Source organism: Helicoverpa armigera, chromosome 13 (assembly GCF_030705265.1).
Source record: "Helicoverpa armigera isolate CAAS_96S chromosome 13, ASM3070526v1, whole genome shotgun sequence".
Classification (NCBI taxonomy): domain Eukaryota; kingdom Metazoa; phylum Arthropoda; class Insecta; order Lepidoptera; family Noctuidae; genus Helicoverpa; species Helicoverpa armigera.
This window is the reverse complement of record NC_087132.1, coordinates 2,351,460-2,928,175: the sequence shown is the minus strand read 5'-3', so window position 1 is coordinate 2,928,175 and position 576,716 is coordinate 2,351,460. Positions and strand designations below refer to the sequence as shown.

General features: G+C 36.4%; 39 protein-coding genes and 1 pseudogene across 50 annotated transcripts; 21 read left to right on the top strand and 19 right to left on the bottom strand.

Annotated features, from left to right (window-relative positions):
* Positions 1 to 7,728: 7,728 nt before the first annotated feature.
* On the bottom strand, positions 7,729 to 43,001 carry LOC110384409 (gremlin-2). Of its 2 annotated transcripts, none has more exons than XM_021345688.3 (2): positions 42,842 to 43,001; positions 7,729 to 10,293 (listed from the first exon to the last, which is right to left on the bottom strand). In XM_021345688.3, exon 2 carries the CDS (start codon positions 10,291 to 10,293, stop codon positions 9,616 to 9,618), a length of 678 nt encoding a protein of 225 aa, XP_021201363.1. In that variant the 5' UTR covers positions 42,842 to 43,001; the 3' UTR covers positions 7,729 to 9,615. The 2 variants fall into 2 exon arrangements, with proteins under 2 accessions (XP_021201363.1, XP_021201362.1); XM_021345687.3 differs by lacking the exon at positions 42,842 to 43,001 and adding an exon at positions 10,427 to 10,591.
* Positions 43,002 to 55,348: 12,347 nt separating this feature from the next.
* Positions 55,349 to 61,397, bottom strand: LOC110384429 (uncharacterized). Its single transcript, XM_021345711.3, has 9 exons — positions 61,066 to 61,397; positions 60,685 to 60,831; positions 59,971 to 60,123; positions 59,416 to 59,578; positions 58,772 to 59,007; positions 58,252 to 58,369; positions 57,650 to 57,843; positions 57,129 to 57,258; positions 55,349 to 55,758 (listed from the first exon to the last, which is right to left on the bottom strand). The coding sequence occupies exons 1-9, from the start codon at positions 61,204 to 61,206 to the stop codon at positions 55,391 to 55,393; spliced, it is 1,650 nt and encodes a 549-aa protein (XP_021201386.3). The 5' UTR covers positions 61,207 to 61,397; the 3' UTR covers positions 55,349 to 55,390.
* Positions 61,398 to 63,618: 2,221 nt separating this feature from the next.
* On the bottom strand, positions 63,619 to 72,152 carry LOC110384396 (ell-associated factor Eaf). 2 transcript variants are annotated; one of them, XM_021345673.3, is made up of 9 exons: positions 71,940 to 72,152; positions 70,406 to 70,539; positions 69,285 to 69,377; positions 67,746 to 67,884; positions 66,016 to 66,137; positions 65,335 to 65,458; positions 64,737 to 65,013; positions 64,343 to 64,457; positions 63,619 to 63,915 (listed from the first exon to the last, which is right to left on the bottom strand). In XM_021345673.3, the coding sequence occupies exons 2-9, from the start codon at positions 70,500 to 70,502 to the stop codon at positions 63,830 to 63,832; spliced, it is 1,053 nt and encodes a 350-aa protein (XP_021201348.2). In that variant the 5' UTR covers positions 70,503 to 70,539; positions 71,940 to 72,152; the 3' UTR covers positions 63,619 to 63,829. The 2 variants fall into 2 exon arrangements, with proteins under 2 accessions (XP_021201348.2, XP_021201349.2); XM_021345674.3 differs by having other exon boundaries at positions 65,335 to 65,455.
* A 574-nt stretch (positions 72,153 to 72,726) lies between these two features.
* Positions 72,727 to 74,729, top strand: LOC110384337 (PIH1 domain-containing protein 1). The gene is made up of 5 exons (XM_021345574.3): positions 72,727 to 72,936; positions 73,092 to 73,173; positions 73,262 to 73,845; positions 74,047 to 74,190; positions 74,646 to 74,729. The coding sequence occupies exons 1-5, from the start codon at positions 72,868 to 72,870 to the stop codon at positions 74,676 to 74,678; spliced, it is 912 nt and encodes a 303-aa protein (XP_021201249.2). The 5' UTR covers positions 72,727 to 72,867; the 3' UTR covers positions 74,679 to 74,729.
* A 758-nt stretch (positions 74,730 to 75,487) lies between these two features.
* On the bottom strand, positions 75,488 to 123,418 carry LOC110384338 (dnaJ homolog subfamily C member 10). Its single transcript, XM_021345575.3, has 26 exons — positions 122,888 to 123,418; positions 103,751 to 103,868; positions 103,212 to 103,428; positions 102,615 to 102,760; positions 99,537 to 99,660; positions 97,228 to 97,342; positions 95,808 to 96,031; positions 94,089 to 94,257; positions 90,872 to 90,972; positions 89,903 to 90,058; positions 88,045 to 88,247; positions 83,547 to 83,706; positions 83,154 to 83,364; positions 82,555 to 82,667; positions 82,304 to 82,399; positions 81,369 to 81,566; positions 80,818 to 81,012; positions 80,382 to 80,502; positions 79,622 to 79,825; positions 79,118 to 79,230; positions 78,684 to 78,849; positions 77,854 to 77,996; positions 77,233 to 77,357; positions 76,675 to 76,809; positions 76,344 to 76,431; positions 75,488 to 76,197 (listed from the first exon to the last, which is right to left on the bottom strand). The coding sequence occupies exons 1-26, from the start codon at positions 123,048 to 123,050 to the stop codon at positions 75,922 to 75,924; spliced, it is 4,080 nt and encodes a 1,359-aa protein (XP_021201250.3). The 5' UTR covers positions 123,051 to 123,418; the 3' UTR covers positions 75,488 to 75,921.
* Positions 123,419 to 132,475: 9,057 nt separating this feature from the next.
* On the top strand, positions 132,476 to 166,171 carry LOC110384345 (ATP-binding cassette sub-family G member 1). The gene is made up of 11 exons (XM_021345584.3): positions 132,476 to 132,879; positions 153,324 to 153,494; positions 155,235 to 155,371; positions 158,313 to 158,458; positions 160,339 to 160,577; positions 162,266 to 162,516; positions 162,775 to 162,943; positions 163,423 to 163,523; positions 163,908 to 164,063; positions 164,467 to 164,672; positions 165,116 to 166,171. The coding sequence occupies exons 1-11, from the start codon at positions 132,645 to 132,647 to the stop codon at positions 165,255 to 165,257; spliced, it is 1,953 nt and encodes a 650-aa protein (XP_021201259.3). The 5' UTR covers positions 132,476 to 132,644; the 3' UTR covers positions 165,258 to 166,171.
* A 284-nt stretch (positions 166,172 to 166,455) lies between these two features.
* LOC110384394 (androgen-dependent TFPI-regulating protein) lies at positions 166,456 to 173,762 on the bottom strand. Its single transcript, XM_049840443.2, has 4 exons — positions 173,470 to 173,762; positions 172,904 to 173,041; positions 168,557 to 168,777; positions 166,456 to 166,925 (listed from the first exon to the last, which is right to left on the bottom strand). The coding sequence occupies exons 1-4, from the start codon at positions 173,674 to 173,676 to the stop codon at positions 166,730 to 166,732; spliced, it is 762 nt and encodes a 253-aa protein (XP_049696400.2). The 5' UTR covers positions 173,677 to 173,762; the 3' UTR covers positions 166,456 to 166,729.
* A 21,034-nt stretch (positions 173,763 to 194,796) lies between these two features.
* LOC110384335 (uncharacterized) lies at positions 194,797 to 214,623 on the top strand. The gene is made up of 12 exons (XM_021345571.3): positions 194,797 to 195,288; positions 206,107 to 206,263; positions 207,925 to 208,200; positions 208,293 to 208,410; positions 208,500 to 208,947; positions 209,030 to 209,272; positions 209,656 to 209,850; positions 209,989 to 210,178; positions 211,732 to 211,869; positions 212,266 to 212,452; positions 212,788 to 212,894; positions 213,052 to 214,623. Exons 1-12 carry the CDS (start codon positions 195,158 to 195,160, stop codon positions 213,340 to 213,342), a joined length of 2,481 nt encoding a protein of 826 aa, XP_021201246.2. The 5' UTR covers positions 194,797 to 195,157; the 3' UTR covers positions 213,343 to 214,623.
* Positions 214,615 to 218,650, bottom strand: LOC110384336 (protein YIPF6). The gene is made up of 6 exons (XM_021345572.3): positions 218,492 to 218,650; positions 217,942 to 218,061; positions 217,224 to 217,302; positions 216,546 to 216,717; positions 215,754 to 215,911; positions 214,615 to 215,010 (listed from the first exon to the last, which is right to left on the bottom strand). The coding sequence occupies exons 1-6, from the start codon at positions 218,516 to 218,518 to the stop codon at positions 214,892 to 214,894; spliced, it is 675 nt and encodes a 224-aa protein (XP_021201247.2). The 5' UTR covers positions 218,519 to 218,650; the 3' UTR covers positions 214,615 to 214,891.
* Positions 218,651 to 218,853: 203 nt separating this feature from the next.
* On the top strand, positions 218,854 to 248,142 carry LOC110384359 (anaphase-promoting complex subunit 11). Of its 3 annotated transcripts, none has more exons than XM_064037519.1 (3): positions 218,854 to 219,041; positions 219,124 to 219,379; positions 223,079 to 223,218. In XM_064037519.1, exons 1-2 carry the CDS (start codon positions 219,023 to 219,025, stop codon positions 219,357 to 219,359), a joined length of 255 nt encoding a protein of 84 aa, XP_063893589.1. In that variant the 5' UTR covers positions 218,854 to 219,022; the 3' UTR covers positions 219,360 to 219,379; positions 223,079 to 223,218. The 3 variants fall into 3 exon arrangements, with proteins under 3 accessions (XP_063893589.1, XP_049696723.1, XP_021201288.3); XM_049840766.2 differs by having other exon boundaries at positions 218,859 to 219,041; positions 219,124 to 219,371; positions 223,079 to 223,220; XM_021345613.3 differs by lacking the exons at positions 218,854 to 219,041; positions 219,124 to 219,379 and adding exons at positions 221,183 to 222,597; positions 247,290 to 248,142 and having other exon boundaries at positions 223,079 to 223,256.
* Positions 248,143 to 251,682: 3,540 nt separating this feature from the next.
* Positions 251,683 to 257,193, bottom strand: LOC126055564 (RNA-directed DNA polymerase from mobile element jockey). Of its 6 annotated transcripts, none has more exons than XR_010277083.1 (3): positions 256,726 to 257,193; positions 256,427 to 256,545; positions 251,683 to 251,821 (listed from the first exon to the last, which is right to left on the bottom strand). XR_010277083.1 is itself a non-coding variant. In XM_064037620.1 (3 exons), the coding sequence occupies exons 2-3, from the start codon at positions 253,901 to 253,903 to the stop codon at positions 251,808 to 251,810; spliced, it is 1,203 nt and encodes a 400-aa protein (XP_063893690.1). In that variant the 5' UTR covers positions 253,904 to 256,545; positions 256,726 to 257,193; the 3' UTR covers positions 251,683 to 251,807. The 6 variants fall into 6 exon arrangements, 2 of the variants coding, with proteins under 2 accessions (XP_063893690.1, XP_063893688.1); XM_064037620.1 differs by having other exon boundaries at positions 252,715 to 256,545; XR_010277084.1 differs by lacking the exon at positions 256,427 to 256,545.
* An 81-nt stretch (positions 257,194 to 257,274) lies between these two features.
* Positions 257,275 to 257,921, top strand: LOC110384375 (protein dpy-30 homolog). The gene is made up of 2 exons (XM_021345642.3): positions 257,275 to 257,512; positions 257,617 to 257,921. The coding sequence occupies exons 1-2, from the start codon at positions 257,435 to 257,437 to the stop codon at positions 257,869 to 257,871; spliced, it is 333 nt and encodes a 110-aa protein (XP_021201317.1). The 5' UTR covers positions 257,275 to 257,434; the 3' UTR covers positions 257,872 to 257,921.
* Positions 257,922 to 258,787: 866 nt separating this feature from the next.
* Positions 258,788 to 263,598, bottom strand: LOC110384374 (radial spoke head 1 homolog). The gene is made up of 4 exons (XM_021345641.3): positions 263,414 to 263,598; positions 260,304 to 260,454; positions 259,535 to 260,005; positions 258,788 to 259,090 (listed from the first exon to the last, which is right to left on the bottom strand). Exons 1-4 carry the CDS (start codon positions 263,468 to 263,470, stop codon positions 258,840 to 258,842), a joined length of 930 nt encoding a protein of 309 aa, XP_021201316.1. The 5' UTR covers positions 263,471 to 263,598; the 3' UTR covers positions 258,788 to 258,839.
* An 80-nt stretch (positions 263,599 to 263,678) lies between these two features.
* On the bottom strand, positions 263,679 to 266,120 carry LOC110384373 (coiled-coil domain-containing protein 85C-B). The gene has a single exon (XM_021345640.3). The coding sequence runs from the start codon at positions 265,671 to 265,673 to the stop codon at positions 264,447 to 264,449; it is 1,227 nt and encodes a 408-aa protein (XP_021201315.1). The 5' UTR covers positions 265,674 to 266,120; the 3' UTR covers positions 263,679 to 264,446.
* Positions 266,121 to 268,152: 2,032 nt separating this feature from the next.
* Positions 268,153 to 275,591, top strand: LOC110384421 (pancreatic lipase-related protein 2). Its single transcript, XM_021345701.3, has 7 exons — positions 268,153 to 268,228; positions 269,414 to 269,580; positions 271,777 to 271,900; positions 273,029 to 273,274; positions 273,557 to 273,739; positions 274,123 to 274,282; positions 274,751 to 275,591. The coding sequence occupies exons 1-7, from the start codon at positions 268,168 to 268,170 to the stop codon at positions 274,956 to 274,958; spliced, it is 1,149 nt and encodes a 382-aa protein (XP_021201376.3). The 5' UTR covers positions 268,153 to 268,167; the 3' UTR covers positions 274,959 to 275,591.
* Positions 275,592 to 275,707: 116 nt separating this feature from the next.
* LOC110384423 (RNA-binding protein 42) lies at positions 275,708 to 282,606 on the bottom strand. The gene is made up of 7 exons (XM_064037589.1): positions 282,345 to 282,606; positions 281,415 to 281,613; positions 280,795 to 280,986; positions 280,208 to 280,339; positions 279,739 to 279,855; positions 277,321 to 277,459; positions 275,708 to 276,842 (listed from the first exon to the last, which is right to left on the bottom strand). Exons 1-7 carry the CDS (start codon positions 282,389 to 282,391, stop codon positions 276,709 to 276,711), a joined length of 960 nt encoding a protein of 319 aa, XP_063893659.1. The 5' UTR covers positions 282,392 to 282,606; the 3' UTR covers positions 275,708 to 276,708.
* A 381-nt stretch (positions 282,607 to 282,987) lies between these two features.
* LOC110384416 (RNA-binding protein 7) lies at positions 282,988 to 284,044 on the top strand. Its single transcript, XM_021345695.3, has 2 exons — positions 282,988 to 283,187; positions 283,278 to 284,044. The coding sequence occupies exons 1-2, from the start codon at positions 283,101 to 283,103 to the stop codon at positions 283,812 to 283,814; spliced, it is 624 nt and encodes a 207-aa protein (XP_021201370.1). The 5' UTR covers positions 282,988 to 283,100; the 3' UTR covers positions 283,815 to 284,044.
* Positions 284,045 to 284,190: 146 nt separating this feature from the next.
* LOC110384415 (TLC domain-containing protein 5) lies at positions 284,191 to 287,281 on the bottom strand. Its single transcript, XM_021345693.3, has 4 exons — positions 286,917 to 287,281; positions 286,492 to 286,717; positions 285,237 to 285,474; positions 284,191 to 284,456 (listed from the first exon to the last, which is right to left on the bottom strand). Exons 1-4 carry the CDS (start codon positions 287,122 to 287,124, stop codon positions 284,361 to 284,363), a joined length of 768 nt encoding a protein of 255 aa, XP_021201368.3. The 5' UTR covers positions 287,125 to 287,281; the 3' UTR covers positions 284,191 to 284,360.
* Positions 287,282 to 287,846: 565 nt separating this feature from the next.
* Positions 287,847 to 301,145, bottom strand: LOC110384439 (uncharacterized protein). The gene is made up of 9 exons (XM_064037623.1): positions 299,468 to 301,145; positions 299,249 to 299,393; positions 298,751 to 298,879; positions 297,135 to 297,338; positions 296,694 to 296,837; positions 296,187 to 296,242; positions 295,994 to 296,106; positions 292,644 to 292,710; positions 287,847 to 289,255 (listed from the first exon to the last, which is right to left on the bottom strand). Exons 1-9 carry the CDS (start codon positions 301,012 to 301,014, stop codon positions 288,103 to 288,105), a joined length of 3,558 nt encoding a protein of 1,185 aa, XP_063893693.1. The 5' UTR covers positions 301,015 to 301,145; the 3' UTR covers positions 287,847 to 288,102.
* Positions 301,146 to 302,375: 1,230 nt separating this feature from the next.
* Positions 302,376 to 306,879, top strand: LOC110384353 (VWFA and cache domain-containing protein CG16868). The gene has a single exon (XM_021345606.3). The coding sequence runs from the start codon at positions 302,610 to 302,612 to the stop codon at positions 306,192 to 306,194; it is 3,585 nt and encodes a 1,194-aa protein (XP_021201281.3). The 5' UTR covers positions 302,376 to 302,609; the 3' UTR covers positions 306,195 to 306,879.
* Positions 306,880 to 306,988: 109 nt separating this feature from the next.
* On the bottom strand, positions 306,989 to 310,404 carry LOC110384354 (la-related protein 7). Its single transcript, XM_021345607.3, has 9 exons — positions 310,329 to 310,404; positions 309,899 to 310,221; positions 309,474 to 309,641; positions 309,010 to 309,297; positions 308,811 to 308,852; positions 308,370 to 308,709; positions 308,088 to 308,209; positions 307,897 to 307,989; positions 306,989 to 307,682 (listed from the first exon to the last, which is right to left on the bottom strand). Exons 1-9 carry the CDS (start codon positions 310,360 to 310,362, stop codon positions 307,473 to 307,475), a joined length of 1,620 nt encoding a protein of 539 aa, XP_021201282.3. The 5' UTR covers positions 310,363 to 310,404; the 3' UTR covers positions 306,989 to 307,472.
* Positions 310,405 to 311,185: 781 nt separating this feature from the next.
* Positions 311,186 to 350,427, top strand: LOC110384330 (1-phosphatidylinositol 4,5-bisphosphate phosphodiesterase classes I and II). The gene is made up of 17 exons (XM_064037529.1): positions 311,186 to 311,573; positions 312,209 to 312,355; positions 320,753 to 320,890; positions 325,322 to 325,455; positions 331,361 to 331,546; positions 337,681 to 337,872; positions 338,611 to 338,793; positions 340,488 to 340,750; positions 342,485 to 342,645; positions 343,711 to 343,891; positions 344,103 to 344,201; positions 344,579 to 344,736; positions 345,128 to 345,265; positions 345,499 to 345,732; positions 348,071 to 348,247; positions 348,647 to 348,847; positions 349,169 to 350,427. The coding sequence occupies exons 1-17, from the start codon at positions 311,475 to 311,477 to the stop codon at positions 349,457 to 349,459; spliced, it is 2,982 nt and encodes a 993-aa protein (XP_063893599.1). The 5' UTR covers positions 311,186 to 311,474; the 3' UTR covers positions 349,460 to 350,427.
* On the top strand, positions 327,936 to 329,231 carry LOC126056838 (uncharacterized). The gene is made up of 3 exons (XM_064037663.1): positions 327,936 to 328,286; positions 328,455 to 328,710; positions 329,055 to 329,231. The coding sequence occupies exons 1-3, from the start codon at positions 328,095 to 328,097 to the stop codon at positions 329,168 to 329,170; spliced, it is 564 nt and encodes a 187-aa protein (XP_063893733.1). The 5' UTR covers positions 327,936 to 328,094; the 3' UTR covers positions 329,171 to 329,231.
* On the bottom strand, positions 329,227 to 331,072 carry LOC135117734 (uncharacterized; annotated as a pseudogene).
* LOC135117706 (1-phosphatidylinositol 4,5-bisphosphate phosphodiesterase classes I and II-like) lies at positions 349,602 to 355,191 on the top strand. The gene is made up of 6 exons (XM_064037549.1): positions 349,602 to 349,678; positions 352,674 to 352,884; positions 353,380 to 353,530; positions 353,958 to 354,095; positions 354,620 to 354,739; positions 355,144 to 355,191. The coding sequence occupies exons 2-6, from the start codon at positions 352,742 to 352,744 to the stop codon at positions 355,189 to 355,191; spliced, it is 600 nt and encodes a 199-aa protein (XP_063893619.1). The 5' UTR covers positions 349,602 to 349,678; positions 352,674 to 352,741.
* A 9,430-nt stretch (positions 355,192 to 364,621) lies between these two features.
* On the top strand, positions 364,622 to 369,763 carry LOC110384406 (malate dehydrogenase). Its single transcript, XM_021345684.3, has 7 exons — positions 364,622 to 364,972; positions 365,335 to 365,538; positions 365,840 to 366,034; positions 366,531 to 366,728; positions 366,998 to 367,130; positions 368,396 to 368,570; positions 369,556 to 369,763. The coding sequence occupies exons 1-7, from the start codon at positions 364,760 to 364,762 to the stop codon at positions 369,713 to 369,715; spliced, it is 1,278 nt and encodes a 425-aa protein (XP_021201359.3). The 5' UTR covers positions 364,622 to 364,759; the 3' UTR covers positions 369,716 to 369,763.
* Positions 369,764 to 383,398: 13,635 nt separating this feature from the next.
* On the top strand, positions 383,399 to 395,258 carry LOC110384440 (carotenoid isomerooxygenase). The gene is made up of 14 exons (XM_064037528.1): positions 383,399 to 383,642; positions 384,399 to 384,511; positions 386,022 to 386,133; positions 387,621 to 387,767; positions 388,654 to 388,764; positions 389,985 to 390,082; positions 390,444 to 390,524; positions 390,690 to 390,770; positions 391,065 to 391,189; positions 391,750 to 391,926; positions 392,386 to 392,542; positions 393,253 to 393,314; positions 393,680 to 393,778; positions 394,189 to 395,258. The coding sequence occupies exons 2-14, from the start codon at positions 384,409 to 384,411 to the stop codon at positions 394,363 to 394,365; spliced, it is 1,530 nt and encodes a 509-aa protein (XP_063893598.1). The 5' UTR covers positions 383,399 to 383,642; positions 384,399 to 384,408; the 3' UTR covers positions 394,366 to 395,258.
* Positions 395,259 to 399,949: 4,691 nt separating this feature from the next.
* Positions 399,950 to 402,438, top strand: LOC110384405 (neuromedin-U receptor 2). Of its 2 annotated transcripts, XM_049840488.2 has the most exons (5): positions 399,950 to 400,378; positions 400,466 to 400,999; positions 401,079 to 401,179; positions 401,355 to 401,462; positions 402,173 to 402,438. In XM_049840488.2, the coding sequence occupies exons 1-5, from the start codon at positions 400,234 to 400,236 to the stop codon at positions 402,275 to 402,277; spliced, it is 993 nt and encodes a 330-aa protein (XP_049696445.2). In that variant the 5' UTR covers positions 399,950 to 400,233; the 3' UTR covers positions 402,278 to 402,438. The 2 variants fall into 2 exon arrangements, with proteins under 2 accessions (XP_049696445.2, XP_021201356.3); XM_021345681.3 differs by having other exon boundaries at positions 399,964 to 400,999.
* A 1,524-nt stretch (positions 402,439 to 403,962) lies between these two features.
* Positions 403,963 to 409,319, bottom strand: LOC110384433 (cytochrome P450 4C1). Its single transcript, XM_064037527.1, has 9 exons — positions 409,104 to 409,319; positions 407,719 to 407,828; positions 407,356 to 407,446; positions 406,982 to 407,167; positions 406,128 to 406,510; positions 405,931 to 405,999; positions 405,636 to 405,804; positions 404,622 to 404,801; positions 403,963 to 404,219 (listed from the first exon to the last, which is right to left on the bottom strand). The coding sequence occupies exons 1-9, from the start codon at positions 409,255 to 409,257 to the stop codon at positions 404,047 to 404,049; spliced, it is 1,515 nt and encodes a 504-aa protein (XP_063893597.1). The 5' UTR covers positions 409,258 to 409,319; the 3' UTR covers positions 403,963 to 404,046.
* Positions 409,320 to 410,044: 725 nt separating this feature from the next.
* On the bottom strand, positions 410,045 to 418,943 carry LOC110384428 (medium-chain acyl-CoA ligase ACSF2, mitochondrial). Its single transcript, XM_064037621.1, has 12 exons — positions 418,790 to 418,943; positions 417,003 to 417,186; positions 416,337 to 416,465; positions 415,886 to 416,106; positions 413,938 to 414,053; positions 413,543 to 413,649; positions 413,099 to 413,226; positions 412,536 to 412,704; positions 412,008 to 412,121; positions 411,481 to 411,623; positions 410,954 to 411,095; positions 410,045 to 410,681 (listed from the first exon to the last, which is right to left on the bottom strand). Exons 1-12 carry the CDS (start codon positions 418,843 to 418,845, stop codon positions 410,454 to 410,456), a joined length of 1,737 nt encoding a protein of 578 aa, XP_063893691.1. The 5' UTR covers positions 418,846 to 418,943; the 3' UTR covers positions 410,045 to 410,453.
* Positions 418,944 to 441,293: 22,350 nt separating this feature from the next.
* LOC110384453 (serine/threonine-protein phosphatase 6 regulatory ankyrin repeat subunit A) lies at positions 441,294 to 464,581 on the top strand. The gene is made up of 18 exons (XM_064037686.1): positions 441,294 to 441,393; positions 445,755 to 445,856; positions 446,148 to 446,264; positions 447,592 to 447,684; positions 448,181 to 448,394; positions 448,765 to 448,961; positions 454,666 to 454,764; positions 455,190 to 455,334; positions 455,639 to 455,796; positions 456,059 to 457,286; positions 457,373 to 457,572; positions 457,651 to 458,187; positions 458,402 to 458,608; positions 458,886 to 459,579; positions 461,080 to 461,300; positions 462,070 to 462,198; positions 463,288 to 463,423; positions 463,973 to 464,581. The coding sequence occupies exons 1-18, from the start codon at positions 441,301 to 441,303 to the stop codon at positions 464,197 to 464,199; spliced, it is 4,797 nt and encodes a 1,598-aa protein (XP_063893756.1). The 5' UTR covers positions 441,294 to 441,300; the 3' UTR covers positions 464,200 to 464,581.
* A 2,991-nt stretch (positions 464,582 to 467,572) lies between these two features.
* LOC110384438 (lipase member H-B) lies at positions 467,573 to 471,073 on the top strand. Its single transcript, XM_021345721.3, has 7 exons — positions 467,573 to 467,723; positions 467,950 to 467,995; positions 468,244 to 468,484; positions 468,811 to 468,962; positions 469,225 to 469,427; positions 469,709 to 469,865; positions 470,195 to 471,073. Exons 1-7 carry the CDS (start codon positions 467,684 to 467,686, stop codon positions 470,271 to 470,273), a joined length of 918 nt encoding a protein of 305 aa, XP_021201396.3. The 5' UTR covers positions 467,573 to 467,683; the 3' UTR covers positions 470,274 to 471,073.
* A 339-nt stretch (positions 471,074 to 471,412) lies between these two features.
* LOC110384425 (phospholipase A1) lies at positions 471,413 to 475,460 on the top strand. Its single transcript, XM_064037534.1, has 4 exons — positions 471,413 to 471,631; positions 472,365 to 472,410; positions 474,145 to 474,403; positions 475,305 to 475,460. The coding sequence occupies exons 1-4, from the start codon at positions 471,583 to 471,585 to the stop codon at positions 475,455 to 475,457; spliced, it is 507 nt and encodes a 168-aa protein (XP_063893604.1). The 5' UTR covers positions 471,413 to 471,582; the 3' UTR covers positions 475,458 to 475,460.
* A 3,162-nt stretch (positions 475,461 to 478,622) lies between these two features.
* LOC110384426 (uncharacterized) lies at positions 478,623 to 483,242 on the bottom strand. The gene is made up of 6 exons (XM_021345707.3): positions 483,034 to 483,242; positions 482,360 to 482,542; positions 481,798 to 481,921; positions 480,342 to 480,502; positions 479,806 to 479,910; positions 478,623 to 479,503 (listed from the first exon to the last, which is right to left on the bottom strand). The coding sequence occupies exons 1-6, from the start codon at positions 483,052 to 483,054 to the stop codon at positions 479,378 to 479,380; spliced, it is 720 nt and encodes a 239-aa protein (XP_021201382.2). The 5' UTR covers positions 483,055 to 483,242; the 3' UTR covers positions 478,623 to 479,377.
* A 204-nt stretch (positions 483,243 to 483,446) lies between these two features.
* On the top strand, positions 483,447 to 489,822 carry LOC110384355 (mediator of RNA polymerase II transcription subunit 17). The gene is made up of 12 exons (XM_021345608.3): positions 483,447 to 483,776; positions 483,879 to 484,134; positions 484,462 to 484,743; positions 485,376 to 485,505; positions 485,949 to 486,166; positions 486,617 to 486,700; positions 486,968 to 487,121; positions 487,593 to 487,729; positions 487,997 to 488,082; positions 488,923 to 489,055; positions 489,251 to 489,392; positions 489,521 to 489,822. The coding sequence occupies exons 1-12, from the start codon at positions 483,688 to 483,690 to the stop codon at positions 489,739 to 489,741; spliced, it is 1,932 nt and encodes a 643-aa protein (XP_021201283.1). The 5' UTR covers positions 483,447 to 483,687; the 3' UTR covers positions 489,742 to 489,822.
* LOC110384356 (RNA-binding protein Rsf1) lies at positions 489,814 to 491,272 on the bottom strand. Its single transcript, XM_021345610.2, has 3 exons — positions 491,112 to 491,272; positions 490,290 to 490,889; positions 489,814 to 489,952 (listed from the first exon to the last, which is right to left on the bottom strand). Exon 2 carries the CDS (start codon positions 490,873 to 490,875, stop codon positions 490,429 to 490,431), a length of 447 nt encoding a protein of 148 aa, XP_021201285.1. The 5' UTR covers positions 490,876 to 490,889; positions 491,112 to 491,272; the 3' UTR covers positions 489,814 to 489,952; positions 490,290 to 490,428.
* A 274-nt stretch (positions 491,273 to 491,546) lies between these two features.
* Positions 491,547 to 519,784, top strand: LOC110384460 (protein bark beetle). The gene is made up of 14 exons (XM_021345748.3): positions 491,547 to 492,293; positions 507,006 to 507,169; positions 507,256 to 513,467; positions 513,557 to 513,768; positions 513,854 to 513,989; positions 514,071 to 514,290; positions 515,441 to 515,566; positions 515,900 to 515,929; positions 516,409 to 516,670; positions 516,977 to 517,178; positions 517,321 to 517,453; positions 517,593 to 517,713; positions 517,808 to 518,447; positions 518,773 to 519,784. The coding sequence occupies exons 1-14, from the start codon at positions 491,934 to 491,936 to the stop codon at positions 519,054 to 519,056; spliced, it is 9,102 nt and encodes a 3,033-aa protein (XP_021201423.3). The 5' UTR covers positions 491,547 to 491,933; the 3' UTR covers positions 519,057 to 519,784.
* A 733-nt stretch (positions 519,785 to 520,517) lies between these two features.
* On the top strand, positions 520,518 to 531,123 carry LOC110384361 (equilibrative nucleoside transporter 3). Its single transcript, XM_021345615.3, has 7 exons — positions 520,518 to 521,092; positions 521,459 to 521,613; positions 522,690 to 522,835; positions 526,512 to 526,949; positions 527,344 to 527,429; positions 529,312 to 529,508; positions 530,550 to 531,123. Exons 1-7 carry the CDS (start codon positions 520,865 to 520,867, stop codon positions 530,659 to 530,661), a joined length of 1,362 nt encoding a protein of 453 aa, XP_021201290.2. The 5' UTR covers positions 520,518 to 520,864; the 3' UTR covers positions 530,662 to 531,123.
* Positions 531,124 to 534,356: 3,233 nt separating this feature from the next.
* On the bottom strand, positions 534,357 to 540,945 carry LOC110384362 (etoposide-induced protein 2.4 homolog). Its single transcript, XM_021345617.3, has 7 exons — positions 540,786 to 540,945; positions 540,547 to 540,707; positions 539,694 to 539,949; positions 538,485 to 538,604; positions 537,332 to 537,555; positions 535,635 to 535,706; positions 534,357 to 534,598 (listed from the first exon to the last, which is right to left on the bottom strand). Exons 1-7 carry the CDS (start codon positions 540,798 to 540,800, stop codon positions 534,496 to 534,498), a joined length of 951 nt encoding a protein of 316 aa, XP_021201292.1. The 5' UTR covers positions 540,801 to 540,945; the 3' UTR covers positions 534,357 to 534,495.
* An 866-nt stretch (positions 540,946 to 541,811) lies between these two features.
* On the top strand, positions 541,812 to 573,726 carry LOC110384332 (uncharacterized protein). 2 transcript variants are annotated; one of them, XM_021345569.3, is made up of 13 exons: positions 541,812 to 541,980; positions 543,696 to 543,823; positions 554,726 to 554,843; positions 560,321 to 560,510; positions 560,835 to 561,159; positions 561,596 to 561,737; positions 562,132 to 562,328; positions 567,214 to 567,371; positions 570,825 to 570,993; positions 571,647 to 571,747; positions 572,079 to 572,234; positions 572,662 to 572,847; positions 573,259 to 573,726. In XM_021345569.3, exons 1-13 carry the CDS (start codon positions 541,949 to 541,951, stop codon positions 573,415 to 573,417), a joined length of 2,061 nt encoding a protein of 686 aa, XP_021201244.3. In that variant the 5' UTR covers positions 541,812 to 541,948; the 3' UTR covers positions 573,418 to 573,726. The 2 variants fall into 2 exon arrangements, with proteins under 2 accessions (XP_021201244.3, XP_021201243.1); XM_021345568.3 differs by lacking the exon at positions 541,812 to 541,980 and having other exon boundaries at positions 543,459 to 543,823.
* Positions 573,727 to 576,716: the final 2,990 nt, after the last annotated feature.

Genomic DNA, 576,716 nt, shown 5'->3' with positions numbered 1-576,716 from the left:
ACCAAAGATTTAAATCCACCTCTTCAAATAATGCAATATTCCGGACAATAGCATTGATGTCATAGAATCATAAAATTAATTGATAAGTAGTAACTTAGTCGTAACGTAAATTATAAGGCCAAAGCTATCGTACATATGCATGCACGTTCTTTAATAATATCTGAACATCTTGGTTTATGGTATTAATAACAACAGCTGAAAGCCAACTACGTGTCCTGACTATAAATCTGACCATCAATGTGAATATGATCTTATCTCAATCAAAAATTGCTTCAAAATGTAGCAGCAACTTATAAAAGAGATGCAATTGTGCAAACACCAAGCTAGAGAAAAAAAAATCAGCATAGCAGGATTTAAAAGAAAAATGTAAGTTAAAACATGTACTCAGACAGAAACTGCGTACCACCAACAATAATTCATGGCAAATAAATACACCAACATTGTCAATAATATAATTGAAGAACCTTCTAAAGTACTTTAAAAGCTTTATCAGTACCTACAGCAAAACATCTTAACCATAGTGCGACATAAGAACCAAAAATTTCATAACGAGGCAAAGAATATCAGAAGCAGACAACTGAAAAGAAATAACAGCTAAAGCAATAAAGCAAAACAACTCAAGATAAAAAAAAATAGGAACCAGGTAATTGAATGAAAAGAAAAACATCTGAAGTATATAATTCAAACAAAAGAGAAAATTGTTAGAATGAAAAATTTCATCTAGATCAAAGAACTGAAACAAAGGAGGACATCAACTAAGTGCATATCCAATGAAGCATACCAACTTTACGCAAAACAAGTCATCAGAGTCGGCCGTCTAACAAAATCTATGGAGTAGAACATTTTGATTGAAACATCTGGAAGAATGTGTTTGATAAAAGATAAAGAAAAGTAAAGAGGCTAGAATTGAATAGCAATAAATTGTATTGTAAGAACCAACAGCTTTGCACTTGAATGTGACGACAGCAAAAACTTCTGGGGAACCTACGGGAAATCAAGCAAATGAGTGAAAATTTGTAATTGGACACAAAATCAAGCAAAATAATGCAGTAATAAAAAAAAATCTGGACAGAAAGAAAGGAAGGCAATGGTTTTTTACTTTTCAAAGTAAATAACATCTGCTGGTCTCAAAGCATGCGTATGTGCATATGTACGATATACTTTGAGCAACGTATTCGTAAGATGTACATTATTTCCAAGTCGTGCAAGCCATAATGAACAACTAGTAGAATCTAATCGACCTATCCAAATAGGTAGATAGATGTACCCAAGATAATCCTAAATATTAACTTATAAATATTGGCTTATGAAGTCACATTCAACCAGTGGGCATTTACTGCGTGAAACGTAGTTTTTAGAATATATAAGTAGCCATCATATGGATTGCATTAAAATAGAAACAATGTAAATACACTCTTTTGCAAAAAAAACGGGCACCTATGCGAAATCTTAGTTTTAAGGACTTTACGTGTATTTCAAAGGGTTTTAATGATTGTAGTATGTTTCTAGCATCAAAAGAGTTAATCAAGCATGCGTGAGAGTGTATTCTAAATTTGAATTTTGTACAATTGCTAAGAAATTGGTTAAACCTTGTTTTGGACTAATTGCTAGCAGAAAGTTCGTCGGTGTTTTGAAAAGTTTCCGAAGTGATTTTCAGGAAAATGATAATGCAGTTTTAATTAATGATTAATGTACTTTTTTGTTACATCAAAACATTTTTGAAAAACTATGCGTATTTGATAAAATTTTCACCTGCTCTAAAAGGGCTATACTGATGATTGATGGAAATGTTAAGAGTTTCGGTATTTCAGTGTAAAGCGCTCTATTGTTTAGATATTGTACCCACGTGTTTTAAAATATCGCTTTTTCATAATTAAACACTATTTAGAAGAGTATCAGTACTTTGAGCTGCGACAAAACCAATTTAAAGTAAGCAGTGCCGATCACAACTCGTCTCCTTTCGGACTTTGACATTTAAAAATTACCAAATTTTGTGATAAATGTTAAAATTAATCATATGAAAAATGATGAGGAGGGTTAAAGTTATCTAAAATGTCAAATTATTGCCGCGTTGAAGCTCTCGATAACTCCATAGGTATCGGGTTACTAAACGACGATTTAGCTGAAAGGGAGTCAAGAATTCGAAATTATTGGCCAAACGTATGTTTCTTAAGAAATGAGCAGATAGCCAATTATTTTTATGATTTAAGCAGGAAAGTGCTGTAGATGCCAGAAAATCTCATTGTAGGCAAGTTTATTTAATAAAATGTCCGTGGGATTAAAACACGCTATTTGAACGCTCAGACTCATAGATCTTCAGAGGTCTACGGAGTTTCCCAAGAGACGAGGTTGTTTAAAAATCATTGATTACGAGACCTTAAGACCTCGTGCTCACAGTCTATGCGCTATTTTCTGTATTTTGTAGAATTTCAAGACTTTTAAAAATGTCAAAGTCTGATAGGAGACGAATTGTGATCGGCACTGTTTACTTTAAATTGGTTTTGTGGCAGCTCAAAGTACTGATACTCTTCTAAATAGTGTTTAATTACGAAAAAACGATATTTTAAAACACGTGGGTACGATAGCTAAACAATAGAACGCTTTACACTAAAATACCGAAACTCTTAACATTGCCATCAATCATCAGTATAGCCCTTTTAGAGCAGGTGAAAATTTTATCAAATACGCATAGTTTTTCAAAAATGTTTTGATCTAACAAAAAACTACATTAATCATTAATTAAAACTGCATTATCATTTTCCTGAAAATCACTTCGAAAACTTTTCAAAACACCGACGAACTTTCTGCTAGCAATTAGACCAAAACTGCTTTAATCAATTTCTTAGCAATTGTACAAAATTCAAATTTAGAATACACTCACACGCATGCTCGATTAACTCTTTTGATGCTAGAAACATACTACAATCATTAAAAACCTTTGAAATACACGTAAAGTCCTTAAAACTAAGATTTCGCATAGGTGCCCGTTTTTTTTGCAAAAGAGTTTATAATAAACTCGATGACGCGATGATCTCACAGCAAATAAAGTAGATGTAAATACTAAATATTAAAATACATATTAAGCAAAGTCACGAAACTATCGATAAAATTTGGCTGTCACTATGGATCTAGCTATGATCTCGTCAAAAGAGAAGCATAAAATGTGATCTCAAAGTACTATATGTAAACTATGTTTAAGACCTTGATGAAAGGAAGCACCGTGAAAAATCCTCAATACATGCTAATGCGATATTAATGATACTTAGTTTTAACGTACATATAACATTCTATCCCTTGGCTTGCGATCTATTTAAGACCTTCAAAATTAACAGGTTAGATAACATGAGGCAAGTTATTGGAAAGAGTAAGGTGAAATATGGTAAAAATGAGGTTGTAACAGAACAATTTATTGGTGTCCTTTAAACAAGCGATGCACGGCTATTAATGATTGTCCTCAAATATGTGTATGTAATATAACTCATAAGGATAGTTTTTCACAATGTAGTATTTTGTACTTTCTATCTTGTATACTATATCTTTGTATTCTTCAATGTCGACTTCAACAATGTGCTATCCTGTGATGATATAACTAACAGTATTTATATTATTGATCGTGTTACATGTAATATATGTCATAGTTTTGATCTGTACTAGTAAGACAAGAATTCTCACATCAAATAAGGAGTTATCAAATCTAGTGTCTGCAATCTGTGAATGGACTATCCTTTCTTACTTCACTTACTAACTCTTTTTCTTCTAATACAACTCGGTAACTTCATATTTGCTGTGTAGGTTCCAAAAGTTTTTTTTAAACAAGTGGTTGGCTTGTATAATCTCCAGCGAATGTATGAATTTTTTGACTCGTGAAAAATATTGTCTATAACTTTTAATCGCATACTTTGATCTTTGTAAGCAGTTGGAATTTAAAATTGAAACAAAGCATATGTTCCGGCTTTCTATACTGTCTGGCTGGAATTGTTTGCCCTCTACATCGAAATTTTCAAGTTAAGCTTGACTGTCTTCTTGAGTCTGACTCTCTTTTGGTGCTTACATTGTTCTTACGATTAAAAGCAAAAAGAACCCGTGTGGTATCCGGGAAAGAATAGACCACCCCTTCCAATCCCGTGGGTGTCGTAAGAGGCGACTAAGGGAACACAAACAGAGGATACCATCAACCTCCAGAAGGCGAGCAATGAATGAACTGTGATCACCAATCCACTATTCAAGCAAGATAATTAGAACCTGACTCTTAAAAACCTGTCGAATGTGAAAATACGGGATATCCAGGAATAAGATACGAAACATCTTTCAACTCAGACTCTTATAAGCTGTTGTCTAAGTTGATAAATCATGTGTATGTACTTCTGTTCTAACTACTATCATGAAGAGCGCCTCGAGTAACCAATATTATGGTCAATGAATTTAGACATTGCTTCATTACTGGCTGAAGAGCACTTTTATCTATTGCTGTTAACGAAAAAAATTACAATAGGATTACTATGAAATTTAATACCCATTTAAATGATACATCGGAGAAAATTATCAAAACTGTGTTGGTGATCACAGACAGGACACGGAAAGAAGAATCAAAACCTGGGATATTATGGAATACTACTGGCAAATCTAATATAAAGCGAGAGTTGGAAAGAACAAATGGGAACTAAATGAAACTATTGGCTATTCATAAAACGTGAAGTAGAGAAGAAATCATATGAAAATAATATAATTAAAACAGCCTTTTAAGAACTAGGCTATAAAAAAAGGAAAAGAAAAACGGTAATTGCAAACCATACGTACCTAATTGACAGAGCTAAGAAATATAAGGAGGCGTCGACAGGAATTGGAAATGTAAGACTATAAACTAAATTACAAATAAAGAAAAGGGTGATCAACATGAACAACTGTTATCAAACATCCCTACATCTAAAATAACTATTTGGACGTCGCATTGTCGAAGCCTCAAAGCGACTTATGAAGCTACGCTTAGATTTGAATCAGCTGAATACTGTACTACACTAGCCCAAGAAAAACGTGATAAACGTCAATCTCGACGGTAATAAACTACTACTATCATCAGTATTTCATCTATAGAACACCCAACGGTCACAGAAGAATCTGAATGAAGATTACACCTTTCAGTGTTGTTCAACAATATGTGCCAATTAGATCCAAATCCATTGGAAAGTGACGGAGGAATACCAGAAGCTAGTTCACACATCGACTAACACGTAATAGAGGCGCGTTCGTCGAGCTATGCAAACATCGATAACTATTTCGTCTTGCAACATTATCAGCAAAACGTCATAATCCCCCCTAGATTGCGTGGTTCTCGCTGTGTGGTGATACTAGAAGCTAATTTTCAAGAAGAATACCTATTTTTGCTGATTCACCACTGATGAAAATAACATACACTGGAAAGAGGAGAGAAGAGGAGTAAGTTTTGAAAAATACTAACGCACACACCATCGATATTAAGCTCGCCTTGATAGAACAGAAACACATGAACATTAAGTTTTTTGGATCAGAAGCAGTTATAATGGCAAGATATTATATGTACATTAAAAACAAAGCGACAACAAAGAACAAAAAAAATAAACAAACTAAAATAAAACTAATGAAACTCGGCAGAAATCGATAACAACTATAACTGAACGGATAAATAAAAGGAGAGCATACAAACACCTGTATATCAAAACATTGGATTTGGAGCAATTGATATCACAGAAGAATTAAAAGTACTAAATTGCTAAAAACATAGTACTTGCAGAATCGAAAAGAAATACTCTTAGCTGTAGGATAAACACCAGACTCAACCCAGACTCAATTTTCAGTTGTCTGAGGAAATAAATCTGAATTACTCCTACTCAGATCTTAGGAAGTACTCGACCAAGCGATCACGTAATATAAGTGAAAGACCCATCAGCAACACATGAGATAAAGTGACATGATGATTCGTACCCCCAGACTTCAGAAGTATCGTGCTGGCTTGAACCTTCAATTTTTGGAAGAAACTTACTCACTGCTTCTAGTACACCAAAACATAAACAGTAGTACACAAACTGATTCAGATTAACATTTCTCGACGAGAGAGAAAAGATTCTTCGTGCCACAATAAAACAAAGAATTTAGTGATAAATCAAAAATAAAATTAAAGGGTAGTCTCGATTTACATCCAATTATAAATAAAGGCAAATCATCGTTGAAGAGAAAGCAATTTAAAAAGACGACATCTGGACATATTTAGACGCATGCTAAAAAAATCACAGGCAATGAGAAATAGGAACAAATTGGACTGACATGACAAAAAAATGACATTGGGAAAGCTGCCTGCTAAAAAAGAGTCAATATAATAGGCATATAAAAGAGACTAAAGGGACAAGAAACCCATAATTGGTAATATAAATAACTTCAAAAATCTATGAAGCAACATTTTTCAGAAATAAGATTTTTGTCTCGAACAAAAGTGAATGAATATGACAAATATTTAATGTTATCAAATAACAATAATTTTTAATGGAATGAGATGAAATTGATAATTGCAGTTAACACATGTTCTTAAGAACATCTTTAAATAAATAAAAAATGAAGACTAATCGTGTGAGTGAACAAATCTAAACAAAAGTGAATGTGATAATAAAATAAAAAGAAGCTAAATTAGAAACAAGAAAAAATAACAAAGAAACAGAAATAAAATGAAGCATCAATTGAAATTACAAGAAACAAAATTATGATAATGTTAAAACACAGACAGAAATTAGACTCAAACAGACCGATGTTACTGAAAAACGCACCAAAAAACGAACGCACAATATCCATATGACAGTTTCAAAGACCAAAAACACCCCATCCGAACCATAGACTAACTTGAAAATTAACTCGGAACTACATACACTAACTACAAAGATCAAATACCATACAAAATTTAATTCCTAGTATTTTGGCCTGTTGCTAGGAGAATATATTTCATTACACCTCCCGCAATATCTGGTCTGGCCAAAAAAAAACATGTATGCAACTTCATCAATAGCATTGTTTGTGTTAAACGCTTTTCAGACAAGATTTTCACTGTAATACTAATAAAAAATACGAGTATGTATGTCTATTATGTGTAATACAATATCGTCACAATGAAGATGTATTTTTGGTATAAATAACAAAATACGTTTTTGAAATAAACTTGTATAAAATACCTTATTCAGGCTAAAAGCAATTTATATTTAACATGTTCGAAGTTTAAATACAAATCAAGTCATTAGGAGCTATTCTGATTCAAATCACTGGCCGGTAATAAGATTCATAGTTCTAAATACAAATTACTAATAGCTGAGATTGTACTAAAAAGGTTTTAAGCACTGATTTTACGATACTGTAAGTTTGAATACCAACTGAGCAAAAATCTGGAAAGTTCGTCTGAAAAGCATTGTACCAACATAAAAAATATTGTCATTGGTAATCGTGCATCGCTTAAATAATCATAAGCTTCTGTTTTAATAAACAACTATTATCTGTGTATTTGTGTTGTTTTATTTAGTACAAGATTGCTCCTGCGACTTTTCCTGCACTCTTACTTTCGCGTCACGCTGACAACCACAAATGTTCAAATTCAACTGTCTTAAATGGTTTTTCCAACTTCATACCTATATATTTTGCAGTAAAACACTTCTTACACTTTACAAAATTGGGCGATGAGAAAGGTAGGGACATTGTACTGAAACAAAACCAAAAAAATCAAAACGAACTATTGTTTATTGCTGAAAAAATGGACGAACAATTTGTCAATTTGAAACACAGACTTTATCTTCATATTATGTTCTAAATAATAAAAATAAGTCAACATCGTCAATAGATATGAATTTACAGCCGTATAAAACAATCTCAACGTGGCAATACGAATGTGCTTGCAATTATAGACTCTATATACATGTAATAGTGTCGATAATTGCTTGAAGTAAGTACTCGCAATAGTTGCATGTACTCATGTACTTTATCAAATGGAATAACAGGTTTTATTTAATCAAGACATGGAAACACTGGGAGTCTCGTGATTATATTGTGAATGACATAAGAAACGAATGAGAATACATATTATTTTATACATATTTTGATATTTTTTACAAGAATATTACACGTGGAAACTCAGTATAAATCATCATGTAAAATAGTTACATACAATATTTACCGCTCCTTTCTGTTATTAGATTAATTTAATAAAAAAAGAGGTCTCTTATTAATAGTTGAGAAAGAAATTGAATTGAAAATCAATTTGGACACTACACAATTTAAAATAATTATTGTCTTCAAATATCAATAATTCGTAAATTCACGGTATTGTGTCTAATCACAGTACCGTATTGACACAAATGCCACTAACATACTAATAAACACATTAACTTTACATATTAATTGAATATACGGCCAAAGGTAATCAATGGTTTAGCTATCAATTCATGTAAGAACATGCAATGCTCTAATACATTTCCGTACAAAACATATCGAGTAAAATACAATGGCAAGAATTTCTACAACCTACCACAATGTCTACTTCGGTCTATACAATACTACATTTAACAGTGTTTTAGCTTCCGTCTGCGATCTCAACGACTCTAAATATCTAAGGTAAGTACGTGACAACTGTATATTATGTATAAGCACTCGGCTAATTTAGACCTCTACGAAATATTACAACATCTAGGATAGTAAGTACATACTTATGGCTGCATACGTGGGCACAGACCCCTATGTCAGATCATGTAAATGGGTATATTATGTTAACAGATACACATATAAACAAATGCAAACTTCTTGAGAGCAAACAGAGATCATAATTTTGTTTCGAATTATCATAAAACCTAACGTTACTTTATACTGCATTGAAATATATTTAAATACATATCGTATACCACTACCTACTCATATTTATTGCGAGATAACAAGATGAAACTACGATCAACATTAAATTACCAACTTAGTTATAAGCGTATTCTGTTTTAGCTACAATATCTTTATTATGATACAAAATAAATAAATAACACACGTAGACGTGACGTGAATTAAGTCGCTACTTCTAAATCTCGTTTCAATTTCGTGACTCACCGGTACGCGCAAAGAAACACAATTAACTGTCAAACTATAAACTAGTATCACACATTATTCTGCTGACATCAAGAACACAACTTAAACTCGCAGAATAATCACTTTTCGATAAACGGACATTCACAGGTTTTGTACCAAAACAAATCCTTAATCGATTGGAAGGCCACCGCTATTCTAACACACTAGCTAATTAGTTTCGCTACGAACAATTAAAGCTTTTGCTCGACGACTTGCAGTCGAAGCCGCTCTATTACAATGTAACTCTAAATAGGCATCTAATCTATGCATCACATTACGTCATCCGCATTGACGTATGAGAGCACGGCGTCTCAATTTATTTGACCAGTTCATACAGTCTATACACTGGAGCGTGATCGAAAGCAATCAACGTATCGAGGTTGCATATCAGGCTGCCGGCTGAGACCCGAGCGTCACCTGGAGCGGGACGGCCCGGGAGCAGTGCGGGCAAGCCTCGGCGGTCGCGCCGCCTCTCTAGCTGCAGGCTCCGTCACACTGCCAACGTCAATTCACTCCGACCGGTAAACACTTGCACTGTTTCACCTTCTGTATCCGCTTGCGCCGGAACGGCGGGTTCTGGCCGGGACAACGCAGAGTCACTGTCACCCAGGTGAACTTCTTAGGCCTACAAAACGAACAAGACTTGAAGGCGGGCTGCGGCCGGTCGGCGTTGTTGTCGCGTCGCCGCGGGCCCTTCGGTATGTAAAACGAGTTGCACTGTCCGTAGCAGAATTTGTTTATCACTGTTGTGGGCAGACAGCCCGGTTCTCGGATTTTCTGAACCAAAGGCTCCGTTTTACACCAATCCTCCTTGAGATAATCCTTCTTAGTTACGACCAAAGCATTTTTCGAAGATTTCAATATTTTTCTGAATTCGACTCCTGGGGGTAATTCTGTGGTGTCTTCTTGCTCCGGTAAGGAGACCACCATACCCGTTTCAGAACTGCCATCCCCGAGTTCATTTCTCTGCACAAAAGACGTCGATGATGAAGCAGTGGCCTGTTCAGCTCGCTGTCTCTCCGCGAGAAACCTCTGCACTTGCTCGGTGTCGATGATGTCCAGGATGGAGTCGGTCGGGGTGAAGGGCTTCCTGTTCCCGACACCGGCGCCGGCGCACACTCCGCAAGTCGCCAGGAGGGCTGCAGCCGCCAGCCAAATATGCGATTTCGATAAGTTCTCCATCTGCAACAATAAATATTATCATTAATAAAATATATTAAATTAACAGCAATTAAATTGCTGCCGTTCGAATAAGGCGTCGCGTTAATTTTAGTCCGTAGGCTTCGGGCGAGCGGATGTCGTAGGCTAAACTCACGTTGTATCTAGAGATGGGAGCCAACATGTCGTAGGCAGTGCGTCGGTGTGGAGAGTCCGCGAGCGGCGCGCTGTGTGCGTGAGGGCCGGCCGGCGGAGCGGTAATGAGCGCGAGCGCGGCTGAATGGACCACCGCTCAATGAACGAGAGATGAGTCACGCACCGCGCCTCCGCCACAGAACCGTTACTACCAGTCACCGCGCACAGACGCGACACTTCGCACCACATGTGTTTCGGATTACTATCGCCACAATAGAAACCCTTACAATGCGCTTTCTTTACGTTACGGACATCTGTTTGCAAACAATTGTTTACCTGCCTTCTCGGTAATTACTAAGTAACAAAAAAGTGAACTAGTTAGTTAAACCGATTAAAGTTTTAAACTGTCACTTAATACTTTGCAGCTGCATTTTTTAATGATAAGCCTTTACATTTTTTATACTTGCACCGAATTCAATTGTAAAAATATTTATTAAAACTTTATTTTAACTTCCTATCAATATTTTTCGCAAAACATTTAAGTACCATCCTCAGAGAGGCACCCGAAATTTAGGCATAATTTAGCTTGCATAGTCAAGCAACCAGGTACGATGAGAAAGATTTCCTCACGTATCGCGGTGTGTGCGGCGCCAGGCGCCGGCGCACATGGTGCCCATCTCGACTCAATGCTTCCGCCCATTTGTGCGTCCCACAATGCCCATACAAACTTGAACGTTCCACACCAACCTTCTGCGAACCGTAGGCGCTACGTGGGTGCCAACGTTCAATTACTATTTTTAACAATATAAATAGCCTCTTTTTTCAAAGCCTCTGTGTATTACCGACACCATTCTATATTCGAATAGACAGGAAGTTCGTTCAACTGCATAATAGTTGCAAACTTTTTTTTTGTGAATGACATTCTTAATTTGAAACCGCCATAGTTGAATAAAGAGGTTCTATTTTTGCGTTTTCCATAAATAAATGATGACTACTTACAAAAATGTACGACCTAAATTAACATAAAACAAATAATTTGATTATACCTTCAACACAGGTAATTGAAAGAAAATATATAGATAAGTATAAACTACCTACACTTTATTGGTTTCTGTGAAGGTTTAATTAGAGGTTTGATTTATAATCAAGGCAATCAATCCATTATATTAACATATAACTTGTGCAAATTGTTCGAGCCATTTTAACATGAATATACATGTTATATACTGTACATATGGCATACCAGTAGGTAAATAATGCTTGCATATAAATGATACATGCTCAGGTACAATACATTTCGAAGAATTATTCCGATATTATAAATAACAGTAGGGCATTAATTCTAAAGAATACCACATTCCTTGGCGCAAAGGAAAAACTTTACGACAAAAGGAAGTCCTTTTTAAATCGTTAGTTTATTTTTTCTATTACTACAGGGGCGCTTAGCATACCTTCGCGGTGGAATTTCATTCACTCATTCATTCATGAACGTTTTGTTCACGTAGGGCTGTCAAAAAAATGAGGCCATAATAGGCGTTAAGACGACCCTTAGCGACAGGCCGTCTACGTCGTCCCACGCCTATACAGCGGGCTCCTTTTTTTATTTGTTTATTAGTAGTTTGTTTTTTTTGTTTTTGTTTCAAATGCAAATGTTTTGTTTGTTTTACGCATTACGCACTTTGCTTTTAATAACCCCACGAGATTTTATCAATTTATTTGTTTCTATGTTACGTTCATTGACGTTGTTGCATAAGTATGATGATTATTTATAGCCACATACTAAAATGTTATTTTATCTATATGAAAGTTCAAGTTATGATGAATGCATAATCTTCATTGCAGAAATGAACGAGTTAAAATGACAAGAAAATGTCGCATGTATATGACATGTCGGAAATATTTTTATTTATTTTATTATTCATCATTGCGTAGTTTTACGATAGATGATTACAGGCTTTTATGCAGATGAACACTATTATAATAAATAACTATAGTAATAAATTATGTCTACACTATTATTGACAAATGATAAACACAATTACGATTCACAACTGATTGAGTATTCAAACAATTATTTGTCTTACCATAAATTTTAATAGTGGGACGTACAAATGTGTTATTTCCATTGAAAATCTTATACGTCAGTAATAAACCTAGGCTTTGGTTTTTGGGCACCTAAAATCTCCTGCTTACGAACATTTATTCAGAAAATTGTCCTTAAAATTACAATTTGAATTCTTTAAACAATTTACCATATAATATTACATTATTTACTGTACGGGAGTAACACGCACGTGAAAAATAACAAAAGAAAAAAATATTCTATTTTCAAAATATTGTAAACATTTTTATTGTTTTTATAAACATTTTTACACCAACACTATGACGCTACAGCCTGTATATATCGGGATCCTGTGATGTATGGTCGATACACCTCACAATGTTTGTGAGACGGACTTCTGAGAAGAATCTCAGGAATTACACCATTTTAGTGCTTCAAATGATGTCATACATCAATATTGTTCAATCGTAATATTTTATATGAAACGTTCCGGATGTTATTGTTAACTTTACGTGGTTGCTAATTATTTTATTAATAACCATGACTATTGGTAAACACAGGATAGGTAGGTAATTTCAGTACCTACCTATTACTCAGTTACGTGTTTCAATTGCATGCGTATTTACCTGATAGATATTTTTTGGGAAAATTCAGAATACAAAATGAACGTATGACACATATTTTTACATATTAGGCCTTTGTAGATATGTACGTTGAATATTTCATACTTACGTTTGTTTAGGTACGAATTTCAGTGTTCTTTGTCAAAGACAAATTACAAGTTAAATTGTCCGAAGTGGTTAACTGCACTCATTAATTAATTTCATTTAGTCATCGGTTACATCATCCCGTGCAGTTTCGTTAGGATTTTGACAAAAATACATGGTCGGTCACAGTCAAATAAATAAGCTATTGTTACGTCTGGTTGGGTGCACAACAAGAATGCATTACAAGAAAACCATTTAATCAGCGCAGGAGCATTATTCGTCATTTGAAATGTGTACCGCGACTGGGAGGCGCCGCGGTGTATTGTTGACCATCTATATATCAACTAAGTGTAATCGTCTCCAATCGCTTTGATCAGCGCTTGTATCGCGGCGCCGGCGCACCGCCCGCATTATGCCGCGCGCACAAAAAACGCTCACAGAAAAAGGTAAAGTTCCTCAAACGCCAGGTACAGGCGTTTAATGCGAGCAGACGTATAAATCAAACCGAGGGCTCTAACAACTTATGACATAAAATCCTTTATTATTCACACGGATTCGAATAAAAAAGCTCCGACAGTGAATAGCCGAGCGCGGGCGCAGCGGCGGCCGACGCCACGCATCGAATAACATTATAGGATTAAGAACACTTTTAGTTTCTTTTTGAATGGAACAATTAGAAACGGACGTGATAGGTGTGACAAAAAATAACTTAACCTTTTTGCTCCCATAAGGGATCAGCTTTACATGCAGTGGGCTGCCTAAAATATGATTCTGGGAAATTGGATAAGGTGATGCGCGAAATCGCTTTTTGTGCCTTTTTGTGAGAGAATCGATTCAATATTATAATTAATTGAAAGTTATGTTACCTGCGCGTGTATTAAAATAATAAACAAAATAGTTTATCCGTATCAAACGATTTTATTTTTGACCAACTCGACCCAGCGTCCCACGATAGAGTAAGTAGGGCAAAAACGAACACAACAGATTTTTAATTTGAAAAAGCCTTTTATTCTATGATGGTTAGCGTCTTTATGTAAATTATCTATGCTCAGTAAAGAAATAATAAAAAAAAAAAAACTATAAAAGCGATTATGCACACTCATGTTTCCTGGGAAATTTGATATGGAGATACAAAGACGCCAGTCTAGACTGACCGTCATCTAGGCAATAAAGATGATACCTACTAACACATACGTACACAAACATCGTTTATTTTTAGTAACGTGTGAACGTACTATCAATTAACGTGAATTGAAATTACCTAAATGTATATCGGCTAGTAAAGCATTCCTGTTTTTCTTGACCTAAGAAGGGCCTGGAATTTACTGTGTAGGTACTGTATAGACTGATTTCGTGGATAGATATTTTTCAACATTTAGTTTGAATAAGCTCCTATGGAAATTCAAGGCGTAACGAACGTTATAACATTATTCTTTGTGGTTAAACCTTACTTTTATAAATCGAACTAATTAATTTTGTTAGAAACTGTCACAAAAAAATTTACTATATGACTAATTTTAATACTTTTTTAGGGGAAAAAATATAAATCTGTTAAATGAAATTGTATATTTATTATCCTAAGGCAACATCGAATTGTACAAAAGGTTGCACACAACAACATTCAGTTATTTTCCTAGTTTTGAAGAGATAGAAAGTAACATGACTATCTAAGTGGCTCGCATCCCGCGCAAGTTGTATTCTCGATTCCAACAAACTGGTTATTATGGTGCTTGGCGCCAATAATAGTCTCACAAGCTCTTAAACTATATTACGAATAGTGCATTTGAATGCAACACTTTATTGTATTACCAGTTTCCTCTAGCTATACTAACATAACAAACATTTTTTGTACGTATGTTTGTTTGTTTTTACCCCTAAGGCTCCGAAACTACTGAATCGATTTGAAAAATTCTTTAACAGTCGAAAAGCTATACTCTTCCCGAGTAACATAGGCCATATTTTATCCTGATACAGGCAGTAGGTAGTTCTCATAGGACGCGGGTGAAACCGCAGGAAAACAAAATAAGATTGCATTAGGAAAAATACCTCACGTATTGCTGTATCGGGTAAAATGCAATGACACGGCGTAGAATTTTAGTGCAATTATAATACTTATATTAATAGTATTTTCCTGTTTGTTCGATCTAACTGTGCAAACAACTAATTGATGTACCGACTTCGACTAATGACTGATTGTGTATTTGGTAGACAAGATTAACTGTACATACATTGTTATTACTTTGACCGAGCTAAAGACGGGGACAGTTAAATATACAAGTTAATTAAATAATTATAATCTTTTGTTTCACGGCAAAGATGGTACAGACTTTGTTAGATATGTTACAAAGTAAGCGTTCCAAATAACTTAAGTTATTTTCGTCACAGGTCTCATCAAAAACAACTTAGTCTAGTCTTTAATATAATCATTCATAACGATTTGGAATTCCCTTAAATTATTACAAATATAAAATCCCTGCATAAACAAATACTTACTGATATCAGTATTACGTAAATATCCATTACAAAATAACTGTGACCGCAATACTCGTCATCAAAAAGGAAATCCGAATACTTATTGAACTTAACTTAGATAATTAAGAATTGCAATTTTTTTTTTCTCATGTTTAGAAAAAAAATGTATCGTTAATGTTTTTTTTTTTAATATTCCAATTCTTAAACTTTTTCAAATTATGAACTAAAATTATTGTTTATTTACGCATACAACTATTTCAAAGCTACTCGTAAATCCACATTTTCGAGTAAAGAAATCATGTTTTAATATAGACTATGATTCAAACTGTGACTGATTGACATTCACAAAATATAAAACCATGACTCTCGTCCAGAATTTTCCTGCTATACCCATGAATTAACCACGTACAGTAGACCACCAGGCTTACCGATTACAATTGACGCAACCACTAGCTCTCTAATACCGAACATAGGCCCATTACGTCACACTTTATTGTTATTGTTTATTCGTCATTCAACAGTAATTAAATCACTGATGCAAACAATGTTTGTAAGGAAAAACTATGATTTAAATTTTGGGTTGATTTAAATTGTTGCATCGCCAAAATTAGTTTATAATACGTAATTTTATCTACGATTAATCGGGATATGCCTAGTGAATTCGTGCCTACGTGATGCTATGTAGGTATACACTTTCACTGACGTAATTTCTAATAAAATGGATAGATAGTTTTTTTTCTTATCTGAGAACATAAACTTTATCGATTATTTATCTATTGAGTTTCTTAAAAGCCTAGTAAAATAATAGAATTAAAAACACATATGATAATCGCCAAAACTGTAGTTCCACTTTTGCCCTCTTTACTCATTTCGTTCATCATTAAAAAGTGTCACAAAAGTAAAACCGTGACCAAAAATAATATTAAAAAAAAACTAATTAGTGAAATCAGTAAAGGTGTTTTTGGTTACTTCATGCTCTTAGTTATTAATGCCGTCGTGGTAGCAGTTGTTAATTTCACTGCGTTCCTATTTCTCCCCCTTATGTTTCTCCTTCCTTCATAAACTTATAAAGGCTTTTACCGAGAAAAATAAATTAAGCAGTAGCTTCCGTTGTAGATTTGAAACAATATTATTTTGCTACGAAGCGCTTTTACCAAATAAGATCTAACCATTATTTTAAAATCGTGAAATAGGTATGTATCATACACATTATATGAGTCGTTTTTTTAATCAGCAGCCTTTTTATACATATACTTCTTCTCAAAACCTAGCAATTAATTTTATCTTCATACCTTTTCCACTAAATTCTAATTTAAAAACAACCCTTTAAAGACCAGACGTTATGACATATAACATTCCATAACCATGAGGCATTGTGAAGAGAGGCCTAAATAAAAAATCGGAGATATTTTTACACATAATAAGTTCGGAAATGCCGACACAAATACTCAGATATTATATTGAAGTGGGTCTGAAGCATTGAATGCTCTAGCTAATGAACGCTAACGGATATGTATTCAAAACGACAAATAACGAATTCATGGAAATCTTATAGAAATTGTTTAAATGATTAAGTATTGCCTGGGTATTTAGAAAAAAAGTATGACGAGTTTGTTACCAGTAATGGTAAAGCTCTGCTCTGCAGATTTCCAAATTACTATTTCGGTTTTGGTAAAGTTCTTGATTAGAATTTATATTTTGGTAACAGTAAAAGTTGCCTTAAAATGTGTATTTGGCGATGAGTATTATTTTACTTTATTAAGATATAGTATTTTGATCATACTTTTGAGTCATAATTCCTAACAAAAAAATAAAAAACCAAAACATTATATTCATCCTGCCAAACCATCATACCTGCACACATTATTATCGGCGCTAACACACGTCATTATTAACACTAATCAAATTAAATAAACCACAGGAAAGGTTACGTCTAAACTAATTAATAACCTATAAACAAAAATCCGATGACATAATTTGCCTATTTCACCGAAACCTCACACATTACCGACGTAACTAATTTTTAAACAGTTAAAATGTCGGGTATTTCACGCCGAGCCTTTGTGGTTAAAACAAAATGATTTATTAGTCACATTAAAATAAAATAAAACATGTCTACCTAATTGTGGGTTAGTCATAAACATGTTTTAATGTTTTGGTGAAGTTACAAGTTGTTTTTTTTTATGTAAATTGTTGGTGTCATATTACATAGATCGCGTTTAAGATAGGGAAATATGTAGGATTCTTCGAAAACTATGTGCAATAGTAATTTTACTAGATCAAAAAGGAAACAGCATAGAGGAAGATCTTTTTGAGATATAGACAAAGTTTACCAAGCGTCACACCATAATCTGGATAAATAAAATAATTTTTAATCCGTTCTGTCCGAGTGAACTTTCGCAGGAAATATTAAAGGATTAAGTTTAAAATAATCAAAAACATAATTATTATGATAATTATATTATTTGTTACGCACAAAGAAGTAACAAGATTTTACGCACGCTTATAACCTGTAGGTACCCATTCATTAATGTAGTTTTAAGACACACAATAGCGTTAATTATACAAAGTGTAGCAACTAAATACCTATAGTAGAAAAGATTTCGATTTTAAACGGGGCCTTAATTTTGTGTTCATAGTATTACTAATACAACAAATAAAAAAAACAACGATAACTTAAATATAAAAAAATACTATAAAATATTAACAAATTTGATAGTTAAAAAGTAATACGGATATAGTGGAAGGTGGATGGAAAGAAACGATGGATGGATGGTGTAAGAATCGACATGGCTAGAAAGAACTTTTCTTGTGAGATTTCGGCAGATACAGGAGTATGGAAGAAGAAAACAAGCTGCGCTGACCCCATATAAAATAGGGATAAGGGCAGGAGGATGACGATGAGTAAAATCACTTTAGTTTCTTTTACAAACACCTATATCGATAAAGCGTCACAAAAAGCTTACACGAATAGTGATGCGACAGTTAACACAGTCGTCATAACATCTGCATAATACCCGCCTGCCGTCGCCCCATACATTAATTCATTATAAACAATTCTTAGTTAAATTGCACCTGTAATTTGTAGTGTTCAGTCGTGCGTTAACTCGAAGTGTCATTATGTCATGACATTTACTGCGCCGGAGCACGATTTAGCATAACAAATAATAGACGTGATACATTTTGTTGTGAATACATGGTGTGGTATGTTTCCGGATGGATGTGAGCTTTTATGGGGAATATGGGCAAGTATGGTGTGTCAGAGTCAAATGTTTGTATTTCAAATTGGCCTTATGAAATTTTACACTACTTTGACGGTTCCAAAAAGTTGTACTCGTGCAGAATAGCCGGCAAGAATCTTCATATGCCTATTCCTATTTGTGCATTAAACGTCATAATCATCATCATCATCTCAGCTATAGGACGTCCACTGCTGAACATAGGCCTCCCCTTTTGATCTTGATACCTGTTAGAAGCGACCTGCATCCAGCGTCTTCGACACGCATTAAACGTAACTTAATGTAAAGAATTTATGTTTTCAGTTTGATGTACCTACTTATATGCACGTAATTTCAAAGTTAGCATTTGACACTTACCTACACCAATTTTACAGTTAACAGCTGTCAGTTTAATTTTCAAGGGAAAATACCGTTGCATATAGACATTGTCTGTCGTTTATCATAAGAAGTAAGGATATCGCGTGATTTATATCGTAGATTCCAACTTTACAGCTACAGTTTTCAACTTAAGTTATTGTTTTTAAAATGGCTTTAAAACTTTTCTTGTTCTATTCAAAGTTTTGTTTTAAAGTATTTCACGGGTGAAGTAGTCACAGTTGGAGATCAAACTTGAAGCGTTTGCTAACAACAGTTGGAACTTTGTCAAATTAACTTTTAAAAGAAGATGTTCAACTTGTAAAGTTTTAGTAAGGTATTTTAAGTTTCGTAAAGTTTAAATAGAAATATGTTATCTGAGTACCTATTATTTTCTCATTTTTTTCATGTTATTCTTTTTTCCTTGTTTACATGTTATCCTTTTGTTTGATTGACAGAAAATATGTAATGTTTAAATACTTATTTTACAGATAGTGCAACTATCATTTTTGAACTTCATTTTCCACACAAAACTTTTTAGAGCATTTCCGTGCCCCCATAGTCAAAATGAAGTTATAAATCAATCTAAATAAATCATTCAAAATTCCTCTTTGGATCAAAAGCATAACATACAAAGGAATAACTTGAATCCCCACTACATTATTACTCGTCTAATAATACTTAGCAGCCACAATCCTAATTCACAACATTAGTTCGAACTCAACTCATGCGCATACATTTTGGTTTTATCATAAACACATTATCGGCGGATAGGCTAGGAGGACTGGCGCCGTATTAACTAATAATAGATAATTTACAGCAATACTGAGAAGTTAGGGGAACTGCCGAATCTTATTTCAGTTGAAGTCGAGCTTACTTTCCGCGGTCAATATATGGATGGGTGACCATGTGTATAACATCGTTCTTTCCTAAGCAACTAGGTTTCGTAGGCAAGAACTGATTGCTTAGGATATCTTAAAATTTTTCAAATGCTTTTATGATTTTTTCGCCTAATTCAATTCTTGAAACACAAAATACCTAGTACCTACCTACTAATATTATAAATGCGAAAATTTATAAAGACCTATCTATGTATGGTCTGTATGTTTGTTACTTTTTCACGTAAAACAAAATGAGTCTTAAAAAGTAGATGACTCTTAAGAAAGGCAGTAATTTACTTTAGAGATCAGAATCAAATTACTACTTTTTGATCATGAGCGAAAAGTAATTCCTTCCAGACAAATTGCCTATAACAAATCAACTACTCTCAAAGTTCGCTAGACTTCACCCACGTGTAACTGGTCAATTAACAGCTTTGATGCATTTTTCCTCAAACAAGTCTGTACTTTGACCTCCTAGTTACGCCAACAAGATGATACGACAAGATTCTTGTACCTTGAACTTGGCAGTTTCAAGTAGGCCTGATAAGAATTTTGATATAAAAATGCCTTGTTATGTGTCATAAGGACAATATTTGTATGGGAAAACTAGGTTAAGTTCATGATGGCACTGATGGAAGAAAAATCGTAAACTATAATAGATGCAAAACTTAGCCAGCTAATAGATTTATATACGATAGAAAAGCCACACGATACCTAAAGTTTGATCCAAAAGTAAATTAAGCTTTATAAACGTCAAACAATATAGAAATACCAATACAAAGTCTACTGTCTTTAAGTAAAACAGCCCAGCTACTTAGCTACGCAAGACTTATTGTAGTGCACAGGTGCACTCTCTTTTTCCTTAAATCTGACCCAACCTTTTCCCGACCAATCAATCACCCAAATTGAGTCTCTGGGCTCCTTTGTGCAAGTTTTTCAAACCCAAAGAAACTTTGCCCAACCCGGGAATCGAACTCAAAACCTCGTTCTGTGTGGACAGCATTCGCCCTATGCTATCAATACCCTACCAATAAATAACCAAACTAGCATCAAACAAAATCTAGCTCTGCATAGCACATTTATTACACCAAGCTTAGACGGTCCGTCGATCAATATACTACCCATCTGTCCGTTTGAGATCGCACTAAAACATTGTCTGATAACCGAATAAACAGACTGACTCACCGATCTATACATACGTGACGTCTATGCGAGTGAACACAACAAGTCCATTGCAATTCTGTTTGGGGATACGTACTAATGTTCTCACTAGGTGTTCCCTGTGATTTCAACCTTGTCGTGCGAATTACTGCTCGTTTTCGGATAAGAGGTAGGTAGTATATATATTGTTCAGCTAATAGCAAGCTTTTTAACTGCCTAGTTTCATTATAATCTGTTCAATATTGTATGCGTAATAATTACCAAAGTTTCGGTTTCAAAACAAAATCTTTGCCTGACAGTGATAAAAAATTTTAGTATAAAGATTTTATATCTGAAAAAAGACGGGTGTATTAGCGTGAACTTATAATCCATGAACGCACTAATCTAAAGTATGGAAAATACTCATAGTAGTAGATGTTCGATAACATGGTATTGAACTGTTCCGTGGTATTGGATCATCTGTTATATCTTAATGGAAATTTTGCAGATAATGGATAGATTAGAATGATCTTGTAGGAACGATAAGCTGTTCGTGTTCGTTGCAGAGCATCTTTATTATTTTAGGGGACTAAGAAAAATACCAAACTACAAATTAATAGGCCATTATCAGGTTACTATTTTTAGAATTATTTGGGTACTATTTTATACTTAATATACAATTTACGACTTTAGAAGGTTTTCGACATTTCGAAGTTTTTATGCAATTCTAACATCGTTTGTGTCACAGTGGTCACCAACAGTACCTAAATGAGAATTATTTCTGGAATCACGTAAGAACAAGCTGTACATTTATTTAAAAAAAAAATCTCGTACCACATCAAGCAATGGAGACAAACCAGACGCGCGTCATAATGCGTTCAGGAAAATTTGGCAGAAGATACACTGTTATCAGACTGCCCGAGATTTAATACTCTAATCTATACCACAACACGCCCCGTTAGCATCTGCATACAACTCCTAATATCTTATAGCCATCGTCAAAGATAAAATATAATATATGGCGTGATTCAACGATTCCGGCTTCCGTGATAGCCGTGAACTTGAATGTATTTTGGTGAAAACTATTTGGGATTATCTGATGTAGATTGTGAAGTACCATTACCTTGTAATCTTTGCGTTAGTGATGTTTCTCAAGATTGAGGAAGGTTATGACACATCAATTCTTATTATACGACGGACAGACAGAAAGACACTTCATATTTACATATAATAGTAGTCATCCTCCGAGCCTTTTTCCCAACTATGTTGGCGTCGGCTTCCAGTCTAACAGGATGTAGCTGAGTATCAGTGCTTTACAAGAAGCGACTGCCCTGCCTGACCTCCTCAACCCAGTTATCCGGACAACCCAGTACCCCTTTTATAATATCAGTAAGGACAATTATTTCTGTAAGACAATTTTACAATTCCTCTTTTGCTAATAAAGCAAAACTATGATGCCATGTTTCAGAGCATAAGCAGCTACGATACAACACATCTGCTTATGTTTTAACTATAAACAATGAAGGGAATATTTTGTCTGACTTAACTATTGCACTTTGCTCTTAATAGTTAAACAAAAATTCCATACAGGAAATCCCCTTACATGTTACTGAGTAACTATTACATAGACATAGGTATATGTTATGTTACCGATTTCATCATTCAATTGAAAGCAGTTCTGTGAACTTATTGCACTATTTATTTATTTATCATTTAAAGGTAAGGCCGCATTATTAATATTAAATAATGCATTTAATTACCGCCTTTGATATTAATGTAAATAAGCTGTTTACAAGCAACCTGTATGTATTTATTCTTCTCACAAGTCTAAACACTAATTGATGTATGTTATTGGATTTTTATTACCTATTAATTGCAAATGGAGTTTGGAGGAAAATATATGTTCTTGAGTGTAGGAATGTGATATATATTTCTCTCAGTAATTCTTATATAATAAGTAAAGTATAGGTGCCTTGGCGTCGTCTTTATGTTAAGATCTTTCAAACTTTGCGACGTATTTTTATACGGTTTTGCCAAAATGCTTATAAATACATTCAAGAAGTAGTTAAAGGTATTGCAGCTAAGAAACGCTTAACGCGGTTGGTCTGTTGATTGGTGACCTTCTATGACATGACGAGTTCCTCCATGTTTCGGAACTATTTCGAAGGCCCGTTAAAACCCGGCTGTAGTTTGTAATCAGAAGCAAGAAAGTGATATCAACGGTTGCCTAGGTAACCGATTGACCGATCCAACTGATTTTATTACAAGCTAAACATACTGCCATTTAGTAAAATAAGATTCTAAAGGTAACCTTGCTTTATATTTTGCAGAAGCCTTGACCGTAGTCAATAAAAATACAATCGCACAGTCCACAGATAACAGAAATTGCAAAACATTCAGTTTTAAAGCCTAGTAACAATTTTATTTGGTTCTTATTTAACCTTATATGGGAACTCGAAGGATGCCGTAAACTAGATTATGTTATTTTTAAACATCATACGTAAAAAAATATTTGTATTGCGATCTGTGTGGTCTTAAAGTTAATTAATGTTTATCTTAAGAAACCGATTTAATTTCGTTAAAATTTATTTTATTTTATTGGAGTGGCTGGAAGAGTTTAAGTACTTAGCAATCGCCTGTCATTTTTATAGAACGACTTCATACCTTGGTTATTCATGATTCCACCGCGGACCTAAATTAATTTCGTCATACTTAGGTTTTAGATGAAAAGTGTCAGGAGACCAATATATCAGAATTATACGATGGACATTTTGTAAGGACATTTTAAGGTAAGGGACCAATTAATATTTTTATAATCTCTTAATTTATTAAGCAGAACAGGTCTGGGGGTGCATCTAAATACCTACTTACCTTTTACAAAATTAAATAAATGTTAAATATTTATCATCGGTCCCTTGTAATCTCGGTCCATTGTTGGCCATAGACCACCACACATGCATCATGCTGTTCTATATTAAAAAAATTGCAAATCACGTTTATTCCTTTTTTAAATCCAAACTATTTTAAATTCATTTGTTTGTATGAAACAGCCAGCAAACTCGGTATTCAACAAAAGGTATCATTAGTCCGATTAGTCGATTATTCAATCGGATCGAATGAATCGATTGCGACAGATCTGTCAGTCAAACGGATTGTTGAACGGTTCGGCACGTTTGTGGCTGGCGAGTTTTTGTGCAGTGAAGTCATAACCCATAATATCGTCCTTGTTAAGGGGAACACCTTATACCCAATTATAATGATATTGCATAAGAGTCTTGACTATGACTTAATAGATTATAACAATATTCATTATTCATTAATAGGTAACTGTTTTTTTCCTAAATTCATGGATATTATGTTAATTTTAAATATTAGGCAAAGTCAAGATTAGATTTTTCTCAATACACTTCAAGTCGTCACTTGCGCGAGTTATGTTACCTAAAAGTCACCTACGTAATAATGAACTACTTACCTACATCTTAAAATTAACGAATTTAAATATAAATTAGATAGTAAAATTAACTGGTCTTTATCGCAGACATCAGTTCAGTAGTTATTAAAATAATAATAGTAGAGAAACACTTACATCATGCATATGCACTTACCTATACAAACAACAAACGTGGAAAATACTTAAAATTCATAGAAAACAACTCTAAATCCAACCATTTTTTGCTACAAAAATGAAATGAAAACAAACTTTATAGACTATTGTTTCAAAATTCTCACAATTAATAAAACTCGACGTTCACAAAAAAAAAAAACAATTATTTGCAAAATAACACATTCTTATATACGTGAGATGCATTTGAAATAACGTATCGAAAAACTAAATATTTTACTTGGTTATAATAGATTTCTTCGAAATTAGAGGTACATTTTTGATTGAAATCTTAAATTAACTAAGCAGCGGTCATTTACCTAATTATATCTTTGCTAGGACGGAAACTATTCACCTTACTTACATACCTATTCACACGTAAACATTAGTCACTAAGTTAAATATAAATTCTTTTAACAATTATACATTATGAACTTCAAAATTTTGCCAAAACATCGTGTTCAATCTTATATCAGCCACTAAATTCTCGAGTCTACCCCTTAAATAAAAACTAGTTTATTCCCTAACACTACAGTTAGGCGATATCAGTCAGTATAATTACCAGCTGATGGAAGATAAGGTGCGCGTGAGTTTAGAACATGCAGGCTCTGGACTCCTTGACAGACAAGTGTCACGAAGTCTGGCGAAAATCAGGCCAGGTCCATACAATGACGTCAGTATTTTTAGGTACTAACTCGTGGATACTTGCAAGTTGCCTTGAAAGTTGGGTATAACGTGACCAACATAAGAAAGATTTTGACTTTTTCAAAAATATGTATCGAGTGTGAAAAACATCACAGGAATCCACTTTTCTGAATATTTCCTAACCTTTCTAAACCGCGGTCTCTTGTTATACCCAAGCAAACAATAAGTTTCTTCGATAGATCCTGAGCATTTGCACTCTTCAGAAACCCTCACATAATGGCCCAACGTTGGCTTAGTTGGGGTTTGGGGCCAATGCCTAAGTATACATTGGGCAAACATTGGGACCAAGACTTGGAACCACAGCGTCATACAAAGGTGTGATAAGACCACATTATGTCACGTGCCTAAAGATCACGGCCACGATTAACTACACACCTTTCAATACGAATTATGTTATTAATATTATTTTGACATAACATATTTTGGTGTTATTTATTCGGAGTTTTTTGTGTAAAGATTTTCTTGGATCAATTGCTGCAGGATCAGAGTAATTTTTAATTTATAACTTAGGTATGTATGTATTACAAACTAAAAAATATATGTAGATAATAAAATTCTTACAATTCTTAATTCGATAAATAATTATTACTATGTAGTATTAGATAAGTCGTGTTATGGAATTTTTAGTGCTTAGTAAAATCTATGATGAGTTTGCACATACCTTATGACTAAGTGTAGGTATTTATAGTCTAGTCACGGTAGTTCAGCATAAAATTCCTATTGCCCTAGGTTATGAAACTTCCTATGAAACAAACACATGATTAAAAATTTTCCTCGTGTTCCAAGACATTGCAAACTTTTGTCAAATTATTTATGTGTGATATCAATCATTTTCAAATATTTCTTTACACAGCACACGTCATATTCAGAGACATTCTAATAAGCACTTACAAATGATCATGAGCACGAAAATGACATAAACAAACAAACGTTCCAAATATGCAAATTATTTAACAAGACAGCTCGGTTAACACATTTTAAAGAAATCATGAACACAATCGAACACAAGTTGGCAACAGCTGCACGAATTCAGTAAATGTCCATTATAAATCACGTTTGAATCGAATTCCTACAGTAATCCTAACCCTCACAGAGTAAAATACGATCGTATTACGTAAAAAGTGTTGCAGCTGCGTGCCAAAACGCCCTCACGTAACTTAGATATAAGTACAATGTTTACATACTGCAGAATACATGATAAATTAAAATTATCAGCCCACTATACATCAAGTGTGCTGTTACAAATCCGCCTACTGCCTCCGCTGGAATCGAACCCACAACTCCACCTACATTATGCTGAATGTCGATATCTCAAACTTGAAAACGAAGAGGAAAAACATACGAGAAATGAAAACCCACACAAGTAAACTGATTGTGGTTGTATCAAGTGATTCTTATCCAAAGTTTTGTTATCCGTGGTTACACTGCGCGACCATTTTTGGAAGTGACATCATAACATTGTTTTTCACTATAAATGACGGCATATTAAATTAACACGTGTACACAATCTAAAAGAGAGCACTTTAACTTTTTTGTTGATGTTTTTACGATCGAATAATTTGTGGGAGACAAAAAATAATCGAATGTGGTTCTATCAGTTATGAGTCAACGTCGGGAAAACTACTGGGTTTGGCTTGCCGCCGGCACGCAGACGAAATACATTATTTTAACGGATTTTTATTACCTAATCATGATGGCATAACGGTGACTTATGGCTATTATCGAACTTGCTTTGAATATTAAGTATAAACCAGCGTAAACATTGATCGTTTTCTTTTTTAACCGACTTCCCAAAAAGGAGGAGGTTCTCAATTCGTCGGGATCTTTTTTTTTTTATGTATGTTCACCGATTACTCGGAGACGCCTGGACCGATTTGCAAAATTTTTTTTTTGTTTAATAGGGTTTACCTCCCAGGTGGTCCCATAGTCACCAGGTCAGGATCTGATGATGGAAACCCTGAGAAATCGAGGGCAACTTTCGAAAATTGTAGGCATACGTAGGGTAAAAGCTTGACACTAAGGCGTATGTCTGATAACACTATGCAGTGGTGAAGATTTGAAGCTGACCTGATGATGAAGTCCAGAGAAGGTTGAGGGAACTTGAACAATGAATGTGTAAACTACCTCGTGCTTGGGCTTATTTTGTTCGTATTGACAAGACCTTTGCAACAGTGTAGGTTTGAAGCTGACCTGATGATGGAGACCAGAGAAGGTCGAGGGAACTCGACATTTGAATATGTAAACTACCTCGTGTTTGGGCTTATATTGTTCGTATTGATAAGAACTTTACACTTATGCGGATAGTGACAACTATGCTTGTCACTGAAAAGCTAAAAATAAAAAACTTTTTACAAAAAAATAAAACCGACTCCCAAAAACACTGAAAAGCAAAAAAAAACTATTCTTAGGTGCATCGGCCTAGAAGTCGGTGGCGAAATAAACTTAGTTACATCCATTAGACACTGACTTCTAGGCCGATGCACCTAAGAATAGTTTTTTTTTGCTTTTCAGTGTTTTTGGGAGTCGGTTTTATTTTTTTGTAAAAAGTTTTTTATATAAACTTAAGTTTGATTTTGTGGCAAATTAATTATGTGCTTATTATGAAAAGGCATGCATTTTATAGATGCATGCCTATTTCATGTATTCACATTATTACATAGACATTTATCTATCAAGCGATAAGATCTTACATCAGAATAAAGTCGCACGAAACTGAAATCAATCATAGTTCTAGAGCGCTAGATTATTGCTATAGCCTACCTATATTGTTCTAGTAATTAGCTTATCTAAAGCTACTTTTCATACTAAATCTATGACAAAAGGAAATTAGACTGTCCAGCAAGGAATCTTAACATCGCACAGTTTTGCTAGCAGTTTAAACATAATATACGTTACCTAATTACGTTCAACTAAATTATAATATTTTGTATGTTAATCCCAAACCAGTCAGAAAATAATGGCATCCATTATTTACCTAGAAAACATTGAACAGCAACTATATTTCCATACTCAAAAGACCGATAGCTATTAACTTTACTTATAACGCACCAAAGATATCATAACTCAAGAAATTAGTAACTTATCTTAATTATTGATTTATGTTTATTATTATTGAATAATAGTGGGTTAGACAGGTCTGTCGGTGGCATAATTAATGGACTAACTGCGACTTGCTTACTTTAGTAGGCTTTACGAAACTACGCAAAAGATGGCGGACTTAATTCTATGTTAGGTTTAAACTTCGAACTTTTGTTCACTTTTGTAAGAGTGAGTTGAGTGAGAGTGATACTATTTAAGTCTATAAACAGTCGTGAACTTGCCACCCAATAGCCAAATCGGCGACTTAAGAACTGAAAATGGTTCGGTTATCATTATAGTTAAATGGTGCTCACACCGCTCACTATAAATAAAATACTAATACACTGTCGTATTGAACAAGGATTAGGCCAACTTTAAAAAAATTTGAACAGACAAATTAGGTTGTACCAAAAATCTGAAAAAAATTAGTAAACCCGTAAATCCGCTTTCTTTATTTAAAATCCATATCACTACAACTTCAGCAAGAAAGTGTACAAGCCAACAGCTCAATAATTTGACGCTAAACGGTGGTAATTGATTACTTGACCCAATATCCTCCATAGTCCATATTTCTAAGTTACCAGTCTTATTACATAGCCTGAACATGCTAAGTTATCTTCATAACTTATACTACAATGGCGCCAACATATTTTATATGGAAATAACTTTGAACGCACAAAGGAGAAACAGACAAACAGACAGATTTCATACAATAATTTGAATCCGTTTGCAAATGTATTGGTCTCCAGTATTCCCTAAAAAGGTTAGTGGTATGTGTTTTGTTTTGTATGAATAGACAAAACGGTTAAGTATGCGGACAAGTTTTACTGTAGCCAAATGAGTTATGGCACTAAAGTTACTGCTAGATAATTTGTCTTGAAATTACATAAGTTATTAGGTATACAGTATTTTATGCAACATTAAGTGATTTTTCACAAAAAAACAAACATTTATAAGAAGTTTTCAATTAAACTTGGATATATTATATTATAGCGTCATTCTGCTGCTAAGCTCTGTGCCATACTGTAACCTCATCTGAAAAACAGGAAGTTATGTCTTTTTAAACCATCCTTTTTTCAGGATATGAAGTAAAATTTTACCAAATCATAATTTCCTTCCCGACCGAAACCGCATACGTACTTGTTCTAATTGAAAGTCCAATCTAAGTTAACCGCGCCTGCTCACACCATTAAGCGTAAAACGGTGTTAAAATAGACATTACAATAACAATGACTAGAACACAAGCCTAATAAATACCAGAGCGACACGTAACAGGCACCTGAACTACAAATTGTTTAATGGCAACACTCAGGAATATTGTTGCCTATGGAAAGTATAGAAGTGACATCGTGCTTCGCAAATTATAATTTTGGGGGAATTAATCTAAGGAAGGGCTATAATGTATTCATTGTTACATTTTCAGTAAGTATCCTCAATTTCGGGAAAGCTTACGAAATCATTGTTCATCAACATTTGTAATTCAATCGCATTAATCAATACTGCTTGTACCTACCTGAAAGGATTCAAACTAAACATCTAAAAATATAACATTGCCACATTGTTTTTAAGAAATCGAATATACTTATGTATAAGTAGGTATTTTTTACGCGAAAAATATAGATACAACTTACGAAAAGTAAGTACATAATCGAAAAACCAAAATAAAATTGACAGTAAGTAAAAATAATGTCCATAGTTTTGTAACTTTAATGCCCTTTCTAGTTTATCACACGGCTATGTATGGTCCACGAGTCAACGGTTAATTTTATTCGTTATTAATTGAAGTGCGACGTACATAAATATGCTAGATTTATGTGTTCTAGTGCGGCAGATACATGCCTAGATATCACCAACACACCCACTTACTTGCGCTCGTGTTATTGGCTGCTTACATCATACAACCATTAGCAAAAATTTTAATGAAAAACTTTATTACTTTAATTGGCACTATTTTTCGCAGAAAGTAGACTCTTGTTTTTCTCATACTCCTTTTCTCCTTCGTCCTAAATAAAGACCATTTACATATAACTATGTATACCTAACCAAATCATAACCAGCAATATACTTGTCGCCCATTCGTCAAATCGGCGATTTGACAACTGAAAATGGTTCGTTTATGGTTCAAGTTGATGGTGCAACCCACCTTAAAGTTGAGGATGGCTTTCGTCTTATAAGAACTCCTTGACGCACTCTTATAAAAAGTAACCTTCTTCGATAAATTGGCTATTGCGAGTTCATTTAAAATCGATTCAGAGGTTAATGTGATTAGGGCTTTAAACAAACAAACAAAATGGGCTTTACAATATTAGTCGAGATATAGCTTCACTTATAGTCTGACCATTTTTTTGTGTTGAAATTTTTGTCACTCACTACAAAAAAAATGCTATCATCCCTTGAAAACTGACAGCTGTCAACTAAACGTAAGATGTGCTAGCACCATACATCACTACTGCTTGACCAGACATGACGCCTCTAATCCATCATTACACAATCTAACAACATCAAACATCACACAACGCCACTTAGAGCCCAAACAACATAGCGAGCCATTAATAAAATAACACCATCGGAAAGCAATGAGTGTTATGATCTCATTGCTGTTATCTGCGGCCGTTATCTCACGACAATGCGGCTGATAGCCATCACGGCCAATCACCATCAGTCATGGTTTTGAATGGCCGGGATGGTGACGTCACTATGGTGTTTGAATGTATGGAGTTGCAGTTTTACTGAAATTATAATGGTTAGTAAACGTTAAAAAAAGGAGCCAGAATCCTCCAACTTTTTGGGAGGTCAGTTAAAAAGGATTTCTGGCTGAAAACTCGTTTTATTTTCATCTGTAATCTGCTTTTTTTTTCAGTAAAAAATACGTTGGTTTTAACCATCGTTTTTTTTTTCGCTGCGGGATTGTTCGAAAGAGCTACCGCGGCCCTGGTACATAAAAGGCCTACGACGGAACACGATGGATTTTTAGTCAGTAAAATTCTGACACTCCCTCACCGCTGCTAACTCACAGCGGGAGGGGTCATTTGATGATTTTTGCCATCGTTAAAAAAATACATAGTTTTTTTTTTAATTAATTTATCATAATTAAGTTATTGCTGAACTTTTACTCATTTCAATAAGATATAGAAATAATAAGGCCAGCGATTTTATCGCGCATTGAAAATAAACCTGTAACAATATTTCGTGCACTAAATTTCGCAGACAAGTCTGCTACAAAAATAACCAAACAAATCATAATCACCATTAAAAAACCACAGGAAATATATAACAAGCAATGCAATTTGTCACGACAGACAAGCCTGCCATAGCTCCATTAAATAGATACATCAGGTGACAAATAATTCACGCAATTACCTAGGTTTACTCGTTTCACTAGATATTATTTATGCTTCGGCTTGATATTAGCATATGTCGCGTTTGTTAATCAATGTTTAAGAGGAGTTTGATTAATATTGAAGAGTGTGATGTTAAATTAATAAGGGGGTAAAATAATATATTTTTGTTTGATATTTCTATTTTTTTTTTTAGTTTTTTTTTTGAGGATATTTACTTAAACAGTGGTGCATTCACCATTCGAAAACAAAAAAATATTGTTAGGGCTGTTCGAAATAAGAAAATAGCATATATATAAAACAACTTAATTTTTTTTTTTTTTGAAGTTATGTACTGCAGCATATTTTGGTTGTACTAGGTACTTGTACTTATGATTGTAGGTTTGGTACTAGACTTCAAATAGCCTACGAGTGATTGATCATAGCGGTTTACCTATGACTTAGGCTATAACCGACTTCCAAAAAGAAGGAGTTATTACAGACATTTGCAAACTTACTTTCCCTTCTTGTTGTTGTCGAAAACACATTTTGATTTCATTTGTAATTTGCAATGACAACCACAAAACAACAATACTCAAAACTCCTACCCTACCAAAATTGGTCAAAATTAGACTTGAGTCAGAAACCAAATTAATAGACTTTCCTCAAGTCAAATTTTAATATAAAAATCCCTCACATTAATGATACATTCATACCACAGAACAAGACGTCAATTGACAACCATAGTCATGAACAATCCCACAAGACCACAGTCCTGCGATTCTATAAAATTCGATCAACAACTCGCATTTCACTTCGATTCGTAATGTCATTTCATACTTTAGGGGAGGTAGGGGAGGGATGGGCACTTTTTCACATTTATTGCATAAAAAATTCAGATTTTACAGATAATCAACGTTTATTGCCATTTCTTATGTTTGGCTAGATAAAATCAAAGAGCTATCCTAAAAATTACAATCAGTTTCAACATTACGAGATATTTAAACGGTTTCAATAAAACCGTCGACACGTCAAAATTTTGTTTAGTCTGACATGCTTTAGTTGGTACTTACGTAGTGTTTAAAGTTACTTTTTGCTTTTTATAGGGTTTATCGTTTATAACATTTTGTCATAATAATTGCGTACTTTTTTGGGTCGGGGGTTTTTTTAAATTTATAATTTTATTTTATTTCATGGTTTTTTAAAGGAGCTCCTTAATTTTTCCTTCTTTTTATGATGGGTTCGCTATATGCGATCTCAGCCAAAGGAAGCTGTTTAACAATCCTCATGACAAACTGGCTCTGGGAGAATTGCACAGATTGAGAAACAATAAAGATGGACCTTTGTTGATCCAGGGTTATATATCATTCTAGGGTTTCATCCGCCACATCCCATTTCCAGCATTAGGTTCTCGTCAATTAGAAACATGAAGAAAACTAGTCAAAACAAATTAAACAAGCCCAAACTCGATGGGTTTACTAAAAGGCAGTTCAGGATTACGTCTCCTATCTTCGTGTCCTAACAGCAGACCAGCTCAGTGGTTCCAGAAGACATTAGTATTTCAAATTTTAGATCCCACATATGCTTGCAAGTAAACTGAGCGTGTAACATTCCTATCACACCTAACAAACGAGCTGATGACCTTGAAGACCTGAACCGATTTCCACCAAACATAGCTAAGAACACTCCCGAATGACATTCCAATTTCCAATTTAAACAAAAAAAACCGCATTACAATCGGATCATCCGTTTGGGAGCTACGATGCCACATACACACACACACACACACACGTCAAACTTATAACACCCCGTCGTTTTTGCATCGGGGTTAAAAGAATGGTTTGCGACGGGAAATTCTTAAAGATTTAATATAACGAGCAATACAAGAGGTATCAAAAGGTTAAAAATAAAATTAACAGCTGATAAATATGGAGTCCCTAGATCAAGTTGGCAACGGTACCTGAAACAAGATTCTATAAAGGATTTTTAGCGCAGATTTATAACCTCACAAATTTTCACTGAAGAAGAAGAACAAAAATTTACAAATTATACATTACATGGTATGTCCAAGCCTCCCTACCATAGGGAGCATTGGACACTTTGACTTAGTTTATAAAAAAATCGGTAAAAAAACTTAACTAAAACGGTTTTATCTTATGTGCACTGAAAACTAGAAAATAAAAAATAGTTACTTACCTGTCAACCTACGGTGGTCCCGGTCATATTAGACTAAAATAAAAACGTGGGGCCCATAAACTATTGCTGTAGTACCTCTTCTAGAGGTATAATAGGTGTGGATTGCATCGACTTACTATAATCGTAACTGGAGATTTTGACAATCAATCATTAATAATAGAAAATACACATACCTTTCATTAGTTTTCTCTTCATAACGATCCGAAACCGCAACAAAATATTTAAGTACTTTTACGAGTGTTTGTTCTTGACAACTCACAGAAATGACAGATAGTCTATGGATGAACACCGTTACCAGTCGGTAACGTAAACTACCCAATAAAAAAACTATGATCAAATCAGAATAAAAGGACCCCCCTTTTATTCTGATTTCATCATGTCTCCCAACTGCCCATCTGTCCCCTACCTCCCCTATAGATAGACAGATTTTGGCAGATCTGTCAAAATCTCGACTTTAATTTAGTTCAACTTGTCAACACGCTCGATAGTGAAGCGCTAGTGTAGTTTGACAATGTCAATCACGAAACTTTAAGGTAGAATTCCGTGGGTCGCGATTGTCGCAGCCGCGCGCGACAAAAGTCAACCTATGAAAATGTATGGCACCGCTGCCGAGGGCCGCTACAGTCGCGCGCGGACGACGAATTTCGTGAGCCGCTCGCGGCCGTACGCTTCTCAACATGGTCTACCGCTTAATAACATCTATAGAATTTTAGTAAAACCAGAATTAAATTGTTGACAATGCCGCGAGCAGCTTACGAAATTCGTCGGCCGCGCGCGACTGTCACGGGCCTCGGCAACGGTGCCATACATTTTCATAGGTTGACTATTGTCGCGTCCACGGAATTCTACCTTTAGATCGAAGTCGAAGTGAGAGTGATGTCGAAGTGAGTTGTGATATATTATAGAATCGACATGCTGAATAGGTACTAAATAGTTACTCTACAAGACCCCGTCAAAACCACATAAAAACTATGACAAGCTTCATTTCTGACAGCTCAAAGCTACACCTCTTATCACTAGACAAATAAATGACGCGACCTACTACAATTTCAGCATAAATATAAATAAATAACCAATTGAATTAATTTACAATATTTACACCCAGACTAATACTGGATCCATTTGATTAATTCTAACCAACAAATTGTTGAACAGTTAACTGCGGAGGCATGTCGACCGTATTTTAACATAAAACTTAACTTGACAATCATTTACCACCTGAATGTATTAGTATTCTGTTTTAAATATGTTTATGTATTTAGTTTGGTTCTCTAGGAATAAATTGTAGGATTTAATGATTAAGATAACGACTAATAGCAATAATGCGATGCTCCGCCCACTGCCTAAGGACATCACTGAAGTTTATATTTACGTTAGAGAAATACAGAGATAGTACCTAAGTAAAAACATGAAAATAATAAGAAATTCGTTTCATAGAAGATTCGACTAACGTATTTCGGTGTCAATAAGAACCTCCTTGATTATTATAACTATAATAACCGTGCTATTTAACTACTTAATAATAAATAAAGCCTGGTTTACGACCAATGTTAAATTGTAAGTAAACATTGTTCGGAATTGACGATTCATTGTTTTTGCGCTATTTAAAATAAAGTAGCAATAAATTAATTAAATTAATACCTGAATACTTGTTATCAGTTAAAATTTAAGTTTACATACACGGAAAATATCAGTAGGTACAATTTAGTAGGTAAGTAATACGTATAAAATCCACGTAAACATAGGTAACATAGGTTTACGTTTGACGTCTGAAGTTTTTCGCAGTTACGTCACTTTATTCGTGATGGCTAACGGCAATTGCTATAAAATATAGCAATTAGTGATAGGTATTTAGCGATAAAACTGGAAAATACCATGGTAAAGTACACCATTGTCTAGGCTATTAGGTCATCATTACATTCGCTATCATATTCCACCTACATACCACCGTAATAAGTTGTGTGAAGTGATAAAAATATCAAGGAGGTAAAACTACTTTGACGCCTGTGTTGGGCAAAGTGCAAAAATGGTACAATTGCTTTTCAGTCATTACCAAGTTCAAATTAATAAAAGACAACTGAAATTATGTTTACGATACTTCGGCATAGCACCTAAAAGGTAAATATCAAAAAGTTCACAACTGAACGTTTTAATTAATTAAGACAAATTTTGATAATATAATTTGGTTTTAACTCTTTAAATAATTATTTTTGCTTGGCTTTAGTACCAAACTGAAGCGTAACTCAGCATTACCACTGAGAGTGCAAAGGGTGGGATCATCAGATTCTCTCCGACTCTAATCCACCATGTACCTTCTTGAGCCCGTTATGAACCAGGGCCGCGGTATTTCTTTCGAACAATCCCGCAGCCCCGGCTAGCCGTGGCCCTATAAAGTCTACTAAGTAGGTACTTCCCCTCACTAGTTCTTCATACAAACTACTAACATTCGTAGAACAGTCAACCCTACAAATAATCAGTCCCAAATGACCGCATCCACAATATTAGACAGTGTTATGTCACGCGGCCGCGGTGTCGTTTGATATCAGTTCACAAGTACCATCATTACGTAATACCACTCTCATTACGATGACGTACGCCCAGTAAAAACTATAACAATAACAATCGTGAAAGATCTGATAGACGCTTAAAGTATTGAACCTACCGGAACCGCCAGCACAAATCTCTGTGCGTAAAATTCTGCCAACGTGCGAGTCGAGGCAACGCAAAAATTGTGACAGCTCACTCATACCTACATTTTCGATCATAAATATCGTTAAATGTGCACAAGCCAAAAATTGACAAAACGAGCATAAAATTGACACACAGATTTAAATATGAGATTGAAAAACGCTCTCGTAGCTATAACATCTTTGGCAGAGAAGGTACGGCAGTGGCGTCTCCAGTAGGTTAAAGGATCCAAGTACAGACGTTAAACTTATAATCAAGCGTGTAAAATGTATCAAAAAAGTTCGGTAAATAAAAAGTGAGGTGACATCACTACTATTTGTAACGATATGACGTTATATATTATTTAATTACTAAGTTCGTAGCTTATGCTAATTAGCTGTGGTAATTATAATTACTATGTGTAAGTTTTTCGGGTTCGGCAAAAACTTGAACAGTATGGTCGGGTTTTAGCTTATTTTTTGTTGGTTAGTTCTAGCTCCTGTTTAGCTCTTAATCAAGTCTTTGATAGACAGACTTTTTTTCGTAGTAGCAACCATAGCAATATTGGAATGCATTTCAAGCTTCGATTCAGAATTTTTGAGATTACGTTAGCTTTCTATATCTCCAAAAAAATTGATATTTTGTATTCCTATTTATTCACACAGAAAATTCAAAATATAAACTATGAATGTAACCGTAACTCATGTAAGAGTGTTAGAACTATATTTTAATTATTTTTATGCATTTATAGGTAGCTTATTCCAAAAGAAATCACTTTCAGCTAATCTACAATAGGAGAAGAATTAAAGTTAAATATTATTTTTTTAAAACTTTCTTACTTCATATTAGGTATGCTTTTCGCTATATTATTTGCTTCCGAAGTACGGAACCTTTAGTTCACCATTTCAAATCATACCCATTTTTTGTTCCTATAACATACTTATTACTGGTCGTGAATGTTAAAAACCGTAGCAGTCATAGTCAGCTGGTTATATCTGCTATTGTCGGCGATGGCGTCATTTTGTCACTCATGGTTAAAGGTAAAGCCTAGCTCAGACACCTTCGTATTATTACATAAAAGAAAAAAGATTAAAAAGAATGGTAGATAATATTTTTCCAGAATTTGCCAAACTGATAGAAAATAATGTACCTATATATATGTGTTTCTTTACCTGTACTGTAGTTTCCACTATAAACTACCGAATACTATGTAGCCGATTATAATCAACGAAATGTGGTGATGATATTGATAACAAAAAAATATAAACATGATTTTTTTATAGACTTCCAAAAAAGAAGAGCGTTTTCCTTAAAACCAGCCCCCATACTTTCTTATGTAAAGGTCATTTTCAGCCTAGTTTGAAAAAAAGCATTTTCATTTGCAATACGTAACCTCGAAATAGCGACTTCAATGCTTTTAGAAGTCAATTTTTTTTTGATGTCCCCCCGCAGGCAGGGTACATATGTTTCCCCATACGAGAGAAGGAAATAAATACATACATACATGTCTAATCATAGCTATATAAATTGCCTAGTCACATAATGTTATATTATTTCCTTCCCGTACTCACGGAGGAAATAGCTCGATTTACGCTCGCGTCATCCGATTAATGTCAACTACGAATGATTGATTGATGGCGTACGAACAAATATACATTACATTACACATTGCGATTTCCCCTACTGAGATATTAGTTAAAGGTATTATATGGTTTAATGGTTGTTTTTCCTTCAAGTGTAGGTACCAATATCTAGTGACTCAGTATGGGCTTTTGATTTGATAGATTTTTGACAATTAGGTATATCTGTTATTATCATTATGTACCTACATAATAAATTTATATATCCTTATTTCTGTAACTTTTGTAAAACTACAAATTTTTTATAAGCTAAGCAAAGCATAGGTATTTTATAATTTGTGGTTGGGGTGTACCCATGTACCTACCTACTTACTATTTTTTATTTAAATAAAATTTTATTATTTTAATATCTGCTAACGTCTAGTCAAAAAATAGCTTTGACGAATACTAAACAAAGTCCTAACTACCATTTAAACAGGAATAGGACAAACATTCAAGTAACTTTACCCCTTACGTAACACAAGCCCGAGAATCTTTTAAATTAAGAACTCTTTAATTAAAAATAACGCTCTCAATCTCTTCAGGAGGTTGGTAAACACCCATTTTTCAGCAAAACATTTCAGGAACTCTCTCAAAGATTTCTATCGTTCTTCCCCGAGTAATTTATGACCAATTTTAACCCAATTTTTCTTAAAAACTGCAATTAACTTCAGCTGAATCGTAATAGTTCACCGAACATTAACTTTGGTACTGGCACTAATCCAATCTATGATGAACTAGCTTTTGCTCACGGGTTCCTCTACATTTAGATTAGAACTAAGAATCTAATAAAAATTGTCTGACACAGTGAAATTGAATTTACTACGGAAACACGTTAAATTAGTCAATCCTGGCTTTCATGAATGTCTGAATGGTCAGAAGCCAGAAAGGTCAGACAACTAGTCTAACTAAGGTATATCGGATTAAGGAGGTCAGATAGCTAGTCAGTCGCTCCATACGCTCCATACACTTAGGTGCATCTAGTTAGATTGGAAGCCGACCCCTAAATATTTAGTTAAGAAATCGCTGAACAGCTTACGAAACTTAGTAAAATTACATACTATCATCATTACAATCTCCCATACTCTCATATAATATATATTACGGGTATATCTGTAGGAAGGCTGTCAGCTTATATACGAGTAGGTACATGATACACAAAAAAGCATAAGCACACAATGAAAAAATACAAATATCCGAATTTAGAACCTCCTTTTTGGGAATTGGTTAAAAAACGTCAATCAGGACAAACCACCTTGACATTGATTAGTGGGAACTGCAAAGTCACCTTTATTCGGTACATCTTTATATGCTAATGATGGCAAACTGATGAGTAAGTAGGTTACTAAGGCCCCATAGATACAGATGGTATCTGAAGATCTTACTTGAACAAAGGCCTCCCACGTAGATCGGTATATGGTTAAGTCTTCAGATTATATGGTTGACTTAGCACTCCAAAATGTATTCAAAAGAAGGCATTGAAGGTTCTCAATTACTTAATAGTTGAAGTCATTTATTAGTAGGTATGGGTGGTAAGATATTGGCACTGCATTTTTTTCTTTAGCTAAAATATAAAATTAACTTCTTAATACATAACCTGCACCTTACAAAGATCAGGTATTTAGCCGGTGTCAGACCAACTGAAATTTTTGATTGGAATCTAGATTTTATAAAAAAAGTTTTTGCCAATCATCGGGTCAACTGTCGGCCGACTGTTTACTCTTATAGTTTTTCATCGATGAGGAAAATGAAAACTCATGGTCAAACAATAAAATTCGGGACTTCCTACTGTATTTAAAACCCACGCTAGGAAAATGTTCATTACAAACATTAGACAATCAAAGACTCGCGTCACTTTTTACATACGAGTATTTCTTAAGAATAGTGATGTACCCATCAATTAACCAAAGAACATGATTCACGGGATTTACCACCAAGTTAGCAGTCATTACAAGATTATTTGTGATCTCGTAAAAAATCTGCCAAAACGAATATCGAGTGCAATACGTAATTGAAGTGATTCGTGTAGGCGATTCCTGGTTACGTAAGCAGTGACATTAAATATAAAATATGAGATTAACTCTAGAGATTATAAGAGATAGACAGGCAGATGGGACGAACCGACGTTTTTCGGGAACTGTCTAAAAGATTATAATATCACGTTGGGAAAGTGACATTCGTAAGCGTTTTTGCAAGTGTGTATCACCTGAAAAGCTCCGTATATGAGTTTCAAAATCAAACTTTAGGTTTGATTTATTATATGGACGGTTATGGCAAAATGGTCTGATTTAACGATAAGGCATAGGAACCAATCAAATAGGTTTATAGTTCTAGCAAGCTCTTATATTCTAATGAAGATGAAAGGGTCAATTAATGAGCATACCAACAGATCACAGAAAGGCCTAGATTAAACATTAATTAATCTGAGTCATAAAATCCATTCGATGCGAACAGATACTGGCAGAATTTCTGTAGTAACAATAAAGAGTACATAAATAACATGCTTGTTATAATTATCAAGGCGAAATCGTTTAGTGTAGTGCCGTGATTTTATGACTAGAACGCAAGATATAACTTGTTCAGCTAATTATTATGTTTATTGAAATGAGACAATAATAGTTGAAAGTTGATTGGGTTGGCGCCGTTCGTGTTTGCGAACAACGCGGGTATAGACAACTCGCAGAAATAGAACGATCGTCAAATTCCTGTACGCAATCCTGGACATTAATCATAATACAATAAGGATGGGAGTTTCTTGGAAATATTGAAATTATTCGCTTAAAATATAGGGCAACTGCGCCGTAATTTGAAACTTCAACAACAGTGAGGCACAGATTACTCGCTTTTAATCTGACATAGCACTGATATACCTCGTTTTAAATTACAAGATCAAACAAGGGTTCGGAACAAAATTATAATTTTCCATTTTCACGCCACCTGTTTCCAATGCTACCAAGGCTACCAAAGTGCTATTCCAAATCGTTTGATTTGACAGATTTCGCAAATGATACGCCACTTAAGTTTTTGGCGGGAAATACCTCGTAAATAGCACCTGTCAAATTGGCGCGCCATCATTGACGGCCCCCGTTTGAAAATAGAATTATAGATAATGGCGGCCATGAAATTGACAGATAAATTAAAATTGTATAGATGTGTGCCGTCGCAAATGGAATACGGGCTATCATCAAAATATTAAATTAAAAATATTGCTTTGGTGTTGTTCGATTTGTTTACTTACATTCCAGAGATTTTACGAATGGCTCCAATTAAACAGAAGATGGAATACAGGCATAAAACAAAGTGCAACTTTAGAAATATAAATATCTGAAGTAGCAGATTTAACACCTTGGCATTTGGTAGGCGCTTACCATTTTATTTACGTTCGCGAATCAATACGCCTACTCTTTACATCACACTTAGAGTAATATAATACTGATCAATCATCATTTATCAATCTTGTAGTTCAAAGCAATATCATCTGCATATTTTCGAAGATAAGAAAGATATTATTTTTCAAGAGCTGTTTGACAGATGATATCTAAACTAAGATTACTGAGAGACGTAGCCAATTCTGGAGTTTCTTTCTTTATAAGCAAACTATAAAAGAATCCTACAATACTCAAGTACATGGATGATATATGTAACGGTTTTTTTTCTTTTTTCTAACTTCGAAGTTTAGACACGCAACTTTAGTTGATTTCATTTTTTTTTTCAACTTATGTCACAGGTACCTAATGACCATGCATCCTATCTGTAGCTCGATATTATGTCCGACAGCTTAATTTGGAAATGTTCGAGGTAACACAACAAATGTATTGACTAAGAAAATTAACTTCAATTCGCTAATTAGTACTACAATATTAGCATTTCCATTTAAAGGCTGCCAAACAGTTGCTAATCTTAAATATTAATAACATATGTGGACTCAATGTTTGTTATTTGTCGGTTCTTCCCCAGATTTTGGTTATTATTTATGTTTCGTAACATAATATTATGACATTGTTAGTCGCTGTTATATTAGTTTTAATTCTTGTTAGTTCAAGATAAACAGAATTGGAAGGGCACTGTGCACCGATAAGAGCTAGGCTCGTAATTAAATAAGTTTTGATTAACCTCTCAAGAAGTCAACGCAAGTTTTTTTTTCAATTATTTTGTAAGTATCCTAAAGAATAGGTGCTTGCATTGGCTTGCATGAGGCCAAAAGTATATTCATCATTAAATTTAACGATAAAGAAAAAATATATCTTAAAAGTATTATTTTTGGACAAATGTTAGCTTATATAAAATGTTAATATACGAAGGATGATGACGATACGGAGTACCTTATGCTTTAAAAAACCTGGTATTTTAAAGTAAACTTTTTTTAAATATAAAATAATAATTTCAAAACCGAACTCACCTTAAAAACTCCTCCACTAAACTCGAGTACAACACCTAACACGTCACATCTTCACTCTGGTCCTTCGCAACTAAAACCTTTTCGGTACTAAACTTTTTGGTCCTAAGTTCCGAATCGCACGAGGCGCGCGTTCGTTCCGCAACGCAGTCCGGCTCTTTTGCCAAGCGTCTCACACTTCCTGAACGTGAAAGTTTCAGTACGCACACATAGATAACCAAAGTTGGAAGATAAGTAAAGATTGTCAGACTGTGTGTAAACAGTTTGCTGTTATTAAGTTTCGTTTGCTTTTGTTTTTAGATTATAGATATGTAGTGTTCATTTACGTATAGTAGGGCCGGGTTTAATTAATATAAGGAAATAAAAAATTACGTATCTTCTAGTGGTTTATAAGGTAATTGTAGAAAAGTTTACTGCAAATAAATAAAATCAAATGGAGTTAATTTTTGAGTTAGTTCGTATCAATGGTTAATTATGAAAATGATAGTAAAGTGGGAACTCGATTCTCAGTTTAACATTGAGTTTCCAAAACTTTACTAAGTTTCCAAAACGAGGGCGGTCTAGTATTACCAATAATTGGTAGGTAACACTAAATTCAGCCCTCGGTTTCGCCCGTTCCTTTAGGAATTTGTGCACCTTTTCTTAATGAATGAGTTGAGTTTCAGCACTGATTTTGTTTTTTAACTAGATCATCAGTTCATTTTGGAACACACAAGCAGACAAAGCTAGAATATTGGATGTTGATTGTGGTCGAATAATTGCGCCAATCCAAACATTTTCTCCTATAATTTGTCCGACTCTTATCGCGTTGAAGTGGCAGTGAGCAGATCACATACACCGCAGAACAGATGCCCATTGATGCAAACTGGCTCTGGAGAGACCGCGTGTCTTCAAACCTAAATGTAGGGCATCTTGTAGCTAGTTAGTTGCTCTCCCAAAGAGGCTTCAGGCGGAACAAAGATTCGGGGTTTATCCAGTAATAGTTTTACATTCCCTCCCACTGTACCCACAATGACGGGAATCATCAGATGATTTCCCAGTTTTAAAAAAAAGTATGATAGCGCTGATATTTGTAAGACAACGACCACGAATATAATTCGAAAGAGGCTCTAGAAGATTGGAATTGCAATACAGCAATGACTGTCTCGAAGCTCCAAATATGAAGATGACTGAGATAACACTATGGCAGCGTAATAGCTTTTGAATAGGTACAGTGAAATACTAATTGATAAGGCATCTCTAGTCAGAACGAAATGCAGCCCAAACCTAATAAGCAAAATACAAAAATCTCAATAACAACTAACTACACATATAAACATATGCAAGAAATTGCAAGCTTACGTCACCCCCCATTAACTAGTACATCACTACGAAATATGTGTAAAAGCATTTTGTCAAATTAACATAAAACATAGCGGCGTCTTCGGGACGTTTGATCTGTCCTCATACACTTTGTTTATACTATCAGTTATCTATTTTAGCGCGGGAGTGTAGAACAAGCCGCGGCCGGCGGTAGTTTAGTCAAGTTTATCGTTCTAACTGCGATATTTTACTGACTATTAGCTGCTTCTTGTAGCCAGTGTTGCTAGCATAGTAGCGTATTGTGTTCGTGTATTATTATCGAGCTTTTACATGTGAACAGGTTTTTCAGGGCTAGCAAGCAAGCAATTTACCAATTTGTTTTTATTTAGAGAGTATTCTTAAATTTTCTACTCCTAAGAAATGTAATATAACTAACTACTGAGCTAGGTTATATCAAACCAAGTCAGAAGCATTTGGGTAAAGGAACATGCGAAACTATTCAGTTCTAGAAGTAAGCAATAGCTACGTTGTGAAATTCTCCAGCAATGTCGGTTTAATGCCACTTGTTTAAAAGTAAAATAAGCAGAATAACATCTCCACTCATCAATTGTCACCTAATATGAGATTATCATTAGGACTAACATCTCAATGACAGACATTTACGGCATGACACACGAGGATCTAAGTAAATCATAAATAGTCTGCGTCTCTGGCAACCCGACGCTTGTCTCGTGGCGCCGTCTGCGCAAGCGCCGGCGCCTACAACCAAATTATGTAATAGTACGCGTAGAATTAATTCTGCGAGCGTTGGCGCCATTACAACTCCTTATCAGCATTATAATTAGCTCACGAATTCTTCACGAAATGTGTTTAGCCGCGTTTTAAGGACGAAGTTTTGGGACAAAAAGTTGTATTGCAAATGCAATCGCATTTCAACAAAAACAAAGTGGTAAAGAGCATTAGTATTTTAACTTTTATGTGATAAGAACTAATCCTATGAATATTGGTAATAATACTTTGGAGATAGTTACTTTGTTTGTCGTGCTTTCACGCCAAAACTAATGAACGTTTTAAAACCAATACACAGATGGCCTGGAGCCCGAAAAAGCACATTCTACTTTTGACCTGGGATCGGGAAAGTTCCTTCGGGACGTGAGTGGAAATGCCAGGAACAGTACCTAGAATATGCATGTCCAAACTCAACATACTTAGGTAGGTACACATAAATTGACACTCAACAATAAACAGGATTATAATTAGAGATCACTGTCATCTGATATTAGCTGAAATGCTGGTTCAATGATGTTTTTATCGCTGTTACCTATAGTTCGAATATAAATCTCCAATGCCTCATTGAACTAAAGAAACAGAAGAAACTTGGTCACCAGTTAAAAAGCACATCATCATCATATCGGCCGCCCACTGCTCAACATAGGCCTCCCTCAATGAGCGCCAAGTTTTTGTGTTAAATAGGTATGTATGTATATACTTTCTACTCGGCAGGTCCTAGTTTCTTTTCAATTAGCAACAGCAATTTCAAAAAAGATTCACGTCCCATTGTAAACCGAGGTCGTAAATTAAAAACTGGAGACTTTCATGTCCTAGAGCACACCGTTAAACTTTCCACCAAAAATATTTACGTGCGTAGTTTGTTTAGTCGAAGGAAATGTCAACAGTGAGTCATGACGTCATGAGTAGTTTCGTACATCCGCACACCTGCAAACATAATATATCTTCGGCAATCAACACTTCGATTCGGTATCGATTGTATCGATTGTTACTCGAGTTGAACGTTCGCACGGTGCTTTCTCTATTTTTACCCTGACCGCAAAATATCATCTCCAACCGACTAGCGTCTCGATGTATCGACGTGTTTAAACCACAAGGGACCAAAGGACAATAATATTGGTGTTACTTCTAAGAATTGACACTGGTATGGTTTCAAAAGGTGCCTATATTGTTTACGAATATTTTGACTCTGCGATTGTATGTAAAGGTGGTAAAAAATAGATCGGATTTCAAAATAACGACGAAAAGCTGGTTTGAAACTCTTAGGTCAGTAGTTCGGGTCATACGAGTTATCATACCTTACCTATTAGTTATACTCATGGTTCTAATACTTAAGCGATGTCTAACCAAGGACCTTACAACATGAATGCTTGGATCAAAGTTGATGAAAGGTGCGGCAAACGTGAACAAAACTTGTCATTTTACTAGGTGCGTAGCATTACATCTACTCGCGGCATCTTTGACTCTAATAACCATACATTTTATAAGGTAAAGAATTTTCAAGATATGAATATTATCATTAAATAACTATGAAATTCCAATTAAAATATTTAACACTGCCCTAAAAGGTGTCTTGTTTACATTCTGAGAAAAAACTAATTTTTGCTCAATATGTAGTTTTATTTAAGTCAGTTGTACATATAAGTTTTCCAGCATGTTTTTTGACGGCGCCAACGAAATACCAAATGGTCATACGAAGTTTGTGACGGCCTTTTAAAGCAATGAATTGCATGAGGACCTTTTAAGACTTATTAAATTTTAAGATCGCGAGGTTGGTCCCATCGCATCGCCTAAAACACCATATATTGCATTTAACTTTTCTGACATTTTTTATTGCGTTTTATTTACACGAGTAGAATATACAATAAGTACTTCATCATCGTCTAAACTGGTTACTAATAAATTGATTAGATAAATTGAATCATCTTTTGTTTTACATTTATCCTTTTCATTTGATCAGCTTTGAGAAGTTCGCAAACATAAACCTTGATACAAGGTTCCTTCGTAAAATTGCCTATATTGAACTGCAGAATTTGTTTACAAAGTTTTTTAAGATGTACATAACTTTTCTGTTTTTCATTTTTTTTCAGTGCTACATAGCCTAGTTATTGAGGAAAAATAGGCTACTCCTTATCTCTTCTACAAATGTATGGTATGGTATTTCCCAATAGTATGGCACTTCCCAAGGGATGCGGGTGAAACCGTTGGTGGAATCTAGTATATCAATAAAATTGCATAAGACCTTAATTAGTAGAAAGAAAACAAGACCTTAGACACTTAGCTAAGAACATCATATTAACTTAGTACTCGTATTTAAGTTTGGCGCCAGGGCAAGATAACCGCGACCCTCGAATTGGACCCAATTAGGACGAATTTGTACTTTGTAAGAACAAAATTAATGGATGTAATAATGAAAAAGGTAGTACATTTAATTTTGTGTATCTTAAGTATTTCTTATTACCATAAAAATATTATCACAGAAACATCTTTCAGGCAAATGTAACAAGTGTACGTAGAAATACTTATTTTTGAAGTACAAACTAAAATATTTATTTTCATCAACTTTCAGAGCGAGAAGTGTTCTTTTAATAAATAACTTTCATACACTACACAGTCTTTATTATGAATCCCTAATTAGAAACCAGCACAAAACAACTGATTATATTACAGGTTCTGCATCTAGGCACAAAAACAAATCAGATCAGTGCATTCGCTGGTATTATATTGCATAACAACGTCATTGTATCGCGTCTGTCTGAGGGAACCGTATTAAATGGTTTGTGGTATGACGCACGCCCGTCAATACGTAAGGCAATGCGAAAATTTCAGTGCCTATAAACTCCCTATAGGTACCGCGCACAAACACAGCTACACTTCTCAAGCGCCCCACATTGTGCGGTAAACAATTTAACTGCTTGAAAACTTCGACAATAAAAACATTTTTCCCACAAAACGACGTCAAAACGATCTAAATATTTCTTATCCGTCTCTGTTTATTTTAGCGATGATGTATGTGCCAGATAACCTTAGTAGCAATCATAACATCGATATTATTTCACCTGCACGAAGCTGTCATTTCGGGTTAAGCGCCACTCGTTTAGAAAAATAGCGTAACGTCCAGCCACTAAAACTAATGATATTTTAATGCAAGAATCTCTATGATAATAAACACCATTTTCTTTCATAAAAGTAGATGGGGGAATAGAATAAATAAAGAATGATCTTGGCCATGACTTCTTTTTCGGAGCTTCTTTTAAAGCGGCCATGATGCAAAAATATTCGCCGCATTGTGCTAGGTACAAGTTGTACCGTACAACGCAAACTGGTAAATAAGTCGGTATGCACAGAAAAGCTCCCTATTTTCGGACAAAATAAACTATGACAGCATTTCATATTCAACAGCGTACAATCTCACTACAAATCTGAAATGCACGCAGTCAAATAAATCAAAGACAAACGTGAACAATTTGCTAAAACTAGACGCAATTCTAAACTGTCCCCAAACGTAACAGCCAATGTTCTAGTAAATCCAATTTCTTAAGTCGGCGCCGCTTCGTCAGCAATCGAGACGAACCAAAGGTTGGCAAAGCAAGGTTGTATTATGTAAAGAGTACGAAGACATTCGTTGATCCTTTGTACGTCAACAATGAGCTCATTCGTCTCTGTCGACGGAAAAAAGTGACGATCACACCCACAGCACGAGAATTACACTGCACGGTGACGCGGCACAATCAGTAAAACAATTGGACTCATTAATTGGGATTGAATCATTTGAACATGATTATGATCTTGTCTTGTTACTAAGCCAATGTTATATTTGAAGCGGTAACTATGCAAAATAGTGTAGGTATATCATATTCGGAATTCGAGGTGAATTCGCAACGGAGTTTATAATCTAGATGGCCCATTTCAACTTGTATCTAACATGAATCTAACGTATGCTAAGTTTGGCACGATTTTCATGTTAACCCGCTAGAAAACTGATACCAAATAAATATGCACGAAAATGTTTGCCAGCGTGTCGTGTTTCCTTGAATATTTCCTATTTCAAGTTAGATTTATTATTATTTGTAGTGTAGTTTCGCCAAACGTGTCATGGGGTCTCAAGCTTTTATGTACTTGAATATGTAATTTTAGGTGTTCGGCCAAAGTTTTTCGATAAATGCGACAATATTTTACTCTAGAAGTGTCCGACTGCTGAAAGTCATGAATTTTAAATTATTTCGATTGCTATCCTTTTAGAAATAAAGGCCAAGAATTCTAGATACGAGGAAAACAATTCCAGGATAAATTGTATGTGTTATCTACCAGTAAAATTCTATCACGTACCTCTAGGAGACAAGGTGGGGCAGGAATCCTGAAAAAACATGTTTACCTGCATTTTACCGAAAATGACAATAAATTCTGGTGTTATTTTCGTGAGCATGCTTCGATAAAGTCTGGAAGAATTTTTCCTTATAATGATCGCTAAATAATTTATCTGTGTTATCATTAGGTGATCTTCACACTGCCCCGCATCACGCTGCATCTTGCGTGTCGACGCACCTACGCGCGTTCTTGCGGGAGTGCAGATCTGCATCATCGTGCGGGTTTTTCACGCACTCACGCGCGTAGGTGCGTTTTGTAAATTCACGCACAGCGGCTCTCATCGAGTTCCATTTTCAAATATACACGTCACGCCCATTCAAAATCACGCGCGTCACTGCGGGATTCAGTGTGCCACACCTTGCGTCTCGCCCGCACCTACGCGCGGTGGTGCGTGTTTCTCCGCATGTATGTGCGTGATCCGCATGAACGCGCGTGGATGCATTTTCAGTGTGTTGGACTATGCGTGTTTTCCATACAAACGGAGATATTTCCATACAACGGAAAAAAACGCATCCACGCACTACGCTGCATCATGCGGGGCAGTGTGATAATCGCCTTAGGAAAAGCTCAGCCTTACAATTTCTCCCGAATCATAATTTTTAATTTTTGCCAGAGTTTTGTCCAAGTTTATTCTAAGATTTTTCAAGTGTATATTTAATCCAAGCTTAGGTCCCCCTATTAGGAATTCCTCTCTAATGAAACCACTTTTGATTGCAATTTTTTTTACCTGATCAGTGTAAATAAAATTTTGTGTACACAACCGATCCGACCAAACCTACTGCTTTAATCCTTACACTACAACAGCACTGATTTGCTAAATGTTTAAGTACAAAAACCCTTTCGTCACTTCCTCATAAATATTCAGTTTAATGTCATATTATGGCGGGCTCTCATCTGATGTATTACAACGATGACGTCATACTTAGGTACGTGGGTGATCAGACCGAAAAATGCACGCGCTATTGACATTGATGGTATTTCAGGGTTTTGGTCTTGAACAGTGTGAATTTGCTCGTAAAATGTGTGAAGGGAAATAGCGTGCAGAATTTAGAGTTACAGATTTAAGAGTTATAGTAGGAAGCAGATTCAATCGAATAGGAAGGTCTTATATTAGTATTCAATGAATAAATAAAAAAGGTAAATAGGTAAAACTAAGTGTATTTTGTTGCGGACACAATTTTTAGAAAGACCTGTCTGCTAAAACCAAAGCGTTCAACCGCAAACCGAACGCACGCATACCCAAGGCAATTGATACAGCAAAAAACTCAAAATAAACAAACAATTGTGACCTGGAACTGCCTGCAACACATCCATCCACATTCTTACATTGTATTACAAGCAAAAGCATGATTTATTTATACGTTTATGATTGCACTTCAGAAATAAAGTTGATATTGAAACCTCTCATACTTTCGGATAACGAACACTTACTCGCTTTAATGGTTTTTAAAATATATTTATGATCCTTGGACTAAATGGGCAAATGAAAGTACTCTTCGTCTTACATCAAGCAACGTAGGCAATGTTCCAAAAATTTTATAGACACCAAAGCTGGGTATACGGCATAGTAACAAAAGTATCGGCCGCTGGTTACACCGAAGCGTTGCATTTAACAATGCTCGTATTTTTTTATGTTCGCTAAGGCCCTTTTTGTGCTAAAATTAAAAACAATGCAATCAGCAATTATGGTTTCTTTATTTATAAAATTGAAAAAATATCCTGTACCTATCATCACCACGCTGCATTAATTTCTTTGGGGATTCTAAAGTAGTTTTACAATATTTTCTTTCAAACGCTGCTGCAAACAGTGCCCTCAAAAAGAACAGATTCTTATCTAACTTAGTCACTACTAAAGTATTATAAAATTATGTTATTTACCTACGCAGCATTCTTAGCTCCAAAACTAGACATTAAGCAGTCGTTTACATGCACGGCCTGCCTCTCAGTCTGCGTACACACGGTAGCTACAAATAAACAACACCGTTTGACACGTGCTATTGTAGTAATGCGTCTTACGTGTAATTCATCTTTACTATTATGGTATTTAACATAAATAAAGGTTTATCAAGTTTTTATATTTGTGAGTATAAAAACTTGATATACCCTTGTAATTTTTTAATTATCACTGTTCTTTTTGGTACGGTGTTACCGAATCGCGGTAACTCCATTGGACTACAGTCAAATCACATATCTTGAGCAACATAATTGCTTTAACCAGGACTATAATATAAATGAATTGCCCGTTTGCATCCTCAAATTAAACTAATGTGCTTGTGGTTAAATAAATTGTGCATTAGCTTATTTTTACGAACCAACAATCATGTTGTTATTACTAGTGTAGCTCTGCGTTCAAAACAATACAAATTACCAATCTCAGCTAGTTAGTAATAACATAACATTACGACAATGACATTAATTTTATAATGGGTATGTACGAATGATGTCATGTTTAATGTATTAAATTATTTCCATGATTATAATCGCATACACCGTTATAAACGTGGCGCCACCAATAAATTGTTGAAACAAAAAGTTTCCACCGATTATCTTTACAACTTTACCAAAAAACATACTGGATTACGTCTCAAGAATACTAAATAGACGTTTGTAAAAATAATACCGTTTCGAATATAGGTAATAGACGTTTAAAAATTACACGATTTTCCATGCACATGTTACGCCAAGGAGTAGACTGTGAACCGAGCAACTTTAAAAAAAAGTGTCAGAAAACCCATGACTATATCATGCTGTAGGTACGCAGCTGTGTAAAAGACGTCATTCCTATATGACGACAGTCGCGTACTCTACCTCTCAAAAAAGTCTACCAAAAACAATAGCGGTTGTAACCTTCCAAAAAAAAATAATCAGGTAATATTATAGATGCGTTACGCGTCGGTGTGACACGACGCCGGCCGCGTCCCGCCGTCGCCTCGCAGGTGAAATACGACAGGCGCCGCCGACGCCAAGCGTCGCCAGCCTCTTGTAAACATCCGTACTCCGTACTCGAGGCGTATACGCACACTATCTAAATTGGTAGACAACTCATATTGTCTTGAGTTTTAAGTTTGACGATTTTTGTAGCTATAAGAACCTAAGTTGAGGGAAGGTGCCTTTTATTGAAATTGAAGCCAACGAATTGTAGTCTAATTAGAAGTTCTGAAAATTTCATAGTTAAGAACTGTTTTTACCTATTTAATTCAGAGTCCACGTCACAGAGCATGAACAACTAGTGAAATGAAAAGATAACTACAAACACAAACTATAGAATTTATCCGGTAAAGCCTTCCCCAGGTTTCAGGTCTAAGCCTGCCGGAGCTGCGGGATTGATCGAAAGGGTTACCCGCGGCACAGGTAGGTAAGGTACTCAAAGGGCTCCAGGAACTTCCAAGCTGAGTTTAAGTTGGGCATTCCCTCCTGCTGTAGGTACTGACAAAAGAAGGGATCATCATTCTGGTATCATCTGAGTAAGTTTATAAAAAATAAATAAATCTAATGATATACAGACAAACATCTATAATTTGAAAAGTTAAAACGATCTACCACAAGTAGACAAAATCTGAGACACCCAGCCAGTCTCCAGACAATGAAAATCCTATCAATTGTAAAGCCACGGCGATCTGATAGAATCGCATTGTGTCGTCTGCCAAACGCCGCCTCAACTTTCAAGTGGTTTTGGCAGCTATTTGCAGATTTAATTACCTCGTCAATGATCACAGGCAGAATGATCAAAGACTCGTGTATTTGCATTTCTATAGAACTGCCTTTTTGTATACGAAAATAAATATTTGGTCTGGGTTTTCCAAAACGACGTCACAACTTTTCCTCAGTATCAGAACTTTTGTAACGATGAAAATTTTATACAGACATGCAATTCCACGGATTTTACATCGCTATCTTTGGACTCAAGACTTTATAGAACTATTGCACAAAATTGCTACTTGCTTGGCGTAGGTAATATGTTTTTCAATTAAGTATAAAAATTATGATAGCTTCGCCTTAAATTTTACAGTGACAAAACTTTTTACAAAAAAATAAAACCGACTCCCAAAAACACTGAAAAGCAAAAAAAACTTTTCTTAGGTGCATCGGCCTAGAAGTCAGTGTCTAATGGATGTAACTAAGTTTATTTCGCCACCGACTTCTAGGCCGATGCACCTAAGAATAGTTATTTGTTATACAAGAGTGCAAAGTTGCTTTTTAACCGCGGGCTCAATTTTAATAACTCTCAATAAAAACGGCTTTTGTGCTCAGATATCAAAGAGTAAAACTACTATTTCCGAGATGGTGGGATGAAAAAGTTTTTTTTTGCTTTTCAGTTTTTTTGGGAGTCGGTTTTATTTTTTTGTAAAAAGTTTTTTATTTTTAGCTTTTCAGTGACAAGCATAGTTGTCACTATCCGTATGTCATATCCGCAGTGGAAAGTTCTCATCAATACGAACAATATAAGCCCAAACACGAGGTAGTTTACATATTCAATTGTCAAGTTCCCTCGACCTTCGCTGGTCTCCGTCATCAGGTCAGCTTCAAACCTTCCCTGTTGCATAGTGTTATCAGACATACGCCTTAGTGTCAAGCTTTTACCCTACGTATGCCTACAATTTTCGAAAGTTGCCCTCGATTTCTCAGGGTTTTCATCATCAGATCCTGACCTGGTGACTATGGGACCACCTGGGAGGTAAACAATATCAAACAAAAAAAAAATTTGCAAATCGGTTCAGGCATCTCCGAGTAATCGGTGAACATACATAAAAAAAAAAAAAAGAGATCCCGACGAATTGAGAACCTCCTCCTTTTTGGGAAGTCGGTTAAAAAAGGGTCTTAACAAATAATACTTTAGTTCAGTAAGCTGTTCAATAAAATAAACCACTCTATTTTAATTCGTCCAGGATTTTCTTTGTGAACTCGATATCCCGCATAACAATGTTGCGGTAGTAAAACTTGTGCCCATCCATCGCTCTAGATTCGAAAGAGGAAAGACGTAAAAGAATGGAAACGAGATTTTTTGACGATGGAAGACGACTCGCATTTTATAACAGCGAAATAGTAGTGCTAGATAAAATGTTACGTACCTGAATACAAAGTTGTTATGAGGACTTTAGACTATTTAAATGAACTCCGATTTATACTGTCGCTGTGTACCTACCTACCTCTGTATAGCTACTCGCTACTTCTTCTATATACTCGGTTACATACCGTCTATGTACAGTCTCAGTCACAATAGTTCTCATCCCAAACACAACAAACCAACATTTCACGAAGATATCGCATTTTTTTGGTCAGAGACAGTCAAAGGAAGGAAGCCGACCCCAACATAGTTGGGAAAAAGGCTCGGAGGAGGATGAGACAGTCAAAGGATGGATGTGAGCCATGATTCTGATATAAGATATAACTTGTTACTCACAACACTCCTAAAATGATGATTTGGTCTAATTTGAGGATATCAGACAAATTATTTATAAATAAAACTACCTAACACTCCACTTACGCTTATATCTATCGTCATTGCCATCTGGTGGAAATTACAGGTATTCAGCACTTGGAAATGGCTTAGTAATACACACACCACAGATTACTATAGGTATGGTAATACTCCTTCCTGCTATGATGACGTTGGATCATTGGGAAATCCGACATTATTTAATCAACAGGTGTTTTTGATAGTATCCGCTAATCTCAGGTCCGGTTATATTTTTTTTACTTTGAGTTGTAGCTTGGAGAATTTGTTAGTGACAATCCATGGACTGCGTGAGTGTGCAGGGGATGAAGTCTGTTTAGTCGGTCAAAATAAATATTCCTTTAGATTGGCCACATATCAGTGTGACGGCGGTAAGCTCGCTTGACAGCGAAATGTCTGCTTTTTTTATGTTGCCAATGTAAAGTATTATATATCTAAAGAGCGATACATAAAGCTCATATTTTAATTATGTGGCATGAAGGTTCAGAGGCATGAACTAATGTATGGACAGCCCACTTGGCTCAGTAGAAATGGACTGACACACGTCAACGAAATTACGTTGCACTTTAATTGGCAGGTAAATTAAAACAACACCATCAAAATGTAATAATTTATGTATAATAATAATAAAGTAAAGCTTACAACAAAACTGCTCCAAATATTGGAAACGGCTCACTAGACTTGTTGAGTTTATACCTAAACCTATTGAGTAGACCGCTCGCGACTACAACACCTTTATACTGGGTACTAGACACATAATTCGTCACTGGAGTCCTCACTGGCTGTCTTATTATCGTCCGACAACTTTTAATTTTGATTCTTATGCACTTATCACTTTTAAAGTTGGTTGGTTCGAAGACGTTTTCCCTGTGGGTGCCGTTTCTTAAAGCTGTGGTGGTGGGGATGAGGCGGAGTTTCGGTCGCTTCATGACCGGCCGAATGGGGGTGTATGTGAATTCTTCGTCAGCCGTCCGCTCTGGTGATGTGTCCGTTTTTGTGACTTTGTCTGCAACAAATTGTTGGATTTAATAAAAAAGTTAAAGAGCCTGGGTATTGAAGGTTTTGATAAATTGTCCTTTGTCGAACTGAAGTTTTTCCATACGCTAACTAAAGATAAATATCCCACCCAAAACAAAAATGTGAAAGACTGCCAAGTTCGATGAAATGGGAATACTTCGCCTATAAAAGAAGTGAGATCTGAATAAGTACCAAGTTCCATACACATACCTCAGTTAAAAATAGTTACTTTTTAATGATGTTACTTGGCAAGTTTTCACACACCTTGTCATAAACCTACTAAACGCAATGAATCAAGTATTTAATTTTCTATTAAAACTTGCCAAGTAACATCATTAAAAAATAACTATTTTTAACTAAGGTATGTGTATGGAACTTGGTACTTATTCAGATCTCACTTCTTTTATAGGCGAAGTATTCCCATTTCATCGAACTTGGCAGTCTTTCACATTTTTGTTTTGGGTGGGATTTCATTTATTTTTGTAAGGTTGTTTATTTTATTGTTTTCTTATTATTAAGTTTTGAATATGCACTATGCTTCTTACAAAGAAATAAACTAGATTAACTAAATGGCCTAGATTTACCAACTGACTGACATGACATGTCATCATATATTATGTTCGTGGATCAAAGTTACACATTCGTTATTTTCGAAAGTGACTCACACTTGGCCGTTTTCAGATTTTTACTTTACTTTGACTAAATACAAACCTTTGTAACGAATTTCAGATCGGTACGACCATTCGAAGATATATTATATAAATATAGATAAATTTAGTTCGTTTTAGTTCCCTAGGGGTATAAATACCTTCATTATTTTGAAACCGACTCACACTTGGCCATTTTCAGATTTTTTCCTTTACCTTGACATAAAGACCTACCTCCATGCCAAATTTCAAGTCAATACGACCATTGGAAGTGGTCTAGGTTTTTGATGAGTGAGTCAGTCAGTGAGTGTATAGTAAAAATAGCGATTTTCTGACGTCAATATCTCAAGACCTACAATAGGTATATTAATGAAATTTTGTATTTTAGATAAGTGAGGGGGTCTCAACAGATACTAGAAATTTGATATGCGTAAATAAAATAGATTTTGAGTTATAGGGGGGTCGAATTTGGCCCGAAATGGTTCGTGTAATATAACCCACGGCCGGTGTGTCGCTTTTTTTGCTCGAACTTGGCGGACACACTGCCGTGTGTCTAGATTCGTATAAAAAAACCAGCGTAATTTCACTTAATTTAATAATTTAGGATTTCCAAGTAAATATTGAACTACGCATTTTTTTAACTATACACTGTTTGGGCTATTACTATTTTTAGGCCCCTTGAGCCTCAGAATCTGTGAAACCATTTTCTTACCTGTGTAAGAGAATATCATCCGCCTCGGCAGTAAGGAGTCGCCGAGCATCTCATACAGCGTGTAGTCTGTCGTCACATAGTCTTCCAGGTATGTAGTGGGTTCAGATCTGAGTAGACAGCTCGACACGTCCTGGAGAAAAAAATATCGTGATAAACTTTATTGGCGCATTTAGGAACATTTCGTTATTGACTGTCAGTAAAATTAGCCCTAATATAAGAAGAGTGTAGGATTTACTCTCTTTCTTAGTTATCTGAAGATCTTTTTTTATGGCAGGATATTTTTGGAACAACTGAATACACTCGACTAATTTTGTAACAAGCTTCTCGCGCTATGAGTGGTGCGTGGTAAGAAGTGTCAGTCTTTTACTGACTAAAAACCACCAACTTCTCTTCTCGTGTCCTTAGCGTACCAGGGCCGCGGTAAGTATCGAAAAACTTACTTCCAACCTTATTCAAAAGACCATAAAGACGAAATCACCAACCAAACTCATCCTCAAAATAACAGCACTATATCTACTCACAAGTATAGTTTCCCTAAGATCAGTCTGCAGATGGTTCCGCCGGGGCGCGTGCAGGCAGTCGTCGATGTGGTCGAGGTGGTCGGCCAGGCACTCCACCAGCGCGCGGCGCCCGAGCGCCATCACGCACTTGATCATCGGCGCTGTTAAGCGTTCCTTGCTGCCTTGTGCTAGGTAGTCGAAGAGGATGCCTTTGCCTGGAAAACAAAATAAACAATTCAGGAACTTTAAAGGAAATGTAATTTTGAACCTTATTGCTAAGAAATAGCAAATCTATTGGCAAAGAGTGTAGTAGTTAAATAGGGTTTTTTTGCAATATTAGTAATTGAGGTTCTGTCCCGGCGATTAGTAGCTGGAATTTTTAGACCCAAGTGCAGCAAAAACATACCGTTAGGTTAAAATGATATGATATCAACATTCAATTTACAAAGTAAACAATTATTTTAAGAAAAAAGCAGATGTTTATCCTGTCGGTGAAGTTGGGCTTTGTTCGCTCACTGTATAACTCTTAACAGCGTTTAACTTTTACTCTGAAGTGCAAACACTTCCCCTAATAATATTCAGTTAGTAAAGTTAATTCGTCAATTAACCATGTTAAATCTCACCTATCGTAATAAACGAAGGCCATGTCCTTGTGATTTTAGTGAGTATTGCGACCATCTTCTCCGCGAGTGATCCATTGCCAAGTATATTAGATACCATCACTGGAAATAATCTCTGGAACTGAAATAACAATAATTGCATTATTATTCATGTAGTTATTAATATTGTATTACCACTTGTAGGTACTTAAGACGAATGGAATTAAGACTAATAATGTAGTTTTGTTTGACGTGCAAAACTAATGAAAAGATTGTCGATATTAGTACTTGCAACAAATAAAAGTGATTTTATTATAAAAACTGTAGTTCTCCATTTAGAATAGGATTATAAATAGATATTATAAAAAAATTATAATTGTACAAAAACTTTCTCAAATTTTTTTGTTTCGCGTTTTAATAGTGCAGCAAAGAATAAGAGAATAAAAAGATTCCAAAACAAAGAATTTAGAACCTTCTAATTTTACAAAGGCCTGTCAAAAGTTACATACATACAACTTTGTTAATTAATCAAATGAAAACTCACCTGTTGCTGTATATTAGTATCCAAACTACAAGGATTAGAACACAGCGCATCCACCATATCCAACACATTAGACTGCAGAGGTTTCTTGGCCGGCACGTTCAGAGCGTTCAAGTTGTCATCATTCAGAACGAGGACGGCCAAGTTGAACAGGTTGGGGAATATTGGTCCGATGCGAGTGTTCGTCGTCAAATCTTCTACTGCAAGCTCTTTTGGTTTTTTACGGAGGTTTAATATGGCTGGAAAAGGGATATTTTTTTAATGATAATTATGTTAAAACTATCGAGAATGAAAGGGATACCCCAGGGCTGGGAAATATCTTTTTTTTTTGTTTGGATCTTTTAAGACTCTCAAAGCTTTAGATTTGCCTTCGCCTAGCATAGAAGCTGGCAATTTTAGTTTGAAATACGACACAAAGAAATTATAATAAAATTGTGTATTAATCTTAAGTACAGTATTTTATGAATAACTATTTAATGTTACTTAAGCCATCCCTTAGTGAAGGATTTGTATGGCATTCCGACACTAAGGAGTGACTTAAGTAATCATTAAATGTCTCTGAGTGGGGAGGTAAGTTTTTCCACGGATTTAATCCCTGCCTTTCTTTTTGAAAGGATTTTTTTTCTATAAATTCATCTCAAACTTACCTCTTGCAACTTTGGTATAATAGTTCTGCAGATTGACGCTAATATTACTGCTATTATTGAGACTCTTGTCGTCTGTGATCCATTCCACTGACACTGTAGCTACAGAGCTGTACACATAGCTCTGTGGTGTCAGCGCAAATTCCGTTACATTCACTAAGTTGTCCTGCAATGTGAGAGAAACATATATATATAAATGAAAATTTTTTTTGCTAGGATTTTTGTAAGGTTTTGGTGTAAAAAGTTTATTCCTGTGTCAATAATTCCGTAATACAATATGTGAAAAGCTCTGTTAATGTAATATCTATCTATGCTATAACGATACTTGAAAGTATTTCAGACATTAAGGACTTGTTCATATGTGTTTGAAGACACATTTTTATTCATGTTGTATACCATATTGTGCAAATACGTGCAAATTGATATTCTATCGTCTTCTAATTGCTGGCATAGAAGCCGTTATCATTGAACTTATAGCTATCAAAAAACCTGTTTTCTTTCTACTCAAAGGGCCAATAATGGTTATAAAAATATGGCAGGTTAACTGATTTAACTTACAAGTGGTACACAAAGCTTCTCTTCACCCAGCGTAGCATACTGTGTGACACAGGAGCCGACCACCGGGCTGGTGTCAGACAACATGAGCACTGAGTTCACGTCCCAGCTGTCTACCGTCGTCTTCTTCATCATCTCACTGTGTAGAGCTAAGGTCTGGAAGAAATAAAATTAATAATGGGTACTGTGTGCAACTGGAATTACAGTTGTTGTGCACCAATTTTAAAATTCTCTGAGCCTTTTTCCCAACTATGTTGGGGTTGGCTTCCAGTCTCTTGTCTTAATTAGATAAGTCATAAATTGTCAACTGGTGCCAAAATATATCTATAGAAGTTCAGAATGTTGCTTTCAAATAGACTTTGACTTTCAAGAGACTTTTTATGCTTGCTAGTAAGCTTCATCATTTATGAAAATGAAATAATAATTTATTTTAGATAATTTCCTGCAGTCCCAATATACCCTCCATATATACAGAAATACGCATTTGAGAGTTATTTCAATGACTAAGGGTATTGAACGATCTAACAGTTGTGAAGATTTTCAATAAAGTTCATTTGTTTATCAGCCTTGAGAAAGTGTGCTGATCAATGACCTTGTCTACTTAAGACCTTGGCCCAGTAGTGGGCATAAAAATAGAATACATACATAATATTCTTTATAAGATTAAGTTAAAAATAATGTAACTATGTAGATGTTTATCTATAGTTTAACACTTACACTAATAGTCTGCCTAAGTTTGTAGCTGACATCCTCAGCCAGGTTTGTGATGGCCTCCGTATTGACCTCATGGCCAGCCTGCTCGGCCATGCAGACCACAGAGTCGGGGCTGATGCCCGCGAACTTGCCTTGTGATGAGCTTCCATCCTAGGAAAAAAATATTCAATTTTTAACGAATTTTTGAAAGTAGGTGTATTTGTGGCTTTTATAGGTGGTTTTGCGTATTTGTCAATGCTTTTTTAAATTTTGTCGATTTTTTTAGCACTTTCCTACGAGGTTCTAAAACTGAGATTGGACCTCTTTATGCGCTGAGGGAATATAGGCGCCAAGTGAAAATCCCACAAATTATTGTGTATAACCTCAACGATATAAATGTTTTACCTTTTCATTGAGCGGAGGAGTGTCGCACTGACTGGAGCCTCCTGATTCTGATGCTACAGACTTGTTTCTATCACGTTCTCTGCTGCTATTCGACTTTTTCGAGTGACTTTTAGTACTCGAAAGTGAGTTAGACATTTTCATTTGTAACGACCACCTTGAAATACTCACAACATGATATATTAGGTTAATGATTTACATATAATTCCGGCTAAATTGTGCCTGTTATAAAATAAGCAATCACGTAAGTAAACAATTCTTCAAACAAATTGATAAAGAACGGTAACAAGAAATGCGAAGCGCTAACTCTATTTCCCCGAAACTGACAGACGGTTGACACGCTTCACATTTTGACAGTGACAATCAGCAGCAGTGGTAGCATTTCGTCCCAAAAACTACCCAAAACGGTATCTGAAGCATACAGCAAGAGGAGAGCAACCTCAATTGACAGCAATTTTATGCAGATCTCGGTTTCATTTTTATTTCAACTTTACAGCTTACCATTGTTTTTTCAGTTGATTTTAAACTCACTCACATCTACAGAATTACTGGAGCGAAACGTATGTTGGGTCTGAATCCAATCCGGCAATACAACTGTTTCTTGGAACCTTGCTTTGTACCGACCATTCTGAAGAATCTCACCCACTGACAATAAACGGTTTGTTGATCTCCTAAATCCTCGTCTAGGTCTTTGTTGTAAGCTTGACCGATTAGGTTTTTATTTAAAGAATAATATCTAACTATACAGGGAAGAAAAAGTGAAATAATACAACAGGTTCATTTCATATTTTTGTCTATATTCTCATAAGTAAAAAGAGCATGTGGACATAATTGGGTAGGTAACGTCTTTCAATATTAGAAGACGTAATGATCCAAAATAAATTAGCAATGTAGTTTGCTGAAGGCACACAATTCCAGGTTTTGCGAGTTAACAACCACAACAACCCTATTATAATATAATTAAGTTCTCTCATTTCTATGTACATACAAACGATTTATATCTCTCGACAAACTATCATGTTTATCATTATATTACAATATTTACTCTCGTAATCTTCCTGTACAAAGGATTATTGCAATTTTTAGATATCAACTAAATTTAAATAAATGAACATCGCGATAAAATATTATTACCAATCATTACGTACTTACTTAATCCTATCTTTTACAAATATTGGCATAAAATAAAAAAAATATCTATGTTCACATGAGGCACGTTACGATTATCTTTAATTATGTCAACAATACATAACAATTAAGTTCATTTTACTTAAAAATTATGAATAAAATAAATCTGACATAAAAATATTATACTTTAATGTACCATCTCTTACATTACAAAAATATTTCAAAACATGGCAAGTTTACATGTAACACTAGAGCAAGCGCCGTAGTCTCGGCGACGGGATGTCAACGGTATAATCATCATATTTTTACACAAGTTCCTGCAGAACCAATATAATTGGGTACTTGACACCAACAAGCAACCTATGAGTATTTTAAATTGAGTTAGATTATATCTTGGCCGATTAAACATAAATTCTAAGGACATTTGATAAAAATAAGTAAAATAAGTTGGCTGTATTGCCATATGTACAGGAGAATCGGTTGACAAATCATAAAAAGTATTTTTAATGTTTGATGATTATTTTGATTGCTGTTGGTTTCATCTATCCGATTGCCTTTCTTTCCTAAAACCGTTCATTCCCAGAATAATATCATTTGGACACGGATTATTTTAGAAATGGAACAATAAATAAATTGTAAATCGCATGACAGTCATCCATTGTTAACACATGCCATAGACAAATTCAACTCTCATAACAAGTTGTAAAAAGGAGATGGCCAAAAAAAGACCCAGAGTCGACAGGAACTTCATATGTATGATTGGATTCAGTATAATTTGTGGATTTTAAAAAGTATTTCAAATCATCTAAAAACCATGGGGTTCTCTTTTTATAACGTTTTTTCGATCAAGATTTTAGTTCACAAAAAAGTTTACTTTTACTGTTTGATGTTCGTTGGAAGTTGAATGCAGACTCGTGATTGGACCGTTTTGCATTGCTAAGTCATTTGTTATATTTGACAATGTCACATGGCGCGATTTTCAAAGACAATTTCTCCAAAAACATATCATAGCCAGTTGTGAAGGTTGCATGTAACTGCGAAACCTCTCCAAGTAGGTAAGGTCGGTGCTTAATCGCATCTGGAGTGGTTAAATATAAGACCACCAGGCCAACTCTGAAACTGTGGGGTTATTACTAGTGGCTTGTATAATGTTAGTTTACTTTGCTTTTTTATGTCCTTTGATGTTAATAATCTTGAAAATCAACATATATTCAACATAACCTATTTTTGCGATAATATGATATAGCTCCTATACCCCATGGATTTCAGTCTGGATTTTTTGGCACCATCAAAGGTCTGTCATAAAGAACCTATTGGTAACCATTTCATTGCTGTCGATTCTGGGTTTTTTTTCTATGAAAATTTGGCCATCTCCTTTAAATCATTTTTTAAATATTTTTATTTACAAATAAAAGACAATACAAAACTGATAATCTGTCTTTTATATGTATATAAATTATATGTAGATTTAGTTATAATTATTATGTAAAAAAAATCTTTTTGTATTGTTCCGTGTTTAAAAGTACAAAGTGTCATGATCTGTGCACACTTGCCAAGTTTGAGTTGTAATCTGTGTGGATAGAGAAACGCTGAAACAATAAGACACCCACACCCGATGAAATAAAGGCTTGTCGTGAGGTCAGTCGGAGTCGCTGCCCGACTCCGACAGGCAGAGATCATCGTTGAGGACGTCGGCGGGCAGCGCCGGGTTCGGGGCCGCGGTACCTGGAACACGAAATGTATTTCTTTAGTAGTTAGTAAAAAAAGATTGTCACATGAATGTTTTTCGAAGTTTTTGTTTCTAATAGACCAAGAGTTTTATGAAAAGTCAGACACTATTTATTTGCATCGTTTTAAAAAATGTTTCATAACTTAAAATTGTTCAGAGACTGTACTACAATGACAAGATCAGCTGTGAAGATCATATCACATAACCTTCACTGGAGGTCGGTAAATAACGTCTTATAATTAATTTTATTCACAGATGTGTCTGATGCCATTATGTATGACTGCCATGACTCATAATATTGTACTATTTATTATGTAATATTTTTTATATTTTCTTTATTACACAAGAAACAACAAAATACAATTAAAAATACTTTTCGCTTTAAAAAGGACGCCTTGAATATAAAATGTGAGTAGTACTGACCGTTGGGTATGGAGTGATGCGCGCTGGAGTCGTTGTCGTCGCTGTCGCTGCCGCTGTCCGAGTCGCTGCCGCTCTCGCTCGACGAGCTCGACGAACTGTCCTCTTGTTGCGGGGGCTGAACATAAATAAATGTAGAGAATTTAAAAGATAATGCAGATACAATTTATGAAACGATGCTATGAGTGTCAAAATTGCACTTGGTGACTAAGCCAAAAAAAGCACAGATTCTTTGGACTATTATAAACTGCAAAGGGCTCTCGCTTATCGCCCGATGTGATTACATTGTATTAATACATTTCTAATGATAACTCTATGTTGTGTTGTTCAAACTATGTCACGATACTGCCGGGCATGAAGCAACGGCTATACTTTGCAAAACGTTAAAATATATTACCTGATGGTGTTGAGGTGGCGGCTGGTAGGCGTTAGTATTGTGATGGGGCCTCTCAGGCGCCGGGGGTGCGGGCCGCTCGTAGGGCCGCGCGTACCCGTTGTGTGCGGCGTGGGGCCCGGCGCTGGGGCCCAGGCTCGGCAGCGCGGGGCCCGTGGCGGGGCCCAGGCTGGGCAGCGCGGGTGCAGGGGCCGGCGCGGCAGCCGCGGGGCCGCCTAGCGAGTCGTCTAGCCCGATCATCGGGAGAGATGCTAGGGTACTGTTGCCGCCGCCTGACCAACTGTTCAAATATAACATGTCAGATTAAAGAATTTTTGCTTGAGCATTGGTGATTTTTAATTCAACCTTCAAAAATTAAATTTCAACGTTCAAATATGAGTTTTATCTACTGAAAACATGTCCTGAATCTATGAGAAATCAATGTAGGAAACTTTATTCTGCAAAACATATTTTAAGATTGATATTTATGATGTTGCAATGCAATATACTAATTCTAACGACTACTACTACTACTAATAATAGATTCTAATTCTTACATAGGACTTTTAGGTACTCTAAATTGTCAATACTGTCCCTATAAACTTCTTATCAAAAAACTTACGGCGCAGCCTGTGGGGGCGAAGTCTTCTGTCTGGGAGGAGATCTGACGAGTGTGGGCGGCTTGGCGATGTTGCCGGCGCCGTTGTACCGCGCCGCGGGGTTCGCCGGACCCGTACCAGGTACTGCTAATGTAAACAGTAAGGTTACGATAAATAGCACAGATATGTACTTGATAAACTATGTGACAGTTGATAAAATACCAATAAGTTGAAACAAATAGATAGATAGGATTTTTGAATTTTGAAAAAAAAATGTTAGACTTTTAAAGACAATATCGTTTGACGTGTAAAAAATGGCACTTTTAAACATATTAGATGTCAAATAAACTTAGTTAAACGAGATGAACATTCAACCATGGCCTTATGGTTTTTCTTTTAGCGTATTTGCAAATTGCAAACCGTATTGCTAATAACATGAGGCACATTATTGCGCAAACCTGCGTTAGTAGCACTGCAGTTGCTGACGTCAAAATTTTAACCGTATGAGCTAGGACACAAGGCACATTATCGCACAAACTTGCGTTAGCAGCACTGTGGTGGTTGCCTTCATAATTTCAACCGTATTGCTAATAACATAGAACACATTATCGCACAAACCTACGTTAGCGTTAGTAGCGCTGCAGTTGCTCACGCCACAATTTCAACCGTATAGGCAATAACATAAAGCTCACTATCGCACAAACCTGCATTAGTGGCGCTGCGTCGGTTGGTGGCGACGCGCGTGCGTGACGTGGATCGCTGCGTTGTGTTCGTGAAGTCTGTCGTCACCGGCGTCAGCGGCCGCGGCTTTTGAGTCGTTTCTTGTCTGGAGGAAGATTATTAACTAAGTATTAGAAAAATATATAAACGGATCGACTATGTAGGTAAAAATAATGAAGAATCAAAATGAGCATGGCCCATACAAGAGAATTTGTTCAGAACAAACAGCTATGGTATCAAAATCTCAATCATCACTGCAATTTATGAATTTTCACCCCCCATTAAAACTTTTCTATTAGATTCGGGGAGACAATTTTTCATTTTACAAGTTAATTAATAACTTACCATGGGGCTAACCGACCGTGTGTGAAAAGGTGTCCCGACATTATTATTTATGTATTTATTATTTTAGTTACTCAAATAGGACCACAATCTATAAAATCAATTACAAAGACAACTACTAGCTAGATAAAGGCAAAAATACTATCACATTATGGAGACTAGACAGCTTTCGTCATATAACAAGCTCGATCATTACACAGGAGTAGAACTTATTTCAGTAAGAAGACAAATGACTGAAGAAAGTCTACCACCTTTCAAGTGAAAATAGCTTGAGTCTAAATTATTTCGATGACATCACTTTGCATCTGCGTACTACCACGGTATAAGTAAGTACTGTTACCATAACGGAATACACCTTTTCACAGTAGCAACCTTATTAAATTACATCATAATTTTAAGCTTTTTTTGTTCATTTCAGTGAAAGGCAAGTCAGTGAGTCATGGGCAAGTATTCTTTTATTTGTGTGGTACTTTCTAAGTCGAATTGATGACGCAATAGTTATCACGGCTTTCTATAACGGGCTCAGTAGAATAGTAGCGTGACGGATGCCTCAAATGGATGATTCATGAAGGTTGTTGCACATTTGCCGTTCGTCGTTAAGGGGTAGTCAGAAGCCAGTAAGTCTGACACCAGTCTAACCAAGGGGTATTGGGTTGAGGGGGTCAGATAGGACAGTCGCTCCTTGTAAAGCACTGATACCCAGCTACATCCGGTTAGACTGGAAGCCGACCCCTACATAGTTGGGAAAAAGGCTCGGAGGATGATGATGTTGCACATTTGCATATTGTCTTCTAATACGTAATATTTAATAATACGCTCAAGATAAACGTGCCTGTACACATAAATGTATGTTTCAATCACTTTTGTGAGATTGATTTAAGAATTCTAAAGTCTATTTTGTGACCGTATTGACGTATATTACGCGACGAATAAAACGGTAACATCAGCCATTCAAAGCTAAGACCAGAAGACAGTAATTTTATTACTTAAACCATAAATATCAATGGAATATTATGTACTGTCATATTGTAAAGGTTTCAAATGACGTAATGTAATCACTAATCAGGTAATAATAGAAATGTCAAGTGTTGTATTTTAGAAAGTGCGGCTAGGCAGATGATTGCACTAAAATTATTTTGTATAATTTATTAATACATTTTTAGCTCAATTTGTATTGTATAACATTCTCAGGACTAGATAGAAAACTGTATGAAATATGTAATTAATTTTATTTTCTTTTAAAAAGAGTGTCCATGGAGTTTCTTGCCGGTTCTTCTCCATGAGACCAACTCTTTGGAACCGTGCACCTAACTTTCACGTTTCGAAAGAGCTTTCATAGGCCTATTTGAAAGTTAATTGAAATATGACTGACCTTGTCTTTTTAACCTGTATATTACTAGAGAGCTTCTCCAGTGTAATCTCGCCGGTAACCCTGTCTATGATGAGCACGCACTCCTTGGTGTAGGGCCGCTGGTTGCCTTTGAATACCGTCTGTGGGACCCCGGCGCCATCTGTTGGTGGGAATTATAAACTTTGAAATTCAACAGTAAGAAAATTACACAATAAGTAAAGAAAATAACATATAATGCCTTATTAACCATACAACAGCAAGAATAACAAATGGTGTGGTACGCTATGGGCCCCGCGCCACTAGGGCCCTGAACCCAGGCCTTGAAGAGTCCCTGTGCAACCGAACGGACTTGTGATTTCAATGTTTTGCAGTTCAGTCAAGATAAGTGTCCTGCTTTTACTTAGGAGGCCCGTTTTTATTGTTACGGCCCCGTACTATTCTTGCCGGGCCCCGAGAATGCATAAGCCGGCACTACTCCTAATGATGCACTAGCACATTTCAAATCGTTAAGGAACTGACAGTTTCGACCCAATAAAAATCAATAATTGTGTACGATTCTTATAAGTAAGTAATGAAGACGACCTTAAATAGCAGTCTTCAATAATTGTACGCCAATTTTCCTCATTCACGTGTAACTAGAACTCATTAAAACTATGTTGCTATTTCTTTGGAAAAACCAATACGTCACTTGGAAAATCCATTTTCTTAATTTATTTCGTGCAAAGAAACTGCAGTTACTTGAAAAAGGCTCATTTGCCTTTTTTGGCAGTCCTGTAAAATATTTCAATATCATAAGGAAAAGTAGAGTGAAACACACTATTTTTATCTACATAATATCTAAACTGAATGCAAATAAAAACCCCGTTATTCAATTCTATTTATAACTAGGAACTTTAATAAATTTTCAAAACCAGGAAAGATGCAATATATTGCACAAAAATAATACATTATACAAAAATATATTATTATTCAAGTAGTAGACATTAACAACATTCAGATGTTTTTGCGAGATTTATTGCAAAGTTTGAGAAAACCAGATGAGTGGACTATTAATGGAAATGTGTTTATTTGGGTGCATACTTCACGTATTTAGATTCTTTGCCGCTAACCCATTTACAATCCAGATATGTCTAGGAAAAAACTGTAAGGCATTATCTGCCCAGGATACTTTTCAATATTTTGGGTTTGGCTTCCAGTCTTACTGGCGACTGCCTATGTGACCTAATCATCCCGTTACGCGGCCAACATGATGCCTCTTGCAAAGACTGAATCGTGTTATTATTTTGATACAATCTATGTACATATTTATTTTTTTTTATTGAGAATTCTGCGTGATTGTTTTGAATCGTGGTTTTAGCACCTCTTGCCAAACTTGGAATGAACGTGTACGCCCATATAAACGAAATTTGTTAGGTACCATCGGGCAGAGAAGGTTGCGCGATCTGTATAGGACACATGCGCGTAAATGGATTGGGAATTAGTTACGAGCCGACATTAAGTTTGGTGCTAACTATTGCTTTTGATTTGTCTTTTCTATAATGCGGACAAATTAATACAAACCCAAATGTGGTACAGTGACGGTCACTTGATTATTTGTTCCAACATCCACCGTTGCCATTTTGTTAACGTCAACTGACGCCGGCTTGAAGTCATCTGAAAAATATGAAGAACATTTTTTACAAACATTGTAAAATTATATGAAAGAGGACATCCTCTAGGTATGGCATAAATAAGTTTTTATGTTGTAGGGTAGAAATCCATGGATCTGTAGAACCAATTTTGAAAATTCTTTTAACAACAGAGAGCTACGTTATTTGTGAGTACGTTATAGCGGTATTTTATTTGGGAAGGTAGAGGAATGTCCAACAGAATGGTGTTTTGCCGCAGCACCAAAACACATCCCGCATTGTAAAAATCAAGTAAATCCCGCGACATGACGGCCTCCCAACCGCGACTTTTTCCTTCACTATATTTTTGCTTAATCTTATTACTTGTAGAATGAACGAGAACTTTGATGTTTAACAGTAATGTATGTAAATTGGTTGAATACCTAATACGGATTATAGGTCAATGACCTTGCTTGAACTGTAAGTTCAATAGGTTTCATTATTAACAAACAATCCTGGCTGTAAGCCAAGCAAAGGATGCATACTTCTATTGGGACTTTAAAATCAGGTTAAAAGAGTCCAGGAGCACCTCACCTAAAATGAATTTTGTTTAAAACAATATATTTTTTTTAGCAATTATGTTTTAAGATTTAAATAATTATGCAACCATTAGAATATTGTTTTATACATTCTTGCATAAACTGTACAAATGATAGTCAGATAGAATAGCTAATAATTGCTTGCAAATTGCAATGCTTATAATTTTGTATTTCAATTCATTTATTTATCCAAATACTTGTTTAACTTAAAATATTATAATTACTAAAACTATACCCAGCTGTTCTCTAAAGCTTGGTCAAAGGTGAAGATGTGGTGAATGGGATACTTACAGTGAGTGTGCCATTATGTTTGAAATGTGTACTGAAGCTTCAAAATATAATCCGAATTATTAGACAGATCTTACAATAAGAAAATCTGATCATTACCATATGAAATAGTATCTATGATTAGGGAGGTTGTAGTGACCAACCTTTACCTTTATTTTTTTAATTCTGTTTAAAAATTAATACTTACATTTGATAGTGTGGTACTGTGATGCCTTATTATTAGTGAAACTGGCTCCTAACTTTAACTCTCTCACATCATAGTTCAGGCTGTGTTTATCGGCCATTATGACCCGCTGTCTATGCCATAAATATATTTGTTTCCTAGAACATAAAATATACAAAATTATAACAAAAGACCATATCTGAATAATAACTTATAACATACAGTAGGTATGTTATTTATTCATTTACTCTTAAAAATGTTTAGTCAAATTGTAAATATTAGGTAATTCTTCTCTGTTAGGTAAGTCATCATTTCTAGAAAGGAATGCAAAAAGGTATTATGATATTTATTAATGAAACAGTTTTTATTAAAATACTTTCAGGGAATAAATTAATATCAGGCAAAAGTAAAACCATCAAGAACTATTGCTAACAAGCTGTGCACTAAATAAAATTATGCAAGGCATAGTTCAGTTGAATAGTTTATACTACATGCTTATCAGTGAATGTCAGAGTATCACTGATAGTCAACTTACTGAGGTAATCACATGCATTCATTCATTAATTAGCTGAATCAAAACCTTGAAGTTTTTAGACCAAGTACTTAAACCTTTCTCTTTTCATATTAAATTCAAGTTCAAGTTTAAAATACCTGCTACTATATTCTACATAGGGCTATACATATTTCTTTCAGAAATTGAGTGCATTTTATTGGTCAGTTTGGCTCATATACAACCTCTTTAAAGTATATGGGGTGTGGCAAAAATAATCTACTTTTATTTAATGCACCTATTTTGTATTGAAACCTCTTTATATTATGCTGGTTGTACAATAAATACAGGCAAGAATTATCATGTAACTACAAGTATGAAGGCAATTACTGTGCCTACATATCTACTTCCTTGAACTTTCTTTACTACTATTTGTCTTATAAACTATCTAAGAAATACTATGAAGTTTTGTGTGCTTTATAAGCTGAATTTCCAAAAAAATAGGTTCTCATTATAAAAATAATCCATTCTTGGGTTAAAATATGTAATGGAAATTCTTGATTGCACAATTTCAACATTGCTTCATTTAAAAAATTTAGCTGAAGATTTTTTTCCTCTGATATATGGTACTTGAAATTAATAGGGAATATTCAAGTGGGATTATTATATTCCTATTATTACTTTATTTTCAGTCAGAATTGGAAGTTAGAAAAGAAATCAATTTATCTGCATAGTTGTGTCAGCTTTTGGTGATATTAAATTAATTTACAGTTACTACATATCGTAAATTATAAATACCTGTATTACAAGTAAATACACCGACACAGGTAGCTATTATGCATACGTATCTCTACATTCACTAACACAGCTGACAAACTAGGTCTAATTTTTTTTAGCCACAACACAGTTTATTTTACTTCTCAAACTAGATAAGAATTTGCATTATTATAGCATAAGATTCTGCACAAAGATCAAAAATATATAGTTAATTGCAACATAAACTCATAAAAGAAAGTTCAAATAGATAAAATATGGCAAACAATTTTTAAGACAGAATGATACCCTTACCTTCGATTGGTTCTCCACCGATGATATAAAAGCCCAGCTATGTCTCAGAAATAAATGTCATCGTCAGTATATTTTTTAGGTGCACTAATTAGATAATAATTTCATGGAGAAGGGCTCGCTGAGGCAATAAAATAGTCCAATAAGTTAGACATGGACTATTCCTTCGACCTAGTTCCCATGACGTTTAATTTAGAGATGGCGTGTTATCACCATACTAATCAAATAGAGGAACTCTAACTTACTATCAGTTAAATATTACTAAATAATCATTAGTATGTAATAAATTGAAATTATTTTGTAAAATTTAATGACTTTACAGAGAAATTATAAGTGTAAATTATATTTTTTTAGGACTTTTCCACATAGTTCAACCAAAGGAAAGCTTTTGTTTCTATTTCATTTGTCTTTCTGAAAATGAAAAAGTCTGTATCGTAAAGGTTCTGTTTTCCAAGTATAGGTATAATTTGTTTCTATCCTAAGTCCATAAAATATTTTTGATGTTATTACTAAACATTCTAAATCAATACCGTGTCAAGATCCGCCGTATCATTTAAAATTTCCGGATGCTAAATGCCGTTTAGGACCGAAAGTATATCAAATCTAACCTTTACAGGAACTGAAAATACCTTGCTTGTTGGATTGCTTGTTTGACTTGGAGACAGTAGTTCTCTTTTTGTAAAAGTTTGTCTTTTATTCCGTCCTGCAACTCTCAAGAATTTTAGAGCAGGCAAGTCCCCCGTTCCCTGCAACTTGACACTGCCAATCCAGTGTCATTGTCAGAACTGACAGTAAATTGTTGTTTTTTTATTGAATGACATTCTGAATCGAACGAAATCGAATTTGGATTTTTGCTGGTGTGCTTTGTGATTGGAGATTATAATTTGTTGATTTCGTTGCTATAGCCGAAATTGCTTAGAAACTAAACAATATGACAAAAAAGTCAATAACTTTGGACGTCGATCCAACGATAATGGAAAAAAATATGAGAATTATAAGGGTAAGTTATTCAATTTCACGTTATTATTCATAGATCCTTATTTCATGCATCGTATTATAATAACTTTCGTATGATTTTAAAAGATTTTAATTCGAAAAAGTGCTAATTTATGAATGAGGAGGACGTAATGTAATCTAATATTTTTTTTGATTCAGGAGAGTCCAGTGGAAGAAGAATTTAACAAACTTTTAAATACAGTTGAGACTGTACCAACAAAACTCGTGAAACCATCGCCAGGTAAGGAATTTCATATTTTCTAATTATCTGCAGTATATATTCATGCAGTATATTCTCCTTACTTCAATTTCATATTTTTGATTCACAGGCTTTTGTGTGAAAACTTTTACAAAGCCAGATGGCAAGAAGGTGTTTGTCAACATTTGTCTGACTGATGCCATCATCTGTCCACGAGACATTACCAATGAAGAGCTCATGCAGATCCTCAGTTCTGAAGACCCATCTACATACAGAGTACCCATGAGTATTGGTGAAGGAAGAACTGAACCTGACAAGTCAGGAGCACCAGCTACCGTCTACGATGTAGCCATAAATCCAGACTTCTTTACAAAGATTGAAAAAGATGATCTATTCCAAACATTCTTCCTGACTGTTGTCTTTGAAGGATTGCAAGACAAGTATCAGTTTGAAATAGACATGCAAAAGTACACAATTTTGAAAAATAGAAAGTCTATTGGTACGTTGCAAAGTCATAGAATACAAATAAGAGGTATAGCACCTCCTCCAACTCAGGTGAAAGGACCTTTGATTGAGGAGTTAGATGACAAGGGTGTTGTTCAGAAACCAAGTATTCCATCGGCTGTGAAGAGAGAATTGGAGTATCGGCTGAGGAGGGAACCTCCTACTGGGGAAATTGACTACTTGCTGGCTGAAATCAAAATACCTGCATCTGTTAGTAATGACATATAATTCAAATTTAGAATAACTTCTTTTTTGTCTGAATATATAAGCAAGGAATCACTTATTCCCTTTCTGTATAGAAGAGGCCTTTGCCTTAGTTAGTGGGACAACAAAAAAGCTGACAATAATGCGAGGATGAATTGTTTTTATTGTTGTGAAGATAATTTTTTAGGTCTCATATTCTTCTTGCAGATAAGTCTCAATGATCTGAACTTGGAAGTTGGTGAAGACCGACTGGTGTTGGACTCTAAAGGAGTATTTGAGCTGGTGGATTTCTTCCTGCCCTGCAGTGTGGACCAAGATGCTATTGATGCTCAGTTGAATAGGAACTTTGATGTTAGTTGCTTGTACATAATGTTATTTGCTACTTAATTTACACAGGATCTATATTCTGTTAAACATCTAGTCCAATCTTTTTGTATTTACTTTATGATTCTGTAGCAACCAAAACTGCCCTCTTTCTAATACCCCTAATTTATTTTTTATAGTTGTTTTCCTGTAGTTTCTCTCACTCTCATCCTGTGGGAACTATTGCCCATACCTAGATAAATTATAGCGTATGTTACTCAGAAGTAGTGTAGCTATAGTGAAATAATTTTTCAAGTCAGTTCAGTAGTTTCTAAGTTTTTAGGGTGCTTACAAACAAAAAAATGTTTCTTGTTTATTATTATTAGTATAGATTGGCGTATACTATGTGAATATATGTTCAGTTGTTTTTGAGTTCATCAGGGACAGATGAACATGGCAGACCTTGTTTTCTTATGTAGTAATGCTGAAAATGTTGATTTCAGATGCTGTATGTGAAGATGCCAGCAATACATTAGATTATAATTATATTATTGTGGATGCTTGAATAAATAAAAATAAGACTGCAATTTGTTCTTTTTATTGTTGGTCAAAGCAATTACAGTGCAGTATAAAATTAGTTAACCATGGCTTAACTAGCCATATAGTATAAAACTGTGGTTTGTATTATGGTACAAAAGGATACATTCAGGTATAGCTTGTCAAAGCTGATTGGTTGGCTCGCCCCACTACAATGACCATGTGGACATATTTAAAATATTTCCGTTCAGACGAGCTCTAGATTGCAGGGGCGCGATTCTACTTATTTTACTTAAGAGACATACAATTCACATCCGATTGAGATTTGAGAGGCCCCTGGTGGTAGTTTGTATTTGTAATCCTGCTCTATGTAAATGCACCCAAAGGCACTACAATTTTATTGTTAGTTTATTACGATACTCCTAATACATTTGTAATACTTTAGGTGATGTTATCAAGGAAGGAATAATTGTCATTTCAGTTTGGTTTAGTATTGTACAGTTCCCATAATTATTTTTCTTATGTAATGCTACAGTTACAGTATATTAATATCACATTAAATGCCAATATCTCCACTGTACACAATATATGAATACTTGCATAAAGAACTGGTTTCCTAAAGTAATGGAAAATACGAGATTTCAAATTATTGTTAAACACTTATATGTAGAGATTACTAAAATTAAAGAAATTCTGAAATTTATAAAACATAGACCATATAAAAAATGTACAAAAGTAAGTACATACAAAATTGAGATAACAAAAATGCAACATGGAATTGATTTAATTTTACTACATTAAAAGTTAAAAAATAATTTAAAATTGGAATCTACTTAACATTAATCTAAAATGTAATTATACCTATAGGTAACAAAAAACCTGCCATATTATAATTAAATTAGTATGCGAGTTGTGATTCGACTTATAAGCCTCAAGATCCTAAATTAATAATTCATTATATTTTCATGGCTTGTATCTATGATTGAGTTATCATGTATTTATAAAATAAAATTAACATTTTATTGTGATAAACAGTTATTAAAACATTTACGTCGTCTACATTTATACAAGTAAAACAAAGAGTCCAGATAATTTTATATTCAGCTTTTTTCTGTATAAGCCCTAGCATTTGTATAAACACCCTAGGCGACAGTCTTGCTCGAAATAAGTCATTAATAATCAAGTTTAATAAACCACAATAACTCAAACATTTTAAATTGAGATTAACAAAAGAGATTCTACTTAAAACTCATCATGTTTTATATGAAAACTTTTTTGTATACTAGGGTCGATTCCAGCCAGTAAGTTTTCATCGTACCTCCTCAAAAGAGGTTTTAGTTCTTCCAACATAGATTCATGGTCCCTTATCTGTATGTCGATGACGGTGCTAAATCTTTGGCGTTGGTTTCTTTTGAGGTAAAGTTTGAGAGAAGGATAGCTCATGATTTGTTCGTGTTGGCAGACGCCTCTTTCGGTTACACAGTTCACCTTGCCTAATTGGACGGCGTTGTTTAATAACTGAAAAAAAAAAGACAAGTTATTGTATCGATAGTGCAAAAAATAACTCAAAAATTGTGATTAAGTAAAACAGGTTCGAAAGGAATTGCTTTTGGGTTAGTTTATAGTATCGATAAAAAATACTTTAACTTTGAAATTATACTTACAATTCCCGTTACAGCGAAATCTGCATATTTTTCATAGCAGCTATAACATCTTGGCGAATGGAAGTACACCAGCCAAGGTTTCTTGGTCCTGCAAAAATTAACGCTAGGTACTTATTTACTTGTACTAAATTCAAAATTACATAAAAACCTCTGAAATATTGATAGTTTATGACGTATGTAACATTAAGTATATTTTCGAATGTAGATAATTGAAATAGGTGAACAGGGCCATTTGACCATACATATTTTTCCGACTTTACAAAACGTAAGAAGTTATCAATTCAGATGTTCGTATTTTTATATCAATAAATCTCAACAGTAAATAACATACCCAGTAGGATTCAATTCTTCATCGATAACGTTTTTGGAGAATGTATTCCAGTTGAGTTTCAGTACGGAGTCGTCGATGTAGTTGAGTGCCCACTCTAACATGTACGGCGCTTGCGATAGGTGTTGTAGACTTACACTGAAAAAAAAATAAAACAATATTTATGTAAATATAATAAGGTATTCTAAACAGCAAGTGTCAATATTGGTCCAGGTAACACAGTTCTTTTCTATATTCCATTATTAAAAGTATTTTTTTGTTAGGAGATTATGGGAGTGTCAGACTCTTACTGACGGGCTGCGGGATTGTTTGCGCGAGTTACCGCGGCCCTGGTACATAAAAGGCCCACGACGGAACACGACGTGTTCAGTTTAGTCAGTGAGAGTCTGACACTCCCTCACCGCTGCCCACCCACAGGGATCATTTGATGACTTTTGACGTCGTTAAAAAAAAGACTTAAAACCCATCATGTTCAAACCTCAATATCTATGGAAAAGAAACAGCAAGAAACTCCATAAACAATCACGTACATATTAAACAAGTTTTTGGTATTTTACGAACCTGTAGTGATGTCCCGAGGCAATAGGATATAGCCTGGCGGTGGGCGAGCGGATGTTCTGACAGAAGGCGCTCGTACTCCGCGCGCAGTTCAGTATGCCCACGCGGACGAACTGTAGCGGACGGAGCTGAAATCATTACAATAACTTGTTACAAATACGTCTACAACTTGACTATAGATACATAAGGTGAAATAGCTGCCTGATAATGAAGATTTAAAAAATAGGATACACGAAATTACTGGTGAACTGACACGCACAGTTAAAAGTGTAGCATTGTATTTGAACTTATATTTAAGACATGGTTCTATGTATTTTCCGACTACAACATAGTTGGGAAAAAGGCTCAGAGGATGATGAGGATGATGGTTCTATGTATTTTCATAGCATTATAGATTGTTTTTTTTTCACGCTAATCTATACTAATATTATAAAGCTGAAGAGTTTATTTGTTTGAACGCGCTAATCTCAGGAACTACTGGTCCGATTTGAAAATTTCTTTCAGTGTTAGATAGCCCAGTTATCGAGGAAGGCTATAGGTTACTTTTTATCCCGGTACGGGAAGTAGTTCCCACGGGTGCGGGTGAAACCGCTGGCAGAAGTTATAATTAAGGATTGTTTATACCTTTTTAGCGACAGTCATCCACTCGTAAGCTAGATCACTACATAGTTGGCCGCAGTACTGCGGCAGGTAAGCCACGAGCCACGCCTGCTCTCGGGACGACGCGTCTAATATTTCTAGCACCTGATTGTCATCTAATTCTAGATCTGAAAGTAAGTGATACAATATTTTTATGGGTATTGAACAATCGCAAGCTAAGTGAACGTCAAACTCGCGCAAGATAAAAAAAAAATTACGAGAATATTCATTGTATTATTAGAAATCAATATTTATTGTTAGAAATAGCCAGAACAATAATACATGATATGTAAAAAAAAAAAACAATTCTTACATCTTAAAGATTCAATAATAAATCATATTGTCTGCATATGATTAACGATTGCAATGTGATTGTAGAGCAGACTACCCTATAGACCAAATGGCAGACCTATATCAAACCACTGAAATATCATTAGAAGACAATCGCTCTTATTATTAGTAGCAGAATGCCCGATAAGGTTAAAACTGCTGTTGATATTACATTGTCTATACTATACTAATATTATAAAGAGGAAAACTTTGTTTATTTGTTTGCTTGTAATGGATAAACTCAAAAACTACTGGACCGATTTTAAATATTCTTTCACCATTAGAAAGCTTTATATTATCCGCGAGTATCATAGGCTATATTTTATCCCGGTGCGGGCAGTAGCTCCCACGGGACGCGGGTGAAACCGCGGGAAAACGGCTAGCTATTCAATAAAATTGTCACATTATTACATTAGCAGAATCGGGCCCCAGCCGTGGTTCAAGACAATATATTTATACATGCTAGTAATAATAATAACACTTACCTCCACTATCAATGACCATATCAATGAAGTCCAACAACTGATTCTCGTAGTCCCTCCCGGCGTACACACTGCGCTTGCGGGCTGCCTGCACGAGTATGGCGGCATGCGCGGGGGCTACTGAGCGGCAGTACTTGTCTGTTGTTATTGTGCAGCTCATTATGCCGAACTGGGGGAAAAACAGTTTATCAAACTAGGCTGAAAATCAGCATCTTTTTGAACACAAAAAAAAAAATACACAAAGATAGACTCCAAATCGCCTACCCTTAACCATTTCCTGTGTTATTGCTACAGAAATCTGTCATACTAATTATACTAATATAATAAAGACGAAACATTATTTTAGTTGTTTTTACCCTAAAGATTTCACTGTTGGGTATCCAGGTTTATACTACTTATTATCATTTGTAACAGAATATTTTTAAAACAAGACTTACATTAACATTTTGATCCTCAATAAACTGCTGACTAGCTCGAGTGAACGGATCCACAATGTGTTCCCACTTAGTCCCATATGGTGCTACTAACAACACCCATACTCCTGTGTCACCTGAAATTGTAATTAGTAGATGGTTAACAGATAACTCTTCTCAGTAAATATATATAGCTTATATAGAAGATTTTTTAAATATTTCAACTAGTGAGTTCAAAATAATTATATTATTATGATACGCGCCTACGAAGATCATAATATGCGAAAACAGTATTTTGTTTCGAATCACACTGTATAAAAAGGCTGGCAATAGAAACTGAAGGGTACAACTTTTCCTAAGTTGGGGGTTGGCTTCCATTCTAACCAGATGCAGGTGAGTTTGAGTACCAGTGTTTTACAAGGAGCGACTGCCTATGTGACCACCTCAACCCTGTTACCCGGGGAAATCAATACACCTTGGTAAGACTGATTGACAGTTTTTCTGGGTTGTACCCGTAAAGATATTTACCTCCATCCAAAATCCTGTGCAAATCAGAAGCAGATAAAGTATGTAGGTTAACAGCTTCTGAGGCAGTATTAATAAAGTCGTGAACATCAGCAGAGCTAGCCGCACGTTGGTACCCGCCGCCTCGCTTCAGTAGCGCCCAGGCGGGCGTTTGTTCTACGTGAAGAGATGCACATAACTCGTTGTGTTTAGAGCAGTCGATTTCACCTGGAATTGATAAAGGAAAATGTAAATTGTATTATCATTATAGACTATTGCACTATAAAAGTAAAATCGGACAAGATTTTATAGGTGGACATTTAAGAATATTCAGTAGGTCTTCAGGATTCGTTGGAACGCATGGGATTTTAGAATATAGAACTAACATTAATCACGAATTTGTATGTGTGTTAAAACTACTGGATACATTTTGATGAAACTTGGTAGTAATATATGTATATAGGAATAACATGCTTCTTTGTCCGGGAAGAAGTGACCTAAGCTTCCGGCTGGCAGAAGCTAGTATTAGTGTATTTTTTTTTTATTTACTATATCATCATCCTCCATCCTCCGAGCCTTTTCCCTATCTAAGATATACTTAGAAAGTACATACAAACTTAGAAAAGTTGCATTGGTACTTGCCTGACCTGGGATCGAACCCGCGCCCTCATACTTGAGAGGTTGGTCCTTTACCCACTAGGCCAACACGACTTTTTTCATATTTTCATATTTACTATATCATAGACCTTAAAATTCCTTATAACTGCTTAAAAGTGAAACGTACCAAAGTTCATATTAGGAAATGCATTAATCATTTGATGTAGCTGCAACCGACTATCTTCTTTAGACGAGAAGAACAACACCCACGTCTTCTGAGAGCCTGTGCGTAAACTGTTCCTTATTTCCTGAAATTAAAATACCAAAAGTTTCTCAAACAATGATCCAGCCATTATTTTTCAGATTACTAAGGTCTCAGTTATTCATTTTGGTAATTACCCTATGTTATACCATAGATATTGGACATAGTAAGAATTTTTTTACCATCTTTCGACAATTGGTTAAGTAGAATTTATAATAACTATAGTTCTGTGGAGATCAAAGGGGGAGGCCTATGTTCAGCAGTGGACGTCCTATGGCTGAGATGATGATGATGATGATATTTACAGAGAAAGTACATCAACTATTAAAGGTAGCCAATGGTTATTTTTCAAAAGTTTTACCTTCAACTTATCAGGTCCAATGAGTTCTATTTTAGGCAGAGATTCCACAATTTCCTTCAGGATCTCCTTTTCATCCGTGCTCTCTATTTCTTTCTTAATATTCTTGTATTTAAATACTACAGCTGTGTAGTCATTGCTGGTTAGTTTACTACGTAAATCGTCGTGGTCTAGTATCGCCACTGTTGCTATTCCATTCTGGAAAAAGGAAAGGATAAAATTGATTTTGATAAAATAAAGTATGATGTGTATTTAATGGTTTGTGCAGCTGACTTTACAGAACAAGCCCTAAGGAAGATGAAGTTTCAATTATATTTAATTTACGTGTCACAAAAACAATTACTTTCGACTTTAAAATAAATCGTGTCAGTATTTTTATCTTCTAAATGGATTAGGGTAGTTTCACTACAACATAGTGGGTTGTCGTTATTGTTCCCGAAAACTTTGAACAGTTTTGGGTTAAAAATACCTACTTCCCAAGTTTCATCACATGACACACAAAAAACCAAATGAAGAGTTATTAAGTGGCAGTTAAAAGTTGTACGAATACTTACCAAATGAAAAGCAATCCTAGTGAGAGCATTTTTGCCGATCCTATTGGCACCCAACACATACAACATGGGTTTGTCATTACTCCTCAACTGTGTGATAGTCGGCACGTGAATCTTATTGCGTATGAACATCATCACAAACTCTTCTAAAGCTTCCAGGGTTCGATCTCCTTTGTGGTATACGAAGTTACCGTTTTGGCCCTGTTGAAAACAAATATGAAACAATTATGTTGATTTTTAGTATTATTTTGCTGTGTTAAAAACTATACGGAAAAAGATATTAACATATTGTTAAACATGACACTTCTTGTGGCATTGTTGGCTAAATCATGATTAGGTACAGCCAAAATGAGGCTTAGAGGCTAAATTAATTGCAATATTGGAATTTTGTCCATATTATTTAAAACTAATTTTCACTCAACTCATTTATATCGGGTTTTCAAAAAAATGCTGGTAATAACAGAAAACAACTTTAGTTTGCATAAACATAACATAACGCCTAGATAAGACCGCCGCCGAGCCGTAAAATAATCATAATTGGCGCAAAAAGTCACGGATTTACATACACGACACTAATTATGCTTACAGTAAGATTGACTGATTGTTTAATTGCCTGCAGAGTTTATATATATTTTTTGAATCAAGATTTGATTCCATTGTTTCATCAATGATTACAAAATATAAAAATATAATACATAATATTAGCATCGAGACAGATTTTCAGCTACAGCGGCTATTGTTTATAGACAGCCTAAAATATTATAATACAAAAGTATGCAGAGACACACATGCACTCTCATGACCGAATGAATACAATTCAACAGGACCGGTGAGAGATTAGATGCAGGACCAACAACTAGGTTAATGGAGCAACTTTGCATCTCAAATTCGCAGTTTCAGTCAACAGCAAGCATTTTTTTCATGTAGGATATACTTACATTTGGATAGAAGAGCAGTGTAGGATAGCTGCCAATCCTCATATTATTGTAACAAAACGAATTGTGATATTTACAGTTTACAGCACCAACTTTTACCTGTAATTGAAAATAAAATTAAATTCACCTATTAAAACATTTTCCTTATTTTTTATGGAAATTATAATACACAATTAAGTTATTGTACGTAGTTTTTTCTAGCTATCTTTACATAATAAGGCTCAAATGAAAAAAGTTATTAAATCACAACTTACTATTCCTTTGTATATTTCTGCCAATTTCTTCCAATGATCAGCCACATTTTGGCACGGTGGGCAGAATGGAGAATAAAAATTTATAAAATAGAAACCATCCTTCAAATAATTTTCTGTAAAAAAATTATGTGTTTGTAATGAGTAGGTAATATTATGTAATTAATACAATTGAATGAAGTTCGATTTTTTCTTGAAATGGTGGAATTTCTTACATAAATATTTATTATTGAACAAAAGCATTTCATTGAAGTGCATTTACGCAAAAATATCTGAAATTGCATTATAAAATTCCAAATGGAATAAGTATGCGTTTATAATTGCATTTGTCATGGATATTAGTGATGCAATATTAAATACTGTTATCAATGTTGGTATTATAAAAGGGTAAAATTTTTGGAATGTTTTTCAACATCGACTATTTACTTGAAAAATATTGAATAAGTATGAAAATTTAATTTATTTTAAAACATAATAAATATTGTACAGTGATTCTGTAGGGATCTTGCTGGGATTTCGGCACCATTTTTAGTTCAAGCATTGATTTTATTCACAGGTTCTCCCATATTTAATCGGTTGAAGTGTTACCAAGAAAAACTTACTAAAGGTGGCTCCCGAAAGCGTGTCCACAAACGGATCATTGTGATACAATCCATTGTAGAATAAATTATCATACTCAGCTTGTGACCGATAATCATATTTCTTTGAGTATGAGAATGATCCATACAGATCATAATCCTTTTTCTTGTCTGGGTCTTTTAAGGTCTCGTAAGCTTCTGTGATTTTTAGGAACTTCTCTTGTTCGTCTGCATTCTGTAAAATTTTAAAAAATAGCGAAATATTCCTTTTTAGATAATACATAAACAGGAATATATTAAGCTTAGTACATACCTAATAATATGCCATTTTGAGGTTTTAATTAAAATATTTAATTAATGCTTATTTTTGTTATTTTTTCATAGCTGTTGTTAAGGATGCTAATTAATAGTACTTACGGGATTCTTGTCCGGGTGATATTTTACAGCTAACTTCTTGTAAGCTTGTCTTATCTCCTGTGCCGAAGCTTTTTTCGTCACTCCTAATATTTCATAGTATGTTATATCGGTTAGGTTAACAGCTCCGATTAGAAAACAACTGATAACTATGAGTTTTAACCTAAAACAATATAATTAATTACAACCTTAGTAATATTATTTTTTTATAAAATTAAATGAACTTTAGCAAACTTTTACTTACATTATTTGTTATTAAATTTTTTAATATTCGAACTAGGCTCAGGCACCGATAAGAACGGAGTACTTAATTATTCATCCGTTAATAATTAGGCAACGTGAGATAACACAATTTACACGAGAAATTGAGATAAAACTAAATTGTTTACTTTTTGTGTAGGTGTCGGCAAGTGTGTTGAACTTCCTTGATGATCCGACACAGATAACTTAAAACTCCAACATGACAGAAGTGACATAATAAAAGTACTCTGTGGAAATGACAGAAGCGTGGCTTCGTAAACGTGAACGGCGCAGACAGACAGAATTCAGTTTACGATTGACTGATTCAGTATTTAAAGTTAAGGACCAGGTTGGGCCAGATTCATGCCAGATTCCACCATAGCAGAAAGGCGCACAGACGTCCGAAGAGAAGCGTGCGGAGCAGAGTGGGGCAGAGCTGAGTTCAAAAACTTTTCCGTTCTGTGCTTGCCTTCACTTTGGTGGAGTCTTTCCCTTGCTGTATAACCAAAATAATTAATCGAGATATGTATGATGTGTGTTAGTATAATCATGCCCACTTTCAGTGTTAATGACCACAGCCACACTATTTATAGTTTTTTAATTTGGCAATCTTGACGCTACTGTCTAAGGGGAATCCTTCGAAAAATTCTCTGAAAACCCCTGTTGGATTTTTCAGAATCGCCGTCACTCCTCATAGATCCCCTCGAAATACATATAGACAGTTGCTACCTACCTAATTGCTGCCAGCTGCCATTAGTCCCTACCAATTGTGTACCAATTGTTTGAAGATAATCAGCATCTAAAGGTGACAGCCATTCTGTTAGCACGATGGCTGCTACCTTTTCCAGGGGTTCGATTTTCGCAGTTTCCTTATTGGGGCCCGATTCTCCTAATTTTACTTAAGCAACATTCGATTCACGTTCGACTCGATTCGACTGAGATCCGATCCCGACGCGATTACGATTGAAGCGTATGTGGCATTCCGCAATTTTTTCTTTTAAATAAACGTTTTTATCCTTTTCTGTCATTTAATAATGAATCATTTTGTCTGCAAATGATTTACAATTGCAAAATGATTGTACAGCAAACTACCGTATAGACCAAAATTACCAAAATAGGAGAGCAATCGCACACCAATCAAATGTCAATCGAATACGATTGGTCTTTTATTAGTAGCAGAATGCCCGATATGGTTAAAACTGCTATTGCTATCATATTGCGATTCGATTTCTATTCGATTTTGACATTATTAACTTAGGAGAATCGGGCCCCTGATTATTATAGGCCTGAAACTCAAAATGTTTTGTGGAAGGATGTTAGAATAAAGAAATCAATAGAGTAGGCACCAATAACGTTGTGAAAACTCGTACTTAGACTTTCGCCACATAAGACCTACCTTTGTGATGCACATTCCAAGAGCGAGTGATAGGACCATAGTAGATATCAAAATATTTTCTGCAGATCGAATTCAAGGTAGGTACTATGCTGTTGTAAAAAGATGCAAGAAGTAGGTAGCTAGACTCAGCTAGAGAAAAGGGAATCTTTACGTTAGGAAAAAATAATAACATAACAAGTGTATTTGCTTGCAAAATTGGGATTTAATTTTCGCTAAATAGAAAAAGAATTGTGCAAAATTATTGGATTCAGTACAATTATTAATCTTGTATTTTCATTGCATAAAATATTCTTAAAATATAATGTGTGGAATTTAAAATATACCTACTACCTCATATATGACTATTACAGTAACATTTTAGAATAACAAAAAGTTACAAAGAAATTCTTAATTATTATTTTAATATAAAACTATTTTCTTGATAAAATAAGGTAGGTAGTTAAATACCTAAAGGTGGTTCAACATTTGTAACACCATAAACCTGGTAATTTTTTCCGAACTTTGGTGTTGCCAGTTTGGTGCTGTGTAAGTTACAAATGTGAGCCACCCTCTATAAAACTTTAATTGTGCATATAAAGCTGTTTGTACATTAAATAATATTAAGATTCACTTGGAGAAATATTTGTTTAAGTACTTATATCTAAAAGAAAACTTATCACAGGATGGGGCAACTTGTTAACATTATTCTTTGACAATGTATTGGTAACTAGCGTTATAATAATAATAGGCATTTACATCTAACCAGATCCTTTGATCACACCTTACTTAGTTAACTAAGGCACTTTAATTTCATTACTAATTAAAAACTATTTTCTCAAAATATAAAATTTTATTTTCGTTATTTCGACATGACAGCCTTTGTAATGGACCTATCCTAATGATTTACTAATAAATCTACCTTCTACCATAATTTTAAACACATTCCACAGACCTAACTTTAAAGTCTATTTCACGAAAGAAGTTCCGCAGACGTAGCGCTATTGTCTATGCGATAGCTCAGTAAATACGTACAAAAATATATAGTTCCACAATTTTCCGCGGGACTTCTATCGTGAAATGGACTCTACGCGAGAATTTGTTCTTTTACAAAATATTTTCATTGATTTCTGAATTTTTTGTTGCCAATTATTTGAGCAGTTTGTATTGTAAAAAGGACCAAAATCACGGACTCGAGTACTGTCAATCGTGTGTTCCCGTCCACCTTCGAGGTACCCACAAACCCTTGGATCAATAAATGCATTTTTTTTATAAAATTATATCAGCTATTAAATTAAATTTATCTAACTAAAAATAAACCCACTATTTCCGTTTTATTTAATGTTTATATAAATTAAGGCAATTTTGAATTTTTCAGCATAGCTGCTATTTTACCTAAGTGGTTTAGCTTTCATAGAAGTTTAGACAGAATTGGTATCAGAGACGATGTAGACTTTACCTGTATGTAGTAGGTAATATGAAGTTTGATTGGCATGGAATAAGATATAGAACTGCACAATTTAAGGCGTTGACCAGTCAAGTATGAAAAATACAATTTAAAATCACTATTCCAAATCATCACCTTTACTAAAAAGTAAAGGGATTAAGTCTACCACAGCCAATTGGTCTTTAAATTATTATTATTGGCAGTGCAAGCCAAGTTCGTCAAGCTGTTAATTAGTGCACGGTAGTGCATTGTCACGTTTTTAGTATTTCGACTTGAGTATTTACCTTTAATTTAAAGGAAGTCCTGCTTTATCTAACCAATACAACCAGCATTCTATGAAATTCCAATCCGACTTAAGTTTCTTCTAAAACTTGTCCAAAGTTCGAAGGATCGATAATTTTATTACATACATTTTAAAATAAATACTTACATTTATATCAATAATTTACATTGTTTATCACTTCGACATGAGGTCGGCTAGATTCTAACAAACTAGTTTGATAATGAATTCCACTGCCATTGACAAGCCATGGTGTTTCAAGTTCGTAAACTGTTTCCGAATAATTTAATTAATTATGTCATTATGTTTACGATTTTCTAGTTCGTTACTTGAATGTTCAGAATACTCGCTAGCTAGGTAAATGTCGTTTAACCTGAGGCTTTGACGCTTCTCTTCAGTGTGAAGTACGCTAGTATTCTGACGAAAACCAGTTCGGCTCCTAGGACCGCAATGTCTGTCCAATAGTTGTCAGGCTTGAGGCTGAATTCGTCGATAACTGCTGATGGATGCCTAGAAACAAATAATGTTATAAGTATTATTCATCTTGTTGTGCTCTTAAATACATACATACTAGATAATTTAACTACTGCATTCATGTCAAAATCTTCAGAGTTAGTCAAGACGAAAGGTGACGGACGAACAAAAAACGAACTTCACCCCGTAAAGGTGAATCTAAAAATTAGCAGCCAGCCAAAGTTAGTTTAGAAGTCTAGAATGCAGTTTAGTAATCAACTTTTTGCTGGGTAAACAAATGTCAGGGTCAGTAAGCCATATGTTAGCTTTTTGACAAACGAGAATGATCTTATGATCTACGTCTACATAGACAGATAAAGGAATGCACACTGTACATCTTCAAGTAGGTAACTAAGCAAAATAGCACATATGGTGAATAATTTTCAGAAATTAACTAGTAGGTATTAAATAGACAGATGTAGAAGATAATGATGAAGAATTAGATACCTTAAATGACAGTCTCACTGATACAACATTTGTTGTACAGTACAGCCCTCGCTGTGGCATATTGGGCTGACAAAGTGTAGTCTCACTTATAATACATGTCATCGACACGAAAGAAGAAGTACCTACAGTAAAGATTGTTGTGATTTCACCATGTCCGCATGCTTTTGGAACCCTATAAAAGTAAAAGTAGCAGCACATTTACCTCAAATGGCAATAAGTGTCAGGACACATGAGAGGCTGCCGGCCGTTGGAGTAGATGGAGAGCACGAGCGCCTCGAAGGCGTAGCGCAGGAACGACGCGTGCGACACCGCGCGCATCACCGGGTGCATGTGCGCGAGCAGCACCAGGTAGCCCGCGTACACTATCATAGCGCACGTCCAGACTGCGCCTAGGAATGTGCCGTTCTGGAAAGAAGAAAAGGATTATGGTCCGGTTACCGAGAAATTGTCAGTAAGTCCAAAAGTTATTCTATCTGCCAAATAAGGCTGCTTAAAATTTCTGCCGATCCCGTGTTTAGTATACTTATTATTTTTGTAAAAGGTCCTATCAACTTTGTTTACCATTAGTTATCTATTATGTATATATTAGGTAATAAGTTAGTTGTATGTTGTATATATATTTATTATTAAGTTATTGTAAAAAGTTATTTGTATATATGTCAATAAATAGTTAGTTAGTCATAAAAAAAAAACATCACATAATACAACTAAGCAAAAATAAAATCGTTATCTACGTGCCTACTGAAATGTAGTATAGACACGTGTAATACTGATTAAAATATTGCTTCATGGCAAAGCCGAATTACCTATACCTATTCTATTGGTAGCTTATTACCTATTACTTTTTTTTTACTTAGGTTTCTTTTTAGTCTACACTTGGTCTAGCAAAGGACGTTCGATATGTTCTAAATCAAGCAACACATTTAATTTTAATTATTTCCGTTGAGTAACTAAATATCCGCCAATTAGATCAAACTATTCCTTATAGGTATACCAATTCACGTTATGATAAACAGTCTCTTTCGTTTCGTGTTATTTTTGTGACAGGCACGTGTAAACATAGAATTGTGAGAATTTATAGTTCACATAAAACGAACCATACGCCACAAAATTGATAACCTGATGATTCAAACGGGTCCATTAGGTGACCTTATTGCATAAAGTCCATCATTAAGACGCTAATTAGGTAATTTACTGTAATAATGAACTATTTAATATATAATTTGCAGTTGTGATGTAAAAGCGGATGTCACTTTAAACTAAACAGATTAACTCCTATCTTTATTTAAATGACACAGATGTCTGTATTGAATTAATAAATTCGTAGGTATTTGAATGCAAGTTATTTTGTTAAACATATATAATGCATATTCATATATTTCCTGCTTGATAGGTAGGCTTAATTGTACGCATTCTTCGGCTTAGTGACCTCTCGTGTTAATAAATGATTCGCCGCTAGTTTGAAGTCCATAAAGATAACGAAATGCCTGTTTAATTTTGACTTCGATGAGCAATCTTTGAAATAGTGGCTGTTAAGTGTTATTATTGTTTACATTGTGATTCGTGATGGGCTTTTGACACGTTAGATGTCTTTTTTTCTCAAAGATAGTTTAAGCTTTCAGCTTGGCTGCACATTGCACTTAGCCAGGAAAAGCCTTGATAAATCAAAAGCAATTAGTTTTATATTCATAGCTTACGCACTAAAAAAAAACTGAAAAAAGAACAGGTGTACCTAACTCAAGGTTGCATCTTAGGTCAAGCGTTATTTTAACATGTTTCTGACCCCTTACATTTACATATATTACCTACAACCGACGACAACAACAAACTACAGTTATTTTTAAATTATATAGTTTGGCCAAAGCTCGACATCTCAACATCGGCGACTCGGTACATTAGGATATTTTACGATATTGGGCGGTTTGCTTGGGGTATGGATCATACGCACCGTAGCCAGAACTATATCAACGTATCCCAGATCATCCGACTTCTACTCCAAGAATAGTCTTAATAATCAGCCTGCTACTTTCTACTTAAATAGTTAAATAATTGATACTTACAACAGGATTGAAGCAGGTTCCGATGACATTGCCCATAGCTTCAGCGAGAAGTGCAACATTGGCGAGAGTGATGACAAACATGAGGAACCGGTAGGATTCCATTGGTTGACCCGAGAGGAAGTATGAAGGTACTGAGTACACGAAACTGTAGACCACCTGCACAAACAGAAAGGGAATGATTTTATACATCAATTTTCTGAGGAAATTATTTACATTACATATTAAATCTGCAAACTAATAAGAAAGTAAATATTTAAATAAAAAGTAAATATTGCATCAAAAAACTTATCCGCATCGCTGTCAGTGGGGATCGTGCCCAAAAGTTTTCTTAATTTGCGTAACTATCTCCAATATATTTTGGTCTTGTTTGATAGAGATTAATTTTATTGTTTACAGGTATTGAATTATGTCGGAGAGATACCTACGTAATAAAAGCGAAATGTCGATATGAAAACAAACATCCAAAAATACTCTTGAACGTCACTGGTAGGGCCAGGTAAGCGTTAAAAATATTTTATTGTCATGCACGTTAAAATGCCTAATTTACATAAATGAAATAATTAAAAACATGTTGAATTGATTTCCAAAAAATAGCAAAATATATAATTTTATGATATCCCTTTTGTGCACTCTTCGTTATAGCAACGGAAAATTATTTTAGCACTATCTATTTAGCACTTTTTCGTCGAAATGTGTGTCATTGATAGGATATTTTGCAGTCAGATATATATTTACCTTTATGGCTGTATCTATCTTAACCTTCACATGTATTTATCTCATTATATACGTACTACATACCTGGTGACATTTTCCATTACCGTGCACGTGATGAGTTAATTCAAGAGCTCGTTATCTATCGCAATTATGGACCTCTATGATTTAATTACAGTGGTTACCGGTATAGGCTTGCAGGTTACCGATGACGATAGTTAATTATTATCTAATTATAGACTGAAGTACATAGTTTACCTGCAACGGCATGCCGGTGATGAGTAGCGCTGCGTAATACGTCTTCAAATTGTACCAGTTGTTGAAATTCTCCTTTTTCAATATTGACATTTCGGTGGGTACTAGAAACAAAGAAACATTTTGGTTAGCAACCAGAACTTGTTTACATATTTAATTTCGCAGAATTCAAAACCCAAAGGGCACACACTGGATATACCTACGCACTGTAGGAAAATAAGAAGTCAGTCCCGATATTAATTGGTCTGCCCGAACGGGGTCTGCCCTGACGTAAGAGTTGAGGCCTTGTTTATGGCCCCTGTAACCTTGTGGAGGTTGTAAGAGCATGCACTTCTTTAAATCCCTAAATAAATAAAATCCGTGAAGCTTATAGAGTAAAAGGCCCTGGTAGGTACCCTTTTTGGGGCAAAAAAATTGATCTATCACTTGTAAGTGCGATTATTTTTTGTCGATTTCCATCTTTTTTTGCTCAGCTTTGAATAAAATATTGGTGCATTCATTTTTTACTTTGTCCCTCTTAAATATCTTTAATTGAACTAACAGCTGGATATTTTCAGATTAATCACCATTGGTCACGTGTATTGTACGGACGTTTAAATTCAGCCCTTAAGGTCATCAGAATCAAACATCTAAACTTAATATTACACAAATTGTGTCAATAGCAACAACATTCTGATGGACCGTCAGAATCTTGGCCCTGACCGGAATATCTTAGATCGGACGCGGAGCAGACAAAACGGAACAGACTAGTAGCATAGACAACATATCTATAGGTCAGTATCATAAATAAAATACACGTAGATTTTATTAAATAATATGGTTAACTTCCATTTAGGTACTCAAACTATAAAGATAATATACCCACATCACTGCATTTTACATTATCTTACTATTATTATGCATTAAAGTCGTGCAATAATGACCATAATTAGTAATTAATTTAACAGGAAATAACCAGCTAATGATCGTAATTAGTCGATAGTCTTTGTTATACCTACTTTATTAAACAGCAAATAAGAATGTTGGCGCTAGCGATTCGAAAAGATGGAGTCTCTAATGTTGGGGTCATCGATCAAATTAATGTCAGTACCTATAGGTATTTGGTTTTGTAATCACTCGCTTAAATACAACAAAAAACAGTTAGTAATAAAAAATCTTGTCAACTTCATAAAGTATAGAGTTGTTCAAGTCTCCTATTTTACCAGGGAAAAGTTTCCATACAATAAAGGGATATTAATAATTAGCTAGAGGATTATTTTTTTCCTAAAAAGTTTGTCGCTAAGAAAATTATCAACCACGTGATCTATCTCCTCAATTTATTGCTGTCAACCGCACAAAAAGTTCAAAAAAACAATCACACAATTTATGAGAGAACTTATGTCTTGAATTTATTACTGAGAAAAAGGTTTAGCGATGTTTTTTGTCGTTTATGTAGTCACGTGTTTCATGCCTTTTATATTATTATTTTGAGAGAGAGGGAGAGAGACGTTTTTTTTCAAATCAGGTCTAAAATCAGTCAAAGCGCTCAGCTGTGTTCCCAGAGAACTAATGAATGATATCGTAACAGTACTAACAGTCGTGGGATGGGGCCAATCTTTTATACATTTGTCTTCTTTATAGTGTAATGTCTAAGTAGGAAATAGCTTAGTTCACTAGCTTGACCCTGACATATGGGCTAATGTTGCCATAAAAATAATTACCTGCATAATAAGCTTTTTAATAGCTTCAACATTATTTGTATTTAGATCAAACCAGATTTTTTTATGTGCGTCGCATATGTCGACTTTATTACTGAAATTTTCCAGTTTTTGTTTAGTATTTTTTTGCATTCACTTGATAACAGAATGGCAATAGACATGATAAGTGTAACTTGAATGAATTTAAAACTGAGATATACCTACCGTTTATTAAAGTTTTTATTTGACTGAAAATTAATGGTTTAATATAGAGAGCCATCTTTTTGAATGAAAAAATAAAGAAAAAAAATCTAATATCTTTGGGAAATAATATCGAAGTTGAAGTTAAACAGAGTAAGATGAATGATCTATAAAATTCAATGGGAACTATATTTTTTGTCACCAAAATTTATATTTGTCATCAAGTTGTATCACCTAATAAATAGATCTATCGCCACGAAATATTTTCGTCCTCAGATAAACAAAGAGTGTTCCCAGGTATGAATTACCAAATTATTGTTAATATAATGTGTAAAATATGAGATGGATTACCAATAAAATTGTAGTGCCTTACATGAATATAAACTTCGTTCTTATAATAATAGTTTTATTACTTAAATAATAGCTTGGTGCTCAAAATGGTAGATCTGTCACCAAATAAATCGATTAATCGATCCCTGACTGCGACTCCTTTTTATTTGTTATTTTGTCACCAATACAGTAGTTACATTTTATTTCGTTCAGTTATTAAAATAATGTATTCGTTACCAATTTAATACATCAGTTAATAATTTTAATGAAAATATGTTCAAAGGGAAGAGGAAGGGAAGGGAGACAAATTGGTGCGCTTTCGGGCCTCAACGAATGGGTTGTAGGTTGTAGCCCTTCAAAATCCAAACCAGCGCTGATTATTTAGTGATTGTTATTTTTAACAATAAATATTGATTATTTTGACTTTAATTAAGTGTTTTATTTACTATTCAGCTAGATATTTAATTTAAATATATTTATACTACCTGTGGAAATTAAGACCCTTGGGAGAGGCACATGGCCAGTTAAGTAGTAGACTCTTTTGGTTGAAAAGATGATGACGACCACCCTACATTTTTAGACCTTCATGAAATTTTATAGTGATATAATATATGATTTATTGGTGATCTCTTTAAATTAGTTTGCTTAAATAAAATTAGGACAAACCTATTATAATACATACAAAACCATTTATTTGGTACTTGACCCCATATCTCCATGATTTTCGGTAATTTATTGTGGAATTGATTTTATATTGTTTGGTGATACATTTTGGTGACAAATCTACTATTTTGAGGGCAAACCCTATTATTTAAGAAACACAAAATGAATTAAATTGGTGACAGCTTAAATCATACCCAAATTCAATACTTTTTATAATAAACATTGCAACAAAAAATATTTAGGTACAATCCTGTCTTAAGAGTAATGAATGTTAAAAACGATAGCTAACTCGCAAAATGGAAGCCATATTTCAAAGCCTTAGAAGACGATTATTCAAAGGTTCCACTTACTTTTAAGTACAGCAGGCATAAGCGACGTATAACAGAGGTACACAGTACTGACGAGGAGGAAGCTGAGGTTGCTTAAAGTCTTGGATGCGTCACTGCCAGCTCGCTCGTATAGCAGTCCCAACAGCACGCCGATCACCATGTGCATTAACAGCTTTAGGTGGGATACTGTCTGTTTTGGACAAGACTTATTATTAGAAATTAGGTAATATAAACCACATAACATCTTCTAACTTTCTCAGTATATCTTGGACACCAATGGCTCATAGAAAGATGAAGGAAAACATCTTGACCTGGACTATAAAGTCTGAAATCACCAACCCGCATTGAGCAAGCGTGGTGATTAATGCTCAATCCATGTGAGAGGAGGCCTGTGCCCAGTAGTGGGACGACAAAAAGGCTGTAACGAACGAATGAATGAAGATCTTCCAAATGATAGCTCCAATTGTAAGCTTTTGCAGTCCCGACACTATGTGTTGATATTACGGATTGGTATCAGGAAAAATTTAATAACCTAGTGGGACTACGTAGTAACTATTATGTAATTTGTGGTATAACTAAGAACAACTTGCATAATAAACATGGAAGTGTGAAATTAGCATAGATTGAAATGATTAAAGACATAAATAATAGAAAAACAATGTCTTTTTTTACTGATGTTAATAAAAACATCAGTACGAAATTATTGACTCCACTACACTCATTAGCACACTATAAAATGTTGATCAATCACCACAAAGCCATTGTTTACTTTATGGCTTTATTATAGTTCTTGCACAACATGTTTATACCTTAATTAACCTGTTTATGGATAGATTTTTTGTTATTGTTTTAATAAATATAATAATAAACTTTGTTTACTTCCGAAGGTTGAGATCGAATATCAATAAAGCTACAATTATCGGTAAACTAGTTTGACCAAAGCCAACGTGACAGATTCTTACTGGCTTCATGATTTCCTACACGTAGACATCACGTGAACATAAAAAATAAATACATTAATTAAATGCTGGAGTTTGTACTTAAAGCTCGTGTATTGTCTAGATAAGATGATAATAGACAGTAAAGAATAATTACACTTGTTTTTTTTATAAGGTACCTACTCTAATGATCACTGCCTTACTGGTCCAATCAATTGAAAAACGTTTAAAACAAGTCTGTTTAATAGTACGGAAATATCTGCCGAATTAAATTTCCTGTAATAACTTGAAGGAATTTTGAAGACTGGCATTGACAATTTATTTGCAGGTACCAAATAACCTAATTAAGCCGTTCTGTCAGGACTGCGACCCACGGTCATTATTTTGATAATTTAAGGATAGGAAGTCAGAAGTGTAAGGTACGTATATAATATTAAGGAATAATATTTTACACAATCGACTAGGTATTTCAATTAAACATTTTGAGATCCGTTTAATTAAATGTACCAGTAAAACGAATATAGGTATTATATTTAATAGGTTTACCTAGAATTATTAAACTACTGTTTGAGTTATCTATTAGCACTTAACCAATCCGTCAACACTAAGATTATAAATGTCAAGTAAATAAAAGGACCAGGTCATTAGGTACACTTAACACTCCTTTGTATTGCACTTACGACATAATTCTACAGGAAAAAGGGTCTGTTAAAATGGTCATAGGTCGCATAGAATAAATAGATAACCATTTTAGTTTAAGAAGTGGGTTATGGGCACAAGGACCAAAAGTGAGAAGACTTACCCAATCTCTATATTGCTGTACTATACATCTTTTGAATAGCTTTCCGAATTTGTATAGCTCATGTGGTGGGTTAATGATGATGGATGTTTTGCCCAAAGATAGAACTTCACTCTTGATATCAGGGACTGCTAGAAGTGCTGGCTTATCCACACATTCGTTGTTCGAACACTTCTCTGCTAGGAACTCATTGAATTTTCCGTATTCGCCCGTCGCTATTTCTAAGACTGTTAAAATAATTTTCATTAGTCAAGTAGCTGTAATAAATGCGTATGCTATTAATATTTATTATATTTTTTATGCAGATAATGTAATTCAATAAATAATTGGCAGATATCATTAAATTCCTAGCAATAAAATATGTAATTTCAGTTAGTTCATGCAACGACAGCGTGGTTTAACAATTTTGTGCACAAGCACAACCAGTCCTACTCGTTGGAAGTGTATGTATGATCTTAATTGGATGATTTGCATACTTATGAACTGATGTGGTTTCTAGACAGCTACGTGAGATCTTGTCAGTGCAGGTAAGTAATTATCCAGAGTTTTTATCTTAATTGATATAACTATTAATTTTTTAAAGATACCTACTAGATAAATAAGACGATTAACATGATTCAAAATAAAGGAAAAAAGTTGAATGAATGGTTTCAGAATTTGCGATGGTAATTTAATGCAACAAAGCATGTTTAATGATTCATAGATACAAAGATTTAGTGATGCTACTCAAGTTGCAGATAAGTTATGTGAAGCAAGTCTTGCATATTTTAATATGGGATCAAGAGCGGACTCGCGAATTTATGCAAAATACCTCGAAGAATTGACAAAAAGGAAATTACTATCGTGGGATGGCAATAAATTATTGTAAGGATATTTAGTGATAAAACGTTGTTCGTTTACTAATAGTATAGGGAACACTGCCACCTACACTAGAGAATATAATATAAAAGTTTTAAAGGTTGTTTTTAATTAATTTGAATATGGTGATTCACATGGAGTTTATTTGCTCATTCTGCTTTTATGGGCATTTTATTGTTTGCGGAATTTGTAGTAATTTAAACATACAACTTTTTGAAAAACCGAGGCTTCACGGGTCGTCAAAAATCTTTGCAAAACAATTTACTTTCAAATTTTTTGAAGGTTACATATAAAAAAAGTGATAAAAAAAATATACTGTTTACAAAAATCTGGCTTAAATGTCAAGGGACCAGGTTAACAAGACTAGATGCAGATGGAGATTGTTTAAGCGGGAAAACTGGCATCTGATTAATGCAACCAGATTAAGAGAGACTTAAAGAATGCTGATATGAGATCCTACGGCACGACAGCTTGTTTACTTGACTTTCAAGTTTCAAAGACTTGAAGGACCAGTTATAACTAAGTGTAGGGATATAAGGACTAATTTTGAGTGATTGTTACTTACTATAGTCAGCTGGATTGTGGTACTTAGGACACTGGAGCCCTACAGATGCTAGGTAGGGCACCGTGTTTTCACTCGAGCCGTGGTATATGCACATACCTTCTGCGAGCATATAAACCTGTGTTGGAGAAAAAATATATTAGGAAAGGCATCTTTTCATGTTTTATATAACCATTAGTTTTCATTCGCCTCTTGTAAAATCTAACTTATTATTCATGTGATTTGATGTCGCTACAGATATTCTTATTGTATAAATACGATTAGTGATGCTTATAAAACTATGAATAACTTATATTCCCACAATTTATTGAGACAACTTAATAAGCAAGATATAATCCCATGGCTAGGTATTAGGTACTAATCGTATTTATTATAATAAGCAACAGTAGCAGAATAAGATTGTATGATGAACATACATAATCATTATTTTGCTGCTGTTTTCTCACTTTATTTCTTGTTATCTTTTAAAATTAAATTTATTTCTTCCGTATGAACAAAAAAAAATGTTAACAATATTTTAGCAAAAGCTGGGGTTGTGCCAAGGTTAAGCCTACTGGCTACTGATCTAAGATAAGTTATTAATTTGCACACAAATTGATCTACTTTATTAAGTTAATTATGTATGATTGAGCTCGAACTTAATTCAAGGCTTTCAGCTAACGATTATGAAAATACACGTGCTTTAAATAAAGGGCAACATTTTTGAACATACATAATAGATATTGTCTTTCTAAATACTGATGTTCAATAAAGAAAAAGACTGGCTCTTTACGCAGGTTCCCACTCTAACCGACTGGGAACTCTGAGTTCATTAAGGAATAAACATTTTTTTATTTTCAGAATCTTGCGAACTTTTAATGGATTCTTGTACTCTTTTCAACTAGGAAAGGTCATCTAGGTATTATTGGTAGGTACGTACAGTAACAGAACGATAATCGTCGTGCAAATTGAATAGTTTATCGATAGCCTTAACATAATGTTACTAGCCTTGTGCATATTACATACATATCCACAACCATTTACGTAAACAGTTACCTTCTATTGATAACTGAGAAAAAACTTAACGTTGTGTCGTGTGACGGTAAATTAAATGACATAGGAAATACGGACGAAGGACATTCAGTACCTTTTTGTTCGATTTCTGGGTACCACATAGTGTTTATTTTCAATTTTATATGATTAACAAAAAATCGTTAAAGTTGTTGCCGGAATCAGGCTTAACGATTTTGGGATTGCATTGCAATATACAATTTTCTTTGAAATCTCTTTCCTGTACTTATAACAACAATCTTTTATGAACATTCTTTCTTTCGAAATACCAGCATAGGTACTTACTTATGGATAGAAAAATTTGTTGTCTCTTTAAAAACAAGATTATGCAAAGAGAGCAATCAGTGTGAGTTTTAAATGCATAAAACGCGGGTCGTTGACTCCGGAGTTCGCAGGCAATGCACTCTTTATTTTTAAGTTTTATCTGACTCCCGAAAAAAGAGATGGTTGTATGTTCAACTGCATAGAACACTTATATGTATGGATCAACTGGTATTTTATTAAATGTAAGCAAACGATTTGATAACAATGTCATTGATTTTTCAACCATTAGTCAACATAATTTAATTTTTTTTTAGCTTTTCAAGGTTTTACAAGGGTTATCAAGTTCGACATCAATCGTTTGAGATTTTTTCCGTGAGGTCAATGACGTACCGGTACAGTGTGTCATACTCATATTATTTCCGCGTAGCTGTATGATTAAGATCTCTATGTAAAGATGGCTCCATAAACAGTGTATAACTACTGTTTACATAGAACTTCATATACGTACTTAGTCACGCTTAATTAGAAGAATATCTTGCTACTTTATTTGATTAGGTACGTACGGTATTAAAGTGTTCGTGACCGATATTTTTGGTAAACATTGGACTAAACTGTTAGAAATATACTAAAAAAACCAACGGCAGTTTATTTCTGACACTGTTTGAGTTATGGTGACACCTTTTTACTTGTTATTTTTTCCATATATTTGTTTAGACAGGTTTTTGGAGATCCTTCCAAGTAATTGCTTAGAGAATGGTTTAAGGAAAATATGTAGATAGATAGATAGATAGATAGATAGATAAAACATTTATTCGGACAAACGACAAGACACCATAAAGATACACAATAAGAAATAAAACAAGAAGTGGGTAGAAAGACAAACATAAAATACAAAAATTAACGGCGTGATTTGATAAAACATGGCCTGATGCCTAACCGCAATGTGGTCAACATTACGCGTTATGGGGAATAATTTTGGTTTCTAAAAAGTTTCTTACCTGGTCAAACATTGAATAGATAGAGGCAGGGGGCTGATGAATAGTGCACACTATTGTTCGCCCGTTGCGAGCCAAGTTCTTCAACATTTCCATGCACTGAGCTGATGTCCTGCTGTCCAGGCCACTGCATAAAAAAAATATGTATCACAATACAGTATTTTGTATGACAAGATGATGGTCTTCTATTCCAGCAAAACTTTCACAAAATGTCAGTTTTAAGAAAAACCGTAACTGATATTAGAAAACTGTTTTCCGTAATTTTACAAACAATTTTAAGTCCACACATCCAATGTACATATGATCATAGTCCGGTATAAGCTAATGGTATCAGGGCTTCATCAGAAACAGGCACAATTACAAGTTTAATTATGACGTTTAATAAATACCATACGTTATTATTGCAATCCGATAATTGACACATTTATTTGCATTTAATGATAAATAATTATTCACACCATACCTAGATAATTTGTTTGACACTAAAGGACAGTGATTCATGCTTATCCCATTAAAAATTGTAAGACGGTGAGTGGAAATTGTTATAGCTTGGCGTTTAGCTGCTTGGAATTTGCCGATGACAAGATACAAAATTAATTGGTAATACCGTTAAAGTAGTATTTTTTTAAGTCTTATGTTTCATCGATTATTATCTTAAAGTTATATCGAAAAAAAAATACCAATCACCACAACTGGACATATGCCAAATGCATCAGAAGGAATTTTGTGTTTTACTTTGAGGGGAAGAACTTACTTTAGGTATGTATGTAGTCTGATATGTTCACATAGTAGGTACCTATGTAGTTTTCCGGGATGTTTATCGCCATTAATAATAAATTATTGTTTTTATTAGATACTGCATGTTAATTGCACTTCATTAACTAATGACTACATATTATTATGCAATAGAACCTTTTCTCCGATAAACTTATTGATACAGTGGACTTACATCATCATCATATCATCATCATCATAATATCACAATCTTTAAAGGGAATGTAGATTTATACCTATTTAAAAACCTTGATATTAACATAACTACTTGTTATTATTTTATTAAACATTCTGTTACATTATTCATTTTTGATAACAACACAGGAAAGATACTGTTTTTTTAATTTAATTACGCATTTTTATTTAAGTTGAATAAATAAATAAACTGTTTAGTTTTTGGGTATTCTGTAACTAATATATGTTGTATATCAGATGTTGTATCTAGGTACTTAAAGAAATCTATATGTAGGTACTTGTATCCATATGTCTATATGTTTTCCATGTTTAGGTGTAAAATTAAATTTTTGAATTTCCAATTGAGTCTGACTTTTTGTATAGTCAGTAAAAATGACTAGTTAAGTTACAAAGGTAGTGCACAAAGTTCGTTGCTCTAACATAACATGGTGAAAAAATATGGTCATTGTCATAACCGACGTCATTAAACTTTAAGATTATCCCAGGTCAACATAACAATTAGTTTTTCGTCAATTTTTCAGTGACGTTTATGACGTATTTATTTATCGACATGTCATTTGAAATGGGTTTTTGTTTGTATTTAAAATGTTGTAAATGTCAAACTTATTGAAAATCATCGATACCAGGTGATTTTTTATTTAATTTTGAAGTTTAAGAAAAAAATATACGTGCGTCTGTAAAATATTTGTAATAATGACAAACGTGACATCATGGTGGGTTTTCCGGATTTCTTAGGTAAAAGAATAAATCAATAATTATGCATATTTACATACATTTCATAAATATTATATTCAGACATTGATGATGAAGGTAGGTATATTGCTAGACCTGACACAAATTGAGTCTCTAGGCAGATACTGAAAAATCCACAACGAAAAAAATTCTCAACATTAAAAACATTTGAAAAGTGTATATCTTAAATTCAGTGTATCTAAAATTTACAAAATGTATTATCATCCCATTAAAATTAGGTAATGTTGTTTTCAAATGATCTCTTTACTGGTGAAGGTTATCAGATGATATATTGCAAAGTACATATATTAATAATAGGTAATTCGTACATAAGACTGTGTTATGTAAATAAATATTTTAAATCTCTCATAACTGTATACTGTATCTTTTCACAAAAAAAAGTTTGAGCTCGATAGCGTATCAGTCTATATGAAAAAACTTGAGATTTTATATAACTGTAGCTTCAGTGATGCAACAGTGTTGCAAATAAGATAAGTTATTGAGTTTTACATTTTTAATAGATACTTAGTTATAATCGGATGGGCTTCAAAAGCTCAGCTACAAAATTATGGCAACAGACATGTGTTGCTGGGGATTTTGTTGCGCCATTTATTCTTCCCAGTAAAAATATGTACATAGGAAGTGGTGAAGGGTGGGCGTTTTGGGGGTTGTCGTTTGTTTTTCGCTCTCGTAAAGTGCTGATTTATCAGCCTAACTTGAAAAAACTTTTTTGAAGTTTTAATTTCTATACAAATGTAATCGCCAAATACTGCATCGCCGACTTTAAATCTGCCAAATGTTTATTTAGTGCTATAATCAAATATTTGCAATAGCCAAAATAACTGCGTCTAAAAAGTCGTCCTCGCCCAAAATAGCAGTCTAGACGGATTTTTTCTCAATGAGGTAAGTAAATAAAATGCACTCAAATAAAATTTAATGGAACCTTATTAGAACCTAATTGCTAGAGGATCATAATCATGATACTGAAAGTTAGATCAAGCTATGATATGTACTTAGTTCGAAAAAATACAGATGGTAGATTTAATACTTTTGTACACCGAGACCTAAGTTTACCGACAACATAAACGCCAGTTTTCTTAAAATCACTGTTTACTACCACTTTTGTACACTGAGGCTTAAGTTCGCCGACAACATAAACGCCAGTTTTCTGAAAATCACTGTTTACTACGAATTTTCACGTAGGTACCTACAAGTTGTTTTGCTAGATATGCAGGTTAGGTAGCAGACGGGCATTGGACCCGCCCCGCGGACCCGCCTTATATTACGGAAAACTAGTTTTTTTTCCTAGTGTCTAGCTGGTAAGCATTTAACTACTTAAAATGAAATATAAATATTAATATATTATACGTATGTACTTACGTGGTAGGTTCGTCAAGGAAAAGTACTGGAGGGTTATCGATAAGTTCGACAGCTATCGACAGTCTTTTCTTCTGGCCCCCCGAGAGATTATCACATCGCGTGTTTTCTGATCCGGACAACCCTAGCGTGCAGAGAATTTCAGCTATCTGTAAGAAAAAAATAAGTAAATAGTTAAAACACAGTAACGTGCACAAATATTAATTTAAATATGTAAAATCTACATTAGGTATGTATAAATCAATTCTATTAGTTTTTGGTTGAGAATTTTGATTTTGATGACCTCGAAGGAACCGTTAGAGTCTACGGATATTAAATATAGTAACGGTAATAATATTATTGAAATTTTGAGTAGGTAAGATATTCAAAGGATAATAGTGTCATCGAACTTTTACGATTGACAATAATCACCTTATTTTTGTAAGCGACTTGAAAATATCTACTGTTGAAAGGATTAAAATGTGTGAAAATTACCATTTATTTTAAGAAAAAACAGCAATTAAAGAGGCTATTTTAATTTAAAAGCTTCAAGACAAACAACACTATAAAATATAAGTCTAAAAGAAAATAAAACTTAAAAATTATCAGCTTACTACTTACCACGCTCAGCTTTAGTTTATCAGTCAGTGTGTCCCCCAGTTTCATATCAGCCGCGAATTTCATAAGTTCAGCTACAGTGAATAGGGGGTTAAGTCTGTCATCCTGTAATATGTAGCAGGACTTCTTTCTGTAAGCCTTCAAGGAGCGAAGGGAACTCTTAGGCCTTAGTTCACAGACACTGTCGCCTGCTCGTATACTGCCTGTCACACCGTTTGTTCTGAAAGAATATTTTCATTATAAAGATAAGAAAATTATATAAAGTTTATTAAAAAACATGGTGGTTATACTTTCGTATATAACTATATCATGTACTTTCGATATAAAATGCGTTCTATAAAGAACGTGCTATATGATTTATTTATTTTTAATTTAAATCCTGATTAAAATAATTTTATTTCGCAAATAAAATTATTTCGCCACTGTTTCAAACAATATCTTAATACTTAAATATTTTAATCTGAAAATGGGTTCTTTGAGCATGACTTGACCACTATTATAAATCATAGAGTGTTTTTTTTTAACTTTATCAATTCACTTACGCGAATCCCGTAAGTGCGTTCATGAGTGATGATTTACCAGCTCCCGAGGGACCCATAATGGCTGTCAATTCCCCAGATTTGAACAGACCAGAGACACCTTTCAGAATGGTCTTCGTTTCTGAAACAATGGACATAATAGGTATATAATATTTATTTTTCTTGTTTAAAAAATGAATTAAAAAATTCTGTAAAAAAATGTAAGACTTCACTAGAAACGAGGTTTTATTTTGATATTGTGAGAATGTTGTTTTTTAGCCGTTTTGCATAATAATTGAAACAATAAACTTAGCATTTTCCTTTTGTTCACTTCCAAGCCATTTTATGAAAATCTGAATGATCATTGTGGGCTACTTTTTACATCGCGGAGCCGACTTATAATAACTTGGAGACAAAGGGCAAGCTGCGTACAGTTCTCAACAATGTCTCGTTATCATCAATCTAAAAATCATTTTAATAGCATAGCAATTATTTTAATGAATTGTAATTTGAAAAATGTTTCAATTAAATTGTCAACCTGTTACAATGTTGCATTCTCGTTTCTCTGCTTAATTAGGTAAACTATTACGTGTGTGGGAAATTATCGCTTCACGCTTTTTGCCCCCACTGTATAGATCTAAAATACTCTCTTTGTAGTTTATACGTATACCTAGTTTTAGATATTCTGATCACGTGCTATATATTATAATATGATATAATAACTAGATATTATCTAAAAGGTCAGTCATTATATTCTAGACTTATTTTTTGTGCTTATCTCATATTAAATCTGAGGAAATAATAACTTTGATTGATTACAGATAATACCGGCTAACGTTAATAACGCCAAAAAATATTTGAATTTTATGCTACATACAAGTATTTTTTGTGTCAGTGTCTTTTAACGAAGTGGTTCTGCAAGCTAACGACAGGTTTTTCATAAAACTACCAAATGCAATTTAGATTCAGAATTTTATAAATATTATATAATGTAGTTTCATTCAATGCATCTCATCGTTTACTAATAACTTTTTTTCAGCTAACAAATTGCTTTAAATTGTTGTGACTAAATAGCAATTATCTTAGCTAAGATGAATTAATACCACAAAAAGAAAATTCAGTAAAGTTAATGTCTAAATTTCTGATGGAAAGTAGTAGTATTGAATTCCCAAAATCTTTCGTTCACTGAGAAAAGTAAAAGATTAAAAGAAACGACTACCTATTATATGACTATTATCATGTATAAGTAATGGGAACAATAATATAATATATAACGTATAGTATACATGTAGTATGTATTAGCAAGCGATCAACACATTTATTCAGGTTCACTAATTAATTACGTACATGTAGCTATTAAACGATTTATGGATCGTTAAATTCGGATGACATTATTTATCAGCTAGTTAGAGTAACTATTCAGTCATCTGTTGCATAGTGTTACATCCAAAGATTTAGTATCGGGCTGATAACTTATTGATTACCTACTGCATGGAACTCAATTAGTATGACTTATATTATCTTGTAGAAAAATTACTGTTACTGACTAAATCGGCTATATTATAATGGCTAGATAATAAGATCATTTAGACAGATCCATAAAAAATGTGGTTTGTTAATGATAAATGCAATTTGTTACTAACCACAAATGAAATGACATCTCGATTGACTGCTTTTTATATTTAATTTCCTCATATCTACACTTTTTTGGTGATATTACAAAAAAGTTAGACACGTGTTTAATAAAAACCAATACAAAATTAGTTTTAAACACGTGAATCTTTTTTGTAATGACGCGTTTGCGTTTAGTTTTTTTTAACTTGTTGCAGATTTGCCAAGTTATTTTAAAATTGCTAAATTATATGAACAGTTGAAGTCACGCCGTTTGCACAGCATGACAAGTATTTCGACATAAGTGAACTCATTATAGTGCCTATCATCATTTATCATTGGAGTATAATAGAACTACGGTTTTCCTGTAATTAGATAATCCGCGGAAATGCGAGGATGATGTTTTTTAGTCAAGATGAGCTCAGTAAATTGTTGTCAGATTTTGAATATAATGCAATGAAGTGGAATTGCGGAAGTCCTAAGCTTAAAGTACTTCATAGTTGCTAAGTATTTATTTACGTTCTTATTAATAAATATCTATATTGTGTACCTAGTATATTTAACGCATTATCTCAAATACCTACTTGAAATGTTTTGTTTTCCTTTAAATCCGACCTGCAGCAACGATAAAATGTCGTCAACATTTTAGTAAGTAATTAAAACAGTTATTTGTCTTACTAAAACGATTATAAATACTGCTCTAGGGTACTTAAGATCAATTTTTTTTACTATTTTGATGATGTATTTAGCCATTCACCAGGTTTTAAAAGTTTCTCCGACAATCTTTACACATGATTAATCTTATAGAACTTAATGTATTCTACGGAACTTTGTTAGAAGTAGGATATACTTCTAAAATACAATGAAGTACAGTTTACAGTTGGAAGTCAATGAACAGTAATGCGATAACATAATTTGTAATAGAATGTCGTCGTCTATAATCTTAGATTATTTGAATAACATATTTTTTATAACTTTTTTTTGTTATGTTAGGAACTGCTTGCATTACAAAGAATTGACAAACAAGACGACTTTGTTTACACGTAAGGAATACTTAATATGTTTTTAATTATGTCCTATCAGGCGATCGGACTCCTGACCTATATAATAGACACTAATTAATAATCTCTTGTTTGTTATTTCATGTCATTTGTTTTTTTTCGGTCTTTGGCTAGACTATTTATAAATATTTATTGTTTTACAATGCGAGCTGCAGGTTTATCAGGCTTGTCAGAATTTTCTAGAACCCGTCTGACGGGATATAGGGTCATTTCGCCTGTTCGCGACCATCGCCCAGTTCGCGTCCATTTTGCCGATCTCCTTTAAAAAAACTTCGAAAACAAGATAATTAACACACCAATCAAACGAAAGATCATTACCGCTAATACGTTAATGTATAAGAGGCACGCACAGATAGACAAAAGTTCTGTGCGTCCAACCAATCCTTTTAGAAAAAATAATTAGTCTAGGCTCTTCAACAAGAAAGCGCAAACACGCTGAATTTTAGATAAAAATTAGTGTGCAGCGGCGTGTTTGATGGTAAGTTTTATATTGTTTTATGTGAATTTTAGGATAGATAGCTATTTCTACAGTTTAATGATGAATAAAGGTATAATGTTTTTTATAAATTTGGTAATGTTTTTTATATTTAACGAATAAAACAAGGTGGACGCGAATTACTACATCGAATTTTACAAAACTTCCACTTTGCGTCCACAATGGACGCGAACTAAAACTATCCTCTATACTAATAAACCAAATTGCGTTCACTGTTTTCGTTAAATACTTGCTTATAAAAAATAATTAAAACATGGGTACTGTTTAATATATTAAGATTAAACAGTAAATTTTTAATTTTTTTTGCTATTTTAAATTAAAAATCAACATTATCATCATTTAAAATTCACTTTAAAAAAATAAAAATTATTTTTCTCAACATTGGTTTAAGTAACTTAAAATTAGGCAATTAATTTTGCAACTTGAAAAATAAACAATAATCAGTTCTGTTAATTTTACCCTAAAATCACAGGGAAAGACCCGCGTTGATTATAGTAAGTTTTTGGCCATATTAAATTAACAAAACAATATTACAATTTTGTCTAAACATACAACTAAAAGAATTGTTGAGTCAATAAATTATCAGACAAGGTAGCATATTCTTTGAATATTTTTTTTTATCGATTTATTCTTCTCTCGAATATCATTTAATGCTTTCTTTAAATCTTCTTCTGTGTATGTTGTCTTTTCCTTCTTTTTTCCTGTATCCGAAGAACTTATCTTAAATGAAATTACTTAATATATTAAGATTAAACAGTACATTTTTTTTTATTAAGATATATACGTGGTTATAATTATAATTATAATTTAAATATTTAATTATAATTTAATTATAACCACGTATATATCTTAATAAAAAAATGTACTGTTTAATCTTATTTTAAGTTACTTAAACCAATGTTGAGAAGAATTATTTTTATTTTTTAAAGTGAATTTTAAATGATGATAATGTTGATTTTTAATAATTAAGTTTATTGTTAAATAAAGAAATTGTTCAAATACAATCTTTCTTTATTAATTCTTAACAATTTCACCCCTATATTCCTTTTCAAAGCCGCTGGACGCGAACTGGACCATGGGTGGACGCGAATTGGATTTTGTGGACGCAAACTGGGTAAAACGCCTAATTCTGAGGTTTATCGATTTAAATAGAAAACGTAAGATATTTCTAATACAACTGAAAGTTAATCTTAAAATAGAGTATATAAGGAATACATTACACAAATTTGACATGGAAATGAGTGCTGGATCATTTTTATTATCGCCTTCAAACTTGCCAACTGCACTAAATGGTCGCCAACAGGCGAAATGACCCTAAATAAGATTCGTCGCGTGTTGTATTTAAATCAACTTTTTTATTTTATTGATTAAATTGAAACATTTAATTTATTGGTTCCTCGATTGGGTCATGGGCTAGGTCGAGTTATGTTATCTTTAACGGAATATTTGTTTGTTTGTTTTGTCTACCGATTACAGCCCCTAGTGACAAAGAAACAATCTGAACAAATTACTGCTAAGTCTCTAATTAGATTTTAAAGTAGGTAAATATTAATTGGTTTGTCAATATCAAGGACATAGATATTTCCTGACAATTTTAATTATTTTTAACAGATGCTTAGTTTAAATTATCCTATTTATAACATCGATAAGCCCGAGTTCACCGATAACTTAAACGTTCGTTTTTCTTAAAATAACTGTTAAATTTACAACTTGTATCTGCATGAAAATTCATAGTAAACGGTGGTTTTGAGAAAACTTATGTTTGTGTTTGTCCGTAAAGTTGGGCTTTAGTTGCGTGTCGCTAACCACAGTCGCCACTATATATAATTATTAACTATAATTATTATTGCGTCGTTGATAATGACATGCTGACAGTGACTGACTTACCCACTTCTTGAGTTCAAGAGTGCGTGAGTGCATATCGTTTAACAAACGGCTTTGATAACGAATATGTTTATTATTATCCATTATTTTATTAGTACTCGCCCTTGGCCTTCAATTTTCTACCATAATAGCAATTTCTACTACTACTTAACGATTGTATGTGCCTCTTCTTTGGTTTACAGTGTACCTAATTGCGAGCAATGTTTCTGGTATGGCAAAGCATCTAGGCATTATTTTGGTAAAAAATCAAGACCAAAACCGGTAGACTACATTTGTAATTTGTTCTTGTCCTCATAAAAACTTAGTAATAAAATTACAAAAAAACCTTATGCTACTTACTTCTCAAAAAACTTGCAACACTCGTCGATGCAATTTTGATGTTTGACTTTGTCTTTCCTATACTTTGTGTTATAATTATGTACATTTATAATACCTCTGCATACACTTAATCAAATTCTAATGCGACGTGAAGATATTGAATAGATAATTAAAATATTTGACTAATTAAATTATTACTCTATTTGAGAAAGCCCTTAGCATATTTTCACTTTTTTATATAACTTTTAAACAAATATGCCACTGCTTAAAATTTATTGCACTGAATTACTGAATAAAAATTCGTATCTTTCGTGGAGTGCCTAAATAAAAATAAGTTAACAATTTTGTTTTTTTTTTATACAAAAAAGTCTCTACTTATGTAGAATCGAGTTTTCTCCGGTTGGTCTTTGCTAGATCGGTCATTTACTAGGCAATAGGCATCGGTAAGTGTAAACTAAGGAGCTGTTTCTCCATAAGATAAAGTAAACACGATGTTTATCTGCTTTAAGGAAATAGAAGGCACTTCATAATTATCGATTTTACTCGTTAGAGCCACTGGTAGGCAATAACAGCTGCTCGAAACTAGGTTTTCCATCAAAGTCAAAGTCAAAGTCAAAGTCAAAATCATTTATTAAAATAGGCTAATACGATTAGCACTTTTTAACGTCAAAATTTTACATGAATGACAGCACCCCCAAAACGCCCCCCTTTCACCACTTCCTAGTGTTATGGCTGGAAAGAAGAAGCGGTGAAGAACAAACTTCCCAGCAACACAGCTGTCTATTACAATTTAATTATTATTAATTTATTTTACAATTATACAATTCAATTTCAATTTCATCAATTATTAATTTAAAACACCGAAAAATACAAAATAAAATAAAGCACTTTTATTCCACTTCAGAGCTGCCATCTGCGTTTATCTGTGAAATAATCATTAACATTATAATATGCCTTTTTAACAAGAATTTCTTTGATTTTGTTTTTAAAAGAACTGTCCGTTAATTCCAACAGATGAACCGGAATTCTGTTATAAATGCGTACACAAAGCCCCACAAATGAACCGTGCACCTTATGTAGGCGATAATTAGGTGCGGTCAACTTATGTTTATTTCTAGTATTAAAATGATGTACGTCGCTGTTTTTACTATATGAATCTAGGTTTTGCCTTACGTATATTATATTGGCATAAATGTATTGAGACGCCACAGTCAGAATACCAATATCCTTAAACCTTTCCCTAAGGGAGACTCTAGCACCAAGTTTGTATATAGCACGGACAGCGCGCTTCTGTAGTACGAAAACATTCTCGATATCGGCAGCATTGCCCCACATAAGAATTCCGTAGGACATGATGCAGTGAAAATAGCTAAAGTACACTAAACGCGCCGTGGCTACATCGGTGAGAGCTCTTACTTTCCTGACAGCGTTAATTTACCCGTGATGCCAGTTATATGCTCACCCCATTGAATTTTGGAGTCTACTGTTATCCCTAGAAAAGTCGTAGCATGTACCGTTTCAAGTTCCTCATTGTTCAAAATTACACCGGGACCGAGATTTTTTACATTGGGCAAAGCAAATTTATTAGCATCTTAGCGTGTGCTCATTCATACAAGCAATACTTAAATACTAATGAGGTGCATACGTACCTATGCTTAAGTAAACCAGTTGGGGCACATGATTACTGGTGTAGGTACTATCTGCTGATATTTAAAAAGGAAAAACTGTTCGTTAGTCTAACTATAACTCGAGGATGGCAGGACCGATTTGGCTTATATTGGTTTTAAAGTAATTGCAGTTCCAGGGACAGTTAAAAGGACACTAAAATAGCCGTGCCAGCTAGTCAGCACTAATTTTAGTTTTGCTTTACAGATACTGGCCAAACATGATCCAAGATCTGAAAAAATTAAAGACAAACAATTGTTTAAGAGCTAAGTATATTTTATTACCTACTAGCTTTTGCCCGCAACTTCGTTCGCGTGGAATAGTGACTACCAGCAGATTTTTGATTTGACCAATAGATGGCGCTATATGTCCGGAATAATTTTATTTTTATTTTTTTTTGTAATAAAAACTATCCTATGTCCTTTCTCAAGTTTCAAACTATGTCTGTACCAAATTTCACACAAATCGGTTCAGTAGTTTAGGCGTGAAGAAAAGACAGACAGACAGACAGACAGACAGACAGACAGAGTTACTTTCGCATTTATAATATTAGTTTGGATTTAATTTATCTACCTGCCTTCTGGTTTTTAAAAGGTGTAAATATCGTATGTTGTCGCGAATTTTCATAGCTCGTTAAATCCTTTTAAAAACTTAAGCGATTTGTTTTGCAGTGCTTGAAATAAAGGTAAGTGATTAGATTATTACTTACAATGTTTTATGATTGAGGTAATTTTATGAGGCTTCATTTAATGCGGATAAACAGCGAGTCATCTTCAATTAACCTATGAACGATCTCAAAGTTTTAGATTGGAATAATGGATACTAAGCTGTGGCAATTTTGTATTTAATTACATACCTATGTATCGCTTCATGAAAAAAATAGCATGCGACTAATTCTAGCTACTTTGTGTAAGTGACTGCTATCAAGAATGGTATTTTTTTTACTCAAAGTGACGCACTTTGGTGACGCATTTGTTTAAGTTCTTATTGAACTTTCTGAACTATGCTATTTTCTGGGTACTTAATATACAATGTCAGAAAAGCGTTGAGTCACTACAGTTTGAGTTTATTAGTCTCTAATAATTGTTAAGGATACATTGTAAGTCTGTACGTAAGAGGAGGTAGGTGATTTCTGAAAAACTGGTCCGGTAATTTTTTGTGCAGAAAGTGTTTTACTGTATTCAATGCATATGAAGATAAACCAAATAACTGGTCAAACTAGTTCTTAAACCTGATCCTTGATGCTCGAAGACCTTTAGCAACCAAAACAAAATAACGCAATCTGTCAGTCACGAGCATAATTTGTCAAAATGGACCAAAAAAAATGTGCAGCAATTATTTTTATGCATACTTATTTAAGTTTGGAGGTCCTATACAAACGTTATTTGGATTTATACGCAACTAACTTGCGCAATACTTGATTGATAAAGCTTAATTGATAAAGCTTGATTGAACCTTTAGGGCGGATGCTTAAACATTTTATCAGATTGGTCATCCATGACCCTTCGATTAAGTGTTGACCAGTTTTAATTATGACCATACGATTAAATAAACACGAGAAGTTCGAGATTTGTTGTTCAACAGCTACCTTGAGAACAGTTTCAAAGAATAACTATGTATCGTCATTGTGGAGGTCGTCAATATTGACATAGCAGATACTTACCTGTTCAATCACAAATGGAGGAAGTCAATGCGAAGTTCACATATACAGGTATATTAAGAGGCTATACAATTAATGGAATATAAAGATAGGTAAGTAGATATCGATGTGTTTGTATAGATTATTTGCTAATAATGCATACTAAATGCGCCTTCGTTATTAAACTGGTCATCACTATAGAAAAATATTGTCTGTGATTATAAAAACATCTAAGCAAAATCATTATTATACTTCTAGGCAATTACACCGCATGTTTGACACTCCTAAAGTTCAAGTGACGGTTTTATTACTTAGTATGGCCTTCATTTTTCAGCTTAACTGACTCAGAAAAAAGTCTGAAACAAAAAATCTAAAGCGTCTATCTCTACAGATATGAAAAAAATAACTATCATGTGTAGTAGACATGTTGATCTTGTTGGTTATTTTTTTTTCAATTTGGTATGAATCATAAAATTTTATTATGAGGTTTTCGTGTCTAGACACCTTATTTACTTCTACTAATTCGCGGACTTCTGGGTTTAAGGAGCACTTACGTGTTGTACACTCCGTAAATCCCAGAAAAGAGATTCTCGTATTCTAACTCGCATAATAGTGTTAGTAAATATGTGTTATTGTTCACGTGTATATTTGCTAACACGTGACTCCGTTCCGTTGACTTATCGCTGCTGACAATATCATGGCTATTCAGTCTGAATCACAAGCCTGGTAATATAAATAACTCTGCATTATCTTGCAGCTTATAATAGGCAATTTAAGTAAACAACAGTTTGGTTTAAAGAATTTTTCCAGTTAGAGAATCCATTAAAATACGTAATACAAGTGTTTCTCCCCAGTAGTGAAACTATCCCACCCTATGCGCCTGCTGATGATGATGACTCATTTTATCATCCATCCAGCTATTCCCCAACTATGTTGGTGTTGCCTTCTAGTCACCGATCTGTTTGAGTACCAATATTTTGCTTGGAGCGACTATCTACCTATCTTCAATTCAGACAACTACACAAGCCGATATCCATGGTAAGACTGACAGACTTTCTGGCTGCTGATTAGTCGCAGCAGCTGCAGAAAATGTACAAATGACAGCTTTGTCAGACATAGATTATAACTATTTCCTGTGAAAATTCCTTACGCACCATACGTAATAATTTTCCAAATTGGCTGACTAGATCCAGAGATATTCACAACGTCACAAACTTTACTTCTTTTGTTTAGATAAATGGTCACATCCACAACACAACCTCGATCAATGAATCTATGCGACTGCTAAGTGCTAATCCTAATTATACTGTCACGTGAAAGAATGCACCTACGGGATAAGTAGTATTTTGACTATTCTATATAGCCCACGCAGACGAAGTTGCGGGCAACAGCTAGTACGTAATAATATAAAAATACGAGAAAACTGTTTTCAAATGGTTGTGCATGTAAGCACGCAATAATAAGAAAAATACATCATTTTTCCTACAAAGTTTCATTAAGCAAAATATCACGTAGGTAATAAAAACAAATAAAATTGCTACATAAAGATAGTTTAAATGACGTGATAGTGTTTTTTACTGTTGGCAACAATTTTGCGACATGACCGTTTAGATGTTGAAGGATAAGCGTTGCAAAAAATAAAAACATTACGAGACTCGCAAAAACAAGTAAAGCAGGGAGTTATTACAAGGCTCATAGGTCAATGAGGGTTTCTAGTACAACTCAGGACGATTTATCGAGTCACGACAATCTCAAGGGTCGGTAAAAAAAACTTATGAATACTTTAGTATTTATGACATAATTCCATAAGTGCTTTAATGTTTTGGCTGTTTGGTTTTGGTCCTTCTGAGAGTTAGAATAAAGGATAATTGCGGTAAAAGATAGGTACTTATAGCTTCATAAAAATATGTGTCGTCCGTATCCTTGGAAACGTCAGTTTACTGTCGTAAAATTACCGTAACTGACAGTGGCGAAGGGTGGTTTAATGAAATAGGGAAGCCGCAGCAAAAAAAAAATTGGGGGGGGGGGAATACTCAGGGATGGAAGGGAGAGGTAATGGAGGTAATTTCTCAGTCCACCTTTTAGCACTGACTGAGAGACTGATAGTTTGAACATGTTTTCTCGAGGAATTCGGCAGATTATTAATATCTTTAAAACTTTATTATCTTTAGTTAGGTATATTAACTACTAGAATCTGAGAAAAGTTGGCACTAGAAACAATAGGTACATTTTAAGTATTTAATTTACAACGGCCTGTTAGCCATTGATATTTATCGTAGGTATATGTTTCATAAATCCGTCAGGACGTTAGTAATTTTAATATTGACGTAATATTGGTAGGTAATTCACCCGAGCGGCGTGCCCGAGTTTTATAACACGTTTTTATTCTCAAAACTTAACCTTGAAAAACAAGTTCCTTCCTAAAGTAAATAATCTGTGGAAAACAGTCTAATGCGATTAATGCTATCCTAGTTAAGTTTTATAAGTGTGTACCTACATTAAAAAAAAAGAACCCTGATGCAAACTGTCTACGTATCAAAATAACTCATTTCAACGTAGGTCTCTCTATTTTCACTACACACACTGTACTTGTAGTACTGAGTTCCAGGTCACAGTGCGATCGCGGGGATTAGTAGGGAGTAATGATACTTCCAACTACTTAATCAAATTCATATACTTACACTTGGTGAATACGAAAAATAATAAATTCCCAACTAGGGTCATTAAATCGCGGAGAATCTTAACACCGCGATTCAGGATTTGCATAAAAATGCACAACGCCATCTATGTTGACATAATGTAACTAAAACACTTTAACATAAAATATTGTACACACACGAACTATGTTATTTCCAAATGATACACACACTAATAAATTCAATTAAGTAATACAAAGAACAAATTGTTAATGGTATTATCTAAGACAAAATAAGAACAATGAGAGTGAATTTGTCTGATTTGTTTGTTTACATATTTGAAAGCTCTAAGCGCTGTCACTCGCGCGTAGACAGATATAGCTACTCTACTCTTGACGCGTTCTTTCTCGTTCACTCGCGAGTTTTGATTGGTGGAACCCGCTCCGTGAGCCGGCTTACCGCTCGCCCTTATTTTGCGAATATCGCCCGGCGCGGCGTGGATGACGTCACGCAAGCGTAGTTTTGTATGGAGGAGGAAGCCGCGGCTTGTTTAGTAGGAGCAAAATGTTTCAAGTAATTTATAGACTTTTTTTTTACGGTGGTAGGCGTTTTGTTATACCTACATACCTATTTAAATTGTGTGGTTTAAATGATTATATTAATTATACCTATACCTATATTATAACTTATACCTATGCTTCTTTCTTGAAATTCGAAAGGGAAGCCGATGGGAATCGGCTTATAAGGACGCCTCGCCACTGGTAACTGATGGTTTTGATACTATTGTCTACTGAATGTTTTGACCGTGAAAGATAACATGTTACTCTGTGGAAGCATTATTAGGAATTATGTTGAGAAGGTCATGGTATGGGCGCCATAAATAGTCAAACTGCAGTAAATTACAATGTGCATTGTAGTAAGTATTTGTTCTTAACATTCAAGTATGTTTGTTACTGTAAATTAAGTACCGTTTCAGGCTATTGTATGATTTATGTAATACTGTGTTTGTTACTAATAAACTGAACGACAATGATTTACTATAGGTGTAGGGAGGTAATGATGATGATGATGATGATGTGGGAGGTAATGAAACATTAAGTTTTGTTCATTGGACGATCGAATAAGCAAATTCCTAGGGATTTTAAATGTACATCTAACTTTTCTGTGAAATCAGGCCTGTGTATGATCGTGCATATTTTACTGGTTTTCATCCACGATCCGGCTTTGCATGTAACTGTAGGTCAGTTTCACAACACTTTACAATGTAACCACAATAGCATTTTTTCCCCTACATATTAGTACCAATTTTCTCGTTACACAGGAAAATCCCACTGTTTCTCTCACGTGAATAATTGCCAACAATTAAGTCCACTCTGTGATACAGTTATACCTAAGATTAAACCTGAGTAGTTAGTATCATAATAAGTAGTTCACGGCTGAAATGTTTTAAATAATAGCTTGGAAGGTGGTCAAGGCGGTCATAGTAAGGCATTGTTCTTCGTCACTTACCTACTCTTAAAGGCGGAAAAATATTTTCCTTTAATATTAACAGTTATTTAAAGGTGGCTAGCCGTGGTGATGTTGGATTTAATCTTGGTCATAATATTTCTTATCTACGCATTATGTCAAATTACCAAAACTACCATAGTATCTATACTATTGTTATTAATTTAAGGTTATGGTTGTTAAATGTCCTCAACCTTACAAATTCCTTATTCAAAACAAAATCCATTGATATTGTTATTGAGTTGGGTCGAGATCAGATATTTATTTAGAAAACAACGTAAATGATAGGCTTATTTAGACTCAATGACGAATCGGTTGTTTTGTCTTAAATAATTTTTATCTTCGTGTCATAAAACGTCTCACCTCGGCTACGGCTACGAATTGCTACGAACATTTCGTAGGCAACTTCCGAATGTTCAATGTTTTATAATTCCTGTAAAAGTTTTTGTAGGAATCTGAATCTTTAGAATATACTACTTACCTAAGTTTAGTAAATTATTAAATAATGTGCATCAACTCATAACAGGTATATTGGTACGAGAACATTTTTAATTAAACTTGTTATGAGTCAAATGTATAACTTGATTCATTTTATAGTTCAAGTCTTGTTTAGATTTTATGTTGTAACAACATGTAACTAGATAAAAAACAAGAAGTCTGTTATTTTTAAAATAAATAATACACCTAACTAATCAAAAACCTAGTAGGTACGTATTTTTTACAAAATAAAACTTTTTAAATTGATACTAGACTCGGTTTCCTAAACGACATGGTTTGTATGTCACTTACTTACATATTTATGAATTGACTGACATACGAAATAAACTAAATATTAATGAGGCAATAAAATGTATAACAAAACTAACGCGACCAGTTATTTGGTTACCTTTGAAAGAGGTAACAGTTTGTTTGTTGAAATGAAACCTGTTTCCTTTTAAATGTGCACGACAAAGATAATAGTTTCTGACCTTAGATTTACGTCACAGGTACATCAATTTAAGCACCGTGTAACGCGCTAGTTTCTAAGAATAAATATTTTATAATTCAAGTTAAGATATGAAAAAAAAAAATAAACTTTACAATGTATTTTTTTTAAGTAAACATATCTTTGACAAGGTTTCGTAATCGGTACATACTTACACCTGAAAATCTTGCTATAATGATACTAATCCAATGCCAAAAACCCTTTGATTAAAAAGACCTGTACAAAAGTATTCATTATAGAGGTAATCCAACTCAAAATAACATCTACGTCAGAAGACGGGCAGTGTTAGCCCTCAAGCAGGTCTTTTAATATATCCCAAATGCATTCAGAGTTGAAAGACCTCTCTTAGAAATAATTTGAATGAATTTTAACGTAACGTAAATAAGTGATTAGGTGCATAGTATTAGAGATAACACAGAAAAATTAACATAGTCTTTACATTATTCAAATTGTCATTCTCACAAGGTGGAGGTCATTAACGCCAAAAGCGTGAACAAAGTATGGTTCTTTGGCAGCGTAAACGCATGGTGTGCCAAACTAAGTATGCATATTAGTACTATGTTCATAATGGGATGCACTTACAGTTGCATCCTGTTGTGAACGTGACGCAAACCTCATTTGTCATTTCGTAATTTTATGGCTACTATTATTCTTCCAGATTAATATAATTACCTTGTCCCGTAAATCAATAGTCGTTAATATCAATTTTATTTACTGTAAGGTGTTTTTCTTCTGAATCATAGTTGACCAACACGAGTGCTTGGAATAAATGGAACAAAGGAATTACGTGGGATTATTGAGCCATTCTGTTTCATTATAATACTGGCAATAATGGTCCGAATATTATTTTAGGCATAACTGCTGTCATTGCAACAAGTTATAAAGTAAACCTCAAACACATTATTATATTATGAAGTCTTAAAACTTAAATCGCAATAAAGTATAATTTTATTACTTACAAGGTTTTTTTTAATATTATTTTGAAATTATAATTATTTTCGTTGGACTCTTAAGTTTGGATTCGATCCAATGACAGGACCCATTTAACCTTTCCATTGACTCCCATGTTTAGAAGAAATAATTTACATTTGAGGGGCCCAAAGTAGGGTCTGTTAAAATGAAACCCCCAGCCTACGTCAAACTTGTCTAGGTATTTAAGCTTTCTTTATTTTTTATAAAGTCCCAGATTTTCATGGTCATGTTTATGCCAGTGTTTTATACAGCTGAAGAATAAGTAGGTACCTGTCGCATAGCGGCTATCACGTTTGATGATTCGGAAGTACATAATGTTCATATAACAACTTCAGGTTATTGACATAAACGATATTCACTTGCAAATGACAATGATATTAAATAAATATTAAGATACAAGTATTATGGAAGTCATTATTGTAATTAAGCGGCTTTGTCCGCGCGTTTGGTCACGTAATTTTCTGGTTTTAAATGTTGGCAACATTCCAAGGGTTTTTTGTGACAAAAGGTGTTGGTTCTCACCCAAAAACGATAAAAGAAATAATTACGTGTACCTACGTCACACACGTGACTTTTGGTCTTTTTTGGGGTCAAAACTGTAAGAGTAAATGGGTATAGGAATGTGGTTGTGTGTGGATGACCAAGCCCCATACGCAGGTAAACATTTGTGATTTGGGCTTCTGTGTATGAGAAGAGGATTTTATACAACCTTATATTTAATAAGACTATTTAATGCAGATTAATCAATAGGTATCAGTATATTGCAACTCGTGCTTATTAGCCATTAATAAGCGTCCTTGACAGTATAAGAAAACACGATTTGTTTTGCTGCAATGTCAAGGGCGGTTGCGTTAAAGATTTGAAATAATATCTGCGTACGACCTGTCACATTGCTTTAGGTACAAACAACATATTATTTACTGCAATGCCAGAGAAGCACGCTTGCATTATACAGGTCCCTTACCTTACACGTGCTGTTGGTAGGTAATGTTATTGTTTTGTATGTGTAATCTGAGTATTTGACTAGTAATTAGGAATATTTTATTGTTTCCTAATTGATAATGTAAACTTGCCTATATGATACATTATCATGAATTATTTATATTCTTATGATTTATTATTAATGCTAGATTGTGTGAGTAAGTATTTCGTGAGTCCCTTTATAAGTCACTGTGAGTAGATTTGTTTATATTTTTGTTAATTAGCAAAGTGATGTGAAAACTGGCAAATTGTATGTTTACTTTTCAATATCAGGCTGTTTGTTTTTGTGTTTTTGTAACTCACTGATACGGAAAAGACAATATCGCGAACCTTAATTACGGTTTTGTACAATTAATTATATTTTTTTTACTTCCAAGAAGTGCAAATGAATTAAAAATTAAAATGATATTACCAGGCGATCATGAGTGAGTAAATAGGTATTTTACCTTAAGCGAGATACGTGTTTAATCAGAAACCCACACGGCTTTTTCCAGGAAAACTGTTACAAATATCACCGGATACCTATTAACGATATTTCCGAGAATCTTATCCACTTGAATAAACACGGAACTTTTACTATAATTACCGTTGTCATCATATATTTATGATTGTCGAAATAAAATACAGTTGGCCTTATGTAAAAGTTTTATCATAGAAGTTAACCAATCGTTTTTACTTAATTCTTTAATTACTTGCTCAGCTCTTTTGAAACTTTTATTTTAGTAAATAAAGAAAATAAGACATTCTTATTCTTATTCTTTATTGCACACTAAACAGTAAATACATACGGGATACAGACAGTTATGTACAACGGCGAGCTTAACCCAGAATTGGGTTCTCTTACAGCCAACCTTAAAGCGATAGAGACATGACTCATTCATAAAAATCAAATGAACCTGTTGCTCCGAAGCTGTGCAATGAATACGGCCTTAGGTTTCATTTTTAATAACTTGACAAAAAAAAACTTATTTTGTATAACTCAAGACCAGTTTGGATGTGTTGTGATCACATATCTTTGTTAAAGCTAACGGTTTGTTCCACCGTTCATCTTAGACAATAATAAACCGATCTTTTGACCAATAGTTTGACCTACAGAAATATAAACAATTTACTCAGACAGGTTGGCATCGAGTTTGCAACATTAGTGCTAAATTCGTCATTTGGTAACGTTTGGCTAGGGTGACGGAATATTTTTGTAATATTTGCGTATTGCGTGTTAGATTTGTTTTCAATAAACACTTTGTGATGTTAACATACAAGGTTGGCAGTTTTTTTCAAACAAGCAATATTTACAAAACCATGGGTTTATATTTCAATTTGTCACAAAAAATGTCGAGAGCTAAAGAAAATAAAATCGCTGTTCGTGTTTTTCTTTCAAGGATATTTGCACATTATCAATTACCGTGATATTAATGTGAACAAATCAGCTATTTTTATACATAGGTAGGTTACTCAGCGTATTTTTTTATACTAAGTAGTTCTCTTAACATGGGTTGATTACCTTCATAATAACATATTTTTGGTGAACATATGCTATAAGACGTACGGTAGGGAAGCAGCCCTAAATAACATGTTTTCTACACATGTATTTAAAAAACGTGTTATTTAACATAGAATGCGACCGCACAAATTAATTACTTGTATGAATGTGTATTAATTAAACAGTAAACATACAAACAATAATCCAGTTGTGTGTCCATACATGCAGGTATGTACAAAGCAGAAATGAAGTTACGGTCATACTGGTAATATTAGTTATTTAGTTATGTTAGTGTTTCGATAGAAATGCACAAGTTACGAAAGACTTCGTTCTGCATCATTGAATTGGTTGCATCGTTATCAAACCTGTTAATGTCGTGTTATCTGATATAGTAATAAGAATGGGCAATATTATATTTTCAGTACTGTTGCATATTAGCTTAAAATAGCTCTCGTAATTCCCAAAGTTAACTAATTAGTAGGTACTTAGTAAAATTATGAGTGAAGAATGACGCATGTCCAATGTTCATTGTTATCGTCGGAAAGCTTTGTACTACGTCTACAGCCGATAAAAGAAAGGAATAATTACGGTGTTTTTAACGATAATAATATTTACATACATTCTAGAGAAGTCCACGACGCTTATTATGATACAAATAAGAAAAAGTATTTTCTGTCACCTCCGGAAGACGGCAATATACGCCTCTTCGTGAGCAATTGTTCAATAAAACAGCTTAGACTAGCATTGCTTGAAGTCACAATTAATCCGAATTTATTAAGGAAATGCAAATAATGCCATCCCACTAACATCTGCCTTGACCTCATAAAATGCAGCTGGCCCGCTTTCTATAAGAACTGGTGAGTAACAGATTTTTATGGAGGGAGACTCAAAATTTTTTGAGTTGTATGCACTCTCTACTTTGAGAAAGTTCGCCCCGTTCAGTATTTTTGGAAGTATAATTTTATATTTATTTCACAATTAAACCATATAAACAGTTGGAATTCCGAACGATTATTTAGAACGATTCAAGTTTTAAGGTTACCCACTTAATTATAATCTAATGAACTCCAGGCCACGGCCACGCAAGAAACAAAATAATACGTCTTTTATCTATTTTTAATTTAGTACTTTCATCAAGTTTGATTCTAAATGGAACAACTGGTGTGTTACTGTTATGATTTGACCAAATAAGGAAATACTGTTACTCTTAAAAACTGGCGAGTATCAACCTACTTATTTATTTATTCAGCACTTTAGTGTCTTGTTTATTCATTGACACAGTATACCTAGGTGTAATTTTATTACTGTTGTTTCATTGAAATTAAGTCCGAATGACTTACATTTTTATTTTTAAAGTAATTTAAACTTTTTTTATGGAATCAGTGTGTATTGTTTTACGAATAACCATGAAGGTCTTAATGCACAGATGATTGAGCAAAAACAAAAGCATCGCACTATGCTGTTATCGCAAAGATTAAGTTATGCACGTTGTTTACCCAAACCTATTACTGTAATGTTGATCCTACTGTAATCTAATATCATGACGCCTCCGCTTGAAGAAACTAGACTCTTAGATCATGAAATTGATATTATGGATCGAGTACTAACTAGTTTTACCCGTTAGTTGTTACCTAGCATAGGTAGAAAATAAATTCCTTACATATCTTTCTCGGAAAAAAATACCTAGGTAACTTTATAATAGAAATACTTAATGAAAAATGTTAGGTGAATCTATTCAACGGTTTACCTATGCATGTGGAGCGCTACAATTGTCTTCGGTTTAAGTATTCAAGTGAGTATGTCAATTTCATTGTTACGAATATTATTACATTGTTACGAATTATATTTCATGAAACCAGCTTCTGCATAAAAATTTGATGCAACTCAATAAAATTGTGTAGAAGAAAAAAATATGTTGAAAACTTACTTCTTGAGGTCAGTCCCACTGAAACTTTCAGCGTGATTTCGTTAAATTCTATGTCCACAGGCCTTGGGGGCGGCATATTAACCTGAAGAGTCCGACACTCATTTTGTTCTTTCCCGCTCACTTTCTGCCCCAAACCCTGCAGCATTGCCATAGCTTTCGCCATTTTTGTCAACACGTGCACTTATTTTATTCTCAATATGTTTAAAACAACACTAATTAATTATTTTCAATTACAAATCACCACATAACGAAAGTTAGTTCAATAGAAATAAAATCGAAAAGAAAAATATTTAAAATTCGAATTGAATAGCGTCTTGTTATTTTTTTTTTATTTACGAACTGTCAATAAATATTTTTAAAGGTTCGATTTAAATAGTTTGAATATGTTATTAAAATGTTTGAAATTGGAAGTTGTCCGCGGCTTGCGTATGTTCGTTAGTGCGGCGTTCTGTGCGAAACAACGCGAGGCCGTCACCAGACTGCCGGCGCACACACCGCGGCTGATACTTCATACTTGTTTCATTTCGAGCACTCATCGGGTAGATGTGGTGCGATATCTCCATTAATTACTTTAACGTGTGAATTTTAATGACACATTAAAAATACACCTTATATGGGTTAAGTGGCCTATTTTTATATTTTAATTTAAATAATGGGCTGTTTAATGTCTTTAGACAGAAATAAAATCCACATTCCTATTACCCTACTATACCTAGCAATATTAAAAATTAATAGTTTGAACAGATGTGTATATGTTTGTTACGCCTTCACGCTAGACTTGCTAGATGGATTTCAATAAAACCTGGCAGTAAAATAAGTCTGTCTCTAAATCTGTCTGGTCTAATCTATGGGCTATGGGCTACATTTTATCCATGTGCAAGAAGTAGATCACTCGGGACATGGGTGGAACCATGTAAACAAGCTGCTTAGTATAAAATAATTCGATTGGTAATAGTCTGCGACAGTGAATAAATTAATTATAAAGTCAAGTACCCCAGGTTAAATGAAGTTTACGGATATCGATTGAAACGTTTCACTAGACACCTCGATAAATATTTAATAGATAATAATGCCGTGTGAAATGGACACTGAAAAACGTCATGTGAACTGTAGGAAGGCCATAATAGCAACGATCAATAATATCATGTTACTGCTGTGGAAAAGTATGCATAGGGCCCAAGTTCACCGACAATATAAACGATAGTTTTCTTCTAAACAACTGTAGGTATACTATCTTGACGTTACCTCTTACGAAAGGGTACTGGGTTGCCGGGGTAACTAAGTTGTTTAGAGGTCTTGTAGGGAGTTGCTCCAAGTAAAATACTGGTTTTGAGCTGTATCCAGTTAATACTGGCAGCCGACCCCAACATAGTTGGGAAAAAGGCTAGGCAGACGATGACTATATTTAGGTACGTTCGATTTTAAAGAAGACAGTCGTTTTAAGCAAAACAGACGTTTATGTTGTCGGTGAAAATGGTCGTAAGTAGATAAATTGATGTTTATCTACTTAAGCATATAATGTTGCTACAATTGGTGCGTGGGTGTACGATTTTCCGCGGCCAGATTGAGCAGTACATTACCATTTAGTAATGGGATACCCCGTCTGCTACATATTCTATGATAATCTTAAAGTTTCCGTATAAGAAGAGGAAAATCTGGATGGATAGCTATGTACCTTACTTTTATGAGTAAAAAACATGTTGTATTTTCCTATAAGATCGTCGTAGCAGATTATAAAAATAGATTAGAGATGATAGAGAGACTCGTTCTTTACCATGTTTGTTAGACTTTTACCACACTTTTTTTACTAAGTTATAGTTCTCGCCAAACTCTTTGCATGGGTGTACCGTGTGCGTTTATGCGTACTCGTGCTCGGAACTTGCGAACAACCATTGAGCTGGTTTCTTGACTAATAGCGGTAGGTTTTCTAACATGGTCTCAGAGACATAGAGTTATTCAAACATGTTATACCTAGTACACGACGAGTGCACCTTGACATGCTAGATTAATTTAATAATGTACTGACTTACCCTACTTATCTACTTACTTTATTAAACAAACTTAATCTTTCCACCAATTAAAGGATGATTGGAATAGACTGGATATTTAGGCGACAAAATACAATACAAATAATGTTTTATTAAAATATTTTAATATTTTATTTGTGATTGGAGCCTCCTTTAAATCAAGTAATGCCTGAGTAAGGAGACTCCAAAGGTAGGTAATTGTCCTAAATGATATGGTAAGTACCTAAAATGTGTGTAAAAAAAAAACAAACTAATTACCTAAGTAAAATATTAGCTACCGTGTGACAAATTATAAGACGAATAGGTCAATGGTGAAAAAGACATTTATTGCAAAAAATGCAACTACCTATATTGTAGATATGTCTTGTATATTCAGAGAGAAACTGTCAGACCTTGTGTACTAACACAAATTTAATAACAAACACGTGTACACAAACTTAAAAAAAATTGGATTAAAAATTAGTCACATACTTAATAGATTTATTATGAGTATATTCTTTTTTTTATGCCAGGAAACAAGTTACGAAAAGACCTTCCTTTTTCAAAATTAAAACGAGTTCGATTTACGAGACATAAAAAAGAATCGGGCGAGTCGATGAACTTTTGAATGTGCATTAAAAATGTAACCCTTTTTTGGGTAATCGCGCAAAATATTGATGAAACCCAAAGTTGTGACCCACAGCTACACTATTGGTACCCTTTTAATGAAAACTTGCGTGGTAGACAGTACGATGCCCATTATTAATGTTAAATCCTTGTTGGGTATAGGCTTCCACCACAGATATCATAATATTAAGATTAGATTAAGCCTTATTTCTGTGGCCTCCCCTGAGATGAGAGATATCACCTAGTACTTACTTCTAGTCGTTTATCCAATAGATAAATAATCAGCATTAGGTACTAACAGTTCCTAAGGCTACATAGAACGTATTTATCGAATGAGGGATTATCTAACTCGAAGTACTTGCAGGTTTCTGATATCATACTATATTAATAAGGCCATAGAGTTTATCTGCTAAACTATAGTCTTTGAACCCATGCTTGTCTGTTTTATTGAACATTTACCTACTTGTTTATTTATTTTTAACTTGTCTTTGTCTTGTTTTTAACTTCAGGGACTTCTAGGTCCGGTCTAATATTTATAAGATAAAATTGTTTAAGGAATATTGTACAAAAATGTCTCGAACTTAATTCCTAAATAAGTTTTTCTTACACAAATTAATAACTTGAATGACCTGTGGATGGAATGGATTTTGCTACCTACGTCAATACAAACAATATGCTAAATAGACTGTATACAAGAAATAAAATACAATCCCAGTTTGTTTTTCGTCACAGACATTATAATGTCCACGTGTTGAATATTTGTAACTGAAAGAAACGCATAAATATGAGACAGCATACCTAATTTATTTGAAACTTTCCAGACTATTTTATTCAGTTCTGAATACCTATCGAATTCTCGAAATCCTGTTGCAAGCTCATTTAAAAGGGTTCCTCAAAAATCTGACTCCATAATAATTAACTTGAGAGGAAAAAAGGATCTCGATACATTATTTAGGACGAAATCAAGATGTATTTTGATTGCTTCAATTTTGATAAGCAGTAAATTAGTAAAGCAACGAAAATACATTTACACTGTAAGTTACAAAAAGTGGCCAAGAATATTAGAGATTGGGAATGACTGCGAAGGGTTGCCCGGGTAACTGAGTTAAGGAGGTGTGATCACCCGGTAAGACTGGAAGGCGACAAACAAACAGTTGGGAAAAGGCTCGGGAGATTATGGGTATCACTGGAGGGAAAAGTAAGGAAGTTGTCGAGCACAATTTTTGTGTTGTGTTTTGTTAATCTATCAAAGAAAAGATGAACACTGTTTTTTAGGGTTCCGTAGCCAAAATGGCAAAAACGGAACCCTTATAGTTTCGTCATGTCCGTCTGTCCGTCTGTCCGTCTGTCCGTCTGTCACAGCCGATTTACTCGGAAACTATAAGTACTACAGTGATGAAATTTGATGGGAATATGTGTTGTATGAACCGCTACAAAAATATGACACTAAATAGTAAAAAAAAGAATTGGGGGTGGGGCCCCCCATACATGTAACTGAGGGATGAAATTTTTTTTTTCGATGTACATACCCGTGTGGGGTATCAATGGAAAGGTCTTTTAAAATGATATAAAGTTTTCTAAAAAACATTTTTCTTAAAGTGAACGGTTTTTGAGATATCAGCTCTCAAAGTCGTAAAAAGTATGTCCCCCCCCCTCTATTTTTATAACTACGGGGTATAAAATTCTAAAAAAAATAGAGGTGATGCATGCTAATTAACTCTTTCAACGATTTTTGGTTTGATCAAAGTATCTCTTATAGTTTTTGAGATAGGTTGATTTAACTGTAATTTACGGAACCCTTCGTGCACGAGTCCGACTCGCACTAGGCCGGTTTTTTTTAATTTTGAAACACAGCCAACTTCAGCCAAGGTATCAGATCTTTCTGGTTTTCTTACATTTATGACCAGTCATTCGTAGGTACTCCCTGATGATATGATTTGTTTATTATATTAATAAGTCGTTTCCTAATCACAGCAGCAAATTAGTGCAGGGCAAGCAAATAGTGGGTTCTAGAGCAGAGCGCCAAATTCCGGCGGTCAAGTAACATAATTACACAACTAATAAATGGCTAATGACAAACAACACATTAGCTAAAGCATATTTACAGAATTTATTTGTTCTTAATCATTGTAACGAAATAACTTTTCCTATGGCTATGCAAATATTTGATATCGCTCATATCTTTTATATTTACAAGACTAGCTTTTGCCTGCGTTTCACCCGCATCCCGTGGGAACTACTGCACGTGCCGGGATTAAATGCAATATGTTTCACGGGAAGAATGAAGCTTTCCAACAGTAAAGAATTTTTCAAATCGCTTCAGTAGTTTCGGAGCCTTCAGGATACAAACAAACAAACAAAAAAATGTTTCCTTCTCATTATATTAATATGGATAGGCTCCTCCTTCAAAAGATAATGCCGAATACAGTTCTAGATGATTCATTCAACATTCGGAATTAATAGTATATTTTTCGTGTGATCTTTTTCAAGTTCAAAGAAACAATGACCTAAGAATGTTGTTGTTATTCTTTTTCACAAGTTGTAAAATAGTAAGTCTAGGTTAAAAAAATTGCTCTGAATCGTATGTTTCCAGAAACTACATTGTATTTCATATCCTCTGTATATAACAAATAGAAGTACCTACGGATCTAGGTAAACCCATCTCTTTCGCATCACACATACCTACATACTTTTAAATTGTTACTAGGTACTCACTACAAAGTATTCGGTATTATTATTCCGGAATGATTTATTGATTAACACTATTTTATTCGATTTTAATGGCACACGTTAGACATATCGATTAGATTTCGTTTCGAGATATAAAAGTTAGGTGACACTTTTTGACTTTGGTGCGTGTAACGCATTTTGATTTTGGCACGCAATTACAAATCCGAACGCGTAAGTATAATTATTCGTTAAAAAAGAGAATGAGGTTTTTTTGGCCAGTTATTGGCAGCCTGTTTGAAGGTAGTTTTTTGACATTAAGCCAAAAACGGACATCGAACTCTTATCGGTCAATTACCTTCACTGATATGAAAGGTATGTTTTGTTTTTTCGATGCAAACTTGTATCTGCCATTATTACTAGTCAGGTCACATTTCTTACGTTCCTTTACCATTTAAATTCTAGCACAGCAGAGAAGTTTTTGAGTTTGTGTAAGTCTGACACGAGTCTAACCAAGGGTATTGGGTTGCCTGGGTAACTGGTTTGAGGGGGGCAGATAGGGCAGTCGCTCCTTGTAAAGCACTGGCACTCAGCTACATCCGGTTATACTGGAAGCCGACCCCAACATAGTTGAGAGGCTCGGAGGATGAGCAGAGAAGTTTTTAAACTACCAATAGAATTTCTCCCCTCAATGAACTGAGTGTGAGTCTTTTGGTGTACCTAGGATTACCTCAGATAAATCAATCATTGTGAAAAAGTAACAACCCTCGGTCAAGAAACAGAAACAATTGAATATTAGGTAATTAATGTTTAAAGACGTCACCCAAAAGTTAAGAATAGAGAGGTCAAGAAAATCTTACCTAAAGTGAGACTTACGTTCTTATATTGTAGGATTGTACCATATCCCAGTTCGAAAGTTAGTCTTCTGAGATGATAAAAATAGGTGATCACGTAGAGCTTAGTAGCAATGTTCAGAAATTTCCAGAACATACCTACCTATAACTTTTTAACTCTAAGATTATGAAATCAAGCAGGATTTTCTAATTTCTCACAGGCTCCGGATTATATCAAGGTTCTATTAATATAATATTCACATAATAACGTATTCCGAAACGAATAAAATATTTATTTAAATTAATCCTCAAGGCTGTTTAAAAAAATTAACTGGAAATTACTAAGTAAGTATAGTTCGGTGCCTTATGATTATTTAGTATTTTTAGTTCCTGCCCAATTTATATAAGGTAAAGTATTTTTACCTATAATTTTATAAAGGTAATGAATCTGTATTTCCCACTCATCTGAGGACGAACCTAAATAAAGTTACGAAATCTGTACGTGTTAATAAAAATAAAATAAACAATTGGAAAAAATATCATCCTCTTTTTTCCTGTAGGCTTAGGTTGAATAAAATATAATTTTCTTTGCTTCTTATAAAATATAATACAAGGATAAACTAGTAGTTAAACAAAGACTCTTTTCATTTTCCAACGTAATTACAGACATAAAAGGTATGAAAAGTCTGAATTACTTAGGTAACTAATATCAAGTATAATAATATTTTATTGAAATATTTTTAAGTAGAAAAGACATGTTTAGATATTCATTAATTCATCATAGTGATACACTTTTATATTTTTTTTATAAAAAAATATATCAAAATATGTGCCTAACTGACCACGGGACTATAGAGTCCCGGATTTTTGGAAGGCGAACGTGGGGCCGAAGCCAACACGCTGACGCCCTTTTGAGACAACTTTAATGAAATGGCGACACAAAACCGACGATTATCCCCGTATACATATAGAAATGTACCCAAGGACAATCCCCGGTTCTGTGCTAAACTATTGGTCCAGCATCACCGGCCCACTCGCCACTTACCACGAGGCACCTACCCTCCGAGAGCGGGCTGCTAACCCTGCTCTAGCGACTCCACTCTGACCGGCCGATGAAGGCAAGCCAAGAGGCGTGAGACCTATCCCCCGTCATGCTTCACTCCGGCAGGCCGGAGATGGGGGACAGTATACTCTCCCCCCTCCCTCCTCCCCAGTGGAGCACTCGCATATATAGCCCCGCGAGGTCGCTACTCCCCGTCATTCGCTTCAGATGCCCTGCGGGGTGCTATTATTATTTGAGAATCTATTTAATATGGTATGAATTGATGAGTAGTAAAAGATTATTCAAAACCTAACATGTTATTAATTTTATGCTTCAATATTCACGATGACTCAATATTGTCATTTTTTGTTGTAAATAAAAATATTTATTTACATAGGTACCTACAAAAAATATAGACAGTTTATGTGTTCTTGTGGTTTTGAAAAAGGTTAATTATTACTTTGAAAATTAAAATGAAGCTATGTAATTCATTTTTATATTTATTTTGACTCTATCCACATAGCAACAGCTTAGCCAGATATTGTCTATTCAATTTGAAATATTTTCCTATTAAAGATTTTTATAGGTCCGATACACGTCAATAATAGTTTTATTAGATTTAAATTAGCATAAGTGGATGACATGACTCAATGGGCGGTCCTATCGATAAAAACAACCTTTGGATAAAATGAAGAGAAAAGTTTAGGTTTGGTTAAGCTTTTATGACACTGGCCAAAAAATAAAAAATAAACTGTACGCTATAAATATGAACTTTATTTTCAAAAATGAAGAAAAGCAAAATCCTACTCTTCGCCACCATTACTTCTTGGTATTAATAAATTGACTCACATCTATTCCATAGTTACATTTAGTTTTTTTTTATGTTTCTAAATAGTACCTATCAAAGTCTTCCGAGGGTCATGTTATGGTATTTCTCATAATATCATGGTAACTTTTGAATTTTTTGACTTTTGTTGACTCAAGGAAGTTAAGTTGACAGTCAGGTAATTTAGTTTTAAGTGGCTTATTATATTAATTTAGAGGTCAATTGTTAATATTTATTATTTAATTACGCATAATGCCTAAGTATTACCAACGACAACGTGATGAGAACACGCGCAATAGGTACCTACATAGTTGCTTTATACGCGATTAACTTAGTTTTTTTCATATTTTTATGTCTGTTATAAACAGCACAAAAAATGAGTAGCCATAAGGTACCGAAATTGTCACCAACGTTCAAAACTGTAGAGAAATAAATTGAGAATGCCTTAATTAACTGACCCTAGTAATATTTAAAAATCTTCGAAATCGAATATTTTTAAAATCATTTACTTCACCTATAATGTACCGGTAGTAAACGAAAATGCCTTATGGAAAAGTGACTTTCACAAACTAAAATAACGAATCAGTAGCGCCATCTGGGTTTAACGCTTGGAACTTTTTAACTAACATCGATACTATACGTTCGTTTGCGTGCTATCAGCTGTTGTTCTTAAAAAAAACTACATAACATAGCAATGTAAGGAATTGTATATGTTTATAGTTCCTCATATCGACCAGAGATGTCACTGGTTTAAAGAAATGTTGTTTTGTTTTTTATTTATTTAGTCTTCATTGTGTTCTGGCTTTAGGAATGTTGTTGGTACAATAAAATCTACCTGAATTGCTTAATGAAGGAGTATCCTAATGATTATTTGTCTTTTTTACTCACAACAACGTTAATAATGCTTGACCCATCGAAATGGGGTGTTGTAAGCAAATATCGAATTGTTTGATTGATCCATAATAAAAGCAATTTGACTGTCATAAAAAAATATTATTTGGGGTCCCAAAACTTCATTCCTTTTATATCGGCATTCTTCGCAAGATGACTTTTTATTTTTTTATTCAGTAAGACAACTATCCACCAGCTGGTCCGAATTAAGCTGATGGAAGAAAAATACTTCTACTAAGTTACCGCATCTGCTAAGTCTTTTCCCAGCCAGTCTAACTGGGTAGGTACCTGCTAGTGCACTCAGCTGCAGTAGGTACCAGTGTTTTTTCATGAAGCGACTGCTTATATCTGACATGTACCTACCTGGGTATGGACCCATTACCCATCAAATTAAAGTGTATCCCAGGAAAACGGAGGATATGCTTGCAGATATGGTCTCCTATCCACGGGCAGACCCTATAATCGATCGATCTGTGCGTCTGCTACTTAGCAACGAGCTCTGCTACTAATAAATAATTGTATTAAGGAATCTATTGTTGTTTATTTAGGGAGAAATGCGTATCTTTGTCTCAGTGTACATAAAATATACGAATAATGCAATAACATTACAATAAAGGGTATTGTTCACACTACGCACACATACATACGCACGCACACTGCCGCTAATAGAGTGTCGTCCAACACTCATTTACAAATTAACGTGCAGTGAAACAAATGCGTGTGCAATTATTTACCGGCGGCGGACAAAGGGTTCCAATAGTCCACTTCGCGTTGGAGCGAAGCGCGGGCGCACTTGAATGCGCGACGCACCGAAGCGCGCACGCGCGGATCTCGACTCGAAGGAACAGTGTAGTTCGCGAAAATAATGATGCTCGCCGGGGCGCAGATTGTTGACGAAAACAGTGTGGCGTTTACGTCGGGGAACATGGGGACTGCTGGGGGAAGTCCCTCGGTGCCCCCAGCCCAGGGCTCCTCCAAGGAAGCCCAGCCGGTGGCCCAGGCTGCACCAGCGCAGGGTCTACACATGATCCCCAAACAGGAACCAGTGGACATACATTTCAGCAACATCACATGCACAGTCAAACTGGGAATAACTAAAGGTACCTAAATGGAATGTTTTGTGCATTTTTTTGTGTATGCTCCTGAAAACTGAAATAGGTGTTTTTCTTTTGTAGTTTTTCAGGACAATATCACTTTCCTGTAGACTCCAATCTAAGATTAGGTAATAAAAGAGAATTAATCTAGTGCAAACTGAAAGTATATCATGGTCGAATTCTTTACCTAATGATCTGTGTACAATTAAAGGTTTTGAACTGTCCTACATAGGGCATTAAACACACTTTTAACATCGATGCAAGACAAGTATAAACTTCGTACGATTCGTGATAATGCTATTCAATGCGATACAAATACCTATGTACGGACATATTGCGATTATATCGTTGGTAACACGATAATGAGTATCGATAATATCTGAACGTCTTTGTGTGGATGCGGTTTTGTAAATATAGTAAACGTGACCGCCTATATATTTTTTAAAACAACACGTTTCTTATAATAAACAAGACGTAAATAACGTAACTGCTTAATAAGTTACTGACAACATTAGCTGCTTAGCTATATATAAGTACTTATGTATAGTTATTTATCTCTATGTCAGTGTGTACCTAATGATTGTCGCTAGTGAACTTTGGTAAACATAATGCGCGATTTAATTATTCAATAATGAATTTGGAGTCAAAGAAGGTTATTGCGAACGACTTTTTACTTTTGGATCTTGTACTTGACGTCATATATGAGATAACCAAGTTGTACTATTAAAAGGACATTCATTATCACAGTCCGAGCTTAGGATTTAAACAGCATTTAAGAATTACCCTGCCAGATGGTTTTTTAAAGCCTGAAATTTTCTGAATAAAACACCACAAAAGCCGTTGCTTGGAGAACCAACGAATTAAGTGACCTAAATAAAATAACTATGCAGATGCAAGTCTATCAATATCAAATTAATAATGCCAAGTCAGAACTAATTTCCTTTCAACAACGCAGCCGTGTTATCATTGTGAAAGACGTGTAATTAATACCTAGTGGATTATCTACCGATGTGGCAATCAGTGGACTATTCATTACAAGTCGGAAATAATTCTTGCATGCCCAGGATGCGGTTATGATGAAACTTAGTGACAATCCTAGGTTTGTTCTCATACCTGGGTACCTGGGAAGCACGAACCCACCGCACTGTTGTAGAATAGAAAAGTAGAGTCTCCTTTTGGAATTTTCGACTTATTTGCATTTCAAACCATTCCAATCTACTATTAAACCGCTGTATGCCGGAGGGCAGAGATACGCGAGACACAATTGATTTTCTATTGTTTTATAATAAGCGACATACAAGAGGGTGAGATGCTCTGGCTAGAAATAATGATAGAAATAACCTGAGTATACTTATATAGAAAATGTAAACATGTAGGTAATTAGGTAAACAAAGTAACTTCCGCTTCTGTGATGATCACAACATGTTATTGCCATCACCGTTTGTTTAAAAGCGATAATAATCATTAGTGAGGACCCCGAGCCAAATAATTAACCGAATTCACAAAAAGAGGATAGCGTAATTAGTGGTTAAATCATCCTGTCTTTCTGCAAGTGCCATCCTACAGAAAATTTGAGAATGGGTTTTACCGTAACAGCGTAACAGACAGCCAAAGTGACTTTTGTAATCTCTAAGGATTCCCCGAAATGCATGACCATTTATTTTTTGTTTTCACAGAAGATAAACAACATGTATGTTTTGTTTAGTACTTCAAATCAGAAAATCGCAATGAAAAACAAATAGGTAGGTAGTAAAAACGTTTTAAAGGTTTTAGTGATTGTTTATTTTTCTCATTAACCGTGCCCTTCAAACACTGTTTTATGGCTCTTATGTATGTAAGAAACATTAAGTTAAAATTATGCTAATTACAAATTAACGGCCCAATTTCCTTGACGCTTAATTAGTGGCGTAATCTGCAAAATGTTTATTGTTATCGATGTTCTTCATCGATTTGTAGAAAACTCAAAATTGCTAAAGGGCTTTAATACATTTTACATCTTTCAATGTATTATACTAATTATTTTTTTTTCAATATAATATCTAAGAAGCTAATACTTACAGCTTATTAAAATTATTCGCTAAATCAATTCAAAGGTCAATAGTAATTTCACCTCAATTCACCGGCACTTATTGGTACATAAAGTGCTTCTTGCAACGATTGAACGATCGATAACAATATCGATTGAGGCGTACCTAATAATCGCAATCGCCTTGACTCGATTGCTCCATCATAACAGTGACTTATACATAAGTCAAGTTCACTTTTTGTACCAAAACTGCATCATGGGCTATAAATAACTTTATACAATGTTCCTGGTGTATTTTTAGCGTGTATTATTACAGTTTTTCAAGTAATTATAAGAACTTTTTCAATGATAACATCCAAATATGGTGTAGTCAAGTTCTTGTGTAAAATGTAGATTTTTATGGGTCACGGATTGTCAACGACAAAAATCAATGATTAAACTTCATCTTGACTTTCATTTTAACGGTTTTTTGAGTGGAATTTTTCTAGAAACCGGTAAAACAACGTGAAGCCACATTTTTGTAATTTGCTCTAGTATTAATTGTCCGGGGTAGATCGCATGCTTGTAATGATAGGTAGAATTTATCACTTATTTAGGACCTACTTTTTTTTCTTCATTTTTTTGGACGATACTATTCTCATGCTCGAGTTCAAGAGTGAAGTTAAGTGCTACACTAAAATAGTCTTGCATTTAAGTAGTTAAATGACAATTACCTAATAATGTTAATCACTTAAAGACTCTTTTCATCTTATAGTCAAAGGAGACAATCGGCGATAACTACTTAATTTAGTTAATCACTTAACAAATCGTAAATGCGTCATTATTTACCACTTATATAATATCTTCAGAAGTCCTTTTGCTTATTTTTTGTAGTCTCACAAGAATCCATCACCGTATGTGTAGATTAAAATAAATCTATTTATAGCTTATAGTAATTTGCGTCAGGGCCTGACTTTTGACCTAAAGCGGAAGAAATCGTAGGATAAACTGGTAAATTTAGTTGTATAATCATGTTTTTCTGATAAATATCTAATTAGCTAACTTTTGGACTTCCAAATATGGTACCTATCATAGTTATTTTATGCAGAACATCGATGACTCCAGCAAAATATGTTTTAGCTATTTCAATTGCACAATTTCACCAATAGTATAAACTAAATTAGAAACGAATTACACAACATCCATGTAGTCTCAGGTATGACAATTATAAATAGGCAAGCTGATATATAGTCTTTACTACTAGAAATGGCAACGCCTACATGGTAGGGCAAGCGTTGACATTTCAGCGACCATAATGCCAAGAGGGTAATTGCCTATTTCCACAGACTCTTCGTCTATTTCGATGGCTTTACAAATAAAACATAACATAATGTTATGACCTATTTACTGATCAAGCCGCACAAATTAATAAAATAGGTACTTACCTAGTTATAAACTCATGTGCATACGATTGCGTACTTTCGAATATTTAATCTATTCTTATCCATGGATTAAACAAATTATCAAACTTATCGAGACACGGTTACAACGGGCTTAACAAAAGATATTGAAATCATAAATAACTTATAAATGTTGTAACCTTTGCTTGATTTCAGTGGTATGTTATCAAAATTGCAAGGTTTTTTCTTATCTTCCAGGTGAAGGAAAATGTGTATTACATCATAATTATATGTAGGTAGATATGAATACCTACGTGATAATCTGATTTGCACCTCCGATTTTTTCACGTAACAAAATCTAATCTGCAAGTTATCAAATATTGAGGATCTGTTATAAGCAAGTGTTGCAAGTTCCAATAACTTTTATACCAAGAATAACCTCTTTAACCACCTAATTGGCAATATAATTATCAATTACAATACTTTATCCCCCTTACTTATAAAATCTCTAATCACCTTCTAAGCAACGTTTTAACTAATCACTACTTAAAGTCCTAAGCATTGATTAAATGTTAGTTAAGACAAGTTTAAGCAACGTTTATAAGTAAGAATTTACTTAAGTTGCCCTTAAGTATTACTTATATTTAATTCACGTTTATAAGTAAGGCTGTAAGTGTCTATTAATTATAAATTAAATACATTTTCTTGTGTCTATTCCATTACGAATGAAGCAGAAATATAGATCAAGGACATTGCAAACGTGCGTCCGAAGTTCAATCATTGCTAATTGATAGCTAAATGACTTATATCTTCACGCCCTCTACTATTCCCGGATATGCGATAAGCGGTACATTATCTAGATACACTCAAGTTTTGATAAGAACACTCACCGTCAGCCAACAATTGCTTGTACAAGTGTTCGATCACTGTATAGGTGCAGGTCGTTCAACCCAATTGACTTGTCCAGTTTTTATGTAGTCCCCTCCAAAATAGTAGGAAGTGGACAATTTTGAGTTTGACTCATGGGGGATACGGCTTTCGATCGGGTTGGAATGGTAGGCTAAAAAGGAGTTGAATCATTAGATTAATCAATATTCTATTATTGAGCTCGTATGCAGTGAGATAAATTATGTCAATTTAACTAAGATTTTTTTTACCAAATGTTGAGAATGTGCAACTAGTGTGACGTTTCATAAGAGTCTCCAAAGGCATATTTATAATAAAAATTACTACTTTAATTTTGTGTGTAGTTTTTACCATGTAAAGCATAAAATGCCGTACTAGCTACAGCTAAACGCTAAAACTGTGTGTAGGTATGTAATACATAAGTATTGATCATGATGTCAGAAAATTTATAAATCTATAATTAGATAAAAATCAGTATTAAGAATAAAACAGGCATAATATTATTGCTTTAATCTTCTCTTTACAAAAAAATATCCAAAGTCCTATCGATGCAAATAAACAGTAGGTTTAGATATTGAATTCTTATGTAAAGCAAGAATTTATATCCCTCTAGCAAATAACTAATTATGTAGTTTTGCTGTTGTTATTATTGAACTAAGAACCGTTTGTGATAAGGAAGGCGTCGATTCGAGTTTATCGCAGCAATAGAAATTGTTTTCATAACCCGCCCGTGTCTAGGAAATAATTAGCGAGACAAAACTCATTAACTAATTGACCATGGGAAGAAACTATAGATGTAAATATAGGAAGAAATTAAACATAAATATATTTTAAAAAGAATTAATAAATATTTTAATAGTGAATGATAATTGATAAGTGTAAAAGATGTCGCTGTACCTACTTCACAACAATGCATTTTTTAAGACTGCAAATGAGTCGTAATTATTATTTTAATTCTTTTTATATTTGTTGTCAGGTACCTGAAGTGAGTTTTATAAGCCGAAGACAATGTTTTAAAATATAATTTTTGTCACTGTAATAAAATTAAGTTTGACAATGTAGTTAAAGTAAAAAATATGGACAAATACCACACAATCGTTTAACTTGGATTGGATAAGAATAATTACCTTGACTCATCAATATGTGATTTAAAAAAAAGTCAAATACTTAGATATACGTAGCATGATATACTTAAAGTAAGTAAGTACGTAGCATATCTGTTTATTATTATTTGTATCTCATATCTGACACAGTTTTATGCCAACAATTTGAATGTTTACTAAAATTAATAATAGTATTGTTATAATAAACATATTTTTATCACCAAAATATGAGACCAAAACTTAAATACTGATAAACACCAAAAAAACTTTACTGTCAGTTGACTCTCAAAATCAGGAAACTAGATCCCTACTAAAATTATGAATGCGAAAGTAACTCTGTCTGTCTGTTACGCTTTCACGTCTGAACCTGTGAATTGATTTTAATAAAATTTGGTAAAGAAAGAAAAGAGAAGAAAGAACATAGGACAGTTTTTATCCCGGACTTTTGAAGAATTCTCTTGGGAACGCGATATAACCGAACTCTAAAAATAAAAACGCGTGCAATGTAAAGGTCGAAATCTCTGTATTAACACTTGGGAACTCGTCAAGACAGTAATGATTGCTTCACTTTATGATCGATAAGGGGTATCTAAAACTGAGTAACAATTGTATTGATGAGCATGGTAATACTAAACAAATGATTCACGATTAGTGTTGCTAAACTTTACACATGAACGTTAACTGACAGATAAGCGTGTCTTTGTTTCCACGGCATCTAACATAACATGGACTTTGAACGGTGCAAACTACATTAGTCACGCAATTAAATACACATTATGTACCATCTGTAAGGCTGGGATGCTTCGTATCACAGCTGTTTTCGTTTAGAAATTTTATCCTTCTTCTTATGTTGCACTCTTCTACCAAAGGACGGCTATCATGGGCTGCGGGATTGCTCGAAGGAGTTACCGCGGGCCTGGTACATAATGGGTTTAAGTCAGTAAGAGTCTGACACTCCCTCACGCTGCTAACCCACAGCGGATGATTTCCCATCAAAAGCTATCATTAAGGCAATTTTGACTTGGGACACAGCAGTACTCAAGTTGTACCACTATCTAAGATTTTCGAGCCACAAGGTTCTTTGTCCCCCAGGTGTTTTTTTAGCAAATCGATTTCTCCCATAAAATCTACAACAATATAGAGGAGATAATTAATTCGATACAGCTGTTGAACGGAAAATCGTAAGTCTACATTTGTGATATGAATGACTGAAATCGTTCTATGAAGTCTTTGAATAATTCCTAGTATGATGTACTGTGGGCTATGGGCTATGTTTTTGGTAAAATACTCTTTAAGTATAAATGCCTCTTTAAAAAACGTCAGGCGTTTATTTATAAGGCTTTTTGTGATTCACCAGTATGTGAGAAAAAGTTTTCTTACCGGGCGGAAGGTGTTAGTCCTAATAAAAAAAATACGGTTTAAATAAAAAATATCGTGCATGTTTAGTTTTCGTTTCCTTTTTATGATACAATTTTTGTTTCTAACATTGATAAAATTATTTTAAAATAAAATCAGTTTATTTATAAATCTCACAGCTTCCCAGACAAACATCATCAGCAATCCATTGATAAACGCAATTACATATATCTTAAGGTTAAACGGATTCGTGTCACGTTTAGATAAATTTCCACTGCATTATCTCGAAACTAGATTTTCCAGTCAATAAGAGACATTAATCATGTAGATATATATTGTGATTTATAAAGGAAAGAAACGTTACCAATCTTTGTTATATAATTAGTATTCATATCACAAACTCGGTAACAAGCTGTTATGTATTTGACCTCAAGTTTTTGTCCAGATGGTAGTGTCAAAGGAGTTTGTAGCTTAAGTTTCTTCCTTATTACATGAGACGAGTTATTTTACATAATATATCAGTCTTTGTTGCTATGAAAAGTCATTGGACCAAATAAAGTTAGCGAGAAGCGCATTCTAGTCATTTATGATTCGTTTATGCTAATGAGATTTAAATATTTATGGCTACTAAGTACTGAGTGTTTTATGATGTGTTAAATTTCGCAAGCTTCTATGCAACTCGTTAGTGCTTTTATAACATTTTTATTACCAATCTCGACATCCGAATATTTGAATGAATGAATTGACGTGACAGAGATCCTAGTGAGTCACTAATTGATGTGTACCAGCAACATATAAGCACTAACAGATTTTTAATTTATCAATGCGTCTTTCATAGAACCTCCCATGCGTTTCTCACTAGTTCCTCACACAAGGTGATTAGTGATATCTGATATCACCCTTGTTATAAGATTGACATGCACTCTACATGCTAAGGATGAGTCTGATATGTGATATAATTGTCTGGGGAGGTCAAGAGTCGAAGTCTTAAGTAATTATGATGGAGAGAAACACACGTGATGAGTTTTTACATCACCAACTCATGACGTCAATAAAGGTTGCGTCTGGTTCTATTTTAATGTCTATGGTTCATGTGTGGACGTAGATAGAAAACTTGTTCTTTTTTTTTGTTTTTGATTGACGTTCATTCATAAATGTTTTTTTACGATACAAGTCTAGCATTTATAGCTAGCTATATTAGTTAAAACAAGTGAAGTGTTCATAGTAATGTCAAATATCTATGCAAGCATGTACACATTTTTTTTTGTGGAAGCCCTGTATTAAACCTTCTCAGTTCTTTGTCAACTTTCACACTTTGCCACAATTGCGTTGCAATGTTTACAAGTATACACCAAGTCAATACATGGTGCATTGCTCCATCATCACACATACTTACCTATACATCGACGTAAATTACGTCGATGTAAACCAATTTATATATAGAACATTAGTTCTTAACAATTTGGGAATTTGGGTGCTTTGGGAAAACCAAGTCACTAATAAATTATAACACACTAAATGACTCGATATTGTTTCAATTTCAAGATATTGTGGCAGAGGAAGCCCTATTTATGTAAATAAACTGTACCTATTTATTTATTTGCAAGAATGCTGCTTCACACGCGAACTAAATTACGTGCGGACAAAAAGCTCGAACAAAATGTTTGAATCCTTTTCCGCAATGCAATTTAACTATGGTCGTCTAGACACAAGCTTATTATCTATACATATAATAATCTATACATATAATAAATCTGTAGAAAGTGATTGTTTGTTCGGGATTCACGTAAAATCTACGAATTTAATGCAGACAATGCTTATATACAAAAGTTCTACGTAACTTGGGGTATTACTTAGGCTTTGTTTCATCGAAATCGGTTCACTCTATCAAAAGATATGATTAATTTAGTGAATTCAAGATGTAAAATATTACGACACGAAATCTGTTTGACAAAACAGTACAGGTTAAAGTAGCTCCATCTGTGGTAAATAAAATACATCAAGAAGCGAGGTGGTAAATAACAATGAATTACCATTTACATTCTTTATATACTATTATTTCAATAGATGGAGTTGTGTATTTTCCGTAATTCACCATATTTTAACACGTAGTGTAATTTTTCGATAGACATTTCAATAGTGTTTGTCAGTTTGCCGTGCCACATCAAAATCCAACTATAATTATTACCTTGATGAAAGGAAAATTAATAGATCTCAGCCAAATTTAAAACGGTGCCATCTAAATTATTTTTTGAACATTATGTCAAAATGATGACTTTAGTGGAACAATTAATTATAATTTAAAGTTACAGATGGAGTTCATATCAGGATTTTTCATAAACATAGTTTAGCTTATCTTCCACTAATGTGGTGGCCTTAAACAAATTACTTTGAGTGAGTAGTATTATTTTTTCTGATGCAAAATATGAAAACTTAATCCTAGAAGAAATCAGGATCTATCTCTCGCAAGCGCTGCTAAGCGTGAGATAATGTAGGCTTCTGTAGCTTTAAAAACCAGCCCAGATACAAAGTGCAGATAAGTAATGGGAGCTGCCTTATCGCGTCTGAAAACGTACAAAATACGCGTCGCATACCAGAGACATGCTTACTTTCAACTTCCGATCGCAATTAATACACTGTTCACGATTACGAACAGTCTCAGTTAGACCCGTGCCAAGTCTAAAAAAACACCTTTTATATAAAACTACGTTTGATATCATTCAATTACAAAGACAGAATTGTTCTCTGTTGCAAATCCTATCCACCTATATCCTATCCTAATCCAGAATGCATTGCAGGTGTGCATTGCACAAAAACCAATGGTATCCTATTCGAGAAGTCAAAAGAGTTGACCTGCCAACGTCAGCTTCTGCGCTAAGCAAGTGTTCTTAATAGTACCATCAGAATTACATTCATCGTTGAATGAGGTGAATAAATTTTCAGAAACCACAATAACAGTAGGAGCCAAAGCGTATTATCGCTTCATAGAGCTCTGATTGGCCCCAGGTGACCAAGTCAGGTCTGATTTGTTCGTTCGTCATCTTTGAAAGTGTTTCGGTGGATACTTACTGTCGTCCTGTTTACGTGTGACACAAAATATGGTATATAAACGTCCTCCGCAAGAGCGAAATTTTCCCAGTGTGCGGTAGTGACGCACAGTATACAACACTTATGTTTCTTTTGATTTGGCTCCACCAAGAAATGACAAATTGCGAGCGTACATTTTGAAAATCTTGGCAAAACTGCAGGTTTCAAGTACGAACACATGAAGTGGACTCTCTGAGATACGTACATTTTGCCTATTCGTGAACTAATGCAAACATTCCGGTGGAGTCCCGGCTTAGGCCACCACATTAGGCGTGCGCGATCCTCGGGCGTGTGAGTAGCGCGGGCGCCGCGCGTGCGTCGCGAGCGCGTTGCGTGAGCGTCGCGTTTTGCTGCCCTGCGGCATTTGTAGCGCGCTCGCGTTGACGACGTTTACTGCTAAGGCGTTTAGCGGCGTTTTTAGGCGGGCGAAGGGGTAAGAACGCAACTCGAGCGCCGCGTGCTCGCCTCGAGCGCGTCGCTTGCACTCTTCACACATGCCGCAGGGCAGCAAAACGCGATGTTCACGCAGCGCGCTCGCGACGCCCGCGCTACTCACACGCCCGAGGACCGCGCACGCCTAATGTGGGGTCAGCCTTACCATAGTGAGTAAGTGAAACTATCCTACCCTATGCGCCTGCTGATGATGATGACTCATTTCATCATCCATCCAGCTATTCCCCAACTATGTTGGTGTTGGCTTCCAGTCGCCGAATCTGTTCGAGTACCAATATTTTGCTTGGAGCGACTACCTATCTGATCTCTTCAATCCAGTCACATTGCAAGACATTATCCATGGTAAGACTGACAGACTTTCTGGCTTCTGATTAGTCACATCAGCTGCAGAAAATGTACAAATGACAGCTTTGTCAGACTCAAAGCATATAGACATAGATTATAGCTGTTTCCTGTGAAAATTACTTACGCACTATACGTAATAATTTTCCAAATTGGCTGACTAGATCCAGAGATATTCACAACGTCACAAACTTTACTTCTTTTGTTTAGATAAATGGTCACATCCACAACACAACCTTGATCAATGAATCTATGCGACTGCTAAGTGCTAATCCTAATTATACTGTCACGTGAAAGAATGCACCTACGGGATAAGTAGTATTTTGACGATTCTATATTGCCCACGCAGACGAAGTTGCGGGCAACAGCTAGTAAATAATTATTTTAAACATTATTTATATTATATTATTTCTAAAAGTCATCTTCAATAAATCATAAGTAGGAAATTAGATAAATATAAAGTATTGTAGAGGTTATCTGAATGCACAGAGAAAAATCATGATATATTTATGCTAATTATATTATTTATATATTGTCAATAAATAGTCGGCTAAATCCCAACCGCATAAACCTCACTTCAAGGTAAACTGGAATATTTACAAGATGCTTCTCGTTATGCACGTGATTGCAATTTTACTCGGCACATACCTGGCGTATTTTTTTATAGGGCTTTCCAAGTCAGGCAAATACCTTCGGTCAAATTATTTGGGAAAATCAACCACATTGGGTTAGATTTTAAATCAACTGCATCCGTTTACACTGGAAGCCGACCCTAATATAGTTGGGAAAAAGGCTCGGAGGACGATTTTGACGGGTTGGATTTTAAATAATTAATTTTATTTGATTGATCTTAATATTTTATGGTTTATTCCTTAAAACGCTTTCTTCTATTTTGTTTCGAATAATATCCTTTTTATTGTATTGTTGGCGAGTTTCCTGAATCTAGGTAACTGATTTGCGCATATCAGCATTTTCTGTCGTTGCCCAACGGATTGCGAACCAGTTCCTCAGGCACCTACGTATGTGGTTATTCCTCGAACATGATCAATAAAAAACATGACCGAAGTCCAGCAGCCTTGATCTGTGACCAAAATCAATAACAATATTCTATAACACCTATTTTGTTAAATAGGTAAGTATATTGATACCTAATTTGTAACAATAATTTATTTTCATTTTAATTATTTCTTCTTTTCAGGCACCGAATTGTATATTATATCCTAACTAATAAATAAGATTGGAGTATTCCACGACGACATTAATGTAATTGTTTATTGTCGAATAAATTCCATCTAAAGAAGACTCTTCCGTAAAGTGAAATGTCGTAAAAAGTACGATAAAGAAGCCTTTGTTGAAAATTTCTGTTCAATTACGGTTTAAAATTCCGTATATGTGGAGATCGTGGCTAAGTTACTGCCACACGGGTGGATCGCTCAAAAGTCCTACATTTCACGCAATCGTTCCGTGCATGTGTTGTACTTAGGTAATTTCTGTCCACCGGGAAAAACCAGAAAGTCTGACAACCGGTCTTACAATGTTATATCGTGTTGCCCCTGTCTTTGCCGAGGAGGTCAGATTGTCCGTGGTCATATGTTCATAAACCATATTATTGTGTGCTCTTGTGAGAATCAGGGCGATGCAACAAATAGTAGCATCAGCTATAAGTACTCTGGAATTTGGACCACTTTGTCATGTCATAACCCGGTTCAACAGTACTGCTTGTCTGCATACCATACAAGGTTGTTCTTAAGTTCAAGTTATGTAAAGATCAAGTGAAGTAAGTACCGATATTGCAGTACTTACCTACTAGTAAGTTGTTTGACTCAAACAAGTATATTGCTGCGGGTTAGCCGCGTCGTCGGCCTTCGGTAAGAGATTATGTGAATGTTTAGCACTAAGTTATATTTATTTACCAGAGTATATGTTTATTGCATCATACTTAATAGGCACACTTAGGTGTATTGGTATTATGCAGATAAATATGTCTTAAAACAGCTGAAGTAAGGTTCAAAATTCTTAATTCTGACATGACATGAAATGAGTGCCCTACTTTTGCGGAATTGCGGATAAAATATAATTACCGTTTTTAAACAACATTTTGGAGAAATCTTTTCGATAACTTGATTAATGCGAAAGAGAATAAAAATTTACAGCTCAATTAAGATAATGTAATTGCCTTCATAAATTATGAATTACGTAGCAATTAAATAATTTTGACAAATGTTCCCGGGTACACCTAGACTGGGCCTTAGAAAATAAGGAAGATTTACCACTTAAACAATTTTAGCTTTCTAGGCTAGTTCTACCGCAAACTTTCATTTACCAGACAGGTTTGCACGTAGAGTAAAATATTAGAGCTTTGATGATTCCTAGTTCTAATCGTTATCTAACCGGATTAAAAACTTTTTTTAGACCCAACACTATTGATTTTCGTCACAATGACCTTAAATATTACTTATAATTATTTTGTAATATATTACAAAACAAAACTAAAAGGAAAATCGGAACCAGTTGAGACCAACTTGTATTAGTTGCACTTTTGCAAAAGAAAACGTACCGCTTGTCTCTTGTCTTCTTTTGCAGAGCTGTGATGATTCTCAATTAATTGGTCTATAACATTGTTAACAGATACTACAGGATGTTACAATTCTGATAATCCAGAGTGGCTACAAAATACAATCGCGGAACACACTGACGGTCAGATTGCCACACATCCGCGGTTTCATCCGCTCTGAACTTTACACTTGCGGTCAACTTGGACTTTGAACACAAACATACTGTATCAAAGTACTAAGCAAACCGCAGTAATTAACACTATCATGTATAATATTGACTAGCGGTTCCTCGCGGTTCCACTCGCGTATAGGGGGAACTTCTTCCCGTACTCGAATAAAATGCAGCCTATCATGTTATAATATCAAGAGATAGTGTTACTTCTCAAACGATGTATAAGTAAGTTCAAATGGCTGTAGTTTTCTTTGTTATGTTGTGTGTTGTTATGTTATAGCCTTCTTATCGTCCCACTGCTGGGCATTGAGCATTAATGACCTCGCTTGCTCAATGCGGGTTGGTGATTTCAGACTTTAAGTAACTATTATATAATCTGTGCTTTAAGTATACTCCAGGTTTCCTCAAGATGTTTTCCTTCACCTTATCTCATCAGCCTTTGGTGTCTAAGATATACTTAGAAAGTATATACAAACTTAGAAAAGTTGCATTGGTACTTGCCTGATCTGGAATCGAACCCGGCGCCCTCATACTCGAGAGGTTGGTTCTTTACCCACTAGGCCACCACGACCGAGTTTTGTTTGAGTTGTGACAACAAACAAACAATCAAATATTTCCTGTTTATAAAATGAGTAGGATATAATTAAATCATAGGACTGTGACAAATTGCTCGCACATTCGATTTCGTCATCAGCCTTGCCCTTAAAGGTTGTCTCTAAGACGGATTGGCTTATCTGTGTATTTTGACCCTTTATGCGCGTGCGTCAATGATTGAGCCGATCGATTGTTGGTGTTTACAAAGTGCTGTTAAAACAAACAATATGATATAAGATACAAATAAAATTGTTCATAAGAAGGTCTAGAAACCAGCATTAATTCTACTACAACTTTTTATCTAATAAATTTAAAAAAAAATTGAATTAAAAACGACATACTATGTATGCTTAAATTTACTTTAACACGCAATGATTTTGCATCACCACCACTCCTTATGTTTTTATTCATGAGACTAGTATTTATTAATGTTAGTGATCAATTTCTAAGATAGTCATTATTACCGTCCTTCCGGCAGTCGGCTAAAAAGTAGCAAAACCACACAGCCTAATGGTATTTTCTGAGCACACATTTTAGTGGTCGAGATAGGAGCTGAGTAAGTTCTGAATTAAATTATGACTAAACGTTTCAAAGGCTGAATTGATTAGATAACTGTGCCAGCATAGTCACTACTGTAATTAAATGTATTACTAATTGAGTTACAAGTTAGCAACAATGAACATATCGATTTTCATGTGTTTTTTTTCTTTGCTGCACATTTGTGGCCAGTGTCTTGTCTCAGTAAAAAGGTTTAGAACCAACGTCGTAAAAGCTCATTATACAGAGCCTGTTTACGCAGAGTATAATATTTTATTTAACTGAAAATCCGTTTCATAAGTAGCTAGGTACTTAGCTAATAATTTAAGTTAAAAGAACATTTTTCAGTGACAGATAAATTTTGATGGACATTTGTAACACGCAAAAAAAACACCGTTATCATTTTCCCAAGCATTAGAAGCGAGGCCAGGCAGTGTTGCAACCGACCCACATTATTATCGAACTATTGTTCACAGCTGTTCATTACAAATTAACTGAAAATCTCTTATCTAGCCTACATAGTGGCTGTCTTTGGAAATAGGTGTAAAGTATCATAAATCTACCTACTATCTATAGTATTGACTAATGACGAAATCCTTTATTTAATCCGAGCTTAGTAATTGAGAGCCGGTTTGTAGACGTCAGAAATTGTTTTTCTACAGTTCAAAAATACGTCAGTTCTATGCAATAAAGAATAATCGTTTCACCTACACGGATCTATAGATACGCCTCCTAAAGAGATGATCTAACTTAATAAAGATTTAAGTATAAGTATATTTCGTTAGAAATTGTAACAATGTTTAATTGTTTTTCTTGCGGGGACTTAGGGATAATATTATTGTCTTATAGATATTCTGAATTAGGAACTATTTAATTTAAAAGTATGACTATGGAATACTACCGTTTTGAGACTTATGTTTGACTTATGACTTTGAGTGCAATTAGCTGCATATCTCCAATATACTTAGTATGCACAATACAACAAAATCCAATATAAGAGTATGAACCGGACCTATAAACGCTGATCTACGTAGGTCAATTAAAATTAAATCTTCCAAACGTTATTTATGAAAAAATATTGACGCAAATGACAACAATGCTTAGTAATCCAAAAACTAGTTGTGATAGGTAGGTATAACTAATCAGTATTTTTATGTATGTTTGTATGTATTTTCATATTTGAATGTATGCATAAAATATACATAACTAAACACCTTTTTTTAAAAGATTCAAAATTATATTTATCTAAAGATTTATATTTTGCAAACTTCTACCACAGATTTTAGATATTTTTTCTTAATTTTACAGTTTTTCCTTCAAAATTTTCCTTATTTACGATTCTAAAGTTCCATGTGTGTAATGCATGTCTGCTCAGCTGTCTGACTTTGAAACTATCGGGAAACGAGCATCCCGGATGAGAAAGGTCGGTCAGATAACTGATAACATTTGCATTTCCTCGTGTTATGCCAAATACACCTTCGTGAACAACCGTGTTTTGCTTATTTACGTCACAACGCTAGCTTTAAGAACTATTTTGCATATATTTGCAACAATTTTTAATAAAACTCATTGACAAAAGTCATTGCCATTGCTGTATTTTTTGTAATACCTTTGTATGCAATGAACAAGTCAAGTCAGCAAGTTTCTCACAAGAAACAAGAAATATTAACAAACCAGTATTACAGTAGGTACCTAGCATGCTTAAAAAACTAACATTTTTGCATCTTATTTTATTTTGCAAAAAACCTCATTAAACTTGGTTGAGTACCAGCGACATTTTCCCCAAGATGGAACGTGCATACTTATTATAAATTTATTTATTTTATTTATTTATTTAACTGTTTATGTACACACACAGAATACAGAGAAAAAGAAAAATAGAACAGATAGTACAAAGGCACAGCTTATTTATTTTATTTATCTCCACAAATTACATGCTAAATTACAAAAGATCAGTTGACAACAATTTGGTAGGTACAGTTTGTAATTTGAATTAGATCTGGAGTCTAAACTAAGCCGAATATTAAAACTACATTGTACACAAAGAGCTCGTTCGTCAGTATTCGGCATCGGCCGAACATTATCGTGGCGGTGTCAGCAACCTCTGACGTCACTCACAGCTGATACCTGCGGATATAGGTCGTTGTATCTCAATCGACGAACTGACCTCTGACGTAACGCGACTTGCGAAATTTTACGCCTTTGTTAACGAAATTTCTTTTAAAAAATATGATTATATGGCTTGTCTTTTATGTCATCATCATCATCATCAGCCTATCGCAGTCCACTGCTGGACAGAGGCCTCTCCAAGTGCACGCCACTGAGATCGATTTTCGGCTTCTTATGTGTCTGTATGTATTTGAAATGTTAATGGATGAATAGAGGTAATAGAGCAAAACGACATCTAAGCGAGAAACGTCCACTGCTTGGAAATGGCCCATATTGTAGGAGGAATTATCCTATATAAAGCATTTTCACCATTTTACACAGTGGACTGTGGTTAGCTGCATCATATAAGTGCCTAATTAATCCATACTTAAATTATTTACTTCTGCTTATAATATGTAAATGTAAGAATATATTTAAATGGTCATAAAAGACATATTAACCTACCTGCATATCTACATCTTTTTTTCTGAGTACAATGACATGTGACTAAAGATAATTTTTTCTTTAATTTAAATTTAAATATTTGCATTTTTCCTCAAAAATTGTTTCACTAAGAATTGCCAGTGTTTCCTGAAATCGCTATAGTTACTCAGAAAGAGTTATACTTGTACCATATACTTACATTTCGATGAATCAGCTGTTAGTTCGTGGGACAATACCTTCGAACAAAGATGTTTACTTTCCTCACTATGCCGATCGTAATGTCGGTCTGTCTGTCACGACACGTGTTGTGTACACACATATGATTGTGTATGTAAAGTATCAGGTAGCTATCTTTATGACTGAATCGTAAAGCATGTATCTATCTAGGCATGTAGAGATAACAACAAGAATACTGGAGCCATGAAAGTATGAGTAACAGTTAAAAATTTCAATAGGCATGCTCAAAATATGTAGGTGTCATATACAACATGTATTATACCTAATTATATTAGTGTTAGCAAATCCAGGCTAAGCTTAAAAAAACATCCTTTAAAATAAATAAAAATATTTTGTATATAACTGTATTTTTATGAATAACAAGAAAATTATACTATTAAAAATGAGTCCAAATGTCAAAATTTTTCAGCAAGTCATCTGCAATCAGAGCCAAACAGTTGTTAAACTCGTTTCTTACAGTGTTATCGTGCGCGCGCGCATGTTCATGTATCACTTTGTGTACAAACGTGTTTGTTTTCTCAATTAACTTGCTGAGCTTTTGCGCAGTACATGTTCTCAGAGTTCATGTATTGTTTTGTTATTGTTTTTATACGGGTGTGTCTTTGTGTGACGAGATGCATCTGCGAATTCGATAAAATCTGTTGAGGGAGTGTGAAGATCAAGTTGCTTGCGTGTGTCACTCTTTTTAAAGTACACATACGTGTGTATAAAGCTTTTCTGGGACTTGACTCAATATTTCGGTTAGTTATCACTAATTTAGAATAGGCAGTCGCTCCTGGTTCTCAGCTACATCTGGTTAGACTGGAAGCCGTCCCCAACATAGTTGGGAAAAAGGCTCGGTGCATGATGATATTACTACTAATACTACAACTAATTAGAAATAGCAATTACACCACATATATTACATACCACACCACCACACCACATATACATATTGCCACTGTACATGTATGCTAATATCGTATACAAAAAGCACAAACACATAAATAAACATATAACAGCAAACCAACACCAACAAATTGCATGGCCACTCCTTCTTAATGCCAAGGTGAAGTTAATATGACTTCTAAAATATAATCCAGTTTAATATAGAAGCAACGCTAAATGCTCTTGTCACTTCAATACTCTTTATTAAAACGTGCAAAGTTTCAACACACATTTAAAAGCAATTAAATAATTCACGGTCATTAGTCACTTCGTAAGAATATCGCTTTACGTTCTTCATAATAATCATAAGTCATAATTATTTAATGACACCTACATCGTTTAGTATGCCTCGTTATAAAGATATTATTTATATCACTTTACCTATCTATTTATAGTATAGGCACACTTTATTTCAACCATGAAATCATCTTAGGAACCTAAATTAATGTGTCCAAAACAAAAAAAATTTGGTATGTAGATACTTAGTTAAACTTAGTATATAGACAATAATTAAAGTATTATCTTATCACTAATTAAGAAATCGTAAAAAAGGTTTTTTTTTTCAATTAATACTCAACCGATTAATTATTGTTAGTGATGGTGCAATTATGAACAGTGATCTTTGATACTACAGAATTGCTTCACTGATTGTATAAATATCGGTCAAAGTATGTATTTGATCTAGTTGCTATACCGATCACATTTCGATAGGAATCTACTGGCTTAACTAGGAGCTTATCAATGATATCATATATCTAACATAAAGGCCCAATTTCACGGACAATCTTTCTTAAAACAACTGTATACTTTGAAAATTGATTGTAATTTTCACAACGAACAATACACTTACTCAGATTTACAATTTGCTATTTGACTTTAGCTTGATCAAGACAGCAATCTATTAACCCGTTGTACCTATTTATATATACTCAAAATTTATTTTCTAATGAACGACATACAAGCAGTTAACAGACTTAAGAAAATGCTCCAAAAACATTAGAAACAGCTCAACCTCGCGAATTTACAACACGATTAGAACAAAATAAAAATTCAAGCTCGCCAATTAAAAATTACACGATAAAAGTACCTACAGCGTCTAAGTGACAAATTCAAGATTACACATAGCCTTGACGACTAACGACAGGATATGTGAGTGTTAATTAAACTACACACACTGGCAATTTTACTTGTCAAGTGCAACAGAACGTAATCTCTGACGTCAACAGAGGTTATCGGGGTTGAGACGAACCGCGGAAACTGTATAGGACCATGTGGGTCAAATTACGAGTAAATAGGTGGCTTTTGTATGCTGAGGAAGGCAGGTCAATATTTTGACGAATTACAGGAAATTGAGTTCGGCTTTTGTTTTTGGAAATGGCTCTTATCAGTTGAACGTCACGTGCTGTGTGGTCAAACTTTTATTGTTACGGAAGATATAGGAATAAGGTAGAAACACACGAGCAAATGGTTTTAGATTCGTATAACCTTTTTCTGTCTGCATACTTGTTGATTGTGGAATGCCGTTACTGTGGGTTTTTTCACGCTTATAAATACTAATGATTATTTTTCCGACCCAAATATCGACCAATAGAATTGCACCATTCGACGTCACGTGGTACAACCTACATGGTATTATACTGAAAATTTTTTGAATATTTTCTCTGGTCGTTGCTACGTCAAACTGACAGGTTGTGGCCGACATTTGGGACGGAAAAATAATCTCCCGAATACCACACGAGCTTCATAATTATCTGGCATTTCCCTCAAGGTTCCCTGCAAACAAATAAAGTCGTCAAGTTTTTCAGGAAAAATCACTCGCGCTTCGCGCTCGTTATTTTTTAACCTGAAAAACTTGACTCCTTCATTTGTTTGCAACGAACCTATCGGAAAATACCCGATAATTTTGAAGCTCTTGTGGTATTATAAGTGAAAATTTTCCCAATTGGAATAAAACTAAAGTGCTGGCACGTGGATAAATCCAGAAGACAAGGTCAACAAGTCAGCCTTAAAACTGCGGTTAGGTTCATTTGAATACAGATTTAAAAAACATAAACAATTACACATTTATTTCAAAAATATATTACCGGCAACGTACACAGATGAAGTTCTAAAATGAAATACTACAGCTAATTGGTCCAAAAAAATATTTTTATTAAATTCTAAATTCAAACGTCATTGTTGCAGGCAGCAAACAGATTCTCCATGGAGTCCACGGCCGCCTTCGACCTCGTCAGCTCATCGCCATCATGGGACCCTCAGGGGCCGGCAAGTCCACCCTATTGGATGTGCTGTCGGGATACCGTATCACTGGAGTGGGGGGTGCTGTGTTCATTAATGGTAGAGGGAGGATAATGAGTAAGTAGCTTTCAAAGTCATTTCTTTATGCTTCGATCTATTTATTTTAGGGATGCAAAATTTTTACTCGATCTAACCCATGATCGGGCAAAAGACAAACAAAATAGTTTGTAAAACAGTCAAGCAAAATAACGCAAATTCGTTAACAAATTCGCACGCATACTCATAATATCATTCATAAAAATGTAATGATGTATTATATATTATGTATTAGTGTATTATAATTTAATGTTATTATATTTAAGTATTGTATTTTCTATGGGCCTCAGATGCCTGATGCAAATAAATAAATAAATAAAAATGTAACTTGAGAAACGCATATTTTTTGTGACAAAAGAAATTTCTGAGTACCAAGCGTTGAACGCCAGGGTGCCACAAGGATCTGTCCTTGGCTCAAAAAAGAGACTTACAATTTGCCAAAAATACTTATATTAAAATACCAATTTATAATGCAAATAAATACAAAATGCACTTCATTAACGGATTGCATCAATAACTGATTAGATTGCGCTCACGCAGCTGTTATCGCGAAAATAATTAGCTATGAACCGGGGACCCGGATTCTAGACTGAGATAATGCTGGGTTAGATCTATACATTCATGTTGCATCCGTGATAAATAATTTATTCACGTGATGGTTGCCACGGGTGTATGTTATCTACCTTCGTTGATAATAATATGAGTCATGGTGTCTTCCAATGTATGTATATGTCAATTTTAGGACCATTTGAATGACCTTTTTTTCTTAATGCAGATTTTGGAGGTCTAAATATAGAATTTGTTATGCAGAGAGGTTTATTAGCAGATGCAGAATATTATTTTTAGTTGACCTCTAAATAAACTGTTATTTTATTCCCTTTCCTTTTACAATATCAATTCAATGTTCAATAACTTAATTTGATGCAACTTCAAGAGCTCTGTTGCCAAATTAAAAAATAATGTTTTATGTGTATGTAGTTTACGGACAAATTATAATATGTTCTGATTACAATTTTTTTCCTAGGTAGGTATTGTTTGTGCCTACCACAGTAAATAAAATGGAATCGAAAATGGCATGGAAACGAATCGTTTTGCTAGCGAATGATTGTATACCATTCGTAAGCAAATAAAATATTTCTTGTTTATTAAAACTCGCCACATATCGGTACTTAAATCCTATCTTAGTTGTAGTGGTTTAACTACTACTGAGTTCTGTGGTAACCATGACCTAGACAAGTTCTTGAATCGCACAGATCAGTGTGAAGCGAGTGCAATCGATTCTCAAGATCGTGTTACATGTCAATCTCGAATGCACGATTTCATATCGATATGACAGAGGTGATATTCATTTTGTCAGATTATTCGATAAGTTAATCGGATAACTATAAATCAATTTAAAAATTTGCGAGGAAGGTCTTAGTGTCAAACTGGTATTTTAGAGGTCTTGAGTTTAATGCTATGATATTGTACACATGTATGTAGTAGTAAATAATCCATATTTCATATTTTTTATACGATGGCGAGGTTGTTTGGGTGAAAAGATATGATATGATTATGAACTAGATTTCTGAGCAATTAATGGTAGGTAATAGGAGAGCGCTAAGTAGATATCTCCCATAGATACAGCTTCGATAAAATGTATAGTATGACTGAAAGTGTAATTTTGCCGTGACTATATTTCAATTTTATGTCACGGGTCGAATTATACATATAAGTTGACAAAATCCCAAAATAATAAAGTCTCCTTTTCAATAATTACAGAGAGATTCAAGAGGATGTCCTGCTACATCCAACAGGACGACAGATTACAAGGCTTGCTCACCGTGGGAGAGAACATGAAGTTAGCCGCTGATCTCAAGCTGCCGACCAACTTAGACAAATACGAGAAAGGAGAAGTTGTAAGTTGAATTTTTAATGAGAATATAGAAAAAAATATGTATAATTTTACATGTAAATATGTAGGTAAATCATTATGTTAACAAACTCATAAAACTGACAACTTTAATGTCTTGTATTCTGTCGATCTTATCTTTCGTTTTACGACCTAAATTCTAGTTTTTTTTATTAACAATATTAGGTAATGAATTTAAATAGTAGGTAACATTTAATTCATTCGTGAAAAATAATTAATATGATAACAGTACTGTTATCTGTTTAGTTAAAAAAAAATGATTTTGTTTTAATTTTACCAATCATGGCTTGCATTCCAAATATTTTGAAACTATTCTCCCGATTGACAGGAACTACAATAAACTTAGGTGTATGTTCACAATGTGCTCAAATAATGCAAATATTTAACTCACGTAGGACTTACAGCCAGTTTCTTCATCAAAAGTTAAAGCCAAAGTAAAAGTCAACGTAATGTCTAAAGTAAAAGTAACGGTTAAATTAAATTTTTCTATGAATTTTGCTGTGACTTTAGCCTTGAAAATACGAATTTGACAGTTACTTTTACTTTAGACATTACTTTAACTTTAACTTTTGATGAAGAAACTGGCCGTTAATGGTCGCATTTGGACATGACTTGGGTATTTATTTTGATACAATTTGTTTCGGACATAACGAACGTACCTACGTATGTTTTCTTTGTGAACATGCATTGGCACTTGTTGCATTATTAAGACAAAGGAGATAAAATTAAATTATAAATTTAAAAAAACCCCCGACCCAAAAAAAGTACGCAATAATTATGACAAAAGGTTAAAAACGCTAAACCCTATAAAAAGCAAAAAATAACTTTTAACACTAGGTAAACTACATTTTGTCGTGTCGGGGGACCGCTCTAATTCATTACTTTAGATACGTGTTTTTTCTTTAAACGAATGTTGTAATTAGGTAGGTATCTTTGATTTATGTAAGTATTTATGAAGGTAGAAAGCGGTCCCCCGACACGTCAAAATTTAGTTTACCTAGTGTTAAAAGCTTTTATAGGGTTTAGCCCTTTTTCATATTTTTTAAATTATAATTTAATTTTATTTCATGCTTTTTAAAGGAGCTCCTTAATTTTTCCTTCTTTCATTTAATTTATTTTATCTTAAGATGGGGTCGTTATATGCGATCTCGGCCAAAGGAAGCTGTTTAACAATCCTCATGACAAACTGGCTCTGGGAGAATTGCACAGATTGAGAAACAATAAAGATTAACCTTTGGACATTCTAGATTTTCAGCAAAAATATAAATCGGTTTATCCGTTTCATTCCGGCATTCCAGGGTTTCATCCGCCACATCCCATTTCCAGCATCAGGTTCTCGTCAATCAGAAACATGAAGAGAACTCGTCAAGACAAATTCAACGAGCCCAAACTCGATGGGTTTACTAAAAGGCAGTTCAGGGTTACGTCTCCTATCTTCGTGCCCTAACAGCAGACCAGCTCAGTGGTTCCAAAAGACATTAGTGTTTCCAATTTCAGATCCCACATACACTTGCAAGTAAACTGAGCGTGTAACATTCCTATCACATCTAGCAAACGAGCTGATGACCTTGAAGACCTGAACCGATTTCAACCAAACATAGCTAAGAACACTCCCGACTGACATACCTTTTAAACAAAAAAAACCGCATTACAATCGGATCATCCGTTTGGGAGCTACGATGCCACATACACACACACACACACACACACACACACACACAGACACGTCAAACTTATAACACCCCGTCGTTTTTGCGTCGGGGGTTAAAAACAAAAGACTTGCAAAACAGCTTGTATTTATTTATTGAAACCTAAGTATTTGTAGTCCTCTCGCCGTAGTACAGTCAACTTCAGGTCAGTGGTAACAGTTTTATAGGAATATCGTACTTATTACTATTGAGTTAAGGTGCATGACAGTTACCACTGATGTGCGGTCTACTGTACCTAGAAACAATAAAAATAAATATCTATTTTGTTCGTTACCTTATTTACGAAACTATGCTAACTTAAAAATAACTTCACAAGAAATAAATTCATGAATATTACAATATTAACCACACAATAACTTTTGAAGTTTTGGTTACAATTGAGAAATTGGCTTCCAAGTAAAACTAGCCTCTCAACTTATTACTTGAAAACATACCTGTTAAAATAACACATACTTAATATAATATACTGTTGCATGTTGTGTGCACAAAATTACATACAAATGCAGAAGTTAATGACACTACGGTTGGTAACCCAATTTTGGCAAATTGCATGTTTTGCAAACGCGTTACGGTAAAAGTGTGCATGTGTGTTTATTGCAAGTAATCAGTTATAAAACATTTTCAAATGCAAAAGTATTGAGTAATAGGTAATTTTAGCAATAGGTAATGTAAACAAATAGGCAGATAGTTTGGGTGTGTTATTTTACGATTACTTTCAAAATAAACTATCAACCAATGGGCCAACTATCGGCCGACAGTTTAGTCTGCGAAATCTCTTACGGTATCAATATCATCGTACTACAAATAATGCTACATATAATACAAATTCTACACTTGCAAGTAGAATTATTAATTAACTGCCTATTTTCCGCTTTTATATCCAAGCATCTAGAGATAATTACTTCTAAGAAATAATAACCCGGATAAAAACAAATGCCCTTCAGTCTATCAAAGATTAATGACAATTACAAAGCTAGATAATTTAACAAGTAAGCAATTAGCAAAAATAATTTTGTCATTTACAATCACTTTTATTTATTTATTTAATACAGACAGGAAGAAAAATAGAAAAAGGCACAGCTTACTTCATAAGAAATCTCTTCCAGCAGACCCATTATGGGAGAGTTAGAATCATTTTCATCATTTATAATCACGTTTAAAGTAAAGAGAAGGATGGCATGTTAAACCTAACTCAATATATTATGTACGTCTTTTCAGATCGAGGATATCCTAACAAACTTAGGTCTGTACGAGCACATGAATACGAGGGGTGCACAGCTGTCAGGTGGACAGAGAAAGAGGCTCTCCATCGCGCTGGAACTCATCAACAACCCACTGATCATGTTTCTGGATGAGCCTACCACGTAAGTAGACTTCTACCTACATGATTGTGTCTAAGAGAACGCTGTATAATACAAGCCGACCTTAACATAATTGGGAAAAGGCTCGGTAGATGATGAGAACACTATATAATTAATATCGGATATTAGTGTGATCAGGCTCATAAATCAGTAGGTATGTAGGTAATCCACACATTGCAACGATTAAGTGTCGGACCAACTGAAAAGTATGATAGGATTCACGATTACTTTCAAAATAAATAGTTCACCAACCATCGGTTGCTTAGCCTGCAGTGTGTGGGGTCTCTGCTTAATTCATTGGCTACGTGCAACTAAATTCTATGGACCCATACTACACGAACTTTTGCGAGCAAGAGCTTAACACCTAGATAACTTATCTATTTGAATCAATCATGTAAATACTCTGTAATCCCCCCTAGCTACTTGTTATCAGAAGAAGGTCGAAATTAGATAAAGGTCTATTGCAAATATCAGAAAAAACATTTCTTTACTGTCAATTAAACAAAATCATTTTCTCTGGTGTCGTATTCTGTATGGTAATTGCACGTGCGTTCTATTTTAGGGCTAATAGTTAATATTATAAATACAATTTCCTCAATACTTGAACTTTTACCCCTGTGTGCACATAACGATAGCAGCAATATGCACAAACAGAGGTTACACGTGACTATATAGAATGGGGTCACCCTCCTTGTAAAGTAAACTATTATATTTATTAATGAGGTTCATATCAAAATTGACTTTGAATACCTATATTAGGAATAGGTAAAAGTATTATTTAGAGAGCCCACACTATAAATAAATGTACCTCTAGAAATGAATGAGTGCACACATTCTAGCTCAGTCTCTTCTCTCATACTGCATAACCGCGTGGTGTGGTGCTTGTGCAACGGAATTCCTAAAACTTGAAAGAGCGCAGCGAGCTGTCCTAAAAGTTATGTTGAACAAACCGCGAATGTACCCTACGTCCCTTTTACACAGTGAGTCCAAAATTCTGACGGCAAGACAGCTCTTTGTGCTTCAAGTAATTCTTAGGAAACATAAGTCTCTGAAGTATGACCCACATCTTTTTAAAGGCAAGCGACGTAAAACTCATGTTTGCCCTCTAGTACGTCATAAGACAGCACTGGCTGAACGACATTATTATGTTCTCTCTGCCCGTCTATACAATAAGGCAAATATGTACCTTAGTATATATGCATACTCTCTCACGAAGTGTAAAATATTGCTAAAGGACTGGCTCCTGACCCTTACATACAAACAGACGGAATGTCTATTAACTCCAACTATATAGAACTTTGGTTTATATACTTGGGGTATACTACTCACACTCCCGATGCACACACACGCTTAAACCCACACCCACTTACACCCACACACACGTACACCCACACACCCTTACACACACTTAGACTCAGGCTTACAATTTTATTCTATTTTAATTTATTTAGTTTTTTTTTTTACTTTTATACTCTTTAAAATGTATCCGCAACTATTTTCCACTGGCTTACACATTAGGCTCTGTCATAATTGTCAAAATGATTGCTAACTACCTGACACACTAAAGACGAAAGACCCTGTCTCCTGTAATACAGTTATTCAACTAGTACAGGCTACAGGTGCTCTTTTCCACTCACTAAGTCATGTACTACGTAGTTGTATTAAGCGATTTTTGTTGTGGAAAAAGAAATATTGTACCCTGTTTCTTGGATTAATAAAGTTTTTAAATAAAGTTTTAAAATAACAAGGTATGAGACCATAAAAGTTTTATTTGATTCGTGGCGAATACCAATTCAATGTCCAAATTAATTTATTACTATCGTACTTGTTGTCTCTAATTATACAATAGTGTATTAATTAATCTTATTTTTCCCAATCCACAGAGGTTTAGACAGTTCTTCATGCACACAAGTGGTCCAGCTTTGCCGGAGCCTAGCGCACCAGGGTCGAACCATCGTGTGCACGGTACATCAGCCATCAGCCTCACTCTTCGCGCTATTCGACCAAGTATACGTGTTGGCAGCTGGAAGGTGCATGTACCAGGGCACCACGAAGAATTTGGTGCCTTACTTGGAGCAGGGTGGAATACCTTGCCCAATTTATCACAACCCTGCTGATTATAGTGAGTGTGCTTTTGTTTTTGGATAAGTTTTTCATGTGTTATGTAGTCCTGGTAGTTCTGTGACAAACAGACAGACAGACGGACAACAAAGTGATCCTATAAGGGTTCCGTTTTTTCCTTTTGAGGTACGGAACCCTAAAAATGGATGGGTTCTATTTATTGGTTGAAAAGAATACGAGGTACATAGTTTATTAAACGGTTTTATTTAGCTCACCCCGTTTGTTTTATTATTTATTCATTCTTGGGTCAAATTTAGAAATTGAAATTTCAGTGCCTTCCTATTGTCAGATTGATCTGAAATTTGGTACACACCTTTATTTCCGATGACAAAACAATATAGTAATATCAATAACATTGTAAATCCAATATGGCCGCCGGCACAAAATGGCGGATAACGTAGATTTTATCAATCCCATCAATATGGGTATCAAATGAAAGGGCTCAACAAGCAGAATACAATATACTACAAAAAAATTGAAATCCAAGATGGCGGCCGCTACAAAATGGTGGATAACGTAGGTTTTATCAATCCCATCAAAATGGGTATCAAACGAAAGTTCTCAACCAGTAGAATACAATGTACTATATAAAATTAAAATCCAAGATGGCGGCCTCTACAAAATGGCGGATAACTTAGGTTTTATCAATCCCATCAACATGGGTATCAAATGAAAGGTCTCAACAAGTAGAATACAATTTACTATGCAAAATTGAAATCTAAGATGGCCGCCGCTACCAAATGGCTGATAACAATTTTTTATCAATTCCACCAATATGGGTATCAAATGAAAGGGCTTCACAAGTAGAAAACTGTCAGTAGGTAACTCCAGCGGGGCCCAATAGGGCCAAGGCCTGCCTGGGCTGCGAGATTGTTCGAAAGAGTTACCGCGGCCCTGGTACATAAAAGGCCTACGACGGAACAAAACGGTTTTTAGTCAAGAGTCTGGCACTCCCTCACCGCTGCTGACCCACAGCAGGAGAGGTCATGTGATGATTTTTGGGGTCGTTAAAAAAAAGTATCTGGAAGGGCTATGTATTGAGGAATTAGATTGTAATAAATTGTCAGGTAAGAGACCGTGTAATAATGATGCACTTAATGAATTAGATAGAATGAGGAATATTCGGTAGGCATTTTCATTAAATACTAAAAACTAGAAAATAAAAAATCGGTAAAAAAACTTTTAAGTTAAACGGTTTTATCTTATGTGCACTGAAAACTAGAAAATAAAAAAATTGTTACTTACCTGTCAACCTACGTAGGTGGTCCCGGTCATATTAGACTAAAATAAAAACGTGGGGCCCTCTGAAATCCTACCTATGGCAAAGCATATCTTTATATTTTGGTAGATCATGAGCTCGGCGTTCGCTGGTGAAGCCGCTACGGCTGATTATTGACTGTCAAAATCTCCAGTTACGATTATAGTAAGTCGATGCAATCCACACCTATTATACCTCTAGAAGAAAGTACTACAGCAATAGTTAATGGGCCCCACGTTTTATTTACCAATACGAGGTACATAGTTTAATTGAACGATAATAAAAACAATTAGTATTAAACCTCCTCTATGTTCAACTGCTTCAGAGTAACAACATAAGAATGAATACAATCACGAAGGTGACTTATGTAAAGCATTAAAATCAGAACCAATGTAATCCGGTATTTAATTATTTGTCTCTTTTATCCTCAGTAATCGAGCTATCATGTGGTGAATACGGTCAAGACAAAATAGACCTGATGGCCAATAAATCTGAGAACGGGCGAGCTTTAGACTGGTTGGATGATCACCAGAATATTCCAACGATGGAAGGTCTTCGTAAGCTGCTGCCACTGAGTGTACTGAGAGACACGGAGCCAACAGGAGGAGACGAGGAAACCAGCCAATCTAACCAGCTCAGAGTACTGATCAAGAGAGGCTTTATGAAGGCTAAGAGAGATGCGGTAAGTGCTAATACTTTGTAGCTTTAAATCGTACATGTACATGTTTCTAGATGCCTGAAAATGGGAGATGGTGTTTCTCAGTAATACTATCAAGTACTTTGGGGATTTGATGGATTAGTCTTATATTTAAATATTACCCAAAAAGCAGTGCATAATTGTTGAATATAAGCTAGTAATCATAGTTTTCCTGTAGACCAGCTTATATGGGTAATGGTGAAAGAAGACGTTGAATCAATAATCGTCTAATTTTGATTCCAGACGATGACCCACTTGCGTCTGATCGTGAACGTGGTGGTAGGCATTATGTTGGGGAGCCTGTTCATCAACGCTGGTAACGAGGGCTCCCGAGTCATAGAGAACTATAACCTGCTGTTCGCGATACTCATGCACCATATGATGTCTCCTATGATGCTGACTATCCTTACTTGTAAGTATATAATAGTTTCCGCATAAGTATATAATAGTTTACATTCAAGTATAGTAGTTCAGTATTTCACAAATCAATTATCTTTATCCACTTAAGGATAGGCAGCCAGAAGAAAATAAAGGCTTTCAACTTTCTTTAGCCCTTCGTCAGCCTTAGCCAGATAAACACGAGACACATAATATAGATTCTCTATTGTCTTGTTATTGTGGGTATATGAGAGGTCAAAGAATGTTTGCTGAAACGGCATCTGCAAAGAGAAATTATGTTTTCTGTGGCACTGGTTCAGATAAAGAAATATTTTTGAGATGATATCTTGTTCTGATTTAGAATGTAAATACTTGCATCTTAGTTTATTTGTAAAGTACTTGTGCTAACCTTTTCTGTATCAGATAACATTAGCTTATGATCGATCATTTCTGACCGCGATACTGTATCTTATAAAACGTTTTGTTTACATTGTGCTGTTTCTTTGTTTTCAGTCCCCAATGAGATGTCGATATTGTCCAAAGAGCACTTCAATAGATGGTACTCCTTAGGATCATTTTATACGTCTATAACAATCGTCGATCTACCTGTATCGGTAAGTTAACATTGTCTACCACTAACAAATGAAAAGATATAGAGTTATCTTTTACACCTTAGTTATGGTCCTTAATTCCGTCTCTGATCTAAAACCGTTGTCAGTCGAAGATGTATCTATCTATGCAAGACTATATCTCATAACTACCATCATCATTACCTCAGGCCCTCAGGCCGTAGGATGTCTACTGCCCCATCTTTCGCTAAACGGACAGGTTGAAATCGGCCCTTGGACACCACACTTTTCTAATAGAGAAAATAATATATGGAGTAGTCATAATACGCCCCATATAAGTCTTCATAGTCCAAAAAATTACATCATTCAATCAGTAAGTCATCTAGGCAATCCTGCAAAATACTCATAGCATGTCCTTACCCATTCCAGATAGTAGGATGTGCAGTGTTCAGCGTGATAGTGTACACGATGTCGTCACAGCCGCTGGACATCGTGCGCTTCTCCATGTTCTTCGCCATCTCGCTGTACACCGTGCTGGTGGCGCAGAGCTTCGGCCTCATGATCGGTGCTGTGTTTAGTGTTGTTGTGAGTATTATACTAATTTTAATTTCGTTGGGGTGTCAGGTATAATTATGTGACAAAATATAGGTAAGAGTTGTTTGTGATCTGGCAAACCTTACGATTAGCTTATATTTATTTTTTGTTAGAGCATCAGTTGCAAAAGCAAAATAGTGACTTGATAGTGATCTTACATACTCCTAATTAGATATTTCAAAGTTTCAAGTAACTAAAAATTAGAGTTACAATATAATAAGTAGGTGGTAGGTAGTTAGGTGATGTGTTTGTGGCATACTGTCTCCTAGTGTTTCTAGGAGTAGCAATCCTATATTTATACAAGAAAAAAACTGACTGAGGCATCTATGTAGAGATTCATAAGTAAAGACTTCGCCACAACACACTAATTCGTATCTCCTATTTTATTTTCCAGAACGGCACATTCTTAGGCCCAACGCTGTCAGTACCGATGATGATGTTCGCTGGTTTCGGAGTCACCCTCAGAGACTTGCCAGCCTATCTCCGCTGGGGTTCCTATGTGTCGTACCTGAGGTATGGCCTGGAAGGATTCATCGGTGCCATCTACGGTCTCAACAGGCCTATCCTGGACTGCAATGGGGCGTTGTATTGCCATTACAAGTGAGTATATATTCATAGTTAACTTAGTAGTAACTTGAGCAAACGTAGTGATTAATGTTATCCTTCTTCGTGAGAGAGGAGGCCTTTCTCAGTAGCGGGACGATAAAAAGGCTGAACAAAAAAAAATGATTACTCTGTGATGCATTATGTAGTTATGTAATAAATTGTGGTGTGCAACCACGGTCTAATCTTAATGGTCTTTAATTATGACGGGTTTTTATCTCGCGTCACAAACATGTTATTTTTTATTATGCTCCTGTAAATTCCGGTCTTAATCACTTTAATTGGTCTTATTAATGTTTTTTTTTTTTTTGTAAAGTCACTGAAAAATTAAGATCATGTCAAATGGGTACATGGCACTTTATTCAGAATTTCTTGGTTCACTTGTTTCAAAAATTCCATGCTCGCAATCCACATTCCTAACTCTATCCTTTCTTTCACAGGCATCCACGAACCTTCCTCAACGAGGTAGCCATGTCTCCCGACCAGTTCTGGTGGGATGTTCTCGCTTTGTCCGTCTTCGTGGTAGTCCTCAGGATCGCAGCCTTCGTACTTCTAAAGTGGAAACTGGATGCCGTGCGGTAAACATCGTCATGACATGATGAGGAAAGTTCTGGGAGTTTGTAGTTTTAAGTCGGAAGAGAAATTGGCTGTTTGACTGTTAAAGAAAAAAGCTTTACGAAATTAATATTGTTTGATAAAGCGAGAAATCATTCGTTCCAAATGTGCGTTTACGCATCTGTATGTCGATTCATGACAAAACTACAGTGAGTACTAAAATTATTTGAAAAAGGTCATGTTAAAAACTGTGTCATAAAAATATTATTTAAGTGTCAAAAATAAACAGAGCTGTGATAAGTTTCCAAAATATTTCGATTCTTTTCAGTTATTTGACCGTAATTTCTTATTTTTCATACAAACACATTACTGTGCTTTTCTTCTTTATTTATATTTTTAAATTAAAGGCTGTGCGGTCTTTTGTATGAGAGCATTTTATGACGTAAAACTTTATAATATTGTAGCTTTTGGATTATGATTAGCTTCCAATCAAAGGGTGATTATTAAATGAATATATTTTTGTAATTGAAAGATTGAGAAGATTAAAATTAAATGTCTATTTATCCTCTTGCATACATAAAAATTTGCTCGAAGCTATTGACGTCTTCTCGCACAATTTTTGTAGGACGTCCATACGTTCGAAGATTCCCATTAAATCTTTCCTAATCATAATAGGGTAATATTAGTGGATAAATGTAATATTGTTGTATGACATGATATCGTACCTACCAGTTTGTAGGAAACATATGTACACAAATGTTTTGTGTTAGTTTACTTGCCTATGTTAGTTGCTCAATTAGGTATTTATTTGTAACTAGACGTAGATATATAAACTTATAGGCTGTACTGAACTATTATATATGTAGGTAGAACTAAGATTATAAATGGTGATAATTTTTGTAAATATGTTTTTTGTAACATTAAACTTTTTAATTTTGGTATTTTTTTGTTTCAATTTCTCCCCTCTGATTGCTTACTTATCAGTGCCGAAACTGGGTCAGTACCGACGTTGGTACCCAGGCACAGGGTAAACGACACATAGTGTAGTTTATAATATGTGTGATGGGTGTTGTAAAAGGGCAAAATGGCAAAGTTCGTAAAACGAACACATTGAATTTCCTCTCTAGCTGTGATAAGGGCGCTAGATTAGATTCTCGTACCGAGCGAAGCCTATTATAATAAGGCAACTAAATAAAACAAAAGTACATAAATTAAGGTATTTTTTTGTTTATACTACAACAAAACATTCAAATCACCAGCACCACATCCTGAACACACTACGCGAATACATTTCGCGAAATACTGATTATTGTGAATATTAAACAGGCATTCTTGCTTCATCTGAATCACAAACTTTAATAGCTTTATAATGAGAATAAATTATATTTCAAGAATAACTGAATCCAAGAATTTACAAAGCTTTTCGTATGCAACGGAAAAGCTTGACTTTGTCTTTAACCTCAAGTTCTACAAGAGATTCAAGTTGTAAAAACAGATTCCTAACTGATTTTAATCAACTTTGTACTAGATAAAGTCCCTTTCCGTCCCCAAATGTAGTCAATAAGTTGCCATTGTACATAGAAACTGGTTATTAGCACAACGTGAAAGCCCACGAACACTGCTATTAAAAGGACGTCACTGGCAGTCGCTAGGAATGCGTACACCGGGATACCAAACAGAAGAAATATGTAGACCCTGCGAAGAAAAAACATATATGACATAAGTAAGATTAACAAATTTTGAGTTCTATAGGCTGTCATGTAATTTTTATTTGATAGGAAGATAAACTATGTTTGATTTCTGGCCTATTTTGGGGGATGTGGCTTACTGTGGGACAAGACGTAGGTGCTACTTACGCGTAACTGGTATATATTTATTTTAGAACAAAGAATAGCGATGGATAATTATAAAAAAAAACACTTGCATGTCTTTTAAATGTTTTCACCTCAGTTTTTACAAAATTTCGATTGGTTTCTGGAAAAATGATGATATGTACACATAATTTAATAAATCGTCCTATGTCCTTTTGCAGGCTATATTCCTAGACTATCTGTGTTACAAAAAAAACCTTTCCATTTTTGAGGAGTTACAGCATGAAATAATGATCCGTCCGTCCGTCAGGACACACAGGCAAGGCACAGTTTTTTACGCAATTTTATTAGTACCTAGTGTCAGACGTGATTTACTATAACACTATGCCTTGTAACAAGTACTGGTTTTAATTAATCAAGATACCTGTACTAGAATAATAACACCCATGAACTCAGTGTTATAGAATAAATGCGCGTGAGCAGAAACCACCAGTTATTATTCTCAGAGCACTTAATTGACAAATTAAACAGTAATTATACATAATAACGGTATGGTTAAGGATAATCTCTTTTTATATCAAGATAAACTGGACAAGTGCGAGTCGGACTAGCCCAACAAGGGTTCCGAATGTATGATTATCATAGACAGAGTTTTCCACATACGCAAATTAAAGTTCTCAATTAGGTACCAAATCAACTACAGGTTTATCACACTAGGGTAAATAAGGTTACACATACATAGTCTAGAGCCTGAGAAAGAGCATGGGTATCTATTTATCCGGATGCGGGAAACAGTTCCCCAGGGACGAAGGGATTTGACAAACGGGTATTAATTTAAGTATTACGTAACTAATATTAAGTATTAAACAGCTTTTAAATACAGAATATTTTGATACCATTAGTCTTGAATCTAGCCTTGCTCTGCAATTAACTAGGAACTCGGGCACATAGCAAATTATCACAAATATCAAAGTCCAAAGACGGCCATGTTTCATTTGATATGGCCATTTGGACTTTATTCAACCTCTCATGACTATTCATTGAAACTTTTTGAGGTGAAATAAAATAAATAAAAAAACAATATGACAGAACACCAAAAAAAATGTTTGTCGCAACTTTTGTGTTGGTTCATATCCGAAACTTGTCTACAATCTGACCTCTATGACCACTGCAATGGATAAGGTATATAATTTTAAGATAAGGCAACACTGTAATAATCTATCAATGAGTGCATCACTGGCATTCAAAGACAGTTTTTCATTTTTACATAGTAGGTGACAATCTACGGCTTCAATAAATTAAAACATTATCTACGTTACAGGTACTTTACCTAATATTGTAAAAGAGTTTACTTGCTCTAACGCGCTAATCTCAGGAACGGGTCCAATTTGAATAATTCTTTCAGTGTTACATAGCCCATTGGTCGAAGAAGGCTACTTTTTAACCGACTGCGCAAAAAAGTAAGAAAATCAATTTTGCTGCTACAATCTAATATCCAAAGCAAAAGATACTTACATAAGACAGTAAACATTTGAAAAGCCAAACATGACAGCTAGTCCAGTCTTCATGCTATCAGGCCTTCTTCGAGGTGTGATGATCAGGTCTATGACCACAGCCACCATGGAGATTGTATGCAAGGAGTGCTGAGCCCAAGGAGGCAGGTATTCCCACACGCGATCTGGTGCTATTATATTGGAGTAGGATCTGTATAGCATCCAGAATGTCACGTCGGAAAACTGGAAATGAAAGTAAACATTTAAGTATATTTTCCTGTTTTCGTTAATTCAGCGCGCTCCTTGACTTGGTCTTATAAGGATATAACCAAGCAGTTTTAATTGGAGTTAGCATACAATACATACGTGACCTGCAATTACATGTTATTATACTAATTAAAGTAACATTTTAATTTGGCTTCTTAGATATTATATTAATGCTTTGGGTTATCAGTATTTTTTATAAGTCTCCTTATAGTACTCAATTCGCAGTCATATTTGACTATAGTAAGGTTGGTCAGGTATTTTGATAAGGTGATAATTTATAGCTTCGCTCGTTTCGTTTATTACGTACACATTTCCTTATTCTGATATTAAACATAATTATTATCAATGGGCTTAAAAGTAATTTCAAGTTAGAGACAGTAAAACAACCCAATTCAAAAAGATATTGATGTGAATCAGTACACTTTGTCAACATAGGTCCGTTTTTATTTTTGTAAAGAAGCTATAATTGTTATTTCCGAAATCGAGCTATCTAAAGTATTTACCTAAAATATTACATAATAAAAGTCCAAAATATATCTTATTACTCCTAAAGAGTTTACTTGTTTTCTTGAACGTGGTAAGTAATCAGGAATTACTGGGCCGATTAAAAAAATGTTTCAGACTAAATCGAGGAATGCAACTTTTTTTGATTATTTCACCCGTAGAAAGAATGAATGTTTATCATCATGCTTGCTGAAGGTGGATTTCCGATATGAATATTAAATAATAGGATTAGGATACATCGATAAAACGATTAAGAACCCCGCACACTGTAGACTAAATAGTCGGGCAAAGGTAGGCCCGATGTTTTTTTTAAAGAAAATCGCGAATTCAATAAAAGTTTCTATATTTTGATACTGATTTATAAGCCCAAACTGTGGCCCAAACAAACTGCCAGCTGACTAAAAGTTTGCAGTGTGCAAACTCTTATAGGTAGACAATTGACTTCCATTTCTCTTTGAGATACTTTGATATTATCGCAACTATCTATGCAAGAATTATCGTATTCTTTGTAATGGTAAATGTGTATATCTAACCGATATCTGGCTCATATCTTACAATTGAGATTGATTATTTTAATGTATTGCAAGATGTCATTTGAATATCTTTTGAATGTCCTTCGCTGGCGTTACCAAGGCGTATTGAGTTGTTCGAGTAACTAGGCTCAGAATCAGTCTCTTCTTGTAAAGCACTCAGCTGCATCTGGTTATATCATATATGGTTACATCGAATTTAAGTAATTCATTTTATTTAATCCAAAATAAATAAATATAATTCATCAATTTAATTCACAGGTTAATCCAACGAATGATTTGATTTTAAATCCTAAAGATTGAAAATGAAAAATGTGTACTCAAAACAGGTTTGTAATTACCACTACTAAGCTGTTTAAACAACTAGGCTTGTACTTAGTTGCCTGGATTTATTACAAGGCTAACTAACTTTAATACTTGCCTATTGCTATCCTTATTTGAGTCGCCAACTCATAGTGCCTACGTTCTAATCAATACAGATAACGGTACGTTCCCAAATCAATTTAGGCAAAGATACTAACCTTATCAAGTACCTATCATTCATCTGCCTAGACTTTCCCCAAATACATTGGGGTTGGTCTGGTTGGCTGAAAGTTTGAGAGTGACTGCTTCTCTGACCTCCTCAAACTGATGCCACTTGGTAATACTGATTATCAGACATATATAACAGATATTCAAATGACGACCGGGACCAATCAATTAAAAGTGCCTTTAAAAAAAAGATGGAGGAACTCATCATGACAAGATGATAATGGACGGATGGGATGTGTGTGTGACTGGATGCGATTGCTTAACCTACTAATCGATAGGCCCGTGCAGCTATCACTTAGCTACGAGTCTTCTACTAGAGAGGTGCAGTGCCGTAACTAGGGCGGTGCCAACGGTGCCCAGGCACAGGGCGCAGACCCTGGAGGGGCGCAGAAATGACCAGACCAGTATCTAGTTTTGTTTCATGCATGGTAGTTAGTAGGTACATTTTGTTTTATTGCGAATATGGTGTAGACGCGCCCTCTGTACTATCTATATCTATATGGCATTTTTAAAGCGTTCTTGAAACAACAACACTTGTAAAGGTGGTTTTATATTTGTCTGATGTGTCGTGACGTGACGCGTCAGAACGGTATCGGTTTCATACATTTAGTACTAGCTGGTGCCCGCGACTTCGTCTGCGCAGGATTAGTATATCGAACAATATGTTTATAAATTGTAGCCAGTAGCGGCTTTAGGGTAGGGCGCGGTTGGGCGACGGCCTAGAGCGCCGGACATAAGGGGCGCCGCAGGCGCCCCCAACCAATCCTTGATCAGAATTTTACTCCTATTTTTGTTTTAATTTTCATCAAAGATCGCAGCTTACAAGAACTGTATCCAAATATATGGATAGCATCAGGGCCGCCTTAACCTATGGTGCATGGTGTGCGAATAACCCGGGCGCCGCGGGCTCAGGGGCGCCGCGATACGCTCCTGGACCAAGAAATTTCAATTAAATTAATGTATTGTCATACAATGCCGGGCGCGTTAGATACACTACTTTTATGTCCCAAAACTCAAAAATTTTCGCGCTCGCTTCGCTCGCGGTTTTTCACATATAGCTACTTTGAATTTAATGTCCCAATACTCAAAAAAATTCGCGCTCCCTTCGCTCGCGGCTTCTTCACTTCACAGTCGCCTTTTATTATATATGTTAAGGACTTTTAGTGATCCAAATCTCAAAAAAGCTTTTTCGGGCTTGCTTCACTTTATAGTTGTTTTTATTTTTCAACATTTTTTTGTCTACCCTAGCAAAAAGGTAGCGTCGTTTTTAAGTCCTTTTATTAATTAGAAAGTAACTTCTAGTTTCTATTTATGGTACTACTTTAAGTCCCAAAATTTTAATTCATAGGCGCCAACACCAACAAAGAGTGATCTACGTTTGGGCAACATTTTAAGTCATTTTTATTTTGAGCTCTAAAATATAACAAAAAATTTCGCACTCGCTTCGCTCGCGCAATCAGAACCTGTGTTCCCGTGTTTTTGCATTCACCAACCAGCAATAACTTATGTAGGATTGGGCTACATTTTACGTAATTTTTGCTATGACTTGTTAACTATAAAAAAAAATTCGCGCTCGCTTCGCTCGCACTATCGGTAACTACATTACATATGTCTCTGTTTTTCGTATGGATTTCAATTGCAGTTGGGGGCGCCGTAGAAATCTCGCCCAGGGCGCTAGTAGAATTAAAGCCGGCACTGATTGTAGCCTATGTGTTATTCTGATGTATAAGCTATATTATTGTAAAGTTTCATTAAAATCCATTCAGTAGTTTTTGCGTGAAAGAGTAACAAACATCCATCCATCCATGTTTACAAACTTTCGCGTTTATAATATTAGTAGGATGGTAACGTTCACACTAGTGCGTAACGTGTTGTATGGAACCGATACAGTTCTGACGCGTCACTTCACGACGCATCAGACAAATATAAATCCACCTTGTCTTGCTCGCAATATTACATACACAAACAAAAGTACCTATACCGTAACTATGAGACAATTTCTGTCTATATTCATTTGGAGGGCGCCACTTCTAACTTAGAAGTTCTAAGCAAATCTGTCTATCTAGCTGAGGAGATGTACATATAGTTCACGTTACGCTATCATTGCTGTCAGCCACATTCATTGGTCCTCCCTTTATCTTTGATTTTATTCATTAACTACGCGTGCGGCGTTACTGACGCACTAGCGTGCGAGAGATAGATTTTGAATAAACAATTTTTATCTTAAAGAAATCTACTAAGTACTTATACCTTCGTAAACAAAAAATAGATAGATTTATTTTTATGCACATTAGTCCACTTTATTGTCAGAGCCTGGTTAGAGCATTTTTCAAGGGCGCAGTTTTGAAAGCTCGCACCGGGCGCATAAAAGGCTAGTTACGGCACTGGAGAGGTGAAGTTCTATAGTTCTTCTATAAGTTAATTAAATAATAATAATGCTTTAAGTTCACATCTGTCAAGCCTTTTGTGCAAGACAAGTAAATTTTTTTATGAAACTTAGGTCTAGCAGAATCAGGTTTAGTCCTACAACTACTCACAGTCGTGATAGGCACCAAAATGGAAGTCATGACCACGTCCCGGAGTATTCTTAGCTTCTGAACGTGAGGTGACTCTTCATTCTTTCTCTCGTACCAGTCACAGTAGAGGCACAGCGGAAAGTACCCTAGCAGTATCACCTGAAATCGAAAAGAAAAATAAATTGAGACTTGAATTCTAATATATCGAAAAATAATCATGGTTCATAGTCTGATACTCAACAGCAGTTGCTTTCATTAGGAGACCAGCTATCTGTGCAGGACATATAATAGGGCACAAGCAATGTGGCAAATACAGCTAGATGCTCTCGCTATTCCTTCACTCTCATAGCGAAATTATCTTGCCACCAAACCTTTGAATTTATATGAGTGCTAAAGTTTTACTTGAAAATGGGTAGGAGTTAAATATTAAGATTTCATAAATATGCATAAATCTGGTCAGAATACCTAAACATATGTTGGTCCCTCTCAAAAGGGCCTCGAGGCAGAAATAGGCGAGAGACGAAGGTAGCATTACAATCTCTAGATGTCTAGATAACTTACTTCTAAGTAAAATTAAAAATAGTTACATTGAACCAGCATGTGATAAGCATCCACCGCACGAGCATGTAATTCCTGACCACAGGATCTTCATCTTTTGACATATCTATGGTTAAAGTCACCACCGCAGTCACAATTTGATGAACAAACGCCACACTGTACAAAAATAACCTAATGTTCAATAATGGAAAGCCATTGATTTTAACGTATTTTACTCTTAATGGAGTACTCGACATTTTGGTTAATATTTTAAACGAGTAAACAAACGCGTCTCGATATAGTGCGAGTTGTAAACAAACTGGCGTGTTTGACGTTTCGATGCATTTAAAATTATTATCTACGCAATTCCTATCAGTTTAAATTAATACCGATGGTTGTAAAATGTTTAATCTTGTGCATTGTCCTTACGTCCTTACGCCCTTACACTGACCTTTTTGTATCCTTTCCTAACACCTTATTGTTATTGATTCGTGGATAACATGCCACAAAGTATTTTGGTAGGCAACAATATTTTCAATACGACTTTGCGGATTTTAGGACGTTTTCCTCAATATCGGAGATTTAAGTGCATATTCTGAGAATTGTTTGCGTCATTGTGTATATTTGAACATTAAGCTCTCTGGTCTTATAGTATAATCAGAAGATGTGCCTAAGTAACTACGTAGTATCTACCACTTAACCTTTAACTAGCAATAGTATCCGTAGTATAGTATTTCCGGATTTTTTTAGCCAAAGTCTGCCAAAGCATATTATCATCTACGGGGTTGCCAAGGACCCCGCACTACTAGTAGTGGGTTAAACATCTTAACCCACTACTATAAGGTAAGAGTAGAAAAGTAAGATAACAACTTTGAACTTTTTACTTAATGATCAAGTTTTTACCTTAGTAGTACCATAGTAGTTGTCACTATGTTAAACTGCTAAGGCATATTTCCCAAGGCTTATCAAAATCTGTTTGTGCGGTTTGGAGTTTTCTGTTTTTATGAAATAAATATATATTTTTTTATTTATTAAAATTAAAATACTTCATCTGCGAAACAATCGGAGTCACCTTCCCTGCGAGCCTTTTTCCCAACTACATATGTTGAGGTCGGAAACCATCGCAATACTTACCTATAGCACAGAGTATAAAATTGTTTCATGGATAAGTTGGTTATATTAATAAAGCAGAAAAACTTACGTACGATACACCCTAGGCGATATAATAGCACTTGATTAACCTTTGATATTAGTAAGTATGAGACAAGATAGAAGATTTTTGTAGATTATCCTTCTTAGTAATGGCCTCCAGGCCGATCGTCGGTACTTAACCATATTTTTATCTAGATCTATTGACGCCACTCGAATAATCGATATGTCTTTAAGTATTATTGCCTGATTTATGACATCTAATACACACATCACATCACATCATCAGCCTATCGCAGTCCACTGCTGGACATAGGCCTCTCCAAGTGCACGCCACTGAGATCGATTTTCGGCTTCTCGCATCCAGCTCCTGCCAGCCGTCTTGCGCAAGTCATCACTCCACCGTGCCTGAGGACGTCCTACACTACGTTTGCCATCTAATACGAATTTATGATATCTAATACGAATGCGTACCTAACTAAATGAAACAAAAATTTCCTGTTGCGAATTCTAGATTGATATATTTTTGGGATTAAATGATAAGATTTTTTATAACAGATATAATCATCATCAGCCTTTTTCTACCTGTATTGAGGTTGGCCTCTAACCTAATTGCCTACCACCTTAATCCAGTTACCTAGGCAACACCATACCCCTTAGCCAAACTGGTCTCCTAACTAATCATAACGACTGCTAAAGATGTTCAAATGACATCCGAGAAGCACTAACTTAAGCGTGCCCTCCAAACAAAGAAAAAACATTTCATGACATGATGGTCACCCATCCACTGACCGACCACGCCAAGCATTGCTTAACTAACCGTATGCTCCATCAACTCGTGCCTAGTGTCGGCACTAAGCGCCTACATAAATTCAACAAGCAAAGTTACACGATAGCACTTTTGCTAGTTACAACAGATTAACAAAATAATTTAATGTTATTGTTTACTAAAGTAAATAAGTACTTAGTCTTTGTTTATTAAGGACCTTACGCAACATTTGTTTAATATTTCTTCATAAAACAAAGGCACATTAAACAAACATTTACATAATCTATTTGTTTTTAGAAATGCTGTCTGGTATGAACCTTCTAGTACTTAAGTTCGTTCTCTGCCTATCATCAATGTCACAAAATATTTTATAGCTGGTTTGGCATAAATAAGGTTATAAGGAGGTCGATAACCTATGTATTTAATTTTTTAAGCAAGTACTGAGTGTTTAGATAACATTCGTCATAAGCAATATTCTCAGTATACATAAACTTCGAGACAGATGACCTCATTTACTATTTTCTCTTTATTTATAAGTAGGTACCTACCTAAAGAAATAAGAGTTCGATTATGACTTACTAATTTGAAATTCCGAAATGCGTTTGTTTTAAGTAAACAAGTTATTGAAGTGTTGAGACTTAACAAAAAACCAGCTACAAACATTATGCTCGTTTTCCTAGAACTTCTAGGCAGATACTTATATTTTATCGATGTACCTACTGAGTACTTAACTACTTACTTGCATTTTTTTTGCACTACATGCATTATTGCTATGCTATGTAACAGAGCATAAAATCAAACATATTGTAGCTGGACTGGTGGTAGGTCCATGAAATGATCCATGAAACTACCTAACCTACCTAACAACTATTCATTCGCGAAACTCCATACATCTGCAAAACTAGGAAGTGAGGCGCTCCTGCGTAATAATTTGATGGTCAAACTGAAATAAAAACAATCATTCTTTATTCGCCAATAGATGCAAAAAACTATTGCGTCAATAGCAACAAGTGGGTGTGTCGTCAATGAAAGACATTTCTTTATTAGTGTCAAAAATTTTAACCCTCAAAAAGGAGATACTGGGAATTCACGCAGCTACACGCGTAAATACTCAATCACTTAACTGTCGTAAGTGATTCCTATTTATTAATAACGCGGCGTAATAGAACATATGACACTGTTTTCACAAGTCCGGGTGCCACGCGTCCAGCGATAGCTTGGCGATAATATCTGCCACACACCGCATGCGACGGGTTAAATCCGAACCGATATTGATTTGATAACTGCTCTATATAATGCTGCGTTCAAACCTTGGCCTGTCACGAGGTTTAAGTGTATTTAATTAAAAAAATATAAGTAAGATCAGATTCACAACAAAGTGGGTGTGAAAAAGTTTATATTTATTGCAAGAGAAAAATTAGGTTATTAATTTGAGATAAATTTGTTTTAATTACTCAGCTATCTAACAGTTTAGCCTCTCTTTCGCTACCATTGCTGCTTTACAAATTGTTCTGACTTTGATTTCCAGATTGAGTATCGTACAAAGGATTTTTTTCTTTTGTTGCACCAAGTTAAAACTAATTTTCCTGTTAACTCAATTCTTCTTTCATTTTCCCAGTATTATAGGAAACCTTGACACTAACTAAACGCGCCCTAATTATCTAAGACTCATTAGTTCATTAACGATAGATAGAGCGTTTGTTTATATTAGTCTATTATCGCATCTATGGTCTATCATGCAGCCAACGGTATTTGTGCTCGTGATAGTTAACGTCAATACTTATCGCAGTTTATAATTAGAGACACCAAGGACTGGATTATCTCGAAGGGTATGACTGATATAGGGTGTGGGGAAATTGAAGATATTATTTTATGAAGCCTTAACTTCGGAGAATTCGGTAATATCATTCTACCACAAAGGTTCTCGCTGCTATAGTTGTTTCTACAATAACGGAAGGCAAAATTGTAATGAAGGGCGCTTAGATGCTTAGTTTTCCATCATCATCATCATCATCATCATCAGCCTATCGCAGTCCACTGCTGGACATAGGCCTCTCCAAGTGCACGCCACTGAGATCGATTTTCGGCTTAGTTTTCCATAGGCGCTAAAAACTGTAAAATGCATTATAGTGAGCTGATAAAGAAAATCATGGTGTTTCTGATTAAAAAATATATATCTGCTAGCAAGCCAGGGGTGTTATAAGTTTGACAGCTTTGTGTGTCTGTCTCTACCTCCTCGTAGTCCCGTTACTACTTAACGGATGCTCTATTTTAGATACTTACAGTATTTTATCAAAACCGTTTCAGATATAAGTATTTTTAAAGTTATGACCTATTTTACCGTAAAAGTTATAGGTACCTACTTAAAATAAAGTAGGGCGAGTAAAGGGCTAGGACGGAAACTAATTGCGATATTAGCTAGAACAATATAAAACACACTGATAAAACACACAAGTATTAGTTATCGCTAGTTATCTGTTCATTTGCAAACGTTCACGAGAACACATGGTGTTAATAATCTTCGCATTTTACTAGGAAACGATAGCCGGGTGAAGTTCACCTTTATAAGTCAAAACAAACTTATGTAAGACAAATAAGTTGTGTATAAAAATGTGTTGATGTATGAGCGCCTGGATGTCTAGGCACGGCCTAATTACGGCAAGAGTTACCGTTGTATGTATTATGATAGGTAAACAAAAGCTAAGCTGTTATCGATTTTATCCCTAAGTCTTTATCATTGCTATCTAAATAATGTAAGTCGTCCCGTGCTTCTTGGGGGAGGATCGTAGGATCTTAGACCTGGTATAAAAAACTCTGTGCATACCTACCTTATTTCCTAAGGCTTTTTTTGAGGTTGGAAATCGTCAAATAAATCTGCAATCAACTGAAGTTGTCAGACTCTTACTGACTAACTTGGTTGTTTATGGTGGCCCTTCATGTATTAGGGCCGCGGGAAAAGTTCTGTCGAAAACCTTTATAAAGGAGTTTTCCACCAGCACGTGGATTGAGAGGTGTTATTTGTGTTGGGAATTTGAAAATCGCATAATTTCTATTTTTTCTTAACACATGTCCAATAAATTGAAACTTTGCCATATTGATTTTCAGTATTCAAGGCACTCACTCTTCTCGTTTCTATACCTAAATCCTCGTCTAAACCAGGCATCATAGAAACGATTTAATATCATAAAATTCTTTGCTATTAACTGTTGTAATTAAGGTAAGATTCAAGTTTACCTTTGCTGTAAAATTGGCGCATATTTTACATTACTTATGCTTCATTTGGTATTGAGCGACGCACTCAATGGCGATATAAAAAGAAATGGCACAGCTATTAATATAATGCTAATAAAATCAATATTACCCATGTATCATGTGTTCTTGGTGTATTTTTACATCATTTTGCGTCTAAATATTTCATGCAATTTTCTATGATTGAATTTATGCGACACTTTTCGTATGAAGCTGCTTTTGAATTGCGTTGGTACCCAATAGAAGCCCCATTGTGCAACCTGGCGCTACGATCATTAATGTCACTTAAAAGACGACTGCTTTATTTATTGCCAGAATTACTTACACTCGTACAAAAAATCCTAGATGTTCAGCAGTCGTAATGCAAACAAGTATCACGTTATATCGCGTCATACGTTAAAAATATTTACAATTAATAGACGTGCGTAGATCGGGATGGGGACAATAGTTACGCATGAGTTCCTTCAAAACACGTGAAGCCTATGCTTTGACCCGCAACTTGACCTGCCATTCGCCCCCGTCAACAATTAACGGCAATATCAAAACTTATTTATAATTTAATTAATGAAGTGTCAGCTTTAATAGATAGATTTACTCCTTATCAACGATAAGTGCATTTTTACGGAGACAACTAAGTATTGGCTATTATAAACATCACGCTAATGAACGGTTTAATCGGCACCTTCATAAGTGCTGTTATGAAAATATTTGCGGTAAACAAATTAAGCAGATAATGAGGCCATATTAGTGTTTTATTTTATTATTGTCGGCAAATCAAACTTACTGCCTTCAGACTAGACTTGTAGACCCTACAGATTTTACAGAAAGTATTGCTAAACTATTATCTGCAACCAACCAGAGATATCAGTCGTCACCTCAAAGAAAAAATCTAAGAATTCACACTGATTCGTATAGCAAAAAGGTCCTTTGCCACTCTAACAAAGTATTCCAAAGTATTAATTAAAGTACCAAGGAAATCAAGTTATAACCCTTCTCTCCCAAAAACGCAGATTTGAGCATGGCACATTTGATTTCTGCAATCGATTGGTTTATATTTCATACGAAACGCATATACCTTCCTCTTTCTCATCTTTCCTGTCAACTTAGCCTTGTTTTTCGTTGTTAATTTTTTTTGTTACTTTTACCTAACTCAAAGTTTTTCCCCGCCCTTTCTCCACAACTGGGTACAGCAGGATGTTCAATGTCTGTAAACAATACTATAAATAAGAATTTTTGATTTATTTTACAACAGTATTTATTTATGCTCGTTCTTGCAAGATAAAGCTCGCTCGAGGCTGCACGTGACTTCTTATTGTTATTATTAATGCAATTAGTATGCGTTCTATATAATTAAGTATGTTTAGTATAAGAATGGTCTTAATAGCAAAGTGATTTGATGCGCGTAAGAACTTGACTTGGATAGTTTATCCATGGGCCATTGATGCCTGAATGTAAAGTTAAAAAAAAGGTTTTGTCTTTGAAGGTTCTGTCTTTGATCTTACGATCTGAAGTTGTCAAAGTAAAGAAATCATAATTATAATAAAGCATAGCAACCAATAGCTTTGTAAATGATAATCCACAACCATCCATATCTAAGTAGATAAAGTTCCTCATTATAATAGCAGCATCGAGAACTTGAAAGTAGATCATCGATGTAAAACCTCTAGAAAGTTCTTTCATCTCGTGACTTTTATCTGTCAGTTTCTAGAGTCAGCTGACAAAGAGTTCTCATTGAACCTCGAGAGCTAATGTGCAATTGCCTACGTGTGTATAGCTTTAGGTACGATAATCAGTTCGCGTTTATACTAGTAAATGTTATCGGTAACGAGCGCTTCTTGAATGTTCTTTGGTTTCTATATCGTCTTGTGATTATATAAGCTGGTTCTGCTTTTGCCAATTAATTCTAATTGGACTGCACATACATGTTCTTCATAAAGTGTGACTTTTAGGGTGTTGGAATAGGAACTTTTAGGGATTGTTCACACCAAACGTATTGTCCGCCGCTGACTGTGAGTATACTCACTGTCTGCCCCAGTGTGAACGTCGACTCAATCTGCAGTACGCGTACTCACCAAGCCGACAATAGGCTATAGCGTACGATGCGCTACATGTGTGAACAAAAGAATAGGCTCTTGTAGGTTCACACTAGATGCGTACGCTGAGCGGCTGACTATTCTACACATAAAAGGGCTCAGTATTTAAAGTTGCTCGTAGTATTTTATAAACGATAAAACTAGCGTAATTTTTTTTTCAAATCAGACGTTTTACTGACAGATAGTTGCCATTTGCGAAGCTCTAGAGGAAGACGAATAATAAAAAGAAGAGATTGTGGGTACATCCCTTAAATTTGAAGAGATGTTTTCTTGGTCAATTTCATACTTTATATTTCGAATATAGACTTTATCCAAATAAGTTCAAGAAATATTTTCGTATGACAGTAAAACATTCGATGAGTTACTATCTTTAATACGTTTAAGTTTATATAAAAGTAGGGCTGCCATCTCGAATTTCGCCAAACCCGGACAAACATTTAAAAAACCCGGACATTTGGCGTAAATCGCATTTTTTCCCCCAACGAGTACGATTTTTTAAGCAAAATAATACCTAATTTGTAATCCATTTACTATTACTATATAAACTTAAATTCAATGAGGTGCTTCCTTACATGACAAGTGTCCGGGTTTTTCCCCGGACACTTCTTGAAACCCCGCCCGGACGGCCCCCGGACGGCTTCCAAACGAGGACAAATCCGGGGAAACCCGGACGGATGGCAGCCCTATATAAAAGGGACACTAATTATATTATCGACGTGCTGTAACGAGGCGCGGCGGTGCGTACGCGGCGGAGCGGCGCTATTCGGCAACTGCGTCCGCGTAGCCAATCCGCGTCCGCCGTGCATAGTCGCGTAGTAAAATAATCGGCCACTGAGAGTCAGCTACAACAGACGACGTAACAGCGTATAGTCGGTTCGGTGTGAACGACAATTTCAATATATGGGATTGTTCACACCAAACGTATTGTCCGCCGCTGACTGTGAGTATACTCACAGTCGGCCTCAGTGTGAACGTCGACTCAATCTGCAGTACGCGTACTCACCAAGCCGACAATAGGCTGTAGCGTACGATGCGCTACATGTGTGAACAAAAGAATACGCTCGTGTAGGTTCACACTAGATGCGTACGCTGAGCGGCCGACTATTCTACACATAAAAGAGCTCAGTATTTGAAGTTGCTCGTAGTATTTTATAAACGATCTCTGAGATCACTCGTGGTTCCCATACGATAAAACTAGTGTATTTTTTAAAAAAAACGGACGTTTACTGATATTTCAATTAAATGATGCGCATTCAGATAGTTGCCATTTGCGAAGCTCTAGAGGAAGACGAAAATAATAAATTCAATAATAAATAATAATTCCAAATACATTGTCTAGAATGTACTTTTGCAATAAACTTTTCGGTGTCGAACATCGCGAGGTGTCACGTGTCACGACTGTCCTCATTGAAGTTTGTTTCTCGAGTGAATTGCGGCAGAGGCGCGGCGGCGGTGCGGACGCGGCGGAGCGGCGGTGCGTACGCGGCGGAGCGGCGCTATTCGGCAACTGCGTCCGCGTAGCCAATCCGCGTCCGCCGTGCATAGTCGCGTAGTAAAATAATCGGCTACTGAGAGTCAGCTACAACAGACGACGTAACAGCGTATAGTCGGTTCGGTGTGAACGACAATTTCAATATATATGGAAAAGCAATAAACTGCGTAACGCGCGCTCACAGTCAGCGGCGGACAATACGTTTGGTGTGAACGATGCCTATATGGAAAAGCAATAAACTGCGTAACGCGCGCTCACAGTCAGCGGCAGCCAATACGTTTGGTCTGAACGATGCCTAAGAAACTGCAGGAAAATGGCCAAATAATTGCTTAACTTATGGAGCAAGCTGAGGTCTATTTGTTACATCAGATATTTGACAGACAACGTTTTTTGGATGGTCTAATATAGATTGACCTGACGCAAGGACATCTGAAAATTCTGATTCAAGAATATCTGAAAACTTCTGTATGCCTACTAGCTGTGACCTCTAGAGGTAGTCTTGTTTCTCGGCAAAAGTATACCTATAAATTCGACGTATCTTGATTCTCGATGTGGCATGTTGAGATGAAGTTAATTTACCCAGAAGTTAATTATTTTGTAGAATATTTGAGAGATGCAACCTTACTGTGGAAACATATTATGTAATTCTTAGAATATAATCATTTGTTTTTGCTCCTGTACCTATGCATAGGTTTCAATTAATATCAATAGATATAGTAAGTACAACGAAAAATGAGTCATGACTGCTGCAGTGTCTCATATTTTGGGCAAAATATTTACTTCTACATAACTGTTAATCGGTATAGTCAAACACAAAATCGGTGAAGGTGAGTAGTCAAACAAAAACATCGATTTAAGAGCAATGTTTTCAAATCAACCATCAGTATGAACATAATATTTGGTCACATTGTCTGAATTTTAACATGAAAAACCAAACGACCGTCAGGTAAGATGAACATTCATCAAGCATAATGGGTGTAAAGTAGCATAGTAATCAGGTGTTTGTTTGAGCATAACATTTTCCAATAATGGCAATAAGCAGTTAAGTACTGCAATTTTCTTTGTTGAAACATTTTAAAGAGAAAGAGAAGGGAACAAAGGGAAAGAAAAGGGCTGTAAAAGGGACAGAGGTGGGTTTAAATCAGTAAAAGTCTGACACTCCCTTTTGCTGCACCCACAGAGGGATCATAATATTTCATGGTTTTCCCACCTATCAAATCCCATCCCACTTATCGTGTGCCAATAATCTTACACACTGCAAATTGTAATTACTCTTATTACCACAGAACTGCTGACATGGGACCAAGACTTAATTCATAAAATAAATTAGATTGCAATTTATTGTAATAATTAAGAAAACTAAGCAGAAGTTTACATTGTAAATAGGTATCATTAAAGGGATGAACAATGCCAACGTGTAGATACGGTTCATAGATAAACTGCACGTGCTAATAGAGATAGAATTAAAACACATGGAAGATTTTCAACTAGAAATATATAATACACAAAAGGGCCATTACTGCTAGTTTTTTTCTTCTGAAAACTGATAAAAAGGTCTCCTAGAGAAGTAAACATATGACGTTATGTAATGATTGTGAGGTCAGGCAAACAACACTAAACATATAAATATTATGATATCAAAGAAAACATGCGCGGCCGTTAATAAAAATATAATTATAATTAATTAGTTCAATGTTGTTCGTTCTTCAAGTATTGAGAAATTGTTGTATTAACAAGCTAATAAGTTAAATTGAACTCAAACACTTATAGCCAGAGCAAGCTTTTGAAAACAAAAGTAAAGAATCGTATGATTTGTAAATTTGATTTTCTAAGTGAAAATGTCGTAGGCTAGAGGGTTAGGCACTGGATGGAAGTAATAGTAGGGGAGGCGAGGATGCTAAATCGGGAGTGACTCGAGCGTTAATGAGACCTATTAGATTGCGAAGCTTAGATGATAAGAAGAAAAAAATGTCCTGACATACACACACTTTCATCGGTGGGTGGAGCGGCTATAAACTTTCAAAAATGTAAAAAAAAACAGTTGCATGGACATACTGGAGCGCGTCAGATATTAATAGCATGCACGTCCTACGTCATTTTGAAAACATACGTATATTAATCTGACTATTTCCATGGTGGGGGTGGTAGTAGGTAAGGGTTAAAAATGGGAAAAAAAATAATTTTATCGAGCGCGTCAGATTATCAAAAGGGGTGTTAAGTGAACCAAAACGAAGGCTCTTATGCAATAATCTGACGATTTAGACGTGACCTAAACTCGTGGCCATTACTTGAAATTGCAAAAAAAAATCGCCATTTTGAAATACTCGAGCGCGTCAGATTAAGATATATATGGTTCATTTATGTACCCTTAACGTAATCATCTTATAATCTGACGATTATCTGGAGGAATTCGCATAATCTGACATTGGAAAGTTTTTTGCAAACCTTTTAACAAATTGAAGAACTGAAAAAATTGTAAGTAAATAAACCAGTATGTACCTATTCTTTAAAGTACAAAACTTTTATTTATAAGCAAATAAGTATGAAAAACATAAAGGACAATGGACACAAATATACGGAACCTCGTACACTCCACCAATAGCAATGTCATACATATCATTGTATAGGCCTTTTTATCTAGAACAACCTTTAATATGACAGCTTTGTTGACGTTTGCCCGTCCTGAGATATAGATCAAAAAGTGTGTAAAAGTTAAAACTAAATAATCCATTAATATCTCAAGTTTTTAAAGGAATATCTAAGTGCTACTACGAGTATGTCTTCTAAGTACTATCAACTTTTACACACTTTTTGATCTATATCTCAGAACGGACAAACATTTCAACAAAGCTGTTATAATAAAGGTTGTTCTCGATAAAAAGGCACATACAATGATATATATGACATTGCTATTAGCGGAGTGTACCAGTCTGCTCATACATTACCTACATTTCTATAATAATTACATTGAATTATAATGACATTGATAAATATACATGTGTCATAAACAATACAATAGAATCTATAATAACATGGCTTGACGGAAATAATCTACGCGTAAATCTTACAAAAACTAATTTTATTCAATTTAATATACTTAGATAAATCTAAAATCTAAATAATCTGCCTAGCCTTTTTCCCAGCTATTTTCATACAAAAAAAAATACGTATAAATTTGACTTAATTTATTAGTTTAAACCCATCCAGTAGAGTTGCGCGTTGCCACTCTTGTAGAACAGATAGAAAGAGATAGCAGTTGCTTTCATTGATGAAGCGACACTACGCGCGTAATTTGTGAACCACGTTATGCAGAGTAGAGCCAATGTTAACCGGATGACCAGGCCACCACGACCTGTATAAAAAAGGCGAAGTATACGAAACGGCATTTCTCGGTATCACGATAGACAAACAATGCAACTGGAAGGCACACGTATTTAACAAAAGTATCCAATAAAATGAATCGTCTTCGTTAAAAACAATATATCTGCATACCATGACCAGTAACTTCCTGAGATTAGCGAGTTCAAACAAAAAAACTCTTCAGCTTTATAATATTAGTGTAGGTAGATTATTTATTTAAGGCCCAAAATGTACTAACACTTATTGCAAATGAATTGAATTGAAAAAAGAGAGAGAGGAATAGAAACTTGGGAGGAGAATACCGGGATCACGTAGCTGCACGCTTTAAACTTTATCGATTAATTTTCCTTACTTCGGCTTACGGGAATCGTCAGATTTTATATTTTTCATGAACGTTGAATTACTCCCTTCAAAATAAAAAAAAAATAGCCGCGCTCGAGAAAGTCAAGATGACGTTTTTTTTTTACAAGTTTGTAACCTTCCTACTTCTTATCGTCAATCGCAAATTGTCAGATTAGTGGAATATACACTTTTTAGCATATTACTAACTTACCCTATCTTAATCTGACGCGCTGGAGAATGTCAGATGATAATTTTTTTTTTACTAATCTGATCCTTTATTCTAGACGCGCGGCTGCATATACAGGGCTTATATTTGGTGGATGTGTTAAATGGGGTAATAGGTACCTCCCTATATACTAATCTGCCGCGCTTGAGTAAATCCCGAAATCCCTTCTAGGCCTCCCCTACTATAAGTTTTGTGTGATAAATAGCAATACTGCATTTTATAGTTAGTAACTACATTTGTTGTTGACGTCTGTTACAGAATATCCTCAAATCAGTATGACTTCTGGCAAAGATCTCCTCTCGCTGTTTCCACTGAGTTCTGCCACTAGCAACTCTACAAATAACTAGGATTAAAATGCATATGGACATAATTTCTAGAAAAAACCGCAGCGTTGCTTTTAATGCCATATTTAATGATAAAAAGTTATCCACGTAAATAGTACTCATACATTTATTGATGCAGTTGCCGGTACGGTGCTAAATGCTTCCGACTATTATAATTATCAGGAAAACCATTAGGCTGTCCATGGAAATGTTTGCCATTGTGTTGGTTATGAAACTAGGTAACTTTTTATTTTTCCTCGGATTCAATGACAGTACTTTCGTGAATGCATCTTGTATCTTAGTACATTTGTAATTTATTGGCTTCCAAATTTCGTAAATGCTGAAGATGTCTCCACTCCCATCTTGGTCATCGTTTTAAGTATACCTTATAAGCCTAATTCTTGCGCTACCAAACTTCAACAAAATAATTTTACGGTTCATATCATATCATTTATTGCATTCCATAATGTAGGTACATTTGGTGGAAAATATAAAATAATAGAGGTAGTCACAATTATGGACCCTGATGGGCACAGAAAAATAGTTAGAAGAGAGGAAGTCGTTTAATGTAATATAGTAGTATGTAGTATACTATTTAAGTATTAATTTATATTATAATATTACCTACGTATATTTTTGTGTAGCATAACTTCGTTTTATAGTTATTTTTCTTTTTAAAATGGTTTTCAAATAAGCTTTCAAACAATATATAGAAAGGACAGTTTTAATCGAAGTAAACCTTAAAAAATACGATTTGATTCATCCACGAAGAAGCCCTTAACAAAAAGCGATTTGAATCATCGACCACAATAAAAAAAAACCTCTAAAGATAACTGTACAATACAACAGACGTAATAAACATAAGGATAACTGTGAACACGTGGCGAGCGCGTGCACGGTGCAGTAATCAATGGCGCCATGGCATCTAGGTCGCCACTACCTGCGATCCCGCACCAATTTGCTGAGTGCAATTGTACCTTTGAGACTTTGAGAATACCGCCATCAGACGGTAGTTTACATGATAATGATTACGAGGAGACGACAGATAGACATTTACAACAACACGCAAGTTTTCCCCAAAGAATAAGTCAGACAAGCTTCTATTATGGTTACATGTCCTTTTCACTATTTGGTTTTCACGTCTGGCGTTTTGACATGGGAGCACATCCAAGAATCTGAGCTCTCTATGCAAAACTAAAGTAGCGTACCAACCTTTGGTTTTCAGGACTCAATGTAATACCTACTTACTGCCAAAACTTTTGCTTGTCATTTTCCCTCTAGTATTTTTGACTTATGATTCCTAAGAGTGTACGATCGTGTGAGTGTCATCTTCTTTCCAGATTGCCTTCTTGCTCACATACTTCTTATTTACCTTTTCCTTATCAGGAATGTAGCCTTCATGAGTCCTTATTGTTTCCAGACTATCTTCGGGCACTTAAAGATATTTCAAGTAATTAAGACAGACCATCTTCGAGCACAAAGCCAAACTGTCTGGATCTGAAAAAGTTGCTACTGTAGACCGCTTACAAAAAACTTCATTGCAATCTTAAAATTTTCCAATGTTTTATAGTTTTCGCGATGATTCCAATCCGATGTCTCGAAGCTGATAAAAAGCAATAATATTCTAGTAACTATTCGGTGTTCGCAGTTTTTATCTCTCCTATTTATTATGAATATGATACAATATCAATTATTTACTAGTGTAGGTACCTACTAGTGAACTCTACTTTGGACACATTAAATGATATGTGTTTCATCAATGAAATATGCAAACAATTTTGACTTCAATCTCATCAACATTTTTGCTGTAGTTAACCGGAGCTCAGCTTGACCTTAGTTAGTTCAATTGTCAAAAGTCCAATTTGTTAATTGACCAATCTTGGAGTTGCCTATTTGGCATATATTAGATTAGACAGACCTAAAGTTAAAAACTATGTCTGTCTAATTAACCGTAATTTTACGATGCCGAGGCATGTTTTTGTAAAAGTATGATAAAAACAAAGCATACAAAAATAATTCTTGTGTTGAACAAGAATAATTTTTTGAGCTATTCGGATTCTGATGATTTTTGAGACTAACTATAACGTCTCTAAATTATAGTTTTTAGTTTGTTTCAAGGCTGTTCTATACCTGCAATTGGCCGATATTCGTATGATCATAAAACCCACTTTTTATCTTATCTGTGTGAGTCAAGGAAGGGTCTCGATGTATCAATTATGATCACCCATCTAATGGCTGATCACAGCTAGTACGGCTTAACCTCGTTTGGTTCGATAAGCGTCTGCCAACACAAGCCCTTCGGGGATAATTTTATAATCAGTATTTAATTATTTGTTCCCACAATTCTGCAGAACACGTTAATCTTGTGCTGAGATCGTAATGACTTGTATATCAATTACGTTAACACCATAACATTATTATAGATACACTACCACCATACGTATAGGCAAACACCTTCATTTATTCCAAGGCTGTGTATCTAATTCTCGAAGCGCGCACCTTCTGCAGGTACTTAAACGGTGACAAATAAACAAACGAGCACACGTGTTTGTGACGTCACAGTTTCAACACGCTAAGGTGTAACGGGTGTAAGCTATTCATTGATAACTAATCTGACTCATTCATATCGCCAGCCTAAACAATGTCTAACACTACAAAATTTAAATTTGGATAACATGTCCCACAGATTATGCAAAACGTTACGTAAAACCTTATTTTGCAGATAAGTTTTTTTTTTTCTTGGAATTTGCATTGTCATTTAAACCCCTCTGCTCGACAAGATTTTGACATATTACTTTACCGTTGATTCGGCGGGAATTTTGAATCGCGACATGGAAGTCAAAAATTTGTACTAACTTTCAACACATGAATTCTAAGTCCGCCTGATCAGAAGTATTTTAACTATAACTTTAGAGCTCACTTATTTGACAACAACGTGCAAAGGTCAAATGGGGTCAGTTAATTCAGAAAAAGATAATAATTACGGTGTTTTTAAGTCTATCGAAAAGTTAGGCATTTCAAATTTGGTGAAAACTTACCAATAAATAATCGCATCACTTTCTCAAACACAACACAAACGTCATATTTATAACATTTTCAATCCGTTGCAATACATTTCGTGCACTTATTTATGTACAATAACTAAAAAATCAGCACATAAAATACACAATAAAAATGAACAATTTACAAGATCAAAAAGAAGTAGAGTTTGGAATGGAGTATTTTTTTTTTTTCAATCAGCGGTGTGCATTCGATACCTAAATCGGATATTTATTATAAATAATCGAATACCAATTTTATATATACCTATTTTTTAATAGCAACTTATTTCAATTTTATTTATTAATTTTAAATTATAGGTTCAATTTGTTTTTGTTGTTAAGAAAAGAGATATTTAAGTTTTATGAAAGTTTTTAGCATTAAATTTTTATATGTATTATTTATTTTGGTGTTGCGTCATTCGTAATAATTTTTAACTTTAATTGAATTTTTATTACCTATTACGGAATTTTAATTTATTCTTATATTATTTCTCAACAATTCTAAGATTTTTGTTTCGGCGGAGGGTAAGCTTGGTGTTCTGAAATATAATGCAATTTGTAACTACCAAAGTAATGTACTCATTTGATGATGAGAAACAATAATAATAATTGATTGATTTTAAAGTCACCAAATATTTTTTACCGAATCCCAAAAAGGAGGTGGTTCTCAATTTGGATGTTTGTTTTTGGTCGAAAGGGTATATTCCCCATATTTGTTATTAGGTCCAGGATCTGATGATGGAAACCTTGAGAAATCGAGGGCAACTCTCAAAAATTGTAAGCATAGATAAGGTTATAACTTGACACTCAGATGTATGTCTGATAACACTATGAAACAGTAAAGGTTTGGAGCTGACCTGATGATGGAGACCAGAGAAGGTCGAGGGAACTCGACAACCGAACTTCTCTCGTCTCCATCTCCTTCACTGTTGCAGAGGCCTCGTAAATACGAATAATATAAGCACAAACACGAGAAAGTTTAAATATTCAGTTGTCGAGTTCCCTCGACCTTCACTGGTCTCCATCATCAGGTCAGCTCAAAGCCTTCACTGTTGAATAGTGCTACCAGGCAAACACCTGAGTGATAAGATTTCAACCTATGTCTTTCTGCAACTTTCGAAAGTCGCCCTCAATTTCTCAAGGTTTCATCATCAGATCCTGACCTGATGATAATGGGACCACCTCGAAAGTATACGCTATCAAACAAAAAAGAATCATCAAAATCGATAAATAAATGGCTGAGTAATCGCGTAACAAACATACAAAAAAAAACGGTCGAATTGAGAACCTCCGCTTTTTGGGAAGTCGGTTAAAAATAAGTCGGCGGTGGCCATCTTTCCATCTTGGACCAGCTTTCGATGAACAGCGAACTATTTGCCCTTTCAAACAATAAAAACGTCATAAAATTTTGCTATAACTACACCTAACTACGGCTCTCGTCAAATAGCTTTGCCGCTCAGTTAAAAAGTTGGAAGTAACGAATCGCCATTAAGTTTGGCAGGTCTACAGGAATCCTGCACATAAAACACCCGAAGAAATAAATAAGTCTTCATTTGCCGTCTTCGGAAACCCTAAAAACCGAAGATTTTTTTTATTCCGGCTACAACGTATTTTCTACCACTGATTTTCTAGCATTTTTTTTCAAAATAAATTAAGTCATTTTACTTTTCCTAATTTATTTTCAGATTATGGTACCGTATACAAAAGTGCAATTTAGTAATATTATAATATCAAATAATATAAAATTATTAAATCGATTCTTTATTTTAACGAATCGGATCATTCGATGCAAAACTTCTATCACCGTCGCCATCTTGTCTATGCGTCTTCAAATTTAAAAAAAACAAGTAATGTAAACAAACATGGCGAGTTCGATCAGAATTCCCGGTAATTACGATTGGATTTTAAAAAGGTATATTTCTAACGGGATGCTAAATATGAAAGGTTTGAATGCGTAAAAATAATTTAAGGCTGAAGCCAAACGAGCGTAATTTTATGAGTTGTGAGTCGCGTATTTTCGGTAACTTATTTTACGTTCAACTGAATTTCTGTTAAGCTGCCAGACGGACGTAATTTATTCAGTTACTACCGAGCGTTGGTACAGGGTGTTTGTGTTGTCATTGTTGTCAAGTGCGATGGATCCATTGAAAATATTGTGTATTTATGAAGCATATTCAGAAGATGATACCAGAAAAAGAAGCTGGGTAAACCCACTCAATAGTGAGAGGCTGATATGTGGACAGTTCCATATATTATATGAACGTGTATGTGCAAATCCAGATATGTTTAAAAACTACTACCATATGCCATTACATGTTTTTCAAGAATTATTACATCACATAAAACCTTTTATTACTAAATCGGACACAAATATGAGACTAGCCATCAGCCCAGAGGAAAGATTAATAATAACACTCAAGTAAGTTTTAAAGTGCGTAACGTGTCGACTCCTACACATCCCGTAACGAACTGGCCCCGCTGACCGCTCTCCGCAGCACCCCTCCCTCGCCCCGACAGAAATTCGGTCGAGTTTATGCGCGTGAGTCGGCAGACAACTCATTTTGCGTCGTCGTGTGGTAAAAACTGCATTTTTGTATGAAACCGAATGCAGCAGAAATTACGCGACAGAAATTTCGCGACTCACAACTCATAAAATTACGCTCGTTTGGCTTCACCCTAAATTTATTTAGTTATTTTATTTAGTACTCACAAATGTGGTTTGATTGGAAAGAAAATAAATATGAGCGTAAATAATTAGGAAAGTGTATGACTGATTCGCAGACCCCAATTGGGGTCTAAACCGAGCTTACGGTGACATTGATGTTCAGACCCCGATTGGGGTCCGCTACGGATTTGACGGTTAAATATGATATAATTGAATGTTTACACTTCGATAATGATTTCGGAATATTTTATATGTTTTTAATGATAAATTAAGTTTTAACTAAGAACACATTGTGTCCGTTGTTAGTGACGTTTGTCAACGTTCAGATATATCTCTTGCATTGTTCTCACGTTTCAGTAAACAGAAGATTTTCCATTAATTGGTGGTAATTGTTTTATTTCAATTACATTTCCACTGAGGCACGGTTTCCATCGCGTGCGTGGTGCATCGTAAAAGTATTAGATTTAGATCTATTGATACGTCAATGGCGCTAGATCACGCAGCTGTCACTGGGTAGGCATGAACTCATTAATGCCTGCGTTGCTACCGTAACGTGTTAAAAAGACATAAGCGAATTCAATAAGCCCCATTAATTTTAAAGTTTTGAAATGAAAATGCATTTTCATTTTGATTAACTACAAATTACACTCAGAGTTTCAATAAGCGTTTTCACAAAATTATGTTGACAAATCACCATACTTTTGAAAGACAGGCTATAACAGTAGAATATTATTCTTTGAAATTCTATTTACCTATCATTTGATATATTATACATACACCCTATTTTCCGCCTTACTTCGAATATTTTGGCAGTAGCCAGTACTTTGGCAATTCAAATTACTCATGCACCTAAATAATTTACTTCGACGAAATACAGTTTTCGAGAATCTTGAATCGAGATTTGATATTAGATGTTATAGAAAGCACACTGCAGTTAAATAAATAATTATTTGATCTCAAAGGCTATAAAAACAATACAGATGGTAGGTCTTAGATGTTTTTTGAACATATTTGGGACTTTGGGTTACCAGAAGCCAGACATGCTAACAACCAATTCTACTTAGGGGTGTTGGGTTGCCGAGGTAACAGCGTTAAAGAGGTCAGATAGGAGTTACTCCATAAAACACCGATGCTCAACTGCATCTGGTTGGATGCCGGCCCCTACATATGTAGATGGGAGAAGGCTAGGCAGATGATGGAAATCAACCTTTTCCTATTCCTTCCAATCTGTGTAGATGACGCTTGCAGCTGAGATAAACAGAAGTAGGTTAGAGGCACCTATTACAACATTGTTAAGTAACATGTCATTTACTTGAGACTCACGTTTAATGGCCTTTAGTGGTCCTAGTAATTACTTGTGTGGAACGACACGTGTAATAATGATTATTACTAAATCTATTAGTGTGATTCATAGGTTTTTTTTCGGTAGGAGCAATATTAATTTTCAAAGGGAGTATTTAATGTCTTTGTTCTTCACAAAATCAAAGAAAGGCATCTTGAAAAAATGTGGAAAGTTCGTTATTTTCAATAGCTATCAAAAGTTCATTCTTGAAATTGTTCTTATAACTTCATCTTATCCAGGGAAAGTATCTTATTATAAAACATGGAAAATTCTTCTAACATGAAAGTCATCGAACGAACAACGATACCACAGTCATTCATGATCCAATAAAATTTTACGTTTCCCAATGTGTGCCAAACTGCCAACGTCGTTAAACACGGTACGTCACATGTAAACAAAAGCATACGTCACTACGTCATCAGAGCAGCATGCTGCAAGCATACCATAGAGGCCACGGCGAGGAGTCATACTGACTCGCAGCGTCAGGGCTCATGCGCGGGAGTCACCGGCGCATGCGACGCGCCCGTGCCCGCCACGCACGCGACACGCACGCATCACGATATGGAAACGCGGAAAAACTATTCCCGCCCGCAGTAAAACCAAATTTTACTGAAAAGTTTTATCAATGTCACAAACGCCCGCCACCATATCGGGCGCATTGCCAATAGATTAAACACACATTATTTACGTTCGATAAATAATCAAATTCGGTGAACTCATGCTTGTTGACTGTGACAGTCACAGAAATCATTTGAGACAGTTTACATAGAACCAAGGTTCATACAATGAGATTTTAATTTTTAGCATTTCAACACCGATACGGTGGGGAAATTGTGCACAAAATTATCCTGTTTGTAAGTGTAAATACCCGTTCCAAGGCTTTTATAACAATGACTTGATCGTTAACTGGTGTTCATGAACCTACAGAGACGCTTCTTCGTCCTGTTCATTCACTATCATTAACTATTTCATTTAATTAATTTACAACGCACGCAGATTAATAACTCCATTTGTCTTTCGTATTAATAACGGACATAAAACTTATATTGACTGACAGGCTATCTGGTTCAAGATGAAATTCTGCATACCTTATTGTCTGAGTTATTATCAGAGGATAAACACGCACTCGATAAAAACATTTGCAGAATGTGATTAACAAGAAAAACACGTTTTTTACCAGAATTGCTCAAAAATTTTTCTGCAAAACAATAAAAAAACACTGATATAATTATCACAATTCTGTTAAACTAGTGAAGCCTCAATTTTATTCAATCAATATAAACACCGAATTGGCATTTTCAGTGGGTTAAGATGCAAGACAATTCTCGAGGAGGGGTCAGAAGAGTGATAACCCCTTTGGATCGACTCCGCAGTTGTCCGCCGCCGCCGTACAGACGCACGCAGGAACTTCGCCCTTCTGCGACGCGTCTCGCATAGTCTATAAAGGCACCCGACGCACACAAAAGAAACAGTACGCCTTCGATCTCCGTCCATGATGTCAATTTAGACATTCTGAACAACAGCGCGGGAATCTCACACAATCGAGTTACTTGCGATGACAAAAACAATACCAAAACAGTGCTGAATAAATATTTTGATTCAAAAACCCCTCCGTTTGGGTCGCGCATGCGTGCAGTCGACGTTGTGATTGGCCGTGAATAGGAACGTTCGCAAAGAAAGCAAAAACATGAGTGGAACGGACAGCAGTGCCAGTCGATCCGCGTGCAACAGCAAGGGAAGCATGATCGTTGTGTCGAACAGGTTGCCCTTCATCCTCAAGAGAAATGACAAGACTGGCGATCTGGAGAGGAAAGCCAGGTACTGTGCACATTTTATACATCTGCCTATTTGCCAAAACAGTCCTGTGCCACAGCCATGATTTCATTGAGAAATATCGCTAAATCCGATTTATGTGTCGCAGTTAAAGTGCGTTCAAGCGGATATTATTAGTGAAATAACTATAAATAAACTGTAATTAAATTCGTTTATGGATATTTTAACTAAAACATACTTTGTTTTAGAATACAGTGGCGATATTGTTGTGTGTACTATCAATTGGTATGCTAATGACAGTGTTACTAGAACTGCCGGTGTTGCGCGAAAGATCGGCACGATTCGGGAATCGTCCGGCAGAACATCGAACATTTCGTGGAAGCTTCCCGAAGCTTCCACGAAATGTTCGATTTTAAACTGCATTTCCTGACTCAACCATATCATAATATGTATATTCTCGTATGACTTACCGTGGTGACCGTTAGGAATTTTGTTTAATACTGCATGATCTCGTTTGTAAACTCGAAAGCCGGCATTTTATATACGCCGCGATACCGTCAGCTGTTGTCGGAAGATTTTCATAACATGATACAAGTTACACTGGTTAATTAAAAAGGTGAATTGGGTTTAACCGATTTGTATAAATGTTTAATGATGCGGAGAAGCCTTTGTGGGGTACTTTACTATTGTAGTTGTGCATGTTGTCATACATTATGCATGGTATATGGTACCTATTGTGTGATTGTTAAATGTAAAACATGGAGGCCTTGGACTTGAATGTTTATTCTCAAGGTCATTCATGTAGCACTTTACCGTTAATTGATTCACTACGTCTCTAGTGCGATGTTTCATCATTGTTTGTTTTGATTCATATTATCACGCAAAATAAAGATTGCCCTTTGATACGTAATCATAGAGTTTTTGCTACTTAATTATTCCATTGGAATTATTTTTGGAACGCACATACTCGTACCTATATGTAAACAGCTACTGGCGTAAACAAAACAGTTTTAATTTGACATAAAAACACAGATAACATAAAATCCTCGGGTGATTTAAGTTTATCGGTAACATAACTCAAATACGCGTCTTTAATCGAAGAATTTAGGTTAATTGTAACATGATTTACTATGATCTAGCTTCTTATATAAATAAGGAAAATGGTTAGTTTAATTAATAAATTAATTCATTAATAGATATATTAGTGATGCAGTCGTTAATAGTTGATAGATAAAGTTAGTGTGGTTTGTTTTTGTTACAAATGACACAGGTTGATTAGCTAACGTCATATAAGTACATATATTTACTTTATATGGAGGTACTATGGCCATTGGCCAAGATAACAAAGGTCATTGAATAGATACTTATATTCATAGTTAGTGTTAATCTTTACTACAACCTTAGACAGTTCTTTAACCGACTTCCCAAAAAGGAGGAGGTTCTCAATTCGGCCGGTATGCTTTTTTTTTTTTTCTATGTATGTACATCGATTACTCCGAGGTTTATAGACCGATTTACGTGATTCTTTTTTTGTTCGACTTGGAATAGCTGCCAGTTGGTCCCATAGTCATCAGGTCAGGATCTGATGATGGAAACCCTGAGAAATCGAGGGCAACCTTCGAAAGTTGTAGGCATACATAGGGTAAAAACTCGACACTCAGTAGTACGCCTAAAAGCACTATTCAACAGTGAAGATTTGGAGCTGACCTGATGATGGAGACCAGAGAGGCCCGAAGGAACTCGACAACTGAATATGTAAACTACCTCGTGTTTGGGCTTAAATTATTTGTATTGACAAGACCTTTGCAACAGTGAAGGTTTGGAGCTGACCTGATGATGGAGACCAGAGAAAGTCGAGGGAACTCGACAACTGAATATGTAAAATACCTCGTATTTGGACTTATATTCTTTGTATTGATGAGAACTTCCCACTTATATGGATAGTGACAACTATTCGTATCACTGAAAAGCTGTAAATAAAAAACTTTTTTACAAAATTGTTAATTTAGAATAGAATAGAACAGAATAGAATAGAATATTTTTATTTTGCAAATATGGGTATACAAAAGTTCTTATAATTATAAGGTTCAGCCATATTTTACCATTCGGCATGCAAACATTATTACCTACTTAAACATTATTACCTACTTAAACATTATTACCTACTATTAATCTATTATTTATTATCACAATATTATACTACTAATTTTACAATTAAACATTTATACATATAAATTATAATTTTTCTGCTAAGAAATCTGATATGGTATAATAAATTCTATCATTAAATTCTTGACCGTTATTTGAAGCTTACTAGTTTGAGATAGGCACCTACGTGTTTTCCGCTTTTATCTCCGTCCTTTTCTACCCCATATCTTGCATCTCTCTCGCACATCGACCAGTTTCACTCCCCACCAGGCAGGAGGCGACGAGTGTTCTCGGCGGCCACAGTTCGTCATTGGCGTCTTGTTTTCCGCCCGAGAAGGTTGGTCTAACCAACCGCTGTAGTATTTCGTTGAAAAATAAACTCAGTTCTCTCGCAGAACACAGGTGAGTTTATAATATTTTATACAATTTGTTAACGGTTTTACCGTTCGATATTCGATTTTGCGAAATCAAGTGTTAATATTTTGTACATCTACCCCTTTTTTGTCACGAGTGTCTTCCGTGTACTTTTTTTTTTCAGTAATTTGTTTTCAGAATGAGTGACTTATAAAGCAAATACAGATGCGGTAAATAATAAAGCTACCACAGCCCGTGCACGTGACTATGGAAAAGAAAGCAAGCCCGAAGTTCCTAAGGCACCTGTGGCCCTAGTTCAATCCTGCAAGGCGTTCAACGGTTTGACAAAAAAGAATGGTGTGAGGTGCGGTCCAACCAGCATCTCCTTAGTTCGGACTGATCACTACCGCACTTGAAGAGGGCTGATAGTGTCAAGAAAGCTTTTCGGCCTTGAAAGACTTGGTACGCTCCCCTCGGACTGCCAGTAAGTCTGTTAGCCACCCCCCATGGGGGTCGGCTCATTATCACGACGTGTGATGGTTTTCGGCCTTGAAAGACTTGGTACGCTCCCCTCGGACTGCCAGTAAGTCTGTTAGCCACCCCTCGTAGGGGTCGGCTCATTATCTCGGCGTGTGATGCTTTTCGGCCTTGAAAGACTTGGTACGCTCCCCTCGGACTGCCAGTAAGTCTGTTAGCCACCCCCCGTAGGGGTCGGCTCATTATCCCGGCGTGTGATGCTTTTCGGCCTTGAAAGACTTGGTACGCTCCGCCTAGGACTGCCAGTAAGTATGTTAGCCACCCCCCGCAGGGGTTGGCTCATTTTCACGGACCCGCGCAGGGTACCAATCTTGCATGTTGCGAGACGCAGCATCATTACAAAGTGGGGACCAGTAAGTATACTAGCCACCCCCCACAGGGGTCGTTTCATTATCACGGACCCGCGCAGGGTACCAATCTTGCATTTTGCGAGTCGCAGCATCATTACAAAGCAGGGACCAGTAGTATACTAGCCACCCCGCAGGGTCGGCTCATTATCACGGACCCTCGCAGGGTACCAATCATGCATGTTGCGGGTCGTACCATCATTGCAATCTACCCTCGCAGGGTGGCTATTTGGATCGACTTTCGAAGAGTCGCCATTATAACCTTCCCTCGAAGGGAAATGGTAATCACACTCACGCTGAATGGCGTGTGACGCAAAACTCTAAAGGCTCCCTTAGGACATCACGAGTAAATTACAATAGGAACCATGTCCAACAGACGAAACAAAGCGTCCAGGACCGCAGGCGGACTTTGATGCGTCCAACAAGGCACGTAAGTTATGACTTTCGAGGCGGGTTGCCTAACATTATATCAAGACCAATGGAAAGAAATGGGAGCTCCGCCTTTCTTGTCAAAAATAATAACTGGGTATCGGATACCATTGGCCAAAAGCCACCTTTGATAGATAATGCCAGATTTGACCAGAGAGTCCAAAGAGATGGATGTCGTCATATCCCAAATGATAAAACAAAAAGTTCTATTGATAGCTGCAAATTCTGCCAGCTTTCTTTCCAATATGTTTCTTGTGCCCGAAAGGCGACGGAAAGAACCGTCCAATACTCAATCTCAAGGTTCTCAACAAGTTCATAATTACGGAACCCTTCAGTTTAATAAATATTTTTCGGGTGCTAGAGTTTCTTCAGAAAGACGAATGGCTGTGCAAGTGGATCTCGCCCAGGCTTACTTCTACCTTCCGGTAGCCGAAGGTCACAGACATGTTCTTCGACTAGTATACAGAAGAAGACTGCTTCAGATTACGTGCCTACCATTTGGCTTAAGCACGGCACCCAAGACCTTCGCCACAGTGACCAATTGGGTGGCTCAAACTTTGAAAACTCAAGGGTTACTTATAATTGTGTATCTCGATTTTCTTGTGGCTCACCAAGATATATTCGCCTACTTTGGGATCATTTGCACCACGTTTTGGATAGCAAGTGAATAAATCGCAAGCATTATCAACAAGATAATGACAAAACGCACTACGTGACAAACAGCACGACAAACTTAGAAGACCTGCATAGCTTGATAGGACTTTCAAACTTCGCAAGTTTTTGTTGTCCCATACAGCAGACTGCATTACCGGGCTCTCCTCATTTTCCTCAATGCAGTGTTGAACAGCAATCTATACCTACCTTATTCATGGAACCGTGAGCCAAACGGTGAACAAACCATAAAAAGGGTTCTTATAAGTCACGATTGAAGTAATGATCATATTTTATAAAAAAATAACTACGAAAGTAATATACTGACAACATTAGAAATTATATTTTAGAACGATGTCTGTGGAACTTATGCAATCTTTTCAAACTTATTTGAAATCAAATATAATAAATGCCGTAAATTGTTTTCTTAATTTTAATTAAATATGTAGTAAATCGTTTACATGTAAAAGGAACCTAGAAGTCTTGACTGTCATACATAGAACCCTTCTTAATTGAAGACCACAGATACTAAGAACATTTTACAAAAAATGTGACGTTTTTGTCATCGGTCGGGTTATACCCACCATTTTGAAAAGTGTCATTCTTTGGTTACATTGTGGGCTCACGGCTCGGTGAATGGAGTATAGCAATGTTGAACCTACCAGCAGATGCCTTAGCAGATCTAAAGTGGTGGCTGGTCAGCTGCCACCAAACCTTGGATATTCATACGCCACTTCCCTGTCACCTTATAACCACGGACGCCTCCGATGTAGGATGGGGGCACAACTGAACGGAACTCCCGTAATGGGTTCATGGAACAAGAGAGAAAAAGGCTTTCACTGCGATCTGAAAGAGATGCTTGCAGTATTAACTGGATAATCACGGCGAGTTGCTAAGGAGATCAACAGCCATTTTTCAATGCAAAAATGGGACTGTAGTGTCATATCTAAGAAATCAAGGTGGCACCCGATCAAGAAGCCTACCGAACTTGACGTACAAAGTATTCAGTTATCTCGAGCTGTATCAAATCTATCACGTCGTGAATCATATATCAGCCCTATTCAACAGTCATGCAGACCATCTCTCCCGACACAAACCTCCACCGGAGGGGCATCTTGTATCAGCAGTGGACCTATTTGCCTCGAAGCGAGCCCAGGGATACATAGTTGTGTACTACGTGCCCCTAGATCTGAAGGACCCGAAAGCGGGGTTCCACGATGCCCTTTTTCTCAAGTTTGGACTTACCCGCTAGCATGGGTATTACCGCCACCTTACCTTATACCGTAGGTCCTCAGTCATCTCAATTCAGGAACGGGAGTTAATCTCATAGTAGTTCCTTCGGTGGCACCAGGTATTTTGGCGAGCAGATTTGAAGTCCCGATCATTAGCAGTACCCTACACACTGATGAACCTCGAGCAGAAACCGATAGACACAGCAACGGGGATACCCCCTGCCAAGGTCAAGGAAATGGGGAGGGGGGGGGAGGGACAAGGAGTCTCTCCGACTGAAGTCTTCTTCAATCCACACGCAAGACTTATCAATCAGCTTGGAGTCGATGGTTAAATTGGGGCGAAAAGTATGAAATTGGATCCTATGAATCCTTGAATCCCTATTTGGACCTATACTTACCCAATTTTTTGCGGACTTACACATAGTAAATAAACTAGCATACAATACTATTTTATTACACAAGTCAGTTATAGCTACACTATGCAATGCAGAAACCACTGGAGAGCTAGGTTCACACGTTCTAGTCGGACACATTTTAAAATCAATAGCGCTGAGCAAACCTGTTCCCCGGGAAGCCGTCCATCTGGAATATTGACCAATTGGTAACCTACTTAAGTGCAGTAAACGTAGACGAGAATAATCCATTTGCAACTTCCAGGCACACTGCTGCTCTTTCTTTTGCTAGCTTGTTTCGGAAAGGCGAGTCCATGATCTTTCCTTGCTTGCAATAGACCCAGAACATTTCAAAAACAACAAAGATAATTTAATCTTATGGCCAGTCTTTGGCTCTAAGACCGACAGTTCTAGTCATAGGCAGTCGGGTTGTTGTTTGATGGATAATCAGGAAAATATAAATCTAAGTCCAGTGTATTGGGTCAGAAAGACTAAAGCCTTGTTAGAAGATAGACGGACATCGGCTAATTCCTTAAATTTATTTATATCCGTTAGAGGCCAACCAAAGGCAGGCACCCGAACGATGATTGCGGGTGGATTAAGACTTTGTTAAAAGAGGCAGGAATAACTACAACCCCAGGAAGCTTCCACTCGGCGGTAGCGTCAAAATCTGTGTTGACAATATACCTTTGGACGATATATTAGCCAAGGGTAATTGGCGATCAGGCAATACATTTGCCCATTTTTACAGAAGAGAAAGATACCCACTAAATAGAAGTAGCAAGTTATCTCGATTATTTAATTAATCCAGCTGATTAATGTCTATATTTTTGTTACTATTGTTATTAAGAAGTATCGCAATATTTTTGTTAATTACTATTAGAAAATGAAATCAATTTTGCTTTTGTTCTTGCATCTCTCTTTTAATTTTTATTACTCATCCTCCGAGCCCCTTTCCCAACTATGTTGGGGTCGGCTTCCAGTCTAACAGGATGTAGCTGAGTACCAGTACCAGTTAACTTTTATTACTAATATACCTATATTCCAGGACGCAATACACATACTTACATGTGATTACTCGTGTACCTAAGTACCTATCTACATACACAATTTCATTGTGCTTTTGCTCACATTGGCGTCCACTTCCACCAGGCGATAACAAACACGTCTCAAACTAGTAAGCTTCAAATAACGGTCAAGAATTTAATAGCAGCGTTTTACCTGAAATAAAACGCATATTAAATACTTACCTTATTTGAAGCTTACATTTTAATTTCTGCCTGGTGTTTTCGACTCAATGACGAACTGTGGCCGCCGAGAACACTCGTCGCCTCCTGCCTGGTGGGGAGTGAAACTGGTCGATGTGCGAGAGAGATGCAAGATATGGGGTAGAAAAGGACGGAGATAAAAGCGGAAAACACGTAGGTGCCTATCTCAAACTAGTAAGCTTCAAATAAGGTAAGTATTTAATATGCGTTTTATTTCAGGTAAAACGCTGCTATTTAAAAATTGGCGTAACTTTCTCTTAAACAGTGGTGTGCTTAAGTCTTTCCAGGCATTTGGTAACTTATTGTATATTATTGGGGCCATGCAATAGATACTGTTGCGCTTCAGACTCGTTTGACACGACACAATGCATAATTAGAACATTAGAACATACATGTTGGTACATTATAATTGCCAGGACTTATTTTTTAAAATCTTTGACAACATATATACCTAAATCTTAGGTAAAGATAGACAAACTAGGTACTCCAAAAAAAGCATGAGTGGCATTTAGTCGGGATAATAATATTGATAATTTCTCTAAAAGAGGTTATAATTACCCAGCTAGCCAGGCACAAACAATATTTTTCGGTTAAATTGATAACAAGCAATAATTTTGCGGATGTTTTAGTCATTTAGGTATCCTCATTTCTATTATAAGTAAACTAATATATAGTAGATATGTTAATTAGGTCTCTAGATAGTAGCAGTCACGATCCTTCTGCCAGTCAAAGTTAAAATTAAACTAAGACATATGGTTTTGATAACCTACATATCGTTTGCTGGCATATACGTAGGTAATATTAACTAAACATGTAAGATTCAATAATTTAATTTATTGGTTAAATGCCATTCTATTTTCGCTGAAGAATTGATAAACAATAGGTACGTAAAGTACATACTGTTATATTCGCATACAAACAGTCGACAGTCAATTAGCACATAGGCATTAAGGAAATGAAAATTGCCATTAAATTAACACGAATTACAAAAATGTATAGAGAAATAATTGATGCAACAAGCTAAAAAATGTTTGAACACAACGTAGGTAAGTATAAACCTCGTCCGATAATCTCAGAAATTAAACGTAGCACAAAATACGGCAAGCGGTGAAAAAAGTATGGTCTCTTAAAAAAATACTACGTTTTTATTCTACGTCTATGCATTTCAAGATTTGAAAATCGGCGTAGCATCGTAGCAACTGCGTAGTAAACTGCGTAGTGACTACGTTTAGAGCCCTGCCTCACTAGGACGCCAATTACGACGTCGCCGGCTACGTATCCAAGCAGTTAGTATTGAAATGTATGAAACCTAACTCACTTGGCGACGGTTTGGCAACGTCTCCAAATTTTAAGCGTGGCCACGAGCTACATTTCGCTACGTGGCTTCTGGCTACTCTGGCAGCTTGGCGACGTTGCCACGGTTGCCACTATAATGTACGCGGTAAAGTGCACCTCCCTCACTCAGTCGCCAGTGTGGTCGCCAGTCAGCGTACGATTTCTTCAGCGACGACGTAAACAATTGACTGCCGAGACGCCATGGCCACTCGGATTCGCTTTGGATGCCAAAAGTAGCCAGGCTTGCGCCGCTGGCGACGTCGCCATGGCGTCTCAGTGAGGCAGGGCTCTTAATGGCTACTACGAAAGATGGCCTTTGACAGTTCACTTTTTTATGTTCGCTTATTTTATTTTCGTCTATTATAAAATAAAGTTCCCCTACTAACTATAAACAAATGGAAATATATAACAAATAAAACAAGAATCATTATTATAATTAGCCATTATTATTTAATAGAAACTTCGATGAAGACTCGTAAGTACAATTACAAAGAAACTAGTGAAATAAGTATGAAAACAAATATTTTCAGTAATAACCAGGTTCATATTTTGGTAAAAATTACGAGGTCTTCGGTCGTTTACCTATAATTATCATAATAATGATTCAGTGAATTATACTTACTGGGAAATCACACGCAATGCCTGTTAATATTTCTAGTTTATTACGCTTTTAATTAAAATTGTTTTGTTTGTCTGGTTATCGGGATTAAGAAATCATGTAGGTCAAGCGGGTTCGTAAATTATATGTGCCAAAACGTATTAGGGAAGGGTTCCTAATAACTATCTCTTTTTACACCATTTCGTAAAATGATACTTATTATTATAATCGTAAGTCTTACTTTTCTTGTAAGCTTGTCAGTATGTAGACATAGGTTTTGAATTGTGAGACAGATGCAAAGCGGCTCAAAATTGTGAACATACTGGATTCAACCACAACATTATTGGTACCAAGTCTTGAATCTTTATAATTAAATAAACAATACTAAAATCAGTTATCATGAATATTACAAACTTCACTTATCGTCGATACCTTTATGTTTTTAAAATTATTAAAATAATACACAAAAAAAAAAGAGATATCTTATGTAACAATGAAAAAGTGATTCTTTAATAAAACGGGTTACTACACAAGTTAATTAAACATGATAACCAATAACAACAATGATTTGATATCTGCTGTAGGTAATCTTTCCAAGACCACCAAGCAATATTTACTATACATGTGAGTGCAAAAAATCGGGGTCAGTTCCAAATGTCTTAGGTACACTTTTTTTGAACCTAAAGCCTTGATAACTTTTTGTAACAATCGTAAATATACTTTAATATAAAAAAAAACTTATTTGAGCAAGTTATGTACATAATAACATTTCCTATAATGATATAACTGTATATTAATAACTAACTTAGCAACCACATTGGTTGTGAAGCACCAAAGACTTAAGTACCAGTTGAAGTGCAATTCAAACATCAAACATCAAAGAATATTGAACAGCTTGTCAAAACTACACAAGGCGCACCTTACAACACCCAAAAAATGGAAGATATTTACATTATTCTGAGTAGCTGACCCGGATTCTTTGGCCCCGGGTGTAGGAAAACGTGACATTTTTTACAGTCGAATGGAACAAATTGTATGACACGTGGCGAGTCTAGTCGGGTGATACAGTTGATTGACTTCGTTGACAATTGCTAGAGGGGCACCAGGGATGTAGATTTCCGTGCGAGTAAACTATCCAATGACTTACATCATACGTATCATTAATCACATTTCAGTTTTTACACATCACATTTCAGTTTTGACAGGTTTACTTAAAGACCTTAAAATGAAATGTATCATCAAATTATACCATCTCCTAAAAAATTGTTATAAATAAACGTTACCAAATACACAGGCACAGCAAAGGACGTCTAAAAACAGTAAATCTATCTTCATCATTATCTCAGGCATAGGACGTCCACTGTTGAACGTAGTTCTCCCCCTGATTTCCGATTTCTAAAAGAACCGGTCTAAAGCCAAGGTCTACCTACATCTTGCACCTGCTGCATGCGACTTTTGTCTGAACAACCATCTCCATATTCAATATCAACCCTAAATATACCTGAATAAGGAAGTGTTTCCCTTGTAATGTATCGTTGAAGCAATTCCTCATAAATTGTTCTTCCTCCTCAGTGCTGGTGGGTTGGTGACAGCAGTAGCTCCAGTGGTGATTCGTGGAGGCGGCATCTGGGTGGGATGGCCAGGCATACATCTGGACGACCCCAACGAGAAGATCCCGGAGTCAGACCCCAACGACAAGACCCCAACCGCTGGCTTGCTATCAGAGAAGGTAAATTAAGACCTTGGGACACGAAAAGAGAATTTAATTCAATAAATAAGTAGGTAGTGCCAGATAATTGTCGGTTGTCTGACCAAATGCAATATTTGTCAATACAAAAAACATGCAGCAAAAAGTCAATAGTTTCCGAGCATTCTAAGCAATTTCCTACTAGTGTCAAAACATCGAAATCCAGACAATGTGACTTGATAATGTGACACCTTGAACCGTTCTGAATGACACAGAGCAACGACAGGCAACAATGTTGGAATGCACCATTAATCTTTGAGCTTCATTAACTTTACTGGTCTCTTCTTCTTAAGATTATGTCATTTACATGTAGGAGAGATTTTCGTTTATGAAATATGGTTAGCATTAGAAAGCTTTTCGTTTTCATTTGGAAAATTTGGGATTATATCAGCTTTGAATCTTTGATAAGCGATTTAGGCAGTCATGTAACATTCATGTAAAAGTCAGGCTTGGATACAAGTAATGCTACGTAAAATTAAACTGCTAAATAAAAGATCCTACATTAGTATGTACCTACCTGGAATAGTTAATAACAGTTCCTATAAATACGCATTGAGTATTAAAAATAAGCGAACAAATAAACATTTTGTAAACTTCAGTAAAACTGTTTGCTAACACAAGTGAATAACTTCGGCCTTGCACCTCGCGTGGCCGTGTTCATTGTGCAAATAATTCGCCAATTTGCTCAGCACTATACTATACTTCATAGATGGTCACAGCATTAGATATTACTTTATACATAAAACCATGACATCACCCATGATTCTACATAAGTTTAAACAAACCAAAAATAATTATATTTACGCGTTTGGCTGAAAATCCACAAATGATACCATTGCCAGGGACAAATAATGTAATACAACTCCACTGAAAAATTCCGCGTGGAAAGTTAAAACACATTGTCTTATCTCATGGTCAGTCGCATTTGTAAACAGTAGACCACAACGTGATTTTTTAGTTTCATTATAAACAGGACTTCATAGTCCTATATGTATATGTAGTAAAGTCATTTGTGTTTACAATAAAAACCTTTATTTCAAGGCATCATTAACATGATGCAGTTTCCAACGTACGTAGCGCAATTAACATACCTAACTAGCAAAGCTATATTGATACTTGTTTCATGTGTTACTAAGCAATCAGTGTTGCTAAGTATTATTATTCGCAATCAATGGTTATTTCCTGTAAACTAAAGGAAAATTTCAGGAAGTTAGTCGCCTAGTTATTTTCCAATCACACATCTTATCTGATAAAAGATGAATGTGACCGCGTATATCGAATGAGCTGACTACTTCATGTTTTATTGCTTTGCGTAAATATATTGTTAAAGGCTTATGGTAGAGAATGATGTAAATATAAATATGTACTTAGTGTTTAATAATTATCCTTATACAATGAAAGGTGTTATGGCAGCTTGATACGGTATTAAAACAATTGATTTACCATTATCAGTAGGTTCATGAGGTAAGAAATGTTTTCCAAAAATACGGCCAAAGCTGCAAGACTACTGTTTAGGTCATAGAACAACTTATTTGTTCCTTATACTGGTTATGCTTATGCCAGAAGATAATCGTCGCCTTTCAAATCACGTGAGACTTCCAAATTCATCATTAAGTTAACATGCAATTATTATCTTTTTCCAGATAGTCCCCATCCACGCTGAGCCCAAACTCTTCGACAGCTACTACAATGGCTGCTGCAACGGTACTTTCTGGCCCCTCTTCCACTCCATGCCTGACCGAGCCACCTTCATCGCTGACCACTGGAGGGCATACATCAAGTGCAACGAGGAGTTCGCTGAGAAGACAGTGTATGCTCTGCATCTGCTCAAACAACAGAAGGGGAAGAATGGGACCTCTCCACCGATCGTGTGGGTCCATGATTACCATCTTATGTTAGCTGCTAACTGGATTAGACAGGTATGTTGAGTAATAACTACTCAATCGTGTTCTTCCAATTCCAAATTATTAGGCGAAATATCTTACGCGTTCTTTTGTTTTTTCTTTTCTAGCGAGTTGAGGAAGATGACATAAAATGCAAGCTTGCGTTTTTCTTGCACATTCCTTTCCCCCCGTGGGACATATTCAGGCTGTTCCCATGGTCTGATGAAGTATTGCAGGGCATTCTTGGTAAGTTGTATAAAGTTTAACATTGATGTATTCCTTCAGAATATTATCGAACTTTTTAATTTTAATCGATAATGTTTGTTTCTCTTCAGGTTGTGACATGGTCGGATTCCACATAACTGACTACTGCCTGAACTTCATTGATTGTTGCCAAAGAAACTTAGGTTGTCGTGTGGACAGAAAGAATCTGCTAGTTGAATTGGGAGGTCGCACCATCTGTGTCCGACCGTTACCTATCGGAGTACCCTTCGACAGATTTGTCCAGTTGGCTCAAAACGCAAAGACAGTGCTCTCTACAAGCCAACAAATTATATTAGGAGTTGATAGACTGGATTATACCAAAGGATTAGTACATAGACTGAAAGCTTTCGAGAGATTACTGGAAAAGTATCCCGAGCACATCAAGAAAGTAATGCTGCTTCAGATCTCGGTGCCGTCAAGAACGGACGTCAAGGAATACCAGGACTTAAAGGAAGAGATGGATCAGCTGGTTGGAAGAATAAACGGAAGATTTACTACTCCAAACTGGTCACCTATTAGGTGAGCTACTGAAACAACATGCCGTTTACTTTAGTGCCAGTATATAGGATCAACTTCTTATTCTGTCTTAAATAATTTCCAGGTACATTTACGGATGCGTCGGCCAGGATGAACTAGCTGCCTTCTACCGCGATGCTGCAGTAGCCCTGGTTACACCTCTGCGAGATGGCATGAACCTCGTCGCTAAGGAGTTCGTAGCCTGTCAGATTAACAAGCCTCCAGGAGTGCTGATCGTGTCACCCTTCGCCGGTGCTGGAGAAATGATGCACGAAGCTCTCATCTGTAATCCGTATGAATTGGACGATGCTGCTGAAGTCATTCACAGGTACGAATACCTACTTATTGTTATTGATTGAGTTAATAGACGTATTTTTGTTATTCTTTAAAAAAGGTCGGATCATTTATTGAAGGTGCACATTTAATGAGTCTGTGATATTTCAAGAGAGTCAGTGCTTACATTAAAATGTTTTCAGGGTAGCTTTATGACGTCAATTTTAATTACAATTGCGTTGCTTATGTGATATATGACGATTATTAACCTATTATTAAACGTTTATTTCTCTCCGGTCAATGGTGATCGTTGTCATTGACACCAGGGTTGTCGAACGAATCATAACAGCGTCGCAACCGCCATTGTATATAGCTATTGCTACTGCTACTGAGGGCACTTACGAAACAAATGAACATATATTGGTATTTCGTTTTCAGGGCGCTGATAATGCCGGAAGATGAGCGCACAGTCCGTATGAACCACTTGAGAAGACGTGAGCAGCTCAATGATGTTGATAGCTGGATGAAGGCGTTCTTGAAAGCCATGGACTCTTTGGAAGAGGAGGCTGATGATATTGGTGCCACGTCCATGCAGCCTGTCACCATTGATGACTTCGATGAATATCTTTCTAAGTAAGTTTTCTGATCACGCACCCACCGTGCTTTGTACCTTTAGAGAACCTCAATGCTCTGGTTATATTATTTCCTGCTGCACATAACCTGACTTCGTTCTTCAATCTTTTACTCAATTAAGTCTCTTTTGCGCTCCAGGTACATTGGCTACACACAAAAGCTGGCATTACTACTTGACTACGATGGTACTCTAGCCCCCATCGCGCCTCACCCTGACCTGGCAACCTTACCCTTGGAGACCAAGCATACTCTGCAGAGGCTGTCCAATATGTCCGATGTCTACATCGCCATCATCTCCGGCAGAAATGTCAACAACGTTAAGAATATGGTGAGTTCGCACTTCGAATAATTCAAATTGTTTCTCGATTCGGATGTTTGAGTTATATGATGTATCGCTAGTTGCTGGTTAAAACCTTTTTCTAATCAGCGGTTGAGGTCCTTAAGTGTTGCAAGCTTCAAAAATATCTGTTTCATCGTTGACGTGCATCAGCAGGACTTTTAGAACTTTTCTTTAAACGGAAAATTGCGTGAAACAGATTAGTTTCATTACTAGATGGTACTCAGATAATAGTCTAGTTGCTGCTAAGTCTTTGTAGAGTTAGCATTCAAATTATTCACTTTTTGTGCTTATTTCAGTTTAATTGCTTAAATTAGGGTCACTTCGTATTTACTGACGTAAGAAACGATAAACTGCTCGCTACCAACGCAGTAGGTACCTATTTACCCAGTTTTTCTTTATGCTCCAAAGGTTATCGAATAAAAAAAATATTTTGTGCATTCTGGGTGGTTAAGTACATATTTACGTACGTAGTGTAGGACGTCCTCAGGCACGGTGGAGTGATGACTTGCGCAAGACGGCTGGCAGGAGCTGGATGCGAGAAGCCGAAAATCGATCTCAGTGGCGTGCACTTGGAGAGGCCTATGTCCAGCAGTGGACTGCGATAGGCTGATGATGATGAAGTACATATTTCGAAACGATAAGCGTTGTTTTAGTATTTATTTAAATTGTTATCTCAAGAGGCATTTCTTCTACTGATTCAGATTAAAGTTTCATATGAATCAATTCTAACAAACGGCTTGATAACAATAAATAAGTAGGTATAATAAATTACCTACGTACGCCTTCTCAAAAGTTCATTCAGACAAAAAACAATAATATGCTCCAAAGCCATCGTAATTTGTTATAAATTGGGTCAGGTCACGTTTAGGCATTAAAATAAGTTTTATTATTATATTTACAATAATTTCAGCATTGAACCTTAACGGTTTCATCTATATCAGCCGTAGTGTCACAGAGTGAACGTTCATTGAAACTATCGGCTGGCTTGCAAATAAATAACAAGGTCCACAATACTGAACTTTGACTGCCGCTATCAGTATCACAATTTAAAACAAAAATATTTATATTGTTCACGTACCTAGCACCCTTGATAATGTTATTACAACCGGGTTATGAACCCACTGTGTACTTGTGTGTCATTTGTGTTGCTGTTACGTAATATTTGTATGGCGGCCATGTTTTTGTCCATGTTTGCTGAAGTTAGTACCTTAATTCTATCTCAAACACGCAAGTGTACCTACCTTACCTATTATGCATGTTTGCTGTGAAATGAAAACAAACTGTTTGTTGTTCGTATGTTGGTCGGAAACCTTGGTCATATGAAAAACAATGGAATGTTGACGTTAGCGGTTAGCTATATCTTTTTGCTACATTAAACTTGACATTCGTTGATCTGTAGGGTCTTCTGCCGGCTTAGTTACAGTCTATTGTATAATAATACCACGAATACATACAAACAAGGGTCAATGTCGGTTCTGGCATAGCCTGACCTTTTCCACATAGAATATTATTAACGAAAACAACTTACTCTCTTTCTCCAGGTTGGCATTGAAGGCATCACGTACGCTGGTAACCATGGTCTGGAAATCCTGCACCCAGACGGCAGCAAGTTCGTTCATCCCATGCCCATGGAGTTGCAGGACAAAGTCGTCGACCTGCTCAAGGCTTTGCAAGAACAGGTGAGTCTTTTTCCCCTAGGATAAATTAATTGAATGCCATGAAACAAATGAATAGTTAAAAATAGAACGTGTTCAATATTCAACAAGCCGATAAGAAGATGTCTATATCCTATCCGAGATTACTCCTCTCTCTAGCCTTTTCCCATCTGTGTTAGGGTCGGCTTCGAGTCTGACTATACGCAGCTGAGAAGCAGTATTTTACATGGACCTGTCTGTCTGACCTCAACACTGAGGGGCATACCTAACAAGATGGTGACATGGGCTGAACGTGCCAAGTTTGCTTAACCTTATGATCGATCGAGGCTTTGTGCGGCTGTGACTTAGCTACTGCTCCTTGATGATTCTATATAAGTAAGGGACTACGAATCAAATCCCTAACATTCCTCATTTTCTCAGGTGTGCAAAGACGGAGCCTGGGTAGAGAACAAGGGAGCTCTCCTGACGTTCCACTACCGCGAGACGCCGGCTGACAAGCGGCCGGCGCTGGTGGAGCAAGCCCGCAAGCTGATCACGGCGGCTGGCTTCACGCCCGCGCCTGCCCACTGCGCCCTCGAGGCCAGGCCGCCCGTCGAGTGGGATAAGGGTACGTAGATTCTACGTGGAAATAAACTATTTTATAAGGAATTGGTTCCATTCTAGTGCAATGAAAAAGTGTATATTGAATAGTGCCATCTTTCAAGACCTTTCTAGGATTCACGAAAGCATAAAATATTAACTACTGGACTGATAGAAGGAAATGTAAAGATGGCTCATAATAACAATCGTTGGTGCAAGGAGGAAATGAAATTACTTCTTGTAGTAGCCGAAGGTACCCCTCGTGGTACGACGAGGACTAATCCGTTCTTCTGCATACATATTTACTTGTTTTCTGGATATTTGCCAAACCTTATCTCAATTTGAGAATGTTCCCCATTGCAGGTCGTGCATCCATTTACATCTTGAGGACAGCGTTCGGTTTGGACTGGAGCGAAAGGATTAGGATTATCTATGCTGGTGATGACGTCACCGATGAAGACGCCATGTTGGTGAGTACTGTCAATAAAAACATTTTTAAATCATCAAGTACAATTACAGCGGATACGTCCTGAACTGGTAGAACTGGAAATCAGCATTCTATTAAAATTAAGAAAATCACCAACGAGGTAGTGAATCAAATCTAACTATGATTTTTCCAAATTCCAGGCCCTCAAAGGTATGGCAGCTACATTCCGCATCGCTTCATCCCAAATCACGAAGACATCAGCTGAACGTCGTCTATCCTCCACGGACTCAGTACTGGCCATGCTCAAATGGGTGGAACGTCACTTTTCCCGCCGCAAGCCGCGCGCCAACTCGTTGACGTACAAAAGCGCGCGAAAGGCCAGAGACACCATACAGATGCACATGTCTTACCAGATGCCGGCAAAGACCTCCCCGCGCCACACTCCCCCTCTTACGCCCGATAAAACCTCCAGCGGGTCCGAGTCCAGTTAAACCATAAACTGTCCTTTATCTATGACATCTGTAGACTAACAAAATACTGTACTCTAAAAAGGACAGCTTGCTTCTAGAAAGAACATTTCAGATGTCTTTCATAATTTGATTGAGTCATGAATACTGCAATTTGATCATTGGTAGATAGTAGGTAGTGTGTTAGTCCATTGATGTCGTTTATCTTATCAGTGTAATACTTAAGCGTCGTGTTATTTAATTCCATAAGTAGTTGTTAATTTCTCATTATCATTTAATGATTTATTCCAACACTTTTTTATGTCGCTGAAATAGCAAAGCCGAGGCTGCTGAAAAAATATTTTTATTTTATTATCAATTGTGTCGAATTTTTATATTGAACAAAATGTTTCCTAAAAGTCCTTGCCAAATATATTTCAAAAATGTATTGAAAATAATCTAAATATATCAATGTATATGAAGTGTGATAAATGTATTAATTGCACTTCTTGATTATGTAACAACAGAGTAGTCAGTATTTAATACTAAAACGTTCCTGCAGCTTTAAACTTTAGGAAATAAAAACGACGCACTTTTCAGTTTCAAAATTACATAATCATCAAACTGAGCTTAATCACTGAGATCATAATTTAGTAAAATTGACTGAATAGTATTTATAAATTATTTGTCTAAATTATACTCTTGAAGACCTGACATTAATGTTAAAATAATTGGATGTTAAAGTTTCATGATACAATCCCATATAGATGTTACTAAGTACTTCACTCGTGTAGCGTAACGTTGCATGCCATTTAGTGATACAACTTATTTATGTGATAGACTAGTGATAATTCGTCTGTAAGGCTATGTAATGTTATATTAAACGTAGGTACGTAATAAGATTAGCGCACAACTTTAAATAGCGCACGATCCGTAGTGATTTTGATGCATTTTCAAGTTTGGCTATGTAATAGTGAAACGATGAGCATTTTACATGTATGGCTAATGTTTTGAAGCATATATCAACAGATATCAATTAACGTAAGTGTATTTATGCACCTTTTGCTATATTCAAACCGTAATCTAAATGTGAATTTAACTTATACTCTTGTTGTATCTAACCTTATTATCATCTGACGTGTAAATCTCTGCGATGTTGTAAATAATGTGATCTATATATAAAGATTGTAATACTGAACTAGTCTAGATGTTCATGCCCGGCCGTGGCAAACACGCACTGAAATGTCTCGAATTTGTATCATCCTGTATTTTTAGATACATATTGATGTTATAAGGATTCCAATAAAACTTTCATGAGACGGAAAATAGTTTTTTAATTGATAATATATACAAAAACGGTCATCTACAATCTTAGTAAAAGAATGATTGACTCGAGTCAACGTTTCTAAAACTGGAATGTTAACATTGTGCCATATACCATACGAGTAAGTGTATCCAAAATAACTAAACATCGATGACGTATTTTATTTTTATGAATAAATACATTAGTTACAGTCAAAAGTGATGCACTTAATTAACGTATATTCACAATTACACTAAAGAGTCTGTATCACAATAAATGCTTGTCTATGGCCTAGACGTTGCTGTGTGACACGACGAGCCACGACAGTATGAAGTAGAACAGGCAGATGGGGTACACTGCCAGCGCCTTCTTGCCTTCAGGCTGGCTGTCTCCCAGGAACTTCGTCGCGGCTGGAACCGTATAGTACAAAACATTAGGTCTATTTACTCTTATTTCTCCCAGACTACATATAGCTTAATATCTTGTCTTGTTATCGTTAAGTTTTGGGACAACCTGTACGTACATGATTGTCCCTATGTTAGAGTTACTAAATTGTAATCGAAACCTATTAGCATAGCGTTTATCACTACAACATAAAGTGAGGAATGGAATATGGATAAAATAAGTTAATTACCTACCTACATCCATTTTAGTACACAATACTCATAAAACCATCCACCTAATCATAATCAGTAAACATAAACTAATTTTATGTTTCCCATAAAATATCTATAAATTCTAGATTTTATGTATAGCCCTACTAATTTGGCCTCTAACTTATCCCAGTTTATGAACCTAATAAAATCTACCAACCACATATATACAAACTTATTTTATAAAGACATTGTTTGTTTGCACGCACTTGCGCGTGCAGAAAACAATTGATCCTATTAAAAAAATTTGAAGTGTCAAATAACGCGTTTATTGAGGAAGGCTATAATACACTACTTTTTATCAAGATGGGCGTATTAGTTGGCTGCAAACCACTGACGCATGTAGTCTTTGACATAAAATCGAACAAATTAAAATCTTAATGCATAATCTTTAAATTTAACAAACATAAGTATTTAAGTATGACCCCAGTAATTTGAAGCCCAATAATATAAAGCGACACGAAAAAAATCACTTTAAAAAATTATACGAAAGAACTCACCAAACGTAGCCCAGATGAAGCCGACCATAGATATGACCAGCCTGAGGAAGAAGAGGAACGTGGTCTGCGTAGTGAACAGTATGACGCGGCAGAGCACCAGTGATAGCGCCACCGGGAACATGCAGTAGCCCAGCACGCATACTGACTGGAAAAACGAGCTGCAATACGAGAAAACATAATGTTTATTAAAAATTTACAAGAATGAACATATTCCTGTCCCTACCCGCCATCCTGGTTTCTTATACAGAAAGACCTAAAAATTTGGAGAGAACTATTCCAGAGTACGTTAAATCCTTCAGGGAGCAGTCAACGGACACTACAGGGCCAGCTTGCTGGCTGCGATTGTTAAAAAGTTACCGCGGCTTTGGTAAATGAAGGGCTAAAGAAAGCACACGGTGAGAAGTCAGTAAAAGTCTGATACTCCCACCCCGCTGCACCCATAGTGGGTTGATTTCATGATTTCCCACAAAAAGATCATTTTTTGTATGGTATGCAGATTTTTACAAAAATAGTAAGCCTAGTGTCATTTTTACAATTCACTTGCTTAAAATAGTAGCATCGAAACAATGCAATATATAGTATTTTTGTAGATTTAGGAACACAACCTGACAGTAACTGAATACAATTTTCATATCACTAGCTTGCTGAATAAGATGTATTTTGACACGACTTGTAAGACTATATTGTATTGTTATATATTATATTGTTAGACATACTATAAAAAAATACAAGATTTTTAGTCATGTCAATAATATACTTTTCAATACCTTAAAGTATCAAAATCACACTTACATGTTACCACCAAGCAGTTTTGAGTTTAATGTGACAACCGCAGCTCCAATCCATACTAATACAAATACTTCGGCAAACTCTGGGCCACCGTCATTGGTGTTGTCTGCAACCTCTGTGCCTTGTAGGATGGTGGCCATCAGAGTACATAGTAGCAGGGGGCCCCATAGATCCCCTGGAAATCATTGGTAAAACATTATCAGTAAATGGTAAAGTACTCATCTAATGTGGGTAGGGCAATAAAATTAAAGACATATTTCTGGTGTAATATTATATGAATGGAAGAAACATGAACCACAAACAAAAACATAGCTAAACTAACACTTTTAGAGCTGTGTTTTTTTTTATACTTTTACAACAATGTCTTCGTTATTATTTTGAAAAAAAAATTGACCCATTTATTAACTATTGAAGTGGATTTGTTACAAGCCAAATTGGTGTTAATTTTAAAGATTGTTGTCAAAGTAATGCTTGTTTGTTATCTAAAGTTAAAACTGAAGTACACTCACTAGATAATGAAGGTAATCGATTGATTTGATACCAATCTAAACACTAAAATAAAATACATTTTTCATAATGTGTTTTTAGTTTTCATGGCATATAACTATATGATACTATAAAATCTAATAATATGTATTCTATACAACTAGGAATACTAAAAATAATAAAAATATAACTCACATTCTTTTAATAAACTAGTCTTCTCTCTAGGAATTAGTACATGGTAAAACTTATTCCCAACTGCTCTCAGATCTCGCAGCTAAAAATTATAAATAATAAAATTAATAACTTTGTTTATAAATACATATTCATAAATTAAAACTACAAGGTTAATTATAATGAAGTGGTAAATCTAAGTTTCTATTGGAATACCTATATCTAATTACAATCATAGAAAACTCGTAACACAGTTAAAGCTAAACAAAAAAAAGAATGAACTTGGATCATAAAGTAGCCACTTGCCGTAACAAATGGAAGTGCATCTTAACAATAAATAATAGGACCACTTCATTACGGCAATCATTGACTTGCTACTTAACTGAAAATCTACTGTATTCGGTATTCCAGTAAGTTGAAATTTCTCTGCCATCACTCTTAAGAATCTCAGTTTATACAGTAACAATATAATTTACATATATGCTCATGATACCCGTACATAGAATTTATCCTTATATGGGTGTAGATCTATCTTGTGATCTATGTGTGTTATTTTCAACATCGAGTGATATGTTGACATTTTGGAAACTAGGGGGAGCAATTACCAGAAAGGTTAATCGTTCTTTTAACCTAATTTAAAAATTAGTACTCGTGTCTATTTGCCTATTAATATCTCATATTAAAAAAATACATAGAAAGGATCTAATTTTTGTACTGTTTGATTTAGAACGGGTACACTTACAAATGTTTCTTTGATAGGTTCATCCAGAGTGTTGAATTCCATGCTGTCTCCGGAGGGCATGCCTCTTGAGGGTATGTTCATCTCGCCCTCCACAACTCCCACATCCCCCGCAGGGTACATCTAGATAACAAAAACTATATTATGAATTTATAGTTTTAAAAAATGGATGTAAGGTAATCAAATAGCAGCTTAAACAATATCAGGGTAATTAATTCATTAAAACTTAATTATTTTGAGGACGTTGTGAACTAATAGGACTGATAAAAATAGTACATACCGTGAACTAAACAACATTATCAAGGTACATCGTATTGGAAAACGATGATTAGAGTAAAAGCCTATGACTCACGTAAACATATTTTGGGGCATAAAATGGATTGAAAGGATCAAACACATTCATAAGACTATTTTGGAAGTTATATCTAAAACTCAGGAGTACGTTTTCTGCTACCAAATTATAATTTTAGGGTGGAACTTTGAAAAAATAATGAAATATTATTTGCCACTGGATTAAGCATTTTCGTGGATACTTCAAGGATTAGAAACTTACGTCGTATTTCGTGTCGAACGAGGTCATGTTCGTTTTTGAGGCTGCACAATTCTAACACAATAAAATATGGATAAAATAAATAAACTCCAACACATCAAACACTCATTGAAAAATTCTCTGACATTTCGAGTTTCAGACTTGCCACTGTAAAAAAATGTTTTTTTAATGGTTACAAGCTGTGTAGTTCTTACTTCGCACCACTGTTTGTTGTGTTAGATAATATAATTGTTATTCATTTATTTAACATCGTGATAAATTATTAAAACCTTATGAATTCATCACGTTGGAGAAACAAGTCGCAACAATTAATCACCAATGTATACTGCTGAAAATACAGTGTTCTATGTAACTACAACGTCAACGTCAAAAAAAGTAACCAAATTGTTTGTTGTCAAAGTGATCGATACGGTGGTTTTGTTTATAAATTGTAACAGAATTTAATGAGAATTTGAGAGCATTTTGTACTATTTCAGAGTGACGAACATTTAAATTCAATACTTATTTCATTTTGAGGCATGCAATTCTCGTGATATGAAAGTAACCGTTAAAAGTAAGTAACCTGTCAAGGCAACCTTCGTTTCTATTTTGATGTTAAATCGTGTCCAATTCTGATGTGAATGACAACTGCGTAGGTTGGACGGGCGTAGCGACTTGGCGGTGGGTAGCCAACGACGACAACTGTGGTATTTGCCGCATGCCCTTCGACAGCTGTTGCCCTGACTGCAAGCTACCGGGAGACGACTGCCCGTTGGTGTGGGGGGCCTGTTCCCACTGCTTCCACATCCACTGCATCGTCAAGTGGCTGCACTCGCAACCGCAGCAGCAGTGCCCCATGTGCAGGCAGGATTGGAAGTTCAACAACAAGTAGATTATCTCTCAAGTAAGTAGGTACATAACTTTCCTTTGTTTTATCAAGTCAAAGGTTGTTTGATGACTAAATTTAACACGTTATTTGTTTTCGTGATGATGTAATGAAACAGTGAAGCCACTTTGTACAGTAACAAATACAGTAGGTATGATTTGAAATGTGTCCAAAAAACATTTTTATATCCAATTAGTATTGCTTCCGCCAACAGTTTAACCTGCCTTCTGAAGGAACTATCTACTCTCTGCATTTGGATAAAAGGTAATATGGGCTGTATGGAAGTCTTTTAACCTGTTGTATGCCAGTACTGCACAGTTCTAAGTTTATTCTATAACTAGCCGTTTTCCCGCGGGTTCACCCGCGTCCCGTGGGAGCTACTGCCCGCACCGGGATAAAATATAGCCTATGTTACTCGCAAATAATATAGCTTTCTAATGGTGAAAGAATATTTAAAATCGGTCCAGTAGTTTTTGAGTTTATCCATTATAACCAAACAAACAAACCAAGTTTTCCTCTTTATAATAATAGTATAGATTAACGGCATAGAAGCAGTTAAGAGACTAAACACACAAGTATGTAGATACAAGGACAACATTTTTAGGTTGGGTTACACTGACGATAAAGAGATGCGTGTGCCGCACCGCACCACAAATGAGCTTCACCTTCTGTGCTGCCCAATGTGTACAATCCGAGACCTTTATAGGGCCACTGAAAATGCCATGTGCATGACGCAACACTGAGCATCCAAAATTTAAAGTCATCTGCCATCAACTAAGCCAGAAGAAGACCTTTATGTGTGATTATTCTGAACTTATTGAATATCTTCAATAAGTTCAGAATAATCACACATAGCTGAACTTATTGAAGATATTCAATAAGTTCAGAATAATCACACATAGTAGTAGTATCATAATATTAAAATATCTTCTCAGGCAAGGTTCATTAAAGATGATAGGAAATCGTAAAATGTTGGTGACCTTCCTAGGAATTATACCTTGACAGAAGAGCCATTATGAATAATGTATTTGTCACTAAATAATTTTCCTTTTACTCTGACAATACCTACATTTTACAACTTATTCATAGATTCTTTAATTACCAAGCAGATTTCATAATTTTACCCTTGAAAATAACTTGTTTTGAAATAAAACATATTTAACAGGATTTTATTATTGATTAAAATAAAATTAAAATAGATTGAATAAGTTATACAACATTAAGATCATTAAATTTACATTTCTAAAAATACATAATTTATGACTAAATTATAAAGTATTATTTTATTAGTTGTATGCACATTTTCTACACCAGGATGCAACTTATGGAAAAATACAAATTATTTATTTTACTAAATGATGTCACCCAAACTTCTTCTCTTTTCTGTTGATGCCTAATAACTTTCATTAAAATATCAAACAAATTCAAACAATTAATTCAATAGTGAGTCAGTTTCACATACAGGGTGGTATGTTACAATGTGTGCTTGTTTTGTTTGGAAATGACAACAAACTCTTCCAACCTAAATAATAGTAAACAACAACTGTAGTGCAACATTTTGATTGGCGTAAAACAATAGGTCAGAGAGTGCTTTCAACATCAACAACAATAGCCATGTCGTGTGCGGTGCGGACCGGTAGCCGCTATTGCATTCATTCTCATAGTAAACAATCACTTTTACATTATTAAAAGTGTGGGTCAACTCATTGTTTGGCCGTATGGTAGGTACTGCACAAGCCTCACAACACGCAACAGCTATGGTAAAGCTACGAACAAAGTAATTTCCAAGTCGGCCGGCAATTATTACGAAGTTGTGAGCGCCTGTTCGGCGTAGCGTCGCGGCGACGTAGCGGTTAGCCGGCAGCCAGTGAGTGCCGCGCGCTCGCGGGGACGGACGTGTCGCCCTGCGTACTGAGCGCTCTCGTGTGTGTGACTTACGCGGTGCTAGTGTTAACGCGCTCCTTCTACTATAGTACGCATATTATAGTATTGTTCGAGTGACGCTTCGTTCAAGCATGCTGATGGTACAGACCAACACACAACCCATGAAGAACAACAAGATCAAAGGACCACCACCGGTGCCTCCGCGCCCCAACCAGAGCGTGGTAGCGGAGGCACTGGCAAAAACAAGGAAGGCCGTGGCGGACTCTAAGGCCAGCTTTACGAAATCGCGTGCCTTCTCCAAACAAGACAACCACTACACATCAAAAGCAAAAACTTTGGATAGGGCTAATACTGTCAGTGAATCAACAGTGTCACCCAAACAAAATGGATTAGCAAGGGTCAAGTCGTTCATTAGAGATGTGATCAGCGACCGAAGTTCTTCGTCTGATGAGAGAAAATCCAGTGGTCAGAATTCACGAAGAAGCTCCAGCGACAGCAGTTCTATTCCAACTCCAACATCGAATAAAAAGTCGAATGAATCGCTCAACTCTAAAGCAGTCAAAACATGCAGACAGATATTAGTAAGATCACTCTCAACATCGAACAAGTTAGATCAAGACTCGAAATGCAAAGTATCAAAGTCATCCAGTTTTGCAGAGAAGACACTACCATTACGAAAAGCACCTCCGCCACCGCTGTCTCCAAAACCTAAGTTAAAGCCAATGAAACCCTTGTCTATAAATAAAAGTCCTGTACATAGCAGTAAGTCCAAGATCTCACCAGAAATAAGTCCGTATTCGTCTCCTATAGACGCGAAGCCCCCGCAGTGTCCAGTATCTGAAGCACCATATGCATCAGTGGAAGAAGTTCAGGAGTTCGATGATCGACTACGGAACAGTCCTTCGAAACAAATAAAAACGCCGCCGGTTACACCAACCGAGTCAGGAAGTCCGAAAGTTGACGATAGTGTAAATAAAAATAACAACTCGCTGGAAAGAAAAACATCGCGAGTCACAGAAATGTTAATTTCGGAGATCATTGCTAGTAGAAATAATAATAAAGACGAAGCTCACACTGTTATAGATAAAGGGAAAGATGGTCTGACTAACGGCAACCATTCTCCAGAAATGGAAATGATGAAGGACATGAACAACCACGAGATGTTGATATACGAGTTGCAGACGATGCGCTCGCAATCCAACGTACCTGAAACTTTGGACGCCCCTGAGTACGCTGAAGCAAACGGACAATGTGACTCCGAGGACTCTGAACAGAACTACGCCATGTCTTCAGTAACGAGCGGGAATACGGACGATGATCAGGCTTATGCGTACATACTCGACGATGACCTCAAGTCTAGGTGGGTTCACAACAAACATTAATAAGAATTTAATAAATGTTATCTCATGAATAAATCTTTACATTACATTGTACTTGTCTTCCGTGGTTTGGGCATGTTGTGGTTTTATGTTAAAAGGTCATACGACTTGATTAAACCCGGTTATGATAGACTCGTCGATACTGCGCACATATTTCTAGGTCGTTAAAATGACGTTGGTAAAGCTTTAAATAATTGAAGTTGATAGTTCCTCACAACGGCGGTAAATTACTATTGAATAAGTTCCCAAGCTTAATTAATTTATAATGCATTTAAATGTTTATTGATGATGAGTCAGATTATGCGTATGTTATTGAGGTTACTTCAAAACATAATATATTAATGATGCTCAAAATGAACCTCTCAACATGCTTTAATTGAATACAGTGTTTGTACTTAAGCACCTTCATGTCAAACTCAACACACAACCTTCAATAAAAACAATGGAAAATTTTGCACACAGACTTCGTAAGCAGTTCCGCGCAATCAGCACCATGTCACTGCAAGGTCTGCCTCCCCTGCCGAAGAGTCTCAGTGGCTTCGCAGACGGGGAACCCGAGCTGCAGGATACTCCCTCCCCGCCGTCGGACAAACCCCCCACGGATCTCGACTCACAACTCGCTTATCTCAAGAAAGAAATGGTAGGTTCAAGTTTCTATGACCCTTTGAAAGGCTGGTTTAGGCTTAGTTCCAAGAGGCTCGTGAGACGATTAGTGTGTGAAAAGATGTTATCCAGGATCTAATCATTGCTACGCTTGGAAATAAGCCTAAGTTAGAAGCAGGTAGAAAATTGAATAGCTTTTTCTCTTACACCATATGTAATTTTTACGGTGTATAAACGGCACGTTAAATACGTCGTAAAGTTTACGAACGGGAAACTGGTGATGTTCCACAATTCCTGGTTTGTTGTTATTTCAAACAAGGGCGTTATAAAACTCCTTTTTCGGCTGTTTAACGGGTGTGATGAAAGGAAAACTGCTGGCTTTACATTCCATTACTTAATAAGGATACTTGTTTCGATCATACCGGAATTACGAAAGTTTACGGACTCGAACCGCAGGCTTAATGACAGCAATTTTATAGAAACTATGAGTAGCGACACCGAAAATAGACAAGCTCCCCAGTGTTCAATACAAACATGGCAACATTGAATAAATAATGTGCGTATAGCAGACACGAGCGCAGTTTAAAAAACAGATGTTGTTCATACATTTGGGCTTATCGGGCGTGCGCCGAACGCTATGTAGGGAGTCTTGCATGCTCCGTTTACTTACTCTTACGAGCGTGTTTGGCAATGTAGGAAATTGGAAATCAGGACGCCTATCAACACTTTTTATTGCTTATAATCAAAGAGCCATAGCATTCATATCAAACTGGGCGTGAGATACAACTAATGGGCCGATTTAGATAGCATAATGGCTTATCTGTCGCGTGTACATAATGAAAACAATTGTCCGCTTTATTTAATCGGCCAATAATATTGATGTCCGTTTGTAATTCAAAATTGCGTTATTATTTTGCATTTAGTCCTCATCCCATTTTTATAATTTGTTTATAATGTCATTCTTATTTCAATATTCAATGTCACATAGATAAATAAAACCGTCTTCTTCCTAGTAACAGTAGTAACCCATCACAACGGCTGCCTCCTCAGGCCACTCATCCGACGGAAATGCCATACCTGTTACACTTCTGTGCGACAATGAACCCCGTTCTTTTCATAGGCAAATACCACAAATAAATCCTACAATAATCTTCTCAAACTTTGCCGAAAGCCTTAATGAAACGTCTAACAAAAACCACCAAGACACCTAACGTGGAAGTCATAGATAATAACGTATCATTATCGCATAGCGAAGCACTCAGTGCATGACGCAAAAACTCGTAATATACGGTGCTACAATCACGTATATTGGTACCTACCGTGTCTGTACTGTCATAAACTATGACAATGAGAAAGGTCTCCGAGACAATTCTCGTGACGTAGAACGTTGAATGTGCCTGTGATATTGTCATTTGCAACACTTCTAGGCCTTCCTAATCTCCGGTCGATACGATTTTCTTTCTTCATGCCATGTCTGTTGTTTACCTAATCTTCATTTCAAGTTCTAGTGGCATTATGTGGGTTTCATCTTATTCTGTATTGATTAACATTTTGGACAGGTTCCAGAGTAAAAATATGCTGACGAATTAATTCTGTACAAATGATAGAATACATTATTTTTTGCCAGATCGTTGTCAAGGAATTTCGACGCAATATCCATAATTATGTGGCGTTGCATTGTTAGTCAAATACAAAAGCTAATTAAAGTAAAGCATTGTAATTTGCGATATCAAATAGTTTTGTGCTAGTATTTCACAAAGTGGCCATGTTAGACTTGACTTGTCTTGTAGCCGGTGTATAATAACTGCTGTATTGGCAATTATCACCCGCTGCAACCTTGAAGCACTCGTAATCATATTCATTTGCATCCCACACTCCGTATTCACGACTTTATATTGTTATTGTTGTTCTTATCTCGTTCGCCACAAACAATTTTGAAATGCCCCTGAAAATAAAAGTTTGTTTTATTGTTCTTAGAGGGCAAAGCTTTAACTTCTCTCTAATAAAAGTATCGGAAAAAGATGAGGACTTTTGGTTTTCCTCGGCTTATCCTTAATATCTTAAGCTTCGGTCTCTGTTAAGTAATCTTTTATTCGCCTTATTTTTGCTTTGGTACGGTCTTTTTTCTGCTCGAGTAATAGATTATGAATCATCGGTAGCAACATTATTATAAGATGTTTAAATCGTTATTTTCCTGCTAATCTGAGAAAAAATAAACACTTGTCTCGTATCTTATGGATATTGTTTTTTATGAACTGGCTCGTGTCAGAAGGGAATTAATGCCTTTATCTTAACGCGTTCACCCAGCTGCATATAGTAATTACATTTATGCTGCCTTTCAACGTAGCCTACTAAGCTAATTATACTTGCAGTGCTAAGCCGAAGGGTGAGATCACCGCGCGAGTTCGACGGTTTTCCAGATACCGTTTACCATCGAGTCACGATTTCTGGATACCTTCGAAGCTTAACTAGTCGCTTCAGTTTTAAAATACTAAACTAGGTGTAGTTGCAGGTGTTGAGGCTCTTGAGTAATAATCTGGCACTGTTAATGCAGTATGCAGTTATAATCTTGGCACCCAACGAGCATACTCTTAAGTAATCTACATTGCAGATTTTTGACTCGCCCTATCGCGCTATGCTTTTGTTTGGCCCACACTTTAATCTACTTGACCGACATCGGATCTGCTAAATTCATTTACATGAATTCTCGATCGAACAAATTGGTAGGTAATCAAATTCTCTATATCGATCTGTTAATTTTGTTGTCGATCTATTCATCAAGTACGTAACTTATGAGTATTTGGAAATATGTAGGTACTTATTCGTGTGATGAACCACTGCAGGTATATGATAGATCCGGTTATAAACTATATGCTACAAGTTATGTGAGTTATGTGTCGTAATCTCGTTTGCATTTATATTCGAATCTTCATTAACATTCGCGTAGGTGAGAAGCACATGGTAGCTGTCCATCATTCTGTTTATCATAACTGTTTTTGGTGTGCACGATAATTTACTATCTTCCATACTTTATGTTAGTAAATAAAGTCCATTATGGCTTGTAGTAGAACACGGAATATGAATAATGTAGACCCCTGAATTTTATTGATGCAAATATTTCGAATACAGATCAGCCTAAATTGGATGCAGGTGTTTAAACAGCAGCTGCAAGTATTCGTACCTATCTGCGAAATTATACGCAATTTGAAAATGTCTTAATAATATCTACAGTCCAGATGCTTACAAAATATTATTTTCCCTGCTTGATACTGAATTAAATTGTCTGACAAAATCAATAACTCTTAAAAGCATCGGTACTGTGGTCCAGAAACCTGATATCAAACTGAACCGGTTTCTAAATCGTGTCGCGATTTTGCGATTTTTTTACGTTTGATTAAACATGCGCCTGCGTCCGTCTAAGCTGTCACAAGTTAAGCCATATCCTTGTACAAAGCGATCGATCGTGATAAAGTTACCAGCAAAAAAATTGCTAAGCTAAAAACCTATTAAACGAATCATTGGGTTAATAGTATTTTTTATGGATATAGCATTACATAAAGGTGAAAAGATAATATTACAAAGTGATGGTCAATAAAATACTTTGCTGTTGGTGAGAAAAAACCAACTCAGGCTTTTGCAAAGTTCCTCTATATCTTTGTTACTTTTCCTCAATGGTGGTGAACCTTTAACATACTGGTCCAATGTTAGCCTTCAAATTCATGATGAAAAGTGCCCTAGCAAGCTATAACTGTCCACTATCTTAGCAGCTGTGTGCCCCCCGTTGACAATAGACTTGAATTGGACTTCATTGACCGTTCTAAGCCGTCCATTCATGTTATTTCTGCTTGAGCAAGCGAAATAAGTCCATGAATGGCACTAACTTATTGCGAAGACGAATCAAAACGTGACCATGTCATATCATTGTTTGCATTTTGTGGAGGTATTCAGTTTTCCTTATACGGTTGCAAAAACATGACAAATTGTTTAGTCTAGATACGATTACTTTGTCTTAATATAGGATGCCCCGCCATGATTTTAGGGAAAACCTCTATGTTTGGGTTCCCTGCAAAGTTTTGGACGCAACAATCCATTTTAAAATGTTTGTGAACTTTGAAATGTAGGTCAAACAACATTCAAGTCGGACTTTTGATAAATAGCAAGATGCGTCGTAAAACTTTTCCATATATTATGATAGCTTGTTATCTGGACATCGGAGAGAAAGATCGACTTTCTATGTGTGTACGACAACGTCTTCCCACGCAATTGTTTTAACACACCCATAAAGAGTTTGCTTGAATAATGTGCTTTTGCTTAACAAGTAACAACTAATAATAAATAATTGGTTATAAATTTACTGCTCGCTAATAAAATACATCGGGCGTAACTTCCAATCTCTCTTCTACCTGGCAATATTCCTTCATTAGGGAAACGATTCCTAAATAGAATTTCGACCCTATCCATCCTTCCACGCTTCATAATCTGAGTTAGTATATCACAATTAACGCCATGTCTATAATAGGGAACTTAAAAACGCCAATAAATCGTTTAGCTAATAATGTCGGGGTGATGCGATGGTGTTCGTTACGTTCGAGTGCCCTTCGAAACGTCTGTAGAATGTGTCTGGTGACGATTGATGTCTCTCTGGTGCGATTAACCCTCTACCCGCATTGTCTGACGCTTGCATCCGCGTTGGCGGTAGCGCCAGGATGTGATCTCCTACTACGAGAATAACTCGCCTAAATGACACGGGTTCATATATCGTTATCGTTAACGCTTTCGTCGCGGTGTATTTCGACGGCTTGAAAGCCTGTACTATTTTCTCTTTTCTTTTGTGTTACCTTTCCTAAGGATGAAATTCTAAGTTTATTGTCTTCACTCTAGATGGAACAGGAAATTGCACATTTTAGGTATCTGCTTAGGATGACAAAGTTTATGAATATTTATAGACAATATATTTTTATTATTACGAAATAAGGAAAAAAAGATCCCATACTCGTAGCACAATCAATTTGGCCAGAATAGCACAAAACGGAAAGAACTTTTTCATAAGCAAACTTTAATTACAAATCTATTAACGTAAATAAGAACAGTTTCAGTAGTATTGGGCCATTCGTCATGTGTGACATGGCAGGAGCCGTATATCGAGAGCATGGCTGGAGGGAGCACGTGCTGGTATTTTTAGCACGAGCGACACCCGGGGGCGTGTTACGTCACAGCCCGTAACTGGATTACACGAAAACTTCGATTAGATCATGCAATGGACAGCAGCGCTGTGCTCTGTTGACATCGCTAATGAGAAATCGTATTGGATATTTTAGCGTCGGATGTCGAGACGACACGGTGTTTTATATTGACGATGTCGTCGGCTAAGTAAATAGGAACGTGGTTTATTGATGTCCGTATGGAAATGAGCTTAAAGTGTTGTTGAAATTGGATTATTATTTCTTGCTCTTCTCATATTCCTTTCGTCTTGCCAAAACTACAAGACAAAATACATAAACAAGAAGCACATACCGGCGCCAAAACATGAGACTCCTAACAGCAAAGGTCCATAACAAGGTTTTTAATAGGTATACTTAGTGTGACATTGTTCTTAAAAGTTTCCGTCCATTACAGAGATTAGGCGCAGGGGTACAAGTTTCTCGCAACTCGTGACGCGAAGGACGTGCGCTATCGCTAGACCCTCGTGACTATACATTGTGGCTTACCTTTTGCACATGTTTCACCTAAAAGCCGCAATAAACCCAACGGATGGGCTCACTCGTTCTATAACAATAAACGCAAACCAGCCGTCAGAAATTGCCCTGGGATTTTAGCGGTTCGGCAATAATGGAAAATTTTCTCTTCGAAGAACATTCTACCCCTAGAGGGTTTAATAGGCGTAATAAACCTCAATGACGCCATGGAAAGATGTGATAAAATGCCACTTGCCTGGTTTATTAAGCTATCAGATTATCTATGGCTTAGTAGACGCATAGAGACATATAAGACGGCACCAAAATGCAGTATATCATCTATAAATAAAGGATTCAACGGGGCATTAAGCAAAACAAACTGAACCTATGTTTAATATAGACGACACGGCTCGTTTACTCGCGCAAGCTCTTTCATCCAACGCTTTTTTGTCGGCATCTCATGACAATTTGACATCCACTGTTGTTTTAATGGCCTTTACAGTTAAACTACACGATAAACCGTTTTCCCAACATCTAGTGCTGCGTAATTATTCAAAAAATAAACCCACTATTCATAAAGCAAACTGCAGCAATGGAAATCAAAACAAATCTCAGCAATAACCACAAATTGAACTAAATTGGCTAATGGGAACATTACATTATAGACTGCATCATAAAAAATTATGTCAACCATCGACCACGGGGCAGTTGAATGGAAGTCCGTCGACCCCACCGCAGGACTGACATAATGCGCTACGATTGGATTACTGACAACTTAACAACTCATCAATTGCTTGGCCGGCTCCGCCGCTATCGCTGACTAAACTAATAACATACGTAATTGGATTCAACAGCCTACATCTCTCAACTAATTTCTTCCTAATACAAAACTATCTGTGTTATTGTTAAGCGGTTTTAAATAGCAATTCCGGGATTCTGAGGCAGCCAAAAATAACCGTCCCACGTTAGTTACGGGATTGTAGTGTTGTCATTTCATATTTGTCAATTTCGTAATCATGGACAACAACGAATGCAAACAACTATAGCTAAAACATGTAATAAATTAATATTATTTATTGTTCCTGCTAAATAGCTTCATTGTCGTAAACTGTGACCAAATGATCTTTTGCAAGCACTTCTTTGAACGCGCCAATAAATGATGAGGACGAACAGTTTTCAAAAGTGGGCTACTTTTTCCGTGTATTGTTTCGTCAATAACGACGGGCAGCGTCGTCGGTATGTGTTATTTAGCACGTGGATTATCGATCTACTGGTTTTGTTCCAGTCGGTTAATGGGGGCCTGATGTTGCATCACACACCGTAGGTCGCGTAGGTTAGGTGCACATGCATCGTTCGCACCTGTGCGTCTAGTCCTATGCACTCACACGTGTTTATCTGTTCCATTAGCGATGTTGTAATGGATCCCTTACTCTTGTTTGCTCTAAGTATATGTTCTTATCTTCACAGTCCTGACGGCTCTTCTCAGAATCAGATAGCACTCTCGCTTACTACAGCTTTTGAGAAAGTTGTTATTACTCTGTTTGCTTGATACGAAATAAATTTTAATCACAGTTTCAAAGGTCTCGGAAATGGTCAGATATTCAATAATAAAGTACCTCTTTTGATTGAAACAACCTTGAATGGAGTTCCAAAAGAGAAATCTAGCGTATAGAAAAATAAGTAACATACATTTTAATAGCAATTTGGCATGATTGCCCTCGTATTTCTGAAATGTATCACTGACGTTAAAGCACATTGACCAGCCAAAAATCTATAGCTATTAAAATCAGTTTGGCTATTACTATCGCTTTCGTTTTGTAAACGCGTATAACATTAGTCTTGATTAAAGACTTATGTACTGCATGTTGTAACGTTTGTGTTACATACTTTCAATATTATGCTGCTACCTGTACTAGTTTATTGTACCTAGATCAACATTGTTACAGCACTTCTTAAGTAGTAGGTATAGTTTTGAGGCTTATTTGGCTGTATGGTGTGTTATCGCCAGCTGATTGAATCACCGCGGTGCATCTGCGCGCGCGCGATGGCGCGTGGCGGTCGCGCATCATGGACGTCGCCGGACGCGCGCGCACGCACGCTCCCAACTACTTTCACATGTCATATTCGTACACAATTTCACCTACATTTGGATTAATCCTCTTTCGGTCAGTGGAATGCACGCTAAGTCGATATCTGAAAGATTATCTTATTACGTAGGCGTGAGTGCCTTCGAATTCTGTTCAGCAGTTTCAGATTACACATTCGACGTTTCATTCATTTATAATGGTTACAAAATAATGTGTGACGATGACCGGAGAACGACATTACTGCAGCCTATTAATGACACGATTAGCATAAAAACTGATGATGTTTGAATTACCGTTTCACGACATCATCGATGTAGGCTAATGGCATGCACGAGATCACTCGAGTTGCGATACTAAAGGTAAGCGTCGACTGCCCTACAGTTACTGTAACGCATGCAGGTAAGCCACAGAAATTGGAGGTGGCATCTGCAGCGATAGGCGCAGTGTTATACCGACTTGTAGGAGGCAAAGCTGTAGTCGATGTGTGTTGTACCGTCCAGTTAACGCTAACCTTTATAGACGCTTGCATAAAGTGTCACAAATACGAAGATACTCGGTCGGTATCATGTTTCGATCTGATTTTCATTATTTTGTAACCGTTATGTAAAGTCCCTATTGGGAAAACGGTTTTTCATGTCCCTCGGGTCTTTGGTCTGCCAATTGCATACCGAACATCAATTATTTGAAAGTATCCGTCAAGCCATTGTTTATTATTAGTTTCAATGATTTACGATACAATTGAATGTGGTGTTCCGTAGTGGTGATGTTCCGTTAAAATTCAACAATGGGCAGTTAAGACCTCGGAAATTAAATGGCGTAAATCATTAGACTGTGTCTAAAACTGTTAAAGTTTCGAAAGTAAACGTAAATAATACGGGAATCTAAAAAGCCAATACAATATTTATCAGAACAGGAGAAAAAAATAATAACAAAGATGGAAAATATCTTGTTATTGAAAGTAAGTTAACTGAAGCAGAACTGTGAACACCAGATAGTTTTGTTATACGCCGTGCTGGTAAAATAATTAACTCGCTAGATTTAATTGCTATTCCAAACCGTGAACATAAAAATGAATACGTTGTAATATCAGAACATTAGACCGTTGTATCGTTAAGTAGCAACGATAAAGAGTATTTGAGTATTATTGGAATTTTACTTGAAACTAATACAGAGTAGGACAGTAATACAATATTGAGCATGGCCTCGATGCCAAAATAGTTGGTCATAAATATATTGATGCGAATCCCAGATTACATGTAGTTTTGGCATGACCAGTATACCAGATGTTAATTTTTCATGATAAATCATCGCGTATTTATTTGGACTGGAAGAACCTATAAATTCGTCGACGACGAGCTACTTATTTACGGGATTTCAGACTATATTATCTTTCACAATTGGCAGTTAGTGTTTTCGGATCATTGTAAACTATCTTGGAAATCTACTATGCATGTGTAGAACGCGCCGGTGGCAGGTCATGTATTGTTTTGCCAACAATGTCTTCGTTCAGTTTGTTTTCTCTCTGTTTGATAAACAATCCATCTCGTGTCACAACGGGCTATTCATTACAAAGCAATACTTTTACTGTCACTTGTATCGTCACGCTTTCTTCGATGTTTTTGGAAAACGCATTTAGCCATTCAGAATCTTCCAGTTAATTTCCCTAATACTTCTCTAAATGTTAATGAGTTTCTTCAGAAACGAAACTTGTTACTTAATTATTATCTAATCTACGTTAAATTATGCTGATTCGTGTAAATTTAACGTTAAATCTTAATTAACGATGGATTATGGGTTCATTCGTAACGGTAAATCATGGGTTTTACATAAAACGTAATTGCAAAACCATGGAGAACTGAATGGGTGTGCATGGAAACGATGCTTTTTCATTTCCTGCTCTAGATTGTATGAATATTTTGTAACGTGAATCGTAATACATCAACGTCGTAGTAGGAAGCGTTTAGGTAGGCTTTCCTAATGACCCATTCATGTGGTCTCTTTCATACAGGGCGGGCCTCGTGGCGTGACTCACGACTCCCTCAGACCATTAGATATGCACATACACCGATACTCATAGTCACACATTCAATTCCAACAGTCACGTGTGCGTACTTCAAATATTTGAAGAAGATTAAAGAAACATGAGTGACGATGCTATTAACTGCTGCTAATAGTGCACGCATTAGCGCTTGTTAATTATCTCGCTTCAGATCAAACAATGTTGTTGTGGTAATTAATGAAAGATTCGAGATTATTCAGCGTTACATGAACGCTTTTTTCTAAAACCACAACAATGTTACGAGCGTAGCTAAAGCTTTTAACAAAATTGTTTTTTAGAAAAGCAACATTGCTTACACAAAGAATTTCGTACACAGTCAGGTCACGAGAAAGTAAAGTTTGTGTCAGCGGTCGGTCCGTACAAAATTCGTTCACTTGTCATTCGGAGAGTCACTCAACTGCCAGAGCACGTGAACGAAACCGGGTCGAGAAGACGAAGCTACTCGCCACAGATTCCCACGACACGATACTATTGAACAACAACGCGTTCAAAACTTAAAAAGTACCTTCGTACTAACATTAAAGGGCATGATTATAAGAAACAAGGGCACGTCAGTCATCATGTTCGGTCAGATTACTTTCATTTAGTTAAAAAATAATAATTACAATGTCACATAATCTACAAGAAACACTATTCATTTCATTGACAAAATCAGAGCTTCCACTCTGAAATATTCACAGTGTGCTCTCACTGCACACAGCGCACGTGATCAATATTCTGACCAAGGAAGCGTAATTACTGCATCCGAATATACGAGTATATCCGTTACCAATATAATGTGGAACGAGCTTACTTGTTTACACGCACTGGTCCGAATAACGACCATGAGATTTCATTTTATAGACGGTTCCTACTTTGTTCTTCACATAACGCAATAATTCTAACAATAAGCCATTAAATTGTTCAGGATAATGCTAGACTGAGAAGCTATTGAAAACACACTTACGCAATGCGCTTCGTTTGAAAAGGTAAGGGCAGTTTTCGCGTCCGTAGCTTTAAGCTATCAGGCCGACACAATATTAATTGTACAGGAAATAATATTTACTGTATAATTCAACGTAAAGTCGTCTGTAAGTTGGTGAAACATAATGTGCTCCGTGAGAAGGCTATTGTTTCTATTCCGTCATAGAGCTCACCGGACCGCGACTAAAGACCTCGAGGCCTAAGGCAGTATTGTGACTCACAGCCAATGTTTATATGGCGGTACAACATAAAACACCTCTTTTTCTAACAGTTTTTGTTTCAGCATTATCACAGGAAACCTTCCGTGAGTCATTCATCAATGTTTTTAATTTGAGAAACCATAGAAGTCTCTATTGTCTTGCCAGTAAAATAAAACCTTGAAAACATCCCACAGTATCGACTTCTGTTTTCAAATGTGTACTATATTTAACGACGTAAACATGAGTTACCGTGAAATGTTACGTCATATTATGTTGAAATGGATATTGAAAGAATAAAAAGTTCGCAATGAATTTTATGACGTATTGTTCAAAACCAACAAGGCACCACAAACTCGTTCTGGTGGATCGTGTTTCGTCCGCACATCTAAACCGTGACACGTTCTCCGCTTTTAACCGTATTATAAAGATTTTATAGAACTTGAGGTATTAGGAACGAATAGGCCGGAAACTTTAAGTGAGGAAATACATTTCCTGGCTGTAAATCTCATTAATATTATTAAATAAGCGAATAAATGGTTTTTTAGATGTTTGTTACTTCATCACGGTTCCAGGAAGGATCGAATTTTTATAGAAGGAGCCACTCTGCTTTGCCATATGATGATAACAGCATTCTATTATTATCTCTTAATCAGGAGATATGGCTCTCAAAATGCCATTTCTTCTTTTTCACTTCTTTCGGTCTCAAGCAGCGAGTTCGATGTCCTTCCAGCAGACCCCGTCTGAAGTAGTCTTCTTGGTTCGTATGTGCTAAAAATTAGGTTCGTTCATATAAACAAGACAGATCTAGTCAAGCGTTGATTTATTGCCGTTGGTACGCTTGCGAAAGCTTACCCGCCGGCTTGTAAGATAATCTCCGCAAAATCTTATCAAAGCAAATCTCAGGCCGTTCAATTCCATTTCCTCGGCTATATTGGAATATTACGTTATTGCGGGTCAATTGATTACATATTCTATTGGATGTTCTATGCGATTCATGTAGCTTAATGATAATGGATTTTTTGCATTGATTGGATGCTAAAATTGTTAATTGGTGAATTTGGCAATGATGGTGCTTTGTGGGTAAAAATTGGTTGTTTTTTTGTCAATGTTCCTGCTAAACTGAACTCTACCAAAAACATATGTCGGTCTAATTTTTTAAATAATTCCGTTACTAGGAAAGCGATTCAACGCAAACGCAATGGCCGATACTTTAGGGCCTTCCTAAACCATTACACGGAATAGAGGGAAACAAAACATTTACGACCTACGTAGCGCAAAAGTAGTGGTAACACATCGTTTACAAGGCCCATAATAACCGTTTTATGCATGCTTTTTACAACTTCTGCGGAAAGATAACTACGAGCATTTTGTTGTATTGTAATGTTTCTTTCTACACGCCTTTAAGTCTTCAGTATACATATGTAGCATCACTGTGCTAAATAGGTGAGAGAAACTAAGTAATGTATATATGTATGCTATGTATGTTTGTATTTATCTGAACGCACAATAGCATTTGTTATTCCAGCTGGATTCTTTTCAATACAAACTTCTGAATGGAATTAATTTTCATTGAAATCAACCGCAAATAATTAAGTGATGTTTATGTAATAGTTAGCTACATTATAACATACGGTTAGTACGTCACGGTGGCCGAGTGTTGTTGGCATATACGAATCATAACGTGACTCATTGTCGACCTTTCGAGCGTCTAAATTCGCGCTGCCAACGACCGGCGACTGCGTCCGCGCAAGGATCCATGCCGCTCCTTAATTGATCATTAAGATCGCATTAATTATACTCGATTATGTTACCCGTATGCACATTTCACTTTCCTTTTCTACTACAGAAATATTATTTAAGAGAGCTCTTCAAAGCGCATTGTTATGTTCTCTCGTTATTCGTTTCTTGTTTCATGTATTATTAATTAAACTATGTCTGTTTGTTATGTTCTGCAGTATTTTGTTTTAAACATTTTCTAATTCCCCATTTCGTTACGTCCTCGGTTAAAGGTCACGGTGTTGTCTTAAATGCTAATTGCTTTGCCATTACCGTCAAGGCAATTTCGTAAGCAGTGCCTATTATATCAGCGTGATCTTTGCGAATTTTCTCCGTAAACGATGGAAACTTTTAATTAATTTTCAATAGTTTCTCATCATATTTGATTAATAATAATGATAGTGTTGTGAATCTTCGTGGTGTGGCACGCCTTGTGCCACTTAGGTTAAGGTCGGCATACAACAGCGGACGACCAAATCTGAGACGAGCGTGTGCCGAATGCTAAATTGCCAGGATTGTTTATTTATGCCGCTCTTGTACACCATTCACTCACGGCTTTCATATGATGCGCCCAAAACCTGACAAGCTAGTGACTACGAAATTTCTAAAAACAATATCGTTACCAATGCTATGATTCGTGTAAACATCGAGTAACGTTTATATCAAAAGTATGGAGTGTCGATATTGCAAAATTAAATTGCGTTCTAACAATCGCCTTGGGAAACTTTAGGTGGTTTAAAAACTTTTAACATATTTGGAAATAATTAAATAATTTGAACACGCCAATCTATTGTGACGTCCCTGGCACCAGCGTGTCTGACACGTTCTATTCAATACTCCTCTATCCTGCGTCCAGTGTCATTGTCTTCATTCGTAGACAGTATGGCTCTTTATATTCCATAATGGCCACACAATGCTTTGTTTTACTATTTACTTCGGGTGCACGGATGTCCCATGCTCTCAACTCCTAAATACAACAAACAAAAGAACTGGCTGAATCATATCACTTCAAAGGAGGATGGATGTGTTTTATCATGTTTATATCTACAGTCAACATGGTAGCAAATGTTTGTAGTCTGGTTTTAGAGATGAGCGATAATTCAAAGCTTTGATACGACTGTGCTGATAAATTCAACGCTACGTGTTAAGTCACCCCACGGATTGATCGATGGGCTGTGTAAATACACACCTACCTTTGCGGGGCCATTGACTTCATGGTTTGGGGTCTGATTTCCTACATCATGGCGTGGGTTGTGAAGTTTTTACACAAGCCTACGCAATGGCTGTCGAACAAATGTTATGTTAATTTTTCTACTTGGATGCAGGTGGGCTTTCGGACCTCTCCATATTTTTATGATAAATAATCTAAAAGCTTCATTCTTTGTCAATTGCAAAAAGAAAGCTGACGTTAGTTAAATATCTAAAGATTTCTCAAGTGATCGACGTTTATTGAAAAAGGCCTTAGGCTATTGAGTCACTGCACCAGGTAGAAACTATTTTGTGACTACCAAACTGTTACTGCGTTACTGAAATAGCCACCTGATTCATACTGCAGATTGAATCATCATTTGATGAACGCGAACCAGAGCAAAATGTTCAGCGATTTGCTTCAATAACAAAGATACGTGAGTGATGGGATAATGCGTACTTTATACACTGCCCACGCGCATTATCTGTTAGATACGAGGCGTCCTTTGAAGGTTTGTTTAGCTCTGTTTGTATCAGCCTGCTTTATGATGTACCTCTTTGATTACCAAATAGAATACAATGGTTAGTTGATCACCTGCCAGCGAGTGCAGTGAAATAGTTCGACAGTTCAATGCAGTTGTTCAACTTTCAGGTCGTGCCCTTGGCTCGTTAGACTATGAGGCTTGCCAAAAAGTATTCATTCAATAACACCTGGTAGACTGTACACCACACCCTATAAATTTCTACTACTACATGCCTCGTAGACGATCATTTCTGGCGGTTAAACTCATTGCAGACCAATTTACACTAGCGATATAAAGCACTAGTGTGTGGGTAGGCACTCGGACTCGGACACAGGTGGTCTTACTGCTCCCTCGCTATCGTTGACCGATGGGGGCTGTAATCCGACACGGCTGGGGAAACACCCGGCGCCGGACATTCAGTTTTACTTACCGTCTGAGGCAGGTGGAGAACCGATATGTTATAAGAAACCGCTCACTAATTCATAAATGGACAGGCGTTGGAGTTACTGCACCTATCGATCCACCCTACCCCTTCAAAAGTCTAAACATAATGTAGTATTTGCTGGGGAGTTTGTTCCACCACTTCTTCTTCCCCGCAAAAACACATGGGAAGTGGTGAAGGGCTTACGTTTTAAGGTTTTCTTTTGTAAAGACCTTTGAAAAGTGCTGATCTTCTTTGAATGAATGACTTTGTATCTCTTTATGTTTTCATACTCACTCATCAGTTATGTAGCTAATATACATATGTAGAGGTACATTTTGGCACAGGAATGACACCTACCAACTCACTGGTGATTCACATGGAACCATGTTTGTTGACTAGGATTCCCAGCCAGCGATATGATTCAGCAATTACGGATAGCTTGTTACGAGCAGACAATTGCAGCTAAATACTGTGGAAACGTAATTAGTACTAAATAACTGGTTTTGGTGAAACAATACGACCGATTATTCCCACTGGTTCTCGCGTGTTATGAGATCATGGTAAATTCATACCATTTCATGTATATTTTTGTTTATTAGGTGGTTCTCTAGGATTATCCAACTATTGTACAATTTCCTTTTATTAATTAATTTGAAATTTACAGTAGCCCATTATGATAGTACAAGTACATATGTACTAACTCAATAATAATTATCATCTTCGTTATCAAACCTTGTCGTAGTAACAATAGCAGGAATATTATAAACTGAAATAAACTCAGGTAGAGCTAAACGAGTAAGTTTATTCCATTTATTGTTGCAAATATTCGCAGTTTTGACCTTCGTGATTACTATCTATTCTAGTCGGAACGGCACTTGACTGGTCCGACCACTATTGTTTGTCATTGATACTTCGTGCATAGAACTATTTACGTAGACATTACACACAATATTAGGTGCACTTATCACCTCTGTGCTGAGTGTTCGCCTGCAAAGAACACGTTCTAATGATAAATCAGTACGTATACAGTTATCTAAATACGTCAAAGTAATAAAACAAGTTTAAATGATAAAAATACATACCTAATTGAAATGGGGAAGTAAAAGTTAGCTATACAACGCACTGGATTAAAATCTATGTCTCTTATCATTATCGACATTGTTTCACAACGCAATTGCGTTAAAAACACAAGTAAGTATGCAACTTGTGCAAGTGAAAAATGTGTCATTATTGTTATCAGCACAAAACTTCCAGTGAATGAATGCATGCCACTAACGATATCTATCTTAATTGTTGACTCACTTAGCTTATCAAACAAGAAAAAACTCATTTCACATCATTATCTTTGCTTGAAGTCGTAACAGCAGCTTTAAGAATCTGGTTTGTTTGCTCCATCTGTTGTGTAAGTCCAAATAAGAATGTTGACTGCAATTCTTGTATAATGGATAAACCGTAAGGCGCACCTTTATTGATAGGTACCATTATATTAACGGTGGTCTGAGACTTCCGCTACATCGGCTAGAACAACCTGCTGCTTGACGGCCTTGTAAGGAGACAGGGCTCGCTACGCACCCACTAACGACATTATATCTAGTAAATTAACAATATTGATATTGCATTCACCACTAAACACCTTGAAGTCCTCAAAACGTCCTACAAAGAACACACCTGTCGAGTCGCTCGTGGTCGCCCAAACTGGTCAAACTGCATTGCAAAAAAGGGGCGTGTGCTGCCTGCTGCCCATTGTTTAGCCAAGAAACATTCGATGGCTTATGACGTCATCCACGTTCAAGAACGCACTTCCCTCTCCAGAAATGTTCATCAAAACAACCACGTTATTTCAATACAGCAGCTGTCTATAAAACGTCTAAATATCCCATAAAGTTGGTTGTAATGTCACAGCTAAGTACTATTTGGAAAGGATAAGAGCGCAGTAAAAAATGGAGATGTGCAGCTGCGGACATGTTGTTAATTGCGATGGCACGCGCGCGACCTGCGACTGGCGCTCGAGGCACTACGAGACGTGATTTGTGAATGTGCACACCAAATTGGATCCTAAACACAAGGAGCAAGAGCTAAAACTGTGTGCCACCATAACATACTTTTTTCATCACATCCTTTTTGTACAGTCAACTTCAGGTCAGTGGTAACAGTTTTATAGGAAAATCGTACTTATTACTATTGAGTTAAGGTGCATGACAGTTACCACTGATGTGCGGTCTACTGTACCTACTAGACGCTCCGAAAAAGAAAACACGTGTGCTAAAATACTCGCACATCTGCTGGAAGTGTCAAAAAGTTCGGTTCTAACCAATTTTTGCTTGAATGATGCCCGGTTTCTGAAGTCTCTGGATATCTCTTGGTTACTTATCGATTCGACAAAGTTATTGAATTGATAAACGCCGTTTAACTTTTGCTGCGTTTCCGAGCACCAAACTGCCAGATAAATAGTTAAGGAACCGATACGTACTTCTTAATCTGTCGATAGATGGCTCTTTTACAAATGTACGTTAAAATTATATAAAAAACGCAATAAAAAGTTGTTCCAACTCAGACCATGTGCATTGAAGGAGCGCAACAGGAGGTAGAGTAAGGGTGATGAATATCATCCAGATGTATTACGGTGTTTTTTTCAAAAACTTAAATAAAACGACTTTCACGGATTTTACGTACTTTTGCGATAAAATCCGTACAAGTGATGTCTAATAATCGCGTAAGTGTCAGAAATCAAGATGTAAAACGATATCTTTTTCAAATTTTATGTAGTTAAACATTTCGATAGGATTTCTCCTGTCCCTTCTATTCCGTGACACTAATATGATATATTAGAAATTATTTTAAGCACTTCGAAATCCGATTCTGACGAGCTTCTTGCATTCATATTATCTTTATTCATTGTTTGTATTTTTATAAGTAGGCATTTTAATATTAATTTTGTTCACTGGCTTCTTAAACTGACTCGACGCGACGGAAGTAACCTAAAACGTGGTATTTTTTGTGACATCTAAACGTCAAACAAAGTTATGGGACAGATAAACGGCCAAATATGGGGAGTTAAGTTAAACGCCGTTTAAACTGAGTATAACTTAAGACACGTAGCTCGGAAACGCATTCGAAGGAGTTATCGAACCAATAGCGCTGACGGATAGATAAACTCTCGTTAAGTGGACCTCAGAAACCGGGCATGACTGAACTAATTCTCCATACACTATTTGAAATATTACTTCGAAACCGGATCCAGTATTTCCTCCGCAAAATACGTGTGTGCGCCTTCAACGAGTTGAAATTCTACTTAATTAATTAAGGTGAACGGGTTTATATTATTATTCTTTACGAATTGTTAAATCTTTTATCAATTACTCTTTTAACTTCGATTTAAACGTTAGATCATCATTGAATTCTGTATTGACTCGATAAGAACTTATGTTCTGTTTAAGAATATCATTATCAGCATCTCTCTAAGAGCTGGTCATTGAAAAGTTGACGTGCAATGATCGCAGCAAGTTACAAACATGGAGAAAAACACGAGGACTGGATTGAACCAGCCGTGGGTGGACGGGTCCCACGAGGCCACACGTTTTTCTAACGCCCTCTTGCGCTAACTGTACTCAATACTTAAACATACATGCTGGCACGCTGACAAAACTCGCTCGCACACAGCATCTCAATACACTGACCCGTTGGTAATAAACAAGGAATTTAGAATCATAAAAAATATTCAGACAAACACATTTAAACTTTCAAGCACTATTTGGAACTTTAAAATCACCGCAGAGCCCAATATGGTACATAAATCGAGAAAGTTAAATACTATAATTTAGGAATGACATAACAAACTGCAAAACAAGTTCCTGTTTGTCGAAACAAAACTCTCAAACGATTTTACGTTTGGACATCAGATAGTAAGTACATAATGACTAGAAAACAAGCTTTGCCCACACCATAACGGGAGTCACGACGTATGATAATAATACTTTCTTCCGGTTCCAAACTATTATCATGTAGGCATCTTTACTGGTATTGAATGTAAATTTATATGAGGGACACGTGGGTGCTTCGGTGGCGCCGGCGCTGGCTCCCGAACCTCTAGCTTCGAGAAATAGGAACTTGTAACGGCAATCTGTTCAATTTATGCCCTATCATGTTCGTCTTATTGGCCCTTGATGGTATTTATTCCACCTGACTTACTAACCCATCGAAGTAATAAATATCTGATATCATGCAAGAAACATTACGCTATCAGTTACGAAAAACATTGAATCCTAGCAGTTTACTGACATTTCCGTGCTATTTTCGTTCGTATGAAATATTAATGTCGAATGTGTGCATGTGGAAATTGAAACCAAGCCAATTAAGGATCATCTGGCTTCATCCGACTGATGCAGAGTATAATGTAAATATAAGCCCGGTATTTCCTTCAGTCCGTATTTATAGGAGATCAATTTAATTGCTTCATGCTTTATTAGCCATAAAACCGCAGGCTTTGCCCAGGGCTGATCAAATAACATGTTGCGAAGAAAGTTTGCGTGAATGAAACTGATGCTTGAGAGCTGGACACTACCGGAACCGCCAGCTATTAGGTTACACTTGATCTCGACGAGATCTGCGTGGGATAATTTCACTTACTGTCTTGTTTTCAACTGATCATTATAAGATTTGATGGAAATATTGAATGAGCAATTGCAAACAGGTTTGCTTAATGCTTGCTTGCTTGCAAACCTGATGACATCCTGTCGATGGAACCTCTTTGATTCTACTTCAATGTAGTAGGGGGTTTAGTTCTGAGAATGCTACTTTCCCAAAACTACTTCTACATAATTTTTTTTTAAACTTTACTGAAGTGCATTTTTCAGAAATAAATTATAAGCCTTGACTTCTAAGGTTTCATAAGCCAGAATCAGAAATAAATAAAGTCCAACTATAGACGCATTGGTACACAATAGACCGGACGCAGTGCTGCACAAATAGGAGTTTCCTTTGAACTAGTTGTTGTAACAACAACAGCACGCCACAATTGTAAATGTAACCGTTCGCTTTCCTTCCTAGAAACTATTAAGCTTCTTTTACGGTGCTCTAGGTGCTCAACACAAACTCTTTGATGAAACCAATTTAGAAAAGAATTTCTTTAATGTATCAATCGGGCGTTGAAAATTTAACGAGAGGTTTCGATAATATTTTGATCGCATCAAAGAAATTGGTTTTCTTTTTCTTCTTTAGAGCCATTTAGGAAATGCACTTTTCTTTTTTGTTTTTGAAAGCTTTTTCAATGTCCGGCATTGTGAAGGGGTGCGGGAAAGCTAATTCAATTAGCTTACCATTTGCCGCCCCTCGGCCGTATTGTTAATACTCTCCATTTCAAAGGGCCATCACGATATACCATTATTTCTGTAGAATGATTACATTTTTAACTATGATTTGTCACGAACGTTGTTTTGAATTCAGTTCCATAAATTCATTTCACGATGAATGTGGATTCAACCATTAATTAAAAGAATTTTATCTATCGCATAAAATCGTTTATTTTCTTTGAATCAAGCTGGCACAATTATTTAACCTTCAATCTGTTTGTTTGATCCATTTACATGAAAACCATTTGGCGAAGCTAGCAGAATGTTTTCAATGTTTACAGTACGTTTCAACTACATGTCTCCGCGCACATTATGAATTCTTTCAAAATTAAATGGTTTTCTTTTCCACACAACTAAAGTCTTATAAGAACATCAGCGAAACATTTCTTGCGACCCAATCGTTTTCGTAAATTCGATTCTGAAAACAGATTTATTTTATCCATATGAGATTCCATTGTGCCACTTGTCGAGCATTTCACAATCTGAATACAAAGTGGTTGAAATTGGTCTCAGGCATTCTTCATATACTCTCTGAGGACATCAATTTATTTCAACTTCACTAAATCTCTCGCTGTGTAAAACTGTCTTATGCACGAATGCATTACATGCAGTTTATAGCTTCATCACGTCGCCGAGGAATTGATTGAATTATACCTTTTAAAGGAATGTGATAAATTCGTGTGGTTAAATTGAGTAGCAATCAAGTTTCTCTTCATGCCTATCATCTCGTCAGCATATTGGTGGCGGGTGCATGCTAATTAGTCGGACGGGATCGCCTTGTTGGTCGCGTCTCCATCGGACCATGCAGCAATCGGCACTTTCCCTCTTTTCCGAAACATTCTCTCCGGGAATGCTAGCGACGTTAATGTTCTCTCGTGCTGCATTGAATTTCATGCAATGATTCATTGAATTTCTTTCTCTTCAGGGGCGTAGCTACCGCCGTATCTGCCGTATCAATTATACGGGGCCCCCGGGCCACGGGGGCCCCAAAAGTGTGTAAGGACAAAAAATAAAAACTTCCTAATTTATTTTATTTTACAAATATCAAAATTCTGAAAAGCAATTCTTTTTTTTTCCCGCCTTAAGCGTGCGTTCAAAAGTTAACAACACTCTACATCGTTATGGCGGGCTGCGGGACTTCCCCGTTTTACTTACTTCATCTTCAACTCAGCGGGGAATCCTTCATCGATATCGCGATTTACGTGTACGTTGTTGTACTTTACATTGGATATTAAACCACGGAGTTAGTAGCATCATAAGGGGGGGGAGAGGGCGGTCCGACACTGGTACCACGTCTCGGGGGGTGCCATCTCGGTCAACACATATCTGCACGACCAGGATGGCACGGGCAGAAGGGACAAGTCACTGAGGGTGCCATTCTAATCTGCAAAGCCTAGGTTCACTACCAGTCACTGCATGCTATTCAAAGAAGACGGATCGCAATCCATACAAAATTGCCCCACGTCCTATAACAATGTGACGAATCTCAAAAAAAAGATAAAAATGTTAAAAATAATATGGCATACTCTCTAATTTCTTTTTTTCACACCTTCATATGAAAAAAATGCTTTAAAGATTGTTTAGGCGCTGTTACGAAAACATCGTTCATGGGACTATTTATGGAATATTTTATTAAATTATTTTTTTCTCAAAACTTAAAAATTTCACACTGATTTTTAGGGTATAGTTAGAGAGCTGATATTTTCACAGATGATGTATTTCTGTTGCCGCTATAACAACAAATACTGAAAACTAGAATTAAATAAATATTTTGGGGGGCTGCCATACAACAAGCATGATTTTTTTGTCCGTTTTATAAATAATGGTACCTACGGAACCCTTCATGCGCGAGTCCGACTCGCACTTGGCCGGTTTTTATAAAACATGTTTGGGTTTTTTATATCCCAAATTTCAAAAATAGCTCTTTATAAGTTTGCAATGACCCGTTTCCGGTTTCTTTACGTTAAATTAAACCTAGCAAAAACCACCACGAATGATTTCTACACGATTTTTAAGTACTTTTATTTACAATTTTAATCCATGATTATTGGGTGCTGAATAGTTAGTCCGCCGCGGGTGCCACCCGATGCTACGCCGCCACCGCACGGAGTGCAGTGCACTGTTTATTTACGCGCTTTATATAAATGTGCATTAAATGAGTGAAAGGAAAATAGATTATCCCAGCGGCGCTGAGAAAAGAAAAAGTTAACAGAAAAGGGAAGAGGTTATAAAAAAAGTGCCATATAAGGGCCTCCAAACAATTTTTTATACGGGGCCCCGACAAGGCAAGCTACGCCACTGTTTCTCTTAATCTCCTTTAATGCTTCGCTTTGTAGTGACTTAATTGTGCATTGAATAATAGCTGTAACATCAACCACGTTATGTGAATGGCGCTCTACTTTATAACAAATGTTGTAAAGTAGAGGTTAAAATTAAACCTCACTTCATTATTTCTTACGTATTCATGCTCCTTTCTAGCTTTAGTCGGCTAGGCAAGGCAATCAGTGTAATTTTTTTTATTTTGAGCTTTCAACCATAAATATATCCAAATGGTGTAGGAGGCTTCAAAAAAATATTCTGAAGGAATGCCATCAAACTATAAATGTAAAACCTAGCTATTTAAAAAGGAAGATCTAACGGCCAAGCATAAAGTATTCGCTGCGACCCATATTTTTTACCAGATCGTAACGTTACGGTTACATGTGGTGCCTATTTACCCAGTTCGGATCTAGATAGACCTGTCGTCTAGATCCGCGAGCGTCGTCGATGTGACGGCGTTGTGTAGGTAATATCAATAAGTTGTTCGGTTATTTCTGCGTCCCACATACAGTCGTGATCGTGCTGCATTCCTATCTAACGCAATCGACCAGAACGCTCGCGGAAGGTCGCTTAGACCACTGTTATTCATTTGTCATGGAAATTGTTTAGCGTTTTGATAGCTTACAAACAATATTTAATTCTAGAAATCATTTGTCGTGGCTTACTTTAAGTACCGTACTAAATCAATTTAATTACCCACCTTCGCACAATTATGAGTGTTTTGAAATTAATGCCCTGTTTATATCCTTGATTAATCGTCTACTGAATGAATAAACCCACGTGTTACTATGTAGGCTGCAGCGGTTCGATAATTAACTAATGTTTACATTAACTGGATTCTAGAGTATATTTAAATAAAGTGCCTACCTGTTTATCAGGTCATGGTAATAAACTGCTAAATTGAACGCAGACCAGTTGTTGAAAATGTTCAAATTAAACTGCCATTGCGGTTTGAGTTTTTAACCGTGTTCGTGCATCGCACATTCCCTTTCGTATGTAAACTAGGATCCTTATAATTTCTTTACTTTCTCTGACCGAGTCTCGGCGCACTTGAGAAATTAAGTGCTGATACATGAATTCCTATATTTATGTTGTTGGAGAGATTGCTTTTCCTGTTTCGCTTTATTTTCGTTTAAATATTTTTTTTTATTTAAATATCAGGGTCTTGTAATTAACAAGAATAATTGTCGTTATAAATTAAAGTCGAAAGTTTTTTACATTGCGACACAATTTTAATTGAACTTTAGATTTTTAGATACTGGATATTTTAAGATTCGAAGATTAATGAACCTATACTTTAGACTAGAATTATTAGGCGAAAAAATGTAACGGACATCACCAAGTTTTCGTCTAAAGACGAGCCACTTTAGAATGCCAATTACATGCACGAGACGTGTGCGTCATAAAGTCTGCAATTATAAGATATATTCAGGCAATTATTTCATTTATAAATTACGTCCTATCCTTCTATTTTTCGCATTCTTATAAGTCTCTTTATATTTTCCAGGCGAGTCTACGGCAGCTGGATTTATCCCTCCTCTCCGAGCTATGGACGCTGAGCGAAGCTATGGCATCGTGGCGACGGCAGCTCGAACGAGGACCGCGCCTCCGTCCCGCGCCCCCGCCACCGCCGCCGCCTCACTACCTTCGGACATAACCACCCCGAAGGAAAATCTACTAAACATTAGTTGACACTTGACGTCTGACAACTGTCACTTGCACTGCCCACTCGATATGAAGATGCGTAGGGTCACGTCCCTTTTAGGGTGCGTTCTCAATTTGTCACGATAAAAATCGTGTCGTGCCCCTCCAAGGGTGCGTTCACACTTCATCATTTTCATCACTATCGGCTTGTTTAAATGGAGGTGGTCACAATGAAGGTTGGATAGCCCAACATTTTTTGCAGTGACGAAAGATTGTCCTGTTAATGTTAAAATAAGTTGTCGTCCAACAAATTATAATAAAATTAGCGTCACGATATAGACACCAGTCTAACCAAGGGGTATCGGGTTGCCCGGGTAACTGGGTTGAGGAGGTCAGATAGGCAGTCGCTTCTTGTAAAGCACTGGTACTCAGCTGAATCCGGTTAGACTGGAAGCCGACCCCAACATGATTGGGAAAAGGCTCGGAGGATGATGATATCGTCACAATATACAGGGTTATTGGTAAAACACTAACAACCTTGCAGGACTGTATTACTAACATCATAAACTACAACTTTTGTTCTATGACTTTTTATAAAACATAATACATTTGCCAAAAACAAACCTACAAGATTTCATTGGTCTATCTAACACATTTCAACTCTATTTTGCTATAGTGATAAAATTTGCACGCCCCTACCATTTCTTCTCCAACAAAAGGCCTGATCGAGACCAGTCGAGCGATTAGTCGACCTTAGAGTGTGCGGACGAGTCGAGATTATCACACATTACAATAAATTCGTTTGGTGAAGGGTTTGCACTTTTAGAATGAATGCAAAATCTTTACCTACCCTACGCCTCCCGCGCACTATTCTCGTACCTAGTCATACTTTTGCATTGGTAACTCGCTACGCTACGATTTCCCGCCTTTTTACGAAAAGGTGAAATAAAAAAAAGCAAAATATCGTCTTCTTCACGTACTGTGTGCCTCGGTGGACGATCACTATCCCTGATGGCATGTCGGAATTGCCCGTAATCTCGTAACTGCTGTGTGGCGGCTAGCATTGTTACTCAGCTAGGTGTAGGGATGTTTGGGAATCGTATGGCGTATTGGCGACAGGCTTCCGAAACATTGTCATCACACCTAGCAAGCATTCGCACCATTTCCGTGTACTCGACATTTGAATATCGATACGCCATACTGTAAAGATAATTACGTTCGCACCACCGAATTTCGCTACAAGGACACGTATGATGCGACGCGGGCGCATAAAAACAACTGACGGCCGCTCGTAAATAGGTCAAACGCTCCCCCCCCCACCCGAGCCCCGCTCCCCTCTGCTGTCTTTTGTACTACTGTTTACTGTGCTTCGCAGACTTCGTAAATTTTAGAGCGTACACTTGAAATATTTTAATTTTTGTGTGAAAATTTTGATGAACTAAAATCTGAGAATTATTAAAAGTCATAGAACAAAAGTTTTAGTTTATGATATTAGTAATATGGTCCTGAGAGGTTGTTAGTGTTTTACCTATAACCCTGTAGAACGCGCCCTAAATGTCTTTACGTAGTAGGTATGTGTATGTGCGACAGGTGACGAATGTACCAAGTCATGTAATTTTATAGTTTGCTCGAATGGTGCACTTGTGCAGAACATGTCACGTGCGACAAAAGGACTGATACGGTTGAACTGCGAGACTGGGTTGCCATAGTTTTGTATAGAGCTAAGCTTTTTCTCAATTTAGGCGAGGCTAATGTACAGTAGTTCATTACATAGAGCCGACTCGAGATAGATCATACTTTCGAATAGATATAGAGTAATAACAAATGCTTAAAACTCTTAGGCAGCAAAACCTAATAATTAGTTATTTCATGTGGCAATCCCAGAGTTAATGTCATAAGTGGTTTCACCTGATTTTCTCTAACAATGTAGTTTGAACAATTTCATTGTATTTATTAAGTTATAATAAAAGTCTTGTAAATAAAATGTTGTTGTGGTTTGTTTTTATATTAATTAATCATTAGCATTAGTCGTAAGTGTTTGATAATTTCTTGAACATTAATTAATTTGACGTTCTATTTGCGGAGGTCATTAGAGAGCAATTAAATAAACGTTGTGCAATAAACAGTATTATGTAAATAAATATTTTTGTTCCGTGATGGTGGAATGAGACAGAATGGTGTCACCCTCTAGTGACAGTTATATGAAGCTTTTGCATCCAACATCCCGAATCACAAGTTAAATCTATACAGTGTTCCATATTCTGCCTTATGAATTAAATTACATGGAGGTATCGATCACAAAACACTACAAACCAAGGGAGTTCCTAAAATTGACGCTTCCTCGTTTTCCCGTTACCGAATTCATGCTAGAAATAAGATAGGTAGTAAACATTACTTATTAATCGAAAATATATTAATTAGGGCGTACCTACTGGAAGATAAGTAAAGTAAGAAGTGTCGTATGAAGATGGTCATGTCTTCAGGCCAGGCCAGGGGGTCACTAAAAAAAGCCTAGAAGATTCAGCACCAGTGCCATCAGTAGACCTTGTTTACATTATCTTAATAAAGAGAGGCATAACAAAGACGCTCCACAACCGTGAGGTGTGCAGTCTCAGAGAATATCTTCTCAAAAGCGACGTGGGTATGCATCGTGATATAGTAGCAGTGGACAAAGGACTCACCCCGCTATCGTTGGCAAATGAGAACTGGCGCAGACCTGTGGTACTATCTACCCATGATCGCAAGGGGGTATGGCAGAGCAAACAGCTACACGGACGCTTCTTCGGGGCTCTTCATGGCCCCGATGTAGACTTCAATGCGTCCGTAGCTTGGCTACGCTTCGGTGACCTATTTGGAGAAACCGAAGGGTTTGTATGTGCAATTATGGACGAAGTTATCCTGACGAATAACTACCGGAGGTATATTATGAAAGACGGGACGGTTGACATATGTCGGGCATGTCACCATCCGGGTGAGTCTATCAGACATATTATATCTGGTTGTTCTCGTTTGGCTAACGGTGAATATTTGCACAGGCATAACCAAGTGGCCAAGATCATCCACCAGCAGCTTGCTCTGCAATACAAACTTGTAGATCTTGAGGTACCGTACTACAGGTATGCGCCCGACCCAGTTCTCGAAAAGGACCATATCACGTTGTACTGGGATCGATCTATCATCACTGACAGGACTATTTCAGCCAATAAGCCTGATATAGTGGTGATAGATCGATTAGCGCGCCGCGCGATGATAGTCGATGTCACCGTCCCGCATGACGAGAACCTCGTGAAAGCTGAGAAAGAGAAACAAATAAAATATCTTGACTTAGCGCACGAGGTTGTCGCCATGTGGATGTCGACACGGCTGTTATTGTGCCGATTGTCATTACGGCCAATGGTCTAATAGCCAAGAGCCTCGACCAACACCTCAGGAGGCTCTCGTTGGGCGGCTGGATCAAGGGATTGATTCAGAAGGCAGTACTCCTTGATACGGCGCGTATTGTGAGGAGGTTTCTGTCTCTGGGACCCTAACCACCGGTACCTTGGACCCTGTGCCCGATATCGGTGGCCATCTATTTTTTATATTTTTTAATGTTTTTTTATTTTATTTTTATAATCTAATATTTAAAAATATAAATAATATGTTGAAAGTTAAATAAATGCACTAACAAGAGGCATAAATAGATATATTTACAGCAGGTTGTAGTTAGCTCACAAAATGAACTAAAACAACTGGCTAAATAATGCTGCAAGAAGATAGATAATTGGAGATTAAGCAGGTACATTGTATTATCGGTCTTTATCCAGGATAGGCATTCATGACTATACGTGTAGTATAGGCCTAAAACTAATTTGAACATTGTGGAGTCTTGAAATAGCTCCGGGTGACTTTGTACAGGTAATGGAACAGATTTGAAAGTAGGCCCGTTAATTTTATGCTTCGTTATTTGAAATTAAAAGGGATAGGATTTTTCAATATTAATGTTATTAGCTAATTTCCACAAAGGTTTTGTTGTTTTGAGCTAGCTTACCAACTCTTTTTGCCTATAGAGCAACATTTCTGTAGTGTATGGTAGACTATTTTACAATGGTAGCACTGCAATCTAAATAAAAATATATTCACAAATAAATCTTTATCTAAATGAAACAAGTATGTACAGAAGATGCATTAAATAATAACAAACAACACTGCTTATTAATATCTATTCTATTCTATTTTTGTTTCTGGCAATCAATGCCGTCGAAGTCTACGTCGACGATTCTGCCACTGACAAGTGATATGAGAAGCAAGTAGGTATATATTATTATAAAATGTAATAAAGAAATAAAACTTAAGAAAAAAAAAAAAGAAATTGCTTTCTCTTCTTGTAGGACTTGTTGAGTTAGTAGGACGGCACTGAAACAAACACATAAATAAAAATTGATAAATTGTTAGAACATAGAAATATAACACACAAAATATATATATATATAAAATAAAATAAAAAATATTGCCACAACCACATAGACAATGGCCTAACTAGGCCAAAGTCTACAATTTAATATTATTTTGAAGGATGAAGATCAATAGGATGTGGAACAGTTCTGGAGAGGAATATGTTAAAAGGGAAGGGAAGTTAATTGGAACAGGAATCTTTAATTTAATGAGGCGGTTATACAAGTCGAAGGATGAGGAATTTACGGGGCAGCTAAAAAATATGTGTTCCAGGCTCCCTTCATCCAATCCGCACTCACAGAGAGACGAGTCCTGAACACGAATTTTGCGCAGAAAAACAGGCGTGCAGCAATGACCTAAACGAATTCTGCTAAGGACCGATATCACATGCTTGGGATACTTTTTAAAATGGAAATACCAGGGCTTGGTTTGGATCAAGGGTTAGACATTAAAAAAGTAACCACCCTTCTTCTTGCTGGAGACGTCCCAATATTCTTGCCATGCGGTCTCAAGATGCGCTTTTGGAAGGTTCAGCAGGTCATACCCTTGAAGGGAGAAGTGCGCAGGGTCGGCTGTAACTGATGTACAAGCATCTTTAGCCAGAGCGTCCACACATTCGTTGCCCTTGATACCACAGTGGCTAGGTATCCATACTAAATGAACCTCTTTTTGTTGGATGCTACAGGATAACAGGACCTTTTTTATATTTAGTATTATTGGGCTATGGAGTTTACTTTTAAAAGGATTTTGGGATAGTGCTTGGAGGCAGCTCAAGGAATCTGAAAAGATAACCCCTGAGCTGATATCGTGGGATTCTATGAACATACAAGCTTCCAATAATGCCACACACTCACCTGTAAATACAGAGGACTCCTTTGGACATTTAAATTTTAGAATAATTCTAGAGTTTTGATAATATACCGCAGCACCAGTGTAACTGCAGGATGTTAATTTAGAAGCGTCGGTAAAAAATCTCTGAAACCCAAGCCATCGTTCTTCCACCACCGCATTGAAGGCAGAGTTAGCCGAAGGGGAATTCTTGGAAATACCGATATTATAGAATATCTTGGGAATAAAACAAAGGACTTCATAGGAAAAATTATAAAGGGGTAATCTGCGGTTTTGGTTTATGGGGCAATTTAAATTTTGGATAAATCGGTATGTTTTCAGGATTAGTGGGATTTCTTTATGCTCCCAGTATTTGGAGGATCTGCATAAGGAATCTAAATTTTGAAGTTTAGGAATGAGGGGGTGGGAACTTTTGGGAACCACTCGGGATAGAAAACGGGAAGCTAGATACTGCCTCCTCAGGGCTAAAGGAGGTTCGGCGCATTCTACCTGCAAAGCGTTGACGGGAGAGGATTTCATGCAACCTGAGATGATTCGAAGGCATTGAGACTGGAGCCTATCTAATGCTGCCAAGGCACCCCTGTTGCAAGGAATCAATACAAATGAGCCGTAATCTAATATGCTACGAACTAACGCATTATAGATAAGTTTCATGGTGTAAGGGTGAGCCCCCCACCATACACCCGAAAGGACTTTCAGTATTGATATTACCCTTTCGCACCTTTTGACGAGGTAAGCAAAGTGCTCAGACCCACTCAACTTTGCATCAAGATAGACCCCTAAAAATTTTGTCTTCTTAACAACAGGAACGCCTTGACTTTGGATTGAAATATTAACCTGAGGGATCAGACGTTTCCGAGAGAAAATTACTGCCGAGCTTTTTGGAGCAGATAGTGACAGACCACGATCTAGAAGCCACTGGTGCAGAGAGTCCAAAGAAAGGCAGAGTGATGAAGCCGCGTCCACAATTGAGGCATTGGTAACGTAAAGCGCCAGGTCGTCGGCGTATTGCAAAATGCGGCAGTCCGAGTTCAAACAGGAACCAATGTCAACTGTGTACAGGTTGTATAGTAACGGACTGAGAACAGAGCCTTGAGGAAGGCCCTTCCATGCGTATCTTTCCTCAAATACCTCACCCTGTACCCTCAGCACCAAGGACCGCGACATAAGAAGTCCGCATATACTTTGAACCATCTTGACCGGGAGACTCAGCTCTTGCAGTTTCTGCCTGAGAATGGGAAGAAGGACACTGTCGTATGCGGAGGAAATATCTAGGAAGGCGGCTACAACAGATTCATTTTGGAAAATGCTGTACGAACATCAGTAACTAATGTTGCCACGCTGTCCATTGTGCTAAGTCCCTTCCTAAAACCAAATTGATGACTCGGCAGTAAGTCCCTAGATTCGACCAACCACTCAAGTCTATTTTTAATTAGGTGCTCAAATAACTTGACCAAAACTGAGGACAAGGCAATTGGTCTAAGGCCATTCGGATCATCAACATTTTTGCCGGGTTTCAGTAGAGGTATAATAATTTGGAGTTTCCATTGATCAGGAACCCAACCAGTAGAATAACAATAATTTATGATATTAAGAAAATATATTTTCGCACTTGTACCAGCGTGAACGATAAATGAATACGGTACGCCATCAATGCCCGGGGCAGAATCCCGAACATGACGAAGCACCGCATTTAATTCATCCAATGTGAATGGTTCGTCCAAAGGGTCATCCACTACACTCACAGGCAAGTGAACGAATTCTGAAGACAAGGGAACGTAGGCTGGAGCAATTTTGTTAAAAAAGGATTCAGCGGTTTGTCTAGTGATGGGGGAGGATATTGATGGAGAGCACCCACGTCTGAAGCGGTTTATGCTCTTCCATACTGCGGACACCGGAGTGGAAGGAGAAAGAGAGGTGCAGAACTTAACCCAACCACGACGTTTCCTCTTACGAAGAAGCCGTTGGGATCGGGCGTACACTCGTCTGTACTGTAGTAAGTTGTCGTTGTTCATCGCTGCATTGTACTGTTTTTCAGCTTCCTTACGTTCGCGAATCGCGGCTGTGCAGTCTGGATCCCACCACGGAGGTGACGGGATTTTGCTTTTGGCACTATTTCGCAGGGGGAATGTGGAATCAGCACTGGATGTTATAGCTGAGACGAAAGACTCGTAACAACTCTTAGCATGGCAGTGACCAGAAGAATGTGGAAAAGCAGAAGTTAAATTTGGAAGAACACTAATTTTCTCCTCCACTAGAGAAGCAAACCTTGACCAGTCCGGTTTAGACAGATTGTATTTCAGAAGTGGAGGTGAACTTTTCTCTAAATAGGTTTTATTTAATAAAGTAACAACAATGGGGTAGTGGTCGCTACCATGCGTCAGAGCAGTGCATTGCCAATGAAACGATGCCGCCAACTCTACAGAACAGAATGTGAGATCTACACAACTCTTTTGCTGCCCAGGAAGGGATCTGCGGGTAGGACAACCATCATTTAAGATGCACAGGTTTAGGTCATCGAGGATTTCTACTAAACCTTCCCCAAACGCATCACAACGATTGGAGCCCCACCTAAAATGGTGGCAATTAAAATCTCCCATAACTAGCATAGGCCCATCTACATTATTAAAAACGTTTCTTAATGATGCTAAAAAATTTTGATGAGGGTGGGAAATATAAATAGATATTACTGTTATACCCTCGAATTTAGCTGCAACAATGTTAATTTCACCATCCAGAGCCGGAAGCGAGAGGGTCGAGAGCGGAACTCTATTGTTAATGAGAAGAGCCGACCCTCCATATCCATCAGACCTATCACATCTCAAAATATTAAAGTGTGGCATGCGAAAGCTGAGACTTGGGGTAAGCCAAGTTTCAGCGATGGAACAAGCCAAGGGCTTGTATTTGTTGAGTAGGAATATGAGGTCATGTTTCTTATGAAACACGCTCCTCACATTCCACTGTAGGAATACCTGGCGAGGCGCCATTTTTAATATTCAGTAAAAGAGTAACAAGTTGATGGGCGACGTTGGACGGTATTTGGGAATTATTGGATAATATAGTTGTAAGGACTTTACTTAGAAGTTCAATTATAGAGGAAAAATTATTAGAATCATCAAGGGGGCTACTGAGGGCGCAGCCATTAGGCTGTGAAGAAGGGGGAGAGTTAATAATATGCTGATGAGCGACTTTGTCGTAAGAAGGAGAGAGGGGAGCATGGGTCTTAGGCTTTAAGTAAACAGTTTTGCGATAAGACTGAGAATTACTGACTGTAGATTTTACAGCATTCGCATAGTTGCGAGAAACAGGAGGAATTGTTTTGCTAACCTCAGCATATGAAAGCGATTTCTCAGCCATAAGATTCTTAATAGCTTTCTGTCTACCTAACTCCGGACATGACTTGCTATTAGCATAGTGATTTCCAGAGCAGAGCACACAGAATGCCTCGCCCTCAGAAATGTTGCAACCATCACCAGGGTGATCGTGGCCACATTTGCTGCAGCGTGGTTTCGAGCGACATATAGACTCCACGTGACCGAACCTACAACACTTGCGGCACTGAATGGTGGGGTATACGTATTGAGAGACCGGGAGAGAGGTGTAACAACAATATATCCTAGTAGGTAGTACTTGACCATCGAAAGTAATAACGCAAGTTTCAGTAGGCTTGAATTCGGTTACACCATCTCTAAATATTTTCCTACTAATGCGACGAACCTTGAGTATTCGTCCACATCCAGAGGGCACAGTGAGGTAGTTCATCGCTTCTTCTTCGGTGAGGTCGGTAGGAACACCAGTAACAACACCCATACGGGTTATGTTAAATGTGGGAATTGCTGCAACATAACTATTTTTAGCTAACAAACCATTTATAATAAAAGAATTAGCATCCTGAGGGGATGCAAATTCTACCGAAACTCTGTTCCTTCCAACTTTCTTGACGCCATCACGTACGACATTAGCGATTTTGTTATTCACTAAGAACATGCCAAAAGTGACTGGGTGCAATGTGGTACCTGCATTAGGCTGGGACTCCAAGCGTGAGACATGGACAATGAATGGAGCTTTATCCGTGGCAGAGTATCTACTGCGACCTATTTGATTTCTCTGCTGCTTAGCCGGTTTGTACGCATTGTTATCTTCTCCAGAACGTTTCCTACCGTTCTGGTTAGATGAGGATTGGGATTCGGAATGGGAAGGGATTTGGGACTCCGCGATGCTGCAAGCAACATCTGCGAATTGGGAAAGTGGGTAATTGGGGGATGGCGGAGCAAAAGAGATGTCAGGCGGATCAGGGTCGGGAGGTTTGTTGCGGTCCATATTGGGTTAAAGACTTACTTAACTAAACGGAAAACGTTCACAATCAAAAACGCACACAAGGACAATACACAGAAACAAAAACAAGTCACAAAAAGTCACTTAAACACACAAAATAAACAAAAACTCTAGACACACGTGCTAACCAAAAACACTCTGTGGCGAGACGCTTATTAATATCAATCGAAAACACAATGTACGAAAAGACAAATATCCAAACACATCGTATTGTTTGACATTTGACACTAAAGAAGTTTGACATTTCAACCTGAAAATAAACATTTCATGTCGGTATTAAAATAATTCGATTCTGTGCGTGTAATTTCGCGTGAACTTTTGTTATTAGGTTTAATAAATAAAATAACTATATTAGATACATATTGAATGTTCATCTGATAGTTACAACCGATGTCAGATACTTCAACACAAGCTCAACAAGCCCCCAAGGAAGAACAACCTCCGTCCAAGATACCTGAATCCGTAAGGGTTAGTATTATATCGATAAACATTGGTTTCTAAGCTCCATTTTAGACGAGGTAGACTTATAGGTATACCCTAAACGATAAGTAACATTCATAAAATCTTTTCAGAAAATAATATCAATGGAAAAAGAAACCGAGTCAAACGCTAACCGCAAATCGAGGATTGACTTGAACGCTCTTCCGACGCGTCAGTATCTCGACCAGACCGTAGTGCCTATACTCCTGCAGGGTCTCTCTGCCCTGGCCAAGGAGAGACCGCCGGACCCCATCAATTACTTGGCCGCGTACTTATTGAAGAACAAGAGTACCTTCGAGAGCAACACGTCGGCCAACAACAACCCCCCACCGAACCCTCAACCATAATATTTGCACAGTTGTAACATGCACAGCAGACGTGTGCTGTGCAGTAATAATATGCATATTGTATTAGGGTTTAAATTTTGGTTTTCAACGTTGTGACAAAGACTTATCCGCTTATTGAGATATGAGCAATAATAGAATTTTCCTACACATTAGACATAGCTAGACATAGAATCCAAACTATTGTTACAACTAAGTATTAGTTATTGTGATCTATTTTGCCGTGACAAGGGATCTCAGTGCATTATAAAGTTATGTACACACTTAGTAGCATTTATGCTAGTCAATTACTTGCTCAAGTCCACATGGTCGCTAGCCGTGTAATTCGTGATTCCATAGAAGTTTGGACCACTCTTGACTTCCAATCCCAAACCGTATGAAATAATTATTGTTCACATGTACTGAAGAAATATGATAGTTTTTAGACGATAACTTTATGCATGTTATTACAAATGGACATAGTCTTATGATAAAGCAGTGTATATACATGGGCCTTGATATACTAAATGATAATCATTTGATGTTCTCAATGGTGGCACAACATAAGTTGAATGTAGAAGTAATTTTATTTTGCTATTTAAAATAAATAATCTAAGACTTAAAGGTTGTTTTATTAAAACTCAGAAACTGCTTGCAAATTAAATCTAAAGGATATTTATGTACAAGTGCTCTGAGGAAGCACTGGTGAAAAAACCTGGACGCTTCCTAGCCACCTTACGCTTCCAACAGTAGGTAAATGATGAAAGAGTACTAAAGAGACCTTGGGATAGTAATGGGATGGCATAGGCTAAATACAAAAATGCTCTTTTTTATATTAAGTAGTCCTAACTTAGTTTATTTTTCCATTTAAATAAATAGTAACACTTCAAAACATTTAAATACATTTAATAAACTAAATAAAACATTTTATTCAAACATAATCATATCATAAACATCCACCAAATCTTGCAGTAGCAACAAAGACAGAGCCATTAAGCATCCTCCTTTTGAACAGTCTCTTCAAGGAACTGTTGTCTATGCATCAGCCAAGAATCGTTGTCATCCCCTCCCTCCTCTTCTGGCGCTATTGACGGCTGGTCGAACTGTAGCTCGTCAGTAATGATGCAGCTCTCGTCAGTCAGAGAAGGTACGGAGTCGTGGACGGGCAGAGGAACTGGCTCGGGAGGTAGGAACTCTGACATGTAAGCTGTGACGTTGCGAGCGCGCCATGTTGCGATCTTACCTGTGATCGAAGGAATTTAGGATACAGATTAGAACAAGTTTTAAAAAAGTAGGTGGAATTGAGAACCTTCTTCTTTTTGGGATGTCAGTTAAAATCACGATAAACGAAGCTTTAATATATTCTTTTGTGTAATTCAATATGCAACTTCATAATTTAAAATGATTTATGTGAAGACAGTTAATTCCCACACGTGTCTCCAAATACCTAAAAATATAATTTCGAGGTCTTTGTGTGCCAATGACCCCACCGCCAATTAAAATATACTTGAACAGACTAGCTTGCATCCGATTTGATTTACATATTAATACTAAATCGCAGCAACCCACACATTTTATTCCGTAAAACCTGACTTAAGCCTAGCATTACCAACATTCAATTCATTGAGGACCAGTCAAGATTAGACCAGAAGTCTATCAAATACTGTAACATGACGGTAGATCTTACCTGTAGTCTCATCAACCTCGACCTCTTCTTCCTCCAATCTCTCCTCCTTTATGTCTTTTTCATCTTTCTCCTCCTCGCCTTCACCATATTCCTCTAAAGCTGGGTCTTTGATAAGCAGATAGAATCCATGTTGCATACAGTTAGTGTCAAAGACAAAACACCCCGGGCCTTTAGGCTTTCCTTTCAACCAAGAGCCATGGTACCGGTATCTAGGGTAGATAATCTGTCCAGGACCTTGAATCGCCCCTTCGAGCCAAGTCCCCATGAATTTAATTTGGTACTCTGCAAAGAAATACGTGCCTAGACCGTGGCGTTTGCCCTTGAACCAGGCACCTTCGTAAATGTCGCCGTTCGGGTAGTAGTAAGCGCCAAATCCTTGTTTGACGTCGTGTCTCCAGTCTCCTTCGTATCGAGAGCCGTCAGGGTATACCATGCGGCCGACACCATACTTCATTGCTCTGCGCCATTCTCCTAAAAGTAATTCATAAAAAGTTCTTTTAAGTAACGAAACTCCTAGGTTACCGCCACCTAAGTAACCAAGACTGGTCCATTCCATATACGGTATTTGTAGACTATTATTATTAAAATATTTTGATATAAAAGAATGCTACAAACTGTGCTCGCTTAGACAAAAAATCTTAGACATTCGTCATCACCTTCAACAGATCGGTATGTAGGCAGCTCTATCTTGTTTCAATCTTTGAAATTATAACTCCTACGCATTTTAAAGTTAGTGCCTAGTTAACAGGCTTGTCTCAAAATATCGTACCTTCATATCTGGCACCATTTTTGAACACGTACAAGCCCTTCCCGTTTCTCTGTCCTCGACAGTAGCAGCCTGTGTAGTAATCACCGTTTGGCAGGACTGCCCAGCCTTCTCCGTGTCTATCACCTTCAGGATTCCTCTTACCTACGTAGATCTAGGAAACTTTGTGACGTTAGGTTGGCATTGTCTACCAATTCAGGGCCCCGATTCTCCTAAGTTAATAATGTCAAAATCGAATAGAAATCGAATCGCAATATGATCGTAATAGCAGTTTTAACCATATCGGGCATTCTGCTACTAATAAAAGACCAATCGTATTCGATTGACATTTGATTGGTGTGCGATTGGTCTGCTATTTTGATGATTTTGGTCTAGGTATACGGTAGTTTGCTGTACAATCATTTTGCAGTCGTAAATCATTTGCAGACAAAATGATTCATTATTGAATGATAGAAAAGGATAAAAAAGTTTATTTCAAAGAAAAAATAGCGGAATGCCACATACGCTTCAATCGTAATCGAGTCGGGATCGGATCTCAGTCGAATCGAGTCGAACGTCAATCGAATGGCGCTTAAGTAAAAATAGGAGAATCGGGACCCAGTGCGCTAATTTTTGATGATTCGAAAATAAGTAGGTAAAGAACAATTGTGGTCGTGTAAATAAAAACAATCTATTTTCAAAAGTATAGACTTCCAAGAAAAACCGCAGACTTGCAGAAAAGATAACTGCGTAGTTATTGTCAGTATGCAGGTATGAAGATCACGAAACAACCTTACGCAACTCAATGCACGAGGCGCAATAATTCTGCCGTCGTAAGAAAAAAGGGCACAACTAACATTTTTGTCAAAACTGAGTTATATACATATTTGGAATCAGAAAAAAAAGGCGCATCTACTCAATTTTTTATAGAATTTTATCTTCAATGAATCCGGAGATACAGTAGGTTCAAAAGGCACAAATGAGACTAATATTCATGTTTTATACAATGAAAAGGCACATTTATTTACCATTATATTGAAAAGGCATAAATACGTAGATGTGACTATTACTTCATGCAAATTATTACTAAAAACTACTTTGAAAAGGCACACTTACAGCATAACATAAAGAAATACCTGATGTGCCCTGTCTACTTAATTAATGATCCATGCATGGCTGAATTAATTTACGTATAAAAGGCACAAATAACCAGTTGTGCCTTTTCTTAAAATTATTTACGATTAGGGGTGAGGAAAGGAGGGCAGGGTTTGATTGAAACGCGCCAGTTGTGCCCGACGTGTCTCGATGAGTCCACGCTTTTCTGTGGTTTTTTTTTCTAAAAATAGACATGAGCGATGAGCCACCGGAACTCACCGCCCACAGACCCACGCCTACGGTGGCCGGGAGTCGTCTTGCGACACCCGGCGCCTGTGGTGTCTACCTGCTCCAGCGCGGCGGCCGGGATGAGAGTGACTCCTGCCGAGCCACTCCTCAAAGAGGGGACTTACCGCCCCTATGGTGGCGTGCCCTGCACTGGGTTGCGACAGTCGTTCCCTCCAGGCCACCATGAGATCGTGCCGGAGCTCCGCCCGCTGCTCGACAACTGGCCGCGGCAACGGGGTTTCCCCCGGCGCTGTGCCTCCTCGCGCCAGTCGTACAGGCGCAAGAAGACTCTCGTCTCCAGATCCCACGGCGGCTGTCCGGCTAGTAGGCCAGCTGCTTCGCGGGAGATCGTGCGGTACTCCCGGATTAGCCTAATGGATATCACCCTTTGGGGCACGTTCAGGTAGTGTACGGCCCGCGGCCGTACCGAACGTGCCCATACCGGGGCCCCGTAAAGGGCATGGACCGCATGACCCTCGCGTAGAGTTTACGGCAGGGGGCGTTTGGGCCTCCCAGATTGGGCAGGAGCCGCTTGAAGGCAGCACCTGCGATCTCTAGTTTAGGGCCCAAACGTCGGAAGTGCTCGACGAAGTTCCACCGGCCGTCGAGGACGAGTCCTAGGTACTTCATCGCCCTCTCGACGTCAATGGGAACCCCACCGTGACTTGGGAACCTGAAGGTGGCACGCTTGTCTGTGCTGCGCTGGTAAGATTAAGTTTTTGGTACATTTGCGTGTTTTTATTATATTAATCTTCTTTTGTGACACATTAATATAAATATAATAATGTATTAGTATTTATTGGCTACATTTTTGAGTGATTTTAGAAGTTGGTCATACATTCATGGCTGCTGATGAATTCCACCACAGAGTGGAACGATCTCTTAAAACAAAAAAAAACGTGTATACGACTTTGAGGATTTCTGCAAAGCTGTATCTGATACTGGCTCTCGCACAATAGTAAAGAAGATGATTATTCAAGATTTTTTTGATTTTGCAGACTGCTCCTCAACATTCAAATTGAAAAATTCCAACCCTCGAGCTTATTTGAATGATATTGCCGAGGCTAATTTTCCATTTATTATTTTTCAATAAATATGTTTCATAGTTTATTAAACTTTCTTCACATGATTATTATTATTTTTTTTATATATAAAATATTAAGTCAGTTTACATTAAAAAGGCGCAATTAGACAAATGTGCCCTTTCTGTCAGATTCAATGACCAATTTGCTTGAAATATTAAAAAGAAAAGTCACATTTGGTTAACTATGCCTTTTCTCTGTAGTAAGTGGTATTTTTTCAATATTTTTTTTTTTAAGTTGAAAGGAATAATTTGAATTTATTTAATAATTAATTATATATAAAAACTAAAAAGTAAAAAATATAATAGTACTAACCTTTATGCATATATCATCAGTATTTTTTTTCTTTTAAACAATTAGGTTTCCACACTATGAAGCAGAATATAGTAAAAACTTTAATCTCAATTATCTCAGTTTGACCAAAATGATAAATGTGCCCTTCTCTCGTACGACGGCAGAATTGGTGTTTTGGATAAATTGCCGGTGCTCGGTAAGGACTTGTTTACAGAGTACAATATGCTATATGATATAAAGGGTCCCCCTAAAGATGCTCATAAAAATGCTGACTACCTAGTCAGCATTTTTATGAGCATCCTACGTACCTACCTAGGTACGTATCTCAATTGATGCTCATGATCAATAGCATCTATTGAAAAGGTAATGCTTTACCCCAATAGTATCCTGATCCTCAGGTCCTTCGCCTTTTTCTTCCCCAGGTCCCGGCATTATTTATTTGTTTATTTGTGTAAACGTTATAATATGCAGATGACACGAACTTCAAATTCTGACATCCGAGATTGCTCATTTTGTAAAAAAATATAGCATTCAACCAGTAGAAAAATGGTAAAGTTACAACGCAGGTTTTAACTTAGACGTCAGCAAAATGTTACCTATCAAAATGCAGTTTTAATTTATTAATTAAAATATGTAGACATAAACAGAAATAGCTTTATTTCTCACACACCCAAGTCTGAATAAATTAATAACATAATATAATCAAAATTGAAGCAAGCTACGCAAATGGACAAGTTCAGTAAGCTGGGATAACTTTGTCTCTAAAACATTAAACCAAGTGAGTTATTGACTGACTAGATCTAGGCAATAGTTAGGCATATAGAAGGACAACGAAACAGATTTAAAATCAGAATACAGAGGAACATTAAGGCAAGTGACAATTGCTATCGCAATGAGCATCGTTAAGAAATTCTTGATCATTATTCCAGCCCTCAGGAAAATCACAGACAATAATATAAATGTAGTTATAGCCTCATAATTAATTAGTTTCTCCAATATTTTCCATAAAATTAATAATTATTCATAACAATTAAGCAAGAAGAGAAAAATCAAACATTTGTCGACTTAAAGACGAGATTTAACACTAAATCTAATGTACTACAGCTACAACTCATAAGTAATTTTTGTACTTTTCGGGTTCCGGCTACATGGTTCTATCGTGGCAAGTTATACATCACATTCGTCTCTAAGGCCCTTCACACTATAACTATGTTTATGTGCTTTTATATGTTCGACACAGTTCTGCTCTTTAGGTCACGAGACAGCGGATGGATGACCTCAATCAAGTCGAATTCCATCTGCGTTTTATTTTGAACAACTTTTTATTTACTCGTTCACCTCTTTCGATCGAAACACCACTTTGACACAAAACTAGTAAACGTTAACTGTTTATTGTTTATGTTATGTGCTAGCGCGGCGGGGCTTGCGGCGGTGCATCCTCCAACTTGCCCCACACTACGTTGCACATTTCTCGCACTAGGGCCTGTTCTCCAGAATCTAGATCGGGGGCTGGCCTTCTTCGCTCTCGTTCCACACGCTCCCTAACCTCTAAAACCTGCAATGCTCGCACTACAGCTTCAGGACGTTCGTTTCCACCATTTCCAAGACCTTTTTCGGCCTCTAGTCGCCGAACTTTTTGCTCCAAATCTCTGACGTATTGTACAGTTCGTTCGGCAAGCTGAGGATGCGTGATCGGTATTGTCGGTGCCGGACGCGATCCTTCCTCAGCATTAGTGCCACTGCTGCTGCCGTCACCGTCGTCCCTCTCTCTTCCTGCCGCACGTCCGCAATTCACACATGTACTCCTCTCCCGTTCTTCGTCTAAATACAAACACAATTCCTTTAACTCTAAATTATCACGAATTAACTCTTGCTGCTTGTCGTCTAACTGCCGCAACTTGTTCTGATAAGCAGATACCTCCTGTCGCATTACAGATGCTGTGTATCTTCCAAAGCGTTGCCATTCTCGAGCTAATTTTCTACCCTTCTGTCGATCATCATCTAAGAAACAACATAAATCTCTTAGTTCCTGATTATCATCGCTCAGACGTCTATTAGCTTCTTTCAGTGCTTTTATCTGTTGTAAAAGCGCTTGAATCTGCCTTTTCTGGTCTGTTGAAGCTCGAGGTCCTTCAGGTTCTACGCGTTTAGTAAACTTCAGCATGTCAGCAGATCTTCTGTGTATCTGTTCGTCTTCGATATTGCGCTGCGCTCGTTGGATGTCGTCTGCACTCCTTGCTCGTGCAGCTGGCTCGACGGGCTCGTGGACTACAGCTTTCGTTACTACCTCGCCTGAGGATCGAGGCATGCGAAGTGCTCCCGGTGGTTGAGGATATCCTTGCGGGTATCCTGGCCCTTGAGGATACTTTATAAATTGAATATTTCCGCCACTGTATGGACCAGGAACCGGACCATGGGCTCCAATGGGGTACTGTGGTTTGTTTGGGTCGATAGATTTGCCTGCGTAAGGTGGCTTGTACTCCTTGGCGTTCGGATCGATAGTGGCTAGCTTGGGCCCACTCGCAGCTAGAGGAGGCGGATGATAACGCGGTGGAAAGTTGACCGGTTCCGGGCCCTGTTTACCTAGTTGCTGCTTCTGTTTATTAAATTGGGCTGCGTTCTGATTGATTGACATTGTCGTTGGAACCGATGTTTTCGGTTACCAGCTTAGTCAATACATCGCATTGTGATTTCGGGGCTCATTTCCGAATCTTGCAGATCACGTAGATACGAAAGACGAGACGGCATAAGTTCAACGATTCGTCCTTGTATGTATAGAGGTGGGGAGCGCCGCCGGCTGCGCAGGCTGTAGAGCGTGGCATTCGCGCAATTAACTCAACCGTGGTTCTTTGTATCAACGAAAAGCACTTGTCAAACACTGTTTGTGAACACTGTTAACTGTTTTTTGTCGAAGTTATGTTAACTTAGCCGGAAACTGTCGTTTATGTGATGTTGTTTATTAAAAGCAGGTTATGCGTGACCGTATGTACGACGGCACAACGCGGGCGCGCGCAGGGCGCATGTCTCGGACTGGCGGGCGGCGCTACCTGCGCGGAGGCTCTGCGCGCGGCGTCCCGCTCTCGCGCCGCCATCTCACCTGCGTGTACGCACACATACACAATGCTACATAACAACAAGAAATCATTGACTGTCGAGAGACACACTCGCAGGCTCCGGCGCTTCACGCTCGGCGGCGACGCGCAGGCCCACGAGCCGGGATTGCTCTCATCTATTCATATAGCGAGTTAAATATCTTTCTACAACAATAGCACGGTTCCCCACTGTGAGCAATGGCGAATATTCTATGTTGTAGAGCAGAATTGAAGCTAAGGATACCAAGCAGGTACAAAGATAATCAGGCGGCGGCATGTTTGTTTACCATCATCTATTCCAACAACGAAAGGCATCAATGTACCTACTATTTAAGCTGGTCTCTCACTCTACTATGTTTGGCATTGAAAAGATCATGACTTCGCGAGGTCAACTGCACTTAACAAGTACAGATCACCTTGTTCTATCGATTACCACTTTGAATACAACATCAACGATTTGCTAACCTGTTGAAAAGTAGTTTTCTAGAAAATTGAGTCTCCTGAAATCCACCAGACTCGCTGGTGTCGGTCAATTTAATGAAGTTTTCGTTTATCTCCTAATGCAGGTTTTATTTTATGGATGTTACTAGAAACATAACTGCCTTCAAAGAGCTCTACATAATTATGCAGGAGCTTACTTTAAAAACGGGTTTCCCACCCTTTTTCTATGTCCCGCCACCCCTTTGCTAAACTTGCAAGAGGCTATTACACTCATATGCAATATCGCGTTAAATGTGGTGCAAATAACTTCACTATAAGTATACCTGTATAATGTTGTTTCTTTTGTAGTACCTAACCTACATACCTAACTTAGTCACCTCTAATAATATAATAGCAAAGCGCGCTGAGGTTCTACATAGATGATTTAACGTCAGGCGCTAAAATGCTACTAAGTAGGTACTCTTAAGAGGTAAGAGGGATTTACTACCATAATTCTTAATTACATAAGAAGTATACAAAGAAACTCGTGTTGGGATATAATATAGTGGCTTGCCCGATTGAGCTCATTGCTTCAGCAACCATGTAAAAACCGAAAGATGCACCACAAGAGGAAAACAGGCGAACCACCAAACGTAGCGTAGGATTTAAAAAGGTTAGCGTTGGACATAGGCCTCTTCCAACCAGTCCTTTCCCAAATTAATGGAGAGGCTTTTATGTTCAGCAGTGGATGTTCTTTAGTAGAGCTGACGATGATGGAATGACATGATTCTTAAATGCAAAATTACGCACAGAGATTTGTCATGTCAACCAATAAAGGAAAATTCATTTTACAGTTGGTGTTATCCCGTAACTAAGTCGTGGTGGCCTAGTGGGCAAAGAATCAACCTCTCAAGTGTGAGGGCGCGGGTTCGATTCCAGGTCAGGCAAGTACCAATGCAACTTTTCTAAGTTTGTATGTACTTTCTAAGTATATCTTAGACACCAATGACTGTGTTTCGGATGGCACGTTAAACTGTAAGTCCCGGCTGTCATTGAACATCCTTGGCAGTCGTTACGGGTAGTCAGAAGCCAGTAAGTCTGACACCAGTCTAACCAAGGGGTATCAGGTTGCCCGGGTAACTGGGTTGAGGAGGTCAGATAGGCAGTTGCTTCTTGTAAAGCACTGGTACTCAGCTGAATCCGGTTAGACTGGAAGCCGACCCCAACAAAGTTGGGGTTAATAATGACGGTGGTAATGAGATCCTAATCGTCATCGTGTCAGCTAGCTAAACAAAAATAGCCTGACAGAAGCCTAAAGACATTAACACTGCAACCAGATAAGGAATTTCGGGGGAAAGTAAAACGGCTTAAGACACGAGAATAGCCAAACTGATATCCCTGGTTAGCTGTCGAAATACAGTATTACCAACGCTAAGTAAATAACCAAACTAAAATATTCACATACCGACTTCTGACAGTTCACAAGTCAAGTTCACCCATTTCACTAGCTCATCGGTATTCCACGCGAGTAATTTGGCAAGTGTATGCAAACTGCTTCGTACGGGGGTAGGCTGGCCCCCACTGAGTCTAGCGCCAGTAGTTCAGTGCTCAGCAAGGATGGCGCGCGTCCGTGCGCTCGCGCATACAGCCTGCCTCACGATCATACTGCTCGTGCAAGGTATGTTATCATGTAGCCAGCTTGCAAAACTTTAGTCGGTATATATTATAATTATTATTTTATTTTCATAAATAGGTATTGTTGAGGCAGTTTTTGAATAATTTGTTAAATAGTTAGAAATGGAATCAATATTTCGGCATTATTTTCTGGTAAACTCTGGCCAGTAGTTTTCCCTCAAAGAACGTTAATTTCGCGGGTACCGTTACATTTTCAGTGACAAGGTAATTGAGTTCAATTTTTTATCAGTGTTTTCAGTCGCTACAGTTATTTTTATATACCTACCTAAATATAAGATTCCTTCATGCCTGCAGACTACTTCATTCACTCGTGAATCCTGCCCTGCATTCCAGCAATTTCGATCGGTAGGACTCCTATCACTTCTAATGAGTGATACGACTCTTAGGTATTTCTTTTCTCATTAGCAGGGTATCCACTATCAAGATAACTAGTGCGTACTAACAACAGTTTCCTTCTAAAGCAATACCTAGTCTAATTGCAAGTGACAATTAGCCAATCCGTTCCCTTTCGTTGAGCCCCTATCTAAGCTTCTACGTATACGTGCATTATGCAGGCTCTTTCACTGAAATGATTGCTAAACTAGTAATTATCCACAGTAAGTTGCTAGTTATCCACGCTACACCATCATTTAAATACCTACCATGCTCTCTTTTATGTAATCTTAGAGATATGCAAGTGTAATATCGTCATTAATGTTGCTATTATGGAGTACTGGCACATTAATCTTACTTTTATTGAATAACATCATAGGACATGACTCTTAATTAAGCTTTTTTTCTGAAATGGATCAGCTACTACACACGATGCTTTTTGAGCAAACATAAATAACAGTCAGACGTTACCCAAATCTTTGATGAATTTTCCATGAACGGAACTTGTTCGTCACCATCAGAGAAAGTGACCAATCCTTTGATTCAATAATTCCTTCATCAATGCGAAGAGAAACTGACCTCAGAATCAATGAAGAAAAAGCCCACAGTACTATAAAACCTGTCCTATAACCTACCTTTATAGGAGTTAACAAGAAATATTGTTTATGAAAACTTAATACTTAACTACGTTTACGATTTACAGCCTATCTGTAGTGCCACTTTCCTAGATTCTATAGAATTTTCTAATATATAAAGTTGCTTACTTATGGTAAATTTTGTTTTATTCTTGGTGCAGGTACAATTTCACAAAGACACCCAATCAAAGAGGCGTTACTGCTGCACACTGATGCATACGGCAACGCTACGTTTGAAGACTGCGTGTGGCGACGGGAGAAGGAAGCCTGTCCTGATCCTGATGTTAATCTCCATTTATATACTGAATCTGATCCTGTGAAGAATGTTGTGAGTAAAACAGTCCTGATTTTATCATTCCCGGAGTTAGAAAAAGCTCACTAGTTGATTGGCAGTACGGTCTCCTACTGAGTGAGGTTCTTGGAGCCGGTGCTTTTTAACTGGAACCGATTTTTTTCTCCTAACGTCCAGATTATTAGGTTGGATACTTGAAAGAATATTAGGATGACACTAGCCGCGTTTTCTGTTGCTTTAGGGGTTGTTTCTTGAATATTTTTATTTCACCCTACGGATGTCGGTCCATTTCTAATTCTGTCAATATGAGTAGGTACCTATCTTAATGAATATGTTCACAAGTTTTTATAAGAAACATCAGCATTGTATTGTCATGTTTACCTACATCTCAATGAGGGATTGAAAAATATCTGTCCAACACATTGTTTGAGATCTTAGTTCTCACGGGCCTTTACTTAATAGACACGCAATGTAATGTTGTGTTAGCAATACTTCGAATAATATGATAAATTAAACAATAATTTTCAGGATCTGATAGGGCAAGTTTGTAGCCTGTTATTGCGTTACCTTACGTTACGTGATCTCCATGGCCCCATGGCCCGTGTTATTTAAGAGGACACGAGTTACCTACTTGGACGCATGATAATATTCACTTGGGCTGCGTATGACAGCACAACGTGTATTTAGATTTCACACCAACATTGAGCCAGAAATTGTGTCCAAATATTTCTCTGACGATTTCCATGTCATGCATGATTAGGTCACTCTTTGGTGTGAATGCTGCATTTGTGTTACTGCTGAACAAGGGTCTTGGTCTTGGTAGCTGAATTCTGTGTTGCTAATAAATTGGGCACACGTTTCTTGCGATTTAAATTTAATCTTATTTCATGAAAGTTAAGATCATGGAAAGAAAACATAATATCTTGAAGACCAATTTTTATTTACACCAAAGAAGTAGAGTTAACATTGAAACTGAAAAGAACGAAATTTTTATTGGAGCGTTACAAATCTAAACTGAGCCTCACAATATCTAGTAAGTAATACATATTTCAATAATAAATAATGTGCGTTATGAACGAAAGCGCTCACCTCCGTGTTTCATCAGCTGTGACCAAGTGTGCTCCACTGTTTACCTATTACTATTAGTAATGCCCATTGAGTAATCGATATAGACATGCAAGATGCTTTGCGTAAAATTTTAATCGATTTTCTGTATTGTCTAGACGCTGTTTTTGTATCGATCCGATTAAACAGATAAGTGTTATGTTTCGGAAGATGGAAAATAGGGACAGTAGAAATGTGTCAAGGATTGTTGCCTCTTATTGATCAAAGAATACAAAAGGATGTTCTAGGTAGTTACATAATGATGACCCTACGTCTGCCTGCAACCCTGCCTTACCTTTCGAGAAAGAACTAGCGAAATATTTTGTCGTTAGGATACCCTTCTACTAGCTTGGGGTTTCTACACGGATGGGTTTCTACACGGTGCTATTTAGGTGGCCAGGTGGCCACCTAAATATTCATCATCAATCATCATATATTCATCGTCAATCATTTCACTTTTGTAACCACGATACTGCCTATCCAGTGAATACACTGCCTATACAAGAATGCGTCCAAAATACCGCTATTCGTCCTCGGGGGACTGGGTCTTCCTTCGCGGGACTCATAAGTTATTGCGTCCACACACGGTCCATTCATGGCTGTACCACTGTACCACTGAATTTACAATAAACAACATTTGTGTTACAAACCTACTTGGTACCATTTGGTTGTCCTTGAAACGAGGATGCTTTGTTCTGTTAGAAATGGAAGAGTCTGCTTTGATTTTTTTGTTATTGTCAGGAGGATTTTTGTCTTCGACGCTTTTGTGCCTTGCTTGACGAAAAATAAGAAGTTTTGTTCTGATAATGAAGAAAGCTTTGTGTTTGCGGTAAAACATTCACTAGCTTTTTCCTCATAAAATACACAAAACATTGCGTTTTCAACCGAGTAGTTCTTGCGATATTTTCTATATCCGTCTTACATTTAGTAATAGAAATAAAACTTTTAAGGAAAGATCGCACCGTAAAAATTACAACACCGACGAAAATTTCATAACCCGCTATTGGTGTTCCGCAAGGAACTATTTTAGGTCCAACCTTTAAAAAAACCTATTACCTTACCTTACCTATTCCTTTTCTATATTGATGGAAATATTATTTTTTAATGCACGTATGTGTCTGTTTTTAGGTAGATCTAAGCAGCCAGGACTGGCTTCGTCAGAGTGGTTACGACCCGGCGCACGAGAACGTTCTACTCATCCATGGATATGCGGGAGGAGACGACACTTTGCCTATTGTCGTGTTGAGAGACGGTAAAAAATGGTTCTAGAATTTTTTAATTCTTTTGATATATCATAGTTACTATGATGGCCATCATTTAAATATCTACCAAGTGGTTTGAAATAGGAAAATTAGGTTTTGGTTTCATATGAAGTAGATGCTGAGGACATGATTTTTTTAATTTTAAATTTTAAAAGTAGATTCAAGCTTTAGTAAAGTTCATACCAAAGAAAAAGAATGTAACCATAGCCATGGCAGCACCCTAATGTATCCGTAGTGAATAATGTCATTCCCATTGTCAGTTTAATGCTGGCCTGTGACTGCCGCAGTACCTAGTTAGTACCACAGTATCTACTTCCGCAAAAACCGTTACAGTTCTGATCGATCGACGGCATAAATACGCCAAGTTATGGGGGCATGTGGGCATGTATTTGATGTGTTGTGCACAGTGACAAATTTTGGACATAGAAAACTTCAGCAGCTAGGTATTACACCTAACAGGTTATAATTATTGAAAACTTTTGTTCCGTTGTTTGATTATCTAATTATTTGAAAGAATACGTGACGGTACACAATGGAAAAGTAGTTTATTATCTTAATATTCAACCCAGGTACCTACCTACATAACATAGGTTTCTCACCACATCGCAAAGCAAGGAAAGACATTACAAAGGAGGAAAGCGATTACAAAACTAAAATTTACAACAAAATTACGGTCCTAAGTACGCAAACCGCATCATAATTAAAGAACACATATGTGACTATTGGCATTAATGAGCTTCCCTGGATCGTGGCCAGAGAAGAAAGTGCAAGTGTTCACCGGTACTGTCGTGTAGGAACACCGCCAGTTGCGCACGAGTCGCATTACAATGCGCGGAGCGACTCCCACGGCTTTCTCTACGTGTTGCAGCGGTTCAATGACCTGCATATCAGCGTTGACAGTCGCGAAAATTGTATCAATGATTGCTGTACCTAGGTGGCTCTAGGAAAAAATTACTGCTCTACATACGAACGTTTTTCTTATTCAAACTAATTTAACAGATGCTTGAAAGATGGTGTCTTGTATCTTTCTAAGTGTGACTCGTTTATTGAATCAGCTTACACCATTTGGCGACCGTCTTTAGACCTCAATGTGAACCTAAACATACCTATTTCCTCAGCATACCTGCGCCGCGGTGGCTACAATATCTTCATGCTAGACTGGGGAGCGCTCTGCCAGCCCCCGTGCTACGTGGCTGCGGTACACAACTTGCGGCCCGTGGCTCGCTGCGTGGCTGAAGCGCTCGGAGCCCTGCGTCGAGCGGGGCTCAGGACTGACAACCTCACTTGTGTGGGGCATTCGCTTGGCGCTCATCTGTGTGGCATCATCGCTAACTATTTGACTTTTAGATTGAATAGGATCATTGGTAAGTTAACTTGACTGTTACTTTTGCAACTGATGATGAAGATAAACAAGTATACTAGTTGCCCACGAAAAGCACACACAGAGTACATATTCATGCATATATTCTGTCCATGAAACACAATTAAGAATGCGATTCCCAGGGCATGCAGTAATAACTACGATACCCCGAACTCGATTACATCAGCTTTGTTCAAATACATAATCAATCTTATAGTTTTTTGCCATGATTTTTTTAGACTATGTGTTATGCGAAAATCTATACGTTATACCGACGTCATTCCAGGGTTAGACCCAGCACGTCCTCTGATCCGATCAGCGCCGGCACTTCGCCTAGACCCGGGCGACGCTCGTGCGGTCCACGTGCTGCACACCAACGCCGGCCGCTACGGAGAGGCTGCCCGGCTCGGTCACGCCGACTTCTGTCTCAATGGGGGAAGGAGCCAGCCTTATTGTGAAGATACACCAAGTGAGTATAGCTGGTTAACGTTATAGACAGGTAACAGATATTCAGTTGTGATGCAACAACTCACCTGTGCCCAGTAAAAAGGATTAATCGAGGTCTTGAAATGCAACGGAAAATGAAGTCGTGATACTCAGTTGACACTTCCTCCAGTTGCACATTCTGGAGGAAGTCATTAGTAATTGTAGGTAGGTACTTTTAAATGTTGTTTTTTTTTTGCGATAGGTAGGAAGGTAACATTCATTCTACAAGCTCAGGATGGCAATAGAAGATATCTTTTTTTGCCTAGAAAAAAGTTATGTCGCAGAATAGGTACTTACCTTCTAAATAGTTACCTAAGAATTATTCCTACTACAATTTACTTGAAATTTCTTTATCCCCCCTTATAGACGAGGCGCTCTGCAGCCACATCTGGTCGATCTGCTATCAAGCAGAGAGTCTGTTTCGCTCCAGAGAGGCAGCCCCGTGCGGGCGCCGGTGCTCGGTGCGGGTGCCACCATCCCGGGCCTCCGCCCTGCCCGTGCCTATCGGACAGCCTGCGCCTATGAGGTTGGTTTTATGATTGTAGACTTAAGATCCTGCGATTTTTATGACAAAATAGCCCCAAAATTTCTTCTTCAAAGGTTTACCCTAACTAACCTGGGGGGTTTGCTAAGCCGAGGGCAATCCCTCATAATAATTAGGCTCTATTCTACTGAAATAATCACACAAATTGAGGGCCCTCCTTTTTGAAAAGTAGGTTAGATAAAGATCTCCCATCGTCGCTAAAATTAAACATAGATTCTCTCACTTTGATTAACTAATTTATGTGCACATTAAAAGAGAGCATATATTGAAGACTGATCAAGTAAATAAACTATGTGTTTTGTCTCATCATCATCATCATCAGCCTATCGCAGTTCACTGCTGGACATAGGCCTCTCCAAGTGCACGCCGTGTGTTTTGTCTGCGCTTCATTAATTCTCAGAAAGCCACAACCTTATACCTCAAACCACACGATCTTATTCTTAATTCCAGTGCATCAGGTGCATACTGTCTCGAAGACTTCGCGACGCCATTCTGCCCTTACACATCAGGGCTCAAGGAAGGTGATAATAGGTGCTGCCTAGACGAACTGTACGCGGCCGCAGCGACCGCCGAGCCCACGCGCAAGCGACCGCGGCCTGTCCGTCTGAGAGGCCCGCGGTATAGGCAGAATGATAGCGATTATTATACTGTAGTCTGATAACATAGTTTTAAACAGAGTGCTATAATTATGTTGTTAAGAAATTCGAAAAGAAAATCATGGCTAGAAATTGCAACTTTTTGACGGAAATTATTATGTAAAAAAAATTGCAATAGCAACTTCAAAATACGGTAAAAATGTGTTTTTGTACATACTTGTTGTACTATTCTTTTTTAATTCATAGATATGAGCACTCTATTTGTCATTAAGTCTGTGGCGTTCTATCGCCCCTTCTAGCTCGTTAATTTTTAAGTGAAAGTGGGAGGGAATTATTTTGTTGGGTAAAATTATTGGCAGTCGAAAGGTGTCAGCTTTAAGCCTTTGTACAAATACGTCTCGCAATAAAATGGCGTTTCATTGTAATTAAGCTTTCATATTATTTTATTATTTTTTTAAGGAATAAATTGTTAATTATGTAAGAACAAAAAAAACTAAACAAACTGTAAATTGTTATTAGAGCAAGTCATTTGCATAATATTTACAAAATGAAATGTTCAGATTTATTCATTAATAAAATTATGACGAATATTTATAATTGCTAGTACTATAAGTGTAAATGTGTACAGATTGGAGAAGTTTAGCCAAAGAAAATCTTACCATTTAGAAATATTATTGAATAAATTATTACTTTTACATGAGACATTATTTTATCTACCTATCACCCAGGTTTATATTTTTATGGCATTTAAAGGAGAAAAAAATAAAAAGCAAAGGCATGAAATAAAACTTATTTTAAGTTAATTAATTAACTAAAATCACATCCAAAGTAACATTGAAAGCGAAAAACAATCAATCAAACATAGGATTTATGCCCGAATGTGCAAATACCATTTTATTTTTAGAAGCGCTTAGAGATTATTCTCTATTCACGTGTTGTAACGAAAAGATTCAGTAAAAGAACTTATTATTTTAAAATGTACTATTATTTTATTATTGATATACATAATCTCGATAAAGGTAATCTGGCTTGTCTGCACGGGTAGTGAATATATCCGTTTGCGCAATTTTATACTTTAGGGCAACGTGAACTTTTGCGCAACTTGTATTCTTGCGCAAAGACGTATTTTTGCGCAGACTATGTTGTGCGCAATATAATAGGTTTTATGTAAACAGATGTAAGCCAGAGAAAGATTATACATAGATGACTTAACGTTCTGTATTTTATTCTACATATTTCATTTAAATAATTCGTTTCACAAAATGTAGTAAAAGTAAATACATCACCAAATTAATCACCTACTAATTAAAATACATAAGGAGTATGGATGAAACTACATACATGGAGAGGGTAAAATACCTGCGCTATTTACTACAGTAAATTGTCACATATTAACACTTTACATACAACTGTGGTTGGTATTTATTAAGTTTACAAGAATATGATTGCCAGGTAATGACTAAAACAGAATATTAATGAGTAACAAACTAGCGCCCAAGTACTCCGAAAATATAAAACCTCAGTTTGATTCAAACAAATGTTTGCCTACAATGAATTTTCATATTCAATTTTCAAAGCAATCAGTTATTTTTAGAAAGCTTTAATAAAGCTAAAATGTTCATGCTATGAGTGTACTTGGGCCTTAAATGTACTGAAAAAAAACCTACTATGTATCATCGTATATGTTATAGGACAAAATATACAAAGCAAAAATTATTGCAGACAAATAATTCTGCATCTAACTATCAACATTCAATTTTTTTCCTGGCAACCCTACTCACTGACAGTTGAGACACGTAATTAGAAGTGTTGTCAGCTCTTGTTGCCGGACATAAGCAGAGATAATAGAGCGGCCTTTTCTTTCTCCTTCTTACGAACGACGTCGAGGCTTCGAGTACGCCAAGTGCTCTTTCTTAGCTTTATTGGTCTGCTGCCTACGTAGCGACCTGGAAATAATGATTGGATTGATTTATATGATCAGCTAAAGATGAATAAAGACTGAAATGGATTTCCTATCCCTATTTTTTTATTAACTATTAATATTACTTCTACACTCTTTCTACCCTACACTCTTTTCTTTTGATACACTAAAAAGGCATCATTTTACACAAACACGCCAGAAGTGTGCATTTATTGAATGTATTTTATTTGAAGTTTAAGGGGGTTACCCCCTTACTTATAAACGTGAATTAAATATAAGTAATACTTAAGGGCTGTTTAAGAAAATTCTTACTTATAAACGTTGCTTAAGCATGTCTTAAGGAACATTTAATCACTACTTAAGACTTTAAGTAGTGATTAGTTAAAATGTTGCTGAGAAGGTGATTAGAGATTTTATAAGTAAGGGGGTAAGTGCTCTAATCAAGAATACTAGATTAATAAAAAGACATGTTAGGCAGTAAAAAAATTTTTAAGTAATCTTACCATCCATCTCCTTCATAGCCTTGATGAAGTCTCCAGGGTCCTTGAAGCTGACAAACCCAAAGCCTTTGCTCTTGTTAGTCCGTTTGTCTCTGATCACTTTGGCTCTTTGGAATGAGCTGTATTTGCTGAATGTTCGCGTCTGAAATACAATATGTACATAGTTCAAGATCAATGATGAAAGGGAAAGGTATTAGAAAGGCATTTAGCCTGCATCTCTTCTAATCGCATCACTTACACATGGATCAAAAAGCAACTTATTTCTTTATGCCGAATATTATATCAATCGATTCAGGCATGAGACCATGAAAGCACAACAATTATAATCAAAGGAGATCATTCAAGTGTCGAACATTTTGTACCCAAAAATGAAAGTGCCGGCCAGAAGAAAAAAATAGTAGATTCTTGTAGAGAATAATGCCCTGAAGATTTTTTACTATTACAAGAATTGTCTACAATTAACCCCCAGGCTGCTATTTGACTTTGAAAATACCAAAAAATCCCACAATGTTTGGAGCATTACATTACGGCCCCAAACTGGAGAAGCCAGCCGCTGCCTTCAAACGACTCCTGCCCGACCTGGAAAGACATCAAATGACCCCTCTCGCTGTGGGAAAGTCAGACTCTTACTGACTAAAACCCATCATGGGCAAACCAGGGCCGCGGTAATTCTTTCGAAGAATCCCGCAGCCCCGATAAGCCTTGTCCCCGCAAAAATATCGTACTATTCTTGTCTTGCCCTGAAGATTTTTTTACTGTTATAAGGAACGTCTTCGGTTAACCCTCAGACTGCTATTTGAGTTTATCGTGAAAAAAAATCTATACTTGAATGTTACAACAAATAACGTCCAAAGTATTTTTTAACTAATTGAACGTCTACCATATACCCCCCCCCTCACCCCTCCTGCTACAGCGAGGAGACTTACTGATTTAAACCCATCATGTTCCTTCTGATATTGTACCGGGGCCGCGGTAACTCTTTCGCACAATCTCGCAGCCCCGGCAGGTTCTGACCCTGGTGGGCCCCACTGGGGTTTGCTGACTGTCTGAGGAGGGCTTGGGTCAACGCTCGCCGCCGACACAGGCCGGTAGTCTCCAAGGCGGCGAAGGGACGATGAGCCTCTCTAAACTCACCGCCCACAGACCGACGTCTACGGTGGCGGGAGTCTTCTCGACACCCGACGCGCGTGGTGTCTTCCACGTCCACCTCAGCGGCTGGGATGAGAGGCGCGAAATCTCAGTTATTCCACCGCCTCCTTCTCTGGCATGCTTCGCAAAAGGAGACGAAGGCATCCCATTCCCCCTCGCCCCTATAGAATTTCGAGTGGCTCATCGTCCCCCGCAAACCCCAGGTGACCAAAACCTGCCGGGGCTGCGGGATTATTCGACAGGGTTACTAGACGTTCGATTAGTTAAAAAAATACTGTGGACGTTATTTGCCGTAACATTCAAGTATAGATTTTTATTAACGATAAACTCAAATAGCAGTCTGAGGGTTAACCGAAGACGTTCCTTACAATATAAAAAATCTTCAGGGTATCCTCGACAGGAATCGTACGATATTTTTGCGGGGACAAGGCCTATCGGGGCTGCGGGATTGTTCGAAAGAATTAATAATAAATAATGGCGTCCACGGCCAAATTCGGCCACGGCGCTGTTCTCATTTTAAGGAGTTCAGCCAGCTGCGCAGGACATATATATAGTGCACGAGCATTTGCGCAGACACAGGTGCACTCCCTATTCCTTCCCTCTCATAACCCGATGGGACGGCAATCCGACACGACCGGAGAGAGATCAGGCGCAGGATCGACATTTACGTGCTCTCCGATGCACGGGTGAATCAATCACCAACTTCCAGACTGGCTGGGGCTGCTTTGTGAAAGTTTAAGAAAACCCACAAAGCGATTTCGGCCCGACCCAGGAATCGAACCCGAGACCTCGAGCACAGCAGCCGCGCTTGCAACCACTAGACCAACGAGGCAGTCTAAAGAATCGAATGAGTCGAAAGAATTACCGCGGCTCTGGCTACCCCATGATGGGTTTTAGTCAGTAGGAGTCCGACTTCCCCACAGCGAGAGGGGAGTCATTTGATGACTTCCCAGGTTGGGTAGGAGTCCTTTGAAGGCAGCGGCTGCCTTCTCCAGTTTGGGGCCGTAATGCAATGTTCCAAACATTGTGGAATTTTTTGGTATTTTCAAAGTCAAATAGCAGCCGGGGGGTTAATTGTAGACGATTCTTGTAATAGTAAAAAATGTTCAGGGCATTATTCTCTACAAGAATATATTATTTTTTTACTCTGGCCGGCACTTTCAGTTTTGGGTACGAAATGGATGATCTCCTTTCACCATGAAAGCGCAAAAATCAAAATCTCCTCCATTCTTATGCTAGTATAGATATTCTGAGTGTTAATAAGTTACTCACAAGCAGTTCATCAGTGACGTCATTGCCGAGGTCTCCGCAGAACATGCGGAAGTCATCGTCAGGCCAGTCCAGCAGTGTCACGTCTTCCCATACCTGACCACCCGCTGTCCGCACCACCTGGAAGTAAACAATATTCATTTATTATAAAGCTTGCTTTCACCAGCGGTTTTACTTGCGGCCCTGATAAAAATCATGTTTTCCTCAATAAATGGGTGTAACACTGAAAGTTTTTCAAATCAGTTCACATTCAAGCGACAAACAAACTCTTCAGCTGTAGCTGTTTTCCCGCGGTCTCACCCTCGTCCTGAGGGTACTTCTTCTTGTACTGGATAAAATGTGAACTCACTGTAAAATGTAATATCACTAAGGCGTTGTGTAGCTTCCCAAATGTGAATATTATTTCAAATGGGTTGTTTAATGTTTACTCTTAGCTGTTCATTACATTAGTATAGAGTTAATTGAATATTACCTTTCTATTCTTCTTCTCCTTCTTAGGCTTGGCAACTATATCAGGAACGGTGATGACGGGCGGCGGCGGCGCCACCGGCGGAAGCTCTACCACCGGTTCCGGCCGCGGCGGGGGAGGGGGCGGACTGCGTTTCTGGTTTTACAAAGAAATAATCATCATGAAACCGTAAAAGAAAATAGTAATCATTAAGTCAGGAAAGCCTGATACAGAATTACATTTGGAATAGTTTGTATTGTGGTTTTATGAACAACAAACAAGTATAAAAATACAAGTATAAAAATCTGTTTGGAGGTTGCTTGTTATTGACGTACTTCTTATGGCTAGTCAAAAGAAGTTTCTACTCCAGCTATTTACTTTTTTATGTTAAGTTTTGCCAAATTCTGGTGCAATATACCTATACAGAAATATGGAATATACTGGGGAAGGTGCAATGCCGCTCGACACTTCTAAGCATATGCCTTTAGGCTCAATATAGTTACTCTGTCACTACAATATATTAAACCTCACGCTTTGACACTCACCATCAGCACATGAATTGTATTTCAGCTCCTTAAAAATATAACTTTCTAAAAAAATTGCTATCTTACCCTCTTCCGACTCTCCTTCTCTTTCCTCTCATCGTCTTCCTTCGGCTGTTTATACAGCTTGGGTGCAGCAGACAGTACGACTGGCTGCGGCTTGGGCGGTGGAGGCGGTGCGAGCTGCGGGCCCGGCAGCCCCGGACGCAGGTAGCCCGGGAGAGATGGTGGGAACACCTCTGTGGGGGGACGGAGACGTACCTGGGAAGAAGGGGGGGTTGTCAGGTTTTGAATTTGTGTATAATACTTTAAAGCTGCAGAGTCTGTTTTCTCTAAATCTCTGGCCCTACTACTCTTTATCCATGATAGTAGCTTCCTGTTCCTGTTCCAATTATTCCAAAAAAAAAAGCTGAACCACCTAGGCAAAATTTGTTGAATTTAATTCACCAAAGACTCATAATAACACCTTAAGATTTCAGGTCACTGCAGTAATTTAAACAGCTCCAACTGTAAAGGAAGAACTTTTATAATTGGTAAGTAAATATTTTATGTGCCTACAGATATCAAAAACTGTGGGTGTGGACAAAACACAGATGTGCTGCACTATACAAATCTTTTGAGGCTGTAGTGGGTCTCTGGTGGGTCAGGTAGGACTATGTACACAAATGTAATAAGTCAGCATAAATTACCTGTGAAGGCACCATAATAGAAGGCGGAGGCGGGGGCGGAGGTACTGTAGGGTACATCATGGACATGTTGAAGGTCGGCATGAGTGGTGCTGCAGCTCTCTCCAGCTGCTGCTGAACTGCACCGAATGTGGCGGCGCCGATCACGGCACGGGAGGCCACTGATACTCCGCCGTCGCCGCCAGATATCTCGGCTTCAAACCTGGTGATAATGATTTTATTTATATATTGAATTTTTAAGGTATATGGAAATAGTATGCAATTTCATATTGCAGTAGGTCCCTGTATATTCCCTGCAGAAATGAAAGTGGAAAATTTATTGCACCTGTATAAAATAAAATTTGGGAACACGACAGGAAGGAGTATGCAAATTCATAATAAACCTTTGGAGCACTGGTTAGAACAATAACTTTTGTGCCCTGCACAGCAACACAAATTGAATAAGCTAGGTTATCATCCTAAGATTTCAGCTAATCCGTCCTTTCCTTTTGATAGTCCTGTTGTTCAAATGATTAAAATCTAACTAAACACAAAGTTTGCTCTTAATAAGAGTAAATATATTTTTGACAAGCATTTTCTCTTACAGTTTTATGTTGTTTATAATTGTAGATTATTATTGTTCCTCTGAATAAGTAGAAAACCTGTGAAGCTCGCTTATTTTACCTCTATGCTGATGTACTTCGCCTCTTTAGTTGGTCTGGGAAACATGCTGAAACCCTTGTAGGACCTTCACAGACTGGATAATGAATACTTAGCTCTAAAGCAGCTTGAAATCAAACATTCCAATGTGATTGTTGAGTTTATAAGAACAAGATAAAATTCTGTTGCTGCGAAGAAGTTGGTCTATAGAATTTTGTGGCTTTGTAGTTTCTAACCAAAAAGTTTAATATTTGTAAGAGGTTGGTATATAATATGAAAGGTAATGCTGCTAACCTGGACATTTCATCCTGCATCTGCTGGTATTTACTGGAGTCGTCCATGTTGCCGCTCGGAGTTTAACCTTAAAGCAGTCCAAAACGGTTACGTAGTAACTAGAATTCAAGTGTACGCCACTAATTACAATCGCTCTTGATACATACAGGTCCGCACATTGTCGGGATTGTTATTTTAACAATGTAGGGTTGGATGGTGATTAAAATAATGCAGTGATTTGCAGGACAAGCAAAGCGGACACAACGCAATCTTCTCTCAGATTGACAGTGACGTTTAATTTGCTGTCATAAAATGCGACGTTGTCACTATTTGTTTTTTTTGCATTTGTAACATTGAGTTTGACATTGACATAGATGACACTATTCACTATCAGGGTTTCTAGCCTAAGGCAAATTCCCTAAATTAGGGGAAAAAATTAAAAAAGTTTGAAATAGAAATCATTTATTTGCAAAAAATGTATGTTACAGATATTGTTTAAATACCTTAATGTTGTTTTAGATGTTGTAAACCAATATTCATGGTAATTGTTTAACATAAATATGCTTAGCCTACATCCTCAAAAATTGTTTTAAAACTACATCCCCAATTCAGCTTCAGTTGATTATTTTATCGCTTACTCGTTTACTCAGGGAAATAGTATTTCTAAGTGCTGACAACCCTTAACTTGACGCTTGGTCGCTTGCTTTCTTCCTCTAGCGTGTTCGTTTACGAAATTCCTTCATATTTGTGATTGTGTTCATTCAATAACAAAATACAATGATTGAAGAAGACAATAAAACTATTTGGTGTGGTAATTTACCTGAACAAGTTACTGAGGAAATACTATACGAATTGTTCTTGCAGGTTTGTATAACTTATTTGTTGTTGGTGCTCAGTTCATTAACCAACAAGGCCTTTCTTAAATTTTACCTGATCATACCATTCTACTTGCAGGCCGGACCATTAGAGAAAGTCAGAATACCTAGAGACCGCGATGGACGTCAGAAGAACTTCGCTTTTGTCACCTACTGCCATGAAGTATCAGTCCCATACGCAATCAACCTATTTCGAGGAACCTCCCTGTTTCACAGGACTTTAACACTACAAAGCCGAGGACGAATGGTGACATTACCACCGCCGATCAGATGCTACGGACTGGAGCCTCCATTAGAGTTCCCTCCTCAAATAAATATAGCCAAACAGTTTGTTGACATGACTGAGCATCTGAAAGAAGATGAGTTTAAAACTAATATGATTCGCCAACCTCATGATCCTAATGATAGGTTAGTTATAGCCAGCTTACAGGGCAACTGGTCACATCGGCACCACCCCTACAGGCCTAAAGACAAGTCACACAGAGATCAAGACCGCGACTATCGTCCCAGGGAGGCACACAATGATAACTATGGCAGAAACAAAGATAATAGGAATAAGCATTCAGGAAACTGGCGAGACAGGAGAACGCATAAAAAAGGGAGCTACCATAGATAATCTTAAAGATTTTTTTCTTCAAAAACTTTTGTACATACTCAAGATAATGTAAAATATTAAGAAAATTACCTACTTTTTTGGAATTTGTATTCCATAATTCTAGATATTGTATGTAAGGCAAAGAATGCCTTTTAGCAATGAGTTTAGATTTTCTGTCAGTACTTTGTGCTTCCAATAAATACATTAAGGTATTAGGTAAATAAAACAAATGATAAAGAGTTGAATGAATATTGATTTTGTTTCTGTTCAAATTATACAATACCTGACATTGTAAGGACAAAATATGAATTGACATTTTAATGTTTTATATCTGCAACGTTACCGAAAAGGATTTGGTTACTAGCTATAAAATATACCAAGTTCGGTCGTTCTATCTTATTTGTTTCTATATTTAAATTTTCATTTGTTTAATAGCGATTTTTGTACCAAACTCCTTTTCTGTAAACTTTGCTGGTTATGACTGACAAACAACATCATAGATATTGTTGTTACAACTGTTACATACGGATAGTTTTTTTTTTTAATTAAACCATATTATTTCACTGACTATAATGTGTCTAAAATTTCAGCCTGTGTTAGTTGATTTGATCTGTCCCAGTCATTTGGTATTTGTGTTGCATAGTAGAATTGTCTGAATTCATCCTGGAAAAATAAATAAAACATTTAATTAGGAACAAACAGTAAATTCTATGATTACCTATATCTATAGTACAAATTTTAATATGAGGGTTCTTTTGTTAGAAACCGATGGTTATTTTTCTTTTATTTAGATACGTTATAAATCCCTATGAAGAATATTTAAGTACTGGGGCTCGATTCTCCTAATTTTACTTAAGCGTCATACGATTCACGTTCGACTCGATTCGACTGAGATCCAATCCCGACTCGATTACGATTGAAGCGTATGTGGCATTCTGCTATTTTTTCTTTGAAATAAACGTTTTTATCCTTTTCTGTCATTTAATAATGAATCGTTTTGTCTGCAAATGATTTACGATTGCAAAATGATTGTACAGCAAACTACCGTATAGACCAAAATCACCAAAATAGCAGACCAATCGCACACCAATCAAATGTCAATCGAATACGATTGGTCTTTTATTAGTAGCAGAATGCCCGATATGGTTAAAACTGCTATTGCCATCATATTGCGATTCGTTTTCTATTCGATTTTGACATTATTAACTTAGGAGAATCGGGCCCCTGGTTCAAGCAATGATGCCCGCACCGATTGATAAAATCCGCCAGTGTGTAAGCGGCCTTAGGCGCCACAATTTTTTCTCTGTCATCGTCGTCATTTCAGCCAAAGGACATACACTGTTGAACCAAGGCTTTACCCAAACTTCGCCACTTTGCTCCGATTTCGTCAACCCTCATCCGAATTACAGTAGTCAAAACAAAAGAAATACAAAATGAACTCACGATTTCATTCTTATATTTGTAGCGGATATACCCAGCTATGTCGTACACAAAGGCCATAGACACAACATAGAATATAACCGACAGGATCCTGCCTTCCCAGTCGAAGTAGTCCGTTCTGAAGATCTCGAATATCAAGTAGGTGCCCAGAAGTCCTCGTAGAATGAGAAACAGCAGGAGGTATGTCACTTCTACTGCGAAATATAAGTACGAGTTCCCGTAGCCTTCATGCTTGAGGAACCTGGGGACATAATGTAAATAGGTATCTAGGCACTTGAGAACACGGTATTACCTACATAGATATGCTGAAGTAGGTAGGTATCATCTTTCATTTAGCGTTATAAAACTAAAGATGTACGAACAGCAAGCGACGAGGTACAAAAACTGGACTGTGACTGGGCAGCAAGTATTCAATTTGACCCATGCGGCAGTTGAACTCTCACCACATCCAGCGAAAAGTATTCATTACATGTCCAATGCTTTGAGTCAAATGTTTTGATGGAAAGCGTAAGTAAGTATTAACATCATTACTTAATCAATTATTTATTCATAAGACTGAATTGATTGGACATATTCCCTGAGAGACAAGGTCGAATAGCAAGTTAGCAGCTAACTTTAAAAACTATGTACTTAATCGACCAGAAATTAAAAATAATTGCCTTAGGAAAATACCTAGCTAGCTATTTTTTAAATGCTATAAACACGAATTATTTTTTTATCAACAATATTTGCTTTATTTGCGCAACATTTTACAAGGCCACACATGAAAGCAGAAGGTATTTTTATTTACCTAGAACCCGCGATAGCAGGGTAGATAGCTGGCTGGTATATAAGTTCAAGGACTAACCATGGTAATTAACAAATGGCGTTTCCGTTGGCCCTATTATTATAAGTCCTATAGAAAGTTAATGACATTTAAATTTGAAGGACAGTGGAATATTACAGCACACCCTTGCTACATGAGCTAGCCAGACGCTTATGTTGGCCCTAAATTGTACCTAACTATTAAATCACATGTCTTAGTAAGTCGTATTAATCATATAATGCAGCACGATCTATTTTGCGTAGTTTCGCTGCGGTATGATTCACACCCTACCTACCTTCTAAGTAAGAATTTTGCCAGTCAGCATGGTAGTAAATAGCGGAGTCAACTCCCCATGCATAGCCAACCTACGCATACACTCAAGTATTGAAAATTAAGGAGGCTAGCATTAGTAGTGAAGAGAGAAACTACATAATGCGTAATACTTTTACTAACCATCGTATCTGCAGAAAAGGATTCGTAAGCTCCAAAAGTACTAGCGTACAAGCGAACGTGCATCCTGTGTGCTGTTTTTGCATGTATCTGGTGATGGCAACGAGGGCGGCGGTGTGGTGACAAAGCATCGTGAAGCTTTCATTGTAAATCAAGCACCACAGCAGGTCGAACGCAAAGTAGCCCCAAGACCACACCATCAACATGTATTGGCATGGCAATAGCCTCCCTGGAAAAGGCTTACGAATTTATATCTTGCAGACCATCTACTTACTCACTTCTACAAAAGGGTCTGATTGGAGAAACAATATAAAAATTAGAGCAATTCATTGATCGATTAAGGTTTCTAAACCTAATAGCTGGTACATCTTACGCCACTACAGATAAGTTGCCGTAGATAACGCTGCTAAATCATTGCAGATACTAACTAGTTAAATGCCATGGCGTCAATTCTCGCCACTTGCATTGCGTGAGGCCGCCAGCAATGGCAACGCTAGCGTGTATCAACGTTATCACCCTTGAACACCATTCTGGATTCTTGTTCGGCGCGTATTCTACCGTTAAGAAGTACATCCAGTTCCACAATAAGAACGAGATCAGTTTGATCAGGGATGCGGTTGATAGCTCGTGGCTCATAGCCGGTTAACACTTGAGCATGGATTACATGTGATGGAGTCTCTATCCTCTCCAGAATTCATGGCTTTAGAGCATTTCGAGCAGGTGGTGTCCGGTCTGAAATTATTTGTTTACAGGTGGGCTCAGAACTATCAGGTTGGCTCTGACATTTGTCATATTGCCACTATTGTCCATAGATGTGTGTACTGTGTACTACGTCTATGCTATTTATTTTCGTACAAGAGTTCTATTGCAGTTGATTCCTCCTTTGTAAGAAACTAGTGAATCAGCCGTAGTAGCGACATTGGCATGCCCATGACCCTGATTTACTTATGACGTCACAATTATTTCCCTCTATATGCACTTTAATGCACTCCCCCCATACCTATAGTAATTTATATACTCTCTTGTTTGCTATCCTATGTACTACTATATACTACCCCAATGTACTTCCTTATGTATACATAACATAGTGAGTAGGTACCCTTATGTACCCACTACCTTAATTACTACCTTCTCCTATGTTCACCCTTACTAACTGCCTTTATGTACTCTTCCTATGAAATCGTTTATGTACTACTCCTACCTACGAACTCATGTACTCCCCTAAAGCACTCTTATAACCCATCTACTTACATACTCCCTTAATATGATCTACATATTTTTATGATCTCCTCCTCCTTTAGTAGGTAATGAATAGATAAAAGGGTAGTACCTAATCAAATTAAAACTACTATTTGACCAGAATATTTATTTACTAATAAATGTTTATAAATTAATTGTCATATAATAAAGTTCGCTCCATTGGAGGATAACAATTCAACTTCATTTTAACACAGAGTCGTACAGTATAATATTTAATTTATTTTTACTACAAAAATACCTTTCGCATATTTCAGTCATATTTCACAATTTCACTTATTTAATTAGCTGTCAACCATCAGAGCTCGACTTTTAGGGAGGAACTTATAACTTGGGAGACAGGATAGCTATCGGTTCCTATCGGTAGCGTAACTTATCGACATACTTCTCGATTGCTCGATATCGTGAAGGTGGCATTGCTTCCTTGAGCATTTGTTTGAACCGCACGTCCTCACCGAGGGCGAGGCACAGCTGCCGCGCGTGCAGCCGCGTGTCGGCGTTCGCATCTGCCAACAGCTCGCCCGCCGCGCGCAGCAGCGACGTGCGGATGTCGGACGGCAGCGCCAGCACGTGCGAAGCCCCGCCGTGCCGCACCAGCTGCGCCAGAGCCGCCGCAGCCGCCGCCCTCACCGGGCCCGCGCGGTGAGTAGCCCCACGCCTGGACAACGCCACCACTGCGCGAACCTCACTGCCACCACGTGCCACCTTCACCAACGCATTAGCAGCGTCGGCTCGCAAGAACCGGTTGACATCGGCGCAGCGCTCCAGCAATGCGCCGGCGGTTTCTTCGACTTCAGGATCCAAGGCCCGACCTCGGTGCTCAAAAAGCGCGCCCAACGTACCGCAGGCGGCCCGCGCTACTCGAGATCTCAATGAGCGAACATGCGTAGCGGCAGAGCGTGCAGCACTGCGCCAGCTAGCTGCAGGAGCACGGGCCGCTGGGTCCGCTGCAAGCCTTTCAGTCTCCACGAGCCCGCTGACAATGACCTCCCAGTCCTCATGTCGTGCCGGAACTATACATTCAGCGAGCGCAGTGCGCACGTCACGCTCGGCAGCACGTGGCGGCTCGTCGTACACGTCGCTAGCAGGCTCCGGCGTCGGCACTCCGCTGCGTGCGGGTGACGGCGCGCTGCTTCTCGGAGGTGTTGGTGAAGGTCGCGCACTTGCAACGGTCCGCACTGGCGATACCTCAACTACGGTACTCGCTCGTGATTCGATTGACTCATGACCAGTAGAGGTTCCCGCACTGCCGGGTTGGGAAGGCAATGGTGGAGGGTCAACCTGCAACTGAGACCGTGCACTAACTGGTGAGGGGTTAGATTTTTCCGAGTAGTCTTCGACGCGGATTGAAGGCGAACGGGGTGGCGACGGCACCGAATCTTGAACGTCGACATCAGCTGTTTTGACTTCAGTAGAGTCATCAAGGATAATTTTTTTATCAGATTCTTTGGAAGCGGAAGCTTTCTTATTAGTTTCCCCGTCCTCATAGCTGGTGAGCGCACTCGAGTCTCTGTGAACAGAATAAGTACAATAGCGTCACGGAAATTGTTGTTTACATGGGGGACGCGACGGGAGGGCCGGGTCGGAAATTACCGCGTGTGCGAGGGTAGGTCGGCGACGAGGTCTAGCGCGAGGGCGGGGGGCGCGGGGCGCACGGCGGGGCGGGGGCAGCAGCAGCGCAACATGGCAGCGCGTGCCGCCGCGGCGCCTCCGCGACTGACGCCCGCCCGGCTCGACTCGCGCCGCTATCCACACTGACTACGTGTAAACCTACCACCCGCGATCAATTGGCCCTATGTTGATGAACCCACTCTACCTGCATATTATGCAGATTAGCCCACCTTCACGGAATTTCTAGCGGCCACTCGCTCGGAAAGAGTCATTATGATTTTATTATTTCATGAGTAAGTTTCAATTAGTCATTCTTTTAAGGGTTAAAGCTCTTTAAGTTCTCGTGAAATATAAACTTACCTACTCAATAATCATGAAAATGGATAGGTTGGTGAAAGGTGAAAAGTTTCATGTCTACCAAGTTACAGACCAAAGGCGGGTCTCACAGTAGTCGGCCATAATTTTCTTAATTATTAATAGACGTTAAAGGATTGTTACGTGGTGTTTGCTGAACACGAAACTGGAACGATGTAACGATAAGGTAAATGGGTCGTCTCGTCAGCGGTTCATAAACGTTCTGAATGAAAGTGGGCCAATAATTTAACTTTCAAAATGTAGGTTAGCGGTGGCACGCTATTACATCCATTACTCTTGGGTACGGAGGGCTGGTACCTCGACAGGTCACATGCTCATATGTCGCGCCTATATTTAATACCTAATGAGCCGTTACAGTTGATTAGTACTCGCTTCGCTTTTACCCTTTAGAATTAAATATTAAACGGGTCAATACGTTAAGGTAATCCATTTGCTCGATACAATACATTGAGGGCATCACACGACATTAGGTGGAATTTACCACCAGCCATGGCATTATAAGTAGACGGTTTATTACGCCTTGCGATATGGTATGGTCAGACATTAGTACAGCCTTGCTCTCAATAATTATAGATGTATGTATGACAGAGACTATCTAAATTTTCACTTGATAATGTCTTTCAAAAGCTTCAATAAGTTTAAGATCGTGCTATCTTCAGAGTAGGCCGGCATTGCGTCGCGTCACGATGTGCGGTTGCCACGCGACATTATTCACACCCCAAACATTGCCAGAATTACTTTGTTCTTGAAATTCAATACTGTATATCATGAGTTAAATTGTTTGATGGTTGACATTTTCTTCGAGGTCGAATGACTTGTTTTTCTGAAAGCGTTATGTACGACTTTACGAGTGTTTTGCCCCATTAGACGAGTACTATCGATTGTAAGTCAGACTTTGAAATAGGGGTGAGTGACTCCGGCGTGTAATTGGCGGCCGTAATCGGCGGGTAGATTTACATAGATAATATCGTGCAGTAGCGGTCAGCTGTTGATATGAAATCGAAATTGGAACACGAATTAAGCCTGATGCTATTGACGATTAGACCTCAATAAATAACTTGTGTTCAAGGTTTACTTGATTTCGTTGTTTTGATAAGGAAGGCGACACACAGATATTCGTGAAGAAAAATCCAATTGTAAGATGTAGAACGGAACTCCGCTTATTGCCTTTGCGTATTTCTCTAGTTCCTGCCAGTAATTTTGTATAGTATCACTTTATTTAAATTGCCTTAGAAAACACTGAAAAACTCCCGCAGAAACATTTTTAAAATGGTACAATTACCTACGCTAAAGAAGTGTACCTAGATTATTGAGCTGAGCCTAGTTTATTGACCTTTCATTGCTCCAATGTTTGCTTTCAAAACCATTTCTTAAGAGTTTAATACCCTATGTCCCCAAAGCACTGAAATATTTACAATGCCTGCCGACCCTACCGTCTTCAAATATTCAATGCCTAAAAACTACTAACTCGAAGTCTAACGATACACATAACGACTTCACTTTTAAAGCAGTTACTACGAAGTAACTATTTACGGCCAGTTTCTTCATCAAAAGTTAAAATTAAAGTAATGTCTTTAAAGTAAAAGTAACGGTCAAATACGTTTTTTCAAGGCTAAAGTGACAGCAAAACTAATAGAAAAATTGAATTTGACCGTTACTTTTACTTTAGACATTACTTTGACTTTTACTTTGGCTTTAACTTTTGATGAAGAAACTGGCTGTAAGTCACTATCTCTTTCCAGCTATTTATCCCACATGGTGGTGGGGTCAGCTTTCCTAATTTTTCTTCTCCACTTCGCTCTATCTACGACATGTTTGCTTTCAAAAAAAAAACAAAAAAAAGAAACTGGCTGTAAGTGATATGTGGTAATACTAAGTTGTGATTAAGCATTCAACAAAGTAACAATTTCCTTATAAACTGTTGTTTCCAAGATAGCAACGAGCCCCTATCCACGACAGTCAGGTCAGATGTGACTGTTCCCACAATCCGAAGGTCAGGGTGTGGGTTTTTAGAAACCACTTGAGGGTGGAAACTTGCGTTTTCAAGGGTCACATTAAATTGCCTATCGAGGTAATTATAACAGTTATAGAACATTTACTTGGTGATACACACACACAATAATACAATCTATACATTGTAATAGGACTGACTAATCTCATCTCTGGAACTGATGGATTAATTCCAAATTTGCTGTTGCAGATTGATAAAAATGTATTTTGGAGAACAGGCGCATTGCCTAGATTAGGTTTTTAATTTTAACTATTAATAACATCGTGTACAAAATAAAACTCGTAAACATAACTTAAAGGGTTAATTGTGGAATTCAAAGTTATTGTGTGATAAAAACTTTTCCACCATAAAAAGTTAAATACCTATGTAAGGTAGCCTACTTTTCAAAGAAATTGTTGAGCTTTTTATTGCCCATGTCAAGTTAAGTCTAGTTATGGGTATTATTATACCACATTCATTTTATTTATTTAATTATACACATCACAGGGTTGGGTAAAAATAAAATGATTTATCATTGTTGGATCGATATGTTTGACTATCGACGCCCATCCACGTGTATGCAGTTGACTCAGTAAAAATGAATTTTCAATAAAGGCAATATTTTCAGCTTCATTTTCTTTAACGACTCGATGAAGACAATTATTTTATCCTTTCTCTCTAACGTGAAAAAAATTATGAGGGAAGCTCCTTTAAAGCTTTTCTTAAATCGTCCATCTAGACACACGGCAGTGTGTCCGCCAAGTTTGAGCAAAAAAAGCGACACACCGGCCGTGGGTTATATTACACGAACCATTTCGGGCCAAATTCGACCCCCCTATAACTCAAAATATGTAAGTTACGGGCAGAGGTATGAGTAGGAAATTCTAAAAGAAAATAAATAAGAAAATTATTGTAAGCTCACCTGTCGCTGAGAGGGATCGGTGAGAGCGTGTGGAATGGAATGTAATCCCTGCCTGGCTGCGACACACCTGTGGAGTGACGCATAGCTTTACATTTTCGCATGACTTTTCGTGTGCGTTCGCGCAGCGGAATGTTGTTGAATATAAAGATTTTAATTATGCAGATAATTAGTGTATGACGTCCTATAATTGTGTATGGTAAATAAAAAATTGTGTATGCAGCCTGTATGTAGTATGTATTGTGGAGAAATTCACCAAAAACAGATTCCGCTGGGCGAACGTTGGCGAACGTTGTCCTGGCGGAACTTTTTTTAATCCATAGGATTTAGAAGAAAAGAGATGTGTCCAAAAATTAGTGTGTATTTGTGTATAATTGATTATGTATGAATGAAATCAGTGCATGCATAAACTTCGGATAAAATTCAAGTTTCCGCTACGCGAACGTTTGGCCCTTAGCTAGTTTTCATATAAAGCGCTTACATAGAGAGCTGTAGATTTTTACATACGTTGTTTTGAATTTGTTTAAATTTGTTTAAAAAACAGATTTAGAAAAAGTCGTAGGGTTTAAAAGATAAAAATATAAATGTAAAATACACTTATTAGGTCTTAGTTCTTAAAGTATGCAGTTTGAGGTCTAGATTTTCACGTTTACACAAACCTTGTAAGAGTCTCCAACATGTTGCCAAGTATCAATGATGTTCCGTTAGTAATTAAAAAGTTATAGGATATTTTACCATGAATAGATCACTGTTTACAAAGCAGTCGAATATCACGACGTTCTAAAGGAATTGCATGGTAAAATGTATGCCAATAATTAGTTTAATCATTCAACTATTCACTTGCAATATTTCATGTCATTAAATTCAGTAATTAAAGAAAGACAATTATAATACTGACGGAGCATCGAAAACCTACATAATCCGACCAAGTTCGGATAGTTACAAAAAAGCGGCCGTGCCATATGTCTATAGTGGCAGAGTCTAGATAGTGGCATTATTATTTAAAAAATATTTTTCATTCAAGAAGCATTGTTTTATTTTTTGCCTAACGCTTGTGTACGCAACTGTGCCATATTAATAAATACTAACCTTCCAAGTTAAGAACGTTTCTTAGACATATGGCATGGCCGCTTTTTTGTAGCTATCCGATCTTGGTCGGATTATGTAGGTTTTCGATGCTCCGTCAGTATTATAATTGTCTTTCTTTAATTACTGAATTTAATGACATGAAATTTTGCAAGTGAATAGTTGAATGATTAAACTAATTATTGGCATACATTTTACCATGCAATTCCTTTAGAACGTCGTGATATTCGACTGCTTTGTAAACAGTGATCTATTCACCATATATCATGATAAAATATCCTATAACTTTTTAATTACTAACGGAACATCATTGATACTTGGCAACATGTTGGAGACACTTACAAGGTTTGTGTAAACGTGAAAATCTAGACCCCAAACTGCATACTTTAAGAACTAAGACCTAATAAGTGTATTTTACGTTTATATTTTTAATGTTTTAAACCCTACGACTTTTTCTAAATCTGTTTTTTATTAAACGGTTTTATTTAGCTTACCCTGTTTGTTTTGTTATTTATTCTTGGGTCAAATTTAGTAATTCAAATTTAAGTACCTTGCTGTTGTCAGATTGATCTGAAATTTGGTACACACCTTTAATTCCGATGACAATACAATATACTAATATCAATAACATTATAAATCCAAGATGGCCGCCGGTACAAAATGGCGGATTACATATTTTTTCCACAACCCCCTCAATATGGGTATCAAATGAAAGGGCTACTCAAGTAGAATACTGTCAGCAACCCCAGCGGGGCCCAACAGGGCCAAGGCCTGCCTGGGCTGCGGGATTGTCCTAGTACATAAAAGGCCTACGACGAAACACAACGGTTTTTAGTCAGTAAGAGTCTGGCACTCCCTCACTGCTGCTGACCCATATATAGAATGAGGAATATTCGGTAGGCATTTTCATTAAATACTAAAAACTAGAAAATAAAAAATCGGTAAAAAAACTTTTAAGTTAAACGGTTTTATCTTACGTGCACTGAAAACTAGAAAATAAAAAAAAACTGTTACTTACCTATAAACCTACATAGGTGGTCCCGGTCATATTAGACTAAAATAAAAACGTGGGGGCCCTCTGAAATCCTACCTATGGCAAAGCATATCTTTATACTTTGGTAGATCGTGAGCTCGGCGTTTGCTGGTGAAGCCGCTACGGCTGATTATTGATTGTCAAAATCTCCAGTTACGATTATAGTAAGTAGAAATATAGTAAGTAGAACCTCTAGAAGAAAGTATTACAGCAATAGTTAGGTAATGGGCCCCACGTTTTTATTTTAGTCTAATATGACCGGGACCACCTATGTAGGTTTATAGGTAAGTAACAGTTTTTTTTTTATTTTCTAGTTTTCAGTGCACGTAAGATAAAACCGTTTAACTTAAAAGTTTTTTTACCGATTTTTTATTAAACAAATATAAACAAATTCAAAACAACGTATGTAAAAATCTACAGATCTCAATGTAAGCGCTTTATATGAAAACTAGCTAATGGCCAAACGTTCGCGTAGCGGAAACTTGAATTTCTCCGAAGTTAATGCATGCACTGATTTCATTCATACATAATCCTACTAATATTATAAACGTGAAAGTTTGTATGTATGGATGTATGGATGTATGGATGTTTGTTACTCTTTCACGCAAAAACTACTGAATGGATTTTAATGAAACTTTACAATAATATAGCTTATACATCAGAATAACACATAGGCTACAATTTGTAAACATATTGTTCGAAATACTAAACCTGCGCAGACGAAGTCGCGGGCACCAGCTAGTCAATTATACACAAATACACACTAATTTTTGGACACATCTCTTTTCTTCTAAAGTCTATGGATTAAAAAAAGTTCCGCCAGGACAACGTTCGCCAACGTTCGCCCAGCGGAATCTGTTTTTGGTGAATTTCTCCACAATGGCTGCATACAAAATTTTTTATTTACCATACACAATTATAGGACGTCATACACTAATTATCTGCATAATTAAAATCTTTAAATTGAACAATATTCCGCTGCGCGAACGCACACTGACTTTTCCACTGAAAAAACTAAACTTAATACTGCGTAATTATAATTAACATAATACGCACTTTTATAATTAAGAGAGAACATCAAAACTACTCCATTGGCAGCATAATGAATGACTAATGATTTCACCACAAGACTAAATAATTTACTCTGAATCGTGATTGTTTTCGTTTTATGACGAAATCAGCTTATTGTATCTGGATAATATCAGCAAGATTTTTTTTCAAATGTCCTACTTACCAGGCAGGGGTGCGGAGTCAGGCAGAGGCCTCAGTCTTCTCGGAGGTGGTGGAGGAGCGGGAGGAGGGGTAGACCTGGCACGACGTCTCACTGGTACTGGCAACTGCGAGCTCCTGATGAAGAACAGCCTTTTACATAAGTTGGCCAAGTTAATGGGTTTAAGAATGAACAATGAAGTGTTGAAGAAACTTACCGGCTGACATGACTTGGCCTAATGTTCTCTATAGGACGACTCAGCCTTTCCCTTAACTGCAACAAACAATTGTACCTATAAAGTTCATCAACAAAGGATCTCCTTGACTCTCGATACTTTTCATGAATTGGATAGGAGTCTCATTTAATTTTATGTGCAGAGAAGAAGTTGGTTTCATCTGGGAAAGCTGGAAGTTACTATCCGATGTCAGAATAAAACAATGCATTACTGGATTTCGGCTACTCCTAAGAAACAAAGATTTCATCATCATCATCATCATCATCTCAGCCATAGAACGTCCACTGCTGAACATAGGCCTCCCCCTTAGATCTCCACAGATACCTGTTGGAAGCGACCTGCATCCAGCGTCTTCCGGCGAACTTAACAAGGTCGTCTGTCCACCTTGCCAAGGTGGTCTCCACTCAAGCACTTTTCGACCCCATCGGCCTTTTAGATTATTTTAGAATTACAAAGATTACAGAACAAACATAAAAGACAAAGATCTACCTTATTACAAAACACATCAGCTCTCGCAGTACCAGCGAGCCTCCTCCTGACAGCAGACAGCACGGCAGCCGGGCCCGCAGCCCTGGCCAAGCATAATGTGGCCCGGAGTTGAGCACTCTGGATCATCTCTTTGTCTCCACTTACCTATGACAACAGAGATACGAGTAGGAGATTAGGATTGCAAAGGTAGCAAATAGGATTTAAATTGTAGAGATGTGGTGAAATAAATAAATCATCATCTTAGCGCAAGTAAGTAGTAGGTATGATGCTATATTAACTGTCCAGAAAAAGCGTCTGATAGCGGATTAAGTTAGTTGTGATTGTGATGGCATATAACGATAGATAAACATCGGGTAAAACGCAAATGATAAATAGGTTCTCTTGGGATCATTACTTTTAAACTACTTAGTTACAGTCGGAACTACGCTAAAATTTACTCACCCCAATCATACTCGGATCAAAAATAAGATCAACAATGTGATGCAGTGCCAATCGCTGCAGCAACGCATGGGGTAAGGCTGCTGGGAGTGGCTCGCGTGCCATGCGGGAGATCAGGGCGGGCAGGAGTTGTCTCGCGCAGTCACTGCTTGCACCCCGCACTAGAGCGCATACTGCGCCCTCTGCCGGCGCTCTGGCGGCTGCCACCTGTATCATAGAAGAAGAAATAAGAACATGCAGAAGATTTTCTTCTTGAGTCGCCGGAAACTCGACTTCGAACTTTCGAATAGCTTTTCGTCTTTTTGCAATCTAGACTAATATACTCTGGAAGATCCGCCACTGCATCGTCACCTTTGTCTATTCCTTTAGATTACATTACGGAACATACCTGAGTTAATTAATTGCGAAGAATTACCTATGTTTTATTTACGTTAGCACTGATTTGCAAGCCGGGCGAAAGGATTTTACGGTTGGGTTTAGCTATAGGTAAGTAGCAGAAAGTCGCGTGAATACAAACAATAACACCCTTCATAATAATGCAAATATTTTATTCACTTTTATTTTAGTCGGTGCCATGTTTTGATTAACTTTTGATTAAATTTTTCACACAGTTTACCACGAAATGTTTTACGGTGTAGATAACACTGAAATAAGTATGCTACTCACCTATTTGGTGAAATTCTAAAAGTCTAGACATAATAATGCAATGCCGGTGTATTTATAATGACTGTCTGCATATAATATGCGATACAGGTAAGTAATACAGTATTTTTATCAGCCACTTTGACACGCGAAGCAAATAGGGTTCGTCCCCATTAGATAAATGTTTTAACTATGACTGCTGTGGAAACAGGGGTTGACCATTAACTAGTAATTCTAAATGACAGGTAACCTATATAAAAACGGTAACAAATATCACTATTAAAGACATGGAAAGGAACTTTCGGGAAAAGTTAACTTCTCATAAAGGTTCCTAATTAGTGATTTGCAATTCTAAACGTTTCTCAGAAGTTTTCGTACTTGCATGGCTCTCGCTCGCGAAACTTTTTTGAAAGTTTAACGGAAAAGTTTTCGACTCTACCACCCCTACACAAATTGCTGGAGTAAGTAAGTACCAACACTGGTTTACTATCGTCCCCCATGTGAATGTGAATTATCATAACTATTTGTTTTAGTTTATCGTGTGAGCGATACATCATAAACTGTGGTGACTTACGAAGCGCCAATGCGGGCTAGCGGGCTTTCATAACCGGCATAACTATCTAAAGTATTTAACTGAAAGTTCTACACAGAACTATGATTTCTTCATATTTTCTCAGATAGCTGATACTTCTAGTATATATAGTAAGTTAAATAAACTAAAAAGCCAGTTCGTTGCAAGTTATTCTTCATTTATTATGACCATCCCTCTCTGTTCTAAATATCCACGTTGCTTCGGACCGGTCCCTGTACCACGTTTTTTATCCTCAAGTTTCTTCTAAGTTGAGTGATCTTAATAGTCTTGCATTCATCCCCTTTCTCTCAACTCTTTATACAGTTATCACTTCTTAGGGGAGCTTTTCAAATGCTGCTGTGGGTGCTCAGGCTTAATTAACTACATTTAAACCATGTAATCTAACCTCATCACTAAGGGCCCACATGTGATGCACGAGCGACAGCGCAGCCGGCTCCACCTTCCTCACGCTGCTGGCTTCCAGTAACGTGCTGTGGAGCTGGTCAGCCGCGCGTACTGCCGCTATCCAGTTCTCCTACAGATGAGGACAACATGGTTTTGAAAAGAGATCATTGCTAAAGCCAAAATTATATGTTTCTACATGGCCAGTATTTGTGGAAGGGTCGTATGCCAGGACCTAGATTATGCTATGATTAGTAGAAGCTCTAGTACCGTAGAAAGTAAATAAAACTGTGTCAACTTAGCCACCACAATGAACGATACTAATGTGAATTATAGTTTTATTTAATGTTTAAGTGCTTCAAAATCCTATCAATCATCCATTCACTGGTAAATAAAATAGATTAAATTGTGTGTGCATGGAAACCTAGGGGTTGTTTATTTAAACTACGGTTAAAACCGAGGATAGGTATTTTGGTTCTGAATAGCATAGGTAGGTATGTACCGTATTGTGTAGTTGATCGGACACATGTTGCGGAACCACTCCCAATTCTTCCCAGTCGTAATGCGACCTCAGTGGAGTTGGAGTCCGCGGAGTTAGGATGTCGGTCTCCTTAGGGGGTGACGATGCTAGAAGACTCAACACGAACCTGTGTGTTAAGGTTTTGTGAGAAAGATAGACATCAGTATCGATTGGTAAGGACTGTGTGCTAAAGGATCTTACCCGTCTCGCTCCAACTCTACCCGTGTTTGATGACGGCGTGGAGACACCGAGGGACTACGCTGCAAGTTGTGAAGAACCTCCACCTCTTTGTGAGGCTCCACAGGACTACGCGAACTGCGACCAGATTTCTCTGGAGACCGCACTTCAGCCAGTGACAATGCTAAACCAGACATTTCTGTAATTTTGCTATCCTCATCATCATTCTTAGATTTAAAGTAGTCATACAACTCGCTCAGAGATTTCGATTTTACTTTTACTCCATTATATTTAGTTACATATGTCGGCTTCTGGGGTTTATTCTGTATGACTGGCAGAGGAATGCCACTCTTTTTTCCCAGTTTATTTTGTGATTCTCTTTCCAATGCTGCTCTTTTAATTTCGTTCATTCTGCTCACTATCGCCGGTGTTACAGGTGCCATTAGTTCTTTATAGTTGTCTTTTCTCTTGTCATGAAAATTGTTGTCATCTTCGCTTGTCAATAAGTTATCGCTATCAGGGGTCCTTATCTTAACACTCTCACCACCGAAACGCACTCTTTTAACCACAACATCCGTGTCTTCGGAATCACCATCACTATATTTTAACATATTTCTGTCCGAGCTATCATAGTCATCTTCACTTCCAGTATTCTTCTCAGATTCAGTCTCATTCTCTTCCAAAACGGTCATCGTGATCGCAGTATCAGAGTCAAATTTTATTTCTGTTTCAATTATAACTTTTGCAAAATTATTATTATAAAAAGGTATAGCCCCAAAAGAATCTTCCGATGATGAATCAGTCGACACACGGATGGGTCCCGTGTGGTTATTATTAAAAACATGATTAATTTTAACTAAAGGTTGGTTATTATTATTTCTATATGCAGTTTTTCTAGGAGCATAGTAAACGTCCATTGAATCTTCGTCATAAGTTTCACACAAATGTCGAAATCTGTCCTGAACTTTAGGATCTAATCTAGAAAGATACATCATATAATCCCGCGGTCCACAAGCCCTTCTCAGTTTCAGCAGAGATCTCTGTGCGACGTCTCTGTGTACCGGATCAAATAGTTTCTCACCTAACACTTGAAATATTGGTAACATATCGAGATGTGAGTGTCTTCTTTTCAATATACCCATCACAGAAGGTATGGAGAGTATAAGGCCTGTGATGACGTTCACTTTTGTATCAATATTCGCGGAATGTGGCCGTATGTTGTGATAGGAGCATTTGTCCAAAAGTGCTCGCGCCGCGCATTCCACATCTTCGCAATGCGTGCAGAAAACTTTTAAAGCATCCAGCGCAGCTTTTCGAACGTTCGGTGAGTTGTGTCCTAGATTGTCGACGACTTGATCGAACGGAAACGACAGCGCATTGCCCGAGAGTGGCAGAAGATCTGCTAAGACACGGAGTGCGTGAAGACGTACTTCCCACTCGGGATGCGTGAGGCGGTCCCGTATCGCGACATAGAGGAGTTCCACATCAAGGTCCGGTGGTAGGGCTCGCGCCCGGAGCACGCGGTCCCACAGCGGAGCGAGAGGCGGCGGCGGTGTTTCGGGCAGTTGCATGGTGTTGGACTGAGGCGAGGGCTCGCGTGCCCAGCCGGGCCGCGTCGCGCCACACAACTGGGTTAATGGTCGGACGGTAAGCCACGCCGCCCCTGACCAATCGATGGAAACACATAGCTACGTGTAACGGCTACGGTATACGTACACATTCGCGTGTACGCGCACTTACTTGCAACACAATAATACTTACTGATTAGCATAATACTTTACATGGAAAAGTCACTAAATACGGATAAATTGTTTCATTTCCTCTAGGATTACGGGCGACATTAATAACATTCAGCGTTTTCTCGTGCAAGAAAAAGTTGTTAACGCGATGAAAATGTCAGCTAAACTCTCACGTTACTTTCTCAAAATAAAATAAAAGAAACAGTTACTTCAGGATTCAGATACATGATCAATTACATTAATCAGTTAGGTACATTAATCAAATAGCTGAAAACATAGGAGTATTGGTATCATTTAATAGGCTACCTTAACAAAATACCACGAGTTCCACCATTTATTTGGTTTACCTACTTAGTGTCACCTAAATACCGATCCAATTTTTCACGTTCCTAAACATAGTTAAGCTCCTAAATCAAGTAGTTTATAGTGCTTATTAAAACTTTTCAATGCCCAAGAATTTGGGGTCAGAAAAGTGATGAAACGAGACCTTGTTCCAGTTGCTCTTCCTAAAATTAGCTAAGCTACTCCTTCGGAGGCACAGGTACTTTCGTAGATGTCAATTCATTTGATAAGGATTCAGGTCATTTTGACATCAAGGCCGAGACCTTCGTTTGGACATCTAAAGAAAGACCCCACCACCGGTAACCTTGGGGTGCGTTACAAAACATTGAAGAACAGCTTGCTAAAAATGTGCCATTAATTTATTTCGCACCTATTGTGTTTTTTTACAAGTTTTTCTTTTCATATCTTAGGTTGAAACTACCTAGACTAATATTTTTACTTGATTTGGAATTTCGACAAGTTGTTTTGGGTAGATAACGTACTTTCATAAGTTAAAATTTTTCAGCACTTGAGTCCTGGAAAATTGTGCATTCAGATACATGTCCAGCGACCAGACAGCTTATAGAAAAATATACAAATTATACCAACCAACCATATACAAACAGATTCGAACCTAGGACCTCATTCACGTCATAGGGTAGATAGGTAGCATTAGCAACTGTGTCCTTGAGACTAGCGATCCTATATAATTTTGTACAACTTAAAACATATAATTTTTTTCAAATTAAATAAGCGCATTTCAACTGTTGAAAAATAAGGTAAATAGTTTCTTTATTTTCTTGTTATTTAGGAATTTAAATTTTACAGATAACGCAACGCCGTGTAACGGAACGTTCTGTTGGCGGCCATGCTTATTTTGTAAGCTAATGTCATTTTACAATATCAGTTTGGGTCGTGCTGTGGATGTTGCGTTATTTGTTTTTTTTGTAACATAAACAATTATTTTTTACATTATCGATGAAGTATATAAAGGAATACAAAGTGAACGTTTCAGTGCGCGTGTTACAAAGGACGTTTTACTTCAGAAATATGTTACCGTGATGACAATTAAAGTGTGAGTGCGGATCAAAGATAATGCCGACAAGATGAAGGTTTTATCGTTGTTATTTATGATTACGACGAGCTGCGGCGTCTGTGTGATCCTCGCTCAAAGCGATAACTGTACTAGAACTAACAGTCGTGGTGATTACAAACTATGTGTTCGCAAGTTATCCGATACATTAGCCAGTAAATTTAGTGAAATTGTGGTCAAAGAATTGGGCAGTGAGTATACGGCGCGCTTTGAGGTCAGGAGCGCTTACAAAGTAAGCCGTTACCAAACCTCTGACAATGATGTGTTGACCAGCATTGCTGACAAGCTGAGCTACAAACTGTCGTCAGCTACAAACATACTTCGCGACATGAACAATGTTATAAGCGACAATAGTACGCCGTCCTTCACTCAACCTTGCCCATTCAATTCTATTCGCAAATCGGTGTTTATAAAAAGTTCCAATGTATACAACAGTCTGCCTTCACAGGATCCTAAAACTAACATGCTGGGTCGCTTTAAGGATTTAAAAGTTAAGAGACAGTATTTCCTTTCGCACATGGATTATGCTACTGATAGAGATTGTGCTACAATGCCTCACTCTAATTTGAGGTACCTTTACCATAAGATTGTGCATCCCGAACCAAAACTGGTGGTTTTTATAATAGATAATAATATGAAAGAGGATTCATTACAACATGCTGTGCATGTTGCCAAGGAGACAGTATATGCCCTGCAGGACTCTGACATGATAGCTCTGAAGATGACAAACATGACTGAGTTCCATAAATTCGAAGATACTTGCAGTACAGATGGAATGTCCGACCTTGGAAATGCCACAGAGAACAATAAACTACTTCTGAAAGAATACTTAACCTCTTTAGAAGTAGCTCCCACAAATGTGTCTCCTCTAGCAATAAACAAAGAACTGAAAAACTTACTACTCCAGAGAGATTTGCCAAAACACAAGCTATTTATCTTCCTGACAGACACAAAGATTTTGAAAAATGAAACATGGCTCAAAATATTTCCATATTCTTCCAACAAAGATGAGACTTTGAAATTCGCGATTGGGCTAATTTATGAGAATCAAGCTGACAAGAACAGTTCATTGGGTATATTGCATATTGACAAGTGGCACACACATACAAACAACCATTCAGTGATGAGGCTTCATATCAATGACAGTGGAGTTGTGGGGCAAGTAGCCTCAGCATTCATATCTCTGTTACCTGGACATTACGGCAGTAAGAAGATCAAAATTGAAGGACCAGTGTGGGAGGCGACAGAAAGAGACTTCATGATATCTTTAGTGCTACCAACACCAAGTGGAGTGCTTGGACTTGACCTGTATTGGTCAGATCTTGCAGAGGACTTAGTGTATTTTAAAGGCTCAAATGATAGGAGAAGAGCATTTGTGATGGATTTTTCAGGTACAGTTTTAATGCACACATTTTTCCCCAGGCCAGAATCAGCATCTGATAAAATCAAATTTACAAAACTGGAAAGTGTTGAGACATACTCTTTCATATCAACTGTAAAGGAAGAAATGTTAGCTAATAGTTCTGGCAATTTGACTATGTATGAACAGAATTCCACAAAATCAATTATTTACTCTTGGAAATGGGTAGGAAACTTGTACATAGTTTGTATTGTGTCTGAGATAATGGAACCTGCTGTATACAATAAAACAAACATCTTCTTTACTAGGAGTAATAAGGAAATATTGTTCCACAGGTTGGATTTATTCCCTCCTAAAATGGGTAAAATGTGTAGACATTTCAAACAGATAGCTACTATTGATCAGGGTACTGTGTATTTAAGTCCGTCAAGCTTCCAGTCACCTTTCACCTATTTATATGACATGGGTGATGGCCAAGAAGCTGTTACTTATATGCAAAACTATTTAGCTTACTTAAAAAGTGTTGCTCATGGCTTACTTTCCAATCCCGGTCTCAAGAATGAAATTCAGCAAGATGTTGGTTTCCTTAACTCCATATTGTCATACTATAAAAGGCAACACTTGCATGGACCCTATTCAAAGTACATAGTCAGAAGATATGCAGTGACAGAGAGTGGGGTTCTGGTGATGTTCCCTGGCACTGTATTAGAGTATGATTATGAGCCGGTGAGGAGGCCTTGGTATACATATGCTTTAGAGAATCCTGACAAAATCATTCTAACACCACCTAATCTAGATGTTGGTGGTGCTGGCTATGTTGTTTCTATATCATATGCTGTAAAAAGTTCCTTCTATCCTACTATGGTTGTGTCAATGGATGTTACTATGGGATTTCTGTACAAGCTTCTTATAGATAGTATGCCCCTATGTGCCATGTCTTATGTTAAATGTTTTATCATGAACAATAAAGGCTATTTAGTGTCCCATCCTGGACTCATGGACCCAAACAGCTCTGGTCCAATTGAACAACAACATATCACACATAAAGAATCCATGATTGCAATCGACATGCTCAATCACAAAGGTTTTGTTACCAAAAGACTGTGCAATAATTTTTATGATAAAACAATTCAGCGATTTTACGAATTTAATACCTCTCTTCCTAATGTGCTCTCTAATGTGGTATCAGGAGACCACTGTGTTCATTATTACATAGCTGCCATCCCAGGCACCAATGCTTTCATAGGTCTTGTAAACGCATCTTGCAGCGTGGGCGCTTTCTGTCCTTGCAGTATGGTTGACAGATTATGTCTAAACTGTAACCGAATGGAACAAACTGAGTGTGAGTGCCCATGTGAATGTAGCTCAGAGCTGTATGACTGTCCCAACTCAAACATATCACGTTTGAACCAACAGATACCCCTTTGTGGCATGATGCTTGAGAATAATAACCATAAGTCGCATTACTTCCATAACTTTGCCGAAAATTTGAAATCGTGTTTCGATTTTCAGTGCGAGACTTATTTGTCACACTCGTCCTGTCTGGGCGTTCTTGGTTGTGAATGGTGTCAAATAGACGCTGACGGTAAGACCCCACTGTCGGCGCCATTCTGTACGTCTCAGTCAACATGTTTCAACGGCGTGTTGGGCGCCGTCACTCCTTACGGAGAGGGTACTCTCGGACATCTCAATAGAGATGCGTTCGGAAACTATTCGGCAATAGGACCAATCGTAGGGTGTATAGTCACTGCAAGTTTGGTTGTTGCCGTGGCCATATACTGCTACAGGCAGAACGTGACCACCGCTAGTTGCCATAATTTGTATGTCGATGGTCCAGCAGAGACCTGGCATGATGCAGATGTTCAAATGAGCCATTTGCAATCTGATGATATGCATGACCAGTCTGGTCAAGATAAGTTGTTACCAGCCATGGAGATAGAGGCATCTATATCTCCATACAGGGTGGTCACAGGATACAGAAGACCACACACAGCAGGTGGTTCAGATCATGGGTACTCGACAATGACTCCCCATGAAGATTCAGAGGCTACTGGGTTTTCTGTGAATGAGCCAATTGTACTATCAGATGACACCAAGTCTGATGTAAGTTGTCCTCTGCCTGCCAAAATAAAGCCCAGATTAAAACCTGCTAATGATTTCAGCATTACTGTCCTGCCCTGTGGCAAGAACAGCATCATAGCTCCTGTTACTGTGCATAGACATATGGAAGCCTCTTAATTCTTTAGGTCCATTAAATAAATCTACCTCTCTGTGTATATAATATTTGATTATTAATTAATGTGTTTATTTTTTATTGTGATGAATTTTATTTGCTAACCATTTTAATATTTTCTCCAGTTATTTTGATCAAGTACTTATCATACAGTAAGTCATTTTACGTATATTTGGTGCTCTTTATGTACTTTGTTATAAGAATCATTTTATAATTTTAAGATAATAATATTATTGACTATTGATGTTCCATGATAAATAATCTGCTGCAGAAAGTTTTATAAAATTAATTTGGTCTATATAGATAATTTGTTAAATACTGGGTACTTAATCTAATCTTTATCAAGATAATCTTGATCGTAATGGCCTCATTTAGATCAATCAGGAACAATGTAATGTTTTGAAGTGGTTGTAATAAGTTATTGCATTCTATCCTACTACTGGCAGCTCATTGATTACATAGTATACTAAGGTAAACAGAATTCAGGTTGTATCATACAGGTCTATTAGCATTATGTAAGTTTTATATGTTGTATTTTCTGTGTTAGCTTGTAAGACGATATATAAATTAATTTTTGATAAAAACTAAAGTGCCAGTGCCTCCTGTATTATTAAGATATAAGCAAACTTATTTTTAAGACTGAAATTGATGTTGGCATTTATTTGATGTAATACATTTTCTTTTATAACATTTAATTGTTTTAATTTCTATAATTAATTTAATTATATATACCAAATGACTGTTTACCATCAAAAGGAGAGATGAACAGATTTGAGGAAGATAATTTGATAGAAAAGTAGTTCATAAAAATACATTTTTATTATACACATTTTTGGATACTTCACTTCAACACAACTCTTAAACTAATGCCGACCCCAACCCCAACATGATTGGGAAAAGGCTCGGAGGATGATGACTTCAACACAACTCTTAAACTAATGTAATTGGAAATTAGACACTCAGCATATCAATGCTGAAATTAACATAAAGCAAGTACCCTAGAACATTTGATGTAACCTGGCATTTATCAACTGTGATGCCGAAAATTTTGATGTCAAAAATCTAGTAACTCTCAAAGATACGTCCAATCGGTCCAATAGTACCTAATCTTTGTATGTCGGTGCCGATTGAACCCCAAAAATTCTAAAAAGAAAAATACTTTTTTCTTTAAATAATTCAAGTTTCTTTCTGCACATGGCTTCTTCAGCTCAATGAACCTGTCGCAATTGCTACATTAGTTTATCCGGGACTGACATTTGGAGTTTTCTTCATAAAAAATCGATCTATTCATCTTCAAATCGTATATGCGTATGCGTGGGTTGAGGCGAGGCGGGTGCCAGTGCATGCGCAGCGTCTCGTGACTCGCCGAGCGCCAGCAGCCGGCAGCGGCCGCGCGGCCGCCGGTGCGCGATGGCGCTCTCGGCGCGGGACCACTGCTCCTGCTCTTCAGGACCTGATAGTATGCGGGCGTGGTTCGCTGTGTTGGCGCAGTACTGGAATATAAAAGAGATATTTGGATTAAAGTAACATGTTTTGCTGAGTAAGAATGTTATCAAACAAAGTTTAAATTAGCAGGTCTCTTATTAGTAGATGAATGAAAATATTGGATACTCTTTTTCTTACCTCCCGTAAAATCACTTGTGAACTTAAATTCGGTCTTAAAACCTTAAGAGTAAGAAATGATAAAAATATAAATGATAATCATACCTCTTCAGCTGCTTTAGGGGTATCGAATCTTATAATCGCTTCTGTCTGCCCCTCTTTTACATCAACGTGTAAGGCGTGAATATTGCTCCTAATCTGAAACATAAATTCAAACATTTTAAACACATAAACTTAAAAAAATCAAATCTCTTTTACTAATTTAGGGTCAAATCATTGTACAATTTTCTACTCACAGTCCTTTTAGTGAGCCTGACATCTAAGCAAGGCTCAGGTAGAATTTCTTTCACAAATAGACCCGGTACTTTCTCTATGGAGGCTATTCCTTTGGGAGCATCTGCTTGGCCTGAAGGCAGTCCTGTAATCAAAGAAGGAAAATAATAGTATTTGCATCAAGATTAATGTATCAATTCCTACATGTATAGATTAATGTATTAATCTTGATACAAATTCACGTGAGGTCAATCCCATAACATATAGGCTGCGGTATGCAGGTACTTAACAATGAGACAACTAACCTGGTTCAACTTCCACAGACGGCGCGGCTGGCGCCGGTATACTAGAGTACTGATGTTTCTTATTGTGTATGTTCATTTTCATCTCCTTCATATACTTCCTTTGAAGATTTAAATACTTGTTCCTAAGAGCTTTCCATTCTGACTTTGATAACACTTGTAAGCCCCACAAAGCTCCTCTTGGTGCTTCATTCTTGCTCAAGTTATTTTTAGCTTTGCTGCGTTCTTTTGCGGTGCGTTTCCGACTTTTCTTCTTTCTTGGTGTGTCGCTGTCGCCAGTTTCTTTACCTTCATCATGGCTGGTTAGTTCATCCTTAGATTCTAGGTCTAATAGTTTGTTTTCCTGAAATAATTTTAAATAATATGTAATTAATAATTTAAATTAGTTATAACTATTGTTTGTAGATAATTGTGGCAATTATTTTTAAAGAACTATGAACTTACTTCTGTTGGTGTTGTCACACTGGCTATGCTTTTGGTTTCTTCCTGAAACATAAAACATTTACTCCATAGAATATAGATAGATATCTAACACTTGAACATTGTGATGGTTCACTTCAGTTTATAAAGATCATTGAGGGAACCATCTTAAGTATTTTTTTATTTTGAAATTAAATTGTAATTCAGCACTGTTTATACTTACTGTAGGAGTGTCAACTCTCTTCTCACTATCAGACTCACTTCCCAGCTTCAACTCTAAACCTTTCTGTGGAGTCTTCTTATCCTTCTTTTTCTTCTTCTTAGGGGGTTCATATTCTTCTTCAATCTTCTTCTCTGGGATGTCCTCATTTGGTTCATCTACTGAGAACATCTTTATCGAAGATAGGTCTTCTGGTGGCATGCAGGTTGGTAACTTGCAGCCCATTTTGGTGAATGTGTTTATACATTTCTGAGCGTCCTCTGGTCGGTTGAATTCTATGAATGCAAAACCCTGTAATGGTAGAATTTCAGAGTTCAAATGTGAAGATATGTTAGTGATATCATGATACATGAAAATGGTTCATTTTAATGTAGTACTTCTAACAAAAACTTATAGCAATATCCTATCCGAATAAAACAAAACTTAATTATTGTATTTTGGTATTTGAGAGTGCTTCAGTATATTACCTTAATTTTCTGTGAGTTCTTAAACTTAGGAAGAGATATGTAAGCCACATGGCCGTAGTCGGAGAATACTCGCTCCAGCCACTCCCGGCTAGCAGTCACTGGTATAGATTCCACATACACGGTCCTGGAGTCAGCATCATATGGTAATACAGCAGTCTTTCTCTTTACCTGGAAAATAAACAAGAAATACTTTTATAGCATAGTTTGATTAAATCATTAGCATAAATGTTCTCTGATGAACTTGTGACTATTTATGACAACAAAAACATTCACTATGTGCAGGAGAAAACAGTAATTAATATTATGTTTGTAGGTTTGAATATCTTGTATTCTCTCGATCAGGCTGTGTTAATCACATCTTGATTATAATGATACAATATACATACGATGCATAATAGACTGCTCACAAAACACAAGATTCTCACCTTCAGTCTATCTTCTGACAAATCCAAAAGCGTGGAGTTCTTCATAGCTTTTGCTATGTCGTTAACATCCTGCGTCAACGAACGAACTTTGTTGAACTTCAGAAACAATTCTAGAGGCACGTAAGGATCTTTTTTCACGAGGTCTCCTAAGAATCTATCCTTTGTTAAGTTAGCGTCACTAAAGTAGAACTCCATTTGCTTTAATATGTTCTCGTACAACTGTTTCTTACGATGGCGTATGCGTTTCCTAGGACTGTGTTCATGTTTGGTTTCTTGATCAACAACTTCGGCAGCTTCCGACTCCGACATTGTAAGTGGCAAAGCTGTAAGAATTAGCAACAGAAATTGGTGAGCTACACTTAAACGATTCCTCGTGCTTTTATTTATGTGATTTAAAGTTAAATTATATTAATGTATGTTAAAAACCTACCGTTCTTGCTCGCAAACGTTTGTGAAAATGACATTCAATTGAAAATTGACAGTAGTGACATGACAGTGATACTGACAGCCGGCAACGGTATTGCCACTCCTTATTTCTTCAATAGTGTTATTTCCCTTTCTTTTTATTTGAGAATTGAACGCGATAGCAATATGAGATCTGTAATTTACGACTCAACGGAGTTGTTCGAATGATAAAGTGCAAATATTTTATTATTTCAACTTCATTGTGAAATTTTAGACTCATTTTGAAAAACTCTGAAATTATTTAGTTGATTTGTAAACTTCACTATTTCTTTATTTTCTTATGGCAATAGTACAATTTTCTTCCGCCACACGGATGCTAGTGCTGTAATTAATATTATGTCGATATCGAGATTTTATTGAAAAACAACAAATACAAAGTACTATGTAAAAGAAGCTTTTTAGCTAATCAGTAATCATCCTTATATTATCAGTTCACTGTTAGTTACACGTTTCTCAAAACGATTTTAAAATATTGGTGGGTTTATATTCAGCGTACCTGACAACATGCATGTATACTACTGTGCTAGAAACTAATTCTAACATGGGCATGAAAATGGTTCATTATTTTTATAATCAATTTTGAAAGATGCTCTTAATTTTCTTTTCAGTTTTAAGAATTTGTATCTATATGTCGTAATCTCCATTAGCGGCATAATAATAATTCAATTTAGATTAGATTAAATCAAATCTCAACAAATAATTATGTACAAAACAGGTCATAACGATGATAAAGTGTAGTAATCTGATTAGTTCTACTATGTTAGTTGGTTTCTCACTTACGATTCTCGTTTATCGATACAATCGAGCACATCACTATGGTGCTTAGTACATTTTGACATTCTGAGTTTTTGGTGGTCTCGTCGAGATATAGTATGTGGGAAAAATCATTGTTTGTTAGTAATTAGGCAGGTGTTATTTATCGTGGATAATGTTCTAATATGTTAGTCATTATTGATTTAATATCAAATAGTAGTTTGTCTGCATTCACTCGGTGTTCGTCTGTCGAGCGTGCCATTCATAGATTTCTCAGATAGATCTGTGCACAGAGAGGAAGATGACGGTTTTGATCTACAATAGTGATATTATTTCCGTATAGTTGTGTTTTTTATTCATGATGACTACAAATACGAGATCTGCTAAAGTCAGTTTGAAGCCGATTGAAGTGCCCCAGGCTTTGCAGGATGGAGAGAAATTCGTCAAGTGGGATGAGGTATTTTTTTAACTTGCGAATATTTTTTTTACTTTTGCTTTTATCGAGTATTGATTTCATATCCTCTAAACTGTACGTGCAAAATTGCACATTAATTATGTATCCCTACAACATAATATATTTTAAAATCTGGTTTTCTAGTTGGAATCCTAAAAGATATTTTTAATAATAACAAGATAAATGTAAATATTTAATGCATTAGATAAGGTGAATCTAGATGCATTTACAGTTATTGTATTCTAAAATATTATCTTTTTGTAATATAAAAAGTTCATTAAAATTTTATTATGGAAAGTAAGATATAATAATTATATTATTATGCTATTAAAAAAGGGTTAAGTAGTTGAAATTTATTACATTGCTTGAGTAAAACAATAGGTTTATTTTTCTAAACAATATAAGAATGGAATAATAAGAATTGAAAATATGTTATGTTAATTATCAGCTCAATTAGTAACAGTTAAATTATAAACAATGATTGTTTCTAGGTGCTTTTCTATTACACTGTAACACAATACAGCATTTATTGAAAATAGAACACTCACAATGCTTACAACCTCCTTCAATATTTTTCTTTTTATTTTCAAGTAATAAACTTTTTTCTGATATTAAATATTATCCTTCTTTTTCTACAGGATTCCGGAGCCGGTCTGCCTGTTACCTTACGGGTGGACCCCAAGGGTTTCTTTCTGTACTGGACAGACCAGAACATGGAAGTGGAGATGCTGGACATAGCCACCATCCGTGATGTCCGTACCGGAGTACATGCTAAAGTACCAAAAGTAAGTACAACACCTTGTCTCTTCCATCTTAAAAATATCTTGTAAGTACTCTGAAATACTTGGTAGTTCTTCTATAGTCTCAAAATGAACTATGAGAAATAATACAAAATATTTATACATTTGTATAAGGAATTGGTCTTATTTCCTCCAAGAAAGAACACAGAAAACATTGAAATATGTTTTTGTTATTGTGAAAGGGACATAATATTCAATAGAAAATAAAGAGTTATAAAACCTTTGTATTCTAGAAAAGTATAATTCAATGGTATAAGTATTTGTTTTGCAATAACATGGTTATTATTACATAAACATGCATCACCTTTTGAACTACTTGTAGCTGTAATGAAAAGGAGGTAGGTAACTAGTTGAAACTTCATACTGTTTATTTTTCATAATGGCACAAAATTACGATTCGATTTACGCTTCAATGTCTATGGGGTTTAATTTTTCCTGTTTTTTTTTAATGTGGTTTATAGAAGTCTAAAATTATTAGGGAAGTCCATAGTTTAAAGGCAGTTATTTTTCTTGCAAGCAAACATGGACCCTGCATACCCAATAATAATATAGAGGCATTCGCGCCGGAAAACGGTCTTCGAACTGTCGGAAAAATCGCCAATTTCAACGCTGACTCTTGTAATTATTATTAGCCTGACAGGAGAATCTTGAGGTGCTTGTGTTTATCTTTTCCACATCTGCCCATTTGGTACATCAGCTGGGTTATACCATACTGGCAGACAGTTGAGATGAGGCAAAAAATATAATAAGGAAAGGTTAGCAAGTTGATGAGGAAACAGAACAATTTTCTTGGTATTAAAATTCGAGTCCCAAGAAATCTTGATTTTTTTATTAATTTTAACATGTTTTGTGGACAAGGATATAGATGAGCTATTAACATAACTGGCTTAGATAATGAGAATTTACCTACATTGCAAATAATTTGACTGGCGCTTAATTTTTTTTCTAAGTAAACAAGTGCAGTCCAGTTTTGTTTCATAATAATACGACAAACAGTTGCAAAGACTTTCAAAGTTGAATCAAATTAACTTCGTTCATTGTTCGTGACGTGTGCTCTTTAATAAGTTTTTTCAAGCAAATCGGATCCTGGCAAATTGCCGGAAAAACTCAGGACAAAGATGATGAAGAAGGCTGAACGGAATTAAATTTTCCTGTTAACCTGTACTGGACTGATGCCAGGCAGGCTTGCTTCGTGTTTGATTGAAATTCTCTTTTTTTCTCAGTAAGCGTAGTTGCGAAGTAAGGTAGGTATATCAGAATGTCTTACTTCGCAAGTGCAATAGTGTGATGCTAGAAAATGTTTTGTAACGTGTTATTTGTCTAGCTAGACTGTCATAAAAACCGTGTGAGGTCGGAGGTCCCCCGTGAGGAACGAAGTCCCTCATTTGGTCACGCACAATATTATGTTCGCATTCTTGAACCGCGAAATTCGCATCCTCCCCGACATGTTGAAAGTAGAGTTAATTCGTATATAAACATTTAATATATTTAAAGCAAGTATTAAAATGCAATGCATCAATGTAAAATTTTAAGAAAGAAGCATTGCCTACATTTTAGTACCTACAAAATACCTATGGTCTTTTGTACCTATGGTCTTGAAGTGCAATACAGAGTTAAATAATATTTTGGTCGAATGCTACTGGCATATCTGTATCTTTTGTCGTTTCCAGTCGTTCAGCCAAACTTGGCAATGCTTACAATAGTACTCAGATCTCAAGTTCTACTTCTGCTCGATTTAAATACGATAAAGCCCAGACTACCCGCCCCGCGGCCGTCTAGCAATTAACAAAAATAATTGCAGACTTCAAACTCTGTCAAGTGCCATAATTATATTTACGTTGAGTTATGCTTTTTTTACGAATGAATGAAAAAATAACACTGTCCTCACCAAAGGTTTTTGTAACGATATTTTCGCAAAGTGCTCATAAAGCTGCGGTGCTTAGAAGTTCGGTAAAAAGATCTGAAAAAATTTATGCGCTTTTAAAATAATTGGTTTCGAAATTAATTTTCCTGCTAGCTATCAATAAATCATTTATATTTTAATTGATTGTAGTGGCAATACGACGATGTGCTTGCCACTTCTGATAAAGTTTAGCTTTTTCAATCCATTTTCCACTACAAACCTGTTTGAATTATCCAGGAAAGAGCATGTATGGCGGTGAACGTTCCTGCAGATTTAACGTGGGCAGGTCCGTTAAAAGGTTTATACTGTAGACGGCAAAGTAATCTCTTTTTAGTATCAACTATCAACCCGTGTGGCCTGTGTCAACTTTTACTTAATAGCATCAGAATCGACCGTAATTACAGGCTGAGCCCACACCACTAGTACTATACCACATGTATGTGAAAATTCACAAGTCCATTGTGATTCAAGTGCTTACAATAGTCTTCACTACGACGACGAAAGCTCGACTAAACTTGGAACTACGTCATCGTGTACTCACTACACACAAGTAGAAACTACCTCACGCGTTCAAATATGCCTCTATCTACATCTACAACAAATATTAGCACGTAACATACTTATTAAATTAATAAAATAGACGTTGCACGGCTGTTGACATAAATATTTTCCATCAGGTCATTCATTAAGACGTTCCGTGTTATGAAACCATAAAGTGTCAATATAACGCACATTAGCGCGTGTCCTGTGATGTGATGCCGTGAAATTACAGGGCGCGGTGACTTGTAATTTAACTAATACTAAAGCTTTCGGTCCATGCAGCGCCATCAAATAACTGCTCAGTCGTGAGTGTGGATTGTTTAATGACAGACTGCCAAAGCTCTATTTAGTTTTAGTAATATGAAGTGGTGAAACGTGACGGAGGCTTATGTTAGGATTTCGTTCACCCGGCTGAACTCTGCGGCTGACGCTCGGTGTTTGTTGAACGACTGAAGTATTTATTGTGCATTTTCTATCACCTAAAGGAGGCGTGTGATATTTTCAGCTTCTTAAAATGTAAAGACGGATGTATGTAGATCTGTAGAATCTGAATTCCTCTTTTGGTGACGGATAACGTTAAACGACCCGGGAAGAATATTGGCAGTGCGGTCACCAGCTCGCTTGCCAAGCGTGGTGACTAAGCTGCAATACATTTTTGAACTGCGATAAACTTTGATGATTGACACTAGAAATACAATGTTTCTCAATAGGTGACAATCTGAACACCATAAAGTTTCAGTGATTTGGTCATTATTTTAACAACATTACAATACTTTGTGATAAAATTAGAACATTAATATCATTCGCTTATCGCTAGTAATTAATTACATAGTAGTGCTGGCGTTGTGGTCGTATCACATATGTGTAATAGCTTATGTGGTTTATAAGCCATTTTTCAAACTTAATTAATGTAATATCGTGTATGGTATCTGGGGTGTATGTGCTAGTTGTTAATCGTAGGCGTACATAACATTATGCGTAATAAACTTATGTTTGTTCCTCAATTTCTATCGCTTGAATTTGTTGTTTGTGTTTTCTCCAGATACTCGTTAATTAAGTTGCTTGGGCATAAAAACCACTTATTTTGCAAATTATCTTATAAAATTGTCCGTATTAAACTGTCCATATGATTTCTAGTCTTCTATAACCTTAGAAGGATATAAGAATAATCAGAAACATCAATAAGTTTAAACCGTTTTCTAAAATAATATAAGGCCACGAATTCGCTTCATCCCTCAATAATCATTTATCGATCAGACAACCAACATTGTGATTGCCACATTGTTTCTCTCCAATATCATTCGTTACTCTTGTCTCTAGGGGATGCCCACGTTTGAAAACTGTTACCTGATGGCGTGACACTGACACGTGAGACCACAAAACATTTTTGATTAATGGTCCCAATGGAAAAGGACATAGCTCTTGCTAGAATTAAAGCTTTTAATTAGAAACCTAACACATTTGAGAGACCTAGCAACTCCTTAGAGAAGAATAATAGTTTCTTGGAAACAAACCTGTCACACCCTCTCGTTAACTACATTACAGGTACCCTACGGTGGGTGTGCGCTGTAGACTTTGCCCAATGTCAACATTATATAAGGTGGCCCAAAGCAAACATCAGTGAAGTGTGGCGCGCCCGATATTTTACTTATAGCGATGACCCTATATCCCCAGCTTTTACTTCATACTTAGATGTAACTCGTACATATCTAGAAAGCATTACTGTGCAACCAGAACAGTTTATGCATTCGTTTCAGTCTGACGTTGACATTTTAATGGGTAACTTCGTAATGTCGCGGTGAGATACAAGCTCGACAGCAACATAAGTTTGTCGTCCTAGCTAATGTTTGAAGAAGATTTTAATTATATATGATGTTTTCCATTTATTTTGAATGTTGTTACCATAATTTCGGTTCCATTTACATTAGTATATTTTAACATTTAAATAGGTCCGGTGCTGACCCAAAATTTCTCGTTTGTATCTTCGACGTTCATCTTCATATTACAATTTGTCGTTCAAAATACCAGTTCTAGGAATGTAATCACTTGGAATTGACTGCAGCTACTTTCCTTAAAGCAATCCTCAATATTCCCCGAGCTCTCCGAGATGGTTAAGACTGTTAATCTAGGCGGATATTTGAATAATAGCAGGATTGAATTTCTAAGTCGTTCTTTATGACATTCAGGGAATGAAGTGGTATGACCCATTTTACCACGAGGTCACATGCACATTACGCATGCATTATGTGGTAGAAATAAGTAATGTCGTCATTAAAGAAAACTGTGGGCTAGGATCTTTCAATTGGTTCATTTGCCATATTGGCATTCATATGTAAATCCTGACTGTACGCGTAAATGGATTGAATGCATGGCCCTACTATGTACTATGGTTTTGATCTGAACATCTAAAGAAGTGATTCTTCATAGGGGATAACTGTTGTATTCCTCAGCACTCCATTTCTATAAGTGTAAAGAGGTAGTGTAGAGAGGGGAGGTAGGTCTTTAGGATATTTTAACTGTAAAACTACATGCTTGTCGGAATATATTTATTTTGACTTTGCTTCCCTATTGGGATAAATCTATCTACTTGGTATGGACATTGGACATGGGTCAATGGCATAATTTATGTCTGTTTTTGTTTAAGCGTATTATAATCTTTCATCTTTATTCATCGTAAAAAATACATGTATATTATGATCTGAATTCTTAAGAATGTAGAGATATTGATATTAGAGTATAGCTGTATCCCTAAGCTGTCTCGGTTGGACGTGCGGTGTCGTGGTACGCGCTCCACGTACGAGTTAATCCTCACATGTTCTATATTCATCTCAGTATATCATGAGTTTCGGTGGAAGAGATTAACCTATACTATACCATTAATAATTTTGACTTTGGAAAACCAGTTTCGCATTATTTTTGTCTCAAAATTCGTATTTTTGCAAAAAGCTTCCACAAATCTATAAATTATGTTAATCATCCGTGAGATAGTTAGTTGCTTGTATAAGTAATTCACACTCACGTGTATGTGGAAGTTATTTGCACATTTAATGATATGTTAACTAGATGTCCGCAGATTGTTGTATGCAAAGACCGTGTGGCGGTGCGCTAACATTACCGCCTGACCGATCGTTATCGATTCCGTGTCATGCACTAATTTTAGAAAAATCTATGTTATAAATTATAGCCTCGACACCGCCGGGACCAGTTCAGCTTTGTATCTATGGATAGATTGATTTTATTATTTGGGACAGTTGAAGTAACAAACGTTTGCTGTGTATAAATTTAACGCAAATCTCATGCCTCGTTTATCTTTTGAATTCCATTCGCGCTTCTTCCTGCATATTTTTGAGAGACGTCAATTTGCCCGAGAATTTCTGGAAATGTGAACACATTTCAATAAAGTTAATTGCGGATGCGTTTACTCAGAATTAAACAAAGACTTCTAGTACAATCAAATCGGATTATACTTATTTGGCGTTTAAACGATGATATGATTGACGTGTTCAAAACTGTAATTAGTGTGATTGACAATGATATTTGTCCTGGTCTAAATATTGCACCATTGTGTATATGTGTTTACATTTGACTTTTCAATACCCAAATGCTTTAATTGATGATTCATTTGAAGATGTTGTTTTCCTGGGGATTTTTATGCATCGCTTAATGCATGAAGAGTAGGTACCATCGGATTCTGGAATCCAGTATTGTTGCCTTTTAGACACTGAGAGAATGTCGATGTTATCTATAAATATCTTAGACTCTTGAAGTGGACAGGCCCCTGAATAGGAAACGCTAGTAGGTACATACTTGATCATTGACAACCGTGAGATCTTCAGCACTAACCATAATAAAATAATGAGTGTTTATTATTCGCGTAGGTTTTATTTAACGCGTGCTATATTATAGCGACATACCTCCTAGTTGTGGTTTATTGTATGATTATGAGTTTCCGTTGTTCCCACGCCTGGCATCAAGTATAAACTGTGATTTGTCCCAGATCACGCGGTACTTTTTAAACCAACTTCCTTTTAATTTGGTTTTGCATAAAAATCAGTAGACGACGTCAAAGCGTGCGTAAACATGTGTTTACCATTATCGTCGTCTTCCGTCATAAAGTACAGAGTGATTTTAGTACAACATCCCCACAATCTTTATGGGTCTCCAGATTTTGTTCTTGGTAGCAGCCTTGTATGGGCACTTAATATGATAATTTCTGTAATGCCTATACCGGGTAGAACAGAAAAATGGAGCTTGGAATTACCGTATCAAAGTTTTCATTACGGCGTCTCTACCATCGGATGTACATAATTTTCAGAACCTTTTACATGAAGTATTTGAATGAGCTCAAACCGACAATATGTAGTAGGAGCTCAATTATAAATGGTGTCGCCGTTGAAAGTGCAGAATGTATAATGCAAGAGTCCTGGCTACTGGCACTGCGCTAAAAGCGCGAGCTTGCACAATTGTGTGATGGCATATTTGAACTGGAATCTTTCAATTTTCCAGATGGGACTTCACTATCGATTTTGAGAACTGTACTATTTGCAATTTTTGCTCTGTGTCCATTTTTAAAGGCGTAAAATTTTCCTCAGCTTCCATTGCAGAGTTCTATCTGTATTCGTTAGTGTCTTTGGCTTATTTAGCAGGATGCCATTAGATTGATGTTCTTTTTATTACCATGTATTTACTGAAGCTGGTCGTTTGACATCTGCAGACGCTGCGTTCTCTCTCATACCGTTGGAAATAACAAGCATCTTATTTCGTTGGCTGCCTCAAGCTGTCAGATAATCAGCGCATAAATATTACAAAATTTAAAGTCTCCCCGATCCTAACTCGTGACCTACTTTACCGGCCACGCTGTACTGTACTATCATGTCATTTTAATTGACGTTTACGGTGGGGACCAATAGGATGGTCTCTTATCAATGGCCAAAACATAATTTTAAAGAACATTAATGCAAACTTTCTTATTCTGATCACCACAAAATTTAAATACTTATCTATCGGAGAATGCGGTTTAGATTATATACAACTTGAGTGTACAAGTATCATCTAACGACAGTCGCAGGGCTTGCTTATAGGGTCAAAATAATCAACATAGCGCAAGACTTTCCATCTTAGCTACGATAAGTGAATCGTTTTTCTTCATTCAAGAATTAAATAACTTTTCGTCTAGTCGCTCCCGGTTGTACAACAGCTTCGTCAGATTTTAATTAAACTTCACAGCATCAAACTGTGAAGTTCTGAGCAACCTGTTCGGTACTTTTTCAAATTCGCAAACTCGCTCCCGCTCCATCTTGATAATGAGCGAAAACTCGGGAAATGCTCCGGGGCATGTTGTTACCGCTCGCCTCCGCTACTCCTATGCATAAAAATAAACCTGAATGAACAAGACGTGGCAATGAAAAACATGTTTAACATATAAACTTACAATTACACGTTACAGACACACATGAGAACTATGTTTTCATCTTATTGTTTTTATTCCAAATGCATTACTAAAATTTGTTTTTGCTTAAGATTTATACGTACGTGTTTTTGTAACAGCAATTTGTCCGAAGTATCGTCAGACTTATCTGATAAATGGTGTTGAGCCCGAGGTCGGTCGGTGTTCAACAAAAATTATCGTTGTTGTGGAGTTTGATCACGCGAGCCCTGATTTGTCGATGGTGGTGAGGAAACGTGCGATCACATCTATATGGGTTTAGTGATCCGTCGCATTTGAATCGGGTTCAAACCAATCTTTATGTTCAGCACAATTATTTGTGGATTAAGCTCCATCGATACTTATTTTCTACGTTTTGAATAAGAAGTTCTTGCGGCAAAATTGCTACTGCTATTCCTGATATTAATGTTACATGACCACTTTAAACGAGTTCGCCTTGGGTACTTTAAAACGATAATCTGCTACAAAAACTTAACAGTAACTTTCTTTGCAGGATCCCAAAATACGTAATGTAGTGCTGATTGGGTCTCAAGGATCGCTGGAGGAAAAAACTGTCACCGTGTGTCATGGCGCCGACTTTGTCAACGTAACGTTCATCAATTTCTGCTGCACCAGAAAGGAAATTGCACAGGTGAGCACCCAACAAACATAGCAAATACATTAGAACCCCTCTGGGCTATTAGCACTTCAATCAACTGATTGCTTTTAATGGGTCATGTTTCTTCGTGGTATTATGATTTAACCTCGATAAATCTTCCTACTATAATTCACCATTATTTGGATGAAGGAAAGCACTAGTATTCAGAATTGAGGTTCAAATGAATGCCAATGATTTGAACTGTTGGGTCGATAATGAACCTCAAGAATGGCAAAGCTTCCGGCGTTGATAATATCTCGACCGAACAAATCAAGCATCTAGGTCCTGTGGCGGTATCCTGGCTTCTTAACCTTTTTAACCACTGTTTAGAGCATTCCAGGATTCCGAGGGTTTGGAGAAGAGCCAAAGTAATAGCTTTGCTAAAACCTGGCAAGTCGCCTGATGACCCTAAAAATTTCCGACCTATCTCCCTACTGTGTCATACTTACAAACTCTTTGAACGAATGCTCCTTAACCGTCTAACGAAGATCATAGATCCTAAACTCATCCCAGAGCAGGCCGGCTTCAGACCTGGTAAGTCATGCTGCAATCAGGTTTTACGACTTACCCAGCATATCGAAGATGGATATGAAGCCGGTGCAGTGACGGGCGTGGTTTTTGTGGATCTCTCGGCGGCGTATGATACAGTCAATATAAGGAGACTACTGTGGAAAGTTAGTGAACTAACACACGATCGGAAATTTGTGGGAATTCTGGGAGAACTTCTCCACAACCGGAGATTCCAAGTCCACTTACAATCTGGACAAAGTAGGTGGCGGAAGCTCAGAAACGGTTTGCCCCAAGGCAGTGTCCTAGCCCCCACCCTATTCAACATCTACACAAACGATCAGCCACAACCACCTAATACAACCAGTTTTATCTATGCCGACGACCTGGCACTGGCAGCGCAGGCAAAATCGTTTGAAGTGGTCGAGACCTGCCTCTCTGCTGCCCTTGAAGACCTGGACATCTATTACAGGAAAACGCCCTGAAACCGAATCCTGCCAAGACACAGTCCTGCGCCTATCACCTGCGCAACCGTATGGCTAACCGCAAATTAGACGTCGTTTGGAGGGCGTACGCATCACGCACACTGACTGCCCAAAGTACCTAGGTGTTACCTTAGATAGGTCACTGACGTATAAGACCAACTGCGAGAACGTCAGGAAGAAAGTGTTCAGCCGTAATAACCTCCTGCGACGTCTAACCACCTCCAAATGGGGCGCTGCCCCGAATGTCCTGCGTACCACTGGATTAGCATTATGTTTTCTGCCGGTGAATATGCTTGCCCGGTTTGGGGTCGCTCCACGCACACAAAGGGGGTGGATGTAGCTCTTAATGAGACGTGTAGACTAATAACAGGCTGTCTCAAACCAACACCGGTTCAAATGCTTTATCCACTCGCCGGAATTGCACCCCCAGCGGTACGCAGGAACGTGGCTGCCTCCCTGGAAAAAATGCGCCAAGAAACGGACCAACGTCATCCGCTACATGGCGCTAAACCACCGCGCAGCCGACTAAAAAGCAGGAACAGTTTCCTCGCCAGTGTGGCCCCAGTTAAAGATGCTCCTAAGACCCGCATCGAACAATGGGGAGAACTTGCTCTGCCTGACTTCCTTCCACCCGTGGAACGACTTCCACCAGGTTACGACCAACCGTGGCCTGTATGGAAGTCTCTTAACAGGCTACGTGCACAGGTAGGCAGGTGCAGGGAAAACCTATGTAAGTGGGGCTACACTGACGACAATAGCTGCGGGTGTGGTGCCATACCACAAACCATGCGGCACCTTTTATGCTGCCCACTATGCCCCGACAGCTGCATAGTGGATGACCTCTATAACGCTACTGACAATGCCGTATGCGTAGCGAAATATTGGGCCTCAAAAATTTAAGTTTGCCATCGACTCGCGAAGAAGAAGAAGAAGATTTGAACTGCTTTTTCAATTTATTCAAAGCAGCAAACAGTATTTTACTAACGCAATATGATGGAAAGTCGTGTTAACACAGCATGGGACGATGCCATTGGAATAACAAATAGTGGCACGTAGACAATTCCGTGTAAAGGTGTCCACACAACAGTGCGGATTTCACGTTGTCTGATATCGGTGCTCAGCCGAGCGTATCGAATCCGTATCGTAGGCGTAACACTCCCGTGCGGGATGAAAACTTTTCTCTATTGCTTTATGTTCGTCGATTTTCCATCCTGAATGGCTGTTGTGATGCGCTTGCATATTGGCATACTTTACAGTTTGCACCAATTCCGTGATTGAATTCAATTTCATTAGTTGCGGAAAGCTACAGACAGTTTCATGTGTGACTGTGAGCAACCTTTTTGTTCGGATTAAATGGATTGTGTGCGGCTTTGGTCCAATTTACAAGCTTCACGTGTTCGCAATTCTACCAAATCAGAACAAATAAAACATCAATTCAGCTGTATTACGAAAATATGGCAAAGTTCTATTTTTACTGAAAGGTCAAATTTTCCGCAACGTACGGTCCATAATCTGATGAGCAGACATGTTTCGAGTAAAACAATGAATACTTAATCGGGATAAATTACCGAATAATGTAACTGAACGGTCTAATCGCGATATGCTTTACTGTTAACATATGCTAATTGAGGATTTGAAATAAGAGCTAATGAAGGGATCACGATGAAATGTTTGATGTAACCGTATTTCTATCCCAATTTTAGGGTTTAGGTATGTCATGCAGTTCTTGCAATAAGAAAAAATTGTGAATGCAGAGAAAGTAGAACCCAACGTTAAGAAATAAATAGATTGGAATTATATGAATGCGGAGAGAAAAATACCTTAACGCAATTGTATAGCATTTACTGGATTGAGTTCCTTTTCTGATTTGTATTTCTCAACCAAAGGATGATTTCTGTTCTGCCTAGTCATAAGGCCACAATGTAGCCTTAAATTCGTATAGCTTATGACGTTACGAAGTCGAACAATCCCGCAGGCCTGGGCCCCGCTGGGGTTGCTGACAGTATTCTACTTGTGTAGCCCTTTCATTTGATACCCATATTGAGGGGGTTGTGGAAAAAATATGTCATCCGCCATTTTGTACCGGCGGCCATCTTGGATTTACAATGTTATTGATATTACTATATTGTATTGTCATCGGAATTGAAGGTGTGTACCAAATTTCAGATCAATCTGACAACAGGAAGGTACTTAAATTTGAATTACTAAATTTGACCCAAGAATAATAAATAAATAAAAAAAAAAACAAACAGGGTGAGCTAAATAAAACCGTTTAATAAAAAGAGTATTTACGAACAAAAGTGATGTCTGTTCAGTATTGGGAATGTGGAGTATTTAGGGATTAACATGTACAGTTTTTATTTAGAGAGCATCCGGATGACGCGAGTACGCGTAGTGATGCCACGATATGGCTCCAGACTAGATCTGCTAAGGTCAAGGTTTCTTTAGCACGCAGTCTATTTTTATGTCAGTATTTTGACAGCCATTGTGGAGGTGGTAAAATGTAAAGTCACTGTGACAGCTGTGTAAATTGAGTTAATCCGTTAATGTGCGAGCTTTTGAGCGGCTAATTAATGGATGTGCTGTTGTACACGTTCTTTAATAATTGGAGTGCCATTGACGATTTTGCGTGCATTTAACTCTACGGATACAACATTCTTAATAAATGTATAGTTGAGTCAGATTGACGAGGGTGTATAGAATGCAACCCCTAGATTCCACACTACCGCAAGGGTGCAAACATGAGAACAACCACTTTCTACGTCCAGTGGTTATAATAAATATCCATTATGTTATTAAACGTAATTGAAATTGTGTTTGCGTGTGGTACGATGTTAGAGTTATGTATCACCCGTAATTTCTATCATTCCAACAAAACCATCAATGTTATATCATTACCTACATTCTACAAGGAAACTTTGTTTGATACAAGACTACTGTTTAACATAATACAGTTGTCGATTGTCTACCCTCGTGCATAAATAAGACTTGTTGAATGTTTTGACAATATAATCAAAATGGTCCCTTTAAAAGCACTTAGGTGGCCCCGACATGTTTGATGTCATGTTTATTTGCTGTCTGTTGCATGGTTACTTACAGTTTATCAGGAGAGGCGTTTCATACGGTACCCCCACGACATATAACAGCTTTTAAATTTATGACTACTTACTTAATGTAGATTCCCAAGTACATGTAACGTTCACTTTTACCAATTGATGATATTATACCGTAACGCAGTATCTAATGTTCTTGAATTAATCGGTAATGGTTTCTTTATCTGACGATTACGACTCGAGTTATTTACGACTATACTGATGTCTTGAATAATTAATTACCGATTTCGTCGAAGATTTGGCCGGAGTTGCCGGAATACGATTTTAACTTTCTTTGATTTTGCTGTCGATGGGATTTGTGATGTGATTTTTTGTTGCAGCTTTGGACAGAGGGGTTGTTTGCTCTGGCATACAATCTGAACCAGCTCAACAACCCGACAATAAAGTTCCTCGAGAAGTTACACACCAAGATCGCTCTCAAAGCTGACAAGTCGGGGAAAATTCTCGTCAAGAAGTAAGTTCCTACGTCTCTTTTTATCTAACACATTTATAGTTTTTTAACGTCTGCTGATAAGAACTGTTTTATTTTATAACTTGGTATCGCTTCTTTATCATTTCTCCGCCGTTTAATGGCTTCTAACGGGTCGATACCATTAAAACTTTTACAGAGCAGTATTAAAGGCTTATAAATAGGAATAGGAAGGCTAATGAAAATGTGTTGTATTGAGTGAGTGCACCATTTGCTGACCTCATTTCTAGAGAGACCCCGGTGGCACCAGTGAGCGGTTGAGTCACATTTCGCAAAAATATATTTAGTTTAATGATAACGATGTTTCGCTAACTGAGCTAGATGAACAGTTAGCAATACACTAACCCTTTGACTTTTACGACTGGCACGAGAAGATAAACAGCTGATTTAATGTATTAATGTCGTGCTCAAGACGGACTCGCTATAAATCGTTACCGTTACTATTAAATAATCGCTTCTTAAAATGCAGTATTGTAAATCATTACTGAAGTTAATGGATGTAGTGATGAATATGATTAGCTATTTGTTCAACGTAAACTAAACTTCAATGCTAAGATTGTCCAGCGGTAGCTATTTTCCTCGAGTTTTATTCGACGTTGTAAATAGGTTCCGTATAGATAAGTTTGTTTATCTCTCCTTTATTACCCGAAAATGTATGTTTTTCATTTGTTTGTATTCGATTTCCTTGTCTTTGCGTGTCAAATAATCTTTGTGATAGTTACGCTATCAGTCATTGTCATCTCACCACATGAGGGGTTCATTGGACTGCTACAAACCTTCGTCAATCTACCTTTGTGACAAACTTATCGGTCGCTAATATAGTTAGTTACCCAAAACTCACTTATACTTGTTGCCGAGATCGTAACTCCGCGGTGTTTACGTTTTGCGCTCTAGTTCAGCAAAATATACGAACGTTTTTCTTCGTTTCTCACAGATTCCTGTAGTACAAAGATTTAATGTTTCTGTCTGGTAGATTATACCTACTATATTTTTTATGGTGCTTTTGACCTACGTATGCAAAATAACGCCAAGAAGGACGTAAATGTGAGTTTTACGAAGATTTCAAAAAATATTTGAGACGATGTGTGTTTTAGCGTTGTTTTAAGGGAACCCTAAAGTGGAAGATGTTCGCAGTTCATGCATAACAAATGCACGAAGGTTGTCGACTAGCCAGTTGTTCGCGTCGCTGTCGTAATGTTGAACAAGTGAACAAGTATTGTTTGTTTACATTGGAGCGACGTGTTTACTTGTATTCTTTTACAGCACGTGTCGTGGTTCATAGATATTGTAGGTACTTACTCGGTTAACTATCTTACTGTAGACAGTGAGTGGCGTACAGTCAACTTCAGGTCAGTGGTAACAGTTTTATAGGAAAATCGTACTTATTACTATTGAGTTAAGGTGCATGACAGTTACCACTGATGTGCGGTCTACCGTACATTCCACTGTGAATATTTAACTAAACAACGACCCGTAGTCTGGTGTACCGGTTATGATAATACTATTTAACAAGAATTATAATTTACGAATCTATTAGGGCAGTTTGCCTTGAAACACGTAAAAACGATTTTCAATATGTATTTTTTATGTTTCTGTCTGGTTATTCGTTAATTGTTGAATGCCATTACTCTAAAAAGTTGCTTGCAGCGTTTCGTTATTATTTATTTTGTTCGTTGAAGAGTTGTTGCCTTGGGATTTAATGAAAGTTGGGCATCGCCGGTTGATTGTTCTCCCGTTAAAACAATAGCTGCATAATACATGTAACTGGTAATACGCTCGCGACTGACAATCTGTTGAATGTTTCAGATATTTTGTATCTTTTAACGAATTCCCTTTGTTTTGTTTGTATTTTGTGAAATGCAGTGTTGCATTGTGTTGTTAGTTTGTTAGAAGAGAAAGCTACTCCTGAACATTTTATGTTTTATGTATACATATTTAGGTTAGACAATAGATTATAAGGTTACTCCATTAAAAGTTACACAGTCGATGGCAAAGCCTGCGTGTTAAAGGTACACTTTCCTTCCGAAAAACAATCATAAAGTTATGTTATTACACACTAGGCATACATATTACTCATTCAGGATGACCGCCTCCAGCGATTAAAAGCGCCTCGTAAAAGGAAAACACGGCACGAAAGTACGAGGTTTTTGTTTAAATGTATTGTCGAGTTTGTTGCGTAATGCGATGACATACTCCTGACATACTCATGACTTCACTAATGGAGTGCAGACGAAGTTTTTTATCGTGTCAAGGGGCAGGCTTCATTTGTTCGCTACATGCCGGGTCAGGCACATTGAACCCGCACTTGACATTTGACATTATTGCCATGGTGGATGTGACTACGTTATTGATAGTGGCAACAATGGTAGTAGCCTAATGGGCAAGACGACAATTTTTGAAAATGTGTTTTAAAATATTCTTAACTATCTACTATTTCTAAAAAATATAATATTTCTGTAATTTATTAAATAATTATTGAAAAAATTTAAATTTTAATGAAATGTTAATTTATTCGCGCCAAAACGCAGTCACCGACGTTGACATTTGCTGTGACGTCAATCCTTAGCAAACTTGTAAACATTAGAGTCGAGTAACAAATAAAACATATTAAATATTATTTTAATATGAATTCTAAAGGATATAAGTGGTGTGCGGTCCCGCAGTGCACTAATACGTCAATAAAAACCCCTAACAAAGTGTTTATTTACGTGCCAAACGATAAAACGATGCGATATAAGTGGCTAACTCTTGCACGGCGAGATCCTAAAGCTGTTCGTCTTGATACATCTATTTATTTCTGCGTAGATCATTTTGACGTAAGTTTTAACGTTATTCCTTATATTCATAATATTCTGCGACATTGTTTTACAAACTAAACATTAATTACAAGGTATTCGGTAGTAAATCTAACCTCGAAATGTATAGAGCTTGTTTATCGACTTTATATTCACGATTGATTATTGATTACTTTATTCATTTTCCAGTTGCCACATGATATGGATAATTATATGGAATATCACATAATGGGTTCTGTGTCGAAAATTCGAATGAAACCAGGGTGTATACCCACTAAATTTGAATGCCAAGCAGATAGGAGAAAACGAGCATCTGATATGACCGAACGACCATATACTGTAAAAAAGCAAAGACAGGAATTAATTCAAGATTCTATAAAAGATCTGGAAGATAAAAGTATTGTAAATAAAGCTATAGAGTTTGGAGAGACATCATCAAGTTCAGGTACCAATCAATTTTGAATGTATGGTTCTTTGTAATGTATAAGCATAACAACAACTAAAAGAACTAGAAGTAAAAAACCTGTATAAAATGTAAATCATTAAAGTTTATATTCTGTTTATGTAAATTGTATCGCATGTTAATAGTAGTACCTAATTTTTAATTATAATAAACAATATGGGTACAAATACTTTATGTGTGAGGTAGTAATGTGTGTACTAATATCTCATTATATATGTGTATCTCATTATGGAACACCTTTAAAATCAAATAATTTCTTTGAGTTTTAATTATGGGGTTATAATTATAAGTTACAATAAATATTAATTTATGTGTTTGCTTTTCAGCTGTGCATGGAAATACAGAAAGTATTACACAAGAGAAAAATAAGTCTGCAAATAAATCCATCCAAGTTTACATCACACACAAATTCAGGAGCAAAGGAGCAAATTACAACCTATGATTATTTAACCTCTTTTTGTATGATCATAATTAAATAGGAAAAAATAAAAGCACTAATTAACTTTGTTTGTTTTATTTACATATTATGACTAACTAAACAACACTTTGGTACAATAGTGGGTACACATTATGCTTCCATGAATGGACTAAGGCTAAAACAAATTCTGAAACATATTTGTCATCATATTGCACACAAATTATATTTACATTTTTATTTATGTTATAATTGCAATCTGCAACACAGAAGTAGCCTTGTTGACGACCAGACAAATACATTTGCAACTGCATCTGTGCATAATATTTTTTGGTTGGTTTCCCATTATTAACATAATTTTTGAGAATCTTAGTACTTATCGGACATTTAATTTCTACTATACTCTCGTCACAGACCCCATCTGGTGATCCAGCTATCATGGGATATTTTTTGCTGATGAACAGGCCACATTTATTTATTGTTTTTCTGAGTTTAGATGAAACTGTTTCCCTGACTTCATCCTCCAACATTCTGCCACGTTTCATTGCATGTGTGTCTGGGATTCTTCCACCCATTATCTGAGCAATCAAGGTTCCATCATTGGTATTACATCTGGTGAATTCATATGCTCGTGAAGCAGTAATCCTACCATACCTTAGTTCATACCAAACACTACTTTTATTTTGTTGTCTTGTTTTTTCTTCAATAAGTTTAACATCTGCATCGGTTAATACAAGCTTTTCCAAGAATATGTCACAGGATTTTTCCTTATATTTTAATATTAGTTTGTGCATGGAGAATGTAATCACTTTATCAGGCACATAATCTTCCTGAAATTTGATCAATTCACAATTGTGAAGTTGCCTTTTCCTCCCTTCCTCGATAAACTTGTCTAATACTACACTATTTGATGGCAAGCTAGGCTTAGCATCAGATAAATCTTTTGCTGTCATGTATTTTATGGTAGTCCCAACTTTTGATAGCTTGGATTTCATCCAGTAGCATTCAACTGATGTAACATGGTTCTTCACTCCTGCGATGCACCCATATAAGAAAAGCCACGGCATGTTTGCAGCCTCCTTGTGATGCAACACAGTCGTGGCAATCCACCGAAACAACTGTCTCATTGACTTCGTCAACTACTAATGTTACTCCATATAACTTTCCATGGACCTTGTGTTCTGGACAGATTTTTGACTTCACCACGCACAGATTGCCATCGCGTTTTAACTGGACATAACTTATGGCATCATCACCGTACGACGGCCTGGAAGACCTATAACAAAAAAATAGGTGTGTAAATATAGAGTTACATACTTAATCGTAGATTACATACACAAAACATATTCTCATAACGAAAACATAACCTCAAATACTTAATATATCAAGTGATATTTTACAAAATATCTTCTAAATTTATAAAAAATTCATACAGTAATATTAGTACTTACGCTGCAGTTTTCACGTTTCTGAATTCTGCTGAACAGAAATCTTTGTTTGACGCCAGGAACTCTCCCAACATTAACAAATCCACTCGAGGCAAATTAGAACTGTTTGCCTTAGTAAATCCTTGTTCCATGGCTTAATTAGTAAAGCAAATTTAAGTAAGTAAGCAAAAGACCGATATAGATCTTATGATACTACTTTTAGCAATACTTTTAGTCAATTTAAACACTGATAAAACTCAAGAGATAGTCGAAACTCGAAATAAATTCGGTGACAGTGACAGTATTTACTAAGGGCTGACGTAACACTCTGTGATTGGCGTTTTAAAAAACATGGTGGATGGCAGTATTTTGTAATTTTATTTTCTCAAATAAAATAATAATCTCGTCTTAAATCTTAAAATGGAGACATTTTCCACCATACATACACAATATTTTATCAGTTAAACACAATATTTTAATGATTCCGTCTTACTGTCGTCTTGCCCATTGTGAGCTTTGAACTCGAAACACCTTGACGAAAAACTTGCATGACATTTACTGAAGGGTGACATTATAAGTACCTACACTTAACTAGGTCTTCGCCATTGCAACAGTTAAGCAAAGATACCTGTAGATTTTTTTCATATTTGAAAAGAATTACCAGTTATGCCAAGCCAAGTTTACATTTTAAGACAGTTTGGCAAAGCTTTATCATAGTTCTTAGGCCTTATCATCACATCACCACACAAAAATACTTGTGTTTAACATTCTATCTGTTTTTTCAATATAGCATCGTGAAACTCCTAGCCCAAAACAAAGAAGACAAGAAGCGCGTAGAGAAGGCCCTCAGCGAGTCCGGTCTGCCCACCGGCAAGAATGACACCATCAGCCAGTCCAAGTTCCAGTTCGAAGACTTCTTCGCTTTCTACAAGAATCTCACGCAGAGGACTGAGGTCCAGAAGATATTCAACAATCTGTAAGTTATTTATTAAAGTTATAATAAGATACTGTCTAGGATTATGGGAATCAACTATCAGAGGGGAATTTGGATGAACTGACGTAGGTCATAGTTAAAGGTAATTTTTTCCAGGTCCTTTAGTTAGTTTTCTTAAAATTGGTCAAGGGGCTTTTTTTTTTTCCGACGTCAAAAATCATCAAATGACCCCTCCCGCTGTGGGTTAGCAGCGGTGAGGGAGTGTCAGACTCTTACTGACTAAAAACCGTCGTGTTCCGTCATAGGCTTTTTATGTACCAGGGCCGCGGTATCTCTTTCGAACAACCCGCAGCCCCGGCAGGCCTTGGCCCTGCTGGGCCCCGCTGGGGTTGCTGACATCTCTTTGAGGAGCGCGTGGAACAACGCGCGCCGTCGACACGGGTCTGTCGTCTAAGTAGACAGAGGGACGATGAGCCACCCGAACTCACCGCCCACAGACCCACGCCTACGGTGGCCGGGAGTCATCTCGCGACACCCGGCGCCCATGGTGTCTACCTGGTCCAGCGCGGCGGCCGGGATGAGAGGTGCGAACTCTCTGGCGTTCCGCCTCCTCCTTCTCGAGCATGACCGCTTCGCAGAAGGAGGCGACGGCATCCCATTCCCTCTCGCCCCGGACCATGGCCTGAACCAGGGCCGGACGCGAGAGGTCGCCGCCGGCCAAAGCCTCGACGAGGACCCGGCGGTGCCCTTCCCATGCGGGGCACACCTGGACTGTGTGGTCCACCGTGTCCTCGGGGCTGTCCGCACAATGGTGACACCCGGGCGCCTCCTCACGACCGATGCGGTGCAGGTACCTCCCGAAACAACCGTGTCCGGTGAGGACCTGCGTCATGCGGTACGTGAGGGCGCCGTGACTCCTCCCGAGCCACTCCTCAAAGAGGGGACTTACCGCCACGATGGTGGCGTGCCCTATTGGTCAAGGGGCTCACGTTCGAATTAGAATGATATTTGAACGTACATCATTTGGACAGCATTATTATAGTATTTCATGTTTTAAATATTCTTTTGGTGTGGTCTTTTTTCTTAGTACATCCCTTAATTAATTTAACCCATTTCCAAATTGCGACTGTTTTGTGTCAATTAAGAAATTGAAACTAGATCGCAACTGGACATTTTTATATAAGAGCGGCTTTTAGGTCAGTTATTTATAAGAATTTGGACTGCATTATTGATCTTGTCGTCGACAGTTAGCATGAGGTCGGGGAAAATGTTATTGTGATTTTAGCTATTTCTGAATAGCTGTCCCGGTAGAATTGTGGACGCTGGATGGCCGTCGCCGCTGGCTTTTTTCTCTGACTATTGTTCGCGACTTTATGTATAAGTAGATGAATAGGATTTTGTGCATAAGTAGTCGGACCTAATAAAGCTCCAGCACCGATTTTACATTGATGACTGGAGTTGGTATGATTATAAGATAATCACGATTATCAGTGTCATAATTCCCTAAAATTGTCTGACAGATTTTAATTTCGTTAACAAACAGTACTGACTATTTACATAATTCGTGTTATTATCACCTACATGCTATGAACTATACCCTAAGGTCACTTTTAAACCACTTCGCGTCAATATGATAAGTTCTTGCATCCATAAACACATGATGTGTTCAAAATTAACTTAAAAGGGGTTTAACCTAATTTCCAAGTCAAGTCCGAGTTGTTTAGGTAAATCTTCGGAGCAAAGTTCTCTCAACTTATTACTTAACAAAGTAACTTAACAGCTCTCGGACGTAAGTTGTCACGGAATAGAATTTATCAAGTGGTCCCTGATTAGTGCCCATTACCTGCTTTATTATGTAAATGTACCATTTGCATGCTAATTAAATTGTTGTTGATATGGGAAGAGCACGACTGTTACTAGATTATTTCTGCCGTGGTTACTTCACTGTTTAACTATGTCGGTTTGTAAGGAATGAAACTTTTTGTGATCTACAAAAACATCACTAACAATAGAAGTCTTGGTAAGGTTGTGTTAGGAGTCGGTATAATAGATGTTTAAAAACGTAATGATCGCTATACTGCTTAGATCTATGCAAAAAAAGGTTCGCCGGCTGTGTGCACGAACACAAGTTGACTTACCTTTACACATCTGTGTTTTGGACCTGTAAAATTAAGGAAAATACATTTTGATAAGTTGGTTGGTTTAACCATACGGTCCCAAAAAATAAAACATAGATCTAATTTATCTCAAATTGTATGAAGTTTGCATAGGGGACATCAGGGTCGTGTAGTTCTAACGACCCGTGCCCCTTTAAAACATTGCTGACGTACACGGAATATCCGACTTCTCTGTAACCGGAGTTAGTTCGTAACATTTAGCTAACAACTAGGTACTACGAAACACATATAATGAACGAAGCGTTATAATAATGGAACATGCATGCATTAGTTCCGTAAACTCAATTAAAAATTTCTGCCCACTCTTAAGCCCCTCTATTGAGCTGAATGTTTCGAGAAGTTGATCACAAACTTTGGACCGGATTGAGACTAACTCATGACCTTTAGATCAATACGCCCAGTTAGCCGGTTGCCGATTTCGTTAATATTGTCTGGGTAATCCATTTCGGGTGTGATCTAATATTTTATCAAGTTTGCAGGCGAATGATGTGAAACACTCGCTCATACCAATGTTCAGTGCAAACTCGAGGCGTCTTCTCTTGTAATTTGATTGTTATAACTTTATTAGTTATTGTGTATTGTACCTACATAGTAGCTATAATTAGTTGATAATTATGTTTTATTGCAGCGTGAGGCAACGCCATTTGAAATCATTCTCGACTACTCTTTACTATAGCAACTACTTCAAAAGAAGGAAATAAACTCGATAATCATTCATTCATAATTGGCAGATTTGTTTCCTCGCTTCTGTTTCGTTTATTGAGCTATCTGTTTAAGCGTAAATTGTTTACAGAGCTTCGTAAACCACATTAGTGAACGTCGTGACTCGATCCCGTGACGTGTCGATACGCATTCCTTTCTAAACTCGCCTATCATTACATTTTTTAGTTTTTTTTTAACTTCCTGTATATATCCAAAGCCTAATGAATTCTTTAGCTGATGATTATCTTGACGACATGACAATATTGAAATGTTATTTGTCAATCCGCCCCCACCTTCTACAATAATAACCCTCATTTTCCCGGTCGACATTTACGACCAACACGAGATTATTTAAAGCTGATGATAATATAATTTTTCCACCTCCCAGATTAGAGCTGCTCAGGTAAATATAATATAGAGCAGGTAAATATACGGTGTACTATAAATAGAGCGAATCAGCTCCTGTGAGTGGCGTTTTAAAAAGGTCGCGGGTTGGTGCTGGCGACAATTAGTTATAATTGTTCGGGTTGTCGGGCCACGTTAACCTCATCAACCATTTGACTCCGGCGTAAATCACAATTGAACCGCGACCTGTCTACACCTACGAACATAACGTGGTCTGTGGTTTGTTCTGAGGTTTTAAATATTATGTACTCGTATCATTAAATTAATGTATTGCGGTCGGAGTTTTCCTTTCTTGATTATAGTAGTGATTATTGTATGCCATGATGATGATAGGAAAATTCATTTAAAGATAATGTAAACATTATGGATTTATGACATATAATATTTATGTTAGACTTGAAGAAGATTTTCTGGTTTTAGTCGACCTTATCTTAATATGCAGTTGAATAAAATTACAGCCTTGGCCAAAAGTATTGAGCACCTTACAAATTTCGCTAGATCACGGTAATTATGGGAGAAACCCGAATCTATCGTTGAAGTATTCTTTTATCGGTTATCTACAAAGATTTTAAAACAATGACTTATGCCGCAGCTGACAGTAAAACACCTGGGTGCAAAAAAATGTGTCTTTTACAATTTTTGAATTTATTTTCTAGTTCGCTACCATCGCTCGTTGTGACAACATCCAGTGATCTAGTGCGCCTTTGGTATTTTATTTCAAAGTTTTAAGTATTATAGTTGCGATATGCCAAAATGAAACGAACTTCCTTTAGAATAACGAGTGCAGATACAGCTTCTGCACGAGCAAGGGAAATCACAAGTACAGATTTCCAAAACTGTGAAATGTTGCGCCGATCCGTGCAATATGCTATTCAGCGATTCTCTGATACCGGATCACATCAAAATAGACCGAGAACCGGGCGCAAATGCATCACCATAGGCCGTCAGGATCGTCAGTTACTGAGAGAGTCTTTAAGAAATAGGAAAAAAACTTCTTCAAAGCTCGCTGCTGAGTTTTCAGAACAATTGAAGAAAACAATTTCTGCTTGAACTACTCGTAGAAGGCTTCAGGAAGCTGGTCTGAAAGACTGTAAAGCTAGGAAGAAGCCATGGCTCTCCGAGAGCAACAAAAAAGCTCGGTACAAATGGGCCTTACAACACCGAACTTTCATCGCTGAAGACTGGTCAAATGTTGTGTGGTCAGACGAATCAAACTTTGAGGTGAGTAAGTCAATATAATGCCCTCACAAAATAATATAAAATGGTTTAAATTCTAAACGCATAGAGGAAGTTCTTTTTATTTCTGGAACTCAATATTTTTCTCTTTATTGCAGATTTTTAGTACACCTGGTGTGACCTTTGTGCGTCGCCGGGTGGACGAAGAATGTAAGCCAGAGTGTGTGGTCCTAACCGTAAAACACGGCGGCGGCAGTATAATGGCCTGGGGTTGCATGACCGATTCTGGAGTTGGCGAATTGTCCGTGTGTGAGGGCCTCATGGACTCTTCTAAGTACATAAATGTGCTAGAAACTGCGTTGCTGCCTTCATTCACGAAACTTTTCGGTGACACGAACATGGATAGTGATAAATACCAGCAGGATAACGCGCCTTGCCACAAATCTGCCCGCACTATGACTTGGTTTCGGGAAAATAGCATAGAGCTTCTTGACTGGCCTGCCCAGTCGCCAGATCTGAACCCCATAGAACATTTATGGGGTTTATTAAAGCGTCGAGTTAGGCGCCACACAATTAACAACAGAGAAGAATTGAAACGCTACCTGCGCCTAGAATCGAACGCGATTACTGCTGAAGACTGTAAAAATCTTGTTAGCTGTTTACCAAAAAGAATTTCTGCTGTAATTAAGGCAAAGGGTAGACCCACAAAATATTAATTTTCAATGAATAAATAGTATATTACAAATAAAAAAAAGTTTTGTTTTATTTCTATTTGATACTCTGCATAAAACTGAAAGATGTCATGGGTGCTCAATACTTTTGGCCAAGGCTGTATATTAGTTGAATATGCTTAAAATTATTTTATTTTTTAATAAATAAATGTTATTATTACATCATCATTTTGTTGATGATTTCTAAGTTAAATCTTTTAGCTTTACCGTCTATTCCTTCGTATGAGATAAGGGCACTTAGGTTTGCATCGCCCGGTTAATTGCGAAAACCTGTCTTTCTTGAGGGTTTGCGAATGCCGCCAATCAAGTATCTCATCCTCCCAAGTTAATAAGAAGAGTTTTATGTGATAATGTCAAGTATTTGTGCAGATAGTCTTTTTCTAGGGATGCATACATACTTGATGATGTTTTTTACACCTGTTCTGCTTGCCTGCGGATAATGCAGCATGCTTTGTAAAAGGAAAAAGTTCATATAGGTACAAGTTTAATCTTATAGGAAAAAGGTACAGTTCTTAGAATGACCATTAAAAATCAGGACACGTACCTAAAGTTCTTGAAAGGACAAATATCCACAGGAAATTTGCACAACAGCGGATGACAGTAGTCGGTCAAGGCTGGCTGATAACAAGGAGCTTATAGGTTCGGCTGACAGCTTGCGTACCGTGTGAACGTGATGGGTCACGTAACTTATGTACCTATAGACAAAAACATTGACGTTGATAATATTTTTGGAAACAAACATGTGGTTTACCTCCTCTAGATAGCGTTGCCTGATAGAGCTGGACGTGGCCATGTTTCTAGTTGTGTGGATGGTCAGATTAGATGGTAAAAATTAGGTTTTCAAGACTTTACTTCATCTACATTTAACATTCGTTGGCATCCAACACTTTGTCTAGACTGGCTTTTGGTGAAAACCTGGTAACCTTATTTACAGTCATAGCAGATCTATGAGCTTCTTGGCTAACAAGGTAATGTTTGTTCACAGCACGGATGGCAAGCCCCATCTATCTGCCAATCAATTGGTGGACTTCCTCAATGAAGTTCAAAGGGACCCCAGGCTCAATGAGATCTTGCACCCTTATGCGGACCTCCAGCGGGCCAAGGACCTTATCAAGACCTATGAACATAATAAGTACCACCAACAAAGATCACAGCTCACTTTCGATGGATTTTTAAGGTTTGTAACAATAGGGTAGTTTCCTAAAAAATAATAATTAGTCCGTCTTGTAGATTGTCCAAAATTAAGCGATACGTATTTTTTCTTTTTTAAATTGGATCAGAACTTGTTAAGATATAGCGTGTTAAAGTTGAGTGTGACGTCACAAGTTGCTACAATTTTCAGGACACTGTGACGTAAAAGGCCCCCACTCCTAATTTTTGAAGCGTATTATCTTTGTCATTTTATGTTTAATTAAAAAAAGAAAAAATACGTATCCAATATTTTTTGATTATCTAAAAAGCGGACTAAATATTATTTCATTATTTCGACCCTGGACACTACCCTATTCTCTCATAGGCTCAAGACTCGTTCCAAACTATATTCAGTACATGTTTTTGGCCAATGTAATAAACGTTGCGATGAATCATGATAGAAGCATTTAAAAGATTTGTTTTTTATTACCATAGAGGTTTATAATAAAAAAGTTTAATCTACTCTTCACCAGACAGTAATATACTAAAAAATCTCTTTATATTCAAGCTTAAAGATTTTTTGATGGTGATTAATTTGTTTGATAAACTTTCACACTTTGTAATAAAAATGCAGTTTTTTTTGTAACTAGTCTTATAGCCTCATTTCTTATTAAAATTTATCTGTATACAATAAACGTTTGTTTACGTTGCGTAAATTATCTCAAGGCAAATATTTGAGGTGTAACCTGTCAGCTGGACGTTGAAATGTCTCCTTGCCTTTCAGATTCCTGATGTCGGAAGATAATCCTATAGTGGCGCCAAGTAAGATGGACCTGTGTGATGATATGGAGCAGCCGTTGGCTCACTACTTCATCAATAGTTCGCATAATACTTACCTGACTGGACATCAGATTACCGGCAAATCTAGCGTGGAGATCTATCGCCAGAGCTTGTTAGCTGGATGCAGGTTAGTTCATTATGATATTCTTAATTATTCTCATATTACAAGGATAGTTCAGCTCGATATAGAAAATTGGCTATATTTTTATTATTGCTATTATACTTAAATCTTGAATGATAATCCACTAATGTTCCACTAATTTGGGCTTATCCTCAATCTAGCTAGACCAACTGTTTTATAAAGCAGGAAAATATAGATTTATTTCTGTACAAGATAGCATTAGAATTTTATTATTACTGCTTATCTAATCTTTGAATTTTATGCAGGAAAATATAGATTTATTTCTGTACAAGATAGCATTAGAATTTTATTATTACTGCTTATCTAATCTTTGAATTTTATTCGGTTCTTTTATAATAGCATACTGCATATTATTCATATCTACTTGTCCGCATAATATTACTGTCTATACTCTAAGTCTACATGATGTAGGATGTATAGTTGGAATTCAATAGTCGCGCAGCTACGAACGCGGTTAGCGATAGTATTTGTGGCCAGTTCAAGATCATTAGCGAGCCTCCAAACTTGACCTTGGGTTTAGGACGCGTGGAGAGAGGGCTGCGGACACTTTCTGCGATGACTCACGTGACCTTGAGCTACACAACCTGTTCTATTGACTGAGAGACTATATCATTGTGCAATAACGGACATAGCACCAACATTACAAAAAGAAAAAAAGAAACAACAATTCTTAATTTAAATACCAATCATTCCCCGAAAAAGTCTGCTCTTTTGTCGCACTTCTAAATCATAAAGACGCGTGATTCAGAAACACAGAAATAAAAATTCTTTCCTACTTTCAGTTCAATCTATTTCAACGAGTTAACCAAAATATCCGCATATTCTGCATTGTTTAAAAAGTTTTTATTGAATAATCGGCGAAAATAGCATTGGCATTTAAAACTAGAGAATTCAATTTGTCGGATCTCTAGTATTCTGAAGAACGTAGGCACATACCTAGCTCCTTAAACTCAAAACCAGTTTGTGAATAAAAACAACGAATTGTGTGTAAACCTGATCGAATGGTGTTCTTGTTGTATTATACAAGCGCCGCATACCATCCTAACTCGCTGTGCCACTAATGAATACGTTATCGATATTAATTTGTTTATAAAAATCTACAATGTTTCCAATGCGTTTTTAATAATATATCCAATTACTGTATCGGTATCGAACGTTCACTTATCGATATTATCGGTGTGAATCGACCTTAATTATCGAGTTATTACATGAAAATAAACGTAAATATTTGGGAAACATATTTTGATGCGCACTTTATCATGCCTTATTTTAGCTCGATTCGATTGAATGTATGCTCTCTCTATTAGTTTGCCTATATGATTTACCTACTAGATAAATTGTGTAGGTATTGAAATTTTATGACATAATGTGTAGTTAGATGAGTAAGAGATTTATTTTTAAAGAGGCTAGTAATAAATAAATATCTGATGTTCTAGAAAAACAGTTTCGTTTACGTTGTTTGTAAAACGAGCTTTGAAAGTTTGTAATAGTTGGAGCAAATCGGAATGCCGTGTTTTGGAATTTAAATTTTTATTTATTCTAGTTTCTTTATAGAGTAATAATTTGTATTTTACAAACAAAACTCGTTTTACAGTTGCTCTAATGATTTGACCACATATGTAAACTATTAATCAACGTGGTAATATAAACAAATACATGTAACACGTTCTTTCATACAGATGCGTCGAGTTAGATTTCTGGAACGGCCGCACGGACGAGCCTGTCATCGTCCACGGCTACACTTTCGTACCAGAGATCAGCGCCAAGGAAGTACTGGAAGCGATAGCCGAGAGTGCCTTCAAGACTTCAGACTACCCAGTCATACTGAGCTTTGAGAACCACTGCAATCCTCGGCAGCAGGCCAAAATTGCCAATTACTGCAGAGAAATATTCGGAGATATGCTGCTTGATAAACCTCTGGATTCCCATCAATTAGAACCTGGTAAGTTTTAGAAGGAAGCTCCTCCTTTTTTATAGGAAGAAACTAAGCTATTTGAATAGACATCGCAATATTATTTAAACAATTTATTGGCGACTTTGTCAGAAAATAGGTCTAGATACTGGGAGACTATAAACTATGTATGTGGGTGCCAACTTTCTTTCAATTCTTGTGCGTATAGTTCTTCTTAGTAAATTAAAATTAAATTGCTAGAATCATTCGAGACAGTTTTTTTATATATTGTACGAAGTAGTTTATCTATGAGATCATCCTCTTTGCATGCATAGGTCTTAACGTTTCATTATTTCTATTATATAATAATACAGCCATGGAAACATCTCACAATTGTTATAATGTATGTATTTATGCAGATGACATATTTTCTCAAGAACTGTGGGCGTGGGATTTAGAACTATGTATTTTTTATTGTGCATAATATATTCCATAATACGAGCCTTTTCTATGGCGTTTACTAATACGAAATCAAATGCATTGATCACAATGCTTAGGTTTTTTTCCCTTTTATTGTTTCACTGACAAAGAAGGGACCTAGCTATATTGCATGTTTTGAATACAATAAAATACAAAGCATTTCAAATTCAAACATTGTTGGAAAATGAATGCTCAATCGTTGTAAGTACTCCTATGATTGAGCTATATCGTAGGTGAGGTAGGACGTTAGGTAAACTATCGATGTTCACCGATATAAGGCGGTGTTTAAGATCGGATAAATAGTTTGCGTTCAGCCTATTAATCTTTCAACCGAACCATCCAAACATTATAAGGAGTGCATCGAAGTTTATCGAAAGCTTATGAAAGCCAGATGATTTTGATTTGATTTTATGAAAGGAAATGACGTACAAACGTATCAGTCGACAGGTTCTTGTCAACGCAGGGTTGATACGATCAGATTAATTCTGCAACATATTGGAACCTTTATCTAGCGTATCGATGACGTAATGGCTTAATTGTCAGCTCTATTTCAGTGCTTATTAATGATCCTAATTTGTTATTATTAAAAATATTGTGAGAGTCTATTTGGTGGCTGACGTCACGGGAATGGAGTTCGATACTTTGAAGTTGGTACACCTGCAGTATTTACGTTGGCCTAGGACCAAACGTCTGGCCGTAATGACATGTAAACACGCTGAGACAGTTTGTTTTCACTACATCCCGCACTACGGACGGTTCAAACGTCCGCTCTGTGTTGTTTTAATCGGTCCTTGACTTTTAAGGCATGCTTAAATTTTATTAGGTTGAACTGCTAAACGAGTAATAGTCGCACTATTTAGAACGTTACTCGACAGACATGCGTATTTTCGACGCCGTTTAGTGTTTGGTGTGAAGAGATATAAATCAATGGTCAATAAATGTGTCTCCGGTCGATGGAGATTTGGTAGTTCGATGTTTCAGTTCTGGAATCATTGAATAGTTTTTTAACTTTCATCTTTATGTGCTTGAACAAGGATTGACTTCTGTGGGTTTAACATCAATTTGTGCCAAGAAATGGGAGTTTAATAACAAAAGTAATGCGCTACTGATCTACTTCTGTACAATAAATCGGAAAAGATAACAACACTACAAGTTTTATGACTGCTGTAGTCTCATTGTTGTTTACCACGCAATCAATAGATTTTTTGGATACTTTATTAGGTTTACCATTCTACGATCTACGATTTATTTATTATTTAGTGAGTATATTAATTCAATCTAAATGTCCCAATTTTTGTTGTAAAGGAGGGGAGTTGCCGCCGCCATCTTTGCTTCGCAACAAGATCATAATAAAGAACAAGAAGAAACACCATCACCACCATAAGAAGGAAGACTCCATTGCCTCTGAGGAGAGCGAGCCGCAGCCCGAAGTGCCTCAGGGCAACGGAGATGTTACGGCTGCCGCGGTAAGCATAGGCTTTTTAATCATACAATATTATCCCTCTAAAGCTTCGTCTTGGATTGATAAGCAGCTTTTTCTAATAAAGTGGAACTTTATGTCTGGTTTAGTCAAGCAAGTTCTGTGCTGAGGATCGTTTAGCTTTTTATCATCATCTGCTTTCACGGGTCGAAAATATGAGACAATGTAAGAGCACTTTAAACTAGAGGATTTTCCACTGGTTTTACGTGTAGGTACTCGCGGTTCAATCCCTCTAATCGCAAATCTACGGTAAATTAATTTTTGAAACATGACACCTAATCTTAATAATCAATTTCCTCTGATTCGCTCACATGGCTAGGTTGTGATACTGAGCACTTGAAAATATAAAAAGACCCTTCTACAAATTACAAAACTCGTATGCTAATCAATTTGGCTTTGTCTAATTAAATATCACTCTTGACGTCATTGTACTCAAAAAATACATGTTCTCTTTTAATACAGATTGCGATATCTGAAATTGCTCATTGAAAGCTTTTTTGTTATTATTATCGACTGCATATTCCTTCAGTTTTGTATAGAATATTTTTTGGAAATTAATCATTAAACTAATAGCTATCAACATGAAATGACCCCATTATTTATTTAGCGAAAGCGAATTTTTGGCTGCGTATCAAACATAATATAAATGTGAAAATCTTTTGCACGCTTCCTTGTGATATTAGAATAGAATAGTTGGTGCAGAATGTAGAAAGTTTTTCAGTACGATTTATTGATGTCGTTAATGATATTTATTTTGTGTCGTAACGACATTCTGCTTGAGATCTCATATTCAGTGTCTCAATTTATGAGTTCAAGACATTTTTTAAATGAAAACATGGGTTATTTCATTCTGCCACGTGTACGCTCAAGGTAAAACAGCTGTACCGATTCATCTTGGTATTTATTTATTGAGATAGACTGAAATCCCAAGGATGAAGCTGGAATTTGCTTTCTCATGACACGTGCAACCGCATAATATTAGATAGCAGTGCCATTTTCTTTAATTTATTACCCACTGGGTACAACATTTCAATTGTTCATTTGTCTCCAGTTAACGCGACAAGGGTCATCAGAATCATCGGACTCAGAAAGTTCGTCGGGCGAAGAGGAAGCGGGGGGCGTCGACAGCGCCGTCGGCGAGGACGCACGTGAAACGCACGCGGGCGCAGAAATATCCGCGCTCGTTAACTACGTACAACCCGTACACTTCAGCTCCTTCGAGAACTCAGAGAGTGAGTTATATGATATGTCGTAGCTAGATGTCGGCCTTAGGCCTCAAAGTCCCCATAATTACACACCTCCTGGCTGCTGAACATTTGCACACTTATCTAGGGTAGTCTAGTTGTAGCCACCTGTAAATAAACGCTAGGTTGTAAGGGGAAGTTGGAGCTTCCCCCTTTCGGGCCGAGAGTGAGCAGCTTGTTTTTATTGCTATAAGTGTAGGTCGGGGAGGACGCCCGCGGATCCACGCGGCCGCAGAAATCTCTGCCATAGTCAACTACGTGCAACCTGTACACTTCAGTTCCTTCGAGAATGCCGACAGTTAGTATAAACTTTTTATTTTATTTTGCACCCCATTTTTTGTTTTGTTTCGCTTCTTATATGCTATTGTGCGGTGTACCAAGCGCAAGAGTCCAGACTTGGTTAGTTGACTGAACTGAGTACTTACTTGTATTTTTATAACATTCATACTGGCACCCTAATGATTTATATTACCAGTCCTTTCAAAAATATTTTGATATACATTGCTGCATATGTGTGATAATTTGTGACAACGCAATGTATATCATTGAACAGTCAAAAAGAAAACTCCAAATAAATCGAGTCACATAATTAGGGTGCTGGTCAAAACTATGTACATTAATCTTCTTCCAAGCTCAGTAGTACGACACGCTAACTAAATAGACTGTAATGTATAGAAAAGAACCGTTTCTACGAGATGTCGTCGTTCGACGAGAAACAAGCGACTACGCTGCTGAAGGAACGCCCCATCGAGTTCGTGAACTACAACAAACATCAGCTGTCGAGAGTCTACCCGGCGGGAACTCGGTTTGACTCCTCAAACTTCATGCCACAGGTAATATAACGTAGCTTTTGAATTTGGAACATCTAATTTGGAGTTCTTTTGGGCCAGACTTTTTAGTCTTTGCGATAAGAATTTAGTAAATGAAAAATGTTGAAAATTACGGAGCAGAAAAAAAATAATGGTCATTCAAAAAAAAGCCTATTGAATAAATAGACATACTTTAGTATTTTAACCTAATTTCTAGGACACAAAAATAACAATTCGTGTCGATAGACTACTTTGCAAACAACATCGTTTTCCAACTAATTAAATGCTATATCTTTAATAGCCTTTTAGTTCGATTGATTTCTCGATCGCTCGGCTAATGATAATAATTTTCTAAGAAACAGTCTATTTTAGTTATTTCTTAGAAGATTCTAGCTATAAAGTCCATGTGTGGCAGGTTTTCTGGAACGCCGGCTGTCAGTTGGTGGCGCTCAACTATCAAACGTTGGATTTGGCGATGCAACTCAATTTGGGCACGTATGAATACAACCGGCGATGTGGGTATTTGCTGAAACCTGAGTTTATGAGGAGAAAGGTGAGTTTTACATTTAATTTTAATTTTAAAATTATAATTTTCGTAAAATTTAGCTGAAGTTGTATTGAGGGATAACTTCGTTTATAAATATGAAAAGTTGAGTGAATTGACATTGAAATTGGTAAACCTTCCCACTGTAAATACTCATTCTATAATGTATTGTCATACCCCGTTAGCAATTATATTGCTAAACTCCACTAAAAACCATTGAAATACTATTACTTTCTTTCCAGGACCGTCGCCTCGACCCGTTCGCAGAAAGTACAGTCGACGGCATTATCGCCGGAACACTATCCGTCACGGTCCTCTCAGGACAACTGCTAACGGACAAGCGATGCGGCACATACGTAGAAGTGGACATGTTCGGTCTGCCCGCCGACACAGTCCGCAAGAAGTTCAGAACAAGAGTCGCTCCGAATAACGGCATCAATCCCGTGTATGGAGAGGAGCCTTTTGTTTTTAAGAAGGTAGGATTTTGTACCTTATTTTTAGGACTTAAGGTCTATTTTTCAAATGTTTACGTTGACTTCGGGCTCGTTGTCTATAACTGCTAAAGTAAAAGTGATGCGGCACATACGTAGAAGTGGACATGTTCGGTCTACCCGCCGACACTGTCCGAAAGAAGTTCAGGACAAGAGTAGCCCCGAATAACGGCATTAATCCTGTGTATGGAGAGGAGCCTTTTGTTTTTAAGAAGGTAGGATTTTGAACCTTATTTTAAGGTGTTAAGGTCTATTTTTACATTTGAAAGTTTTTTTGGTCAAAACCTTATTTCTCGTTAAAAATCACACACGCATCATTTGTATTGTACCTATACAGCGCCAATCATGAATGGTTCACATTTGTGGAATTAATCAAATTCTCAGTAAATATAATGTTCTTTATTGTTATGTAATAACGGTTAAGTTATGGGTGCCTACATAGTTCAGCACAATGCACGCGAGTTACAGACGTCACTATGAATGACGTAGAAATTCAGTAATTTTAGTTATTTACATTGTCCTTTATTTATTACTGTTACTATGGCGGCTTTATAAATGAATAAATTGATTTCATAAACGGCTACGATGACGTACATCGCTGAATGAATTTCAGAGCAAACAGCTGACACGTAAATAAGGAAAATGTGTCTTCTGCCTTTCATTGAAGTTTTCGATCGATTTTCGCTACACATTGAACCGCAGAACAATAATATTGTACACATGGTTCTGTTTGATTTTGAGTCCCGCCATATGGCTCGAGTTGGCGTTGTTTACACGTCAGCCCGGTGCGCCGGCGCCGACACAATGCCGTGACTACAAAGTCACTGATTGACTTAACGAGTGACTGCAATTAAGGATTGTTTGAAATCTCCCCACTAATAATGTATAGGGATAATAAATTTAATAACCCATTCCGCGGTTTGGTTACGTGTGAATTTATGCGTGTTTACGTGATCAGCTGAGCGCTTGTTTCTATTGAATGAATGAGTGTAAATGGTTTAGTACGCTTGACACCTCTGGAATAGCCATATAAACGATTTAACATCTTACCTTTTTACAATCTAATCAACTAATATGCTTTTTACAAATTAACTAATACGCTTTAGGCCTTAAGTTTTTACAGTTGTACGTGACTCTAAACACGATTTTCCGTAACGCAATAGGTAGATAATCGCCTCGTCCGATCGTTTCTTCAAATGGTTTCTATTCATTAAAACGTATGAATTATACAATGTGCATTGTACGGTAATTACATTACTACCGGATGTTCGGTAAAAAGCGAGTAATTGCGCATTTCACAGGTGTTTGAGCGATGTTTCGGTTTTTATCGACAATGACCATTAACCTTGATTCGTTCGTACAATAGAAACCTTTTAAACGCTGGGTGAGAAGCAATGTATAGCGTATGGTTTACATTGAAAAGTTTGTACGCGGAAAACATCCGAAGCTTAAGCGTTAGTCATTCGATTAGCAAGAAGTCGCTCAGCATCGCCAAGGTTATTTTTTTTGGTCTCAGATATCTCAATATTGTTTCTTTTTTTTTAGCTGTCAAATAAATTTGGCACGTTTTCAGTTTGGTCGTATCGCAATTAGAATTAATGAAACAATTACGCACAGGAATAGTTTTGACCTAATTTTAAAGCTTTTTGTCTGCATTCCCATAGGCATTGAATTCTAATTTAAATCAATTGAATATTGGTCATATATTAGTAATTTTTGTCAGCGGTCTTATGAGAATTTTCTTATTAAAATCGGCTGGTTCCCTAAACTACGCAATATTTCTTTCAGCACCAATCATCCTTACTTCGATATAACTATGTATAAGCCCGACACGTGTAGCAAGCTATATAAAACTTCTTTGGTAGGACCTATTAGGAACAGTATTTTAAGTAATTAAGGTGTGGTTCTATTAGTTAAGTGGGTGATCGCCGTATACCATGGTTTTAAGAATGGTATGAATTAGTCGCGGCCAAGGCGCAATCAAGTAGCGAACTACTTATAATTGTTATAATTAAAAGTTATAATTGATGGATTCGGGGCGAATTTCACCTACGCATCTTTGCCCATGTGTGTTTTGTTCGCTATAGAAGAAAAGAGTAAAAACGTTTATCAGGACCTTTTCAGTGTCAAAACAAAAGATAATGCCCACCCATCACCATTTTATATGGTTGTGCTGGGAAGAAGGGCTCTACAAACTCCCCAATGCAGTTTAGTTATTTAAGCTTACATAATTTTTGTCCTCTATACATATATAATGAAGACGAAAGACCCACGGAACGCATTTCCAGCAACAGTATTAACTTACGACGTATATTGCCTACAGGTGGTGTTACCAGAACTAGCGATGCTTCGCATAGCGGCCCACGAGGAGAGCGGGCGGCTGCTGGGGCACCGAGTGTTGCCTGTGTTAGGGCTGTGTCCCGGCTACCGGTCCGTCAACCTGCGCACCGAGCTCGGGTTGCCTCTGCCGGGGAGCTTGTTGTTACTTGTTGTTGTTAAGGTATGTTATGGAGGCATTAGAAATAATAATAATGATGTCCTAGCCGATTTTGGCTACGGTGGCTGTTCACATATAAAGGGATTAGCCAGTTGCGAAGGATATATTATATGGCACGAACATTTGCGCAGACACAGGCGCACTCACTATTCTTTTACACTAATTGCGGGATGGGACGGAAAATCTGACACGACCGGAGAGAAATCAGGTGCAGGATATTTACCTGTTTTCCGATGCATGGGTGTGTCAATGACCAACTTCCAGACTACGAGCTGCTTTATGAAAGTTTCTAAAGCCTACAAAGCGATTTCTACCCGTCTTTGCCCCTAGACCAACCAGGCAGTAATCAAATCGGTGTACAGTACATAATTGAAAAACTAATAAATAATGATCTCTTTCTAGGATTACGTACCAGACCGGCTGTCAGAACTCGCAGAAGCGCTGGCGAACCCCATCAAATACCAGAGCGAGTTGGACAAGCGTGAACACCAACTCGCCAAGCTGACGGAAGACACTGACGTGCCCAGTGACGCGCAGCCCAGCCGCCCCAAGCGCGCCGCCGACAGCCCCGAGCGCCCCGAGCGACGCTCCCTGCCACATCCTGTAAGTTGGAGCTTCAAAATTGTACATATCGGGAGACCTTTTACATGCTCGGTTAGCCCCATAATGCAACTGACGAAAATACAATACATGTACTTGCATATGTATGTTTATAAATACATTTTTTAACACCGTAGACGCGAGAATAACATTACCTATTGAGTTGATTCGGTGCAACTTAATTTTTTAATAACTAGGCACCAGGATAAATCGCCTAACGTCTGAGATTATATGCAATCCTTTCAAGACTTGTGACCATTTCTTAGTGCAAAATCTTGCACAATGCCTTGAATTTGTTTTTTTAAATTTCCAATAATTCCGCAGATCAAAGTAGAAGACGCTCCTGACGGCAGTCCCTTAAAGGAGGCTGTAATGGAGACGAAGAAGTTCATCGAGAGCGAGAGCACCAGCATACCGTCGCCGTTACCGCCCAATGACAAGAACTCACATGGTATGGATGAGAGTAGCGATAGTCATCTAAGTAGTGAGGATAGTGGGGATAGTGAGGATAATGAGGATAGTGAGGATACTACGGATAGTGAGGATAATAAGGATAGTGAGGATACTACGGATAGTGAGGATAGTGGGGATAGTGAGGAAAGTGATAGTGAGTAGCTGAGAGGTTCACTGCGTTTCGTGGGATCGAATAGTTGCTTGTTATGTGTCTAGGTACTATTGGGTCAGAATTCCGTGCTATTGTTTAAAAAAAATGCGATATCATCCGCCATTTCTCAAATGGCATATAATGTTTTGTATCGGGGACGAAGAAGTTCATCGAGAGCGAGAGCATCAACATACCGTCGCCGTTGCCGCCCAATGACAAGAACTCACATGGTATGGATGACAGTAGCGATAGTAATATAAGTAGTGAGGATAGTGATAGTGAGTAGTTGACAGATTCGCTGCGTTTCGTTTGTTCGGTTCCTACAAGTTGCTTGGTAAATACATAGTTTATGTCTTATTGGATGGGAAATCCGAAATTTGGGAATGAGAAAAAATAATATGCAGAGTACAAAACATAACTTTGAAAAAAATCTGCTGTATCATGGCTTGACATGTATGTACTGGAGACAAAGAAATTCGTTCATAGCGAGAGTATTAGCATATTCCACTTCCAAGATAGATGGATAGATAGATAGGTAGATATGTAGATAGATTCTACTTTATTGTACACCAAGAAAATTAACAAGACAGGACATCACAATACACAAAGAAGTGTACAAATGGCGGTCTTATCGATTACAGCTAAATATCGATATCTCTAATCAGCGATTTCTTCCAGACAACCTTTGGATGGTTGTTTGTGTTTTACAAGTTTAGTGGTTTCGATCCCAGAAATAAAATTAAGTAAATGTTTATTTTTTTTTTAATTGGTAGGGGCATAGGGTAGTTTAGCGATTGTGGTGGTAGGTAATGGGTAGGTTCATATTATGTTTCTCAGGTTTATTACTATTTTAACAGAATATTCCAAACTGTGTTTATGTTGTATGACATTTTTAATGTGTTTGTGTCTAAATATAATTACTAATTTGTCTGTATTACTTTCTTAATGTCAATAATAAAAATTAAACTGCTTCCAATAACGCTCGTTGAAGACCTTTATTGTGTCCGAAATAGTAAAATTTATTTATTGGTCACTTGCGTACAATATGATACCCAAAAATATAAAAGACAAATGGTTTTACAAAATATTTATTGGTTATTAGTTTGAGTGCATATACACTATTCAATAACTGTTCTTAGAACAAAAGAAAAAACACGACGCACCACAGATACCACTGTGAACTCCATCATACCATACTCATCATACATATAAGTACCACAGATACATATAGCATAAAGATGGACAAATTATATTTCCTAGTTCTTGGCCTCTTGTCCTCAGAAGTTATTTTGCCAAATCTATGGTAAATTCACTGTCCGTGAGCACTGTAGTCAGTGTTTATTGGGTCGCTATAAGAGCTTCTTGTTGCTCATATACAGCAAGATAACACCACGGTGCCGCATTATTTTACACTTAGAAACATCTGAACAGAGCCGGATCTGGCTGTTGTCTCGACAAGTTCGCACGCTTCTTTGGCCTCTGGTATGGCAAATGTGCCATAACGTGTCCGAAAATAAAAATAAGAACTTGTGGTCCATATTTAAGCTGGAGAATAAAATATACCAACGAAACGATAATTATCTTAACCCAGCTTAGCTTAGTACAAATGAAAAGGTGCTAAACGAGACCGTTGCGAAGTTTACGATGTTTCGAGTGCTGTATGCCTATACATTTTACAGCTTCGGAACACATTAACAGAGTTTTCACACCAGCGGATTTTCTGCTCGGGTTTTTCGGGGCAATCCCGCTCAGTTCCAACTTCCGCGCACATCATCACTAGCCTTTTTTTTTATTCATCATGGGACAATAAACAGCTACAATATAAATGTCACAAGAATAGTTACGAATAATTAAACAATATTGCAGCCCACTACATTACTACCCACTTTTCCACCATGACCATGGAGAGCCAGTGGCATGTTAACACCGTGCGGATCGATCGCTTATATAAATGTAAGCAACCCTTGGAGCGGTTGGTTGGACGAGTGCTTTCGTCGGAGACTGGAACCAGAACCCAACATAGTTGGGAAAAGTTTTAGGCAGATGCTGCGAAACAAAGGCATAGCACACTGATATAGTCTCAATACGCTTGTGCTCAGTAAGGCTGATTTTACAGTCATGCTGATCATGCGCTGACCATCAGCGCCGACGACCGCAAATATATGAAACTCTATGAAGTGTTTTTGAATGACGCGTAGCTGTCAGCGCAGACGATGTTCAGACAAACTACGCGCGTTGCTGTCAGTGCCCATGGTCACTGTGACTGTAAAACTGGCCTAAAGGATGGTGATTGCGCACCTCGCACATATTTAGTGGAAAGTCCCGTATACTGTCACAATTTCTTCGCATAGTTTTGCTCGCATAGGGGTCGGAAATAACAAGAATAATACAACCAAAACTTTTTATATAATATTATAACAATGATACGTTTCCATTACAATGCTCGATAACCAATGTTGTGAGTGACAAGACAGAACACGAGCCGTGTTGTTGTTCCAAAACGGTGGTCCCAAAGTACCGGTGTAGTGTGTACCGGTAGTATCTGAAACAAGAGAAAAAATAACTATTAATAACATTTTAGTTGCATAGTTAAATAGACAATAATAATTTGAGAAATCTGTGCTCGCTATGATTAAGCACATCTGTGGGGGTAAATAGGCTACTGTTTTTTTTTCTACACAATTCAGGTTCAAACACAGAGTTACTGTCATAGCTACAATATAATAACGTTTATATCCATCTGTTTAGGAAAAATTCTAAGAGGACTGATCAGATTTGATTATATAATTTATACCTAATCGCCTGAAGCCGAGGCTGTAAAATGTTATATAAATAGAAAAAAAAACATATCTACTTTTCAAAATTTTCTTAATATTAAAAAGTAAGGACTTACGTGCTTTTACTATATATGTCACATTATTTCACAGTCTTTTTAAAGCAAGCAACGAAATACTCTTTAACACGTTCTGACGAATATACGTTTTGCCAACTTGAACGGTAAACATCAACTAATCGCGCGTCTAATACTCCCTGCGGATGTCCAATAGTCGTCTGACATTTTACACATTTCCTTCCTCAATATGTCCTTGGACTTAAAAATCATCGAATTCTAAGTAATTCAGAACCTGTTTTCGTGCATAAGTCAAATTCTTTTAATAATCAAGGAAAACGTTATTTTTTCCTGCTAACTATAAATATTTATCTATTTTTTTTCTTTATTTTTAGATGCAGAGGGTAAAACAAATGGTACATCGGATGAATCGTTACAAGAAACGTTAGAGAATCTGTTGTCTATGAAGATTGTTCGCGAGAAACAAGCGGAGTTGGCGCGAAAGTTGGACGCGCTCCGGCGCAAGTTCGACAAGGAAAAGAAACCGGCCACCTCCAAGTTTTACGTTAGCAACAAACTCGTTAAAAGACTGTCTTCGAAAAATATGTAAGTGTTCGTAGTTAGGTATTGATTAAAATTAGGTTGGTTTTTAAGGATGTTTTCCTTGTGTTTAGAGGTATTCCTAATGCATTTATTTGTTGTCCTATAAGATAATAGACTATTTGAAATATAAATATGGGTTTAAAGATGAAATTAGGTGATCTTAAACATTATCTTTTGATTAATTTAACCATTCAACAAGTCTGATCTTTTCGATATGAGCCTGGTCGCCTGTAGCTTTTCTTATCTTTTTGTATTTTGTTCCAATATAAACTAATGATGGAATGTCAATATGGAAGAAAGAAAAGAAAACATGAATCAAGAAAGAGGATATAAATTAGAAGGGAGTAGATTAGTATCGCGTCTAACTGAGAGGTATGGAAGAAAAATACATATTGCGCAGACCCCAAATGACTTAAGAACAGGACAGGAAGAAGATGGAGTGTCAATATGTATAATTGACTTTTCTTCCTTTATATTGATGTAATTATTATATTACAGGAGTAGCGATGCTCACGCAAGCGCAGAAGAATCGTGCGGCGAGTTCCTAGCGATGGAGCGCGAGTTGAGGCTCAAGTGCCACCACGCGGTGTACGCCGCGCTAGAGAAGCACGTGCGAGCTGATCATCATCAGCAGATGAAGGCGCTCTCGGTATGTACTGACTAGCGCATTTTTTTTAGGCTGGAGACAGGTCGGTGTGTCTATGAATTCGTACAGCATACTACTAAGCTGACAATATGCCCATGGTTTGGTTCGCATTTGGTCACGACTAATCGTCTTAGAAAATGTGGGTTTCAATTAACGCCTGAAAATGCAGTGGAAGGTAGTGGAAAACTCTTAGTGCGTCAAATTCATATCATATACATGTTTCTGAGGGGAATTGGATATACCAGAGCCGTGGCAATTCTTTCAAATTTTTAAACAGTACCAGCCCGCTTTTTGAATATCGGATCGTTATTAGAACGCAAATAAGGCTGAGGTGGTAGAATCTTCTAGCCATGAGATGGGAATGCGTAGCAAGGTCATCGACATAAAAGCAAATTATACTATTTTGCATTGTTTTCTTTTTGTGTTACAGGATTTATTAGAAGCAGAAAAGAAAGAAGTTCTAACCAGGCTGGCGAACTCGCGAAAGGAGGACGTCAAAGCGTTAGCCAAGAAGACCAACAGAGATAAAGACGAAATTAATAGAATAAAGCGAGAGATACATTCGCAGGTAATTTACTTAATTCCTTATTTAAATTTTAATCTTATATTTTGCAAATTCTACTATTTAATGAAAGTAATTATTTAATTTGATTACTTAATTATTCGACACTGCCTTATTTACCGCGAAAAAGTTTTTGTTTGAAGATATAGTCTTGAATCTATGCTGTGTTCGCGCCGTCGGCTTTGTAAATTTTGTACAAGGCAGACCTTGTACAAACAATCTTTAGCGATATTGTTGGAAACTTTAGATTTTAGAGGTTAATACAATGTAATTGAAAAATACTCACTTTTTTATTAGCATTCCATATGTTATGCAGGTGGTACATTATGATCAGAAACAATATGGACCCTACAGGCACAGCTTAAAGAAGTTGGAGACTTTAGTAGCTTATTACTAAATTATAATTATATTTAACGAACATGTTAGTAAGTGTATATGTATGTGACTGTCGCTTTGAGTGCGTGTGTGTATGCGTTTCATTATTTGTCCTGCTTTGGTACATACGTGACGGTACTACTTGTTCCCCTCAGTCGGTAGAGCGTGGCGTGGCGGAGTGCTGCCGGCTGGAGCAGAAGGACGCCGCGCGGCGCGAGCAGCTCGCGCGCGGCCACGACAAGCTGCTGCAGCTGCTCTTCAAGCACCGCGACCAGGTATGCACGTACACACTGACTTCATGCCGACACTCTACTGACACCACAATGACACCATGATAACACACCAAATTGCTTTTGATGTCAAGTTGACACCGTAACGACTTTGGTCTGACACCCCAATGATTTCCTACTGACATCATGCTGACTGCACAATAATATCATGTTGACACCCTAATGACGTCCTACGGACACCATAATGACACTAATGACCCCATACTGACACCATTATGACCTCATACTGAGACCATGATGACCTCACGCTGACACCCTAATGACCATATGCTGACATCCTACTAATTCCATAATTCTCGTTTAAAATTGAAAATAGCCATTAGACATAAAGAATGAAATCAATCTACTTATGTGAACAGTTTACTATACTAGAGTTAAATGTTTTACAGGAGCTATTGGAACTAGAGCGTCTATGCGGCGGCGCGGCGGAGGGCTAGAGCAGACTGTGTCCGCGCAGGTATCTGTGATATTATCGCCTCCCGCACAGCCGCGCCCGCGCCAGGCTCCAGGGTAGCGCGAATACTTCTCCATAAGATTGTCCTCTATTCTATACTCTGTGTTTTATTAACAAACGAGCACTGCAGACTTTCACTGGCTTTCTATTGCTCCACGTAAACAACAAAGTCCGTTCTACACATAAAATGAATCAAATAAAACGCTGTAGTTACAAGGCGACGTTCTATATTAGTTGTAGGTTGTTTATGTAAATATAGTATTAGCTAAGCTGTTTGGAATTTGCAATTGTTTATTGGATGCTTAACAGATGTCACTGGAAATTTTAAATCGTACAATAATAGTTTAATTTTCTCGGTAAATAGAAGTTTTCGATATGAATAATGCCACAAAAATTTCAAACTCTATCTTTCAGACTCACTGTTAATACATGAATTGTGCAAGACATATACTCAGTAATCGTTTGTTAAAAAGAATAGAGTATACCTTAATGATAAGAAGTGTGTCTCGGGAATTGTACTGCATTTAATTGAATTAGTGTTAAGCGGTTGAGCTTTGGTCGCTTGTCCGACGTCCTAGTCAGCGCTGCGGGCTCCGCGGCTACTCGATACATATCTAAAGCACAACTCTGGTTGTTCACTCCGTTATCTATCTCGTACCTAATTATTTCGTACAATCTCACTAATAGATCTTCCTTTATATTATACGTAGACGTAGCTTATATTAATTCCGTATATTGTAAAGAAATTATTATGAAATTGATTCTTATGATGGTTATTCCAATATTTTATGGTTAGTGAATGCGTTTCGAGTGGAGATTTTAAAATTTATTTATTTGTAATATTCAATGTAACTTGAGGGTTCATAGATTGATTTATTGGAATTGACATTAAACTTTTGTAATGCACTCGTTAATACAAATTAGGTACGAAAATAATACATCACGAGCGTTTTGCTGATTCACAACACATTAATATATTAACGTGGGTTTTTATATAGCATCTGTGTAGTCTATGATTATCGAATATTATCATGTTAAGTATAATGGCTTCTTTTGCATTGTTTAATCGTACTAACAGATGTCAGTAACAGTAGGTTGTAGATTAACATTCCATTTTTCGCTTAGTCATTAAAACGCCAATAATGTTTAGGTATTAGTGATAATGGGCCATTGCACTGATCCGATCTAGTGGTGAAACTCCAAATATATTTAGTCAGTCACGAAAGACAAGCTTCAGACACAACTACTGATAGACAATACGACCTTAGACTATAGTAGATAGTATTACAGTAGTGTACAAGCGTTCCCAAGTAGCAATAGTTGATTACATAAACCAAATAGAATGTTCGCGAACCTTGCGTAGTTTTGATACAATCCTCTTTAATACGAAAGTTCCAGACGAATGTATTTAATAAAACGTTTGGCACTTAGTCACTTTCATTCCGGTAATCTTAAAGTAATGTGCCAATGACAACACCATGTATGATATTTAAGTTACGACTCACTGCCAATAGTATTATCAGAGGCTTGTGTCGTGTAGAAGTAATCGCAGCCTTAGACAAGCGCCTCCATTAGATATTAGCGACGAGCAGTCTTTAAAACAACGTGTTTCTTTTCATTCTTTTACGACAAAAGAAATATATAAAAAAGTCTTTCTGATAGAAAACCTTTTAACAGTTTTTGAATATAAAGTTTCGTTAGAGAAGTCTTCCTCCTGATATGGAAAGTTAAATAGTTCCAATAGCGACTTCTTTAGACGAACTAAGTAACTGTATTACGGGTTTTATTTATAATAATAGAGAGATTTATATTTCAATGGTGCTTTCATAGGCTCAAAGTACTTAATGTTACTGATTTTAACACATAAACTTGGTAGAGTAAGGTTTTGAAACGTTTCGTTTCGATTAAAATTAGTGGTTATTATTATTTTCATGATAGCATATTGTTTCTGCATATTGTTCATAGTTCAGTACAGTTGTAGCTATTGTCGATATTAATGTCTTAATAATAATAATACATAAATTATTCTAACTAACTTTAAAAAACAGATTTTTTTAATGTGTATATGCAGCTGTATCGTTTTTAGTAATTTGGTCTTAGCAAAAATATATTTCAGTTAATTAAAGTATTTATTTTCGAATCAATATTGCTATCGTGAAAATGATATCAGTACATACTTTTCAATAATTAAAATTGTTCTCTCCTGTAGTGGTTTCATAATAAATACTTCATTTTCGTGATTCGAATTGATTAAATAAGTACCAGCAATAATATAGTATAAAATAGTATTTACATCCGTCTCCTCTGATCGAAACTTGCAATAAATTATATTTAATGATATTCACTACTTTACATAGATTTAAGGCATTTGTTCATTTGGATACATTTTCTCTGAACACTGCAATCAATTTGACAGCACGTGTTAACACAATCCTCTTTAAAACAAGCAATTTGAGTGTTGTTCTTTTGTTTCAATCTTCATAGTGTTGCCAACAAAGAAAAGTATCCAAACTGATCACGTCATGAAACTAAATAGTGCAATATTAACTTATGACTTGGCTATCGCTAATATACTGACTTATGCACTTTCCGTACCGATTAAGTGGAATATGGTAGTTGCCAAAACTTAGATAAATTCGTTTAGTTGTAATGCTACGGCGAGGTGTTGTACAGTCTTAGTCGATTTACGATATTAGGCAGTTTATCTATAGTAAGGTTTTAAGTCTTGAACTATTGTACTTGCCTTGTCATACATTTAAAGTGCATCTTGCCATGGGCGTATTTCTAAGCTTTAAAACTAGAAACTGGCCATTATTTTGATTCTACTTACATGTAACAGCTAATCTGTTGTTTTGTTTAGCGGTATATTGTATAATGTGGCGTCTATGGCACGATGCTCTCGATATATTTTGTACTCGCCGTTAGTCAGCGAGCTAAGAGAGTGGCCATTATTTTTATTGTATTTATCAAACGTTTTCTTGTACAAAAACCTAGTTATCGTATAAGTGCCATGGATGTAATGTTTTTTGGTCCCACGTATTTATTAACTTTTAAATCTACTTTATAATACATTTATTATCGTTAAAATATAAATTTTAGATACCGTTGGGGTTATTTGTGGCATGTTATTTTCTCAGCAAAGACTACTGTAATATAACATTTCTACTTCAAACATAATATTCGGTTACAACTTTAATAAAATAGTGTTTATATTCAGTAGTCCTTAAAATAACGTCACAAATGATTCTGATATAAAACAAGAAAGTAAAACATGGAAACAGGGAACCTCTTACTATCTCTCGACTATATTTATCGATCTGTCTTTGCTATGACGTATGTATTTGACACAATAGTTGATAAATTTAATATTGAGGAGCGTGAGGTAATATCAATGTGTTAGATATTATAAAATATGGGTTTAATTTAGATTTCCATCGGAAACTTGTGATGATTAGGTTCGTAATGTTTAGGCACTTCCCCGGTAGCACTGAAGGAATGGCTGAGTGTGAGGTAGCTCGACATAGTATTCGTTTAGATCGACACGACCTGATGAGCTTAATACGCGATGTTAAATCGCCCTATATGAATAAACCATTACGTTTTAATGCACAAATGAGAAGTTGTACACTTTGTAAGTTGTTCGTAGTTTAGAGTCAGTGGTAAATACAGAATATTTGTTTTAGATATCGGCAGTAGGCACATGGATGTGGGAGGGTAGTGTAGGGCGGTGTTGGCACACGTAGGTGGGATAGTGTAGGTGTGACACTGGGATGGAGCAAGTGGCCTTCCTGTGCGTGGCATCCCGCGCGGTGGATGCCTGAGGGATGCTATCCGATCGATGTTTAGGCGGATATTTGAATTTATCAGCTCGATTTTAACGTTCTCCCGACGTCCACAACTAAATTTTTAATAAGTATATCTCTTCTAATGACCCGTTTTTGGCATTGTTATCCCCGTTCGTTGATACAAATGATTGAATTAGATAGTAGATAGAATAATATCAGTGTAACGAGTAGATATACGGATGTTTAAAGTGAAACACGACTTGTTCTTGCCTTGTGTAATTAAATTATTGTCTCTAGGTAAGATGTAGGTCACGTCTGTTCTGTATTAGAACCACAGCAGCTTGCACTTGTCATGTGTTTTATTTCACAAGAAGGCCTAAGCTTCTCTGCAGTTTTGGATTTTAATGATAATTCCCAATAGTTGATGTATTTTTCGATTTGTCTTGTATTACCTTCATGAAGTCTAACTCTAACTCCGGGTAGGACGACTGCCCCAAAATTGCCCCAATATTTTTATATACTATATTTATTGGCTATTTAAGGATATATTAATATATTTTATTCTTAATTATATTATCGGTCCCGCTTAAAGTATTTATTTGTGTAGTCTATCGCTGTGGTCTCCGTGTTTGGCTACATTATAGATTATAATATAATAATTAATGATTAAAGTACGCGTGATTCAGCCAAGTAGATGTTCAGAGTTATCTCGTAGTGTGTAATCCGACTGCAGCTTCGATAGCGTGATGTGGCGGGTGGCTCCGCATTCTCTCGGCTGTTAGGTAAATAGTCCGTAAGTGAAACTCGTATACTTGTTACATTTTATATTGACTATTTATTTTTAAAAGAGTTATCTGATTATGTATATTCTAATATATATATGTTATGGACCAAGTGATAAATTGGGCAGTATACATAATGCCCGGTCATTATGAATAATGCCCAATATGAGAGTGCAATTTGATAATAATTATTCAAACAATAAAATTGACCGGGCACTATACATATTGCCCATGACCTTTTGGGCAAAGTAATACAAACATATTTAATTTCATTTTTTTTATTGTAATTTACATTTAACTTAAAATAAACTAAATAATACACATCCCATATCAATTGACAGAGCATAGAAGTAAGCATGCAACATGCAGCAAGCATGGCTTCTGTCACGGCTCCGGCGCTGCGGGGCTCCGGCGGTCCCATGCGAGCTGAGGCGCAGGTAGTTGAAGCGCTCGCCGCCGCGGCTGAGGCTGGCCGGCTGAGCCGGCCAGCAAGCCGAAGCTGCGGTGGTGACCGTGAAACCATCTGCGACGATAAGCTCGCATGGGACCCCGGAGCCCCGCAGCGCCGCCTCGCCCCTCCGCGCCTACGCGGTTTTGAATTGCACTCTAGGGGTAGGGCAGACAAGACTACGTGGAGTCGGTTTTGCAGCGATTCGTTTTCGTCAATAAGTTCAGTTTTTAATACAATGTTTTGAATCCAAATTAAATTCTACCATAAAAAAAACGAGCCAAGAAAAATTAGATCAAGAAAAACGAGGCCGAGTTAGTAAATTAGATGACAATTGTCCAATTAATAATTTTGTGGCTAGACTTATAATTTCCCATTAAAATAGAACATATAATGTAAAACAATAATCATAAAATATGTAGCAAGTAACAGGATTTATTTATTAGAACAACTGCCACCCTCGCACCGCATAAAATATAGCTTTATCATCAAATTGCCCAACTATCATGTAGCAATATAATAATGCCCGTGCAATGTGATAAATAATGAAGTTAAGATAGTTATTAATCACTTGGCCCGATAAAGCTAGACATTATTCATAATGCTCGGGCATTATAAATAATGCCCGAATTAATCACATGGTCCATAACATATATATATTTCTAGACTATCCTATTATTATATAACGGTTGGAGTAAGGTCTTAAGCTAAGCTACGATAAATTATATATAGATCTGTATTTAATCTGCAATGGTTTGCCTTTTGCGGTTTGTGTGTGATTAGTGATCTGTTGCAGCCCTTTGTTATTAATACTGGGTTGTCTGTCTGAAGAGATAAGTATCCACTTGCTTACGTAAAGCATAAGGCAGGTTGTATACTTACCTCTTTCTCCTTTACCATAAATATTCAGTATAGAGTTGTCTCTGACACACCCATAACCAAATAGTTTTAATTCTTCGTCTGTCTTCGAATTTTCTATCTGGCAGCAGAATGTTATGCAATATGTTACGCTGTTAAACTTGTTTGCTCATTTCTACTGAATCTACTCTCATTGATCCTTCCTGCTTACGGCTTCTATCTTATAAGTTTTCGATGTTATTGTCGACTTTTAGACGAGTTTACATAGTTCACTATAGTCGCTGAATTGTTTTCTATCAGATATTTATTCTACTTTATTATACAAGGCTATACTTTCAGCTTGTTCTTCCATGTTTCGATGCAGACATCAGACTAACCTATATTTTTCAAACCGATTTTAGAATCTATATTTTTGATGTTGTTTCCTAAATATTTACAATTTTTCATTATATCTACTGTAAAGTCTAGATAGTGTAATGTCTCTTGAAACGCGTTATGGGTCATACCGTTGTAAAATGTAATATACCTATAGCTATAGTTCTAAGGATAGCTATGTACTATGGCTCCGCTTGAAATGATTTGAGAAACGAAAATCTTGTTTTTACTATTGGTCAAAGTCTCTCACGAGAATTTATATTTATTTTACAATACTACTTTAGCCGGTTCCATTTTGATGAATCAAGTGCATAAGGTTCAAAAGGAAACAACCACGAACTTTCTAATTTCCTGCACTGATTAAGACTTTGAAAAATATTAAAGACGAGCTCACTCCTTTTTACACCGTGTTTTTTGTGGTAGATTATTAAATTATTTTTAATTCAATCAGAACAAATTCTTTATTTGACACTTATTGTTCAAGTGCCTGTTCGTTTTGATTTGAAGTTCCCTAATGTTAAACAGTTATTATAGAATACCGAATTCATAGACGTTTAATTTTACTTTGTTCACTTAGGATTGCTTTGCTTTGGACATTCAAACGTAATTTCTACCACAAAATTGTAATTTTCCGTCAGCACAAACATTTTCAAGCGGAGCACAAACAAGTGATCGGCACATTTCTTATGATCTACTTAATAAGCGTCACTAGCGACGGGTTGTGAATATAATGAGAGCTAGTTGTAAATGTTCGATATTCGGAGCTGCAGTGGGTGTCTTAGAACCCTGTCTCACTTCCCCGTAGAGAGCCGTCGGGCACTGCGTAAAACGAAACGTTGATGATGGGTAAATATTATTTTCATCTGGCAACATTACCTAACTCGTAAAAGACGTTAATTCAAATTGTGAAATTTTAAGCACCAAAATGAAATTATATTCGAGATATTTTATAATAAGTAACCTTTGGCTTTATATGTGTGGCAAAAACTTAATCTGAGTAAATAGGTCGTATTTTTATTATTGGCGATATAAATTCGGCAGATTCCTTTCTTGCCGTAAATGGATGCATTCGTTAAAAAATGTTGTGTGATACAAAACCCTATAATTTCTAAAGAGTGGAATGGCGTTTCGGAATGTTATAAACATGTTTTTCTAATTTTATTGAATGTATTGTTTTATTGAATGCAGCTACTATCAATTAATTTTTATAAGCATATCTACTTACGCATTTAAAAACATATTTATTTTAAAGAAACTTTTAACGTATTTTTTTGGCTTGCGCAATGAATTAACAAGAACATAATTAATACTAAATTATTTAAAAACCTACTTATTTCAAATAATGGACTGCAGAGTCATTAGTACATTGGTAGCTACAATTTTATTAAAACAAAAACCTATTTGTATTGCATAGCGGAAAATGTGATTTGGATTGTTTTATTTTTATTAAACATAGTTTGATTGTTAATGTTCATATTCGGGTCTCGGAATGTTTTGAGAAATAATGCTGGAGCCTTGTCGATAAGGGGACAAGTATTATAAGCTATCCGAAATATTTAAGACAATTTATTTTTAAATAATGTGTGTTTTAATTATAATGTTTAATTTAACGACACGTTTTTCTCAAATGTTTAATTTTAATATAACCGACTGAAGTGTCGCGGGCATTTTTAAGTAACCATAGATAATGTTTTGTGAGAAATTGATGAATGTCTAAAGGAATGTTGATGTTGTTAATTATTTTGTTGATTTAATATTTTAATAGATTTTAGTCGCACTTATTGAATCTTAGCAAAGATCTGTTTATATTAAGGTTTTTTTGTAAATTGTGTGCCAGAAAGATATCAATAAAGTTTAACTTTTATTAAGGTGTGTGTCGAACGATGTGGTATTGACCCGAAAGGTTTGTGATGGTATCAATTAAGCGTGATATGATTACTGTGGCAGTTTTCGGTATTGATATTGTTGTACCACTTTATTTTGCACAGACCTTTACGTCCCGTTTTCTTAGTTATTTATTATAGATTTTATTATTTGGAAGGTTGTCAACAGTTTGTAATTACGCAATAGATTTATTTTAAGAGTTGTGTGTATCATTAAATTCAAGTTCCAAATGTGATGTTACACCTGAACGGCATATAATACACAGGTATTATAACGTGTTTGTTGAATTAACAACTGATTCCTGTAAAAAATTGAGGCTCCTGTTCATTTTAGTACATGCAACATGGCTTAATTTCATAAATAAAATAACAAATACGTACACATAGTAATTCATCTCAAACTGGTGTAACAATACAATTAAAAGAAATAAAACTTATAATCCAGCTCTTCCATGTTTGTGCCATAGTGAATAGTGGGCCTTTTGAGAAAAAACACCCTTCTGTGTCATTAATGCCGTTGGGTTGTGACGCCACAACGCCGTACGTACAGTACTTAGCAAACGTAAGTACTACAATCTGTTAAGATCTGTTAAGATACGTAAAGTTGTCTAGGCGGCTTTCACTCTCTATAGTTCTAGTCATTTTTAATTCCTCCGTGTTGTATCTATACATAAACAAGTATGCCTGTATATGGGTAGACAATATAATAATAATCATTATGAATGTTAAACATAATATATAGGTGAAACTTATATCTATTAAATTGATGTCTGTTCTATTTGTTGTTTTATTTTGTGTCTTGTGTTCCTTGAAACTGGAGTAAGAAAATAGCTGAACCATAAGATTGTAATGATGGTTCTTTCAAATTGAACGCATTGGTGCCTGCGCAGCCATATTCTTGCGCACGGAAGTTCACGGTTCACTTGATGTGAATGATTTTACTATGATCAAAATACGAATACGACAAGAAACGCCACAAATACCGATTCGATTGACCGATTACACATGGCTTTTCTTGGGATGTAAACTAAAAATATTTAAATAAAACATTATTTAAATAACAAGAACTGAAACTATTGGTAAATTATTGCGTTATAACAGTTCAAAGCTGAGGAGGCGGTAGCTCTTTCTCCTTAACGATGGCAGAGAAGGGACTTCGCACACAGGGGCCGCTCGGCCATGCTCATAGAGAGTAGTAGAACTGAAAGACCCTCTTTCTTCTAATACTCATTTCTCTATGGCCGATGACTTCTGCTGTCCAACACAATTCAGTACCTATAAAGGAAAATGTCAGTATAACAAACAATGCGACAATAAAATCAAAATTTATAGTAAAAAATATATTTCGATGTTAGTGATCGTTCAAGAACTGATGAGAAGACGAAGAGATATTTAGGATACGGTTTTTTACAAATACATAATGTCACGCCCAACGAATATCTTAGGGCGGCTTTCCATGCCTGGTACATTTTCAAAAGCGAGGTTGATAGGGTTTCCGTCAGGTAGGGTATATAGGAGGAGTCAGGAGCAGCCAAGGCGTGGATATCAGAACTTCGTGCTATCTGATACTTTGAAGAAGATCGAGATGGAGTGCGAGAGGTTCTGTCCCGTTCCCCGGTTCCCTCCGCAGAAGGTCTGTGGTTGATAAATGATAGCCTGCTCTGCTTGTAGTTATATGAATGATGTAGGATTGTTTGCATTTATTGTGTGGTTTCGCAAAGGTTCGAGTTTCAAAATCAACACTTGGTACTCAGGTATAGTCAGCCTCATGTCGATGAACACATCCAAACCAAAAATTGCGCAACTTAACAGCCATAATTTGTTTTACAATAAAAAAACTAGTAGACTTCCTTTAGGATAGCAGCTTAACAACAATAACCCCAAAAGTAGCTGAACACTAATAAATAAATACTAGATCTCGACGAATCAATCCTCCTTATGACTCTATACTGAAACTCTTCAATCAAAAGAAACCCAGCTTCCCCCCTTTTCTAGGTAACAGTAGTAGGCGCTGGAAGCGATGTAGGCCGCATTGCCTGCCTCTTCCTCAAACAGCAGAAGATCATTCGCACACTCGCCATGTATGACGAGTTCGCGGAGCGCGGCGTGCTCGGCGTGGCCAACGACTTAGCTCACATAGACACCAGCACAGAGGTCGAAGCTTACCAAGGTCGCATGTTTCTGAAAGACGCATTACTAGTAAGTACCTGTTTATTGCTATCAGCACAGATAACTAATTTAGGTAGCTAGGTACTACTGATTAAGTTAATCTATCGTGTTTATCGATAATTTCATCTCTTACTGCAGTGCTACTTCAAAAGATAACACTGTGGTTATTTAATATGATATCTAGCTATTAGATAGTATTAAGAATTTTCTATTTAGGTACTATAATTTTTTTAGGATCTGATATCACGTGAGATTAGAAATGGATAGTTTTTTTTAGATATATAGGCAAAGACCCGCCATCTTTAGACTTCTGTGTCTTTCTCCTTCGTAGGAAGCTGATGTAGTCTTGATCTGCGGCGGGGCGTACCTGCTGCCTCCTTGCTGCAACACCTGGGACCGGCACCTGTTCTTCCAGAACATGCAGCATGTGCGCACTGCGACCCTCGCCATTGCGCAGTTTTGTCCCCACGCTATTGTGGCGGTCCAGACCCCGCCCGTAGACTGCAACTTTGCACTGTGCCTTCATGTGAGTTCAGAAATCTTGGGTAGGTGGGGTACCTATAATATGCGTGTCATGAAATGAAAAACTCCTGAAAAAACACTAGCCAATTGTTGGTTTACTATAGTTTATTTGGACAATCGTTTTGAATGTACTTGACTACGGAATGTATAGAAGTACCTACTTAACACTCTACTAATAATTAAGACACACTCTCCTATCACGTGTATCATCATAATGTTTATCTGTCCATGACTCCAAAAGTCGGCATCTAAAGGCAAAGTCTAAGTATGATTTTCATGATTAGGCAGGCTCATTTTATGTGATAAAACCTACGCATGTCGCTTTATGATGCAGCTTTAGGTATCTACTTATCTTACGCATGCTAACCTACAAGGCTACAACCAAAATGGGTTACACGCTGATATAAAATTAACCCAGAAAAGAACTTTCAAAGGTCATCTCATTGCATTAATATGTCGCAGTAATTTCTAAGCTAAGCTAGGTATATTTTCATCCTCAGACCCTAAAGATGTCGCGAGTGTACGACAGGAGACGAGTCCTAGGCGTGAATGCCATCAATGCCATGCGTGCCAACCAGCTGTTCTGTGCCATCACGGGCGCTGACCCCAGCAGTAGCAACTTGCCAGTAGTTTGTGGCACGGGCAAATGCACCAGGGTGCCCGTGTTCTCAGCTGGTAAAGCTAGCAACTTCCCACAAGTAAGTTGAGTTTAAAATTGTACGGTCGTGGTTCGAATCATTTAGGTAGTCTAGATTGATAGCAGAGGTGAACATTGAAATCTTCACGTTTATGAAATCAATCAAATTAATCTTGTGTTTATAATTCAAATACCTAATTCATCATTAATCAATCATGACGGATTTCGATCAACGCGGAGAGACACAATTTTTATTATCCTTCGAACAACATGCTTAGCTCATTTAAGGTTGAAATTCACAATCCAGTGTGCAAATCTTTTTTCTCCCAGTCGCAGACAGATTGCTTGACGCGTCTGGTCCGTGAGGCCGACGAGATCATCTGCAAGGTGAAGAGCAACAACGAGCAGGGACACCTGTCTATCGGCTTCTCGACTGCCAGATTTGTTGTTAACCTAATGAAAGGTACCTAATGTATTAGCAGTATAAAAGCTATGTAGTCTAGTCTTCCCTGATCCTTCATAACAGTGACGAAAACGTCTGGCATTTTGATCGTGTGTCAGCATAAAAGTTTCCTCTTACAATAAATCAATAAAACTTTACGCTTGCGTTTCGTCTCAATAGCCGCAATAAGTTTTCTGCTCCAGAAATTCAGCTATAAATCTCATCCAAAATGCACTACATGCAATAGGGTATTTTAGTCTAGATGAGAAAAAAATTAAAAGTGTATTACAATGATTGTTTAGAGGAAAAGCAATCGGGAAATGTTAGTTTCACTTCGTAAGGTACATAAATATATTTTTTATTGTAGTTTAAAGTTTTTAGGTTTTTTTATCTGTCTTTGAACACTACGAAATGTCGCCGCCATGCTAATGACGTCATTACGGTATTAAACAAAAGTGTCAGTTAAAATTTTCAATACATATCAAAATATGTGTCGGAAGGCGAACATCAAGGATGGCTGGCACTATCGTCCGACATCAGTTAGGGTAATCAAGCAAAGAGATAACTCAAACAGAACTCAACACTCAAGAACGTTTATTCAAATTAGTCAGAACAAAAGACATCCCCCAAAACGCCCGCCCTTCGCCACTTCCTATGTGTTTTGGCTTGGGGAGAAGAAGTGGCGGAACAAACTCCCCAGCAACACATGTCTGTCTGTCAGGTTAGAAGAACCTTTACATTTGAATCTACAACGGTACTACAACGCTAGGCATTAACACTAGGTACACTAGCCGTGACGTAAGTGACGCGACGACTCCAACGAACACTCGATGAAGACTCGACCAAGACTCAACCGAGAGGGAACTAAGACTGAGCTCCGCGGACGCCACGCTGACCGCCACGACTCCGCCAAGCGCGCCAAATTGTTGTTTCACCGAAAACGCCACCGGAGGGCGCGCTTGCGGCTCGTTCAGTGACCATACTATTGACTATCTCCGACATATGTATTACTGACAGCTGTAGTTTTTTACTAACGTAATGACGTCATGACCAAAAAACAATCATGGCGTCCGTTGTGTGCCGCGTTTTCGCGAAATACGCGCGAAATTTGAAATTATGATAAAACAATTAATTTATATTCGTACATAACGTGAGAAAAAAAAATATTTTTAATTTTTTAGAGATATATTAAGACTAAAGAATTTATTTAAGATATATTTCAAAAATGCATGTAATACCCTATCCAATGAAAGCATCCCGATTATTTAATTTTTGAAATCGTCTAGGTTTGTTCGAGAAGCCGACGTTCATAGACAGCGCTCTGGTTGAGCAGGACGACCCTAAGAAGTGCTACGACATGCAGTACTGTGCGACTCCTGTCACTGTCAGTAAGGGCGGGATTGTGGAGTACGCGGTACCCCAACTCAACGAGTCCGAGAAGAGACTGCTTGAAGACAGCCGGTTAGTATGCCCTTTACGTTTGGCCAGAATCTTTGTTTACACTGAGGTACAACAAAGAGATGGTTATTGAAATCGGAAGATAAAGAACATCGAAAATATATTTTATAGGAAAATTGTGGATCGGAAATTATGATTGTAGAAAAGTTTTGTGTTATAGAAACTTTCATAGTTGAAAGTTTGGTTGAGTCACCTCCTGGAAAATTGTGGAAAAACCAATTATCGCAATTTTAAATACCTATGTTAAATGTTTATTTTCGATGCAATCGATCGCATTGTAATCCGTTGTAACGGGCTCTTGACCGATCAATTACACACATCGTTACACACAAGCCAGAGATAACTCGTACTATCTTAATATTGCAATGAAAACTGACCATCAATTACATTAGTGACAGTACCTATAATTTGCACTTTTTATCACTTAAGTTAGGCACAATAAATGCAATAATAAACAGTTATACCTACAAGAAATATCTGGAAAATACAAGTTTTGGTATCAGTGATAAATTGCAAATTAAACAAAGGAATGTAAAACCCGGACTATGGACCTACTCATTTAATCCACATGAGTTCGGCAGAATAAGTACTTACTTTTTTTATTGGAAATCATCAAATGACCCCTCCCGCTGTGGGTTAGCTGCGTGAGTCAGTGTGCCCAGCATAATAACCGTTAATGACTAAAACCTAGCATGTACCTTCTGCAGCCCTTCATGTACTTCAGATATTCATTCCGTCCCCGCCGGGGCTGCAGGATTGTTTGAAAGAGTTACCGCGGCCCTGGTATCTACATAAAAGGCCTACGAAGGCACACGATGGATTTTTGGTCAGTAAAAGTCTGACACTCCCGCTCAGTCTGACACCGCTGCTAACCTATAGTGGGAGGGGTTATTTGACGATTTTTGCCATCGCAAAAAAAAATATTATAATGTACCTACCGCTGCAATTATTATTTAATTTCATCAGTTTGTTTATATATTGTCATCAGATGCGATCTAGAAGACATGTTGAATATGGGTCGCTGCTATGCGTGCGGTGACGAGTATCTCGTGCATCCTTGCAAGTTCAAGTGTCCCGGCGGAGTATGTTGCTGCAAGGGCTGCCAGGTCTGCAAGCCTTGCAAGAATAAAGCTAAGGAGGCGTCATAACTGATTTAAAATGTCTACTGGATGAACACTACAGTTTATAAGAAGAACATCTACCTATATAGCTGTCCGAATTTAAACCTATTTTTTAGTAGCTCCCAAAAACTAATGCTACAGTCTCTTGTCTAGTACAACATTAACTTGAAGATTAACATATTTTTTTCGGACGATGGATGTCGAAATAAAAAATAAGCAAAATGTTATGCAAAATATGTATCTATATACATTTTCGCTTGTCAATATTTTCTATTTTGTGAACAAATATTTCTATAATATTTGACTATGTTTTCGATTGAATGTCAACAGTAACACGTTTTATTGTGAATTCGAAACAGTTTTTAATACAATAATTTTTCGATACAATTTTGATTTTGTATAGTTTTGATTGAGTTATCAAATGTTAACGGAAAACGCGTCGTCGAAACTGTAAAAATTGAAAGTGGCCTAGTTTTTTTACCAAAATATTGTGAAATTAAAAATTTACTTCTGAATCTGAAATATGTCTGAAAGAATGTTATAAAAATAGAATAATTTTGACCAAAGTCATGAAACACACAACAAATGTAAACGTAAACAATAAATGAGTGTAAAACATATGTTGCATTCTTTATTCTAAATTCATCATCAGCCTATCGCAGTCCACTGCTGGACATAGGCCTCTCCAAGTGCACGCCACTGAGATCGATTTTCGGCTACTCGCATCCAGCTCCTGCCAGCCGTCTTGCGCAAGTCATCACTCCATCGTGCCTGAGGACGTCCTACACTACGCTTGCCGAGTCGTGGTCTCCACTCTAGAACTCGTTTACCCCAACGGTTATCGGTTCTTCGGCTAATATGGCCAGCCCACTGCCACTTCAGCTTGCTGATTCGGTGGGCTATGTCGATGACCTTGGTTCTCTGACGGATTACCTCATTTCTGATGCGATCCCTCAGAGAAATGCCAAGCATAGCCCTTTCCATAGCCCGCTGAGCGACTTTAAACTTGTGGACCAGCCGTACCGTCAGTGTCCACGTTTCGGCTCCGTAAGTCATGACAGGTAGGACGCACTGATTGAAGACTTTCGTCTTTAGGCACTGTGGGATCGACGATGTTAGGACTCGACGTAGCTTCCCAAATGCAGCCCAACCCAACTGAATTCTCCTATTCACCTCGTCCTCAAAGTTGTTTCTACCTAACTGCAATGTCTGCCCGAGGTATACATATTTCCGAACAACTTCGAGAACGGCGCCGTGTATCGCAATCGGTTCCGGTAGAACATGTTCATTGAACATGACCTTGGTTTTGTCCAAGTTCATCCGTAGGCCGATGCGTAGAGAAGATTCAGCCAGGTCGTTCAGCATTTGTTGTAGGTCCTGCAGCGTTTCTGCCATGATGACGATATCGTCAGCAAATCGCAAGTGAGAGATGTGTTCGCCATTGATGTTGATGCCACGTCCATTCCAGTTCAGCGTCTTGAACATATCCTCCATTGCATTAGTGAACAGTTTCGGGGAAATAACATCCCCTTGTCTCACTCCTCGATGCAACGGTATGGGCCTAGTTTGCTGATTTTGTACTTGGACGGACATTGTAGCGGCTTCGTAGAGACATCTCATCACTTGGATGTATCGCCAATCTACTTGACAACGCTGCAGGGACTCCAGAACAGACCAGATTTCAACCGAGTCAAAGGCCTTCTCATAGTCCACAAATGCTAGACACAGGGGCTGATTATACTCTTCGGTCTTCTGTATAATCTGCCGCACTGTGTGGATGTGGTCTATGGTGCCGTATCCGCTCGAAACCCAGCCTGCTCCGGTGGTTGGAATTCGTCGAGTCTTCGCGCAAGTCGGTTCGTGATCACTCTTGAGAACAGCTTATATACGTGGCTTAGGAGGAAATGGGTCGATAGTTCTTCAACTGGGTTTTGTCTCCCTTTTTGAAGAACAGGACGACAACACTCCTACTCCACGCCTCTGGAGTTCTCCCTTCAAACAGGACGGCATTAAAAAGCTTCTGAAGCTCCCCCAGTACGGGCTTTCCTCCTGCTTTTAATAGCTCTGTTGTAATGCCATCCTCGCCAGGGGCTTTTCCATTTTTGAGCTGTCTCAGAGCGATCTCGATTTCGCCACTGCTGACTTCTGGCAGGTCTTCGGTGAAATGGCGCGTTAATGTGGCTCTAGAATCCTCATTTCCGGGATCAGGTCGAGATGCATGCGATGCGTATAACCGGCCATAGAAATTTTCCACTTCCGAAAGGACTGCCGGCACCGAAGAAACGACTTCTCCACTTGTTGTGGTCAGCTTCGTCAAGTGGCTTCTTCCAAGAGATTGTACGAACACCTTTGACCCCCGATTCAGCTCAATTGCTCTTTCAATGTCAAGAGTATTGGAGCACCGGAGGTCGCGTCGTACGTGCTTGTTGATCTCTTGGTTTAGAGCCCGCTTAGCTGACGAAGTGACAGGTGGGTTTTCACGTCGTCTCTTCATAAGCCCTAATGTCTCTTCCGAAAGCTTTGATTTCTTGCCCTTACGCTGCATGTTACAGAATCTCGAACCTTCCTCCCTGAGGATACGAACCACATTTTCGTGGTTCTGGTTAACGTCTGTTGTGGTTTCCACGGTTTCCACGGTTTATTCTAAATTAATACTGTAATTAAAACCTGCTGACGCCATTGACCATGTGAGGATTTTTTAGGATTTCATAAAAAAGCCTACCTATTTTACTAATTTGTGAAAGTTTATCGAATGTTGTTATTTAAAAATTTAAATTATTCGGTAGTTGGTTATATAAGTCCAAGAAGTAGTGAGAACGTTGCTTTTTCACACACATTTTTCAACCTGTGTGTTGACCGTTAACCTTACGAGTATTATCATCGTAGCACTTATGTCTATCTTATTAAGGCACTAATTCACTCCTCACCTAAAACCTAATTTCTACAATCATGTGTAAAGGCACGTTTTTACCAACATGGTTCTATTTAAAAATATCAGGCCACGTTTCAAAGTCACGTGAAACGAAACGCTTTGAATCCAAGTTTCTCTGCACGAGTGTCTGGTATGCGTAGACTTTACAAGTAATTCTTTCACGTGAATCAATGAGTTTATATGGCTTCTTTGTGGATATAGGGGTAGAATCTGCTGGAAGAGGTAAAAGCGTAGTTAGGAGATTTATTTCAGCGTCTTTAGGAGATTATTTCAGCGTAGTTTAGAGAGGAATTAAGCATTTTCTCGGGAGTTACCAAGGCTCCTGGTAATCTAGATGGAAAATAGATGCCGGTTATTCATTGAAAGGTTCTCTCTGATGGTTTCCTTAAAAAGTGAGGTTGCACGCAAGTTTACACCTCATTGTTTTTCACTGACAACCTACCAACAACCACATACAATATTAGAAGGACTTGGTAAGTTAGTTTTATAAACTAAATATGAAAACTATATCCGTGGCTACAAACTGAAGAGTTAATGCGGCAATGGAAAAGCAAGATTTCGTCATCTTCCCCGGCAAAGCCAGCTCTGGTCACGTTGTTCGTCATATGCGAACTCTTTTAACTAACTAGCTTTACTGGGCAAAAGAGTATTCAACTAGTAATATGAATGTGCTGGAATTTCGTCGATATACTTAGGTTAAGTATAGGTACTTACAAGTAATGAATAAGGGACTGAAAAATGTGAATTAATTAGATATAGATTTGTGATTTAAAGATAAGTAAATAGTTTGCATTGTAGGTATTGTATCAAGGTTTATTTTGCCTAAAACTTATCGTATCTTTTAACTTGACATGTAGACGGATAATACATTTTTATCTGCCGTCTACTAACGACACGTGTAACTTCAAAGGGTGTCAAGACTTTCGCAGTCCAGATAACCCAAAAGTGCAATAATTCTAAAGTAGCAGTATTTAGACATTGCTATCGTAGATAGTGCTTTGTTTATATTAATCGTTTAATTAAGGAAGGATTGATTTTGAAATATACCTACCATACATAGGTAAACACTACCAAAAGATTTTTCTGAAGCTTTCAGTCTAACGGTGGATTTGATATTGATTGTATGAATTTGTAGGGGATTTTATCACAGAATCAATTTGGTGTGCTTTTGGAAGTACCCACGGAGGAGCAAGGCATAGATGTTTATCTAATACAGGTGCAAGCTGGCAATACGATATACTTACGAGGAAACTGCAGTCATATGCATTTCAGCTGATATCATAAATTACATCAGCCAATCTTCTAATATCAAGTCGTAAATCTCACCTTATCAAACACAGCTTTAAATACATACATATATGTAAACATTCTTTGTAATTAAATTAGTATTTCAGCCTAAGCAGTTTGTTCTTATCGATGACCGAAGGCCAATGCACTTTTCATATGCTACTGTTTACTGATAGCATTACATAGGCATTGTTCTTTTGGTAATTACTGATAGGTAGATACTTAGGTACGCTTTATGTGTAACAAGACTGTTTGCAAAGATAAACTGTAAACTAATCTTTTTCTGCGTCAGAGACTTGTCTTAATTATGATTATATTTATTGAGAGTCATGATATTGAAAGATATAAATAAATAAGATATGTAATTGATTAAGAATCTCGGATTTAAAACGATGAAGGCACGATTTACGTCTTGCTACAAAGGCTCTTTACAACGAAAGGCAACTTAGTAGGTACCCTATGTGTGCAGAAAATATCACCTGGAAGACCAAAATGAACTAAACTCCTTTCTTAAGAGATTTATATTAGGCACCTACATGGTCTGGGAAAATATAGCTGCAAAAATACATACATATAAAAAAGAAAATTTGCGATCCATATTTGCAAAATATTAATACTATATTTTTTGCACGATAACTAACAATTAATGCTAGTAGGTAGTTATATGCCCCTTTAAAAGAAAATTACTTTACATAGGGATGTACCTAGATCAAATGGATGTAATCAAGCTAAAACCGACGCCCACATTTATTACGGAAGGAGCGGGGAGATTAAATCGATTGCCAATTTGTAGACGACCGTCAGAAAGGTCAGGTTCGTACTTATGTGTTTGTATTCTGTCGGGGCAATTGGCAAAACACATGAATGTGAATGAACTTTATAACAGTAGCTCGGATACCTAAATCTATCGGGGTTGTTCAAAAAAGTTATCGCGGTCCTGGTACAATAGAGGACTTAAGAAGGAACATGGTGGGTTTCAGTCAGTCAGAGAATGACACTCCCTCACGCTGCTTGCACAGCGGGAGAGGTCATTTGATGATTTTCCATTAAAAAAGTTAAAATTGCTCTGGTTTGTGAATTTTAGTAAATAAAAACATTTGAGCAGGGTTTGTGCCTAGGTATAGTAAAATACCTCATCAAAATAAAAAGCGATTAATAAAGTAGATGCTTCCTTAAACTTCTTAGATAATGTAAAACTATTAGTAGTTTACCAGCTTACCATAATCACGTTAACCTAACACCCGCATAATAAAATTAAACGTCTACTTTACCATGGCAAAATCCCGGAAGATAAAATTGCGTAGAACGGAACATTCGCGGCCATAGCTCTGAACTTGAACGCGGCCTTGTATGGGGGAAGGTCGCGGGGGCAAGGCCTCCCCCTCTCGGGGGATTATCCTTACACGTGAAACTAAAGGGAGCGGTCCAAGTCAAATCCAGAAATCTTACGTTACATAATAGAAACGTATGAAGTAACTTTATAAGTTTAAATTATCTGACGAATATTTTTGACAGCTTTTGTAAAGAAAATACATATGTGAAACGGCTACATTTAAGTTTTCCTAAGATAAAAGTCGACTGATGATTGTAAGATCGACTCTTAATCGTTAGTATCACTTCAGCCGTGTCCCACTAAAAGTATGGTACACCTCGAAATCCTTGAAATAACTATCATCATAAGTTTAATAAAAGTTTTTTACAATTCAAGATTCTATGAAATAAATTCTACGCCTGCGTAGACGCAGCTACAAATATTCGTAGACCGCTTCTACTACGCCGTTTGAGTGCGCTATGCACGGAATTAGTGCTAAAGGTGCTATACATTACACACAGGCAAAATTACATGTTTTTCCAAAATTCGAAGAAAAAGATTAGATAGGCTAATTAGTTTTTTTTGTATATTTTGGCTTTATCAATATACTGTTGTTAACGTCTCATGTATTTTTGCTACTGTATTTATGCTACGACGATTAGTTTTAACCCATTAGGTGCATATGGCCTGATATTTCGAATCGTGATGACATTGTAGCTCATGTTTCACTACTGGTTCTCTCTTAAACTCTAGAAGTAAAAAAAGGTACATGTATAGGTATTTCTTTAATATCAATAATTATGTTTTCAGTAGTTTATTCTAAAGAAGAGATTCATCCGCAAACAAATGGGCGTAAACAATTTTGGACGAATCTCGGAATTCATCATCAACTTTTTTATCGCCCCACTGCTGGGCACAGGCCTCGCAGAATAAGTATAGAGCGTTAATCACCACGCTTGCTCAATACAGATTAGTATCTCGAAATTACAATGTTGCAGATCGCCTTCGCTTATGCAATGTACCACACTGTAGGATGGTAGCTACAGCGAGCGGCTTTCAATGTCACAGTCAGGATCGATCTGCTCGCGGCCAGCTTTCATCTCGCTGTATTTCATATAGATTGCGTTTCAGGGTTAACTAGTAAGAGGGTATGAGGGTATTTGTTATGATGTTGTTACTTTATGTTTATAGATAAGTATGCGTACAATTATAGAGTTCGACGTTCTGATTTTTATTGTTCTTCTTGAGACGAAGAAAGACTGACTTAGGATTTTTTGTTTTCAAGTTATGTCAATGTAGTAGCATTATTCCCAACAAACAAAAAATCCTCTCATAGTGGCTAAAAATGCCAAAAATAAATTTCTTGTAAGAGCCGTATTAACGCTAATAAGGGTGCGTTTGGGCACAAATTACAAGAACAATAACCTCAAACCCCCCTTATATTTGCTTTATTGTCAGCTTCTTTTTCTTATATGTACTTTATTATAGCAAGCGATAAGGGAGTCAAACTAATAAAAGCAAAAGGATTTGCTCTTAAAAAGCCAACCAACCTTATACATGTTTTATAATGGCGAGCAACAAGGGAGTAAAACTTATAGCGGCAAGACAAATTCTATTTTAAAGCTATTCGCCTCAAAATCAGTGTTTGAGATTCTGCAACAATTGTTTTGTTGAGTGATTTTTCACAGTTTGGCAGCGTCAACGAGTATTTTAAAGAAAACAAGAACCATGATTAATTTCATCTTTTTTTAGTGTACCTGAATCCGAGAGTATATTGTGTTTGTTTATTGAGAAAACTGTGTGGGAATTCAAACGTATGATAAAATGTGGTACAAAAAGTGTAATTATATCAACGCGCCCTTGAATTTGAGTAGTTTTGACGTAAAAATGTGAATAATTATTAAGGCATGTTTTTTATAACGCTTTTACAAGGGTAATAGCATTCTCACAACGTCTATTAGAAATCTATAAGATTATAAGCTCTGTAATGGCAACATTTATTCCATCTGCTATCGCCATTTTATCTATCGTTAGGGTTCCTTTCATCATTCCATAGCTGTATTAATATTAGCTATATTACATTTTGGGTATTATCACAATCGTCGTATTTACGGAGAAGATCTCACTGTCCAAAACAAGAGATGGCCATGGAATTTGACACATTTTATCGTACGAAGAAAATGTTTTCATTGGAAATATCAGACGTTGTCAAACATACCTTCACACTTTGTGATTGGTCGTAAAAAATAGAAGTTTTCCTACTATTCACTTTCTTGTTTTGTCAAAATTGTAAAGAGTATTTGATTTATGATCTTTATTGAAGATGAATGTGAATATTGTAATCCATAATTTTATTACACATTTCTCAATAGTAATACAAAATTTCAATACCTAGCAATGAAAAATAATTATTACTAGGTAAGTGTATGCAGTGGGACAGCATAGGCTAATAAAAAAAAGTGTAAATAAATAGATATTTTAATAAATAGATCGTAATATTTTTAATAGATCACTCAAAGCCATTGTGAAATATTATTTTTTACTGCCCAGTTTTTGACATCACCACCGATATCCATCTTATTCAACTCAAATTTAGTTGATAATTTATGTCTTCTTCACTACCACCACCGTTATATTCTTCTTGACTGATTTCCTGTACTTCATTGTCATCTTCCATAAAATCATCGACGGAACCCTCGAGTGATTTGTTGGTATCGGGTTTATGACTATAAGTATAAGTATTTAATGACTATGTAAGTGATTATGGATTGCGTTCATTCTTGTAAAGACCATATTAACTACAGAATATTGTTTGTTGGGTAGACATCTTATGAAATGCCCCTATGAGTTTAAAAGTATCATAGTTAGCTTATGCATTACTATTATAAGAACAGTTAGCCAAATTAAAAGCTTTTATAGGGTTTTGAATATTATAAGGCTTAAAAGCATTGTAAATGCGCTTATGAGAATAACACATTTTCAATCCTTATTATAATCATGTAATTTGGACTTGTTATGGTTAACCCAACCAAATTATAAGACTAAAGGTAATATTAGCCAAATCTTCTTATATTGTGCCATAATAAGGAACATTGACATAATGAAAGCGATTTTAAAGCAACTATAAGAAATTAGACCTTAAACATATAATTTTATAAGAGTAGTTTGTTTGTTGGGTTGGACTGATTTACAAGCCTCGGTTATCTGATCAAGAAACTTTTTGCAGGAAAAAATCTTTCGAAGATGTATAAAAATATTTGTGGGAGTTTAATAAAAGCTGTTATTTTGCTAAGCTTAGATATTATTCAATTGTGAATGACAAGGGGTCGGCAAGTTTTTTACTCGGAGAGACTTCTTATCTGACCCCAGGAGCCTTAATTTGTTATGGGCGTCATTTAGTTGGATTTGTCTAATTGCCGTAAGGGACATTGATACCTTTTGTAACAAAACCTTATAAATGCGATACCTAATTGTTTTTTCTAGAACAAAAGAGGCCAATCCCTCTGTAAGTACCTAGTTCTTGTCTTCAACAATAGAAGCCGTATGAATGTGTTTGTCCTATTAATATCAGACGAAAAGGGTTGCTGTTGCGTGGGTAACGTTTGTGATCGATATTGGACTGCCTAGTAACTTGTCTACTGATCTTCGTCTGCAAAGATTATTTTGCAAGATGTCTGGTTAAATGGATGCAGTAGTAGATAACATTAGATCCAGTAAGATCCGGTCCTAAAAGTAGCCTTTATTTAGCGTTCCTACTTTTTAAAACGATGGGCAGTAATTTTATTTTTAGTTAGGAATAGGAATCCCTAGATAAATTGGCACAATGGCAACACAGAATTAGACCCTGGGTCCAGAGACAGGATGTGAGGTATCTGTGCTTAGTAAGATACACCGATTTGCAGTATAAAAGGGATGAAGTCATCCACTTATTTTCGTAACTAGGTACATAAATTATATCATACCGAACTATTTTTAAAGACACATTATGTCATTGCTTGTGACAAATACATTATATTTACAGTGAGAAACGATAAGGGGCAGTAAATTATTATGTATTGGTGTGAAGTGCATATAAATTCATTCTGTTTTTGTAAACAGAAGTCAGCTTGGTAACAGTGCATGACATAAATATAGCAGATGTTATGTTATTGCGCTAATAATGTTTATAAACATGAGTTGATTATTTTCTTAGGAATAACTTAAACTATGTGGAAAGGTGAACTTGTCTTCTGTAGTTAATTATACTTTGAAGCGATTCGTCGGGGATTACCTTAAATAAAAATCTTCAGTAACATTGACCGTCTTACCACAAAAACTTTTAGACGTCAGTTTATGCCTTGTCTAAAAAAATGTCAAATTATGACGTTGACATATGGTTCATTTTGCAGCCAAAATTTTATTAGACAAGTGTAAAACAGGGTTTAAAGTTTTTGTAGTAAGGCCCTTAATATTTAATTATTGGTAACGGATAACTGTCAGTTTCCACCTTTGTCACCTTTTTATTTAATTTCCTATAAGTTACGAAATCTCCAAGTTTGATAAGGTACTAAAACCCTCAACATTTCTACGACTTGTGAGTTTATAATTTCCAACTGTTCAGGGGAAACTCCAAATAGAGGTCAATGAACTGGTTACCCAACGCCTCCGTCAATATATAGGGACCGGGAAACTATCTTCTATTTGAATGAAAAAGCGTCTTTACTTTGGGTCGGTTATTCGACGGGCTCGATGACAGAACTGACAAACAAATGAAACAATACCTAACCTCTATATTATTTTTAAAGAATATAGTCGTGGTGGCCTAGTGGATAAAGGACCAACCTCTCAAGTATGAGGGCGCGGGTTCGATCCCAGGTCAGGCAAGTACCAATGCAACTTTTCTAAGTTTGTATGCACTTTCTAAGTATATCTTAGACACCGATGACTGTGTTTCGGATGGCACGTTAAACTGTAGGTCCCGGCTGTCATTGAACATCCTTGGCAGTCGTTACGGGTAGTCAGAAGCCAGTAAGTCTGACACCAGTCTAACCAAGGGGTATCGGGTTGCCCGGGTAACTGGGTTGAGGAGGTCAGATAGGCAGTCGCTTCTTGTAAAACACTGGTACTCAGCTGAATCCGGTTAGACTGGAAGCCGACCCCAACATGATTGGGAAAAGGCTCGGAGAATGAATTTAAATTGCTATCCGACCAGTATTAAACAAAAACTATAAGTATAAAACCTCCACAGTCTAAATCTCTACCTATAAAATATCGTGATTTTTATTACGATTGTTATTGTAGCGTATGCTTGAAGAAATGGCTAATTTTGAATTAAGCACTGAATTTTGTATGAAGCGAAGCCACGTAAAACAGGGAAGGTTGTAAATTGTAGTCAGGCAAAGATCATAATCGTGTATCTAATTACTCGATAAATTATAATTACACGATAAATCTAATTATTTCAAATATTTATCTATGCAATGATAATAATTCTTAAGTAATACCTGATTATGTAGTAGGCATTTTTTAATCTTTGATTAAGAGAGCTTTTCTTACTAGGAATTTTCCTATACAAATATAGAACATTGGTATTATATTTTTAAATTAAGTTTTTGCCAGTAACTGAATATTACTTTCATACCTTTTATATAACTTACGTAAGAATACGGAAGTAAGATAGAGGTGATGATGATGAATTATTAATGTACATTTCGAGATTCTATAGAATAAAATTTACTTTATAAAAACTAATATTCTACCGTTCTACTCCTCAATATATCACCTCCTCGTCCCCAAAATGTGTATTATGTAAAACTTAAAAGCTACTACTTGCAAGGTTTATGAAAAGAAGTTTATTTTGAAAACGCAATATTATCCTAGTATTTACCTAACATATGTAGAAACATAACTGCCTAGATTACCTATTTTAAGAAAAAAATATAAATCAGAATTAGTATTACGAAATCGAATTATTAAAATGAGATAGCAAAAATCACTTAGTTCTATTACTTCAGGTGCTAACGTTCTGGAGTCCGATTATTGATTTGCACGTGTGTTGATAAATTTATCTTGCCCCTAGAGTTTTGAGTGCCTAGGTACCTATTCAATTGTTATTGTATTAAAATGAACATATTCTCTTGGGACCTAGGTCGAAGCAGTCGATTTGAAGGACTGATTTGTAGGTACTAATGCATTTTATATGGATTGCATTGAATGCAATTTGTATCTGAGTTTCTGTAATAATACAATTTTCAACATATTTTCAGTACCCATGGAAAGTAGAAATATTTCATTATTGTGTGAAAATACTGGAAAATACGTATCCGGACAAAGAATGTTGGAGCGGAGGTTAGATCGGGCCCCTACAATTTTGAACCAAGAATGAAAGAAATCATATTCACTAGATGTCAACTCAACCAAAAAGGCCGGTTCTATTAATAAGTGCTGGCCAGTAATAATTCCTTATACTTACTTTTTTAACTTGATATGTGATTGTTGACATGTCTATTTTGGCGGGATTTATTTATTGTTTGTAATGAATACAAGTGCTTTTTAGGAGTCATAGCTAAAATGGTAGTTAAAAGATGGGAAAAAATTGGGTTCTGCCGTATGATCCACGTATACCTATGCAAAGATTTATAGGAAAATGAAAATATACTACCTAATTATGTTAGTACTTAGTACTTAGGTACGTATTGTATCAAGTAGGATGTTTAGTAAATTATTTTACGGAAAATTAATCATCATAATATTAATGAATGTTTTTTATAGAACCGTATTAGCATTTCATGAAATATAAAACATATTTTTTGCATGTATTGACTTTTAATCAGTTTGGAATAACCGGTTTATCTGAAAATGATATTGGTGTAGGTCGCATTCGCAGCTGTTTAGAAACGAATTATTGTAATTTTAACAAAAAGTGTATCGATTTAGAGTTTTCCTGTAGATGGGTCCCGGCTGACATATTAACACCGTAGTTGGGAAAACGCACATGAAAATGAGATTTCCTAGATGAAAAAAATACTCAGGAAATACTTAATTCTTTTGAAAAAAGTTGGGTAAGTACTGAGTAGAAGTATTTCCTAATGACCCATTGAACGATAAGTTTTGAAAATTGGCATTATAAATTGGTACCTAGTTTATTTCCCAAGAAATATTTAATTACATAAAAAAGCTAATTTATAAGTATTCGCTAAAATATACAAAAAATAAATAAAAATCACCTAACGCACGCGAGTTCCTATTTGTAATAGGTAGGTATGTAATTAATTATTAAGTTTATTACTTAAATCTAATAAATAGTAGATTATCAGCGGCAGCTTAATGTAAGTCTCTAGATATGCTCGTAAGTGCCTACTGCGTGTGAAACTATGAAATTAGGTACCTATGTATATCTAGTAGATAAATTGATGGGTAGGTATTTTACTTTCATAATACAAAAAAAAAAATATTCTAAATGGTGTGGAGAGAAATTTAATTACCACTTTTTTACGTTAATTAAATTGTAAGACATAGCTTCGGTCTTTTTTAAGGGCTTGTTTCTCCGATTTCAGATTTAAAAGTCGAGGCTTCCTCAAAATGTTTCCCTTCAATTTTGGATAGGTAGTCATTGATGCTCAAGATATATTTAGAAAGTATACATGACCTTAAGTTACATTAGTACTTGCCTTACCTGGAATTCAAACCGCATCCCTTATATTTGAGAAGCCAGACCACAACGACTGCAAATGTATGAAGCAGATACAATGTTGATTTTCAAAGCTTCTATTTTGATATTATAAATAAAAAGTACTTGAATGTGTCAAATGGCAATATTAATCAGCTTCTATTTGTAAATACAAATATGTATTTAAAAGGACAGCTATCCTGCTAGGTAGGTATATTTACATAAAACAATTTCCGCACTAAATCAATCCAGCTGCAATATTTTCTTATGCAACAATATTATCAAATGCGAAACGCCTAATTATAATGAGTAAACTTTTGATATGACATTACGAAAATAGATTTTTAATTAAAAATGTCAAAAGCCGTTTACTTCCGAGTCTAATTTTGAGCTATAATTGGGAATGATTATATTTTTTTGCATATTTATTTATAAGCAAATGAATAATTATCGCGGGTGTCACCGCGGGAATTCGCGAGTGTGCGATAATCTTAATTTCGGCAGGTAAATATAATATAAATGGTGGTGTAGTTGTGTGTAATGCACTGTTCTGTCGAGAGTCGTGGGCGTCGTACCGCGCAGCCGACACTGAAGGTCACCCACGTGACGGGGAGTCTGTTTGATACCAACCCCTAGTCTGCACGCTGCCTCTGTCGACACCACTCGCGTCTTACAACACTTTGCAAAAATACTGAGCCTATATACAAAAATATATCCTCAAACAGTCTTAGCCTAGTGCTGTATTTTTCAATCTTTGAGTGGCTGAATAATATAAGTAAGTACGAAATCAGATTCGGGAGTCGTTCGTTCAAGGTCATGATTGTTGTGGTGCGAATTTATTGAACTGTCGTTGGTCGCTGGCCAAATGCTGGTTTTTCTCTCTGAGAAAGATTTTTCTTTCTCTGTTTACTAATTGAGTTTTCATCACGCAAACATAGTGTTAAACGAATAGGTGCAAACCTTTATGTCAATGAAACCGGTTGACTTGCATTACTGTAAGTAAGTAAAACATTTTCACTGATGCACGATTGATTGCAAATAATTTTTCATGCACAGCACATTTCCACATTTCAGCCTGAATTTTCTTGTGACAAGCAATGTTATAAAATTAATACATGAATAGTAATTGCACGTTACGTTGTTTTGGCACGTAATTTTACCAAATATTTCATGCAGGAATATTCGTTTTACATTTTGAGCTTTTCAAAAATGTAATCCGAAGTAAAAATAATTTAGCTGTTTGAAATAATTGAGCATCTTTTCTAATCTGGAAAAAGATCTGAGTGCTCACTAAGCTCGCTTTAATTTTCCAACAGTTTACATAACTTAAATAAAAACGTACAAAAACACGTAAGTAGGTTATATTTACAAAAAAAAAAAACAGTGGCTCAAACATAAAATACCATTCATAAACCATAAACACGCGAACATTCTTTAACCAAACTCTCAACCGGTGGAATTAAAAGCAAAACAAATGAAGTATAATATTTCGGGTGTGTACATTAACGGTTATTGTAACTGAACTGTGTAGTTCTAGCAATATGGCTGCCGTGACAGAGAAGTTGTATCCCAACTGTGATGCCAGCGTTTGGTTGAGGTCCTGCGAGGAGGAGGTTTCTGAGCCCTTGGAGGGGACCACTACAGGTATGTACGAATATCTACTCATTTTTTATATTCTCCCGACTTCGTTAAATGAGTGAGTAATTGTAAACAAATTAGTTTGTAGCTATCATATATTTAGTCAAGAAAGTAAGCCAGTGGAAAAATTGGTGAAAGTAACAATAACCTAAGATGCTTTGTGCAAAATGCATTCATCCTCGAAAAGATCGGGCACAAAGCCAAAATTAAGGTCAATAAAATGTTCCTTTTTATGGTTAAGTGGTTCATAAGAGCTAAAAGCATTCTGTAATAAGAACACTTTCACTCTAGTGGATTATGTCGCGCGAAAATTTACGAGCGGAAAATCTGTCTCGCAGTTTCAAGTCCTGTTGAATTGCGAAACAGTTTTTTTTCCGCTGTTTATCTTTCTAACGTTAGTTTATATTTCCACTGGAAAATCTGTTAGTGTGAAAGTGCAGTAAACCCATTCAACTAATTAATTTAAAAGGAGGGAGTCTTATTCCAACAATAACTTGTATTAAGTGTTTGTGTGCATAAAATATCGCTTATTTAGTTTTTAAGCTAATTTTAGAACAAGTAAACACTATTTTCAATCAGCACCGGTATTTGCAGTGAGTGTCTATTTGCCGCTTAATTAAATGAAGCTAAGAATACGTATCTATTAATAGTTTTCCATGACTGTTTTAATAATATCGTTATTTGACATAATAATTATGCAATCTGGATAGTTTTATTTGAAAGGAATATTCATATAAGTAATTGCTTACCTACTCATATGTTGTAAAGCCATGCTCTCTAAGTAGGTATGTATGTTACACTTTTACGGAAAAACGACTGAAGCAATTTTCATGCAACAAAGTTAGGAGAGAGAAAGGAACCTAGAAAGATTTTTATCCAGATATCTAGATCAGTTTCTTAAGAACGCGTGTAGTTAGTAATAATTTTATCGCAATAATAGTATTTGAACTAATTCTTACGCGATATCTCTGCCAGAATCGTAATGAGCCTTGAGCTCGCTATAGTAGCATATATGCTTATATATATGTAGGTATATATGGTATAAATATAGCTTAGTAAACCCACAACAATGCACTGCGGTCATAGCCACAATACTTGTATGCAACCTGATTTTATACACGATGCGTACCTGCCTATAATGCACTAGATTGGTATTGTGTAAGTACAGTCAAGGGAATAGTGTAGTATCCACTAAGTATATTAAATTAGCTGCCATATGAAGGTGGAATTTAATTTAAAGAGCTCTATATGGTAACAATTTAGCTTTTTGGGAAACTAAATGATATATTTACGATTTCGTTTTTCAAAATACTCTTACCGAATTACCTACTATAAAATATAAAAATATCCTCAAACTTTTACAGAGTAATTAAGATAAGCACTGTTTATGAGGGAATATGTCCTTGTTAGGTAAAATATTTTAGTTTTTTCCAGTAGCGGAAAATAATTTATTTTTCCACTTTTATATTCCATGCAAGTGTCTTTTGTTTTCCCTCTAACACATATTGTTTTCTAGGTGAACTGCCGCCATGGCTTCGCGGCACGTTGCTACGCAACGGACCGGGCTCTCTGAAAGTCGGGGACATGCGATTCGATCATCTCTTTGATAGTTCCGCACTACTGCACAGGTTAGATAAGGATTATCTACTAAGCCATTATCCAATCAATACCTACGTCATTACTTAACGTACCTACTGCCTACGTATCTGCGAAACTTTGTTTAGATCGGCAAATCCATAATGATTGCTAATCGGATAATGCATTGTAATCACACTCGTTCGCATCCGTGTGAAAACCTTTCTAAAGACCATTTAGGTTTTGTTATCTTAATTAGTCACGTTCAGCAATTTCATTTAATCATTTAGACCACTTGTGATAGGTCTGAGCTAGCCAGCTTTAAACATCAACGCAACTTTAACAGTACTTTCACACTAGTGTAGTGTAGCTACCTAGGTTTAGGTCGGTCTTTCTGGGAAGCTAAAAATCTGCCGCGTGTCAAACTATGATCGTAAAAGGACCATGCCCATCTGTGCCCCAGTAACGCCCAGAGAAAGTATATTACAAGATAGCCCTATTAAACATAAACTAGAATTATGATGATAATTTGAAGTCTTAAAAAGCACCGGTTAAAAAATAAAAAAAAATAAGACATTCTTGTTGATATTGCAGTAGGTACATGACATCGTTTCAATCATGCTTTATTTATTACGGTCTGTAATCTCGTCCTTTGGCCCATGTATATATTCATTTACTGTTTACAATATATTCAAATAACTGACATGTTTATCTAATAACATACAATTAAGTCATGAATTCATGATGATCATGAAGTTCCTAGTGAAAAACTAATAGCAATGCTGTCTATAAACGATAAAATGTATAAAAAACCAGTGGGAATTTATCATGTTTAATGTCCAATATCTTTTGAATCGGTGCTTTATATAATATTAAATCTAGATATCTTACAAATATGGCTGTAAAGCTATCGTATGACATAGAACTGGAATTTGGGCATTGCATGGCGTTGCTGACTTTTGACTCCATACTAATATGGGCATGATCCTTTGGTAGTGTGAAAGCGCTCCAACTGTTTATACTTACCTATTTAAAGTAGGGAATACAAAATATATACCTATATACTATATATAATATATGTACCTTTATAATCTGAATAGCTAATGACGTCATTACTATCGTAACAGTCACTCGAGGATAATCCTCTGACTCTCGAGAGTACTTTTCAAATGTAAATAAAGAAGCCACTGCCCGATAAACATATCAAGAGCTATTTATTATTAAATATGTTTTAATGCAAGAGATGAAGATGTTATAATAAAAGAGTAATTATTATCAACATTGAGAGTTATTATTGGATACAGTAAATTAAAAAAAAATACAACAATAGAAAGCATTCTCTTATCACACGTCACGTCTAGCAGTCAACAAGACAGATAGGTGCTTTTACAGAATAGTTATTTACTTTTTTATTGTGACTGTAATATTCATTGCGCAAAAAAAATCGAATATCATTCGAATCCCCACAAACCATCGATAGTTCCTCTCTTATTGACCTTCATGAATATCACTAACATGCATCAAATTCTATCTCCCAAAGGTTTGCCATAGACGAGGGTCATGTAACGTACCAGTGCCGGTTTCTGCGCACCAACACGCTGAGGAAGAACCGCGCAGCCAATCGCATCATCGTGTCTGAGTTCGGGACCAAGGCTGCGCCTGACCCTTGTCATACGATATTCGACAGGTATGGCTCTAGGATCCCTAAATCTTTTATTGTAAGGAGAAATCTGAAGCCAAAAATAATATTAATTTTAAGGCTGCGTTCAAACCATGTGAAATGTCAGCGTCTGTGCATATTACGCATAACGTATCGTCGGTTTAAATTTAATAAGTATGGAAATACAATAAACTGCGTATAGTTTGCTTACATTCGGGACAGTCAGTTTGGTTTGAACACAGCCTAAAGGCCCTTATTCACAAAGTTATTTCGGCCCAAGTGCACAAAGGGCTCAAGAAGACACATGGTAGTAGTCAATAATAGTCTCACGCGGTACCCAAAGTGAGAGTGGCTAGATCATTTCCACAAAACAAAGGCCCTAAGGTCACCGAAAATATTACGAGTAACATCAACGTTCTTAAAACTACTGTTTACTATTGAATGTTCGCGGAAAAAAACTCAAAAAACAGTTTTAATCAAAACGAACGTTTTATGCTGTCGGTGATTTTAGGGTTTATAGATAAAATGTTATTTTTGGCTTTAGATTTCTGCGTAAAGATATGCTAAAAGATTTTCTTTAATTAGAAGGGATCATCGATAAATCAAAGGTCGTTATCGAATCGTTTTATTTTAAACTGACCAAAATTGTGTCCCATGTAAATTGAAACTTTTTGCAGTAAAATAGTGAGATTAGGGTTATGCTGCGTTGTAGCCAGAAAGGCATTTCAGAAGAATAAATGATTTTATGATAGCTTAAGTATGATTCACATGATAGAAAAAGCTAACTAAATCGTTGTTAAGTATAGGTAACTCCGTGTGCACAAAAAGTAGAATCGAACGAGCCTTATCTTACAGAACAACCTTTGAATTTTTTCTTATATATTAATTAACAAGACAATAATTGTGATTCCAGGGTAGCAGCTTTCTTCAACCCCGGAGAGCACATGTCTGACAACGCTATGATATCCTTGTACCCGTTCGGAGATGAAATATACGCGTTTACAGAAGGACCCATCATTCACAGGTAACAAGAATGTATTAAAATTGAGGACCCTAATGGGGTTATTGTTTTTTTATTAGCGCGAATGATTCAGCCTCATATCTGATGCCTGACATACAAGCTGTTGATTTGCATCCGTGCCACATTCAAGGAGGTAATTATGCTATTGATTCTCGACCCAAATCAATAAAAAAATTGGTACGTAATTTTTTTTTCTTTAATTTTTTTTCGGATTTCCGTAAATGTCATCTGGCCTTATTTAAACTTGGCGCGTATGTTACTGGCGTTAAAACCATGCTGCTCCCTCACACAAACGCAAACACAAAGCATACGCAACGATCACTCATAAATTTCATTCATAAAATTGGATTACTTCGGAAATACCACGACATTACAATGACAAAAAAAGCAGTGCATATTAGTTATTTCCCATCTACTGTAATTCCAATCGATTATTTACGTATTGTATGTCCTCCTCCTGAACTATGGCACAAATGCAAATTAACACCTTGTATAAATCAATGTATAAAAAAACTATACAAAAATTAAGTTAGCCCTCTGTTCCGTTCCAATAAAAGTATCAAATTGAGGAAAAGGCACACTGGGACCTTGTCGTTTTATTTTGTGCGAAATGCAAACATGCGTATTAAAAGGGTTCGGTTATTCACATCTCAAACTAAAATAAATACGAAACACAAACTTGAAACTGATATTTTAAAATTGATGACTCAAAATATTTCTGGTCTTAAAACGGAGAGCCGTGTATCGCGATGACAAAATAATAAAAATATATATTATAATAGCGATCTTTGAACATTTAAAAAATAATCTTTTTATACCACAGTGGGTTCGATTGTAATCATATTTTGGGTTTCTAGGCAGATTAAGATTATGAAATGCAGATCATCACATTACGAAACCTATCTATTCCAACTTATTCTAAGGAACGTGACTCGATCTATTTAAATTTTATCACTTCAATTGCCTTTAGATAAAATAAATCCTCAAAATCTTGCATAAAGATATGCATATTAAAATATTATTATAATTAAATAATTAACCTTTGATAACCTTTAATGAATTTCATAACATTTTTTCACTAATCGGTTGCCAAACAGCATATTTCGAACGTCACTTTGTAACAATAAACAAAAGACAGTCTGCCAACGTTTTTCACCATTTCTTTCTCCTCTCTAGCAACGCATGTCTGTCTGTATGTTTGAAAACTGATGTGTTTTATACAGGGTGGACACGGTGACCCTGGATACCTTAGAGAGGAGGAACATGACGGATTGTGTCGCGCTCGTCAACCATACTTCTCATCCACATGTTATGCCTAATGGTGAGTGAACACACCTTTTTCCATTCCCTGGGTTTGTACGTTAAGAATTGATATTTATATTCATGTTCTGGTACATACATATGTGCCATTTAGAACTGCTACACAAGTCTTTATTGCTAGGTCTTTTTTGCCAGACAAGTCTATTTCAAAAGAAATGCTCGGTTTTGCTATGCGCGGAAAATCTATCAGTATGAAAGAGTTGTTATACAAAACGTACATGATACCAAATAGGGATCAGGCATGGGGCACCCTTCTTATACCTAGGTGTGAGCGCCATGTTTTCAATATGGAAACGGTAGTATTTACACAAAATAATATTTCTTCGATGACCTGTAAATTATAAATTATTTTATATTTTCAGGGGATGTCTACAACGTTGGAATGTCTGTAGTCAAGGGAAGAATAAAACACGTCGTTGTCAGATTCCCTTTCACGGAAAAAGGTTCGTAATTATAATTACTTTATCAACCTTTCGATACTTTTGATGAATGAAAATCCCGATGAAAAAAAAAATAGTTTTAAGTACCATTCATTATTATTTAACTAATAAATTCAGTCACTATAATATTCAAAACTATAATTAATTTCTAATAATAACGCTTTTCAGGAGACATGTTTAAAAGTGCTCGTATCGTGGCTTCAGTCAAGCCCAGGTGGACACTCAACCCTTCCTACATGCACACATTTGGTGAGTTCTTTTTAACTGCATGTCTAATTATTGGTTTATCTGGTTGACTTCAGGTCAACCTTCAGGAAATCCTTTTCACAATTAACGTCGTTCCCCTCGAAACATTACTAATGAGAAAAAAAAAATGCTGTGAATGCATGTGAGGATTTATAACATTACAAAAACTTCTAAAACGAATTAATCACTTTCAAATGTGAGGAGTAAAATATAAGGGCTTTTTTTTAAACTTTAAAAGAATTATCCCAGTATTACCACGACAAAACAAACATAATATTTTATTATTGCATATTGCAGGTATAACAGAGAATTACTTCGTGATAGTAGAACAAGCGCTGTCGGTATCGGTAGCAGCTCTGATGAAAGGACTCATTAACAACGAGAAGGTCTGCTCCTCACTCAAGTGGAACCCTGACTATGAGGTGCGTGTTTATTTAAATCATCATTATCTAACTAGCCTTTTCCAAACTATGTTGGGGTTGGGTGCCGGTCTTACTGGATGCAACTGTGTAAGCAATGTTTTATCTGAGTTCTTCAAACTTGTTACCGGGGCAAATTAAAACGCACTTCCCGTAACGACTGCCAAAGATGTCTAGTAACAGCCAGGACTCATCAAGATAAGATAGTCACCTATCCACAGACTGTGGTCGTGAACGTTGCTTGACTTTATGATCAATCGACCCTTGCAGCTGTAACTAAGTCACGAGCTATTCTATGTACCTATTCATACAGCCATGAAACTACTACGTCATTTGCCTAGAAACTCACGTCACTAATATAATAATTAGTACAATCAAAAATATCTATGTCTTATTCTTCTTCTTATCGAGGGAGTTGCAGGGTTTTAACTCCTAGGAAGCCCGATATCAGAGTTTTCCCTAATCTTTCTCAAATCCGCAACGGTCGGTACGGACGTCTAACGGCCTCTGACGAATATCTATCTCAGAATATCTACTGATATTAATATTATTTGTCCTTCCAGACACACATAGTCCTACTAAGTCGGACAACAGGCTTGGAAGTGAAGCGGTTCCGCACCGACACGCTGTTCTACTTACACATCATCAACGCGTTCGAGACGGACGGACGACTCGTTGTCGACCTCTGCGCGTATAAAGACGCTCAAGTTATTGACGCTATGTATGTGCAGGCTATTGAGGTGAGTTGGTTTTGGAATTTTAGTAAGTTTTAAATAATTTATGGACTTTTATGGGTATAGGAAAACATAGTTTTTAGCTACTGGTGGACGTAGGTATTAGCCAGAAAACATGGTGATTGGAGAGGTGGTTAAATAACAATTAGGGTATAAGTTGTTGGAGTTGTTCAGAATTTTCAGTCAATATTCATAACTGTTGATTTAAAATCGCAATAGTGTGCAGATCATTCGCATTACCTATCGTTACGATAATCCAACATTCGCATATTTTGACATCTCCTCTTTGTTATTGAAAATTCTCTTATTCAGTCTCTATGTATGTATACTTAACTCGTTTACGCTGAAAAGATCGCCCTACTACCGTATTTGAAAAACACCGTGCTTACGTCATTACACCGTAGACGAGTTTTATTTATTAAGCATTATTTTTATAAATTTTCAACGATTTCCTCTAATTTCCAGACCATGCAAAGTAATGCGGACTACGCGGAATGGTTCCGCGCGCGGCCGCAGCGCCTCGAGGTGTCGCTCGACGCGCCCAACCTCACACATGTGCCGCAGAAACTTATAGCTGACATCGGCTGCGAGACTCCTAGGATACACTACGATCTTCATAATGGTAAGTTTGTTTATTAGAAGCAATAAAATTAAGAACTCCCTCCACACTGCAGATATAACCTATGATTATCGTGATTATTTTTCCGACCCAAATATCGACCAATAGAATTGCACCATTCGACGTCACGTGGTACAACCTACATGGTATTATACTGAAAATTTTTTGAATATTTTCTCTGGTCGTTGCTACGTCAAACTGACAGGTTGTGGCCGACATTTGGGACGGAAAAATATCTCCGAATACACACGAGCTTCATAATTATCTGGCATTTCCCTCAAGGTTCCCTGCAAACAAATAAAGTCGTCAAGTTTTCCAGGAAAAATCACTCGCGCTTCGCGCTCGTGATTTTTTAACCTGAAAAACTTGACTCCTTCATTTGTTTGCAACGAACCTATCGGAAAATACCCGATAATTTTGAAGCTCTTGTGGTATTATAAGTGAATGTATCTAAATTTTTTGCTACTCATGTATACACCGATCAAACTATCGGGCGACTGCAAGTTTCCAAACTGTGGGAGCATTTTAAGACCATTTGAGATGTTATGAACATACATAAAAAGGGTCCCGACGAATTGAGAACCTCCTCCTTTTTGGGAAGTCGGTTGAAAAGTAAACTTTTTTTGCAAGAACTGCTTAAACATTTAGGTGAATAGGTACCGTGTCGGTTCCGTTAAAACAGATTTGAATATTGAACTTTTGTTTTGTTTTAGCAAAACCTTACAGATACTTCTACGCAATCAGTTCAGATGTTGATGCTGAAAACCCTGGAATGGTAAGTTTAAAATAAATACTGCTCTCGAAAGCGGGTGAGCTACACTCGTGAATATACATGCACATTGTAATGTATGAGCAGACTCAAGACATCAATACCTAGTGGTCAAGTTGCCGTATGTGCCAACCAATGTCAATATAACCCATTTTGTCCAAAAAATTGTTTGCAACTTTGTCAAAACAACAAATATGTCCTTGACAATTCGTGCCGAATTTCGTCTTTATTGTATTTAATTGTCTCTACGAAGCGGGTCGGACGTACATGTAATTCGTTGATAGTACATTTACATAGCTAAGTATGAATCACCAGCTTCCGTGAGATAAAACATTAATCAGGGAAATGCTTAATAATATCAAAATTTTCAGTTAATAAAAGTGGACACGAAGACTGGAGAGACTAAGACGTGGTGCACACCCAACGGTTACCCGAGTGAACCGATATTTGTGCCCGCGCCTAATGCTAAGGTGAGGCAAACTGTTGCATATCTGATATCAGACATTATGTATTTGTATTTTGTAAGTTAAATAAGTAGAAGACTTGAAAGTACCAATAACATTTGAAGTTAATCTCCGTTTTGGAAAGTCTGATAAAAATATTTGTTAAGTATATAAATTGTAGCATACAAAGCCTCTTCCAGAAATGTTTAAACCTTAATGTTGAGAATGGAAGTAGAAAACACATTCAGCACCCTGACTCCGCCAAATAATATTGGGAACAGGGCAGAAAGACGAGAACCTAATAAGTTTAATCTGAGAGAGATTAAAAAACTTGCGTAACCCAATAAAAGTTTTCATCGAAAGTTTCTTTGCTATACTTACACTGTTAGTTACATATACCCATCGTTTAGTAACGTAACGTTTATTTTAATTTTTAGGACGAAGACGACGGCGTCCTCCTAAGCGCACTAGTCTGGGGAGGAGAGAAGACCCAGTCCGTAGCTCTTTTGGTCCTCGACGCTAAGACCATGAAGGAACTAGCGAGGACCACCTTCGACACTCCCTCACCAGCTCCCAAGTGCTTACACGGATGGTTCCTACCCACCAACAGTTAAGCTTCTAGAATATTCGAAGATGTGTTTCGAGGGAAATTGGACCTTATTGCGCTGTCGTAAATCGTATTTTGGCTTGTGATGTCCAACAATTATGGGCTGCATCGGATTGGTGTATTAATGTCGTAATGCGTTTTTTGACTTGTAAAGTCCAAATGTGTAAACTTCTAGAATGTTCAGAGATATATTTTGAAGAAAATTGGACTTGATTGCTTCGATGTCCTAGTGTTGTAAATATTTTCTAAATCATGATGCCTGAACTTCTAGGATTCTCTTAGGAACTTCCAGAACTTTCTGGGATATATTTGGGAGGAATTTAAACACTATTGGGTGTCTTTTTATATGACTCGTAACGTACAAATTGGTTTAGCTTTCAGTGACCATATTGGTCAAGTTATTTCTTTGTCAAGCAAACGCCTGTTTTATGATTGTACGATTGTATATATTGGTGTAAATAAAGTGTATTAGGATATAGTATAAATTCAAGCTATTTTAAGAATGGTTTTTAAGGCAGCTTTTGAAGCCAGAAATGTGAATGTACTTTTCCGTATAAAAGGATCAATTTTCAAGAATTAGTCGGTAAAAAAAAATAATTGCGGTGAAATATGGCCTTGTTATTTTATGATTTTGCTGTTCAGAAACTGTTTATTCGATTGTTTAAAATGGATATAAATATTACTCAAATTAAAATTAAGTTCCCATCATTCGTTGGAAATGTTTTCAAAATGATTTGTGTAATTTTCTACTTACTAAAGTATCGTTCGAAGGCTCCAAAGACTGTTTTTGCTTAATACATTATTTAGCAAGAACCAAATATTTTAAGTTTTAAATGATTTAATGGCGAAGATTCATTAACTGTGTAAGTAAATAAGTGTGGTGTACGGAAGATTTTTTTATATCTATACATATAATAAATCTGTAGAAAAGTAATTTTTGTACATTGAAGAAATTGGCAAAAAAAATAGCCAGCATGTTAAAGGATAACTAACAGAACCCATTTCCATCATTTTTGTCATTTTTGTCTGTTTGTCTGTTTGTCTGTTTGTCTGTTTATCTGTTTATCTGTTTGTTCGTTCGGGATTCACGTAAAATTTACGAATTCAATGCAGACAATGCTTATATACAGAAAATCTACGTAACTTGGGGTATTATTTAGTTTTTGTTTCATCGAAATCGATTCACTCTATCAAAAGATATGATTAATTTTGTGAATTCAAGATGTAAAATATTACGACACGCAATCTGTTTGTCAAAACTGTACATTTGAATGTTGTACTTATATTAGTTGATCGGCCTATTATTAACCTTTACACAGAAAATCACACCTTCATAAGTAACTTCGGAAGAAAAAAAAATGAAAATTGTGTTTAGCCAAGGTTAAAGTAGCTCCATCTGTGGTAATCTGTGTTAATTAAAATACATAAAATTTGTCAAAGGAGCGAGGTGGTAAATGACAATAAATTACCATACATTCTTTATAGAGGATTATTATTTCAACAGATGGAGTTGTGTATTTTCCGTAATTCACCATATTTTAACACGTAGTGTAATTTTTCGATAGACATTTCAATAGTGTTTGTCAGTTTGCCGTGCCACATCAAAATCCAATTATAATTATTACCTTGATGAAAGGAAAACAATAGTTCTAAGCCAAATTTAAAACGGTGCCATCTAAATTATTTTTTGAATATTATGTCAAAAATGATGACTTTAGTATAACAATTAATTATCATTTAAAGTTACAGATGGAGTTTATATCAGGATTTTTTCATAAACATAGTTTAGCTTCTCTTCCACTAAGGCGATTATCACACTGCCCCGCATGATGCAGCGTAGTGCGTGGATGCGTTTTTTTCCGTTGTATGGAAATATCCCCGTTTGTATGGAAAACACGCATAGTCCAACACACTGAAAATGCATCCACGCGCGTTCATGCGGATCACGCACATACATGCGGAGAAACACGCACCCCCGCGCGTAGGTGCGGGGCGAGACGCAAGGTATGGCACACTGAATCCCGCATTGACGCGCGTGATTTTGAATGGGCGTGACGTGTATATTTGAAAATGGAAGCCGCCGTGCGTGAATCTACTAAACGCACCTACGTGCGTGAGTGCGCGAAAAACCCGCACGATGATGCAGATCAGCACTCCCGCAGGAACGCGCGTAGGTGCCTTAATGTGGTGGCCTTAAGGCGATTATCACACTGCCCCGCATGATGCAGCGTAGTGCGTGGATGCGTTTTTTTCCGTTGTATGGAAATATCTCCGTTTGTATGGAAAACACGCATAGTCCAACACACTGAAAATGCATCCACGCGCGTTCATGCGGATCACGCACATACATGCGGAGAAACACGCACCCCCGCGCGTAGGTGCGGGGCGAAACGCAAGGTATGGCACACTGATCCCGCAGTGACGCGCGTGATTTTGAATGGGCGTGACGTGTATATTTGAAAATGGAACTCGATGAGAGCCGCCTTGCGTGAATTAACAAAACGCACCTACGCGCGTGAGTGCGTGAAAAACCCGCACGATGATGCAGATCTGCACTCCCGCAGGAACGCGCGTAGGTGCGTCGTCACGCAAGATGCAGCGTGATGCGGGGCAGTGTGAAGATCACCTAAAACAAATTACTTTGAGTGAATAGTATTAAGTAGACCTTCATTATTTTTTCTGATGCAAAGTATGTAAACTTAATCCTAGAAGAAAGGAGGATCTGTCTCTCGCAAGTGCTGCTAAGCGTGAGGTAGGTAGGTAATGTAGGATTCTGTAGCTTTAAGAACAAGCCCAGATACAAAGTGCAGATAAGAAATGGGAGCTTTCTCGATTTAATACCATACACACGTAAAATGCTTTATGCGTCTGAAAACGTACAAATTGCGCGTCGCATATCAGAGACATGCTTACTTTCAACTTCTGATCGCAAATACACTGGTCACGATTACGAACAGTCTCAGTAAGACCCGAGCCAAGTCTAAAAAAACACCTTTTATATAAAACTACGTTTGATGTCATTCAATCACAAAGACAGAATTGTTTTCTGTTGCAAATCCTATCCACCTGTATCCTATCCTAATCCAGCATGCATTGCACAAAAACCAATGGTATCCTATTCGAGAAGTCAAAAGAGTCGACCTGCCAACGTCAGCTTCTGCGCTAAGCAAGTGTTCTTAATAGTACCATCAGAATTATATTCATCGTTGAATGAGGTGAATAAATTTTCAGAAACCACAATAACAGTAGGAGCCAAAGCATATGATCGCTTCATAGAGCTCTGATTGGCCCCAGTTGACCAAGTCAGGTCTGATTTGTTCGTTCATCAGATCTTTGAAAGTTTTTCGGTGGACTTTTTTTACTTACTGTCGTCCTGTTTACGTGTGACACAAAATATGGTATATAAACTTCCTCCGCAAGAGCGAAATTTTCCCAGTGTGCGGTAGTGACGCACAGTATACAACACTTCTGTTTCTTTTGATTTGCTGGCTCCACCAAGAAATGACAAATTGAGAGCGTACATTTTGAAAATCTTGGCAAAACTGCAGGTTTCAAGTACGAACACATGAAGTGCACTCTCACAGATACGTACATTTTGCCTATTCGTGAACTAATGCAAACATTTCGGTGGAGTCCCGGCTTAGGCCTCCCCCACATTAGGCGTGCGCGATCCTCGGGCGTGTGAGTAGCGCGGGCGTCGCGTTTTGCTGCCCTGCGGCATTTACCTACAGCGAGGTCGTGGCGCGCACGCGCCGCTCTCCTTAACGTTTAACTGCTAAGGCGTTTAGCGGGCGGCGGGGATAGCAGGCGAAGGGGTAAGAACGCAACTCGAGCGCCGCGTCGTTTGCACTCTTCACACAGGCCGCAGGGCAGCAAAACGCGACGTTCATGCAGCGTGCTCGCGACGCCCGCGCTACTCACACGCCCGAGGATCGCGCACGCCTAATGTGGGGTCAGCCTTACCATAGTGAGTAAGTGCACAGAAAATCCCCGTCATACAAGTGTTTCTCCCCAGTAGTGAAACTATCCTACCCTATGCGCCTGCTGATGATGATGACTCATTTTATCATCCATCCGGCTATTCCCCAACTATGTTGGTGTTGGCTTCCAGTCACCGAATCTGTTTGAGTACCAATATTTTGCTTGGAGCGACTACCTATCTACCTATCTTCAATCCAGTCAACTACACAAGCCGATATCCATGGTAAGACTGACAGACTTTCTGGCTTCTGATTAGTCGCAGCAGCTGCAGAAAATGTACAAATGACAGCTTTGTCAGACTCAAAGCATATCATCATCATCATCATCATCAGCCTATCGCAGTCCACTGCTGGACATAGGCCGCTCTAAGTGCACGCCACTGAGATCAAAGCATATAGACATAGATTATAACTGTTTCCTGTGAAAATTACTTACGCATCATAGGTAATAATTTTCCAAATTGGCTGACTAGATCCAGAGATATTCACAACGTCACAAACTTTACTTCTTTTGTTTAGATAAATGGTCACATCCACAACACAACCTTGATCAATGAATCTATGCGACTGCTAAGTGCTAATCCTAATTATACTGTCACGTGAAAGAATGCACCTACGGGATAAGTAGTATTTTGACTATTCTATATTGCCCACGCAGACGAAGTTGCGGGCAACAGCTAGTTTAATAAATAAGTTGTAATTTCATACTTGTTTGTTTCAACCTTGAATCAATTCCCGGGAATAGGGTAAGGGCACTGCCCTTCACAACCCGATAAAGCTAATTATTTTCATTGACAGGATACATTACATAAGTACATATAACAATGATTCAGAAATGATAAACACATTTTTTCACTTCGATGAATTCAATCAACCCGTTTATTGGAACTGTTGACTTTGAACAATAGGAGACAAACATTGTTGCAAAGCATTAATTGAAAATGTCAATTACTTAATTGGCTACGATTACTTTCAGCGTTCCATTGACTTACTACTAAAACCCACGTAATTATATACATATAGTAGGTTTTACAAGTAGGAATACAATTGTACAATTGTAACTGCTCAGTCAATAACATTTACATCTTAGGTAATGCTTTTTCCATTATCTTTATGAATGTAGACTTACAATAAAAACTTTGTTCCTTTGCAGCCTTAAAGAGTCTTGCTGGTTCTTAAGTTTTTTGTTAAAGTTGCTATTTACGCTCTGGCCTCTAAAGTCTGTTCGTAAAGATTCTCCTAGAGCTACAAGTGACTGAGCCTAGAGCAATTTGACATAATTTATGAAACACTAAGGAATCTTAATGTCAATGGTCACCCATCCACGACCCCTAGTCGTGATCTTCACGTACGGATGTTACTGTCCACGAGTAACTTCGAGCCTCCTACTCTATGTACAAAAATAACCAGTAGTGTAAAAGTATTAATCATGCTCATGATATTTTCCATGTGAGAACGTGCCAAGTTCAATGGTTACATGCCTCGATCTCATTATTACTTCGTTGACACACACCTGAGCTCTAATGGTGCTAATTTGCTAACTGGCAACAAGAAATTTGACATCTGCAAACAACGTTACTATGACTTGTTTTTCTATTATTTCATCAAACGGGTCTTTCACAAAAAAATGGGGTTCGTTTTCCAGAAACTGGCCTATTTATCCAGGTAATAAATAACGTACTACACCCACACCCACGCATCACGCCGAGAAATTAATCCCGTTAATCGTTTATGTACTTTGCTGAACAAACTAATTCGTTGATAATGTATTAGATAAACGTTGGTCAGTGCGCCGGCATTAGTTCAGTCGGGTACATAACACTTCGCGCGAAACTTGTCAAATTTCACGTGAAAAAGTGTTATCAGGTGTAGAAGGAAAAAATATAGCTGAGAAAATGACTGACACAATGAATGAAAGTAGTGTTAATGCCACAGAGAATTGGCATGAGTACATCAAGTTGGCTCTCACTGAAGTGCCTTACAGTTCGCAGATCATATTCTCAGTAGCTTTGTTTATAATTTTCGTGGCCAGCCTCATCGGTAACATCATCACTTGCGTAGTCATCTACTATGACAGGACGATGCACACCGCTACCAACTGTTACCTATTCAACCTGGCTGTTTCAGATCTGCTCGTCACGTTCCCTATTCTGATCATCATTTATCAACTGTTGACGCAAAACAGTGAGCTCTTCCAATACAGGTATGGCGTGTTCTCGTGTAACTTCGTGTTGTGCATCCACTTTCTGTTTATAAACGTGCTGTGGAACAACAGTATAATGGTGATGACGGCGCTTTCGATAGAGAGGTACATCGCTGTGTGCTATCCTATGATGCTGAAAGGGACTCCAATGTGGCGTCGAGTGGGAAGAATAATTCTCCTTATTTGGACGTTGGCGATATTGGAAACTTTGCCAGAGTTTTGGATGTTGGAAATATTTGATACAGGGACCACGCTGGTCTGTTTCTCCCGTCCATCACAGTTAGGAAAAATTGTGACAATAGTCAGTGCGATCGGCACATTCATAGTACCTCTGGCTATTATGATATTCGTATATACTATGATAGCGCTTAGAGTTAATGAGAACAATGAAATGTACAAGTTTAAGGGAACAGTTATCAATAACGGCTTTAAAAGGAAGAAAGTGAATAAACTCATTAGTAAGTTCTATCTTTGTATTACTGCAGTGTTTTGGACATTATAGTGCATCTTCTGATCAGTTTGTTGTTTATTTTGTAGTTGCTCTGACGGTGTCATTTGTGTTCTGCTGGCTTCCATTCTTCCTACTACGAACGTTAATGTTTGCGGTCGACTATGAAAAGTTCGTTCAGTACCATCGGGTAAGGAGTTTTTAGTACCTATTTTGTGACTTAACATCAAATTCAAGTATGAATGTTTTATATCGCATATTACCGTTACACTCGAATGTAACTTTGTACTATCCTTGACTTTGATTACCAAAAGGAACGATTATAAAGAAAGCCAATATTGAATGTAATTACTCCGTGTTTTCAGTGGTGGTCCACAGCTCATAAGCTGTCGATGTTCAACAGCTGGATGCCAACAGTTCTGAACCCCTTGCTGTTCAGCGCCATGTCCATCAAGTTCAGGAAATCTTTTAAGGTATGTCCTTTAACTACACGGATTTAATAGGTACTGTTCTATCTTATGACAATGGGTGACCCATATATGGGTATATGTACATTTACATGAATCTTGTCATTGTCTGCAATCGGCCAATACTGCTACCCCTGAAATTACGCATACAAAGACATTGTGCATGTAATATTAAAACATACAACGCTTTCGTGAGATAAAACATGACATGCGACAATTTCGACGATATTCTGTAGTAAGTACGTGGTATTATATTCATGTTACCTCCCTTGCTTTTCTCTATTATTATTGCCACAACATTAATCATCTTTCATCTCGCTCGTGTCATTTTTACTTTTTCTATTTCTACATTCGAAGATACTCAAATCTCAGTACTCAAATCAGAATATTATACACCGATAAATTGAAGTCAAATAGGTACCTCTAGTACTATAGATACCATCGTTAGTAAATAGGTAGGTATATAAAGGACACTCACTACGTCACGTTATGATAATTGCGCATGACTGTAATTCGAAGCTTTTAATACGTGTAATCCAGATTTCGACGAAATTGTGTTCCTAAGGCGGATCACACACTAACATTTATCACTATGCACGTTGATGCGTCGCAACGTATGTATGGGATAAGGCAGCTTCGAGTGTAGCTTGTAGCAGTGTGTGAACCGCCTTATTCCTACCAATAAACATACGTAACATTCATGTGTATATTTGCAGAAGCTTTGGGAAGGAAAACTGAGAAAACGAAATCTCCGAAGTGAAAAATCTGAATCCACGCAATCTCAACGTAAAAAGTCAACAACTTATTATCAAGTTGAATAAACATTGACCAAATTTGGAATCTCAAACAACGAACCGACAAGTAGATATAATATTATATGTATGTAGTGTATGTGCTGTAAGTAAGTAGGTATAGTTAACGTTATTCTCTGTATGAAGTGTGAATGTCATAGTTTTTATAAAGCTGTAATAAAAATGTGTATTGTGGAATTAAACAATTGTTTTTATTTTTATTGACTAATAGATTCATGATGTTGGGAAATTCTTCATCATTGCCAATAAAGCAAGTTTGTTTTAATTGCGCACTGTTTAAGTTCTTTGTTCTAATCATACTTGTATTGTAAGCGAAGGTATGGATAGATACGTCAAACCTATCAAATTCTACGTGAGTAAAATGACGTTGCTTATTTCTATATCCACATGTAATCCTAAAACTAATGCTAAATGGGCTTTGGTTGAGTGTAAACATTTATTACGCAGATTAGATAAATAGATACCTACCTAATAATGGGATATATTTCATCATACACAGGCTGATACAAGACTTCCGACAAATATGCTTCTAATCACTTAATGGAACAAATATTCCGAAAATGGCCTGATAGCTGAATACATGAAAGGTCGTCTGTGCTGGTACGAGTATAATGTGTAATGAGGAAGGTTCAAACAGACGCTACAATGAGTTAAATATGATTGTGACTCTTGTCCCCCTGGATGGGGAAGTCAGAATGACGAAAATATGGACAGACTGTCTGAAAACAAAATAGAAGGGAATTCATGTTAGTAGGGAAATTGAAAGTCTCCAATTACATAAATTTGGAAACAGGACAGAAAAATTAAGAAGCTGGTCACACTATTGAAATTCATCTATTGAGACTCATTTATATAGGTTTTGTAGGTGTGAAAGTCAGATATACTGTCTATTGCTTCTAAAACGAGGACTTCTGTGGTGGGTTTCTCGTACATTGGACTAGTATCCCTAACTGGCGAAATATCAAAATACCAAGTGTGAAAATAAATAATGTAGGCTAAATTTACTTGCTGATTATATATTAGTATTGTTGCTAGTAAACTAGCAGTCACTACTTATTAGGAGTATCAAACTAGTTTGCAACATTGTTAACCATTTAAAATTGATACCTAATCAATATATTATTTACCACAATACCTACTGATCAATGCCTATATAGGGAGCTAGCCAACTAATACCTACAAAGTATATCTACCTAATTAGAGCTATCGATCAATTTTTTGTAACAAGTTCAATTATGAAGGATTAATAAAGATTGCACACAATAGGCAAGACGATTGAAACGGTAATTAAAAGATATCAAACGTTATAGTTTTTGTTGTATGTAATATGTAAGTCAACTTCTGTAAATAGTTGCAAGGTATCTGTATAAGTAGTTCAGAAGTCATGAGTCATGAGCAATCGTAACAATAAGTACAGGTACGACAATGTATTGAAAATATATTACAATGTAACACATCCGCCAGTCCATTCCCGCTGCCTGTCTCTATGTATGTTTTTTAGATCTAGATTTTCATTCAATGATTTCCTACAAAACAAACAAATCGGTCTCCTTAGCAAGCTAATCATTCTAAAAAGACTAATAATTTACCACTTAAGTTTTGTAGAACCTTTATATCAGGGTAGTACTTTAGGAGTTGTAAATAAAGAGGCATTTTTTAGAAAATAATTGTAATATACTTCAGAAATACAATATTTTGGCTTAAATTATACAAGTTTTAAACAAAGAACTCTCCAATACAATTTTCTTACACCACAAATATTAACATTACGTCCCAAATCATGTTGTAATATCATTTCTATGGCGGAACCGCACATAAATAGGATGCGTTGTCCGCAAAACTAAATCAGATGTGTATATTAGTTCATCAGGTTTAGTCACAGGTTCTAACCTGAAGTTGCGAAGGAGGTACGACATCATGGTCTTCAGTTCCATTTGGGCAAACTTTTGACCTGAAATTAAACATGAAAAAGCTTTGAATAGTTCTCGACAAGATTTGTATTAATACACATGGAATATGACTGATAATAAGATTTATAAGCCAAAATTTAAGTAATTAAACAAAAAAATATTGATTTGATAACTTCATCATCATCTGCCCATCCTTTTCCATCTAAACTATGTTTAAGTGGGTTTCCAGTCTTAATCAGATGCATCTGAGAACCAGTGATGTACCTACATGGAGCGACTACCTATCAGACCTCCACAACCCAGTTAACTGGACAACCCGATACTCCTTACTAAGACTGGTTGTCAGACTTATTTTGAAAGTTCATAAAATTTAACCCCTAGACTACAAAGCTCCAAGAAGAGGCCATTAGTCTAATTAAAAAAACTGTTCTTGTTATGCTAACCTATGCAATTCCTAGGTCCCGCACTAAAAGGTATGTAAGCATACGGATGGCGGGAGATGCAATTCTCTGGCAGAAACCTCTCTGGAACAAACTTCTCTGGCTCCGGGAAGATGTCGGGATTGCGATGGATGTCAAACACGTTGATATTACACATCGTGTTGTATGGCACTAGGTGTTCACCTGAGAAATAGTGAAGGTAATTATAGAAGTGAAGATGAAATGAAAATGAATGAAATGTATAATCGATTCTTCAAAGATTTTTTTTCTTCAACTGTCCATGTGAATCAAGACATGTTGAAATCATTTAAAAACGTCAAAACAACAACGATTTCCCCTTTCACGGTGCATACAGCATTTATAACCTACACATATACCACGTCATTGGGACCCACTCTGTATCCAGAATTCTAAGATCTACAAACTTGATCTGAGACAGAATCGCTTTTCTTCAACAAACTGTAATAGTCTCACTAAGGAGTTGGAGTGACTTGTTACGAAGAATATTCCTTAGTTATTGATTCATGTAAATATGAGTCACATATACATATATAAAAAGAGGTTCAGGTCCTTGGAAAGTTCAGGTTCGTAACTTAACTGTTCGGCCTTCTCATTATCTCGTCGGTAAATGAATAACAGACACAACAATAATAAGCCGAAGTGCAGAAATATCAAGGTTATATAGTGATAGTGCAAAGTACCACTCAGAAGTATATTAAAGAGTTCCTCCTTTCAAAACGTGGTGTTCAAATTGGAGCACTGTTGTTTCGCTCGTGTGATATCGCCACTACCATTGTCATGTTGGATTGGCTATATAATAAATTCTGGTTCATCTAAAATCAGTAATGGACTCCCACCGTTTCAGTCGGCCGGCATAAGACTGAAAACTTTGATTGGAATCAAGATATTCACTATACTAACTACTAACGATAACGATTAACCATCGGGTCAACTGTCGACCGACTGTTTAGTCTGCAGTGTGCATACAAACAAGAGATAATTAAAATAAAGACATACCAATTTGGACATCTTCAGTGAAGTATCTTGATATGAAATGCACGCTGGGGTACAATCGCAGTGACTCCTTGATGCAGCACTCCAAATATTTCATTTGACTCAAGTCTTCTAGCGTAGGAGCTCTGTGACTGTCACCAAATATGCTTTTCATTTCATCGAATATCGAATTCTGAAAATAATTTACTTTCTTTTGAAGAATTACATATTATAATATGATTTGATTATGAATTATAGAACGTAAACGTGTGTTTATTGCATGTTTCTTTAAACTGTCCAATTAGGTAGTGTGTGGTACCTGTATCTCCGGTTCGTTGGCTAATCTCATGATCATAAAAGTAAGGGCTGTAGCAGTAGTGTCGTGACCCTGGAACCAAATAAATACTATAGGATTATGCGATTATTATTTGGGGACCTCGTCCAATTGTATGACTTTGGTAAAAACACTTTTCTCCTAAAGAATTTAGACATCACTTCATTTAAAACTTGACTTACTTCAAACATAAAAGTGTCGACTTCTTCCGTAATACCAGTTTCATCGATTCTCCCTTTTTCCTCTTCCTCAAGCAACAAATCCAGCATGGCAGGCTTAGTTTTCTTACCATAAACATCATTATCATTATCATTACATTCGGTAATATTATTATTTTTCCTATATTCTCTTCTTTCTTGTATGATCTGCGTGGTGAATTTCCTTAAAGTTTCTAACATTTGTTTCTGTGTTTGAGCCACTTTGGTTAATTGGAAGGCGAAGTCTGTGTATAGCCAGAGCCTGGTTACCCGGTATAAGACGGTTCCTGCTAATATGTGAAGCGGTTTGAAGTATGTGTTCGTTAATGATTCCACATCTTCGCGATTTGTGGCTCCCATTGATGTTTCTAGAAGGGGAAATGGAGGTTCATTCAGTAAAATAGCTACATGTTATGTTTTTAGTATCCAAAAAGATATTTTAAGCGGAACGTTAGGTTCAGATTAGTCCAGATTAGGTTGTTCACCACCAACGTGAAGCACCAACAGGGTAATTACTACTAGTAGCTGCTTAGAAAGTTACAGTTACAGCCTTTTTTTTATCGTTCCACTGCTGGGCACAGGCCTCCTCTCATACGGAGAAGGATTGAGCATTAATCACCACGCTTGCTCAATGCGGGGTTGGTGATTTCAGACTTTATAGTCCAGGTTTCCTCAAGATGTTTTCCTTCACCTTTTTATCAGCCATTAAGTTGCATTGATACTTGCCTGATCTGGAATCGAACCCACGCCCTGGTACTCGAGAGGTTAGTTCTTTACCCACTAGGCCACCTCGGCTTAGAAAGTTGAATCTGATCAATTAAAACTTAAAATAAACTTACCACATATAACACCAAGTGTAGCTCTGCTGATAATTGGAAAGACATCTGTCTTATCCTTATCAGTCTCTTTTTCTATCGTTTTCATTAATACTTCAGAGTGTTCGCAGAATGTAGCGAAGAATTTCTTTAAAATTAAAAAATGGAATGCAGGAGTCAGCATTTTACGGCGATGAAACCATTTTTCACCTAAAATAATAATAAAACAGGTGTCTTTACATTTTATTTGATAAAGTAACTATCTTTTGTTGTTCAAATGAATGTCCAATCAGTTCAAATTATTAAAAGTATAGGTACTAATTATCCCATCAGAAGTCCATACAATATAGCTGTGCTCGATGTTAATTTTAAAGAGTAAGGCAGGGTTTAGTTACTACCTGCACTGGTAAGAAGTCCTTCACGTAGCCATGGAAACAGAAAAGTATATGGCATCTTCTTTTCTAAATATTTCGTTGATGACAAGACTACCTGAAATTACAATCTTATTATGAAATGCACACGAACAATATCGCCCTAATTCAGTTATTCTTTTTTTTCAACTCAAATTAATGGTATCCTATAACCAATCTGGTGTACAAGATATACTTAGAAATTACATACAAACTTAGAAAAGTTGCATTGGTACTTGGCTGACCTGGAATCGAACCCACGCACTCATACTTGAGAGGTTGGTTCTTTACCCAGGTGGAACTGTTCTTAAAATTGTTTTTTTTTTTTAAGTAACTATTTGGTCTACTTACCTCGAGATCCTCAGGCTTGTATAAATAAACAGCACGATAGCTCAAACTACACAGTTTCCAAAAACTACCATAGATTTTACGCCATTCTATCTGTTGCGTAAATATTTGTTCTGAAAGTTATGAGAAACTAGTGCTTAACTGGGGGTATTTAATTAACATAGATATTTAGGCACATAACTACAAATATTTACCATAAAAATAAAAACTATCCTAGTAAAAATCCAAAACACAAATGAAAAAGCGTCGTAACATTCGTCCTCATCGCTGTCGACCGGGAGCGTGCCCAAGAGGCTGGCAGCATTACCTCGTTGGATCACCATGCTGATCCTTTGTCCGAGGTACCAACCAGCCTTTTGGTCACGAGAAGCGTTAACCAGACGCCTAGATAGACATTTTCTTTCTTCGCTTTACTTGTCAGACTTATTACATTACTATTTTATGTTTCAAGTTTGTTTAATAGTTCAGACTGGGGCCCGATTCTCCTAATTTTACTTAAGCGACATACAATTGCTGCTATTGCGATCATATTGCGATTCAATTTCTATTCGATTTTGACAATATTAACTTAGGAGAATCGGGCCCCTGTTAATTTAATTTAATAGTAATTACATTGCTTAGGTACCATACAACAGTGTCGATTTTGTTCACTATGCATGAAGTCACTGCATAGCTCAGTTATCTAGCTATTAACTATATTAAGTCAGACTTAGATAACCACAGTAACAGTGATCCGATAGTTTTAATGAATAGTCGTGTTAGAACATCCGCGATTGGGTCAAGTTTACACATAATGTATTTATTACATAGGTTTGTGGAAGATAACATCGAATGGTATTTATTCATTGCAAATATCTGACTTAAGAAAAAGGTAAAACAATGCATTTAAGACAAAACTGTATGTACGTAAATAAAGTACAAATTGCACTATTTTGACACATCAGTAGGTACACAAATAAATATTATTTTTCAGTTGTACCACGTCGAATTATTTGAAATGTTCTGCATTAACCAAAATGCTAAATTAACCAGTTTATTTATTATTAGAGTGTCAAAATTACACAATTTAAACATTGCAATTGATTTGACCAGACTATTCTGAAACATGGTTTTATGATCATGCTTATAATATTCTTTCTTCAGTATTTGATTTACTCTTTGTGTAATTAGAAATGTCGTGGAAAATCAGGCAATACCACTCATAGCTATAAGGTTACTAGAACATAGAACCATTGTGCAGTTAACTTATGGTTTGTAGAAATGTATGTATGTTAGTAAACACTATGCAATTTTCAAATAACAAACATCCAAATATCTTGATAGATTCGTGATCGAACTGCAATAATTTAACTAAAAACTAATCAGATAAAACAAAATAATAAACTTACCAGGCGTTATAAAAATATCAAACAAATTCCCAAGCAAAAACATTTCCTTGGGTCCTTTAATTTTGTATATCAATCTCCCTCCATGGGAGTAGCGGAAATATAAATGCCCGCATATCACTACAGTGCACAGTAATAACAAAAGTACTAGTAACATCGTAAAATCGTGTTTATGTTGCGACGGATGCAAAATTACTGATTAAAAATCTGCTGCACAGTTCGATTTATCAGATGCGCTTAGGATGCAGTTTCTCGAGGGAATTCGTCACGTCACGACTGCAGTTCAGCAGTCGGTAGTCATTCGATTTATTAGTATTTCGAATCGTCAGCCTTTTATCGATGTTTGAGGCACGACATGTTTATAAACATTTTCTAAATCTTTTTGAAATCGATGCGATCTTTCTGAGTCATTTCAAACGCTTTACAGTATGCACTCATTAGGGCAAATTAGGCTGTTTCCACTTAATCAGAGCGGAGCAGAGCGAAGATGAGCTATGCCACGATTCACCAATCACATGGCTTGAAATCTACATATATTCTCCACTCCGTTTCACAAAGAACATCGGCGAAATTATCTCTTCTCTCTCTATCTCTTCGCTCCGCTCCGGTCCATACTGACCCGTTCTGCCCCTCACCTCCCCACTGGACACTCACGCACGGCGTGATCCGAATAGGCAAAGCAACTCCGCTCCACCCAGCTTGGCTCCGTTTTATCCCGCTCTGCCAAGATCCGCTTCGCTTTAGTGGAAACCTACCTCTTTTCATAGCTTAGCTGCCTCCGCCTCAATGGAACCCCAGCTTTACTAAGTATTTATTACGTTGGTACTTATTTTTACTTTTTATGATATTTTACTACTACAGATGTTCACAAACATTATAATACGGAACTGGTACTATTAAATATGGGCGGTTATTGGCATTTAAGGTTGTTAATAATAAAAAACTTATGTTAATAATAAAATTATGTTTCTTTTATTTATTCTTATCTTACACATAATAATTATTTTCTTACACTTTTTTTCGTTTTAGTTCATAAATTGGACATTAATTTGGCAATACATATATCACAATGTTGGTTTTTTGTTCAACAACAAATAACATTTGTAATTTTTATTACCTACACTATTATAATATTTTACTAAAATATATGTGTACAAAGTACAGTATATAAAGAATTATGCAACTGTCAGCTTTGAGTGGCTCAGAGCTCCATTTTCAAATACTTACTTAATTTACATGATTTTATCTTTGATAAAACCACAAAAAAAAACCTTACAAACAAACAATAATATTTACATAATAATTCAGCGATTTATAATACAAGTACAATAAAATCTACATATTTACATAAACCTACAATTTACCAGTTTCGATGAGGTCTTTAATACGATGTTTTTGTATTTTTCCTGAAGCCGTTTTCGGGAACTCGTCAATGACCTTCATGAGTCTGGGTATCTTGAACCGCGCCAACCGACCCTCGCAATGTTTTTTGATGTCGTCTATGGTGACTGTGGCACCTTCTTTTACTCGGAGTACTGCGCAAAGGTCCTCGCCTAGACGCTCGTCTGATACTCCAACGACCTGATAAAAATGTATTATGAGGTTGGTTATGCACAAAAACCTTTGTACCTAAGTAACTCTTCGATTACTAGATTCAGTATTTGATTATTAAACGGATGACTATTCACTATTTCAGCCATAGGACATGCACTGCTGTAAATAGGCCTCCCATTGATTTCGGAAAGGACCGGTTGGAAGCGACCTGCATTCAGCGCCTGCCCCGTGACCTTTGTTAGATCATCTAAGTACCCATCTCGTTGTTCGGCGGACAAGCAAAAAATATTTTTCTTTACCTGACTATCCTTAATATCAGGGTGAGTATTCAACCAGTCTTCAATCTCTTTAGGCGCAATATTCTCCCCTCCTCGTACTATAATGTCCTTCAACCGGCCCACCACGCGGCCGTACCCGTCCTCACTTATTGTGAACTTATCTCTGCAATAAATTCATTTAATTAATGACTGATATTAAATGCATCTTATTTATGAGATGACGCCGGATACACAGAAGCAAGAACACAAGCAATATTCTGATAGCAGGGGGTTAGTAATGTTATTGTGATTTTTGTAAAATAATCAAGAAGAGCAATTCTTTGATCTAGAAAAGTTACAAAGGAGTGAAACTAAAAGAAAGCATACGAAACCTTTGATGGCTGTGTTTTTTTACCTAGGTACTCGGAAAAACGCGGAGTTTCTTTATACATCGTCATTTATTTTTGTAGTTACATTATACATTATACTGTCGGCTAAAAATGAAGCATTAAAGAAACAAGCATTAAATGAAGCAAGACTGGCAAGTTGAGAAAATTCCAAAAGCTTACCCAGTATACAACCAGCCGTCTTTGTTGATGGTCTCACTGGTCTTCTTGGGCTCGTCCCAGTAACCGATCATGTTGTTGTATCCCCTCACCAGCAACTCGCCAGGTTTGCCAAACGGTACCATCTCGCCGTTGTCGTCTACTACCTAGAAATGTGGTGATAGTTTTGAAAATAAATATATTACAGGCAGGCAGGTTATGTCTGGGGAACAGATGATTTTAAAAGAAATACCGTAGCTTACGTAAGGCAATTGCGATAATTTTCTTACTATAAAAGAATATAAAGTTCCAGCAAATGGTATAGATCCAGAGGCACAGACTTCTAAATATATATCCATCTATGCAACCATAGGTATGTACTGGTATGTGCAATTTAAAACAAGAAAATAGGAAATGACCGAACAGGGGCTGCAGTTTTGATCATCTACACATTTTTTGATAAATTGGGGGATGCTCATTTTGAAATTTTATATTATTCTTGTAAAATAAATTCTCTACGATGTTTAAAACTCGTTAAAGTTATAACATACCTTAGCTTCATTATGATCATGCAAGCAGCCAACAGTCTCTGCTACCACATCAGTGCTGTCACCCGGAACACTTTGGAAGTTACACGCCACGGTCTCTGACAATCCATAGAGGCACTGGAAATAAGGAAGTATGAAAATTCAATTATACTAGTATTCATGATAAATTAGCCAGATTATAGGGAGGTATTTTGGAGCTAGGAGTTTTTTTTGCAGCCTGTTTTCCATGTTCGTTAGGTAAATATATTTCCATTTAGCTTACTTAAACCATACTTATTTACGTTTGACCAGTGACTCTCAAAGTACTTTTTATGAAAATATTGTTTATATGAATAAAATTTGGCAGATAAGGGCTAAGAAGATGATGATGAATATTATTAAATAGCTTCTTTTCTTACCCCAAAAAATGCCCATCATAACTTTCCACTTAAGAGGATCTTAAGAAACCCTTTCTTAGGTCAAAGTAATAGGTATAGTTTAAGCCTTGTCAGCCAGCTTATAAATAGATTAAGAATATAAAAGTTTAGATACAGTAACAGCCTCCGCCTTAAGCTCTGTCTGCATGTCTCTAATAAGCTGTGGACTGCAGGGCGCTCCGGCCGCCATCGCCACGCGCAGACCCGAGGGCGTAGCGCCCAGAGACTTGAGCCGCGCTAACATGTCCACGTACATAGTTGGTGTGCCCGTCACTATTGTGCATCTGGGAAAGTAGTATTAATATAGAAACTTGTTCCGAATTTCCTTAAAGATCCTCATAAAAATATTTCATCTAGATTTATAGGGTAGTTAAGACTACGAGTCACTGGAAGCCAGAAAGTTTGACCTCCATTATTAACATGGAATTTCAGAAAGTAGGTCCCAAGTTGTGGAGATCTGATGCCTAGATAGCTCGTAAAATAGTGACATTTAAGTTAGAAGATAAATTAATCCCAACAAACTTGAGAAAATAGATAGGCCATAGGATATTGTTGTTTTCCCAGTTTCACCTGTCATTGAATTAATATGAATACGAACACCATATTTAACAGGATGACATAAATATGCTACAAGAAGTAATATGGCGAAACTTAAGGCGAAAATCTAAAGCAACATACTTCTCCGCTAACAAAGCATTGAGGTTATCGTTAACATTGTAGAAGGGAGCTGGCAACACCAGTGTGCTGCCGTGCTGTAGACCACTCAGGCTTGTCACTATACAGCCCAGAGCATGGAAAAACGGCGCCTGGAAATAAAACAAAAACAATTTTATTTATTTATTTAACTTTATGCAATCAGACAATTACAAAGGCGGACTTAATGCCATGGGCATTCTCTCCAGTCAACCTTACCTTATTTTATCATAAGAATGCCAATAAAATCAGTACTTCCTAAGCAAGCCAGTTGAAAATAAAATGTCCTAATGATTAACTACCAGACCGATAGAAGAAACTTTAATTGGGGCATAATGTATAGTTACCAAATACCCCTGGTGGTAGAAAGAGGAGTAGGTAAGTCTTAAATTCGCATATCATTGTCAGTCAATTTGATGAAATACCCACCTGCACGAGAACGGTTTGGTGAGCCTGGTCTAGAATATTCCTTTTGCCTATGAAGTATGTGTTGTTCACAACTCCGAGATGGGAATTCAGAGCTGCCTTGGGGTCCCCTGAAAACATGAAACAATATGTATAAGCACAAACATTACCCTACGTAACTACGGCCTATTTTTAACACGCTAGGGTCTCATAGGGTCTCATTTGACTATTATCTTACTGGATATCGTAAATAGAGCACTTGCCTAGAAATAATCTACTCACGCTAGAGTTGAAGACTCCCAAATTGTAGTTATCGGGAACTACAGACTTAGGCAGTAAGTTACACTTCTTACCTTGTAGGTCTTAATGACATTTAAAAATTCCAACATTATGCGGTTTCAAGTAATTCTGAAGCTCACCTGTGGTACCCGACGTCAGAAGAATAAGGGTGCCATCACTCGGCTTGATTTCAAAGGTGTATCGAGAGATCTGACTGCCTGAGCCCGATACTAGTGAATTGAAGGAGGTTGTTCCCCTGCAAAAATAGATAGGAGCATTTAGATATAATGATGAAAAACTTTTGTAACTTGGTCAGTTAATAGTATCATCATCCTCCGAGCCTTTTCCCAATCACGTTGGGGTCGGCTTCCAGTCTAACCGGATTCAGCTGAGTACCAGTGCTTTACAAGAAGCGACTGCCTATCTGACCTCCTCAACCCAGTAATAATATCAGTTAATAGTATATTTAAATATATCATATAAATCAAGAATATTGGCTATTTTCCTTAACCTCTTTAACCATGAGTGCGTGGAAGAGAGTGTGGTACAATAAAAAGGCCAATATGGAAAATACTATTTCAATTGATAGTTTCTTGCCAGTTCTCCACTATAAGACCCACTTCTTGGGAACCTAGCTTTTAAAGTTTTTTTATGAACCTGCTACAGATCTCTACGAAATGGACCCTTTGACTTTGACTTGGAGATTGTGGTATAAATGTTTATGGACCATGTGATTAATTCGGGCATATAAATAATGCCCGAGCATTATGAATAATGTGTAGCTTTATCGGGCCAAATGATTAATAACTATCTTAACTTCATTATTTATCACATTGCACGGGCATTATTATATTGCTACATGACAGTTGGGCAATTTGATAAAAAAGCTATATTTTACGCGGTGATTTTTCATTTGACTTTTATTAAGAGAAGATGTTAATTATTACCTCCCCACTCAGAGACATTTAATGATTACTTAAGTCACTCCTTAGTGACGGAATGTCATACAAATCCTTCACTAAGGAATGGCTTAACTAACCATTAAATGTCTCTGAGTGTTGAGGTAATTGCTTAAAGTTTAGTTTATTTTGTTTTGTAATAATAAGTAATTTCTATAAAACAAAGATTTGTTGTAAATTTTTTGTTTTTTTAATAGGTAATATTTTTTGTTATATTTTTAATATGACTTTCCTAAACTTTTAAATGCATAAACTAGTAAATTTTTAAGGCAGAAGTCCTTCATAATTAATCCAAATCATGAGGCTGATTATTTAAGTGGTTTGATATTTCATCATCACAGCCATAGGACGTCCACGTGCTGAACATAGGCCTCCCCCTTAGATCTCCACAGATACCTGTTGGAAGCGACCTGCATCCAGCGTCTTCCGGCGACCTTTATAAGGTCGTCTGTCCACCTTGTTAGTGGACGTCCTATGCTGCGCTTGCTAGTCTGTGGTCTCCACTCCAGCACTTAACGACCCCAACGGCCATCCGCTCTGCGAGCAATATGGCCAGCCCATTGCCACTTCAACTTGCTGATCCGGTGGGCTACATCGGTGACTTTAGTTCGTCTACGGATCTCCTCATTTCGGATTCGATCACGTAGAGAAACACCAAGCATAGCCCTCTCCATAGCTCGTTGAGCGACTTTGAGCTTTGAGATGAGGCCGATAGTGAGAGACCACGTTTCGGTGCCGTAAGTCATCACTGGTAGCACACATTGGTTGAAGACTTTCGTCTTGAGGCACATACCTCATGTCGGACGAAAAGCTCTGTCCAGCCGAGTTGGATTGCGCGGTTGACCTCTTTCTCGAAGTTGGACTTGCCTAATTGGAATTAGCGTTTGATACTTAGTTTATTTTAAATTAAATGGCAATAACAATAAAAAAAATTGAAATTAAATATGTTTGTATTACTTTGCCCAAAAGGTCACGGGCAATATGTATAGTGCCCGGTCAATTTGATTATTTAAATAATTATTATCAAATTGCACTCACATATTGGGCATTTTTCATAATGACCGGGCATTATGTATACTGCCCAATTTATCACTTGGTCCATAACATAAATAATGCTAACTAAACTTACGCGAGATGGTCCTTTCCGATGCTGATCACAGAGTTCAAAGTGGGGAACTCGCTGGACTGCAGAGAGAACGGCTTACTGTTCTCCAGCTCTGGTATCATTTGCGAGAGCGACTCGTAATAGTTCTTCCTTTGAGTTTTTTCACCTATCAACAAGCTTTTTATTCCAGTCTTTTTGATGCAAAAACTCAGTTCTCGATTCTCGTAGATTGGATTCAGTAACACCTGGAAGAAACAAAATATTTATTTACAATACCTTCAAAACAATATAAAAAATATACAAAAAGCTCAACGGAGCTACATTATCTACTTTTTCTATCGTTTAACGTTCCTTAGATTTTAATCAGGTGTACCAATGATTTTAAACATTAAAAGGATTAAGAGGAACTGGTGGGATATTTGAATATCCTGGAACATTTAGTTCATTCTTCTATCGATATTGCCACGTAACTTACAGAAATCAATCCAGCTCTGGAAGCGGCTACCAGGGCGACAAGCCATGAGGAACAGTTGTGCGACCACAAGCCCAGCCGGTCACCCTTCTTCAGACCCTGGGCGCGGAGGGCACATGCTAGAGAGTCTGCCTGCAATGAGATTTTATAATATTTATTTAATAAGGTTTGTTTATTTATTTAATAACAAAGCCAAATTCCAGAACGGGAGTCGCTGATGTAGGCCGAAAATCGGCAACACTAAAATGGGACTGGGCCGGCCACGTCAGCCGAATGCATCCAGAAAGATGGGCCACTATCGTCGCCCAATGGACACCCCAAGATGGACACCGCAGGCGGGGTAGGCCCCTACACTAACATTAAACAAGCCATCTTAATCTTATGTACTCCTCTTATAAACTCTCTTATGTACTCCTCTTATTAAAAAGTCTTAAAACTTCCTGAGGAAACCTGAATTATTAATCCGCCTTGAGTAACGTCGTGATAAACGCTCATTTCTTCACTGAAAAAAAAAACTTGTTTGCTTTGAGTTGCACAAGACAAGATCTTGTTAGACTCGTATGGAACAAGATGATTGTTAAAGCAAACACGTATTTTTTCAGTGTTCTCTGTATGAAACGAGGCTGGTCTCTTGCAGTGGGATTGCTAATTCACTAGATTTGTTCGTACCTGTCTCAACAATTCTGCGTAAGTAATAGTCACATCTTCATGCACAGATCTGATGGCGACCCTGTCGGGGTATTTGTTAACGGACTTGGCGATCACTTCGCCAAGGGTCGTCTGTTTCAGTGGTTCGGTTCCCGGGTGCTTTAGATAACTCTGTCCAGCAGCTGCCTGAATGTGACTTTTCCATCTGAAAAGAAAATGGTGCTATGAATAAATCCTCTAAATGATTTTTTTTCTCACAAGGGTGAAACAAGTTTGGTCTATTAAAAAAATAATTGTTAAGTAAATAATATATCCTAAAATAATGGATTACCGATTTAACAAAATCTTTTGCTGTCAAACAGCCCATTGATCAAGGACAGTAATTATAGGATACTTTTCTCCGGGTGCGTGAAGTACTTCTTTGGGACACGAGTGGCACCGCATGAAATGTGAAGTTATTTGTTGAAATATATCTGTCATTGTGGTACTATTTTAAACTCATAATCATCAAGTTTACCTCCTCAGTAGTGAGATAACAATGATAACATAAATACTGCATACAGCATAATTTTAGATACTGATAGGAATTGATAAGAATATGACAACCTTTTCGAAATGTAGTTTTGAGTGCCGTTAGAATACAGTACTAAGTTAGCATGATTAACCCACATATTAATTGCATCGACCATCTATAGGTAAATATCGATATTATAACACTCAATAAATCTGAAGAGTTTATTTGAATGCGCCAATCTAAGGAAATACAGGACTGGTTTGATTTTTTTTTTCAATATAACTTGATCTGACTGCATGTGTAGAAAATGCATCGTTGTTAAACATTATTATCATCGCAGCGTTAATCTAATTTTGTGCAAACTATAACTATAATTGAGACAAACAAGCAGACAAAATAACTGCGTGTTGTGATGACAGAAATAGACACTCAACCAATCGTTTGTGCAATTAGCACCATACCTACTATAACACCACCCATTCATAACAACATTAGACAAAAACGCGGGTCTAACTAATGTTAAGTGGTCTAATTGCCTGTTATTTCAAATTCACACTCGAAATAGTCCGGAATTATATAAAAAAAGTACTTAGCTGTTTCCCGCGTTACATGGATGTTAGCGTCACAACAGTAAAAAAAATGATTTTTGAAGATAATATTTAATAAGATACCTATCTATTATTTTTTTTATAATATCTAGTTATTTAATCAATCCTTAATATGCCCATCTATAATTTTATCACAATCTAACCTGGTGCTCTGACACAAGTTGCTAAGTAGAAAAATAATCACAAATAGGTAGTTAAATGAGGAAAATTTAACGAAAAACTACCTAAATCATACTTGTTTACTTTTTTGTAATTTCTAGTATTTATTTTTAAAATAATTTGCAACAAAATGTTACTGGTGCACGACAGTTCATTGTATCTTTAAGCAAGGAGTTATTTTTTTGAGTAAACAATATCAAAAGGCGTAGCAGACTAATGGCCTTGAAAATACCGGTTACAATGCAAATGATTTGAGGAAACGTTTCTATATAAATACGATTACAAATCAATTTGTAATTTCAAAACGAACTTTTATATGTATATTTATTTTAAAACATTTACAACAATAAATTAATTCTCATATCTATTGAAACACTCCTGTACCCAGAGATGTAAATTAAAAACCAATAAATAATCCTGTTAACTTAAACCAACAATTAAAATGCATTGATACCCCTGTTTTTATTCTACCATTACCATTGCCAATCATGATAAGTTTTTTTTTTTTTAATAATAAATAAACTAACCTTTTATTAACAACGCTACTTAATCTCGAAGCGTTCACCGCATTTTTGCTCCACATAATAAACAAAATATAGTAAAACAATTTATCTACTAGCACGACCGCACCATCAGGCTCACACTGACAAACTGATTAACTGATCATCGTTCACAAACCGCATTATTATATAAACAAATTCTTATCGGAGCTGATAACAACGTTATATGTACTAATATCTGTCTGTGTATATATGTCCATATTATGCAATGTTATGATCAAAATATACTCGAAGGAGCTGTTAGTGGTAACAAGTATGTATTAATTAATGCTATGACAATGTAAACAATTGACATCATACATACATATTAATAAAGTATGTATGTGGTAGCTACACAGCAGACATTGTGTTTCTAGTTTGGTATATTATGTATGGAAACTGATATGCTCTTGCGCATTGTCACGTCATAATGCGTGTAGAGAATATGTAAGTTTTATTTCACGTTTATTTTTAGCTGAATTGTATGTAATCTCTTTTTGGAAGCTGGTAGAGATCAAGTATATAAGTAGGCACGTTATTCTAAAGAGCCTTCTGGGCCCCGATTCTCCTAATTTTACTTAAGCAACATACGATTCACGTTCGACTCGATTCGACTGAGATCCAATCCCGACTCGATTACGATTGAAGCGTATGTGGCATTCCGCTATTTTTTCTTTGAAATAAACGTTTTTATCCTTTTCTGTCATACAATAATGAATCATTTTGTCTGCAAATGATTTACGATTGCAAAATGATTGTACAGCAAACTACCGTATAGACCAAAATCACCAAAATAGCAGACCAATCGCACACCAATCAAATGTCAATCGAATACGATTGGTTTTTTATTAGTAGCAGAATGCCCGATATGGTTAAAACTGCTATTGCGATCATATTGCGATTCGATTTCTATTCGATTTTGACATTATTAACTTAGGAGAATCGGGCCCCTGCATGGCGTTTTCATAGAAATCTAAGAAGTATGTTATTTCAGAGAACACAGCCCACCTTCTTTATAATGTTAATTGCTTATAATTTACTTTTAAAAATTACAGTTACTGTTTGAATTAAAAACTTTCAATTCAAAAAGTTAAAGGTTAAAGACAAAATCAATAAACATTATTTCAAAAACTTGATTTGGCATCACAAGAATATCAAGTTTTTTGAATTCTATATCACAAAATATATAGGTAAAAAACATACAAATCATATATGGTTTTGATTAGTGTTATAAACAAAAATATATACCTTTATCTGCGTTTGAACAAACAAACATATTGTGATTTGGATTACGTAGGTATAATGTGTACGTACCGGGTGCGCGGGAGTCGATTTTGTGTTTCAAGAGTAACGACCTTGATATAACGTAATATAATCTATGCTAAGCGATTTATTTGTGTGTATGTCAATAATAAGATTAGCGGCTGTGATTTTTATAAGTGTTAAAGTGATTACCTAATGTTGCAACTGCAATAAATAGTTAAGTTATATCCGTGGATTATTTTAGTACAACTTATTTAGGTACTAAAACTGATATTTTACGAACTACAATTTTTCTTACTTCTTACTTTTTTATATTATAAATGTGAAAGTTTGTGAGAATTTATGGATGTATGTTTGTTATTCCATCACGCAAAAACGGCTGGACCGATTTGATTGAAATTCGGTATGTAGATAGGTGATACCCTGGATTAACACATAGGTTACTTTTTATCAGCATACCACGCGGGCGAAGCTGCTGGCGGAAGCTAGTATGTTATATTTTTAAATAAGGAAGAAATTACTTATTATTCATTCAAATCTCATAAGCTTCTTCATGAAAATCTATACAAAGACTGCAATTTATCAAATCATAAACATATTCACGTTTTGAGTAAAGGGACGCTGTCACTCATATATAGGTATTTGCCCGAGCAGACCATGGTAACGAAGCTAGTATGTGATATGGTGAGATGCACGTATAAACTTATCTCCATGTTGTTTTGTATACAAAACTGATGTATCTAGATAAAACTGAGGTAAGTATGTAGATAAAACTTCTACAAGTGGGTACTGTTATATAGTTCAAACCTTTTTAACCGAGTTCCCATAAAAGAGGAGGATTTGTATTTTTTGGTTAATAATCCTTTTTCATCAGGGTATGGTCCTCATATAATTTTAAATTAAATGTTCGGGCCACTGATGCGATTCTGAAATCATTGGTTATTATCTGTTAAGGCTAAGGCGGTTCCGTCAACAGGTGCTAAAGTCAGCAAACACAGCAGAAGCAGACATCTTGAAGATCTGGTGAATATAATTTCACAAGGTGTTGTGTCACAAATTACTTGACTGGATTTTTCACACAAAATGTCATTAGAAGGTAGATCGATTTACCTAATCGACCTATATTTTGTCAAATCCGCCTGACGGAACTACTGCTACTAAACAGCTTTAATGGACGCACTACTCAGGCCTTACATAACTAACCTCCCAGTAAGGGGATGTAATATCTTCTACCGACTTCCAAAATCAGGGCAGCTTTTTAATAGTTTCAAAACTTCACAACTCAATTTCGGCTTGACGCATGAATCGAATCCGGGCCCTATGAACCATCAGTGTGATCAACAGGGCAAATAAGATGCAAGTGATCCAATAAAGAAACCGTGCTAGACCAAGAAAACAAAGCAAGAAACTACTTTACTTCCAAAAAATGTATCATCGAGCTATAGCAATTGATTTAAAGAAACCGTAAGAAAATCTTCAGTCATGTACCTACATACATTGGTCACCAGTTTTCAGGCATACAATAACCTGTGACTATTAGGCTCTGTGTTCGAAAATAGTGTACAAATGTGTAACATTTGGTGATAGTATTAGCAAATATGGGTTGTGCAAAAAACAGTCCGAAGCGTACAGAGTACAGTCATAACTATTTGCATTAACCAGCACCACATTGTTTTGCGTAATAAATCTGGATTCAATACTCCATCCATCAAAAAGCAAACAAGGCCCTCAAAGGCACATGATACCTCTTATTGGGGCTTAATAAAAATTGTAACAGAGCTCCATATTTCGCACTTACATAAGGAGTCCGCAGTAAAATTACACACAAATTATATACGTAACATAACGGACCACGGTCAAGTCTTTGTATTCTTTTTGGTATCTGATCTTGGCGGTGGTTGAATCGAGGCCGTGGGCTGCCCCGCCCCGCGCCCCCCGCCGCTCCGGAAGTGGCGCGTGGGGCGCACGCGACGCCCCCTCTCGCCCCGCTCAACCCCGCAACCCTCTGTGACGAAACATGCAAATTTAGCCGACCTCCTAAGGCCACGATACAGATCTAGGTAGGTGAAAATGCGTTACAAATGTATTTTCCGCCTTCCTGTTTTCTCTAACAAGGTCACAGGGTGAAAGATCTAGGTGATCCTTTGCTTTAAATACGTTTTATAATTATGCTAGCATTTAACCTTATTTGGGATTTTACGACCAAAATAAAGTCGTGAGGCCTACCGCCCACACAAAAATACGTCGCAACGATGTTTAAAGTTACTGACGGAATCGCATAACCAAGATCCTTATTTCTTCGCATACAAAGTTTCCTTTCATGAAGTTGGAAAGCTGAAGAAACCGTTAACTCATCGAACACTGACGGTGCTGTTTAACTTCATTACTAAATTGCAACCTGTATTGTGTATCGAGAGTGTATCATATCATGTCATGCCCAACAATACCACTGTATATTGAACTCGCAATTCGCTAAAAGATTAAAAACTAATAAATAAGGCTATTAGCGAAATTGAAATGGATTAGAATAAGTTTTAAAATTCAATTACTTTGTTGAAATGTATGTATGTACGACACATAGGTACAGTTAGTTACAAAGGTTTGACGATTCGTTTCCAGAAATAGTCTTGCTGAAGACTGGAGCTTATTTTCTGCTGTATATCCTATCCGATTCAAAATCTGATTGACTGTGACCTAAAAAACAAAAGATACAAACTATTCCCGAAAGGAACAAAAAAGGGGAGAGTTTGTCAAGAAAGTCAGCAACAAGCGAGGGTCCCGCCACACAATAAATGGGTCAATGCATGGGACGTTCTGAGACATCGCTCGCGGGAGTTTGTTTGTAAATCCAGCCGGGCGCACCGTCGCCTTTATTTACTCGAATCATGCAAGAAGTCGGCGGTACGCAACCGTGCCGCAGTCATGCTCCGCCCGCCCAACGAATAACATACTCGCAAGCTCGAGCCATGGCCGTCCGTGATACCCTGTGCAGTGCTTCGTAAATGTGATACTGTTATGTGACGATGTCTCAGGCCGCCGGCGGCAAGAAGGGAGGCAAGGGCCCCCCTAAGAAAAATGTGGACGAGGACAAAAACCCGCCGGCTAAGGCCGCGGATGAGGCTAAAGATGAGACTTCTTCTAACAATGGTGATAAAAAGGAGGTTAAGGAGAGCAACGGGACGGAGAATGTGGCCAAGCCTCCGAGTGCGGGGATCAACATCAGGGAGGTGGCTGCGAAGATCCTCATGTTGGCGCAGAAGGGGGAATGGCCAGCAGTGGAGCAGACGCTCAAGGTCCTGGAGAAGCTGGTGGCGGCTGGTGGCGAGGATGCCGTCTCCGTGCCCATGGCGGGGATCTTGGATCCGGTAATGTTATATTTTATGCTGAATTGCAGACCATACAGAACGCTCTCGCTTTCTCGCACTGTTATGACGCAAATAATGAGTAGTGGTGATTGGCCACTATAACATGCTTCAGGGCAGGATTATCCTTTTAGTTTTATGTCAGGCTTTAGATTAGTCGATGTTAAAGAGTGCGTAATTTCATCAATGCTAGTCGATGATCTGAAAGAAGTTAATGGCGTGCAAGTATCAAGGAGTCCTGAGAGAAAACCTGCCTATATTTTTTGATTAGGGCTTTTAATAGTACTTAATACTCTAGAGTAAGTAATTTCGAGCTGGACTAGTATTCGCTTCGGTAACCGACTGTTATCCAAATATCGTGTTAGGTACGCGCGGGGAATTCCTGACACCTCCAGTCAACAATTTGGGGAATGAAAATATTTAAATTTCTCTTTCACTTCTATTAACTGTTAACCACATTTAAAACATTTTTTGCTCTACAAGTCTAATTCACTATTAGAACTATCAATTAAAATACAAAATGTCTCCCACTGCATATTGCATTTGCATATGCAAGTCATTATTTTTCATTGGTTTTTACTTTCAATTTAGCTTACCCCACTAATATTCTAAAGCCAGCCGTACACAGTGTTTTATTACACATAACAGTGGCCTTGTTTTAAGTCCAAATTAATTCCAGGTACACCTATTACAGATGTCCTTCATAATTTCGTTAGCCGCGTGGTCGCCAAAGGTTTTACTTTGGAGAGAAACCTTCAACCTTCTTGGTTCACTTAAAAATGGCTGCTTTATAATCTATAGAATCAAGTTGTTATTATTCAATTGTAGGGGTACGAATCTGATAGTGCTTGATGCGATGATTTTAGAGAAGATACTTATTGGTAAAAAAGCGACATTAAATAGATACTTACTATGTAATTTTTCCCCCTTCTCAGAAAAGCGAATTTTTACTCTTATGTGAGCGCAAAATAAAATTTGATCCGTTATGGGATAAAATTACCTAATTGAATTTAGAACATCTTCCGTTTGTGAAACTAAAACATCAGTAAACCTATTTACTTCTGCCTTAAATCACCAACCCGCATTGAGCAAACGTGATGATTATTGCTCAATCCTTCTCCGTGTGAGAGGAGGCCGTAGCCCAGCAGTGGGACGATAAAAAGGCTGTAACAGTAACAGTAACTTCTACCTTTATGGTCGCGAATTTATCTTTATAAATATGTTAAAACAGCACCAAGAAACGTATCTTTATTTGTTAAAACCTCAGACTCGGGATTGTTTTCGTGTACTTTTTTAATTTGCTTTTCGCGCGCCATTTTCCCTTCCTAGAAGAGGCGGGATGAAAGATCTTGACTTGAGTGCAAAGATGTTCCACCTCATACTCTTTGCTTCCGGAACTAACACATTCGATATTTTTTTTTCAATTAAGGTAGAGTAGGTACGAACTGAATAGGTGGACTATTCAAAAGTGGTGCTTATATTATTAGAACTAAAAAATACTAGATGCTAAAATTATTTCGACTTTTGTTATAGCTTTTTTGTGAACATGAATATTTTATCTTTCGCAAATATGTAAGATCCGATATTATTAAACTAAAAAATACTACATCGTACATGGGTGCCTACTCGTTTTGGATCCAAAAACAACGCTTGCTGGTGTTAATAGTGAAGTTGTAACATTTTGTTCGATATCAGAAACTTGTGTTAACCTACATTGTGACTCGTAAATATAAATAACTTGTACTTGGATATTATTGAGTTTCTAGAGTAATATTATTAAGTGCGTGAAAAACCCTGTAGCTATTAATTGCAGTTCAAAATGGAAAATTGTGAACTTCATCTTCTGATATCTGAATTCTTGACTTGGAATTCATTATTTTCTTTATTAGTATCTACCAGATGACGGGTCTATAAAGTCCTGGATTTGTTAATGGCAATTTTTTTAATCTTAGGGCCAAATCTTGCTGAAGTCCTTTTGAGACAACCTGATCATCACCGAAATCTGTATACATTTTATTTTTTTATTTATTTTATTGTTTTTCATTGCACCATTTAAAGCTCCTATTTTTTTATGTTATTACATGGTATTTCAGAACTTCATTTTGATTATAACTAGATACCGTGAGACGTCGGCACAAAACGCCTGCAATGAAACGTTAAACTATACTACGTTCAGCAAATTGCTTGTTATTACTTGCAGTACTGTGTTAAAACATTGTAAAATAAGATATTGCATTTTATTTCATTGCAACAATTATTGATAGGATTGAATTATATTGTTTAAATAAATTGAATAAACTTATTATTGAATAGACTAAAATAGTAGATAGACAATAATCAGACTTAAAGTTGATAGATTCAAAACATAAGCATCCAAAACACATTTATTTGGGCAAAACATAACGGTTTCAGTTTCAAATTTTCAGTGCACTGATTGACGAACGAAATAAAACTTTTAATTTAAGTCCGATTTGGAATTATGACATCAAATCACGCGTAGAAACTTCCCTATTAACATTAATTATAGTGTTCAACTTAGATTACAAATGGGGGCGCTGTCTAAGCATAGAAGTGTTAATTATAACATTTTAAGTAGTTTTATATTTTTGACAAACAACTTATACGCTTAATATAATCGTGACAAGATCTTAAGAACAAAAAGTGGGTAAATAGTACTTATCGATACTTTAACTGTGCAATATTTTCACTCCAAAAATTATGTACGTGCGTTATCCAAAATATCCAATCCTTTCAGTGATTATGCCAATCAAATGCAATTTTCGTGTCAGGGGCAACGGTAAAATTATCAAAAACCCATGCAATTTAAAATTATACTTCGACGCCTGATCGATGTTCTTTTATATATGTTTTATGTTTATATATAATTTGTATATAGTAATTAATTTTAGATTTGTATAAAGATAAGTAGTTTAAATTTAAAACTCTTCTTTTAAAAGGTTGATTAAATTACTGAAAAATATTTTAGTCAACATTTTCATGTTTAACTTTCAGCTCATAGTTCATACACAACGTAACCTAAAAATGTCATAGGTATGACAATCTTTAAAGTACAAAACCACTGTAAGGTCTGAAAGTTCTCAAACCTTCCAGAAACTTCCTTATTCCAGAAGCACAAAGCAGCCACAGATACTCGTATATTTGAAACAAGGCAGATCCACCGATTACGGTTGAATTTTTATTGAATAGCCCTCAATCACGTCACGCTCATCCATAGTTACTTGTTCAAAAACCTGAGCGGGTCTCGCTTTCTTTTTGTCACAAATATTATTTACTAGCTGGTGCCCGCGACTTCGTCTGCGCAGGTTTAGTATTTCGAACAATATGTTTACAAATTGTAGCCTATGTGTTATTCTGATGTATAAGCTATATTATTGTAAAGTTTCATTAAAATCCATTCAGTACTTTTTGCGTGAAAGAGTAACAAACATCCATACATCCATACATACAAACTTTCGCGTTTATAATATTATAAGTAGGATATTAGTAGGATCATTCGACTATTGGCATTCTGTTTTTTTTGTCTTATTCTAGAGTTATTGTTGCACGATTGTCTTTGGTATTCAGAGATAAGGAATTGAAAGCAGTTTTGTCTAGGTTTCAGTTTGTGAAAATATTTCAGTGTCTATTGTTACAATTTGTATCTTACAGTTGTATTGGTAATATTTGTATTTTGTTAGATTTTAATAATTCTTAAATCGATTCATGATGGTAAGTTGAAATTCTCATGGCGTATCATAACATTGTAATTGAGCTTGTTGCCTAAATAAAACGATCAATTTCGCAACTTTGGAAATGCGCGCTTTTCTCGGAGATAAAGAAGCGCATGCCTGGTAAAGACACGTTTGATACCAGTACCATTTGAGACTCCTCACACATTATCTTCAATTATAACAATAATCATATTTCTTGTATCTAAATGATCCAATAAGAAATTAATAGCAACAACCCGACCAAATGTAAACAAACATTGGCTCCTCCGGTAGTTTGTGTATACAAAACCTACATACATCCCCCGAAAACAAAGCAACATTACCGAAGGGGGATCCCTTCCTCCTGTCCCAATTTCCAGAAATTATGGCGTTTCCAAGCAAATATACCTCTAAATAGCAGTGTGTTCAGGGGAGTTCAGAAACTTGCTTCTTAGGGAGCGATGTCTGTTCGATATCTTGGCAACCGATCGCGTGTCTGTCTGTCGCTCTACAAGACATCTTTCTACGTTTTTACTACCCTCACTGGGGATGCCTGCCGCCGGATCGATCACAACTATCGCCATATATGATTTGTTTTGCTATTCGCGTGTGAATCCGCTTTCCATTTTGAATTCTTGTCTCTTTGAGCATATATCAATATTCGGTCGTATGTGACAGGAATTTCCGATGGTGCATGTGTCTTCGAAGCTTGAAGGTCGAGAGGAATTCGGATGTTTGAATTTGATTTGAGATGACGTTGTGAACCTTAGGGTGGCTGGAATGCCATTTTTTATACCTACAATGTCTGCTATGTGTGTTGACAAAATCATGCTGACTCTCTCTTCGACACTGGTTTACGTTCAGAATTCACAACTCTATACTGCTAATTTTTTACACACAATTTGAATTCACCCTTGTAAAAATACAATTTCCCCTTACACTAAAGCCACACAAATAGGGCTATCGCTGCGAAATTAATTGATCACTCAAATTCACTGCGAATTAATTAGCGAATCAATCTCAGTCGCAGGAAATAAAGGTGCTCTAACAGTGAGCGACTTAATTGGCAGTGCCTGTCTTTGAAAAAAAAACGCGTTTAGTTGTGAAAGCAAATAATCATTAATGTTTTCTTAGCCATAGCCAAATATTTTCACAAAAAAATACTTTCACAAAAAAGTATGGAAAATTAATGTTCAATGATTATATCTTCCTCACATAAATTAATTTTCATTTAAAAATGTTCTCAGACTTTTGAAGCCACACCTCATACTTTATTTACCTATACTTAGCTCATTATTTTCGCAGGAAACTTACCAATTTACTCTCATTAAATCAAATTGAAACCCATTCACCTGTAAAAATTACAAGATATTCTATTTTTACACACGTTTACGGCATGGCCGCGTGCTACAGAAACCATGGTGGTCAATTAAAGGCTAAATCTTAATAGAAGTAGCGTGAGGTAAGTGTGCCAGACGGCGTCGCCGTGCCACTTGTGATCCATTCCACGGAAAATCGTTACTGAACGCTATTATATACTGAAGATATTAACACTTACCTTATCTTTGGTAAACTGGTTACAGTTCCTGGTAATTGTGTGTTGGATTGGTGGCAGAAATTAAGAGTCATTTGTTTCACTTTCAAATCAAAACTTTTGTTTGATGTAAATGAGAGGCTTTTACCTTCATTTGAAATACTGAACATGGAAAAGGCTTTTTGTAAATTATGTAGTCCGTTTCTAACGTAACTGGAAGAACGTACCGTAACTGGAGTCCGTTTCTACGCAGTAAGGTAGTACTCGAGGTGGATCTGCTCTAAATCCACTCAAATTCGACATAGCTTAGCTGGGGGGTTTGTGCATCACGTCGAATTATGTACTTTAAGAACCACCCAAAATCAGAACCACAATAAAATATAATTACCCAGTTTCCATATCAAGAATCAGGTATAAACCGACTAATTCCAGTCAAACATTCAACATCAGCACTCATTGTCTCGATGTCGCAGCTACAAGTAATTCTGACCCAAACGGCCAAACGACCCCTATTTCCGCCTAAAAGCGATATTTTCACGTCCCGGCCTACATTCGAGGTGTAAATCGAATATAAGCCGCCAACTGACCATTTCTGTGTCAAGGGTAAGAGCTAGGAGTTTTGCGTGCTTACTTGTTAATCGATGGGAGATTTCCGACCTTGGGTTCCACCACATCCTTGGGTAAAGCTGACCTGTCTAATACTTAAGGCCGTAGGAATGAGGGAAGTTGGAAGCTCGTAAAACGCCAAAATTCTCGAGTGTTTTACTACATTGGTTGGGCGCGTGGAGTTCCTCGATTTTTGTCGGCTATGCGGCCTGCGCCACTTCTGTAATTGCTAAGTATGTGACGGTTATGTTGAGTTTGCCGGTTATGAAATTAGGTACTAGAATTGAATAATAATTAATTGGGAACTATTTTGGGTTTCAATGTTGTTAGTCGTATATTGCAGTCCCTATTCTGCCCGTAGGTTTTTAAATACATTTCATAACGAATGTTTTTTTTATCGCGAAAAGTTTCGGTTCATCTGAGCACTCCGCATTTTAAATCAAACTCATAATTTTATGGCCAAAAGTATGATTTCATTACATTTTTATAGCTTTCTCAAAAACATTGCACGAAATACATACAATTTACAGAGAACATTAAATTTTTATTTACGTTAATTTGCCGACTGCATGATGTTTAACTTTTAACTTTAGGTTATTGCAATCATAATACACATTGTATTAAATGTTTTAATGAACTCAAAACAAATAACCCAGTGGACGATTATTTTGAGGGTACCAATCAGAATTAAATGCTTCACAGCTTTCATTATATGTTCCAACGGGAAAAAAATATAATTTTACATTATTTATTTGACACATTCTTTTGACAATGTACATTAAACTGAAATAAAAAAACATTGATAGGTACTCATACAAATGCCTATAACTATACTCACAATACAAAAGCACCTATCTCTAGTAAAACCTTCCAAACAATGTAAAAACACTACAAACACAAAGACATTTTGTTCACAATTACACATGCAGAAATGGGGTTCCATACGATTTTTATTTCCCTCGTGAAATTCCGCCGTCCCTTTAATGGCAGTTACCATCATGAATTATTCACATCGGTTGACTCAATAAAGTTGCGGTACTTAATTCAACTTTGTTTGGTCTTAAATTTCTTTGATATTTATTTATCAATAGGTACTAGCAAATCAACGTTTGCAACAGTAGGATATTATCAAGCGATTTTCAGCCATTACGGTTTTAGTATCATTTGTCCTTTCAAAACCTGGGTGGGACGTCCCCTTAGGGTTGGAGTCCCCGCAGACTAAACGGTCGGCTAGTCAGATAATTGGCCCCATGGTTAATCCAATCAACCTTTTTAGTGTGTCTAACCTAACCTAACTGATACCGGCCATATACCTGATCATGTCCGCATCTCATCATCGCTTCATCATTTATGAGTCTTATCATTTTTGCCATACTAAAAGTTTACAGTGTGTGGTGGCTCTTATAATATGTATGAAGATAGTGTTATACCTACCTATTTCTAGTGTACCTATAGGTATGGTTTACGGAGGTCGCGGTGGGCTGCAACTAATGAATATTAATTACTTTCATGCGACGATTAATTAGCTGGTACTTAGACTGGTGATTTTGCAAATTTTTGTATTCCACTTAAGTGTTGGGTAATAATAATCAGCTTAAGAAGAAGTTTTTAAATTGTAGAATTTAACTTAAGTTGAGGTAAATTCTACAATTTAAAAACTTTCGTAGTTTGGGGTAGAAAAATATACAAATAATGGCACTTAAACTTCACAAATAATTTTGATCATAGCTTGCGTCCCTACTTAGAAAGACTTTTAAGATTCTGTATAGGTATCACTATATGTAACCGTATTGCTAAGAAACTGAGTCATAACTCTTAGTATCAAAAGATAAATATAAAAACTAAAGCTTCAACTAAAACCAAACACGACCGTGACCCAAAAATACAAAAATACGACAAAGTTATATCATAATTTATAATTGGTTGTCTGTCAAAGTGCATAGTTGTATGCAGCCCGTGCAACGTAATGCAATAGAGATCGTCTTTATATAACCCCTGAAGCCTTGTCTAGTTTCACGTGAACGAATCAAATGGAAATGTGCCAAGTTCTTAGATAAGATATATTTCGTTTTATAGTGTAAAAATGTTGGAATAGGCTGCAAATTGTAAACGTGTCTTCAAAATCATGAAATTTTATATTTTTTCGGTTATATTCTGATCATATTTGCGAACACATTTTAATTTACACAAGCTTATTTCGTTAAATACCACCAAAAATATGCTTATTAAGTATCATTCCCAAAACAGGCATAATTATTTTTCGCGTAAACCGTAATGAATGGAATGTATCAAAGAAATAACCTACTTACAAAATAAAAACGAGGTTCCAACTACACTTTGTACGCTATAACGTTGATTGCAATTTTACTAAATAGGTTTTTTTTTTTTTGCCTTTGGAAACTTTGAAGGTCAGTGGGCCGAGGACTTTGGGTAATTTACAAAGTAACTAATCAAAAGTTTGTTGTGATTCAAAGAAAACAATGATGTTTAATAATATGTGTAATGACGTATGAACCAAATTGAATGTAAAAGGGATATATAAGCCACATTTTTTATACAATAATATTAGAAATTGTCACTAAAGTCATTCAGGTGACTAACAAAATCAACCATTTCTCCTGTTAAAATATTCATTCACATGCATGGTACAGATTATTTCTATTAAAGTAATATTTTAGTACAAGGTAAAAATGAAAAAAATAGCTATCTTAATAATTGACTAAATACAAATCGAAAAGCAAAATGCTTTTTACCTATGACTGTGAACTTAGCTTCTGATACCATCTCCTAATCCATTTGCTTCGGGTAAACTGAACAATTCGCGAGGGAGGCGGCAACAGTTACAGTATCGGCACACTGCAGACTTTTTAGTTTCCCTACAGTTTAAACGAGCCCTAAGTATGGAGATGTATGCCCATAACAACGATCAGGCATTTAGTCGGTATGAGATCGACTAAAAACTTTGATTGACTGACGATTGACTAACTTTTCTTTTTTTTACCGTCGCGTCGTGCCAACTATCGACCGACTGTTTATTTATTTTATTTAGGATCTCCAACAAAATCTCCAAAAACATAACATGACAGAGGCATGACAAAACAATTTGAATTTTGTCGGTGTACTCCTTCACGTATAGGAGACCACAGCTAAGCAGTTTAGTTTGCAGTTAACGGGTATTCTTGCTTTACAAAAGAAATGGAAAAACTCTGTAGTTACTGTGGATGTCACGTGATCAAACAATATCAATTTAATATTATTGGGACATTGACTTCGATGTGCGTTAATAATAGTCTAGTCTATGAATGGTTTTGTCTGTCGCATTGTAAGTAGACAAAATAATATGGAAAAATACCCTTTTGTAATTTATGTTGTATTAACTTTACCAAATCAAATAAATTCTGTTTTTAATATTATTCGTTTAACTTCAATTTAGGATCAAGTCTTGCCGGCTTGAAAATTTGTGGAAACTACAAATGAATGTACAGCAGTATTATTATCTGATAACTCAAATCACACCGTATTCTAAAAAAAACAAATATTACTCTGTTAATTAATTCTAAATATACAATTCTATTTATTTTTAAGAAATCTGACATAAAATTGCTGCCAAAAACCCATTTATTTTTAAGTTAACGAGATCCGTTTATTAATTACAATATTATTAAGTACGTTGACCATCGATGTAAGCCCAGGTCAAATAAACTAGAATCTAGATCATATCTAACCTCAGCCTATATGCATTAAACGGTGAAATTTTCAATTATATGAAACTTATAGAACTGTTGAGCAAGTCAAGGTTTTCACAAGGGCGAGACAGCAATGGCTGTGATTTCTAACTTGTTGGAAAAATGTATTACAATAGGATTTACGATAAATTAATTATCTTAGTATAAGATAGATAGGTAATTATTTTATTTTATTACACATGGCAATAGTTTGTACTTTCAGTATGAAAACGAATTAACAAAAAAACGTACATATGCGTTGTCTGGTCTACAATACTGGCTGATTAAACTGAATTTATTAAATAAATAATTACCTAAAAACAATTTTATTAATACAAGTTCATTAACATTTACACAGATGTGCAGTAGTGAAACGAACCTGCATTTTGGTTTCAAGTTTATATAAAAATTGAATTTATTCTTACTAAACCTATTGTTTTATACTTTCTACATAACATAACATTAGTTTTCAAAAAATTATGTATCACATTCAAGACTTGTGTTAACATTTTTAACAGAAACAAAGTCGACTAAACTTTCAGTTCCCATCCATAGTTTTCAAACGTCGATATCAAATACGTAGATAAGTTGACACCATCGTTGATGTCTTTCTGACGGACGATGTTCCTTTGTAGGGACATATCGTATCAGAGATACGAAACGCTGTCAGTTGATATGATTTACTAGCATTTTCTCACAGTTTTACTTGCGTGACAAGGGAAATACTTGTTGTATATGGATAAAACGTAGAGTATGTGTTAGTTTGATGTCTAGGCTATATTGCTGCGATGTTTGATTAAAATTTATTTGATAGTTTTTGCGTGAAAGCAAATTTCTATTCATCTTCACAAACTTTTGGATTAAAGTATGATATGTTAAAATGAACTTATATCCGTTTCAAGACAATATATTTGGGTATGAGTGGACGTTGATTCCTGGTTTAGGCAGGGCTAACCACAAAAACACGTCTTTAGCGGTAAAGCTAACTTTTTGTCGTTATTATAGATAGATATGCACATTGATAAAAATCCAGCCCCGGATCTAGGGGGGGGCAAGCCGGGGCCCATGCCCCGGGCGGCAAATTCAGGGGGCGGCAAAATCAGGCGGCTGACTGATTTTAAATTCTTTTTTTATTTTTATTTATTTTATTTGGTATGGCATCTCGCAGTTCAGCCTAGGAGGCCGTGTACTGCTAAACCGGACTTTTCCCTGTGGATGCCTAGAATTTAAGGCCTCCAGCCAGGGGCGTAAAACAACTTATAAACTAAGCGACTGCGCTAATGGTACTCCCTGTGGGGTCGGACCTCGGCTTAGGGCGTCGCTGGGGAGGCAGCAAAGGCACAGGCTGGATCATATGATCATTATTATTAAATGGGGAATTTAAAGCTACTGGCTCAGCTCGCGGGCTCGCTCGATGAGCAAGGGTCGGGAGGACAGAGAACGGGACGTCGCGGCGGACCTCGGCGGCGAAGTTTGTACGAACGCGGTTTGTGTTTGTGTATTTTAAATTCTACATCACAGATTACCATAATAGTTACCTACGGGGCCGTCTTAACCATTGGTGCAGGGTGTGCGAATAACCCGGGCGCCTCGGTCTCAGGGGCGCCACGGGACGCCCCACCACCAGAAAATTTCGCAGAAATAACACCCGTTTAATAAGGAAGTTCCACATTGCATCATGATACTGACAAGCAAAGTTTCTAAGAAAGTCGCCTTCGCTTTGTTTAATTGATCATTTTGATTATTTTTCACTTTTAACATCCTCCAACTAAGTGAAAAAATTCTCGCTCGCTACGCTCGCGGCTAAATGACAATGTATGTGCTATTTTTCTGATAGTTTATTATTTTTATTGACGCACCAAATCAACGAACACAAATGACACTCGCTCTAATCACGGTTTCTTTTTATTTGTACATTATTCCCAATTTAATTTGGGAGTCTTCAAACAAATAACTTTTAAAAGTTCGCGCTCGCTGCGCTCGCGGCTACATGTTGCTTGACAATGTACTTTTGTGTCGTAGGCTCAAAAAATTTCGCGCTCGCTTCGCTCGCGCAGTATTATACAGTCTTTGCCTTGTTAACTTCATAAGTCAAATCCACGCTGTCTTACCTTTTATAAGTCAAATGTAGCAAAATAAACTATTTCTGGAGTCCTCAAAAACAAAAAAGTTTGCGCTTCTGACTGCTTGTTACTTCACAGCACTTTTTATAACTCATTAACTTTTTGTGTACATTAATCTGTCTCGACTTTCATTACTTAAACCTGGCCAACTGTTTGAGCCTACAATGATTTGGACACTTTTTTTAAAGTCATTTACCTACCAAAAAAGTGACTTTCGTTGGTGAAAATAAACATAAGTATGTAGGTAGGCGGGGCGGCATTTTTCAGTTTTTGCCCCGCCTAAAAAAAATTGAAGATCCGGGGCTGTAAAAATCCACCAGTCATTTCCCTTTCCACGAAAAACAATAACACAATTTCACTGAAACATTAGGTTTCTGAAATATTCGTAATGCATTTGGTTTTGAATTAACACCAGTGTGATTCACAAACACAAAAACTTTCTAGTCATAATTTAGCAACTCGGCCATTGTCCTTTACAATGACAAACTTCCTTCGAAACCACGTCATCTTGACCACTGACTAATTTAGGGTCAAATACTCCCGTAGACCAATTGCACAAGGTTTAGTCATAAAAGCCTCCCCACCGGACGTGACGTAACAACTTAGCATGATGAGTATTAATCGAGTGAAAGCCTTCAAACACCGGATATTGCAAACTATAGGAAGTTCCCATGAAAAGCGAATCGACCTGAATTTCAGGATATCAGGAAATTGGTTGTATTGATGAATGTTTTTGCTAATATTTTGCGACGCAATTTGTACTGGGTTAGTCTTATATTTATTTTAATGGGTTAATAGAAGGCTTTTGTACTATTTAAAACGGGGTCAATTGAGGCCTTCTGTTCATCAGTAAAATATCATCTGATGACAATGACAATATATCTACGCTCTAACAATCTATAAAAATATGCTTTAACTTAGCTTCAACTAACAATATATAACTAGGTACTTTTGAAATATCTTAAAAAAGTATTGCACTCATATTTTCCACTCTAATATTTTTTAATTATAGTTATAATCAAGACTCACCAAGATAAAAGTCAGTACGTTTGTTTCTATATACCACAAAATGGTCAAGTCATAAATGGCGATTACGAGCACTGTCTCTTTCCTGATATGCTGGACTTACACCAAAATTTAACGACTTATTTTTACAACTATTAGGCGGCTACATAACGTTTTTAATGTCCAGCACAAAATAGATTATACTAGTAATAAAGACATTACTGTGACGTCACCAGCTACTCTCGCGTGCCGACTCATAGGCCGCAAGTTATCCGCTCATAAAGCCATAAATTATTATAAACTACGTTAGTCAAGATCAGGCGAAATTAAATGGAAAGAGTGAAAACTTTCAGATTGCCTTGAAGATAGGTTATATTCTTGTAGACTTTGTAGATGTTTTGATAAATGATATCTACCTATTTTCCAAATTGATTGAAAGCAAAACTTTCATAGTTCAAAATATAAATAGAGGAGTTTTCACTACACAAACATAGATTTGACTTGCCGTTTCCCCGCCATCCCTGAGAACTACTGTCTGTACCGGGATAAAATATAGTCAAGTTACTCTTAATATAGTCCAAGAATGTTTCAAATTGGTTTAAAAGTTTCGGAGCCTTTAGGATCCAGACAAACAAACAAAAATCCTGTTATTGTGTTAGATATATAACTACTGAACCTGTTTATTGTACTGGTTTTATTTTTATCTACATATATGTGCTATCAATCTAAAAACTGTGCTTCCTCTGACAAAGAGACACACCTTAATAATTTATTTCGCTTCCGTGATGATCACACCTACAGTCATTATACTCTATTTTCACATTATGACACTATTCAGGTATAATTAAATTAAAATAATGGCCACAATATTAAAATCTGCGACAAAAACATTAACTCTCAAACCCATAAAAACAAGCTTAGCACTTCAATTACATAAGTAAATTAAACACGAAATGTTCCGCATAATCTGCCCTTAATTACATATGATATTACTAGTTCACGCCTTTTATAATACAATAGCTTCTGTCAGCAGTTCCATCTGTGTCCAGTTTGAACTACTGCCATACCCGGATAAAATATTGCCTATGTTACACGCAGATAATGTAGCTTAATGGTAAAAGATTTTTTCAAATCAGTCAAGTAGAATATAATAGAATTTATTTGCTTAAAATATGGTTAAAATTATAGGTCTTAAAATACAAGTAGTTTTTGAGTTTATCCATCGCAAACCAAGAAACAAAAAAAATCTTCTTTATAATATATATTCATTCATACATAAAAATTAATCCTATATACCTTGGTTACGCCATCAAGTGTGAAGGGCTAAAGGTAGTTTAGGCCCGGGAGAAAGACATAGTATATTTTTTTGGCACCATATCTAGGGACGCAGGTAAAACCGCGTTCGGAAGCTAGTATTAGTATAGAAACACGAAATGTGCTCCACACAATCTACCCTTAATTACATAAGCTATTACTAGTTCACGCCTATTATACATGGTGTATGCAAAAGTTAAGGTGTGCCAAATACTGAGAAATTATTCATGGGTAGAAATAACTCGTTAATAGACACACCCTGTGTTATTAAGCTGTGGTTTGCATGATTTGATTATCTCAAATTGCATATCAAGGTCTTCCTTTTATATTTTATGGTGGATTTCCTTCCTACTTGTATTAATGGTATTTATAACAGAGTATGAAGTTACCTTAATTTAATTAAAGTACTAATTTCTAACTAAAGTAAATATTGTCTATAAGATCCTTCATTGTAAACAAAAAGGACAAGGGTCAGAAACCTGCACATTTTTTTGTACACAACTCTCTAGCATTTAAAATCAATTTACTATAAATCCATATAAATCACTATGCTTTAAATTTTACACTAAACCATCAGAAAAATGCAACAAAATTTTAAATAATTTAAACTCAAACAGGCTAATACGTCATTAAATTACGTTGAACATGTTACACTTGTTAAAATAAATTATCCGACAAAAAATACTTAACTTAGGGTGCGTCTACACGGTGCATGTAGCTGGAGCAAGTTAACATGCGCAAGTGACAAATGACAAGAACCCACGGATGGGTTATTTTGCTTGGGTACATGCGCGAGTCGCTAGGTTCGCACGTTTTTAAAATGCTTGTAACCTGCGCATGTACCTCAATATGCGCAAGCTACTTGCACCGTGTAGACGCACCCTCAAGCAATGCAGTCTCCACTTAAATTACGTTTAAGCAAGCTAAGCTCGATGCAGACAGCGAATAAATTTATGTTGTGCCTACTTCTAGTAAATTACTATAATTTAATCTAATTTACATAAACTATTTCACCTTAGTGTAACCTCAATTTTCGCGAACATTTATCAAGAACATTTGTTTTAGTATTAAATAACGACAAGCTTATTACTTAGCCAGTAATGTGCAATGGGTATTAGGTTGCTATTTAATATAATGAGATTATAATACATGCAAAATAACTTTGATTTAAAACCGCCAGAAATATTGTAGCAACTATGCCTACGTCGTAGCAGCATATGAAACCGCAAAAATATTTTACATAGCCACTCTACAAATCGTTATATTTAAAATATTTTTTTAGTAAATAATTTGAATCAATAATATCAAACAACATTATTTTATCCCAATCCTTCTGTATTCCGACTATCGTATCATTATTATTCTTGTGCCCCCACCGAAATCGGTATCAAAAATTATTGTTCCTAAGCCACTGCGCTAAAAGAGTCATCTACCAAAAAAACTGAACTAGTTCAAGACAATTGAAGAACTTAAGAACTTGCTTCTACAACGCCATCTACGAGTGCTTGAATTTTTTTATTCAATTCTTAGTAACGACAGTAGAGGCCGCCCCGAAACAGTAAACAAGTGAAAACCGCCCAAACAATCAATTGGTTACCATGACTGCAAATTGTTTAGGCTTGGAAGATTTTTTAGGTAACTGGAGTTTTAAAAGTTACCCAATATGCAACAGCACGTGGGTCACAGTCACAGGTCATAAAATACAGTAGGAAAAATAATGCACTATTTCATGCTCTTTCGTATAGAAGAAAAATAAAACATTTATCTAGAGGAGATTTGTAAAATAGAGATCAAAAATACCATTTCTGACTAAGAAAATGGTTATCAATAATAATCAAAAAGCACTATGCTAAAATGCTTTATGGACATAGACGATTCTGTCACCTAGGCTAACAAAGAATAGTCCTGTCGTAGTGTCGGATTATTTCAACCAACATCAAAAAAGAGGACATTATCAATTTAGATGTTTGTATTTTTCTTGTTCTGCCTAAAAAAAAAGAAAAAAAATCGTTAAACACAGAAGAGAAAAATATGTACTAGCCACTCCATATTTCACCACCTTAGTAAATCTTACGTAATAAGGACTTACACCATCAACGGCTACTGAGAAATAGCCGGCAGCGTTCTTCGTGACAGATTAATGCATACACGGTGCAAATATAACGATAACAGTAATTTCGCAAAACATCATTAAGCTAATTAGAATAGGCACGCTCGCGATGCAGTAATCACTCTGGGGAGGGTAGGAGTACCCTCTCACTGCCAATCAGGTGGGAGAAATTACAAACTATCAGCGAAAAGCGAGTAGGTAATATTGAGTATTTTTTCTCAAGTAAACATATAAAAAGCTCTATTTTTCTTTAAAAAATCATCAATCAGCTTCATTTTATGCGTAACTAATTTATCTGAATATTAAGAAATTAATTAGAAGAACAGACTAAAGACTAAAATTAAAAACAAAACGTCGCCGCGTCGCCGCGTCGTTCAAAACCTGAAGACCATGAAGTCGTAATAATTTACTGCATTAAAACCTATTTTCCTATTTTCCTATTTTTAAAATTCGAATACTCATTATGTTCTTTTTGGAATGTAAAAAAAAAACAAATGTAGCGCGTATTTGTCTCATTCCAAATTAAGTATTTTTTGTAACAACTTTAAAAGTTTTTAATTCCATTATTTTTCTTTTCTGACATAAGTATTTAAAGTATTGTTATTCTTTAGCTTTGTTGTGACCAAATAAAAAAAATTTTGCACAGAAAACAGGTAGGTAATTAGGTGAAAATTAACACTTTATTATGCAAATTATTTAGAAGATTACATGACCATGTAAATTATTTTTTACTGCAACATTAAATAACAATCTTGTGGCATAAACCACACTGAAAGACTCTATTTATCAGCACGAAGCGAAACTTTCAAGAGACCGTAACGGACAATTACTGGCTGAAGTGTTTTTAAAGTAATCATGATAACTATAGGTGATAAACAAAGTCTTACAAGAAGGTATGCTATTTTAAAACAATTGGCTGTAATTTGATACTTTCTTTTTGCAGTTAAAAAAAGTTCAAGGTTATTTATTTGATTTGGTTCATGGTTCACGTTGTTTTACCTGTAGGAACTACTTTCCGTAGTCGGATAAAAAGTAGCCTATGCCCTTTCTCAGACACTGGACTAGACTGACTAGATCTTAAGAGCGAAAACATAATAGGTTATTATAGACAGAGTTATTTTTGCATGTATAATACCTATTAGTAAAAGAGTATGTGATAATCAAATTTATTGTTTCTAGTTGTTGAATTTAGTAGCTGAAAACGTCTAATTGCTACCGGACTGCAATTTGCAGTTGGCTGCGGTTTTGGCTGGTGGTCAAATTGCAGTTATTTTGTACGCTATCTTAGATCTTGCATCTTAAATTAGTTTTGTTGTGTGTTTAATTTATTATGCAGATTTTTTAACAATGTTTTTTGTAGCTCAACATTTTTTGGAATTAAATTATGTTACAAAGGAAACCCATATTTTTTAACGTTTTTTTAGGTATTTAAATGCATGCAAGGCTATAAGTCTGTAGAGGAAGACAATGTTTTTGGAACATCCCTCATTGCCTATCGTGTTTTAATATTGCAGAGTTCTATGCTCAGCTTATATATGTATACTCGCAGAGTATATTATTTTTATCAACATAATTTTGTAACCGCTGTGTCTGTCAGGGATAGTCGTTGGCCTCATATTTCGATAACAAATCAGAACAACTTATCTATTGACAACTAATCTTCTATGACACTTAAAGTTTACGACAGTATTTGAATAATGAATGCTATATTGATAGTAATAATTATTGTTTGTTTCAGACGACGGGCATGACACCGCTGATGTACGCGGTAAAGGACAACCGCACATCTTTCGTGGAGCGGCTCATTGAACTCGGCTCCGATGTCGGCGCTAGGAATAATGTAAGTACTTATTTTTAGTTTATTATTTGTGTATTGGCTCAAATTGAAAAACATGAATTCAAACATGGGTGCGAACTTTTTTGAACGTCAAAAATGCTAAGACGGGCCGCCAAAAAGTCCGCCCTATGAGCAATCTCAATAAAAATAAAAATTAAAACCATAACCCTTCTTGGCAGTCGGGTAAATAGCTTTCCATTTTTCATATATTTGAAGGTCACTGAATCTGACTAAATATATTTTTATATGTAAACTGGAATATCCAAACACATCAATAAACAAGAATATTGAGAAAGCTGTGAGTACCTGGTGCAATAAATACGAGTAATTAACATCGTGTAAGTAGGTTCGCGTCTTGAAAGAAAGCAAACTGGAACGAAGAGGTAATTTCCTATAAGGCGTGCCAACCTGCCACCGTAAGGCTCTACATATACAAACAGCGATAATATGCCGTCAATGTTTTGTTTAGTAATTTTCTTAATTGCGTAAAAACGTCGATTGTAGTTTTGCTAATCTATTTTAGGGAAACAATTGTATCAGATACACCAATAAAATTATCAATTCTATTCATCATTTCTGGTAAAAACCCACTTATAGAGACAACTAGCAATGCCTATATTCCACAGCGATGCTTTGCTGAAAAAAATTCTATTGTTACAACACCAACTTCATTCGTTGATCACACCAACAAAATAAACGCTCGCTCACACTACATCACCAACTTTATATAACTAAGTTATAGCCCAAGTTTCATGCCTACCGTCACAGATCGTCTGATAGCACTCCACAAGCAATTTATGCTCATAACCTGTAATAGGTCAGAACTAAGCGCGGTCCGACTTACAAGAAAATGCATTATGGACTCGAAGCTCTAATATTTACTGAATATGAACGGAATATGTCTGTGGTTACTCGCTATTTCTGTCTACATCGCAATATTTTTGCATATGTTTAGAATTCGCATTATACCAATTTTAGCCGCGGTTTTGATACTAGATGATCAGATTAGGAGACACCACTTTGTTTAAGAAATCGAGAGTATAGAGCTTCAATTTCCACGTATTTTAAGAAAGAAATGAAACCCAATGAAGAGACTTGGAGGAAGTAACTTAACTTCATCAGGTTAAGCATTCAAAACGACCCTAAAAACACCTAGTAAAAGAGGCAGATATTATTATTATTATATGTGTTACGGTTAAAGCCCGAAGTGCGGCTACACCTAGGTTCAACCGGTTACAGCTAGGTTAGAACCAGCCATAGGCGGCTAAACTAAGTAGTTTCTTCGGTTTGTATTTTATTTATGGATATCAAAATAACAAAAGAAATTCATAGACATAAGTACAGCAGGTCAAAAAGTCAAGCATTAATTTTAGTACCAAAAACAAACAGTTAAGCGATCAACGGGTTCTTTCTATTTATCTTTAATTCAGTCCGAGTACAATTTCAGCTACTTTTGCGTGGTTAAGATTGATATCTTTTCTTGAAAAGTTACAAATGAGTAGTTGTTGTTAGCTTTGATTGCACTCCACGAAAGTAAATTACCCATTTCTTGGAGGTGACGTCATATTTTCAGTATTGCCTTCTTTCTATTATATGATGAATTAGCTATACCAACATTGTCTTTGTACCTGTTGTAGGTATATCGTAGTGCAGATATACGCGACACACAATTGATTTTTTATTGTTCTACAATTAGCAACATACAAGAGGTTAAAAAAAATAACTTTCATACGTGATTTCTTATTTAAAAATAAGTATAATTTAGTCTCTGGGCTTGATCATATCAAAATCTCGAGTGCATTTTGATCATTCAAACAGTCGTCGTTATAATAGGTATGCATCTTTGACGTACTGCGCATGTTTTATTTCGTTGCACGTGTTTGTAATAAAATATTTAATTCAGTAAACACTCTAAAAGGCTGTTTCGTCTTACACGTATGATGACCACGTTTACGCAATGGTACCTTGCTAAACTGCCGAATTGATGGTCCCGGGTGCGATTCTCGGTATGGTCAACATTTGTGTGATGAGCTTGCTTGTTAGCAGTGGTCTGGGTGTTATAAGTATATATGTAAAGTAAATGTAATTTATCAGCTGTGTTAATCACACAAATATAACACAAACTGAACGTGTGTGAAAGTATCGCGATATTTATATTAAGTCCTTGTAAAACGCTATTCAGTTACATCTGGTTAGACTGGAAGCCGATCTCAACATTGTTGGGGAAAGGCTCGGAAGACGATGAAGTCTACATAATAAACTGAACCATCACAAAAACATTCTTGATTTATCTTCCAAGAAAAAAATATCGTCACTTCAAAACTTTTTCTTCAATACTATCGAATGTTTAGTTTCCTAAGGTCCATGAGTCAGGGGCCGTGAGCGTGACATTATAAGCAACAAATGGCACGAGGTGACCACGGCACGCGACTCCCACATTACACATGCTTACACACAAATGTACGCAGCTCACACTTAACTATTTCCTCTGGTGAACACGTGGCCGTTGACTTTTTGACTTTAAAGTGATGTGAATGACGTGGAATGACGTCACTGTGGTTTATTTTTTTAACGGGCTTAGAGGCTAGATTTTGTAACAACAGAAACTCTGTATGTAAAAGTAGGTATGCGAGAGACCATATTGCGTGCGGACAGCACCTAAGCTGTCTTTTTTTAGGATTTGATCGGTTCACACAACCCCCAGGCCGCACAATCACTTCTCCGCTTTCAGAAAGTGGTCAAAATCAAAGTATTGCACGGCTTGCAACTTTTTAGTACACTAATGCCCTCTATTGAGAGATGTGAGAAACTTTACTTCAGTTTGTTATTTTCAAACCTAGCAAGTTCGTGGTTCTTTTCAGTAGTACCTTTTTCCGAATACCTAGTGTATAACAATTTTTTTTCGGCACACAATAACTGTAGGTTTAAAAAAAGTTTTCAGCTTCGAAGCATATGCGTAAAAGTATTTGCATCAGGCCTTGTTACTGTGCCTACTTCCGATTGAGCAATCTTAGCGATGGATTGAGCAAGCTTTTCCTATGTGAACGCATTTTTTTTGTCGTCACACTTACCTACACTTTTACTTCCCCGCTAAAAAATAAAATCTTTCAGAACAACATAGTAATTAAAGTACTATAGGTAGCAAACATAGGTCAGTTTGCATGAATATCGAAGTAAGCTAATGTCTTAGCCGTCCAGCACGCGATCTATCAACAAACATACGTTATGTATGGACACATTTACTACGCAAAAGTATGTACGAAGGAAATTGTACTAACATTACCTACAACTTTATGTAGGTAATTTGGTGACACCGATGGAAATTATGACCGTTCGGTGGACTCAAGGTCGCATTCTTAGCCATAATGTTAGGCTAAAGAGTTTAATTTGGTAGTGCGTATTTTTTAGTACTTTTATTACTACACTATTTTGCACCAGTGATTTTACTCCGCGCTTAAAATAAAATAAAATCTACCGTCATAGGCTACCTAATACTCAAAGAATTCTTCAAACCGGTTCAGTAGTTCTGACGTTAACACTTTCAAGACGAACAGTCGTCAGCTTTATAATATAAGTAGGTATAGTTTAGAACTTAACGTTTTTTATGAAATCCACATAATATTTAATAAGCTAAGATAAATCTGAACGTATTCGTAATTTGCAATGAAAAGAGTGTAGTGACTACAACAAACCTACGCAAGCTACGAAGTTTGCATTCTCGTAGTCACCGCTACGCCGTAGACTTGCTACGCTATAATCTATAACATAACTAAGTTTTTATAACTTTTGCAAATGAAGCAATTTTAAGAAAACCCCTCTATTTTCCCCTAGTTTAGTATTTATGGACGCTATAATACGACGCCGGGAAACTAACCCTGAAATTCAAAACATATTTTATGGCGTCTACGTTTCTATTTCATTTTTTGCCAATAAAAGCTATTCGGGGCTAATGTTTTCGATCTAGATTCGTACCGGTCTGTTGTTAGTACTTAGAATCTTATTAAAAATTGGCTTAGGAAATGTAGATTTTTATCTTAGTGTCGTAACAGGGTAATATTTTATTCAGTTATTTTAAAAAAAAACCTTACATAAAGTAATGTGACCAATTGGGTACTCTATGAAAGACAATACTTATTTTTATAGGACCAAGGGAAATAACAAAAGAAAGAAAAAAAAGTATTTATATATAAAATTTGTTGTTGATTCTGATTCATAACATTGATGGCAGTTTACAGATACAACACCACAAAATAAGAATCCTTGTAGTCTATTACTGTTTTGTCGCAAACATTATTGAGAAAAAACATATTACGCTGTCGACTTAACTTATGAGAGAATATTAAAGCTTTTTTTTCTCTTCCCAGGATAACTACAATGTACTCCACATATCAGCAATGTACTCGCGAGAGGACATCGTCAAGCTACTGCTGTCCAAGAGAGGGGTCGACCCATTCGCCACCGGAGGGGTGAGATATTACCGATGACCTATGTATAAATCCCTTTTTAGACAAAACACTACAGATAAGTTGACTTTTATTTAAAAAAGTAAACCTATGTTCATATGTATGTATAAACAAACTAATGGCTTTCGCTTTTAATTCTACACAAGCAAAACAAAAAGAAAATAAAAGAAAACTAGGTCTGCAATTACGTTTAACTCCCATATTACTCAAGCAAAACATAGAATTTTCCTCAGCAAACTCGTAGCTTTGTTTATTTTATATTAATAGTTGTTTAGCATAGCATGTTGATTGCAGAGCCGGCAGCAAACAGCTGTGCACTTGGTGGCCAGCAGACAGACTGGAACTGCCACCAGCATACTCCGAGCATTGCTCACGGCAGCAGGGAAGGATATCAGACTTAGAGTTGATGGGGTAAGGATGACTTAGAAAAAAACTGTTGAAATTATAAAGGTACCTACAATGAGCAGCATGATAATGAAGATTTGAAATGCAACTGTTTGAATAGTAAGATGTTCCATTGTTTATTCGCGATTCATCTTCTTTGCATAAAAGGTCGTTTACTTACTGTCTGTTGTAAGTACGACGACCGATACCTACCTGTATCGATACCTATGTCTAGCAAATACATAAATGTATGCAAATTGGAAATAGTAAAACTAAACGACCCATGCGAATTGTGTTCAATAAATCTTAAGCTTTATAGCGCTGATATTAGAGTTATGATTTGTATACGCGAATAGTGAACGGGCGTGGATGCAGCGTCGTCGCAGCCATCGCGTGCAGCCGCGCCGCCTGGCACCGCCATCCGCCTGATTCAGGAACTACCCCCGAAAACACCCTAAAACACAACCTGTAAACAAAACTCTACGTTTACACTGTGAGCTGAATCAACTCCATGAGTACCCACGAATAAAACTTTCCAACTTATCGTGCCATCATTTAACGTAACACGCAGCGACTGACTGAAATAATCCGACAATAACTAATTATGAGCGAATTCCCGCAAAACGCGATTGTCGCGCACCGCGGCGTCTCCCCAAGGCTGACGTGTAAGGACATTCCGACAGTAGGAACGAGCCACCCTGTACGAATAGAAACTAGCTAATTATCCGTCGAGCTTTAGCCGCCGAGTAAACGTCACAGCGCGAATTTACAATGCAAATCAGTCGCTGAATATTAGTTACAACGTCAGCGCTGAAATTCAAAATTACTAATTTTAATACAATAAGTCTCAGTCGGTCCTTCGTCACGACTAGAGGAAGGCAGCTTTGCCATGGCCTCCGACGTGCGCTCGTGTAGCTAGTACCTAGTACTCATGGAGGATCAAGTACGTATCACTGGGTCTGAGCGTGACGTACAAAACTTAGTAAATCGGAAATCGTGTCAATTTCGAATGCATCGGTATTCAGTGAGAAGCACGATAGACGATCGATTATACGTTATTGTCTAGTTGGCTGCGAAGACTGCGATGCACGTAATTCGGCTGTTATTGTCTGTGGTGTGACGGTTCGGAAGCGAGTCGTGCAGTTGCAGGGCGCGATGCTCGGCGCGAGTTAGCGCGGCGCGTGGAGGCGGCATGGGGGACCGGGACGCCAGCGCCGGCCGCGGCCGTGCCCGCTCGCCGCCAGGCCTGCAGGCGAAGGACCTGCAGAAACTCGAGATCAGTTTCATTGAGCTGAACAAGGAGCGCGCCAGACAGAAAGAATGGAAAAAGCTAATTCGCGACATGGTGTTCCAGAGGGGGAAGATCCCGCTGCTGCTGGCAGTCGAGGCCGGCAACCAGAGCATGGTGCGCGAGCTGCTCAGCGCGCAGACCGCCGAACAGCTCAAGGTATGCGCCTCCAGTGTTACACGTGATACGTAGCGTTATGCAACTGCACTCGACACTCGTATGAATTATTCAATATCAGATATACCAATCTTTTAACCCTATCTCGTAGATTTTTGCAATTGAAATAAGTACTGTTGAATTCTTAAGTACCTAAGCTTTGTAAATATTTTGTACCTATTCCTTTCTTGTATTCTTATCCTACGGTATTTTGGAGAGATATAGATATTGTAGTTATGAATTCATACTTGTAAGATCATAAAAGCGTTTCGTCAAAGCTCTCTTACGTCTACAATTTCAAAACCCACAAGTACCATAATATACCCCGAAAGTACTATAAATACCTAAATAAGTTTTAGCATAACATACCTGAACTCCAAGACGAAACGCATCACGTAGCTCATTTCACCAGCTTGCGCCACTATCACTCGCTTTGCCCCCATAACCAGTGTGATCCGGATACTAATCCCAGTAGTTTAACAACCCGTGTGCCGCCCAGGCGTCGACCCCCGCGGGGGACACAGCATTGCACCTCGCGGCGAGGCGGCGGGATGTGGACATGGCGCGGATACTGGTGGACTATGGAGCCGCCGTGGATGCCGTCAACGGGGCCGGACAGACCCCCCTCCATATTGCCGCCGCGGAAGGTGATGAGCCGCTTGTGAAGTACTTCTATGGAGTCAGAGCGAATGCTGCTATTGCTGATAATGAAGGTGAGTTGGTTTTGAAGATATACCTAATCAAACAAAAACACATTCATACATTCACATACTTACATTCTGTAAAAATCGCTTTATCTCTACATTAAATATACGCAATTTAGTCTAGTTAGTCACCATGTAAAACATCTGACCGACAATCCAGGATTGCTTTGCTTCCTCAAAAACACTAGGTGACCTAATTTTAATACAACTGGAGCACAATATTAACTGTAAACTGATACTGTTTATGTATAACTATGCCCATCCTCCAAAGACCAGTCTACCAAAAAGTCCAAGCCCTAGCAAAGCCCACACTCACTAACTAACCTATTATCTTCATCATACAACCACCAAACCTTATACTATCCCATTCCCCTTCCAGATCGGACTCCAATGCACTTAGCAGCAGAAAACGGCCACGCAGCTATCATCGAGCTGCTAGCTGACAAGTTTAAGGCATCCATCTTCGAGAGGACGAAGGACGGCAGCACTCTCATGCATATAGCATCTCTCAACGGCCATGCTGACTGTGCCATGATGCTGTTCAAGAAAGGAGTTTACCTGCATATGCCTAATAAGGTAGGTAAAAGTAAATATTTTCCATCATCGAGCTGCTAGCTGACAAGTTCAAAGCCTCCATCTTCGAGAGGACGAAGGATGGCAGTACTCTGATGCATATAGCGTCTCTGAACGGCCATGCTGATTGTGCCATGATGCTGTTCAAGAAAGGAGTCTACCTGCATATGCCTAATAAGGTATGTGCATGGAAATATTTCCCAGTGGTTGTAGGTCTCACGTCAGCGGATTTTCTGTTCGGTTTTTTAAGCATGACACATTATCGTTTTGTGTGTCATCGTTTGAACTGGCAGTAGTCAATTGTTTGCTAGCACTCCTAGAAAGGTTCGCACGGAAAATCCGCTAACGTGAAAATGCTCTAAGAAAACTTTCTCCAAAAGCTTCTTCAAGTGTCTGTATGTATAGTGCGACAAAAGTACAGACAAGACGTTACACGCAACCAAACTAACCCATATTCTAGCAAGGATTCTGATGCACAGTCTATGTACTTATACCAAATTTTTAAACCAATTTTAGGTGTGCTAAAATGCGTTTACGCGTTTAATGATATGATATATGCGTTTATAATACTAATGTAAGATGTGATCACAGGTGTTAAGATACATTTACAATTTTGTATACAACAATGACTGGTAAATAAACATTTTTTACCTATATGTTTGGCGCTATTCCGGTATGACTAATTAATCGTATATCTACAATACATAAATAATTCGTAAGACACCATGTTACACGTTTTTAATAATGCATTAACCACATTAAAATATGTCGTCATGATGATCAGATGTTTAACAAAGGAAAGGTAGTTTCTATAAGCATTAGGCCTTATTTTCTTTGTTCAAATCCACCTTTGAAAACTATTATTGCAACTACGTGAACAATGCCCATAGAAATCATGGATTTTTTTACTATAACATTTTATTCGTATCTAAGCTATGTACTGCAGTATTAAAATGAAGGATAAATATTATTGCTTATGCGATTGTTACATTAGACTGCATTAGTGGCTGAGCTTCGGCTAGATATGGCAAGAAATCATACCTATATGTACATAGCGGGATTAACTCCAAAGATCAACTGAGAAACTATTAACAATCTATACCTAATTACTAGGAAGCGGAGCGAGAGAGACATAGTTGCTTTACTTTTAATCTTCTAATTATCTTCCCCTAAATAACTTTAAAAATAGATGAACGATATCTAAAACTAATGACCACGAGCTAATTATCAAAATAAACCGAATAATTTGATGTGATTTCCGTGACACTGTCTCCATTGTACGGGCGGCACCGCGGCGCACGACATAGCTAAGACGTTGCGTGTTTCATCGCAGTGCATTCGTAATTAAAACTATATTTCATTGTGCCTGGCTAAGCCTCATTTTAAAGCTCTGAGGCGTTTTATAAATTGGATTACTGTATTGATTATAGGCCTAAATAATTTGAAAGGACACTTGAAATAATATGAATTTATAATTGTTCAGCAGCTATAAAAACAGTATAACAGTTTTTGAAAACGTTTTCAAAGAAAAGCAAACTACTCAAACCAATCCTACCTATTTGTCCAATTCAAAAGTATGCCATAACCTTGATTAAAACAGTTCAAACAATAGATAAACAGCACTGCTTTAAGTAGCCTTAAAAAAACGCAAACGTAACATTTAAAAACGCCCTGTTAACCTTCTATTCATCCATAACCTATGTCAGTATTGTTTTACGGCTAGCATTCTAAAGACGACAATCAACCTTGTTAGAATTAATGTATGTTTATTTCCTATCTTTATCTACTTAGTTAGGTACATACATACGACAGGCCCGGATTTCCCTCACTGCGTAAAGGTCGACATACATTGCTTGCCGGACATGAGACTTGAAGTGACCTAGTATACCCAGCAATGTAACGCATAAAATATGAACACATTTCTACATGTTTAATTTGCATTTTAAATAAAAGTATGGCGTTTTGTTGTTCGTGGTCACATCATTTGTTTATGTCACTCAAATCTATACATATAATAAATCTGTAGAAAAGTAATTTTTGTACATTGAAGAAATTGGCAAAAAAAATAGCCAGCATGTTAAAGGATAACTAACAGAACCCATTTCCATCATTTTTGTCATTTTTGTCTGTTTGTCTGTTTGTCTGTTTGTCTGTTTATCTGTTTATCTGTTTGTTCGTTCGGGATTCACGTAAAATCTACGAATTCAATGCAGACAATGCTTATATACAAAAATTCTACGTAACTTGGGGTATTATTTAGTTTTTGTTTCATCGAAATCGATTCACTCTATCAAAAGATATGATTAATTTTGTGAATTCAAGATGTAAAATATTACGACACGCAATCTGTTTGTCAAAACTGTACATTTGAATGTTGTACTTATATTAGTTGATCGGCCTATTATTAACCTTTACACAGAAAATCACACCTTCATAAGTAACTTCGGAAGAAAAAAAAATTAAAATTGTGTTTAGCCAAGGTTAAAGTAGCTCCATCTGTGGTAATCTGTGTTAAATAAAATACATAAAATTTGTCAAAGGAGCGAGGTGGTAAATGACAATAAATTACCATACATTCTTTATAGAGGATTATTATTTCAACAGATGGAGTTGTGTATTTTCCGTAATTCACTATATTTTAACACGTAGTGTAATTTTTCGATAGACATTTCAATAGTGTTTGTCAGTTTGCCGTGCCACATCAAAATCCAATTATAATTATTACCTTGATGAAAGGAAAATAATAGTTCTCAGCCAAATTTAAAACGGTGCCATCTAAATTATTTTTGAATATTATGTCAAAATGATGACTTTAGTATAACAATTAATTATCATTTAAAGTTACAGATGGAGTTTATATCAGGATTTTTTCATAAACATAGTTTAGCTTCTCTTCCACTAATGTGGTGGCCTTAAAACAAATTACTTTGAGTGAATAGTATTAAGTAGACCTTCATTATTTTTTCTGATGCAAAGTATGTAAACTTAATCCTAGAAGAAAGGAGGATCTGTCTCTCGCAAGTGCTGCTAAGCGTGAGGTAGGTAGGTAATGTAGGATTCTGTAGCTTTAAGAATAAGCCCAGATACAAAGTGCAGATAAGAAATGGGAGCTTTCTCGATTTAATACCATACACACGTAAAATGCTTTATGCGTCTGAAAACGTACAAATTGCGCGTCGCATACCAGAGACATGCTTACTTTCAACTTCTGATCGCAAATACACTGGTCACGATTACGAACAGTCTCAGTAAGACCCGAGCCAAGTCTAAAAAAACACCTTTTATATAAAACTACGTTTGATGTCATTCAATCACAAAGACAGAATTGTTTTCTGTTGCAAATCCTATCCACCTGTATCCTATCCTAATCCAGCATGCATTGCAGGTGTGCATTGCACAAAAACCAATGGTATCCTATTCGAGAAGTCAAAAGAGTCGACCTGCCAACGTCAGCTTCTGCGCTAAGCAAGTGTTCTTAATAGTACCATCAGAATTACATTCATCGTTGAATGAGGTGAATAAATTTTCAGAAACCACAATAACAGTAGGAGCCAAAGCATATGATCGCTTCATAGAGCTCTGATTGGCCCCAGTTGACCAAGTCAGGTCTGATTTGTTCGTTCATCAGATCTTTGAAAGTTTTTCGGTGGACTTTTTTTACTTACTGTCGTCCTGTTTACGTGTGACACAAAATATGGTATATAAACTTCCTCCGCAAGAGCGAAATTTTCCCAGTGTGCGGTAGTGACGCACAGTATACAACACTTCTGTTTCTTTTGATTTGCTGGCTCCACCAAGAAATGACAAATTGAGAGCGTACATTTTGAAAATCTTGGCAAAACTGCAGGTTTCAAGTACGAACACATGAAGTGGACTCTCACAGATACGTACATTTTGCCTATTCGTGAACTAATGCAAACATTTCGGTGGAGTCCCGGCTTAGGCCTCCCCCACATTAGGCGTGCGCGATCCTCGGGCGTGTGAGTAGCGCGGGCGTCGCGAGCACGCTGCATGAACGTCGCGTTTTGCTGCCCTGCGGCATTTACCTACAGCGAGGTCGTGGCGCGCACGCGCCGCTCTCCTTAACGTTTAACTGCTAAGGCGTTTAGCGGGCGGCGGGGATAGCAGGCGAAGGGGTAAGAACGCAACTCGAGCGCCGCGTCGCTTGCACTCTTCACACATGCCGCAGGGCAGCAAAACGCGACGTTCATGCAGCGTGCTCGCGACGCCCGCGCTACTCACACGCCCGAGGATCGCGCACGCCTAATGTGGGTCAGCCTTACTATAGTGAGTAAGTGCACAGAAAATCCCCGTCATACAAGTGTTTCTCCCCAGTAGTGAAACTATCCTACCCTATGCGCCTGCTGATGATGATGACTCATTTTATCATCCATCCGGCTATTCCCCAACTATGTTGGTGTTGGCTTCCAGTCACCGAATCTGTTTGAGTACCAATATTTTGCTTGGAGCGACTACCTATCTACCTATCTTCAATCCAGTCAACTACACAAGCCGATATCCATGGTAAGACTGACAGACTTTCTGGCTTCTGATTAGTCGCAGCAGCTGCAGAAAATGTACAAATGACAGCTTTGTCAGACTCAAAGCATATCATCATCATCATCATCATCAGCCTATCGCAGTCCACTGCTGGACATAGGCCTCTCTAAGTGCACGCCACTGAGATCAAAGCATATAGACATAGATTATAACTTTTCCTGTGAAAATTACTTACGCATCATAGGTAATAATTTTCCAAATTGGCTGACTAGATCCAGAGATATTCACAACGTCACAAACTTTATTTCTTTTGTTTAGATAAATGGTCACATCCACAACACAACCTTGATCATTGAATCTATGCGACTGCTAAGTGCTAATCCTAATTATACTGTCACGTGAAAGAATGCACCTACGGGATAAGTAGTATTTTGACTATTCTATATTGCCCACGCAGACGAAGTTGCGGGCAACAGCTAGTTGTGAATAAATTCAAGCTTTGAATTCGTGATTATTTAAAGTCTTTTGCATTACTTTTCTTGTTATTGTAATAAAAATGAAATATATTTTCCGTAGGAACATTATTTGATATGCAATTCGAAACCACTTCTATTTTGAGAACATTATAAAATCTTTTATTTAAGTGTATGACTACTTATGGGTTATAAAGAAGGATTAATGCAATATAACATTATTGTTCATAAGTGTTATTGTTTTACAACTGTTAATTTTTATATTCCCTTACCTAAATCCTAATCTCAATAAATAAGCTTGAACTTTGAATTTCTTTACCACTATTTATTATTATTTTTACAGAGGCCTATTAAATAAGCAATGAAGATTCCTATAAAAGTTTATTTTTCATAATTATGCCAATTCGTTTCGGTCCTTGGACAGTCGGTAGGTACGTTTAACCACAACCAGCTAAGTTTGAGTAATTGAGAATTCCTCTGCCAACAATTTAATATAGGCTTAGTTCATTAAATTAATATTTTTGCATGTAATCTGTTACGCTGCGTCCTGTCAGGGATCCTAACGCCAAGCGACGCGAAAACAACAAACAGCCGATATATTTTAGCCTACGTGACGTGACGCGGTCCTTAAATTCACTTCGCATCGCTTCACATTCCCGATCGCCGTGATCCGCCTGCGCAGGACACAATCACAATTTCTTTTTTATTACTATGCTATCATCCCATGTTTCCAGGATGGAGCTCGCAGTATCCACACGGCAGCTAGGTACGGTCACGTCGGGATCATCAACACGCTGCTGCAGAAGGGAGAGAGCGTTGACGTCACAACTAATGTATGTCATTTGTTACCTTTTTATTTTTGTACCTAGGCCGCGGTACTCTTCGATCAACAATACTACCGTTGATCGAAGGCGGTAACTCATGCGAAGTATTCCGCAGCCCATGTCAATTGTTCCTTTGTCTTTTGACGCTTCGGGAACTGAAGAATAGATCTAAATAGTTACTTGATTTTAAGCTCTATAAATATTAAATAGATAAAAAATGTTACTGGAAAATATATGTGATTTTGTACTGATTTGTTAATGGGAGTGTATTCATTTACTTTCCATTCTTCAGATCTCTCCATATCTTCAGAAGGCCTTTTTTTCATTTGAAGTTTTTAGTTTACAAGCCAATCATTCTAAACGCCTATTAAACACCAAGTTTTTGAACGGCTTCCATCTATACTTGTTTCAATTCCTCTCGATGGTCTGTCCAGGACAATTACACAGCGTTACACATAGCTGTCGAGTCGTGCAAGCCAGCGGTCGTGGAGACTCTGCTGGGGTACGGCGCTGATGTCCACGTGAGGGGCGGCAAGCAGAGGGAGACTGCCTTGCATATAGCTGCTAGGATACCTGATGGTTAGTTGTCTTTGTTAACTTGACCAATCACACTGCATGAGTCTCGGAAAGAAAAGCTTTTTAGCCAACTGTGAGACTGTTGAGGCACAGATTTTGATGAAATGAATCAAAAATATCAGGGTCGCGAAAGACCGGTAAGACTGGAAGCCGACCCAACATACTTGGGAAAAGGCTCGGCAGATAATGATGAGTCACCAAGACTGATTAGATTTAACTAAAATATTATGAAAATACAGTGAAAAGCATTAACTATTAGATGTTTCATTGATAGGACATAAGCAAACAAGATAATCAACCATTCCAGGTGACAAATGCGCGCTAATGCTGCTGAAATCCGGAGCTGGTCCTAACAAAGCGACAGAAGACGGACAGACTCCAGTTCACGTGGCCGCTAAGTATGGCAACCTCGCCACTCTAGTCCTACTGCTTGAAGATGGAGGGGATCCATTGAGGAAGACCAAGGTATGATGATCCTGGAAAAATCCTTCAAACTAACTAAAAGTCTTAATAATTGTAATGCCACAAACAACCCAATGGCATGTTCTTCAAAGTGAAAATAATATTTTGTCAGGTGCACCTGAAAAGTAACAGAAACTATTGAATCAGTAGGATTAGAGTAGTAGGTTAGGAGTAGAGTAATAGAGTTCTTATTCTTATTCTTATTCTAGGTTTTTACATCAGCACAAACATATGGTAATGCCACTAATGACCTTTGGTTTTGTAGAGCGGAGAAACACCTTTACATATGGCGTGTCGGAGTTGCAAACCTGATGTGGTACGACACTTGATAGAATTCGTCAAAGATCATAAAGGGGAAGCTGTGGCAACAACATACATAGACTCAGTAGACGAAGATGGCGCCAGTGCACTGCACTTTGCTTGCAAAATCACAAAAGAAGAGGTCAAAATCCCAACAGCTGACCGACAAGTCGTAAAGTGCCTAATAGAAAATGGCGCAGATGTAACATTAATAACAAAACACAATTACGAAACTGCATTCCACTTTTGTGCGATCGCTGGTAACAATGACGTCATGACAGAGATGATAGCACACATATCTCCTGCTGACGTCAGCAGAGCACTGAACAAACAGAACTCAATAGGCTGGACGCCTTTACTAATAGCTTGTCATAGAGGACACATGGAACTTGTCAATACACTACTAACGAACCATGCAAGAGTGGATGTATTTGATACAGAAGGCAGATCAGCCCTTCATCTGGCTGCCGAACATGGATTCCTACAAGTTTGTGATGCTCTCCTAACTAACAAAGCCTTCATAAACTCTAAAGCAAGAAATGGTAGAACAGCGCTACACTTAGCTGCTATGAATGGATACGCACATTTAGTCAAATTCTTAATACGAGATCACAATGCTATGATCGATGTCCTAACATTAAAAAAGCAAACTCCTCTACACTTAGCATCAGCAAGCGGACAAATTGAAGTATGTAAACTTTTACTGGAACTTGGAGCTAACATTGATGCTACAGACGAATTAGGACAGAAACCCATTCATGCAGCCGCACAAAATAACTACAATGAAGTAGTACAACTTTTTTTACAACAACATCCGAACTTAGTAATGGCTACAACTAAAGATGGGAACACTTGTGCTCATATAGCTGCCATTCAGGGTTCAGTGAAAGTGATTGAAGAACTGATGAAGTTTGATAGAACTGGTGTTATATCTGCTAGGAATAAGTTGAATGATTCAACACCATTACAATTAGCAGCCGAAGGTGGTCATGCAGATGTTGTAAGAGTATTAGTTAGGGCAGGAGCATCTTGTACTGATGAGAACAGAACAGGTCTGACTGCGGTACATTTGGCAGCGCAATACGGACATACAAATGTATTAGATGTTATGCGATCTACAAATACGTTGAGGATATCAAGCAAGAAATTAGGATTGACACCATTACACATAGCTGCTTATTATGGACAGGCCGGTAAGAATGGATGTTATTTTTTTAAATGTTTAGGGTGGTATGAATATTATATGATTTTCATAAATCATTTATTTATTGTTTTTCAGAAACTGTCCGAGAACTCCTATCTCACGTACCGGGAACTGTAAAATCAGAAGCTCCAACAGGAGTTTCACTAGTTCCAGAATTAGGTGCCGAATCTGGACTAACTCCACTACATTTAGCCGCTTACAATGGTAACGAAAATGTCGTGCGATTACTTCTCAACTCTGCTGGAGTACAAGTGGATGCCGCTAGTAATGAAAATGTAAGTCCTCAATCATCTTCCAACTTCTCATGACTAAAATCTTCTAACCCAATATAACTATATTTATTCTGTTTTCAGGGGTTCAATCCGCTACATCTTGCATGCTTCGGAGGTCACATGTCTATTGTAGGACTCCTCCTAAGTAGATCAGCAGAACTGCTTCAAAGTACAGACAGACACGGAAAGACTGGGTTACATATAGCATCCACACATGGGCACTATCAAATGGTGGAAGTTTTACTCGGTCAAGGAGCTGAAATAAACGCGACGGACAAAAATGGCTGGACCCCGCTACATTGTGCGGCAAAAGCCGGACATCTAAACGTGGTTAAACTTCTCTGTGAATCAGGAGCATCTCCGAAAAGTGAAACTAATCTAAATTGTGCTCCAATTTGGTTTGCTGCTTCAGAAAACCACAACGATGTGTTAGAGTACTTACTACATAAGGAACACGATACGCAATCCCTTATGGATGATAAACGGTTCGTGTATAATCTTATGGTGTGCTCTAAGAACCATAACAACATACCAATTGAAGAGTTCGTGTTGGTGTCGCCGGCGCCTGTTGACACTGCCGCTAAGCTGTCTAATATTTACATTATTCTTTCCACTAAGGTATGGTCATTTACCTATTTAAGTAAAGAACTAATTCGTCCATTCCAATTTTAAGGCAAGCACTTTTGTGCTTGCCTTAAAATTGTCTATACTAAAAAAAATTAAACAATCGAAATTGCCATGTTAGATACGATTTATTTTTATAACTAATAATGCTAGTTGGGATTAGGATTTCCCAATCACCAACTTAATATTCATACCACGTTCCTAACAGGAAAAGGAGCGTGCCAAAGACCTTATAGCGGCCGGCAAGCAATGCGAGGCGATGGCCACCGAACTGTTAGCGCTAGCCGCCGGCGCCGAGTCCGCCGGACACATCCTCACTGCCACCGACAACAGAAACATTGAGTTCCTCGACGTGCTCATAGAGAACGAACAGAAGGAGGTCATCGCGCACACCGTCGTACAGAGATATCTTCAGGTAAAATATAGGTAACTCCCCTCTTGCCTCATCGGGTCGGAATGCTGTTTAATGTTTTATATGTGACGACTGCCTATTTTACCTTTTCAACCCAGTTATTTGAAAATATAACCCTTTGTTAGGTGACATCCAGGTCAGACACAGTAATAATATATCTTTCTGGCTTCTATATCCGAAACGACTGTCAACTGTAACAAACTATGCCATCGGAAGCACTCACCAATAGTACAATACTCATCAAAAATAACTATTTTCATTTTTTTTCCTTTCTTTCCAGGAACTCTGGAGGGGCAGCCTCAAATGGACCGGCATCAAAATTATGTTCCTTTTTTTCGCGTTCATAGTATGTCCACCCGTATGGGTGGTGTTCTCTCTTCCATTAGGCCATAGATATAATAAGATTCCAATAATTAAGTTCATGTCGTATTTAACTTCACACATTTACCTGATGGTATTGTTAGCCTTAGTAGCGATAACGCCTATTTATAATTCGATATTTAGGGATAGCTTAATACCGCGGTGGTATGAGTGGATGCTGCTCATTTGTCTGAGCGGCCTCCTTCTGTTTGAGCTGACGAACCCCAGCGACAAGTCTGGGCTCGGCTGGATCAAAATAGCAGTATTATTGTGCGGCATGATCGGCGTGGCCACTCACGTCGTCGGCTGGATATTCGTATTACCTAAGTATTGGCCAACGCTTATGTATTGTAGGAACCAATGTTTTGCCTTATCATTTCTATTAGCGTGCGTTCAAATATTAGATTTCTTATCCTTCCACCACCTATTCGGTCCGTGGGCTATTATCATCGGAGATCTCATGAAGGATCTGGGAAGGTTCCTCGCTGTACTAGCGATATTTGTGTTCGGCTTCTCGATGCACATAGTTGCGTTGAACCAGCCCTTCAGGAATATCATCAAAGCGGAGGACAATAAGTATGCAAGACAACAGAGGAAGAAGCTGTTCTCCGACGGTGAGTGTGAATCCATCACATATACATTGCCTACCATCTACCATAGATACTGTCCATTCATGTATGTAGATCATATTATTATCTATTCATTGAAATGTTTAATGTTGTACTTGTTGCCGTAATAGAAAGTCTTCGATTGAAGCGACAAGCGTATGAAACGCAATGGCAAAATCCATTTTCTGGGGAATCGTACAGAAGGAAACAGGGGCCAACTGGACGTAAGTCCGCAAACACCGAACAGAACAGTTTGTTTATATTTATGTGTCAATGCCATTTTCCTTACGATGATCGCATTACAACTCGATGTGCTTGTTTTACTATTTATTTTCCGAACAATAATTATGTGCATCCGCTTGCAAGCTTGAGTGTCTATCACATCGAGAATGTTATCATCGTTGGTTTATACGTTACATTCCATTAGACAACCGTTGCCATCACGATACGAATGTGGAATGTTAGGACTCTGTAATATACAAGTACACTTCGCCTCGCCATAATTTCCAAGTTTTATTTTCATATTATGGCACGTGTAAGTGTTTGGTGGTTAGAATATTTGATGTCTATTTACGTACACAATGCATTTTCTGCATCGCATCACATGGCTTTACGAGAGACGTGGTTTCCAGATGTGGTCACAGAACATGCATTGCGCGTCACTATACTAGTTTTAGTGGAATGAGTGGCCGACCTCACCGCATTTGATGGAGCAAGTTTGATTTGCGCATGCCGCGGCTGGCTTATGTCCTGCGTTTGTTTCACCACTCCGAGGTACATTTTATGTTTCGGATATGTTTGGCTGTTTGTCGTCATTGTGGCGTCTCTCGCCCGCTCTCGATGTCTAGCGTAGACGGGACGGGGTGGATTGATGCACTGGTATAATAAGTGGAAACTTACTAATTAATACTCTATAATTAGCACACTTACACTAAATTATTTTTAAACACGAAAATCCAAATTAATTTTAACACACACATACACTTTTTTATACCAATGTAAAGAAAGCATACACAACCGTATCAATCTATCTCATCCATACAAATAGGTGTCAATTAGACGTGTTAGATCTTTAGATGAACGGGAAGATTGATGCAGGAGAAGACCAAGCATTCATTTGTAATGTTCACTATTGCAATGATTGTACAAAGTGAAAGAATGAAGTGTGGATAGGCAGAGAGCCATGCATCAACCTACCCCGGTGGTCGCCGAGTGCTACCAGACCGTGGTCCATGTTGAGTATTGTCTTCTAGCGACGTTGTCACCGGTCGAGGCGTTGGAGAAACTGTTCTTCGCACTTTTCGGACAGATAACGTTGTCGGACCTTAACTACGTGTCCAGCGTGCGGCCGCTGTGGACGCAGAACATATTCAAGTTCGTGTTCGGGGCGTACTTACTGATGTCGGTCGTGGTGCTCATAACGCTCCTCATTGCGATGATGTCGGACACTTACCAACGCATACAGGTAACTGCGTGTCGCCCAGAGCTCTGATCTTTTGTTCGCAGTTACTATGAACCCACTGTATTCGTTCGAGCTGCTGTTCTTCGCGGTGTTCGGCCAGACGACGACGGACCAGACGCGGGTGCACCGTAACGATAGTAACATACAGCCGGCTTGGACCAATTACCTGTTTAAAATTGTGTTCGGGATCTACATGCTGGTGTCGGTGGTGGTACTCATCAATCTGCTCATCGCTATGATGTCAGACACGTACCAGAGGATACAGGTAACACGTGAAACTGAACCCTCTTGTATCGTGTGCATATACACCATAAACAAATGAACTAAAACGTGAGATATAAAACAGCTACCTAAATAAATGACGCTCGATGCCAGCACGTTGTGGTATTTATGAATTAATTTTGAAATAATATCAAAAATTAAATATTCTTTGTTTTGATCTTTATTGTTAGTTTCACTTGCTGTCACGTTTTTCCAAACTATTCTAAATTAAAAACCAGTATATTTTTTTCAATTTCGAATATATTGGAGAAAGCTCTTTATGTCTGAGTAATATAGTCGAAATGATTGAGAACCACATAAAAACTTTGAAATTGATAAATTTATTTATATTAAAATAATTACTAAAGTATTGCATGTATTGACTTACCTACCTTAAAATGAATTGGACTTTCTTACTGCTTATGCAATAGTCTGTAAGATATATTATTGGAATTCGCTTTAGCATTATTACTCTTTGATAGAAAGAATTATCGCCTCTTTATGTAGGTTATCTCGACTACTTCTCTACATTGATAATTAAAAGATAGTGCTTTTGAGTAATTAAAGTATAAAGATGTCTTAGCATTTCTGTCACTTATCAATTTCAAGACTTTGTTCAGAATGAAAAAAAAACATTTTAATTAAACTAACCTCTTTCCTCTTTATTAAAATGTTTTCAATTATCTTCTACTACAATGTCAAGTCTTTGTCCTCAATAACAATGTACAAACACACAATAATTAGGCAAAATATTAACGAGCAACGATTTTCAGGCGCAATCAGACATTGAGTGGAAATACGGATTGTCTAAGTTGATCCGCAACATGCATCGTACGAGCACCGCGCCGTCACCGCTGAACCTCGTGACCACGTGGCTAATGTGGCTCATACACAGGTGTAAGGTGAGTCACGAGCACCTGGGAGGTGTTACTTGGTCCAAGTTTACCAAGAACATAAAATTCTGTTTTCTGAAAACAACAGTTCACTCTAAATTTTAAAAGTAAACAGTTGTTTTAAGGCGGTCGATTATGTTATAGGTGAACTTGGGCCTTATACATGTACAAAATTAAACTATCTACACCTATGTATTAAATTATCAAATGATTTTCTTCTTCTTATCGAGCTTCTTAGTGAGCTGAAGGTTTAATCACCCAACAAGCCTTAGTGTCAGAGTTTTCTCAAATCCGCCTGACGTATGGTGACTTGAAATTAGTGAGATTTTCAGTCATGCGAGATTTACAAAAGAAAGTTTGAAATAAAGCTTTACCAGTACGGAAAATATTTCAATTAAAAAATTATGTACGCTATCTTGAACTGTTCCGAACCATCCGTTGTTACTTACAAAGATGATTCCCAAACAACCTTTTGAGTAAACTTTACACGTACTACTAGCTAGTACCAATTAAGATTCTAGCAACTGTTTTGAATAAAAATGTATGAGGATCTATGATATTCTGACTACTTTATTTATTTCCATATTAGCCTAGTCTTAGAGGACTCCACTGCTACACATTCCAGTTTCCAACACAAAACCATTTTATAATACTTACTCAAAATATACACTGAGTACAAATCAACAAAATTTTATTCCCACTATAGTTAGAAATATTTCGTGCATATTTTCAAATGCGCTTTATTGACGACATTTTACAGAATAGTATTTCTACATTTTTAAGACTACTTTAGGTTTTGCCACCTTAATATTCTGTAGTATTCACATATTTTACTTTAACATCCAAAGTATATATTAGATATAAAGTTCATCATTAGGAAAACTGCCTCACTCTGTACCCAAAAGTAAATCAAGTAAACTGATGTGCACAATATTTTCTTTCAAATCATCAATTGGACACTCTTCGAACTCAAAATTCAAAACCATGTACCTCGTACCTACCAGTAGGCACTTCAGTAATCCACACTTATCACACCCACAAGGTATACAGGTTAATCTACACCTTCTACACTTTTTTAATCCAACTATTTCGCACCAGGAACGATTAAGCAAAAAGAAGCGACCAAGCTTGGTGCATATGATCGGTTTGCAGAGACAAGACCAAATGAGCGCGCGGTCCAAAGCTGGGGCGAAGTGGCTGTCCAAAGTCAAGAGGGGACAAGTTGTGCCTAAGGGTAAGAATTTTTATCATTGTAATATTAATAAACTTTATTTTACAGCACTTCAAAATAATAATGATTTTCTAACAGCAGAAATTGCCACTAGGTATACGATCAATATCTCAACATTCAGGTATACACAATTGCGAAAAACTCCGCTGATTATGATGAACTAGCTTCTGCCAGCGGTTTCACCCGCATCCCATGGGAACTGTCTCCCGTACCGGGATAAAAAGTAGCCTATAGCCTTCCTCGATAAATGGGCTATCTAACACTGAAATAAATTTTCAAATCGGACCAGTAGTTTCTGATATTAGCGCGTTCAAAGAAACAAACTCTTCAGCTTTATAATATTAGTATAGATTAAAAATTATATCATCACGGACACTGATGCAAATATCTTTAGGCACACAACGACACTTAATTTACCTACTAATATATTTTTTCCTAACCCACATACGCATACTAGAACTCTCAATCACTCAAAATAAATTACTACACTTAACAGCACATAATGTTCATATCTTTCAATCTCTTACGTCGTTGTTTTTATTCCCCTATCAGACTCAACGCGTCTGTCGGTGGTACACCTCAGTCCTCTAGGATCCCAACTCAGCTTCAGCAACGCCACGAAGATAGAAAACGTGGTAGACTGGGAGGTGATCGCCAAGAAGTACCGCGCCCTCATGAGGGACGAGCCAGAGGAACCGGCTAATAAGGAAAACGAGGAGGACTCGGCTGATAACGTGTCAGAGGTCATCCCTAACAATATATCAGCCGCCCCGCCTTGAACACAGACTTTTGCAAACCAGTGTTGAAATTATGGAATCAGGCGTTACTTAGCAGAAATGCATGACATTAATAAAAGGTCTCTTTTATGCATATGCATGAGGGTGGGAGAGTGGGACCTATGATGTATATGCATATGCATGAGAGTAATCCAAGTCTCGATTTATTGTCTCGCGGAATTAACGCTAAATATTTTTCCTAACATTTTACCTGTGTATAAATGTAATATATTTGAATGAAGTCTTCTCCCGCCAAACGGCGGTTAGATCTAGTCACGTTCCATTTACTCGGTTTTGACGAGATTTTTTGTAAATATATCGATTGTTTGTTATTGAAATTATGTACTTCAGAATATTAATCATACGAATTGAGAAGATAATATAAGCAATATTAATCTTAATAAGCAAAAGTCAAGAGCAAATATTCAGACTCAGATGCTGTGAATGAAATTGGTCTCGGTATTTGTAACTGGACTAACAGAATTTGCAAGAAAGGCAGTACCAAAATTATTTTAGTATCTACTCATTATTTTAATTCTTCGGATAAACGTCCATAAAATATTGTTTGTAACTATTTGAAGATCTTTTAAATATCAATATAAATACACAATAAACATGATCAGTCAAATTATCTACTTTAAGTGTGAAGGTCCTAAGTGGATATTTCTTGCCGTAGAACCTACTTCTATAATTATAAGTACCATTGTACAGCTACATATAGTTTTCATAATAACAATAGATACATAAGTTAAGCAATACTTAATTATAAACTTTGTAGAAATATAGAATAAGAACAGCGATGTTATTTTTTCAGTTTAGTGGTTGTTTAGTAATAAGGCTAATTTATTACTACTAATATTTTTATAAATAAACGTGTTGTGTATTTGTGTAACGGTATTGTTTTAAAATAAAATCAGTGCAGTTTTTAAATATTGTTTTATTTCGTCCTTCTCTTCTCTTCAATGAAACATTATCGAGCTAAATAGTTCTGCTTTTCAAAATGAACTCAATTATAAAAGTTAAAATACCTTATCATATGGAGTTAACTGTCTAGCCAGACGGTTAAATAATGTACGTCTGTACCTAACATTCCATTTACGTAAGCAGACAGTTAATTCCTAAAGTTAATAGATAATATCGTTCATTTTATTTAAAAAATAACTTACCTAATTATCATAACAAATACTTATTTTTCATGTTTTCGTATTTACCTACATTTGAATATTTTCTATTTACCTACCTATCTATGGTTTACGTGGGTCACATTCATAACAATGTCACCTATATGTGATCTTTGTTATTGACTGTAGCGTCACACCAATTTATGCATTAGCATAAAACATTCAATAACAGTTACATTCATAGAAATGCTGAAAGTTCTTTCTAATGTCCATGATTACACGAACCTACCGACATAGTATTTTAGCCGTCCCTAATCTTGCATCGTTCTCACTAAAACTAAATTAAATAGGACTAACCTAACTGAGCCTTTTTCCCAAATATGTTGGGGTCCAGTCGGCTTCCAGTCTAACTGGATTCAGCTGAGTACCAGTGCTTTACAAGAAGCGACTGCCTATCTGACCTCCTCAACCCAGTTACCCGGGCAACCCGAACGACTTGGGGTAATTTTATGTATAACATACAAAATAGAGCCCTGTAAAGGCGTAAAGGTTAGTAAGGTCTCATTTAATTAACCTTACCTATCTAATTTATTTACTCGATACCAGCTGTGTTTTTTATCTGCATAACAATAATTATGGAAAGAATAGGAATATTTAAGGATTGAATTAAGATATTTCCAATAATAATTATTAGGTACCTGTTATGAAACATATTTTCTGATTTAAAACGAAAAACCAAAGAGAAAAACGATAAAACAGCGGTCAAAATCAGAATTGCTATAAAATAATATTTTACAAATGCGAATTATCATCTAGGTACGATGTAGGTAAAATAATCTGCATAGTCTGCATATAAGTTTTACAGAATTATGTCACATTTAAGAAGATTCTGTTTAAAGCCATATTAAATCAAGAAATACCTCATGATTTGGTGAAGGGCTTCTACGCGGCGCCTCCTGTAGCGTCCTGTTACGTCAATTATGACAATATGCGTCAAACAATGCATGTTTTGGTTTTTGGTGGATTCGTGTTACAATATTTTGTTTGTGTATTATATATTTTTGAAGTTAATAGAGTGAGTTACCTGGTTTTTTACATGTTATATAATGACTCATGTAGTGAGGTTGGAAGTCAGCCTGCCACAGCGCTGGACGGATTAGTGAGATTCCCGTGGAGATTCCTCACTGTACCTCTAAGGTGAACGGGGTTTGAAGGTACACTGTGGCAAGGTTCATAAACCCCGAAGTGTACCTTCGACCCCCCATTCCATACGAAATAGGTACTCCATCAAGTATTTTACCCAAACCCCTGTAGCAAACTAGCAACGACTTTCAAAATTTAAAAGATCAACTCCGATCTTAAAATGTGTCTCGAGGCGCAAGACCATCTGCTTGCTGCTCTTGCTGCCCGAGATAACTCTGAACATGCTTAGGAGCAGCTACTAATGTTACCTCATAAGAGAACCCTTATAGGGAAGGTGACAAAAGGGAAGCTTCTAAGCAGCACTTGTTAAACAGGGATAGCCGTTACGTTGTATATAAATTCCCAATTAGTAAAATTAGCTAGTTACAAACTCATGACAAAATTCGAAATCACATTGAACCATTACACGTATTGACAAGGAATAAAAAAATATGCGTACTTTACAACCACGGTTTTAAACTAACATTTTCTCATTAAAGAGATTCATATCACTTTTTAGCTCTCTGGAATTTATGCAGGGCTATCACATTTTTCTATGAAATCGAGCAGAACTATTGACAGGTTTGGCTTTTGCAACACCAGAGAAGCGGCAAGTGCAATGATGGAAATTGTGAACGGGAACGATTTTAGGAACAATGAATTTCCTAGTCGATTTGGATGGGGAGTATTTCAATGGTACCTAATGGAAGGGTAGTTTTTAAGGGAGGGAAACGCAGCTCCAGAGTCCACTTCACGTTAGTTTTCTGTACGTGTATGGTAGGACTTCTTATCTCGAACCAGATCAAATATGAGAAGCAGCCAAGAACTGACTACAACATTGTTTGATATGACCTGCTTTTTGTTGAAATACGAATCTTAGTTTACCTACTTGCTGTATAAATGACTAATCTGGCTTCATTAGCTATTCATTATATTATTTGAGTAACTATTTTATTCTTACTACAGTTAGTGTATAAGCAGCCTATTGTTATGCATGCATCATTAAACACAACATATTTTACATACATATTTGAGTTTGTTTATGTTAATTAAAACAAGTGTTTTTTAAGAAGTTTTTCAGTATATAACAGCCGGAGAATAGACGAAAAGTTAACAGTTAACAGTCAGTTGACTAGTAGGTTGACTAGTACAAGCATTTACAAAGGAAAATTACAAAAACTACCATGTATCTAAACATTTTGAAAACGGCTTTCCTCGTGTTATGTAAGTAACTAACTTTTTCCGAACATCGAATCAAGGGATCATTAGAAATCAAATAAGTAATATTTTATTTCATATTTTCTATCCCATAACGGGCCTGCTGGAAGAAATTTCTTTTGAAATACGCTGTGCCATTGTAATTTTTTTTTTCTGTTATTTATTCTAGTCTGTGATTTTATGTGTACAAACTATTAAATAAATTAATAAATAAGAGTTACATCTCTTTCAGGTTTACTAGAACTAACACAAGCAGCCTCTTTAAGATGTTTCAACGGGTAAGGAAACCCATAATTGCTTCAGTCATGTCATAATGTGCAAACTCTTTGAACTCATTCGAAAGACATGTACTTTATATGTTACATGGTCTATTTGGCAGTATATCTATTCCTTTTTGCTTAAAAAAATATAGATAAATCATCAATAATAATGCTCAGAAATCAGCCATAAGTCGCTTTTTGCTTAGTCGAAACTTATTTCCAACAATACCCAACTCCCAACTGTAATACTATTAAAAACCTTTCAGTACTCTTACCAACTACATAGAGGCACCATTGGATAATGCAACCCTCGTCAAGCCATTGCTTACAAAGAACTTCACTATGATCTTCACTGGTGGCTGGGAGAGCAAGCCTAGCGGGCCCGCAAATACGGCCATGATGCAGGCTTGCTTTACGAAAAATGATACCAATTGCTGCATATTGAACTGGGAGACAGAAGCTTCTTGTGCACTTGGGTATGCTTGTGTCGTGAATAGGGTTGAAACGGTATGTATTATGTATAGTTGTAGAAAACAAAAGCAGCCCAAACAAAACGGTAGCCACTCAGGATCACCACGCAGCCTTCATCGACAAATGAGCTATCCAACAATGTTTTTTTTTAAATCGGTCCAGTAGATTCTCAGATTAGCGAATCAAGCAAACAAGCATACTCTTCAGGTTTTTGATATTACTAGGTATCATATATTTTCAACAAAATTAGTACATAGGGTTGCTTATCAAAAGAGCGTGCCAGTTAATGTTATCAAAACTTTAAAGACCTCTAGACATTCCACAATCCAAAAATTTATGATGATAGTGGCTCTTGATTATAGGTCGGCGATCAATTCGGTGCAGCGCTGGTGGTTCTGCTCCAAAATGGTATATTATTTGTGGAGAGACTTATACTGATTGGTCACTCCCTGGGGAGCCACGTCAACGGAGGCGCTGGGCGCAGGACCGCAGCATCAAACTATACACTACAGAGGTGAGTAAGCAAAATTAAATTCATATTCTTCGAGTAGAATTTCAGATTTTTCTAGTGAGCCAGTCAAAGTCAAAATAATTTTTATTTCAAATAGTAGGTCTATTTCAAGTCAAGCTAGTTGCAAGGTTCCAAGGAGCTGGTCTCATGGAGAAGAACTTTCAAGAAAGTCCATGGAATCTCTTTTGAAAGTTAACAATACATTTTGTTTGGTAATGTGAAGATAACGTACGATATTACATGTATACCTAATTTTTATTTCCAGAATGACGGGGCTGGATCCCGCTGGGCCTTTATTCAATCCTCCTTCAACTTATCGAGCGTTTAGTTATACCGATGCCGACTACACGGAGGTAGTTCATACGGATGCTGGAGGCTATGGCATCAGAAATTCTACCGTCTCAGTGCAGTTCTGGCCTAACACTGATCAGCCTAACTCTCAGAACGCATGTGTTGGAAGCACGGATCGTAAGTTACACAATTTGCAATTCTAGAACAAACAATACAACAAGCATCCAGATAAAAGTAGCCTATATATTATTCAGATGCTTAAGCTATTAAGCTAACTATTAGCTTCGAACAAAAGTACACAGAAACCGGCTTTTAAACAAAGAAGATTTTGCATTTTCCTTTCAAAAAGATATAAATCTACATACGTACATTACGTACCCACTTACGGTAAAACATAAACCACAAAAGGTAAATCCACGTATATGACTTGGTTTTATAATCATTCAATTGTTTTCCAGCTATGTGCAGCCACAACATGGCTTGGAGATTTGCCGCAGAGTGTATCACGAGAAACGGGTCCTTCATAGCCATTTACGCAGTGTCCTACCAAAGTTGGCTCAGTGGAGGAGGCGACCCTAACCGGACTTTAATCATGACAACATTTTTCGATCAAGGGTAAGTCAAGCTTCACTCTTGAATATACTCTCTGCTAAAGAAATTAAAGCCAATACGTATTTACCAAAATCAGGCTATTTACTAAAAAAATCCACGAAGCATAAATGCAGTGTGCATTTAAATCTTAATACCTACCAAGAAGACACGTCAATCCTTCTCCGTGTGAGAGGAGGCCTGTGCCCAGCAGTGGGACGATATAAAAGGCTGTAACGTAGGTTAGAAGACACATACATGAAGGCACAAGCGACTAATTTTCTAAAAGAGCAGAATTTACTATAGTTTTTAATTTTATGAAGATGTATTTTTTATAAGATATTTTTTTTCTACAGCCAACGTGGAGCTCATTACCTGCGAACAAGGGCCACGTCTCCATACGGCTTGTATCAGAACGGCACATCGCCCAACTAGGAGGAGACCTTTGTACCAAAGTTTGGAATTAGGTACAGACACATCAACGTACCTCAATCTATCAAATTTCTTCAGCAGATTTTCAACCTTATCACAATAGTGTAAGGGTAATCTTCGATTGGTAAAATTTGTCAGATTCCAGAGAACCTAACAATGCCGGTTTGTTCTATATTCCAGACTTAAGGGTTTCCCGTCAAAATGGGTTGTTGTAGGTTCAGTACCTATAGTTTTTTTTTGCTATTATGTGTGTTTATTAAGTATTTACCAATCTTATTATTAGTTACCTTTGTCAGTCGGTACATATTCACTGATACATTGTAGGTACTTGCAATGAAATATTTTCATTAACTTTTTGCTTGAGGTTTATGCGTCGAGCTTGATGGTAGAACCAATGTAAAAACTTATCTATTTGTATTCGAAGAAATATTATTTGAATTGCTGCCCGAATTAACTACCAGTATTAATTAAAATTTTTGGTATTTGGGTAAAACCTCTACAGTACCTTATTCATCAAAATCATCTGGGGATTAGGAAAGTATTTTGTAGAGATAGTGTTTTTACAATAAGCTTGAGTGCATTTTTTGGGAACACCGGGGAATATGAAGACACTAAAAATAAGGTCTTGCAGCCATGATTTTCACGACGACAGCGTGCAAAGACCTTAATCTCTAACCCATTTACTGACTGGCATAGGCTAATGATTTGGAATTATAAGCTTCTTAATATTTATTTTACGGCTTATGTTATGTATTCTCTATAATTTTGTGTGTGATAAATAAAATGTATTTATTTTAATCAAATGTCTTTCTTTTTTTATCCTACTTCGGTAACTTGAAATGATGGGTCATTTCAAGTTACCGAAGTCTGTGTTTTGTTGAAACATAACCAAATTGAAAATATCTTAATCCACAGTTAGGATAATAAATAAGGTGATATACGATGATTATCTGTGTATAATCTTCGTAATAATGAAAAGGAAAAAAAATACTTACAAGTCTAGTTCTGGCAATATTACGTACCTACCTACATAAAGGTCAAACAGGCAACCACCTTTTTGTAGTCGGTTAAAAAGCTACGATTGTAAACAAACATCTGTGCACTTCCGCGACTTGATTACAATGTCGTTAGCGATAATTTATCAGTCCTACAGTATTACTAGACCAGCGCGCGCGCATCCTTGCGCAAACGCACGCGAACGTGCGGAAAAACTGGTCGTAAAAATAAAAAAAAGTGTTTCGAAAGAAGGTTGATCCTTAAAAAGTATTTATTTACGAAATTAATGTAGTGGAGTTTTAAATAGTTTTTAAAAATGTGCAGTGCGAAGACATTGTTATATTTGACGCCTCTTTTTTTAATCGGTTAGTCTTTTTTTAATATTTTATAATTGTTTTTTTTTGTTATTTACGTCATTGTATGTAAATCTAAGCATATTAACCATATTATAATTTATAATTAACCAAGAAGTTATACGATTCAAGAGATATACCTATATTCATTATTTTATTATCTCCAAAGGCCAGAGCTTAAAAAAAATGCAATAGACTTATAATTTTCGATGTTATATGATTTTGTCGCTTAATAGGAAATACAAAATATTTACCTACATCAATATTTATTAAGATAGTAATATTTGCTAATTGTTTATACAAAAGAAAATTTTTATATACAAGAGGTACCTACAGAGTGCCTTTGGGTGCGTTCTAATATTCTGAGATGGGCAATGTTGGCCTTCAACCTAGCATGAACTAACTTAATCGTAACTTCACGGTAGCGATTCTTAAATCAAAGATGCGATAAATAACAACAAAAAGAAAACCAACAATTCGTTACATCCGACTGATGAATGAACTCATCAATGTCACTAATGAATTTGCGAGAAAACTTATCGTTTTTATATAAAAATCGGTTTGGTTACGAATACTTCATGTTAAGGTATCGTATAAGTTTTCTCGATTTTCCAATACCGCATTATCTTTCCCTTATTTTATTCATAAGGCATTCATATACAAAAGTTATGTCCAGAAAATTAGATAAGATCACTCTGTTTGTTGCCTTTAATTTTTTATTGCATTAACAAAATTTATATTTCAGGATCGCTAGAGATAACACAAGCGGCCAGTATTATATGTTACAATGGGTAAGCAAAAGATTTGCATTGTAATTAAATCTTAAAATTCAATAGATAGCTCGATTAATTTAAGCAATCAGGAAATATCCGCGATGCAATTAGCAAAAATAATTGACTTACTTAATTAAAATTTTATTCAACTTCACATTCGGGTGAGTCAGATGCATTTGAAAACAATTGAAAAGGTGGAAATAACCTTCCTAAGCACGGAACTAGCTAAAGTTCGAACAGACGAGATCATAATGCTGGAACTATATTGAAATAAAATATAACGAGTCATTACTTATAATGAAAAACCTTGCAATACAGTTTACACAGTTGTCAATAGCTGATACAGCATCAAGGCAACTTCGCTCGTTATATACTTTGTCTTAATTGTTATCATTTTGGCTAATGTATAGGTACATGCACGAACTCAAATAATAAAATACATGTTATTTTTTCCACACATGATACAAAATGAGCGTGCAATGTAACGACACAGTATTAAGTAAGTACACTACTATGATAATAACTTAAGTGGTTTAATGTAACAATAATGTTACCCCGAATCCGGGCATTAGGAGGCACAAAAAATTAAATAAAAAACATCTGACGAATCAGATACCTATACAATAAAGATCATTAAGAGCTTTTATAAACTGCCTACCGACTCCCGGAAGTAGAAAACTAGACTAACTAGTTAGACTATTTTTAATATAGGAAGTAGGTTGCGGAAACATCTCCCACGCGACTAAGCACGATTTAGCTCGAGACGAAAATATTCTCTAGAAACAGGTAACATAATAGATGAACCCAGGTTAGAGTGGCGACCTTTGTTCCACCTGTTTGTTCCTCGACCTGTTGTTTTTACAAAACAACAGGTCGAGTTCAGCATGCATACTATTTGCTTGCTTCGACAACGACCGACGCGGCTGAGTAGCCTGACTGACTCACAACACCGCGCTCGGATTGCCCCTGCTAAACATTGATGTTTGGAAAATACTGCAAAAAGTAGTATGTTTTCCACGATTCTTGTTCGTAGTGTATTGTTGGCCTACACGTACAAAACCTTGTCAGTAGTTATGGGTAACATGCTGTAACAGAATAATTATCATAATTAGGTAATGGACAAAGAAGATAATTTCATAGAAAAGAAACAGTAGTCCTTCAGATAAATTACGGAATTCGGCATTACTTTGCCGCATTATGGAGATCTATGACATAAAACGTTAGGAAAAAATATTTAAAGCGTAACGTAAAAGAATAACTTAAACTCAGCGTATTAAGAGATTATTAAGTTTGAGAGCATTATGTAAAGAAAAACATGAGTAAAAGTAATGCAGCAGTTACATTTACCACAAAGGTAAAATATTTCCTGTAAGGTACGAATTGGAAATCATGAATTTTAAACCCGACTAAAAATATCGTGGTTTGTGTGAGTCAGACTGGAAACCAAATGAAACACGTTGGTATTGCTTTACTTGTTTAATTGCGCATCGGAAATTACTATCAGGTCATACAGACTGCGAGGTGCCTAGTGCCTAGTGGTTTAACAACTGTTTACGAAACCTAGCGTAACCTGTACCTAGGTACATATTGCATACATGACCGGTTTACCATCCAACAATGAAACTACCACAATACAAGAAATAATACAAAATTTGCCATTTAATTTTCTATTATCAATACTTAGTGCCAAATTATAATCCTCCATTTGACTACCAAATCTCACTTCAACACACTTATCAAGATTATTTTTAGGTCCATAACAAATTACAAAGAAACACCATTGGAGGAGCCTCTCGCCATTCTCCCAGGCTTGGCAAAAGATCTCAAGACCGTGTTCTATACCTTCGGTTATCGAGGCAAAGTAAAAGGACCGGCGACGACTGCCATGATACAGGCTTACGTAGCTAAGAACAAGTCTAATATATGCCTCCTGAACTGGGAAGGTGAAGCGGAGAGCACGCTACTTGGTACCAGGATTGGGTATCTGTATGCTGTTAATAATGCTGTTAAGGTAGGTGAATGAATAATAGTCTGGATTCTAAATAAGTCTTCTGCTTTTAATTGTGTGGACTTCAGTATGATTAACATAATAAGCCCAAGTGCAACAGTGAACTCAAGTCCACCTCACGTTCTCTAAAAACCAGGTACCAAGACCCAAGTTCCAAAGAAAACAGTTATAGTGTTAGAGTGGACACAAATCCACCTGACGGTGTCTACTAACCAGATGCTAAGACCCAAGTTCATTCCAGTTGCTGTAAGAAAAACGAACGTTCGTCTTGGTGAACTTGGCAAACGTGACAGCAAACGAAGTCAAATGTGCAGCTGTGAATACAGAGACAATAAATAAGCGAGCCAAATTATTTAATTTACAAAATGTTAAAAGTCGAATTACTTCATCATATCAGTTAATTGAAAAAAATAACAAATTGCTTTTAAACAAAATTCTTGACACACATTTCTGAAAGGTTCTTGAACCTGAACTCGAACAATAGAATTCAATGAATGATGGTGACGAGTTCCAACTGCTTGATATTCTGTCCGTCTTTGTTTACTTTCTTTATATGTTAATGCGTTATGCAATCATTATTCTGTTGGGAGTGGAATATAAGCATAAAAGTAAAAGTTGGATCCTGCTGCCAGCCGGAGTTTTCCATGATTAAGGGCGCGTTCTGCATGGGCGAATCAACGCGACGCGATCCTAAGCGAATTCAAAAATTTACGCAGTGCAGCGTCGCGTCTCATAGTCGCGTCACATTAAAAAAAACGACTGTTGTTTTCGCGCCGCGCTGCTTTGCGTTCGCTTCTTAAACCCTCACATAGAACGCACCTTTAGCCTTAACTAGCCTATTCAAATTCAAAACTAGAAATATTAGTTATTTATAAGTCTATAATTTTAATTTTACTGCGTCTAGATTGGCAATCAACTGGGAGACGCGCTGGTGACGTTGATCAAAGCTGGTTTGAACGTGGTCGACTTGCAATTGATCGCACATTCTCTTGGAGCCCACCTTATGGGGTATGCTGGACGACGGGCCAGGAAACTTGGCTATATCATACCAAGGTGAGTATAGAAACTTGTGTCTTGTAGCCTAGTAGGTATTAGCTCAGAAAATACTCCGTCAATATGACGAATTTAAATGAGTAGGCGATTTTATTTGTTACTCAGCTACATTTTAACCTTCAAATATTACAAGGAACGAAATCAATGTGGTAATTAAAACACGACACCATTAAATAAGGATCATAGTATACCTATCTACTTAGACATTCCGTTCATTGACAGCTTAAATCGTCGGTATTCAATGGATGCATTGACCTCTATTATATCGATAAGGACATCGACAGAATAATAGGCAATAGTGATTGTCCTCTAGCCTCTAACTATAGTTTGTATTGTATGCGTAGATAGATAAATAATTAATTAGGTAATTGAAAATATTAATTGACTTGTTGTGCCAATTCATTGCCAGACTGCAAATTATTTTTTGCCAATATCATGAGGAAATAATACATACTTACATCACTGGTTAACCGATCAAAGGTAAACAGTGTTCAGCAGCCTAGCAGCTAAGTTGGTTGGTACCAACTTTGACATTCGTTAATTCGTCGGAAGTCAAAATAAAACCTGTCAAGTGTGAGTCCGACAGTTCATGAGACTGGGACTGGTGATAGTCTGATGGACAGATGGATAACGAAGTCTCAGTAGATACCTACCTAATAGAGTTTGTCCCGTTCTAACAATAGGGTGCGAACCCTTAAGAAAATTGAACCAGTCTTGCAAAGGGGTGACGCGATACACGGTACTATAGTCAAATTACCTACTTCAAAATAATAAAAATTATTTAGTATCCACTAATATAATGTTGTTTTTCCAGAGTCACCGGTTTAGATCCCGCTGGCGTGTTCTTCGAAGGGTTCACAATATACCAAGCTCTGGACCGCAGGAGTGGGTTGTTCGTGGATGTCATACATACAGACGCAGGAGGCTATGGTATGCGCAAATCTGACGTCACGGTGGAATTCTGGCCGAATACAGAAGAAAAGGAATCCCAGCCTGGTTGTCCTGTGGGTGACTTCGAAATGTTCACTAAAGAATGTAAGATTTCTTTGTGTCTACCCATATAATTTGAATTAAACGTTGGACATAGCTTGACGCACCCAGTTCTTAAATAATATCTATGCACTCAACCAAGCCTACAAAAAAAAAATGTACTCTACTCAGGTATAAAAGCAAAGATAGTGGATGCACCTAATCTTATTTGCGAGCACTTACCTAAACATTAAACAGTCCATAATTGTTATCTTAACTACTAATTACTGCCAATTCCAAGACCATGAAAAATTGCAAGATTTTCCGTAATTCTAAATACAATATTGTTATCTACAAGTGAATTACCTTATCAATGTATACTTAGCAACACTGTCTTGGTACAAACTGTTTTGTCGAAATGTTCAAATTGAAAAAGAGACAATCTTCACAAATAAAAAATTTCGTTGCTTTCCAGAAATATATTTAATCCTCTTGACAGTCTAATAGAGTTACCAAAAAAGTTCTTCTTCGCAAGGGCAGTAGAGTATACAAAACCTGGACATAGGGAAGTAATATTTTAAAGGTATAATATAGATTTGAAAGCTATAAAGCTATATGAATAGAATCCATTACCATTGACTTGTAAATCGAAAAAGTACTTGAACAATTTTAACCAGTTGATTACCTACATAATTACAGAGATAAAATTGATACCTAATTAAAGACAAAGTACAGAGATAAAATTAAGGCAAAAAGTATTACCTACCTACTTAATTAAATGTAATAAGGTTCATGCCCCTATCACCCCGAATTGTCAGATGCCTATAAACTTGAGGGTCATACATATTCAATGCAATTCAGATGCCTAATAAGTCGCAGAATGATCTAATTTGTACCTAATCTACAAATTGTTAAACACTGGATTATCTTTATGGGCATATTATTCAAATATCTGCTAATTTATGCAATTAGGTAATTAGAAGGCCCTGATTTAGCCTTTTGAAACTGCGTTTTATTTTGTCAACGATTGGTTTAGTGAGAGATCCAGGAGATACAAATTCTATCTCAACTTTTAGTCCTCCTGTCTTCTATTTGTCCTAAGCGTAGGTAATGTAGGTAGGTACACAAATCAACGATTGTGGAACAACATCGAAATTAGGTATCGTAACCTACTTACACAAATAATGTCGTTTCGTCGTCAAAGACAAATATATCTTACTTAACATTCATTCGCTTTCTAGCTATTACATCATTAGAAACCATGTCATATGTATTTCTGCAATGATATTATGAAATCAGAAAATACGCCTATTTTTACAGCTTTGTGTAGCCACGATCGAGCTTGGCAATACTATTCGGAGTCACTTGCGTACCCTACGGCGCTGCAAGCAGTTTACGCGACTAGCTTCGAAGAATGGAAGAGTAATGGAGGCAACACCAACCAGACCATTTATATGGGTGACCTGACTAACACACAGTAAGTTTCCAAGTTTATACTGTTTTTATTTACGAAACAAAAAGTGTATTATCAGGCTCTCGAAGACAGGCAGGCAACTCGATTTGGAATATATAGGTAAACCTACAAAAACTATGCATTTAAAATTAAAGCTAGACATCTTTCTCGCATTTATTATCAAATGTATCTTGTGTTGAGTCAACCCCTTTGACTCAATGTGCGATTTCCGACGGCTTAACCGTTTCAGTTGCCTGTTTTCATTTGTAAATTAGCAATGACTGTAGTTCTTTTTTTCATTTCACCAGAACCATTGTATTTGTCCCCAGAGCCAAAGGCAGCTACTACTTAAGAACAAGCAACTCGTCACGGTATGGTTTATATGAAGCGGGTATCAAATCTTCCTGAAACACGACTCCACCAGAATATAGTACACAGTAACGTAGCTATAATTAAATATTAGGTATAGGTATGTAGATATGACAATATCCAAAGATTTTACCTAAGAATTAGCCAGCCATACTTGTATAGTTTTCGGTTAAATTCGCAATATTTCTGTTGTGTTCAGCTTAGCTGGCAAGGCAAGACTTCCTTACTTCCTTGCTAGAATTTATGTGACCAATGAAATGTACTTAATTTATGTGTTTCTGCAGTTACCAATAAATTGTTGCCATTGAAAATAATTTTAATATTTAGTATTTTTTATATGATAATTTTGATTATGTGCAATCAATAAAACTAAGTATGTGCTATAAATGGTTTTATTAAATTCATTTTTTATTTATTATTATTTACAAGATAACATCATTATCTACGTACGACGAGTTGCTCTGAAACAATTTCTCGTTCCTTATAATATTTTGTAAAAGTTGGCAGTAGACAGTTGTTATGGAAGTTGTCTATGGAAGAAACTAACAGCCATATTTTCACTTCAAAGTAATTTTCTACAAAGCCATTGGAGGCCAAAATTGCTTAAACGAATGCATACTATAACTTAGAACTATACTTAAGAATTGAAAAAAAAAACATGTAAATGCATAATACAAAATCTTACAAACTAATAAATATAAAAGATCAAATTTTCTTATGTACAAAATTGATTAATGTAAATAATATCATAGTTTTGAACTATTTTTTCATCACCTATTATACAATGGCTTTTAGTTATATTTACAAAGGCTTATGACTAGTAATACTAAAAAATGATCATTAGAAAATGCTTGTGCCTGGGTAAGCTATTCAGAAGTACTTATACCCATATTTTTATATTATAAACAAAAGGCTTCCGCCTATCCGTCCGGCTATCGTTAAAACAAAATTTTCTAAATTCATTGCCCTCCCATTGTCTATCACAAAATTTAAAACGAGAACATAACATTCGAATATTCGAACTGTCAATCACAGTTTTCGACCAGACCTAAAATAATTTTGGCGTCACCAATGAGGTTGAATATCCTTCTCGAACATCACCGAAGTACTCCGGCAGTTCATAGATACCTGTGCTAAGTGGGCGATGTGGAATAGAATCGCTTCATTGTCGCGTCGATATCGACGATAGCGTTGCGAACATCGTGTGTGGCTGCGCTTATCGTCTCGAACGTGGTCGCTAGACGGTCTATCGCTCTGGCCTGTTGAAAGTTATGATAACATCAGTACAAAGTAACTCCTGAGGCATGTAAAAAGGCAGAATAAAATGTGTTTAAAAGCTACTTATTTTGTTTTTTTTTTTTACATTTCTGTATTATATGTTAGCATGGCACACTCCGGGTAACAATCACTAGTGTCGAGAACTACAAGTCTGGGGCAAATGTATGTTCTCGACTCTATGTATAAAATGATATTGAAGAAAATGCGTTGCCTTGTTAGGCCAATGCTAAACTTAAATAAAATTAAGGATAATCTTGTTTTGTTATTTAGACATAGTCTGTACCTGTATCTGTGAGGCATCAGCGAGTCTCTCCATGGCTTGTGCATTGACGTGCGACGCATGCGCCAGTTGTGTCATGGCCGCCGCCTGGTCACTCATCACTTTCAGCTGCAACACAAGGAGAAAGAAACAATCAGTATCAAGTTTATAGAGCTTTCACACTAAAGGATTTTCCGCGCGGGAATGCACTTGTCGAAGGAGATTGGCAGTTGACATCTTTCTTATGTTCAAATGATGACTCCTGGATTCGCAGGACAGGTTGTGTGCCACCATGGATCGAGATAAAACAAATTCCACTAGTTTGAAAGCGCTTTAATAGTTCCCGTCAAATAGAAAGAAAAAAAAGAAAGAAAATAAATTTTATTGCACAACTATAGACGCATACACACACTTAAAATTAAGCACATAATACAGCTTTTTAATAGCTTTGCTTCTCCGCAGTTAGCTGTTCGCACCAGCGCAGTATAGTTTATCCATTAGTATATCATATTTATATTCTATCCTGAAACCAGTAGTAGCTAAACCCGAATATATCTCACCAATTTCTCCATGATACCAATCTGCCTTTCTTCGACATCAACAACGGGTTCCTCAAAGGCCAGCACAGGATCGGACTCTACATGGTTCTGGTCCATGCTATCTTCGTTGTAGAAACTGTCTTCTGTGAAGCTGGATTCTTGTTTGACAGCACCACGGTTTTCTGTTGAGTGTAGAGATATTTAAATAATAAGTAATTTTAAAGTATTATTATAATTTAATGCATGCTGTGATTACCTATAATTAAGGAAACATAAGAAAAGTTAATAATAGGGGTTAAAGTATGAAATTGCCGATTTGTACTGAAAACCTAAATTGTATTTTTTTTTAATTTTTAACAAACTTATTTAATCAAAATAGTTGCCATTATTATCTATACATTGCGGTCATCTAATAAGAAGGTCATTTATGCCTTTACGATAGAACTCTGAGGATCTAGACTGCACAAACAGTGTGAAAGAATTTTGTTCTGCCTCCTGGGAAGAAACTTCTTGTGACGTAGATAATTGTCCAAATCACAAAAAAAAATGGTCGTCCGTTAGAGCAAGGTCTGGCGAATATGGAGGAAGACGAATAGTTTCCAACTGCAGTTCCTGAAGAGTTAAAACGGTTTATTTTGCTGTATGAGGCCTCGCGTTGTCATGGAGCAATAGCGGTGAAGGTCGATTCATGAGTCGTGGCTGTTTTACTGCTAATTTTTTCAACATTATTCGGTGTTCGGCTGGGTATCTGGGTAGTTTGACTAGGATCGGCGTTCACCGTCTCTCTTAATTTCTCGTTAATCACCTGTCAGGCGGTCTTTCTCATGGCTCGTTCTTCAAGTCGAAGTTTCCACCACGAAAGCGTTTAATCCAAAATCGCACGGCGCGTTCTTTAGCAGACACCTCTTCAAATGCAGCATTGATATTGCGGGCTGTTTCTGCCGTTCAATCCCGCGTCGGAACTCATATTCAAAAATTACTCAAATTTTCGCAGTATCCATCTTTCTTGTTTAAGTTGAATAACAAAAACAATTGAACATCGATAATCAAATGTTTCACATTTTTTAAAAGAAAAACATCACAGAAACCACGTGAAAAAAGTTAAATTCGAAAACCTCAAACCATGAAGACTCTATGGCAATTCAAAAACCTACTAGAATAAAACGGCAATTTCATACTTTAACCCCTAATATTTATTCCTAAAACTTGTCTGTAATGTGTTTCTTGTTGGAAATCCAAATAAATAAATAAATTATATTTTTCCTAATATTGAATATCATGGATTTTTCAAAATGCCTATAGCTTGCTTCCTGAGTCAGCGATACCTATTTTTTTTTTGAGATCAGAAATATAGCTTATTTTGTTCTTATTTCTAATTGAATTTCACTGGTGGGGTAGAATGAGAAGGTTTAATTTAGAGACATGCATGTTTTTTAAAATTATTCATGCCTATTAAAAACAATATTTTAATACTTACTGCCACTATCATTTGCTAGAAATAGATCCCAAATCTTCTTCTCGATGTTGGAACACAGGTTGTTGGGATCACCTCCTCCGCCCAACACCTTAGATCTCACTGTTGACTTCTTATCAGCCCAATACTATGAAAAATAGCAAATACAGGAAAATATTAGGAAACAGGAGAGGCAGATTTTTATTTTAAATAATAAAAAATTATGTTTCCAAGCAGAAGCAACAGTGATCAGAGAGAAGGTTGGTAATGATGATGGGGCTCCACTTGGCAATTAATATGATCTGAATAATTATTAAAATAAATTAAGATTTATTGTACTATAACTGTGCAATGTCATTATAAAAAAAATATCATTGTCCAATGGACTACTATGTATTGGGAAGTAAGCATATGCTTTTTTACTATAAATTTTCAAAAAATCCATTACTTGAGTCCACCCGTGACCACAGCCGGTGCAATTCAGACAAACATCAAGAAAATAAAAAGTTATCAACCCTTCTATGAATATTTTAGCATTAGCACAATGCTATAGTATCCTGAGTAGCTATAAACATGAATGACTTACTTTGATCCAAGACTTCATAGGCCTAGTAGGGCCTGTAATATTATTGACAATGCGAGTCAGCTTGAACCACAGTTTCTTGCTCTCGTCTCTGCCCTCCAGCCCTCTCAACTGACCTAGTGCTAGAGCTGGATGCTTTTCCATAAAGTCCACTATGGCTGTGACTTGCTCCAAGCTGGGACGGGACTGAAAAGAGTTTGAATATAGTTCTGTTAGAAATGTTGTATTGAACTTCGCTTCACATATAAATATATAAAGTATAAAATATTTTCTTGTTTGTTGTTTTGATTCATCCTAATTTAAATGCCCAATCTCAGGGATGTCTGTTACAATCTGTTTTAAAAGTGCAGTATAATCATGGCATCCCTCTTTCGTGTAACCTTCGTCATTATTAGGTGCAAAGACAGCAAGTATAAATGATATCCATAATAGAATTGTAGGCATTGATACCATAGAACTTGTTATTTACCAACACATGATTAATATGCGCGCGGTATATGGACGCAAATAACTTTCTTCTCTCGAACTCACTCTGTAATTCGAACATCTCTCGCCTCATCATCAGCGAAGCGACAATGCAATGAGTAGAGGTAAAACACGAAGTCAAGATCTGATCGAGTTACCGTGTTTAGTGAGAATCTGATGAAAATTAATGAGTGTACGATTGTTCCACTTACCGCTATCACTCGATCGGTCATATTTAACTCCTAAAGCAAACTTCACCCTTGCTTTAAAACCTGTTAAACAGTTTTGTATGGTTCCAACATAAATCAATATCTTGTAACTTCCATTTCGAAACCAATTCGTGTTCGATAAACGTAATAGCTTCGTATAAAACTACAAAATGTCGATAACAAATATGACAAATGACAACCGTTAGTTGGGGCAGCGTGAGATCCACATTACGCAGGGGATTAAATAAATCTCATTCGTCATGATTAACTTAACAAGCAGAAAATATTAATAAATAAATAAAAAATGCTAAATACAGAAACCACTATGAATAAAAATGAATGATTATGATCACTTTTTAAGATTGTAGCAAAAGGGCTACTATCCAAAAAATGCTGTAAAAAAAACGATTAAAGTAAAATGTCAAAAAAATTAAAAACTAATTTTTATTTTGTGGCGGTCGCTGGTTGTCCGTCGTCTTGATATTATTTATTATTATTTAATTAGTTATCTAGACTAGATATAAATAAACAATAATAGTTAACAGGTCCTATTTATTCATAGTTTTTGTAGAAGCGTTTAAGTGAAAATTCTACGATAACCTTCCGAAGTAAATACAATGTTATGGTAAATATTGTGTGAGTGCCAAAAACAGAGAAATGGCGAATTCGGTTAATATTTCTATCGAGGCACCAATAGAGAACCAAATCCAGGAGATTACCTATGATGGCCAGGAAATCTATCAGGCGTAAGTATTCAGTGTACCTACCAATGTGAAAATGGAAACAACATTGCCATAGACTGAGCTATTTTGCAAAAAGTTTGTATATCATTATGGTTTTCTTCACAGACCTCTGTCTATGTCAGAGAACCTCGCGCGCCTAGCACAAAAGATTGATTTCTCAAAGACTGAAGATGAATTCTGCAATATCAAGAAGGAAGGTGAAAGTAGTTCTGATTCAAAGTCTGAGGATGAGAATAAGGAGCCAGGGTATCAGTCGAGCTTATGGCCTTGGGACTCAGTGCGTAACAAACTCAGAAATGCACTCACGGAAGTCTGTGTGCTGGCTGATGTACTCAGTATTGCCAAGGAGAAGAGATACATGGTAAGAGAAGCTTCAATGTTTATAATAATTGTTGTTGTAGATATAATGCAATAGATATAGTACTGGGAACAATTTCAATACATGTGAAAGGGAATTGCACCAATAAGACTCTAGTAGTCAATCTTTATGTTTTATTTAATGTAAACTGTCCAACTAGTTGCCTATACCAGCCACACCTAAGTTGTGTATTGTATGCACCTTAAACTTCTTCATGTAATCAGCGTAGGTAGTCTCATAGTTTTTTGCAAACAGAGAGATATAGCAGATTTCCTTTGTAATATGCAATAATTCTACTTTAATTACGACAATAATAATTCTACTTTAAAGGTTTTGGACCCAGTTCAACCAGAACAAGTGGAAGGCAGGCCCATGGTCCAAGTTTATGGCAGAAAGAAGGCCCTAGCAGCTGCAGCAGCAGTACTCTTAGCTGGAGTTGATCGTCTCCGGGCCAGTGAGTCCATGAGGATGACCAGGAACATGCCAGACTTCCACATAGACCTGCTGAGACTGAGACAAAACTGGAGGCTGAAGAAAGTTTCCAACACCATTGTTGGGGATTTGAGTTATCGCACTGCTGGCTCTAAGTTCAGTCAGACAGGTGTTTTCGAGGTTTGCATTTTTTTATCAGGCCCTATGGTTTCAGTCGTGTCTCTAATAACATCACATAACTAGTTAAAATATGGCCTATCACACTCATCTATAAAAAAAATGCTTTCTTCTATCTATACTAATATTATAAAGCTGAAGAGTTTGTTTGTTTGTTTGAATGCGCTAATCTCAGGAACTACTGGTCCGATTTGAAAATTTCTTTCAGTGTTAGATAGCCCATTTATCGAGGAAGGCTATAGGCTACTTTTTATCCCGGTACGGGAAGTAGTTCCCACGGGATGCGGGTGAAACCGCTGGCAGAAGCTAGTATGATATAAGACTTCAAATTGGTTCAGTAGCTATATCCAAGCCCATACAATGCTACAATTACGTACTAAACTAATTTTGAAAATTCTTTTACCATCAGAAAGCAACATTTTTATTAATAGGTGATTAGTAATTTTGATGATGAAATTGATGTCAATATGATCAGAACCTAAAGCTGTCAACTCTAATAACTTTATTCCTTGCTAAGAATTATTTATAGTTCTTTTGAAGACATTTAATTAAACCAACTTAAACTTTGGTCAAAGTTCTTGAAATTCTTTGAATATATAAATTAGTTTGATATATGTGCACCCTCTTTGTTACAGGTAACAAAAGCGCCAGAGGAACAGATAGCTCAAGCCATGAGCGCGGCGGGCCCGGTGCCGTCGGCTCTACGCGTCACTGTCCCACCTGAGCTGCAGGGTGTTGCCTTCATATCAGTTCTTTGTCAAAAAGGTATTAACAACCGTTCTATTGTTTCTTTGGTCTGTTTATGAGGGAAATTGGAGAATAGTCCAGTCAAATATTGTTAGGAATTCGTTTTCGTGTTAATGTTTATACTCAAAATGACTTCACAATATTATATCACACTTTGTAAAATTGTAAAGATAAAAGTAATTTATTCAAAAGTATGCTGATAAATCCACTCTTTTTGCAGGCCAATTTTACAAAACATAGCCCCAAAAACGCATGCCTTTCACCATTTTGAATATGTTTTCGCTGGGAATAAAAAATGCTGGAACAAATTCCCCAGCAACACAACAGCTTCATTAATCCAATCGGTTTTGTTTAACCCATTATATGCAGACGCCGATATATTTTCAAAAATATATTTAATATAATATCTTATAATCTCACAACTAAAAATCACAATCAATTAACAATAAACTTTGTTACAGAACAAGAAGACGTAGTAACAGCAACACTCAGTTCAGCTGCTATCAATTGTCCCGGAACACTCCCAGGAGACGGTGCCGAACTCCACTGGCAACAGAAACTGGAAGCTGCTCAGAATGTACTCTTCTGTAAGGAGCTGTTCGCGAGGCTAGCTGCTGAGGCTGTCCAACTTGATGCTTCTATACCCCATATGGTTGTTGGCAATCAGATTATGGCTACTGTAAGTTTTGGTGTCAATTGTACTGTGCCTGAGAAAAGCCGGCCTCCCCAAATGCTACTCAGTAGGAAGCCTTGTTGCCATTCCATGTCCAAGGTTGTCAGGAATTCTTGGTACTGGGGCTTGTTAGGTGCTAAACACTGTAGCTCACTTGATAAGAAGAAATAAATTGCAGGCATTAATTTTGTAAGGCTATTCATTATATTAAGAACAGTCTTGGGGCTGCCATGGCATCTCACCAGTATAAATTATCTACTTCCTGATGAGTTTCTTGATCTATTGCTAAAAACTGCAATCAAATTGGTAGTTGCGGGTATAGTATAATGAACATACAGAATAATGCGATGGAATATAATGTTTTAAACTAAATGGTGAAGAAGAAATTATTTTGATCCCTTACTAAATCATTTGAAATCTGTATGTGTAAATTAATATGAACAATTTATATTTTAGGTACTCCCTGGGATTCAACTGTTGATTGGACTATGCCACAACAATGGTCAGAATAATAACAATGCCAATCCAGAAGGAGTGAAGGTTTGCAATCAAAATGAGTTTATATAGTCTTACAGTATGTCCAAAACTTTGTTGACTCTCATATTAGCTGATTATGAAACTGCTGAACAGGATGCAATTTTCTTCCTAGAAATTTCACTACAACCAAACAGTTATTTTAAGACTAGCCAAGTTATTTCGGACAATCTTTTATTCTTATCACAGTACTCCAATAGAGATGCAAAACACTGTTTTGTTATTTACCGACTTCGAAAAAAAGGAAGTTCTCATTTCTCAATATTTTTTTAGCCTGAAAGTGCGACAGGCAAGTCAGATCACGACCACGTTCTGGAACATTCGTTGCACCAGCTGCTGCGAGCCGTGCATCACGCTAACACTCATCACCCCTTTCCGCACCCGGCTACTGGCCCACTTGGACCTTCTAAACGACGCTGTTTAGCAGGTAATTTTGTAATTAGAACTAAGCTATAAGAACCTAGAAATAAGCCCTCAGTTGAAGCTGAATTTTATCCAAGCCCTCACAGATTTTGTGATTAATCTCTATCCTGTCGGGGCTGTGGGATTCTTCGAAAGAGTTACCACGGTACATCAAGGGCACAAGAAGGAACATGATGGGTTTTAGTCAGTAAGAGTCAGAGTTAGACACTCCCTCACGCTGCACCCACAGTGATAGAAGTCATTAGATGCTTTCCCACCAAAATAAAGCAACTCTATTAAATAATATTTTAATATTTTATATTCATGAAGCCCAAATACAAATATATAGTATTTACTACCGTTTTTGGAACACTTATCTCAACCATATCAACGTTATCTACGACCTCCACAAGATCAAAATAAAGTTAATACAATCACAAACACCAACATTATGTTGTTGATTTTGCTAATTTATTTCTAAATCGTTTTGTTTTAGGTCCTATGGCAGCTGATCGTTATGAATTACTCGATATGAGTAAGGAACAGTCTTTGTTAGAGCAAATCATTCAGCAAGCACAACATTTCTTTATGAGGAGACGAAGCGAATATGTACTTGATACTATTGCTAAAGAGGTTTGTAATATTTATTCGGTAAGATGATGAAAAAGTTGGTAAAAATCCTATAGATTTGTACATAATTTTATCTAGATGTACCGGAATAATAAATAGACCAGTAGTAATTTTTCCACTCATTGTATCACGTAAGATAAGAACTGCATATATCACACATTATGTTGCTTGAAAATCAATAAATTTGATCTAAAAATGTATTGATAGATGTGATATCATGGTCACATATTTGGGTATAATTAATTCTATTCACATTTTGTCCTTCCTCAGGTCAAAGACCCGCTGATCGTGTCGCACTGGAATGCTCTAAACAGCCCCACACAATCATGTGTGAAAATCAATATTATGGCTTATGGGTAAGAACATACAATATGTGCTTATATCTACCACTTTATTTACTCACTGTTTCACCAGCAAAGTATAGTCTATGTTACTCCGGAGATAGTCTAGCCTCCTAACCTAACAATGAAATAATTTTTCTGATTGGTTCAGTTTAGGGTACCTACAAACAAACATAAATAAAAATGTTCCCCAGATCTCACTCACGTTCTGATGGAATTTTCTTCCTATAAGTACTATGTTACTCTGAGATAAAAAAAAATGCTTCCTCTTAAATAAAGTTATTTTATAGTATAGATTAGTGCGTAACATGATAATTATCTTCCTTGTTTATGCAAACTAAAATACTAAAACATGAAACAGCCTATGATAGCACATTATGGCACAAAACAAGCTGAATTGCGCATGAAATAAATGCCCAAATAAATTGGGGTTTGATGTAAACAACGGTTTTTTCCTGTTGAACATATTTACATCAGAATAGTACTTAAGTTTTACCGTTGACAAATAAACAATTTATTACTAGCTTACTATCTGGTTTCTGCAGTTTCTGTGAGGTGATTCTACTTCTTGTAACAGCTAGTCCACTATATACTATTTTAGGCTGTTATGACTAATCTACTTGATAAGGCGTGTTAGTATCTTTCTACCAAAATAACTAATCAAATGTCCAGAAGCAAAAGATGTTAAAAATTGTTATCAATTTTATCTACCGAATTTAGTTTAACAAAATAACTACAACTTTATAAACGATGTTAGTTATAATAGTTGATGGACTTGTTTACTATCAATTCTAATAAACCAGTTTTTAATAGTGCTTTTATGACACACAATTAATACATGTTCCTTCAAATCAGGTATGATGCTGTATGCAGAACATCTTTAGTGGTACACGTAGGCGAGAAGACCCTCAAATGTATTTGCCGTGACGGCAAAGTGAGACATCTGTCTTATGAACTTCAGGAGCTAAGAGATCTCATATACTGTCAGGTAATCCATGCTAAACTTGGTGCACACCAAAATTTGTTAGGATTTCTAAATATTTTTTTCCATTAAAACTTCATGCTGTTAGTTATTTATGCAACCCAATATTAAAAACTATCTTTACATACCCATATCTGTGTTGCCCTAAGTAGGCCTGATAAGAGATGTGTAAATACCATAACCAAATTACTTCTCCAACAGATATATCAGCATCAGATGACCGCAGTGCAGGCTGTAGGCCGATGCATGGGCTGGCAACTCCTGGCTAGCAGCTCACACTTGGGCTCGGGACCAGTTGAACCTCTTGGGAATGCTTCCTCATGTCTACTTGCCTCTCCAAATGGTAGGTTTAGGTTATGAATTTACTGTAAGACTCCTATTCATAACTAATGTATATCTTACCCATTTGTATGATCAAGATCACTTGTTGCACTGTTTATTTTTTAATGATTTTGTTTCTTTTTGTTTTAGGTGACAGAATGTTAGCAATAAGATGTGAGCCGTCAGTTGGCATTCAAGTATTCATAGCTCAATCTCCCAGAAAAGACTTCTTTACCAGTGAGCTTGTTCAAGATAAGAAGTGGGAGCATCTCGGAGGAGCTTTCAAAGAAATTAAATTAGAGAAAATGGAAGGCAAGAACTTCTTGAACAAAATGGAGCTTCTGATGGCGTGTCTTAGCAGCCCTTCTTAATTATTTACTTGAAACTAGTTTTAAGAATACATTTTGTGATGTCATTTTGTATGGACATAATAAAAATCAAACTGAATTATATAGTCATATATTTTTTTAAAGAAACTTAGCAATTAGGGTGCTTAGGCAGAATGTTAAGTAATCACTGAAGGATTGTTCATGCATTAACTTCTCGAAAAATCAAATGACCCGAGATCAGAATTCCAAGGAACTGAAACAAAACAACAGAGTTAAGGACTTATCAACAAGTAGAAGCTTAGGGTGTTGAAAAGAGTTGAACTTACTGACGATGATGACTTATGTCCGTAGAATGAGCAACATTAACATTTTAGGTTATACACATTTACAATGATTTGCACAGATTCATCATTAATGGCAATACAATACTACTAATAATGCATATCAGTAAGTGAACAAACAACTAGAGTTGTTTTCACATAAATTTATTGAATCAAACAGATACGAGTTACATACATTAAATGCTAGACAGAATCATTTTAGTAAAGTCACACTGAAAAACACTAGATAAAATCAAAGCTATTAATTACCTCTAATTCCTTGAGACATCAATGGAACACCTCCTAGTATTAATATTAAACCCCCAGTTTTTACCAGACATTGAATTTAACACTTAGAAGGCTTCAGATTACGATAACACTAACACCTAACATAAAACTAAATACTAAATTAATATCGAGACAATGGCGACCTAGATCTGAAGCTGCCGCCACCGTTGCCGTACTCATCGCGTTGGTTGTTGCGATTGTAGGGCCGGCCGCCACCGTACGAGTTGAAGGATCTGTTGCCGCCGCCGGGAGGGCCGCCGAAGCCGCGACCTCTGAAGTTACCACCGCCGCGTCCTCCACGGAAGCCGCCACCCCTGCGGGGCCCATCTCGCTTCCTAGAGATCTCTACTTTTAGGGTCGCGCCTAACATCTCGAATCCGTTCATCGCGCTACACGCATCCTCAGCCTCCTGCAAGTTCTCAAATTCTATGAAGGCAAAACCCGGAGGGTTGAGGGCCACCCAAACAGAGTTTAGTTTTCCGTATTTATCAAATTCTCTCTCGAGGTCTTCCTTCTTGATGCCTTCCACTAATCCGCCGACATACACGCGAGTACCACCAGAACTCATGATTGTGTTGAAATCTATAAATAAATTAAATCCAATTCAATTACATGTAAAAAGATCACAGAAGCTCATATGCGATGATAAATCACAAATGTAATTACGACGCGACCGTACTTCGCACAGAAATAAATATATAAATACAATGAAGAAAACAAAATGTCGACACTGCACAAGCATTGCCACGCCACGCCAACAATTACAATTTATCGAATATTACTTGATCAATAGTGAAAACTTACGTGTAACGTTGATATAAAAATGATAAGGAATTAAAATCGGCCTAAAATTACTTAAATTATAACTTTATTCCAACTATTTTAAATATAAATTATGAAGACTTAAAAGAGTCGACGAAATTTATGAGTGAATGAACGATCGTTAGAGAAACGCACAACGGGATTATAGGAATGAGTGAATGAAGTTTTCCCACGATAGCATAGTAGTCAGTGTTGCAACTTAATTATAAAGAATTTGAAAATAGTCTTTAAAAATAAAAAGATAATTATTTTTGTGATCGCTAATTAAATACAAAAAGGTTGAATTGTTTCTTTTACATCAATTTTTATTTAAAAAATTATTAATATTTAACTTCTATAAGGAAAGAACGAACGAATGAACGTCCAATGAATTGTTTACTCGGTCTCACTATCGTGCATTCGTGACGTCATTCACAATCAGGCCCGTAATCCGAATAGCCCTGTGGAGGGGAGGAGGCTTTTGATAGAATGAGTGAGTGAGGCTGTTATGCGAGGAGGGAAGGGAGGAGGAATCAACACGAAACCGGCCAAACGACTTCGTTCAACGGTCGCGCGGCAGCGCGCATTTTTGCTTGTTTTATTTTTACTAGCCCCACCTTTGTTTCGTTATGAATTGTTTTGATTCACAATTCCCAATTTACGTGAAGATTCATTTAAAACTTTAATGTTTATTTATGAATATGTGTTGTGTTATATCGGGTCGAGTTACCTGTGCGATGTTTGGATAGGTGTTGAAATAGGTTGCTGCAGGTGAGGAACTGTAGTAAAAGTGAAATGAATATTTTTGTGTTCAGTTAGTGAATAATGGAGTGCTGTAAAGATATGGGTGTGCAGAAGAGACATAGTCAGTTTAGCGACACAAAGTACAAGTGGAGGACAGTATTAGTGTTTGTAACGGTATTGTGTTGCTTTCGTGAGTGTAAAGGACAAGAGTCTCTTGGTTCGGCGGACCCTTATCTTCTGAACAAGTCGTCGGGTGTAACGGAGTTGCCGGGCGGCGTGCTGACCGGCGGCCGCACCGTGTGGAGGCCTGATGGTAGCCCCTACATGCTGCGGGATGATCTGCTCATTGAAAGAGACGCAGAGCTGGTGGTGGAACCAGGAGTCGAAGTCCGGTTCGCGCCGATGATCGGCATCACGGTGCGCGGGAAGCTAGTCGCTGTTGTAAGTAAACAAACTATAATTTAGGCTACCAACTTCTTTGCTTCAATTTATAAAAACAAAAACTCCAAAATCAATTTTATCTCAGCTTTCAAATCTGTTCAGCATAATTTCAGTAGTTATTATTCTATATTGCTTCTTAGTAACTGGTTGTTGCAGTCGACAGTAGACACCTTTGCGTGCTAAGTAATTATACAGGCTTGTTAGTTTGTTGCCGTTACTCAGGCTCACTAATGAAGTGTCAGACTTTAGTATTATTACCATGTCGCTTCATTAGCATTACGTAGGTAGTGTAACATTCGTCGAGTTAGATTCTGGTTAGATATTAGAATTAGAAAACAGCTCTTCCAAAAGGATCCTTCTGCCAATTTCGGCTAATTAGTTTCCAATTCACCCCATTGATCCACAGGTACCTAACCCAAAAGTTAGCAAGAATGACGAAAAAGCAACACATTTGACTACAAAACATGATCAAAAACTAAACTTATTCTCTGTGAAATAAAGACTATTTTGTTGTGGCTCTGCAACTTGTTCTCATTCCCAAAACTCCTTTGTCCCGTAACTGTGATTGGTTCCAAAATCAAAAGTTTAAAATGAGTCTAACACAATTATTGATCACGTTATCCTTCGATAAACAAGCGTTTGATAAGTATGATAACGGCACGTACCTGCGTGCCTTGATAAGGGCTACGTATCGAGCCCATTCAACTGATATTGATTTACTCACCTGTTTGTGTGTCGAGCAAATATTTGATGTATTTACTTTTATACATTGCGAAATCATTATGCTTTTCTATGAAGCACTTGAAACATTTTTTCGCAAATATTTGTAGGTACCAAACATGAGTAACATTTGTCTTTATTTCACGATCAAAAGTGTTAACATTACGTTCTCGAATGCAATAATGCATCCACAGATCAACTGAGCATTGTAATGCGTATTGAAGTGAACTTTAATGAACTTCGTGGTGTTCCTGCTCATGCTGTAAAAGGGCAAGCTACGACTTTAGTTCGCTCTTCAGAATAAACTGGTACCCATTTCATATTTATGGTCTTGTCTAGTCCAGAACCTATTGATTTTGCTACTATTACACGTGTATTTCGAACACGTACGAAAGTATGAGCTTCTTAAATAACATCTTTGTTGTTTATGTCTCGGTAATCTTCATTTATGATTATTATTTTATAATGCATCTTCAATAACTAACAAGGCCGTAAAGACTACAATATACCTACAGAATGTATAACCGTTTCTTATATAGCCAATACGTGCTTTCTGATACTTAAAGCCGAGAGAGTTACTTTATTCAAAACAGTAATGAATCATGCAACAAAATGCTGATGAGGGACACGTGTTAATGAAGGGCAGCTGATGCTATAAAGACGCCGGCTGTACCTGACCCGTCCCGACCCCGGGATTGGGGCGACATCCTTTCGCTAATTCAATCAGCTTGAACAAATCACTACTGTGACCCCTCCGCAAGTTTTACGATAGACAACTTCCTTTAGATAATCCGGGAGACTTTGTTCCGGAGTTTTTTACGATTGGGAAGGATGTGGAATTGTAAAAAACTATTTTTTGTGTCATGAGATTATGAAATAAGACACTAAAGAGGTGGATATCCCACTAAATCGTTAACCAGACTGTCCCAGTTTTTGCCCTTGATATTGGAGAAAAGATTTATACCTATTAGAAGGAACATAAAGACATCCAAGAATACCTGTTTTATAAAACGAACAAAGAACGTGCGAAAGTGCGAAAAATCGAATTGATGAAAATATTTTTATGACGATGATGACTCATCCATCATTGCATATGCAACATAACGCATATGGCGCGGTACGGTAATGCATTACTGAATAGAAGATTAAATTACGCATGTCGGATTCTCTACGTAGAACTCACGCATTTTGATCAGAGAACAGTATCCCACGATCGTCCAGCGTGGTCAACAAAGTATGAGTTAAATGAAAGGAATATAAAAATGTGTACTCTGAACTATTTTAGCTAATGAAGGTTTAAGATAAGATTCCTTCACCAGAACTGCATTAAAGTGGTAATTAGACTAATTGCAAACAATTAACTTCAAGATGTTGATTGTTTCCAAGTTAAAGGGCTTACTGTAAATTTACAAAGCTTTGGAATTCAAAGCCGCTTAATGGTCCTTGCCCTAGATGTTTGGAACAGGAATTTTAAACGCCCCATGCATTTGCAATTCACATAGAATGCTACTGACATAATGACTTCTCTGTATTAAGGCTTTTGTTTGTGCGAGCTCTTTTTCAGCAGTTCGTGATGGTAAACATTACCCAAAATATCACTTTCTACTTCGCATTAGCACGGTTTTATTTTAAAATTACTGGTTACATGCTGTAAAACGTGATTACTAAGTACTTTCACTTCTTGCAAAAATTATGCAATGAAACCACATTTTTGGATGATCTCAACATTAAATCTACCAAGAGCAAGCTATGATTGATACGAATTTGGGTTGTGGTTTCAGTAACACTTTTACCTTCTACAACAATTTTGTTATCTGACCTACCAAAAACCTGAACGCTATGGCGTTTAGGACTGTTGATATCAAAATTATGTCAAGATCTGTAAACAAGATAAACTAAGTATTAATGGTGTGTACTTCGTCGTAACATTTCTGTGTCTTAATTGTTGTAGCTTTGACACGGTTTAAAGAATTTTTATCCTTTGTTATCGTCATTCTGAGTGCTAGGTGCAAGCTGCACCTGCCGCCTGCTAATGACCCCTTATCGCTAACCGTAATCCATCTGTTTTGAACTACAGTTATTAGAAGACGTTCAACGGTCTCAGTTCAGTGGCTATCATAACCTATTTGCTCTGATACCGTACAACAACCTTGAAGGTATGTAGCGGCGCCATCTGAATCATAGGGAATTGGATTTGCATTTAATGACCCTTGCCTTCACTCGTTTGTACTTAAGTCCTTTGTTGTTAGCTATAAATTATCTTCATTATTGTTTGCAGGCAAATATAATGGAATTTTATTACACCTTAGATATTTCTAATAGCATAATTACAAGTTAAGTTAAGTTTTGTACTTACCTGGACGACTATTTTAATCATGGATTAAGATGATATTCATTATAATGTCAATAGCTTATATCCTTCGCATAAATGTACCGGCCTACCAACGTATTTTCTCATCACGTTTCATCATATGTGATGTGATTCATTTTCCTACTCGGTTCCCTTATGACTCAACTAGGTAGGCACCGTTAAGGGCCTTTATTTATCAGTAATGAGAAAAAGCGTGTAATTACTTCGCATTTCTCGTATTGTACAAACAAAATAACCAAATTCTGAAATTGTCTCCTTTTAACAATGTATTTGCTTGATTTACTTTTACATTGATGACATTTGTAAACTACTTACAGTACCTACTATTTCAGAATATTGGATTGAATATTACATAGTGTACTTCTTATTACGTTGATAAATTGACACCGCCAAAACTGAACTAATTAATCAAGACTTAACTGATACCACAGTAAATCAAGCAGACCTTTGATAACCTGGAAGATTGCAGTTTCTGTCTTCCAAAATAAATCATTGTAGACTAGACCAATGTAGGTGATATTTATCACTCTTCCTTATCTTGGTTGCTACTTTTCGATATATCACACAAAAGTCTTCCTTAGCACAAATTGAAAAGTTGCCCAAAACAAGGTCGTCAATTAACGTCACACACAGGACAGTCATGGTATTAATGATTTCTTTGAATCATTTCGTCGATACCTTTAAATAGTTGTCGTCATCGATAGCATGATTCACGTCCTGTTATCTTGTAAATGACAGTAAAGACCCGTTAATTAAATTTTATTAGCGGTAGCAACTTGCTCTAGACTGCACTCCTTTGAGGTTGAACTACCTGGCAAGTCATCGATGTACGAGTACATCAGGTTAGAAATTCTTCGAGAGTTAAAGAAAGGTTTCTTACGAAAATAAAATAACGTAAATTCAGTAAACTATGAAATTATTTCCAAATTCGCAACAGAATTTCAGTGAAAGTTTGACTGTTACTAAAAATATCTGAACGATTCACGCTTTCTTTCATAATACGTAGGTAGTAGTTAGCTTGCGGGTAAATGGCCTAGATGAGTCACCTAGCCATATTTGTTTACTTGACGCTTCCTATCACCTCGTAAATTAAACATTAAATACTAAGAGTCACCGTACTTCCGTTATGGTATTGTTCATAACTGTTATCAGCTACCATTTGAGTACCCACATTCCTTGATAGTGATGACGTTAATAAACTTGATATTGTTCTGCGAAGGAACTAATGTCTGTCATACGTCCTAAAAATAAGATAACTGTTATGTTAACTGAAGTTGAAGAAATCTTACTTTGATATCAACACTCATACAATGGTGTAATAAAAGAAAGATGACTAAAGCAAAAAACATCGGAAATTGCTCCAAAAACTACCGTGTCCAACAAATCAGTAGGAAATAACGCAGTTAATCGAACGCGAAGAGAATTCTTTTGTTTGGGATATGTAGCATTTTCTCTTAATCATCTTGTTTCGGTTATTTTCGAGGTCACGTTCAGCTAACAGTACTGAGCAGGGCATTGATTTTGCAGCTAAACTGGGTTGCGGTCGGGAGTGGTATGGTCTGTTACGCAATTTCAAGCAGGCAGTCATACTCGAGTAGCCATAGGGAAATAACATCCACAGTGATTTAAAATAGGTTGGCGCTATTATAAAGTAAATAACAATATGTATGTAGGTCAGGAACAACAAATACTTATTTTTAAGTCCCGTCCAGTAAAGCATAGCAAGATGCGGAAAGACAGTGAAGATATTCTTGAAAGGAACTTTATCCAATAACTGAGTATTACAAAAGACCCAAAAAATTCACAAAACAGTTATGAAACGAAAGATTTGTAACAACAAAGAACCAAGAAATAACTCGTGAGAAGATGATCTGACACGTTTTAGCTGCAATTAACCGTCAGTTTCCATATAGATAAGCCTTCGTTTTATGTGAAAGACCTTGTGCACCAATGAATCCTTGCAAATTCCGCTTCTAATTGCTAACGTTCGCCCACTTTGGAGATGTCTATCATGCGGCATTACGCGTCTCATCCACATCTACACTACATGTTATTCAATTAGTAAATTACTTTGTTTGGCAAATATTTCCTCCTTTTAGTCCAAAACTCCAAGTGTTAACTAGTTCTTTCCCATGGCATTGAAAGAGTTAACAGACATAACGTACTTAAGTACTTAGATTCTAATATGATTGCTTCAGTATTACACATGTTTTGTTATTGCATTTAGACTTAGATTTACGTGGCAGAACTAAGTTCAACGTTTCTGAACAGGTTTAGTTATAATAATAACAAGCAAGCTCCCAGCAAGTCAAGATTTACGATAAGAAACGTTACATGCACTATTATAACAACGATCGGTGTTTTTCGTCCGTGTTATACGAGTTGCTCTAAATAATCTACTGGCAGTTTAACAAACGGCCTGGAAACCTTTGCAGTTGGGTGTGAGTTCAATGTCTTACGATATCACGACGATCTCGTTACGGGGCCTGCAGTTACGTCTCGCTTCATGGTTGTGGATCATAGTGAACCGTGATTTGCGATGCGTTTAAGTGACAATTTCCTCTATGATTGTATATTTGTGTGTGGTCCCTGTTGTCCAGTTACTGAAGTTATGCTTTGGAACAGTGGATAATAGAAGATTGAATTGCAAAGCAGACACAATGTTGTTGTGAGATCGATTGGAATCAACAAAATGTGTGTATAACGCGCGCAAGGAACTACCACAGTAAACTGCAGTTATACAAAGCAGTTAGTTTGAACGTTCTACCGATGTCTACAGGTTAGAGACATTTTTGGGTATTGATCTTAAAAGTTCAACGAACAGTAACCGTTGCAATTCAAGACCCATTTTGAAATTGACGAGCGTGTTTATTGTAAAGAAATTTTGCTCTAATACAATTTGTTCCGTTTTATGCAACAAATCAGTTTCGCACGATTTGAAAGTTAAGCTTAACCAAAAAATTATTCGTTGTGAAATACTTATAAGTGTTAAAGACAGGTTTATCTAGTTCAATGGTTTAACTTGACTGTAGATTGCATTTAAAATTATAGGTCAATTTTATTCAAGCTTAGATGTAGATTAGTCATGATGCAATGAAACCATTTTTAATCTATTCTAGACTGAATACTAGCCTGAGAGGCAACAATATATTATTATTGTAAGTTAGGTAACCCATTTATATGTACGTAGTAAATGGAAATTGAAATCCAGTGAATGCTTTGCAGGCAACTCTTGCGCAAGACGCATGCATGGCGCAGAGTGTGCATTCATACACACGCCCTGTGAGCCTGTGTAACGTTTAGTACTTTATGACTCAACGTTAATGCGACTATCCGTAATGCAAAACGAATTAATCATATGGGATGATGATAAGCTAATCTTTAAAGATCGCAGAACTGTTTGCAAACAACAGCCCCGGATCTTCAATTTTTTTTAGGCGGGGCAAAAACTGAAAAATGCCGCCCCGCCTACATACTTATGTTTATTTTCACCAACGAAAGTAACTTTTTTGGTAGGTAAAGGACTTAAAAAATGTGTCCAAATCATTGTAGGCAGTGCCGGTTTTAACTCTAACAGCTCCCTGGGCGAGATTTCTACGGCGCCCTCCAACTGCAATTCAGACCCATACGAAAAACAGAGACATTTGTAATTATCGATTGAGCGAGCGGAGCGAGCGCGAATTTTTTTTATAGTTAACAAGTCAAAGCAAAAATTACGTAAAATATAGCCAAATCGTACATAAGTTATTGCTGGTTGGTGAATGCAAACCACGGGAAGAAAGCTTCTGATTGCGTGAGCGAAGCGAGCCCCAAATTTTTTGTTATATTTTGGAACTCAAAACAAAAATTACTTAAAATGTAGCCCATACGTACATAACCCATACATCTTTGCTGGTGTTGGCGCCTATGTATTAAAATTTTGGGACTTAAAGTAATATCTACCTTAAATAAGAAAGTTCATATGGGAACTAGAATTTACTTTCTTATTAATAAAAGGAGTTAAAAACGACGCTACCTTTTTGCTAGGGTAGACTAAAAAAATTGAAAAATAAAAACAACTGTAAAGGGAAGCAAGCCCGAAAATTTTTGAGTTTAGGATCAGTAAAAGTCTTAAACATACATACATAATAAAAGGCATCCGTGAAGTAAAGAAATCGCGAGCGAAGCGAGCGCGAAAATTTTGAGTTTTGGGACATAAAAGTAGTGTTTGTTCGAGAATTTCTCAAATTTAACGCGAAATTAAACACAAATTAAAAGAAATCGTGACTGGATCGACAGTCAGCTGTATGTGTTTGTTTCTTCGGTGCTCCAACTTTTTGTTAAATTGAGAACTCTAAAAGATTTTGAGGACTTCATAATTTTTTTTGCTACATTTGGCTTTTATAAGGTAAGACAGCGTGAATTAGACTTCTGAAGCTAACAAGGTAGGTAATGTCTGTATAATATTGCGCGAGCGAAGCGAGCGCGGAATTTTTTGAGCCTACGACACAGAATTACCCGATTAAGTACATTGTCAAGCAACAAGTAGTCGCGAGCGTAGCGAGCACGAACTTTTTAAAGATATTTGTTTGAAGACTCACAAATTAAACTGGGAATTATGTACAAATAAAAATTAACCATGATTAGAGCGAATGCCACTTGTGTTCGTTGATTCGGTGCGTCTATAAAAATAATAAACCATCAGAAAAATAGGACATACATTTTCATTTAGCCGTGAGCGAAGCGAGCGAGAATTTTTTCACTTAGTTGGAGGATGTTAAAAGTGAAAAATAATCTAAATGATCAATTGAACAAAGCGAAGGCAACTCTTTTAGAAACTTTGCTAGTCAGTACCATGATACAATGGAACTTCCTTATCAAACGGGTGTAATTTCATCGAAATTTCCTGATGGTGGGGCGTCCCGCGGCGCCCCTGAGACCGAGGCGCCCGGGTTATTGGCACACCCTGCACCATAGGTTAAGACGGTCCTGTCCTATGATGTAGGATTTAAAATCAGGCAGCCGCCTGATTTTGCCGCCCCCTGAATTTGCCGCCCGGGGCATGGGCCCCGGCTTGCCCCCCCCTAGATCCGGGGCTGGCAAACAACGAAAACAACTAAGAACTCTCTTCATTAAAACTGAAGTACCTAGCTAATGGTCCACAGGGATTTATGTTGTTGGACTTTTTCCTCTAATCATTTATTCAACAATTTCACTAATTTATTTACATATTAATGCATTAAATTAATATTCATAATTAGCTACACAAATTACCTCATTTCCTATAGCTTGCACCGGTATTAAACTCGAGGTTACGTCGCCGCTGGTTCGAGTCAGTGGTTTGCGTAAAATTCCTCATTCATTCACGAACTTGGTTCAAATTACGATAAGTTTTTCTTTGCAAAAAGGTTGAGTTAGTTAACGGCATAAGGCTAGCACGATTGTTCGACTGATTTGAAGCAATGCCATCGTTTTTGCAACTAGTGTCTTTTCAGTTGCCTATTGCAGATAATTAGACTAGGATAATCGAGTCTAGTGCTGAACATGCATTAGTTATGTAACTCAAAGTTAGAACTTTTCCGCGTTTCCATTCAATAAATTATTTTTCTACCCATTACGATACCAAAGCATCTACATTTAGAATCCATTAGATGTTAGCAATAAAGTTCGTGGCCCAAATAGTCGAGTTCAAAGATGAGTTAAGAAATAACTAATGTCTTGGGATTTGAATGGCTGGCATGCATGTGGTATGTATAACACTCCAGGGATAAACATGTGGGACAAAGGCCATTGTGTAATCCCAGGTGGACACAATAAGTGTTGTCGGCGATGTTTTTAATCAATCATGCTACAAAGACGCGAGGAATGTCAGTAGGTATTGTGAAAAGAAGTGTGATGTGATGAGTATGGTAGAACCACACCTGTAAGAAGTAAAATGATTAGGTGTAGGTACCGTCACTGTTTACTTTATTGATATGAAATTGATTAGAGATTAGACACTTATAACGATAATGTCGAATAACATAAACTTCCTACATATTTTGGAGAATCATTTCTTCATATTTATAAACACAGAGCTTCATGTCACTAATACTAAATTTTGAAATTTTTCTGGTACCTCAAGTCACCATTTTGCCTACAGAAAAATAACCGGGACAAGATAGTGCGTGTTTTAGTGTCGCTTAACATTTGGCACGGGAGATACCATCGTCCCGCTCTGTTTGCGATTGTGAAAAGCGTGACAAATGGACTCGCTTTACGCCGATCTGTGAAAAAATACTCGTGACTCCAAAACGCCTCTGTTATGGTGACATTTCCTTTGAATACTTTCTGCAATTTCTACTAACAAAAACTTATGTTCGAGGGTTGATGACTGACTGCGTTTGACTGTAAATCACGTTGAAGCTGTTAATAGGTGAACAACCTAGAAGTATTTGCACGCCACGATTACTTACCAAGTCAGGATCGTGATGTCGTGATCCATTATACAAACTGCTTCTTTGCTCACCTGAGTGGGGTTCATATTACTGATCGTTTTATATTGGGGTAATGAAAGCTAGTTAATATTATTTTGTAGAATGTCATTACTGAAATGAAAGGCATTATGGATAATACGTAGATTAAACTTTCAAGTTAATGAGAATCTAAATATGTAGCTACCTACCATACCCATGTATGGTACAAATACATTATATGATAACCAAGGGTGATTTTAGAGCTATCCAATTTAAATTCATCGTTTTCGCCGAACATAGTACCTATTGTAAAGATGACGATGTCGAACCATATCTTGTGCTCGATTGTACCCACCATATATGACTTGACTGGGGTCTTTGAATGGTTTATTACGAACCAATCTTATAATATCTTGCCATTCATTATAATCTGAGCAATATAAGCCTTGTAGATTTGCATTTGAGAGTTCATAATTAGCGGCGTACCTATTTATACGTACGCCGTAGTTAATCTAACGCGATTCTAGTCTAATTTTCACTTGACTTGCTTCATTAATCAAACGTGTAATGTCAGCTACCTCATGTATTGAGGCCAGCTGTCCGGTATTGGTCACATTGTGGCCCTGGTTAGAGTTATCTTTGCCCAATCAATCCTGTCTTTCGAAAATAAAAAGGGGTTTATGTTTCCTGGAAATTGTAACATAGCTCATTGTTTGAAATGATAATGCTTACGAAATTATTCGCAAAGCATTGCAGACATTGTTATTACAATTTGGCACCTTCGACATCGGAGAACAATGAACTTTTAATGTGGAGGTCATAACTGTACCTATTGAAGCATCTATTTTACTTTTGTTTTGGGTTTTTAAGTCAATCCTTTGTCTAGTTTTAGTCTGTGCCTATATTAAGAACTTTTTCCTACTATCTTCTCCTACATTCTCCTGGATACAGTTGTATATATGTATAGTTATATATATATATATTATATTTATATATGCATAAATATATATTTTTATTATCTTCCACTGATGCTCAAATTGTGTTGCACCTACCACTTCTATTTCACCACCACCCTAAGGTAGACTGGCAGAGAACGCCTAAGGCGTTAAGTCCGCCGTTGTACAATGTGCAAAAAGTATTTTAAATAAGAAATGGCCTGCTCACTTAAGCCCCTGTTCTTTTAAGTTTAGGATTCTTGATATTTGTTTATGGTCTATCTACAATTCATAATCATCTTCTGGTACGTATATTTAACTTTATGATTTTGTTCTGGTTCAGTTGATTACTGGGGCTCGACAGGTCACTCTACATTGTATTCATTGTTTATAGTTTCCTGTTGTTTATCAAATTAAATATGATATTCACATGAGAGTTCATATCTAATTACTATTGTGAACAAAAGCTCACAGCTTTGGCATATAAAGGCCAAAGGCAAAAGCTTTTTGTTTAGGCCACTAGCTACTATATTGTCTATCCTAGAACCTATAATAATAGCTGTATGTTACTTATTGATTTCCTTCAACATAACAATGTGTATTTCAAATCTGGAAACAAATTGCTCTAACAGTGTTTGTTTTGATTAGGTAAGTCCCTACAGCCTATAGGTAGTAGAAACGTGGTTACTTTTAAACCAGCCAGCGTGATCGATCCATGGGAATCCAGACAGCCATAAATAGCAGTTGTATAAATTACTTGGCGGATAACGAGCACGATCCATGGTGAGGCATGGTGCACGGAGAAATCGGCGGAAGCACGGACCGCTAGTCCAGGCACTTTGTTAGAGAATTTCTCCTCTAATCAGAGACCAAGTGATCAGGCCCTTTGTAATTAGTGCACAAGAAGCTTAATTAGCAGTGTTACTAGATTGTACAACATGTTATCAAAGCCTGTGTGGCGTACAGTAGTACGCTTAGAAAGGTCTCTTTCGAGTTTAATTAAAAGCAATAGTATTTCTAACTATAGCAAAGGTTATCTCTTAAATCTTATAATAGCAATGTGCTTATGTAAATAATAGGTAAACAGGACAATATACAAATATTTTTTTACTAAAACAATACCTATCCTCACCTGTCGTGAACCCTCATTTGTGATTCCACGCGACGCGGCCCTCACAGGAAGTCGTCGCCATAAGACTTGGAATTTGCCTTGAATGTCCCATAGTTATACTAATGCCATGTTGGTGTAAATTCACCGTTGGTAATGGAGTTTTGTTTATCACTTCTGCATAGTTGGGAAAAGGCTCGGGAGAAGATGATATGTATTTGAAAGGCATAAGTTACCTATAGACATTATAGGAAAGAACTTTGATTAGGGGACAAGAAATTTGAAACATCAGTATTCAGAATTGGGCTCTAGGTACGTCTTTTGAGAGACGTTCATAAATATAGGGTACCTACTGAATTTCAGAAGAAATAAACATGAATGCTCTCCTACCTAACGGAAAAATTATAATTCGAAATATCCCAAACAACGCAACAATCATCGAAAAACTACCTACTCGCTGTCCAATTTCCAATCATACATTCTAGCGAACTCATGCTATATTGTGCAATAGTATGCTCATGTAACGTTTTATCGCATTACTTTGTTGACTTTGACCTTCATATAATAATATAGTCTTGAACTTGAATATGATACATGTAGGTTAACTTTCACCAAACTACGATCGCAATTTACAATTTTCAAATCGATACTTCTGCATTACCTACTTTGGTGCAGGCTTTTGAGTCTTTATAGAAGTTAACGTATCTATTAATTGCAGTTAGACTGCAGCCTTGGTAACCTGAACGGTTGTTTCACCTTTCAAAATCGCAAACTATAAGCACGCTTCCAAATTCACAACCTACGGCCGGCTGATATCATATGTCATTGCCATTGGCTTACGTAATGTTAATAAAAAAGTATAGGCACTTATACCTATTTAACAATCAAGTTTGGTGTGCCTGTCCATCTAGATTCTTACTGCTTGCGTAAATATGTATATTGGCAATCAGCTTATGTGACCTTCAAAACTTCGATCCCGGTTTTACTTCTTCTGTGCTGCCCGTTTACAAAGAAGTACCTACTGAGTCTCTTCTCTTGTCTACCCTACTGAACCGATTTGAAAAAAAATCTGTCTTAGAAATGTACATTCTTCCCGAGTAACATAGGCTATATTTATCCCGATACGGACAGTAGCTCCCAAGAAACGCTGGTGAAACCACGGGAAAATGGCTATGTTTAATAAGATGTGTTGTAAAAATGTTAAGTTTAGCGTGTCCAATAACAAAAGAAACACGAAATCTTAAATACTCACCACGCTTTATTGCTGACTCACAGTTCAAACCGGTGTCCTTGCCTCGTCCTTTAGTTTCTTTACCGGTGTTTGATCTTATGTGGGGGTTTTTATGACTAGTAGATAGTTAGCCACGCGTAACGATTTAACGGACGTCTGGCGACCTGCCTTAAAATATTCTGGGTGACGTGTACGGAATCATAAAAAAGCCTTTTGGGTATCGTTTTGTCGTGCTCACGCGAGACTATACCTAGTTTACTTGTGTTCCTTTCAAGTTTGGGTAAAAAGTGGAACACATTATCGAATGTGTACCACACTTCTTACTTGTTTTTTGGTGTAAACATTTTAAAATCAAATCCTGTGTGTAAAATTGCTAGCCGATTGCAAAATACTCAACGCCTACATGCCAACCACCTTCGACAACGTCTAGACTAGACCATTCACAAGTAGATCGTTTAGCATAAATATCTGGTCATTCATCCAACAGAACCACACAAAACTTTCTACTGAATTGAAATGCTAAAAGTAGGACTCAATTTCGCGAACATACGTTTTTTAAACCGATATTTATGAGTCAATTATGTTGGTGTATTGTCGGTCGTTCCCCTAATCGGAATTACATCATGCGCATTCCAATTTAGCGACGGTTAGGTAACAGTTGGGCAGTAGATCGTGACTGTATGAATAGGGTGGTATGAAAAGGCAGGAAGCCATTGCGACGAAGTGCAAGGGCGCATCGTGCGTGCGCGTACGACGGACGGCGCGATCGCAGGCGCAGCATGATGTCATGTGACTGTTGCATTCGAGTCGATGACCATTGTTTAATAATTTAATGTAAATATATGCATTTTACGCAAACTAGCCTACTTCTGATGTATTGTCTCTACGACGGTTGGCTGATAACAATTTATTGTAACATAATTAAAAACAAATATTTTTTGTACAATTAATTATACTATAACAAATAGATCGACAAGTCTCTGTCATAAGAATATAATGACCGAACAAAATGAGTTCATTTAATTATTGTAGGTGTGGATAATAAAGATGTATTACTCTACTAAATCTTAAAAAAACCTGACTAATTGTCTGTCTTCCTATAATTTTCGTTTGCAAAATAATATATTGCAGTGCAGCCTTTTTTACCAAAGCTCCATTTATCATCATCGCCTACGCATGGCTAGCTACCATCCGTTTTGCAGAGATAAGAAACTTTTTCTCTATTTGGACTTCCCGTCTATTTTATACTTGTTTATATTTTTGTCGGTCTTTCCGTTGCAGTTGCTTCACGCGCAGGTGGATTTACCACGGACTTCGTTTTAACAACTATCAATAATATTGCTAAATGTGTTTTAGACATCCGCCTATTCTTCTTGGGTTACCCCTTGTGCGCTTGGCCGACTCTCTAATCGATGCCTTGTGAAATACAGAACAATACAATGTGAACATTAGATTTGCACGTTGCACATCCCTTTCACTTGTAACATGCTGTTATAATGACATCTTTGATCCATATCGATATGTAGGGTAGTTGGCACTCCTCATTTTGTTTTGCCTAAAAACTTCATTAATTTGAATCTTGCAATATCAATATTTTATGTAGTTCTGATTTTCTTGATTGTGAGAAAGTACACAATTTGAATTGTCCATGGGATCATATGAACTTTTGTTCCACATAACATTATTCACGCTGCTTTCGTTTTCTTGGTAAGCGTAATTTTAGTCGAGTAATATTTTTATCGTCCAGATCTTAAAAAGAATAACAGCCATTTACTTTCCTGCAGTTCCGTCGTCTAATGTTGAATCGAACTTAAGAAGATAAATTGGCTCTCATTAAAACACGAATTTTCATAATTTATTTTTATGTCTGAATGCTATCTGGTGTCTTTACATATTATCTCATTTAATTCCAGGGTGAACATCAAAAAGGGATAACCTTCACAAGTACTGAAGAGCCAGATAAGCCTTCAAAGCCTATACCAGATATCCGTCTGGTAGATGGACCATCCATCTTAGCGGGTAGAGTACAACTGTTACATCGAGGAAAATGGAGATCAGTCTGCACGAATTCCAGAAAGTATGAATTCAGAGAAATATATACAATAAAGTTTATATTATTACTAATTGAAGATTATAATTTATACCTGTTTTCTTTCTTTTCAGTTGGACTGTCAACGATATGGAGACAGCTTGCAGACAATTAGGCTTCATGGGCGGATCCTTCTACAATTGGATCGATCGCCAGCCCGGAAGAAGAGCAAGATTATTATTTGAAGAGCCTAAATGTAAAGGAACAGAATACGACTTATTCCAATGTGACTGGAACTCCAGACAACTCGGTTCAGGCGTTTGCGACTACCATCCCGACCTAGCAATTCAATGCTCACCCCACCATGATGTTAATGATCTTGGTAACTCGAGAAGACATTGGAGAGGGATACGCTTCGAAAATGCTATCTTTGAACGAATTCTCACTGCAGCAAATACTCTGTACGTTCCTACATCAATGTCCAGACTGATGCATATCACTATAAAATATGCAGGTCTAGGTAGAGATAACAATGCAACAAGTGCCTTAGATGTTATAGGAGTCCCACCGGTCATGGAAGACATAGAAATATCTAACTCCGCCTTCAACGCGATAAATGTGACGTCACCCAACGCTCCCATCGTTATAAATAATTGCACGATTCAAAACAATAGAGGATATGGCGTGTATGTGAACTCTACGTATGGTATGGCCAAGATCGAGAATTGCTTGATTCACGACAATGGTGGCGATGGGGTCAAATACGTGGTGCACGAAATGAACATCGATGAGAGATTCGACAGGAGTGAAATATTTGATTTATGCACATTAGCATCGACACCGAGCCAGACGTTTCCTATTCAAATGTCAATTGAACAATCAAGATATTCTAATATGGAAAGAGATTGCCATCAGAAGTTTTACACTAGACCGGACCATGTTTTAACTTTGAGTTTCATTAAACTGCTGACTAATCAAAACAACACAGGTGAACTATTTGTATACGATGGATTAACAACAGACGACAAACTCTTGACAGCATTCAATATTAGAAATCACACGCGACCGCAGAGCGTTACGTCAACAAGGAACCGCATGTACGTGAGATTCCGAGCTAACACGCGGACGGATATTACTGGTTTTTTGAGGTTGACATCAGGTATTAGCAAAACGTACGATTTAAATGTAACCGATACAATTATATCCGATAACAATGGCAGAGGCGTGGTAATAGAAAACTTGAGATCACAAATTCACATACATCGTACCTCAATATCCAATAATAATCATGTTGCTGGTCTTCAAGTCGTGAGTGGGGCTGGTGATGTAAATGTAACGGAAAGTCGAATATCGTTTAACCAAGGTGACGGTGTCAACATTACCGTAACTGGAGGAAACAGAAACATATCAAGAAGTATTTTAAGTTCTAACCAAGGCTATGGTATAGCAGTCTGGATAAATAATACTCAAGAAACGGAATATATTCCAGTAAACCAGACAACTGCAGTTGAATATTCAGAAATATTCAAAAACTTAGATGTAGGAATATTACATGGAAACTTTTGTGGTGACAGCTGGGTTAATATTACTGGAAACTGGTTTAATACTAGCGCTGAAAGTACGGTAGAAATATCTACCTGTTGGAGACTTAATAATCCAACTAGATTGCTCAATTTGCAAGTAGGTCATAATAGATTTTACGAAAACCAAAGAGTACCTCTAAAAATCCAACCGGCTCTCAATATAAACGGAAGGATTGAATACAATTATTTTGAACACGGCAATTATGGTGCAATCGTTATTCTAAACAGAATAGAAGGCAAATATTTAGAAGAGTTTGAAATTTTACCGGCCCGATTCCATATACAACACAATTACTTCTTTGGAAATAAGGGTCCCTTCGTAGTGAACCTTGGACTATCGCCTTATAGTGATCTGCAATATATTCTATTTTCTAGAAACTTCCTACGAGACAATAAAGTACGAGAACCGTATGAGCCTCTAGAAGGCATATCATCTAGGCTAACTCCTAGAAGTAGAGTTGCAGCGACGATTGTTCTAGCATCGAGTAATATCGATGTCTTCAGAAATATCATAAATAACCCAGAAGCTCAATATGAAATTGGTTCGCATGTCGAAGATCAGAGTAAGATATTAAATTGTACCTACAACTGGCTTGGCTTCGGTGAAGAGGAAAAGGTTTACAACAGATTATTCCACAGGAAAGATAGATACAACTTAGCCAAAATTGTTTATATGCCTTATTTATTACATAGCAGTAATCCTGGAGCGACGCAAATAAATTATAATTCACTTTATGTTCCTCAATTTAACGTCCCCGGTACCTTCACAGTTGGAGGTGAAGTCGAAGGAATAGAAATACTTCGTCAAGGCGAATACGATGTTGATAAAGACATTAACATTCGTCCCGGAGGTAAATTAGTATTACAATCAGGAGTCACATTAAAATTCCCTCCAGCTATAGGAATAATGGTTGCTGGGAAACTAGACGCAAGAGGAAAACGGCCCAATGATATAACATTTACCTTAAAAGAAGAAGTAGTGATGACTAACGAAAGCGTTTATGAAACGGATTTTGAGCCAACAACACCTGGGTATACCGAGCCCATTGTGCCAATAAGACTTTTAGGAGGCAGAACACAGCATGAAGGTCGATTGCAAGTGAGGCTCGATGATAAATGGGGCACGGTGTGTAATTACAGGTGGAACATAATTAACGCAGCTTTAGTCTGCAATCAACTCGGCCTCGCTTTGAATCCAGATGATTGGTTCCTGGAACCTAATGAAATACCATCAGCAGGTTTGACAGAAGATATTATTTTGTCCAACGTCGAATGCTCAGAATTTGATAACGATATTACAAAATGTAAAGCAGAAACTAAAGATCACTTTGAAAATTCTTGTACACATGAAAATGATGTAGGTATCAGATGTTACGAGACAAGTTGGGCTGGTGTCAGATTCAGTGTTATATCTGAAAGAGCAGATTTACAGTATGTCACAGTAGAAAAAGCCGGACTCTTGGACTATTCTTCTAATCTTTTCAAACCAGCCTTACAGATAGATTTTGCTCGGCACAGCTTAGAAAGTATCAGAATAACTAACAATTACCACGATGGATTAGGTATACTTTATTCTGATTTATATGGAGCTGACGCAGTTAATACAGTACGTAACTCAGAGTTCAGCTATAATAGAGGAAGCGGTATTAGTTTCAAGCAACTGGGTCTAAAAGTGTATGGCTCCGTGATAGAAAATAATAATTTGGCTGGAATTTCACACAATCCACACATTCCTGGTGCACAGCAAAGAGAAATTGCTGGCTGGTTTAATTTAGATCCTGGATTCAACATGGACGAATCTAATTATCACCCAATTATGATTCCGGAATATATAACTGACATAAGTTTAGTGAATGGTGAAACAAGGCACATCGTTTTCACAAAGCGACAAGGAGAAAGTGTTTCAAAAACATACAACATAAAATGCAATCCAGGTTACGTTCTTGGACTACAACTTCTTAATCCTATACATAATTTTTCAACAGAAAATATTTGCATTTATGATTCGCAAAATATAAACGAGGCGAGTACTAAGTGGTGCCTGGATCGCGATCTGTCGACATTTCCGACAACAAGTAGCAGCTTCGGTGTAGTCATAACATATGAAAGTGGAACGAATGCTCTAGGAGGCGTTGTGTTAGTTGTGAGCACAATCATAGCTCCGGTACAAAATCTTAGAAACAGAATAGTAAGAGGACCTGTGCCTACACTACAGGTAGTCAACACCAAAATAAAAGGCAATACGAAAGGAATCAAAGCTTTGTACTACAATCGTTATTTAAATGAATTAGGAGACCACTTTCTACGGAAAGCTAATGAAAGCATTAAAATATTCAGCTGTGAAATTGCGCACAATAAAGAGGAAGCCATCTACGTTAATACTCCATTCTGGGATATTCACGAAAGTAACATTACGGAGATCACTATTATGGTCAACAGCAGTTTGATCACAGATAATGGCAAAGGAATATTCCACTTTGCTAGAGATTTAAGAAGCTCAAACAATTTGTATCACTACATACTGCAGGATAATACAATAGAAAGAAATAAACAGGGTGGTTTCGACGTGAGCTTACCATATGTTTGGCAGTACAATGAAAACTTTACACATTCCGTCTACATGCACAATAACACGTGGCGTAACAATCAAAACTTCGCATTGATTGTAGATGGCCATTTTGCCGAAGTTAACATAACAAAGAATATATTCACGGATAACAATTGCAAAACCGGGCTAATATCCATTCAAGGTATGGAAAAGAAAATGATGATTGATGGAAACTTTATTGAAAGGAATAATGGTCAGTTTATGGTGAAATTCCATATGGACAGTCAAAGTGAAATTATGGGCTTAGTTTATGCTCTTTTCATATACAACCAAGTGAAGAATAATAGGCATACGTTAGCACAAGTCAGTCGAGGTGCTTTAATAAGGAATGTTGAGCCGACATACGTGATTGGATTCAAAGGAATACAGAAAGTTAAAGTCAGCAGGAACTTATTCGGAAATAATGCACTGGAGTACACACTGCTCGCCGGCATTAAAACAGCAAAGATCAATAATTTATTAGATGTAACTGAGAACTGGTGGGGAAGCACGATAGAGAAAGACATTAGGAATCAGATATTCGATTTTGATGATTGGAATAACCATGCTATTGCTACGTACTTACCGTATTTACTTGAAGATAGCATTGATTCTAGTGTGTCTGCATCGTTCAGCCCGGAGATAATTGTGGATACAAACGAGCTGGGAGGCAGATTATTATCAAACTTTACTATTGAATCGAGAATTGCTCCATACACGGTGAGAGCCGATATCACAGTTATGCCAGATGCTATTTTGACTATAAGTCCAGGTGTTATTTTGGAATTTGCACCTAATGTTGGTATACTCGTCATGGGTAACCTTCAAGCTATAGGCCATAGTCAAGCGCCTATAGTTATGCGACCTATGACTCCAGCAACAAATGTAGAAATTAATAGAATAGAAAAGAGAGACGTTAGTCAGTATTCTTCAATCCACCACAAACATAGACGGCAACTAGAATCACTGACCGTACCGAACTCTATAAGGTTGTGCACTGGAAGAAATTGTTCTATCAACGATAATACAGCTGAAAGAACAAATGAAGGTTTTCTCGAATACTATAATAAAACCACTCTTCAATGGGTACCCATGTGTGATAATCGCTTTACGGAAAGAAATGCTCAAGTTGTGTGTAGGGAGTTGGGTTTCGATCCAATAAACGTGTTCTTTGCTCACGACAGACGTGTCGAATATCATAGTAATTCTTTGTCGAGGATTTGGTCTTGGCCAGAGCCTCTGCAGTGTGTCGGCACGGAAGATCGTTATGAAGAATGCCCAATAAGACTGAACGGACAACTATATGGTCATAGACATGAATGTAAATGGGATTCTGAGTTCGTGTTCATTCACTGTGGTACGAGAAACCTAGAAGAAAATCTGGAATATTGGGGTGGCATAAGATTTGCTAATCCAGAATTTGAGTATTCTCTTTACGAGCACCGTATTCACGACCACCATACACACGAAACAATGAAGAAATCTGAAAGTGAATTAGTTCACGTGCAAATAATTGGTGCTGGTATACTGCACAATGAGAAATCTCCAGCCGTACAAAGTATAATTAAGAATCCTAGAATACAGAATGTAAATATAACAAAATGCGCTCATCATGGTATTAATTTAATATCACCCACCGATTCTGTTAATATGATGTTTAATTCTGTGAATGATATATTAGGGGAAGGTGTTAGTGCCATATCGTTGAATGGGGAAGGTAGAGAATCTGATGAATCCAGTTTTACGCCGCTAAAAGATTTGAATCTTCCTTATCACCTGTTTTCGCTTATCGACATATGCGATAGTACTAAGATGATCACAGTTGAAGAGCGGGTCTTGCTGTACTACAAGTATGACAACAATCCTGTGAACTGTGTTAAGATATTCAAGAGCATGTTCCGAGTCAAGCCATTTGGATTTAGACTGCTTCAGTTTAATCTCTTCAACCACACTCAGAACTATGGAAAACGTGACTCTTTATCGCTTTACGATGGTGATATTTACAATATCACGGCACCGATGATTGGTTATTTGGAAAATGGATCTCCTGATGAAAAGAAGCTCTTCAAGACTGAAGGAGCCAGTTTGAGCGTTTCTTTGTTTGCAAATGGGGCATCTGCTGTCCATGGATTTATTGCGGAGATTGTTACTTTACCGATATCAGCTATTGGTTTCAGTAAGTATTTGATCACCATCTATTGCAACCTTTAAGCAAAGTCATTTGGGCATAGTACCTTTTTACTCATGACGTATTATTTTTTATAGACCGTGATGTCCAGCACAATATATCGAGCAGTGAATTCATCAAGAACAGAGATGGAGCCATAACGTATCAGTCTGTAGGTGAAGTGAATCCTCTGGTGGCTATCACAAGGAACGAGATCAAAGACAACTGTCTCAAGTTGTATGGAAACTTTACTTCATGCCCAGCAGCTGTTAGGGTGGATGTTCAGAATACTCAGACACTGGTATTTAGAGTAAGTATCTAAGATACACCGGTTCTGCAAACAGGAGAAGCACTAAAGTGAAATATTCATTTCTTATCTATTTATTGTCTTTCAGAATAACTTGGTGCGTAATAATGTGGGAGGATTATTAGTCAGAGCAGATTCCCGAGGATCAGCCACTTCGCTCCGTGGATGGATTCATAACAACTTGTTCTTTGCTAACCATGACCTTCCTTGTCTTAAAGTCGAAGGTATGTCTTCAGTTGCAATCACTATCTTTCATTTTATTTTACCCTTGTTTATAGTATCTTATTGGTAATGTATTCTTTCAGGACGCCAATCATCACCATACCAAGAAGTCACGATATACCGCAACTACTTCACTCGCAACAGAGTTCCTTTCAGTGACGTGATCATCCTAAGACAGGTGGTCTCCAACTTCACGTACAACTATGTTCATGATAATACTGGCATGAGGATCCTCGAGGTTTCAGGCTTCGATAAAGTCAGGCTGCCTATTTATCAGACCACTTCGCATAACGGATTTTACAAGTAAGATTTATTTGTCTTTTAGATTTTATGTATGTCAAGTCTCCTTTATTTTTCCCGAGAGGCCTATATTTATTTTGAGCAAGGCCTGAAAGTATATATATTACTTTAAAGGACAATGCTCAAAAAAAACCCAAGCCCGGCGCAAACGAAAAGTAACTCAAATTATAGGTAGTAATAAGTAATGAAATACTGCATAGGAGGCATCATCGAAATCAATGGCTAAATGTATGAAATTGCTATTTGATTTTTTAAAGGGGTAACATGAGCAGCTGGGGCTTATAGTTTAATTAAAGTGTTATCTGAAACAACAAATAAGTAATATGGCAAGTAATAAGCTTCTCCAAAAAGATAAATCAATACCGAAGTACAGGCTGCAGCGCCCACGTCATCGCGTCATGAGCGTTTTACATTACTTAGGGTGGGCTAGACATGAGGAACAGTTCGCGCATCCCGCAACATTTTTGGATCTCGTCGTGTTAGAAATAAAGAATCGATGACTTAAGCGTTATTATTAAAATGAAAAGTACATTTATATCCTGTTTTAGTTCTATCATCCTATTATCTAGTAAAAGTAGGTAGAATAGTGGAGAAGTTGCTATAAACATGTCATTATGTACACTCTTAAACCACAACTGTATCTGTTTGCTGTTCCTTTTACTAATACATTATGTCACCTCTAAAATCTTTTTTTTTTTCATTTCTTTATTTAATTCGGGGTTTTTATCCACATGGATATATCAACCCCATCGTACCCTCTAAATTCTATTGACATAAAACACTATAATTCTCTAAAATCTTGAGTAGCAATGTACCGCAGATGTTAAAATTCGAATAGCAATTTCACATATATAGCCACTGATTTCGATGATGCCCCCTATGTAATATTTAATTACTTATTTTTACGTATATTTTGAGTTACATTTCTTTTGCGCCGGGCCTGGGTTTTTTTCTCATACTTCATGAGCATTGTCCTTTCTACGTAAGTAACAATGAGTCTGTCACAAGGCAATAGAGAAAAATGTTTAGATTGCTCTTAAAAATGTCTATAAGGAAAGAACCTGGCACAGTTGCGAATATTTTTGAATTTCCAGTATCAAAAAACATGCTAAGAAGATCTGTTCACAGCAAATTTATTAAATCTTCATTTCAGGAACTATGCCACTGACAGAGAAGGTCGAGCCACAGTTGTTGCAGGAACAGCCGGTCAGAACTACGTCGACAACATATTCTTCAACCCCGACAATGATTACGAAATGATCACAGTCAACAGATCTATGTAAGTACTACCACCAGATAATAATGATTGGATTAATAGCTTCGATATTGTGATTAATAATTCCTATTTGCTTTTGGTAAATTCTCGCGGGCTTAAAATTTAGTCTTTATAATACCTAATGGATGTTTTATCCGATCAATCTTGAAGCACTTTGTAACAGGTTTAAATACGAGTACCTATATCTCGATGATATTATCATATTTATGAATATCATGATATCCCTTTCGAAATCGAATATTTATGCTTTTATTTCCCTCGCATGTTAATTATGTATTTTTACAAGGAAAGATAATTATCTTGCATGTTTTTGTTGCATGGCTACCCGGACAATAGCTTTGTTGACTATAATCCGACTGTCATGAGGTGAGTTTACGATCAAAATTTTGATCTATTCAATATCATCCTTCACCTAAATATCTACTACTTACACCTAGTTTTATATTGGATGAGCTTTTAACCTCAGGCACACTTCTTCTAATGCACGTATAGGGCTTAGCATGAGTTACATTGCAACTTTGAACTTCGCTTTCTTAACTTTTATTTATTTTTGACACAATTCGATCATTGATTTCTCAGCTGTTTATTATTTATTACCATGTTCTTCTTCATCTGCTAGTTATATGTACTTTTAGCAATCAGAGTTTGGGGGCATTCTTCTGCAAAGAGCTGTCTGAATCACTAATTGCATCGTTAAAATGTTTTAATAGCACAACTTTACTCCATAACTAGTTTGGTTATTTGTTTTAAATTAGTGACGTAGTACTGTAGTCATTCCAAATCATTCGCACATCATCGTATTGTACTTTTTGTGACATACTCTAATCTCTTTTGTATAATTCTAGTTCCCTTGACTTGTGGCGTACTCGAATCGATGCAAAGCACAATTTCTGGAGTTACAACGAAACATTAGCTGTGGCCGGTCGTATCAGAGACCAGAGTGATAACCCAATGCTTTTAGAAGTGGACTATAGACCATTCTATATGAATAACCAAACGGTCCTGGGCGGTGGAAAATGCCCTCCGGGTTGGGACGCGGTTGCTGGAACCTGTTATATGTACGTAGGAGCCCCGATGACGTATGAAGAAGCCAGATTATTCTGTTTGGTAAGCATTGCTTTTTTTGAAACCTGATTGGGCTTTATGATATGAGACACGCAAAAAAGTATGAATGGAGATTCCTCTTTCACACTCTTTAGGATCATAAATAAAATTATAATAGGCTTAATTTGACAACATTTGGCCAGCTCCATTTTTTTGCTATACAAAAAAACGGCAACAAAAAATATTTCTGACGACGAAGGTCCATTAGTCATGTTATTATCCCTTGTCTTTTTATGGTTTCGAACCCAAAGGGTGGCGACCGGTTCCTAGTTTACACAAAACAAGTTTTTTATGACCTTTTTTTTGCAGTCGGACAACGCATCAATGCCGTACGTAACAGGGAACTACGCAGCTCTTTACGAGTTTATCAACCGTCAAAACCAGTGGTTCCAATACGGAGACCGAGTTTGGGTCAACCATATCGACTATGTTACTCAGTGCACTTCGTTTGCGTTTTCGAATGTCGAAATCACTGATTGTAATCAGAAGAACGCTTTTATTTGCGAAATTGGTGAGTTTTTGTTTCTTGACTTTTTTTCTCTATTGCTTCACTTGGTTTATTCACTTGATGTATTCAAAAATGTATTAGATTTAAACTTTTTACGGGAACTAAGTAATGCATTAATAACTCGATTCTCATTTTCGATTCTCAGACCCGAAAATCATGATCGACCCAATGTCGTGGCGTGGGGATACTCTTGCTGTGGCGTTCATTGGAGTACTGATAGCTGCCGTCTTGTTGGTTGGAGCTGCTCTGATCTGCTGGTATTCAAAGTCTAAACACAGGTTTGTAACCTTCATACTTATTTAGGACTTACTAACATAACATCAAGTGTAAGGAATGTCTTTATTCATATCATGTATATGATCTGTGAATGATATTTGTGTCTCTATGTATTTCTATCTATTTGTATCGTTTCCCCAGACACGTCCAAAGATTAGAACGGCGCAACTCGATTCGGCAGTCGTTGCATTCAGTAAGATCCATCGGCAGTATTAACGGCGGCTTCCCTGACACGCCTTACAGAAGAAAACTTGCTCAGATGGTAAGACCTTATCCATTATCAGTTGAACTATGTTCATGCAGAACCTATAGACTGCCAAAGGCAAGATACTTAATAAATTGTGGTCTTTCTACAGAGCACCCGCTCCACTGACACGTTAACGAAAGGCTCAGACTACAGAAAAATGCTGGCCTCAACAACATCAATGGAATCAATGGAAAAGAGTCAGTTCAACTCTTCAATGGACGACAACCAAAGCTTCGACATTTACGAGGCACACAACCCCAATCCAAATGTGATGCCGCTCACACACTCCACATTTGTTAAGAAACCTATCACTCCAGAATATTCCGTGCCACAAAATAACACGAGGCCGTATAACCTAGCGTTTAGGAATGAAGGATATAGAGACAACTCGGGGACAGCGAGTGGGGCGCCGTCGATAAATACGGTGGCTACAGAAGAGATACCTATACTTCATCATGGAGACGGTATGAGGTCGCCTCCTGACGAGTATACGTTGTCTCCGCGGAGTGATTCTCAGTACTTCACATCAGACACATTGCCATTGAGAGATAACTCTGAAGACGGTGATACTATGAAGAGGCAATTAGAAAGAGCGGGGAAGATATACGGGCCGTACGGGGCTCCGGCCGGCAGCTACGGCGCCCAACCTAAACTGTCCTTCCTAATGGAGTTGAGGTCCAAAATGCCGGAGCAGCCTCAACCGGGAGCAGTGCCGACCACTACTTTCGGACAAAGAAATAATATTGCAGGTAAATATAGAAACTTGTTACAAAAATGTTGAATTATATGTATTTTGTCCCATTCTAATTGTGAGCAATTAAAAAATACAGCAGTACCTACCTATAAATACATCTGTGCTGAAAAGTAATTCAGTAGATATCGTGTCGTTGAATTTCTTCTACAAATCTGGAAAAAAAGTCCCGCGCTTTCAGATCGAAAACCGTTTTGATTGACTTTTGTTTGACAGTAAAAGACCGAACTAAATAATAGAATTAGTGCAGTGCAATAACTGACAATATTATTTTAGTGATGTTGTAAAATCAAATGTTAAACTTATTTTAATTTATTTTCTAGATCAGCAGCAATATTACGAAGACAACCTACCAAGTCCCCCTCACCCACCGGTATATTCTAGTGCATACGATACCACTGCATCTGACAACATCCCCAGTTACGATTCCAGTCCGCAAGATCTTTCCAGAGAGTTCGATGATTCGCCATTACCAGAATTACACCACAGATCTAAATCTGAGGCATTATTAGAAACAAATTTCGACTTCGAAGATGGTGATACAAGTCCGTTGCCTATGTCGGAAGCTAGCAGGTCACACAGTCAGCCATTAGAAACTGCTATGTAGTGAGCATTAACTCGAAAATAACGAATACGAGCATAAGTGTTACTTAACAAGGCCTAGACATGGCCGTGACTATTAATAAATAGTATGTCTAAAGGAGTTGATCACACCATCCTATCGTAAAGTAGAAAAGCAAAGAAAAGACTGATTTATGATGTCTTTATCGAGATATTTATTTTTTCTTGCATTTAGTTTCATGCGCGTTATCTATACAAGTGCATTTTATACTTCTGACATTCCAACTTTATCTTATATTCTGTCCCTATAGGTAATTTAGTTAATATGTGTATGTATAGTATTTTAAGTCATAATGACTTTGCAAATTACCAGAGGTGATCGATCTCATAATGAAGTAAACAAATTAAATTCTAATGCTGCGCCTTATGGACAAATGGATGCCTTATTAATAAGTTTTTATTAAGTAAAATATATTTGCATGTATCACAAAAGGAGTAGGTACCTAAAAGGCGTATACTGTAATTGTAATTGTAATTAATGTTTATGATGCAATATTAGATACGTATTTTTCGCACGTCCGTCCTTAAGTGTTGAATGTCTTAACAATGTTTATTTGACAAAATTATGTAAGTAGGTAACTATAAATTAGTTGTAAGATACAGTCTTTCCATATACAATAGTTATAAAGTGTAATTAATTTTTAATCTTATTGATGTTATTTTATATTTCCCGATTGCTTTTATAAAGACCTTACAAACTTCTGTCTATTACAACTTTCTTTTCGTGTTCTGTACAAAACGAAGTTTTATTATAACTTTACCATGCTTTAATACTATGTTTCCATGGAATTTAATATTTACCTTCAGCTTATCACTAAAAAACTTTCGACTGCAGACTGTATTTATAAAATATTACTTACTGCCTTATTTTATAAAGATTTATGACTAAGTTTTTTACATGATTACATGTATTAAAATATTATGACCTAATGTTCATGCTTTAAATGTAAATTGTACAAGAATAATAGTAAAGTATTTAGTTAGTTTGACAAATATAATGATTTAATCAACTGATGAAATATTAATAAAATTTGACACAGTATTTTCATAACAAATCATGTTTTATTTAAATTATCCACATCATGTTCAGCCTCTTCCCATCAAAATACACCCTAACTTTTCTTTGTACCAATACCAGCCCTATCTAACTAATAAGTCTTAGTTGACTGCCCTTTTCAACCGACTTCACAAAAAGACGGCCCTTAAATTCGTCGGTATATTTTATCAGTCGATCAATATCGATTATCTATGAATGCTAAAGACGCTAAAGTGCCAGACCTAATGGGCAAACAATAACCTCGTTAATAAAGGATAATAATTAAACAGTATTGACTTAATAGTCATTACAGCAATTTGCAATTTATAAATAAATCAATGTTTCTGCCAGATCTTAGAAATATTTTTGACAACGCAACACTAGTATTCTGTGATTGGTCGAAGAAGCGACGCGCGTTTTGTTGTTGTAATCATTCATTCAGTTGCGTTCGTTCAGTAAATTCTGACGTCCTCTAAATAGTCTGTGGTTGTGAATCAGTTGAATTTGTTTGACGCATGTATTGACAGCTGTTATTCAATACTCGATTCGATCGAACAAAAATAATTAAATAATATTAATTTTCTCATAATGTTTAAGTGAAAAGTGACTGAAAACCTAAATCAAAACAAAACATATACATGTGCAAGTGCTTAATCGTCAAACAAACCCTAGAAGCCCTACAATAGAAACAAAATACGTACTGAAGAGTATTAGAAAATTTTAGTTTATTAATTGAACCGTAGTGTTTTACGGTAACAATGGATACGACAGGGTCTATTAATACTGACGCTATAGAGAGTATTGAAAACGAGGAAGAAGTTATTGACGATTCTGAAGAGCGAGAGCTGGTGACTGACTCATGTTCCACGAAGGTATTGGACGCTGGCGAGCAGCCTAGAGACAAGTACTGCATTGTGTACATACTGTTCTACCTGTTCGGAGTAACATCACTAGTGCCCTGGAATTTTTTGATCACCGCCAATGATGTAAGTGTTCTTTTTTCGAATTTCTGAAATGCGACCAAGAAATTGACCTTCACGCTGTTTTGGCTGGTTTTTTCGTTAGATGACCTTAATTATTATCTATGAATAGGTCTAATTCCTAATTGTAGCATTGCATTCTTTGTGTATTATTGCTAATAATTAATTTAATAGTGTGTAAACATTACAATATTTATAAAACCTTGAGGTTTAAGGATAAGCCTTGGTGCACTGGCCCTGTCGAGTTTCTGTTTCTATTGTATACAAGAAGTAATTAATGTATCTCAGAATGTGCTGAAAAAAAATCGGAACTCCCAAATATAATTTTTAATTTTATATTGTATTTTTAAAGTATATTCTTGTTGTTTGTAGTATTGGATGTACAAGTTCCGAGATGTCACACCAAATAATCTCACGATGGTGGTTCGGAAGACGCCATTTCAAGCCGAGTTCACTTCGTACCTCAACGTGGCAACGGCCATTCCTAATTTATTGTTCCTCATACTGAACTCTTTATATGGACACTTGTAAGTATAATTTATTTATTGATCTTAACAAATGTATTAAACAAGCTTTTATCAGTGGTTTCATCCTCTTGCTGAGGGAACTAATTCCCACACCAGTATGAAAAGTAGCTTATATGTTATGCTGATATGTATGTAAAGTTACTTCCAAAATCCATTAGGTTGCTTTATTTTGGAAGAGGAACATCTTCATTAAATCTATAGATAAATCGGTGTGTCGCACGATACTGCTATACCATCTGAACTGATTGAGATGAAAATTGGCTTAGTGATAGGCAATCTAGAGACTTTATGTGTGTTTAGATGCCCCGGCACACAGACCAAGTTCTGGGCAAAATCTTGTATTTTCTCTAATAAATCAACTAAACAATATTAAGTGATCACATACTCTTTGTTCAATTGGTGAATATTTTTCATTTACATGTCTGGCCCATAAGTTAATTACCATAAACAAAAACTAGTCAGACCACCACTTAAAACAAGCAATCTATTTAGAGATCAAAAGCTCTTGATATGCACATACATATTAGCAAATAATGTCATTCTTCACAACTAAAAGTGAAAAATAATAACACAACAACTATCTAATTAGTGTTTGTAAATTCATAGTTAATGATAATGAGTACTAATTATTATTGGAAGGTTTACTTCATAACAATAAAATAAAGATTACAAATAAATTATATCAATTAACAGTTTTATTGCTAATCACCTTTAAAAACAATTATTTGTTGTTTCTATTGAATTATTGCCTTCTGACCTTGAGCCTATCTGACTATGAGATTTATTAAATAAGGCCTGATTCATAGTGGTATAAAAATATTAAGACTGTTGATAAAACTGTGTGCCTATAAAAAAAATACTGAGAACAAAGTTTGTTTGTTCAAGCACAACTCAAGATCAACTGAACTGATTATTATGATTTGTTTTCTTTTTTTCTCCTTCCTTGATAGCAGAATAAGAATCAAAAACAATATCCGTGTGTAATGCCAGCCAAAAGTCTCAGTGACATTGTTTTTATCCTAAACATAAAGGGTGTTACTTAGATAGAATAATGAATATTGTTATATTTCTTCCAGAGTGCCATTAAAGGCAAGACTACAAGGCTCACTGATTATAGTGACAATATGCTTCCTGGTGACGACCACATTTGTGCAGATCAACACGGATGAATGGCAGAACACGTTCTTTATCATCACTATTGTGTCTGTCGTTATTATGACTGGTAAGTCTATCTGTATTTATTTTTGGGTACCATACCCAAAGGGGAGAAACGGGACCCTATTACTGTGAGTGCGTCCATCTGTCTGTCCATCCAGGCTGTAATCTCATGAGTATATTTAGTAAGCACAGTTGAAATTTTCCTACGAAAATTAGTTCTGACCATAAATTACTTCTATTTACTTTCAAATATAATTATAAATAAATAAAATGTCCTAACTGACATACGATTGCTATGTTTTCGGCAAAGAAGTTTTACCTTTAATAATTAAAATAAATTAATGCTTTATATTTAAATAAGTGATGAGTGTAAAATGACTAATATGATGACATGATTTTGTAAGGTGCTTATGGTGAATCATATTATTATGTATATTTGAGAAATTAAGCCAGTAATAAACACCATCTAAACATCCTTTTGATGACGGCATTAAACAAAATTGTTTGCGTATTTCCTTGCTCGTAGAAAGTTTGTCATGTTTTCACATATCATAAGGCCGAGTTACCAATAGCATAAAACACAGTTTTCTTAAAACAACGGTTTACTGTGAATTTTCTCATTCAGTCTTCAAAGTAAACGGTTGTTTTGAGAAAAACTGACGTTTATGTTGTCGGTGAACTTGAGCCTGATTCAGAAACTAGAAGTCATAATTAAAAATACAAATGACTGATGATGATGTAATTAGGTCTTGTTATAGGGGGTTATCTTACATGATAAAGATCGTTTTACAATTGGGACATTGTGATTCGCAATGTTGTCTTATCATATCGTATACTAAATCGCAGTTACATCTGTTTATAAAGCGGATATCATTCCAAAACGATGTTTTAGAATACAAAAATAGTTTGAGTACCTACTTTCATACCTATTTTTAAGCATTTTTTATATCCGGATGACGTAATAATTCGATAAGTACTAGCTGTGCCGATTAATAGATTAGCAAAGTTAAGCCAAGTTATTTTTTAGTATTCGCTGTAAAATTGCGGCTGATCTAAATATACCATTCATCATAATTTTCATCTCGGTTGTAGTCCTAGGGTTTTCTTAAATGCTGAGCTACTTTCCAAAGCTGCATGATATCACGACCCTTTGAAACCTAGGTTGCAATAACCTGGATTGAAGATTCTTGATAGATCTAATTCTAAAGACCTACATACGTTTGTTCGCATCATGTTCTTTTGTCCAGGAAAACTAGATTGACCATTCATTTGAATACATTTTCTGTTGATCAAACGAACCATTTGATAGGGGCATACAAATTATTGCTTATCAATATGTAAATAAAGATGTTAAGTACAATTATGCAGATGTGCATTTGACCTAACTGCCTCGAGTGCTGATGCATTCGATAATATAATGTTTGCTTCATATCTGGGTCACGTTTCGTTTATTTTCTCTTTGTTACCTACTGAATAAATATTATATCATCGTTGTTTCAATTTAGATTGAACATCCTTGGCAGTCGTTACGGGTAGTCAGAAGCCAGTAAGTCTGACACCAGTCTAACCAAGGGGTATTGGGTTGCCTGGGTAACTGGGTTGAGGGGGTCAGATAGGGCAATCGCTCCTTGTAAAGCACTGGTACTCAGCTAAGCCTGGTTAGACTGGAAGCCGACCCTAACATAGTTGGGAAAAAGGCTCGGAGGATGATGAGTTTCGATTTAGATGAAATAATTGACAGTCGAAATCTATGTTACGTTTCTTAAAGGCTCCGAAACCACTGAAGCTAAGTACATATTTAAAAATGTATTCACTGTCGGAAAGCTACACTATCCCAGGGTGACATAGGCCATATTTTATCCGGCTCAAGAAGTGGTTTCCACGGGATGCGGGTGAAGCCACGGGAAAAAGCTATTTGTTATGTAATCAAAAGTTCATATTCGAGGTGTCATTTTTAGAAAATTATTTTCCTGAAATTTAATCCGCTTTAAAAGATAAAAATCCCTCTTGTAAGGTGTTGTTTTGGTCATGAACCAGAGCGTTAAGAACTTATCTATTTCTCCTAGGTATATTTTCTTTTATGTTTTCGTAAGTTTAAACAGTAGGTAGTATAAAGCTTAAGATATGGGTTTTCCTTGTATGCTGGTTTAATTGCACCTTATCTACGTTTTATTTACAATGTTTGTGCACCATATTTGAATAGATTTACGTGGGAAATTAAGAAATGAGTCAACTGTTTGCAAGATTATGCACAGAACAGATTTTACCCAGCTCATAAAGCTGGATATAATTTAGCGCTGTTGTTTATGAATATTATAATCATCTGCCTAGATCTTTCCCTATGTTGGGGTCGACTTCTAGTGTAACCGGGTGCAGCTGAGAACCAAAGTTTTACATAGAACCTATCTGCCCTCTACCCAGAAACCCGGCTAGGTATCCCAATAACTCTTAGTTAAACTGGTAGTCAGGAACATTATCATTAGGTAGGTACACTTTTATCTGTAGGTACGCTGAAGAATTCCTGAAATCTATTCATGCCTGGAGTCTACGAACAAAACATTTTTTATAGGAATTGTTCATTAATATTATTTTTGTGAGATGTATCTCATGTATCTAACATACTAGGTATATTAATACTTACAACCTCTCACATTTACTGTATAATCTAGCTACCTATATTTATAGTCGACCTACATAATGTTAGTAAATAAATACACCATGGTCTGCGAACCTTACTCAAAGCCTTGCGTGACTTTATAGCATGACCTAGCTTGTGTTTCACGGTCACTACAATATATTACTTACTTGGGGGAATATCATTAAAAGATTAAAGATTTTGTTACCCGATAAAAGATTCCTTGCATTCTGTTTTCAATTTAAAACTAGTACAAAGACTCAAGAACATGTTATTGGATTTGAAATTATAATTGGGGCAAAAGATATTTTTGTTAACAACTTGCTTCTGCAAACGGTTTCGCCCGCATACCGTGGAAACTACCTACTCTGCGCACTTGTTTTTTTTTTTTCATTTCGACCCAGTAGCCCAGATTACCTTAATAGTTACTTCGTAAAGTAGTTCCTGAGATTAGCACGTTGAAACAAAAGAACTCTTCAACTTTGTACATAAAAAATTACAGGCACAATAGTAAATACCAGAAAGCGGCTTATGTATCTTTATGTTTTAAATGATATTCGAAAGAAGGACCCGTAGGTATTCAGTGCTATTCAAAAATATTTTCAAAACATAGTCCACAAAGAAATTTAGATTTCTACCTGGCGAACCAATTAGGTAGGTGACCCCATTGACATTATTATTACAATTTCAAGGTAATTTTTTGTTCTACACATTCGTGCCAAAAAAAGATTATCATATTGACTTCGTTCACCAAATCTGGTTTAGCAACTGGCGTCTGACTCACGTATGATGTAGCCTGAGACAGGATTATATTATGTTTCGATCTATAAAGCATTAATTTCGTTAAACGACCCAAAATATTGAACAAAGAAACTCGCTCTGAAAAGGTCCCAAAAAGAAGTATACCAGCATAAAATACCTTTGCCAGAAATAAAGCAATCTAAAAGCGGCACTCATTTATATACTCGGCCTTCTATTTCAAACCCCAATTTCATTACGTTTTCTTCTTTTTCCTGACCAGCTATCAGACCTATTCGGCTGATGACAAAGCCACCTTGCAATATGTACAAAACAATGTATGTAAAAACTGAATTGTCTTTTCCAGCTGCCAGCGCAGTCTTCATTGGCGGCCTAGTAGGAATCGCGAGCCGATTCTCCAAAGAATACATGGCTGCCGTAGTCAGCGGCCAATCTCTAGGCGGGATCATAGCCGCAATCGCCCAAATCATATCCCTTGCCTTCAAAATATCCCCTTTACACAGTGCTTTAATATACTTCGTTATAGCTGACATAATGGTCGTGACGTCATTGATTTCCTACGCCTTATTATACAAGATTGACTTCTTTACATATCATATTCTTCGTGGGTCGGGAGGCATAGCGGCGAACAGACATAGGGAGGTGTATATGACGTTGGTGATCAAGAAAGTATGGGTGTACGCGTTTAGTATCTTCGCTGTGTTCGCGATAAGTATGGCGGTGTACCCCGCTGTGACTGTGCTGGTGGAGTCTCATCCCGCTACGGCTGGCACTGATTGGAATAGTGAGTATTTTTGCCTCATTTTGATATTGTTTCACTATGCATCACTATTTCAGAACGACTATGTCAAATACAAGCATGAAAGGTCCTTACATCCATCCATAGAATGACCGTAAGTTCTACATAACATTCTATCAAAATCGGTTAAAATGGTGCACTTGTTCTTAAAAAATATACTTAGGTACTTATATTGCCTCTGGCTCTTATGCGTGTTTGCAAAGACCTTTACCTTTCTGTATAATCTCCCACTTCAGTACAAGTGGAAATTAGTTTCCGTCCGTTATCGGCATAGACAAATGAAGTACTATGTGGTTCATTTACTGTAGATAGATATATGTATGTTAATCCTTGTATTGTATGTACCTATTCATTGAGAATTTAAAATGTATTTTTCCAGATATATTCTTCGTTCCTGTGGTGAACTATTTAATCTTCAACTGCGGAGACTACGCTGGACGATTGGTAGCCGGATTCCTGTTGCGAGTAAGTGCCCTAAACATGAAACTTATTTACTTATGTTTTTATAAACCAATATTTTTGCAAGATTTATAGACAAGAAACCTTTCGACGTTATTTACCACACAAGCGTGACAGGAAAAAAAATTAACTGTCAAGGATATCATGTTATCGCGAAAGAAGTATATTTGAATAACAAAATACGGTGACAGAATATACTGCTATCCATATAGGATTAGTTCCGATTAAATGATGAAAATATGCATCCATTGTTTGTAGAAATATTTTATCGCGCAGAGCAATAAACTTAATGTATGTATAGGTTACGTCAATTTTCCGTCTAAACTGTAGCTGCAATTGTGGTGTCGATATTGTTAAACTGCATTTACCTAATTAAATACAACTAAAATAAATGCTGCTACTTTCATCTAATCTTTGTATAGGTACTTATAACCGACGCTTCTGTCAGTATTTTTAATCCGTTTAGGTAGAACGAAAGTATTATGTAGGTTCCTAGTTCCTAATTGTTATTCAAGACAGCATTTTAACGCTTCTTTGTATTATCAATTCAATGGCAGCTAATCCAATGGCTTCACGCGAATTTCTACTACTGAATTCTTATACTTGACATGCTCGCGTTTTTCTCAGAACTTACCGCCGCGCCATTTATTTTTGCGAGAACCTACGTACTTACTAGGTACGTTCATAAAAAATAAATCTTCTCATAAATAGATAAAATTAAGGCCCAAATTCACCGACAACTTAACCGTCCGTTTTGCTTAAAACAAACTTTTACCACAGATTATATAATAGTTACTACGTAACAGATAAATCACTCCATACAAAAAAGTCCATACCTACTGTTATAAGCACCTACAAGTTCCCAAACTACCTACAAATTCATAGCTGCGTTAGAAAATGAACCTTAAAAACTCCAGCGCTCGATTGTTATTTCAATGCGTTAGCGCACAGTTCAGTGACCGCGACCGTGCCGACAGCGAGCGTAGGGTTGCCTCTTACAATTAAATAGGGAACAAAGTAACGCTTATTTGTAACTGTCTTCCCGAATATCAATGGAGGTGCCCAACTACTTTTCGAGCACAGAACACGCAAGTATTCTATACTTACCTATTACCCCTGGCACAACACCGCTGACCGCTGATACATACCTACTTACCCAAAATTGGTTTCTGCTCAGCGATAGATGCAATGTTCCAAGCCACCATTTAGTTGGACGAAAACTATACCTACTTATACTCGAAATGTTTTTAGCTACAAAACTCGGTAATCATTGCATGTATAACTAAGTATAAGGTATAAGTATCTATAATGACAAAGAAGATAAGTATTTTTACTTAATAGAAACCTATGTATATTCATACATAGGTATAAAATATTTCTAAATGCCTATACATATATAATAGGAAACCTTTATATTTTCCTAAAATAGTCACATATACACCTACACAAATCAAAATAGTTCTTCAGTTTACTAGATAATTTTAAAAACCAAATAAAAAATAAACAATAATTGACCTGTCTACATCTCTAGGTAAACGGAAAAACGAAAGCTTTATATTTTTCTTTTACTGCACAAGCACAGCACATAACTGGCCAGAGGTCGTCATGTTCACAAATAAAAATAATAAACATAAAACGCGCGCGTCGCGAGCGGCTGTCGAAAGCCCTGTGCCGCGTGGGGCTACCGGTAACCCAGCGAGCTGTAGGCATTTATCGCGCGCAAGTACGTCGAGTGACAGAGGCCTGCTTTTACTTTGGAACTTGTCAGCACGTAAAAATTCATAGTAAAAGTTGTTTTAAGGAAACTGACGTTTATGCTGTCGATGAACTTGAGCCTCAAGGTACGAAACAGCCGGTTTAAGTAACAAAATGCAATCTCCATTTCCAGCCAACAAACCAATGGATAATCGCCTTCGCCTCTGTCCTACGTGTGATTGGCGTACCGATGCTGATGCTATGTAACGCGCAGCCTCGCAAGCATCTCCCCGTCGTGTTCATGTGGGACTGGGAGTATATCATCATCATGATAGTCTTCGCCTTCACTAATGGATACCTCACTAATATCGTCATGATTAATGCTACCAGGTAAGACTTAGTACCTACTTATTACTTCAGACTAGCTTCTGTGAAGAGCACGTAAGGTTAAGCAACGCTTGACGCGATCGATCCGTGGATGGGTGGCCGTCTTATCGTGACGAGTACTTCCGTGTTTCGGAAGGCACGATTAATTGATGGATCCCGACTTATTTGAGCATCTTCGGCAGTTGTTATGAGTAATTAGAAACCAGAAAGTCTGAAAACCAGTCTCACCAAAAGGTCCGGGTAACTGGGTTGAGGAGGTCAGATAGGCAGTCGCTCCATGTAAAACACTGGTATTCAGCTGCATCCGATAAGACTAGAAACCGACCCCAACATAGTTGAGAAAAGGCTACAAAATAACAGTTATTCTAAACAAACACGTGGTTAGCTATCAATGTGACCCCGACTATGTACGGTGTCTGGTAAATTAGGTTATCTAAACTTTCTATGATAAACAAATACATTAGTGCAGAGTCTGCTATATCTATAAAACAATTTTAAATTATGCACCGAACTTAATTCTAATTGCATTCAAATATTTTTGGCTTTATTTGTTGTTTATCAGTCATAGCACTTTGCAAGGAAATAGATACAATTTTAATTCTAGGTAAACTTTACTAGACTACAATTTTATTTTCTTGTAAAGTGAATCAAATGAGCGAGTCCATCTAAAGTCCAACAGGCATGTACTGAATATACCACAAATTAATCACTACATTCCAATTGTACACAATGTTATATTGTTATCAATCAACTGCAGTAACCGGGAGCTGTCTAATGAATCATTATTCTAATTGCACTTGGGTCATACAAAAATATATACAGTATGGTGTTTTCGAATCAAAAACTTACATAGGTAAAACGGGTTGTTTATATCTTATCAATGTAACTGTGAAGAAGTCCTAATTTAATTAGTCTAATTTCAAAAAACTATCAGACTTTGACGAAAATTGTGTTCCTTTTTAACCGACTACCCAAAAAGGAGGAGGTTCTCAATTCGGCCGGTATGTTCAAAATACGCCTTCACATTTAAAATATTTTTTCCAGGGTGGTAGAACTTCATGAGCGTGAGAAAGCATCAGGATTAATCGCGACAATGCTCAGCGTGGGACTATGCGCCGGCGCCGCGGTCGGCATGCTACTCGTACACTTACTATAAACCGCTTTTATCCAGATATAGAAGAAAGGTATGTACTCGGATGTCATTGGAATTCAGTTTGATAAACGGCTGTCAGAAATAGGTCGTAAGAAAGGATTATTAACGGGAGAATTCGATTATGCAAAGGCATACAGTTACTTTAAGTACCTTTATATTTTTTTTACTAATTTGGATGCGTATGCATCATGCTTGCAATGTCGTGATTTTGTAGAAATGTGAAGATATTAAATTGTCAGTCTTCCTCGCTTTGCAAATCAATACAATTCGCTATATGTTTTATATTTCATGATTTTTTAAAGTACATATGTACGTGAGATAGTTATTATTCCGCGGGCGGTACTTGCTTCAATATTATTAAGACTATGACATTTATTCTCTGGACATTTCACTAGTAATTCAACATTTATTTTTAAAGCTTAATTTGTACGCTAAGGTCCAATTTCAACGACAACATAAACGTCAGTTTTCTTAAAACAACTGTTAACCATGTTTTTTACGTTCAACATTCAAAGTAATCAGTTGTAGAATAACAGACTTTTATGTTATCCGTGAACATGGCCCTTCGTTTTGTAAGTAGATAGACAATATCTGACCATAATTAATCTGACATTAAATGCAATTTACACCTGACATACACATTCCTATTAATACTGCCTAGCTTTTATGAGAAACTTAATATTATTTAATTTGATTCGATTAATTAGTTATTTGTAATGAATGTTATTATTGACTGTGCTTTTTATGTGGATTACTTGGCTTTGTGAATATGAATCATTCTACATTGTTATATCAAAATATGTGGCTAATATATTTAACACATTTCTATATAGACAAGTGGCTTCCTTTTGTCTTGCATAGGTATAATAAAAATTTTAAATGTATGTCACAAACGTGTGTTACAAAATCAAGTTCCCGGAGTTTGAGATATCCAACTAAATATTTGTAAAAACTCGTATTTTGGCTTACTATACCCTAAAGATACTTGTCTACGGCCGCCATTTAAAAAATGAAGTACATTAATTGTATGAAAAAAAAAACAGTAAATTCGTGTTCCATAATTACATTATTATTATAACCAATTCGAATTTAAAAATATCTACTCAAAAAAAATGTATGTTCGGTTAAGTTTAGCAAATGTGTTATACTAGATCTCATATAGATATAACTGTATACTTACATATTATAAGTAGTTGTGTAAATACAGTCAAATGTATATTGAATTGTTTTTTTATTATAGTGAATTAGCCAACGTATGTATGTATAAATAATTTTGACATCATGCTTTGTCGTACCATCATTTTATTGTAAAATAGTTTTGTACCTGATTTTAATTATAAGAACCTTCTTACTGGTGAATCAATCCAAAAAGTTTACATTCATTTATAAGATAAAGACAGTTTTTTTACAGTATAAATATTGTAGATGTTATTTGGATTTTTATGTCACATGAATATTCAACAATTAATGTTATTTAAAATTACATGTTCTACATTATAATGATTTCTTAGCTGACTAGCCATTTGCTTTATTAATAAGTTACCAGAAAGATTCAAAACAATGCATTTTATATTTACGTTCGATATTTATAAATGTGTGAAATCTTTCGAATTTTTATATTTTTTTAATTTTAATATTCCATTTTCATTTCGTTGTATGATATGAAAACAGGGAATACCTATAGTAATTTGTATTGTATAATATGATAATGATAATAGCAATTTGTATATAATCAATAGATGTTTTTGTTGAGGAATCAATCAGTCAATTTTGTGGAATTACATTCTAAGTATACTATATCATCCTACTATTATAATAATGTGCTCTAGTAGTAATTGAGCTTAATTGTTCGTAGTGGCGCCATCTAGGACTGCGATCGGTACTACAGCATCGCAGTTATATTGTAACGCACTGTAAACACATATGAACTCAAATAGTTTGTAAAATTGTGATAATTTGTTGAAGGATGAATGATATTAATTTTAAATAAATTATTTATGTGACAACATTTTGTTTCTATTTTTCCTATTTTCTTCTAAGGTAAAAACTATATGGTTTCATCGAGAAAAGCTTCATTTTTTATAGGTAAAGTATGTTTTGTGTTAGAATAAAACGCCAGAATAGATCAGTCAGTCCGTTTAATAAATAATGTCATGTAAAAAATCAATCACAATTTCAGACATTTCTAAATGAGAATGATTGTAATTATATTAATATATAAACTATAATTACAACTTATACGAAGCGATTACTCATTATTTAAGTTTAAAATGTGAATAATTCCAGGCACCATTTGATATAATAAAACAACTTTGAGTGACTATCCAATACCGACATGATTATTAATTTGTAAAACAATAAGTTCATTGACATCATGACATAGAGGGCGACACCTTCACCTGATTCAAATAACGTAAATGATAAATGACCTCAAAAAGGATCTTGTCAGAATGTACTTTTAGATTTGAATATTTATTATTAAAATATAGCTCTGGTATCTTGATTTTATATCATCATCATCTTCCTACCCTGATTTTATATATCCAAGGTAAAATTGAATAAGACTTAATAAACATAATTAAAAATATAATATTGGACAGTCATTCAAATCCTCCGTCAGTTCATTCGATAACATGAGCAATGCGAACATCGATGAACACAATATACATAGATGTATTTTGGACAACACAATCGTTGCTAGCCACAGGGTTGTGCAAATATTATTACTATAAATAGTATTATATCTTTAAGACCTGTTGTAACAGTGTTCTTTGATGTGTAAAAAAGATCTAGCTATGTCCTAGTACTCAGCTGCATCTGGTTAGACTGGAAGCCGACCCCAACTTAGTTGGGAAAAGACAGATGATGATCTTAGATAGTATGTAGATACATGATATTATTAGAAACCTGTGTTTACAAGGAATTATTGCAAAGCTATCTTTCTGAATAACAATTAAGTTAAGGCATAAGCATATCACGTTCTTTAACGCTTCGTCAAAAATTCATAAATGATTTAAGCGTTATCCAAAAAATTCCAGGTATTTGTTATAACAGGTCTCAAATATGATTAAAATAGATTCTATCTAGTTATTTGTCAATAGGTACATGGTTTGCAATATCTACAACGCGTTTGTACGATATGTAAATATATGTAACTTTACTATGAAAATATATGACTACAACTACTGCCTCTCGATTTTTATAAAAAAACATCATATGTAGTTATATAATATATTTCGTGAACGATAAAAACTAGATATTATATAGTTATTTATTTATAAATATGTTGCGAACTGACTAGTAATATTTATTATGTTGACCGTGCTACAACAATGGTTCTTTGACTGAACGATAGAAATATATGAAGTAGTTTGACAGATATAATATAGAAATAGCTTGTTAGTCCATGTCTCAAAATCTGTTACCTATTTTGGAGTCAATTTTATATCAAAGATAAAAATGGAAGGAGAGTTGTTAATAAAATACATAAATATCTGTCAAACTACTTCCACAATATATTTCAGAGTCAACTTGCAAGAACCTTATCCTAACCCCATTTCATCGAATTTAAGTTTCACTAACAAAAATATATATCTACTATATCCATCTATCAATGAAAATGTAATATATAACAAGACTAATGGCCAGTTTTACTGGTCACTGATAAAGGTTTCGGATAGCAACAAAATCAAATCAAAGGCAAAAATATAAGCAGCCTTTATCTGGCAGATAACTAACTTGACACTTTATCAGTAACCAGTGAAAAGGCCTAAGTTTGCACAACCCTGCACCGCTCGCTATATGTAAAGGTACAATAACTTAGGGGTTGGGTGGCAGTCACCTATTCCGTTGGGTCACTACTTCGGCTCCCTGGCGAACAAATCGGAACATCCCGTTGGATATCGCCACTACTGGCGAGAATAGTCGGAGAGGGTACTCGCTGGAACATAACAAAAGAGTCCGTTATAAAAATGACAATAAGATTTTTTTAGAAAAAAAAACCGGAGGGTTCCGTACCATCATTTTTATAAATACGGGAGCCCCTAAAATATCTATTTTATTATTCTAGACAGACAAAAGTTTTAGTAATGTCCGGGTTCCGTTAAGCCCGGGTACGGAACCCCTAAACTACTAAGCTCATTTAGACTTTGAAAATCCCTAACAGTTGACTATTATAATTTTAAGCATATCTAGACTACCATAGATTGTATTCTGATTCTAACGAAACTACGTTAACCTTTTCACCGCCACGCCATATCGGTATTCCTATGCCCTGTACGGCAAGCCCGAAAATCTTAATTAAATATCTACTAAAAAATACATAAAAGTAATGATTTAATATGTTTATTTTGTATTTTTCTGCGACCTGTTTTTTGTCGAGTATAGCCGTCGTTGGCGCACAGGGCACGCTTGCTCATGTCGGCTATAGCCGACATTGGCGTTCAAAAGGTTAAAACACTTCTACAAGGTCAATAGTACAACTTTTCTAAAGATTAAAATAATAATCGGCATAAATATTTGTAGATAATACTGTCTTATCTGTTAATTTGGTTCCTGATCAAACCAAATATCAAAGTCCATTCTATTCACATTAAGTAATCTAGTTTGAAATTACAAGTAATTTTGAGAATATTTTCAATTATCATTATTTACCGACTTCATCAGAAAATTATCTACTGTTAACTTACCCTTCAAAATGGAGAATATTTATTTATTGATTACCTACTACAACACACATTATTACAGGATTAACCTATCTATTTAAATCCCTGCTAATATTATAAATGCGAAAGTAACTCTGTCTGTCTGTCTGTTACACTTTCACGTCTAACCCACTGAACTGATTTTAATAAAACTTGGCACAGTGTTAGATTTGACCTTAAGAAAGAACATAGGAGAGTTCTCTTGGAAACGCAATATAATCGAACTTGACGCGGGCGAAGCCGCGAGCGGAAGATAGTATTATATAAACTTACCTTCCTATAACGGGGGTAGCCTCGTTGCCGCTCAATATAAAAACGGGGAAGAATATGGAGAACACGCAACCACTGCAATGGAAATAAAACATTATAATTATTATCTTCCCACCCATAAAAGCCATGGAAATATAAAAAGGAAAAAGTATAAATTATAAGGGTTCTGCTCTGTAACTATTAGGTAATCTGTAGTATAATATAATATAATACCACATAATATGTGGTAATTAGTATATACAGTAGAATTCATATATAACGACTTCGCTTATAACAACTAATCGGTTTTAGCGACGATAATCTTTACTCAAGTTAGGTTTTGTATATAGGTACTAAGACAATATAACCGTTTAGTGCGACTCCGGTTTAAGCGACCAACTGCTTATAGCGACCAATATTTATTATAATACGTCCGGTTAAAACGACACACGCGCAATGTTTTGTTTACCTACGCACTCGCACCCCCGCGTTCGTATCTATACAAACATTCTAAAACCAAAATAAGCCAAATCGGTCCAGCCATTCCGGAGTTTTAGTCAGACTAACGAACAGCAATTCATTTTTATATATAAGAAGACTAGCTGACTCAACAAACTTCGTATCGTTTAAACCTTCCCTGGACCTCTACGAACATTTTAAAACCAAAATAAGCCAATTCGGTCCAGCCATTTTCGAGTTTTAGTGAGACTAACGAACATCAATTCATTTTTATATATAAGAAGATAATAATAATAATATGTATTCGTAAGTTATGTATGTATGTACAAGTTAAGTTATGTACTTAAGAAATAATCCATCCGTTTTGTGCGTCGTCCGGTTAGTACGACATAGTATCGTCGGTCCCTTAAAGGTCGTTATATCCGGATTCTACTGTAGTACAAAAACTAGGTAATGAAGCAATGGAATTACATAAAAATATTCCATAGAATACGTTACAATAATAAAGACGAGGTAATGATGTCATATTATAATACTTATGACAAATTATTATAAGTACGTAACATCAATTATAATCGCACTTTGATTGACACTATGGATATTTTCTTATCAATACCGAGCACGCTTTTACATCATTCATATAATAATAATTAGTACCTACTTTAGCATAACAATAATCTTATATGTGTACCTAGTGTTACGTAATATTTCAAGTAGGTACATAGGTACTTGAAAATAATAACTTATACCTATAGGTACCTATGTATTAAGAAACAAATATATACCTAAAGTATACCTATTTATATTAAAATTTTAAAATATACTAGGTATTATGAAAGACAGATTCTATAAAAACTTAATTATATCTTTCCTCAGTAAGCAAAAAATGAGTGTCGGCGTTGTAATTTGTGGACTTTGAACGCAGCTGTTTTAATATTTGATCTTGTGAAGCGCTGATAAAATTTTGATTCATAATTTTATCAAAAGTTTAAAAGTCTAGATTGATAACTAAGAAAAATATTCAGTCAAAGAATTGTGAGGTCAATTTAATGAGGAGAATATTAGATGAAATAAGGCTAATTTTCAAAGAATAGATAGTAAATATGGTGAAAACAAAAAATAAACATAATAATACAAATTTTGATGAAGATGAACTTTGGACATACCATGAGCAAAAACTATGATAACAACCTAAGATGACACAGCATTTTTTAACAAATTTTTAACTAGTAGATACAACTACCAAAAAAATGGCAACTCACCTAATAATATAAGACTGTGGTATCTGCGTCAGAACTGCCAACGGCAACCCAAAGCCGAGGAAATAAGGCCAGTTGGACTCGATGAAGGTCAGCCGTTTGTGCAGCTCCCAGCCCATGTTGAACCATTTGTACTCGAACGAGTACAGCGAGTAGAGTAGGCACATGTGTATAAGGCAGAGTAGCTCGCCTATGTATGTTATTGGTAACATACTTACTAACATACTCTGGAAATAAAATATTATTATTTCAGACTGAGTATAGGACTTCCAATGGCTCCTGAGACTGTAAATACCGCATGAAAATTACTTCTTTTAGTATCGTGTTACAAGCGGGGCTGCGGGATTGTTCGAAAGAGTTACCGCAGCCCTGGTATATAAAGGGCTGAAGAAGGAACAGGATGGGTTGTAGTACGTAAGTATGACAGTCCCTCACGCTGCCAGCCCACAGCGGGAGGGGTCATTTGATGATTTTCCATTAAAAAAAAGACGGTGTAGGATATTCAATGGCTTTTAAAATGGGACTGAGACTGTAAATACTGCGTGAAATTACTACTATAAGTACCATGTTACAACAATAAAATTACACAGATCTTCAAGATTGTTTTACAAAATAATTCAAACACGTTATCGGCACGAATTGTAAATTACAATGGACATAAACCTCATTTCAGTATAAGGGGTACCTTGTATATTTTTAGAGTAGTAGGAAGTATTGAATACTCAGGCAAAACAAGGAATACTACTGTGTGATATTTTAAGCTTTGAGTTTCTTTGTTTAGTAACCCTCTTATATGCAAATCAGACACAAAAGGGTAATACCTACACTCGTACATGTCTTTGTTACATTTATGAGTATCCACTTAAGTAAATTGTCCTCTTTCATACTGTATTGAATAAAAGTACCTATATTATAAGTACTAGGTAGTTGTTTTCCGTCGAATATGTTGCGTCCAGATGGAATTAGGTACTTTACTTACTACCCGTGCTCATAAAGTATGGGATTAAAAATGGCGACTCATTGGTCCGATACCGACAGCATGACAAAATGAATATTTAACGCCAAAAACGTTTCGTTACGTTTTAATAAATGGTGATGGCTGTTAGAAAAGTATTTTGGAAAGAACTGTATTTTTGATTAGGAAACATTATCTCACCTGTACTAAAAATAGCGCTTGCACCAGCAAGCTGAAGAGCGAGTCGGCAATGATCTTGCTGACGCTCGACATGAACTGCGGCCGCCCCCGTCTGTGGCGGTACGCGCTGTCTGCTATATCCTGGACAGCATTATAATAACATTATAATAAAATATATTAATCACTACCTGTTTCCCGCGGTTTTACACGGGTCCCCTAGGAACTACTGCCCATACCCAGATAAAATATAGCTTATGTTACGGGGATCATGTAGCATCCCAAGAATGCAAGGATTTTTCAAATCAGTAGCTTTGGATGCTTTAGACTAAACATTTTTTGGGGTTAAATAAAAAAATGATCCCTTTATTATATTATAGACTAGCTGTTTCCCGCAGTTTCTGTCTCTCCAAATAAAATTAGGAGCATAGAGAACAGACCAGCTGTTCGCGAGTGGACTAGTGTGCCTAATAAGGAGGCATATATTTTGTGGCCATATGCTGAGTCAATTAGGACTTTTATGGTGGTTCAGCATTTTGGTGTCAAGGTTCAAATCTGGGGCATAAATAATTTTTGGGGAATTGGGTCAGTATTTAACACAGTTCAACAGACAAGTGATTATTATCTATCATAAAAATGCTGATGATCCAAACGTATTTTATCTGATTTAAGAAAAAAATAAGAATGTACAAATAATGATCTCCAATTGAATTAAGAACTGTATGACTCAGCAAAGAACGAAATATAAGTACCTACACAATGCAAACCTTGAGTTTATGTTAATGAGGATATTAATATGTATTGAGCAATAACACTCATACCTAGTACAGATATTGGCACTTTTAAACATGCCTTGTGGGTCAAAGTCCCCCTAGATACCATATTTAACCGACTTCCCATAAAGGTTTTCAATTTAGATGTTTGTATTTTTTATGTTTTCTCCACATAGAGTTATGATTTAGCCCAACTTGGGAATCGAACCCAAGACTTCATGCACAAAAGTCACTGGTGTTTACTAATATTATAAAGCTACAGAGTTTGTTTGTTTGCTTGAATGTTAATATCAGGAACTACTAGACCAACTTTTGGTCAAAATGCTAAGTCATCATGATTTTAAGATGAGTTACTACAACTTGTTCGGCAATCTACCATACATGACATAACTGATGATGTCATTGCTTGACCATAACATAAAGTAAAATTATAATATTTTTCTAATAAGTTTATACTCACTTGAAACCACAAACTGTTGACTAGTTTACTCAACAAGAACAACGGAAGCACCCATATCATCCTGAATGTCATCGACAGGAACGGCTGCATCCACGCCCATACGTTATGGGCCACTCCGGGGTTGTGACCAAACACTACCGTAACTAAGTACTTGACCGCGGGCAATAGAACATATTCAAATATTAATATGCTAAGCAAAAATATAAAGCCGTTTAGAATGCATGATTGTAACACTCTCGTAAGTACTTTTGATTCCCTGGAACAAAAAATATATTTACAGTACTGTGGGCATGGTGTTTTTTTTTTTATACAGTTTATAGATCTGGAAATCATAACTTATCAAACCTCTTTGATGAAATTCACTAGGCTTGTCTTAAAATAGACCATACTTGTGTTTTGTTTGTTTTGTTACATAGATAATATAGCTTATTCAGATTTCTTATAAGCTGATTTCTAGGTTTATATTGTGGGTGCAGGGGAAAGGGTACATAAGTAATATTTGGGATTCAGTAAGCATGGAGTATGTTACCCTAACAAATAAAATGTTGAATTTCAGTTTTCTTAAAAACAACACAGTAGCAATATGTTGTTTCTTTATGCAATTACTATGCTCCAAAAAGATTTTAACACATTGGTGGTAGAGAATATGTAAGCGATTTTTTTTTATTTCTAAATTAAAAAAATAGTTTGTTGAATAGAAAGAGAAAAAAGGAAGTCAATTTAAGTGAATTATATCTACTTAATTTTAAAAAAATATTGATTAGGTAGGTATACGAAGTATTTAATTAACACGTGGCAAAGTGGGTCCAATACGTGTACAATATGTTATGAATAAAACATCTGAAAAACTTACTGTTTCACTTTTGGTTGTTTTTGTTTATTTTTTGTGTTTTCAAATTCAGTAGGTGGCGAGCGACTTAGGGCACGCTCATTGATCTCTTTATCTAAGTATAAGAGTACAGTTACACCTCGTAAGCTGTCTATGAATCCTTTGATAAGCGATACAGAAAAATTCTGTAACAATAAAAATTAAGAACAATGAACAATAATTTTAAAACGTATTAACAAAGGTTTAATCTAAATAGTACTCACTGTAACGCTCTCCATTTTGTGTTAGAACTAATTTTTTCACTGTTTCATTATTCAATCTTTTATGCAATTAACTATTCACATTATTTTGTTCAATTTTGTTTGACGTAAATTTACGTAAAAATACAGTGACACTGTGACAATACGTATGACATTAACTTATGGTAGTTTCTTATTGTGGAACGACGACATGGTATTCCTAAATTTCTACCAAAGAACATCGCAATGATGTCAAGATATTGAAAAAAATTCATAAGAAATTAAACCTGCAGTGTAGCTGCAAAAATCACGATGAAAAATAAATTCGAGAAGCACCCATGTGATAGCAATAAAAGAAAATCATTGTATGCTTATTACTCGGTAAAAACGGTTCAGCATCTTATTACTTTATTTATAAATAATCAGACTTAAATGCAATACTTTGTACAAAGATTCGATAGTATTGACTTATTAAGCAAAGACAAGACAGGAAGGCCCTCAAAAGTTTATTTCACTGGATTTTGACTTTGGAGAACAAGAGACAGGGCAGAACGTGTTAATGAGTTTTGATTGTTTTAACCTAAAGCTTGCGCTCACCGATTTATGACACGTTATTGGATTTAAAAAAGCAGACAATTATGATAAATGAAATAAGTTGAATTTTTTGTCAAGGACAGATTATGATCATATTTTGTCCTACTTACTACTACGCTGTTTTGTTTTTACGCTGGCAGCACTAAAGTAGTAGTTTTTTTAACGTGTTGCACAACAGAACAGCGTGTTCACCGTAAAATATACCAAAATGTTTATCTTGATTTCATTACATTTTAGCAACAAAAATAAGTCGCCGAAAATCATACAAATTATTACTAAAAATTGTATTTTTTCGTGTCAATTGACATTTGCAAAATGCATATCACAACAGCTGTCAGCTGTCAATGTCATCTCGCGAAATTTTCAATCTTTCTCTGTCGCACTCATATCATGAAGATTACTCTATCTCGCTTGCACTCGCTGTGTTTATTCTAGAGAAAGTATATTTTTACATGAAACGTGTGTGTCTACATACTGGCCACACATAACATCAAAGAGTATTTTGTTTTCTGTAACGTTTCACTTTTGTTTTAGTTCATAACTTTAATTTTTACTAATCTTAGATAAGTTTTCGCTCATATGAAGTGTATAAGATGGATAACGTATACATATTAAACAATTTGAGGTAAGTAAACTTGCGAAATGAGTGCGTTTCTATGTCGCAACTTTGTTCTTTGCAACGTATCTAAATATTATATGAACCGTGATGCATGTGTATCGTATAATTTTACAAATGTACTACTTTCTTTGTATTGCTTTGCTTTCCTTTACTTCAGTTGAAGCTGATTGCACATTGAAACGCACTTCAAGAGAAAGTTTTGATATTTTCTTATGTTCTCACTCCTGTCGTTATGAAATGGTCTAGAAAGTTGTAAAGCACACAATTACTAAGGACGGCTCATAATCAAGCTCCAAGAAACTTGAGAAATCCTTTTTGTGTGGTCTCTTGAACTAATTTTATTTGAAATATTCTAATGTGGGTATTTGCATTTGGAGACAAGGTCTTTTTATATTGAAAGACTAAAAAACCACTGAATATGCACTATAAAAACAATAATCACAAGTAGATTTATTCAATTTGAATGTCACATGCCAGAGGCACAATCTAAAACTACTAAGTAGATAACTCATAAAATTATCAGACTATAAGAGTAGTTAACAAAAATAAGACAAACGATTGGGGTGCATTTGCTATAACTATTGTAATTAGCCTATAATGTTGCACTGGTAGGTAAAGGCCTCTCATATTGCTCCCAAAATACTGATTCTTGGTCCGGGCCCACCAGCGTCAATAATAGACATCTAGGTCTTCAGAGCTTCTCTTCATGGGCTCTACCCCATAAGCTGTGTTTCAATGATTGACAATAGTTGCCCATCTCTGAACATGCATTGCGCTTCCGATCTAGGCAGTTCCATTTTAAGGTTGCCACCATTTAAACAAATAAATTAAAATTACTTTGTAATCATAACTCAGTATTGCTTTTTTAAAAATATTTACCTTACTTACGATATATTTGACATGATCAATCACAGCAAACTCATGTCAAAGAAAGATAAGTCAAGCTCTAAGAATAACGTAACTTCTGGTTGGCAACCATTTAAATATAAAAAATATATATTAAAAAAACAAAGAAAATAATAAAATATTAAATTAAGTTTATTTAAATGAATATGCACTAACTTTACTATCCAATGAAAATTTACTTCACATAAAAAAATGGACAAATAATATTTTTTATAAAGTTATTTAAAATTTTAATTTATTAAGTTTTACAGAAATAAAATAAGTATTTTCGTTAATCAAACGCCTTCCAATTTTGGCACTTAAGGTTAAGTCATGATTTGGATAAAAGCTAATCAGATTTATGTAGTTGCTGTCCACCATCCACTTAATATTTTTGTAGCCAACACAAATCTGTACAATCAACTCCCAACTTCATGCACCCCACACTTAGCAAAGGCATACAAACAGGATATGAATGAGCACTGCACACTGTTTCATCACAGCATTCAAGTAAACAAGTTACGAACATTCGCCCATATGATGTATGGGCATTATGAGCCAAAGTTCAAAACTGGTATAGCTAATCAGTGGACGTCACGACTGTATCGTCCCTGACGGGAGCCGCTCAGTCGAACACTCGGCAGCGACCAGTGTGCGCGCGGGCTCGGCGCGAAACGCGCGTCTTCAATCGCAATTACTTATCTACTTCTTTGTGACGTACGAATGACCAGAGTTTCTTAGTTTAATAAAACCCATTGTGTTTTGTTCAAAATGAAAGTGGACAAAGATTCGTGCCTTCCGGGGCCAGTGGACACTAAGCCCATTCTCTCTGACAGGAAAGGGAGCTTAAAGGTGACCATCACACCGGCGCAGCACAAGACCCTCACACATCTGCCCAAGAGGCCGCCAGTGGACTTGGCGTTCACTGAACTCACCTACAAAGTTCAGGAGGGAAGAAAAAGCAGTAAGTAAATCTTTATTCTTTACTTCGAATTAAACAATGACTTCGAAACAATGAAAAATTATGAACAATCCGTTGGATTGTCTCTATTGATTCCATTTACGTAAATACTTAAGTGTATTTAATTATTTAAATAACAAACTGACTGAATGTTTCCAACGATGTCTAAATCATTAATTATGTCCGTGTTAATGAGACTATACCTATGACCTCAATCATTATATTTCCTCAATGTCCAAGATAAGTTCAATGTTTATATTTATTTTATCAAAGGAATTAATTCCAATACCATGTACCTATATATGGTTAACCTTAACATCTTGCATCGTGATTTCCATTAATTTATTTTGATACTACCTACAGATACCTAAAGTGTCAAAGGTTTTAATGTTTCTTATGAGCTCATAAGCTTAAACATCTGAAACCAATTTTAGGTAGGTACTTAATCCAAAAAGGAAATTATTTTTATTTAAAGTTTCTTATTAGTAAGTTCCAAACATACAATTCGGATCGAATAGTTCAAAAAACAATTCGTATCGGAACCTTAATGGGGACAAAGTACCAAATACCGAGAATGTTATCGGAGTTCAACACAAAACAAATACGGAAGAACATTATAAGAGGAATAACAATAATATCCCTTAAATTGGCAAATCAATTTATTACAAAACAATAATCATTTTTTGTTATTTCCTGGTTTATTACGATGACAGATGACTGAAAAAAATCGAAAAAAAATCTACCTATTACAGTTTTCGCGAAAATCTATGTACTCCGGGGAGTACGTTGCCAACTATAGGGGTTCTTCTGTTCGTACTACGTGGAGTACGTTGCCAAAATATGAATAAAACACATTTTAGTCAAATCTTCCCTTTTTTAATCATAATTCTTATCAAACTACATAATATGCATTTATTGCGTGTGAGATTAGCGGAAGCAATTTCTTTTGTAACTTTCTCCTACCATAAAACACAGGAGCACATTGCATTTCACGCAAAAAACTTTAGTTCTTCTAACTTTGCAAAACCTACATCGTGATTGCTTATCTGCTATTTCTGGAAAATTTCCGACAGCATTTTCTGATACTGTTCACAGGCCTTTCAGCTGTAGGTTTCTGAATTATTTTCTTCTTCACCCACCCAAATATCACCATGTACCGGACCCCTTTCAAGACGTCGGCTCTTCTACAAAGCTCGGTACATAGATATAAGCATATCTGCTAAATCAGGTCGTGTCAGGTTCAAGCACTGCTGAAAATGAAAAAGAACATGCTGTATGACATACAATTCACGACACAACTGAAGTCATTTTACATAAAAACCAATAAAACAAGGGTAGTTTGCATTTCTAAGTAATAGGCAATGTACTTCGTGTATACCAAAGTTTATGTTGTGGACTTCACTACGTACTTGGCAACGGTATTCAGGGAGTACATACAAAGTTATGAACTTATAAAATTGCGATTACATTATTTACACGCAAAATTACGAATGATTGATATCATTTATAATGTTCCTATGCAATTTAAAAACAAAAAACCACAAGTCCCATCCAAAAAAATGTAGAAAAACACACAAAACTTACCCGTGACGCAGATACGCCAGACAGCTCCAAAAACATTTTGAATTTGACAGCTATTTTTCAATGGAATCACATTGAAATATTTTTTCTAACAAAATATACAATAATTGCAAGCCAAAAATAATAATAAATTGTATTTTTTTTAAATTAGTATCTCAATAAATTTAAAAAAAGTTAATGTCTTTGGTGGAGTACGCTGCCAATTTAAGGGATATACATAACCTTGTAAACTATAGATTCTTTACGAAAACACCAAATGTGATAGGAAGCAAATTAAAACTTGTATGATGTCAATCGAAAATGTACCACAATATAGGTACAGCTAGTTGATTTACGTCAATCCAACCCGTATGAGGTATTGGAAGCCCTTCCGAATCCTTTATTTCCTCATTAACTTGAGGATTGGGGTGGTCCCACATGGAAACATTTACGATCAGAACTAAGCTAATTCAGAAATATTGAAACATCGTTGTGTGTAGAATGTAGAGAAACTGAGAAGAGAACTGTTTTCAAATTACCAACTTCTTTTGTATAAACAGTGTTTGAAACTCCTCTTCAGTCTATCATGAAGATATTTGTTGCTTTATCTGCGACAAGATTTTCCAGTTGCTTTTAACTTGCTTTATTGTTTTCAATCTTACCTGATTACTCAGAGATAATATTGTCATGTTTGTTTCGTACGCATTCATTAAAATGTCAATATAACATAGTTGTATGCACTATTTTATATAAAAAAGGCATATAGGTATAATAACGCAAAACGGGCTTATTTTCCTGTTGTACACAAATTCAATGTTTTTTATCCGACAAAACTAAAACCCTTCGTGGCAGAAGGTTATACTGTTATATTGTCATTGGATGGCTCCATTCGAGTCTGTGGTTTTATTTTAATCTTTGGGATTTTACTAAACTTAATGCATTTTTACTTAAACTTGTAATTCCACTTCGATCAAAGGCGATTAAAGGCAATTAAGCAAAATTCTTCTAAATAATGAAACCAACTTCATTAAATTGCTACAGCTAATGTAATCCCATAAACATATTTTTAAAGTTCAGGTTCACGCAAAGAGCCCATCTGATGAATTATTTTTTTCTGTTGTTTATGTTTTCCTCAAGATCCTCCATTTATTATTGCATATCAAAGGGATCCATTGTTAAGTTTCTTTGTTTTCCTCGTTTCCTGCTACGTTAATAGCGATTGCTTCATTGAGGATGCTACTTGAATACTACTCGTTAACTACGTCTAAAGACAACGAACACACACTGGATGGACGTCACTCTTTTCCAAAACTTATATAAGTTAAATCTTTATATCACTTGATGTTATTGTCCTTCGTCTTTAATTCTTATATGAAATCAATATCTTTTGGCAGAAACTGCATTTAAAACAGGTCCACTTTGTGAGTCTTCCGTATTTTTGGGATATGAGCCAAAACAGTTCATTTACATTGCGGCTCCTTATTCCAAGATACTGTCAGCTGTAGATTTGCATCGTTTGTGGCATAATTACTATAATTATGCTCTCAGTCAGCAGTTCAGGCATCTTTTATCCTTGCTAGTCAAGGTTAGAGCCTTTCTGACTTAAACGTCAAGATGACTTTGCTCCAACGTTTGCTGTAATTACATGCTATTATTTAATTGCATTTCGACACGTGATTTCATTTTCACACAGTTGTGATGCACCGTATTTATTGTAATTTGAATTGCCATATTTACTATGTACTTGGTATTTTTTGTCATTACCCGTCTTGGCTCCGACCTCAAACGCAAGGCTACGATTATCTGCAGTAAAAACATTGTCGACTCAATTTGATACCGAGTTCGCAAATCTAACGGTATGTTTGTTCGTAACTAGGTTCTCTTGAAAAGTTAAGTTTTTAGTAAAGAGAAAGTGCGTTTAGAGAGTTATGTTCACCATGTGATTCTTATTTTTGCTATTTTCCCTTACGAAAATGATGCCTATTGACCACAATATCTTAGATTGTAACCAAACCATAGATTACCAAATTCAATTCAAGGTTGCGAAAAAAGTGCTCAATTGACTAGACTGCCATCAAATTAATTGAATACGGGATCCAGTTCTATCGCATTACAATAATTAATGGAGCAAGTAATGTGATATTTTCATTTGAATACCAATGAGATGTATAAATAAAAATAGGAAGTCCTTATGATGCGATGTTTCTCAGTTTCTTTAGATGGGCATCAACTAGACTGGCTGGCTAGTTATTTATGAAGCGGCTAAGGAAGCAGTCATTGTACGTATAGGTAGGCGTCCACCAAGCAATTTACCTCTTCCGTTGGAATTGGTTATGGCCGGTCGTCTGCCTCTGCCGTACTGTTGTTCACATTACACAATATATTGGCCATTTTGAAATCGTATTTACGTTTATAGGAATAATATTAGCAAGTGTTTATTTGCTTGCATTCCCTGAATCCCTTCTCCTTTTGAAGGCTTTGTCTTTAGGAACTTGCTATATGAATCTGTCACTTTCATATCTTTAATATTTTACTCATTCCTCATAAAGTGCTCATGTTCAATAGTATTTTTATCTAAACGTTTAGTAACAATTGTGTCTCATGGCTGATTCATACCATTATTTTGATAACAGTGACACATATTACTAATTCAGTGGTGCAAAGTTAACTCTTTATCACAATTCGTGAAATAATGGATGAAGATAAAATGTCCATACTTGCATAACTATACCTATATTTTGGTTTATCGCCCCAATGCTGGGCACAGCACAGGCCTCCGCTCATATAGACAAGGACTAGTTCTATGTCATGTCCAGATTAAACACTAGTAAGAAAAGAAAGAAAGTAGGTAGTTCGAATCGTTTAGGCCAATGAAAGCACAGTTACAGTTACAGTCTCGGTACCAGATGGTAATGGTTATCTACAAAGCTATTTACAACTGATAGGTACTAAGAATTTATTGATATCACCAAAATGATTTCATGCTCTATATCTTTTGATTGAATAATCTAATTAAAAAGATTCCGATGTTACCTATACCTATTTCATGTATGGACTAAAATATTTTTGATTGGCTTTTTGAAAATGTATTAATTTTAGAGACAGATTTTTGATTTCCTTTCATTTAATCCCTTTCGCTAAAACGTTCTAGTTGACAAAAGACACCTGTGCAGCTTATATTTAATGTTTCACAAGAGCTTGCAAAGGCCTAAATATTTTGCTGATTCATCTTTTAGTAGAAAGATCCACTTATATTTCAACAGTCATGTTTAAGTAAGATGTTTATTGCATTTGGATTTATTTTAACGTACCACAAACCAAAACGTATAGATGGTTATCACACACACATATTTATTTTAAATAACCTATAATGACAGTACATAATTGACTGGCGTACTTATTGTACTTGAATTACTACAAAATCGGTAGCCAAACGAATTTATCTACCAAAGTATCGCAGTTTTGAATACGAAATATTTTAGTTGCGATGTAAGATAAACTTACATTAATACTTTAATCGTTTGATAAGAACAGGTATTGCTTATCATTATAGTCAAGGCACCAATTGAGAAACTTAACAATTTTTAAATATACACGCATGCTTCGATAGATAACATGTTTACGATTCCTTTTTAGTAGCGATCGATAATTATTGATAGTGATTACAAAACTTAAGTGTTGATATTTCATGTCCAAATATTTTGTACAACTGGTTTCGTGTTTAAATATTTTTGTCGGTCGTTTTTAGCCATTTCCATTTTAGCACGTAGTGTTCCATTGGCTAATCCTAGGCTAAAGGTTTCCTTTTCCTTTTTGGGTTAGTCTTGTTTAAAATTATTTGGGGTCATTTCTTTAGCAACGTGTCCAGTGGACCCAAAGTCGTTATTTACTTTATGAGTGGACCACTTCCACTAAATAGTGGAAAGCCCAGTTCGTCTCTTGTATCTATCTGAATCTTTCAAGAGGACTCCTGTGTCCTAGTTTTGTTCATCCAACCACATTACCAATTTTATTTTAATACCCATAGAAGGACTAACTTATCTGTCTTTAAGTATTGCGACTTGCTCAATTCCAACTTTTGTATTTTGATCCTATTATCTCATTAAATATTCTTAATTAACAATACTTATTTGCTGATTGGTTGTTGTTATCATAGTTTTAGTAATTTTGTAACGTAATTAGCAATGTTTTTAAGGCTTTATCTATGCGTAAATATTTGTTTTTCTTGTACCTTTTTATTTTTTTCTCCATCGGCTGCGTCCACATCATATTATTATGAAGCAGCAAAATCATGACCAGTTTTATATACTGACTAAGAACTAAAAATAAACTTCTACAATAGGTATATAAGTAAATAAGTAATTAGTTATCCAAACTATGAATTGCGAAATACTTATGATGCGATGTGACATGGAAACTTGTTCACTATTTATCATAGGGAAAACCGCACGTTATACATAAATGGTTGCAAACTGACCATGGCATTTTTGTAAATAGGGAAACAGGTAAATACTTCCATTCATTGATTTTTAATGTACCTAATTGTAAATTTCCGCTTTAAATGATAGCTGTATCATTAATTCAGGGTACCCTGAATACCAATTACAATACTCGCGTTGTAGTTGCTTAGGATGGTGATCTTCTTCTATATTGGTATCATTTAAATTAAAATTTTAACTGACATAGGTGCGTTTTTAAGGCAATCCGAAACAACTTTAGTCGTTTTATACACATAAGTAAGCATAAGTTTATACGTGTATCCTGCCATTCAAATTCACATCATATGATTCTTGGAGAACTTGGTCAAATGACTTAGCTACTAAATGAGTTCTTAGTAGTTATCGATATGAAGCAAAGGTTTCTGTTCATAGCGATAATGAAATGAAATGCGTATCTAGACCAAGGCTGTAGTTGCCGACTTAGCTAGCCCTGTGGTGTTGCCACATTTTACTCTATCATATGTCTATGTCTGTTGGAATCTTTGTTCTCTGCAATAACAGAGGACACTAAATATAGAAGGGGAAAATGACGAATCTGATTTGTTGTAGCTTTCTGGGAATACCTTTCTGTATTATTCCTCTGTTATCGAGCAAGATCTCCAAGCACAGGTATTTCCAATACTTTAAAGGAGGTCTCTTCGTGAGATACTTACTTAGGTATATTAATGGGAATGTTGACGCAATTCACTTTTTTTTCAAGGGCAATTGACGCAGTGGACTTTTTGATGCCCTCGTCGTCTTCTTTGCAATCCATAAGTGACTTTATCTCCCTTTTTTCGTATGTTCGTATCTTCCTTACCATCAGCGTTAGTCATCAATCCTTTAGTTATACTCACTGCATCTTTTATTGATACTCTTACTTATTTAGGTACTTATACACAATTACATAGCTATATACAGGAAATTGTATGCATCGCTGTGTATGTAGATTGCAGGTTAACGACCTTATGTAGGCGTAGAGGAAGGTAAATGAACAGCGCCATTTATAATACAGTGAAAGGCTGATATTTTACTTTAATTGTTTATCTTAACCTTTAGTGGAATCAGGAAGAAGTACTTAACAATGGGCAGTGAAATGCCAAAAACATGATGCTTGAATAATCATTAAAAGCCTTTTAAGGAAGAAATGGGAGCCGAACATAGATCTCAGTGGCGTGCACTTGGAGAGGCCTATGTCCAGCAGTGGACTGCGATAGGCTGATGATGATGATGATGATGAAGGAAGAAATGGCATGAAGGTTAAAGACAGCTAGGGATTTTTATTTATTTACTTTCCATGATAAAAAAAGGATCCTTGATCATACTGGTTTATGCTGTTGTCCCGGTGTAAAGTTCATTGGTTGGTTAAGGGTTGTTTAACCCCCAATAGTCTAGGTATTAACCAGTGCGTAATTTTGTCAGTTCATTAAAACGCAGCGTTTAAAAAAAACGTGACCCTCATCTCGTCATTAGTTAAAATCTTGTTTTAGTGTATATTTTTTTTTGATGTGTTGCATTATTTACTTTTATTTCAGTTTTTAAGCTTAGTTGTGTATATTTTATATTATTTTTCAAGTCAAAGACTTCTTACCTGTTCATGCTTTGTTAGAAATAAGACTATTTCAATAGATAAAACCGTAATTTGATTTTTGGAACTTCTCAGATATTTTGTGCTCTTTAGGGCCGCTTTTACATCAGTGAGAGCTTGGTATAAAGATTGACCATTCTCTTACTGAGTTATTTGTTCTATTGACAAAGGATTCCATATCATTGTCACGTTTATCCAAACGATTAGTTTTATTCCATAAGTATTAATAGATCAGCTGTCTCGATATGTTATCTAATTGACATGTTTTTTGTGACCTCGATAGCTTAACGCGTAGGCCATTATTGAATCCATCTAATTAAAAAAGCTATTTGATATGAAAGAGGTAAATATGTCTGGACGAGATATGTGAATTATTATGACCAAAAGTAAAATTGTTTTAAATTCCTAGTTAATATTATTCATGATATGGAACACGTAGTCACTAAAGTACATTTAAATGCAAAGTTTTGTTGACAAAAAATCAATAAAATAATATCACGTTTTATGTAGATTAGGCAGCAATAATATTTTTGTTGTTTTCTGTAGAGAAACCTTTGCACACCTTACGTGTATTTCTATACGATGTTATTTACTTCAGACTTTAATGTGAAATCTTGTTTTCGACATCATAACATAGGTGTATTCGAATGCTATCCTATCAGTCTATCAATGGCCATGGGCATAGGAAAGTAGGCCTACGGGAAACGTTTATACCTAATATAGGAAACGCTTTGCAATCTATACTAGAGTTATAAAGCTGATGAGTTTCATTGTTTGAACGCGCTGATCTCATCACCCACTGATCGGATTTGGAAATTTATTTTAGTGTTAGATAGCCATTTTATCAGGGAAAGGCTATGCGAAGTCCCCTTATTATCGGAATATGCGAAGCTGTTCCCATGGGACGTGGATGAAAACGCCGTCGGAAACTTGTACAAAATACACAAACAGCAAAATACTCTTAACATGCTCAAAAAGTATTATAGCAATACAAGCTTTATGCAAATTTTAAGTTGTATTTATTCTTGTTCATAAAAATAGTAAACTGGTTAAAAGATTTAAAAACGTCGAATAATAGTCACATACTTAGTTACAAAATAATGCCATTGTTTTCCTTGAATTCAGAATCACACACCAACTATCATGAACCGTCTAATATCATTTTACACAATGCAAAAAAGTAGATACAAGTATTAATTACACAAATGGTATCCCCAACAATTTTCTTGAAGTCGTTAATTAAAATTGATGGTTTGCATGCGATTAATGACGAAGTATAACGTGTTAAGTGCATTCGTTTGACCTTTGCACTTAATGCAATGTGCAATTTTATTGTAGACGTACGAGTAAGATGGATTACACATACGTTACGACAAAAGAGTTTTTGTTATTTAAACTCAATACTACATGCTTTATGGACAAAAAAATAAGAAACACATCTTTGTGGATATTTTTGTATCATATCATAATCTTACTCCGAGAGTATTATTCCAAGAACTCATTAGACGAACGTCTTTTAAATTTTCTATATCTAGAACATTTCTCATTGCGGAATAAGTATAATAAAATACAAAACAGTAGGAATGTTACAACAATAGAGGACAAACTAAAGCCCATATGGGCAACGGACTTTAAATCATGAGTAGGTAACGTTTGACGCCGAGAACAAAGGATTACGAATACACATTGCGTATGTTAAGTTAGCTATTAATATTCTGATAGTTGTCCCTTAAGTTTAGCGTTGAACACGATTCTATTGAAATGGAGTTTGTTTTGCTAATAGGAAGGAGGAAGTTTGTTGACTGCTTGTATTTATTTTGGTATACTAATTAATTTAGATACGCTTTTACAAACATAAGTGTGTGATATGATACTAATGCGTGAGAAGATAATGACAATAATGACAATCCTGTTCTTAAAAAATATGTATTAAATCATCGTCAGTGTCAGTTGAAACAAAATTTTTAATTAAGCAAAAGAAAACGAGAATTATTCTTATTTGAATCTATCATTTTGTAAGACGCTTAAGGACACGAAAAGATTAAATGAATGTCAACAAACTGAGTACAATAAAAATGAAATTTCATACGATCAAGCATTTCTGCGAATCTAGCAACATAAATAGCTTACACTACGCAAGTTGCAAGTATCAAAAGCCATCGTGCGAGGGAAACCGGTCGCTTTAACGATGTTCGTAAGTGTTTACCTAGCAACCACTACGTTGCCTCGCAATATTCAAGGCAAATATTGTTAGAAGCTACTTATTATGTAAAAATATCATAAAAACTCTTCTTAATTTTGATGTCGTCAGAGAATTATAAATATTTTTAGAAATGTTGCAATAAGCGAGGGAAACAAACGTTGTCAGAAATCTTTGGAGGATGGGAACTTGATTGTATCTGACAAAAGTATTGTATACGTAGGCCATAGAACAAATATGATTAAAGAAAAAACACACTGGGTTTGAAGCAGAATGAAGAGTTCTTCAACCCTCTTTCCATTATAATTTTAGCTTCTTTAACAAAAACAAAACAAAGGTATAGCAGTGAACTTTGATGTAATGTCTTCCAATTCTAAACTGATGGACAATTTAACAAAAGAAAAACAATATTTTGTGCTTATAGGTGCTGGCTGGCACGAACAATTGACGGAAAATCCTATGCGTAATATTAATTTGACTTTTAAATCATTGACAGATTGTTTGTTGAACAGACGTCTATAAGGACGAGTTAACTAGGTTCATTGCTTACGCACAATATCTACCTTACCTTACATTTCTGAAAGTTTATCCTTGTCTTGGCTCTTTCCCAGAAGATGTTATCTGAGGAAATATGCAATTTTATTTTAAGACAACTTCACATAGACTCGTAAACGAGGAAGGCAATTTACGTTTCCTGACATTTAAGTTGGAAGGTCCAAGCAAGACGTCACTGTTATTTCTTACATATTAATATTAAATTTGTAAACGACTTTTTTTTTGTAGAGGCAGGTCTGTGAACTGTACAAAAACTTGACCTCTAAGCAACAGCATGTTTATTAACTTAATGCTCTGTAATTACTTAAATTCTGAAGGCTCTTGTGCTGTGTGACTTGCAAAATCTCATAATTTAGCTGGCGACAAATCTCATGAATATAATTTAATGTTTAAATCACGGCAAATGTCTCAAGGCAATGTATGAGTGGAATTAATGTAACTCTTAAATTCATATGAAGAAGAATAATAAACTAATACCCCTTTACTCTGCAATTTTTTGCTAAACATATTTTTGTTTTCCATAGATGTGAAGACAATCCTCAAGTCGGTCTCTGGCCGACTTCGGTCTGGCGAGCTGACAGCCATTATGGGGCCATCCGGTGCTGGAAAGTCTACCCTACTCAACATTCTTACAGGATACAAGTAAGTGAAGACAATACCTTGTTAAATATTTAATAGGCGAGTTTGCCCGATACTTGGCACTCGGCTAAAGCTTCTTGGCGATCGTACATTTTATACTGATTGGATTGATCCAAAACTCGCTTTATGGTATAAGTAAGTCACCTTTTATATACCAACTCAATCTTGTTTTACGAGATGCCAATGAGTTCCAAAATGAAAAGATTTATAAGCCATCGAACTCTGGCCTGTTTTGGACAAGTAAGGACATAATGAAAACTTGATTTACGCCAATTGCAGAAAATTGCATAGAATAGTGTTTCGAATTGGCTAACTCGCAGATATTTGATGCTTCAAATTGATTGCGATGTTCATTCTGCGGAGGTATTCAATTACAAAATGGCTGGAATGGTCGTAAATAAGGAAATTGATTGTCTTTTGAAGAATGAATGTGCAGTTTTATGAGATATAGGATCTACACATCATGAAAATACCTATGGTTTTGAAGAGTTCGTATAAAAGGCATTTAAGTATTACTGTTTTTTTAATTGATCCGTTGGCCATTTTACGAAATACGAAGCCTTCTAAGATCAGTCGTATAGTAAAACAGAATGCATAAAGTAGGCTACAGATTTTTAAATCACGAGTAGGAGTTTGATGTGATCCCGCAATCAGGATCTAACACCTGTAAGCTTGCTCATATGACCTAGTTCGTTAGAATTTGTTAGATGTTGATAGTGCTGGATTATTTCGTAGTTGCGATGCTTGCAGGAGGCCGAAGTATGATGACCAAGCCGCTCATTGGTCGCAAGCCTGTGCAAAATAGTTTCTAGTAAATAATGAAGAATGTTGCCCTTAAATGACAACTTCTTTCGTATTTTTGTTCCCACTATTCTAGTAACGTTTGAAAGAAGATAAGAGACACTTATTAAGTTTTTGCTTCACTTAGTAACTTACGTCATTGTACTAAATAATCCTCGTGTACTTTATTCATGTAGGTACATGGTATGTTGTGATCTGCTAATGTCATCGTTCCTAGCATAGTTGGCGCAAAACTTACGACAACGTTATGCAATCATACACATGTGCAAACTGTGTCATGCTATAAGTTTTCACTATGTATGGACTTGCTTCTCAGTTTATATTAATGTTTATAAAATAACCTTTTATTACTTGGCATCTTGCTTATTTTATAGATATTATTTTTCTCACAAAGATGAGTTAATTGCTAAAGGAATAAATCTTAGCTTATGTTCTAAGAATATTACTTATTTCAACGCATTGTGGTCTCCACAAAGCGTTGTTTTAATATTCTATAGGTCTTACCTCCTTGAGGTAGGTATTAATTGCCTTCTAAATAAAACATGCTCACTTGACTCTTATAAATATAAAACCTTCAGAAGCCTTGTTGATGTCACAGATACATTTTTTACCTACATGAGTTGAAATAACTCGTTTGTAGCTGATGTTTTGCTAGTATCATGTATTATAGGTACTTAATTAGTGTCTAGTGACATTGCGTGGTTGTTCAATGTCACGCAGTCTGGTCAAAGGGCTGGTAAATAAACAGATTTGATCCGGAAGCTATGCGGCTTGCCTAGTTTTTGTAACTGATAAAGGGTTAAGGCCTCTTGTTCAGAAAAGGAAGAATATGGAACATTCTCTGATAGACTTACTTGCTTACTTCTTTAGAAATTTTTGGAGCAGTCTTATTTTGGACACGATTTTGGACCACCAATGCGTTATTTTGCCTTGTTGCATTTGTACTCTTATGTGAGATATAATTGAAATATAGCCTCAATTCTTAAGACCTCAAGTCTTTTATCTGTCGTCTCTATTATATTATAGACATTGACATCAGTAATTTTCCTTGACCAGCATTTGCGAAAGGTCTTAAGGAAATCACTGCAAATCTTCATAGTTTATCATATACGAAACTACCTAGTAATTGTTGAAGAACAGTACAGATCTTGTTTAGATTTTAAAGGCATTGGATTTGTGAAATCTAGTTTTAAATAGTGCTCGAGTAACGTCCAAGATATTGTGAACTAAATTTCAAGTTTGATTTTAAAGGAGTAAGCGATGTACTAATTGACATCGTTAAGTAATTGCTTTGAGATCGCATTTATTAATAGCCAGAATCATTACCTTAATATAATGGATGTTTTGTCGTCTTGCAGGAAAAGGAATTCTATTGAAATAATATTGGGTTATATGGTTACTGTCATCTTAAGTACCTATATACTTAAATTGTATTGGAAGTTATGAAGATAATAAACAACAACCTTTACTCCCAATTATCGTATCAGTGTCCCTTTTCTTGTCTTGTTAAATAAATTATCCGGTTGGAAAAGATGAAAATGACGGCATAGGATAAACCCCAATGCAGATTACTTTTTTAATTCGCCATTTATGCCATACATATCCAACTATGTATAATATACTTACTGTATACTATATACAACAGTAACTTCATGAAACACCGAGGATGCAATAACCTACACACAGTTTAAAGGTCAATCAGATAACAGTCTTTGTCTTTTGTAAAACATTTAACTTTATTCTGTATTCTTCAGCCAAAGTCCAAATCAGTGTTACTCACCAGCAACCAAGATTTTATTTGTATCCTGCGTCGTTACTAATCCATGGAATAAAACAAATAATATTGTTTTCATCATCAAACCGGATTTGGTTATCACGGCTAGCTAAGTGGGTCGAGTCGAGCGTCCGAACGGCGATTTACGCAGTTTCTGTACTATTGCGAACATTTATGTACTAGAAAGAGACGCATTCACTATCTCTGTTACTGCACTGATTAAAATCTCTCATCTCGCAGTTGTAACTATTTTAACAGTAAAGCGAATAAACCGCAAATGCGTTGGTGAATGAAATAAAAAAAAAATGTTGTAGGCACAGCCAAAGCGTTGTTTTTTTATGAATTTGAATAAGGAGGTTATTTAAAAGATTTTATTCTAAAATACTCAAGTTATTTTGATTTCATATTCTATTTTCGAATTTAGCTAGCTCTATATTACCTACCAATGAGATTTTTTTACTTGATCACCGGTTTTAGTTACCGTTTAATACGAGAATTAAAATTAAATCATATTGATAAAAAAGTTCGGAATATTTATAGATCTATTGACGTCATAAAGCAATGCTTTGGAATGTTTTTAAACACAAGTAATATTTATAATCAAGGATTTCATGGTCTTTATGTAGTTCCAGTGCGGCAACTTTCCAGAAAGATTTTGACCAGTCCTTCTATGCCAAACATTTTACAAATAGACTGGTAGTTAATTGTGGAAAAATATATATTTATGACTTATCAGAAATATCAATTTAGCTTGGTATTGTGTATATTTGTCAACAAGACTTGAAATTCAAGACGTAGTATAAAATGGTCAGTCACCTCAGTAGGAATGTATTTATAAACACGAAATACCAACTTATTGTTGTGGTTTAACAACGCTAAAAGTATGTCATTTAGTCAATGTTGTCACAAAACTGTCTTCTTATAATATTTGGTCTTTGTGGACATATTGTCACAACTCTTGTTACTAATCGATAAAACAATGGTTTTAGTTTGTATTTTCATTCATTAAATAAAAGGTTCAGTGTACCGATTCTTTGTTCAAGAGCTGGCAATTATGTCTCAGGTAGCACTTCAACAAACTTAATTATGTAGTAAATTCTGATTCTAAATTAAATGATTATCATGTAAGCTTTGCATTTTCATAGTTAATCTTCATATCAGCGAAGGCTATCCCTAACCTATCAAATTATTTGAGTGCTTCTTTTCTGTCTGCGATCTCGAAGATGGATCTCTAGGAGGACCCATTACTCTGTGTTTTTTTGGTGTAGACGCTCTTTACGAATTCTGCATTGAATAATATTCATGTGATGAAAATCTACATGTATCTACTTAATAAGTTTCGAAACCAAATTATTTTAATCTCTTATTGGCAATATCACTTCAGAATTGGAGTGTTAACGCAAGGTAATTAACACACATACATAGTGCAATGAAGAAAGTAGCTTCCATGGTATTCTGCGAGTAATCACACAAGTAGAACGGATTGTATTGCCGCAATCGACTTCTACTTGCTAGATACTAGTACGTTTAGGCCCAAGACGAAGACAACATACGTAATGTTTTTCTTAAAACAACTGACTTTGAGAATTGAACGGGAAAATTCATAGTAGACAGTTGTTTTTAGAAAATTTACGTTTATGTTGTCGGTAACCAAGGCCCAAGTTTACTGTTACCTGCTTCATATCGACAAGTTCCTGACGCATGAAATAATGCAAAGTACATTGAAATAAGGAATATTTTAGTATTTTCTACATAAAATATGAAAAGCAAAACAAAACTTATAACACAGAAAAAACATGAAACTTGATAGTAACAAATATTTCTTCATTCAAATGTAATGCCTACATTAACATATCCTATTTCTACTGTTATGCAATAATGGCAAATGCACAAAACGATCAAAATGACACACAAAGGTTCGATATAATTGCATGTTCCAATTACCTATGTGAATATCGATCCTGCTTGCAACTGTTCATATCGATTAAATAATTAGCAGTATAGCATGGTGTACCATAGATATTTAATAGGGTCAGTATAATATGTTGGCCTTGGGAGACAATGTCATATAAAGTAATTTCCATACGCCATGATATCGTATTGTTAAAACCCATTGGTTGATTGATCATAACAATCACTGTATACACTTAAATATCCGTAATAATCCATGTTGAGTTTTGTTAATCGGAGAGGATAGTTCCTAAAGCTCTCTGGGATCACAAGTTATTTTGTTAAAATATTGAATTAACCTCGCGTTGTGGTCCTTGGAGAATACAGATAGGTACTTAACAAAATTGGTTCCATAACTGTGGATATCTATACCCTATCTCTCTATCCATGTAAACAATATCTATCCAATCGCAATACATTGGATAGATTGCATCCTAGTTGACAGAAATCAGCAGAAGCTTGTGTTCTTTTGTGTTTATTATATTCAAAATCGTACAATGTATGAACCCTACTTCAAACGGATATGAAATTACGATGATTAATGATTGGTATACCTAGAGGTAAAGCCGAGATATGATAGTATTACCGAATATACACGATTGCATCGATATTCAGATCGACCTTTACTTTATTGCACTTGCACTGGAATTCCCTAATCAACTTGATACTAAAGTGAATATGATAAAAATAGCTTAAGATTAGATTTTATCTGGTTACTACCCGGAACGCTGTACACCTACAGGTACTTACTACGGATTTATATATCGTTATGTTGAGAATAAAGATTGAAGGATAATATACGTAGCGCTCATGTCAATATTTAATCTCTAATCGCTCATCAATGAATATCGAAATCCAAAGATAGTCCTCAGTAGTAAGCAGTCCCTATTTATCTGAAGTAAAAATCAGTATGCAAATGGATAAACCTTTTATAACCTTACTTTTTCTTTCTCAGAACCTCAGGAATGGAAGGCAGTATAACAGTGAACGGCATGGAGCGAAACCTCTCGAGTTTCCGCAAGCTGTCCTGCTATATCATGCAGGATAACCAGTTGCATGGAAACCTTACCGTTGAGGAGGCCATGGCTGTAGCCACTGCGTTGAAGCTGCCCAGTGCTACCACCAGCGCTGATAAGGAGGAAGTGGTGAGTTGAAAATGCTGGTTTCCTTATAGGGATGTATTTCTTCTTTGCATTGTTGATATCTCCTTTCCCTTTGTAACGAAAGCAATGAACGCTGAAAAATAATGTAAACCTCGTAGACTAAGCAGTTAGCTTGTTAGTTCTGAGTATCAAAATGAGATTTCAGAGAAATTACGAACAGCTTTAAAATCTTAATAACTTTGATCAGATAGTGAACATCCTCCAAGCACTAGTAGAAAAAACTCTCAATACCTTCACTGTTTAAATTAACGATCACACTTAATTATGGGTTTCAAAAGCATTACTACAAAAGAACCATTCTTCCAGATCCAAGAAATTCTCGAAACTCTCGGCCTTTCGGAGCACCACAAGACAATGACATCCAACCTCTCCGGAGGTCAAAAGAAACGTCTTTCAATCGCCTTGGAGCTCGTCAACAATCCCCCTATTATGTTCTTCGACGAGCCAACCTCAGGCTTGGACAGTTCCTCTTGTTTCCAATGTATATCGTTGCTGAAGACCTTGGCGAGGGGGGGTAGGACCATCATCTGTACTATTCATCAGCCGTCCGCTAGATTGTTTGAAATGTTCGACCATTTGTACACGTTGGCTGACGGCCAGTGTGTCTACCAAGGCAGTACTGGACGACTTGGTAAGTTCTTCTATTAAATCTAGTTATTATTATTGTACTGTTTCAGCTTTTGTATTACGGATAAGTAGCATTTAATAAAACGTTATTTTAAGTTGCATTAACTATAACGATAAACAAACCATAACCTATGCAAAATTGCTGCTCATTGGTCTAATCGCCGATTTGACAACTGACAATGGCTCGGTTATCGTTGTAGTCAAATGATGCAACTCACAATACGTTTTCCTACTTCACAAAAGTTTTTTCTTTGAATACTCACTCCACTTGAATACTTTGAATTGGAGTACTCATCTATTCCGCATTTTTGCCGCAACCGAAATTGAATGAATTCATTCAGCAAAACCAGTGATGCATTCAGCAAAACCTTTGGAAAGCTCCTAATTTATCCCAAAGACCTCTAAATTTTCTAAAATCAGCATTTTTTTTGTATCTACAGTTGAATGGCTCGGCAGCTTAAGCCTGCAGTGTCCATCATACCACAACCCTGCGTCCTTCATCATTGAGGTCTCGTGCGGCGAGTATGGAGACAACACCGGCAAGTTGGTGCGTGCTATCGACAACGGCAAAAATGATATCAGGTGAGGGAAACAATCTTAATGTTTGAGAAAAAAAGTTTTTTCAGATGGCACATGCTAAAACTTAACACTACTAAAACTTACGCTAAAAGCGTGGGTACCTATTTTTAAATTCGACGAATAAAATGTGCACAAGGAAAAATTACAGAAGTTCGTTGAAATTACATGTTAGTCGTTTTGTAAACTGTTATTAAATTCAATTGACGCATTTTGAAACAACATGTTTTGTCACTCTGTAATCCTATGTTGCGTCAATTTCTGCACTTCTGCAAGAATGCAATACCTGTGCATTAAAAATTATCCGTGGTTCCTTTACTCAACTGTAGCGATGTTGTAGAAATCCTTTCACCTTACATCACCAACAGGCAACTATTCCTAATACAAAATTTCCTTCCAGAAATGGCATGCCGTTCCCAGACAGCAAAGTGCCCGACTACAACAACAAGAAAGCTATGGAGGAATCTTTGAACAAGGAATGGAACAAGAACGACTTATCCCAAGTGCAGGAGAAGTTCCGCGATGGCAACAACACCAATGGCAATGGCAATCTACAGAATGGAATACTGCAGTTTGCTGCTAGCGAAATTGCTAAAGGTAAGTTGACTTGGTGTTTGAAACTTAACAAATGTATCTTTTAAAATTGGGTTTTATGTTGTTTGCGCTTTAGACCACGGACAATATTTTATGAATTTTCACGCTTAAGTTTTAAAGCAAACAGTTGTTTTAAGCCGACCCCAACATAGTTGGGAAAAAGGCTCGAAGTATGTTGAGTTGTTTTAAGACAAACGGACATTCATGTTGACGGTGAACTTAGGCTTTAGCTGTTTCCCAATTCCAAACAGAATTTCGCACATCCATATGGAATATAGCGTATATTACTCGGAGATAATTAGAATGTAAATTAAGTGAATCCAGTCGTTTTCTATTTAGATCAAACAAAAATGTATAAAAATCATCTTTATAAAATTGAAATTTATAGATGTGTATGATCAGTTATATCAGATATTTAATCATGCAATTCTTAACACCATTCTTGAATTCACGGGTAAAAGGGTATCTGTCAGACACATAAACATAGATAGAGGCCTCGACATAGATTGTGACGTCACCTTTATATAAATATTAAATACTTCCGGATGGCTTCCATATATACAGAGTGAATTAATTATTTCCTTCGCGTCTTACATAATAAATACCTAATCATTTATTTAGATGGTTTGTTTCCAAGTAGCCGGTTTTGGGAACTAGTTATTGGTCCTTTGTGACAAAATAAACCTTGCAAAAAAAGTAGGTTACACCCCAGAAAATATTTTTCTATCTTAGTGGTTACTATAGAATTACGATAACATTAATATTGGTACATAGTATATTTTGTTACAATGATTTGAACAAAACAACCAGCAGTAGTATTAGGTATATTGAGTTGTATTCTTCTTAAAGCTTAAACCTGTACTAAGGACTTAAAAATCTCCAAATAAATTGTACCTATAGCAATAAGGTCCTCAGCCAAAAATATAGGCCAACAACCAGTTTTTCACACAAGGTTAACACAAGGACACGTTTTCAACAACAGCATATGACCTTCACAGATATCGAAATTAAAATCCTCGTAATCTAGATACTAGTGATTACTCATATATTAATATAGAAAGGCTTATCTAGCAGATAACCTTATTTCACGTGTTATAACTAATGTAAAAGTGTCATATATGGTACATTTGTATGATAAAGTTATGCATGCGTGTCTGATTGATAGCAGAGATCAGAGGTAACTATGCATCCTGTTTGTCGCGACTGATAGCAATGATTAGAATACTTTCAAGACCGTTTGAAAATGTAGGGGAGGGGAGTTCTTTTAAAGGAGATATTATTTTAGTTTGGACAATCCGAAACATATTGTTTTGTATCGAAAACATGCAGACATCCCGCGGTTTCTTTCGCCTCCCGTGGGAACTACTGCCAGTAACCAGATAAAATATAGCCTATGCTACTGGGGATAATGTAGGCTCCCAACAGTGGAAGGTTTTTTTAAATCGGTTCAGTAGATTCGGTGCCTTTAGTATAGTAGTGCCTATAAATAAAAGATATGCAGTAAAGGATTCTTGCAAATTAAAATTGACGTTACATACAATTGTTTAGTTGCTGTATTTTTCACAATAATTGTGTGTGAAAAACAATTGAAGTTTTAATTAAAAACATGTTTACGATTTACATTATCACGTATAATGATAAACGTTCCCGCTAAAGACGGAAGTTATGCGTAGAGTTTAGTCTATAGGAAGTATTATGGAGTACAGTCGGCTTCGGACATAGTTATTCATAGACAACAATATTCATAGATAAAAAATATGGAAATTTCCCAGAATGGAAATGTCCTTCGTTCATGAAATTATATTTTAACCACTTTTTCACATAATTCGCATTTAAAGTATTAAAATCATAATAAATATTTATCTTTTACATGTAATCTGCATAATATTCAATTTATTACAAGTCCTGAAATTCTTCGTGTTCTTACCGACGATCAAAAAGAGGATTAGTTCTGATAATAACATATATATACCTATATAACTATATACTCACAATAAAAGAAAGTGTATAATCCGGATACTTCAATTGTAACTGATGGCGGGTCCTGACAATCTACAATGTCTTTACCACAGAGAAACAAAATACTTGAGGAAACCCCTTGACCTAAGCGACTTATGGCATCTCCGCCCATCTTTCCTTCCTCCGTTGTTCCTTTAGCTATACATACTTTTGAGGCCGACTGTACCCATATGCGGACGGATACTCCAACAGTTACACAAGTCCAACCGCACATTGATAACAGTCCATACTACATCACATGAACTTTGTTCGCCGATAAACTGACGCCTGTGTAATTAGTTTTCATTATCATTAACTAACCGTTAGATTTCCATGCAAGTCTAGAAACTGCATCTTTAAGTGCGGAATCCGTTGCTTAAATTCTATCTCTGATCGCAAATTAACGATAGATAGGTTTTAAAAATTCAACGTTAGACGGTGTAGTTGAATCAATTTAGTAATTAAACCATTTTTGTAGTATTTGATTTGAGGTAATTTATAACAGGTAAAAGGCACACAATAAATAAAATTGTTGGTTAGCTACATCGGTATATTCTTAGTATATTATTTTAAAAAGAAAAGGCATACGCCTTGATATGAACATACAAGACAAATCCTGGACAAAGGCTTCTCCCAAGGTTCGCCATTTTGGTCGATTCTTCTTTATTAATCCTTTGTCCAGCAGTAGACGTTTTTCGGCTGACATGACGAGGCTCGCTAAATTTGAATGATAGTAGATTACCCATTTTAACAAAAATGCGGTGAAATTTAAACGTTATCATATATACTCATTTCATAATAAGATTTTACGGAAATGCCTCTAACGATGCCAATGTCCAAGGCTGCAATGACGGAATAAGCGTCAAAAATTAGCTAGATATTTATAATAACTTTATAATTTATCGCCAAAATTTATTGCCAAAATCTCCTCCTTTTATAATTTGTAACAGAATATAATTATTCTAAGATAGCTCTTTTTTATATTATATAACAAAAATAAAGTAGGTATTTCTTTAAAAGTATAAATCTCAAGTTCACCGACAACTGCAACGTTAGTTTTCTTAAAATAACTGTTTATTATGATTTTTCACGTTCAATTTTCAAAATAAACTACTGTTTTTAGAAAAACGGATCTTCATCAATGTTCTCGGTGTACTTGGGCCTAAATTAATAAAATAACACATTCAAAAAACACTTTATTTTTATACATATAATAATTTCGTATATTTAAGTAATTATATAACTTTACTGTATGGGGAAATATTTCTGACAGAAAACAATTTGCAGAAATTATGTTCTTTAGGTACTCGTACCGTGACTAATTCTACCTCCGTTATTTATATTAGTCATCCTAGTGTTACAGAGGTATTGTTATAATAATATTTATTGAAGTTACGATAAAAACTAAAATACCATATGATTGTACATAGATCGTTTGATAAAACTCACTGTAGTAAAATTGTTACATAAAACACCTGTTGTAAGTTTATCTTGAAATGATTACTCAGACGTTTGCAAATAGATTCGCTTAGCAATAGAGTTGATTTTTATATCGGTGACAATTGGTTAACATTAGATAAGTGTTAGGGCCCATAGTGAAGCTTTATTGAATAGAATGGAACGCTGACTAAATAACACTTGGATCAGTTTTGAGTTTTGTAGTTATCATGCTAGAGATTAAGTAAGTAGTTTGATCCATTGGTTAACCATCATTTTGAGGAATCCTGGACTTAATGGAATTCTTATATTACCAATTCGCCTTGATCCAGCGTGGCAATTAGAGCGTTTTCCTTCTCTGTATGAGAAGACTGCTCTGGGTTGCAGTGTCATGATGATGATAATGATGCCGATTAGTCAAAAAAACGCATTGCAGATTCTTATAAGTGATGGAGATTGCTTTCAAAAACGACTCATTTGCAGTATTTTTTTAAATAAAAAGGTCTTTATTTACCTCCATAGCTTTTGCCCACATTCAAACCTCGCCTTGTACATTATCCTTATTAAATTGCACACTCGTGTTAATACATTAATGGCTGTATCTACGTGCTCACGTGATAACATCATGGCCGCCTTGACATTTGACCCGCCGTGTTGTCTCTGCTCGTATTCATGAAGGTTATAATAGTTTCCTTGTTTCTCCCTTTATATATGGAGTTCAGTAATTAGGAGAATTGAACTTTATCGTTTAGTAGGGGAAACGCAGAAATTATTGCCTGATAACGAGGTTGCGTAATTGCGAGTTTGATTAATCATTTACTATTAAAATTGTTGGTTTTCATGTTAATGAATTATGCAATTTATAAAGCTGTTAAAATTTAAAAAAATGAGTGATAAATTTTATTCCCACTAACTGGATTTTACATGGTTTAACTGCCTCTCTGAAGTGAACTCTGTCTAGTTTCTAAGTAAAGATATTATAAGCAATTTAATTTACGTAATGTAAGTTTTTTGCCTTTATTATGTTAGGATCAAAGTCAAAGAAAACATTTTTTTTATTTAAAGTACGTCAGAAACTAGTTTTTCTTCTATTATGTTATTAAATGGATCGACAGGGATCGACGTTAAACATGATTTCTTCACAAAAGCATATTAGCAGTCCACATTTCTGAAAAATATTTTACTTTCATTTTAGTTTAGATAACAATACCTAGATATGTAATTTTGAGCATTTTACATCCAGTCAAGACTTGAAGCCGTGGGATCGACACGGTTTGCAAAGAATTCAGTATCAGTCTAAATTCTTCATCAATCTAGCCTTTTGGCAACCATGTTGGGGTCGGCTTACAGTCTCTAATAAAGCTGAGTACCACAGTTTTACATGGAGTGACTGCCTATCTTACCTCCACAACACATTATCATCCTAAGTCATAACTTGTAATCTTGTCTCCAGGTGACCCGCTAGTAGTACAAATGGACACAGAGAAACAGGACAACGTGGAAGTGGCTCTCTTAGGTGGCGAAGGTTCACCCAGACGGTATGCCACCTCTGAACTCACGCAGTTCTGGGTCGTACTCAAGAGGACTTTGCTTTTCAGTAGAAGAGATTGGGTAAGTTTTGAATTTGAACGATAATAATCATGAATCTAAACTAACGTTACTAGAAGAAAAATGATTGTTTGTACCTTAAAGGCTCCGCAACTATTGAACAGATATGAAATTCTTTTACCTACTGTTGGTAAGCTATACTATCCCCGGGTGACACGGCTATTTTCAAATCAGCATATTACTGAGAAATGGCAATCGTTGCTACATTAAAGCTGTAAAAAGGGCAATAAAAAGGCACTAAAGAATACTGATGGCCCGCTAAAAGAAACTAACTAACACATACTTGTTACGAGAACCCCAAAACATACGTTTATTACTCTGCTGGTACTAAGTAGTATAGTTGGTGATAAATGCGTGTATCTACGCAAAAATTCACCGCAATAGATCGACATTACAATGGAATCATAATAACGTCAGACAATAAAAACAATTACTTAACTAACGTCTGTGACAAAGATTTATTAAATTTATGCGTATAAAGTAACGCTTGACGGTATTAATGTAACTTCTTGATGTGTATTTTTTTAAAATAAAATATTTGGCGTGATCTTATCATTCAGTAAAATAATATACCTCATAGTATAGTAATGTTTGATGCATTTATTGAACTCGGAAATTTTAATTCTTTCAACCCGATATTATACTTTTCAATGCAAAATATGTATGAAACATTGAACTGTAAGAACTATGATACAAGTACTTTTTCTATATCTTAAAGTATATTAGGGTCAGGGCCGCGCCGACCCCCGGCAGCGCCTGTGTGCGAAACCTATGAAGCGCCTCTTTTTTAACGAATCATCATAAAACGAATTTAATTTTTGAATGAATATTTTTAATTGTTAAATTTGACTGAAATAAATGTTCTCCAGTCAGCGGCGGCCCTAGCCATTGCGAGGCTACGTGCGGCAGGTCTATGCGAGGCCCTTTGTTCTACGTGAAAAGTCTGTTGTGAGCTAGGAGTTATTTTCTTGTTAATAAAAGGACTTACAAGCGGCGCTACCTTCTAGGTTCGGCTAAAAAAGGATTGAAAAAAGAAAAGAAGTGGAAAATAAAGCAGAGCGTAGCGAGCGCGAAAATTTTTGAGTTTTGGGACTTTGGGTTTTAGAATGAACGGTAGGCACTGACAAGTGAACAGCCGCGAGCGTAGCGAGCGCGAATTTTTAAAAATTGTTTGTTAAAGCTAAGCGTCCACTTGTCGGTATCGTACGCAACGGACGTATCGCACGCAACGGATCGTAGTATTATTTATATAGAAACTCAAACAAGTGCGTCCACCTGTCCGCATCGTACGCATCGCTTTCTACCTAATTTTTTATAAGTTTTAATTTAGACAATATATAAACAATTTGACAGCTGTATGCCCTAACATTACAATAGCATTACGAATTATGCTAACTATGCCAGTTACAGTAGCAAGCGCGGAAAGGTCCTTTTCTAAACTAAAACTTATAAAATATTACCTGCGCTCTACAATGAGTCAGGAAAGATGAACTAATTTAGCAACAATATCCATAGAGGAGGCCATACTACTAGTATTACACACACTTTCAATCAAATGATTGTTCATTTGTTTTGTTTTACCTTAGCTATCTCGTTCGTTAAAATCGAGGAATACCCGTGATCGCATCGGGCTGCGTTCAGAAACTCACTCATACTCATACAAACTCAGCGCCTCTACGGTTTTAAATAACTAGTACTTTTTCCCTGGTTCAAAGAACTGCCGCCGTTTTAACGTTGAGCTCGTAAGGAATGTAAACTAAAACCCTAAACGTAAAATGAAACCATAAACGTGAATAATAATAAACATTAAATATTGAGAGACTTGTTCAATAAGCGTTATAGATGTTTTGTAGTTTACAAGGCCTATGTTGCGCCTATTGTACCTACTTGTCGATACTCCACTACAAAAAACAATCATATAGGTAACAAAAATAATTTAGGTGGCAGTGGCGGCGCGGCGCCCCTATTGTCTTGGCGCCTGTGTGCGCCGCACACTTCGCACACAGGGGCGGCGCGGCCCTGGGGTATCAAACTAGAACCAGTTGATATTCTCATAGTAGCGTGAGATTAGTGTATTGTGACAAAGAATTGTGATAGAATCACTTACGATTAGATAAACAGATATAATACCAGATAAATGGAGCAGTTTAGATGACACACGTGAGTCACTAATATTAGTTCCCAAAATATTATACTTACTGTTAAGTGGCTTAGTTTGACGATTGATAAGTGATAATGTTTTGTTAGATACAAGATGAGTAATGATGTATCACAGGTGTCCCTATGTGTCATAGGATCTCGTTTCAAAAGTTTAGCTTATAAAGTAATTGAATATATGGAATATATCTATTGGCAATATGACCAGTTTGTCGATAATTTAGAATTGGGATCAAATCTTTAATTGATTTTCCGCGCCAAGTAGAAAACACTTTCCGTCGGATAAAATATAGCATGTTATCTGGGAACAGTGCAGGTTCGCAACAATGAAAGAACTTTTTAAATGGGTTCAGTAGTTGCGGAGCCTTTAACCAACACAAAAAAATTTCCTGCGTGTCCAAGAAACAATTATTTTGTTCATGTTATTAGGTAATATCTGTCTGATGTTGCTGCTTAATAGTTATTAATTTACCAAATGACGTCTTTGCTTGCGCCATCAATTCCTAGGGCTGGGTATAACCGTTATTTTACATACGACAGTAAAATATTATTTCTTCATTTATTGTCAAGTCTATCTGCTTAAAATTCATTTTTTGTCTATTTACGTATTTGTCTAACACCGTTAGCAGTTTTTGTTAAAAGTTTCAAAATAACCATGTTAGGGAATTCAAGAAAAAAATGCGTGGTTCGGCCATCGACCGTGTCTGTATGAATATGTACAAAGTAACAGGTTTTTATACGGCATTCAAGATTTTAACATAAGGAAAAATACTGCCAGTGTTCTTTCTCACAATGATGCTTTTGTCATCAATACGTTAATTGATTTATTTAGGCTATATTTGTCTTTTAAGTCGGACAAACTTTAACCAGGTTATGCTTAGTGCTAGAATGTAGATTGACATTTGATATTCAAGGTCTGATTATCACACCTAGACTTGAGTAGATAGTCTAAAATGAAAGTGTTGTAAGTCGAAACCTGGTGTGAAAAAGTAAAATGGTATATCTTTACTAGGTGCATAATATAAGTAAGTTACTGCTACTTCTTTAGGTACTCAAGTCACTTCAAATGTATGTGATATGATACACTGCTCGCAATAGAGACACTTTTAAGTTCAACTTTTGATACAGTTCTTGCCAAATAACGTTGCCTTTCTCTTATTTGTTCTACACTTGTCTAAAGTTAGCTTCTATTTACTTCTACTGTGTGCTATTTCAAAGAAGCAATTAATGTTTGGCGACTACACTCTTAATAACGATACTGTCCATTATATGCTAATCATTGTACACCTCTCCCCACAGACTCTGATGTACCTCCGTCTGTTCGCGCACATTCTCGTCGGCTTCCTGATCGGTGCACTGTACTACGACATCGGCGATGATGGCTCCAAAGTGCTGTCTAACCTCGGATTCTTGTTCTTCAATATGCTGTTCCTTATGTACACGTCCATGACAATCACTATTCTTAGTTGTGAGTATATATTTTTTAAATATAATATTAATTTTCATGGGCACGCAGAACATGCCTTAACACTCAAGTTAGGCATAAAAATATAGAATCTATAGCAAGTCAACCTCATTCAAATTCATATATAAAATCTTCCAAATTCTTCTCCTATAATACAAGTGCCTATTCAAGCGTAATTTCTATTTTTGATGTTCAATTATATTATTTTTATTAAAAAGTTAGAAATCCTTAGAAATATTTTCTTAACCACATTTTTTATTGCTAACTTTGTCTTAAATGTGCGAAACAGGTTATGTGTCCCATTACCTCAAAAATTAACTACATAATTATTTCCTTATGTTTTAATTGCTATGTCAAAGGCTATTTCATAACTCGAAAATGTGCACAAAAACTAGTGCCAGTAACCAGTATTATCAATGGAATTGAATATGAATTAGCTTTATATAATATCTAAAAGTATATACAATTTTGAGCCCTAATTTACATGTAAATAAAGCTGTAATTCCTACTTACCATCCTCATACCTACTTGCTTAAAACTTTAGTAATATCTAGGTGTGTTCACTCAATTTTAAACTTTAAAATGTAGGTAATAAAGCTGAAATTAATTTTGTTTATAATGTTTGATGTTTAATGGATTATTTTTATTTTTTTCAGTTCCTCTCGAGATGCCTGTGCTGGTCAAAGAACACTTCAATCGATGGTACTCGCTGCGGTCGTATTATCTCGCTATCACAGTGTCTGATATACCTTTCCAGGTAATTGACTGATTTTCTTATTATTACTTATTCATAAAGGATGTAAGAGAAGGTATTGTGGCTGTAGGAGTTTTAAGTAAGGACTAATGGCTGGATATTGGAATGCCACACAATTTTAAAGACTGCTCAAATACTTTTAGGTAGAAATGAACTATTTAAAGGAAAGTAAAATAAAAAATAGAGTCGTATTGTTAGACTGCATTAGCCCTTATAATGCTACATCTAATTATAAGCTATATTTTTAAAAGTGTCTTAAAATCCAACCAGTATCTCTTGAATAAAAGAAGAACAAACATTTGCAATACTTATATTTTTTTCTGTTGTTTTCCAGGCGATATTCTGCGTGATCTACGTAGTGATAGTATACCTGCTGACGTCACAGCCGCCGGTGTGGTTCCGGTTCGCGATGTTCCTGTCGTCGTGTCTGCTCATCTCCTTCGTGGCGCAGAGCGTCGGTCTTGTTGTTGGCGCTGCTATGAATGTTCAGGTTAGTTTCTATGATGATTGTATTATAGTGGCTATTGTCAGCTATTAAATTCGTGTTCCGTGGGAACTACTTATAACCTTCCTGGATAAATGGACTGTGTAACGCTGTAAAAAATTTTCAAATCGGTACAGTACGCCCTAAGTAGAATGTTCGGCTTTATAATATTAGCTTCATAGTATTATGAACCATTGCTGTGTCATTAATGTCTCGAGGAACTAGTTCCTGCACGTGGTTTAAAAGAAGCCTAAATCAGCCCAAAAAGTTAATTTGAAATATAAGCTACATTTAATGCCAAGTTTTATCAAAAGCCGATGCAGTTCTTGCGTGAAAGAGTAACTTTCGTGTTTGTAACATTGGTACCATTTAATTTTATTATTTTTTATCATTATTTATACATTTAATCTTATTTCTATTTTCCCTTTTCCAGAACGGCGTATTCTTAGCCCCCGTAATGTCGGTCCCGTTCCTGCTGTTCAGCGGTTTCTTCGTGTCGTTCAACGCGATCCCGGTGTACCTGCGCTGGATCACGTACCTGTCGTACATCCGCTACGGGTTCGAGGGCACTGCGCTCGCTACTTACTCCTTTGATAGGCCTAAGCTGAAGTGTCATCAGGTAAGAATACTCATTTTGGATAGTTAAATCTGACTGATTGGACCTTTACTATAAATTCTGAAAATCCAACCCAATCTTTCACTGTGTGGGAGGCCTGTGCCCAGCAAAAGCAAAAAAAAAAATGAATTAATAAGGCTATATTAGTTTTGACTAAGTGGGTTGCACCAACCAAATCCATAACCAGTTATGAAGTTGTCTCTCATTGGTCAAATCGTCAATTTGGCGGCCGGATATGGTTAAGTTTTCGTTAAAGTTAAATGGGCCCTTACGCCCAAGTTCCAAGTTAGTCAAAATTGAAAACTCATAGTTAAAAGGTGTTTTAAGAAGAGTTCGGTCATCTTGTACCTGCATAGTTTCCAGACGCGACACTAAGGCGAATGATGTATTAATACGAATCCTTTTCTATTCCAGACCTACTGCCACTTCAAGAACCCAGAAACGACACTGGAAGAGCTCGACATGTTGAATGCAGACTTCACCCTCGACATCGCGGCCTTATGTCTCATCTTCCTCGTCCTACGTATCTCCGCCTTCCTCTTCCTCCGCTGGAAGCTCAAATCCACCAGATAAGCGACAAACAACCTTATTTCTATACAACTAGGGTAGAAAACCAAACAGCTATTTTAAGTTAGGGTTGTCACTTTGTCCAAAAATGTGATTTGACCGACTTATTGTGGTGGATTGAGTTCTAAAAGCAAGTTTTCAAAGTTGTACTGAATTTTGAATGCCAAAGGTGACTAATTTAAACGTACAACAGAATATTTTCTTTAAAAAATTGCTTTTTAAATGACTCAATCATTTTTTTTTGGTAATCAACAGAAGAGTTGGTATCGACAAAGTTACAATCGCAGTAGTTAGTTTTATTTACGCAGTTATTGTGATAAAAAGATTTTGTATCTATACTTTGAACTCAGGGACTCTGTACATTTCGAATATGTTATGAAAAAATATGGAATCCTGTCATGTGTCAACTGGGACATTTCACGTGAAGCGGACAAGGAAAAAAAAGTGAGGTTCTGAAAATCGACCACATTCGGCCCATTTGTACTTCTAGTAGGTATGAATGTGTACGCAAAATATTTTTTTTGTATAGTGTATATTTACCAAGTTATAGGTTTCAAAAGAATTGTCGTTGATTGGTACTACAATTTTTCGAAAGTAATTTTTCGAATATAACAAATCTACTAAAAAATATTTTACATAGCGATACATATTAAAAATATATTGTTCTTTTTGACAGTAAAAAAAAATTCAAAAATTAAAAAAAAATTGATGGCCAAAACCGGAAGTAAACTTTTCAAACCAGAATTACAGTCACTTCGACCAATTAAAAAAAAAAAAAATTTTTTTCAAAATATAGCTTAAACGATATTGAAAGTACACTAGAAAATTTAAAATGGGATCTCTATTAGTTTAGGCGGTACGTTGAATAATATACACCCGCGTCGCAAGGGGCGTCATATGTAGCACTTGCAAGGTTGAGCAGTTTGCGCGATATTGCAACTTTATTAATATTCTATATCGTTTTAGCGTATATTTAACCTCATTTAATGATATGAAATAAGTTTTATTAATTTTTATTAACATAATATAAAAATAGGGAAATTATAAGTGTAGCCACAAAATTATTTATTGGACACATGTTTAAACTTTTAATTTTATAACTAAGCAACGGGGAAATGACATAGCCTCTAATAAACTAATTCGTCTTTTTTACAACGCCAACTAAATATTCTATTGAAAGCTTCAAGTTAAGATCATCAATTATTGTAACTTGTCCTTCTAATTTATACATTGTCATCTAATTTACTAACTCGGCCTCGTCTTTAGTATATTGCCATTTAAAACCTTCAATTAAAAAACATTGTATTAAAAATTGAAGTTAGTGACGAAAAAGAATTGCTGCAAAACCGACTCCCCGTAGTCTTGTCTGCCCTACCCCTAGAGTGCAATTCAAAACCGCGTAGGCGCGGAGGGGCGAGGCAGCCTGCGAGCTGAGGCGCAGGTAGTTTTAACGCTCGCCGATGCGGCTGAGGCTGGCCGGCTCAGCCGGCCAGCAAGCCGAAGCTGCGGTGGTGAGCTTTAAAACCATCTGCGACGATAAGCTCGCATGGGACCGCCGGAGCCCCGCAGCGCCGGAGCCGTGACAGAAGCCATGCTTGCTGCATGTTGCTTGCTTACATTTTAAACGTACTGAGTTAAAAAATTTGAAGAGCTAATTAAATATATTTTATGATGTCATTTAATAGTATTTTAGAAGTTTTCTGTTAGAATGCATGCTACAAATTTAGATGCTAAAAAATAACCATCATGCTGAGTTGTATTTAGAGTGGTTTACTTAGAAGATAACTAGTGGCTGAGATAGTATTATTTAGATGCTCGTTAATTGTGGCTGACTTAATAATTTAGAAGGCAACATGACTTTTTGGGGGCGAATAATGATATTAAAAAGAAGCCTGTTTAATTAGCACCCATAAAAATATAACTACATAAAGGTGGGTGCAGACTAAGTAACATAACATGTTATACGACATTGCTATATAACATGTTTCGAAGAAACATGAAAGAAACAAGAAAAAACGTTTTTGGAGCAGTAGAAAAGTTTTATTATTTGCGAAACGTGACTAATAGCCCCAGTCACGTTCTTCGAAACATGTTATATAGCAATGTCGTATAACATGTTATGTTAGTATCTTAGTCTGCACCCACCTTTATATTATATTAATAAAAATTAATAAAACTTATTTCATATCATTAAATGAGGTTAAATATACGCTAAAACGATATAGAATATTAATAAAGTTGCAATATCGCGCAAACTGCTCAACCTTGCAAGTGCTACATATGACGCCCCTTGCGACGCGGGTGTATATTATTCAACGTACCGCCTAAACTAATAGAGATCCCATTTTAAATTTTCTAGTGTACTTTCAATATCGTTTAAGCTATATTTTGAAAAAAATTTTTTTTTTTTTTAATTGGTCGAAGTGACTGTAATTCTGGTTTGAAAAGTTTACTTCCGGTTTTGGCCATCAATTTTTTTTTAATTTTTGATTTTTTTTTTACTGTCAAAAAGAACAGTATATTTTTAATATGTATCACTATGTAAAATATTTTTTAGTAGATTTGTTATATTCGAAAAATTACTTTCGAAAAATTGTAGTACCAATCAACGACAATTCTTTTGAAACCTATAACTTGGTAAATATACACTATACAAAAAAAATATTTTGCGTACACATTCATACCTACTAGAAGTACAAATGGGCCGAATGTGGTCGATTTTCAGAACCTCACTTTTTTTTCCTTGTCCGCTTCACGTGAAATGTCCCAACTAGGAATGAGAAAATGCATTTTCATATTCATTGCAAACAATACACAAAATATTTTGAAACTTGAATTCTAAAATCGTAATGACATTAAAATTAACATGACAATTTTCACTTGTTTTATGAAGTGATGAATTTTTGGTTCCAAACAGCTTTTGTAAATGCAAGTTTGTTCTTTATTACGGTCAAATACGAAATGTGATAGTAACGTGTGATAATGGAAAATGTTCACAAAATAATAGAAATTACAACAGTTTTATAACATTTTATTATGAAGTATAGATTATTATGAATATTAAATAAAATAAAAACTGATTTAATTTAGACGGTGGCCTTTATATTTTCTTAATACTATCCATCCATCCATGAAATGTGATTAATCAGCAAATAAAATATATCTATTTCAATATTGAGATCTGAAACCATCCAATACAAGAGCCTAAATATTAACATTCTTAGAAAATAAATTGTAAATTAATTGATTATTTTGCTCATAAATTATTCATATTTCTTGCCTAACGGGCTTGCCGTTTTATATCA

Excerpts from the sequence above, each read along its gene's own strand:
- LOC110384440 (XM_064037528.1), top strand. The coding sequence starts at position 384,409 with ATGGCTGCCGTGACAGAGAAGTTGTATCCCAACTGTGATGCCAGCGTT. Across the intron at positions 386,134-387,620 it reads AGTTCCGCACTACTGCACAG|GTTTGCCATAGACGAGGGTC; the intron begins GTTAGATAAGGA and ends TATCTCCCAAAG. Across the intron at positions 391,190-391,749 it reads AGTGGAACCCTGACTATGAG|ACACACATAGTCCTACTAAG; the intron begins GTGCGTGTTTAT and ends TTGTCCTTCCAG.
- LOC135117706 (XM_064037549.1), top strand. The coding sequence starts at position 352,742 with ATGAAGATTGTTCGCGAGAAACAAGCGGAGTTGGCGCGAAAGTTGGAC. Across the intron at positions 353,531-353,957 it reads AGCAGATGAAGGCGCTCTCG|GATTTATTAGAAGCAGAAAA; the intron begins GTATGTACTGAC and ends TTTGTGTTACAG. Across the intron at positions 354,740-355,143 it reads TCTTCAAGCACCGCGACCAG|GAGCTATTGGAACTAGAGCG; the intron begins GTATGCACGTAC and ends AATGTTTTACAG.
- LOC110384421 (XM_021345701.3), top strand. The coding sequence starts at position 268,168 with ATGGCGCGCGTCCGTGCGCTCGCGCATACAGCCTGCCTCACGATCATA. Across the intron at positions 268,229-269,413 it reads GATCATACTGCTCGTGCAAG|GTACAATTTCACAAAGACAC; the intron begins GTATGTTATCAT and ends TTCTTGGTGCAG. Across the intron at positions 271,901-273,028 it reads TATTGTCGTGTTGAGAGACG|CATACCTGCGCCGCGGTGGC; the intron begins GTAAAAAATGGT and ends CTATTTCCTCAG.
- LOC110384453 (XM_064037686.1), top strand. The coding sequence starts at position 441,301 with ATGACACCGCTGATGTACGCGGTAAAGGACAACCGCACATCTTTCGTG. Across the intron at positions 454,765-455,189 it reads GCGTTGACGTCACAACTAAT|GACAATTACACAGCGTTACA; the intron begins GTATGTCATTTG and ends TGGTCTGTCCAG. Across the intron at positions 461,301-462,069 it reads ACACGTACCAGAGGATACAG|GCGCAATCAGACATTGAGTG; the intron begins GTAACACGTGAA and ends AACGATTTTCAG.
- LOC110384423 (XM_064037589.1), bottom strand. The coding sequence starts at position 282,391 with ATGGACGACTCCAGTAAATACCAGCAGATGCAGGATGAAATGTCCAG. Across the intron at positions 281,614-282,344 it reads ATGCAGGATGAAATGTCCAG|GTTTGAAGCCGAGATATCTG; the intron begins GTTAGCAGCATT and ends CATTATCACCAG. Across the intron at positions 276,843-277,320 it reads GGCTATGAAGGAGATGGATG|GTCGCTACGTAGGCAGCAGA; the intron begins GTAAGATTACTT and ends CATTATTTCCAG.
- LOC110384433 (XM_064037527.1), bottom strand. The coding sequence starts at position 409,257 with ATGTTACTAGTACTTTTGTTATTACTGTGCACTGTAGTGATATGCGGG. Across the intron at positions 407,168-407,355 it reads AGGACTTCTTACCAGTGCAG|GTGAAAAATGGTTTCATCGC; the intron begins GTAGTAACTAAA and ends TTATTATTTTAG. Across the intron at positions 405,805-405,930 it reads CCAACGAACCGGAGATACAG|AATTCGATATTCGATGAAAT; the intron begins GTACCACACACT and ends AATTATTTTCAG.
- LOC110384439 (XM_064037623.1), bottom strand. The coding sequence starts at position 301,014 with ATGCAACTGCCCGAAACACCGCCGCCGCCTCTCGCTCCGCTGTGGGAC. Across the intron at positions 296,838-297,134 it reads TTGATCCGAGTATGATTGGG|GTAAGTGGAGACAAAGAGAT; the intron begins GTGAGTAAATTT and ends CTGTTGTCATAG. Across the intron at positions 292,711-295,993 it reads TGACTCCGCACCCCTGCCTG|GTGTGTCGCAGCCAGGCAGG; the intron begins GTAAGTAGGACA and ends GTCACTCCACAG.
- LOC110384373 (XM_021345640.3), bottom strand. The coding sequence starts at position 265,673 with ATGTCAATCAATCAGAACGCAGCCCAATTTAATAAACAGAAGCAGCAA.
- LOC110384425 (XM_064037534.1), top strand. The coding sequence starts at position 471,583 with ATGTGCAGTGCGAAGACATTGTTATATTTGACGCCTCTTTTTTTAATC. Across the intron at positions 472,411-474,144 it reads AGTATTATATGTTACAATGG|GTCCATAACAAATTACAAAG; the intron begins GTAAGCAAAAGA and ends GATTATTTTTAG. Across the intron at positions 474,404-475,304 it reads CTGTTAATAATGCTGTTAAG|ATTGGCAATCAACTGGGAGA; the intron begins GTAGGTGAATGA and ends TACTGCGTCTAG.
- LOC110384332 (XM_021345568.3), top strand. The coding sequence starts at position 543,631 with ATGAAAGTGGACAAAGATTCGTGCCTTCCGGGGCCAGTGGACACTAAG. Across the intron at positions 554,844-560,320 it reads AACATTCTTACAGGATACAA|AACCTCAGGAATGGAAGGCA; the intron begins GTAAGTGAAGAC and ends TTTCTTTCTCAG. Across the intron at positions 570,994-571,646 it reads GACAATCACTATTCTTAGTT|TTCCTCTCGAGATGCCTGTG; the intron begins GTGAGTATATAT and ends TATTTTTTTCAG.
- LOC110384394 (XM_049840443.2), bottom strand. The coding sequence starts at position 173,676 with ATGTCGAGTACTCCATTAAGAGTAAAATACGTTAAAATCAATGGCTTT. Across the intron at positions 168,778-172,903 it reads TTTTGGTGCCTATCACGACT|TTTTCCGACGTGACATTCTG; the intron begins GTGAGTAGTTGT and ends TTTCATTTCCAG. Across the intron at positions 166,926-168,556 it reads TCAAATGTTTACTGTCTTAT|GGTCTACATATTTCTTCTGT; the intron begins GTAAGTATCTTT and ends TTTTCTTCGCAG.
- LOC110384359 (XM_021345613.3), top strand. The coding sequence starts at position 221,369 with ATGCTGATGGTACAGACCAACACACAACCCATGAAGAACAACAAGATC. Across the intron at positions 222,598-223,078 it reads GACGATGACCTCAAGTCTAG|ACTTCGTAAGCAGTTCCGCG; the intron begins GTGGGTTCACAA and ends TTTTGCACACAG. Across the intron at positions 223,257-247,289 it reads CTTATCTCAAGAAAGAAATG|GCGAGTCTACGGCAGCTGGA; the intron begins GTAGGTTCAAGT and ends TATATTTTCCAG.
- LOC110384438 (XM_021345721.3), top strand. The coding sequence starts at position 467,684 with ATGTATCTAAACATTTTGAAAACGGCTTTCCTCGTGTTAT. Across the intron at positions 467,724-467,949 it reads AACGGCTTTCCTCGTGTTAT|GTTTACTAGAACTAACACAA; the intron begins GTAAGTAACTAA and ends CATCTCTTTCAG. Across the intron at positions 468,485-468,810 it reads TCGTGAATAGGGTTGAAACG|GTCGGCGATCAATTCGGTGC; the intron begins GTATGTATTATG and ends TCTTGATTATAG.
- LOC110384336 (XM_021345572.3), bottom strand. The coding sequence starts at position 218,518 with ATGACCTCGTTCGACACGAAATACGAC. Across the intron at positions 218,062-218,491 it reads CGTTCGACACGAAATACGAC|ATGTACCCTGCGGGGGATGT; the intron begins GTAAGTTTCTAA and ends TTTGTTATCTAG. Across the intron at positions 215,011-215,753 it reads CTTCATCTGGGCTACGTTTG|CCGCGACGAAGTTCCTGGGA; the intron begins GTGAGTTCTTTC and ends ATACGGTTCCAG.
- LOC110384362 (XM_021345617.3), bottom strand. Across the intron at positions 535,707-537,331 it reads CCACAGTCTTATATTATTAG|TGGTTGCGTGTTCTCCATAT; the intron begins GTGAGTTGCCAT and ends TTTCCATTGCAG. Across the intron at positions 534,599-535,634 it reads GCTACCCCCGTTATAGGAAG|CGAGTACCCTCTCCGACTAT; the intron begins GTAAGTTTATAT and ends GTTATGTTCCAG.
- LOC110384429 (XM_021345711.3), bottom strand. The coding sequence starts at position 61,206 with ATGAAAATGTCTAACTCACTTTCGAGTACTAAAAGTCACTCGAAAAAG. Across the intron at positions 60,832-61,065 it reads CTCCTCCGCTCAATGAAAAG|GATGGAAGCTCATCACAAGG; the intron begins GTAAAACATTTA and ends TTTTTTTCCTAG. Across the intron at positions 55,759-57,128 it reads GATGATATTCTCTTACACAG|ACAAAGTCACAAAAACGGAC; the intron begins GTAAGAAAATGG and ends AATTTGTTGCAG.
- LOC110384409 (XM_021345687.3), bottom strand. The coding sequence starts at position 10,453 with ATGTTGGCTCCCATCTCTAGATACAAC. Across the intron at positions 10,294-10,426 it reads CTCCCATCTCTAGATACAAC|ATGGAGAACTTATCGAAATC; the intron begins GTGAGTTTAGCC and ends TTATTGTTGCAG.
- LOC110384426 (XM_021345707.3), bottom strand. The coding sequence starts at position 483,054 with ATGACCGATCGAGTGATAGCG. Across the intron at positions 481,922-482,359 it reads CTATGAAGTCTTGGATCAAA|TATTGGGCTGATAAGAAGTC; the intron begins GTAAGTCATTCA and ends TATTTTTCATAG. Across the intron at positions 479,504-479,805 it reads CTGATGCCTCACAGATACAG|GCCAGAGCGATAGACCGTCT; the intron begins GTACAGACTATG and ends AACTTTCAACAG.
- LOC110384353 (XM_021345606.3), top strand. The coding sequence starts at position 302,610 with ATGAAGGTTTTATCGTTGTTATTTATGATTACGACGAGCTGCGGCGTC.
- LOC110384337 (XM_021345574.3), top strand. The coding sequence starts at position 72,868 with ATGACAAAAAAGTCAATAACTTTGGACGTCGATCCAACGATAATGGAA. Across the intron at positions 72,937-73,091 it reads AAAATATGAGAATTATAAGG|GAGAGTCCAGTGGAAGAAGA; the intron begins GTAAGTTATTCA and ends TTTTTGATTCAG. Across the intron at positions 74,191-74,645 it reads AGTTGAATAGGAACTTTGAT|ATGCTGTATGTGAAGATGCC; the intron begins GTTAGTTGCTTG and ends TGTTGATTTCAG.
- LOC126056838 (XM_064037663.1), top strand. The coding sequence starts at position 328,095 with ATGAATTCTAAAGGATATAAGTGGTGTGCGGTCCCGCAGTGCACTAAT. Across the intron at positions 328,287-328,454 it reads TCTGCGTAGATCATTTTGAC|TTGCCACATGATATGGATAA; the intron begins GTAAGTTTTAAC and ends TTCATTTTCCAG. Across the intron at positions 328,711-329,054 it reads AGAGACATCATCAAGTTCAG|CTGTGCATGGAAATACAGAA; the intron begins GTACCAATCAAT and ends TTTGCTTTTCAG.
- LOC110384345 (XM_021345584.3), top strand. The coding sequence starts at position 132,645 with ATGATGCTCGCCGGGGCGCAGATTGTTGACGAAAACAGTGTGGCGTTT. Across the intron at positions 155,372-158,312 it reads AATACGAGAAAGGAGAAGTT|ATCGAGGATATCCTAACAAA; the intron begins GTAAGTTGAATT and ends ACGTCTTTTCAG. Across the intron at positions 163,524-163,907 it reads TCGTCGATCTACCTGTATCG|ATAGTAGGATGTGCAGTGTT; the intron begins GTAAGTTAACAT and ends TACCCATTCCAG.
- LOC110384335 (XM_021345571.3), top strand. The coding sequence starts at position 195,158 with ATGAGTGGAACGGACAGCAGTGCCAGTCGATCCGCGTGCAACAGCAAG. Across the intron at positions 206,264-207,924 it reads CTGGCTTGCTATCAGAGAAG|ATAGTCCCCATCCACGCTGA; the intron begins GTAAATTAAGAC and ends ATCTTTTTCCAG. Across the intron at positions 208,948-209,029 it reads CCAAACTGGTCACCTATTAG|GTACATTTACGGATGCGTCG; the intron begins GTGAGCTACTGA and ends AATAATTTCCAG.
- LOC110384375 (XM_021345642.3), top strand. The coding sequence starts at position 257,435 with ATGTCAGATACTTCAACACAAGCTCAACAAGCCCCCAAGGAAGAACAA. Across the intron at positions 257,513-257,616 it reads AGATACCTGAATCCGTAAGG|AAAATAATATCAATGGAAAA; the intron begins GTTAGTATTATA and ends AAATCTTTTCAG.
- LOC110384361 (XM_021345615.3), top strand. The coding sequence starts at position 520,865 with ATGGATACGACAGGGTCTATTAATACTGACGCTATAGAGAGTATTGAA. Across the intron at positions 521,093-521,458 it reads TTTTGATCACCGCCAATGAT|TATTGGATGTACAAGTTCCG; the intron begins GTAAGTGTTCTT and ends TGTTGTTTGTAG. Across the intron at positions 527,430-529,311 it reads TAGCCGGATTCCTGTTGCGA|CCAACAAACCAATGGATAAT; the intron begins GTAAGTGCCCTA and ends CTCCATTTCCAG.
- LOC110384428 (XM_064037621.1), bottom strand. The coding sequence starts at position 418,845 with ATGTGGAGCAAAAATGCGGTGAACGCTTCGAGATTAAGTAGCGTTGTT. Across the intron at positions 416,466-417,002 it reads ACGCAGAATTGTTGAGACAG|GCAGACTCTCTAGCATGTGC; the intron begins GTACGAACAAAT and ends ATCTCATTGCAG. Across the intron at positions 411,096-411,480 it reads GACGGCTGGTTGTATACTGG|AGATAAGTTCACAATAAGTG; the intron begins GTAAGCTTTTGG and ends AATTTATTGCAG.
- LOC110384338 (XM_021345575.3), bottom strand. The coding sequence starts at position 123,050 with ATGGCGAAAGCTATGGCAATGCTGCAGGGTTTGGGGCAGAAAGTGAGC. Across the intron at positions 81,567-82,303 it reads CACTGCTCTTCTATCCAAAT|GGCCAAAACGGTAACTTCGT; the intron begins GTAAGTATATCC and ends TGTTTTCAACAG. Across the intron at positions 77,358-77,853 it reads GGATGACTGTCGCTAAAAAG|CTCCGTCCGCTACAGTTCGT; the intron begins GTATAAACAATC and ends TAATGATTTCAG.
- LOC110384416 (XM_021345695.3), top strand. The coding sequence starts at position 283,101 with ATGATTGAAGAAGACAATAAAACTATTTGGTGTGGTAATTTACCTGAA. Across the intron at positions 283,188-283,277 it reads TATACGAATTGTTCTTGCAG|GCCGGACCATTAGAGAAAGT; the intron begins GTTTGTATAACT and ends TTCTACTTGCAG.
- LOC110384460 (XM_021345748.3), top strand. The coding sequence starts at position 491,934 with ATGGAGTGCTGTAAAGATATGGGTGTGCAGAAGAGACATAGTCAGTTT. Across the intron at positions 513,990-514,070 it reads TCCTTGTCTTAAAGTCGAAG|GACGCCAATCATCACCATAC; the intron begins GTATGTCTTCAG and ends GTATTCTTTCAG. Across the intron at positions 517,454-517,592 it reads TATTCAAAGTCTAAACACAG|ACACGTCCAAAGATTAGAAC; the intron begins GTTTGTAACCTT and ends TCGTTTCCCCAG.
- LOC110384330 (XM_064037529.1), top strand. The coding sequence starts at position 311,475 with ATGATGACTACAAATACGAGATCTGCTAAAGTCAGTTTGAAGCCGATT. Across the intron at positions 320,891-325,321 it reads CCAGAAAGGAAATTGCACAG|CTTTGGACAGAGGGGTTGTT; the intron begins GTGAGCACCCAA and ends TTTTTGTTGCAG. Across the intron at positions 338,794-340,487 it reads AGCTTGTTAGCTGGATGCAG|ATGCGTCGAGTTAGATTTCT; the intron begins GTTAGTTCATTA and ends TCTTTCATACAG.
- LOC110384355 (XM_021345608.3), top strand. The coding sequence starts at position 483,688 with ATGGCGAATTCGGTTAATATTTCTATCGAGGCACCAATAGAGAACCAA. Across the intron at positions 484,744-485,375 it reads GTCAGACAGGTGTTTTCGAG|GTAACAAAAGCGCCAGAGGA; the intron begins GTTTGCATTTTT and ends TCTTTGTTACAG. Across the intron at positions 489,393-489,520 it reads TCTACTTGCCTCTCCAAATG|GTGACAGAATGTTAGCAATA; the intron begins GTAGGTTTAGGT and ends TTTTTGTTTTAG.
- LOC110384356 (XM_021345610.2), bottom strand. The coding sequence starts at position 490,875 with ATGAGTTCTGGTGGTACTCGCGTGTATGTCGGCGGATTAGTGGAAGGC.
- LOC110384374 (XM_021345641.3), bottom strand. The coding sequence starts at position 263,470 with ATGCCGGGACCTGGGGAAGAAAAAGGCGAAGGACCTGAGGATCAGGAT. Across the intron at positions 260,006-260,303 it reads AAATGGTGCCAGATATGAAG|GAGAATGGCGCAGAGCAATG; the intron begins GTACGATATTTT and ends AATTACTTTTAG. Across the intron at positions 259,091-259,534 it reads CGAGGTTGATGAGACTACAG|GTAAGATCGCAACATGGCGC; the intron begins GTAAGATCTACC and ends CTTCGATCACAG.
- LOC110384415 (XM_021345693.3), bottom strand. The coding sequence starts at position 287,124 with ATGAGCCACGAGCTATCAACCGCATCCCTGATCAAACTGATCTCGTTC. Across the intron at positions 285,475-286,491 it reads CCTTTTCTGCAGATACGATG|GTTCCTCAAGCATGAAGGCT; the intron begins GTTAGTAAAAGT and ends TTATGTCCCCAG. Across the intron at positions 284,457-285,236 it reads ACAAATATAAGAATGAAATC|GATGAATTCAGACAATTCTA; the intron begins GTGAGTTCATTT and ends TTATTTTTCCAG.
- LOC110384396 (XM_021345673.3), bottom strand. The coding sequence starts at position 70,502 with ATGGCCGATAAACACAGCCTGAACTATGATGTGAGAGAGTTAAAGTTA. Across the intron at positions 69,378-70,405 it reads ACAGTACCACACTATCAAAT|ATGACTTCAAGCCGGCGTCA; the intron begins GTAAGTATTAAT and ends CATATTTTTCAG. Across the intron at positions 67,885-69,284 it reads CGTCACTGTACCACATTTGG|ATGGCGCCGGGGTCCCACAG; the intron begins GTTTGTATTAAT and ends TCCCACCAACAG.
- LOC110384354 (XM_021345607.3), bottom strand. The coding sequence starts at position 310,362 with ATGTCATTTTCACAAACGTTTGCGAGCAAGAACG. Across the intron at positions 310,222-310,328 it reads AACGTTTGCGAGCAAGAACG|CTTTGCCACTTACAATGTCG; the intron begins GTAGGTTTTTAA and ends TAATTCTTACAG. Across the intron at positions 308,710-308,810 it reads GTGTGACAACACCAACAGAA|GAAAACAAACTATTAGACCT; the intron begins GTAAGTTCATAG and ends AAATTATTTCAG.
- LOC110384406 (XM_021345684.3), top strand. The coding sequence starts at position 364,760 with ATGTCACGCCCAACGAATATCTTAGGGCGGCTTTCCATGCCTGGTACA. Across the intron at positions 364,973-365,334 it reads CCCGGTTCCCTCCGCAGAAG|GTAACAGTAGTAGGCGCTGG; the intron begins GTCTGTGGTTGA and ends CCCCTTTTCTAG. Across the intron at positions 367,131-368,395 it reads TGTTGTTAACCTAATGAAAG|GTTTGTTCGAGAAGCCGACG; the intron begins GTACCTAATGTA and ends GAAATCGTCTAG.
- LOC126055564 (XM_064037618.1), bottom strand. The coding sequence starts at position 257,029 with ATGGACCGCAACAAACCTCCCGACCCTGATCCGCCTGACATCTCTTTT. Across the intron at positions 256,546-256,725 it reads GGAGTCCCAGCCTAATGCAG|CAATTCCCACATTTAACATA; the intron begins GTACCACATTGC and ends GTTATGTTGCAG.
- LOC110384405 (XM_021345681.3), top strand. The coding sequence starts at position 400,234 with ATGACTGACACAATGAATGAAAGTAGTGTTAATGCCACAGAGAATTGG. Across the intron at positions 401,000-401,078 it reads GAAAGTGAATAAACTCATTA|TTGCTCTGACGGTGTCATTT; the intron begins GTAAGTTCTATC and ends TTTATTTTGTAG. Across the intron at positions 401,463-402,172 it reads AGTTCAGGAAATCTTTTAAG|AAGCTTTGGGAAGGAAAACT; the intron begins GTATGTCCTTTA and ends GTATATTTGCAG.